Genomic DNA, 511,129 nt, shown 5'->3' with positions numbered 1-511,129 from the left:
AAAACAGAGCTAGGAAGACTCTTCCTGGGGTCAAAACAAACTTTAAAGAATAACCTCAAAAACTTCCCCTTCAAAGGGGCCCAAATTTAATTGGTTCAGATTGTGGAGTAATTCATGTTCCAGGGCATTGTCAAAAGCAAGAATGTAATCAATGAAGCTTAACTGCTAGGTGTGATACCAACATAGGCAGACAGGTTAACAGAACGGTCATGGAAAGAGACAAATAGTGCCCTGTGGTAAGAAAAATGCTGCATTGAAATACTCCAGTAAAGTCATAAACAAATAAAGAAGCAATAACAAACTCCATAGAGTAGGAGGCAGGGGAAGAAAAGGAATCTGTATACAGAGGTGCTACAATATATTATCTAAAATGTTTGTTTTTTAGTGAAAATATGTGAGCTTTCAAGGAAACAGAAAAGTATGACTCATACACAGGAGGGAAAAAGTAGGCAACTGCAAGTGCCTTGAGAAGAGGCCAGCTGTCAATGTACCAAAAAGACTTTAAAGCAACTATCATTAAGTAAAGAGGTAATGGAAGGTATGATGATAATGTCTGATTAAATTGGGAATATCAATTAAGATATAAAAATTATATTTCTAAAAAGAACCAAATTGGGATGCCTAGATGGCTCAGTTGGTTCAGCATCCAACTCTTGATTTCAGTTCAGATCATGATCCCAGGGTCATGGGATTGAGCCTTGTGTTGGGCTCCATGCTGAGTGTGGAACCTTCTTGAGATTCCCGCTTGTGCATTCTCTCTCTCTAAATTAAAAATTATAAAAATTAAAATAAAATAAATAAAAAACAAATTGAAATCCTAGAATTGAAAATTCAATAATTGAAATGAAATACTCATTAGAGGGGCACAACAATAGATTTGACCCGGCAGAGGAAACAATCAGCAATCTTGAAGACCGAGCAATAGAAATTATGCAATCTGAAGAATAGAAAGAAAAGAGAATGAAGAAAATAAACAGAGCTTCAGAGAAAAATGTGAAATGCCATTAAGCACACCAGCATACACATAACAGGAGTGCCAGAAGGAGAGGAGAGACATATGAAGTAGCAAAATTATATATAGAGAGATATATACATTTGAAGAAATAATGGCTTAAACTTCCCAAATATGATGTTTTAAACAATCTATGTATCCAAGAAGCTTTTTAAACTCTAAGTAGGATAAAAACAAAGAGATCCGCACTCAGATATGTCATAGTAAAAATGTTGAAAGCTAAAGACAAAGAAAAAATCTTGAAAGCAGCAAGAGAAAAAACCGGAGCAAGGAAACCACCAAAAAATTAATATCTGACATCGCATCAAAAATAATGAAGGCCAGAAGTGCCATGGGGTGGTATTTCTCAAAGTGTTGAAAAGCAGAAAAAACTGTGAACTAAAAAAACTAAAACTCTTATAACATGTAAAACTCTTTCCAAAATTAAAATAAAATAAAGACATTCCCAAAACAGAAAATTCATTGCTAGGAGACTCAGCTTACAATAAATACTAAAGAAAGTTCTTTACGCTGAGAGCAAGTAATCCCAGACAATAATTCAAAGTAGTTGTATAACTATCAGACATAATCAGCTTAAAACAAAAAAAAAAATGTCACTAGAGACATTTTATACTGGTAACAAGGTGAAACCATCAGGAAGATATAACCATTACAAATATATGCTATCTAATAACAGAGCCCAAGAACACATGAAGCAAAAACGGACAGAACTGAAGAGGGAAAATACATAAACATGAATAGTTGAACACTGTCAGTAATGGATGCAGCAGTAAGACAGAAGACCAACAATGAGAGAGAAGACTTGAACAACAGTATAAATAATTCAACCTAACAGACTCCACCTTCAACAGCAGAAAAGTACAGATTAATACCTTATAAATATAGATGCAAAATTTTCTGACAAAATACCAGAAAACTGAATCCAGCAGCATATAAAAATAAGTATATATTATGATCAAATGGAAATTACCCCAGGAATGTAAGGTTTGCTTCATATCTAGAAATCAATCAGTGTAATAAAACCTATGAATAAAATAAAGGACAAAAAATACATGATTATCTCCATAGATGCAGAAAAAGCATTTGACAAAATCCAATTGTCTTTCATGATTTAAAAAACCTCAACCAGGAAAAGAAGGAAACTTTCTTAACCTGATAAGGGATTTTTAAAAAAATAGAGTTAACATCATATTTAATTGTGAAAGACAGAATGTTTCACCCTACATTCAGGAACAATACAAGCATGTCTACTTTTATTACTTGTATGAAACATTCTACTGATGGTTCTAGCCAGGGCTAGAAAAAGAAAAAAGAAGCAAGAAAAAGAAAAAAAGCATCCAGAATTGAAATGAAAAGGACAGCTATCTCTATTTACTGATCTATTTACTCTATTTACATGATCATTTATATTAAAAATTTCTAAGGAATCCACCAAAATAACCAATTAGAACTAATTAACAAGATCATCAAAGTTGCAGGGTAAAGGATTAATATACATAAATTGATTGGATTTCTATATCTAGCAATGAATAACCCTAAAGTAAAATTAGGAAAATAATTTTATTTATAATAGCATCAAAAGAACAAAACTTGTTAGAATAAATTTACCAAGGTAAGTCCAAAACTTAGCTATGAAAACTATAAAGCATTGCTGATAAAAAATTAATTAAAACAAAAATAAATTGAAAGATGTCCCATGTTCATGGATCAGAAGACTTAATATTTTTTTTAATGTTTATTTATTTACTTTTGAGAGAAAGAGAGCAAGCAAGGGAGGGGCAGAGAGAGGGAGAGAGAGAAAATCCTAAGCAGACTCTGCCCTGTCAGCACAGAGCCCAATGAGGGGCTCAAACCCATGAACTGTGAAATCATGACCTGAGAGGAAATCAAAAGTCAGACACTTAACCAACTGAGTCCCCAAGATACCCCAGAAGACTTAATATTGTTAAGATGTCAATATTCACCAAATTGATCTACAGATTCAATACAATCTCTGTTAAAACTTAACCTAGGTTTTGTTCTTTTTCAGGAAACTGACAAGCTGACTCTAAAAGTTATATGGGTGGATGCCTGGGTGGCTCAGTTGGTCGAGTGTCCGACCTCAGCTCAGGTCGCGATCTCACGCTTTGTGAGTTCAAGCCCCGCATTGGGCTTGCTGATCAGTCATTGCAGAGTCCTCTTCAGATCTTCTGTCTCCCCCCACCATGCCCCTCCCCTGCTCATGCTCTTTCTCTCAAAAATAAATAAACATTTAAAAATAAATAAATAAAAGGTATATGGAAAATTCAAGAGACACAGAATAGCCAAAAGAATAAAAAATTTTTCAATGACAGAAATAATTTGGAGGGCACACATGTCCCAATTTCAAAACTTATCACAAAGTTATAGTAATCAAACAAGTGTGGTACCAGATCAAGTTTAGACATACAGATTAGTGGAATACATTTGTGGAATAAAAGCTCACATTTACCATCAATTCATTGATTTTTCAGCTAGGGTACCAAGACAATTCAGTGAGGAAAAATAGTCTTTTCATCAAATGCTGCTGGATATCCACATGCAAAAAAATTGAAACCCTTCCTAAAAACATACACAAAATTAACTGAAAATGTATCATAGATATAAATGTAAAAGATAAAACTGTAAAACCTTTAGAAAAGAACATAAGAGTAAATATGAGTCAGCAGTCCTGCAGAGAGTGGTTTGGCTTCCTGCGCTGGTTGCTACAGGCTGTGGGTCAGAGTTCACTTGTTATATATAGTTCGGCTGTTGTCCATTGGTATAGTCAGTCTCTCAGAATCAAACACTAGCTATGGTATCTCTAGCAATTTACTCAATCATTCTTAGCCTTGGTGCCTTCATTTGAAAAATGTGATTAGTAGTAGGCTGTACTGCCTAAGACAGTAATTTATACCCCATACAAATGTTTTCTAAACTGAAAAAAATAGATCCAATGATGCTAATACGTCAGCTATTTGTGAGAAATATAACAGGTCTTTTATACCAAAGATACACTGAAATAGAAGATTAGAAGATAAAAACACAAAGTAGGTGGACGATTGTTAGACTTTTTAAAAATTTCTTTCACTTTCCTTGGTTTTTCACTATAAGATCATCCTTGTTATCCTGTTTTGGTAGCGTGTATACAAAGCGAGAATATACGTTTGTATGTGGTAAAGTACAGCGTTGCAACGCCATATGACCACGAAAAGACACGTTTTCCCTTCTGGTGCATACGGCTTTACTAAAGAAACCTGGAAAACATTCCCACTGGCTTGCTGAGAATAAGCAGGAGTCCTGAAGCGGTTTCTCCATTTATTGAATCACATACTCTAGGCTTCCATCCCTTTGTAGATGAGTCTATTCAGACTGAAGCTGTCAATGTTTCACACAAGTTTTGTGTATGCAATTAAATAGTTCAGCATTGAAGGAAAAGTCTTCATTCTTCTGTTCTGTCTACTGAAGAACACACACAAACAATCCGATCAGCAGGGTGCCTTCTCCATTACACATTCCATTTGGTTCAGCTTAGTCCTCCTCTCTCCTTTCAAGAATAATGTTGTTTATGGAACATTAGTTTAGATGGTGTGAATGGTTTCTTAGTTTCTCTCTTCTCCAAATTAGCATATGCACCCCACACCCATAAGATGGCAACAGTTAAAATGTGAAAAGACACAACAATAGTGGGGCCTGGAAAAGAAGTCTTTAAGCCATCCCAGGAGGGCGTGCAGAATACATTCCAAGTCTGGTACTTCCCGCAAAGGACCAGCCCACTCTCACCTCCAATATATGGCTCAAAATTGTCACAGAAATCACTTCACTTTTGCATTTCAGATGCTTTCCTATAATCCGGCAAGGAGCTCTAAATTCGCAATTCATATAAAGAATTATTTCTGGGAAATTCAAGTAAACAGGAGTTGTAACCCCCACCTGAGTATTGGGGTGACTTCCTCACACATGAGAAAAATCAGTATGTTCACCAAGATCCAAAGATTCTAATAAGTTACATGTGGCAAGCATTTTAGTAAAAGTCATAGAAGTATAATAAAGCAAGAATTCTATAAAAGTTTATTATTTTCAATACTTTCTATTAGTAGTCTGAATTTTCGGGGGACTTGGCCAACTTTTTCAGAATCCACTTGTGGCATATGAAACCTTTCTTGTTCTTTTTCATTCATTCATTCATCCATTCATTCATTCATTCATTTAGCAACCATTTGTAAATGTTAATGAATAACAGATAAAATATGCAACATTTAAGACTGAGTCTGAAGTTTTAAAGTGGACTGATTACCAATGCACAAAATATGGGACACTGAAGTCTTTTTTAGTATAGTCGCTTCTAATCCACTTTTAATTAAGGGATTTAACAGACAAACATGCCTAGTGTATTTCTCAGAGACTGCTGACAAATACTAGCACTAATGGAAGTGTATTTTTCCAGGACGGTTCAGAGAACACTTTTAAGGCCTATACATTATTACCATCATCTAAGCCAAAATATCTTTGAGCTCAAAATGCCTGCCTGTCCAGTGGGATAGAGACTAAAATATTAAAGCTGGAGGCAACTCTAGAAGCAGCCTAGCCACGGGCAGGAGTGTGACATGAGACAAACTGCATTTTCCCGAAGTTATCTTACTTTGCCATTTCACATACACTGATTCGATTCTGTTCTGTCTTCTTATAGAACTTTAGGGGAGGGATTGTGCCCTTTTAATTGTATCATAAGCACTCACTGGTAATTTATTCATGTGTAAACTTATCTATAGAACATCAACTATCATGTCAATTTAATTGGTTGAGTATTGATAGCTGGTATAAAAATGACTCACGAATAAATTCTTATTGGTTGAAGTCACTTATGGACTTATGCAAACAGCAACTAATGCAAACAGCAATCCATCATACACATTCTCAAGAATACAACAATTGCTAACATTTACAAGGGCTTACTACGTAGCAGGCCCTGTGCTCAGGCTTTTTTATATATTTCCTGGCTTAATCTTCATAATAACTGCATGATATTGTTGCTGTTATTATCCTTATCTTACACATGAAGAAACTAAGTCACAGAGGTTAAATGACGATGTCACTATCACATATCCAGCAAGTGTCAGGTGGTCTTTAAGCCTAAGCATCCAGTCATATCACCTTTTATTATTTACCATTCAACATCTCTTTTTAAGGGAGTTGTGATAGTCACTCTTATTGTACTGTTTTGCACAATTTCTAATTCACATCGTTTACGAAAGTTTTCCTTTGTTCTAACCAAATACCTAACAATGTCTATAACATAATCTGAAGATAAATATCCCTAGAATACAATCTCCCTCTGAAAACTATCATGCATATTTGTGTTGTGCTTTATGCAAAATCCACACTTGTGTGAACAAAGCAGGAATCTGCTAATGTGCAAAGATTGAATGTTTTGATTCTCTGAGTTCAGCCAGGGGGGCATGTTTACTGTGGCCCAGTACCAGATGTGAGGTCCAGCCAAGCGTTAGTCATTTGAGCCTCCATACAGTTGCTTAGTTCACCATAGAGTACAAACCACCTGATTTCATATCTTTGAAACAAAGTACAGGAGCTATAAACACACTTAAGTCAGTCTTCTTTATTTATTCAGAAGACTGAAAATAAAATAGATTTAAAAGGCAATTATTTTTTTATCAATTAACTCACTCAAGCAAAGTAATGTGTTGTTGTGGTGGTGGTTGTTTTCCACTAAAAGCAAAAGTTATTTGTAGCATAATGATTGAGAGCCCAGAGTGTCTGAATTCAAGCTTCCTTAACCCCACTGGGTCTTCAGGAATTTACTTAAAAACTCTGGCCTTCAGTTCCCTCATCTGAAAACTGGGAGTTATAAATTGGAGTTAGGGTTGATATAGGAATGAATTAATGAATATACAGTTCTTCCAACAATGTGTCATCTGATCCTGCTTACTGAAACGTGGGTAAGACGTTACCCACGCAGGACCCATCTGATCCTGCTTACTGAAACGTGGTAAGACACTGCGGGTCTTACCAAGTGCTTTGGTGCCTTGATTCCTATTTCTCTTTCTCTTTATCAGTTTCTCTTAGGAGATAGAAATGATAGCTGCCCTAAGAAGGAGAAAAGAAAGACTGGCCGGAATATATCATTTATTAAATGTAAGGTACCATGGATCATTGAGAGCAATTTTCACCTGTGGCTGCTGCAAACAGAGAGATGCAAACAGAGAGATATGGAATCTCATTACAATCATGCAGGGTAAACAAAAATGTGCTTAGAGATAATGAGGATGGAAGGACTGAAAAAGACCTCACATAAACATTTTTGTGGCTGATATCACCAAGGCAGTGCACTAACATCTTTTCCAGAGCAAAAGCGACTCATAAATATTGTTACATACTGGGTTCCCATCTCAGCTAGTACATTTAGAGCAAAGATGTTCACATGCAAGTGTGTTAGCTGATCTACTTTACTGACCACCCAAAATATTAACTATATTCCATTTTATAACAAACATTGAATAGTAAGCTTTCCATTCTTTTCTCCTTAGCAACATCCAATGACCTGCACGCTTATGTGGAGAATTTCCATTTCAACAGGAAGGTAGAGAGAAATCTTAGGGCTGGGAAAGATCTTTAAAAACAAATTTAAACGAGAACAACAAACTCACTGTACAAAGAAAACCAAAACAGTACCAAGTCCCAGCTTCCTCTGCTCCTTGGGTTCCTCAGTCTATCCAAGAGAGCTGAGGGCTAGTGGCCACACAAATCTCCAGAGTGGTCAGTTGAGAACAAGAACGAGCACTCATTTACCCAAGTTCCCCTATTCTAATTCAACAATCATTCATGGCAATAAGGCCAAACATGCTGTTGGCTTGACCACAGAGTCATCGAACATCTCGCCCCTTCACTTTTGGCTCACCCAGTCCTTGTTCTTGGCCACATCAGAGGTTTTGGTCTGGCTGTTCACACTCAGTGCATAATCCTGGAAGAAGGAAAGAAAAAATCAAAGATACGGTCAAACCAAGATTATACCGGTCATGTTGTCCCTGTTCAATAATATATGCACAACCAAAGGAATTTTTAGGCCTTGAAGTAATTTTAAATTAGAACTTTATAAACAAACTTCATGTGAAAAACAAGTATCCAAGCAAAAATATGAAACTATCTTTAGCTGACTTGATTTTGCAATGTTTCCCTGGATAAAAACCATTTTTCTCCCCTCTTTTGCTCCAGGGATCTCACTCTACTGGGGAGAAAATCTGTCATTCACATTCAATGTTTATAAATTTCTAAATTAAATACTTGTTTATTCCCAAAGAAATAATACTATGGCAGGCTAAATAATTACATGTTCCCTTAGCACATTTTCCTTTCCTTAGCTTCCCCCTTCCACCTGGGAAGCTCCATTTACGTAGTCAAAGACAAGATCAAAATATTCCATTTCCCCTTCTCATCCCAAGGCAGGTGCCTTGCCTATGTACCTTTGGACATATCTCTGTTAATTCACACATCAAATCATCCTGTCACAGCTGGTTTCTCTGTTTCCCTCACAGATAGTTGGTATCTCAAAGTCAAGGACCATACATTACTCATCTTACTAACTCTAGTGCTCATGCACAAAGATACTCAATAAATACTATTGAATGAAGGAAGGAAGAAATAAGTAAATTGTTCAGCATATATGTGTAATGGATTTCCTGGGAAAAGAACGGGAAAGAGGTATTGTACAACGAGTGTGGCATCCAGCAATTGAGTGAAAGACAGACTTTGACTTTTGGTCAGGCACTGGAAAGTCAAATTTAGTCCTAATGATTGTAGATATTTTTTCCAAATAAGAGAGTAAAAGAGACACTAAGTGGGTTATCTGTTCTTATGGCTCATCCAGAAAGCATCTATGAATCTAGAACAGGAAATCCTGAATACTACAAGAAATGGAGTGTGTGTTGCAGATTGGGTAGATGACACATCTTTTCCAGGAATTAGTACATTAACCCACATCTGAAAATATTACTGGACAGACTAACAAATACAGTGACTTATAAGAATTTCTCCTCTTACATAAATTTTCAATCAGAAAACAGGCATATGACAAGAAGAGAATGTGAAGAGAGTATTCTGTATTCCCCACAGGGTTTGAAGCATTCTCTGCACACAAGTGAAGCTCATTTAATGTTGATTCAGCCACTCAGTAATTTCCTGCCTTCCAGACCTGAACTGCCATAAAGTGCTCATTGCCTCTTGATTTTTGCCCAGTGCAAAGTAGGTCTCTATCTTGCTGCATGTCAAGAAAAGGATCTCACACTGGGAAGGCCATTTCCAACATGGAGGAAATAGCTCAAGTCCTACACATGCATGGATGTACTCTGGTTTGGAGTCTAAAAAAAGAAAAAAAAAGAAGCCTTATAAACAAAAAGGTCAAAACTTAATTCAGTTTCTCAGTCTTGAAGAAAAAGGTCATTCAGAACCCTTTCCTCAACTCAGTTGACACTCATTTGGGAATACTAAAAAATATCCTAGTTTTATCAGACTTTTTACTCAGAAACATAAATCTTTCCAGATTTCAGAATATTCTTCCCAAACTAAGTCTCAGATTCATGTAAAATACAAGGCCCCATCAGTGCCAATATTCTGGGGCCTGATGAGATTCTATTGCTATTAGAAACCCTAGCACAGGGGCGCCTGGGTGGCTCAGTTTGTTGAGCGACGCACTCTTGATTATGGCTCACATCAGGATCCCAGGTTATTGGGATACAGCCCTGCATCAGGCTCTAGGCTGAGCATGGAACCTACTTTGGATTCTCTCTCTCCCTCCCTCCCTCCCTCTCTCTCTCTCTCTCTCTCTCCCTTTGCCCCTCTTCCCCACTGGGACTCTCTTTCTAAAACAAAAGAAAAAAAAAAGAGAGAGAGAGACAGAAACCCTAGCACATAGATCCCTAGGAAAGTATGGCATAATTTCACAAGAAAACATCCTCATTATTACACCTCAAAGTATATGTGCAACTTTAGAGAATGCATGCTCCCTAAGTTTAAGAAATAGTCTCATGAGGTATCTGCTTTCCAAGTCTAAAAAATATTTTTATAGAATGAGTCTTTGTAAACATCATCTTTGCCAAAAGGCTTATGCCATGTGAGTAAAATCTAGAATGAGAACTACATAAATATGAAAGATCTAAAGGAACAATCATCAAGGCTTAGATGTAAACATGAGGCGTTAGGGTTGGGGTAGTCACCATCATTAGGAGTGTATGAAGAAATCATGATGTATTTATTTGTGGAATAAAAAGATATTAATTAATCAGATATTTGGAGGATATCTGCATATCAGGCTACACAGCCTACAAAGTTAAAAATATATTTCTCACATACTTTCAGAAAGGTCTTCAAGGAAGGAATAGTGATTTCTCAGATTAAGAAAAAAAATTGCACAAGTGTGGCCCAAGGTCCCAAGGTCCTATCTTCTATCACCTTCAGACTAGTTGGTGTATAGTGTGGGTACATATTCTTACTTCTCCTGTCAGAAGATGCAGAGGCAGGCTTTGCCTTGCAAGGGGAAGCCTGAGGGTTTCCTGCTTCACTGCCTAGAACTGGGTGAAAAGGTCGATCCAATTCTGTCAAAAGACTGAGTCACGCAACTGTGGTTTCTGGCTGCATTTGCCAATTCAGCCTTATCCAAATAAAACTGGTATGTTGATCTCCATCTGTGTCCTGTATCTACCTCTCCAGTGGTTCAGAAGCCACATTGGAAAAGAGACATGATTATCACCACCACCCCCCCTCAAACCCCAACAACCACCAATGTTTAAGAAAGGAGACATGCGCAGAAAAAAAGAGCTCTACTCTTGAGTAGTGTACCACGAGAGTATCGTGCCATGGAAACCAGGAGAGTCAGTCATAAGGAGGGGATGATTAACCATCAAGTTAACAGAGATTTCCATTTCAGTTGGGACAATAAATGTCCAAGCAGAGGTGTAGGGAGTGAAACAAAAGTTGGTCCTTACTAAAGTTGTCAGCTAACAAGCATTCAGCCGCTGGATTTCAGCCAAGAGAGGAATACAAAGGCAGATTTAAAGGGTTATAGTCTCCAATTCTAATGTATGGGAGTGGAGTTTCCCCACCATACCACCAAGCAAGTAATGCTCCCACACCAGCTGGGTATCCAATTTTATTCAGTTCTGACACTATCTACATGGAAATAGCATCAGAACCCACAAGCGAAGAACTCAGTCCTACATGACTATTTCCCCACCCTTTAGATGCCAAACACAAGCCTAGGTTATAACTTATACTTCTGACTGACCAGCTATAGATTGGAGGTTCCAAAGACCTCTTTCCTTGGACTTCAGATGCCAGTCACACATCCAGGTTGTTACCTGTACTTTTTTTTTTAATATGAAATTTATTGGCAAATTGGATTCCATGCAACACTGAGTGCTCATCCCAACAGGTGCCCTCCTCAATTCCCATCACCCACCCTCCTCTCCCTCCCACCCCTATCAACCCTCAGTTTGTTCTCAGTTTTTAAGAGTCTCTTATGTTTTGGCTCCCTCCCTCTCTATCCTCTTTTTTTGTTTTTTCCTTCCCCTCCCCCATGGTCTTCTGTTAAGTTTCTCAGGATCCACATAAGAGTGAAAACATATGGTATCTGTCTTTCTCTGTATAACTCACTTCACTTAGCACAACACTCTCCAGTTCCATTCACGTTGCTACAAAGAGCCATATTTCATTCTCTCTCGTTGCCACGTAGTATTTCATTGTGTATATAGACCACAATTTCTTTATCCATTCATCAGTTGATGGACATTTAGGCTCTTTCCATAATTTGGCTATTGTTGAAAGTGGTGCTATAAACATTGGGGTACAAGTGCCCCTATGCATCAGTACTTCTGTATCCCTTGGGTAAATTCCTAGCAGTGCTATTGCTGGGTCATAGCGTAGATCTATTTTTAATATTTTGAGGAACCTCTGCACTGTTTTCCAGAGCGGCTGTACCAGTTTGCATTCCCACCAACAGTGCAAGAGGGTTCCCGTTTCTCCACATCCTCGCCAGCATCTATAGTCTCCTGATTTGTTCATTTTAGCCACTCTCGTGTGTGAGGTGGTATCTCAGTGTGGTTTTGATTTGTATTTCCCTGATGAGGAGCGACATTGAGCATCTTTTCATGTGCCTGTTGGCCATCTGGATGTCTTCTTTAGAGAAGTGTCTATTCATGTTTTCTGCCCATTTCTTCACTGGATTATTTGTTTTTCGGGTGTGGAGTTTGGTGAGCTCTTTATAGATTTTGGATACTAGCCCTTTGTCCGATATGTCATTTGCAAATATCTTTTCCCATTCTGTTGGTTGCCTTTTAGTTCTGTTGATTGTTTCCTTTGCAGTGCAGAAGCTTTTTATCTTTATGAGGTCCCAATAGTTCATTTTTGCTTTTAATTCCCTTGCCTTTGGGGATGTGTCAAGTAAGAAATTGCTGCGGCTGACATCAGAGAGGTTTTTTCCTGCTTTCTCCTCTAAGGTTTTGATGGTTTCCTGTCTCACATTCAGGTCCTTTACCCATTTTGAGTTTATTTTTGTGAATGGTACAAGAAAGTGGTCTAGTTTCATCTTTCTGCATGTTGCTGTCCAGTTCTCCCAGCACAATTTGTTAAAGAGACTGTTTTTTTCCATTGGATATTCTTTCCTTCTTTGTCAAAGATTAGTTGGCCATACTTTTGTGGGTCTAATTCTGGGGTTTCTATTCTATTCCATTGGTCTATGTGTCTGTTTTTGTGCCATGTTATCTGTACTTCTGAACAACTGGCTATATAAATCAGAGATTCCCAGGACCCCCTGTGGGACCCAAGAAATTTAACAAAAATCCCCTACCCCTGGACAAACAGAGCAAGACTAACTCCATTTTGTGCTATACCCACCATCTCATGTATAACCCCCACATGACCTACTTATTGCTTAAGACACTCCCCCACCCTAGTCAAGCTGCTGAGCACACCCTTACTGGAAACTGGCTCATATAGGAATGCGAACCCCTAACCACCAAAGAATGTAAACCCCGCCTTTTGCCCGCCAAACTTGCACACCAATTCTGACCAGAGTGATAGGCTAGTTCAAACAGTTACTATAGGGTAAATTGTAATTCAATTGGCCACCTGCGTGTGGACTGACATGACTATGCAACTTTCTGTGTGTGTTACAATCTCATTGGCCACTGGCCCCTATAAAACTGCTATACCTCTTAACCTAGGGGTCCAAGTCCCTGCTCCGCTGTGTTGGGTATACTTGGGCCCAAGCTCGAGCTTGCAAATAAACCCTCGTGCGTTTGCATCGGTATCGGCTCCTTGGTGGTCTCTCGGATTCGAAATCAGGGGCATTACACCCCTTCCTAAGGTTTAATTAATTAACCACTAGAGTTGTTCACAGAATTCAGAGAAACATTTTACTTATCAGTGAAAGGGCAGGCCTACACTGGCCAACTCCATCTTGTTCTGTGTCCTTCACCTTGACCACCCCTCCTCCCCTTGAGTAACCTCCCGCTCACCTGCCTAACAGGACTTGGACCCTTCCCCAGCCAATCGGCTGAGGCCACAGCCATTACCTCACCAACTGCCCCTAGGCCCCAATAAAACCTTTGTCCTTTTGAAACTCGCTCTCTCTCCCCAGCATCTCACCACTGCATCCGTGCAGGTAGGGGATTGAGCTCGAGCTAGCTCGAATAAAGGCTCTTTTGGTTTTACATCGGACTCGGCTCCCTGGCGGTCTTTAGGGATCACAAATTCTGGGCATAACAATCAGATCACCAGCTAATTATAAAAGGATAAAACTCAGGGACAGCTAGATTGAAGAAGTACGTAGGACAAAGTTTGGGGAGTGGCACAGAACTTCCCTGCCCTGAGTGCCACTCTCCCAACACCTCCATGTGTTCACCAACCTGGAAGCTGTCTGAAACCTGTCCTTTTGAGTTTTTATGGAGGCTTTATTATGTAGGCATGGTTGATTGAATCATCAGTCACTGGCAATGGATTCAGCCTCTAGTCCCTTTCCCCTCCACAGATGTTGAAGGTGGGACTGAAAGTTGCAACTTTCTAATCATGTGGTTGGCTCCTCTGACCACCAGCCCCCAGCCCTAGGTCCTTTCTAAATGTCACCTCATTAACATAATAAAAGATACCTTTATTGCTCTCAACACTTAGGGAATTCCAAGGGTTTTAGAAGCTCTGCCAGAAATGAGGACAAAGACCAAATATATATTTCTTATAAATCACAATATCACACAGATGCACTTAAGTAAGATGACATAAGGAGAATAAGTTCCCAAGTATAATCATGGTGTGTGTTCTGGGGGGTGGAGGGGGAGTGTAATGTATAGAACTGGTCTCTGGCCACTTTTATTGGTCAGTCCAAGCCAGTGTCCTTATAACTGCTAACTAACACATAAATAAATAATGGTGGACTTGGGCCTTTAGCAATACTTAAGATACTAGAGAAAGTTAATACTGTTCCCAAGGCTACACTGCACACTAACCAGTGCCATAAGAAGGGACTAAAGTAGATAAGAATGTAGCATTTAAATCAGAAGTGTATGAAAGAATCATATGACCTGAGTATCCTTTTAATATCTCTTTATCTGAGAAACAGGTCAATTTATCTGATTATAAAAGCTCACTCATTACAGAAATAATTAGAGTGGATGCACCATCCCATAAGTTCCTAAATGACTAACATGAAGCTTGTGTGTATGTATAAGATATGTGTTTGAAACAACCATTTGATTATTAAAGAATTAAAGCAAGAAAATAAAAGAACTTTCCTCTTTCTAGCACTCAGAGAAGAGGTTGCATATAGATGAGAATTTGCTATTAAGAAATAGTGCTTCCAGAATGTACAATTGTGTGGGAATTAGGAGAATAGCCACTTGGGAAGAAAAAGCATAAACTAATATGAAGAGGAACAAAGAGAAGAAAAGAGCTAACAGAGGAGATTACATTTTAGGTAATGAGCAAGAAAATGCAGGGATGTCAGGCATCATTGAAGTAGCTAGTGCCAAGCATCTGAGGGGAGCTAACTAACTCTCAGGTCAAATTTGGAAAAAAAAAAAAAAAAAAAAAAAAAAAAAAAACATTGTGGAGTCAGTCCCATGGCCCTTGAGAAAGGGCAAGGAACAATTAACTGTTGGATGGATATGGAAGGTTTTTTTTTTGTAAGCCCAGGGTTCGTAGATTTAAATTCAATTACACTATAAGTCAAGGGTGGCATTTTTTTAGAAGAAAATTATATAAATCTATGCCATTCAGATGAACTAAACCTAGAGGTTTCTTTCAGGAAAAAAGTTCAGGTCAGAAATAGAGGGGCACTTGGGTGGCTCAGTCAATTAAGCGTCCAACTCTCAATTTCAGCTCAGTCATGAGATCGTGAGATTGAGCCCTGTGTTGGGGTTCTGCCTTGGGTGAAAAGTCTGCTTAGGATTCTCTCTCTCCCTGTCTCTCTGCCCCTCCCCAGCTTGTGTGCAAGCATGCTCTCTCTCTCTCTCAAAATAAATAAATGAACTTTATAGAACTAGAAATAGTGAAAATGTTTTAAACTTTTGAAGACACCTGAACAATAATGGCATTTCACTAATAGCCCCTATTCAAATGTCCAGTAAAATACCTAAAACCATATAGTAAATATTCACTGCCCCAGTGAAGTGTAAGGAAAGAGACACTAACCCAGAAGCTGGGATAAATTTCTAACTACAAGACTGGTGTATCAAGGTTGAGAAACACAATAAATGGCTTATGCATGCTTCACAGACTGAAAATGTAGAGACTAGCTATCCTAAAATTGGGTTGAAGGAAGCTTTAACAAGCTCACATCTCTCACGTAAACCCCACCATCGCCCTCCTTCCACCATCTAATCACAACGCTCAATGCTGGGTCTGTTCCAAACAGAAAAATGAAGAGCCATTACCTTACTGTAGAAAACTACACTAGTGGGGCATTCAGTGACATATTCCTTTTCTTTTCCATGCGCTTTCAGAGTCTCTTTTTTTATATACATTCAGAAACTGCATTCCTGACATCATTGACCAGAAGTGGAGGAATACGATGGGTGATACCATTCTGCTAATCTGTAATCCCCACATGGAACACAAAGTGGCCTGGGGAATAGATTAGAAGAGGACTTACGGCAATGCATGCTGCAGACTGAGGTATTTAACATATTCCATCCACTCACAGATTCAGAGAACTGTACAGTGGGAATTAGAGAGGTTATATATCTCAGTCCTGAAGATCTGCAAAGGCTGACTCTTTGATGGGGGGAAAAAGGCATGGAATCTATACCCATTATTCAGACAGTGGGCCATTTGAAATAGCTACAAACTGTGTTAACAAACAAACACTGAGTCTGTGTAAACCTTTCCTCATTCATGGGCAATTGAGTGAGTGTACAGAACAATCTGCCATGGGTTGAAAGTAAGGTAAGAAGGTTCAGAGTAAAAAAGACTACTTTTGAAAATGATTTGTTATAAAACCCAGAAATTAGTTTTGAGAAACTAACTGCTTCATATTTAACCAAGGAAAAGGAAAGCATGCCTCCCCCAAAGTAGAAATTTCTTATATGGAAAAATCAAGATGAGAAGAAGACACCATTGGCTCAGATGCAAAGATAGAAACAGACATGAAAAAGAAGATGGGAGACATAAATTCCACAAGGAGATAAGAGTACACTTGAGAATTAAAATCTTCATGACACAAACTGACAGGAAATTATATATGGCAAAAGTCAAAGGTACTGTCAATGTATAGCTAATAAAGTTCTTCCAGGACAGAGAAGACAAAGGTAAAGAGAAAAAATTGTCTGAGAGAGAAGATGAGAGAAAAGGGAAAAGGAGAGCAAAGACCCCACCTGTGAGGTACTACTGAGTCCTAAGGAAGGCCCCAGAAATTAATGAAATAGAATAATTAAAGTCATTATAGGTTTATAAAAAACAAAACAACTTTTCTAAGAAGAGGCCAGATTAGGAATGCTCTCCATTTATCAGACAAAACTGATGATAAAAAGTGACCTATCCCTAGATAAATTCTAACAAAATCATTTATATAAAAATTTACAAGGATAAATCTCTCTCTCCCTCCCTCTCTCTCCCTATTTCTCTCCCACCCCCCACCTCACCCCTCACTGTTCTCTCTCTCTACCCTCCCCCTCTTCTGTCTCTCATACACACACACATTCCCCAGACAGCCAGATGGAAAAGACAACAAAATTAATCTCACTCTAGACTAGGTAACACTATGTCTCCTAAACATTTCAGAAGTCAACCAAGTTGCATTTGCAGACCTGCCAAAAAGATATATTCGGGTAAGAAATCAATCATGTGAAGCCAATACAGAAAAACTCCTTTTACTTTCATAAATGGACTGGATATGTACCATTCTTAAATAAATTACTCAAAAATGTCCTTTCAGCCAATCAAGGGATGAATTAAATGAAAACTCAAAAATAGGGAATTCAGGTTCCAAGGAGCTAGTTGTGAACAATAAAGTCTTAGTCATAAAGTTAGTTTAAAATAGTTGTGTTATTATAGTTAAAATAGTTACATAATGAATGAAAATGTGAAATAATATACTTTTAAAGATAATATGCATCAAATAAAATATTAGATTACTAACAATAATCTAGATTTATATTTACTGATTATCTTAATGACCAGAAAACAGAGAGAAAAAGAAAGTTGAAAGAGAGGTGCATGGGGTGAATAAATATCCTGTCCTATAGGGATGTTTATTTTATTTTTAGAAAAATGGAAGCTTAATTATATTTTTGGAAACTTCATGATAACCATAGACACAACTATGAGTAGACATCTTCCATATCACTCAAAAATAAAGAAGCAAACTCTTATACCTACATAAAAAGATGGAAAGTTGGCAATCAATGGCAATATAGAAGAGAAAACATATCAAGTACAAAGAGAAAAAAACTTTAAGCTGTAAATTTTGATAATAAATATAAATATAATAACAAAGAGCTTCAACTCCTAGGTAAGTGGCATAGGCTTTGAGAGAAAAGTAAGAATAAGATCCAAATACATGTGTTTATAAGAAATAGGCACAAACCAAATGATACTTACTGGTTGAAATATATGTATTATTATCAGGTGAAAAAGAAGCCATGCAGAAAGCAAGACATTAGATTACAAAATAAAATTGATAAATAAAAAGAAATGAATTTTAATCAGATATTTGAACCTATCACTCTCCTTTATGGATTATATTAACAAGATAAGACCATATTTAAGGTCACAAGGAAGTTTAATAATATAAGTGATAATGTCAAATTCAAAATGATCAGATTCAAATATATATCCTAGAAACAGAATTATACCTCCTTTGCAAACATCCAGAGAACATACATAACTATTATGTACTTGGTCAGAAAAATTACTGACAAAATTCAAAGAGTAAAAACTATACAGGCCTTATTGTGTGATCACATTATATATCCACATATATAAAGGTACATATATATATATAAACGTAAAGGAACTAGAATAGCCCAAACATTTTGAAAATGAATAAAGTGTGACAAATCACATTACTTGATAAAACTTAATATATAGCCACATTAATTAAAATAATTAAGACAATGAAGAGGAGGGGAAAAATGTTAAGAGGTGAAGTCATGGAGTGTTAGCCAGCATGCCTCAAGCAGGGGCTTTAAAGGGCATTCGTGGTTTGTCTTGGCCTCTAGTGCCCCTGACATCTGCCATAAAAAGATCAGGCCCTGGGAAGCTGCTGGTCCCAGAATGTGCAACAGGTGGAGCAAAGCCAAACTCACCCTGAAGTTTGCAAAAGAGCTGCCTCAAGCTGACCTGCAGACCTGTTAAGGTGAATAAGGAATGTATATTGCTGAGCTACCTACATTTGGGGGTTGTACTGGTTCTTAGCCAGAGAAATGGAAGTGATTCTCCATGACCTCTATCCTGAAACTACATAGGACAGAATAAACTTTTGCCATGAAAAGAAGGTTCAATTTGAAAAGAATAGTGTTTTACTGAAATATCAATTTGCCCCAACACCAAAGCTTGTCTTGAAGCAACCTACAAGGCTACTGATCACACACACACACACACACACACACACATTGTTGAGTTGATTTGTGGACCAAAAAATTAAAATCAAAAGTGTGTTGCTGTAAAGTCCTATTATCTAATACGAAATCACTGACATTTCTTCTAATGTTTTGAGTCAAATCATGATGGAAAAACCTTTTTCTTTCATCACTCAACCAGATAAAACTACTTTACCTCTGTAAGGACAAAAGAACTCCTGTAAGAATTCGTATTTTGAGGGCCCCTTTTAGAAACTCCAAGGACTGTCAACATAATTTTTGACAACATAATTTTTTTTTTTTGCCAAGAAACACTTAAACTGAAAGAAAATTCGGGAATTTAGTGCAAAATGGAGCACCTGTGATGCTTGGAAATGTATCTAGTTTTGTTGTTTGGTAAAGAGAAGGGCAATCCATGACACTGGAATGCATTGCTATACAGATTAGCTTGCTCTGCTATCACAGACTTGGCCAATAACATTGAAAGAGGTCTTTTCTGCCACTATAAAAGCTGTCAACTTCATTAGAGCCAGATCCCTGAAGCATCACTTTTTTAAGAAATTTGGTCAAGGGACACCCAGGACTCCAAGATGGCGTCACCCATACCAGTGAAAGAGAAGAAGCTCATGGATGTGAAGCTAGGAGAGCTGCCAGGCTGGATACTGATGCGAGATTTCACCCCTAGAGGCATTGCTGGCGCATTTCAAAGAGGTTACTACCCATATTACAACAAGTATGTCAATGTGAAGAAAGGGAACGTTGCTGGGATTTCTATGGTACTGGCAGCTTATGTGCTTTTCAACTATTGTCGGTGTTACAAGGAACTCAAACATGAGCGGCTACGCAAGTACCACTGATGAGGGCCCAGTGTGGAGGCACATTTGGCATTCCTGACCATGACCTTTGAATCCTTTCATAGCCTAATTCAGAATTAATGTCCAATAAAAGATGACTGATACTCAAAAAAAAAAAAAAAAATTTTTGTCAAAATGTAGAATAAGATTATATATATTTTTAAAGTGTACATTCATTGGCATTCCAGGGGACAAGTCAATGGACAAGATTAAAGTCCAGTGTAAAAGAGAAAAATAAAACCCCACTCAGAACAATTTGAAAGAGAGATACTCATTCATTGCCTGGCTTCCTTGGCAAGTATTTTGGCCATGTGCATGAGGTAAATCTTCTCACCCAGGGTCATGCTTGCTGAAAAATCATGAGTAATTTTTGACCAAGATGCCAAAGAAAGTGCTTCACAGGATGAAGCTGAGACTGACAAATCATTGCCAAGTTCTCAGCAGGCAGAGTTGGAACCCCCCCACCCCCACCCCAAGAACTTCTCCGAGGATTTCTTCAGTTTCTTGGACTTTAATACTGATATGGTAATCCCTTATCAGTAATTCATTGCTTGCTGACAGGGCATTAGCAGTGCAAATGGTATCAAAGACAACGCCATTGCCTTGAGAACTAAGTAAATGAAGTGACCAAATTCAACCTGAGCTGCCTTGTTCTTATGTTCCAACAGCAGCTTACTCTAACCAAGTAAAGCAAAGTTTAGGAGCTTTAATTCTCTTTGCTTTTATATACATCTATGAGTCAGGACTTTCAGAAATTTTCACTTATAAAAAAACACTATCGAGCCCTGCGTCGGGCTCTGGGCTGATGGCTCAGAGCCTAGAGCCTGTTTCCGATTCTGTGTCTCCCTCTCTCTCTGCCCCTCCCCCGTTCATGCTCTGTCTCTCTCTGTCCCAAAAATAAATAAACGTTGAAAAAAAAATTAAAAAAAAAAACACTAATATTCACCATCAATTCAAGGCAAAGGATGACTTATATGTTGCTACGTCAAAGTCCACTACGCTACAGCAAACAATGTCAACCTTATTTTGGGAATGTACTACTCAGAATGAAAATTCACTTTTGGTTTTATTTACACAATTCAAATTTGTTTGCAAGTTTTTCTACTCAGAAGTCATCAATTTTTGCATGATATCCTTTCATTTCCAAAAGAATGCAAATGGGACTCCTGGGTGGCTCAGTCAGGTAAGCACTGACTCTTTGTATCTGCTCAGGACATGATCTTGCAGTCTTGAGATCGAGCCCCACATCGTGCTCTGCACTGACCATCAAGCCTGCTTGAGATTCTCTCTCTCCCTTTCTCTGCCCCTCCACTTGGGTACTCTCTCTCTCAAAATAAAAAAATAAACATTAAAAAAAAAGAATGCATATGAACATATACTCACACAAATTACTCCCACTCTATAGAGTGGAAATTTGAGAACAATCCATTTGCATCGAACTTGATGAGTCACTGGATTTCCCTAAAATACCATGTTTGCAGAGATAACACAGAGAATGAGTAAGTCCTGAGCACGTAGGTCGTGTTCCAGTTTCAGGATTTGTTAGCAAATATCCCAGAGCTTAAAAATCCTCAGGATGGTCTAGACATAAAAAATTACAGAGGGAGTACATATACATCTTACTATCATTACCTTAATCAAACTAGTTGTGGTGATTAATTTTATATGTCAAACTGGCTGGGTCACAGAGTACCCAAATATTTGGTTAAACATATTTTGGGGTATGTCTATGAGGGTGTTTCTAAATGAGATCAGAATTTGAAATGGTAGACTGAGTAAAGCAGATTGCCATCTCCAGGATGGGTGGGGAATCACACAATCAACTGAGGGCCTGAATAAAACAAGAAAGACAAGGAAAGGAGAATTTGGTGTTTTAGTCTGACTGATTGAGCTGAGATGTCCATCTTCTCCTACCCTCACTGAAACTTACACCTATAGCACTTCTGGGTCTTAAACCTTCAGACCCAGACTAGAACTACACTGCCAGTTTCCTGGGGTTCCAGCTGGCATATGACAGATCATGGGACTTCATAGCCTCCATAACCCTGTGAGCCGATTCTCCATAATAAATCTCTTTACACCTGTATCCTATTGGTTCTGTTTCTCTGAAGAACCCTTACTAACATACCATCTTAAACCAAATGGGAAGGACTTCACTGAAGTATCAGAAATTGTTTAAAGCTAAAGGTCTGATCTGTGACCTGATTGTATAATAATATTTTTTAAATCTTCTTATAAGTTTAAAGAGAGTGTTTTGTATACTCTTTTGAGGAACACTGACTTTTTAACTCACTATATTACAGGGCTAATTTGTATGACACTAGGGAATATATGACTACCCCTGACAACATCTACATCTAGACACTCTGAAGAAAACAATTCTGTCTTCTAGCATACAGACAGTATTTTCAACAACTACAAAAACTTCAAATTTGCCTGCCTGTGAAAAGCTTATATTGTGATTAAAAGGACATACATAGCTGATAGGTCTGAGATGGTCATCAAAGACTACCTACCCACTAAGTCCAAAGTCACAGTAGTGATCATGTTACCTCTAAAAGGGGAAGAGAGCAATGAGAAACATCACAGCAAAGAAAGAAATTCACATTCTTTACTATAAGTTTGTATTGCTGTTTTCACAAAAAATAGCAAGCCATAAACCAAACAACTCATCAGAACTAGATTTGGGTTTATTCCCCTATATTTAGGTTTATTATTTATTATCCCTATAATCCAGCTCTCCAAAGTAATGAGATATTACTATAAAATTAGGTTCAAGTTAATTGGTATAGATATTTCTAAATTTTTTTAATGTTTATTTATTTTTAAGAGAGAGAGGAAGAGATAGAGTGTAATCGGGGTAGGGGCAGACAGTGAGGGAGACTCAGAATCGGAAGCAGGCTCCAGGCTCTGTGCTGTCAACACAGAGCCCGATGTGGGGCTTGAACTCAGGAATCATGAGATCATGACCTGAGCTGAAGTCGGACTCTCAACTGACTGAGCCACCCAGGCGCCCTTTGGTATAGATTTTTCAAACAGACACAGTGACGGTACTTACAAAACAGTAGTTTGCTGATAGTGATGAAAGAATTTCTACAGAGATGATGGATTATCAAGTTTGTGATTGAAACTATATACGATTTTGAAGATTACTGTATTCTAGGTTTTGAGTATAATTAAAATCCTGTGTTTCCATTTTTGTTACATAGTATTTTCATTGAACACAAATTTCCATTAGAATTCTTACATTTTTCCTCTTTTGGCTGCATATGAATATCGAATGAAACATTCTCTTTTTTAAATATTTATTTATTTATTTTGAGAGACAGAGCAAGCAGGAGAGGGGCAGAGAGAGAGAGAGAGAGAAGCCCAAGCAGGTTCCACACTCAGTGTGGAGGCCCACACAGGGCTTTGTGTCACAACTGTGAGATCACAACCTGATTGGATAGCAAGAATCAGTTGCTTAACAGACTGAGCTACCCAGGTACTCCACAAAATATCCTGATATATATTAGAATATTTGTGTTAAGTGTATGGAAGACAATGGCACTGGAATTCATTCAAAATTATTTTTTGCTTTATATTTTGTACTAGTTATTTCAAAAAATAATTTGTTTTCACATACTTTTGCTAATTGTATAAGAATTCGTGTAAATGTACTTTATTTTGCTCTTTAATGTGCGTCAAAGTTTACTGAGATATTTCATTGCCTGCATAATCTATGTAGACTTTTAAACGTTTATTGTATCTTGTGGATTGCTTTTTAGTCACCAAATTCATTGAGATAAAGTGCTAGAATGTGTACTATGTGTCCATTCATCGGACTCAATTTATCAGTAAATCCTTTCTATTTTATTGGCTGTTATGTGTCACTACAAATACATTTCTTTTGAACTGTGTGATTCTGTATTTTTGTACAATTTATCTAAAATTACTGCACACTCAGAATTTATGACTTACTACTGGACTCTGGTATACTGTACCATGTGCAATGTAATTCATTTCCAACAGGCCATATCCAAAGAACCCAGGAGTCAATATGGAGCGGCTCCCATTAACCAACTGGAACAATCTGAGCATTGCAAAAACTTTGAAGGCTATTGGCGAAAATCCATGAACTATATACAAACTAATAAGAGAGAGAGAAATCCACTCCTTCTCCCCCCAAAAATAATTAAAAAAAGAGGGGCGCCTGGGTGGCGCAGTCAGTTAAGCGTCCGACTTCAGCCAGGTCACGATCTCGCGGTCCGGGAGTTCGAGCCCCGCGTCGGGCTCTGGGCTGATGGCTCAGAGCCTGGAGCCTGCTTCCAATTCTGTGTCTCCCTCTCTCTCTGCCCCTCCCCCGTTCATGCTCTGTCTCTCTCTGTCTCAAAAATGAATAAAACATTAAAAAAAATGCTTTATAAAATAAAAAAAAAAGAACAAGCAATCCTACAATTTATACAGAATCACAAAAGATCTGAATAGCTAAGTAATCTTGAGAAAGAAGAACAAAGCTAGAGGCATCACACTTCCTAATTTCAAACTATATTACAAAGCTATAGTAATCAAAACAGTATGGTATTGGCATAAAAACAGATGCATAGGTTAACAGAATAAGATAGAAGAGACCAGAAATACACCCATATGGTCAATTAATTTATGACAAAGGAGCCACAAATAGACAATGGGGAAAGGACAGTCTCTTCTTCATTTCAGTAGAGTTGGGAAAACTGCACAGCCACATGCAAAGAGTGAAACTGCACCACTTTCTTACACCATACACAAAAATTAACTCAAAATGGATTAAAGATGTAAATATAAAAAGTCCTAAAACCATAAAACTACTACCTAGAAAAAAACATAGGCAGTGACCTCCTCAACATTGATCTTGATGATGATTTTTTTTGGATTTAATACAATAGGAAAGGAAAGGCAATAAAAGCAAATAAAAGGCAATAAAAGCAAAAACAAAGTGGGAGTACAACAAACTAAAAAGCTTCTGCACAGCAAAGGACACAATCAACAAAATGAAAAGGCAACTTATATAATGTGAGAAAACTTGCAAATCATATATCTGATAAGGGGTTAATATTCAAATGTATTCTTAAAAAAACTCATACAACTCAACAGCAAAGAAACAAACAATCCAATTTAAAAATACACAGAGGATCTGAATAGATGTTTTTCCAAAGCAAACATATAAATGACCAACAGGTATATAAAAATTATGCAATATCACTAATCATCAAAGAAATGCAAATCAAAACTGTGATGAGATATCACCTCACACCTGCCAGAAGAGTTAAAATTAACAACACAAGAAACAACAGGTGTTGGTGAGGATGTGGAGAGAGGGAAACCCTCTTGCCCTGTTGGTGGGAATGCAAACCGAGGAAGCCACTGTGGAAAACAACATGGCGGCTCCTCAAAAAGTTAAAGAATAGAACTACTCTATGATCCAGCAATTGCAATACTAGGTATTTACCCAAGGGGTAAAAAGCCACAGATTCGAAGGGGGTGCATGCATCCTGATGTTTATAGCAGCATTATCAACAATAGCCAAACTATGGAGAAAGCCCAAATATTCATCGATTGATGAATGGATAAAGAAGATATGCATATATACACAATGGAATATTACTCAGCCACCAAAAGAATGAAATTATATATATATATATATATATATATATATATATATATATATATATGACTAAACATAATTGGAAAACAAAACAAAAACCAGGAAAGAAAGTATAAAAGTTTATTGAGTGATTTGTTATTTGCCTTGCAAATAAATTCCTCTCTATATCCTACCAAAAAAAGAAGAAAAAAAAAAAACAATAAACAGACAACAAACAAAACCTACTGGACACCATTGAAAACAAGTAGGATACCAACTCCTTATTCTGAATATCTGAATGTTAGTTATTAAATAAAATGCAGAACAGTTATTTTGCCTTTTTTCTGGCTTTTCTGTATATTAGAGTAGCCAAGTAGCTGTAAACGATAAGAAATTTCAACTATTAAACGTGCAAGAAAACACAGAATTAGAAAAATCACCATTTTGTACCTCTTAAGTAATACCTAAGTCAGGAAAAAGTCACCAGTGAATTAAACAATTAGATAAAAGTGTTCATAAGAATTATAATGGAGGCATCAGACTGTCACCACTTGAAATCAATGATCAATCTGAGCGTTATAAAAGTGGGATAACCAGATGTATGCTTTCTGCCATGATGCAACATGAAGCCTTCAGTTCCACTTCTGAAATATCCTTATCAAAAAGTTAAACATGTATCTATGAAAACTTCTAGAGCTAACTTCCAATCAAATGTCATATATTAATTTAACTTAGATAAAACAAATACAGCAAAATTTGGGTAGTTATTAAAATCTGGGTGAAAATTAGTGATTCAATGAACTAGTTTTTCTAATTTTGTGTATATTTGAACATTTCATAATTAAAAATGTCGTATAGAATTGAGATACATCTTATATTCCTATATATCTTATACCCCCCAAAGTATGGCCCCATGGTGGTATGAAGAAGCTACAGAGACCTTAATACATTATGAGAGAAGTGATTTTTGAATATGATATCTATTGCAATTGTCACCAGCTTCTCACAATAAGAACTGCATCTCTCATTGATATTTAATAGGCCAAAGTAGATGAGCAAAAACAGTAGTCCAGCTGCAGCAGAAAGAAACAGAACCCATAATGATTGTAACTTATAAATGATAACATTTATTAAGTGCATATTCTGTGCCAAGCACTGTGCTATGATGCACTTTACCCTCATTTCAGTTATAATCATCACAACATAGTGGATATTGAGATCTCCAGTTAACAGGTGGACTAAGTCTAATAGAGATGTTAATTTGGTTAAGATCACAGAGCTAGTATATGACAAATATAAAATTAAAAGCCAGCAGTTATAACACAAAGATCCTATTTTGAACTCTTCACCAGGGGTAGTATATATTCATACCCATGGTCCCATTCCCTACAACCCAATATTCCCCACAAACAAAAACAAAAGTGTATTGTAAATATGGTTAATGTATTTCATGGTGTAGTTGTCTTTAGTCTCAAGAAAGAAAACTACAGTTGACTCTTTTACAATGCAGGGGTTAGGGATGCCAACCCATGTGCAGTCAAAAATCCATGTGTAACTTCAGGCTCCCCTAAAACTCAACTACTAATAGCCTACTGTTGACTGGAAGCATTATTAATAGTATAAACAGTTGATTAACACATATTTTGTTACATGTATTATATACCATATTCTTACAATAAAGCTAGAGAAAAGAAAATATTAAGAAAAACATAAGGAAAATAACATGTACATTACTGTTCTATATTGAAAAAAAATCCATGTATAAGTGGATCCACACAGTTAAACCCATGTTGTTCAAAAGTCAACTGTATATACTTTCAGCACCTGCATCTTTCCACCATATGAGAGTTGGAGACAGGAAAAAACTTTCTCCTGCTATTGTGAGTGAAAATGTAGATGTTTACTAATTTCCCCAGCTAAGGTATGACCTATGCCCAGACTCTAGTAGATAATAAACATACTTGCCCTAGATTTTGAATGGAGGACCGGTTACACCAAAGAAACATGTGTTTCAGTCAGAGTAGCAATTAGCACTCAGAAAGAACAGATATGAAGCATAGTGTTGGACTATGCTATCTGCATAGCTTCCACACTGGTTCTCTGAATCTCTTGGTAACTCTGTGATTTGTCCAATGTCCGTTAATAAATTCCTTTTCTGCTTAAACACTCAGAGTGAATTTCCTGCAACTAAATACATTAGCTGATTGGCCAAAAGAGAATCAATTTAGATCCTAATGTCAAAGCATGTACCAAATGCCAAATAGATGAATGGATTAACTGTTTAAAAAATAATATATTTAAGGGGCGCCTGGGTGGCTCAGTCAGTTAAGCGTCCGACTTCGGCTCAGGTCATGATCTCACGGTTTCTGAGTTCAAGCCCCGCGTCGGGCTCTGTGCTGACAACTCAGAGCCTGGAACCTGCTTCAGATTCTGTGTCTCCCTCTCTCTCTCTGCCCCTCCCCTGCTCACTCTTTCTCTATCAAAAATAAATAAATGCATAAAAAATTTAAAAAAATAATGTATTTAAAATGAGAAAAATATTGGGTGAATATCTGATCTCTGATTAGGGAAAATCTTTCTCGGATATAAAGCAAAAATTTTTACATGAGTAAAAGAGTTCTATAATTTAAAAAATAATAACATAAACTAAGCTTAATATTTGCAACATTTGTGGTAGAGTTTTACTATTTTATGTGTGTGTGTGTGTGTGTGTGTGTGTGTGTGCACGCGCGTGCGCCTGTGTGTTTTACAGGTTGTAGTCTTTTGGGTTTTCCATGTAGAGTATCATATATTCTGTGAAGAGTGAAAGTTTGACTTCTTCTTTGCCAATTTGGATGCCTTTTATTTCATTTTGTTGTCTGAATGCTGTGGCTAGGACTTCTAACACTATGTTCAGAACAACAGTGGTGAGGGTGGACACCCCTCTTGTGTTCCTGATCTCAGGGGGAAAGCTCCCCTTTTTCCCTTCCCCACTGAGGATGAAATTAGCTGTGGGCCTTTCATGTATTCCTTTTATGATGCTAAGGTATGTTCTTTCTATTCTGACTTTCTTGAGGGTTTTTATCAAGAAAGATGCTGTATTTAGGCAAATGGGTTTTTTTTTCATCTATTGACAGAATCATATGGTTCTTATCCTTTCTTCTATTACTGTGGTGTATCATGTTCTTTGATTTGCAAATATTGAACCAGGATGCAACCCAAGAATGAATCCCACTTGATCATGTTGAATAATTCTTTTAATGTACTATTGAATTCAATATGCTAAGTATCTTGTTGAGAATTTTTGCATCCAGTTTCATCAGGGATATTGGCCTGTAATTCTCCCTTTTAGTGGGGTCTTGGTTTGGTTTTAAAATCAAGTAATTCTGGCTTCATGGAATTAGTTTGGAAGCTTTCTTTCTGTTTCTATTTTTTCGAACAGTTTGAGAAGAATAGGTATTAACTACTTTAAATGCCTAAGAGAATTCCCCTGGGAAGCGATCTGGCCCAGGATTCTTATTTGTTGGGAGATTTTTGATAACTGATTCAATTTCTTTACTGGTTATGGTCTGTTCAAAGTTTCTATTTCTTCCCATTTGAGTTTTGTAGTGTGTGAGTGTCTAGGAATTTGTCTATTTCTCCCAGATTGTTCCAGTAGTTTTCATAGTATTCTCTAATAGTTGTTTCTGTTTCTGTGGTGTTGGTTGTAATCTCTCCTCTTTCACCCATGATTTTATCTGTTTGGGTCCTCTCTCTTTTCTTTTTGAGAAGTCTGGCTAGGGGGTTATCAATTTTGTTTATTCTTATAAAAAATGAGCTTTTAATCTGTTCTACTGGTTTTTTGGATCCGTATTGTTCATTTCTGCTCTAATCTTATTATTTCCCTTCTGCTTGCTTTGGGCTTTATTTGCTGGCAAAATACAAGGATAAAGAGAAAATTCTGAAAGCAGCTAGGGACAAATGGGCCTTAACCTACAAGGGTAGACACATAAGGGACTGTGTTGACCTGGTTTTGTTGATAAAAGGGATTTCTCTATGCCTCATGGAATTGGATGCCTATTTCTTTCCCCAGATTAGGAAAGTTCTAAGCTATAATTTGTTCAAATAAACCTTCTGCCCCTTTCTCACTTTCTTCTTAGTCTGGGACTCCTATGATATGGATATTGTCTCATTTCATGGAATCACTTAGTTCTCTTATTCTCCCTGCATGATCTTGTAATTTCCTTTCCCTTTTATTTTCAGCTTCATTATTTTCCATAATTTTATCTTCTGTTTCACCTATTCTTTCCTCTGCTTCTTCCATCCTTGCTATCACTGTATCTAGTTTTGGTTTTTTGTGGGTTTTTTTCTTCTTTTTTTTTTTGCATCTCTGTTACAACATTTTTTAATTCATCATGACTAGTTCTTAGGTCTTGGATCCCTGCTGCAAGAGTTTCTCTGCTGTCTTCTATGCTTTTTTCAAACCCAGCTATTAGTCTTCTGTTATTCTAAATTCTTGTTCAGATACATTATTTATGTATATTTTGAGCAATTCTCTGGCTGTGATTTCTTCTTTAAACTTCTTTTGGGGAGACTCCTTCGTTTTGTTATTTTGGCCAAGTTTCTGTCTTTTGCATGTTTTAAAACCTTGTTATATGTCCTGCACCTGTGATGACTATTATATTAAAAGGGGGTCATACACTGTCCAGGGCCTAGCACTTCAAGAAGTGGTTTTGGTGTATGTTGTATGCACCCTGTTGTTGTGTTTGGTGGCTCTTTCCTCCTGGTCAGTCCTCTGCAGAGCTCCTCCTTGCTTGTAGTGGTGAATGTTTGGACCTTCAACCAGGTGTGCTTTGATTTGTTTCTTGAAGTAACCCTGGAACAAATAAGGAAAAGCGGGGGGTGGGGGGGGGTGGAGTCGGATCCCATAAAAAGAGAAAAATAAAAGAGGAGAAAATAAGACCAGACAATCAAAAAACTATAAGGCTAAATCCAGAGAAAGAGAGTGAAAAATAAAGAAGATGAAGAAAGAGAAAAGATGGAAAAAGAAGAGAATAAAAATGCCTGATCAAACATATACATACATACATATATATATATATATATATATATATATATATATATATATGAAAAACAGATCAAAAACTATGAGCCTGATTCCAAAAGAAAAAAAAAGAAGAGGGTAGAAAGAAAAAGAAAAGAAAAAAGGAAGAAACAAACAAACAAAAAAACCCAACCAGTTGTCTATTGGTGTTCTGGGACCAGTGGCTGTGCTGGTCTGGTGGGGAGAGGCCATTTGCTTGCCTGGTTCTGTCAGAGTCAGTCCTGCTCCCGTAGATAAGCAGTTGCCAGGCATGGAGGGGCGGGGTTTGGTGTAAGCAGGTCTCCCTGCCATTGGGGCAGCTGTGCTGCTAACGTCTCACCCTGTTGCTGTTGGGGAGAAAAATGGTGACACCCCAATCTCTCCTCCCCAGACTGGCTATCTCAAACCATGCTGTTCAGGCAGCCCTCACAGAGTAAGGCAGGTGATCACTCTGTCCTGCTCCAGTCTCCTGCGCCTCCTAGGTGCTCAGCTGGGATTTAGAACCCGGTGTCTTAATGGGCCCTGCACTGCGTGGATTGTGTTCTGGGGTAGTGTCACTCTACTCTGCTGATAAAAGGCCTTTGGCTGGCGCCTGTAGGGTCTTTTATCCTGGGGCGGGGAGGGGGGGGCAGTACTGGAGGAAGGGGACTGCTTTCTCGAGTGGGCCCCTGACATCTCAGGCTACCAAGCCCCCGGCAGGCTCCTTCCTCCCCAGGAATGCACACCGGCTCTGGCTTCACTCCAGAGAAAGTTGCGCACTTTTGATACCTTTGAGTTTCAGCTCCTAATATTGTTTGCAGAATAGATACTGGCACTGTCTGTATTTCTCATTCCCCAGTCCATGGTCCAGAGAGGTTTTCCTCTTGTGCTGACTGGATACTGCACTTTCACAGCCTTTCTCTCCCTTTTGTCTCTCCACAGAAGGGGTTCCTTCCTCTTTGTGCCCACACCATTTTACCTCCTCCACACCTTGATCCTGCCAACCTATCTCCCTTCAACTGTGGGGATCCTTCTGCCACTCCGCAGATTGATTTCCTGGGCGTTCCAAGTGATCTGACCTCAATACAGCTGTGTTTGAGGGACGAGGGAAATCCTGCTCTTCCTACTTCTCCACCATCTTAACTGTGCCTTGCTATGTTTGACAGGTTAATAGTAAAAACATTAATCAGTAACAGGACAAAAGATGTTAATAGAAAATTCACAAAAAAAGAAAATATACATATAAGCCGATACATATCTGAGAAACTATTCAAGCTCAATGATGAAAATAAAGCCCAAAATTAGCCCAGATTCCCATTGATTTGTGCAATAAATACCATTTGCTTTGTATGTGCTATGTTAGATGATAATAAAACATCAGTGAACAAAAGTAAGCCAATAATATCATCACTCTGCTATCCCAAACCTCTCCTAGAGTTGTCATTAATCCTCATAATAGTTATATTTTTTACTCTCATTTTTTTTTTATTCTTGCCTGAAATCTGGTGAGAAAAGCTTATTAGGAAAGTCCTCAAATGCAGAGTATGAAAAATGAGCAATTATGCATAATAATCCACAAAGTAGATAAACATGGGAATAGTTAACAGAAATTTGTCAACTTTACGAGTAAGTGAACAATGATCAGGAAGTGAAAAAATCAGTACTCCCAAATATAAACCAAAAAATAAGTCATTTTCTAGGAAAAATGAGACATACATGTTATTTTGATAAATGTCTATGATTTGTCTACTCAGACTCCCAAATTATTCAGAGGAAATTGCAGATGTGACAAAAACTCAAATAGTCCCCAGAGTCCTGCAAATTTTGCCTTTGACCTCATCTATCTCCTCTGTAGTAGTGATTTATACCAGAAATAAAAGTGCTCCTTGATCATTGGTTTTCATCTCTGAAACTAAAAATTTATCCTTAACTTGGTATTGTCAGTCAACCACTTAGGAGGGGCCAATTTAATCCTCATAGCTGTAATATATTATAGAAGGAAATGCTTGAAAAGCTACAGGTCATAGGTGATACACCTCATGGGATGCCTGCTGAACCAGTCCTAGGATCCTGATTTGTGGGCCCTGGGAAAGAAACCCCAGGATGTGTTTTTAATCTATCCAGTAATCTGTGATTTTCTAAATTACATATGTAAAAGTAATGATTTTGAGAAGAATTAAAATATGCTGAATAACAGAGAGTTAAACATTAATTTAGCAATCATCTAGGACCAATCTCTACCAACTGTAGCCACTGACTCTTTCTGCCTCAAATCCTCACTTACTTCAATTCAACTTAGATTCAGGCTTAGTATCACCACCTTCCATTAGAAGCCTGAGCATAAGCTTGGTTTACAACAATGAAGACTGCTAAGGGTATTCCCTTTGTTCTCACCATAGAGAAAAATGTCAACATGTTTTTGAATTTGAACAAGCCTAAAATGAGCTAAGTTTCTACCTGAAGTAAATAATGTATTTTATTGACATTTTCAAGATTTAAAAATCTTAAAGTATAATTCTAAAATATTTAAATGGCACATTCATGAATTAATAATTTAGGATATTGTATTAGTTTTATATTGCTGCATAACAAGTTACCACAAATTGAGTGACTTAAAATATCTGTTTATTATCTCACACTTCTATAGGCCAGAAGTCCAGATGGTCTCCTCTAGGTTCTCTGTTCATGGTCTCCCAAGATTAAAAGGACGGTGGGAGAAAATCCATTTCCAAGTTTAGTAGAGCTGCAATAACAAAGCTTCACAGACTAAGTGGCTTAAACAGAAATTTATTTTCTCACTGTTCTGGAAGCTAGAAGTCCAACATCACAGTGCTGTCAGGCGTGGCTTGCAGATGGCCATCTTCTACTGTCTTCGTTTGGTCTTTCCGGTGTGCATGTCGGCGTCCTAATTTCCTCTTATAAGAGCACCATATTGGATTGGGACCCCCCCCAATGATCTCATTTTAATTACCTTTTTAAAGACCCTATCTCTAAATACAGTCACATTCTGACTGTAGGAAATAAGACTTCAGCCTATACTTTTAGGGGACATAATTCAGGCCATAGTAAAGCTAATTCAGGTCACTGGTAGAATCCAGTCTTTTGTAGTTGTATGTCTGAGGCTCCCTTTTCCTTGGTGGCTGTCAATAGGGGGCCACTCACTCTTCCTAGGGGCCACTCACATTCCTTCTTATGTAGTTTCTTTCATCTTCAAACCAGCAATGGGTCCTTGAATACATACCTGTCATACATCAAATTCCCCTGGCTTTTCCTTCTGCTATCAGCTGGAGAAAACTCTCTGCTTTTAAGGCTTCATGTGATTATATTAGGTCCAGAAAGACACTCTTCCTATCTTAACATCAATTATGCCACATAGATAATATAGTCATGGGGGTGAAAATTTCTAGGCATAGATTCCAGGGATTAGAGCAGGACATCTTTGGAATGTCATTTTACAAATTCTGCTTACCTCAAGTATGCAGCTATGTTTTCATCAAATGGGACATTTTGGCATGGCAAGAATTGAAAATATAATCAGACATGAATTGACCTAAAAGATTTTGGGTATGAGGACTATTGCCTATGTGGTTCTCATAACCTTGATTGGATATTCTTTGGAGTTAGCAGAAGGAAAGACAGTTTCTGTGTTTTATGCTCTACATACTGTTTTACCAATGCCCCAGCTACTCTATAAATCGGAAGACAGTTTTAAATTTAGAATAGCAATAGATTCACTGCCTAAACTTAGAGACAAGAACTTAACAGGAAATAACTTATTTAAAGGTGGTTTTTAAAATATTCCAAAAATTCCCTAGTCAATTTTATTTTCCTTATTGTCTAAATTACTCTCATTACTTGCTTAGGTGGTTATACAAGAATACTCTTTCCTTCATACTAATTGAACACATGGGTAACCATACAGACTTTGATAAAAAAAAAACAAAAAAAAAACCCTAATCACCTAGCCCCTAAAGAGTTAACATTCTAATGGGAGTGGGAGCTGGGTGATAGGTTTATAGAGAAAGAAAAATGCATGAAAACTATGTTTTAAATTTAATTTTTTTAATGTTTATTTTATTTTTTGAGAGACAGAGAGAGAGAGAGCAGAGAATGAGTCTGGGAGGGGCAGAGAAAGAGGGGGGAGACAGAATGTGAAGCAGGCTGCAGGCTCCAGGCTCTGAGCTGTCAGCACAGAGCCCGACATGGAGCTGGAACTCAGGAACCCTGAGTTCATGACCTGAGCCAAAGTCGGGAGCTTAACCCACTGAGCCACCCAGGCGCCCCACCAAAATTATGTTTATATGTCATATGACTCAAAAATGAAACAAAATATTGCTGGATCCTTCATCATCTCTTAATCCGATTACTGCAATACCCTTCCTACTGATCTCTGTTACTCATCTTATTCTGTTTCCCTCCAATCCATTCTCCACTGCTGCCAGAATGATCTTCCCAAAATACTCCTCACTACCTAGAGGGGGAAATCCAAGCTCCTTAGCATGGCATATAATATCCATGAGTCACTAATGGGTCTTGACCATTTTTCCAGGCCCATATCCTCTTAGGGCATTCGGCTACACATACCTCAGCCAAGTGATCTATCAATGAGTATTTTTGTAAACACATTGTTTTTCACTATTTACTTTCAAGATGTAATGGCTATTACTAAAATGTGTTAAATGAGTGAATAAATCGTGCTCTGGCATGCCTCTGTACATTTCTATATGTTGCTATTTAACAAAAATTCCCTCTCTATTCTCTACTGTTCCTCTTTGAATTCTCATTCATGCTACCAAATCCTGCTTAGGTATCATCCTTTCCTGAAGCTTTTCCTGATCAACACCCCTCTCCTACAATGGATTTAGGCATTCTTTCATTTATCTCACCTTGTGTATCCTTGTGATTTTTCAAGCATACAAATCACATTTTATCATATGTTTTTCTGTTCTTTTCATGATTTGTAGATCAATATCATCAGCATCACTGGAGAACTTTTAGATATGCAATTTTGGGTTCCCACCTTAGAGCTACTGGATTAGAAACTCTGGGGATGGAGCTTAGCAAGCTCTCCAGGTGACTTTGATAAAGGCTAAAATTTGAGCACATACTGTCCTAAGAACTTGCTTTATTCATCTTATATTCCAAATGTTTACTGAACTGAACTTTAGCTTACAAGCCTTTAATTCAATAGAAACATCACTAGTCTCCTCAGTGACTTCCCCAGATAAGATTCCCAAATGCTTAAAAACAAAACAAAAAAAAAACCCAAAAACCAAAAAACAAAAAACCCAGAGACTGAAAAACAGTTATTGGCCCTGGGCTAGTTTATTTTGGCAATGAAACTAGTAAGAAATATATATAAAGTTGTGAAGAACTTTTCCAAATAATCTTTGTAAGAATGTTTACAGAGTATGTCCAAGAAACGAGAAGCCAATACCAGAGTTTAGTACCAATTTATTTTTCCCTTCGAAAAAATTATCTCAAACCATAAATTTAAGCTATGTGAGGGTCATGAAGTTACTGGCAGGAAATATCCTCTCATTGAAACTTAGGAGAATTTTGTTGTCATAGTTGTTGTTTCTCTTTACACAAGAAATTATGTGCTGGGCTATGAATCTTGAACATCTTGGAAATTAATAGATGCATCTCTCTGGCCCTTTACCTCCAAAATAGCATCCTGTTTTATCAAGAATGACACTATTAAATGGAAGAAATTAATCCTCTTCTGCTTAGAATCACCATCGCCTAGTTATCTGACTTTGTGTTCTTCCAAAGGAGCACAAAGAAATAAGAAGCAATCAAAAGTAGAGCCTGGCAGCAAATGGTCTCAACCCAATCCATGGGATTACAATAAACAACAGTAAATAAAGAGATTATTTGGCCAAGTGGTAACCTGGTGTTCTTAAACATTCTTTCTGGCACTTTCATGGTTTAAGATTAGCACATATATCCAAAAACTCTGAGCAACTCATTATTGATAACATTCCTATGGAATAAATAATTTTAATATTTCTCCTTGTGAAAGAGAAGATCAGAGCAGGAGAAAGATCTTTCATATCTATGATGAGCCTCCTTCCTACAATGTATTACACCCAACAGCACCAGTCAGCCCACTAACACTCCTACCCATTTTTTAAAAAGAGCTGTTCCTTATTCCATGAAAATTAAAGATCAATGCAGAAGAACCTGAAGTACGTTTTCTGAGCTGACAAGAGGGATATATAGAGGCCTCCATGTTCTTTTCCTCTGTTCTTTTGCTTATCAACCAAAAAAAAAAAAATCGTTGTGCAATTTCAGCTGAGGAGAAGGATTGCAACAATTTTGAGAAGGAAAGAGCTACAACCTAATAAATTTTTGTCTAAAGCATTCAAGCCCTTAGAAGTGATCTAAGAAAAAGATTTACTCCCAGCATTCAAAGGAACAAGATTCCAGAAACTTCCCCCTTCCCCCATTTAGACATATTATGGTCTAAATGTTTGTTTACCCCCAAAATCTATATTGAAATACTAATGCCCAATGTGATAGTATTAGGAGGTAGGGCCTTTCAGAGGTGCTTAGGTCAGAAGGGTTTAGCCTTCATGAATGGGATCAGCGCTTTTATTAAAGAAACCCAAGAGAGCTCCCTAGCCCTTTCCATCATGTGAGGACACAGTGAGAAGCCATTGGCTATGAGCCAGGAATAAGTTCCTCACTAGAACATGACCATACAGGCATTCTGACTTGGACTTCCTAGCTTTCCAGAATTGTGTGAAACAAATTTCTGTTGTTTATAAGCCATCCAGTCTGTGGCATTTTGTTACAACAGCCCAAACGGACTAAGGCACATATTATGTACCTGCTACGTGTAGATAAAAACTCAAAGGGGGGCGCCTGGGTGGCTCAGTCGGTTGAGCGGCCGACTTCGGCTCAGGTCATGTTCTCGCAGTCCGTGAGTTCGAGCTCCGCGTCGGGCTCTGTGCTGACAGCTCAGAGCCTGGAGCCTGTTTCAGATTCTGTGTCTTCCTCTCTCTGACCCTCCCCTGTTCATGCTCTGTCTCTCTCTGTCTCAAAAATAAATAAAAAACGTTAAAAAAAATTAAAAAAAAAAAACCTCAAAGGTGTATGCTTATCTATCCAGATTGCTAAACTCACAAAATATCCTACTGTAAACATCAAGGTCTATGTTAGGTAAACCAACAGAAAGACATGAAGTGTTTGGAAGAGATAAAAAAACAAAAATGGGTCCTTGAGACAACCCAGAAACTAGTAGCAGAAGGAATCTGTGATCACCTTTAGGTCTAGAGGGACTAGAAGAAGAAGAGATGAGGAGACCATCCTAAAAGCCAAGCTGTGCAGTAAGAGTTAGTTCCACCAGTTGACTTCCCAGGGTTAGCTGGAACAATGATCAGTGGCCATCCTGCAAAAGCTATAACCATGATGAGACACAACCACTGCCCGAGAGGACTCTCCCCATCTCAAGCAAATGAGGGGTGTGGAAATACCTTGTCCTCCAATCTCCCACCAGTATCTTCCATTGGCCAAAACTATCCAGAAAATGTCTGCAAGAAAAAAAGATATAGTAGGTGGAGGAAGGTTGGAAAATGGATCTGAGAACTAATAGACTGCACTGAGCAGCTCATTATTGATAACACTCCCATGGTATAAGTCATCTCACTTACCATTCTAGTTTTTGTTTTTGACCCTTTGGGGGACATTAAAATGCAATGGGATACATAGAGCTATAATTTAACTTGTAAAGATTAATGAATGAATCACCAGTTCTTATATATGAACTATTCCTATCTTAGAAACAAAAACAGTTTTAAAGCTACTCCTAGAGTGCAGCCATGGGAAAATATACCCTAGCATTTTTTTTATTTATATAGGATCATAAATGTACCCATATGTTATAGCAATTATGCTTTTCTGAAATGAATCCTTGCATTCCATAATAGCCTGGGAGAATGTATTACCTATGAAAGCACTGGGTACTAACTTCATAAAACTCACATGGAAACACATGGTATTAAGTGAGGTTGTACATATCTTGCAGAATGTAAAAAGGACTGATGAAGATTTAGGTAAGAGCAACTTTTTTTTTAAGTACTAATTATGATAATAATAATTAAAATATATTTAATTAAAAGACATTGAATACCAACTCAAATTTTAATTTAGTAATCTTCTCTTACAAATCTCTATCTACTACAGCCATTGGCTATTTCTCTCCCAAATTCTGATTTATTGGAATTCGACCTGGATTATTTGCCTCCCATCCACAGGGAGGGAAGTAGGGAATCAGGTGCTCATGATGCTACAGGCGAAACTAAAAATAGGTATCATTTGTTGAGCACTTGCCATATGCAAAATATTGTGAAAAACTCATTAGATACTTTATCACATTTAGTCCTTCACAAAACCTACAAATGGGTACTGTCAATACCCCCATTTCACAGATGAAGAAATTGAGGCATAGAGAGATTAAGTAATTTGCCCAAAGTTACTCAGCAGATTACCCAAGCAGATTTTTAGTCTGACAGTGTGCCTTTGCCACTAAAATACACTGATTCTCTCAGATGAAAGAAGAGCAAAACTTAATGTTGGAGATAAAGTAAATAGAAATGACAGTGACCCAAAAATGAGTAAAATAAATGCTACCAAAAAAATGGTACACTGTTACAGGGCAGGCTCAGTTCAGTTCAGTCCATCAAAAGTTCATTCAGCCCCTATTACATCCCAGGATTTATGTCAGGTTCTAGGAATTTAAAGATAAAAGAAGACATGGTGCCTGCCTAGAAGAATGCACAGGCTAGCAGAGGAAAGGAATCTGTGTATATTCTAATGGCAATAAGATGCACTATACAATTTTGTACAATTACAAAATGGGCAAGGTATAAAATAGGCACTATCGTTTTAAAACTCAGATTACAAATAAAGGCAATAAAATATTATAGACATTTTACTGATCAGTTCCTGAAAAACTTCCCAAGAATTACAAATTCTAATTCACAAAATGCCTTCTAAATAGAAGTTTTTATTTCCCTGTTACCCAACACCATGCATTCCTTTGCAAAAATTAGTCAATTTTAGGATTGGATAGACTTTGAGAGATCATCTCCATTGTCTTGCAGCCTCATCCCATATCTGTTTTAACATACCAGACAGATGAGAAAATATTCTACTTCTTCAGGCAGCCAGAAGATGGGATTTCATAACCTCAGTAGTAGCTCACTCCAAAGCTTACAGTCCATTGGGTCAGCCACTTTTCTCTCCCATGTTTATTTTAGGGGCCAGCATTTTGTTCTTTCTAGAGAAGAAATGTCTAGGCTCTTGGACATCATTCATATATATATATATATATATATATATATATATATATATATACACATACACATATATATACACACACACACACACACACACTTATAAACTATGGAGATTGAAATATCCTCAGAAACCTCAAAGCTTCACTCAAAACCTTGGTCCCCAGACATTCTAACTCCTTGCTGCCATCACCTTTACCTGCAGAACATAGACTAATGGCCTTAAATCGATGCATTAAAGACAAAACAACATAAGCACACTACTGGGAACTGACCCCCCAAAATACAAAAGCACCAATTCAAACGGATACAGGTACCCCTATGTTTACTGCAACATTACTTACAACGGCCAAATTATGAAAGAAACTCGAGTGTCAATCAACAGTTAAATGGATAAAGATGTAGTATATACATACAATGGAATATTATTCAGCCATAAAAAAGAATGAAATCTTGCCATTTGCAACAACATAGATGGATCTAGAGCATATAATGCTAAATGAAATGTCAGAGAAAGACAAATACCATACGATTTCACTCATATGTGGAATTTAAGAAAAAAATAATGAGCAAAGGGAAAAAAAAGCGAGAGTAGGAGAGAGAGAGGCCAACCAAGAAAAAGACTCTTAATTATAGAGAACTGATGGTTACCAGAGGGGAGGTGGGTGGGGGATGGGTGAAATAGGGGATGGGGATTAAAGAGTATATTAATCACGATGAGCACTGAGTAATGTACAGAATTGTTGAATCACTATATTGAACACATGAAACTAATATAACACCATATGTTAATGATACTGGAATTAAAATTAGAAACTTAATAAAAAAAAACCTGGTACCTCCAAAGTTTTAGGACTTACACTAGACATTTTCACGTAGAGCATCCCACTTAATTCATACAACCTAATGAGAAAAAATATTATTATATACGTACTTTGGAGGGTGTCTTCCTATTCCACAAAGAATATCTTTTTCTATAGAATAGGTGTAATAATTTATTTTTATGAATAAGATTAATAACATTATTTTTTTACACAATGACTTCATTTTCCCCACAGACAGAAATGTCAAAGAGATTTGAGAGTCCCCATGAAAAGTTATATATTGTGACACTGGTGATAAGAAAAGAAACTTAATATTTTCTATTACCCAACTGAGAAATTCTTCCTGGAGCTCATTTTCCCAGGTAAATGCCTGGAAAAACACTTTCTTCTCCTTCTTGCATCAGAGACCAATCTATCTTTTTGCTGTTTGAGGCAAAAATAAACCCAGCACTCTATAGTTTGTTCTTGAATAGGATCTTATAAGATGTGCACCACAATTTATTTCTCAGTGCTTTATACAATGTTCTTTAAATGTGTATTTTAAACACATTTTTTGTTTGATGTTTAAATTTTTAAAATAAAGTCAGGCTTTTTCCAACAGACAGTAAATCCAATTTGGTTAATTAATTTGAACATAAGGACAACTTTGCAAATTAGGCTTTTGGCAAATTTCTTCTTTAAATTAAATGAGCTAAATTTGCAATTTTAATATTTGGGGGAGAATATATTTAAGGCAATGTGAAAGATTAAAATATTATATCAAGTCCTAAAACCATAAAATTCCTAAAAGAAACATGGGCAGTAACCTCTTGGACATCAGCCTTGACAATATTTTTCTAGATATGTCTCCTCAGGCAAAGGAAACAAAAGCAAAGATAAACCATTGGGATCACATCAAAATAAAAAGCTTTTACACAGTGAAGGAAACCATCAACAAACCAAAAAGGCAACCTACTGAATCAAAAAGATATTTGCAAATGATATATCTGCGAAGGGTTTGACATCCAAAATATGTAAAGAACTTAAACAACTAAACACCAAAAAAAGCACAAATAATCCAATTAAAAGGTGGGCAGAGAACCAGAAGAGGCATTTTTCCAAAGACATATAGATGGCAAATAGACATGGGAAATGATGCTCAACCTCACTAATAATCAGGAAATTACAAATCAAAACCACAATGAGATAACCCCTCACACCAATCAAGACGGCTAATATCAAAAAGATAAGAAATAACAAATGTTGGCAAGGATGTGGAGAAAAAGGAACCCTCATGCACTGTTGGTAGGAATGTAAGTTGTGCAGCCACTGCGGAAAAAAGTATGGAGGTCCCTCAAAAAATAAAAAATAGAAATAACATGTGATCTACCAATTTCACTACTGGGTATTTACCCAAAGAAGATGAAAGCACTGATTCAAAAAGATGTATGCACCTCTATGTTTATTGCAGCATTATTTACAATAGCCAAAATGTAAAAGCAACCCAAGTGTCCATTGTTAGATGAATGAAGATGTAATATATATATATATATATATATATATATATATATATATATATATAAATTGAATATATTTATATTCAAATTGAATATTACTCAGCCATAAAAAAAGAATGAAATCTTGCCATTTGCAGCAAAACAGGTACACAAAAAGAATATTATGCTAGGTGAAATAAGTGAGACAGAAAAAGAGAAATACCATATAATTCCACTTATATGTGGAACCTAAAAAACAAAACAAATGAACAAACAAAATAGATATAGACTCATAGGGGCACCTGGGTGGCTCAGTCAGTTAAGTGTCCAACTTCAGCTCAGGGCATGATCTTGCAGTCCATGAGTTCAAGCCCCGCGTCAGTCTTTATGCTGGCAGCTCAGAGTCTGGAGACTGCTTCAGATTCTATGTCTCCCTCTCTCTGCCCCTCCCCTTGGTCACACTTTGTGTCTCTCTCAAAAATAAATAAACATTAAAAAAAAAAAAGAAAAAGAAAAAAGAAATAGGCTCATAAATGCAGACAACAAACTTGAGGTTGCCAGAGGGAAAGGGGTGGGAGAATGAGCTAAATAGGTAAAGGGGACCAAGAGGTACAAACTTCCAATCATAAAATAAAGAAGTCATGGGGATGATAAGTACAGCACAGGGAATATGCTCAAAATATTGTAATAACTTAGTATGGTGATAGATGGTAACTACACTCAGTGGGATGAGCATTTTGTAATGTATGTAATTGTCAAATCACCATCTTGTACACTTACACCTAATGCACTAGTGTATGTCAACTCTACTTCAATTTAAAAAGATGTTATATTGGCAAAGATGCATAAAGTCAACGTTTCAAATCTCCCAACTTTTTAGTGTATTGTATTAAACAAGGAGCTTTTAACTTAGAAAGCACCTTATATTACCGATAATTATTTGTTAAATCTTGGTAGAGTCTTTTGCAGTATGACTCCCAGAAACCAAGAAAGCAAATGATTCTAATGACTGGGTAACAAATCCTTTTGTCAGTCAAACGATTTCTTACTCTTTGCTTTTAACTAAAGTTGAAAGAGATGTCAGCTAATAAATTATTAAATATAATTTTTCATGATATATTTAGAATGTATATTAGTTATCTATTGCTGAATGATAATTTCCCCCAAAACATAGGGGTTTGAGACAGCACACAGTAGCTCAAAGTTTCTCTGGATCTTGAGCCCAAGCATGGCTTAGCTAAGTCCTCCAGCTGAGGGCATCTCAAGAGACTGCAATCAAGGTGTCAGCAATGCTAATGTCATCTCAAGAGTCAACTGGGGCGAATCCACTTTAGTGCTCATTGAGTGGTTGTTGGCAGGATTTAGTACCTTGGAGGCTGTTGGACTAAGGGCCTCTGTTCTTCCCTGGCTGTCGGCCAGGGACTGCTGTAGTTTCCTGCCATGTGAGCCTCTCTATAGGACAGCTCTTAGCACGGCAACAGGCTTCCTCAGAATGAGCAGGCGACAGAGTGAGAGAGTGCCAGATGGAAGTCAGTCTTTTATAACCTAATCTCAGAAGTGATCCACATTACTTTTGTCATTCCATTCACTAGAAGCAAGTCTCTATGTTTAGCCTGCACTCAAGAGGAAGAGACCACACAAGGTGTGAACGCTGGGAGGTGGGAGTCAATGGGACTACCTTAAAAGCTGCCTACCACAGATTGGTTTCTGTTGCTTTTAACAATAACAACAAAAAAGGTCCAATTTAGTTTGCTGTGGAGTTTTGATGATATTAAGTTGGCATCATGACCACGAAAATGCAGAAATACCAGATTCTAACAGAGCTACCCCTTTCCTGAGGTTCCAAATGGAATTTTAAGCTTCAGGGACAATAACAAAAACAACAAAAAGGCAATGTAAAATTTTTTCTTAACTAAACTTTAAACGGAAACCCCTACACATACACACACACAGTCTCACTCACTCTCTCTCTCTCTCTCTCTCTCTTTCTCTAGTAAGTTTAAGCTTACGGTTTTGCCTCAAAATAATTCCTAATTCAAAACCCTAACATTACTAAGAGCTGGCCACGTAGGAAGTTTAATTGAAGAGACAAAAGTGTCTGAGCATACTCATGAACATGCCCAAATTTGTACAGTAGTTCCCCTCATTCGCTGGGGACATGTTCCAAGACCCCCCCCCCCCAGTGGATGCCTAAAACCACAGAGAGTACCAAATCCTATAAATACTGGGTTTTGTCTGTGCCTACATACTTGTAATAAAATTTAATTTATACATTAGGCACAGTAAGAGATGAATAACAACTAATAAAATATACAATAAGAATAACATAGTGTAATAATGTTATTATATACTGCTATGTAAATGTGGTCTCACTCTCTCAAAATCTTACTGTACTGTACTGACCCTTCTTGTGATGGTGAGATGATAAAATGCCTACGTGATTGGATAATGTAAGGTGAATGACATATGTTGTGACATGGTGTTAGACTTCTGGTGATAAATCATAAGGAGGATCATCTACTTCTAGACTATGATAACTAAATGGATAACTGAAACCTTGGACAACAAAACTGAAACCACAGCCCAGAAGCAAAGGATCCTTCTTCTGACAAATAGAAGGCCAGTAGTAACTTAACACCACAATACTTTTGTCATCTACCTCACTTATTCAGATGTCATTTATCCAGCAACTTGAAGTCATTGAAACTCAACTAAACACGAGAAACAGAAATACTACAGAACAGCCTCAATAAATATACAAGGTCCATGTACTTTACTAAGAAAGATTCTTGATTTGTTATTTTAAAACTGTTTACCCTAATATTATGCTAAGCGAAATTCATCAGAGAAAGACAAATAGCATATGACTTCACTCATATGAGGACTTTAAGATACAAAACATAAGGGAAGGGAAGCAAAAATAATACAAAAGCAGGAAAGGGGACAAAAACATAAGAGACTCTTAAATATGGAGAACAAACCGAGGGTTACTGGAGGGGTTGTGTGGGGGGGGATGGGCTAAATGGGTAAAGGGCATTAAGGAGTCTACTCCTGAAATCATTGTTGCACTAACTTGGAAGTAAGTTAAAAAAACAAATTAAAAAGAATCTATTTACCCTAAGTACACAGATTAGAAAATAAGATGATGGAGAGAGAGTAAAAGCATGCACCTTTATAATACTCATAAGAAAAAGCAGAGATAGAAAATTAACAATCCACAATTTACATGGAGATATTTTTAAAATTTTTTTAATGTTTACTTATTTTTGAGAGAGTGGGAGAGACAGAGCATGAGCAGGGGAGGGCCAGAGAGAGACGGAGACACAGAATCCGAAGCAGGCTCCAGGCTTTGAGCTATCAGCACAGAGCCCGACATGGGGCTCAAACCATGAACCGTGAGATCATGACCTGAGCCAAAGTCAGATGCCTAACCAAGCCCACCCAGGCTCCCCTACATGGGCATATTTAATGAAGGAAAAACTCAGTCCCTGAGGTCACCACCCTAGTTTGTATGGCATCATAATTGAGGTCCTCATTAAAAAAATATTTATTGAGAAACTACCTTGTGTTAGTACTGGGAACTGTGGATACAACAAAGAAGAAAACGCATTCCTATCTTGGAACTCGTATTCTAACAAAGAGAGACATTACATAAAGAAAGAATAGATCAGAAAGTGGTAAGTATGGATATTTTCAAGCATGGGTAGCTCCCTCTCCTCTAGTTTTGAGGAATTGGAAAAATAAAACAAAAGTGAGAGATTGATAATAGGTCAAATATCACTTTTATTATGGACAAAGACTAAGTTGAAGGATATGACTGGTCAACTAAGTAGACCATTAATACTGAGCCCCCAATTTGGACAGGCTTTCCCACCCAGTCACAGGCAAGCCTAGACAAGGGAAGATGTGCTCTTATCAGGAACTGCCTAGGCTAAGACTTAAAGTATATAGAGCCAGGAGGAAGCTGCCTGCTTAGTAGGAATCTCTGTCCCAAGAGAGAAGTAGAGAAGTGAACCCCAAGCATGCAGTTATTTCTTTCCAAATGTTCAAATAAGGTAAGTCATTTGTTCTTCCTTAGCTGTGCTCTGAGCAAAAGATGGGAGACACACTGTAAGTATTCCACTCATTTAACTCCCTCAACATGGAAGGAGACACCAGCATTTAAAGAAGGCACCAGGTTTTTGATCTTTTAAGTGAACCTAACCAATAAGTCTATGGTCCACCCTGGGTTTTGCTATCTTTCTCAGAGTAGAGGTAAGAAATTTATTAGAACAATCCTGCTGTTGCCTTCTTGAGGCAACACCTTCCATACCAGCCACTTCTTTTTTGAAGATATTTTTGGGAGGCTTAGAATTTTCTCTTGGAAAACCCTAAAATGAGTTAGAACAGTTTAATACTTAAACTAATTCCAGCGTCATTCTCTCCCAAGGTTGGCATCTCACTCCTTATTCAATGTCTCATACCCAACTGTGATAAGCATATCCAAGAAAGCTTATCAGAGATTTTTTGGTAAAAGTAAACAATTTAAGGTACTCTATAATACCCTGCCAACACAGAGATGCCCCACAATTAGATATAAACTCCCATCTGTTATGTAATTTCAGAGAAAAATGCAAAGTTCAGAGACTAAATCTCTGTGATTTAATGTCCAAAAGTATTAAAATTCAATGGAATCAAATACTCTTGCCCATGTAAGTTAAAGGTCAACAAAATTCAGACCCAAAGTTTTTCTTCCAAAATTTCTTACTCTACTTTAAAGGGGTTCTTGTTGCCTGGGTGAAGTGGGGGGTCCTTTAATCAGCTGCAGCGTGTGCTGTCTCTTACGGGAAGAGAGCGGTTGCCTCAGGGCTACGCAGTGCAATGCCAAGTCTTTGATGTACTTCCCTTATTATAGAGTCCAAAAAGTTAATTGGACACATAAGTATATCACAGCACCAGCCAGCACCCACTAAATTAGAAAATAAACAAATCCCTACCCCACCCCCAAAACTGTTATCTTAGAAAAAATTATGTCTCTGAAACTAAATATTTAGTGTTGCAAAGACTCAATGTTATCTTTAAAAAATGAGGACAGTTTTGCCAGAATGTTAGTCAGCCTAAACCTGGTGCCCAAAACCCAAGATCTGGAAACTTACCTTAAGTGGGGAGAACTGAATTTTGGTTCATTTTGGCATTAAACATTTAGCATGAAGAGGAGGAGGGAGGGACTTGCTTGTGTATTTTGTCTCTTTTCTAGGTGTGTACATTGAGAAGTTACTGTCTTCTTACAAGGCTGGAATTTTACATTGATGAGGGCACCAATCACCAGTTCTTCAGCAAAGAGCCTTACTTTCCCTTCTTACTTACCTAATTTCCATTTCCCCTGGAACCCCCAATTATGATGCCCCATTATTAAAGGGAGTGTGGGCTCTAGCCAGGATTATATTGTTCACACTCCCCCGAAATCAGATATTTTTGGTCCTAGGCCACCATGCTGTTTCCTCTACTTCTCATCAAGGGGCTGTTAGGCCTGAAAAACCTGCCTCCTATCGAGTAGCTCTCCGTTAGAAAAAAAAATTAACCAATCAAGAACCAACTTGAGACCACGTGGAGGGAACTCTTCACCTATGGAAAGAACACATAAATCCCAACTTAACCTTCCACATCCCTTCCTTGGGAATGGAATTTGGGGCCCTGAGTGTAGTGCTGTCTGCCAGGCCTGGCACTAACAATGAAAACTACACCCTCCTCCCCTCCTCTAGTAAATGCTCTGTAGTGTCCATGGGCCTTGGTTGTTTTGCTCTGTCAAGGTAGTAAATAGGCTTCCTTCCCCTAATGTCACAAAGGACTGCCACGTGGAAAACCACTTTAGCCTATTGTCAGATCTTCACCTCAGCAATATGCAAGGCCGAGCTGCACCTGTGTAGTGAGCCGCAGCAGCCCTTCCTTGGAGCCCCACCGATCTGCCTCTGCCGAGGTCCGTACGCTTGCCGAGGCCTGCACATGAGGAGAGCCCGCACCTCCTGCACTTTCGCTTGCTGCTTTTGTGACGGCTGCATTCACACGCAGCCAGTGCCATGACCCAAGAGACCCCTGTGCCCTTGCTGAGGCCCAGGCAGCCCTGGCTCTCAGACACCTAGAAGGCACAGCCTTGGCTCTGTAGAAAGATATTGGACTCTGGAAATACCTCTCTACAATGCAGTCATCCACCAAAGGTAAAATATTGCATCGCCCAAGGCTGAAAGCCTCTTGCCCCAGCCACAGTAGTTAAAAACTGCCCAAGTACAATCCTCTACAAGTAGCAAAGGTCAGTATACCCTATCCACACAACAAAATCCCCAACGAAAGCTACATACTACTTTGATCACACCAGAATCTTGTTGTTTACATGTTAGGGTGCTTCCCCCAGCTTCCAGTCCTTTCTTTATGTCTCTCTCTTTTTCTTTAAAGTTTATTTATTTACTTTTGAGAAAGAGAGAGAGAGAGAATCCTAAACAGGCTCCACATGATCCGCACAGAGCCCGATGTGGGGCTTAAACTCACAAACCATGAGCTCATGACCTGAACGAAAATCAAGGGTCAGATGCTTAGACAACTGAACCACCCAGGTGCCCCCCTTTATTTCTCGATGCCTCAGATATTAGAGTCTCAAAGGGTCTGATAAATATCACTCCTTTTCCCCTAAATTCTGAACAAATTAAGATATGTGATGACAAAGTATATAGAGCTAGAAATAGCACCTTTGTTACTGATAAAGGCTAAATAAGAGGGTGTGGCTAAAAAGGCGAAAAAGTTATGGAACCTCAGATTGAGGCAAACTTACCCATGCAGTCACAGACAGCGTTAAACACAGCAGATTCCCTCACTTGCTCTTGGGGAGAAACACACCTCCAACACAAAAAGAAAATGAGAACTGAGCCCCAAACGCCCAGTTTGTTCTTACCAAATATGCCAATCAGTTAAATCCTCCCACTTCCCTGGGGTGGAGCGAACAGAGAGGACAAGAGTTTTACCCTAATTGTGCTCCTTTCACGTTAAAGGAAACACCTGGATAGAGTAAGTGGCTAAAATAAGGCAACAGTAAATGGAACAGAAGAGAATAAAGCATGTAAGCTTGGCAAGGAATGAGAGTGGGATGGCTAGTTTATGTTAACATGGTATTTGAAACGGAGACCTGGCCAAGTAGGAGAGCACACTGTGTGGTATCTAGAAGAAGGCAGAGAGAACAGACAATGCGAAGGTCTTGAGGAAGAGAGGAAGAAGCTCATTTGAGCTTTGTTTTGTTAAAGCAGTGGTTCTCCATCAGGATCCATCCCCCACCCCACGCCAACCCCTGGAGGACATTCAGCAACGTCTGCAGGTATTTTCTCTTGTCACAATGCAGGGGTATTGCTGTCATCTACTGAATAGAGGCCGGGATGCTAGCAAACATCTTATAATGTACAGGACAACCCCTCCAGAACAAAGCATAGGCTAACAGCGCTAAGACTGAGAGACCCTGTGTTAAGCACGCAGAAGAAGCCCACGGAAGAGAGACTGAAGATGAAGTCAGAGAGGAGGCAGAGACCAAGGCCATGCAGAACCTTGTAGATCATGGTAAGGACTTTGGATTTTACTCTGCAACAGTTGTAAAGCCATTGCAGGGTTTTGACGACAAAGGTGGCATAATCAGATGACATTCTTAAAGGATCCATATAAAAATGTTGAGAATGGGTTCTAGGGAGGCAAGGGTGGCAGCAGGGAGAGGTTGTTGAGCTCCAGCTAAGAGAGAATGATGGTCCTGGTGGAGGGGGTGAGAAGCGGTGGGGTTCTGAATATATTTTGCAGATAGGATGGAAAGAACTTACTGATGGTTTGGATATGAGGGGGTGAGAAACACAGTGGTGTCAAAGATGACTCCAGATGTTTTGGCCTGCACAACTGGAAGAATGGAAATGTCATTGCTGAAACAAAACTGATTTGGGGAGGAAACGTTTTTAGAAGGAAAATGAGGGGCTCAGTTGGAGAGGTCAGGTAAGAAGGTGTTCATCAGGTATCCAAGTGAAGGAGACAACTGTATAACTGGATGTAAGAGAGAAGTTCAGAGGGAGGTTCTGGCTGGTGGTGTTCAAGGTATTTAAAACCCATGAAGTTAGGGAGCTTACCTGAGCACCAAGAGAAGATGACACAGAAGGACTGAGCTTGGGGCACCTGAAAGTTTAGGGCCTTGGCGAAATGACAGTGAACGCTGAGAGGAGACAAGAAAAGCCACTAAACTAGGAGTAAAGCAAAGAGAGTGGTGTCTTGGAAACCAATGTTATTCATAATCATGACCTTAAGCCACTGATAAAAAGATGGAATGCTATTCAGTATGCCCATTTTAAGATAAAGCAGTAGGGTTAGTTGAAATGCATAATACATTTTAACAAGATATCCACTAAGATATAATTTAAAGAGGCTTCATAAGTTATCCCAGTTATTTTGAAAATGCATATATGGTGAATACTGGAGTTTCTGAAGGGCACTCTGATGTAATATAGGCATTCAGTACAGAAGTCCCTTATTTTTATTTGGTTGCCAGCTTACATGGTTGTTTTGTTGTTGTTGTTGTTGTTGTCATCGTCGTCGTCGTTGTTTTTTAGGATGCTGTATTTCATTGATTTTTAAGATTCATACTTTTAACCTTTTGACAGCTCTAAAATCAGGATGTGTCTCACAACCGAGGTGATCGGAAGCATTGTGTTTCAATTAGCAGTGGTTTTTTTGTTGTTGTTGTTTCTTTTGTAGTGGGGAAAAAATAACGGTGACTTATATAATCAAAGGATCATAAATTTGGTAAAATATTTAGATAATACCTTAGGAATGTAACTTAGGTTCAGATCTCCATATACTAAATTGGCATAAAGACAAGAAACCAAGTCAACATCAGCTTACTCCCTTTTTATTAGGCAGGCAACCACCACCCCCTACAAGCTAAGAAGATAGTCTTCACTCCGACCAGAATTTGCAGGCACAGAGGCAGGAGGGATGTTACTAGCAACTCCTCACATTCTCTCTTTAGTTTCTTCAAGGCACCTTAGAAGCTCAAGAGAAAGCTTAGGTATGAAATGAGACAGATCAATAGATTTGCCATGTAAAAAAAGTAGCAGGCACTATCTCCCTGCTGTACACACACCCTTTAACAGCTACACATGGCCAGCTTTTTGCATAAAACCCATAAGCCACACCTTAGTTCAGGCCTGCATCACCCCTCATCTGGAATACCTAACTGCTTTCTAACTGGCCCTCTCACTCCCAGACTTTTACTGCTTATAATCCCGCATGCAAACCATAAATAAATCCTGTAAATGTTTATCTTCAGAATGCCTCCAGAATCCCATTGTTTCTCACTTTCATGCTATCATTCTCTGTTGCAATAATCCCTCACCTGTTCTCCCCCTCCTATCTTTGTTTACTACAGTCGATTGTCAACACAGACTCAGAAGGATCCTTTTCAAATGTAAGATTATGTCACCTTTCTGCCCTGAAACCTCTAATAGAATCTTCTGTCCTCGGAGTAAAAGCCAAAGTCCCCTACAATGGCTATATCAGGGGTCAGCAAATTAGAATGCACCTGCTTTTTTTTGGACACAGCCATAACCCATTCATTTACATATTGTCTAGGGCTCCTTTCGCCACAATGGCAGAGTCATGCATTGATTATTCACTTAATAATAATGTTATTACTACTATTCAGTAAGATGTCACATTTCATTCATCACAATTTCAAGGGAAATAACACTTTTCAGAAAATAAATCGAAATGAGAGAAAACCTAAGCTTCTCAGAGGCTGTACCTAGTAGAGATGGTCACATTTTGGGGTGCGAGCAGTGCCTGAGCATGGGAAGTGTGAGCATGAACATGCTCACATGACCAGTGAGTTGGCTCTTTAGGGAAGGGGGCTGGGGAAGCTAATGAGGAGACAAATTTAGCTGAGAGAGTGAGAGAGGTTCTCAGCAGCTGTCACGAATGGCATGGAATTTAGAAAGACAATGGAACAAATGACTGGAAATACTCTAGAGTATTTCTTAGAAGCTTCTTTATGTGTTAGACCCTCTAAAATCTCTGGGACTGCTTCTTTCAGAAAACGACACCAAATTCCTACATTATTTATCAAGGCTTCCAGAGTTGGATTTCTATTGCCTTTGATTTAATTCCAGGTGAAGATTGAGCCACGTGGTACATCAATTTTTATTTACATATATTTGCCAACATTCTTTGAGAGCTTACTTTGTGCCAGGAACTGTACTAAGTGCTTTGCATGAATTATCCAATTAAATCCTCCCCTCAAAATAAGCAATTTAGAGGTTTTCATTTCCTCATTTTCACAGATGAGGAAATTGAGGCTTGAGGAGGTACATAAACGTGCTCAAGATTATAGTCGGTCAGTTGTATAGCCAAGGTTTGAACTGTCAGATTGGCTGTTTGACTGCAAGTACCAAAAGTGTGAACCCAAGTAACATTTGTTCCCTAAGCAAAGACCCCCCCCCCAGTATAATGTGGAGGATGAAGTGTAGGGTGCAATAGTAAACACAGGAGTGATTAGCATGTCCCACACCATTTCATAACTCTTTCCTCTAACTTAGATGCTTCATCTTCTTACCGCTAATGACTTCCTCCCAACTTGGGGACTCTAAGACCATGCACAGAAGACTATAACATTTCTTTCCAGTAAAATCTTCAGGGGCTCACTGAGGGCAAGGGTTGTATTTTACTCACCTTTGTTTTTGTATGACTAGAATAGTCTCTGGCAAATAGTAGGTTTTATTCAATATGTGTTGAATTAATTCTAAGACCCAAAAGAATATTTTAATCTGTCTGCTTTTCAGGATCAAGGTGTTGTATTTAGAATAACACTACAAACGAGCTCAAACTGCTCAGCTCATCCCTCAGGGATAGGGATGCAGAAAACTATTGTTTAAATTGCAGATATTACCTAGGAAGGGCAACACACTGAATAATAATTGATCACTGACACTTTCACCAAAATAGAATTTTTAGTTTTATCATTAGATTCTGGAAGAGCCTCAGGGGAAATGACACAGAAAGAGTAATTATGATGAAGGACAAAGCCTCTGGGTAACAAGAAAGAAGAGGAGAGCTTTGTAAAAGAGGAAGGAAGAAGCTGGGGAAAATTACTTGATGTATTCACTGTTTTACCCATGATTTTAATTATTCCTTGTTCCATATAATTATCATGATGTCTTTAAAAACAGGGCATAAATTCTGCAACAAATTAAATTGCAAGCCCTAGTTTTTCCTTCCCCGTGAGGGTCAGATTAACTCTATGAAACACTTCAGTCTTTGACTTAAAGTATATTAGCTGACCTTCCTCTCTTAGCCCCCACCAAGAAACCAGAGTAGCTCTCAGGGCTGTGCATTTCCACTGGCACTGGCACTTTGTAGTTACCTATTTGGGGAAAATAGCAACAATCTCCCCCATACTCCACTTCTCTGGATTTATTTTCCTTATTATTCAAGAGGAATGTAATGTATCAGCAATCAGATCAGCTGGACGCTGCCAATCTGTAAGTAAAAAGACATTGTAAGCTACATATTACCCAGAACTCGTTTGCCAAGAAGTCTGACTTGATTGTTAGGAATAACAATTTTATTGTCAGGCAGCCTATTCCTACACATGCATGTCTAATTCTTCCTCAAGAGACCACTGTTCTCATATAGACACTGTCTCACAAGTAGCATCTAGTGCATTGCTATTGCCTTTTGGTTAAATTAAAAGTCATGTTATCCAACCCCAAGACAGTCACATAAATAACACCTTACGAGAGAGAAAGTCCATAAGGAATATACTCTGGATTCGGTATTGGGATATTTGGCAAGAGCTTGGACTTGTGGTAAAGCTGGGGATGAAATACAAACACTATTTGGCTTTTGGCTATGTGAAGCACAGGAAATCGATCCCAGAATCTCCAGCTATCACAAGCATACCTGAGATGGTGGAAGAGCCCAGGCAAGTACCGGTAAAGTTGGAGTTGGGTTTAGTGCCCACATGATCAATTTCGCTGATACTATTGTCTGGTTGCTTATCAAGGCACCTACCCAAATTATTTCAAAGGCCACAGTAACAGAAAAAGTGCAGCATGCCCCATTTGTGAGTTATTAAATCTGTGCTTTTTTTCACTCAAATTATTAAAATGCATCTTTTCCCTTCTCTCTCTAACTCTAAACGTTCTTGAGGTTCAGTCCAAGCAAACATTTTCTGAGGTTTCAGGGGAACATTTTTTCACTAAACCCAGACCATTTTGCACATAGGAAAAGAGGTAAAATTCAAAACACTGGGTCTCATCTTTGCTTTATTTGGTTTCATGACTGCCTAGGGAATAATAACAGACATGCTATAATGTTTATTTCCTGCACTGCCAAATCACAGTGCCATACCATTAAATGAATACTGAAATCCATATTAATTAATGGTTAAAGGACAAAGCCAAATAGAAAATACTCAATAATATTCTTAATGTTCAACTCCATAAAATGCATTAAAAATATAAGGTGTGATTCTGAAGAGTAGTCTGTCTTATTAAAAGATGAAGTTATTCACTTTTTATATACATACAGATTCCGTTTAAGCTTGACTTACATTTCTTTCCTCTATTTATCAATATAATATATAATAATTTAAGCAGCCATATGCTGTTTTTCACACAAAGATGTGTTATTTAGCATAAAAAGTAGTATTTTGGAATGCCTTGTATTCTTGATTCAGACCTATTTTTGTTTGTTTTTCAGATCTCTACACTAAATTAAGTTTCTTAAGTATATCTTGCCTAAGCCAGTATGTGGGCCATTTTTATTCATTCTAATACTACCGGAACATATTAGAATGAAAATAATTATTTTTTTTAGAATAATCATTCTTAATGCTATTGACATTTGTTTTAGAGATTTAATAGAAACAAAACCAATATAATATATACATATATATTATATATACATGTTTTATTATATGAAGAGGCTTATTATAAGCAATTGAATCACATAATTATGGAGGCTAAGAGGCCTCAGGACCTGCAGTCAGCTACAGACCCAAGATAGCTGATGGCGTTGGTTCCAGTCTGAAAGCTGGCAGACTTGAGACCCAACAAGAGCTTATTTTTCAATTTAAGTTCAAAGGTAGGAAAAAGACTAATGTCCCAGCTCAACAGTCAGGCAGGAGGAGTTCCATGTTATTCTTGGGAAGACCAATCTTTTTGTTCTATTCAGGCCTTCAGATTGGATGAGGGCCACCCACACTAGGGAAGGCAATCTGCTTTATTCAGTCTACTGATTCAGCTGTTAATCTCATCAAAAACACCCTCTTGGACATACTCAGAATAATGTTTGACCAAATATCTGGGAACCCTGTGGCTCAGTCAAGTTGACACACAAAATTGACCATTACAACATTTGAGTACATCCTTCAATTTGGCTATTCTTCCCAAGAAATCAAATTCTGGTTTTCCACACATAACAGAAAGAAGAGAGAAGAAAGAAGAAGGGGCCACACAAGGACAACAACTCAGGATTGCTTCCTGATCCTTAATCTTAGGAAACCATGTAAAAAACAGTTTCTACCATTTTCCAAATTCTCAATATCAGTTCTACTGAGTTTTTGCCTTTTCTGCAAAACATGAAATGTTTTGTGCCACAATGGCACAGGCACCCAGGGGGTTTAGCACGCACTGGTTCCCCTTACCTGACTGGGAATTACCTGCTCTGGTTCCCAACCAGACAGAACAAACTCTGAACAATCCGACCCATTCCGGTCCTCCTACTAATTACAATTATGTGCACACGTTCTATCTTTGAGGTCTGTTTTCATCTTTCAAGGCACCAAATTAAAGATTTCATCATAGAGCTGATGCCTGATATAATCAGTCTGATGCAGAGATTAATGTGATTGCATTCTTTTCCAGTTTCCTTGCATTAGGTGAAATGCCTTAAAATATACCTCAAATAAAGAGAATATAAATAACAAATAGAAAAAGAAAAGAATTTAGAAAAATCATTAAGAGCCAAAATCAAGAGTTCTTATCCTAAGTTTATGTGAAAAAAATAATGTGTTGCTTTTTCTACATATTAATGGTACTAAAAATCCTTTCTGCCCTCACTGAAACTAAATGATGTAATCCATATTATTCCATTAAAGGAAGTGCATCTGAATGGCAATATATTACATAATGCTGAAAGTGAACAAATGAGGGAATGCACCACCATCAGCTCCTCTGTGCTGTTGAACTTGCCTGCTTCTCTCAGGATCAAAGTTTTTTCTAACACTCACATAATACTTATATGTATCAGCGACTTTTCCAAGTACAGTAAAACCTTGGATTGAGAGTAACTTGTTCTGCAAGTGTTCTGCAAGATGAGCAAACATTTCTAATAAATTTTAACTCGATAAATGAGCCATGTCTTGCAATAGGAATAGTGTGTGATGCCGAATGTGACATGATCACAGCTGAGCCAATGGTTCTTCTCTCTCTCTTTTTCTCTCTCAACCTTGCTGCAGGATTGTAGGTGATCATCTCCCATGCTCGGCTGCTTGGGCTCAGGCTACAGAGTTTGGCAGAAATCAGTGATTTTTCCAAATGTTGGAAGGTACCCACAACTGTCACTCGTGTGTTTTTTGTCACTTCAAAGCACCTATGAATACTCCTTTGCTTTTCCATACAAGAGTAAGCTCAGGACCGTTTTGCTTCATTCTAGGTCAGGCTGCCCACATATAGAGACCCTTTCCTCAGCTGTTTTATTGCCAGTTACATTAAATACCGTATATGACAAGTTTATTAATACTGTACTGTAGTCAACATCCGTTAGTGATAGTGAAAGTCGTCCTACACAAGAACCCTCCTCTCTCTTGTCTCCCTCATACTAGCCACAAAAGTTTTCAAAGATAAATGCAGGTTAGTTTATTTTTCTTTATATTTTGTATTTTCTTTATTATTTAACATTATATTACAGTATTGGAATCATTTTTATATGAGTATTTTTGGGTTGTAGAACGAATCACCTGAGTTTCCATTATTTCTTATGGGGAAATTTGCTTTGATATACCAGTGCTTTGGATTATAAGCATGTTTCTGGAACAAATTATGCTTGCAAACCAAGGTTTTACTGTACTTTACATGGATCAGATCATTTACTCTCAGAACAATTCTATGAATCAAATACTATTATTTTGATTCCTCTTTTATAGGTGAGGCAAAAGAAACACAGAGAGTTACAGAATTCACGTAAGGTCACATAAATAGTCAGTCTAATAGGTGGGACCAAAACCCAGACATGAGGTTTCAGAGTCTGTGATCCTAACCATGACGCATATTGTCTTCTCCCTCATGTGTCAGACATGGTACCTCAAGTCTAACATGCAATACAGGTTAGGCTATCAATTTTTATCTACATATCAGCAAAGCTTCATTTATTTCTAAATTTTTAGGTAGAGAGTAAGTATAAATAGAAATGAAGTCTTTTCTTCCCGTATCCCAGCATTTTATCCTTCAGGGTCTGTGCCCATTTTGCAGCCCTCTGGCCAAGATGTCAGGCTTATCTTCAGCTTCACAACACTCTTGCTGCCTTTAAGATTCCTTGAATTCCTTTCTTGGAAACTCTGAAGCCTTTTAATTCTCTCCTTTTTTTTTTAAATTTTATTTTTATTGTTTTTTTTACTATCCATATAACCAATAACCCTTATACCATTTATATATTTCCCTTAAGACTAGCCAAATTAGGGGGCACCTGGGTGGCTCAGTCAGTTGAGCATCCGACTGCAGCTAGGGTCATGATCTTACACTCCATGAGTTTGAGCCCAGCCTGGAGCCCGCTTCAGATTCTGTGTCTCCCCCTCTCTCCGCCCTCCCCTGCTCATGCTCTGTCTCTGTCTCAAAAATAAATAAGAACATTAAAAATTAATTTAAAAAATTTAAAAAAAGACTAGCCAAGTTAGAGTGTGAGAGGAAGAGTAAAACTAAGGAATGCTTTCTCTGTGACATGCATTTTGTTTATTCTAGCTCATTAAATTAATAAACATTTAGCTAATCAAAATAAGCCTCTATAAGCAAAATTTATCATGTATCTCACCCTCTGCTCCTATATTTAATAATCAATAATTCAATTCTCTTGATTCTTAAACTATTCCTGTTTTAAGATTTTTCATTTTTTCTAGATAAGCTTTGGTGAATTTTACCTATCAACTCTTTGATTTGCTCTTTGATTTTGCTCACGGATCTCACGGTCCGTGAGTTCGAGCCCCGCGTCGGAATCTGTGCTGACAGATCAGAGCCCGGAGCCTGTTTTGGATTCTGTGTCTCCCTCTCTCTGACCCTCCCCCGTTCATGCTCTGTCTCTCTCTGTCTCAAAAATAAATAAACGTTAAAAAAAATTTAAAAAAAAGATTTTTAATTTTTTCTAGATAAGCTTTGGTGAATTTTACCTATCAACTCTTTGATTTGCTCTTTTTGTTTTTTAAGTTTATTTGTTTTGAGAGAGAGAGAGAGAGAGAGAGAGAGAAGGGGAAGGGCAGAGAGAAAGACAGAATCTCAAGCAGATTCTGCACTCCTAGTGCAGAGCCCAACACAGGGCTCGAACCCATGAACCATGAGATCATGACCTGAGCCAAAATCAAGAGTTGGATGCTCAACTGACTGAGCCATCCAGGTGCCCCAACTCTGTGATTTGCTGTTGAGACTGTTTCTCATATCTCAAATGGCTGAAAATAACTTCAGGGTCTCTGCTCACTTCACAATGATTTGATTTCTTTAAGAAATCCACTACACACACACACACACACACACACACACACACACTCTTCTGACCCTATGTTGGCCAATTATACTTTTCTTAGGAGTTTGGAATAAAGGCTCAGATACAGTTAATTAACTTCCACCATATGATTAGAACCAAGATAATGCAAACTTGAGACTGGGGTGTAGCCATCTACCCCCATGCACACAAAGAAGCAGATAATTCCAGTTAATAGAAAAGAATAAAGCAGAATGATGAGCAGATCAGAGACCAGAGACTGAAGAGAAAGAGTGTTGCCTGGATTCAAGATTTATCTTTTCAATTCCTGCTCCAGTAGGCCAGAGGCTCAGATGTTCTTGGGGTTCTGTGAGATAGAAAAATATCTTCCCAATATATTCTTTCTCTTAATGTTGTTGATATTTTAAACTATCTCAAATTGGCTTTATTCATTAAAAATGCTTGTTATACTGTGTTTCCCATCCACCCCTATGAACTATTTGTGTAAGTTCATGGCCTCACAAAGCCACTTCTATAGCAGTTAAGAAAAATATATAATTTGATAAAAATTTCACCCAATATATGCTGACATGCTATAATTACCCCAATCCATTAGCACAATCACAGTGACTATCAGTGTACAAATGATGACACTCAGTTACCCTCAAAGCTGCCAAGATATGCAGCAGCTTAAGGAGAAAAGAACATTTAACAGATAAAAATCCATGTGACTGAACTGTGATAAAGATGGAGAGTGACAGGTATGTTCAGAATCATTCCCTGCTTCATCAGTAATTCAGGATGGCATCCTTTAACCAATGAGAATGTAGCACAGACTGAATTATGCTGGGGTAACTCCCAAATCCCAGTGGCTTAAAGGAAAAAAAACAGGTATTTTATAATTCACGCTGTATGTCCACTGTGAGTTGGTGGGGACTCTTGTCCAGAGAGTCACTCAGAAACCAAGGCTAAAAGAAAAACTGTTTTATAGCTTTACCATTGGGGATGTGCCAACACCACAGTCCTCACAGCAGAGGAAAGGCATTTGGTGAGTCCAACTCCAGGTTTCCTATACTTCTGCATAAAACCAACACATGTCATTCTGCCCACAGTCAATTGGCCAGGATTGGCTTTGTGACCTGCCTAACGCAGGGGGATGGTAAATGTTAAAGAGCAGATGGAAGCTTTGGTGAGCATCTCTCTCTCTTGCAAAAGTCACATGAACAGATTTGAATTTTCTTATTTTAAGTGCTACACTGAGCTTAGTTCCTAATTTCTTAAAGCTAATGTTAGCATTTTCATCAAAGTAATTGTACTTCACTCAGATTAGAGACTAGTGACAAAGGGCCAAAGTAACTTTGTGAGATTCAACACTTCCATGAGAAGGTAGTGTCCAGTAGCTCGGCTGTGTTCACACACATGGAAAACCTCATTGTGATGTAGGACTGCACCAGGAGTCAAGAGATCCAAGTTTTCGCCTTGGCCATGTTGCTAACCATTTATCACTTTCTCATTAATTTATCTGAATCTCAGTGCCTTTTCTGTTAAATAGGAAAAGGAAGGCATGGCCTGGATCAGTGGCTCCTGACCAAAACCCAACAGATTAAAGCTGGTTCATAAGTAAACTCTACTCATATGTGACAAGGAGAAAATGAATAATGTAAAATTTTCATGAACCACATTTATTTAATAGAAGGAATTATCCTATATACCGAGAGTAGATATTTCTTAAATTTTTACTGTTAAATAGCTTTTCTTCTATGAAATGTGGGCGAGTCTAAATTTTCCTTTTGTTAATCAGCAAATTCAACGTTCTTAATCCTATTACAGCCATCAAATTTTTAAATGATACTAGTATATGAACCTCTGTTTTGAGCCATGAAGAAGTAATCGTGACTGGATTTATCCTCCCACACTATACACGTAGAAAACCAGACAAAACATATCAACAACTGCTTTCAGACATCGGACAGCAGATAGTACAGGGCTGTGGTCTCTCATAATAGGAAAATGAATGATAAACCCTAGTTTCCTGCCTGGAAAACAGGCAGGGAGAGGGAGCACAGAGCACTGTCCTCTCACTGAGTTGAGGAGATAGCACAATAGGGGAAGGTGAAAGCATCTAGAATTTGTGGGGCAGAAAACCTGAGAGGAGACAGTTCTTCTTGAATCTTTCACTCAATACCAATCTGAGCTTGCAAAGGTTCATACTCCACAAGGTGGGATTAAGAAACATCAAACAGCAGTGCACCAAACAATTCACAGAGTTCATTCAGCACTACAAAGAGTTTCTGTCCCACAAGTTACATTGAAAAGATTTCACAATCTAGGAGATGGTAGATAGAGTCCTCAGAAGTATACTTCATTACCCTTAGCTTAAAGACTACTCCAGACGTGCCCAAACAAAGCTTAAATGCAAGCCTCAACTAGGTCAAACAGATTCCAAGTAGCTTACTTGCCTGCCAGAATAAAGCCCAAGAATATTTAAAAGAATACAACAAAATCCAGCAATAAACAACATAAAATTCATACCAGCTGGAATCAAAACAAAAATTAACAGGCATGAAAAGAAACTGGAAAATATGACCCATAAGCAAGAAAAAGACCAATCAATAGAAACAAATCCAGAAGTAACAGAGTTAGTGGAATTAGAAGACAAGGACGTTTTAGCAGCTATTTTAAATATGCTCCATATGTTCAAGAAGATAAAGGGAAGCATAAATATGATAAGGACAAGTACAGAAGATATATAAAGGACCCAAATGGTATTTATAGAAATTTTGTAGTCTTCACCCCCCAAAAGACATGAGCTGCCAATGACCATATGAAAAGGTGCTCAACATCATTGGTTGTCAGGGTAATGCAAATTAAAACTCTGAAATGGGATACCACTGCACACCCACTGGAATGTATAAAATTTGAAAACCTAACAATATCAGGGATTTGTTGATGATATAGAACAACCAGTACTCCCATATATCATTAGTGGGGATTTAAAATGGTACCACCATTATGGAAAATTGTTTATCAGTTTCTCATAAAGTTTAATATATACTTATCATATGGTTCAGTAATTCTACTCCTCGATTTTTAACAGACAGAAATAAAATGTAACACTATGCAAAGACTTGTACATTTATGTTCATAACAGCTTTGTTCCTAATAGTCCCAAACTGAAAACAACTCAAATGTCCATCAGCAAGTGAATGAATAGTATAAAAACTTAGTATATACATGCAATGTAATGTATGTAATGAATGATCTCCTGATACATGCAACAGCATGAATTAATATCAAAAACAATATGATGGGAGAAAGAAGACAGAACAATCCATTCACATAAATATCTAGAAAAAGGAAATCTAATCTATAATGACAGAAAGCAGATTGGTGGTCACCTAGGGTTAGGGCTGTCTGCAAAGGGGCACTAGGGAACTTCTAGGAGTGACAGAGCTATTCTATATTTTGACAGTGGTGATCTCTACACAAAGGAATATAGTTGTCAAACTCATCAACTGTGAATTTAAATGTGTAAATTGAACTGAATGTAAATTACACTTCAGTAAAGTATTTTTGTAAACAGACATCAAGAAGTCACAGAATACCTAGGAGGATTAAAGAGACAATATATAAGAATACACATCCAAGAAGAATGATTTGCATTTGAAGTCATGCAAACCACAGTTAAATACCAAAGTGGAGTCCATTCAAAGATTACAAGTCATTCATTCCTTCCATTGCACTCCAGGGCACATGCATGCACACGTGCGCACACTAACACACACACCACTTCTGACAGTGAAGTTAGTGGAAGATCAAAGAGAGGCACGCACAAGTTATCAGAAACTCTGTAGGGTGGGCAAAGTGATGAATGCTTAGGAAGTGAGGACTGAGACTAAATTTGCTGTTTCCTGTTCTACATGGCGATTAACACTCCAGCCCCATAACCCCAAAACCACCAGCAAAACAATTGCTAATCTGTTATTCATAACACTGATGTGTGAATGGTGCTTTGGAGGAAAGGGGGGATGTTTATACTAGAGAGGGAAAACACAGCAACTTTGGGAACAAGGGTAGAGAAGGAAGAGTAGCTAAAGTTAAAGCTTGGTGCAGAGATTTCAATTATCAGACAGAAGAAGAATCTGAGCTCCTCCCAAACCTTTAAGAATCCACAGAAATATTAGGAAGACATTGGGTTTGCCACTTTATCTGATACAAGTCTGAGGGTTTTTTATTTGATTATTAATGGAAGCAATGACTCCAAATACCTGGAAAAGGAGGTGAAAAGAAGTATCTTATTCAAACACTATATCATTTGATCTTTACAACACTCCTGTGAGGAAAGGTATTATCTTTTCCACTATAGGTGAGGAAACTGAGATGCTCAGAGGTTGAGCAATGAATCAAACGGCATAGAGACAGGATGTGGCCATGGCACAATCCCAGGCTGCCTAACACTGGCCGCTTAATGATTCTCTATTGAGTAAAACCGGTAAGTAAATAAATATAAGTAATAAAAACATAAAACTAAGAACTACAATAGACATAGAATAAGAAATGACAGTAGGAGGGGCGCCTGGGTGGCTCAGTCGGTTGAGCCTCTGACTTTGGCTCAGGTCATGATCTCACCGTCTGTGAGTTCGAGCCCCGTGTCAGGCTCTGTGCCAACAGACAGCTCAGAGCCTGGACCCTGCTTCAGATTCTGTGTCTCCCTCTCTCTCTGCCCCTCCCCCGCTCACGCTCTGTCTCTGTGTCAAAAATAAATAAAACATTAAAAAAAAAAAAAGAAAGAAATGAGAGTAGGAAAGATGCTCAGTTTTGCTAAACCAGTCATAGAGGAAGACTATGGTCATTTGATTTTATTATTTTGCCAAATATTTTTTGAGCACTTAATAATTACTCTACTAATAAGGAAATACTAACTCCTAAGCATATGCTCTTTTTATAATCAGTAATGGCTTTCCTTATTATTAAATAAATATTAAACATCAAAACAAATACTACTTCCGGTAAAACATTTAATGCAAATTCTATGATAAATGTAGACCCATTCATTCTATGAGCATTATTTAACACCTACTTTAAGGTACTATGTAGATGGACTAAACCGATCTGATAAGATATTGTTCTTAATTCAAAATAAACTTAAAGTTTATCATATGCCAACTGATAAGTTGGCTGGAACCAATAATCATTCTGAAACTACACATCGTTCTCTAAAGCCAGTTTCACACTATGGTCTGCAAGTTTATTTTCAACTCAGTTCACTTAGGAAAGTATTTCTGTAACTATCTTTTTTCTTAGCCTGCTATTGAAGTCATTCTACACAGATTTCAACTCCACTCAATTATTTTAGTTCTAAATTGACTTATATAAGGAAAAGTTAAAAAAAAAAAAAAACTAGCATCAAGAGAAAAAAAATTAGCATACCTATTATAAGCCAGGCACTGGGCCAGTAGTTGGCATTATAAAGATGAAAAGATGGAGTTTCCCCTCAAGGAGATCACAATTTGACAGAGGCAGTAAAAATGGAAGCAGATAGCTGTCAAATAGGATGATGCATGCTATACTGAAAGGGAGTATGATGTTCTATGGGAGAAGGATAAATGTGCAGTTAATTTGGTCAGAGATCTACAAACTACAGAAAAAAATCAACTTTTTTCAGATGATAACATTTTATTGCTTATGTTATTTCAAAAGGTAGTTACATGGTGCTTGGCACACAGCTGGTACTCAAAATATGCTTGTTGATGACAATGTAACCAGGATGATTTTTATGTTTTTTTTATTCTTCAGTTTGGCTTGAAAACAAACAGCTTTCATAATTATCATTTGATGAATAACCTTCCATACTTTTATGCTTATATAAATGAATGTGTGTGTGAATAACGTGTGTATGTGTGCATAACCTCAAGAAGCTGCCATTTTATTTATTTTTATTTTATTTTATTTTATTTTATTTTATTTTATTTTATTTTATTTTTGTTTATTTTTAAAGGAGAGAGAGACAGAGCATGGCAGGGAGCAGAGAGGGAGGGTGACACAGAATCCAAAATGCGCTCCAGGCTCTGAGCTATCAGCACAGAGCCTGATGTGGGGCTTGAACTCATGTACTGCGAGATCATGACCTGAGCCAAAGTTGGACACTTTACTGACTGAGCCACCCAGGCACCCCAAGAAGCTGACATTTTAAAGTTATGAGCTGATTAGAAGTCTCTCAGTGATGATGACTGGCATTTCACCTTGAACAGCTCTTCATTCTTTTTTTTTTTTTTTAATGTTTATTCATCTATTTTTGAGGGGGAGAGGGCAAGGAGAGAGGTTAGAGAAAGAATCCCAAGCAGGCTCTGCACTGCCATCACAGAGCCTGATGTGGGGCTCAATCCACGAGCCATGAGATCACGACCTGAGCCAGAATCAAGAGCCCGATGTTCAACCAACTGAACCACTCAGGCACCCAGAACAGATCTTCATTCTTAGCTGAGTCTTATCAGTGAACTATTTTGATCATTTGAAACATTTTGATGTAAGATAGAAGGTAGAACTGGAGTTTTCAGGCTTGGCCAAGTAATACTGCCTGTTATGCTGAATCTGAGAATACCAGAGAAAGACGCTTGAATTCACATTAGGAGACTGAGAGCATCCCTGTATGAAAGACATTGAGACTGATCTTAGAATTTGATGTAAATAGAATACCTCTGCATACTGAGGAGGTCCCAGCTAAGGCCAGCAACTGCAATTAGACCAAGGGCTCTGAAGAAGTCATTCAAGGTGACAAGACATGGTCAAGGATTGGTGTCCTTAGCTCAATGCCAGGACCTTGATTCTCATGAGGGAGACTAGATTTGAGCATGTCAAGAAGCCAAAACTAGAATCCCTTCCCTCTCTCAATTACCCTGTCACTTTAGGTTGAGTGAACTGTAAGGAGGGTGATCATATAATTTATTATCCAAATCAAGACATTTTGAGAGTGAAAGGGAATACTATTAATAATTTTTGCTTTGTTAAAAATGGTATTGTGTGTGGCTATCAATTAAAGGGATTTAATGCTGGGAACTCAGAACAATATGGTTGTGTCTCACTTTAATTGTTTATAGCACTGACCATGAGTGAGATGAATTTTTCCTCCCAACATCTGGAAGAATCACTGCAAGTTTCTTGTCTTTTTTTTTCTGTCAACCACTGGGCGATGCATTTTTATTTGTGTATGTATGTATGTATGTATTTAGGCCCTGGAAAGCTTAAAATAATTTACTCTCTGCCTCTTTACAGAACAAGTTGGCAACCCTTGATCTATATCATTCAGGGTATATAGTAATACTTCTTTGCATGAACATTTAAAATTTCTTGCTCTTTTGTTTGCATTCTATATTAGAATCACTGCAGTTGAATGAATGGCCTGCATGAATGGAAATAGAAGATGAAGTCAGAGTCAAGCCCAGGGACACTGCTTCACCAAATCAGAGAGAATGGGTCTTCAATATAGGAAGAGACAGCAGCAGTAAGTGATGAATTTACTTGGAATGCCATGTTTCAGATACCTCATGCTTGGTAGCCGACTTACCTTGTTAGAACTAATTTCCTATAGTGGTCATTCAGACCTCTGGCCTCTGGAGGTCAGGCCCATACTTATTCTGAAAGTTTCAGCCCTTAATGTTACTCTTCAAAGAGCATCTCCCTGGTCTTTCAGTATAAATTGAAAGCCCTACTAAAATGTCAGCTCACAGGGAATAGACAAAACCAGAGAGTAGATTATATTGCTTAAAAAAATATATGTAAAGTATGACATGAGAGATAGAGAGAAACCCTGGAAAACACCAGTATTTCAAAGGATAGAGAGGAGGAGGGAAGTTACAGATTGGTGGCTAAGATTATAATAGCTAACATTTTCAAGTGATGGCCATGTGCCAGGAATTCCATTAAGTGTTTCTTCACATAATGTATTTTATCTATTCATGGAATGTTTATTTCCATAAGGTAAAATGCCGCATGCTGATTATTTCTTGTTAACCAGACAGACACTTTAGGTGTCCTGGAGTCTGTACTACCTGGGGTAGAAAATACCAAATAACTAGTTATACAATCCTAACTGTGATAACAGTATAACAGAGAAATACTGAACCCTGTGAACAGTGAAATAGGGAGCTCAGCCTAGCCTAAAATTAGAAAACTCAAGGTTCTGGAATATTAGATTTCTGGAATATTAAAAAACTCGAGGAAGTCAGGGTTTGGTAAGGAAAGAGAACACCCTGAGTTTCATTTGAGGCACATAGAGTTTGTGGATGCCTGTGAACACAAGTAGGTGCGTAGATAGATGGCTGGCTGTGTAGCTCAGAGGACAAGTCTAGCTAGAAAAACTAGTGTAGGAGTCACCAGTGCAGACGTAAGAACCGAATCCATGGACATGGACGAAATGACCCAGGGAAAGAATGAAACATGAGAAGAGGGTTTCAAGAAACCACAGCCACTTAAATACTAAATAAAAAAGGATGAGCCAGAGAAGGTGACTGACAGGGGGAGGAGGGCCAGAGAGATAGGTGAAAAAAACATGGCAATATGGTGTCCAGGAAACCAAGAGAAGCAAGCATTTTCAAGATAGATTGGTCAAAATTATTGAATGTTGTGAGTTCAAAAAGATGAGAAGGAACAATGCATGGGATTTCATGACACAGAATTGCAAACTACGGGGCAAGTCATTTCAGGAGAACCTAGGACTGAAGACTATGCCTCCAACTAGGGTAAAGAGCTTAGCATGTACCGTTCTCTATTTTATTCTCACACCTGCCCTGTGATGAGGATACTGTTAGTACTGTTGTCTTACAAGTGGTGAAACTGAGGTTTTGAAAGGTTAAGAATCTTGTGTGAAGCCTCACAGTGAGGAAGTGGTAGAGGCAGAATGCAAACCTTCATCTCGATTCCAGAGACTGCACTATGGAGTAGTTTCAGGAAATCCAAGAAATAATCTCAAGGAGTTGGTTAACCTCTTAAGTGACGCAGGGAGGAAAACTGAATGATAAATGAACAAGATTCATTGGATTTCATAATTAAGAAGGCAACAGAAATCGTTATCAAAACAAATCCGTTAGACTGGTGGGATGGGAGCCTGACTGTAAGGAGTTAGGAAAAAATGGAACTGAGAGAGTAGTGAGTAGAGACTACTCTTCAAAGATATCTGTTTCTGAAGAGAAGAAAAGAGGGATAATGGCAAATGATGGAGACAGTGTAATGAGAAAGGTTTCCAAGATGAGAATACCCAAGCATGCTTATGGGTAGAAAAGGGCAGCAGGAAAGGAAACAGATGACTCAACAGAGAACGTGCTGACAGATGGAACAACACCTTGCATGTGCCTTGAAAGCATGAGATGACAAGCTGTGTAGGGGAGCCTGGGTGGCTCACTTGGTTAAGCATCCGACTCTTGGTTTCAGCTCAGATCATGATCTCATGGTTAATGAGTTCAAGCCCCATGTGGAGTTCGAGCTCCACATCGGGCTCTGCACTGATGGCTTGGAGTCTGCTTGGGATTCTCCTCTCTCCCTTCTCTCTCTGCCCCTCCCCTGCTCATGTATGCACTCTCTCTCACAAAATAAATAAATAAGTAAACTTAAAAAAAAAAAAAGTGATGTAAAGTGGTTGCTCCAAGAGTGAAGTACATCCTTCTTTGGAGACTAAAGGGGAAGGCAGGAAGGAGGTTCATGACTTAGGCAAAGGAACAGACAACTGGCTTAATTTTCCCTGTGAAGCAGGAGGTTAGATTGTCTTCTGAGACTGATAGGTGCAAGGGTCAGGCTTTAGGGATTTAGGATATTGGTTAAAATGGAAACATGACATTGGTGGGGAGGGGCGATGTGCTTTTTAAAACAATGTGGTTTGGGGGCACCTGGGTGGCTCAGTCGGTTGAGGATCCGACTTCGGCTCAGGTCATGATCTCGTGGTTCATGAGTTTGAGCCCCGTGTCAGGCTCTGTGCTGATAGCTCGGAGCCTGGAGCCTGCTTCAGATTCTGTGTGTCTCCCTCTCTCTCTGCCCCTTCCCTGCTCATGCTCTGTCTCTATATCTCTCAAAAATAAACAAATATTAAAAATTTTTTTAAAACGATGTGGTTTAGAGGTGCTTGGGTGGCTCAGTCATTAAGCATCCAACTCTTGATTTTGGCTCAGGTCATGTTCTCATGGTTCATGAGTTCAAGCCTCGAGTTGGGCTCTGCACTGACAGTGCAGATCCTGCTTGGGATTATCTCTCTCCCCATCTCTCTCTGCTCCTCCCCCACTTGTGCTCTCTCCTTTCTTTCTGTTTCAAAATAAGTAAATACACATTAAAACAGATGGGGGTTGAGGAAACCAACAAATAGCCCCAATAGGACTGAAAATAACTGACAGATTGGCCTGTGAAAGTCAAACTGAGGTCAGAGTGTTCCCTTTATTACTTTGGGAGCTGAGAACATACCACAGGTGAGTAGAGTAAAAAAAAAAGAAAAAGGTGAGGCGGGAGCACCTGCCCCTTAAAATGAACATCAGGGAATAGCAGAGCAGATGTGCACGCCCTTGAGGCAGGCACACACCAAAGCACAGGAGCAGGAAGGATATGGGCCACATGCGCCCACTCTCTTGTCCCAGATTTGCCAAAGGACAGAACAAAGGGACAAGGAGAGGCCAGATGTGTTAGCCTAATGAATGTCCTGGAAAAAAGAAACCCAGGGGATAAGAATACCACATTAACAAAAATGAATGATACTGACTATAGCCTTCTACCTTCCTAAGGAGGAGAAAGCCATCCCCAAGAATGTGAGTTGGCCTAAGAAAAAGGAAAAACTGTCATTTCAACACTTCTGAGGATGCTTCATGCTGCTAACAGAGCACAGAGACTGTTTAACAAGCTTTTTTTAATTTTTTTGAGTATGCAAAAGTATTTCTGGGGTTAAGTTTACTGTCATGGCTGCAGAAAGTTGAATTGCTCTGAATAATAGAATAGGATAAATTTTTGTTTTGGGGAGAGTCAGCAAGGAATGGAGTGGAAAGGAGCAAAACGCAGAGCAGACAGGGCTCAGCAGAGGCAGAGGTGGGAATTCAGAGCCAGAGAGGAAGTCAGAGAAATCATAATCTATACTTTCCAACCCTGGCACCAAAAAAAAATTTTTTTTTGCCCCAAATATGGGGACGGCTCTTGAGTTCCCACCAAACATGTGATGCAAGATTAGAGGAAAGAAGTTGCATCAACTTCAGTTAAATATCACGGTCAGAGAATCCCAGAAAGCTGGAGCACTTGGAGAGTTTCCAAGCATGGGACACTCTCCCCCTCCCACTGCTGAAATCACAAGTGTGCAGGGGGGCAGCAGAAAGAGAAGGATCAGGGATGCTACAAAGTTCTGGGACAAGGTGAGGCTGCAAGATCCCCGGGGGGTCAGAGATGGCACAGAGTTTGATAACCACAAAATTGTTGTTATATTTTGACCTTGAACATCCTTGGGGACCTTGGAAAGCTTGTTTTCCAGGGTGCTGTCAGCAAAGGAATAAAACATATCGGCCACTGTAGCTGAAATCTCTGAAACTGCCCCTTCCCATCTGTTCCTCTAGGCACGCAGCCTGTTTCACTTAATTTACACATAACGGCTTTCTAATTACCGATTTAAGCGCCTCGCCTGAGAGGTTTCCTTAGAAACTGCTTCAGAAACAGTTTAATGTTACAAAAATCTAAACTTAGAACAGAAAATTGAGTAGAAAATTAAAGGAAAATAAGTTGGTGTCACTATTAGAATAAATGGTGTAATTGGACCTATCAACAGTTTCTGGCAGCCACATCTGAGCCCCTGCCTCACGTTGCTGAGTTTTCTTCCTGTGTATTCAAAAGGCTTTTCAAGAGACAATAAAGATTTTTAAGATTTTTTTTCTCCCTCTACCATTTGGAAATATTTGTATTAAAAAAAAAAAAAAGTCTCCTGCCCAAAGCAGAGCTAAGAGCATTCATACATCCATTTAAAATCTTTTGGGAACATTTTAGGCAACATTTGCTGCACTGGGACCTCAAAACCACTGGGTCTCGGGGCACCTGGGCGGCTCAGTCAGTTAAGTGTCCGCCTCTAGATCTCAGGTCATCTCATGACTCGGGCTCAGGCCCCAAGTACTGCCCTGCGCTGACAGTGCAAAGCCTGCTTGGGATTCTTTCTCTCCCTCTCTCTCTGCCCCTCCCCTTCTCACTCACTCACTCTAGAGATAAATAAACATTTAAAAAAACAAACAAACAAACTAGTGGGTCTCAAGAGCACTCTCCCTGCAAATCTTGAGCTTCTCCCCTCCTTCTAAAATAGTTTAGGTGTTCATGGGGCGCCTGGGTGGCGCAGTCGGTTAAGCGTCCGACTTCAGCCAGGTCACGATCTCACGGTCCGTGAGTTCGAGCCCCGCGTCAGGCTCTGGGCTGACGCTCAGAGCCTGGAGCCTGTTTCCGATTCTGTGTCTCCCTCTCTCTCTGCCCCTCCCCCGTTCATGCTCTGTCTCTCTCTCTGTCCCAAAAATAAATAAAACGTTGAAAAAAAAAATAAAAAAAATAAAATAGTTTAGGTGTTCAAAACTCTGTGGCAAAAGCAAGTTAGTGTAGCAAAAGGTTAAAGAATTTGCCTCCAAATTTCAGCTCCACCACATCGTGTTATGTGGCTTTGGGCAAGCTACAAAAACTCACCAGTCATTAAGTTGTTAAATTCATGAATAAAATGGATAAAAATGGTACCTACTTGAGGGGTTTGAGGATTAAATGAGATGATGCATTGTATATGTCAATCACAGAATTTATGCAATCTTCTTTTCCAGTTATTCAGACTAAACCAGGAGGTATTAACCTCCTGCTGTCTATACGCCAATACCATACCAGGTGCTAGGAATACAATGACAAAAGTGATGTGGACGGTGGTCTCTCTGGGAGCTCACAGTTTTGTGCTCTCCTCTATAACCATTATTAAACTGGTTGGTATCTTCTTCATTTTTTTTAATCTTTATTTTATTTATTTTGAGAGGGAGAGAGAGCAGGGGAGGGGCACAGAAAGAGGGAGAGAGAGAATCCCAAGCAGGCTCCATGCTGTCGGCACAGAACTCTATGCAGGGCTCGAACTCAGAAACTACGAGATCATGACCTGAGCCAAAATCAAGAGCTGGACACTTAATCGACTGAGCCACCCAAATGCCCCGAAACTGGTTGGTATCTTGATACCAACCAAGCTCTTTAATAGAACCTTTTAAATATCACATAATAATAATAATCCCACAAATGACTGCCAATTGTGTTTATGTGCTAGAAGTTTTTAGTATTTGAATAAAGTTATGATTTGAAAAAGGGGTATACTTAGGACAGTAACAAAATTTAGAATATTAGGACGCTGACTGGGCTTAATCTAAAGATGAACTGAGAATTCTCTCGAAATTTTGGGACTCTGCATCTTCATATTTTAAAAGATAAAAATAACTGGTACCCTATGAATTATTTTTCCTGCTTAGTTAATGGATATATTTTATTTTTTTTTAATGTTTTTAATTTTTTTTTTAATTTTATATTAGAGAGAGAGTGTGAGCAGGGGAGGGGCAAAGAGATAGAAACAGTATCTAAAGCAGGCTCCAGGCTCTGAGCTGTCAGCACAGAGCCCGACATGGGCCTTGAACTCACAAGCAGTGAGATCATGACCCGAGCCGAAGTCAGACGCTTAACCAACTGAGCCACCCAGGCACCCCAAGTTAATGAATATATTTTAAAATGCATACCACATTCCTTCTGACTCTTTGTCTAGAGGGAGAATTCAAAGTACAGAGTACTTTCTGGCTAGTGCTAGAAAGAGAGAATTTTGAGACCTATTTTGTCCCTTTCACCCCTCAGCCTCACCCCACCCATGGTTAAACCTTTAACTGGAAAACTTTCAAAACTGATAAAACATACTGTTAACATCCCTGAAATAAAAAACAATAAAACGTTTCTCAAATAAAGGCAATGTGCCCTACTGCTATCATGTAATTAAGAATAGTAACTCATTTTTCCTCTTTGTAGGCAGAAAATCACTAGTAGAACAAGCCCCAGCTTCAGATTTACTGAAAGATAACACATGAATGAGGTATCTAAATGTGTTTGGCTCCTTGAATGATTAACACATTTTATGACATTCCTTCTAACGATGGAGAAGTACTACCCCGCATCTTATTGACTTCTGTAGTTCCTGCCCATAAAATATCCCTTTCCCTGACACGGAACCTTTCCCTCTTTTTTTCCCCTGCTCTTTTGCCAGTTGTCTTTTTATACATGTTCCTAATCACATTTATGTCTCAGTGGGAGTGCTGTTGCATGAGTAGGCAAAGAAAAGAAACACTAAGGTGGATACAATTTGAGTATGTGAAGGGAGAGCTCTTGACAGAAGAAAAGAGCATCCATAACAGTTGCATGTAGGGGGATGACTATATGTGTATTGTGTGTAATGAGCACATGAATATACAGAATGTAACCTTTAATTTATGTCTACAGAAAGAGTAAGTACTTGTTTGATATAAATTTTACACAAAGAAAAAATCATCATTCTCTTTTTAAACATCAAAAGAATGAATCCTTACTAAGCTGAAAGCCTGCATGTGAGACAAAATCATAAGTGTTAAAGGAAATGGCTCAGATATTCACAAATCCTTCCACCTGTCTCTTTCTAGTCCCGCGTATACTATTACTGTCACATTAAACGCCATTTATTCTGCTATAATGTGATCCTTATGTTCCTTAGAAACCTTAGTTATCTAAAATCATGCTATAAAAACAATTGTTTCAGTGGAGGGAAAAAGAGATTGGGGGCTAGAGAGTTCCAGAGTCTTAATAACAAATTTAGTTTTCCTGTAGGGCTCTCAGTAATAAGTTGACTTCTTAATGGCTCCAAGTATATAGCTTTAAATGGAACTTCCAATTCTTGATAATTACCAACTCAAGAGAAAGACGGTGCTTTTATACTTTTGTACTAACACAGTATTTCTTAGATTTTTATAATTGTCTTGCCTATTGTTATTAAGAATAAATCTCAAAGCCAGTCAAGTAAGCTGCTGCAAGCCAAGAGGTTTTTTTTTTTAACCTGATACATTCATTTTCATTATGATTTATTGCATTGTGACCATATATTCTATGTAATAGAAATCATATTCCCTTATTAATCATTACTTTTTAAGTTAAGAAAACTGGCATGTGTTTCCTCTCAAAATGAGTATCAGCAAAAGAATTAAACTATAATAACCACCAACTCACTGATAGAGTCTCAACTTTCTCCATATGACAGATATCTATACACATGGATATTTTAAGTGAAACTCCTGCTTTGGACTAGGAGACAGATCATATGATATCGATTCTCTTTCTCAACAGGTCAACATTATCACTACAAATCATTATCACTAGCAATCTGGAAATGTGTTAAGATATTTATAATTTACTTTTAAATAATTCAGCAGAGACAATATATAATTATAGATATGTCAGTTAGCTTAAGTTTCAACTCTAAGGCAAGCAATCACTCTATAAAATTCAGACTACAGCTGCACCCTTATGCGTAATGCTCAGGCTTGATCCTTAAATGTCTTGCTCTGAGCCCTTGGATTAGGAGGAATTCAGCTGCCTTATTGCTGCCTCTGTACTGATGGATGTGTGCCTTGAGCAAATTGCTCTTGTAATGAGGCAGCCAAAGCTTCTAAAAGGACACAGAGCTGGGACTTCATCAAGCCTACCAAGCAAAGAATATAAACTGTTTTGCACCTATTTTTAAAGAACATTTATTTAAAAAGTACCTGAATGTGTGGCATTTTTGTTCTGCAAATTGTTTTCATTATAACCTAGTTGTCAGGTTATAGGGGATCAACTTAGAACAAGTCCCAAGAAAAAGTGGCCGTATGTAGTCTAAAAATTTGTGTCCTGGTTTCCAGCTAAAATTTCTGTGTGGTATTGAATAAAATATCATTAAAATAAGAAAAAAAATATTTATTCCTTTAATTTAGGTAAGAGTAGTTTAGGAGAAAGGGATGAGTGAGGTTAGAAAAAGTACACAATCTGGGGGTGCCTGGCTGGCTTCAGTTGGTTAAGCAACCAACTCTTAATTTCGGCTCAGGCCATGATCTCAGAGTCATGAGGTTGAGTCCCATGTTAAGATCCTCTCTCTTTGCTCCTCCCCTGCTCTCAAGAAAGAAAGAAAGAAAGAAAGAAAAAGAAAGAAAGATGAATGAGAGAAAGAAAGAAAGAAAGAAAGAAAGAAAGAAAGAAAGAAAGAAGAAAAGAAAAGAAAAGAAAAGAAAAGAAAAGAAAAGAAAAGAAAAGAAAAGAAAAGAGGGGCTCCTGGGTGGCTCAGTCGGTTAAGCATCCATCTTTGGCTCAGGTCATGATCTTGTGATTCGTGGGTTTGAGCCCCGTGTCAGGCTCTGTACTGACATCCTGGAGCCTGCTTTGAATTCTGCATCTCCCTCTCTTTGCCCCTTCCCTGCTTATGCTCTGTCTCTCTCTGTCTCTCAAAAATAAATGTTAAAAAAAATTTTTTTAAGAAAGAAAGAAAGAAAAAGAAAGAAAGAAAAGAAAAGAAAAGAGAAGAGTAGATGATCTATAATTACTTTGTTGCAGTCACTGGACTAAAAAATTTTGAAAACTTGTTCCACAGTAATCTGGGGTTTTTAATTTGGATAATGATGATATTCTCAGAAATAACTATCCCACGAGTTAAGGAACGAAATGGTGAACAAAGTGTCATAGGAAAAACAACTTCAGGAGACACATGACAAATTCCGTAGGTAAAAGAATGATCTTTTTTTTTTTTTCATTCTGAATCTTCAGCAAATCTCTTAGTTTCCAAGCCAGCTATAATTTAATGCTTATAAGAGATGAACAAGTCATGTAATTGAGTGAAACAAACTGGATATAATATTGAAGGACTATGGTAAGCTGAAAAGAACATGACTTACCTAAAGTAAAAATAGCTGCTCAGCTCCTATCAGTGGTGGCCAGGTTGACACATGGGCCACTTTGTCCAGTTTTTTAAGAGAATCCTAAATCCATATGTAATGTGAAATGTCTTAAACCTCATAGGTTTACTATTAATAATATGCAGTAAAGGATTCACTCAACAGGTCAAGGTTGACTACCCTCTGCACATTCCAAAGAAAGGTTTGGCCTTTGCCTGGTTCCTGGAAGTTAACCTCCAAACCCTTGGAATACCCTGCCTGATAAGGGTGTTTTGCATACCTAAGGGCCTTAGACCATGTCACATAGTCTATGCCAACAGTGTGATTTATAGTACAGATGTAGGGTCCTGTGATATCAGCCTGACCTCTGGACAGAATGGAGGATAGGGTCAGTTACACAGGCAGGCAGTCATACCAGTGTGACTAACCAAGAAAAACACTGGACACCAAGGTTCAGGTGAATGTCTCTGGTTGGCAATACTCCATGCATGCTGTCAAATATCACTGCTGGAAGAATTAAGCACCGTCTCCATGACAACTTGGATAGGACAGCTGGAAACTTCTGCCTTGTGTCTACTAGACATTGCACTATGCACCTTTTTCCATTGCTAATTCTAATCTCTATCCTTTTGATGTAATAAACTGTAACCATGAGTAACAGTTTTTCTTTGTTCTGTAAGTCCTTTTAGCAAATCATTGAACCCAAAGATGGTTTTAAGGACCCCCAAATAGAAACACTAATTTTTAAAATACCAAACAAAATCAATTATGTGAGCCATATCTGGGTGCAGACAATCAGTCTGCAACTTCAGATTCTAGTTCTAACCCCTAACAAATTAGAAATAACCAAATGTAGGTGGTCAAGTGGAACACTAACGTATGAGTAGGCACAGAGGGGCATGGCTCATATTTGCTTTCGGCAAATTAGGGATTGGTTGCCTTCAGGAGAAGGTTTAGGGAAAAAAATTCTGAGGAATTTAAATTGGATTGAACTCACTGCAAATCAACATTTTCTCTTCTTTGGGTAGGTGCTGGAAGTATGGCAGTTTAACTTAATATAGAGATGGACATTCTGGGTTCAAACCTGAAATTTGCCTTTAAGTCTTCTTTTGTATGTTGATTCATAAAAACAAATGATGTTACTACTATGTCACTGCTACTTAATTGCTTCTACTGGGCTTTAAAAGAATATCAATCATAGTAATTCTAAGATCTCATAATACAGCAGCATAAGCAAAAGCTAGAATAAATGGCATATTAATAGTGAGAAATTAGTTAGCTCAATTTAACAAATATTTCTTTAGTATGCAATCTTACCAAAGACCAGTGTGAGGTTCCAGAGACACAGCAATAAATAAAACAGTCCTTGTCTAAATGAAGCTGGAGAAGCAGGAGGGTAGAACATGTTCCTGTGGAGAGAGAAACGCTAACTATAGAACACTACATTCAAAATTTTAAAGTCTGCTCCTCTGTCCTCCTTCAACCTCTGGCAATGGGTAAGTGCTTTTTTTCTAGAACAATCTCAAAGATAACTGTGAACATACCATTCTCATTTCTAAAGTAACCTCAAATCCAGGATAGTTAACTGGTGTTGGCATCTTTCTCAAAAGCTGGTGATGTTTTGAGTTGGCTCCTTGGCCACTTCCTGAAAATTGGAAGATCACTCTTGCTCATCAGATTGTTGTCTTCACAGCTCACCCTGACCAACTCCTTTTTCCTTGCACTTACTTACTTTCAAAGCGTGAAAAAGTTGTATTCTCTATTCCAGAGTTTTATGTCCAATCTTTTCAGTCTTTAAAAAATATTGAAAGTCTTATTCATCACCTTTTTTTTTTCAGGAAATAAAAAAGCTTCTTCATGAGGCTGCAAAATAGAAAAATCAGTTATAACCTTGACCCAACACAAGGAAGCAGCATAGAAGCAAGGAATCATGTTGAAAGAATACAAATGAGTTGTTAAGAGGGCCTGAGAAACTTTGCTGTTGCTGCTTTGGGAATTTGGCTGTATGGTGTCATTGTAAGCAAATATGTCATGTGCATCATTTCATAATGAAACTCTTCTTTTTTAAAAGGATATTTAACATCTGGATAGCTCTAGAACTCTTAAGGTACAAAGAAGAGAATAATTAAATTAGCAATAAAATGCCATTCTGTGGGGGAAATCTACCTCAAGGGGAGCTACAGCACTGCACAAACTATTTTTATTCTATGATATACATTGCTAAATTATGTAAATTTCATTTAGTCTTCAGAGAAAAGGGAACCTTAATTATTCATTATGTTCATCACTAAATTTGAACGAATGCTTAATTTCTCTATTGTTCTGTAAGATGAATGTACCTTGCCCCTTCCTCTTGCATCAATTACCAAATGAAGAAATATAAAAAAGATACATACATTCTTTATATAGAGCAATCTACTAAGAATATGTTCATTTTATTTTTGCAAAATGCCATGATTTACTGAAAAGTTACTGAAGACAATAGCAACAAATGAACAAAGATGGAAGGAACAACAAAGGGAAACAGCAAGCAGATGCAAGAAGCAAAGACTTAGGAAGGAACAGACATTAAGTAAAGATTGGGACATCATGAATCCACGGGCTCTAAGAACTATGGAGATACTTCTTCAATGAAAGAAACAGCTATCATTTAGAAGGAGATACTTATTTATAAATCTAGGCCCAACATTTACTCAAAGAGGAGAAATTTCTTGTCCAAGCAATTTAACTTATGCTCTACTTATTAAAATGAACGTTGACTTTTCTAATTCTGTCATTTTCCATAAATAAAACCCAGTGACTATTTTATCTTTCTTTCTTTATTGTTTGTTTGATTGTTTGCGTTTTTTAGTATTGGTTTCAGGAGTAAAATTTAGTGATTTATCACTTACATAGAACACCAAGTGCTCATCACAGGTGTCTCCCCTTAATTCCTATCACCCATCTAGCCCATCTACCCCACCCCCCTCCCCTCCAACAACCCTCAGTTTGCTCTCTATAGTTAAGAGTCTCTTATGGAGTGCCTCTCTGTTTTTATCTTATTTTAGTTTTGCTTCCCTCCCCTTATGTTCATCTGTTTTGTGTCTTAAATTCCACATGAGTGAAATCATATGGTATTTTTCTCTTATTTTGTTTAGCATAATACACTCTAGTTCCATCCACATCGTCGCAAATGGCAAGATTTCGTTCTTTCTGATGGCTGAGTAATATTCCATTGTATATATATACCACTTCTTTTTCCATTCATTAGTTGATGGACATTTGGGCTCCTTCCATAATTTGGCTATTGCTGATAGTGCTGCTATAAACATTAGGGTGCATGTGCCCCTTTGAATCAGTATTTTTGTATCTTTTGTAGTGCAATTGCTGGGTGGTAGGGTAATTCTATCTTTAACTTTATGAGGAACCTCCACACAGTTTTCCAGAGTGGCCACATCAGTTTGCTTTCCCACCAACAGTGTAAAAGGGCTCCCCTTTCTCCACATCCTTGCCAACATCTGTTGTTTCCTGAGTTGTTAATATTAGCCATCCTGACAGGTGTGAGGTAGTATCTCATTGTGGTTTTGATTTGTATCTCCCTGATGATGAGTGATGTTGAACACTTTTTCATGTATCAGTTAGTCATTTATATGTCTTTTTTGGAAAAGGGTCTTACACCATACACAAAAATAAATTCAAAATGGATGAAAGACCGAAATGTGAGACAAAAAACCATCAAATCCTAGAGGAAAACAGGCAGCAACCTCTTTGACCTCAGCTGTAGCAACTTCTTACTAGACATGTCTCCTGAGGCAAGGGAAACAAAGGCAAAAATGAACTATTGGGACTTCATCAAGATAAAAAGCTTCTGCACAGTGAAGGAAACAATTAATAAAACTAAAAGGCAACCTACAGAATGGGAGAAGATATTTGCAAATGATATATCTGATAAATGGCTAGTATCAAAAAATCTATAAAGAATTTATCAAATTCAACACCCAAAAAATAAATAATCCGTTTAAGAAATGGGCAGAAGATATTTTATCTTTTATTAGTGCATATTCTTGTCTATTGGCAAAAGACCAATTATATAGCTATAATATCCTATTATTTTTCCTTCATAGTATGTGAGATTTAATTTTTAAAATAATTTTTTTAATGTTTATTTATTTTTGAGCGAGAAAGAGAGATGGAGTGAGAATGGGGGAGGGGCAGGGAGAGAGGGAGGCACAGAATCCAAAGCAGATTCCAGGTTCTGAGCTGTCAGCACACAGCCTCAGCACAGAGCCTGATGCGGGGCTCAACTCACCAACCATGAGGTCATGACTTAAGCCAAAGTCAGAAGCTTAACCGACTGAGCCACCCAAGCACCTGATAGTATGTGATGGTTAATTGTATGTAAACTTGGTTCGCCCACAGTGCCCTGAAATTGATCAAACATTCTTCTGGATGTTTCTGTGAAGGTGTTTGTTTGGCTAAGATTAACATTTAAATTGGTGGACTTTAGGTAAGGCAGATTACCACCCAAAATGTGGATGTGCCTCATCCAATCAAAGACAGACAAGACCATCAGCACCATCCTGTCCCAACCAAGAGGGAATTCTGTCAGCAGACTGTCTGGACTCAAAGCAAAGCTCAAAGTGCAGTCTCTAGCCTACTGGCCTACCCTGATGATTTTTTGGACTTATAAAGCCTCCATAACCACATGAGTCAATTCATTAAAATAAACACATCCTGTCGGTTCTGTTTCTGTGAAGTATAATACATAGTATATAATGTATATACCTTGCTATCTATTCAGTTACTGAATTCAGAAAAGAAAATTCAAGTGGAAAAAGGAACTTATATTTAAACCAGGATAAATCTTAGAAATCATCTAGTATTCTGGTGTTCATTTTTAAAAAACTATATAGCTATTTCTTGAAATGAAATATGATACAGAAGCCACTATATGAAACAGATAAAAGAACTACACCAATTAAAACAGTAGTAGGCATCCAAAAGCCACCCCACTGGCTCTCACTTATTTCTAGAGCAAACATGGGGACCCCAAAGAAGAGCCTAGGGTTCTGCAGTGTGGAAACCACTCCTTTGAATTACAAATGTTAAAAAATAGAGCCCAAGAAGGATGAGAAGAGATTCGCCAAAGATGGCAATACTTAGCCAATGGAAGTCTGAAGACTGAACTCAATTCTCCAGCTTCTAATATAATACAACATTCTTTCTACTATTTCATACTGCCTCTTGAGCTTTGGATAATTTTTAAATGTCTTTTAATTAAGAAGCTATGAGATTAGGTGAACCTAGAAACTGTATATTAGTTATTTAAGAAATACTATACTCCATATTCTACAGATAGAAATAATAATAAGGTTGATTTGCATTTGTAAAAGTTGAGGAGGATATAAACCATTAGAGTGAAAACAAAGCTGAATATGCTAAGAGAAAGGATGAAAATTTACGTAAAGTATATACTTAAATATAAAAGACTACAGTAATAAGGCATGAGAAAAATCTATTAACCAAGCAAATCTCTGTAAAAAGCATATAACATTTGTTTGTGTTAATTATAGGTTTGCCATGAAAACACTTCATATTAACTTAAAGATCACTTTCCATTTGAGTTAACACACTTAATGTTAATAAGTGTCACACTGAGGAAAAAGAGTCAACAAACTAAAGATTAGTACTCTGTATGCATTTCCTAAAGTTCTGTATATGCTTCTATACAGTGTATACCACTCTATGGTCTACAAAGGGCTTCCAAATACATTACTTTCCTTATTATTTTTTTCAATTTAGATATTTGTTATCAAATTATTCTAAGCTAATTATTTGTCATTAAGTTTAAGTTATAAAATTATTATTAATCAAAAGCATCAAGATGATGTAATAAAAGTCAAGTATCAGTCACTACTTTCACAACCTGACATATTAGTTTTGTATTGCTGCATTACAAATCACCACAAACTCACCAGTGTAAAACAAAACCCATTTATTAGCTCACAGTTCTGTATGTCAGAAGTCTGGACACCCAGAAACTCTGCTTAGAGTTTGACAGGCAGAAATCAAGGTGAATGGCCATGGTGGGATCTTATCTGGAAGGTCTGAGGAGAATCTGCCTCCAGGTTCATTCACATTGTTGGTAGACTTGAGTTCCTTGTATGTGTGGGACTGTCTTCATTTATTTGCTGGCTGTTGGCCAGAAGTTATTCTCAGCAAGTAGAAGCCACCCTCAAGTTCCTGCATGTGGCCCCTTCCATCTTCCAAGCCACCAATGGTGCATCAAATCCTTCTTGTGCTTTGAATCTATCTGATTTCCTCTTCTGCCATCAGCTGGAGAAAACACTCTGCTTTTAAAGTGCTCATGTGATTACATTAGGTCTACCCTGATGATCTCTCTTTTGATTAACTCAGTTGACTGACTAGTAACCTTAATTGCCTCTGCAAAATGCCTTTGCCATGTAAGATAACATAATCACATGCGTGATATTCACAGTCCTAGGGATTAAGGCAAGAGATGTTGGGGAGTCATCTTCAGATTTTTACCTACCACAGCTGACATCTGCAATTAAAACAACTGCTTTGCCACTCTTCCCAATAGCAAAAGTTCTTTAGAATATTTTTAATGTCACCTTCCCAACCCCCAACATTTCCCTCCTCCCCCACGCCCCTCCCCCCCCCCCCGTTAGGATTTCAGAATGCATTCATTCTTCCTCGCCCCCTTCTTTTAGGCTTTGTGGGAATTTTTTTAGTATTTATTTTAAAATCCCTTACAATGTATTCCCTGTTTTTCAGCCATCCTTAGTTACCATTATGTTCTTTATTCTCAGATTAGATTCATCCATTAAGATCTAATTCTTGTTTATCTTATTCACTACAGTATCCCTGTTGTCAACAACTATGTTCGCATGTATCAGGCACACAACAAATATTTTTTTGATTGAATTAATGAATCTGTTCATATGGTGAGGCTCCCTGTTTATCATTTATTCCTGTCCTCTTCGTCTTGCCTCTGGCTTGAGTTCTTCATTTGGGTTTCACTTACATCTTAGCTAGACTATCTCAAGTATTTATCCCAGAGGAGTTACTTGGATAACTCTATTTTGTCACCTATCCTTGAATGTCTTTATTCAGGTAAACAATACAGCATTCTTGAGGTGTTATTCTTTTTCTCTGATGTTATTCCATTGTCTTTTAGTTTCCTTTGTTTACAGATGGGTATTCTAGTGGCATTATGATTCTTTTTGCTCAAGAGGCAATTTGATCTTTCTTCCTGGAAGACTGTAAAAAGTTTTTCTTTATCCACTAAAGTTTAAGAATTTTACCAGAAAATAACTGGGTGAATATCTTTTCTTAACAGTTCAGCCTAGAGCCCTGAGAGTGCTGTAAATCTGCAGACTCAAGTCAGCTCGGGCTTGAAAAATGCTCCCCTAGAATTTGTTTAAGTAGTTTCTCCTCCATCTGTTCTCTTTTCCCCTTCAGAATACCTACTACCCATATGTTCAGTTTCCTGGATTTACCCACCAATCTTTTATCTTTCCAACATCATTTCCATCTAGCTGATTAGAAGCCAGGCCCTCGGGCAGCAGCTTTTAAAGTATGCAAATATATACAGTCCTGTGGTCCCCGATAGCCACCAGTGTCAGGCAATGTACAGATGTCCCCTGGTGGCGAGTTGCAAAGCTCAGGGTGCCATACAAGCATTAAGCTCATTTGGGGGAGATACGGTGAGTGGTAGTAGCTAGGCAGAGGGAGACTGCAAAGTTCTCCAGCCTCCATTCCCCGAGGGCACTTCTGTTGGTTTCTAGTTGTGTGCCAAACCCCTTGCCAGCATTAGCAAGCAGGCCTCTTTGACAGAAAGACTGGGGTGTGTCTCAGTCTGCTGTCTGTGCAGTGCCCCAGGAGCGGTAGCCTGCCAAGAACTGTCTCTCTGATTGTTACAGTCCCATGAAACTCAGGATCACAAGCACCCCTGGCCCACAGAGCCAGATGATCAAGGGGGCGCCAGGCACGTGCAACAGCTCCCCTCCAGGAGATAGTGATGCTCTGCAGTGCAACAGAGGGAGGGCACCAAGATGGTGCCCACTGGCTGGAATCAGGCAGAGGGAGAACATATAAGTGGTGCCTCCTGGGGGAAAGGGGTACAACAGAAGATGGCACCTGCCAATCAGAATGAGACACAGGGCAAGCATATAGATGGTGCCTGCAGGGGTTGGGGGTGGGGGGTGGGGGAAGAGAAAAGAAAGAAAAAGACACCACCTGCTGGCCAGAGGGAGGCAGAGGGAGAGTGTGAAGAGGGTACTCACCAGCCAGCAGGCCCCTAGATGTGTGCGGAATTAGATGCCTGTCCCTCAGACCCAGGCTTTGAAATCGGCAAATGAGCCTCATTCACACAAAGTCTGAGCATGTCTCTATCTGCCACCTCTGCACTGAACCCCCAGGCAAGTAAGTCCAAGGGTGCAAACCCCTTAAGAGCTTTTTTTTCTTAGATCCTCACAGCCTTGGGGGCCCCACTGAGATGAGCCCTGTTATTTTTCAAAGCTAGATGTTTTGGGGGATTGTCTCTCGGGTCTTAAAAGTTGATATGCCTGGTGTGGGGTTCAAACCCTTCCTCCTCCAGGGGAAGCTCGGGGTTTTGTGTTCCCTCCCAATTGCGGGTCACGGCACTGGGAATAGGGCTTATGGCAAGGTTGTGTCCCAGCCTCTCCTACCTGCTTCAAAGTAGGACTTCTCTCGCTCACCAGATGCACAGGAGTTGCTCGGACAATTTTTCTCTGAAGACTTTGTGCCGTATGTAGCTGCAGACTGGGTTTGTCCGTGGGAAGAAGACATGAGCCCGGGAACCTCCTGCGTCGCCATCTTGAACGTAATCTTGTCCCCAGCGCTTCTATTTCTGTATTTCTGTGACATACGTTCTGATAGCTCAACTTGTTCCTTCTCTCTTGGGTGGCTGGACCCTCTCGGCTGGGCTGCTATCTTTTTTTGTAGCTTCTTTGGAACTTGGATTTTATTGTTGAGAAAGCGTAAAGGGCAGTGACAGGCAAAATATTCTCAGGACCTGGGGCATGTGATGAAAACCCAGCGTACCAGTCCTGCAGAACTTCCCTGTCTTCTCCTACCCTGAATGGCAGGGTAGATGCCACTTAGTCTCTCAGCTCTCTCCTGATCTGTGGACAGTTAGGGAGGGGGACACTCACCTGAAACGGAGGTGGAGAATTTCCCAGGATTAGGTGCCTTGGGTTTCAAAGTGCTTACAAAGTACCCTCTAATCCAAGGAAGCTCTGGACCACTCCTCACCAAAAGGACCCAACAGTGCCTAAAGCCTCCCCCGCACCCCAGGTCCTCAGGCTCAACAGATACATGGCTCAGGAGAGTCAAGTAGTTTCAAATTGAAAGTGGAAGAAAGGAAGCTGTGTCACCACATTCCCAGAATCACTCAAATTTATTTAATCACAGAAAGAACACTTTCACTGAACAGCTGTTACCATCCTCACAACCAGTGTTTAGAATTAGAGGTTTGTAGAACACACTTTGGGAAATGCAGGTAAACATCCCCTTAGGAAGCATCTTTAATGCAAACTGACCTGTTTGGTAAAAGATATTTTCACAATGCAGGCTTTGGTTATGATCAATGTTTCAAAGCAGTGCTTTTGATAGACCAACAAGGAAAATCACTGAAAAGGAAATAAAATTAAAACAAATGCTCTAACTTGACATGATGTTATCTGCATATTTTGAAAACAATTTCACTCTTTGGTAGGAATTTAGATGCAGACGTACACAAATTTAATACTCAAAAGAGGGGAAAACTGGCATCAGGGTATTCTCTGCTCGCCAAGCTGAAAGAATGTTATTGAAGATTCCTTACATAAATGTTCCTTGACCTTTGAGTGAACCAGCAGGTCTTAAACATTGCATTAGCCAAAGCAAATTCCCATAGCAAATAAAGTTTTTAGATGAATGCATTAGATTTTTCCCTCTTCAGTCTAAAGAGGAATAACCATCAACCATCATCAGGAGCAGCAAGTTAACATTTTCAGGTTGATTCTCAAAGATCACTGGGATTCTGATACAGAGTAAACATTGTGCCAGTTCTAAAAGAAAGACAGGGGTCTAGTAGTTGATGAAAAAAATGACTTAAATGCTTATTTTAAGATTGCTACCTGAAATAATCACTGTTCAAAATGCCAAGTCCCCATATGCTATGATCTTATAATGGTGGTGTGCCAGTTTTTAGGGCATCTGATGATGTGGGTCTCTTAAAATCCATTACAGAAATGGGTTGTTTCAAATAATTTTTTATTTGAAAAAAATTTTTACAGTGCACTATTGTGAGACTTCTGATAAAAATAAGATTATCAGTCTAGCAGAAGATTAATAATTGATTATTCTGCAATTTACGGATCTTTTCTTTTATTCATTCACTCATTCATTCATTCATTTCTTTATTTTGAGAGACTGAGAGACAGAGAGAGAGGGAGAGAATCCCAAGCAGGTTGGCTGACAGTGCAGAGCCTGATGTACGGCTCGATCCCATGACCCTGAGCTGAAATCAAGAGTCAGTGCTTAACCGACTAAGCCACCCAGGTGCCCCTACAGAGCTTTTTAGTTAAGACTTCAGTTACATGTGTAAAAGGTACTTTGACATTTTCTAGATTGTCTCTGTACTTCTTCCCTCTTCAGGGTAGCATGATAATGTACAGTGATTAAAATTTTCCAAACCATTCAAATGTCTGGTTTTCATTATTTATTTATGAGAACATCTGATCCACTTTATATTTCTTATCTATCTACATTTCAGAATTCCGTTTGTAGAAAAAGATTTAAAAGCCACACTAATTAGACCCCACTTTCTCAAATGTTAAATGACAGCTCAATGACAAACTTTTTCGTTCAAGTAACTGGGTTCTTCAGACAAATGTTAAAGTTCAAAAAAACTAAGTAGTTCAAAAATGTTGGGAGTGTAGCAGAAAAGCTATAATTTTGTTTACTTAAGCCTTTTACAAACGAAAAGGTCAGCGTTGAGGTGTTACAGAATTATGATAGTGCTATATGAGGGCTCTTAAAGAAAATGGTTCACCAAAGGCCAACAGTCACTTGAGTGCTGTGAATTCACTGTGTGAATTAAGTAATTTTTTTATTCTCTTGTCCTCTGTTGAATGCCTTTTAGCAGTTGCTAAGGATGAATCTGATGAAAAAGCAAGTACTCCAAATCCAAAATATCTTCTGGAGACTTCACCAAAGTAAATACCAAAACAAATGACTTCCAACATGATGGCTGCTCCTTCTGGTTTCTTCTGATTTTTGTGGCTCCATAAGCAGAACTCAGTGCACTTAGCTGTCACCCAATCCAGGAAAGGCGACCACAGCAGCTGCTGTCCACTCCACATTTGCTTCTTCCAAAAGAGAAGTAGTATAATGTAGTGGTTAAGGGCTTTTTAAGCAGGCAGTCATGATTCCAAATCTTACAATTTTCTAGACCTCTTCTAAGCCTCAATGTCTTCACGAGCAAAACAGTTGAACAGTCCTCCCTCACTGGCTTACCGTGAGGATGAAATGGGATAAGGTTTGGAAAGAACTAGTATGGTGTCTGGCATGTGATCATCAATGATGGATGTACCTGAAGATACACAGCCTCGCTCCTGAGTCTCTTCTCCTCTCCCTTTTCTCCTTGCACCAGAGACATGCAGAAAAGGAAGTGACGGACAAGGCATTGCACTTGCATTTTCTGATGCATCAAGACCTTCCTCCTCCTATCATCTGTTCTACAGTTGAAGGAGACAAGACTTTTTATAATCAGATGTTTCACGTCCTCTCAGCCTTATCTCCTGCCTCTTCTCCACCCCACGATGAACTTTTCTCCAGCTGTCCACCCAAACACTCCATGTAACTTCAAACATTATGCAGGTTGTTTTCTCTGTCTAGAAGGCTCTTCTCAACTTGGGTCCACCAAAGTCCTATTCATCCTTTACTACAGATATACTTCCTTTGTGAATTTGGAGTACATCTTCATCAGCCTTCCAAGCTTCTCTCTCATCAGTACTCCGATTACACATTGCTCTCAGCTTTCTTAAGTCATGAATCATCTTGGAATTTACTGATGAATTGCTAGGAGTGTCTTTCCTGGAACAGTGTGACTCTCTCCAGGACAGCACCCATCTCTTATGCTGGCAGGGTTTAGCCCAGTGTCTGGCACTTAGTGTTCAATAAGATGTCTGTAATTATAATAAATGGACTCTCCTCTTGTGAATTCCCCCATAAATCTCATCCTTTCCCATTCACATCAAGTCTCCCATAATCTCTATTTTGATGTTCGCTGCTCTGAAAACATAAAAGATACAATATATGTGTGCATCAAATCAACACTTTGTACACCTTAAACTTACACAATTATGTGCCGACTGTATCTCAATAAAGCTGGAAAAAATAAATCAACAAATCATGAAAGACAGCCACTCACACCCTGCCTCAGTTTGGCTCTCCCAAAAGCAGACTCTGAAACAAGGATTTTTAATGCAAGCAATTTATTTGAGGTAATTGAAGTAATCCCTGAAACACCAAAGGGAAAGTGGGGGAAGTGAGAAAAGGAAAAGGAAGCAGCAAATAAAAGTGAATCCCACTCGGTGCCAGGTGTGAACTCCTATGAGAAAACAGTGTGAAAGAGAATTTTCTTACCTGAGCTCAAGAATTCACCCACCACCTCTACCAGTCACTTGGGAAGACTGCTCCTGGAGAATGTCAATTCCTTGGTCCTTCCACTTGCCACATGCCATTGCAGGGTAGTCACCCTTGGCTTGGAAGAAAAGATGGGGCAGATTTGGCCTGTCTAACTGAAGTGGGGAGGCTTGCCTGAGAAATAAGAGCAGGGCACCAATAGCAGCATACCTCTCAGGCACTGGCTCCCCCTTGGAAGCTTTGGTTTAGCCCCATCAGCAGTAAGGCCCCTATTTCAACCCACAAGCATAGTGACCAATGTGGAGTTTAAATAGCAAAAATTTTCTTCCCAAAGATAGCAAACCGACATGAAAGAGGAAAAAGGATTTTTACAACAGCTGCTCCTTATTTATACGTTGCTGCTAGGATTGTGAACTAGAAAAATACATAAATGGATCATCTGGTGAAGAATGTTTCTTGCAGACAGAGAAGACCCTCTCACATTCTCTCTGCTCTCAAGGGAAGAATCTATTCCTTTGATGATCTAGTCCAGTATTTAAATGTCCTTGACTCTGAGCAATAAAAATAGCTTACATTTACTGGATGTTTACTGTGCATCAGGGTGCAAAGCTGAGCTCATTTAATCCTCCCAACAACCTCATAATTACTGTTATATCTGAAATTTTTCACATCAGAAAACCAAAGTCAGATATGTTAAGGAATCTGTCCAAAGTTATAGACTGCAGGTAAGTGTTTGGAGATGGGACTCTAACCCAAGTCCTTTTGAATCCAGTATTCATATCCTTCACATATATTCATTAAGTTCATTATCCCATGTCCTTAACAAAGAGAAAGATCCAGTTAGTCAGCATTTTCCATATAACTCTTCTTCAAATACCCCCTCTTTAAGCTAAATTATATTCATTTATTTAGCTGTTCCTAATATAACTTATCTTTTTAAATGTATTTATTTATTTTGAGGGGGTTGGGGCAGAGGGAGAGAGAGAATCCCAAGCAGTCTCTGTGCTGCCAGCACAGAGCCCGATGTGGGGCTAGATCCCACAAACCGTGAGATCATGACCTGAGCTGAAATCAAGAATCGAACGCTTCACTGACTGAGTCACCCAGTCACCCCCCCAATATAACTTATTTCCCTGTCTTTTACTCATGTATGTTTCTGTCTCCCAACCTCTTAATTTTATATATTCTTCAATAAAATATGTCAAAGTGCTGTGTGTACAGACCTCATCTAATTCCTGGCAAGTCCATAAATCACAAAACTATTATTGAAAATTATCTATAAGCATTTATGTTTAAATCTTAAATTATGCTATCCAAATAAAAGCATCATGAAATTACTCCCAGATAAAAAATTACAGCATGTGGGACATAAAGCAATTCTGAAGCAGAGTAAATTCATTACAATCTTGAGAATAAATGGCGCTTTGGGTGGTGAAAGTGTTCTGATTATGCTCATAACCAGGCTTCATTCTTCAACTAGCACATTCAAGGAAAATTTTGTCTTAAATTTGATTTATGTTTGCAAACATGTGGTGAGCTCTTTCAGCAAGTATATTTCCCCAGATTCCTTAAACTGGCACAGTTTCTATGAAGTTTATTTTGCTTCTTTGCAGTCACCATCTAGGGCATATGATATATATAGTGTGGCAAGTCTCAATTTTTCTTCAAGTTTACCTTTATTACCGTCATTCTGTGGGCCTTAAATTTCAGCAGTTTCCAAAATTGTAACTGTATACTAATCAAAACCATTAATTTTTATATATTACTTTTTTAACTCCCTGTATTAGAACCAGAATGTAAGGCTTAATGGAGGAAAGCACGAGCATGGGTATCTGTGTATGGTACTCATCACTCATTCTTCTATGGCCCTGAATAAGATGAGAGGTGCAGTCACCTGCCCCTTTCTGACCTGAGTGACTTTTGGTCCATATGTTGGCTTTCTCAGTTTGCCCTTCCAGATTTGCCTTTCTCCATAGTGCCCTGTGCCCATATGGCTGACCTGCATAGACTCTAGCAGTGAGCTCCCTTACTCTCTGCCTTTCAGTTGAGTTGGTGCAATGGGGAACACTGATTCCATCTGTAAGTCAGTTTCTAACATCATCATTCATGCAAGTTTATTCAATTCATTCACGTGTCACATTCTGTACTTGTCATTGGAGAGTCAACAGTTGCTAGGTAAATGTACCATTTATGTCTCATGATCCTAACATTTTCCTTTTGGAAGCCCATATTGAAAGTATTTTTCTACTGGGCTGTATTTATTAAGTAATTTTACACTTGTAAAAAGTAATCAAAGGCCACCAATAGATGAATGGATAAACAAAATATTGCCTATATACACAACAGAATATGACTCAGCCATAAAAAGGAATTAAGTACTGATAATTGCTACAGTGTGGATGAACCTCAAAAATATTAGGCTAAGTGAAAGACATAAAAGCTCACATATTATGTGACTCCATCTACATGAAATATCTAAAGTAAATAAATCCAAAAAGACAAAAAGTAGATTGGTGGTTGCCTTGGGTTAGCAGGATCAGGAAGTGACAAGTGACTACTTAATGGGTATGAGATTTTGTTTGGGGTGATAAAAACATGTTTTGTAACTACTAGGAGGAAGTGTTTCCACAACATTATGAATGTAGTACGTGCCAATAAATTATACACTTTAAAATGGTTAATTTTATGTTATGTGAATTCACCTCAATCAAAAGAATTAATCAACAGTAAATTTAGTGGCCAATCATCATTCTATCAGCAGAGATAACCAGAAGTTACTCTCTTAATATGAGTTGATACCAGCTAAAAGCAAAACAAAACAAACAAAAAAACTTGTTTCAATTTGTCCATAAACTAATCTTTTATCCTTATTAATCAGACAGCTTTCTAACTACTGGTTTCTATATTTAAATGATCTTTAAACCAATAAATGAAGTACTATTGAGAGGTAACTCAAGTATTCCAGGTACTATACTATGTTTTATTATAAATTCATTATATTAACTTTTTGCCTCATATAATAAAACCAGCCATGATAATAATAAAATGATGAAAATCCACAACATAACATCACTATCAACATCTAATACTTACTGAGCCTTTAAGTATTGCCAGGAATGGGTGAAGTGCTTAACAAGCATCATTTCATTCATACCTCACATTTTACTCACATTATTTCATTACAATAGTAACATAGGAGGTACTTATTACCCTCATTTTCAGATGATGACACAGATGCAGAGGTCAGATAACTTGATCAAGATCAAAATCCAGTAAAAAGCAAAGCCAAGGTCTAATCGAGCAGTCTGTCTCCTGCAACCCATGTGGTTAATCCATGTTGTTCTACACAAAGCTTTGGTAGATTTACTAAGCTATGTTTAGTTTCCCTGATGGCAGGCAATTCAAGCGTTAACAAAACTGAATACCTCGGCCAAAAAATAAAGGCTGGACCACATTCAATGGTAAACCAGACATCTAGAAAAGCCCAGACTTGGTATGTTGACGACTTGATATACCCAGATAATGTTTCCTTTTTTTTTAAATTAAAATGTAGTTGACACACAAGTTTATGTTAGTTTTAGGTGTCCAACATAATTGTTCAAAAGTCTATACCTTATGCTATTCTCAACACAAGTCTAGCTACCATCTGTTACCATCCAATGCCATTACAACGCCACTGACTATATCCCCTCCTATGCTGTACCTTTTCTTCCCATGATTTATTCATTTCATAACTGGAAGCCTGTACCTTTTACTCTTCCTTATGCATTTTGCCCTTCCTCCCAACCTCCTCCCCTCTGGCAACCATCAATTTGTTTTCTGTATTTATGTGTCTGCTATGCTTTGTTTTGTTTTTCAGATTCCACATGTAAGTGAAATTACATAGTCCTTGTCTTTCTTTTATTTCTCTTAGCATAATACCTTCTAGATCCACTCATGTTGTTACAAATGGTAAGATTTCATTCTTTTTTATGCTGAACAATATTCCTTTGTATATATATACCACATCTTCTTTATGCATTCTTCTATTGGTGGACACTTGGGTTGCTTCCATCTCTTGGCTACTGTAAATAATGCTACAGTAAACACAGGGGTGCATATATCTTTTTGATTTAGTGTTTTATTTTCTTTGGGTAAATACCCAGTAGTAGAACTAGTGGAGCATATGGTATTTCTATTTTTACTTTTTTGAGGAGCTTCCATTCTATTTTCTATGGTGGCTGCATCAATTTACATTCCCACCAATAGTGCATGAGAGGGTTCCCTTTTCTCCACCCCCTTGCCAACACTTATCTTTTGTCTTTCTTATTCTAGCCATTCTGACAGGTATTGGGTGATATCATGGTTTTGATTTGCATTTCCCTGATGATTAATGATGTTGAGCATCTTTTCATGTGTCTACTGGCCATCTGTATATCTTCTTTGGAAAAATACCTATTCAGGTCCTCTGCCCATTTTTTAAAAATTGAAGTATAATGAGCCCTGCCCATTTTTTAATTGGATTTTTTATGTTTGCTTAGTTGTAGAAGTTAACTATCTATTTATTGGTTCTTTTCATAAGTTCTTTATATCCCTATCAGATATATCATTTGCAAATATCATCTCCCATTCAGTAGCTTACTTTTTAATTTTGTTGATGGTTTCCTTCACTGTGCAAAAGCTTTTTATTTTGGTGTAGTCCCAGTAGTTTATTTTTGCTTTTGTTTCCTTGGCCTGAGGAGACTTATCTAGAAAAAAAAAGCAGAACAGATTACTACCTATGTTTTCTTCTAGGAGTTTTATAGTTTCAGGTCATACATTTAAGTCTTTAATCCATTTTGAGTTTATTTTAATGTGTGGTGTGAGAAACAGGTCCAGTTTCATTCTTTTGCATATAGCTGCCCAGCGTTTCCAGCACCATTTATTGAAAAGACTGTCTTTTCCTCAATGTATATTCTTGCCTCTTTTGTCACAGACTAATTGACCATATAAGCATGGATTTATTTCTGGGCTCTTATTCTGTTCCATGGATCTATGTGTTGTGCCAGTGCCAATACCATACTGTTTTGGTTATTATTGTAGTATATCTTCAAACCTGGGATTGTGATATCTCCAGCTTTGCTCCTCTTTCTCAAAATTTGTTTTGGTTATTCAGTGTCTTTTGTGGTTCCGTACAAATTTTAGTATTATTTGTTCTGCAAAAAATGCTGTTGGTATTTTGATAGGGATTGCATTGACTCTATAGATTTCTTTGGGTAGTATGGACATTTTATGTACAGTTGTTCTTTTTTTAGTGTTTATTTATTTTGAAAGAAAGAGAGGGAGAGAGGGAGAGAGAGAATCCCAAACAGGCTCTGTGCTTTAGGCGCAGAGTCTGACATGGGGCTTGATCTCAGGAACTATGAGATCATGACCTAAGCTGAAATCAAGAGTTGGATGCTAAACCAACTGAACCATCCAGGCTCCCCTATGTAGCTGTTCTTTAGTCTTAAACATGCAAGCCTTTAAAATATTGAGAATAATATACCCAAACTAGGAAATCTATTAAAAATGGCCCCTTAAGAAATATGTTTTTTTAATTTTAATATTTATTTATTTTTGAGAGAGACAGAGCATGAGCAGGGAAAGGGCAGAGACAAAGGGAGACACAGAATCTGAAGCAGAGAATCTGAAGCAGGTTCTAGGCTCTGAGCTGTCAGCACAGAGCCCGACGTGGGGGTTGAACTCATGAACAGTGAGATCATGACCTGAGCCAAAGTCAGACACTTAACTGACTGAGCCACCCAGGCACCCCTAAATATTAAATACACAAAAATAAACTCAAAATGGATTAAAGACTTAAATGTGAGACATAAAACCATAAAATCCTATAAGAAAGCACAAGCAGCAATTTCTCTGATATCAGCCATAGCAACATCTTTCTAGATATGTCTCCTGAGGCAAGGGAAATAAAAGCAAAAATAAACTATTGGGAATACATCAAAAAAAGTCTTCTGCATAGCAAACACCAACAAAACTAAAAGACAACCTATGGGATGGGAGAAGATATTTGCAAACAATGTGTCCTATAAAGGGTTGGTATCCAAAATATATAAAGAACATACAAAACTCAATACCAAAACCCCCCAAAAATCCAATAAAAAAAACTGACAGAAAACATGAACAGACATTTCTCCAAAGAAAACATACACATGGCTAACAGACACATGAAAAGATGCTCAACATCACTCATCATCAGGGAAATGCAAACCAAAACTACAATAAAACTACCTTACATCTGTCAGAATGACTCAAATCAAAAACACAAGAAATAATAAGTGTTGGCAAGGATGTGAAAGAAAAGGAACACCGTGTACTGTTGGTGGGAATACAAACTGGTACAGCCACTGTGGAAAGAAGTATGGAAAAAAGTTCCTCAAGAGATTAAAAATAGAACTACCTTGTGATCCAGCAATTGCACTCCCCAAAAATACAAAACACTAATTCAAAGGGATACATACATTCCTATGTTTATTGCAGCATTATTTGCAATAGCCAAGATATGGAAGCAGCCCAAGTGTCCATCAATAGACGAATGGCTAAAGATGTGGCATGTATGTGGTATGTATGTATGTATACATACAATGGAATATTACTCAGCCATAAAAAGAATGAAATCTTGCCATTTACAACAACATGGATGGAGCTAGAGCGTATAATGTTAAACAAGATAAGTCAGTCAAAGACAAATACCATATGATTTCACTCATATGTGAAATTTAAGAAATAATCAAATATAAAAAAGAGACAGAGAGAGACAAACCAAGAAACAGACTCTTAACTATAGAGAACAAACTGATGGTTGCCAGAGGGTAAGTGGGTGGAGGGATGGGTGAAATAGGTGATGGGGATTAAGAGTACACTTATTATGGGGTGCCTGGGTGGCTCAGTTGGTTAAGCATCCAAGTTCGGCTCAGGTCATGATCTCATGGTTTGTGGGTTTGAGCCCCGCATTGGGCTCTGTGCTCACAGCTCAGAGACTGGAGCCTGCTTTGGATACTGTGTCTCCTTCTCTCTCTCTGCCCCCCGCCCCCCCCCCGCCCCCGCTTATCCTCTTTCTCAGTCTCTCAAAGACAAATAAACATTAAAAAGAGTACACTTACCATGATAAGCACTGGGTGATTTATAGAACTGTTGAGTCACTATATTACAAACCTGAAACTAATATAATACAGTATGTTAACTATACTGGAATTAAAATTCAAAAATAAATAGATAAGTAAATAAATAAATATTTAAAAAACAACAACAACAAAAATATGTCAACCCTTTGGAGATGCTCTTGATGCTGGTGAGTAAAGAACTGTGATAGATGTTGCTCCCAGGATAGTCCCTGGAGTTCACTGACTGTTCTTGTGCTGGGAAGGAGTCTATGAAATTCTAAGTTCCTGTTTTGCTCACAAGCCCCTTCTAAGAGACACCTTTTGCAAACAGTTGCTGTGATTCACACCATATATGCTGAATGAAACCTGGTACTTTGGCCTCAGACAAGAGTGTTCAAGTTAAAGGCTAAGTTACCACACAGTTTGATGTGGAGGAGGCCACGCCTCTGAAGTGGCTTGCATGAACCTTGCCAGGTCAGGAAATTCACTGTGGTTACTGACAAATAGACCACAACATATTATTTTTCTCTCAGAAGTACTAATTCTAGTTGGGGAAATTTGGGGACCCAGAGTGACTATATAGTTGGTCCCTTATATTCTTGCAATAAAGTCTCATTCCCTATTTTAACTTTTAGATATATTTATTCCCCAACTAAAGAAAAATTAAAAAACAAACACAAGAACAGGTACAATTAAAAGAAGAATCCTGAAGTAGACAAAAAAATTGGGGGAATGGAGAAAAGGAGATAAGAGACCTTTAAATGGTAATAATTATTACTTTTTGAATATTAATATTGAACTCCTTGTTCATTTTATAAGGGATACTTAAAATCAGATCAAACTTTCCAAGTCTAACAAAAGGAATTCAGAGTGGGAAAATAGTCTCTGTTGTTCTATCCTTTTCCAGAAGAATCTAAGAAAATCAGAGAACTCAAGACATGACCAAAGAATATGACATCTTAAAAACTTTATTTCCCCCCAACTTCATCAAACTTTTTATAAGCTCACCTTGGTGTCAGCTAAAACATCCCTATTTTGTCTGAACAGGCCCATCCAATTCCCCCATCTGTAAATTCAGCTCATGTTCTCAGAACAGGATTTCTCCTCCCTTCAGCCTTCACCTTCCATTGAATACCCTCTACTACTTTTCTCCAAAATCCCTACAACAAATATTAGCTCACATACAAGGAAAGCAAGCAGAGTTTCAAAATGGGCCAGGGGCGGCATCCGTAAAAATAGCTCTGAGGAACAACACTCCTTTATCCAATAAAAACACAAGCAGAATTCAGAATAGTTATACTGTGGGATTTGTACATCTATCTGCTCTTTGAAAAGGTAAAATAAACATGAAAAATTCCATAAAATCTTAACTGAAAGTCACCTGCCCATCACCACCACTCTCCTTTCCAATAAACACTTGCTGGCAGAAGCAGGAGAGAAATCGAAGTTTCTTGCCTCTGAAGTGACAAGTACATTCTTTCCTCATTCGCCAAGCTGCTTTTCTCCCTCTGAAGCTCCAGCTGTTCTCAAAACCCAGACATTGTTCCCTTCACTGGCTGGCCTCTGGCTCTAACCCTCAGCCAGGGCTGCATCTCCCTGAAATCTCTTGGGGATACTAACAGCCAGGACTTGGAAGAGGGTGCCTATTTAAAGTGAGTTGGGTTTTTGGCGGGGAGAGAAAGAGGGAGAGAAAGGGGGAGAGATGAATGGGAAACACTGTGTGTCAGCACAAGAACTCAAACAATTGTGTTTGGACAATGCCTGATGCTCTGATGCTGCCAAGTGATGGCTGATGATTCTCATAGTGCTTTCCAGACTTTGACTGTGGGATTCTTTTTCACTGTTGTTCACACCCTGGGACCCCCAAGTTCTGGTGTGGAAAATAAAAAGTGCTCAGAAGATAGGTATATCTATTGTGATTACATTTTCTTTCAGTTATATGAATGAGAAGATCCATAGGACCATGGGATACTTTGGGGGGTGGGGGTGGGAGATTTTAAACCCATTCATTTATATAAATAAGCTCCACAAAGGACACTATGAATTAATTCTTCCTCAGATATTATAAAGAGTGTATTGTTTATGTGTCTCTCAATTAACAATATTCCACTCTTGGCCATAAGTATGATAGAGGTGGGGGAAAATGGATACAAAAGCACATTTGTTCACTTCCAAATTGCAGGAAATCAATAATCAGAAGAAAAGGCAAATACCTGCCATTTTTTAGAAATTCTGGTTTTTTAATAAAGTCAAAGCTATCCTATGTCCAGACTATTCTGACTTGATAAGTAACCAAGAATTCTTTTTTTAACTCCACATATAGCTGTTAACCACTGTCTGCAGTGATTCTTGAAAGTACAACACAATGTCAACCTGGCATTACATTAAGAAATGGTAGCTAACCACTAACCAGCTGAATCACTTAGAGCTCACATTTGGTGACGTGTGAAGAGGGATCTAAAACCAGACAGGTTTAAACATGATTGTAGTCTATTTCTTACCCTTATAAAAGTATGACTGCACACGATCCAAAACTAGGAATTCTGGCTCTGTTTGTTCCACCACCCCAAGGACATTTCTGTCATCTACATGGTCCAGGATGTTCTTCACTTTAGCCAGTGAGAAAGGGGGATTAAGGGGGTGGTGGGGGTGGGGGAGTCCACTACTTCTCTTTAATAGCATGACTCAGAATTTGCACATACCCTTTCCATCTACATCCCATTAACCATAATATGGTCACATGGCTATTGTCTGAAAAATGTCTTTATTTTGGGCATTCATGACAGTTAAATATCAAGAATTCTATTAACTTAATACAGGAATCAGCAAACTATACCTGTAGGCCAAATCTGGCCCACTGCCTGGTTTTAAGTGACCTACAAGCTAAGAAAGATTTTTGCATTTTAAAATGGTTGGGGGAAAAAATCAAAATTAGAATAATACTTCATGATGTGAAGATTCTGTGAAATTCAAATTTCAGTGTCCACAAATAAACTTTTATTAGAAAACAGCCATACTCACTCATGTAAGTATTGTCTACAGCTGCTTTCATGCTGCAAGAGTAGAGTTGAGTAGTTGTGACAAAGACCACATGGCCCACAAGGCCTAAAGTATTTACTATCTGGCCTTTTTTTTTAACAGAGTTTTCTTACCCCTGCTTTAGAAAAAACAAACAAACAAACAAACAGGAATTGGTGGATAACTAGCTAATTTGGCCATACCAAAGTAATAAAATTGGAAGTAGAGGAGGGTGGGTTTTTAAAGGGGCTGTAAATGAGTCCTATTTCTTTAAAAGTTCTTAAAATTGTTGGAGCACCTAGGTGGTTCAGTTGTTTAATCATCTGACTTTGGCTCAGGTCATGGTCTCGCGGTTTGTGAGTTTGAGTCCCAAGTGGGGCTCTGTGCTGACAGCTCAGAACCTAGAGCCTACTTCAGATTCTGTGTCTCCCTCTCTCCCTGCCCCTTTCCCACTTTCACTCTGTCTCTCTCCCAAAAATAAACATTAAAAAAAGTTCCTAAAATTGTTGAATTAGTTATCCATTTATATTTTAAATATTATCCCCAAACTTAGTGGTTTAAATAGTAATCATGTATTATTTAGTTTCTATGGGTCAGGAATTCAGAAGTTGCTCACCTGGGTGGCGCTGGCTCAGAGATGCTCATAAGGTTGTAGTTAGGGTACTAGCAGACACTGCAGTTTCATCTGATGGCCCGACTGGGGCTGAAGGTACCACTTCCAGATTGCTCACTCGTATGGCTGTTGGTGAGTGAGGTCTCAGTTCCTCACCACATGGGCTTCTAACCTGGATGCTAGCTTCCTCCACACTGAATTATCTGAGAGAGAGAAAACAAGAAATAGAGATAGAGGAGGGGAAAAAAACTAGCAGGTAGTCACAGTATTTTTTATATCTAGTCTTCAAAGTTTCACATGTCACTTCCATTAAATTCTTTTCATTAGAAGAGATTCACTAAATCCACTCCAGCCCACACTTAGTAGACAAGGAATTAGTTTCCATCTATTGAAGAGAAACATCAAATAATTTGTGGTCATTTTAAAACAATCACAATAGCATCTGAGAGAAAAAAGTAAATAATTCATCTTCAGATAATGCTAGGGACATGAGACTAATGATTATGAGATAAGTATAAACTATTTAAGCAGGAAAAAATAATATTAAGCCTTACATTAGAGATGGAAATTGTTATGTTAGAGATGGTTTTCGCTCTCTTCCTTATGCTAATCAGCTGGTAGTAGTTGCCTGGAGTACTATGTTGAGAAAATTCTGATTGATAGATATCAAGTCCACATATTTTCTATCATTAGAGTAAAACTCAAAAGTTTTAGACAATGACAATTTGGAGAAAAAGCAGTATGTGAGGCACATTCAAGTCTTCAGAAAGGTTATCAAACCATACCTGTTAGGCAACTTTCTCAGGATGTTTCTCTAGAATACTGGAGCCCATGAGATCCTTATCTCTCCATCAATCCTTCCTTCCACCAAGCCTTCCTTCCACCAACAAGTAACACTTACGTGTTACTCTGGCCACTGGAGCTAAAATAGGGAACAAAATAAATGCCTCACCTTCATGGTAAACTAGGTATTTCTGTCTTCTGCAAAAAGTCTTCATTTTTCTACTCTTTTCCAAAAGTCATATGTTTTATTTCTCATTACTATCTAGTTACACTAACTAATGTAGATCAATACCATGTAATAGCGATGATTTTTCAGGTTTCTGGTCACTGAATTGCAGGGTTTTTCAGAGTATGTGTCACAGAAGTATCTCCCCTGATCATTATTAATAGGTGTAACTTGAATAGAAGGGCTTGATGATCACATAAGATTGGAAAATTCCAGATTACACAGAGTTAAACAGTTTTCTCTACTGTAGGCAACTTTAATGGACCCATGAATCACCAGGATAAAGACGGTGTAACATGCTGCATTTCCAAAAGTTACTTGAGTTTAAAATCCTGCATGTTTGTTTTGTTTTGTTTTTACAGAATGCTTATGGCCTGACAAATGCAGCTGGAGATCCAAAGTCACTGTTTATCTCCCTTTCAGCCACATCAGTTCTCTTATGTTTCCCTAAGACCTTAGCATTCAATGAGACACATAAATGTCCACTATTACAGTAATACACAAATCCTAACTGGAAAAGAAATAGTGACAATTATTCTCATAGAATAATTCTTTAATATCTGAGTACTTCAAAGCAATACAAGTATTTTAAAACACATAACATAAATATATAGAATGTTTGTGCATCCATGTATTTATGTAAAGATGGGTGTGTGTGTGTGTGTGTGTGTGTGCGCATGCGTGTGTATTTTGGAGTCAAAACAGCTTTCCAAATTACCTGGAAATATAATTTATTAAGTTCACATGGTATGTCAGATACTTGTAGGCATTAAATACAATGATGAACAAGAGAGGATGTTTTACAAATGTTGTCATTAATGTAGTTAATAGCTCAGAAGATTTGAGGACAAAAATCATTAAACACATTATTATCATAGCAGACACTTTGTAAATAGAAGTACAAGATACAAAAAGAGGCTATATCAAGGGCTCTGCCTCATGTAGCATTTGTGTGTACTGTATGTAGCAAAAAACTGATGCCAGTGGCTTAACCATAGAGCCTCACATAATTCGCCTCACATAAAAAGAAGTGCAGAGACAAGCAGCCCAGTGGTTAGTTCCATGTGTCATCAGTGTCCCTGGATCCCACTTCCTTTTCATTCCTCATTCTCATTATATAGCTAATTCCTCATCCTTGCTGTGGGGTGTCCCAAGTTGGATGTTACTTTCAACCTAACTACCTGTTTTCCAGGCAAGAACAAGAAGGAAAGAAGAGTAAAGGAGTTGAATCTAGCATTTTTGTCAATTATTTCATCAGCCGAAAATGTCATGTAGCTACTCCAAACTGTAAGCAAGTCTGGGAAAGTATTTTAGCTGAATCTGTGGAACTCACTGAGGAATTTGGTTTCTGTTAAACATGAAAAAAGAATGAATATTTGGTAGTCCACTCACCGTGTCTTTTTTCAGACTCTTACATAGTCTGTGAGGGTCAAAGAAGGAAGAAGCTAATAATAATGTTTTTAAAATAGATACTCTTGTTTCTTTCTAAATCATCTCCATTTATCATACTTCTAACCTCCAAATAACTTTACATTAGCAATTTACTTTTGTCATAAACACAAACTTTTATGGAATTCCTACTACTTCCTTTGAATACCAATGAAATAAATGTGAAAATAATTTCCATTAAATGTTTGAAATTTTCAACTTTACTATGTTAAGAAATGGTGGCTGACTTCTGTTTTTGTTTGAACTGTTTTGGGCCAGCAAAAATAATTGTTCACATTGGCAGAAGTAGAACATTTGCCAGCATGAAAAAGCACTAGTTAGAATAGCATTTAGCATACCATAACATATATTTTCTTACTTTCATAAATCTAGTTTAAAACCTTAATTTTTTATAGCTGTGGCCTCAATACTTCAGAATTTTAACTTTTTTTTCAACTTTGTAGCATATAAAAGTACACGTGTGAGCTTATAATGCCAAGAAAAGTTTTCTTAACGTTATTGCATTTCTACTTGGAATTCTGGCTTCATTTTGGGCAGGCCATGCCGAATGCCTTCTTATCCAGAACACAGAAATACATTATTATAGTCACTAATCTCTCTGCTAATGCCTCAAAATTCTCTTTGACTTTCTTTGACACCCAAAGAGTACTTTTTTTTTTTTTTTTCCAACGTTTATTTATTTTTTGGGACAGAGAGAGACAGAGCATGAACGGGGGAGGGGCAGAGAGAGAGGGAGACACAGAATCGGAAACAGGCTCCAGGCTCTGAGCCATCAGCCCAGAGCCCGACGCGGGGCTCGAACTCACGGACCGCGAGATCGTGACCTGGCTGAAGTCGGACGCTTAACTGACTGCACCACCCAGGCGCCCCTCAAAGAGTACTTTTCATTCCTTTCTTTTTTCTTTCTTTCTTTTTTTTTTTTTTTTTTAAGAGTACCAATTCCATGTTACCAACATTCTAATACTCATCTCCTACAAATGGCTGGTGGTACAGGTACTGGGTAATTCTCACTTTTTATTAAATTCGGGTACTGGTATCAAATTCTTATGTCTAATGAACCCAATATGGTTCCTGGAAAATGTATTCGCCCCAAATGCAATGAAGCAAAACACCATCTACGAAGACTATAATTCAAGTTACTCATAAAAGTACATGTTTCCCAATATCCCACCATAGGAAAATGGTTTAACATACATAACACAATGAACTAGTATATTGTGGTGTAAAATGATAATGATAAAGACTGTGACATGGGAAAATGTTTATGATTTAATATTAAGCAGATTGCAACTCAAGGAAAATGAATGCGTTAGACAAAAACTAGAAGGTAATATGTAATAATGAAAATAATTGTGGTAGAAGGTCTATAGTATATATTTTTTTCAGTTCCTTAATTTGTTTCCATACAGTCTGATTATTCTTCAATGTGCATGTATTATTTTCATAATTAAAAAATGGGGGATAAAAATAATTTTTTAATGAAGAGATATTATGAGAGTGTGTGGTGCTCTCTACATCTGAACATCCCCTAAGTGCTCAGTGCTAACCTGGATGACTTAGTAGTACAGCTGTATGCTTAGAAAAAAAAAAAAAAAATCCCTTCTTTGTTCTTCTTCACTGCTATTTACCTCTGCCAGATAATCTCATAGCTCCATGGACATTTGACCACCCACAACACAAGAATAACTTCCTTTCTGCCTTTGGCTGGTAGCACACATGAATTGCTAATCCTTTCTTAAACCTCTAGGTGAACTTCAAATTCTCATGGGACTCATATTTCCTCCAAAGGGCTCACTCCATAAAGAGCCATTCCCTCCATAGAGCTCTTTTCTGATTGTCCCTCACAAACAGTTAAGTGTGAAAAATGATGACCACTCCCCCTCTTTGTTACCTCTGTCTATCCTTTGGCCTGACTTTTAAGGTAAGGGTACCACCAGGTTTTTTTTTTTTTGTTTGTTTGTTTTTTTTTCCAACCTTTTGTAGCAAGACTGAGAGGGAAGGGGTGAGTTTTACTGGACACTAGTGGAAGGTTCCTATAACACCCACATAAAGAGGTAATGTGGGAAAGCCAAAGCAAGCAGAGTGATTTAAAACCAACTGGAATACAGCCAGGAAAGAAGTTAACACCCTAGGCTTTCCATGAACTTTTCTACTGTGAGTCCTAAGCCAGAGGATCCTTCATGATCAGAAATTATTGGAAACCCAGTTTCAAACTCACTGGAAAAATGATACAAGAAATGCCTAACAGGGAAGGTTTTACTTAGATTACTTGATTAATTAATGACCACATTTCAACAACTCAAGGTTACTTTGTGGATGTAAATGTATGAGTAATACCCAAAACCACAAACCCAGGAGCAATAAAAGGCCTTAAGTTGAAAGTTCTACTGTCAGAATTATCCTGATTTTCCTCCGAGCAACTAGAGAGATGAAAATAAAGAAACCAACAGGAAAATTCATAAATCTGTGACTCTGGAAGGAGAAGGTCACATTCTATTGAGAAGGCGCTTTCCCTGGGTCCAGTAGGAACTGCTTTCTGCAATGCCCTGGGAAGTGAGTCCAGAGTAGAAAGGTTCTTTTCAACTTGTGTCTGGACTTGTCTACCTCTCCTGCTGGCTCACCCACACATTACCACAGTCTTTACCCCTGGTGAGCTCCATATGCCAAACCATCTCTGGAATAGAACTACGCTTCCAATGAACCTACCCAGCCTCCAAACAGCTCTCTAACCAGTGACGAATACCCAAGAGCCCAGTTAAACCCCCAATTTTTATTGACTCGGGACTGAAAGAAAACAGAATACACAAAATTATCAAGGTTCTTGTTAGTTCTTTCCTTTTATTTTTTTAGTGTTTGTTTATTTATTTTGAGAGAGAGAAAGAGAGAGAGACAGAGCATGAGCAGGAGAGGGACAGAAAAAGAGAGGGAGACACAGAATCCAAAGCAGGCTCCAGGCTCCAAGCTGTTGGCACAGAGCCCGACGCATACTCACGGACTGCAAGATCATGACCTGAGCCGAAGTGGACACTTAGTTGACTGAGCCACCCAGGTGTCCCAAAGTTGTTGGTTAGTCCTCTGGCTATGAATTAGCCTTTCTCCTTGTTATGGGTTGAATTGTGTTCCCACCCCACCCTCCCCCTCCTCTACAAATTCATATGTTGAAGTTTTCACTCCCAGTACCTTAGAATGTGACCTATTTGGGAATGGGTTGTTGCACGTGTAATTGGGTAAAATGAGGTCATGCTGGAACAGGATGTGCCCTTTATCCAGTATGACCAGTGTCTTTATAAAAAGGGGAAATTTGGACACAAACACTCACAGAAGGAAGACAAGGTAAAGACACACAGGGAGAAGACAGCCATCTGATTATAGAGATTGGAGTGATTCACCTGCAAGCCAAGGAGTGCCCGGAATCACTGATACACAGCAGAAGCTAGAAGAGGTAAGGAAAGATTCTCCACTACAGATTTAAGAGAGAATATGGCCCTGCTGACACCTTGGTTTCAGACTTCCAGCCTCTAGAACTATGAGACAATAAATTTCTGTTGTTTAAGCCACCCAGTTTGTGGTACTTTGTTATAGCAGCTCGGGGAAATTACTACCATGATCTATCGCCAAAATTTGTTTAATGATCTCTCCGCTGATTTGTTAAAGAACTGGATACTACCTCCCTCTGAGAGACATTTGTTACTCACTTTAGCGTCATTCGTTCACTTTCTCATGTTCTGGGAGGAATTCCACTGGAGGATTTACCAAAACTTCTCAATTAACTTTACTTTTTATTCTCATTTAGAGCCTCCTTATTTATAGAGCTAAAGTTAGATAAAACTAGGGTAAAATAACCCTAAATATTGGAAATTAAGTGGTTTCTTTCCCCCTCTTTACTGTTATGCATATTGAACCATCTAAACTTTCTCACAATAATGCAGAAAGTCTTATCTCTTTTAAATAAATGAGAGAGACTCCATTTAGTATCTTGCCTAAGTGAAAAACAAAACTAGGATGTGAAGCAGTTCAATAATCAGTCATGTTCTTTCCCCGAAACTGTACTGTACTGGCTTCTTTGTTTACTATGTCTCCATTTTAGAGGTCTTCAAGGTGATAAATGAGCATAGAGGGAAACTGTAGCCTAGAATATACTAAGGTGGTTATATATACTAAGTGGCTAGAAGCAGACCAGAAGTTCTACTTGAAACTGTTCTATATCTTTGATTAATTAAAAATGAGAAACTACTATCTTAAAACAAGTTCTCCCTGCTGATAGACATTATTACTCAAAACACGGTAGGAAGAAATAACTAGATTTGGTGACCAAAAAAAGGGGGGAAGGAATTGCTTTAAATCAGTGTTAAATCAAGGTACATGAATTTTATGAATGGAAAATAATAGCCAAGAATTGAAAAGCAAAGGGTAGCATCTGTCAGATTTAAAAAAAAAAAAAAAAAAAAAGTGAGGACATGAGGAATGCCACTGGAGTCCTGAAATCACCTGAGGCAGGCCGACTCAAGTTTCTCAGCTTGTCAACACCATTAAGAGTCATAGAGGCTGATTTTATCCCATAAGGGCCTCTGTTTAATAGTCGTGGGTGAACCCATTACACATGATTACCATAGCCTTATGATTCTTGTTTCCTTGTGAAAGTGTGTTTCCTGCTCTGAATCATCCTGTAATTTGCTCCATGGGGTTTCCATCTGTTTAGACCAAGTATGAAAAAGAACTGCCTGGATCACATTCTTAATTTGGTGCAATGACAATACATATGGCAATGTAGCAAGGTCATGTCACCAACTTTACACACATATATGCACGGGGGAAATGCAGTGTCTTCTTATTTGAAAACTGATCTAATCTCCTATGCCAGTTAAAGACATCTCTTCCTGCTTAACAACTTCTTTCAGGTTAACTCTCTTTGGGGTAAGTTACCAATCTTTTTAGCACACCTCCTCTTCCCCTTTCTCCTTTCCAATATGTTGTCTGTGGGTATGTGAGAAATCATGTGATTTTAACTATCCGAGGAAGGAGTGTTTACATTCCTCACCTGTAGGTCTTTATGCCTTTTCTTAGTATGTGGGCTTATGAAGCAGTTGGATACAGTTTGGTCCCTGGGAATTCTATGATGACATCTACTGAAATGTGGCTGATCACTCCTAGCCCTACGGAGCATCATGCAGACACCCACTGCTGGAGTCAGTAGATACAGCCATTGGTTCTCAGGAAGTCCCCACACATTGCTGCCTCCTTACTGCGGGTCCATATCTCCAGTGCACTCATTGCCCTCACATGACCTGCAGTGTGGAATCAGGCACAAGACCTCAGGTTCATTCCTCTAGGCACCTTCCTCCATCTGTGTTTATTTCCTTCTCTCACCATGTTAGATATGACTCATGCCAAAGGCAAGGCTTTGCATAAAAATATGCACAAATAGCCCAGTCACTGTGCTTCCCCCATCCCTATCCAGATGGTTTTATAGACTGTCCTCAAAACTCAAACCCAAAAGAAAAAATAACGAACTTGTGGACATCCCACCAACCTGCTGCCCTACTTTTTCTTCTCTTCAAATATCTCATGCTTTCATCAGGTCTAACATACACATTATTTCATATTTTAACATTTACTTATATGGATCTTCATAGATATGTGCAAGAAATTCTCTGGGATAAACAACCAAGAGCCTGCCAGACCATAGGGTGTAACAGCAATGAACATACCACTGCATGCATCCACAGGAGAACATTAGAGTATCTATCATTATATATCCTGACCTCTACTTGGTATGCACATTTCTAACGTCTGCCGTTCTGATAGCTTTAATAGGGCATCTCACTGTTGGCTTTAATTTCTTTGATTACATTTGAGATCTCTTTGGGAATTTGGTAGCCATTCAGACTTCCCGCTTTATACTGCCTTTTCATATCCTTAATGCATTTTTCATTGGGTTTGTGTTTTGTCATTGATGTTGTTGTTTTTTAATAAATATTTTATTATATTTAGAATTTTTAACCTTCACAATGATGTCTCTAATTTATGCAGAACTGCCTCCTATACAGTGTAAAATAGGGGTCCAAATTTCTTCTTGTATGAGGAATGTTCCAGTGACACTAAAATAATCTGTTCTTACATCTTTTTTTTTATTATGTCACTGTCAGCTGTATGTTTCCCATATTCAAAGTTCAATTTATGAGTCTTTATTCCATTCCACTCTTTGTTCCATAACCAATAATTTTTTAACAACTTTAAACCACATAATTGTCAAGTGTCTTAATATCTGATGTAGTAAATCCTCTTTTCTTTTTTAATGTGGCTTAGCTATTCATAGACTTTTATTTTCCTAGATTTTGTACAGTTTTTCAAGTTCTTCAAAAAAATATAAATGGAATTTTGACTGGAATTGTATTGAGTTTGTAGATTTGTTTGAGGAAAAGTGACATCTGTACTACATTAAATCAGCCTATCCATTTATTCAAAATGTCTTTTATGTTTTTAATGGAGCTTTGAATATTTCTCCACAAAGATATTGGCTTTCTTTTCTAGATTGATTTGTAGAAATTTATTCATTTGGGGTGATATTATAAATAACATCTCATTTCAGTTACATTTTCTAGTTGTTAATTGCATAGAGAAATACTAGTGATTTTTATAAATGGGTCATATATCTAAAACTTTGCTAAACTCTTTTTAGTTCTAATAGCTTTCTCCTATTTCTGCTAGAATTGCTATGCATACAGTCATTTCACCACCAAAATGACACTATGTAACACTAACATTTAGCACTATGTTGGTTGGCATGTCATAGGTTTGGAGGAAAACTGCATATTCTCCCTTTTTCTTAAACCCATAAACTCAAAAACATTCACAATTGATAGTGAAACATTTTCAAATTAAAATAAAATAAGAGCCAGGGTGCCTGTGTGGCTCAGTTGGTCAAGCATCCGACTTTGGTTCAGGTCATGATCTCAGTTTGTGAGTTTGAGCCCCACTTCAGGTGAGCTTGGACTCCGCACTCTCTCTCCCTCTTTCTCTCCCTCTCTCACTGCACATCATGGGATTCTCTCTCTATTTCTGCTCCTCACTCACTTGCAGCTCTCTCATAAATAAATAGTAGGTAGGTAGGTAGATAGATAGATAGATCAGAGCCAATAGGGGCAATATGAAAAAATTCCCGATAATTCTTTTTTTTCTATTCTCTTGCTTGGCTTAAGTTTGATCTTTTTTTGTTTTCAGATTTTGAGTTATTTGAATTTTATATATTCTATAACTTGAACGGTTACCCTTATAATTTTCACATGCATAATTTGACTTAAAATCTGAAACAATTTAACTCTCTTCTTCCTGAATAAGTAAAAGTTCTGCTGAACTTTTCACTCTACTCACATTCCTGTTTTATACATTATTGTCAGTATTTTACCCCCATATATGTTTTATCTCCAAGCTAATCAGTTCTATTTTTATTATTTACAGAGTTAGTGATTAGATATTGCCATGTATACCCATTTCTTTTTATCACATTGCCTCTTGCTTCTCATTCTTTCCTTCTGTACATTCAAAAGTTTTATTCCTAAAGTGTGTCCTTAATTTTTTCCATGAGAATCTATAACTAGTAAATTCTTTCAGGATTACTCTTCAATGTTTTCATTTTATCTTTGCCCTTGAATCATAGTTTAGTTGGGTATACTAGATTGGCAACTATGTTTCCTTTAAAGATATTTCCCTTCTTTCTTAGGTCTTCTATTGTTGCCACTAAGAAGCCTGTTGCCAATCTAATTACCTACCCTTGTAGTTAATGTTTTCTCTTCTCTGTTAGTGTTTTAGGTTTTCTTTTTATTTTCTGTATTTCGTACTCTGAAGTTTGATTCTGATGTGTAAAGTAGATTTATTCATTTATTCATTTTGTCTTTCTTGGAGCTTATTTACCACAAAATTCAACTCTGAGCTGATTATTAACCTGCTCTACAGAAGTCCAATTTAGACACAGACCTATCAGAAGCTACTTAATGGATTTACTATAAATCATCCCAGTCTGGAAAATTGTCCATTTAGACTTCATTAGCTTCCTCCAATGCAAAATCTTATGAATTGAGTTGACATGCTTTGGCTTTTGTCAAGGTTCAACATTAGCCATACACATAATGTTTCTGTATAGTCTATAAATCATACTTGAAAACATTAGTTACAAAAGTAGGATGTGAACAGTTCCAAATTTCTCTACCTCCACCCCCAACTATTAATCATTCTCTCCTTCCATCCTGGCTCTGGGAAACAGAAGTATCTTTTTCCCTTTTCAAGATTCACCCATCTTTCCTTCCACTGTCTCTGACATTTGGCTCAGTAATTACACCTTTACTCCAAGGCCATTTAAGTCTTTTCAACTCCACCCACTCCTACTTACAGGTAAAGAATATTCAGGGTCTACACTTTTTTTAATTTTTAATTTTATTTATTTATTTTTAAATTTACATCCAAATTAGTTAGCATATAGTGCAACAATGATTTCAGGAGTAGATTCCTTAGTGCCCCTTACCCATTTAGCCCATCCCCCTCCCACAACTCCTCCAGTAACCCTCTGTTTGTTCTCCATATTTATGGGTCTCTTATGTTTTGTCCCCCTCCCTGTTTTTATATTATTTTATTTCCCTTCCCTTATGTTCATCTGTTTTGTCTCTTAAAGTCCTCATATGAGTGAAGTCATGTGATATTTGTCTTTCTCTGACTGATTTCACTTAGCATAATACCCTCCAGTTCCATCCACCTAGTTGCAAATGGCAAGATTTCATTCTTTTTGATTGTCGAGTAATACTCCATTGTATATGTATACCACATCTTCTTTATCCAGTCATCCATTGAAGGACATTTGGGCTCTTTCCATACTTTGGCTATTGTTGATAGTGCTGCTATAAACATGGGGGTGCATGTGTCCCTTTGAAACAGCATACCTGTATCCCTTGGATAAATACCTAGTAGTGCAATTGCTGGGTTGTAGGGTAGTTCTATTTTTAGCTTTTTGAGGAAACTCCATACTGTTTTCCAGATTGGCTGCACCAGCTTGCATTCCCACCAACAATGCAAAAGAGATCCTCTTTCTCTGCATCCTCACCAACATCTGTTGTTGCCTGAGTTGTTAATGTTAGCCATTCTGACAGGTATAAGGTGGTATCTTATTGTGGTTTTGATTTGTATTTCCCTGATAATAAGTGAAGTTGAGCATTTTTTCATGTGTTGGTTGGCCATCTGGATGTCTTTGGAGAAGTGTCTATTCATGTCTTTTGCCCATTTCTTCACTGGATTATTCATTTTTTGGGTGTTGAGTTTGATCAGTTCTTTATAGATTTTGGATACTAACCCTTTATCCAATATGTCATTTGCAAATATCTTCTCCCATTCTGTCAGTTGCCTTTTAGTTTTGCTGATTGTTTCCTTCCCTGTGCAGAAGCTTATTATTTTGATGAGGTCCCAGTAGTTCATTTTTGCTTTTGTTTCCCTTGCCTCCAGAGACATGTTTAGTGAGAAATTGCTGCAGGCAAAATCAAAGAGATTTTTGCCTGCTTTCTCCTCGAGGATTTTGATGGCTTCCTGTCTTACATTGAGGTCTTTCATCCACTTTGAGTTTGTTTTTGTGTATGGTGTAAGAAAGTGGTCCAGGTTCATTCTTCTGCATGTCGCTGTCCAGTTTTCCCCGCTACAAGGTTTACACTTTCTATAAAATAATTTTTTTTTTTTTCCTTATCCTTTCCTGTCCCTTAGGCTAATTACCTCTCTTTGCCATCCTCACAGCTGAACTTCCAGAAGAAAGGGAGAGCCTTTCTCTCCTATACCACTCCTGCCACCACCCCCCACCCCCCCCCCCACACACACACACATCAATTCCATTCCAGCTTTGCTGAAATCTAGCTTCTTCTCCCAGTGGTTTCTCATGGAAACCACTGAAGGCAAGATTACTAACGACTTACTGACCTCCAAAACCAGAGGAATCTTTTAAGGACAAATCCTATTTGGATGCTCTAAGGCTTTGGATATTTTTGCCTAATTTGTCATTACTAACTTTATCACTCTATCAGAATTCTTCTCTGGGCTTTTCAGATTGCTCTTCTTTGGATCACTTTTCATACTGTACTACTATTTCTCTGCTTCCCTTTAAGTGAGGAAGATCTATGGGGTATTCCTGGTCCTCTTCTCATACCACTTCCATGGCTTCAGCCTGTAAGTTGAAGACTCTGATATCTATCTGTTTCTAAACTTGCCTCTCCTGAGTACCAGATCTAATAACTGGCTTGCTTGACATTTTCACCTGGATGTCCAACAGTATCTCAGACACATTGTATCCAAATGGAAGTCCTTTTTTTCCCTTTCAAACTTTCTTATATTCCCTATTTTGATAAGTGCCATTGTCATTCACTACCCAAACTTAAAACAGAGTGATATTTTAGTCCTGTGTTGTCCAATAGAAATTTCTACTAAACAAACAAAAAAAAGAACTTTCCGTAATTATGGTAACGTTCTGTGTCTGTGCTGTCCAATATTGTGTCCAAGACACTCATGATCATAGAGCACTTGGAATGTGGCTAGTGGCTGAGGAGATGAATTTTCACTGCATTTAATGTAATTTAAATTTAAAAAGCCTTATGAGGCTATCCTATGGGAAAGCACAGCTCCAGTCCTTCCTCTCACCTAAATAATTTTTGCTATCAGTTCTATCTCTGATAAGATAATTTCTATCTCCTAAATTTTTCTTGAAAAGACATTTCTCAAAGCAATTCTTCTTTCCTATCTCCACTGTTACCATTTGAAAACACCAATATGTTTATGTCCTTTCCCTGTCTTAAATGTCTTCATTAACCTCACATTTCGTATTTTACATAAGATAATATCTTAACTTCTAGTCCTGTAATAGTCTACAAAGCTTTCCATGATTTAGTCTACCTTTCCCCCAGCCACTCTCACCACTGCCACACTCCTAGTATCCTCTATAACAAGCAAACTGAACTCTCTGCTCTTTTCCTATGTTCCCTGTAATATCTCCAAGCTCTTGCACACTATGTACTTCTTCCCTGTATATACTTTCTCTCTCTCTCTGTTTCATGAATTTCTACTCAAACCAAGGGGACAATGTCACCTCCTCAGACTGTTCCTGACCATCCATGGAAATATAGCTACCACCTTCTATACATGTTCATAATATGTAACAGCTGCTCTATCATAGAAATCAGTATTTTTCCTATATTTGCTTGTGTATCTCTTTCATTCTCCTCCAGAGCAAGGACAGTGTCCCTATGGAACATTTTTACTCCCATATGTGAATGAATGAATGAATGAATGATCACAAAATTCCAATTTCTTCTACAATCAAAGGCCAGAAATGTACCACCTGAAAAATCTGAGTACTTCCTTTTTCAAATAGCTAAAATTATAAACCTATGTATTTTCTTCTGTCTGTATAAGCCATATATATATATATATATATATACATATATATATATATATATATATATATATATATATATGAAAACAGAGCTTTCTTTACTTTTCATACCTGAATTTAGGCAAATCACATCACACCTCTGGACATAGCACTTGTTATCTCACTAATCCCCAAGTCTCTATCTGAAAAATGGGGATGATTGTATGGAAACAGTGGAAAAAAAGAAAAGAAAGGTGAGGGGAAAAAACATGCAGTAAACCCTCACCAGGAGGTATACTTTCTCAGGCTTCCCTAAGAGCTCACAGGAATACATTAGATGCCCATGATTTGAAGTTGAAATTTCACCAGATCTAAGAAGCATCTCACTTTTTAATTTCTTCTGTGAGGAAGAGCAAGTTGTAGATCAATACCATGATCAGAGCTTGGTACAAGGCATGGCCAAAAACTAATTCCCCAAGCCATGCCTGATGGCACTTTCAGGTAGATGGTTCTGATTTTGAGTTTGGTCTAGAGACCATAATTATAAATTCATTCTCTGTAATAATAGTCTATAACTGATAGGGTTTTCCTGAGAATTCAAGAAGATCTTAATGTGATCATCTTTTTGAAGTGCCTCACCCATAAAAAAAGCTCAATATGTGATAGGTCTGATTAATATTTATAGGATTCAATAATTTTACATGTTTTCAAACTGCAATAATTGTGAGTGCCAAATCATAAATTTCTTGTACTCAAGTGCTGAGAAGTCAGACTGGAACGTTATTAATGGCTGATATATGCATATGTACAGCATTTACCAAGGTTGTACATTTTTTGTTTGATTATTTGATTGATGTCTGTCTCCTCCACTAGACTGTGATCTCCATGAAGGCAGAGGCCTTGTCATTTTTTGGATCCCCAGCACTTAAAGGGCCTGACACATGTGAAGCACTCAATAAATAGCACTGAAATAATTTGCTTACTTATTTGAAAACATTTCAGGTACTCTGGTAGAAACTAGGGATACAAAGATGTCTCAAAGAAAGTCTTCTGCCATCAATGAACTCTAGGTCAGTTGACAGGTCCCTAAATCAAACCAATGATTACAACAGAGGAGAGTAAGTCTTAGTAGAACAGATGGAGTGCTGTGGGAAACTATAAGATAAATATTTAGTCAGGAGAGTGGGAGAATTAAGAAAGGCTTTCCACAGGTGAGAGTTGAGATCATCTAAAACTAGGCAGGAAAAAGAGAAAGCAGTTCAGGGAGAGCAAGAAACACAGAAATGAGAATGTTAGAGGAAAGGCAAGTTTTTCTGTTTCATTGGAGAATTATCTGCAAAATAAAGAGTAGCAAGAAACACTATGGAGAAGTAGGGAGAAATCAGAACATGTTTTGTGAACCATGTTAAGGATTTTGAATTTAATTGTGAAGGCAATCTGGAGACACGGAAGGATTAACAGAGAAAGATGATAACCTGAAAAATGAACTAAGTGAACTAAATTTAATACTCAGATATAGTAACTGTATGTACTAGTTAGACTAAACTACTATAAAATGACAGGTCCAAAATACAATGACAGCAGAGGTTCATTAGACACTCAGAGAGCAGCCTAGGGCAGGTATTTCTGGTTGCCTTTGGAGAAGAGAAAGGGTCTATCTGCTGCTCACAGTTGTTCTAGGCTAACAGATCTGTGTTATATGCAATATATGGCTTCCGAAATCACTCTGGTATTCGGGTCACCATTCCACCCTTTGTGAATGGGTTATGGCATAAAGAAACACCATGGAAGGCTTTATGAGTCAGATCAGGAAGTGGCACAGATCACTTCCATTCACTAGGACCCACTGGCTAGAACCAAATCATATGACCACATCTGACTACAAAGAAAACTGGGAATTGTAGTCTGGGTGTTTGCTAAGGCAGTTTCTACCACACTATTTTAGTTTAGGATTTGAGGCATATTTGTGTTCTCTTTCCCCTAGATGATTTTGTACTTTATTTTCTATTTTAATTATCTGTATTTCATTATGTCTCAAATATATTTTAAATGAATGCAGAGTGCAAATTATAAATAAAACAATAATCATGAATTTAGTTTATGTCAACAAAAGTGTATAGTATTTTATAGTTCATAGTGGGCTTTCACACTATTTTTTTTTAAAGCAACTCTTTGATGCAAGCAGGAAACTGCTGTTACCACCATTTTTAAGATATGTAACTCAGGTAAATGACTTATCTGAAGTTGTCCAATTATACTCATTCTAACAGATATTTAATGTGGGAAACATTTAATTCCTTGAAATCCATCTAAAGTGTAAAAGTATTTTTTTTTTCAAATCATTTTAAGAACTTTTTTTCTTGATTCAAAAATAAAGGACATCCAGAGTTCATGTGGAGGTCCATTTTGAAACACTTTGATTCATAAAACTCAGCAAAGTTCACCTCAACCACAAACACCGAGTGCACACAGAAACATAACCACTGGGAACGATACTCTAAACAGACTCCATCTGAGCTAGTATCTTCACACGCTAGGAAGAAACATTTGCAAAAGAGGCAGTGAGAGAAGGCACTAGAAGCATAGATTCTCACACTCAATTTGTTCAAGGGGCTCAGATGGTGTGTTAGTCTCCTAGGGCTGCTGTAACAAAGTATCTCAAAATGAATGGCTTAAACACCAAAAATGTATTGTCTCACAGTTCTGGAGACTAGAAGTTTGAGACAAAGGTGTCAGTGGAGTCATGTTTCCTCTGAAGGTGTTGGGGATCTGTTCCTGGCCTCTTTCCTCCCTTCCGGTAGTTTTCTGGCTTGTGGCAGTGTAAGTCCAATCTTCACAGAATTGTGAGATAATAAATATCTCATTTGCTTAACTTTGGCTTGGATTTAGTCAATGAGACAAAGACCTACATATTAGGAAATTAATAGCCTGCAAGGGAATGAAGAGAGCTTTCGTATGCCCAAAGAGTTGGAAAATATAGCAGTTTAAAGAAGCCAACAAAAAATTCCAAATGCTCAGGCCATGTAAGGTTTGCCCTTCAGAACATTTTTACCAGCATTTGGCATGCTGCCCCTGACCAACCCTTCTCTGGAAAGCGAACAATGTGTCAGCCCCCCACATCTATGTAAGTTTCCCACTTGTCTCCGCTGAGCGACATTCTTCCCATGAGGTCATGTTCAGCTCCTATCCTTATTCCAAATGACTTTTCAATCCTTTTGGCACCTAGCTTTTGTGTATTTCAATTGTGGACCCATAAAAACCAAACTAAACACAAGATACGGTACAGAGACCTCATCTGTTCTACAGAAAAACACCTTTGTGGTTCTTCCCCAGTCCAACCCAACTTTCCCCCTCAGCCCTTCTCTAACCCTCCAAAGAAAAAAGGAGGAGAGGGGGTAAAATGTTTTGACTATTGACCATTGCACTGGGAAGGTACCGCTTCCTTGAAAACTCATGCCCTGGTACCTGGCACACTGAACCTTCTGCTGCTTCACTTTTCTGACTGCGTGGACACACTTGCCAAGCCAACATCTGTGGATTGCATGACTTTACAATTAGAGGAGATGGAGAGTATGTGTTAAAATAGAAGAAAAATCTTCTTCAGAGAAGAACATCATCTCTAGAGAGATTATCTGATAGGACTTGCCCCTCAAACTTCCACACAACTTTCTCTTCCCCACCACCCAGGGCTCTTGTCCCCAAAATTAGCCTAAGGGATGGAATCACATCTAGTCCAGATCAAGGCAAGTTTGGCAGATTTAGGGGTTGAATGGTGACAAGTTAGTAACAATCTGCTTTTCTCTGCAAATTGCTGAGGCAATGGCGTTCCTTGGCTAATTCAAAAATCAGGTGATGCCCAAATAAACTACAGCACATTCTTGTCTAGGGTTCTTATCCAAGAGCCAAAGCAAGGTGCTGCCAGAGGCTACAGGTCAAGTCTCCTGCTGAAACTCAATCCCACCATGAGATTGGCATTCCAGGGCTGTTCCTTTTAAAGTGATGAGAGTTGGGACAAAAATTTAGAGGGTTATCAGGTAAAAGGCAGAGGAGGAAGACAAGAAGAGAGGATAGCTGTCTATTAGACATGCTGCTTCTATGAATGTGGTCATCATGAAGACCAAGTTGGGCAGTGGTTTTATAGGGTTGCCAAACCCAGATGTGATGTGAACAGTGTGTGTTCCATATTAACCTACAAAGAGGATCTTCTCTGTGATCTTTATTTCAATCCCCCTATTCCCTCCCATTATGTTAAATGGTATCATTAGCTTCCAACACCAGTCTGTAACAAGTCCTGTCAATGAAAGCTACTACATAACTCTTTCTCAGACACATCTGTTTTTCTTCATAACCATTGCCATCCGAGTAGCTCTAGCCATCGGCATCTTCTTTCACTTGAATTAATGACAATGGTCCCTTCTCTCCCCATCCCCTCCCTCCCCCCACACTCTTGTTTCTTTCTAATCTATTCTATTATCAGGATGGCCTTTCTCAAATGCAAACATAAACATATCATTCCACTGCTTAAAACCCCAGCAAGGTTCCCTGATATTTTTATAATAAACTAGAAACTCACCATGGCCTTTAAGACCCTACCTCTATGGCTTCTGCCTAACTCTCTAGCTTCTTCTCTTCTTCCCAAATGCATTCTATGACTCATCCATGCCAAAATCCTTGTAGTTCCTCTAATGAGTCTTCATTCTTCCCGGACCCACTAGTCAACTCCCAACCCCACTCTTTAAGCTCTCTTCTTGTTGTTCGAGATTGTCCTCTCCTCCTCCTCCTCTTCCCTCTCCTCCTCTTCTGTCTTCTCATGATTTGCTAACTTCTATTTACCCTGCTGGGCCTCAATTCCAATTTCACTTCATCTGGAAAGCCTTATCTGCCCCTTGCTTTGTAAATCTGGGTTAAGTGTTCCTCCCATGCTCTTTCTCAGAACCCTTACTTTCTCTCTGCATAGAGGACAAGGCTAAGGAGTTTGAATCATCTCACTACCTTTGAGCCTTGATGGAGCCCCTACTCCTGGTGAGGGGCTTGAACCATATGGAAGATTCAAGGATTCCTTCCCTGCCTCTGGCCTAAGGCCTGCAGATGGGTAGACTGAGGCTTCTCTTACCCTTTTTCTTAGGTTTTTACAGAGATTGTCAGCAACCTACCAAAGGTAACCAGAATTTGCCACCTTAAAATATGCTGCTTTAATTAAAGGCAATTTGAATAAAAGGCAATTAAGCAGTAAACATAGGGAAAAAACTCCCTGTTTTCTACCTAAAGGCAGAAAATAAATTATTTTACTAAAGACAAACTCTCATTAGCTCATAGATAGCACCAGAGGAATCTGCAAACAAATCTTATTAAATTAACCCTACTTAAGGAAGATAAGACCTACTAGCCCCAGTACCACTACCCTAAGCCCAAACTCCTTTGCCTTGTCAATCCTTCGCCAATTAAAAAAAAATTTTTTTTAAATGTTTATTCATTTTTGAGATAGAATGTGAGAGGGGGAGGGCAGAGAGAGAGGGAGACACAGAATCCGAAGCAGGCTCCAGGCTTTGAGCTGTCATCACAAAGCCCAGTGCAAGGCTCAAATGCACGAGCCGTGAGATCATGACCTGAGCCGAAGTTGACGCTCAACTGACTGAGCCACCCAGGTGCCCCAATCCTTCACCAATTTATTGCTTCTTTGTCTCAAAGGTGTAAAAGCCTCCTGCTTTCGTGGTTTCTTCCAGGCCTCAGCCTCTTGTGAAGGCTGTCATATACATGTAAAAAGTTAATAAATGTGTATGCATTTTTCCTATTAATCTGTCTGTATCAGTTTACTTTTCAGACTCAGCCAGTTATCCTAAGAGGATAGGGAAAAACTTTTTCCTCCCCTATACCCCTTTACCTCACCAGCTGCCAAAATAAAATTGCTTCCATTAGTAGAAATATCTAACAACTAATTCAATACTCTAATCATTTGGCTCTTTATATGCAAACAAAATTATATTAAATAACACTTCTCTCCTTAGATGGGCCCAGGGCTCCAGGTCAGGAGTACATCCATCCACACACACTACTACTAGCCATTACCATGAGGTGAACCAGGCCACAGCCTCTCTAGTCTGTGGGCCTGAGGCAAGATCCAAAAACACCCTCTGAACCTAACTGGAAAATACAGAATGTGAAGACACATACTTCATTCACAGAAGGGAAGTGGGCATAAAATACAAAATATAAGCTTGCTCATATTTTCAAACATGTAAGGGAGCCACTGTGTGCAGGAAGAATGTATTCTTCTGGGAGAAGTTTATTAAAATGTAAATGTTCAGAGATCCATCTAGAAAAAAATAGAATCTAATAAGTTATAAAATATGCAAACATTGCTTCACTGTAAGATTGGTTACTAAAATCTGCACTCTAAAAAGTTGCATCAGGGATGATATTTGGACTGACTGAGTCACAAAGTCAACCAATCAGAATACAGAAATCCCCTGGCCACTTAGAATCCACAAATAGAGTATTGTTTGCTTATATAACTAAGCTGTTGCAGTATCTGATTTTGCATTTTGTAGGCAACATACCAGATAAAAATTTGAATATACTCATGACTAGAGCCTACTAATAATGCTATTATAAATATTACAAAAATGCCCAAAAGCAAATAAGTATAAGAACAGAGGAAAATAGGGAAAGATCATGTTCCTACTATGGTCAAAAACTTGCAATGAGTCCTCATCCCCTTCAGCACAAAAGCCCAGGTCTTTACAATAGCCTACACCCACCCCACCCTCCATCTGGCCCACAGTACCACTCTGAACTCCTCTCCCCTGGCTCTCTCTGCTCTGGGCACTCAACTCCTCACTGTTCCTCAAGTATGCCAAGCATACTCCTGCCTCAGGACCTTTGCAATGAGTGCTCTTGCTGTCTGGAAGTCTCTCCCTCAAGGTTTCCTCTGGGATACTTCCTCATCTCCTTCAAGTCTTAGTTCTAAAGTCACCTTTTCATTGAAGGAGGCTTATGCCCAAATAAGTGAACAACATCATCTACCTAATACACTTATTGTTTATTGTCTATCTCCTTCTGCTAGAACTCAGATAAAGGGCAAGGACTTTTACCAGTTGGCTCATAGATGGTTCCAAAGCACCTAGTACAGAACTGCTACACAGGAGATGCTGAATGATTATTTGTTGAATGATTGAAAAAGAAACAATAATTTAACGATACAACAAGACAAAGTGAGTATTTCTGGGAAAAATTCAAGAAACACTGCTGGGATTTAATAATTTTTGAAAGTGACAGAGAACTTAAATATATCTGATTAATATTTCAATACAAGAAAGTGCTTTTCCAAACTGACATTTTAGAAAACTTCAGGAAGAGAGTCTGTATCTAGAAGGATCATCTACATCAGCTACTGAACACATTAAATATAACCTGATTTAAAAATTAATTGTACTATAGATTATTTTAGTATGTTAATATGTATTAAAATTATAATTAGAATCTTAGCTTTAAAACAAATAATGACAATTCTTCTATAATGCTGAGTTTAACTTGTATGGTTTTTACTCAGGGACTCCCCGGCTGCAGAGTTAATGAAAAAAATCTGGCTAGCACCTGACATTTCCTCCTCTTTATCTCCAGCTTCTGGGAGTCTCCTTTCTGCCACAGATCAATTTGGCAAGTACAAAATCACAGCATTTGGTTGAAAAGGAAGAATACAAGCATGAAGGAAGCTGATTTTGCAGAGCTGAAAAGATACATTTCAACCTTCAAGAACCAATTTAACCACTCCATTCCAAAGACGCTTTGGGGTAGGATTCTTAAATGTTGAGCTCCCCCCTGTGCCTGGGAGAAGCCATCCAACAATTTCTAGAAAAGCAGACTGCTGTTTGGAAGCATTCAGGAATACAGAACAAGTCTCTTATTACTGTGCTTCCCCACAGAGAGAATTCTCAAAACACTACTTTCTAAGAAGGACATCTCCCCTCTGATTTGAAAGAACAAAGATATTGATCAGCAGATTTCAAGTGCAGCACCTAAAGAGAAAGGGCTGCCCAAACCCAACAAAAGCTACATGAGAGTGGTGTTTAAGGCTTATGTGTGTGTATGCTTGCTTTGTGAAAGAAAGAATTATGTTTGTCTTCTTCATCCCTGATCCTCATGATGCATACATGCTAAGCTCCCATTAAATAGTTGCTGAATGAATGGTAAAAAAAAGAAAAGAAAAGAAATAAAGAAGGAAAGAAAGAAAGAAAGAAAGAACGAAAGAACGAAAGAAAGGAAGGACGAACGAACCAGTCACTGCTCCCTAGGTTTAGTTGAAGGGTGGGACAACAGCTAAGTGCTGAGCACCTTTTTCTTATAATTCTAAGCGTACATTTACTTAAAAAAAAATTATTAAACCCCATAAATGTTTCTTACAATTTCTTCATTGCTTACTTTTGCCTTTTTTCATAACTTAATTCTTTTATCTTTTTAATTAATTCAACAAGTATTTGTTCCTTAGCTAAACTTCCTACTTCAGAGATAATAGAAGAATAAATGCCTTGGAAACAGACATGCAGATCTAAACACTTCTTCCACTGATCTCTAGCTAGTGTCCTTGAACAAGCTGCCTACCCTCTCCCAGCCTCAGCAACTACATATGTAACCCAGAACCATACCCATCTCAGTAGATTGGTTAAGGGCTAATTGATTTCATGTATATGTACAGTAGATATTTGATAAGTGTTGTCTTCCCTGCTTCTATTTCCTATTAAAAGGTGGGAAATTTAATGGCTGAAGAGAAAATCCAATTCAAGCTCTCAGAAATTAGAAAAAATAAGCCTGAGAGATCCCTTCTGATGGCACAAGACTATGTTGTATGCCATCTAGACCCACTTTGTTTCCCTCTGGGAATGCAGAAAGACGGCATTTCTCAGACCTCCTTGTCATCAGTGGGTCGTGAGGCCATTAGAATGAAGTGAAGTGACATTCAGGCTTAGACTGTATAAAAATCTTCCAGGCCTGACCCTAACGGAAGCTCAGATGCAGAGGATCCCATAGAAGACTCCAAGGCCCTTTGTGATGTAAGAGGCATGGAATAGAAAGAGTGTAAATGATCCTTTCACCTCCACTGACCTGCAATAAAATATGACATGTAAGTAGCTCAATCTGGGAATTGTTTTGTTTTGTTTTTACACCAGTTAGCCTATCTTGAATAATTTACCACACGAACCACCACCCAATGCTAGATGTGAAAATCTGGAAACAGATGACTACTTATCAGTTCTTTCACTAGATTTCTTGTGAGAGAAGACTGGGTCTTAACTTCTTGGTACTCCACTCAACACTTAGCACAATACCCTAAATAAATACATTAAATTATAAATATATTTATTAAACATGTACATATTTTAAATAAAGTCCACCCCACCCACTCTGGCTATTTTAATTTAAAATATAAACCTTATTTTCTGAAATCATTCCAATCAGGAAACAACCAAGATTTGATGACAATCAAAATGGCAACTGGAATATAATCCCTGTTTTCCCAGGTCACTTGTAGGAGAAGGGCTATTATGAGGAGGAGGAAGTTACAGGGACAATCAAGTGTGTAGGTAAGAATCCTAGTGGCATTTGAATATTGAGCTCTGAATTATTCTTTCAAATCCTGAAAGCTTCTCTGTCTCACTGAGTCCTGCAGGGATCATTTTCTCCTCGGATTATATCCTCTGTGTTTGCTGCCGTCACTTCCATTCTCTTCTCCTGGCAGCCATGCTTCTACTATTGCTGGCCCACTTTTTAACTAATTCTGATATCTCACCTTTGATAAATTTCTCTTTCCAGCACACAAGGAACCATTCCCACACGTAAAAGTATTTGTTTGGCAACTAAAGAGCCAATTGCTATTTCAGTGTTTACAGTCCCCTTCCTGGTGTTATGTGGGACACATTCACACAGAGCAGTGTTGGAGAATATTTATAAGTGATGTTCTCAAAACTATTTCTCCCCAGTAGCAAACCAGATCCCAAGCTTTAGGACCAGTTGTCAGCTATCTCCACCTGAGTTGCCTACCTATTTTCACCAGACACTAGCAGTCAATAATTGTCTTTCTCAATTAAGTGCCTTAATCCAAGTGGCCTAGGTGCCTGTTAATCCCAAAGCACTCACCACTATTTTTTAATGTAAACTTTGTTAAGTATAACATATATTTAGGAGGTTACTCACAGCACAATTGTCCAGTTCAGCGAATCCCTTCACTGCTGTTAGTTAGTTGGAGAGTTAGTTAGCTAGCTTTCCCCCAAAGTCTTGGAGACTCCTTTTCAAAAAGGAATCCTGATAACAGTCCCTGGTATCCTAACACCTTTGATGTGAACAGGAAGATTCTCCCCACTTCTCTACTGCTGCTCACACATACTCCCACATGCTTTTGCTATATAAATAATGAATTAGAGTCAGAATTGGTAATCTCTTTCATGAAGACGCTTTGAAGGTTTGATATTTAGTTTGTACCCTTGCACACACTGATTTTTATTAAGTAGCACTTCTTATTTGCACAAAAGCATCTCAGGGATAGACTACATGTTAACACTGTGCATAACACTCCAAAGGAGATATTTGTATGGTTCACTAGAGTCATATTTATAATGGACTCAAGACAACTCCAGAAACAGAGTGTGGTGGGGGAGGAACTGGCTTCACATCAGACCAAGAAATCCTTTCATGTCTTCATTCATAATTCACCACATGCTGTGCTCCCTTTCACCACTGCCTTTAAAAATCAAGAGGTAAAGATACTGGATTTATAGCTGGATATAAATTTCAATACAGCCAAATTTTTCCTGCCTTCTCAAGCATAGCCCAAACATGTCTTTATTTAAACACCTTTACCAAAAAATGGAAATTATTCTAAAAGGTGGCATTCCAATGTTCTGAAGAAGACATTCATATATTTAATTCATAGGAAGTAGATGGTAGATAGACAAAAGAAAAAGCATTCTTAGAATTATTCTTTCTTGCAGCAAAACACAACCAATCATTTCCTTTTTTAATCTTCCAATTTTGTATTTATTTAAAATATCATCTTTTTATTTTCCAAAACTATCCCTGAACATGATCTATCTCAGCTGTAACCTTACAAGTATCTACATCTATCTTCAGAAAAAGTTATCGTTGCCATTTAAAGAATACTATGGAAATCCCTTTTTGTCCCATTCATAACTGAACAATATTTTATTTCTTATTTTTATTCATTTGCTCCAACCAGGATACTCCCAGAATTAAAAGGAACAAAAGATGATGAGAGTCATCTAGTTTATTTAGATTATTAGGTGTTTTTTCCTAGAATGTTTTTTCCCTGCACCATTTTTTCTCTTTAAATGTTTCAATTTTTTTCCCTGCCATGTAGGTAACTGTACTTTTTTAAAGTCACAGAACCTGATTCTTCACATATACAACCCATGCCCCAATACCACCCTATCACTACCATAACTGCTTTGCAGAGAACAGGTGTGCTGGATTTTAACACCTTCACACTGCTGCTATAGGGTCTGAGAGTATGGGAGATATCAGAGTCTGGGACTCTAAATGACTGCCCTCCCCCAACACCAAAATGAATATGTTGAAATTATTTAGATGTTCTTAACATGTTTATTTCACTGCTCTTGGATTAAATGAAGCCTCTTCCCCCACATATTTTAATGAATTGTAAACATTCATGAAAAACTGGAACTGTCTCCTGTCACAAGTAATCCTGTTTCGCTGTTATTTAGGCCTAATGATAAAACATGCCCAATGGGCCTAGAGTGATCTAGTAAATGGCCAGATCGTAGGAAAGGACATTAGTATGTCCTGTGGCCAAGCAAGAAATATGAATCTATAAGTGAGCAGGAAATCTGAATCAGCACTCTTAAAACATGCTGCTCAATTTAGTTCCAATCTTTCGTACATATATATCATATATGTCTTTAAAATGTTATGATTATTATATAAAAGTGTTAAAAAGCACAAAAGATTTTTAGGGCAGTGAAACTATTCTGTAATAAACTATAATAGTAGGTACATGTCATTGTACATTTGTCAAAATCCACAGAATGTGCAACACCAAGAGGGAACCCTAATGTGGACTACAAAGCTTTGAGGGAAAATAACGCGTCAGTGTAGGTTCGTCAACTACAAGAAATGTACCACTCTAATGTGGGATGCTGGTACTGTGGGAGGCTATGATTATGTGAGGGCAGAGAGTATGTTTACTTAAAAAAATTTTATATCTTTTTTCATTTAACATTACATCATATGGAATAAATACACAATACGGATATGTCTTCTCACTGCTCTCTCACTCTTCTCTAGCTGGCTAAAGGATCATTTTGTGATGGCTTCCAAACATCCCTACAACCTTGGACAAATCACTGTTTCTGAATGTCTTGTTTTAAAGAGATTTTTAGTCTTTCCTCACACAATTCCTGCACCTGCACTTCCCCTTCTCATTGCATGCAACTTCATTTTATCTCTATTTATTGTCATCTCACCTATCAGAGATAAAATCAGCTTTTCTAAAACCTTCTTTTATTTTTAGCAACTTTTGAGTTTGAATGAAAAAAAAAAAAGGTTACAGAATTAGATAACACTGGTCCCCCTCTCTCTAATCTTCTCACACCACCCACCACCCAATTGATTCTACAAGCTCTTGTCAGAGATATCTTTTTAAAGAGCCCAAACCCAATCAATGATTTCTCGGTTTAAAACCTTGGCTAGCTCCCAGGTTCATGCTGGCATGCCATAAGTGCCCTTCTTGGTCGAACCTGCACTTACCTTTTTTCTTTGCCATTTCCTCAACAGATCATGGCACTCTCCCATTTCCAACCATCGCCTTGCCATCGCTTTTCTCCTTCCACTTTTCCACTTCCAAGTTAATACATCCTTGCATTACAACTTATCTTCTCAGTGAAACCCTCTGTAGCCCCCTGCAGTAACAACAATTAACAGAATCTCTCTTCTCATTTGTACCACCAGCATAAAACTTTGTTGTGTTATACTATGGTTAGTTATTCATGTACTTGTCTTTCCAATGGACTGTAAGAAACTTGAGGCACAACTGACCTTAGCTATTTTTATATTCCCAACTTCTATCTGAGTGGCTGGCACTGAAGTAGGTATCCTGAGAAGTCCAGGATTATTTGATAAAGGCATTCACATAATACCTATGAATAGTTCACCTGACCAAAGAGAAAAGTCAGAATTCTCTAATCTCACCTATGAAAGGAAGCAATAAGGATTTTTCCTTATTTCTACCTGGTTGGTTAGAGTGTGTACATTTCACTTGTATTATATTTTTTAAGGGACATAGTATTATCTCTTTTTGTCAACTTAGCTTAGAATAGCAAATTTTCCCTTATTCATGAAAATGGTTATGTAAATTTGATTAATGATTATCCACAAAGATCCATCCATCCAATCACTCAAATATATTTTGTATCTTCCATGTGGAAAAAATGAAATTCTTCTTTTTATCCATGCTTTTATCTGGGAGACAGAGAACAAAAGTATTTATATCAATCTCATAAGCAGAGTACAAAATGTCTCTGAAAATTCAAAATCTGATGAAAATTTTGACATCAGCCAAACCTAACTCTCATGAGTTCCACAAGAATCAGCCCCTGCAGTACTCCCTGAATAATGCTTTCCTTCAGCAGCTTAAAGCCAAAACCAGACTAATGGGTTTCAGGAAAAAGTAGTGGTTTCAGAAAATGGGGAAAAAAATAATCTGTTGAATGCTACCCACCACCACCACCACTCACCATTTCCCTACTTCACCTGCTGTCACACACACACACACACACACACACCCTCACGTCTCCCCTTGTGAGCAAAGCTACTGAAAGAGGCATATATAGACACACAATTACTCTTACAGTGGTTTTTCAGGTATCCTTATACGGCATGAAAACCAGGTTAAGTGAGGTCAGTCAGGTTCCAAAGATGTTCCTGACTTACAGAAACCTTAGTTTCCAGGAACACATGTGGAAAAGATATCACGTTGAAACATATGTCTGAGTTTGATGAGAAGCTCACTGGGCTGAAAGCCATTAGACTTGAATTCTCATGTTGATTCTACCATGGTGATCTTAAGCAAATTTCTACATTTCTAGGTCTCAGTTTACTCACCTACCATAGGATATAATTGTCCAGTCTGTATTTTTTGTATTGGGGTTTACAATCTCCTCAAGGTATAAAGATACGTGCTAGATACTACACAAAGGTGAAGGAAAAACAGGGACCACTATACTTAATGGTAAGTAATTCTAGAACTACTTTTATTAGAAAACAAGTAAAGGTATAATTTAGTATCAACTTCAAAGTTGCAGAAAATTTTAAAGCTAAAATAGTGAACTTCAAAGACATTATATATTATATTCATTCTGACTGGAACTTTCTCTGTGCCTCCAGACATCTGCTGAATTGGCTCTTTTTCCTCTGCAGAAGTCCTCTAGTGAAAAATGATGGCAAAATACTGATAAATATTCTCCAAGTTCCCTCTATATCTTTTCATCCTATGATTCTGTGTATTAAATGGCAAACAGCCAATTTGCCAGTTTGATTTAAACCTTAGTTATATTATAGCTCACTATTAAAACATAATGCTTTGCAAGAAGAAAAGTGAAAATTCCAGATTGAGGTTTATCACAATTCTGAGTCAAAAGTCCTTTGTTTGTGGTGGGGAAAGGAAAAAGTAGAGGTATGATGAGGGGAGATTCTGGCAAGTGTGCCCCTCATAGGTGAGGGATGAAAGCAGGAGTGAAAAGTAAAGAAAATATGTAGAACCAGCCCGGAAATGTGGCTGGTACTCTGTGTCTCAGAGAGGAGAAGCAGAGATGGAGTGCTCCTGTAAGGTGGGAAAAAGCAACTTCTCCCTTCAGGAATGTTAAGAAAACTAGACTCTAATAAATACAGTCTAGGTAGCTTGATTACTTGGTTCTGGATGTCTATGAGAAGTAAAGGCCTTGTAAGGTTTAATAAGTATTTCATAGAGAGCTTCTTCAAATTATACCATTCCCTCCCTCCATATTTCATGTGCACAAATTAATCATAAATCTTGGCATAAACATATCCAGTCTTTATTTCATTACTTCACGGTGAATATGATGCTTTTGATTACTTCAACTAACCTTAACATATACACTTGACTCTAAAATGTCCCTTGAAACCAAGGATGCAAATCCCCACAGACAAATGTAGTATGTTCAGAGATTTTATCTTGACAATCTGCACTAGTCAGGAAGAAAATGCTCCTTTGTCATTCACCAGGACTTTAATAAAATGGGAGCTTGTCAGAAGAAACAAGTCCAAATCAAGCTCCACAAAATAAAAACAAAATGCACTCTTGGGAAGACACGTTCATGGGAATATATTTTCTTCCACTTTAATTTCTGCTCAGGTTGTAATAATGGGATTTGTATCGAAATACTAAACAAAGAATCAGTGTAAGGATGACACTTAATGTGAGAAAATACTACTGTAGGTCAAAATGTTCTTTACAGGTAGAACTGTGGTTTAGCTGTGTGTGCATCTGGCAACATGGGTGTTTGTATATAGGAAGAAGAGTGTGTGGGGAAAAATAACACACTGAATAGATTATCCATGGTTTATGAAAATAAATCAATCTCTGCCACCAAATTTATAGGCTCAGCATATTTTGTGTGTCTTATTGCTTTATTTATTTATTAAAATAAAAAATTTTTAAAACCACAGTAAAAAAATCATCTCATTCCTGTTAGAATGGCTATGCTCGAGAAAATAAGAGGTAACAACTGTTGGTGAGGATGTGAAAAAAAGAAAATCCTTGTGTACTGCTGGTGGGAATGTAAATTGGTACAATCACTACGGAAAACAGTGTGGAGGTTCCTCAGAAAATTAAAAATAGAACTACCATATGATCCAGCAATCCCACTTCTGGGTATACATCCAAAGGAAATGAAAATAGGATCTTGAAGTGGTATCGACACTTCCGTATTCATCACAGCATTAATGGAAGATGACAATTCTCTTTATGGCAGAGAAGGATGTTGTAAAATAGCTGGTAAAATAATTAGAACAGATAAATTCATGAGCAAACTACAAATTTCTATTTTATACACATAGTTCTAATGCACCTGGAGAAGAAAGCATTTCAAATTCTTGGCTGTAGTGTTTTCTGTGGAGAACGATAAAGTTCTGAAACCTTCATTGGGCTCTCCAAACAATTCAGGGTGTTGCCTTTGATCTTCACAGCCCCAGTATCATTTGGGTTCAGGTTTCCATAGAAACTGCCTTTATGTACCACCATGCCTGCTTCCGCTGGCCAAAGAACAGCTGCCAACACGCCTTAGGTGTGAATACCAAGGGCTGGAAACAACATATTTTCCATGGAGAAATTCCATTTTTGGAATTCAGTCTTTCAGTTGGTTGCACCAAGAATATTGGCCTTCAGGCCATAGAATAAAGCCCAATTATCTGATACTTATGGGAATATTTACTGGTAAAATAACATCAAGCCACAACATTATTAAGATGAAATAAGTATCTTGGCTTAAATTCTCAAAATTCTTTGACTTCCTTTTGGATACTTCCAAGCATGCCAATGTGTGTTGAAACTATAATTAAGTCCTCCTACTTCTCTATGAAAAATTCATGTCTGCCTAAATCATAAAAGTTCCTTTGCAAATGGAAGGGGTTTTAGAACAATTGGCAACGAGTTATTAAAAAATAAAGTTCTTAGAACTAGAACACTTGTCTGTATAGCATATCTGGAGAGCTAAAGTAGGAACACAGAAATTCCCATCAAGTGCATTGGTGTGTGGAGATGCCCAGGGAAGATCAACCCCCCTTCTCCAACCCATGGAGGCAGAGTCTGCAATTCAGTTGGAGAATAACCCATCACCTTTGGAAACCAGATTTTATTATGACCTAGTCTCAACTCAAATGTCATTTAAGAGGACTTCCATATGTGTTATAAAGAAGTGCCCACCCCAAAGTTACTCCCAACTACTTTTTCATGGCAGAACTGGTAGAAGAATCAGAAAACGTGGAAACAGGTCAATTGAGATTATACAGAAAGGAAAATGAATGAAGAAAATGAACAGAGCTTCTGGCAGCTGTGGGAAACTACAAGCTACCAAAGTATGTACAATAGGAGTCACAGAGGAAAGAACAGAGAGGAAGGGGCAGAAAAAAAATGTGAAGAAATAGTGACCAATAACTTCAAATTTGATTTTAAAAAAAAGGTTGAGGGGTGCCCAGGTGGCTCCGTTGGTTGAGTGTCCAACTCTTGATTTTGGCTCAAGCCATGATCTGTGGACCCTTTCTCTCTCTCTCCCAAAATAAAAAATAAATAAAAATTAAAAAAAAATTAAAAAACACAGTAAGAGATCACCTCATTCCTGTTAGAATGAATAGCTATCCTTGAGAATTAGAGGTAACAACTGTTGGTGAGGATATGAAGAAAAGAAAATCCTTGTGTACTGCTGGTGGGAATGTAAATTGGTACAATCACTATGGAAAACAGTGTGGAGGTTCCTCAAAAATTAAAAATAGAACTACCATATGATCCAGCAATCCCACTTCTGGGTACACATCCAAAGGATATGAAAATAGGATCTTGAAGTTGTATGGGCACTTCCATGTTCATATCAGCATTATTTACAATAGCCAAGATATAGAAACAACCTAAATGAACACTGATCGATGAATGGATAAAGTAGATGTATTAAATATATATATTTACATACACATAAATATGTACATATAAATATTATATTTCTACATAATAAAATATTAGTCAGCCATGAGAAAGAAGGAAATCCTTCCATTTATAACAACATGGATGGTCCCTGAGGACATTAGCTAAGTGAAATAAGTCAGACACAGAAAGAAAAATATTATATGATATAAGTGGAATCTATAAAAGCTGAGCTTATAGAGACAGAGAGCAGAATGGTAGTTAACAGGCTGGGAGACAGGGAAAATGGGGAGGTGCTCATCAAAGGGTACAAACTTCTAGTTAGAAAATGAATACATTCTGGGGATCTAATGTACAGCACTGTGATTAATCAATAACAATCCTATGATATACACTTCAAAGTTGCTAAAACAGTAAATCTTAAATATTCTCACCACAAAAAAGAAATGGCAATTATGTGAAATGATGGGGTGTTAGCTAACACTGTGATGATAATCATATTGCAATATGTAAGTACATCAAATCAGCACATTATACATCTTAGAGTTACACAACGTTATGTGCCAGTTATATCTCAATGAAGGGGGGAAATTAATCTGTATATCTAAGAGGCTCAAGAACTCCAAGTAGGATACACTCAAAGATCAAGTACTTTTTTTACTGAGGCACTTGCAGATCTTAAAGCAGTGCCTAACACATAGGAGGCTCTCAATAAATATAATATTTGTTGAATCAGCAAATGAATTAATCTTCATTTCACAAATGAAAAACCTAGAGCACAGGGAAGCACAGCAATTTTCCCAAGGTCAAACAGTTAGTCAGTGATGGAGTCTGGTTTTAAACCTAGGTGGTCTAGGGGCGCCTGGGTGGCGCAGTCGGTTAAGCGTCCGACTTCAGCCAGGTCACGATCTCGCGGTCCGTGAGTTCGAGCCCCGCGTCAGGCTCTGGGCTGATGGCTCAGAGCCTGGAGCCTGTTTCCGATTCTGTGTCTCCCTCTCTCTCTGCCCCTCCCCCGTTCATACTCTGTCTCTCTCTGTCCCAAAAATAAATAAACGTTGAAAAAAAAAAATAAATAAATAAATAAACCTAGGTGGTCTGCCAACAAAACCCTCTGTATCAATCTACACCAGTCTACATCATGTACCAGCCCTTGTGTTGTTAAAGTATTCAGAATATGCATCTTTTTGAAATCCATGTTCAATAATTAAACATCTCCTTCTGCCTCCCTTTGCTTCCATCTGAATATATTTGTTCATAGATAATGAGATAAGGACAAATGAGTGGAGCCCAATGTCAGTCTCTCATATCACCCCAGTCCTGCCTCTATGGTCTCAAATCTAAATTACGGGGACAAGAAGGGCCTTACGATGAAAAGAGATTTTCCTGAAATTAAGTAATTACTAAGTCTGTGCTGACAAATCCCCAAATCTCAATGAAATAAAAGGTTGAGAGGGAAAATATATGGAATCAAAACTGACTTGAAAAATATCAAACAAGAGAAGATCGATAAGCTTTGAAGAAATTGAAGGTTATCATCTAATTATATGCAGTAAAAGACTTTAGGACCAGACATTTTTACTGGTAGGTGATCCAGTTAATTTCATAACCAAAATAGCAAAGGTGACCAAAGTGAGTCCAAAATACAAAAGTTATAAATTGGTCTTACTTATGTGAATTTGACAAGGACCAAATAAAATAAGAACAAAGTAAATTTATCAGTAGACTAGAGCAAACATCTACCATAATTGAATGGCATTGATTTAAATTTTTTTTAACGTTTATTTATTTTTGAGACAAAGAAAGAGCATGAACAGGGGAGGGTCAGAGAGAGAGAGACACAGAATCTGAAGCAGGCTCCGGGTTCCGAGCTGTCAGCACGGAGTTCGACACGGGGCTTGAACTCATGGACTGTGGGATCATGACCTGAGTCGAAGTCAGATGCTTAGCCGAATGAGCCACCCAGGAGCCCCTGAACAGCATTGATTTAAAGAGTCCAATAATTGGGGTGCCTGGGTGGTGCAGTCGGTTAAGCGTCCGACTTCAGCCAGGTCACGATCTCACGGTCAGTGAGCTCGAGCCCCGCGTCAGGCTCTGGGCTGATGGCTCAGAGCCTGGAGCCTGTTTCCGATTCTGTGTCTCCCTCTCTCTCTGCCCCTCCCCCATTCATGCTCTGTCTCTCTCTGTCCCAAAAATAAATAAACGTTGAAAAAAAAAAAAAGTCCAATAATTGTTTAATATTAGGAAATCTACAAATCTTTTTTTTTCTAGAAATCTTTCCTTAAATCTACAAGTCAAAGAACAAAAGCCATACAATCATCAAAAGATGCTAACAAGGAATCTGAAAGTCAGTAAATCATTCTTACGGGGAAAAAAGTAACTTTTAAGAGCTAGAACTAGAAGGAAATTGTTTAATGTGCAAATAAATATTCTAAAATAATAACCTTATATTAAAAATAAATCTAGAGTCATTTACATAAATAATAAATAGGCAAAGATATCTATCCAATATCACTCTTGATCTGGTAGAGCTATGTAAATGGAGAGGACATACTGTCATTATGATGGAAGATGAAATTAAAACTGTTTACACAAAACTGGTAAAGAATTAATCGAAAATTTCAAATTTAGTACTCAAGTGTAAGATATACAATGTATATCCACATTTTCTTGTATACCAGAAAGTATGTTAGAAAATACAATAGAGGGGCGCCTGGGTGGCGCAGTCGGTTAAGCGTCCGACTTCAGCCAGGTCACGATCTTGCGGTCCGTGAGTTCGAGCCCCGCGTCAGGCTCTGGGCTGATGGCTCAGAGCCTGGAGCCTGTTTCTGATTCTGTGTCTCCCTCTCTCTCTCTGCCCCTCCCCCGTTCATGCTCTGTCTCTCTCTGTCCCAAAAATAAATAAACGTTGAAAAAAAAAAAAAGAAAGAAAATACAATAGAATACATATTCCACTGACAGTACCATGAAGCATATATAAAATATCTAGAAATGACCTAAAAACATGTGAGGAACCTACATAAACAAAATGACATATTTTTACTATAAAGTGTAAAGTAGAAGGAGGTGGAGGGATAAAAGGAAACGAAAACATGGTAAGAGACTACTTTCTTCAAAGGAAAAATGGAATTCTGAAAATATATCAACTCTTTCCCAAAGTAAGTTATAAATGTTTCATAATCTTAATCAAAACACTTGGCCAAAACCCCAAAGTATTCTTCAGGCCCTACAGGGCTGCACATGATCTGGCCCTTGACTCCATTCCTGACCTCATCCCTATAATCCCTCACTCCTTCGGATCACACAAGCCTTCCTCCCGCTCCTCTGGCACCAGGAACCCATGATCCCTCTGCCTGTGACTACTCTTTTCCACTCACTCTCTCATGGCCTCCTCATAGAAATATTCTTAAACAACATTCTCTAACACCATCTCCATCATCCTCTGCTGTTGCCCTGCTTTTTTGTTTGTCACACCAATGCCACCTGATACTGCGCCATACAGCCATTCCTTATTTGTCTACCGTCTGTCTCCTCTGAGAGATCATGAACCCCACGACAGCAGTGATTGTCTATCTTGGACACAAGTGCATTCCATTCCCCAGCACCTAGAATAAGGAATGCCTGGCACGGTGAAGGACTCCATAAACACTTTTTGAATGGAATAATGAGAAATCCCAACTGGATAAAATTATTCTAAATTTGGCCTAGAACTATAAATAGACAAGAGTGCAGAGTAACTTCTTAATGCAATAATAAAGGAGTCTTGCTTTACCAAATATTAGCATTTATTGTAAAATCATACTGGAGCACCTGGGTGGCTCAGTCAGTTAAGCGTCCGACTCTTGGTTTCGGCTCAGGTCATGATCTCATGGTTTGGTGAGTTTGAGCCCCACATCAGGCTCTGGGCTGGCAGTGTGAAGTCTGCTTAGGATTCTCTCTCTCTCTCTCTCTCTCTCTGCCTCTCCCCACTCATGCTGTTTCTATCTCTCTCTAAATAAATAAATAAACTTAAAAACAAAATCATAGTAATTAAGTCAATGTTGTACTGGGAGACAGGCAGATTACTAAAACAAAACTGACAAACTCAGAATAACCATCGTTCATAAAAGAACATATCATAAAGTCAACATCATAACAAGAGGGAAAATTAATTATTCAACAAAGAATGTAAGGTACACTAGATCAATCTTTGAGGAAAAAGAGGTTATTCTATAAAATCTAGTAAACTTCACGTTTTTAAAATGGCTTTAAAATAAAACAATTAAATAAAAAAATATGTGAATATTTTGCTGATATTTGGATGTAAATTATACTTGTCAGGAAAGCACAAAAAATATGAAAAAATTTGGACATATAAAAATTTTAAGTTTATACATATCAAAAATGCTATAACCAAAATGAAAAGGCAACATAATGGAGAAAGAACTCTTGGCACAACTATGACAAAGGGCCATTGTATTTTTACCATATAAAGCAAGCTCATAAATCATCACGAAAAGCATTAAAAACTAACAGAAATATAAAAGCCAACAAACATATTAAAATGTACATTCTTAGTGGTAACCAAAAAATATAAATTAAAACAATGCCTCTATCAAAATGACAAAATAATACATGCTAAAAGTTAATAAAGATGCAGTGGGATAGTTCTCATACATTGCTGGCAGAAAGAAAAATTGGTGAAAAATTATGGAAAAAAGTTTCCTGTTTAATAAGTAACTCTACTCTTAGAAGTTATTCCTAAAGAAATACGTGTGGACTGAGATTTATATCTGAAGTTTCTCATCACAAGATTTTTTATATAACAGCAAAAATTTACAAACAAAACACAAACTCCCCAATCATATGGTGAAATCATTTATGGGACATTCACACAATGGGTGATTACGCAGGTTTTAAAATATGTTTTCAAGAATCTTTAATAGTATCTGCTAGCATTTATTATATATAAAGTTAAGTTAGGAGGAAGAAGAGGAGGAGAAAAAGAATTCAAAATTATATACACAGTTATTACAAGATATTACATCTGAATCAGGGCTCAGATTCTGTAGATTAAAAGAATTATGTCTCTCTCAACACAGCAACTGAATTTAGAGCCCAGGTCTTTTTGGTAGAATAGAACCATTTGCTTTTATAAATGTGTATGAAGTAAAAGGGCGTCCTGGTAAAAAATGAAATGAATCCCAAAGCCATACTCTTGAGAGAGTCAAAGATATAAAAACATGTCTGATGAGCTAGGGTGGGAGAATATGGAGATATCCAAACCCAAGCCAGATGTCAACAAGATAAGGTGTTGTCCACAAGGAAACTCACATAAGAAAGGTTAGGCCACGGATCACCCAAACTGAGACCTAAGGCCAAAGTCATTGAAAGGAAAGTGGGTTTCAGGACCAGTGTGTATCTAATGCTGGAACCTGTTCCAACACAGCCTCTTACCACCACCACCCCCAGGTCCTCTGAGGACACCAGATGGGCAATGTCTATTCAGCTCTTTAGCACTGTCCCTGACATGGAGTTCATGCTCATTGAACATTTTTCTTGAATGAAAGAAAAAAACATGTGAGTCAATGAATCAATAAGTGAATCAAAAATTATTTAGCCTGAGGCATGTATTTTTACTGTGGGCACCTCAATGAAGCATGATGCTGAGAAGTATCCTCTTTCAAACCTCAAAGTGTGGATCCATAGATATTTTCACCAGGAGCAGTAGGCCATTAGGAACACCATGACAGTGGTGCCTCCACATTGAGGAAATGCCTGGGTGCAGTAGAGTTCATAGCAGAATTCTCCTGGGGCTTAGGGATGCAACCCATGGCCCTCAGGGCTGTATTCAGTTTCAGAAGGCAGCTGCGGGTAAGCAACTAGGGAATGGAATTGAGGTAAGAGTATAAGAGACCTTGGCAAGTTTCAAGATACTTGGAAAAAAACACCCAGGGAAAAGCGTGAATTTTTTGCTCCTGTGTCTGGTTGGTGCCCAAGCCATTGTTATTTGAATGTTTCATAGAAAGACTGTTTTACTTTATGGACACAGGCTTTTGTGAAATAAATTATTTAAAGTATACAGTAATATACCTGTTTCATAAAAACAAAAAGTCTTAGGTAAACACACACACATATACACACGTACACATACACTAATGCCTCAACACAGAGAAAAACATTTCTGTATTTAAAACTTTTTGTTAAGGGCCTTGGATTTTGTAAACTGGAGAAAAAAAGAGAGATAGCTGTTCATTAAAAAAAAAAAAAAAAAGTGTAAATAAAGGTCAATAAGCACTAAAATCTTGTTCTGCAGGAGGAACCGGAGAGAAGGCCAGCTTGCTGGTTAGCACTGCAGATGCAACAGCAGGGACTCTAGATGCTTCTAGTGGCCCCAGCAACAGCATCCCTGAAGGAGAGAGGAGCCAGAACTAGCTCCTCCTGACAGCGACCAACAGGTGAAGTAAGCTCAGGCAGACCTGTAGAGCTAGTTTGGACACATCTGGGGGAGCTGGAGTTCTCACACAGTGGGTGAGGATGAAGCCTGAAAATATGTCTTGCCATGGTCATTGAGACCACATTTTCACTCCTACACTGTTGTGGCCTGAGGAAAAGGTTTTGCAGGGCTTTTCCTCCAGGAGTTCTTAACCTTCTAGAGGAAAGAAAGAAACACTGCAGAAGCTAATGGTGTTAGACAATACAGGACTATGTGGAGAATTAGGAACTGTAGGAGTTTAGAAGAAAGTTCTCTAGAATCAAACAGCCAGAAAATATTTTATTAATAAGAAAGGAATTTAAATGTGGATGTAAAGGATGGCCTGGAACCAAATAAAATAAAATGAGAAAATTAAAGGTGAGAGGCAGAGGGCCTTCTAGTGGCATGTTTATCCTCCATCATTTCATGGAGGGTTCTAGAATGGTTAAGGTAACTAGTAAGTCTAAGAAGCAATGGTCAAGGTAACTAGTAAATTCAAAATTTCATGTATAATATATAGTCTAATCTCATAAAAGGACTACTTATTTTCTATGGAATATTATTAAAGCTCCAAAAGTCAAGGAATAGTAAAGATAAAACATCTGCCTCATGGTCCCATTCTAAAGCAGAAAGGATGGACAGAGAGAAAAGACATAATTACAGAAAACTTGTGCTGTGATTTTGCTGGAGATAGAACCACCAGAATCTGACAGTATTGAACACCCCCTGGTGGTCATATTAGTGAAGACTGGTTACTTGGGAACTTTCACCCATTTTGCTACATGGGGAATGATTCCCAAAGAGGAAATGGCATTCATAGACTTGATTCTCCTTCCCCTTCATTAATTTGCATACAAATGCAGCTCATCTTGATTTATTTCCCTCCACCAGCACTGTCTGGTAATTCTAAAAAGCCCCTCCTTTGACCACAGCTGTAGTAAAATGAAGACCGACGGAGAATGTGTAGATATATAGGCAATAATACAATTAATTCCAGATGGCAAGAAGATACTGTTCTGTATTTCTAAAGAAAATACCGAACAGGAGGAAAATCAATGGTGTGGGAAATTTTGGCAGTTAATGTTATTCATCCAGATCTCAAATGTTGCTGTGAGACAGGCAAAGATGAAATAACTATGCAAAACACCTAGCAAAATCCCTGTAATTGAGCAAGTACTCAGTAAACATTATTCCTTTCTCTTAAATACGTACTGATATATTTCTAAACGGGATTCAGAAACAAAATGGACACACTCAAAAAATGGTATCTATGTGAGGTGATGGATGTGTTAATTATCTTGATTGTGATAAGCATTTCACATTGTATATGCTTATCACATCATCATGTTGTTCACCTTATATATACGCACTTCTATTTTTCAATTATACCTCTGTAAATCTGGGGGGAAACATGGAAAAGAAGGAAATAGACGACAAAGGAAAAAAAGAAACAAGTTAGATTTCATAGAAAATAAAAATACCATTATGACATAGGATTGAGTAGAACTGAATACCATTATGACATAGAATTTCATTATGGGATCTATTTTCTGCCTGACATAAACTGCCTCTTCTTAGCTTTTGTATGTGTCCTTCGCTCAGCAACAGCAGAAAAAAAAGAGAAAAATGGGGAGAGGGCCATCCAATTTTCTAACTATTGAACCAATAAGGAAAACTCATTTCTCTGCTACTTGCAGACATATGACCTTAAACAAGTCAATTTATTTGGGTCTCAGTTTCTCCATCCAAAAAATGAAGAGACTGTCCTAGATAGTTCTCTCCTGCTGCTCATGGATTACCAATAAACTAAGAGGAGCTCATTTGTCCTTGGTGAAATGAACATTGTAGAGTTTTACATAAATTGTTAAATCGAAAGACTGTCATCAATTCTGAGATTAAATCCTTCTTACCCACATGGTGTTAAAATATCTCTTCTCTTGTGAAGTAGTGGTGACATGATATTAGGGGTGGCTTTAATGTCCTAAGTAAAACACTGCCAATCCTAAACTGACCTCCCAAATTTTTGGTCTATGAAATCACTGAAAATCCACTGAAATTCACTGAAAGAGTGGATATGGTAGAATGATAGTGAAATCTGTAAACAGTTGAGAGGCTCTGTTAATTCAATCCAGGCTCTGTTAATTACAGACTTATGCGACCTTTTTATTTGTTTGTTTTATTTAATTATTCTAAACCCAAGATATGATTAGGCAATCTGTGCTTGAAATGTTATTGATCACACAAACGGAGAATTTGAAAACTCCTTTCCTTGCTGATCTCTAAAGGTCCTTCCAGCTCTGCTTTCTAGACTAATACATGGACATACACCTTAGTTACACTGTAACACTAACAGAACCTCCAGATCACACAGGAGGTCAACTCAGAAAAAACACCTGAGTGATCAAATCAACCTTCCCAAGCTGCAAACAGTAGAGAGGGCTAAAACAAAGGGAGAGAAAAAGACTGGCTATACAGACACATCACAGAAAAAGAGTAGCATGCTAACAGAATGCCTTCAGCATATGCTTATTAGACAAATATTAGATGCAATATATACATGAGTCATTTTTTTCACCCCTAAAAACATAAACTGTTAGTCATAAGTTTTAAAAATTCCAAATTTCTTCCTTGGGTTTCACCTCCTTCTTTATGTCAACTTCGTGAATTCTCCTTCTCAGGAGGGAAAAAACAAAGGATATTGGAAAAATAAAAACTGAGTAACCACAAAGGGTCCCCAAGCTCACTCTTTGGTCTTTAACACTGTTTCCCTACAGAGCTTGTAAAGTGGAACACACACACACACACACACACACACACACACACACACACACACTCCTCTATAGTATTCTTCCTGTATCTGATAAGCTACTGAATCCAAATACAGGTCACAGGCACCACCTAGAGGCATTAATCATAAGTCTGACTCTCATTTCAGTGAACTCTATCTACAAGTCAGTTCAAAATGCAGCTGAGTTTCCCTCTAATCACAGACTTGAAAATTAATCAAGTGCTCCCATATCTAAATGCAGTCGGGGGAGGAAGTAAGACCAAATCAAGAGGAGATATGCAAATATACACATCCTGTCAAATTGTTAGACTTGCTGTATCACCATCTCACTTGTTAACACCTTTGTGGTTTCTTCACTTGTGCCTCTTCCACAAGAAAATGCACAACATAAAGGCCACAATTCTACTTGTGGGTGTCAAGGAGATTAAGAAACTGAAACCATAATAATTCCACACAAGCCTTAACTCAACAAACAACATGCCCTTTTAACAATGAAAATATGTCTGCAATAAGTGTTATTAGACTCTGCCAGTTACCATTGCTATCAGGGACAAAGAGTGCATTTCCAGAAAGTTTAGCCTTCCTGTGCTGGCTTTATCTCATCAGCAATAACCAAATATCTGGGTGATGTTTTATTTTTTTTTTTAAATTTTTTTTTTTCAACATTTATTTATTTTTGGGACAGAGAGAGACAGAGCATGAACGGGGGAGGGGCAGAGAGAGAGGGAGACACAGAATCGGAAACAGGCTCCAGGCTCTGAGCCATCAGCCCAGAGCCTGACGCGGGGCTCGAACTCACGGACCGCGAGATCGTGACCTGGCTGAAGTCGGACGCTTAACCGACTGCGCCACCCAGGCGCCCCTGGGTGATGTTTTAAATTAACCATCTGCACATCTCATCTATGTAACATTAACCTGAATAAATAAATAGGTCCCCAAAATTCAAAGGTCTATCTATATCCAAAGTATCACAAATCACCAGGCAAAGTTAAGGGATGGCTGAAAATAATGAGGAGCCATGAACTTCCTGTGCATAATTGAGTCTACAACTCAGGACTATGTTTGACAAATACCTTGGACTTCTAAGAGATCAACCAACTAATTTAAAGCTAAGGTAGCTCAGATTGGCAAAAATTACGTTGGCTAGGGACAATGGAGTCCCAGGTTCCACTCCCATCTTTATTACGATGTAGCTGTGGGATCTAAGGCTATTCATTTAACTTCTCAGTTTTCTCATCTATAAAATAAGGAGGCTGTTTATTATGAATTTCAAAACTCTATAAGCATAAACAACTTTTCATTCTAATTTAAAAGTCCTAGGTATAAGAAAACTTACGCAAACACCTGCCCTTTATTGGCATTGATGCTTTGTTTCTACAAACCACTAGTGGGCAGTGTTGGGCTACTGACTAAGACACAGCCTGCAGGGTGAGCAATGAGCTTCTGCTGGCAATGAAGAACCACTTCTGCAATATTTTTCTCAGAACTGTGCCCACCTACCCACTGCTGCAATTGCTATCTTGCTATTGCTATAAGATACAAAAACGAAAATTTAAAGAATAAAAGGCTCAACATTAGACATTGTTTTCTTGTTTTTACCATAAGTTGATCATGAGTCTCCTAAGTCGTATAATTTTAGCTCAATCTTTAATTAATCACCTAAATTATTATAGCAACTCATTAAAACTACAATTGTGCATGAAAGAATTAGGATGTTATTTAATGATCCAGAACAATTATATAGGTTTTTGATTTATCCAAATAGATAGATTTCTGAAAATGTGTGTATAACAACACTTTTTATGATGACAAAAGTAATACATTTCACTAAATAAATTTTAGCTTCACAGAAAAGGCTATATAAATCCCCCAAATCTTAACATCTTGAAAATATCACTTTATATTTTGTGGCTTATCCTTTCTATAAGCATTTAACTTTTCTTTTTTTTTTTTTTTTCAAGTTTATTTACTTAAATGAGACAGTGTGAGCATAGGCATGGGAGGGACAGAGAGAGAAGAAGAGAGAATCCCAAGTAGGCTCTGCACTGTCAGCACAGAGACCGACACAGGGCTCAATCTCACAAACCATGAGATCTTGATCTGAGATGAAATCAAAAGTCAGACATTTAACCGACTGAGCCACCCAGGTGCCCCTAGCTTTTCCTTTTAAATTTTTTTTTTTCAACGTTTATTTATTTTTGGGACAGAGAGAGACAGAGCATGAACGGGGGAGGGGCAGAGAGAGAGGGAGACACAGAATCGGAAACAGGCTCCAGGCTCTGAGCCATCAGCCCAGAGCCTGACGCGGGGCTCGAACTCCCGGACCGCGAGATCGTGACCTGGCTGAAGTCGGACGCTTAACCGACTGCGCCACCCAGGCGCCCCATAGCTTTTCCTTTTAAAGAATCTCTGCACATATTGTTTTATAATGTGATTTTCTCTCATTAATTTTGTCATGAATATTTCAATGACATTATCTTCTCCATCAGCCTCATTCATTTCCACTGTATTGCATTATAAAGACAGGAAAAAATTGAGTCAAGTGTCTTTTTTGGAAACTTAAGATTCTTCCTTTTTTTTTTTTTAATGTTTATTTATTTTTGATAGAGTGTGAGCAGAGGAGGGACAGAGAGAAAGGGACACACAGAATCCCAAGCAGGTTCCCAGGCTCTGAGCTATCAGCACAGAGCCCAACACTGGGATCAAACTCATGAACTGCACGATCATGACCTGAGCTGACGTCAGATGCTTAACCACCCAGGTGCCCTATAAGATTATTTCTAATTTCACACAGAAATGAATACCCTTAGTGAGAAGTCTCTGATATGCTATCTGAGCATAACTGAAGGTTGAAAACCTGGGCAACAATTCCAGTCGTTTCAAAGTTCAGATGTCTTTGTCTCAGACAGTTTTAAATAGATTCCTGAATACTTGAAGAAGGCTGGTGGTGAGTTTTCTAATCTTGACTTATACCAACTCAGATGCTGTCTTAATCTGCCCCAGCTGCTATAACAGAATACATAGACTGGGTGGCTTGTAAACAGTAGAAATTTATTTCTCACAGTTCTGGTGACTGGGAAATTCAAGATCAGATGAGATGCCAGAAGATTTGGTGTCTGCTGAGAACCTACTTCCTGGTTCCCAGACAGCTGTCCTCTTGCCGTGCCCTCACACAAAGCAAAGCTATGTCCTGAATGGCTAGCTATACCCAAGAGTTACAAGGAGCACTCTCCATAGAAGACCTGGTATCTTTTCCTCATAATTACTGGAAGATGCTACAATAACAGAAGCTAGCAGAGAAAGTTAAGTCAAAGACAAAAACACAACCAAGAATCACCAAATAGTTAAGCAAAAATCACACCCTGAAACATAAGCATAAATCCAAATACGCAGAACTAACTCCTGAGGAAATAAAATAAATACAACAAACTGAGAGTGATTTTTCTTTCTTTTTTTTTTTTTAATGTTTATTTTTGGGAGAAAGAGAGACAGAGCATGAGCAGGGGAGGGGCAAAGAGGGAGGGAGACATAGAATCTGAAGCAGGCTCCAGGCTCTGAGCTGTCAGCACAGAGCCCAACGTGGGGCTCGAACTCATGAACCATGAGATCATGACCTGAGCTGAAGTTAGACACTGAACCAACTGAGCCACCCAGGTGCCCCGAGAGTGATTTTTAAAGTATAATTAATATCTTTAGAAGCTTTAATAAAAAAGATACCATATTCTTGTAGCAAAATAGGCTGGTGCAAAAATTTATAAGAATAGTTATAATTTAAAATTCTATAACTGAAATAAAACTCAGTAGATGAACTGAGTAGACACACCTGAAGGACAGAGACAGCTGAAGAACAAATTAGTGAACTAGAGCAGAAATCAAAAGATCAAAGTGATGAAAACTGGGGGGAAATGAAGAATGAGAGAGTGGAGACAGCTAGTATGAATGACTTATAAATAAAATGAGTATGAATGGGAGAAGAGAGATAGGAGGGAGAGAGAGAATAACATGGAATACTGAAAGATACAGATTAAGCAATGCTGGATGATGGAGGAGAACCATTAAGTTAAGCATGGCAGTGAGGTCCCTGCTGGAGGGATCATCAAAAAAAGAGTAACAATTGATACATAATAATAAATAATAAAAAAGACATGTGTTTTATAGTACCAGGAGAGAAAGTGGGGGTAAAGATAGTGGATGTGAAATTTGTAAATTGGTGTCAGGAAGCTGACCAAGCTAACATTTGCCACCTTATTTTTTGTTTGACATAGTGAGGTGAGTTTTTCTTTCACCCATCCCTATTTCCTGGAAGCTGAAAGCTTCTACACCTAGGTGATAGAATGCAGGCTGTCTGTGCTGGGCAGAGGACATAAGGAAGATATAAAAGGATAAGGTAAGATATAAAAGGAAAGGGATATGTTGATAGGAAATAAACATCTATAATATAAAGTGTCAGATCTTTTTAAAATTTATATTCTACTTTCCAGCCAGACTAGCACTTTTACCCTCCTCCATCTTCTAGACCTGTCCAGCACAGAAATCTTGGGGAACAGAAAAGGAGACCTACTTCAGGAGCACCCACAACAGAGTAGGTTGGGATTAGGATGAAAGAGAAGTAGTTAAGAGGATCAAGGACCATGGGAATAGCTCAAGGAGAGTCCAGGATGCCTGGGTGGCTCAGTCGGTTAAGTGTCCAACCCTTGATTTTGGCTCAGGTTATGATCTCACAGTTCATGGGTTCGAGCCCTGTGTCAGGCTCCAAGCTGACAGTGCAGCGCCTACTTGGGATTTTCTCTCTCACTCTCTCTGCCCCTCTCTCTTGCTTTCTCTCCCAAGATAAACTTAAAAAGAGTGTCTAGATGAGATTCTGTGATGAAGGGGATGGACTTATGCCACCACCCTCCCTGCCCCCATTGGAGGCTATAAGTGAAAGCTCACCTACATGAATGGAGAATGAAATGGGTAAAATAAAGAAAGCCATTCTTAAGTTCTCACCCCCAATGGATGTTATATGGGTTAAATTATAGTGCAAACCTGAACTGAGAGCTGAATGAACCTCATTTGCAACTCTGTTGTGTTTTTTGTTTTTTCGTGTTTTTTTTTTTTTTTTTCAGCTGAGAAAGAGGTAGGGCATGCTTTCCCTCATCAATTAACAGCAGACACCTGCATTTCTCCAGTGGGGGGGAAAAAAAGCCATGTTGGAACAAGTGCCCAACTTTCCTTTAACAATTTCTCCTTATCATCAGTTTTCTATCTCTAAGATAATAGGCAGAGTGACCAAGTTATAGTTCACAGCTTCCCACAGGAGTGTCCCCAGGGGCATGTGAGTATCAAGTTGTGCCTGAAGCAAATCATAAAAAAGAACTGAGCTAAGAGACAATCCACCTTGGCAACCAAAATTATTAGCAAAATGGTACCGAGAGAAGTGGATCCAAAATAAGGTGGTTTTGGGGTTTGGAATCTTCATAAAGAGAGAGAAATAGTGTTTCATTTTGTGATTTGGTCACTGAAGTCAGTGACTGAGTATATAAACTGAGAAGACTGGAACCATGCCTTCTTCAAACCCAATAGGTCAATTCCTTTACCGAGCTTCTTTGTAATATAGGAAAAGTGGTATATACATCCTTATTATCAGACTGATGATTTCTTTTTGAAATCTGGATCACTTCTAGAAAGGGAAGATACATTCACAGAATTTGACCAGGGGAATAGATATGCAGTGATTACATCAGAACCAATGTGATGGCCTATGATGGTCAGGGCAAGAGCTAAGGTAGCTCATGTTGTATGTTACTAGATAGAGAAAGCTAAAGGTATCTGTCAGAGCACAAAATGGTTCCCAGATGGGCTGAATCTGGACTATAGGTTGTGGTAAGAATAAGGAATAAGAATAAAATGTATCAGAACTATAAACAGGGGAGAGTTATGAAACATTTGTAGCCTCTGCCTTCAAGGTGATATGTGGGTTAAATGCCACAAATGCATTGGCCTTGATACATGACGGATTGGTGGCCTTCATATAAGACTAAAAAATACTGAGAAATTTCATACCAGTGTTTGATCACTCAACAAGAGGCCAAAGAGACTGCTAATTGGATCATGAGAATACAAATGTATATAAATACACACACATATGGATATGCATGCTGCGGAGTAGTTAAGAACAGGATGGATTCATTCCTTCACTCCACACATGTGAGTTAGGTTGGACTTACCTCAACCCTGTTCTGGGAGTGCACATAACCCATATCTGAGCAGTGTACTACACCTAAACTCTTACACTAAGGTTTGACCAGTTGGTTCGGGGATGGGCAATCATTAAAAGCTGTATTTGTTTCCTATTACTGTTGTAAGAAATTACCACAAATTTAGTGACTTAAAATAATTTATTATATATTTATTATCTATTATGGATCTTCAGGGCTGTGCTCCTTCTGGAGTCTCTAGAAAGGAGTGTGTTTCCTTGCCTTTTCTAGCTTCTGGAGGCCACCTCATTCCTTGATTCATGGCCCCCTTCCACCATCTTCAAAGACACTAGCACAGCATCTTTTCTCTTCTCTGACTTCCTGCCTTCCTCCTGTGACTACTTCAGACCCACCTGGATACTCCAGGATGATCACCCTGTCTTTTTTTTTTTTTTAATGTTTATTTATTTTTTAAAGAGAGAGAGACAGAGCATGAGCAGGGGAGGGGCAGAGAGAGAGGGAGACACAGAATCCAAAGCAGGATCCAGGCTCCAAACTGTCAGCACAGAGCTCAATGTGGGGCTCGAACTCACAAACTGTGAGATCATGACCTGAGCTGAAGTCGGATGCTTAACTGACTGAGACACCCAGGCACCCCTGATCACCCCATCTTAAGAGCCACAACTTAATCACATTTTCAAAGTTCCTTTTGCCATGTAAGGTAACATATTCACAGGTTCTAAAAATTGGGACATGGATATCTTTGGGAAGCCATTAATCCACCTACCACATAAGCCAATCAAGGTCTTTCCTGGAACATTTTCTAGAAATATAAAAAACACTAACTGAAGAAATATCATGAGCCTAGAACTACTAGTGGCCATATCTGCCACTTGAGACAAGAATCAGGGCATCCCAAAGGAAAACAAAGTTGAAAGATAAAGGAAAATGGTCTTGATAATATTTTTTAAGCTCCAGGACCACCCATGCCTAAAACCAACATTACCTAGACTACATAAGGTAGTCTTCTAGCTTATAGCTATATATAGCTAGCTACATAAATTGATTCCCCTTTTTTTTTTTTAATGTTTTATTCATTTTTGAGACAGAGAGAGACAGAGCATGAACGGGGGAGGGTCAGAGAGAGAGGGAGACACAGAATCTGAAACAGCCTCCAGGCTCTGAGCTGTCAGCACAGAGCCCGACACGGGGCTCAAACTCACGGACCGTGAGATCATGACCTGAGCCGAAGTCAGATGCTCAACCTAATGAGCCACCCAGGTGCCCCTGATTCCCCTTCTAATAGAAGTTAGATTGAATTAGGCTGCTATCCATTATAATAAAAAGAGGCCTAGTAATGAAACTAAGCAATGGAAAAGCAAATGATCAATTGGAATTTAGGTGTTATCCATCACTGAATCAGATAGAAAATGTGTTAAAGAGAAATAACATTAGCAATATGAGGCCCTCCACTTTTTAAGGAGTATCCTAGAAAAATAATTGTTTCATTAGAGAAAATTACCAACTTACAAAACCATATTACTGATGTATTAATACCAGAGTATTTGGATTTTGGAGTCCTGCAAAATTAGGATACATATGGAATATGGCATGGGAAAAATTGGCTAAAATAGATCAGTATTCTGTTGGGAATTCAAAATGCCCCAACTGTTGAGCCAAGTGCTCAGTGGTGGTGGTGGTGGCGGTGGCAGTTTTAAATTTAAGAAATGGCTATTTTCCCAGAGGACTCATACTGTTATTATGGGAAACACCGGGACTCTCAACTATTACCAAAGAACAGTTCTTCCTTCTCCTGTAAATTATATGAGTTGGTAGACTGTGAATACTGTTTCTTGTTCTTCCACAACATACTGCGAGGATCTGTTATGTCTCAGCCAGAGGTACATAATGCTACAAGGAAAGTGAATATATGATGCTTACAAAATATTATGAAATAGCCTCCTTTTTATGTGCAAAAACATTCTTGCTTTCCTATGTGTTAAAAATAGTGGAAGAGGCCCTGAGGAACTGAGAAGCTTCCAGAGTTCCTGCAACCATTCTTATCTATTCTCTCCTACACAATGACCTTAGCCCCTCACTGCTCTCCACTCTTCTTGATAAAATCCAAATTGCCCAAACCATAGCTACTAATCTGAAAACTATTCCTCCCTCTCAGGAGAACACCCTTGCCTAATTCTCCAAACTACCTAATTGTCAAGTGCCCCTTCTTGCTAAACCTCAAGAAAAAGTTTATACCTCTCTCCCGGCCCCCAAGTTAGAATGTTCTTCTCAGGCCCAGCATTTTCGGATCAAGATTTATGCTGATGGTGCTCTGGATGGTTACTGTCTACAACAGAAAGAGAGGAGGAAAACCTTTTCTCTTCAGTATACTGAATGAGAGAAGAAAATTTTGATTTAATACCTCCCCAGGCCCATTATTTTTTCTTGAAAGAAAGCAAGAAAGAACACCTTCTTCCAGAAGTGGGCAAAGGATTGACTGATGGTGGCAGGCCTGAGATCTGACCCCTCAGACAAACCAAACTGACTCCATTTTAGACCTGTTTGAAGACCCTTGCCTCAGACAAAGGGCAGTATGCATGTAATATCTGAATATACCTGGGACTAAAAGAATAACCCTATAAAACAGTCAATAGCAGTCTTACGGCAAGTAAAGAAAATTGAAATAAAATAAAGGTCTAGCTCAGAAAAAAAGAGCTAACACTACTTGAGGTGGAACAAAAACACTAAATCTGGAAGAAATTGTATCTGTCCCTTAGAAGACTTCAGCTGAAACCCTGGCCCTGTCCCATTTACTTTAGAGAACTAGAGATATTACTCCTGGGAGTTACAGGTGGGTTTGTTTTTTTTTTTTTTTTCCTTCAAGAATTCAGATTTCGAATTTCTCTATTTTCACTTGAGGTTACTCTTTCACTAGGTAACCACTTTGTCTTTTCTTTCCTGATGACCGCTGGTGGCCATGGGCACTGGAAGAAGAGTGGAGTCACTCCCTCCTGGTCCTACTGGGGGGGAAGAAGTCTGCAGGTAAGCATTCTGTGTGTAAGTGGGGAACAAATGAACTCTGAGAGCTCATATAGGAATTCCTCTTCAGGCCAAAGAGAACTGACCATTTTGACTGAAATGTGACTCCTGTGGCCAATACATTCGTTTGAACATATTACCCACCACAGTGGTAACCTGATTTTAACTACCAAACCCATAGAATTTGTATCCAGGGACATTTTTCATAAAATCCGAGAATAAAATCTGCATACACAGTTTTGCTGATGGATCATTTTATGCCAACTTTCTGGTAGAGAAAAATAGGGAAAAATATTTTTGCTTTTATTCTATGTGATCAAAGGAAAAATTGAAAGGTAAAAAGTGGCCATATGAAACGTCCCATTTAGAAGGACTTTGTGTGTGTGTGTGTCTATTCCCTTTTATCCTCAGGGGAACCCAAGGATTTTAACAAAACTTCACTAACGATGTCAGCAACTCTGCATACAGAACAAAAATAACAATAGAGTCAATGTGTGGGTTGCCATGCCGACAAGGCCACAAGGAATTACCAGCTGCATGACTGCCTCGTCATTTTTGATCTTTGAGTGTGTGCCCTGCTTCCATTAAACAATGTTAGGATCAGTGACAAGGTGTCAGCGATATTAAGCTGGGGGTGGGGTGGGGGAAATGAACGTCTTATCCCTCAGCACATCACTGAGATATAGAAGACATCTGTCACTCTGGTGTAGCACCAGGTATGGCAAGACAGGTAAAAGTCCCAAAATGGCATTTGTGCACTTCAGACATAAAAAACAACTGACCACTGTAAGCTCATTTATGTAGTGGTAGAATGGGCAGTCTCCCTGAGTTGGACGGCATTAGAAGCCAAGGTCAGGATTTTCTTGGTAAGGCATTTTAATAACCTCCTGCCCAAGGGAGGATGGAAGAGAACACATCCTGCCTAAGGCACTGACATCAGCTAACACAAAAATTGGAGGGATTACTCTAATTAAGAGTAAAAAAAGCTGCCCTGCTCTCCCTACCACCACCCTTGTAAGCAAACAGGGGGCTACAGATAGGAAGACAAAGGGAGCAGATGGAGACGGAATGACTCCTTGCACGTAGAGAGTGCAGGACTATCTACCACTGTGGCATGAGAGATAAAGATGCATGTTCACCTCCACAGATCTTAATCAAGATGTGCTTGGACCTGAGGAACGAGATCAAAAATGTGACTAAGTTAAGCATTTTGAGATGGGAAGACTTTTTTTTTTTTTAAGTTTATGTATTTATTTTAAGAGAGAGAGCGTGCGTGTGCGCATGTGAGTGAGAACAGGGGAGGGGTAGAAAGAAAATCCCAAGCAGGCTCTGCACTGCCAAGGCAGAGCCCAATGTGGCTCAAACTCAGAAACCGCAAAATCATGATCTGAGCCAAAGTCAAGAGTTGGATGCCCAACTAACTGAGCCACCCAGGCACCCTGAGATGGGAAGATTTTATTTATTTTGAGAGAAAGAGTGCACACAGGGAAGGGGCAGAGAAAGAGGGGGAGAGAGAATCCCAAGCAGGCTCCATGCTGTCAGCACTGAGCCCAATGTGGGGCTCAAACTCACCGACTGTGAGGTCATAACCTGAGCCGAGATTAAGAGTCAGATGCTTAACAGACTGAGCCACTCAGGTGCCCCTTGAGACGGGAAGATTATCCTGGATTATCAGGGTGGCCAAATATAATAATCCCAAGGGTCCTTATAAGAGGGGGTCAGGAGGGTGAGAGTGAAAGGGGATCCAACAATTGAAAGAGTGAGGCAGGTCATAAGCTGGAACCTTTAAAAGCTGGAAAACATAAGAAACCAGATTCTCGCTGACAGTTTCTATAAGGAACACACCTCTGTGGAACCAATATCAGACATCTGACCTCTAGAACTTGTAAGATAATGTTTGTGTGGTTTTAAGTCACTAAGTTTATGGTAATTTGCTACAGCAGCAATAGGAAAGCAATAGGAAAGTACGTGGCTGCAATTTCAAATTTTGGAATTTTGGCCACCCACTCTAAGCTTTCTCTGCTACCCTTGTCTTCTATGCAAAGTCTTAGCTGTAGCATGCCTGTGGGTTTGGGCTGGTGTGATGGCTGGTCTAGCATGAACCAATTACCCAATTGACTTGGTGTCTTCATAGCTCTTAGATTAAATTTCCTAGAGATTTGATGGTCCTGCTTGGGCTACATGAATAACCCAGATCCCATAATCTATGGCCTGCAGGGTACACATTGTCATCACCTGGTGAAATACTTAGTCCTGAAGACTGGAAAGGAATTACTAACATATCTCAGGTTGCAGGTGAAATGACTAGGTGACAAAGTTGTCAGATGAGACTGTTGCCAGGTGAGCTGGGGAGTCCCTGGGTCCTGGAGCCTCGACCCAGCCAGACCCAAAGGAGTTGCCAAAGGTTCTTGGTCTTGTCACAAGAATGAATTCGAGGACAGACACACAGCATAGCAGACGAGTAACACAAGCAGCAAAGTTTATTAAAGCGAAAAGTATGCTTTTGAGATAGGAGACAGCCGAGCTGAAGGGCGGGAAAAGGGGGAAGGGAGGGACACAGAGAAAGAAGGAAAGAGGGAAAGACAGAGAGAGAGAAGGGGAGGTTAAGCTGGCCAGTGAGGGAGCTGTGTACGCGGGCGGTCAGGTTTCTATCTTTTATTGACAGTGAAGTAGGTGGCAGAATATTTGTTACTTGGGTAGTGGTGGGGAAGCAGGGTTTCTGAGCTTTTTCTTCCTGATTTGGCCAAGGGTCTCCTTTCATGGCATCTGCCATCTTGGGCCTGTCTGGTTTGATCCTGCTTCTTGTGGAGTGCTGCCAGGACAGGCCTCTGACCTTCCCCATGCTGGCCATGACTTCTTCATTAGTGACCTCCAGGTATCCTGTTAGGAACCTAACAAACTGCCTAACCTAACAAGACGTCCACTTAGCTACTGAAGTCATCCACTGTGATGGCAGCCCTGAAGATAGAGAGGAAGCCAGTAAATGACAGGGGTGACCAGACAGCCGATAGATGCCAGAAATAAGCGTAGGTAGTGGTAGATCCAGTCGGCGTGTATACAGAAAGGTTTTCTTACATATGAGTAGGGAAATAATGATCTACTAATAAAAATTAAAGGTCTTTCACCTTCCATCATCCTGAGTTGCAAGGAGAATTTTGCTTACTGTATAATGGACGTAAGAACAGAGGAAAGGTTTGGGAGAGTAGAGGTACAGTGGAAGATTTAGTTAAGAAAAAGGAAGCCTAGATGAGAAGAAGAAAAATTCTGGAGAATACATGACAGAAAGAGCTGGTGATCAGGCTGGATATAGCCAGAGACGTTTTATTAGGAAAGTCAAGCACAACAGAAGCTTCTATAATAAAACTTTATGAGGGTTCCTACCTGTAGCAACATATAGGATAAATTTTAAATAGCATGGAATATGAAGCTGTTAGCTCTCTCATAGATAAAGAATTTACATTTTTAATACTCCTTACCCTCAGAAGCAGCCATCACTTACAGAAGATCCAGGAGGCTTGAGGTTGTAATTAGAAGAAATCCCTCAAATTATTTGTACTACGGTTGGAACATGCAGAAATGCAGCTGCAATGAAAGGAATAGAGTTAGGTGTATTTCATAATGCATTTTTAAATTTCCCTGGAGAGCTACAATTTAGCCAGAAGACAAAAATCAAAGGTAAATTAAATACAGTGCTGCTTTCCTAACCAAGGCAAAACAAGTGTAAACTGCCTTATCAGGGATGCAAAGGGAGAGAAGTGTGCTTGTGATATTTCCTAGAAATGGAAAAGATAGAAATTGGGCACTTTCCCCGGAGGCCTCTTTTTTCATGAAATTCTTGGCCCTCTGGAGTCTAGCAGAGACTTTCAAGGATAGAAATGTCTTGTTACCTTAGATTGAATACCTCAGTAAAAGTGATGTTTTCTAGGAGTACTTTTAGTTTTATTTCAGGTCTTTCCATCAGTGCTTTTGTTCCCCAACACCCAGAAGTCCTCATTTTATTAAACAAAACCAGCGGTATAGGACTAGGTAATTAAAGGTAAGACTTTGTAAAACTTACCAAAACACAGGGCGTTCAAGAAGGCAGTCTGTGATCGAACGCAAGGGGCCAGGGTTCTCTCTGCAATTCCTTTGGGGCAATTGTATCAGGATCTCCCTCACGTTCAAGTTACAGAAGAGCATAAGGTTATGGCTCTAAGAACTAGGCAAGGCCTCTGTATGAAAGCACTTTCTTGGTTTAGCTGATTCGTGGGAATTTTGCTGCCATTGCCAAGCTGGTAACTTTTTTCCCTTTGTGGTATTGGCTGGGTCTTATGTTCCTATGGATGGAAATCAACCAGGACCAAAATGCTTTTATGTATAGTTCCTAACTGAGATTGTGGAAGGTCTTAAGTCAAACAGGTATGAAGGCTAGGCTTTCTGAGTATGGTGGTGGTGAACTGCAGGGAGGCAGGACCCTCTTTGTGGGACCACTTTCTTTCTCAGGGGTGATCCCTGAAGCTATCTTAAAAGAAAAAGTTGAAAAGAATTTATCTTATGTATCTCCACTGTGCTGCAATATCATGAAACTAATATGATACTGTACATCAACTATACTTCACTTACAAATTTTTAAAATAAATCTCCAACAAATATAGTCAATAACATCTTCCTCTTAGTTGCCTTAAGTGCCATAAAGGAATGTGTTACAGCATCCAAAGAAAACTTAAGATACCTAATAGACGTTATATATTTTACCTAACAATAAGAGTTCCAAAATAACAATGCAACATTAGAGCAACACAATTACTGAATAAAGATTTTTTCATCATTCCTTTTGTTTTTGTTCAAGAGTCACCATTCCTCTCCGTGACAATGTCTGTCCTTATCTGATGACGTTTGGTTCATTTATTTCAATAGTTTGCTTTGTCGGCATTGCAGCCACTGATAGTTCAAAGCTCTTACGAGGTGGCTTTCTTTTGTGGCTGTCACCTGCCAGAACAGAGAAAAGTCTACTGTACTTTGAGATGATGTAAAATACTCAAAACCCCAGTCTCCAGAATTCTGCACAACAATCTAATTTCACAATTATATGATCTACTTACATTCTCTAAGGACTGAATACATGATTACAAATACATAATTCCTATGCACACTCTCTGGCTGAATAAGCTAATTCTTCACCCATCATTTAATTTTAGTAATATTAAAACTAATGTACTTTTATATACTGTCATTATTTTAAACATTTGCTAAGTACTACCCTGATTTTTCAAGCTTTTTAAACTTATTTTGCTTTTTGCAAGCTACGATACCATAAATCTTGAAATATATAAGATACTTATACCAACTTAATGTAATGTATCATCATACCAAGGTTTACAGGTTTAAAGGTTTTCCCCAATTCAGTTCAGAATACATTTGTCATGTGGAGTACTAAAAAATGTACAAAACTGCTAAATCACTATACTATATGCCTGAAACTAATTGAATACTGTATGTTAATTATATTCAAATTAAAATTTAAAAGTATATATATGGGTACAGAAACACCTTAAGTAATAAAATAATTATATAAACAAAAACTCTGATCAACATTATGAAAAAACAAAACCTGATGAAAAACAAAGAATGCCCCCAATTAGCACTAGCTTGACCACAGTACCAGTTTTTCATTTTTTCAAAAGATTTTGAGAGAGTACCTTTGTACTTCATATAATTAGCAAAGAATAAGGTAAATTCAAAGTCTTTGGTTTTCTCTTTAAATTTTTTTTTAATGTTTATTTATTTTTGAGAGGGAGAGAGAGAGAGAGAGAGACAGACAGAGACAGAGTGTGAGCAGGGAAGGGGAGAAAGAGAGGGAGACACAGAATCCGAAGCAGGCTCCAGTCTGAGCTGTAAGCACAGAGCCCCACACAGGGCTCGAATTCACAAACCGTGAGATCATGACCTGAGCCGAAGTCAGATGTTCAACCGACTGAGCCACCCAGGTACCCCCAAAGTCTTTAGGTTTTGCCTGAAATGTTCATGAACGAAAATTCATACATATTATATATATGAATATATTACAAATATATATGAATATACTTATTTTACTTGCTTAAACACAGAGGTCCAAAATTTCAGAAATATCTATGGTTTTAATACTACACAAATTCAAATGTCCCAAAGCTAAATACTGATTTCATAAAATACAGAATATATAAAAAGAAAAGATAATAAAAATAATTAGAAAATATCAGTTATTACAACTTTAAACTATATATATCCATAAGTTCATTCAGAACATTTTCTATAGATTCGTAGCATTTCCAGATAATCTGTGTTCTGGTAGAATCAGCTCACAAAAACAGACAAGTGTTGGTAATGATCTGTTATAACTACGGTCTCATGTTTTATATCACATTTGCATATTTAGCTTTAATACAGAAACCCAAATTCTTGTGCGGATTCACAGGTCATACTTGAAATTTAAAATTCTGCATTCTGTCGTAACTTCACTTATCATCCCAGGAGAAAAACAAGCTACATGCTTTAGTTTTTTTTCTAGGATCTGAGTTCCTACTGCTTTCAGGGCTTACTCTGGTATTGAAGCAATTTAACAGGTTGAGTCTCAAAAAAAAAAAAAAAAAAAAAAAAGGCGGGGGGATTCTTGGGATCCTCAGAGGAGAAACCTATGACGACACACGGAATGAATGAAGCATACATGCACAACAGAGAAATTACTAAGGTTTATGTGGGCCCTCATTTTCCCACTTTTCCTCAGAAACTACAATCTCCCCAATATAGTCTAGAACTAGCTGTACCTCTTCTGAGAGGGGAGGGTTTGGTCTTTAGCTCTTGAGCACCTAGAAAGGTTAAATGTACCTAGAGCACCTTAAATGTACCTAGAAAGGTTTGCTCTCCATCCTCTCCTGGGTTATCTGTGAAGGTGGCAATCAAGGATTTTGCCTTTAACTTAAGTGAGCCTCCTCTTCCCACCTATGTCATCTGGCCAAGATGGGACTGTTCAGGTTTTCTCTTACAGAGGTTCCAGGGAAAACTAATTTAGTTATTTGGGTATGACAGTTCCATCTCCTAACATACTTCCGAGCTCCAGTATCATCATGGTATAATATAAACAGATCCGGGACTTCTTTCCTAACTCTTGGGCTGAGTCATACCCAGAAAAAAAAGTGAATCTGGGCGAGAGACAAAAACAAGGCCCACCTGAAACAAACAAACAAACAAAAAGACTGACTTCCAGAAATGAGGAAGGGTAACACACACAAATAGATTATGCTCTCCATCTGAAAAGACAGAAAGATTTCCTGAACTCTGCAGTGTCCAGGACAGAGCTCTGCCAGTCCCTCAGCGGCAGAGGACAGAGAAGCATCCAACAGGAAGTTGTCAAGGGATCTTAACAGCATGTGTGTCCTCTGTGTGCATCCAGTACCCACCTCCCCTGACCCCAGGCTCTGGAAACACTCCAGACTGTGACAAACTGATGGGGAAGTAAGAGCAAAGACCACAGATGAAATTTTCTGAACTAGGACTTGCCATTTACTAACAACTCTGCCTAGAGAAAGAAATGAGAGGAATATTTACCAGCCTGAAGTCAGGTGACTGATTCAACTCTGTTCATAATGTATCAGGTTTCTTTATTCATGAGTATTTTCCAAGATCCCAGCTACCTCCAACCCTATCAGAAATTATTTTGAGATCTGGGAGAAATATTCTTAAATAAACTTACATACATTGTAACAGCAATTCAAGAAGTCTGAAAATGGGAGCGCAATAGGAAATTAGGTACACTATCTATATGAAAAAAGATGTTAAGTATATATTTAGAAATCAAGAGGAATCAGAGTAAACAAGGAAAAGCATGCTCATGAAAGCAGATTCACCTACTGGAAAAGGGAGTTACGGCATTCCTTTATTTCTTACTTTCAGAAAGTGACAACTTCTTAGAGTAAGATGGGGAAAGAGGGCTGAATTCCTTCATCCCATTATGAGAAAAATGTATGTATCAGTACACAATGATACACATGGCAAGAGTCAACTTGTTCCAATATTTCAAACTCCCTTTCCTCTTTTTGCTATAATACAACTAGCATACCCATTTCTGCCTCTGCTTCCTTGATTGCACATTACAGAAAGTCAATTCTTGTTATATTCTACAAAGTTACCACAAAAACTGACTTAGTGAACATAAACCATTGCTCCAAGAGAAAAAAAAGGGTCATGTTCCCGCAAGCCTCTTGTCACGTTTTCGTCAACTCAATAAAATATATTGCTGATTCATGAACAGTAAACTCATGGCTAAAGCACCGTAATTCATGCCTGAACGAAGTTTATTTAATGTAGGTATTTTCCCCTTAAGGAACATCACAGCATTCTTGTGCTTGGGAAAACCAGCCAGCACTTCATTGATTGACTGACTTGTTTTTAAATATCTATTTATTTTTGAGAGAGGTGAAGGAGGGAGGGAGGGAGAGGGAAAGAGAGAGGGAGAGAGAGCGAGCGCACAAGATGGGGAGGGGCAGAGAGAGAGGGAGACAAGAGGATCTGAAACAGGCTCCTGCTAACTGCAGAGAGCCTGACATGGGGCTCGACCTCATGAACTGCGAGATCATGACCCGAGTAAAAGTCAGACGCTTAACCGACTGAGCCACCCAGGCGCCCCTAGACAGCACTTCAGTATGACAACACTTGGAGGCCATTTTAAATAGCGAAATCACCAACAAAAAGCACAAAAATGAGAAAAAACATGGCACTAAATAGACCAAGTAAAGGACACTTGGTTACATAGTATGAAAGCTGAAACAAGAAGGCACGGTGTTGCCTTATTTGACCTAGCTGGGAACATGTACCTCGAATGACTCAATTTTTTTGCCACTCTGTGTCCACTCAAGAATGACATCAAAAGCATTGTACTGATTTGAGAGTCACAAATAAATTTTAGCGAGTAGGCAAATTGGCAAATACAAAATCTGCGAATAATGAGGACTGACTGTACATATGTTTCAATTCCTTCACTATGATTAGAAAGACAGTTCCATCAATAGGGCAGTCACAACCCAGGACTGGGAAATCAAGAAAAGAAAACCAGATCCTAAATGCTACCTCTAAATTCTCAATTAGGTGGCAACCAAAATGGCTAAGATGTAATAGACATTATTTAAGAAAGAATTGATTTTGCTTTAGTTTTTACTTTATTGTAAAACATGAGCTGGGATGGCAGGACATCTCGGATTGTATTCGCATGCCAACTTAATGAAAACTTACAATTTATCACCTTCTTAAGTAACTGTCAAATTATTCCACAATTAGTTTTATCATCTTTTCAAATCAAACAACTGGATCTACCATTTATATTACCTGTTAATTTCCCCTATATGTCTACCATAATAAACCCATTGGAGTACTTAATCTTCCAAATAAAAAAGTTTATAAAATCACATCCACAATAGGTAGCCACCATTCCAGTTTTCTTCCTTTGACTAAATAAACTTAATGCTTAAGATTTTCCACTTTGGGCTCTAGCAATACTTAGTGCTGTACTCTATTCCAGACATCTTAAATTATAGAAAAAGGAATGTACCCGTTTCGTATTCTTTCAGAGCAGGTCGTAAGGCAAGATCACCTACCATATTAGGTACTTTCTTGTATGGACTACTCTACTGCATGTATCTTAAGTGCATTTTTTAAAAGTCACACATTAACTCATCATTGTATGTTCCATGAGATTAAGAGTTCTCAACCAGGAAATCACCAGAGAGCCTTGGTGTAGGGCAGAGGGGTTGTCAATGAAGGCCCCCATATTGTGAGTTCCAGGATTTCTCTGAAAAGAAAACCATAGCTTTAGCAGATGTGCAAACGGGTCTATGATCCTCCACACCACCAAAGTTTTAAGAATCACCTCACTGGATTCTCTTACTTTAAAAAACTTTAATGTATGAGATTGGTCAGTGTAATTTAACAACATTCAGTATCTAATCCTGTTTTCCAAAGTTTTGGCATCTCTAGCAAGTTGTAGTTTTATAAGCAGAACCAGACACTTTGATTCTACTTTTGTATTATATCTTAACCCACAGTACTTCACACAATTCATGATTTTAAATAAAGGCAAATTAAATCACATCTGAATTTCTAAACTTAAATGTAGTGTGATAGTTATACTTCCAATTGTTTCAAAATTACTGGAAAGCCTATCATGTTCTTGAAATGAACTTGGCGTAAAAGGCAGCAAAGAGGTCCTTATAAGGAGTGTCTGAATCTGACTTGGTCAATGGTATTCGGCAAAGTCGGCGAAACCTAGGAGAACGCAGCAGCAAGTTCTGTGAAAGGCCCATGAAGCTGGAGCACAACCAGTAGAGGACAATGGACTGTAAAGAGAAGAAAGGATGTGAATGTTAGTGCTTCTCCATTCTCCAAGGACACTGACGTCCAGAGACAGACAGGCAATAAAAAAGGAAAATTACAATCTCTGTAAATAGCAGTGCACCAGACTGAGCAAGACCTGTAGCGGCTATTAGATACCTGTCATGAATCTAGTAAGTAAGAAAGGAGGCTGAAAGGACCAAAAAGTGAAAAGAAAGCAAAAGGAGAAGTATTCATGATAGAAAGTGGGTGACAGAGAGCATCTCCCAGGCAGAGACTCAAGACAGATGTCACCTCCCTTCTTTGGCAATACAGCACACTTTTCCCCCAACAAGAGTCCTGACAAGCTGCTGTACTGGAGGTAGGGTACCGTGGGGCACAGCCATTCAGGCTCCCTGGATCCCATTTCCCTCCACACAGTGATCTATCATCTATAATGTCCCCAGTAGTCAGTTTCTTAGTCAGGAATGTAGTATCTTAGCCTTTGTCAGAGACAGTCTCTCTTCCACTTTCTCTTGTACTTCCATCCAGGGTGACTTATTTAGGTCAAGGACTAAGTTCTGTAGCCTCTCAAAATATTCCCATACATACATCCCTGTTCCAAACTTTTCTTTGGCATCAGAATGTGATCAGGCTCCAGGGGCATGACCCCATGGTGGTTTAGTCCAGGTCCTGGAGTAGAACTGCCTGAATCTGAATTCCATTTATTTGACTTTGGGGAAGTTATTTTCCTTCTGTTTCAGTTTCCTCATCTATAAAATGGGAAATGAACTATACCTACTTCAGAAGGTTGCTGGGGGAAAAAAATGTGATAACTTACAGAGACTGGTAAGCACAGTAGGTGACCTACCTGCCTTTGTTCCAAAGTAAATTCTTAGGGGCAGAACGTAATACATCCTCAAAGGAGATTAGCATAGTAGTTATGAGCAGGAGCCAAACTGCCTGGATGTGCCTTAGATACTTAAGAGATGTTAAGTATCACTTAATAAATGAGTGACCTTGGGTGAGTTACTTACCCTCTCTGTGCACGTTTCCTCATCACTAAAGTGGAAATTATAATGGCACCCACTTCAGTGCACACTGGGTGAATTATATGAGCTAAAATATGTAAGCCATTTAAAACAGTGCCTGGCACAAAGTCAGTATCAAATAAATACTGGCCATCATCATCATCTGAACTTACCCAGGACACAAAAACTACCCTGAAATTGCCTACTAAGAGTAATTCTTCCTTAGTAATAAACTTCTCTTTTTTAGCTGGGTATACTGCTATCTTAAAAAAAAAAAAAAAAAAAAAAAAGACTACTTGCCAGCCTCTTCTGCAATTAGATTATGACCCACGTAAGTCAGACGTAAGCACAAGTGTTTGGTGTGACTTTTGGCAAGGCTCCTTAAAGAGGATAACTGCACTTGAAGCACCCTTTTACCAATCCTGCAAGATAAGCTCCAGCAGCCATCATGACCATCCCATGGCCTTACAGATAGAAATTACAGGCTGTGGATGATGGAACACAGGGAGAGAAGGCGGATGGGTTTCTCCTATCTTCACACAGCTGCTATACCAGCTCTACCCCAAACTGCCTAACTCTGAATTTCCTATATTGGAGAGAATAAACTTTTGGGTACTTAAGACATTGCTTTGTAGATCTCTGTCACCCATTTCAAACCCAATCCCTCACGGAAAACTCATTGCTCCTATCTTATTTGACCAGGGAGTTTCCTTAGTTATAACTGGTATTATTTTCCCCCAGAAATGCGATGACTCTGTACTATTCTATTTTCACAGGGTATTTTACAACATTACTATTACATGAAAGGTACCATAATAAGCACGTGTTGCTATTTCATTACTTCTCACAGACATTACGATGTGTGTTTTAGAAATGTGGAGACTTACTTATTTTACACAGGATTAGTGACAGTATTATGGCCAAGGGACAGCTTTAAAAATACATTTTTGATGCTAAAAACATACCGGTTCAGATTCTTAGGATAATGAAGTACTTTCATATATGCAGATATAACTTTACATACCACCAACAAATGACTTCTACTTCATGGTCTATGTGTTGGCCCTCAGCAAAGACAGAGATAATGCCAAATACAGCTTTTGCCCTCTTTGCACTAAAGTTCCATTGGGAAATAAACAAAGGCTGAAAATAGGAAATAACTGCAAACGTTATTATTTTTTTCCATTTCTATCAGAGTGTAATGACATGTAAATGGGGACAGATGTACCTATCCCACTGAATTTTTATGAGGTTAAGCGATATTATATATAAGCCATTATGGACTCAGCATGAAATTTTGTTTCTTTTTTAAGAGCTAAATTCCTTGGCCCAGTCTATGTAGACAGAAGGAATTCAATATTTCAACTAATTAAACAGAGCAAATACTATGTTCACAGCGCTGTGTAAGACTGAAAAAAAAAAAAAAAAAAAAAAAAAAAGAAACAGAGTTGACAGCTAACTCACTTTCACACAGAGGAAGATTAACCAACCCAAGAAATATTCGAGTGTCACTTGGTGATAGATTAATTACTACAGAAACCTGGAAACCAGTAAGGGACTTAGTCAAATGAAGCTCAATAGAAGAGGCTGAATCCTGGGGCACCTGGATGGCTCAATCAGTTAAGCGTCAGACTTCGGCTCAGGTCATGATCTCATGGTTCATGAGTCCGAGCCCTATGTGGAGCTCTCTGCTGTCGGAGCAGAGCCCATTTCAGATCTCTCTTCCTCTCCTCAAAAATAAGTAAACATTAAAAAAAAGAGACAGCATGGGCGCCTGGGTGGCTCAGTCAGTTAAGCGTCCGACTTCGGCTCAGATCATGATCTCACGGTCCGTGGGTTCGAGCCCCGCGTCAGGCTCTGTGCTGACAGCTCAGAGCCTGGAGCCTGCTTCGGATTCGGTGTCTCCCTCTCTCTCTGACCCTCCCCCGTTCATGCTCTGTCTCTCTCTGTCTCAAAAATAAATAAACATTAAAAAAAAAATTTTTTTTTTAAATAAAAAATAAAAAAAATTAAAAAAAAAAAAGAGGCAGAATCCTAGCCAGTGTAAGCTATGCACAGAGAGGATTTAGCACACTACACACAATGCCGGTGCTTACTCACTGAAGGTACTGTCGCAGCAACTGGAATCATCAACACTGATACTGCACGAACGAAGTACGTAATATACGTCTGAAAACGAGACATTCCAGTTTTTTGCAGAGCAAAAATCTGAGAGAGTAGAATATAAACACACACAATGAGTATTAAGCATATTAAATTAGACAAGCTTTAAAATACAACCTGATTTTTGATTGACCTCCACCTACATATATTTTAATAGAAGCAAAAAAGTTAAAAATAAAACACTGATAAATGTATATGGTTGATCATCTGTGTTTTTTTTTTTAAAGATTGTAAGACTGAAAGTCCTTTCAAGATAGGTACTATGTATGAATCACTACCCTTGTTTTGGCACCTACATACAGTGCCTGGCATAAAGAAGGAACTTAACAGGTACTTCAAAGGTTTGTGATCTGACTCCATGGAATAAGGGGAGAACCAGGCTAGGAAAAGCAGTTATGATTATGAATTACTTAAGAGGCAGCATAGTGTAATAATTGCGAACACAGAATCTACATCCAAACTGTGAACAGCCCTGCATTTATTGGTTATGTGACTTTGTACAAGTTACTTAACCTTTCTGTACCTCATTTTCTCTAACTTAAAACAGGGGTAATATTAGTAGCTACATCACAGGATTATTCTAAGAATTAAATAAGTTAATTCATGTAAATTGCTTACAACAGTGCCTGCCACATGGTGTATATTAAGTAAGAATAAATTTTCTTGGGGTGTCTGGGTGTCTCAGTTGGTTGAGCATCCGACTCATGACTTCAGCTCAGGTCATGGTCCCAGGGTCATGAGATCATTGCATTGGGCTCCTCATGGAGCGTTGACCTGCGTAAGACTCTCTTTTCTCCCTCTGCCCCTCTCCTCGGTTCGCATTCTCCCTCCCTCTCTCTAAAATTAAAAAAATAAAAAATAAGTTTTTTTAAACTTATATATACTGGGTCATTAGTCACTAAAAGGAAAGACTAAGGATTGACATTAACTCACTATGACCTTGTGTTTACCACTTCCTTCGTTCTAACAAATATTCACTAAGTACCAACCATATTCATAGGATTGTGCTAGGTGATCTTAGGAAAACACTTAGACTACACATGGAGTCTTTTCTCAAGAAACTTTAACCCAAGACATTAGAGTACCATCATTTTAGGATGGTATTTTAGATTCCCCAAACAGAGACCAGTGACAGGTCTGTGAGATCTCAACTGAAGTTCTAAAGATCATTTCTAAGGTTTCTTCCAGTTCAAAGAGACTATGTTCTACTCAAAGTCTGAGAACAGCTCCTCATACAACTAACTAAAAGCTTGCTTTCCCTAAACTGCTGAGTAACACAGCATGGGATAAAGGTAAGACATAGTTGACAATTCATATTTTGTATGTATTTTTCCACTCCATCATATAAAGTTAAGTTCTAACTTTTCTAGGGTCATACAGCTAAAAAATGACAATCAGATATGGTGTTTCCTGCTTACAAATTTACATTTTAAATATATACACAAATTGCCAACCTACTGGAAGAATAAAACCAGATTGATAACCATCTTAATTACTCTCTTTACCAAAAACAAATCACAAAATTGTATGCATTAGATTCATATCATTGTAAAGGTGAAAGAGACTTTGGAAGTGTTCTAATTCAGCTCCTCCATTTTAATTATAAGCATGTGGCCCCCAGAGAGATTAAGGAACTGGCTTAAAACAGACAGAGTTTGCCAATGTCTGATCTATGACCAGAAACCAAGGAATCTCAATTCTAGCTCAGAGCTATCACCACCTATTTAAACGTTGCAACAGCAACAAAAATCTCAATGATTCCAATGGCAAACAAATCTCATTTAAAACCACTGACCTCCACTATTAGTAAATTGATGACACCAACAGAGATAGGCAGAATCCAAGTGGAATCCAGTGCAGTGAGGTCACGAAACCACAGGATCCCATCATTAGCCAACTGTTCCTGAACAGAAAAACCTGCTAAAACAGTTTCATAAATAAAACATAGCAGGAAGAAATACACAAGACATAAGTAGTCTAATTCAAATAATGGGTCTTTCACACTGAAGACATGTATTGCTTTCATTCGTTTTCATTCCACAACATAAACTAGTCCTTCCTGTGCTGAGAAAGAGGCAAGAAGCTCTCTGTAGCAAACAGTTGTAGGAGCATAGAGTAGCAGCACTCTTTCAGACTTGTATTTGTATAATTATTTGTCCATAGGCTACTTTCTTTCTGTTCAGATTACTTTCTGGTTAGAAATGCCTTTAAATGAAAGTAAAAAATACATGCTTTAGTTCATACTGTTTCTTAATTAATGTTTACATTCATAACTGTGAAAACTTTTCTGATCTCTTAATTTTATAAACAGAAGAAATTCTTGGCCAGAAAACTTAATCATGGAATTATAACACTAAATTTATTATGACTTTCATGAAGAAGTACAGTTGACCCTTAAACAACTCAGGGCTTAGGGGTGCCGACCCTCCGAGCAGCTGAAAATCTGTGTAAAACTTTTGGCTCTCCAAGAACTTAACTACTGAAAGCCTATTGTTGTCTGGAAGCCTTACCTATAACCCAAGTATCATATACTGAATTCTTACAATAAAGCTAGAGAAAAGAAAACATTATTAAGAAAATCATAATGAAAAGAAAATACATCTACAGTGCCGTACTGTAAAAAACCCACCTATAAGTGGATCTGCCCAGTTCAAACCTGTGTTGTTCAAGGGTCAACTCTATTACTACTGTCCTTTCTATATTCATTTGTTTTCTCAACATGGCTAGTTAGCTAATACGTGATATTTTAAAACCTATACCCTTGTAAGAAAGATGGTGACAATATACTAATTATAAAAAGTATAGAGATTTTTCACATTTTGTTTTTGATTTTGAGTACAAAAACATTGTTAGAGAACTTACTTGGGGGAAAGAGACTTCTATAATAACTACCTTCTGAATGTGTTGCTCCTGTGCTAAAATTCCGGAGGGCAATGGACATGAAGATCCACATTGGAAACTGAATCCAGACCAACACAGTGGCTTTGAAAGGGTGGCAGTTGTCCCGAACATACAGCTCTGAAACAAGCCTCCGCATATTCTTTAGATAAGTGAGTCTAGTTTGAAGGAAGAGGGAAAAAAAGGGAAAGGAGAAAATGTCATTTGATTAACAGTGCTTCATACCCATAGTACAAACACACCCATGTTGTGGTTATTAGCTAAAGTTTTGTGCAGGATTTTTAGTTCTCATAGGCTATATTAAGGGGTTGCCTAACAAAAGGCAAATGAAGCCTTTTACTGAAAATTCTCTAGCAATGTACACAAATTATATAACAATCTGATAAATCTGACATTGTCGGATTATAAGCTTTGTCTCTGATGGTCTTTGGCCAATTAGGTTTTAACAAGTGAAATTTCACTACTGACATGGTCTGACCAGTCTGTACCAGAAATTCCAAAGGTGAAAGAACATTTAACTAAAATCCCTCCATTCCAGGCAAGCTCAATTACTTGATCTCTGAATATACCTTTTATAGCAATGTGGTTCTGTAATATGTATGTTCTTGACCTATTAAAATGGTCTCCATTCTTCAATCCTTTTTCTTTTTAATTTTTTATTAACGTTTATTTATTATTGAGAGACAGAGAGACAGAGCATGAACATGGGAGGGGCAGAGAGAGGAGACACAGAATCCAAGGCAGGCTCCAGGTTCTGAGCTGTCAGCACACAGCCTGACGCAGGGCTCAAATTCACAAACTGTGAGATCATGACCTGAGCCGAAGTCGGACGCTTAACTGACTGAGCCACCCAGGTGCCCCTCAATTCTTTCATGAAGATTTTCTTCATGTTTCTCTGTTAATCCTATTAGTTATTCCTGCTCTTGCCTTAAGTCCCACTTTCTAGATCAAAGTCTCCTTGAAGGTCAACTGTTGGGTCTTACTCATCTCTAATTCTCTTATAGCAGGTTTTTGTACAAGGTAGACATTTAATACGCTTGAAGGTAACACAATTATAGTGTAGTATTACATTAAGACAGTACACAGATATCCCAAGCTTTGTAATTTAGACTCTGCCAACTGTTTGAACTTTATTTTTTGTTACTCTTTTACACACACCTATATATTCTGGTGCCTAAATGACATAGGTTATCCAATAAATCAGACTTCTACATCAGCATGCTTTTGGAAGTCATTAAATCATCTACGTGGACAGTCCACTTACCTGGCTATCCACCTGACAAACTCACTTTTACCCTTCAAGACTCAGTTCCATTGAAAATGCAGGAAACCCTCAGATGTGTCTTTCTAGAAAGTCATCTATCTGTGTGAGGATGTATCTGGAACATCATTCTGCCAGTACTGCATAAGCAAGGTATCGGGCTTGTCTAGGCTGCATTTATAACTCAGATGAGCAGCTATGAATCTGTTATTTTGGCCTAGATTTGTTGTCCTTAGATTTCTCTGATCAATAAAACTTAAACACTGTTAAGTTTATCAAGTAAAGATAGTAAGCTACCACAATGATTTTTTTAAATGTCAGGTCTTTCTGTGGCACCTGGGTGGCTCAGTCGGTTGAACATCTGGCTCTTGATTTCAATTCAAGTCATGACCCCAGGGTTGCAGGATCCAGTCCCGAGTCAGACTCTGCACTGCGTGTGGAGCCTGCTTGAGACTCTCTCTCTCCCTCTGCCCCTCTCCCCTGCTTGCTCTCTCTCTCTCTGAAATAAAAATAAATGGCAGGTCTTTCCAAATTTTCAACACTAAGTGAAGAGGGAAGCAATTTCATGTTGAAAATAGTAGGCAAATGTCTACCCATATAGGTAAAAATATATGAACAACCATATATACATCATATACTCATAATAAAAACCCTTATTTTTCTCATTGCTGTGAACTGGTGAACACTTAGTCTAGTAAGGACCAGAATTTGACTAGTAACTTAGGCTGACTGAAGCAGGACTTAGAAGTTCCCAGTGGCTGAGTGCAGGCATAGAATTGCAGCCCATTCAAGCACTTTCTAAGGGCTAAGAGCCCAGGCAGACAACTACACAGGGGAACCACAGTGGACAGACAGCACCTTGGCTATCTAATTTCTTCTACCCTGGCATTCACACATTCACATTTTCTACCTCCCTCTTCTTGTGGGTTATTGTCTGCTGTACCTTTCTTTCCAAAACAGTCAAGTGTATAAATATTCTGTATCATTTGCTGACTAAAATTCCAACAGACTGGCACGGTACCTTCATCCTGTGAAGCCTTTCCCTGACTTTCCATGATGACCGAACTTGTACATAACCTTTTTTATAATTGTTACGTCATTATTTGATTATAGGTCTTTTTCAGGAGGCTGGAGTCCCTCAAGAAGGAACTTGCTCTTTGTTTTTCTACTTCTTGCTTTCAGTCCACTACATAAAACTGTCATACCACACAAACGCATTAAAATATTAAAGAGTGAAAGAACTACTTTGCTGCTACAGCTACAGAATACTCAAACCTCTAATTAACATAATCACAGACACAATTTGGGTATGTATGTAAGTGTACGTATATATATACATACATATGTAGGTCTATATGCACAGAATTAGCTCACCTTGCAGCTCTTTTGGACCATTTCAACTGATTTGCACGAATTGCAATTTCTTGGTTAAGATGCCTTGCAATGTTTTTTATTTCTGGCTGCAAATTTTCCACCTAGCTAAAGAAAACGTAGAATTTGTTATGAGTACATAAAGGATCTTATCCATAACCACTCATAATATTCCTCTCACTCAGAAATGTGGTTTACTGATCATCTCAAGAAAATTTAAGTCTAAGCAGAAGATGTTAATTTGCTTAAGAAATCTTCAGTTACAACCAAATTTCAAATTCCAGCTCATACTCTTAGCCATGTGATTTCAGGCAAGTTACTTAAGCTGTAAAACCCTGTTTCCTCATAATATAAAATGTTTAACAACACCTACCTCACAGAATTATTATAAGGATTAAATAAGAACTGAATCCTAGAATGTTTCACCCCTGGATTTTCCAATAATGTAAACTGAGAAAACAGAAGTCTATTAATTAAGAGTCTTTAATACGCTCTGTGCCAGCGACAGAGCCACAAAAAGTTTGTATTTATTTCTGTTCTGTGTTAATTCTGCACAGCACGTCACTGTCTTAATGGTGATAATTTCCTTTGTTTCCGGGTCTCCGCATCCTCAATAATTATTTGAAAACACGTTAAGACATTATTTTTGAAGTTTCCCATTTGAATAATATTTTGCTTTCAAAGCACTTTAACCTACAGTATTTGATTTGATATCATAACACTGTGAAATAGGCCAGGAAGGCATTACTACCTGATTCCACAGAAAAAATAACGAAACACTGAAGGTCAAGTGGCTGAGACTAACCCGAGTTGTAGGCAGCACGGCCTGAATAAGGAACCAAGTTTGCAAATCGCTAGTTTAGTAGTTGTTTTCAATAAGGTGAACTGGAATACTCGGGGACAAAAGATGCTGCAGGCATACAGGCTACTACAACCTTTAAGACGGAAATTTTACAGGTTTCTCCACACAACTTCTTCTGCTAATTCTTTTACTTCTCTCATTCTCTAGCAGCAAGCAGCAGCAACCACTTGGGCTTGGAGCACAAACCCAGCAGGGTAAACGACATGACAAGTACACATATCACCAGACATCTCTCAATTCCATATCCAGTGCTAGTTAAATTTCTTAGCAAAGAAGGCGGTCACGATGATTTACATTAAGCACTCCGGCGGCAGCCAGGGATTTTAAGCCCCCGGTAGACGTCTACCACCCTTCACCGCCGAAGCTGATGCGCAGGGTGCAGGTGGCCCTCACCTTGGCCAGGATGTAGTGCTGGTAGGCGGCCAGGGGTAGAGTGACGGCGCCGCGCAGAGCCACGGTGGTGAGGCCGATGCAGGCCCACCAGGGCAGACCCGTGGCGGTGTGCACGCCGAGTAGCACCTCCTCCGCGCCCTGCACCGGCGCCGACGTGGCCAGGGCCTCGTACCAGCTGCCAGGGCCGCCGGAGCCCACTGCAGACACTGACGCCAACGCCCAAGCGGGCAGAGCAGAGTGCTTAATGCCGCCCGTCGAGGTTGGCGCAAGAGGCGGGACCCGGACTCCTAACTGCAGTGCAGGCCGCAGCCACCTACCGCCAAGCCGGCACAGCATGTGGGCGCCGGGGCCGAGCTAAAACACGGGCATCAAAGGTTAGAATCGGGCTACGATCCGCGGCACCTAGACCGCCAAGCGCACTCGCCGGAAACCCAAAGCGAAAAACGGGCGCTCGCTCTACTACTATTGACCTTCCCGTTCAAGCCAGTGACGTCTTGCGTCGCACTGGCGATGACGCAGGAGGTAGGAAAGTCCCGCCTTTCCCACGCGGCACCCGGCAGGCCTACTGCGCAGACACAAAACTTTCCCGCTGCTGGCTTGGAGCGCCTCGAACGCTGGACCGGAATTGTAGAGCCGGGGGCGGGGCCTGCTGCCGGGGGCGGGGCCTGCTGCCCTGGGCGGGACCGGGCTGTCTCTAGGAGCCCTCGCCTTTTAAGTCGGTGTGAGGCGTGAGCCTTTCCATTCCTTTACACTTTAGTAGGTTTTTGTTTTTTTAATGTTTATTCACTTTTTTGAGAGACAGAGTGCGAGCAGGGCAGGGGCAGAGAGAGAGGGGTACACAGAATCCGAAGCAGGCTCCAGGCTCTGAGCTGTCAGCACAGAGCCCGATGGGAGGCTTGAACTCACAAACCGGGAGATCACGACCTGAGCCCCGTTGGACGCTTAACGGACTGAGCCACCCAGGCGCCCCTATTCTTTTTCACTTTCAAACTGATTGTGTGATTTTAGTGGAAAGACTGGGTGGGTGGTTTTTGTGACCAGAGAGGGTAGTCCCCCACCTCTTTCCGTGCAACCTGATTGCTTCTGCTACTTACTGAGATAGGTTATACTGCCGAAATGCCTGCTTGGAGAAAGGCATGTGTTTCTCTGGCTGACCCTGAGTTTTAATGAGCATCCATTACGTACTAGGCATAGTTCTATCTACAGTATAAAGATTTAATTGGTTTACCTGTTCCAATTAACATTTTCAAGCCCAACTGCAAACTGAGTGTCATTTTATCTTCCATTATAAAGAGCAAAACTTTATTAAGATAGTCTCATTACTTAAGAGGGGTTATCACTGGCAGCACGGTGTATTCTTTACTAGTTTACATGTATCCTATAGAAACGTTCAAGAGCCTCAACAGTAACATTTTGTCTTCGGGTTAAAAGGGATAGGCTAAATCTACACGGACTAGTTTTTAGTTTTGTGTTCCTGACAACAGTACACACAAACTGGAATGACGTGAAGGAGTTTACTCACATAGGGGTTACTCCTAGTCCTAGTCCCCAAATTGTGTTGTGCAGAGTAAAATGTTGGTTAAAACAAGCCTCCAACAAATGTTGGGGTAATGTCAAACTGCAGTTACAAATTTTGCACCTACATGAATTTTGAAATGTTTCAACACACAAATCCCAACTTATGCTATATGTACATGTTCCTTTTTAAAATTTTTTAAAACTTAAGTTTATTTATTTAGACAGAGAGAGGGAGTGCGAATGGGGCAGAGAGGAGAGAGAGAATCCCAAGCAGGCTCCACACTGTCAGCACAGAGCCGATGCGGGGCTCAAACTCACAAACTGGGAGATCATGACCTGAGCCAAAGTTGGATGCTTAACCGACTGAGCCACCCAGGCGCCCCTAAGATGTTCCTTTTTAAAAGGAAAAACAAAAACAAAAACAAAAAACGAAGAAGGTACCACTCTACTTAAGGTAAATAAGAAACAACTGGTTGCTACTCACTACTGATTTTAAGTGGAAACGAATTTTAAATGGAAGTATCTTCACCTAAAGATTGTGGGAATAAAGAAGCAAATTCTATGATGCTGCGTTCCTCTCCTTCCAGAGAACTGGTGTCATTGGAAATTGGTCCTTCCACAGTAGCACTTAAGCTAGGTACTCTGACCTTTTAATATGCAGGAGACACGGAGTTGATGAGGTCCACCTTTTCGGATACATATTGGTGTCACATATTCTCACTTTAAAGTGTTGCTACTGTAAGCTTCAATATTGTGATCTAAATAAAATTTATGGATATTTTTCTACTAATTTCACATATATTAACATTCATTTATTAGAGGTGATCGAAACTGATCTACTTGGTAAAGCATGTTGGGGCGGGGGAAGTATCTGTCAATTATAAAGCCCAATACAGGAGTTCCTGCTGGCTCAGTCCCTGGAGTGTGCAACTCTTGATTTCCGGGTTGTAAATTCAAGCCCCACGTTGGATGTAGAGATTACGTAAAAAATAAAATCTTAAAAAAAAAAAATTAAAAAGCCCAATACAAAAGTAGAGTGTTAGCACTGATGTGTATGTATGTACTGGTTATCCAACATTGTGGTAACTTGTATCTTTTGAGTTGCAGAATACAGTATGAAATGACCATACAAACACCTAGCAAACCAAATGAAATCTTGTCAACTCTAATACTGCAAATGAACTTGCACAACATACCAGAACACTTCTTTAAAGTTCAACATTTATAATTAGCTTATAATTAGCCTATAATATTCTTGTCTTCACTATGTCACACACTATTTTTTTTAGCTTTAAGCTCCTTAAAAACAGACTTTCATTTTCTTTCTGCAGTTTCTGAAATTCTTACCCATCAGTGCTGAACACAGGAGTGGGGTCAAAATTTGAATACAGGCTGTTTACACATGTAAACTGTATATTTGTACTTTTAATTTCTCATTTTCCAAATATGCCTTTTGAAATGTTTGACACCTTTAAAAGGTATTTTCATAAGAAATTGTTAAAGTGGCCTCTTGGAATCAGATTTAGGTTGCATTTGTTTTTTTCCTCTACTTACTTAATGCATTGCTTTTCAAAACCAAAGCTACATAATGTAAAATTAGCTTCTCTCTCTCTGTCAAAAAACATCTTTGGGGCACCTGGGTGGCTCAATCGGTTAAGCGTCCAACTTTGGCTTAAGTCATGATCTCACAACTTGTGAGTTCAAGCCCTGCGTCAGCCTCTGTGCTGACAACTCAAAGCCTGGAGCCTGCTTTGGATTCTATGTCTCCCTCTCTCTCTGCCCCTCCCCCGTTCGTGCTCACCCTCTTTCAAAAATAAACAAACATTAAAAAAATTTTTTTAAAGAAAAGCATCTCTCATCTTTCTTATCATGGTTCTTAAGTACTGAGTATGCAAAATTGGCTTTCAGCTTTCAAAAGTGTGAATGCATTTAAAGGTAGAAGTCTAATATGAAACCTCTTATAACACATCTATTAGTCATGTATTCTGTCACATTACAGAACTCTTATTTATGTCAAGCCATAGTTGCACACTCTTTACTCACCCAAAATACAAGTGGCAGTAGTTTTGCAATCAAGGTATATAAGTAACACAGTTAAGTCATATTAAAGCACTAATGAAGCTCTCATCCTAAATTGATCCCCTGGAAATAACACCAGTTACTTGAGTGTTGGGACTTGTTGAAGCAAGCATTGATCAGTGGGATGTATACAGGTTTCCCTGCTATCTCCTACCACATCTTTCATAGGCCAAAATGGTGGACAGCAGAGTGGCCTCTGCTTTCTGAGGGTGTGCGTTACACTACTTGGCATTGCAAAAGTTCTGTACTGGCAGATCTGCAGGAATGAGAGTGTTTCTGAAAAACTCAATGTGAAAAATAGATGAAATAAAACAGAGGCTCTGAAGAAGCTTTGTGATTTTGAATTTCCCTCTTTAGTCTATCACTTTGTATTGTTTGAAAGATGAAGTGAATAATATAGTGTGCAAAATAATTTTTATCAAATGTGTATTTAGGTCATTTGAGTCAAAAGAAAGATGGTGTAATATTTTCATGAAAAACAAGACAGAATCAGTCAGTGAACTACTGACCCCACCACCATTTTTTTCCTGAGAAGAAAAATCCCAATAAGTATAGTAATTTAACAAAAAGTTAATTTTCAACTACTAACAAAATGACTTAGTTTTACAACAACAGTAAACAGAAGGGGAAAATATCTTTCACATGAATAGTAAAATCAGTTTTTCTGAATATGTTGATATATGTTGAGAACTTATGAAAAGGGGATTCTGTTGGCACTGGTAAACAAAATCAGCTCTAAAATGGAATGCTTGGTATAAAAAGATTACACAATTGAGATATTAATTATTTCAGTATTTGAAGTGTAATCTAACCCAAATATTATTTCCAAGAGTTAAGTCACTTCTTAAAAGAATGAAAGAAATACATTATGTAGTCTGCAATTACACAAACCATATACTTTCAAAAAGGGGGAAAAAAAGACCTGCATGGTCTCAAAGGATTATGGGTTATTTTTTATTGTTCAAATAAAAATGCAGTGCATTACATCTGAAATATAAAAAATGTATTTGAAAAATGTTCCTAGTACAGACTTCTAAAATCATGGTATTGTACTCAACAAGACTGATCTCTAAAACTAAATATGGAGCATACAATCTATATCCCTCTGTCCCATAGGTTTAAAGTCAAGAAAATATAGGTCCTTTCTTAGTAAGACACCCCCCATCTTAACAAATTGTTTGGTGAATGAACACAACTCATGTGTTGTAATAATTATTGGGTGGTATCTATTACCTAGCAGGATTATTTTAGTTATAAAATAATCCTAGTTAACACAGGAAAAAAAAATAAGCAAAAAATTATAGGATAGTGGCAAAAGTCACAGATAAAATACTGTTAAATAGCATTACACACCTTTCTTAGTAAAGTGCTGTAGTTTTATTTCATAGCTATGTTTGCAGGATATCATTTAGCTTTTCCCTTAAATTTGGCCATATCAATCATAAATTTATATATTTTAAGACCACTTCCTAAATTAAAAGATATAAATGTGTTGTTTACAAACTTCTAGACATTTTTGAGAAATCTTTTTACTCCTTATTCAAGCTACTAGCATAAAGAAATCATTTCATTTACTTTACAGCCAAGGAACCATATTACTATTGTCAACTCTGAGTCATTTATCTAAATTTTAGTTTTACCACTGTGGAATCTGTTTAATTAAAAAAAAAAAAAAAAAGATTGATGCATTCATTACTTCACTTTTATGCTTACTTTCTTTTATATTTCAACCATATGATTTATTTTTCCGTATGAGACAGGGTAGGACACATATTCTTCTTGAATACGTTATTGTTTATTGTTTTAAGTGAATGGAATAGATAAATCCCATTGAGTAGTTTAGTGTGGCTCTGAATCTTATATAAACAGGTAAAATGAAGACGTTATTTTGTATTCTGTGTAGTCACGTATACCATAAACTGTCTTAGTGACAAATGCAAAATTACCCTTATTACTTGCCCCAAGTTAGCTGTTGATCCCTTTCACTGATAATATACAAGTGTAGAGAATAAGAAGCCTTTAAAATTGGGGGGGCGGGCGGGGAAAGATACTTTCCACTAGATTACTGAAAATTGGAATTTTTATGTTGACTCTTGATGACTGGAAAGCCAATGTTAAGAATCAATATTTTCCAATATAAAATAGTACATTGAATTGTTTAATAATAAACAGTATATTAAGAGCCTATATATGCTGACTGGGAACCAGTGGTGGCTTTTTAAATTCTCAGAATGACTAAACATTTTATGGTTAGAAGCAACCACAAGTGATGATGAAGGTGCTCCATTTCTCTGTAGCAGCCATTACAATAAAAATCTTTACAAAATTACTTCACGATCAGCAAGAGAATTTTACTGGTATTAGCGGTAAAAGTGAAGAGAGAAGAGTGAAGAGAAGTGTGTATTAGTTTTAAAAGTGTGAGAAGGTAATAAAAAAACATGAAAAAGTGATAGATTTCTTCTATATGTGCCCTGCTGCAAACAAACTCTAAAGAGAGCAAGATGGGTATTTTAAAAGCCAGCATCGGGAAACATCCACTGATAATGCCCATTGTTTTACTTTATACTTAAATTACACAAGCAGAAAAGTTATGCTTATTAATAGTTTAATGTATGAAGGAAACATCCAGATTTCTGAATATGAAGGTACATATCTCACATTAATTTAAGTCTACATAAAGTAGAGCCTCTATACTGACATATTGAAATTTACTTTCTGCTTAGCCTTTTCTGTTATGTAAACAATTGTACATTTATTTGCCATTCTAAAACTTCAGGATCAAGTTTACATAATTTTGCTAAATTTCCGTGTTTGCTCAGAAGCAGTTTACAGTACTAAAACCAACCAGCCAAAGAACAGCTTCAACAGAAAGTTATGTCCAAAGGGGAAGAGGGAAAGAAAAAAAGAAAAATGATAAGAAAAATGCTAACTAAGGTAAAACGGATGGTGGTGGGGAATGGGCAGTCACAAATGTTCACAGAAAATAGGTCAGTTAGTAACTTCTTCTGCAAAAAGCCTACACACTTCAGTCAAGCACATCAGTAGAATGATTTGGGAGCATGAATTTTTTTCGGCCACTTGTGATTTCCTCTGAATGAAAAGGAATCTGCAGGCTAACAAGCCGATCCTCATCAGCCGAGCTGGTTCATATGCACACTGTTCATGTGAGGTGCCCAGGGTCCAGTCCACACCTATGAAAATCGAGCATACATTTTATTAAGTGTTACATCTGTAACACATATTTGATAAAAACAAAAATTAAGTGCTCTTAATATCTATAAGCTAAAATAGCTAAATCTCACTCAATCTGCAACACGCTTAGAAACAATGAAGAAAAGCAATGATAAGCCCTTAATTCTCAAACAGGATCTGATTTATCATTTTTTAAAAACCATTACCTGAATACAGATAGACTGATGATTAAAGAAGGAAAATGAAACAAAGATATTATATATACACCAAAATAAACTAAAATACACTAATAATTTCTGTAAATTTTCAGAGTTCTACATTGTTTTGCAATTTAAAATACTTAAAAGAAGTAACCTCTAGATGACCCTTTTCACACCATTAGTAAATTTGATGTATAAAATTATAACACTTTGCCACTTAAAATCTTTTGCCTACCATCTGCTACCCAATGAAATATATTATGCCTTTGGTACCATTTTCCACATCTCTCTACTGTATTTCAGCTCTATTAAATTTCCCTCAATTTCCTCAACTTCCCATATTCACCATACTCCCTCACTACCATGATTTACCTGTATCCTGTTTGTCTTGGCATCTCATAAACACTAACTAAATGTTCACTGAATGATCAGCCTTACCGTTTGAGGGCCATTATTTTCTGTGGAGCTCGAAACCATCTTTATCAGGGAGTTCCAAGAGGGGTCTGCAGCATGAGGGCCATTAAATATGGGTCCTCCAGCACCATCAGGAATAGGTGCTACTGGAGGAATCATTGCGTTCCCATACACAGAAAAAGGCATACCCTTAAAAAAGAAGAAAGCAAAAATTATGCACATTAGTCATATCTTCAAGTCACTGCTTATTTTTCCCAATAAAACCAATGGCATTAAAATTGATATTTGAAACTTCATCTTATTTTGAAAATATACATTATCTAGGTAATCTAAAAATTATTTTCCATCATATGATTTCTTCTAGCATTAGATTATATATAAGCCTAATACAGCCAAAATGTTTTGTCAAAGAACATTTCTCTAAATAACTGGGACAATATCAGGATATAAATATTTATATTTTAGCCAGATTTTGACATATAATTACAGTCTGAAGCCCACATATCATCTCATAAATACTTACCCACTTGGAAGTAAAATAAGGCTAATAATAAGAAAAACATTTAGAAATATAAAAATGCTTATTTAAGTCACCATTACCCCAACTTTAGGAAAGTCCATGTATCCTGCAGGAACATGCTGATGGAATGTACCAGAAGGAGTTACAATTCCTGTATTCTCTCGCTCCATTGCTTGATGCTGTGAAAACACTCCTGGATCGGACATTGGCCTATGAATCATGGGATTTCCCATCCCAGGGTTACACCAGTCTACTTTATCTGAGGGAAAACAAGGAGGCAGAAAAAAATAGTTGGTGATATTTAACATCAAAAGACAGCAAAATAAAGTCTTTTCTGTATTTTTTTTCTAGAATTTTCCACATTGAATTGTGCTTCCCTTTAGAATAATGACCTACTTTTATATATTTACTGCAGTATTTCCGTGTTGGTAGGTAGTGATATAATAGGCTAATAAAATAACCTAAACACTGGTTATTACAAAAGAAAAACTGCTAAGGTAAGATAAGAGCTGGAGTCCCAGGAAAATACTAGCTTCTCCTTAATACAGTGAAATGGAGAAAACAATATGCTTGTATTAGACAATTTCCAGAATGCAATGATAAATTCAATGGGAGATCACATGGGAATAAAAAAATGGTGTGAACTCTTAAAATTGATTAGTCAAAACGAAGAGATATGAACACAGATCTTTTAAGAATGACTGTAAAAGTTACATATTACTTGTGATATTTTAGTTAAATGCATAAACTTAATTTCTAGTAGGCAGGATAGCAGGTCTTACCTTGATTGCCACCAATCCCTTCAAAAGACCAGATTCCACTATGCCCTACTGATGTAGATAAATTACTCCCAATAACAGATGGAGCTGAAGTTCCAGTTTGCCTGATACGTGCAGAACGTTCAGTCCCAATAGGGACTGGAACTTTTCTGTCCTGAGAGACGTTGCTGGGCTTCTCTGACCCTAAAGGTACTGATGATGGGGCAGGCGAAGGTGCACGAACTCCAGAGGATACTGACTGTGCAGGAGAATCTAGAGAGAAGATATTTTGAAATAGTATACATGCCATCTATAGAGTATACATGTAATTTTGTAAAATCAAATCTTAAATCCTGAAGACACCATAAGTATGTGTTCTCTGAGGAAAATGAAGCATGAAAATAATGCTAGAAAATTATGTATACTGAAATTTGGTTAAGGTCCAGGACTTTGCAATAATTTTTAAAAATTTGATTCACAATTTTTCCATTTAGTTACATGACAGAATGTAAAGATGTCCAACTACACATGTGATATAACCCATTAAACTAATTAATATTTAAATAAATTAATGTTTGACACTGAGTAAAATAAACACCAGAGCAATAAGAAGACAATGTTTAAAGTAAAAAAGGTAAACACCACCAAAATAGAGGTGGGGAAAATCATGCCTGTATTGGCAATTTCCAAACTGTACTCCTTGAGAACACGTGTCCATTGGTATACAATGACAAAAACAAAGGGATTCAGGTATCCAACAAAGTTGGAAAATCTAACATAAAAAAATTAGTTTCTTTCAATCAGGACTTCAAGAAACCTTAACATGCTAATAAAATTCCAACAGAAAGCTATGCCTCATTGCCCAACTTTGTTCTATTGTATCACATGGTATTCCACAGAGCAAGCTTTCTGAAATGACAATTTAAGCTTTATGTATCAAAACAAGGTGAGTTCTTAATATAGTCAATGTGGGAGTATTCTTTAGTGATTCAATCTCTTCATGTACTACAGAGAAGAAAAAAATAAGAAAACCAAAACTTTATTTCTTGTGAAAAGTTTAAGTATCAAGCACACTTAAATTTAAAGAGGGTATAAATGGTGGAGCTTGAAGCTTAAAAGTTCAAACAGTTACCTGCCTGCCTATCTACAATTTACTCATAACTGCCTGACTGTATGCCCTAGAGATAGTCATTTAATACTATTTTTCCATTTAACCATCTTTTTTACATTTACGTTTTCCGTGTGTGTGTGTGTGTGTGTGTATGTGTGTGTGTGTGTGTATGTGTGTGTGTGTGTGTCTATATTCCTCCAAAAGGATTTGGGTAGCTAATAAATTTGCAAAATCAATCAATCCATCTATCTATCTATCTACATACAAATACACATACCCAAAAGCATATTGCTTCTACTTCCCAAGCTATGAGAATCTGGAGGACAAAGAAAATTCAGTGATATTATTAGCCTAAATATGCTTAAAAATGATTTGCTATACATATTTTAGAATCATATAGACTTGGAAAGTACTATATTGTGGAGATCAATGTTGTCTTACTAGTGCTTACAGAGGTCCACTTAGGCTAAATCAATAGTACCACCTCTCTCAATGAGTTGTGGTGATATTATTAACCAAAAAAAGAAAAAAAAAAAAAAAAAGAATGTGAAAGTACCTTATAAATTGTAATTTATTATAAAGATATAGATCATGGGAAACAAAAACATGAAACTTCTGAGCTTATCTGTAAAAGTAAATCAAGAAAACTTTTACCATTTAATAAAAAATTAAAATATATCTCCTGTGGGGGCAGCACCTGGGTGGCTCAGTCAGTTGAGCATCCGACTTTGGCTCAGGTCATGATCTCCTGGTTTGTTAGTTCAAGCCCCACATCGGGCTCTCTGCTGACAGCGCGGGACCTGCTTCAGATCCTCTGTCCCTCTCTCTTTCTGCCCCCTCCCTGCTCACGCTCTCTCTCTCAAAAGTAAATAAAACATTACAAATATGTGTGTGTGTGTGTGTATATATATATATATGTATATATATGTGTATGTGTGTGTGTGTGTATATATATATGTGTATGTGTGTGTGTGTATATATATATATATATATATATATATATTTCCTGTGGTCATGGATCCATTAGCATTTTTTGACAGCATTACTTTTAACAAATCATAACAAAATAGAAAAGCCAACTATGTGTCTTTGAAGCAACTAAAAATATTTTAAAATTCACCTTAAAATTACACTGGTATAAGAGGGAATTCTAAGAAGATGGAGGTTCAGCAAGCAGCAAGTTTTGATTCTTCACAAATCCTTCCATAAAACAATCTACCAAGTAAACAAAGCCAAAAACCCATGGATAACATCTATAACAAACCTAACAAAGTATCCAAATGAATTGAATAATACAAGTGAATAGGACAAATCACCAACAGCTACAAGACCTCTGTGTTGTCAGCATCTGTGTGAAAAGAAGCAATTCTCCAGACATAAGAACAGAATAGGAGAACAACAAAACAGTCAAAGGTAGTCAGAGGAAAAGCAGAAAAGGCCAATCAGAACAGCAGGTGAAAGTGGGATACTTCTGCCTATGCTGGGTAACTACAAGGGATTTACAATGAAGTCTGAAGAAGTCAGAGCAATAGTGGCCCTATGAACTCTCAAAAATATCTGCTGAAATCTCATTCCAGAATAAAGCGCCACACTGATAGGAAACTTCTGGAAACAGATTCCAAATTGAGCAGGAAAGAGACAACAGAGCAAATCAAACACAAGATCATTTAAGAGAAGGCAGAGGTGAGGGTGGTGGGAGGGTAAGGATAACAAAGCCAGGAAATATAATGAAGTACAAGGCCATATTTGCGCATACTTACCTAAAAGACAAAATTCTAGAGCTTTTAAGCTAGAAAAGATATCTGATCCACTTATCCTTTCTAAATATTCAGGAAAACTCATTTCATTTAAAAATGTGAAACAGAATAGAACTGAAGCCAAATTCTATACAAAGCTATTTATGTGAACTAACAGAGATATGAACCCATAACATCTTACAGACAATAAAAACATGCCAGAAAGAAAGCTCTAATATTCCAAAGGTGTATCAGAAAGAAAGCTGTATTCTAAAATTCTAATGTGGGCTAAGAGAAATGAAAGAAAAACATATGAAAAACAGCATAATTCAGTAAAGCTGGAAACAATGACAAAACTCGGGAAAGTATTGGAAATAAGAGAATATTCCAGAAGGTGTAAACACAAGGGATAAAGTTTTAGGTTTTGTTTTTTAAACTATGTACCAAAAGGGCATAATTACATACCTGAGAAAAATCAACCCATTATAACTAAGGTCAAGACAAAGTCAAAGGTAGTAGGCAGGCAAGAAGGATGGATGGATGGAATGATGGACAAATGAGTTCTACCTCTCCTAGAATCACCCCCAGAAGCCTGCCCAATCCTCAGTGTTAGATCTAGTCTCTCTTTCCTTTCCTGAATCCTTCCGAAAACAAAAGCAAAACAAAGCAAAATAACAGCAACCCTCCATGTTCTGTTTAAATGGACAGAATAATGAGGCCTGCCTGCTGACTTGCCCCATTTAAGAAATCTGTCCTCTCCACAGATTCTGCCAATCTCATAGCCATATTTTTATCAGATGACTGTTTACTGCTTCCTCCCTGCAGGCTTACTGGACTAATGATGGCATCTGAGTGAAGAATGATCCATTTCAGGCCTGGAGAACCTTCTTTAGAAAAAGAATATAAAATTACAAACACAAAACTAGGTATACGGCTTTGGCAGGGTCCCTTGGCAAATAAGGTACCCTGAAGCTTAAACTTCATTGGCTTCGTGGTCAATCCATTTCGGTTTTGAAATGACAACAGGTCCTGAAAGAGCAAAGTGACTTACACATTTAAAAAAAAAAAAAAAAAATGTTCCTTCAAGAAAATTACTCTGTTTCTTCATGCTTCTGTTCAGTGTTTACTGAACTACCATTGATAATGAGATTAATGTGGCTGGTCATGACTAGCTTACAAAAATGTTTTTAAAGGAGAAAGAAAACAGAATAGAAAATACCAGCATGCAACATACATTGTAAGGATAACAACCGTTTTGTAAATATATTATTTCAACTACACACACACACGTACATTGTGTCACAATGTAAAATCAGTTTCTTCCTTTCAAAATTATGTTTTACTGCTTTTTGATCTGACAACAGTTTTATAAGACTGAATGTCAACACGGCCCATTGACTAAATTTGCCAAGGACTGAAATGCACAGACTAGAGCCAGTGATCAGTACCAATGCATGAGCTGACTGAGTGTTGGTAAAACAGATCTTAGTAGTTTGAGTGGAATAAGGGCTCAGGTGATCTCTACCCAGCCTTTGTATGCAGAAGGTTCTTGGATATCACCAATCTATTATTCTGGGGCCTCAAGAAAGGGTTCTTTGCTTTCTAACAAAAAATTTACAGGAAGGGTCTTGTATCCGCCACATCCCAACTTAACTTGCAAGGTCCTAATATCTGGTGTCCTAAAGGAGAGGGAGTGAGAAGATGTATAAACTATATGGAGAAATATGACAGAACCTGTTCAAGTACATAAAACCAGACAAATACATTATGAAAAATAAGTCACATGCTTCTGTGGTTAGTTCTACAACAGCATCCAGAACGGCAACTTTTAAAAGTATGTAGATAAATAAAAGGATGTAGATAAATACTGAAAACAAAATCTTGAAAGACTAGAAGAAATGAAAATACAAAATTACATTCCTATGAACAGATTAACAAACTAAATGGTCATTAAAAAATAACAGTATTAAGATCTATACTAAGTGAAGAAAGTGCAGACTGGTTAAAAATTCAGTATTAGAGGTAAAAGTGAGAGTCTTGCCTGAATCACTTTAATGGTTGCAAAACAATGACTCAAATCGTAACTCCCACATGTATGAGTTGTCCTTATACTGTAAGGAAGAGAGTTCCCATGTAAAATTTTAATTTCTTAAAAAAAAAAAAAAACTAATTAAATTAAATTCTAAAATCTTATTCATAATCATTATGAACTTATGGATTCTTATTTTATCCCATGAGCTGCCATTATTCATTATGGTAGTCAAATTTTCCTGAATTTGGCCAGTGGGAGTCCCTTTAGTAAAGCTGCTTTCTGTGTGTTGCCATGTCCCCATCATTTTAAACAATTACTAACACCAGAAGACTTTGCAGGCTCCCCTTATGCTTTCCCTCCCCCAACTCTAGAATCAGCTAAGAAAGCCTAGTTTCTGGGGCACCTGGGTGTTTCAGTCCTCTGAGCATCCAACTCTTGATTTCGACTCAGGCATTATCCCAGGGTCATGGGATCAAGCCCCATGTCGGGCTCTGCACTGAGCATGGAGTCTACTCAAGATTCTCTCTCTCTCCCTTCCTCTGCCCCCCTCCCCCAATTGTGCTCATGCGCTCCGTCTCTTTAAAAAAAAAAAAAAAAAAAAGCATAGTTTCTTTCAGTGGACAAAAATATTTAACAGATAGATAGAAACACTGGATGTGCTCACTGCTATTAAAGATTAATTGTTTCTAGGCCCTTTCAGTAGATAGCGCTAGAGGGAAAATTGCAATTTTATATGATTCACTCCAATATATAGATAACTGAAAAATCATGAGTTCACAGTGATCCTCTAATTCTAATCCAATTCCATAGGGTTCTTCCTTGCCTTACCCCATTTTACACCTCTCTTTTCTCACAGTGAGGACCATGCATCCCAGCATCATCAATATACTTATTAACCCAATCCTATAATAAACCCCATAATTTTAGAACTGCTTATCTGTAACATTATAAAAATCACATGTCCTAAGCAGAATTGAAGATTTGTCTGAAATCTCGTCATCTTTAGAGTGAAGGGTATATAAAGTACTATGTTCACAAGTTTTTTGAATTGTTCTATTTTTTTTTAAATTTTTTATGCTCATTTATTTTTGAGAGAGAGACAGAACATGAGCAGGGAAGGGGCAGAGAAAGAAGAAGACAGAGAATCTCAAGCAGTCTCTGCGCTGACAGTGCAGAGCCCAACGCAGGCCTTGATCCCATGAACTGTGAATCGCGAATCATGACTTGAGCTGAAATCAAGAGCTGGACACCCACTGAGTGAGTCACCTAGGCTCCCCTGGATTATTTTTTTAGTAGGTTTATGTTAATAATTTGCAATACAGATAAGTTTGTTTCTATTTATGTTTAATTTTAGCATTTTTCCTTCAACAAAATTGGGTGTGGTGTTTTTGGAATTTATAAACATTAACATCATTTCAAAAGTAAAATTTTTAGGGGAGCCTGGGTGGCGCAGTCGGTTAAGCGTCCGACTTCAGCCAGGTCGCGATCTCACGGTCCGTGAGTTCGAGCCCCGCGTCGGGCTCTGGGCTGATGGCTCAGAGCCTGGAGCCTGTTTCCGATTCTGTGTCTCCCTCTCTCTCTGCCCCTCCCCCGTTCATGCTCTGTCTCTCTCTGTCCCAAAAATAAATAAACGTTGAAAAAAAAAAATTTTTTTAAAAAAAGTAAAATTTTTATATTACTCAGACAAGTGCTACTTCTTCCCCCTGAAAGGATGATGAGGAATAAGAACACAGTCTCACAGAAACTCTACACAGATTACGTACTAATTACAAAGGGAAAAATTATAATTTGACAGTACAGAAACCTGGTATTCATGATCTTAACAAAATGATTCAAAGTTAACAGTGCCCATAATGGCACAAACTTAACATTTTATACTTTCTAATGCAATATACTGAGATAAGGACACAACATTGACTACATACTAATATTCCTGTCAAAAACACTTAGCCTAAATTTAATCATGAAGAAATATCAGAATAACAAATGAAGGGGAATTTTATCATCAACTGACCTGTACTCTTCAAAATGTCTTTCTTTGGAAGACAAAGAAAGACTGAGGGAACAGTTCCAGAATATTTCACACTAAAAAGACATGGAATTCAATGTAATCTGTGATCTTGATTTGAATCTTGGATGAGAGGAAATAATATTTATTATTATTTAAACTATATAATTTAAACTATATAATTATTATTATTTATAATTATAATATTTATAATTACTAGGTGTTATTGGGACACCTAGTAAATGTAAATATGGACTATATATTAGCTAATACTGTCCAACATAAAATTTGCTGAATTTGCTAATTGTACCATAGTTGTAGCAGAGAATATTCTTATTTTTAAGAAATATAATCCTTTAGAGTATTCAGGGGAAAATAGCTTGATACCTGTAACTAACTCTAAAATCGTTCAGAAAAAAAATTCTATACACCTACACACCCAGAAAATGAAAGAATGTGGCAACATGTTAACAACTGGTGAATCTGAGAAAAATATATAAGGGTTCTTTGTACTATGCTTACAAGTTTAAAATTATTTTTTTAAGATAGACCTGAGAGACATAGTCTAATGTGATACATTTACCCTGAGTGATTCATGGTTCAAAGGGAAAAAAAAATGTATAAAAAATGTTTTAGGGCAATTGGGGATATCTGAATAGGAAGTACATATGATGTGACATTACTAATATTAACGTTTATTTGATAATGGTATTGTGGCTGTGTAAGAAAATGTCCTTATTTTTAAGATGGACACTAAAGTTTTTAGGTCACAAGTGTCATATCTAAACCTTACTTTCAAATGTTTCAACAATAAAAAACTGGAGATTACATAAAATGGAGCAAAATGTTTAAAAAATTGGTAATTTTAAGGAGTTAACAATTGAAAGGAATATGGATGCTTCTTAAAGTATTCTTTCAATTTTTCTGTAAGTTTGAAAATATCTGAAACTTTTAGAAAATTAAAAAAAAATTTTTTAATGTTTATTTCTGAGAGAGAGCGAGAGCGAGAGCAAGAGAGAGAGCAAGAGAGCGCATGAGCAGGGGAGGGGCAGAAAGAGAGGGAGACACAGAATCCGAAGCAGGATCCAGGCTCTGAGCTGTCAGCACAGAGCTCGATGCAGGGCTCAAACTCGTGAACTGCGAGATCATGACCTGAGCTGAGGTCAGATGCCCAACCGACTAAGCCATTCAGGCACCCCTAAAACTTTTTGAAACTTCAAAAAATGTTGGAATGCATCAATGAAAACAATTTTAATAGCTTCAGTGATATTCTGTATCAATCAGCAATGTATTAGAAAACTTAACCTATATTGGTTGCATTGTTACAAAAAGCACAATGTTTTTTCAACCAAAACAAAAATCAAATAAACATAAAACCAAACCAAAAAACAAAAAATAAAAAAAAACAATGAAAAGCCCACACAGTGAAACAAACTATAGGGCAAAACAACCTATCATACTTTCTGAATTTCATCACAAAATCCCTGAATTTATTTCCTAAATAAATATTAATAAGTATGTTTTTGTTATGCATAAAAACAGCCTCTGCTTCTGAGAACCCATTCTAAAGATTAGCTACCAAAAATTTCAGAGTAATACTTACGCACATGAGCAGGGAAGGGGCAGAGAGCGAGAGAGAAAGAGAGAGAAGATCCTAAATTCACCCCAAGCTAACAGCATAGAGCCCAACGTGAGGCTCAATGCCACAAACTGTGAGATCATGACCTGAGCAAAAATCAACTGATTGACCCACCCACGCACCTACCCCTCAGGTTAACCCTTTTCAATGAGCAGTCATATTGCAATTTTAACTCCTTTTCTCCCAATTCCTATTTTTTCATGAACATGAAAATCAAAAATTATCCATACACACACACACACACACACACACACACACACACACACACACGAATATGAATCACCTATATGTCTATATGTAGACATCTTAAGGAATATGTTTATTCCTATGATGGTTTAGTTTCAGCTCAACATAGAAGACACTGATCCAGATCTGTTATATATTTAGGTATAAAAATTAATGTTAAGAGGAGTATAAGAAAAAACTAAGCAGGTGAAATCACTCAAAAATTATAATGTATTTCAGACTTTTTAATCATCTGCTATTTATAAAAATGTTTGTTCCTCTGTTCCCATTTCATTAGTCTTGATATATTCAAGACTTGTTCACAGCTCGTAAGTCATCTTTTGTCTTTGCCCACTTAAAACCTCTTGCTCTTAAGGAAACATATACAAACTCTTCTTATGGAATTATAATGTATAATACTCACCATTCGATGCTGATGAACATGGAGTCAACAAACTAAGTGGGGAAAAATGTTGTCTGTTAAAGTTAGCAGCTGCGGGTGCTCCTCCAAGGGGTGCCCCAGGTCCATACATTTGACCTCCTGAAAGGTTTGAGGCGAAGTTTCCCAAATGTGTAGAAGAAGGTGTTACAGAACCATATGGCGAGTCCATGTTGACAATACCTGAAAGACAGAAAATAATTTATAATAGTTACCTGTAGGAGAAAAAAATAAAAAAAAAAAAAAAACTAAATTAAAATTAAGAGACCTCTAAAATACCCCCAAATATTTTAGATTTCTCCTTGCTATTTCTTCCAGTCCATTGACTCATTTTCCCTTCTATAAAGAGAACTATAAAAAAAGGAACAATTATCAAGGAAAATTATTTTTATATTTAATTTTAATATATGATACTTTAATTATAGAATACATGTAGATTTAATATCAACATTGGAATTTCAACTGGCCTAATGGCCAAGGAATTACATAAAAACTTATCTTTAAAAAACTCAGGAGGGAGAGAGGGATGACTAGGCAAAGCAGAGACTATTTCTATGACACTGAAAATATTCTGTATGATACTATACTGATGGATACATGTCATTAAACATTTGTTCAAACCCACAGAATGTAGAACACCAAAAGTGATGAAAACCACAGACTTTGATAAGGATGTGTTGATAGAGGTTCATCAATTCTAACAAATGCACAAACCTGGTCAGGGATACTGATAATGGAAGAGGCTCTGCCTGCTGGGGGCAGGAGATATGTGGGAAATTCTGTACTTTCCTCTCAATTTTCTCTATGCTTTTCTGTGAACCTAAAAGTGCTATTTAAAAAATAAAGTCTAGGAGCTAAGGTTCCCAGCAGCTGGCTCTGGAGAGTATGGGGTCCTGCAGAGTAAAGATTTAAATCCCAAGGTCATGGCAAAACATCTGAAGTTCATTGCCAGGACTGTGATGGTACAGGAAGGAAATGTGGAAGGTACCCACAGGACCTTAAACAGAATCCTCACCATGGATGGGCTCATTGAGGACATTAAGCGATGGCGGCGGTACTATGAAAAGCCTTGTCGCCGATGACAGAGGGGAAGCTATGAAACCTGCCAGTGGATCTACAACATGGAAATGACTCGCAAGATCAACTTCTTGATGTGAAAGAACAGGTAGATCAGTGGCAGTGCTGTTGAGGCCTATCCACCTGTATCCTTCCTATCTCAAACCCCATTTTTTCTTACCTTTTTTATAATAAACTCAATCATGTATATGCAAAAAAAAAAAAAAAAAGTCTAAAAAAACTATAGGGGGAGAAAAACATAGCTATACTTCTACAATGGACAGATCTGATGATCAGCATCTTAACTAAGTGGCCATCCTTTCTATAGCAAATAGTGAAACAATCTTCAGTGAATGCCTCCTGATGTAATGCAGTGTGAGGTTCAAAACATCACCCGTTTGAAGTTCCTGCCAAAAATGTTTGACTTGAATGTAATCATGGACTAAGGAAACAGATGAATCTAATCAATCATGGACTAAGGAAACAGATGAATCTAATCTAAAATGTGGGACATTCTTCAGAACAACTGGACTCTTCAAAGGATTCATGTCAAGAAAAACAAAGGAAGGTAGTGAGATTTTAGACTGGGGGAGACCACAGAAACATGGCAGCCAAAAGCAATGTGTGAACCTTGATTGAATCTTGGATGAAAAGAAAAAGAAAGAAAGAAAGAAAGAAAGAAAGAAAGAAAGAAAGAAAGAAAGAAAGAAAGACAGACACAGGCACAATGGTTATATATGGGAGGATGGTACTGCATATTGGTTGGTATTGTCTAATTAATGTTAATTCTCTTGAGTGTGGTAATAGTGGTAGAACTGTGAAGGCAAACATGCCTGTTTTGCTGACCTGAATTGAGTAGTATTCCCAACAGACTCTCAAATTAAACTTCATGCTAACTTTGGCTCTAATCAACTATACACCCCCAAAAACCTCAGTTCCTTTATAAAGCTGGCCTTTTTTCCCTACCCTTCCACAAAATAAGAATTTGTTTCCTTTTTCTCTAAATCTTAATTTTAGTCTTTCTCAACACACTACCTAGAATTCACCTTGTTTTGAAAAGTGAAGTATTTTCAATAAATTCCAACTATCATAAATATGAAATATAAAAACATTTCCAATGCATTGGCATATGATGATCTCTTAATTCTAACATTTCAGTACTCAAGAGGAATTGTATTATTTTGTAAGTACACATAAATACTTCCATCAGTCCCCAGCAAAGAAACATTTACTGACCATGTTCATTACATTGTATTCACATGTCATAGGAATAGGTAAAAATTACATCCAGTTCCCATTAAATTTAGAAATTTTTAGTCCCAGAATGTCATCACTTCAATAACACAGATCAGGTTAGCAACATTTCTGCAAAAGGCTGAATAATAAATATTTTCAGGCTATCATTAAAGCATGAAAGTAGCTATAACACAATATGTAAATGAATGGGCATGGCTGTGTTCCAATAAAACTTTACTTATGAACACTGAAATTCAAATTCCTATTTTTTTGTGTCACACAGTATTATTTAAAAAATATTTTTAATCATTAAAAAAATCTTACACTATTATTAAATCTCAATTTTAAAACGTAACAAATGTAAAAATAGGCAGCAGGCCATTTTTGGCCCATGGACAATAGTTTGTCTATCTCTGGTATGGCTTATCTTTAATTACTTGAAATGTTCACATTAAAATACATAGCTCTAGAGGCAACTTGGTATCCCAGATTGGACAATGCAACAGAAAAAGAACATTATTGGAAAAACTGGTGAAATGTGAATAAAGTCTGTAGTCAATTGTACTGTACCAATATTAACTTCTTAGTTTTAAAAAATAAAGGATTATATAAAATATTTATACTAGGGGAAGATGGGGTAATTACAGAAGAATTCTTCTATAAATTTAAAACATTTCAAAGTAAAAAGTTAATAAAAAAAGCAATCACTTACAACTCGGAGATCTTTCTTTAAGTTCTCTATAAATATCAGCATCATATTAAATGATAATAGAGCTTTCCAAGAAAACAGATATATTTGATATTGTACTTTCTATTACGGTAGCCACTAGCCATATGTGCTTATTAAATATTGAAATAAGGCCAGCTTAGAGTCACAATGAAAAACAGTATGGAGACTGCACAAAAAATTAAAAATAGAACTGCTATATATAAACCAGCAATTCCACTTCTGGAAATATAGCAAAGGAAACAAAATCATTAACTCAAAAAGATATCTGCATTCCCATGTTCACAGCAGCATTATTACAATAGCCAAGACATGGAAACAACCAAGGTGTCCATCAACAGATGAATGGATAAAGATGTCGTGGGTGCACATGCATACATATGTGCGCGTGCATGCGCGCGTGCGCGCGCGCACACACACACACACACACACACACACACACACAGGAATATTATTCAGCCATAAAAAGGAAGGAAATCCTGCCATTTGCAACAACATGGATGGACCTGGAGGGAATTACGGTAATTGAAGTCAGTCAGACAGAGAAAGGCAAATACTGTATGATCTCAATATGTGGAATCTAAAAACAAACAAATGCATAGAAAAAGATCAGATTTGTGGTTACCAGAGGTGGGAGAAAGGGGAACTGGAAGAAGGTGATGAAAAGGTATTTATAGGATAAATGAGTACCATAAGGATGTAATGTACAACATGATGACTATAGTTAACACTGCCGCAGGATATATATGAAAGTTGTTAAGAGAGTAAAATCCTAAGAGGAAAAAAAAAATCACAAGGAAAAATAATTTTTCCCTCTTTTTTATTGTATCTATATGATGATGGATGCTAATTAAACTTATTTCAGTAATCGTTTCACAATAGAAGTCAAATCATTATGCTGTACACCTTAAACCTACACAGTGATGTATGTCAGTTTTATACAGTTTTCAATAAACGGCTAGTTTGACCAAGAGGAATTTCTAATTTTATTCAATTTTAATTTGAAGAGCACATACGATTAGGAGCTACCTTATTAAAACTATGTGGCTCTGTATTTTTCTCATTTTTTTTATTTTCTTTTTTTTATATTTATTTATTTTTGAGAAAGAGACAGAGCATGAGTGGGGGAGGGACAGAGAGAGAGGGAGACACAGAATCTGAAACAGGCTCCAGGCTCCGAGCTGTCAGCACAGAGCCAGACGCATGGATGGTGAGATCATGACCTGAGCCAAAGTGAGACGCTCAACTGACTGAGCCACCCAGATGCCCCTGTTTTTCTCATTATTTTAAAAACAAAAAAGACAGAAATGAAATCAAATTTTAAAAAGCTTTATTACTTTTTGAAATAAACCTTTTTTAATTTTAACTTATTAAAACAAAAAAGACTGCTTTATTTTGAGAGAGAAAAATATATCTGACGAAGAAATTTATCTGTGGGAAATTCAAGATAAAGTCCACTGTGGCTTCTAAAAAGACTTTTTTAAAAAACGTCATACTTGGAGCACCTGTGTGGCTCAGTCGGTTGAGCGTCTTACTCTTGGTTTCAGCTCAGGTCATAATCTCAAGGTTTTGTGGGTTCGAGCCCCGCGCTGCCAGCACAGAGCCTGCCTGGGATTCATTCTCTCTCTCTCTCTCTCTCTGCCCCTTCCCCACTTGCACTGTTTCTGTCTCTCTCAAAATAAATAAAAAACTTAAAAAAAATAAGAATTAAAATATAAAAACCCATACTCAACACATCTAATACTCAAAACAGCATTTGAGAGAACTAAATACAACAATCTCTATCTGGCCCATTCATGGAATAAAAATATTAGAAAATGACCAAGAGTTTTCCTATCACTTGTATAAAGGAACAGCTGCAGAATGTTAGAAAATACAAACTCACCTGAGGGACTTGGAGCGGGTCTCTGTAATGGTGGTCTAAAACCTGGAGCTTTGGAAGTATCAGACTGATGTAAAGGATCTGAATTTGGCAAATATGAAGATTTTCCTGATAGCATAGATTCTGGCGTTGACTGAGATGAAACAACAGATCCTCCCCAGAAGGCATGAGCAGAAGTAGGGCTGTTTTCGAACAATGTGCTAAAGGGCCCAAATGGTAAGGGGGCACTGAAATTGGGAGCAATAGGCTTATTTGCTGGATGTACTGAATTTTGACAAGCACTTTGTGTACTTAAGGTTGAAGGTAGCTGGACAGAAGAGGGAACACTGTGAGGTCTTTTAATGTGATTGACACTTAGGACTGCAACAGATGAACTCTGCACTGGAGCTGGATTCTTGTGAGGGGCCGTTGTGCCATGAGAGGGTGGTCTAATAGCAGGGGTTTCCATTTTAGGAGCAGGCTGGGAGCATCCCATTTGTGTCTGAGGCATAGGGTAAGTCACTGGGGCAGTAGAAGGCACCGCCACTGGAGCAGAACTTGTTGTTGCTAAAGGAGGAACAGTCATTCTAACTTCCGGGGGAGGAACCTGAGACTGCTGAAGAGGTGGTCTTGGCTCCTGAGAAACAGATCCCGGAGGTTGTTGCTGAGTAGAATGAACTGATGAACTCCCAGAAGAACTGCTGCTGTTTGAAAGTCTACTGTTTGCTGTTTCTACTACTGGTGGACTGCCTGCTTCCTGTTCAGAGGAAGATGCCCCTTTATTTGGAGATGCTGTTCCACAATCCAAAGGGCTGTTTCTAGAAACCCCTCCTGACTGGGCTGGTGGTGATGGGGAAGATGGGGATGATACTGGGTAGTGTTCTTTGGCAGTAGGCATAGGATATGTGGCATTTGTGGGTGCAGTGCTGTTGTTGCTTGCTGTGGTTGTGACTGTTGTGGTGGTGGCATTGGATGTCTTCACAACTGTGACAAAAAGCTGCCTTCTGACAGAAGGTGAACTTGGACTGCCATTTGTAGATGTACCAGGCACCGTTGAAGCTGATGAACTGGTTGTAGTTGTTGGACTTGAAGTTAAAGAACCTGCTGAATTCACCTGAGAACCACTGCTATTCTGATTGCTATGGCGAGGCACCATGTGAGGCTTAGGCGAGTTAGTAGCTCTGGCAGGGCTCAAAGGCCTGACAGGAAAAGGACCCCAAGTGGATTGAGCTGGTGGAAAAGTACCTCCAAAGTGGGTCATGGGCAACCTTGGTGGACGGATCTGCTGGAAAGTCTGAGCAGCAAGCAAAGCATGTGCAAACTGTGGAGGAGGGTATGCTAATGGAAGAGAAACTGGAAAACCAGGCCTCACATTATTCACTGGGTTCTTAATGGTTTTATGAGTAGATGCAGAAGAAATTGCAGGCACCGTGAGTGCTGTGGCAGTTTGAGATGTTGATGACAGAGCTACAGTCGTCATTTTAATTCCCATTAAGGAACTGTTAGCAGCAGTGGTGGTAGGTGCTGATGACCCTATTTTGGAATTTGCTGAGGAGCTTTTCAAACGATTCTTTGGAATAAGTTCATCAATTTCTTTGTCTGGATCCTTGATCAGAGCATTGATCAACTGAGTTGCCTGTCTTGTTGATTCAGTGCCACCCCTGTAAGTTGACCAAGAAGAAAAAGTTAGGTCCAATTTCCCCTCCTTTTTAATAGGTATAGCCTAAATTCATTTGTGTGAGTGTACACATACATACAGAGAACAAATAACAAAGGTTAGGCAGCAATTTTCTGACTATTCTTGAGGTATTCTGCAAACAGAGCAATAAACTGGCCTGGTATGCCGTTATAGTTTTCAAAGGAATAGTAAACGACTTTTCAAAAATGCATTTTGCTATTGTTTCCTTAGATTAAGAAGTCATTTTCCCATCGTAAAATGCATTACAGTTAGAAAAACCACTGCACTTAAAAGCCTATGTAATCCATAACACTATAATTAAACAGTTGGTCAATGTTAAAAGCAATATAAGTAAACAAAGAACAACAACAACAAAACTGAGTAAAAAAATAGTGTTTTATTTTAAGTCCCGGTACCTAAGATGACCCCATCTATGACCCCCACCTCTGACTAAACTCTATTAGAATGATTCTCATACTTCCTCTGAAAAGATGTCTCAGAAGGAGAGAGGAATCCTGACAGGGCCAACAATGGGCATCAGGTCAAACCCTAGTGTTAAATCTTCAGGAAAACATTTGATTGCAAGGAAAGCCTTATGGAAACCTTAAGGGGGAAATTACTCATAGAAGGTATCTGCTTCCCTCTTGTCTAGATAAAGCAGGTTGGGACTACCCACCTATCCCAGGAAAGGGAAAAACAAGATAGGAGAATAAATACAAAATAGAGATGGCTAATTGCCTCCCTTAAAGGTAGACTATATAACTATCAGCTCCTAAGGGGCACCTGCCTTTCATAACCAAACTTATCATCTTAGAATATCCTATCTTTATTTAAAGGGGATTAAGGTACAGACATCTTCAATGTAAGACAAATACCCATTTCAGAGTTAAATCTATTACTGACCTCATAGTCTAAGGATGCAACCTCAGAATAATAAATCTCAAAAGTTAATTTAAGGGCAAAAGGGAAACCTACTGCTTAAAATGGGTAAGAAACCTATTCCTTCTTAAAAAGTCTCAGAATAAAATTTTAAGAATGTTGTACGAACAGTTTATGTAAGGAAAAGATTATCTAAGCCTCTGTCACACAGTCACAAAAGAAAAATTCTTTAGAGCCCTTTGAAATATTTCACAAGAGCATATGAATTAGAGAAAAAAACTGTAAAGGTTTTCTTCTCAAACACTAATCAAATTCCCATTTAAAAAAAGTATGCTATTAAACACAAAGTTCCAGTGAAAACTCAAATGCTTGTATGTCATTAAAGTATAATGCAGTAAAACACAAAGGGAGAAAACAAAAGAGACAAAGTTTTGCCTTATGGTTATTATCCGGTCTCCTGTCTTGTCTTTCTGCTTATCAATATCTATGTGTGCACCAGTGAACTCCCGAATGGCATTAATATTACAGCCTCCTCTTCCAATCACTCTGGATATCACAGTTGATGGAACAGATACTTTCTTTGACCTGTTTAAAAGTTGCAAAGGTAAATTAAGATATATCACTAATATCAGTGGTTATGATTAAAATATTGAGGAGAGAGGATTACTAAAATACATTTCTGTAAACACAGAATAGATTATTGTTGAGTTAGCCTCTTCTATCTATTCTTACTCTAGGTGATAAAAGACAACTAAGTGACAGGAGAGAGAAAAAATGAGAGAGGTCACGTAAGCAAGCGCTTTTATCATAGCTTCTCATCTCATTACCAAAGATGGTTTGGTTTTTTGACTTTCATCATTTGTTAATATCTATAAAGTACATACTATGTAGACATGCACTGTGTTAGTGCAAATACTAATGGCAAATAAGACAGACATAGGTTCCTGCCCACATAGACTGACTATGTAGATACCAAGTAGGAAAAGAACATCATGCCATGAGTGCTCCAATAAGGTATCATGAAGATACACTGGTTGGGGCACCTAATCCAGCCTGAAGAAACAAGTAACGCTTCTTGTGGGCACTTCTGGGTGTTTGACTCACATTCTTTTTATTCTCTAATATATAACTGAAAGGATGATATTAAAAATGCATTGTTACCTTGTATTATTTTAGAGGCATCAGAAGATGAGCCAACCATGCTTTATTGAAGAAGCAAATTATTTATTTAGAATGGTAGATTAGATATTAAATTAAAATGTTGTATTTTTTAAAAGGTAAGGTATGACCCCTGTACTTTTATATACATAACTAAGTTACTTAATAATTCCTTCGAAGGGAATAATAATAAGTCAGTGATCATTACTTTCAAATTAGTTAAGAATTTCTTAGTATACCACAATATAAAATACATGGAGAAAAACTGAGTTACCATACTTTTGTATAGACAATACTCTAATGTTGTGATTTTGGTTAGTACAAAAGAAGTGTGTGTATGTGAATGAGTGCGTGTGCGATGTGCACGAATGTGAGAGAGAGACAGAGACAGAGATGAAGGTAGAGATGGTGGTGTGGGGAGGCTTTGGTCAAAAATATGAAAAAAAAAAAAAAACTATACAGTGCATTGTGGGATTAATAGGAATAAGTTTGGTTCATCACAGCTCTTAGTTCAAATACTCAAAACTTTAATTTTTTGTTGGAATTTGTGGGAAGTTCTTTAAAATAGGTTATCAAATATTTACAATACATCCTCTGTGGGATCTTATGACCTTTTAGTTTCTGGGATACTGTTTTACTTGTTTGATATACATAACATTAAAAATTTCAAGCAAACTATAAACAAATATTTTAGTCCTAAAATTCTTAAAATAAAGATATCCTGTGGTTTACAAACAACAATAGTTTAAAACCAATACTTATTCATTCTTCAAATACTTACAAGTATGTAAAAGATACCACATACTGGGCTCTGAGATTACCAAGTTATGTACTCAAAACACAATTTATCACCTTAAAGTATTTACATTAGTTTTCTACCAGACAGCAAATACCTAGGGTCAAGCAGATACTGCAATTATGTAACTTTTTAATGTAAAATCTCCTAATTTTAAAAGCATTTATATCCAATTGTTTTTCTCATCTATAGTACGGTATAGGCTATCTCTGTTGGCTAGATTCAGATTCAGCCTAGGGCCACCAGTTTGTTTGCAACCTTTGGAATAGTTGGAGGAATCTAACTGTAAGGTAAACAACATCTCACATATAGAGAATGAGAAAAACAAGGAACAGTCACTCACCTTCTTACAACTTCCTTCCATCCTTCTTCCCTCTTTTGTCCACGCTTAGGACTTGCTACTGTTAACTTCCCATTTGGAGAGGAAAGGGGAGACGGACCAGATTTTGTGCAAGTAGACAGAGAATTACTGGTCACTTCATTGATAGTCTCTGACAATCTTTAACAGAGGGGAAAAAATACATTAAATACAGAATATAGAGTTTTAAATAATAGAGGCAATCTATTACATAATTTTATTCTTTTATTTTGGAATAAGTATGGTAAACAAATGAAGAACTTATTTTTCACTTTTCAATACATAGCATAATATGAACAGACAATTTTTAAGAAGATACTATCATGAGGTCAAAATTAGCAGAGATGAATTACAGTAATAACCCCTGAGAAACCATAGTCAATACTTTTCATGGGCTAAATTTAACAACTAAAATAAAGAAGTTACATAGTAAAAATAATTTTATCTTTCATTAACACAAAACTTAAAAAATAGCTTATTCTTCAATTAAAATGAAACTGTGACTTCTTTAGCACAAAGACAAACCCTTATTTTGCCAATTAATTTGCTTGCTTCACTAAAAAATTCAGCAACAAAGCATTTCATGATGATACTATAAATAATAAAAGTGAAAAGTGGGACTTACTTTATTGAAGCCTTTCCAGAAACAGATTTTCTCTCCTCTTTTGGAAATGTAACCAGAACTGATGGCTGCTTCTTGCTGGTCATCGTGGTAGTCACCACAGCAGGTGAATGATTGTCACTCTTTCGGCTGCTGTTGCTGTTACTACTTTCATCACTGCAGCTGGAAATCCTCATGTTATCACTGTCCCCACTCTCGCTGGTACTGCTGCTTTTGGACTCTCCATTTACCTTCTCTGGCTGACTATATGAGATTGGTAGTGGATCATCAAATATAATCTGAACATTTTCTGGAGTAATTTTATTTTTCCTGTTTTTCCTCTTTGAACTGGTTGTGGTTATGGTATTATTTCTTTTACCATGGGAACCTGCCAAAGTTGTCCAGGTTGCAGATATACCTATGGTAGTAGTGGTTGTGGCACTTGGAGGCTCTGTCAAGACTTCAGGCTCATCTGTAAAAGTAGTAATACCAAGTTAGACAGTTCTAAGTGATTCAAAATATATTTAGCTTTTTTTTTCTTTTTTTAAATGTTTATTTACTTTTGAGAGAGAGACACAGCACGAGCCAGGGAAGGGCAGAGAGGGAGACACAGAATCCAAAGCAGGATCCAGGCTCTGAGCTGTCAACACAGAGACTGATGCGGGGCTTGAACCCGCAAACCGTGAGACCATGACCTGAGCCAAAGTTGGACGCTTAACTGACTGACCCACCAAGGAGCCCCATAGAATATATTTAGCTTTAAGCACTTGAAGAACAATAAAATCAGGAGTTACTTTGCGACTATTAGATGACAATTAGATGTAAAGTCATCAATCATTCCAGCATTCATTAGTAATGAAATAGATATGATTGATCTCCTCTCTGTGCTAAGTCCTAAACAATACATAGTAGGCAGTTATAAAAAATATTTGGGGGACAATTTGGGAAATGTGAATAATTACTGTATATCACATATTATATAATTATTAAATTTCTCAGGTATAATAATGTTATTGTGGTTATATAAAATAATGTTCTTTTTCTGGGAAATACATATTCAAGTATTTAGTGATGATTCTGCATGGGGTGCCCAGTTTACATGTAATCTATTCAAGAAGAAAGGAAAAAAAACAAATTGAACTAATGTGCCAAAAATGTTATAAGAATCCAGGTGACATACAGGTGTTCATCATACTAATCCATAAACCTTTCTGTAGTTTGAAATTTTTCAAAATAAAAGGCTGGAGGAGAGAGAAATTACACACACACACACACACACACACACACACACACACACACACACCCACCACACACACACTATGTATATATTTGGTGGCTTACTGGCAGTGGTTTCTCCTCACAATATTTTCAATATCAAATAATCTTTTCGTTAGAATCCAGTTAAAATAACTCCCTCAGTTTGAGAAAATTCTAAATATGTTTAGGATTATCAATATTATGGAATTACACTTAATTTTGTAGGTATAATAAATGGTATTGTGATTATGTAAGCAAATGTCATCCCTAGGATAAGTGTTGAAGTTTTATAGGTACAATGTCAAGATGTTTGCAACTTACATTCAGATAGCTTAGAAAAAATATACACATATGTTTAGAAAGAAAAAAAATAAAGCAAATATGGTAAAATGTTTATTTTTAATATCTAGGTAGAAGGTACTCAGGTGTTCATTTTATCATTCTTTCAATTTGTAGCTCTGAAATTCTTCACAATAAAAAGCTAGGGAGAAGTCAATAAATGAAAATAGCACACAATACTTAAGGGCTAATGACAGAAATCTACTTTTACCTTAAGTTATTGATATTTAAGGAAATATCATTTTGAATACAATGTATTACATAAATCAAATTAGATGGTAAGTTAGAGAAAATACCTTCAACTTTATGCTTTTCTTTTTCTTGAGCAGCTTGGAGTTCAAAGTTCTCTTTATTTTTGGCTTCGATTTCTTCTAGTTTTCTTCTTTGCTCTTCCTTTTTCTTTCGTCTCTTCTCCTTTCTCTTTTCTCTTTTGGCAGCCAAGGCCAGCCTCCGGCTTTCTTCTCTTAACTATTAAAGGATAAATAAAACAGATTTACTTTGTAAAAAAAGTTGTCACACAATGTCATTTTATCATAAGAGAACTAGAATACCATAAAATTCAAAGTCATCTAGTTCAATTTACTGTTTAATCAAGATTATAGTCGAATCGCTGTAAAGAGAAAATAATATTTTTAAATGTCAAGATCAAATTAATGATATAAGATAATCTAATTTTAAAATGGATAAATGACAGATACATAGCTTTCACAATCACTAAAAAATGTAAATTAAAATAAGTTACCATGTTTTATTCATTAATTTTGCAAAATTAAAAAAGATATCATGGATCAACACAAGTTTGGGAAAATGAGTTCCTTCCTATACTGCTGTGGGTATAAATAGTTGTATTTTAGGAAAGGTAATTCAAAAGCCTCCTGTTAAAATTACAAACTGCTTATCCAAAGAATTTATTCTATAAAATAACCATAGTGAAAAAATAATTTCTATTGCAGAGCTGATTATAGTGGCAATAAATGGAAACAAGGTAAATCCATCAATGCCAAGAATGGGGGGAATAAATTAATAACAGTACACATTCACAAAATACTAGGCAGCCATTAATGGGGCAGCTGAGTGTCTCAGTCAGTTAAGTGTTTGACTCTTGATTTTGCCTCACGTCATGATCTCATGGTTCACGGGTTTAAGCCCCGCATTGGGCTCTATGCTATATCAGCACCGAGCCTGCTTGGGAATCTCTCTCGGCCCCTCCCCTGCTTGCACATTTTCTCGAAATAAAAAAAAACGTGAAAACAATTTTTTTAAGTGTTCTATACTTGGTAATATGCTCCCAAATTACACTGGTTAGAAGAAAAGAATGCACATGGCAGTCCAATGATCTCACTTACTGGGAAGGGAACCTGTTATGCGGCTCTGTTTGTAGAAATAGAGAAAAAGGCAAAGAGGATACAAATGAAAGCTAATGACTACTCTAAAGTGAGCCTGGAGGAGGGGTGGCAGAAAGATGGTGGCTTTCAATTTTATTTTATATAACTGTACCCTGTTTCTATTTGAGAAAGTGGGCACTTAATGGTGTTACTTTCATAGTCAAAACAATGAGTAAGAATAAAAGTATAACATCTCTTAATAAGTGACATTAACAATTAAATTTTCCTCTTTGATTCATAAAGTGAGAAAATCATCTTCAAACTGTTTTCTTTCCTTGTCCTCTAAAAGATGTTTTCAAACTGTGTACTCCCTGCCCATAATCTAGTGTTTTGTGTATTATGTGTACATTTAAATATATGTGTCAAAACAATGACACTCAATTTATGGAAAATGTCACAATATGCTAACTAATGAAACCAGAGCTCAAATATAAGCCCAAAAGACAAATCATTTCATTTTTGTTAATTTTTTTAAGGTTTTTGCTTTTGCTGGACTTTACTGTCGTTTCAAATTATGTCTGTTAGGTACCTGAAAGTTTCTGCCCACCTTGAAAGTTTTTACACCCTGGGGCAGTGCACCATAATTACATTCTCTCTGGTGAAGAGAAATCTTTTGCTCCTGAAAAGGGAAATAATTAAGGAGACTCTGTAGAACACTGCTACTTTCTCAGGTAGAGGGATTTCAGGAAAGAATACAAATGGAAGTTAAAGATACAAAAGTTGTCTGCATGGTAGCCCTAGGAAGTTTTGCTAGGCCTCCAGAAGCACACAAACTTCAGTCTGAAGACAAGTGAAAGAGGAGCTTTTGACCTTGCAGAAGGACTGGAAAGAAAAAATTGCTGACCTTCATTCCTTAGATCATTACATGGGAGGAGGAATAGTATCTGACTGGAGAGTTTGAAAGAAGGAAGTAAGCATGTGTGACTCTGCTCACTGAATCCTTGCTTTAATGGAGCTAGCTGCCTGCCCTTGGGAAAACGTGCATTCTCCCCGCTGAACTCTAGTGAGGTTAGCATGCCTAGCTGACTTTGTCAGATAAGCTTAAGTTAAAGAGGAAAAGGAGGAGTAGAAAGTGGCGTGAAGGATGTGCCAAAATAACTTTTCAAAGCAACCGTTTCCATAAATATGTATTAAGCCTCTTCTGCGCTCTCTCTCACTCTCAAAAATAAACATTAAAAAAAATTTAAAAAATATATTAAAACTCCAATTCAGAATTAGGAATAATAAAACATACTTTATCTGTGTCATGGCTGTATGTACAGAAAAGCCTTGAGAAAGGCTTATGAGCGACCAAAATAACAAGCGAAACCCACTGGTTAAGCCAAGGATGGATTTTTGGTTTTGCTGGATTTTTTATTGGTCTAGTGGTAGGAGATCATTGTGACTGGTATCAAGGGGGAAAGAACTACCTTAAGAATAGAAAACTTTAGGGGCACCTGGGTGGCTCAGTCGGTTAAGCGTCCGACTTCGGCTCAGGTCATGATCTCGCAGTCCGTGAGTTGGAGCCCTGCGTCGGGCTCTGTGCTGACAGCTCAGAGCCTGGAGCCTGTTTCAGATTCTGTGTCTCCCTCTCTCTGACCCTCCCCTGTTCATGCTCTGTCTCTCCCTGTCTCAAAAATAAATAAAACGTTAAAAAAAAAAAAAAATTAAAAAAAAAAAAAAAAGAATAGAGAGCTTTAAATCAGAAAGCAGTCATCTAAACCTATTTGGCCTAGATGTAGGTAGGGGTGATGGGCTGAGGTAGACTAGTTTGTAGGTGTAGCTGGGTCTTGGGTATGCAAGTGCCCTTAGGGCTTACAGAATTCAGTCAGTGGAGACTGGCCCTTTGACAACAGTATGTCTAGCCTTTGACAACAGTAAGTCTAGATTATCAGACTCACAGTAGAGTTCAGCCCTAAAGGCAAGGTACTCGTTTCTACATCTTATAAATTCTAAGTATTATCTAGTATTTTGATAATCTCATAGATTCTACTAACCCTTTCGACTCACTAAAAAGTGGGGCACAAATTCAGAGGTCCTAGGGAAACTCTGAAGGACAGATCTCAGACTATGGCTGTGAAAGAACCAATAAAGGCATGAAGCTCTAAAAAATTAAGCAGAATTAGATAAGATAGATACATATGTATTAAGAGGCATCATAAGTTTGCAGGAGGTATATGAAACTAGTGGATCACCAAAGGGAAAAAGTTATTAACTATATGAATATGTATTTATGTGTGTGTATGTGTGTGTATGTGTGTGTACATATATATATATATATATATATATATATGGGATATCCAATATTTAAAAGGAAGAGCAAATGAGACTTTAGGAAGGCATAATCAGGCAGAGGAAGACAATCAAGAGAAAAATGGCTTCAGTGAGAAGAGTTTTATGAAGGAAGGTAATCAACATTGGTAAGTATCACAAGTATCAATAAGAACTGAAAATAAGTAATAGGATTTGGCAGTTGAGATGCCACTGGTAACCCTGCTATAGTTAGTTCATTGCAGTAGTGAGGGAGTAGGTAAATGGTTCTGAGGATTAAAAATTTTAAAAGTAGAGGGTGCCAGGGTGGCTCAGTTGGTTAGGCATCCGACCTCGGCTCAGGTCATGATCTCGCGGTTCGTGAGTTCAAGCCCTGCGTCGGTCTCTGTGCTGACAGCTCAGAGCCTGGAGCCTGCTTCGGATTCTATGTCTCCCTCTCTGTCTGCCCCACCCCAACTTGTGCTTTCTCTCCCTTTCTCAAATATAAGTAAACATTAAAAAAATTATTTAAAAAAATTTAAAAAGTAGAGTGAACAAGACATAGATCATTCTCTTAAAATATCTGGAAAACAAAATGCTAAATTTGAGGTAAAGTTTCATTATAATAATTACCTTAAGTTGCAGGCAGAGGGTAGGAGTTAAACAGTAGACACTAAAGATAAAAAAGTATGGGGGAGGTGGTAACAATTGATGCAAGGTCCCAAAGAGAACAGATGAAAACAGAATAAGCCATGAAGACTTAAGAAAGTCTGGAGGGGGCGCCTGGGTGGCTCAGTCGGTTAAGCGTCCGACTTCGGCTCAGGTCGCGATCTTGAGGTCCGCGAGTTCGAGCCCTGCGTCGGGCTCTGGGCTGATGGCTCAGAGCCTGGAGCCTGCTTCGGATTCTGTGTCTCCCTCTCTCTCTGCCCCTCCCCCGTTCATGCTGTGTCTCTCTCTGTCTCAAAAATAAATAAACGTTAAAAAAAATAAAAAAAAAAAGAAAGTCTGGAGGTACAGAAAACAGGGTTAGAAATTCAGCCTACATCCTCTATTTTCTCACAAGGTACAAACCTGCACCTCACTTCACTTACTGGGGAACTGCTGTATGTTTTTCAGTATATGTGGGGGAAGGGTAGAGGCTTTGAAGAAAAGAGTCAAGTTGTAGAATAACCTTATTGTGGTAAAGGAAAGGGCACTACTAACTGGTGATTTCTAATTGAGGTTTAGGAAACAAAGTGATATTTGAGAGTTAAGCTTTTTAAGGTAAAAATTTAAGAATTGAAGAAGAAGTAGTCCAGACTAAAGAGAAACCATCTGCAAATTTGGATATATGAAAGTGAACAAGTTATGTGAGCAGTAGAAAACCACAGCGAGCGATGAGCCTGGAGGAGTAAGCTAGGAGGACCCGAATGTTTGGATTTTCCCAAGCAGACAACTAAGACAGACAGAAAGTTTTTGAGAAGGGTGTAATGCAATTCCACCTGTGTGTTAGAAAACTATGGAAACTGTGGAAAAGTTACATTGGAAAGGAGAAAGACTAAAATGAAGGCAAAAGGTGACGGAGGCAAAACTATTTATTTATATAGGGAGACTATTAAGCCTACTGCGATACTTCAGGTATCAGGAGTGATAACTGAGAGGAAAGGAAGAAACAGAGACTGACAAAGCTTAGTTAAAGGTGATGATGATATGTAGAGGGTTTAAATGTGCCAGGTGCTGGATTAAGTTAATTTACTACATGAATTCATTTGATGGATGTAGTGAACGGGAAGCAAGGGTAAGTGAGCAGCTGAAGTGATATCAAGATTTCATTACTGACTCATAGGTACTGACACCAATAACGGAAAAAGAGATCAAGGAGTATTCAAGGGAAGGGAAGGGAAGGATCCAAGGAAAATCTATTGATAATCTGCTATATACTAAGCATAGTTCTAATCTTTTAGGACTAGTCAGTAAACCAGACAAAATATCCCTATCCTCATGAAGCTTATAAAACTAACATTTAGTTGGGGGGAGGCACATAGATGACAATATGTTAGTTTTCAAAAAGGTGTTAAGTACAATGTATAATACTGGAGAAGGGGAAGAGAAGTATGTATATGGGGACGGGTAAGGGGGTTTGACTTTAAATAGGTAATCAGTGTTAAGTCTCACAAAGGTAAAGTTTAAGTGAATATCTAAAAGATTTGAAATATTTCAGGCAAAGAGAACAGCCAATACATAAGCTGTATGTTCAAGCAGGCCCCTGTGGTTGAAAATACTAGAAAAATGACTTTGCAACAGAATATCAGAGGGTCTGTCTGATCACCTTGGTGTCTCAAAGACTTTATCTTTTAGTATGAAATAGTGCTGTAAGGTTTTGAGCAAGAGTGTCAGATTTGATTTAAATGATTTAAGAGGATGGAGAATAGACTGCTGAGCAATGGGAATCAGGGAGGTCAGTTAAATAACTACTGGGTAATACAGGTAAGAGATGATATTAATGACTTGAACCAGGGTGAGAAGTGATGAAAAGAGACTAGGATTCTAGATACAGTTATAAGGCAAAGGTAACAAGATTTTCTAAGACAATGGAGGATAGAGAGGAATCAATAATGACCTCAAGGCTTTTAGCATAAGCAGTTCCAAGACAGAGTTGTGGCTCTAGGGTGGGCAAAGATTAGGAGTTGACATTGGAAACAAGTATGAGATGTCTAATTGGTATCCAAATGGACATGTTGAGTAACTAGCAGGAGATGAGACGAGTTTAGGGAAGATATCTGTGCTAAAGATATATTTTTGGGATCAGCTGTTATTTATTTAAATTTAAGAAGCAGGATGAGGTAACCAGTGGAAAAAGATGATAATGTAATGAGCCAAGGGGCTTGCCAACTAAGAGAGGAAAAGAGGAGGAAGTAGCAAAGAAGACACAGAAGGAACATCCAGGGAGGTAAGAGAAAAACCAAGAGTGTGTAGTGCAATGGAGGTCAAGTGAAGAAGTAGGTCAGGTATTATTAGGCTCCATGAGATGAGGATAGAGCACTGAGCACTGGGTTTGGCTACATGAAAGTCACTAGAGACCATAAAAGCATAGTTTTGGTGGAGTTGTGAGAGTGCGAGCCTGACAGGAGTACGTTCAAAACGAAGGAAGAACTGGAAAGAGCCAAAATAGATGAGTTTGCTGTTATTGTTTGGCTGCAAAGGGAAGCAAAGGGATGAGTTTGTAGCTGAAAACTGGAGACAGGGAGTGGAGGAATCAAAAGGTTTTTGAGACTGGAGAAATAAGCTTGCATGAAGATGAGAATGATCCACAAGAAGAGGAAAAATGATATAGGACAAAGAGAAAGAAATTGCCACAATGTTTTTGAGTAAGGGTGACCAGATCTAGTTCAACAGATGGGGCTGGTTACAAAAAAGTTTATTTAGTAACTGGGAGGAAGAATATGGGTAGAAATTGGTGGATGGGGAAATGGGTAGGGAAAAGTCTGACAGTTTACTTTTGATGCTCAGTTTTCTCACTGTAAAATGTAAGGTCATTAGTTGAGGATAAAGGAACAGATGTATTGGAAGTGAGGATAAAGGAGAGAAAGTAATAGTGGTCTTGGTAAGTGGGAGAATGAATGAAATTAGGGAAACACAGTATACTAGGTAGCATTAAAGGGTTCACTGTCACCCATTTAAAGTAAAATTCGTCATCAAGTGAATGTTTTTTTTCCTACACGTTTAGTTACTAGGCTACAGGTGGAGTGAAATAAAAGAAAGAGTAAAGAACAGTGAAGGGTGGTAGAAGTGGATCCTAAATTTTTTGGTAGGCAGGGCTGTCAGGATTGTTGGAGGTAGAATTCTAGAGGGAGTAAAGCTGAAAAGATAATCACAGAATGAAATGTATAAAATTAAGATTATGGGATGGGCATATTAAAAGCTTCAGGTATAGGCAAAAAAGCCCAATGGAAAATATCTAATAGGAATATTGTAAAACTACACCCTACATAGGTAATGCAAGTTTATAAGGAAAAAGATAGGGGGAGAAACAATAAGTAATAAAGTGCAAGGGTGAAAGAAATATATCAAAAATGCAGATCAACAGTATCCACTAGGATACCAACAGCCATGAGTATAACCTAGTTGTTAATTTCCTAAGAGAGCAAGCAATTAACTGCAAGAGAAGTCCTCAGTTTGACCAGCTAAACTGCTCCAAAGCAGGGACTCTTCCACATAATAAATGCTGAGTAAATATATGTTCACTGAACAAGGATAAGAGAATCTGATAAATATAATGGGCAGTATTTTCAGCAGCAGTTTTTACAAACCTATTAACCAAAATTTTCAAATTAGAAAGGCTGATCAGAGAAGCACTATTATACAAGCAATAAATTACCTATATAGAACATTCAACTTGGACCAGACAAGACCAACTCCAAGATGTTCTTAAATCAGAAATGGTGGAGCCAGAATATACTGTGTCTCAAAAGGCAAAAGAATAAAAAAAGAAAAAGGTATTTTCCCAGAGATAAACAATAAGTGAAAAAAGTGAACCAAACCCTATCAGATACCAATCTGATAATTTTTCAAACAGAAATACTGGGGTAGAGTTTAGGAGAGACGTACCTCCTGTGTAATCTAGAATTTTATCTCTACACCACCCCCATTCAAAATTGTTTATAAAGTATCAGTGCATGCAGCAGAATCAATTTACATCTAATTAACTTACGATTAAGAATTATTTATTAGTTTGAGTTTTAATATTATGGAAAAATATGCAGTGACATTTGAAAGCAGTTCCTTTTGACTTACTTTAAATCTGAGACTCTTGGAACATCAAGGTTAAGAAATGTTGGAAAGAAATCAAGAAAATGACACCTGTGTTGCTGATAACAGTAGGAAAATATTTTGGAAGTATATCAAATTTAAAATATATTGACCCAAGTGAAGAAAGTTTATAAAAATAAAAGCACCAAAATATAAGGAAATATGTATAAGGATTTTATCGTAACATTACCTGTAGTGACAAAAAACTGGCGACAAACTTACTATGGCATATATTCTACAGTTATTTAAATCACTAACAACAGACAATATCCATCAATTACTGAGACAGGAAAAAGCAAGTATTAGAGCAATGCATTCACATGACCCTTTTTCATAAAAAGTATCACCATCTCCATATGTGTGAATATTCATTCGCTCAAGAAATATTTATTGAGTGCCTATGACATGCCACGCACCATTTTGTGATGCATACATTGTAGTGGTAGAGAGAGTCCAATAAGATAACTAAATAAAATACATTTCAAACGTTACAGAGTGAAAATAAAGAAGGGAAGAAAAGTAGCAAGAGTGTTTGTGGAAGGGAGACTAAAATAAGAGGCAAATGAAGGGACATTCAAGGCAGAAGTCATAGGAAGAGCAGAAGAGGATGGTCTGTATGGATGGAGCAAAGTGACCAAAAGTAATAAAAAAATAAGATTAGAGGTGTAAGAAATATTATAGGTGGGCATATCACATACAGTCTTAAAAGACTTTGTAAGTAATTGCAGAGGTGCAGACTTTGTTACCATGCCAGGTTTTTAGCTTTAGTTATCTTACAATGGTGACATGTTTTTCTTTATGCATATTTCAGTTTAAATTGAACACATTATTGTAATAAGGAAAAAAAACTGAAGTTGACTGAGAACAGATATCTTTAAAAAGATATCTCCTATAAATGGTCTCCTGTCTCTATAATCTACAGGTATGCACTAAGTCCCTAGATGTATTTAATGTAACGTGTAAGTACCAAAGGCATGAAGAAATTAAAGATTTTATTTAAAAACAGATTTTTATGTCTCAGTTGTAGAAAGGATGCTTTCTAGATTTCATAAAAATGCAAAAAGAAACAGTAAGTATCATAATATAACTTAGAAGAATTCTAGTGCAAAAATAGGAGAGTAATGCAAAAACAGGATATTATAATACTTTGGGAAGAAAGAACTAAAAAGAACTAAGAGGTATGCTATGGTCAGTTAAGGAATGAGTGGGACCCTGGGAATTCAGAAGGAAAAAACTGGGTTCGAATCCTACCCTAGCTTAATCAAGTTATTTAACTTCCCATAGATTTAATTTCTCCGTCTGTAAGAGGAAGGGAGTAATACTTTTTTTAGTGAGAAGACCAAAATAATACATTTTATCATACAAATTGGCCCTATTATTTTGCTCAGTATTTAAGAGGCATTAAATATTAGATAAAACTGAATATGAAAACAGGTCAAGTAATAGTTATAATAACTATCTACCTCTCAATGTGCTCATGTTGTTTTAAAATTTCAAAATGGATGGGGCGCCTGGGTGGCTCAGTCGGTTAAGCGTCCGACTTCGGCTCAGGTCATGATCTTGCAGTTCATGAGTTCGAGCCCCGGTGGGCTCTGGGTGTGATTCTGTGTCTCCCTCTCTCTGGCCCTCCCCTGCTCACACTCTGTGTCTCTTTCTCTCTCTCAAAAATAAATAAACATTAAAAAAAAATTAAAATTTCAAAATGACCAAAAAAGTGAATTTGTTTGATCAGAAATTAAACCAGAGTTTAAAAAATGAAGAACCTCCAGTATTAAGTATATTTTCTGAAAAATAATAGTGTATTTTCACATTTAAATTAGAACAAAATGGGGGTGCCTGGGTGGCTCAGTCAGTTAAGCATCTGGCTCTTGGTTTTAGCTCAGGTCGTGGCCTCACAGTTTGTGAGATTGAGCCCTGAGTCCAGCTCTGTGGTAACAGCACAGAGCCTGCTTAGGATTCTCTCTCTCTCCCGCTCTCTCTCTGCCTCTCCCTGCTCGTGCATGCACAGTCTCGCTCTCTCTCTCTCAAAATAAATAAACTTAAAAAATATAAATAAATTAGAATAAAATGTTGAGAATAATTCATATTTTGTTTATGTAAGCTGAAATACACAATTTAACAAAGTCAGCAAGTATAATAAAAAAGGAGCTGACTCAAATCAAAAAGATTAAAATTATCACTCTATATCCTTTATAAATTTAAACAGTAATATTAAATCTGAAGCACTTTTAACCTTTTTAAAAAAGATGAAATATGGAAGAATATGTATTCCATAATATTCAATGTCAACCAACTCTTTTCTTGCTGTGATTACTATTTGCATTACATTCCAGAATGCAGAGTTATTGACAGGAAGGGGGAGAAAGAAGGAACTATGGGACTGTCAAAACCAAATGTTGTTTGGAGTATTTTACTGCCCGTGAGAATAGGTGGGAATGATGTTGTTCTGCCTGAAAGAGAAAAGTACAAAAGAAATCATCCATTTAAAAAATGAACTCATTAAACATTCTACCAAGTGGCGGTAACTCACTGGTTGGTTATGTGTTGGTAATGCATTTGGTACTCTGATAAATCTGCTGGCAACAAATTACAAGGTGTAGGATCAGTGAAAGATCAATTTGGATGGGGATTAAGAGATCATTCATTCGTTAAGACTCAACTTGATTATTAGAGGCTAGGTTTTCTGACTTCCAGATGAATTCAATCCCTATAATAAAATTTAGTTAATTTGATTACAAAGAAAATTATTTTAATGATATTGAAGATAGTCATAATTCAATTTGAACCAAACTTGAGGGAAAAACATGTACATAATTTAAACCAAAAACAAAAGACAAAATGGAAGAAAAATAAAAGATAACAGATTACAAATTAGGGAGAAGGAAAAGGAAAAAAGTTGCTATTTTTCACATGTAAAGGTTATCATTACCTTTTCCAAGTCTAACTCTTCTAATAAAATGCTGGCATTTTTGTTTGCTTCAGCAGCCTGTCTATCTTTGGCTTGTACTATTGATTCCATACAAAGATGACACTTCTTCAGCATCTCCTAAAATAAAAAATTAAGATGTTTGCAGCCTCAAAACACAATTCACATTTAGAGAGACTCCTGAAAACACAAAGATATTTAATTAAGGTACCTGAATGAACATAAGCAATAAACATCAGTGGTAGGGCAAAAAAGGGTAAAAACAAAACCATAATCTAAATGGTGTATGTTTTTTAAGTTACACAAGCAAAGAGCCTCTACTGTCCTTCAAAACAACATCCATGTGACTGGTATTTTGGAAACTAAAATTACTCATTCCTAAAATTTCAATGTAAGAAATCATATAGCAAACACAGCTTCAATAATTTATGCCAGCTGGTTAATGGGCTGAAGGGAAAGGTCAACGTCAACAAAGAAAATGGGTTTAAAAAATTAAAGAACTTAATTGACGGGAACTGTTTCAAATATTTAAGCTTTGTTGCTACAACTTCCTGTGCAAGAATCACACTTAAAGAAATCATAGACATGGGTACTTACATACTTTTCTCAGTGATTTCATTCTTGGGACATACTATTTAACAGGAAAGGGCTATTTCCCTATTCAACGAAAGCCTTATTTTTAATCTCCCCACCCCTCCAAAAAAAATCCCACAAAAAACAAGAAACAGTGGTATCCAGGAATGTTAATTATCATAGAGAAATGTACAGGCGGGCGAGACCATGAATTAGCTATGTTAAATAAAACTCATGAAAAAAAAGTGATCACTATTATGTAATGACTGCTGAGAAAGACATTTTTAGATTTATTGACCTCTTTGCATTTTCAGACACATGTCTTAGGATTTTAGTCAAATGTTAGTATAAACCCCAAATTAAAACATCACCAGGGGAACATCTCAATTAGATCTCTAATAGGATTTATTTCACTTTCTCTACTTTTTCGGCAAAAATCCTAGCCAATTCATTCTTAAGCTGATAATTACTCCAACTTTTATATTATATTGAAAACATAAAGTTTCCTTGCCCATGACTATAAAAAGTACTATGCTCAGTTTTAGTTAGGTCTTAGAGAATGTTTTATTGCTTCATTAGGTAACTGAATAATCTGAAGCACCTTTTAAATACAATACTGCATTCCCAAATACTAGATAAATGAAAACTATTACATACCACACATTATTGCTTAGACTAAGACTTTTTTCTTAGCGTGAGATACACACACACACACACACACACACACACACACACACACTTACAAAAAAACCAAATGAGATCCCTAGCTCATATACTGGGATGAACTTAATCACTATTATTACCTTATCAGTGATGGTTGCTATGTATCTCATACATTCAGAATCTGATGGAAACTGATTGACTTCTTTGACTAAGTAGCGCACCACTTTCACATGACCCTAAAAAACAGATACCAGTATCAGATTGAAAACAGACTCTTAACAGGATTCAGTAAATCTATAGTCTTGTCTTAATTAAGAGTACTTTGACATCAGTGCCACAAAATAAAGTCTTAGATATCATTTGCACTGTAAATGAAAAAGAGACAAACTTTGGTTCTGATAAGTTAAATCTACACTGTTCATTCTCATCTCACCCCTCCGAAAGAGTACAGAATAACCTGATCTAAAATTCTAAACAACACTGAATGAAAAGCCAACAAGTCAAAAATTAGTATGAAGAAATGGGGATATGTCTGAAAGAAAAAAAAAAAAAATTCATTTGTTTCTAGCTAATTCATAAGTGAGCATCCTATTTCAATTCTAAGCCCTGAAAGAATAGAAATAACAATTTTGTTCTTTCAGATAAAAACTAAAAGCATAACACTATACTAGTAGTACAAAAGAAATAAGATACACTTTCCTAAAGCATGAGCTACGATTATATTATTCACTGTAACCCAGTTCACTAAGTAAAGCTCAAAACTTTTAGACCAGGACTCAAGAGACTCTTTCTCCAATCTATACTATTGCTCTCTGAACACAATTCCTATGAATTAGCTAGTTTTGATAAACAGACTATTTATATTTAGTATATTTCCCTATCTCTTCCTTTTCATCTACATCTTTTTAAACTATTCCTATTCCTATCTTTTAATGAATAGTTCAATGCCATTTACATCATTTCTTGATAACTTGCCCACACTTCTATGGTATTTAAATTATATGGGACACCTCACAGTTAACTGACTTTGTATGTGGATCTTACTTCCTCTTATTAAATCATATATTTCTTTAAAAACAAACAAAAAAAGGGGCGCCTGGGTGGCGCAGTCGGTTAAGCGTCCGACTTCAGCCAGGTCACGATCTCGCGGTCTGTGAGTTCGAGCCCCGCGTCGGGCTCTGGGCTGATGGCTCAGAGCCTGGAGCCTGTTTCTGATTCTGTGTCTCCCTCTCTCTCTGCCCCTCCCCCGTTCGTGCTCTGTCTCTCTCTGTCCCAAAAATAAATAAACGTTGAAAAAAAAAAATTAAAAAAAAAAAAAACAAACAAAAAAAAAGTGCAACTGCTGTACTCTGTACAATGTAATAGGCCAACCATTACAGTAACACATGGTAGATACTAAAAAATAAATAAATAATGGGATGAATACAAAAGAATATAAAAGATAAACACTGTTCTTAAGGAATTAAGTCTATTTGGAAAGAGAAGACATATGCGTGATAGAGTAGTAACAAGATAATTTTTGTCAAAATGAATGATAAAAATAACAGATTGTAGAACTTCTACAATGTTTAGAGGATTAAATGTCCTGCTGTGAGCTCAAATAGGATTGGAAGTGTTTTTGTAGAATGGGAGATTTAAACGATACCCAAAGAATGAATAAGTCTGGAAAAATAATGAAGAATATGGGTATTTCTGAGATGAGAACAATGGTGACGTAAGAGACGGTAACAAACAAAAGACCAAGCAAGGAGAAGACTCCACATCAGAAATTCAAAATAGGGGATGAGCTCTAAGGGCACCAGATTATGTTGGCTTTGACTAACAAACTAAGATTGGGTTTCAAAGGATGACAGAGACTGAAGGGAGGAAAAAGTTCTACAAGAGGATACTAACATAGTGGAGTGGTTAGGAAGATGAATGATATGTTACCTTGCTTGGAGAAGAGGTAGTGAGAAAGAGGAAGAGAAAGAGAAAAAAAGAGGAAATAACAAGAGATTCAGTGTCTAGGTAGTCTAGAATACCTAGGGACAAGGTGGTACAAAGCACAGACAGAGAGAATAATAAGAAAAAAAAGAAGATATATGATTTCTTGCAATTTATATATTAAAATCTTCAATACAACAAAATAATTTGGAACCTACCAAGGGATTTTACCTACCTGTCTCAAAATGACAAAACTTGAATTTTAAACACTGAACAGTAATCCAGTTTTCCTAGTAACAAATTAAAGCTGAATTTAAGAGACCAACCAAACTATTAAATCACTCTGTGCTATGCATTATAGGAAGAGAAACAAAGTTTCTCTTTTCACAAAATTTATTTCTACTTCTGAATGTAGTTCATTTGATTTTCAGGCCTTTCAAAATATTGGTGGCTGGGTTTTCATTATATAATTCTCTTGTTCCTAGTAATTAAAGCAAATGATTAAAAATAAAACCAATTTAAGTTAATTTTTTCCCTGCTGTGCTAATACAAGAAAACATTCATCCATAAGTAATTAGTTACTTTTAATTGGATTTACATTTTGTGTGAAAGATTAAGATTGCAACTAGATTTTGGAAATACTACTTAGAACTACTTTTTAAAAGTTTACTTAGCTTAACTTATCAATATGGGTAATATTAATGGTTTTTCTGGGATACCTGTGTCTACCTTTCAGTGTTGCCATGAGTGATTATTTGCTTATTATTTTACTGCTTTCATCACTACCGCTAAATCCTAAAATGAGAGTCTTTAGTAATCACTACACTATACATATCCAGAAAAGTTGAAAAACATCCAAGTGAATGAGGATGAAAGACTTCTACCTTCCTAAATGCTGCCATCAGAGGAGTTATCTTGCGGTTGTCTGCTGCATCCACATCTGCACCTGCTTGTACTAGTAACTGAACCACATCAAGGTGTCCGCCATTTGCTGCTAGCCACAATGGAGTGTTCCCCTTCTTATTACGTACATCAATGTGAGCTCCCCTAAACGAATGACACAGGTATTGTTTAAAATAAATGGAATGACACAGATAACGATAAAAATCAACTATTAACATATGAAAAATATTCTGTAAAAGTGATATATTAGATATAATATTCAAGGACTTAAATACATTTTTCTCTCAAAATTACAAGGAATTTCTAACCATCAAATTTAAAAGTCTTCAAATTAAAAAACAACTGTATACTAATAATTGCTTTCCTTATTTTAATGACTGCATAATTCTGGGTTTCAATCCTGAGAAAATGTGAAGTTTTATTTAGTGAAAAATATAAGTACATCCTGTTAATAGCATAATCAATACATTAAACAAACAGTATGCAAGAGACATAAACAGTATCTTACAAGGCACTTGAATCTATTTCAGATTACTTGTATTTATGTATTTTTTATTATGTGGCTTCAGAAAAGAATGAATCTAAAAATAACATGCAGATTTAGCACTCAGTGGGCATCATGGTAAGACTCATGGTGAATAACAGGTGATAGCAGCCACTACTAAATACTACTGCTTAGGACACCATGCAAATGTCTTTAAGACTGTTAAAGCAAGAAATCCAATTCAGCTGGCAAGCATCTTTGGAAGACTGGCAGGAACTTCTAAGTGACTGAAAGCAGGGATTCCCCTGGATCCTGTCTGATACCTTGAACAATTCTGTAACTGTCACTTAAAAGCCCTAATTGCTATTAAAAACAAAAACAAAAACAAAATATAAACAAATTTAAAAACAACAACAACAACAAAATCAACAACAAAATCTTAGATTGCTGCTAGACTTTTAAGATTTCCAGCGATAACTCTCTGGAAAACTCAAACTGTGTCGGAGATGTGAATATGCAGGCCAACAGCTGGATGTTCAAATAGTGTATTATAGTACTTTAAAAGTGTATACACACCCAAGAAAGGAAGAAGAGAAGTATTTCTAGGTTGCACTGAAATAAATCAGACAACGTAGCATAGCTCTAGATAGGTGGGAAATAACAGAAGTAGGTGTAAAAAATAAAACAAAACATGCAATTGTAGTTTACAGAAGTAACCACATTTGATATTTTAATAGTACAATTTGCCCAGAGAGAATAGTAATCACTAGTAACACCATAGTCACATATGAAGGGCATGATAACATCATACCTGCCAATGAGAAGCTCACAGAATTTATAATGCCCTTTATCTGCTGCTATGGTTAAAGCTGTATCTCTCGAAGAGGGCACTGGAGGGGCATTAACATCAGCACCTTTATCCAAAAGAACTCGGCCCACCTCTGCATATCCACCAGAGGCAGCTTCCATGAGTGGTGTGAGGCCAGTCTAGGTTTAGCGAAAAATAAAAGCAACACATGAGAGACTGAAAAGAGCGAAAATGTTTAAAGAACCACCTGGGGAGCAACTTGATATAGTTGCTACAAAGAGTCACAACTAAATTTCAGCACTGACACTACAGCCTGAGTTACAGTGTGATCCAGAAAGATGATTCTACGTAAATGTCAATTTATTGTGAAAAAAACTTGTGAGAAAAACTTGCCAAGATGCAAGCACTTGGCATATAACTGGCACTAATAAATGTTTCCTCTCTTCTCTTTCACAAAGTACGTATTTTCTAGCTGATAACCCTAGTATGTCATTCTTACCTATAAAAATTTGGTGTTAAAGTATTTTCAAGAGTTAATGCTTGATTGAGTACACAGAATGATTTCTGATTAAATACATATGTAAGATATATGCTACTAGAAAATACTAAAATTATAATTAGCGTAATGCTACTGTACACCTTAAATATCGAAGCAATAAATAAATCCATGTATAAATCTCAGATTTTTCTTACCTTAGCTCTGTGTTCCACATTTGCTTTTCTATCAAGCAGAAGACTAACCACTTCAGTTCTTCCTTGGAAGCAGGCTAAGGTAAGGGCAGTGTTCCGATTGGTTTCTATTTGAGCATTTATGTCAGAGCCCATGTCTAACAGGAGCTTAACAGCAGCTGTATGCCCATTCATAGCTGCTAACATCAGAGGAGAAATGCCCAATTTGCTACCAGTTCTGGGGGTGGAGGTATGGGGAGAACAAAAGGAAAAGATATAAAATTTAAATGTCCCAGAAAAAATTGGATGAATTTTATAGAATTCTATTTCAGGATTTGATTCTTTAGTTTGCAGGACTATTTAAAATAATAATTTTTCTCAGCCCTAGTAAGTCTATGAGATACTACCAAGACTCCATTAGAAATCTTTTACCACCTAGACCTAGACTACTTTCTGTAGCTCATCCAACATAATGACTTGGGCTGAAAAGTAACTATTAAATTATTAAGTGATTATTAAGATGGGCTTTCCATCCTAAAGCATAAAAACTGTGTTTACTTTTAGTACCACAAGAAATAGTGATGGTTTCTCAAGTTCTTTATCAATAGAATAGTTTTAAATACTTAAATAAAATTAATCTTAAAAATCTCTAACAATTTGGATTCTAAACTCGTAATGAAGGCATTTTCTAAATAGGGCATAAGAAATACAAGTGTTCTACAAATAGCTTTGTCATAACACTCTTAAGGGGCTTATAGAGAGAGAATAAAACTTGCCTAGAATTAATCTCAGCTCCTGCATTTAGTAATATTTTGATAATGTTCACATAGCCACCAGAAGCAGCCAGGCTTAGAGGTGTGTAATCAGAAACATTCCTGTGCTCTTTATTTGCCCCTCGAGCTAACAACAGCTCCACCACCTGAAAAGAAAAGAGGAAAAGTTGTGTTTTCTTCTTATGGTGAAACAATTTGCAAAGTGTGTATTTCTGATTTCTTTATTTTTCTGGTATATCGTATAAGAAAACAGAGGAAAGTCCTTCTTTTAATCCTTTGCACAAAATCAGCTTCAAATGATAGCAAGAGCTCTTACAAGCCAACAGAAAGCAGGCTTTTCAATTAAAATCCATTTTGGGAAAAAAAAAAAATCCATTTTGGAATTTGTTAAAATGGCACAGTGTGTTCATGAAAGACCAGGGTCTCAGATCTGTTGGATCTCAGTGTGTTGTTGTGCAATGCTATCTTAGCAATTAGCATTTCTCTGTTATTTCATCACATAGTGGTAAAACGGAATAAGATTTTTTCATTTATAATGATTTAAAAATATTTTTTTAAACTTATAATCAATAACAATGTTTAAAAACTTGGAATAAAAGTAATATTTATTTTTTCCCAATATTTTATGAAAAATTTTAAACATATGGAAAAGCTTAAGAAATTTACATATACTTGCTACCTAGATTTTACCATTAATATTCTACTACACTTACTTTATTACATCTTTCATCTGTCCATTTTCTGATGCATCTCATTTCAAAGTAAAATGGACACCTGCAATTTCCCTTAAGTGCATTAGCATGTGTATCATTATCTAGAATATTACTTGCTTTAAATTTTTGGGGGTAAAATATATAACTTACAACCAATGCACAAAACTTGGGTGTATATTCACTGACAAATGCATAAAACTAATTTAATTTATTTTTTTTTAATTTTAATACTTTGTTTTTAACGGTTATTTTTGAGAGAGAAGGCGTGAGCTGGGGAGAGGCAAAGAGTGGGGGGGGGACAGAAGATCTAAAGAGGACTCTGCACGGACAGGAGCAAGCCCAATGCAGGGCTCGAACTCACAAAACCTGAGTTCATGACCTGAGACAAAGTCAGACGCTCAACAGACTGAGCTACCCAGGGGCCCCTAATAATTTTTTTTTTTTTTTTTTTTTTAATGGACAAAGAGAAAGGGCATGAGTAGGAGAGGGACAGAGAGAGGGAGAGAGAGAATCTTGAGCCCTACATGGGCTCAATCTCACAACCATGAGATCATGACCTGAGGCAAAATCAAGAGTTAGACACTTGACTGAGCCACCTAGGCACCCCAAAACTAATGTAATTTAAATCCTGTTATTTATTCATGCCCCTTTCCCAGTCAATCTCACCTATAGACTAATTTCATCTATCTTAAATCCTCATATAGATGAAATCGGTGTTTGAAAGTCATATGCGGGTATTGCATACCATTCCATTATATGAATATACTATAGGTGATCTATTCTCCTACTGATGAACAGCTTTGCTGTCTCTAGTTTTTGGTAAATTTGAATAAAGTTGTTATGAACATTCTTCCAGAAATACATTTTCATTGCTCATGGGTTCCACCTAGTAGAATTTCTGGGTGTATGTTCAGTTTTATAAGAAATTGCCAGACTTTTTCCTAAAGTGGTTATACCAATTATACTCCCACCAATAATAAGTGAGTCCTGGTTGCTCCACATCCTTGGCAAAATTGGTATTGCCAGTCTTTATAATTTTAGCCATTCTAGTTGGGTGTGTGGTGGTAACCCACTGGGGTTTTAATTTACATTCCCTGATAGCTGAAAAACATTTACCCTTTATTTAAGTACTTATTGGCGTCTTTTGTCCATTATGCCATTTAATGCACAAAACAACTCTTTGACACAAGTGCTAGTATTTTCACCTTCATTTTACAAATGAGGCAGAGAAAAGTTAAGGACTGTCCAAGATCATAGCTCTTACCTTGCACTTAGTATTGTTTTTTCATTTTTTTTTTAACGTTTATTCATTTTTGAGAGACAGAGACAGAGCATGAGCGACGAAGGGGCAGAGAGAGGGAGACACAGACAGAATATGAAACAGCTTCCAGGCTCTGAGCTGTCAGCACAGAGCCCGACACAGGGCTCGAACTCACAAACTGCGAGATCCTGACCTGAGCTGAAGTCAGACGCTCTAACGACTGAGCCACCCAGGAGCCCCTACCTTGCACTTAGTATTAGTAAAATATCCTACAATATTAACTAGGAAATAACAAATAAATGTTAATGAACAGTGCTTTATCTTAACATACAAGCTAAAACTTTACTCATAGGAATAAAGCTATGACTAATTTTAGATTATGACTTTCTGTCCATCACTTTTTTGCTTTTAGAGCCAGAAACAGTAGGTGGCTTATGTGACAAGGTTATAAACACAAGACCAAAAAATGGTATTAGGCTAAATTTTACAGAGGCCCTTAAGCAAGAAAGTAGAAAACCCTAATCAAATTTCTAAAGTTATTAATTCCATTACACAAAGATAACTGAGCTTAGTTATCTCTCAAAGGGAATGGTCTATTCCCAGAAAGAAATAAATACTCAAAGATTATAGTATGCTATAGGCTTTAATACTGCTTTGAAAGGAAGGAAATCAACTGATTCTTTTTTGATGCAACACTGAAAAAATTGTTATTTTATGAAGCAAGTATTATTTCAAGCTATACAATGACTGAAAATTTCAGTTATATCAAAATTTTACCTTCATCATATTCCAAAACAGAACCATTTTCATTCCCAACTAAGTTTTTCAATTAAATGTTGTTATTAATTGCAAAATTTTCTGCCATACCATTTCAACTTGAGATTAATAGGAATCTCTACATTTTCTGATGCGGTGGAGACAATTTATCAAATTAAGTAGCTTATTTTTTCACTATTTACTTCCTATTATTTGGGTTAAAATCCTTTTAATATACCAATCACCTCTACTATGGAATGCAGGAAGGGAGACAATACAAATGTATTCACATTATCAACCAGAAGGAACAGCACAGTAGAGACACATTCTTTGTTGTCTCCTACGCAAAACATCTCTAGAAAGTGCGTCTAACTATCCACACACCTATAATCTATTCCAAATATAAAGGAGCAAAAATTATAAATTTAAAAATTATAAGTTGGCCAAAGCAACAATTGTATTAAAAAAAAAAAAAAAAAAAACTATTATCACTAGGCTCCAATTCTTTTTAATCCACAAGATAAAGGATCACTAATTCCTATCTTTCTATATACATGTACCATTTTATTAGATTTCCCATTCTTTCTGCACAAGAATTATTCTACCTCTTAAAAACCTTTATCTTCTGGTTTACTAAAAACTCCAGTGGGTTTAGCTGACTAGAGTTCAATATAACCTGATGTGTTATGACAGGCAAAGGGTGGGAGGTAGTTTGGTTTTGCACAAATAGGGAAGTAATAACCTACCACCTCCCTGGCCAGAGTAATTTTAGATAGAGTATTTCAGGAGGTATACTGACATAATGGATAGAACAGCCAGTTGAAGGATTTGGAAAAGATATCCTCAAACCAATAATCAAAAGAATAGGGTACACTTCAAATACAGAACAGGTAACTGGCAAATACAGCCTCAAATATCTGTACATATAAGAGAGTATAAACCTCTTTCAATTAATCAAAGAACAGAATTAAGAATAGTGGGGAAACTTAGGGAAGGCATAATTCAGGTTTGATAATTAGGAGAACTTTATAATAGGATGGCAAAAAAAAAAAAAAAAAAAAGTAAAAGATTTCTAAACTGAGTAAGACACTGACCTGGTTAACCCAGGGTACTTCCTAAATCTGAGATTCAACAACTCCCTAATTGAAAAGTTGTCAGTCCACAGAGACAGCACAACTGGCTAATCAAAATCCTTACAACTGGATTTAAAAAACAGATTTAAAACATTAGGTTGCCCAGCTGTTCGTTAAATGCCAGAAAACACACATGGGTGTAAAGCTATAACTTCTTGCGCCTATACCTGATCACACCAGCTGTTCTACTTTCCTTAAAAAAAAATGAAAAGATCATACAATCTTATCCGAGAACCTTTCTTCCAGATTTGAGGAGTGGGGGAAGATGAAAAGAACAACTAAAAACTGAATGCTCTTAATTCCCTACTAATCTTATACATAGAGAGCAAAAGAAGCTGAGCTTAAGTACCTTTCATGCTAGGTACTCTAGGATAGGAAAAGATGAATGATTATAGGCCCTGCTTATGAGTTTACAGATTTGATTGGGAATGCCTTAATCATTTCCTTAGCCTGAATGCAACACACAGGGATTCCTACGGCAGATACTACTTTCAGATGAACAGAATAATAAACATGATTTTTCTGACACGATAGCTTATGCTAACACTGATACTTGAAATTATTATCTATTAGCAAAAGGACAGTTACTGTGATACATCCAGATGCCAATCCTCTATTACCATCAAATCATAAAAGTTAAAACATATATTTGCTAAACAGATGGACAATTATTACAATGGAGAAAATGTTACCTCCTGCCTTCCCCCAGAGCAAGCCAAAGATAGCGGTGTGTCCTTGGTTCTCTCTGACTGGGCTTCAATGTCTGCACCATTGTCCAGCAATATTTCCACAACACCAACATGACCAGCTGTAGCAGCCAAGATAAGTGGAGTAAAACCTAAAGGAAAAATAATGATCTTCTCACTACATGCTAAGCAAAAGAACAATAGTGTTTTCCATTATATCTATCACAATAGGACTAGAAGCAGTATTTCTTCACAAAATACAAATATTCCAGAAAAAAAAAATTAACAGAAGTAAGCCCTACCTTTCTTGTCTCGGTGCTCAATACTAGCTCCTCTCTCTAGCAGTGTTTGTACCAGTTCCTCATGACCACCAGCACAGGCAAGTGTTAGCGCCGTATCATGATTACTTTCAGTCTATAAAAAAAATTATTTTTTGATTAGCTTATTAGATAATTTTCAAATGACAGCATCAATTATATAATATATACTTATACCAAATACAGATACAGATGTACCATTCTACTGTATCAAACATTCGGGTATTAAGTCGTTCTTTTTCCATCAGCGGCTAACGTGTGATTTTGTAAAGGTTACAAAATAACATTTGAACTTTATGGGCAATTCTTAAAGCAGGCATGAAGGAAAAAAAAGTATGATTTTCCAACCATATGCTATTTACAACTACATGATTAAATTAAACACTGTTGGACTCACTTTTACTTCTAGCCATTAATGGAGTAGCATAGACAACAGCACAGACAAGATTTGTTTTCCTATCTCAAAGAACCAAAAAAAAAAAAAGGGGGGGGGGAGGGGGCAAACTATTTGAAATGATGGTGTTTAGAAAGGCAGTGCATGGATGGCAGTGATCTCGGAGGACAGAAATGATTAACTCAACTTATTGCCTAGAGAGTTTCAAGGCTTCAGGGCAGACTGGGTACCCAAACACAGCCTGTCAATCTCCCTGAGTTGAAAAGGCAGAGTTTGGAGAGGTCAGGATGGCTGGAATTCATGGGGCAGACTACTAGAGAGGAAAGTACTACAAGAGTACTCTAGATTAGCAACACTAAGTGATGCTTTGCCTAGGAAACAATAAATGACAGTTAAGTTAAATGAATGACAACAGCTATACGGGATTACAGATTCAAAGACTATTTCTAATAAAACAAACGACTACATATATGAAATATATATTTATTATGTTTACATATTTATATAACATTTATTATATTTATGTAATAAATACAAAAAGAAACGGCATTTTCTCCCAGAAGGTCAATAACTCTAAAAACCAAACTCTGTCATAAAAAAAAGAATAACAAGAGACAAAAGGCAAAATCGATAGAGTCAAGAAATAAGAAAAAGCCTACTAGTCAGTGATGAAGAGGGAGACCGCAAAAGCTGCTCTGCAGAAGAGGCTGGCAGAGAGCAGAGCTACTGACTGCAGAGATCAGGGATGGCCACAAGGGAGAGATGCACCAACTACAACAATGAAGAAGGACATGAATACTTAAATGAGTGACCGCTCTGACTGTGTAATAGTATTTGATCTTCATTTCAGGTTTATAAGGAAGGAATTATTATGTTTGATTTCAGAAAAAAAGAGACAAAGCCTCAGAGAAATAACCTTCCAATGGTCACACAAGCTATAACTGATAAGGATCGGCTTAAAAAACCAAGGAGATCCTGGATATCAAAATCCTCCTTTCCCCATCATAAAGCAGTCCTACGGCATGGCCAATGGAGGTCAATATAATGTTAAGTCTCTCTGCCTTATATGCTCTCTCTGTTAGTGTACAGACCATTAGAAGAGTCAACTTTATGATGAAGAGTCCACTTTATGATGAAGTTTATTAGGTTTCTAAGAGTTTCTGGGGGTTAAAAGAGTAATTTAGGAAAGTGGTGCCAATTTTAAATAGAAACTGAACAAACAAAATTTGAAAAAGATCAGCATGGGAAATTTTAGTGGATTAGTAAAATATTGGTTTTTTCCCACATTATAAAACATCAGCTCAACTGACATTTATTAAGCACCTTTTATGTTCAAAGTACTCTGTTAGGTACTTCAGGGTTGACAAAGATAAATAAATACAGTCCCTGCTCACCAGGAGCTTAGTGATTACAGCAAAGGGAAAATTTAAGTTCAAACTATGAAAGAAATAAACAAGGTATTATGAGAGTTGAAGGAAAAATATTTAAAGCTAAGAAAAGAGGGCTTGTCAAATTCCTTGGGGAACTTAAGAGTGGGCAACTTCATTAATATCTTACGATAATCTTCTAAAGACAATAATGAAAGAATTTAAAGATTCTGAAGTGAGGTTTCCACCTTCCTAATACACACCTACACAATCCCCAAACGGTAAGAAACACTATCCTGATTTGTAATACCTCAAGAAACAAATTAACTGAAGCAAAAGTCTGGGTTAAAATTAACAACGATTGATAAGGCACAGAAAAAAAAATAGGTGTTTTCAAGATTACTAATCAAGGAAATAATGATAACAATATAGGTTGATGACTTTCTGAAAGGCAATGTATCACTAAAGTCATGTTATATTACACTGGCTAAGAAGTCACACACATTGTCATGTATCTATATCTAAGAGAAACCTGAAAGGGAGAGAGATGCCCAAAGCTTTGTTAAAAGCTCATTCAGGTCTACATTCTAAAGAAAATTTCCATTTAGCCTATGATACCATAAAATATACAATTTTGTATGTAACAGATGTTGTTATGATGACTCTATTCTTATAAAAATGCTAAAATTATATTCAATGTAAAAATATTATGTAAATTATCAACATGACTATTCAATTATGTAGGAATGAAAAATAAGAAGGAATCATAAGACAGATGCAATACTAACGGAAAAAGCAACTTTTAATGAGCTGGGATATAGGTGAAAAATATACCTGAACGGTCTGTAAAAATAAACAAAAAATAAAAAAGGAAACATATCTATTAATTATACCTACATAATTAAATTACTTTGAAAATTATTAGGACTTCAAGGGCTAAGCTTTTTTTAGACTTCCATAACCTTCATAGTCCCAAATCTCTCATTCTCTAAACATGTCAGAGGTAGCACATAAAATACAAAAAAGATTTAAAAAAAAAAAAAGCATTTTAGGAAGAATGAGAATTATCAGGGAATAATGACAATAATCAGTTAAATAATAAATAACTTGCTTAAAACTTCACATGAACAAGTAGAATGCATGCATTTGAAAGAAGAATGCTTTAATGGCAGCATACTGCATACCACTATTAACTCATTTTTCCTGGTCTCTTTAATATTTCTCATTAAATCATTGTGATGAAACTGTTCTCCATACTGTAAAACCAACAAGGGAAAAATATCCAAAAGATATTTATATTTATCCATTAAAGGCAAAACATAATTTTACATACTTTATAATTTCAGTCCTGACATTTAAGTTAAATTTAATGTCTACCCTCTTTAAAAGATAATCATGGATTTATGTTATTTCACAATATAAATACAGAAAATATTTAATTTACCAGTATTCAACTCTAACCTTCAACCAGATGTACTGTTTCATATAAAACCTATAGTTCTTAAAAGTTTCTACATGATTACTAATTTCTGTATCTAACAGTACCCAGATACAAATTTTGTTATGCCATTCCAGCAAAATAAAGATTAGAGCTACGTTATGAAAAAAGATACAGTAAAAGTCTCAAATAATTCCTTCAAACTATCATTTATTGATGTTTCCTAAAGTAAATGTTGATAACAGCACAGTATATGCTATTAAAATATATTAAATGTTATTATATATATTTTATATATAAATAAATTATATCTATAAATTATATATATAAGTAGATAGATATAACTTAATATAAATATATTAAAAGTATTCAGGAAAGGGGCACATGGCTGGCTTAGTCACTAGAGCATGCAACTCATGATCTTGGCGTCGTGAGTTCAAGCTTCATGATGGGCACAGAACTTACTTAAAACAAGACAAAACAAAACAAAAAAACCAAAACCAAAACCAAACAAAACGAATAAAAACAAATATATCCTGACAAACTTGATTCAGTAAAATCATTATGTGAGAGGTAGAGAGCCTGTGGCACATACTTACACACCAAAGGTAATTTTTAGTTATAGAATGTAAGATTTGGGGAACCTTATAAAGAGTGAAAACTCTCATCTTCAGCAGTCTTCAAGTTCCAGAAATTAAACATGATTCCTGTTCATCCTTGTTAAAAATATTAGTTTCTGCATATAATGATCAATTAAATGAGTTTAAAGTATGATCATGTGAAGACTCATTAGCATATTTTAAAAGACATTTATACGCTGAAGGTTTAAAAAAATTAACATTTGTTTTGTTTTTCTTTAAATTAAGAATTGACGTAAATATGCCCTATGGCCAAGGAAACATGCTGAAAAGATGCAAAGATGAAAGAAAGAAAAGATGCCATCTAGGTGGTGGACCTATTTTCTATAATCTAATTTACCAGGTTAATATAATTAAAATCAGTGTTCATACTTAAGATAAAAAGTTGAAAAGGAGGTAGCATAGTGCAGTGGTTAAGAGCATAGATTCTAGACCTAGATTGATGGGGTGGTTTGAAAGACGGCTCCACCATAAATTAGCTGTTGGGTGAATAGTTAGTATCTCTAAGCAGGAACTTTGTAAACTCTATGACAAGCAGTGTAACTCATGATAGACTATCCCAACTGAAAAACCTCAATATAGAGACCACATATTTAAGAAGAACACAATCTTTTTACATAAGCATGTCAACTACAATTAACATATTAGATTTTTTAATTTAAAAAAATTAGAAATATTTCTATGTAACTTCTTAGAAATTAACTTATAACACAGCAATAGCTGGTTGAGTAGTATAGTCAGGTAAAATTTCACCACCACTATAACAATTTCAAACTCAATAAAATCATGATCATATGAGGAATTTTTTCTGTGGCTATTTTATTCAAAAGAATTTTTTTAAAAATCCTTTTATATTTGGTGAGGTTTTTAGTTTTCCTTATGGATCAATTCTTAATTCCATATAAAAACTAGCAATTAGATCTCTGGTTAAAACATAACAGCTATAGGTTACAACATAACAGCCTCAGAGGGAAAAAAGCCTGGAGGAAAATAATGCAAATTCAATACCAAGTTCAACCCAGTTCTATATTGCTATATATTATTAAATATAAACCATGTGGTTCATAAATGAATATTTCATAGGTTTTTTAATTTGACAAAATTTAAAAAACATACTATAGAGTACGGTAGTTAAGGAGGGTGTCTTTGAAGTCAAACCCACCTAAGTATGACTCTCAACCCCATCACTTAGCTAAATGAACTGATCCTCAGCGATATGTTTAATCTCTCTCTTAGCCTTGGTTTCTTCATCAGGAAAATGGTTATTTAAAAGTAGTTACTTCATATATGTGGTCTGAAACTCAGACAATTCCTTAAAATAGCCCTGACAACTTTAAGTGCTTAAAAAAAAAAAGTACATATAACTTAACATTTGGAAAGCAAGTAAGAATAGAAATGTTAATTCCTTTTTCACAGTATTACCAAGAAACATTTTAATGAAAAGGAAGCATTATTTTCTTAAACATTCTAAAAAATTTTATTTATTTATTTTGAGAGAGAGACAGAGTGAGTGAGCAGGAATCCTAAGCAGGCTCTGCACTGTCAGCCTGGAGCCCGAGTGGGGCTCGAACTCACAAACCATGAGATCGTGACTTGAGCTGAAATCAAGAGTCGGATGCTCAACCAACTGAGCCACCCTGAAGCCCCAGAAGCTTTATTTTCAATAGGTTGAGAGTACAGACCCTTAATGGTAACACACACACACACACACACACACACACACACACACACTTTAGGCAATTCAGGGTTACAAAGAACTGATCATTTACAAAATAAAAAGTTTTATTATGTATACTGCCACCTTCACCCATGTCATGCCTTCCCCACCCCAGATATATATTTTTTTAATTAAAAAAAATTTTTTTTTAATTTTTATTTTAAGTAGGCTCCATGTCCAAGTGGGGCTTGAACTCACGATCCTGAGAGTAAGAGTCATGTGCTCTACCAGCTGAGCTAGCCAGGGACTCCCCAACCCCAGGTAAAAATCAAAATACAAAACTAAATAAACCAAACAGTTCTCAGTACTGAATAAGGCCATATACCCTTTACCTTATTCAGCAGTCTTCTAAGCGAGGCCTTATCTTAAGCTTTTTTCCAGGACAAAACACAAGCTATCCTCCCCTCTCCAACTTCACTCTGACCTGAGATTTCATGGTAAACTAATTTTCTAATTGGGTTTTTTGTTTTGTTTTGTTTTGACTTAGTCCTAAGACACAGACAGTCACTACATGTTTTAGTTGGCGAGATCAGAACTTTCAAAGACAATATAAATGCAATTAAGTATAGACGATACATAAATGGAAGAATCTTTTATGTGTAACCCATCATAAATTGGAAGCATAGCTTCTAATTTAAGATTAGAAGAAAATACATACTAATTATAAATAAGTTATTTCTTTTAACAACCTCTTCTAGACTACAGTTAAAAAAAAAGTTACTGATGACCTTGAAAACCAGACCATCACATAATTATCAGTAATAATCTGTATTTGGTATTTTATTTTTTAAAATGTGGATTCGCATTCCTAACTGTGGCTCAGATCTCTGGCTGGAGACAAAACAGTCTAAGATGACTTAAGTCTAAGATGATTAATGTTTTTACTGATGATATAATTTTAGTTAAAAACCATCCATCCTGAATTTAGAGCTTACCTGTGCATCAATATCAATGGCAGGGTAGATAGGAAGCATGGCTGAAGGAGAGATGATAGGACTTGGAGTTGGAGTCTGAGGTTGGGAAATGGAAGCAGCGATACTGTGTGTAGGAGTGTTTGACATTGCAGATGCTCTTCCACTGACTGCTGTTGAACAAAATAACTGCACTTAATATGGATGAAACATTGTTAGGTAACAGTAAGAAATAATTATTAGAAAATATTTAAAGACTTCTTAAAACAAAAGGTCTATAGGTAAACTGTCACAGCACTAATAACCCACTTTTCTGGTTATTTCTGACTTGGGATAACAATCTAAAAATAAAAAGTATATTGAGAATAACCCATTTTCTAAATAATAATCCATGTGAAAACCAAATTCCTCTCTTACAGTATGTATTCATAAAACCTCAATTCAAAATAACCCTGAAAACAAAAATATTCTTATGAATTAAAATTGAATATAAATGCAAATGGATAGTTGTCCATTATAGCTTCTTTTTTTTTTTTTTCATTATAGCTTCTTAATCAGAAAACGAATAAAAGGTAAAACAGTCAAGTTCAGACGGAGGAAAGTGTGAGTTTTAACCTGCCAATGTCACACCTTATATTCCAATGAAAGTAATATCACTGGGGAGAACCTCACTATAGAATCATTTAAAACACTTCCTACTCTTTTACTAACTGCAGACTGGGGGATGGTAACTTTCTGAATGGTAGTCCTCAGTAGGACCGTATAGTAAAATATAAAAATTTGATCCTCACACAGAAATATAGTTTCCCACATGTAGAATTATTCTGAGGGGGTTAAAATGTCCACCAGTCAAACCAGCAATCACACTGACGAGGACAAAATTAAAAGATTAAGGTAGAAATAAATGTATGCACAATCATCCTTCAAATATAGATTATTGTTAGTTCTAAGTATAATTTTTCCATGATATTATTTTCACCAAAATATGCAAATTAATAAGGGGCTAATTAGATCAGTACTTGAGGTGGGAGGACTCCAGAAGTGGTGGCAACTGAGGGTATTTATATTCCCTCATGGATTCACTTCTGGAGCTGATATGTGAACACCAACCCTTTTTCCCCCCTATTAAAAATGCTATAGCACTGAAGTGTGGGCATAAATCTTTGAATGGTCAACAGTAGCGTGGATGTGTGTTACCAACATACTTATCAACTACATCAGACAGAAAACAATCATGATTCACAACTGGATCTGAAACCAGGCAAAAGAGGTTATGATCCTGCCAAGAATAAAACTGAAATTGACCTTATTATAACAATTATAAACATGATTGTCAAGTAAGAAATCTATTTTACATGAAATCCTTAGTTCAGGCACAAACATACACTATACATTATAGCAACACACATTCTATGATTATACATTTTTAAGTCCACTTAAAAGCTAAAGAAAAAACAAAGAAAGGAAACAAAACAAAACAAAACAAAACACTGTTTGAATCCTTAGGGATCCAGATAAATAGAAAAGGGCATGTACTAATATATTAAATTGATCATCTAATGACCTTGATATTGTTATTCCATATTGATAGTTTTATGTTAAAAAAATCAAGTTAATTTAAATGTACACATTCTAGATATAAAATCTCAAAACCATATAAAATCTATGGCTCTTAAAACAGATTCCATAATCTCCTCTGATTTGACTGATTTTCACAAATAAAAATGCTAAATACAAAAATCAGCTTAAATAGAATGAACACCAATCTGTCCAAAGAACTGATTTTTATTTCACAATAGTAAAAAAAATCTAAGCTTTACTATTAAATGACTATGTTATTTACATTTTAACTGGAATAAGTTCTTTTAAAGAACACACTAAAATTAGTTTTCTTATTTTGGGTCAAATTGCTTGTTCTTGCCACCTCATCTAAAAGGAGAGGAAACACCAATTCCCTCCTTTCATTTCATTTCATTTCGGGTAGTTATGAAATTGGTTTATTAGAACTAAATACCTGCCTGTCACTCAATCATTCCCTACAGTTAAAAGTAACAACTTATAAATATGCAGGTACCTGAAGGAACTCTGGTATAGATCTTTACATGTGGTACTTCATTTTAGGGTCTGATTTTAGAGAAGGAGCACCAGATGCTCTAGAAAAGTTTTAACATTAGGCAAGGAAAGAAAGAACTTGAGAGCACAGCAAAGGCAAGGTGTTAAGACTGGCTAAATAAGGAACTGATTTTGCTCTGACAAGGATGGAGAACAGGCAAGACAGAAGATTTGGGTCAGCCAAGTACTACAGAAAATGATACTGAATCTTACAAGAGGAGTCTAATAAACTGGAATAAAGAACAAGTTTATTTAGGTTCTTTAAAGAAAAAGAAGAGGTTATGCTTAAGTGGGGAAGGAATACGGCACCTAATGAGGTTACAAAATATTAAGAAACCCAAAGAAAGAAATGGAAATGATCATTAGTCAACTGAAAGAACAAATACTACCAAAGAAGTTGTCTAAAGAAAAAAGTCGTAGAAGTGAGTGCATTAGTATATGTGTATGTTTATGCATTTGCACATGCATGATGACAGGGATGGACTGCAGGTAAGTGGTTGGATGTTTTTAATCCTGCTCTTCCGTCTGGTCATCTCTCCTCTCTCCATATAAATGGGCATAATAAAGAGAAAGAGTATTTTTATAATGGGAAGTATTTATCCTATTTCCTAAAAACTTGTGTGCTTTTGAAATTTTTTTTATATGAAAACACCTGGAACACAAAGGCAGAATTTAATTGTTTTTGTTTGGTAAACCAATTAACAGAAAAACTACTTTACAAACCTCTGATAATTCTGATCAGCATAAAAACTGTACAACTGGCAAATCAAGGTTGATAACTATGCCCAAGAACATCATGTAAATTCTGATAGCATATCAAAAAAAAAATTTTTTTTAAGTATTCCCTGGTAGGAATGTCCATTCTTCATTTAAATAACTTGATACATTTTTTGGTAGTTCAACCAACATAATAGAAAGAAGACCATTATGACCTAGATTAATGGCCACGTAAGTAACACCAAATTTGGGACTTTTGGCTACTGTGCTCCAATCTTCATAAGATACCAATGTTTCTTTAATTGTATTCCCAATTATTATAACCAGCTAATGGTGATTAATAGTAATTTTCAAATCTATAGAAAAATTTTATGTACAATTTTCATAAGATACTAACATTTCTTTAATTGCAATCCCAATTATTGCAAGCAGCTAATGGTGATTAATAGTAATTTTCAAATATATAGAAATATTTTATATTTATCACTATAAGAATCTTCACAGTTCTTACTAATGATTATTAGACTATTGCACCCTCTAAGATTAGCAAAGAATTTCATTCCACATATTGTTGCTGGGGTGATACTAAAAGAGAACTAGGAAACTTTAGTGCAATTTGTAGGAACAAAATCTGTCTCATTAGCTGGTGTCTTAATTTCTGAATGTTAGCTAAATATCTCAACACTATACAATTTAATTTTCTTTTATGTTTTTGAAAGATGAAAGATAAATTATATATAACCTCATCATACTATATAATGCTGCCAAAACAGTTTCAAAATTAGAAAAACTTAATCATATAGAAGTATAGAACAAAGAATAAAAAAAGGGGGAAGAGAACAGATAAATACTATCAAATTTCAACTACTTGCTGCCTTTTTCTCTTTTTCTTCCTTTTCAAATTTTCTTTTTTATCTTTTTCTTAAATCAAGAAAATTATCCTTCGCAGTATAGCATTCTTATGGCTTATAAAATCCTGTAGAATCTCATTCTACTACTTTGTTACAGAACTCACAAAAAGTAAGTACCAAAAACTAGAATCATTAAAACAACCTTCTAAAATATTTCTTCTTGCAATGAAACTAATTATAATGGAATATAATTTCTCTGGCTACACACTGAAAGATATATCATTTATGATACTGTCAGGGGACCACAACTTCCCATAATACAATTAGAAAGAGACTACACATTAACATTCACAGGGGATAAAATCACTGACATACAATCAAACCCTATTTGGTTTGGTACTTTATTATCGTTGTAAAAGTGTTTAATTTTTTTTTTTTTTTTAATATCCATCAGGTTTGAAGTCTGATCCATTAGGATATAAAGTATTTCTGTTCACAAATAAGCTTCCTGATGTGTCCTACTAGTTTTGCACTTCAACTTCTATCAATTTCCCAGTTTAATGGTGTGAATACAGAAGCACAAAAGCCAAAATTCAATCTTAGTATTCTGAACTTAAAGAGAAAAAACAAAATCAAAAACAAAAACTCAAACATCAACCCCACTACTGAAAAAACCTAGATCCCCAGCCTACCCAGCTAAGCCAAAAAGTTTCAGTCACTTGTATTGCATGAGCTAATCTTTAATTCGACCTGTATCCGTCTGAGAACTTCTGAGATTGAACTAATACTTCTAAGGATATACATGGGTCAAGAGTCCAAAAATAGTTCTCAAGTTGGGTAATGGCAAAAAATTCTGGCACACTCTTACTCGCCTTAAGCAAATCATATTTGATACCTGCTCATAACAATATAAACCCACCTGCCATGATGTCATCCAGCGTGTCATTGAGGGTCTGAGCAGGGCTGGCTACCATTAACCCTTGTTGTGTTTCTGTCAGAATTCCTTGCCCCAGCCCTGCCAACTGTGCTTGGCCCAGTACTGGCTGTCCAACTATCACTCCTTGCAGTTCTGTAAGATTTGCGATGGACCCTGGAGGCAAGGGACCTGCCGCCAGAGGCAAAGCTTGAGGCATGGCCAGAGGCTGGATTGGTGCAAAACCCATCTGAGCAGCAGTCTGCTGAGGTTCATCTTTAAGCAAAACGGGATCCACTTGCTGTAACCGTGCATAGTCTCCCTCGGAAAGCTGTTCTCCAACCCCAACAGGAGTTAGCAGTCCCAGATGTTGGCAAGACTGTTGCTGCTGCTGCTGAAGTTGAATTCTTTGAGCTTTAACCTCTAGATACTGCTTTTTTAGCTGCTGCTGAGTTTTCAGTTGTAACTCTCGTTCTACTTTCTGTAGCTCCTCCAAAATCTTTTGTTTCTTCTGAATTTGTTCCTCCCTTGTTTTGTTCAGCTCCTCGATCTTCTCCTTGGTAAGTTGGTCAGCGTGAGCCAGTTCCAAGGACTGCAGCTGTGCATTCTTTTCTATGGCTTCTTTTATCCTCTGTTCCAGTTCTGTTAACTTTCCCTGAGCCTCTTCTACAATGCTCTCTGGAGACTGATTGGTGATGTAACCCTGTACATCCTGGCTGTTTGCTGGCAAATGGCTGCTGGACTTTTGTTTAGAAGCAGCTGTGTGAAAAAGAAACCCCCTCAGAAGTGCACATGAATGGCATCCTCATTACAGAGTTACTGTTGGGAGGTTTAGTGCCAACAGTTATGCACCAAGTTATCATATCCACAGAAGGTGAAAATGCACTGTTAAGAAGTTTAAAAACAAATCCACCTTCTTTATCATAAATATAAAATGTATGTATTTTATGTGCATAGAGAAATCTCTGGGAAATTAATTTTAAAAATATCACATGGCTAAAATTAGACAATAGAGGGATGCAGGTCTGTGAGATCTAAGTGGTGCAATTAAAGTAAAATCTAAGGCTATGTGTAGATACTTCATCTGGTCATAGAGATGTAAAAACTTATCATCAGAACAGAAAAATAACGCTAGATTATTAAGATGTAAGGAAAACTTAGACCTCTAAGTCAAGGTTTTTCCACATTTGATAGTCTATGTCTTTTAAACACACACACATACACACAAAGAGTACCCAAACCACTGAGAAGTACTGGGAAATCTAAATCCAGCTAAAATTTGTCTTTGTTGGGGGACTACCATCTTCAAGACTGATAAAGGCAAGATATAAATTCACATATTCACACAGCTACCTGGCCAGTAGAGATTTGGGATTCAGTTTCCCTGGAAGAAAAGATGCTGGACTACGCCATCCACTGTATCTTCTGACAGCCAGGTGAATAAACAGATCTGGCTATGGGTACAGCAATCAGTTGTTTGCTACACCAACTGAAAAAGGTGCCAAGGCTCTAGACTGGTAGTAGTGACTGTAAAGAGCTGGTGGAAATACTTAGTATTCTTGTTGGTAAAATAATATAGGTAGCTAAAAACCAAAAAATTAAAACCACATTGGTTCTTCAGGTGAAACTTTTTAAAAAGAAAAACTGATTCAAACTGGTAGCTGTAATGTTTTGGGACATGACTTAAAACATGCATGGTGTAACATCCACAAGTCAAATATGGACCTCAGAGTTCTAGAGAAACAAACAAGCATATCTGAAGTAACTTTCAATTATTGACTGAGAAAGGTAGCCCAGATATAAAATCTACATTAAACCAGTTACTCTAAAATATAGTTTAATTTTGATCTAACTTGTTCATTTTATGCCTTAGATCACTACAGAAATTTAAGTAATTTACAAAAATGTCATCCAACTATACCCAGCCTAACAGTTTAACACGAATAGAAATGACCAGTTATTACAAGAAATGGTGGATAATCAGAACTGCATCAGAGATGAGCATCTGAATTTCTCCTGCTAATGCTGACAATTCTAGCATAAATCAATGCTATTAACTATCTTCTCTCACAGTAACATGCCTTTTTCACTAGTAAAAAAAATTTTTAATTATGTCAACTTAGTAACATTCACCTTTTGTGGAAAAATAATTATAAATGGCTAGGTTTTTTGGTAATCTTATCATTTTTACCTGGATAACATGTACAAAACAGTCTTCAGAAGTATAACTGACCTTTATTCCTGATGGGAAGAGTAGTGGCAACATTGGCAGGTGGTTTGTCAGGCTCCTGAGGTGGGACAACCATGGGCAGTGCTTGAACTGGTACACGAGGAGCCTAAGACAAAGGAAACTGATTATATCTCTGCTTTTCCTACACACTCCATTAAATAACATGCTTTAAGAATAAGTTATAAAGACTTCTTCAAAATATTTGTAATATGGTATTAATCTCAGACACTGATATATTTACTTAAAATATGTTGTTGCCAAATTATTCTCCACAACACTTTTTTAATGCACTTTGAATTCAAATGGTTATTCTTGCCATAGTAAGAAAACAAAGCAAAATCACATCAATCTACAATCTGAATATTAAACCAGATTATATCATTAACCATTTCAACTGCATACCTATAAAGAGAACTACATATTATAACAAAGTATAGTCAGATCTGTTTAAACTGAAACTATGAGCCAAAGGAGGATAAAGAAGATATGATATAAAATGTTTTCATTTTGAATCTTACCCTATTTAAATCGTGGGATGGGGGGGTTAACTGAGTGACATCTGGTGGAGGGGCCGAAAGCAAATTATTAGGATAGTCCAAAAGATAGCAAACAACACTCGTATGGCCACCTTTTGCTGCTTCTATCAACATAGTTGAGCCATCCTAAGAGTGGACACAGAAAGGGAAAAATAAAAAAAAAAAAAATAAGTTAACTTATAGAACCGTTAAGGATGATAAAGCTAACAGGCCCTAGCAATTCAAATCTTAGGTTTAGTAAAGAACACTTTCCTCTAATAAAACAGAAGAAAATGAATATGTTTAGAATGCCATTATAAATCGAACTGGTAGATGATATTTTCTAATGTTCAAGAGTGAAGAATTAATTCACAATGCTACCCGAAACATTTGAGTTACATACTTTTAAACGATGAGTAGGATCTGCCCCATGAGCCAAAAGTAGTTCCACCACTGCCAGATGACCCCCTGCACAAGCCAGGGACAGTACAGTATGGTCATTATTAGCTGTGGTTCTATTCACATTCGCTCCTAAAACAGACAAGACATGGGAAATCATGTTAGGAGATTGAGGTTTCTTAAATTATGGTAAATTTCAAAATCATAAAGAATAGAGAGAATAGCATAATGAATATCCATATACCCATTACCCAGCTTCAATGATTATAAACACACAGCCAATCTCATTTCACATAAACCCATTATCAATTCTCCTCTCCCATCTTGAATTACTCTAAAGCAAATCCCAAACATGACATAATTTCATCCGTGAATATTTTAGTACGCACTGGTAGAAGATAACAATAAATGTATATATTACTCCTAATGTAATTAGTTTTAAAAAAGTAAAACAAAATTTTAACTACATTTTAAGTCCTTCTCTAGGTATGTAGAGAATTACCAGGGAATAGAAAGTAATATCTGGGAAATTATCTTTCACTGGGAAATATCTGAGCTTCTTTCACTGGGAAATACCTGAGCATGAAAACAGGTACACTGCCCCTCCAATATGAATTCATCTCTGATTTAGACAGTGTGCTAGGCAATGCAGGAAATGGATATAAAATAGCAGAAAGAAAATGGAATCTGATTAATTAAAATTTATCAAAGAGAGAGGATTGTGATTATATAAATAATTCCATTCTTGAAAATACTATGGTATAAACATACATCACAAATAAGTGTTCAAATTGCCTGAAGTAATTTGACCAGTAACTGATTTCTGACTTAGTTTCTTTTGCTATTATTAACAATTACAAACTTGAGATTTCTTTAGTATTTTTGCTAAGAAGGAAATGGTATATATTGCCATTTTAATTGTACATGGCTTGTATAGTCTTTCTTTTATCAATGTTGAATCAACAGTAAAATCTTTCATATCCTATACTTAAGGATATGATGAAATCTGTGGGGCGCCTGGGTGGTTCAGTCAGTTAAGCATCTGCCTCTTACTTTTGGCTCAGTTCATGATCTCAGGTTTTGTGGCATCAATCCCTGCATAGGGCGCTGTGCTGACAGCGTGGAGCCTGCTTGGGATTCTCTGTCTCCCTTTCTCTTTGCCCCTGCCCCTGTCACACAAGTGTGTGTATGCTCTCCTCTCAAAAATAAATAAATAAACATTAAAAAAAAAAAGTATGATGAATTCTGCATACAAAACTATTTCAACTTGAACTTACACAGTAAACACCTCACAAATAATTTAAAGGAAGTAATAATATGATACGTTAGTCATTTAAAATGGTTTTTGATATTCAAAGTAGAATTACTGACCATAGATGAAAATCTTCCATGCATTTTGGTTTTTATCACACTTCAGTTTTGAATACTTTTTATACCGTATTTATGACCATTTCTCTATATTTTACAAAGAAGGAAACTTAGGCCCAAGGATATGTAGAGTAGAAAAGTGATTTGCCTTAAAGTAATTCAGTGGCATAAGAATCCAGGTTTCAGGATACATTATTACATAAGCAGAACAGACTTTAAGTTATCTAAACCCTCAAAATTTTACATAGAGAAATTTTTCTTTATGTAAGTGTTCCTTCACAAGGATGGTACTCAGTATGACAATCCTTCATAGTTTGGGACTATGGAACTGTTTGGAGATGCTCTATGCACTGAGGATGTTTATCAACCACCCACTCATAAAATCTCAGTAGCATCCCTCCACCAGTCATACCCAAAAATTGTCCTTTACCTCTCAATCTCTAAATATCCAAGGGCAGGGAATAGACACCTTTGGGGAAAAAATACTGCTTACCCAAACCTACCTTTACTAATTAAGAACTGAACAGTACAAACATGACCAGCTCTTGCAGCTTTCATTAAAGGAGTCCTTCCACCTTCAGATTCATGTTCCTATGTAAAAAACACAGACTTAATTGATATTTAATTGCTAGTGTACAGTTATTCTTTTTCATGAAAATAAAAAGGAAAAGAACTGGACTAATTTCTAAGTCTAAAGATATTAAATATCATGCTTTGAAATGAAATAAATTTAAGGAATACATTTTTAAATTTAAAACTCAAATTAGAAACATGTTCTACAGATGTAATTTAAGAACTGAAATTATATTCATGTGATTGTGACACCTTCATCTAAATCCATCTGGGTAATTTTTCCTTCTCTCTCTCTCTACCAAAAGGACTGTGGAACTTGACCAGTGAATGGCACTCTAGCACATCCTTCTCCAATCAGCATTATCCCCATCTACTCCAAGTGATTTTCCTTTTGTAACCTTGCATCCTACCTGTATGAATTTCTGCAAGTACATCATTCCCTTTCTTTATGGACCTCCCATTAAAACCACATTATCTTATATGAAAACAACAAGGCTAGTGACTTAATATCTCAAAAACCACCAATTACAACGTCTTACTAGAGATTTCTGGGTCTCAAAAAATGGAGAATCTATTGCCTTCTTCTTATTGCTGGGTAATGAGAACACTTGGAGAAATTTCCCAAGTTATATTTTAGAATATAAAGATTTGAGTTATAATACATATAATATATATATTTTTTAACACTCACATCTGATGAACAACTTTTGAGTCTTGTCTTAAGCCACACACTAAGTTGTTTGAATTGCAATTAACTAAGCAAGATACATTGCTGTATGTTTCACAGTCACTGTGGTAAACACTGGAAAGCTCAAAATCTAATCTTGAAGAAATAGGCACACAACTAACTAGAGTATAATATGTGCCATGAGGGCTTCAAGAGCTGTACTAACATACACAGAACTGAAAGAGACCACAATAGTAATCCAGTTCCACTCTTCTCCTTCCATGAATGAGGAAAGAGAAGTTAAAGTTGGCAAAACTAGTTAATGGAGGAGTCTGTTTCTGCTTGCCTGTGAATTTTTGTCATAAACTACGAACTTCTACAAGAACACACACTTGCTTGTTAATCTCAGCCCCATGAACATATGGGTACTTAAGTTTTAACTACCTTTTCATGTCTCACTTCTACTTCCTCACACGTGAAACTGGAAGACTATTTTCCCCACACACGTTTGCTTTTCCTTTCCCATCAGGCTGTCCTCACACTATTTTTTCCAACAGGAATATCTCTTTTGTCACATCACCATATCCACCTTTCTAAACCTTAATGTAATATCTCAGATGATGTCTTTACGTCTTCTGAGCTTCTTTATTGTCTGTACTTTTGCTGTGACATCTCTTCATAATCCACCCTACAATAAACTCAGTATTTCATCCTTCTTACTAAGTTGTAAGTTGAGGAGTATTAAATACTTATATTCTAAAAATAGCTAAGTACCTAAGAAAAACTTTGTATTAATGTACCTAATACAAAATTTCCCTTTTATGGGGGACAAGGGGAAATAGATTGTATGACCCCACTAACAAGAAAAAAAAAACAGACACCAAAGAGTGTAGGAAAAAACAATGACCAAATGAGAGAAAAAATAGCAAAAAGGCCAACAGAATATTAAAAGAAATACCTTTTATCTGTAATCTCCACTGAACTTTTAATTAATTTGTCTTGGTTTTAAGTATTAGGATTTAAAAAGTGACATAGTTTACCAGATCTGCTCCTGCTTGAAGTAGGACATCTGCTACATCAGTATGACCATTCTCACAGGCATATGTTAGTGCTGTATCCCCTGTTGCTGTTGTTGCATGAACATTAGCTCCTGTAGTAATATTAAACAATACAGAGACTTAATAAAAGAATTGTAAGACATAAATGATGGACACAGAAATTTCTAAATAAGCCATATGTCTTCAAATTAGACAAAATAGTCATCCATTTCTAGAAATAAAGAAGACTGTCAGCATCTTTAAAAGCAAAAAATAAAAAAATCAGAAATAGATTATTGCTTGAAATTAAAGCTACAGATACTTCAAACAGTAATAAGGTAAATTAGTTATAAAGTTACCACAACTTTTTACCACATTTTTAAACACACAATCAGTGTATCATAACATCAGAAAAAAGTTACTTGCATTATAACATTTTTACTTGGATAAATCATGTAAAAAACTCTTTCCAAATGCAAAAATGCCTACCTGCAGCTAATAAGTATTTAACTAACTCCAAATGACCCTCTTGAGCAGCTTCCATTAAAGGGGTAGAACACCCTAGTTCTATATCAGCTCCTGCCTTTATTAGAAAGTCTGCCACTTCCAGAAAGCCTCCACAGCAAGCCAGAGTCAAGGCAGTTTCTTGAGTTTCTTCTGTCTGTGCATTGATATTTGCTCCTAGAATGAAAATTCTAATTATTTTAAGGAACTCACTAACTTATTCCAGAGATAAGCAAAACATGATTGTTTCCTAATAAACTATACTTCAAAAATAAACATTTATATTATTTTACTAAATATAGTGCTTCTCCCCTACTGAGAGGCAGTACGAATAAAGAAAAAGTTATTAAAAATACATCCACGAGTCTACATTTGATGCACACAGCTGGAGTAAGATTTATTCAGCCAGAAGGCACATAAGTGTGCCTATATATCTATATCTACAGATACAGATATATAAACTTTCACAGCAACCCTACAGAAGACTAAATTCAGGCACAGAAGGTTAGAAACTTGTGATTCAAACCTAAGAAGTGTGCTACAATACCTCTGCTTTTAAAGTTATAGCCAATATGTTTTTTTTAATGTTCCACTCCTCTTAAATTTGTCCAAACAAAAACCTTACTACTAAAAGAGATATAAAACTTGGCTACAAATATATAGAGATAGGAGATTACTTCTAAACTGAATATGGCTTAATACCGCAAAGTAACCATTTCACTTTTCTCAAAAGAAAAGTCTACTGTGTGCCGATTCTTTTACAGCTTCTTATAAATACATTCTTACGTTCTCCTCAAGTTCATCCTTATGGTAGGATTTCCCATACTGTGTCCCATGAAACCCTAGATATATCAAATATTTATTAATAGGTATCCTGCCCCAAGAGAAATTCTCTCAATATACCACTTTGAGAAATGTCAAATCTCATATATGCCTCTACATAATCTACACCCCTACCTCACCCCCAGTTCTCTGCTTGTATTCACAAAGCACACGATGCCTGAAAAGTTCTATATTAAAGCAGTCTATTTGATTTTGTTTAGCACAGTATGGAACCTATTTTCAAAGCAAATACGTTGTTTTTGTGACAACGTCTTGTTACATATCTACTAGAAAGAGAAAATACAGAAACCCAGTTTTGTACTATTATAATGTTATGTTTTACACATTTATGCTTTACTGTTTTCACTGGTATGGTTACCTTGGCCTAGAAGTAATGCCACCATTTCTTCATGTCCTTCACGAGCTGCCTCCATCAGTGGTGTATAACCTTCATCATTGACTTCTTCCAGGCTAGCTCCTCTTTCAATAAGTAAAGCCGCAAGTTCCACATGCCCACCACATGCAGCCAAAGTCAATGGTGACTCAAATGAATCAGCAGGCATGTTCACTTGGGCACCACTGTCAAGAAGTAACCTAGCTACTTCAACATGGCCATCCTAATTACAATGCAATTAAAAAAATTAAATCAGCACCATTAAAAACAATTGTTAAAAATATGAAGATTTCTCAATTACTGTACAATGAAGGTTTACTGACAGTCAAATAAGAATAATAAATCTACATTTAGCAGATGAGAAATCAAGTATTAATTAAGACCTATCTGTATTTCTGTGGCATAGATGGGGAAATAGAGGTTGAGGCTATGAAACATGTAGAAAAATAATACCTTCCTTCAATGAAGAAGCTTATTAACCATTAGGGGAAAAAAAGACATTAAGTACATGAAACAAAAGACTACTATGAAATAACATCAGCACCTCATGGTATATACTTAAATGCTAACTAGATAAAGTTTAGAAAGGGAAAGTACAATTTTTGTCGAAACCTTAAAGAGAAGCAAACTTTTGATTAGGCAGGAAAAAAATTGGCAGTATTTTTTGGAGAAGGTAGCGAATTGTAGATAATGTGTTAGGGGAAAGGGAACACAATATGTAGATGGTACTTCCTTTTGTTTTTCAACATTTAAATGCCAGTAAAAATTAAAAGAGAAAGGAGTTCTCTCTATCTTCTGTCCCCTTTGCTGGTCTCCCTTTCCAACAGCTTTCCTAACTACTGGCAACTCCAAGACACTCTAAATTTTTTTTTTAACCTCTAATATAAATTTTCCTTCTATATATTACCTCACAGACATTTCATCTTTTTTTGTACACATCACACCCATTTTTACCTCTGTGCTTGCCATGTTACATAACTTTAATGCCCCATTACAATGGTTACTTTGCCTTCCTTCGGCTCAGAATTTTCTACCTCCATATATAGTCAACTCCTACATTTCTTTTAAAGTCCAGTTTAAAACCCCATTCTCTTAGCAAGCTTTGAAATGTCGCCACTACTAATATCTTTCATCTACTTATAACACTTCCAGTACGTACTGATTAAGTCTACAAAATGCTCTATTTTAATTTCTTAATCTATATACTTTCTAATCTAGTGGTGGTCACAAGGATGTTTTAAGTTCCTTATCATGGGGATATTACTGATGTGTTTTATATGCATTATACCATTTAATCCTCACAACAACCCGAGAGAAGGATATTATCCTAATTTTAACAGATGGAAACTTAAGACCTTGAAAGAAAACTCGTGTTTCTTCAAAGGATAATTTACTAAAGGAAATATTAGCATGACAATAAAGAAAACAAAGATAACTCAGGTTTTAATTAGTTACCTAATATTTTTAAAAAATAGTAATTAAAATTTAACATCCTTTCAATAATCATTCTCTGAAGGGAAGTTGAGATAAGAAACTTAAATTCATTTGGTGCCTTTTTCCATCTTTGGCATGTTTTTCTCGTAAATCTGTCTACAATGTTATTCTGATCCATTTCTATGCCACAAATCATATACTGAGATACAAAAGTTTAAGAGGACTATTATTACCTGTTCTTAAGTACAAACTCTAAAAATAGAGTTCTTACAAAAGGAATTAAAAGCTCAGAAAACACCATTCATATAGGGGGAATTATGTTACACAAATAACACTCTAATTTCAAATTTTTCAGAAGTTACATTTTTGGTTTGATGTATTTGCTATGCTTAGTATTATATGCATACTTGTGGTTTATATTCTTCTTAATATCCTTGATCAATTTTTTAAATAGTTGCTTTTTGTCCCAACTATGTAAAACCAGCATAGTTATGGGAGACTAGGAAAATAAAAGTAGTTCTGTAAAGCTCCAGAAAGCATCTTTAGTAGAAGTTAATATTGTACAACTGGCTCTGAACACTGGTCACAATTCAGATAGCTGAGGTTCTGTTCTACAATAAATCTATAATAAACAAATCTTTGAACTCAAGAATAAGGTCCCCAACATACGCTAGCACTGTCTTTATGAAATATACAGATACATTTCATGTATGTATTTCACCAGTCTTACCATGCAAGCCTCCATTAGAGCAGTGTGCATTTCATCTGTTTTATGCTCTTGATCTGCCCCTGCTTCCAAAAGAAATCGCACCATCTCTAGGTGTCCTAAACCAAAATGTGTAAGATTATTATAAGATATTTTATTATTCCAAAAAATGTAAGAAAAAGTTACAGTATTTTAAAAAGTTATATTTAACTTATAGCAATAAATTTATAAGTATAACACTAAAGTCAGCTACAAGCCACCCTCAACTGTCACACATAAATTATACAAGTGATTCTTGCTCTTCTACTTTTTACCCTGTTGCCGCTACTACAACCCCAATGCAACTGAGCAAAGATGTCACTGAAATCTAAAACCCCAAATATCCCTTCTATAACCTTTTCTAAGAGCTGAGGCATGCTCTATTTATTTATGGTATGGAACAAATTAGCTTTTGTGAATTAGTTGCCTGGGATAATAATAATTGAAGTTATTTCTATGAGGAAATGTGTTTTAAGTTTCAATTACTAACTCACAGACTTTTTAAGAACAATCTGCCTGTAAATTGGGAACTGTATATATAAAAAAATATTTTCGAAACCACACCATTTAGTTTACACTTATGCATTTATTTAGATATCATACACACACACATACATATATGTGTACATAATATATACATACACACACACACTCTTACCCTTGTATTTACATTTATGTAGTTTCAAATAAACCATATGCTTCAGTTCAAATAAAGACATCTTACGAGTAGTTAAAAAGACAAGAACTTCAGACACTATGCAAGTAACGATAGAAAAATGACTTAATTTTTTTCCAATATTGTTTGTTAAGAGTTGCAGTCAATGCTCAATCAGGACCAAGGGGAAGGAGCAGATGGTAAAATCATAAACAATTAAAACTAACTTCAATAAGTAACTTAGCATCTGCCGTATTTTGTTTTTGCTACCTACCTCCCTCCCTTTCCTCTCTGTCATTCTCCCTTCCCAAAGATCCACATCAACGTTCAGTCTCAGCCTGAGTTCTATCCCTTCCGCATCTTCTCCTTGTCAATCTATGTCCTAGAAGACCTCACCCAAAATTAGAGGAAAGGGAGAGGGTCCATGGTTCCTTGTAAGTAGCAGAGATGTTCTCCACCAGCTCAGTTCTATATCCAGCTTCTAATTAAAGCCTGCAAGCCCCAACCTCAGACGCCCCTTGGAAAGCAGGGTGGGGCTATAAGCAAAGGAGAGAGGGAAGAGTAGTTATATGTAGCCCGGTCTCAAAGCTCTTCTGGCCAGCTGGGACTAAGTGGTAAAAACAGCCAGTTCCGGGTTCAAAAGTATTTGTGAAGAGGGGAGAGAGCCACCCAATCAATCAGCCTGTCCTGGAGAGGCTGTCCCAAGGCTTAATTCCTCTCCTCCCAATGAACATAAGCCTCTGCCTAATTACCAAACAGTACTAGGGAAGTAAGGGATCTCAGCTGTGTTTCCTAACCATCCTTACCTGAAGCTCTGTTAACACCAATCAAAAGCACTTTAGATAGAGCATATTTTCACATTTAACTTATATTTTAGTCATGTATGTATTTAAGGGTTATTTTAACCAGTGTTTGTAAAGGAAATTTTTCCAGATGACCTTACACAACCTTGGCCACTCTAAAATAGAATGAAACAAAACAACACCAGAGCCAGTACTAGGGTAGGGCAATCAAGGGCCTAGGTGTAAAATTTAAGGAAGTGTTCTCTCACAAGCTTGGTGGGTGAAGTGATTCAGCCATTGAGAGGAAGTGCCTCCTTGAACTCTGTACCTTGCCTTGTAAGTGCTGTTTCTTGACACCTAATGGTCAAGATTATCACTTATTTTATGACACAAAGATGACACAGCTGCAGATGGCATGAAAGCAGACATAAAATTTGGTTTTTAAAAAGTTCCTTAGTTAATAGCCATTTATCTGTCAAAAAGGTAGACTTTGAGAAGTATTGGCTCTGTGGTTATCTTTTTTAGAATCTAGAATCTAGAGCATTAACTAGCTGAAGACCAAGACACTTTCCAGACAATTGTCTTGCCCTCTCAAAGGAGGGTATGTTTCTGTATTACCAGTATTTTCAGGTTGATTGACATCATTTAAAATATCACATACCCCTTTTATAGTCACATATACATATACATATACAAAGGTATGGGTACGTGTTTTTCTCACTTTCAACCAGCTCTTCCTTCTAACTTTATGAAATGTATTGACGATACTCTAGAATTGTTCTTTAGAATTCAAACTCTCTTCACACCACTTTTCATTTCTCAAATCTCCTCTAGTCTCTTCAATTTTTCTTTCTTCTTAGTATCATGAGAAATAGCTTAAGAACATTCCTATTAATGGATCATCCTAGCTACTTTGATTGTATTTACGTTTAAATTTATAGGCTAAATACTTCTGGAGTCAATAGGATTCTTTCGTGTGAACCATGAAAAATATTCTGACACAAAAACCATTAAAAAGTACAGTGCATAATTAAAATTAAATAACTGTTTCTGATAAAACAACTGAATCATGTAACAGTCATTTTTCATTGACATATATTTATAATATTAAGTCTATATTTTAAAATTTTACATATTAAACTCTGAAACACTTTAAACCCTTTTAGGTTAATTACATACCATATTCTATTGCCACCTCTTAATTTGCTTTTTAATTTAAAAACTCTATTATATAAAATAACTGTCATCTCATGTACTTAAAAACTTTGTTTTAAAAAAATGTTTTATACCGTACCTTTGTAACAAGCTAATGTAAGGGCACTCTCTTTAAATTCATTGGAATGCGTATTAATGCCAGCCCCATTTTCTAGCAGCAATCTGGCTACTTCCACATGTCCAGCACTTCCAGCTTCCATAAGAGGAGTATGACCATTTTCATTATGGTCCTCAATACTAGCACCGGATTCCAAGAGCACCTTTACAACATCTACATAGCCTCCAGCACAAGCGTATGTAAGTGCTGTATTGCCTATTTTAAGAAAAACAAAAAGACATTAACATAAAATATCAAAATAAAAGATCCTAATTTAGTTAGCATCAGGAAGAAAACTGAAATGGGAGACTATAATTTTAATAAATTTAGAAAATATATATCATTCCTTTCCCATTGCCTTTTATCTTACTGAAATCAACTCCCAATTCTTTCCATTTAGTATCAGGGTCAAATATATATGGAAAATAGACACACTTAATACGACTGTAGAGTTATCAAAGAACTGAGCAATTCTGAAACTAACTTTTCATATAAAAAAGTTATGTTCATTGTAACCTTAATTGGAGAAATGTTTCAGAAGCTTTATTGTGGGAGGATAATTATTCATCATATATAGGTACATCTCATACTGTTCCTTTTAATTATACATATTTGATTTCCTACAAATTAAATTATCAGTTAAGTGATCAAAGCTACATAATTTCAAAAACATTCCTTCTTGATGATAAAAATCTCCTGTGTTACAGGGGGAAAAAATAAACCTTCTGGGTAAAATAATGATTTCTAAACCCCTTCCAACCAGAACCTGTAAGATCATAAAAATTCTTTCAATTATTTAACAAATTTGAAAATCCTGCATGAAGATGCACAAAATATATTTTCATTTAATTTTTAGAAGTTTTATATAAATCCATCCATGCCCAAGTTTGAAGAAAAAAATAAAGTTAGTTTAAACTAAAGTCATGTCCATTGTAGGACACAATATTTTCATAATTTTTTTTTTTCTATAGGCCACAATTTAGTAACAGTAGACAATGATAGACCTGCCTTTTGTTCCATATCCTTCTTGTTTTCCCTATCTTCCCTTCCTTTCTTCCCTGAAAAATAGGAAACCTGGATTGAAGAACTATAGCCCATTTCCAAGAGGGTAGTCCTTCTAACTGGGCCAGTGTTTAATTTAATCTAAAAGAACCTCAAAAGGCCAAGTAATCATCCTCAGACACAAAAGAGAAACTTTATTCAAAATATTTCTATACTTTAAATCTAATGCATACACTTAGGAAACTGTGCAGTACTTCATAATTAGAGCACTGCAAAAGCTGTACTAATGATGATTTTCATGTGACATAGTTATTACCAAAAGGTGCTAATATTTAACAAAACTGAAAGAAGAAACATGAATAACCTGTTGAAGACTGTGCATTGACATCGGCTTTATGAGCTAGCAGCAACTTCACAATTTTGACATGTCCTCCATTAGCAGCAGCCATTAAAGGTGTAATGTCACCTTTGATTCCCCTATCTTCCACATTTGCATGCATTGCCAACAAAACCTTATGAAAGAAAAAGTTTAAATGATATTAGGAAACAATATATTCATCAAAACATGTGGAACATTTTTACGTTAACACCTACCTAGTGATTTATAGTCAGAGCCCATAACCACAACATGTATCTAACAAAAATTTGTTGAAATGAGCCTAATGGTTGAGTTTATTTTATTATTTCTTGTCTAAGTAGGCCAGATTAAAAAACAAAAACAAAAACAGCCCATGTGCTTTATTTTGATACTACAAACCTGTGCAAGCTCATAGTATCCAGCAGAACAAGCTAAACAAAGGAGGCTCTCCCCTTCCTCAGTGTGCTCATTTACGCTCCGCCCTTCAATGAGTAACTTTCGCACAGCATTTACATCTCCTTCTGAACAGGCTTCTGCCAAACTGCGGCTATTAGGGAAGAATATTATAACATCAGCATATAAAAATGTTAAAAATTACACACCATAAGTATTGGTTTTTGAGGTTAATCTGGACAGTCGTGCTAAACAAGAATGATCACTTCAATATGATCCATAAGAAACAGAAAATTGAAAATGACTCAGTTCACTAAAATCTACTCATAAAATTCACTGAATTAGAATTATCAACATTATAAGATGTTTATAGCTATGCACTGAAGTACAAAGTCCACTTTACTATCACTGGAAAAAACCCAAAATTCTAAAACATAAAATTTATGGAAAATCACATGAACAAAATACAGGTAATAATTATACTTCCTTTTTGCTTGATCATGAGAAAACTTATATAAAAGTTAATAAAGATGTATTTAATAAAACAGGTAAAACTTATACTAATTATAAAGGTCTACTTGAATCCTTCCATCAATTAAAGGGAGATCAGACAGGAAAGTTACAAGCATATAATTTTGAGTAAAATATGAATAAACGATAAGGAAATTCTTTTTTGAAGTATTTACTTATGTATCATATGTAGTCGAAATCTGAAAAATACCCAGGCGAGGCAAATGCTAAATTCAAGCAAAAGGAAAGTAGAAAAAGTGGAACAACAGAAAATTAGACTGAGAGTAAAGTGTTTGCCCTATAAACTTCCCAAAATAATTCCAACTATGGACATTTCTAAAAAATTCTCTCTATTTTTGGATAAAATCCATCCGAAGAAAAACACTAAATCCAGTGCTCTTAATTAACATTCTCTTTACTTCAAATATAAGTCAATTCTTATATCATCCTTTTCAAGGTCCTGTCACTTCTGGTACTGAAGTCATCCATGGAACCTCTTTTCTATACCTTTATTATTACTGCCACCCAGATTCAAGAACATCATGTTTAGCCTGGATTAATGGCAAAGTCTCCTAAACAGTCTCCCTGCTGTTACCTTTGTTTTCCTTCAGACTCTTTCAACATGGCAGCCTGAGTGAGAGATCTTGTTTAAAGGAAAGTATATCATGGCATTCCTCTGTTCAGAATCCTCCGTTTGGCTTCTGATCTCACACTAAAAGCCAAAGTACTTACAAGATCTGTCCAGTGGTAGGGTCTCACACTCCTACTTTTTACCTCTCTGGTTTCATCACCTATTCATCACTCTTATTCTTTCCACTTTAGCCACACTGATTGGCTTTCCTGCTTTTCATAAAAAATGCTAATTAAGCTCCAACTCTAAGATACCTGTATTTGCTGTTCCTCTGGCAAGACGTCTCAGACACAGCTCACACCCTTACCAATTTCAGGTCTTTGCTAAAATGCCACCTTTTAAGGGAGGATCTCCTTGACTACTCTTAAAAATGCACCATGACTTCCAACCCCAAACATTGCCCTGGCACTTTCCCATTCAATTTTTCCCCATAGTTCTCATCATCGTGTGCATGTTACATATTTTACTTACTTGTTAACTGTATTGTCCCCTTACCTACATCAATGTCTTGAACAACACTTAGTGTCCTTGTCTCGTAATTTCCCATTTTAAAGGACACTAACAGTCCTCAGACCCCGTGTTCTCTATTACCTTTAAACAAATGTAAGACAAATCCTTCCTACGAGACATTTCTGTGTAAGAACATCTTTTCTCTCTTTCACATGGACTCTTATATTTGCTTTCTTCCTCAGGCACACACACACCCTACGCTACTATCCCATTCAGGCTTGCATTCAGACATTTCCATATGTGTATGCTAGCTTTAAAACAAGCTTATAGGGGGGCGCCTGGGTGGCGCAGTCGGTTGAGTGTCCGACTTCAGCCAGGTCACGATCTCGCGGTCCGTGAGTTCGAGCCCCGCGTCGGGCTCTGGGCTGATGGCTCAGAGCCTGGAGCCTGTTTCCGATTCTGTGTCTCCCTCTCTCTCTGCCCCTCCCCCGTTCATGCTCTGTCTCTCTCTGTCCCAAAAATAAATAAACGTTGAAAAAAAAAAAAAAAAAAAAACAAGCTTATAGGAATTACTGTAGCAACAGTTCAAATTTCAAACTTATGAGATCTGGCACATGGCACCACACTTAACTAATAAAATCTAGCATATAATATCAATGCACTCCACTATATTTCTCAAGCTTTGCTGAATAAATGATTGTCACAAACATGCTCTGTTCTTCTAATATACTCAATGCCAAAGAATCAGTGACTTTTTATTTTTCTGTTCTATTTCCTGCTTGAACTAGCCTTAATATTCTCTTCAAGGTGCTTTTAACTTTCTTTCTTGACAGTCTAAACAGGCACCATATTTAAGAGAATATCAATAATATTACAGGGTAGTAAAACTGTTAATTAAGAAACAGAACTTGAAGTTAACAAAAGAAAGAGGGTCAATCTATGAGAAGAACAGTAAATTAATAAAAACACAAAAATCTAAACCAATGAAGATGAATACAAAGCCAAGAGAAACAGCAAATTTTCTTGTTAATACTATACAGCTTCTTTTTCATGCTCTTAAAAGATGTTACATAAAAACACTATTATACAAAGACAATCCTTTTTTTTTTTTTTTTTTTTTTTTAAAGAGACAGTGGGTACAAGTGAGCAAGGGGCAGAGAGAGAAAGTGAATCCCAGGAGAAGAGTTGGGGAGGGATGGCAGAGAGAAGTGGGACTCACCAAAGTGGGGCTCAAGCTCACCTGACATGGGACTCAAACTCATGAACCCTGAGATCACGACCTGAGCCAAAGTCAGATGCTTAATGACTGAGCCACCCAGGTGCCCCAAAAGACAATCCTTAAATGCTATTTTTTACACTCTAAACCCATATATAAAAGAATACTCCCATTTTCTCAACTGGTTAAAGGCAACTGCTAAAATAAATAAAATGGCTTCATTTTAATTAAAGGAAAACAAGCCTCTGAGTAATCAAAAAAATGTAACATATTAATTCTTTTCCATTTGCTTCCTTAAAGCTTATATCCATTTTTCATATATTATCCATAATTGGTTTTATATATGAGATGGTATGATTTTTATTGAGTGAGATCACCAGAAAAACTTAAAATAGCAAAGTCACAAAATATTCACTGAGCCGTAACTATAAAGTACTATAGAAAAGAAATTGTAGGGGATACAAAAATAAAATCCCTGGGACTCACTTACATTCAGATTATGGGAACTAGATCCATGATATTTCTTGAACATTCATAAAACAAATAAATTAAAACCTTGCTATTTAAAATGGTCAGAACAAGGGCGCCTGGGTGGCTCAGTCGGTTGAGCATCTGACTTCGGCTGAAGTCATTATCTTGCGGTCTGTGAGTTAGAGCCCCACATCAGGCTCTGTGCTGACAGCTCAGAGCCTGGAGCCGCTTCTGATTCTGTGTCTCCCTCGCTCTCTGCCCCTCCCCCACCCATGTTCTGTCTCTCTCTGTCTCAGAAATAAACAAACATTAAAAAAAAAATTTTTTTTTAAATAAAATAAAATGGTCAGAACAATGCACATGAACTAGAAATGGCATGACTAATTAGAAAGCATTTATTTCTTTGTCACCAAAACATTAACAGACAACAAAATCTATTAAATAAGCAAAAGCTCTTTTATAACATATTGGCTAAGAAGTCAGTCTTGCATCACTGGTGTCTGAGCTTTGCCACTTGTCAGCTATTTGATCTTGATTAAGTTATTTGCTTCCCTTGAGCTTTTCATGAGTAAAATGAGAGTAAAAACAAAATCCATTGCTTTAGGGCTTTATGTGAGTAAAAACGAGATATCACAAAAAGTATTTCACATATACTTTCATGCCATGCACAAAATAAAAGCTCAGTCAACATTAGCTACTTTTAAGAAAACGTTTTTATATCAATCACAGAGAAAATGTTCTTACTTGTCCGACTGCCCTGCATTCGCTGTGCTTTCAGCTCTCATCCGGGTAAGTGCAGCAGCAGCTTCATCCAACGCACAACTAACAGACGACGTCAACCTCCGAAGCACTTCAGGATCTGCAAAGGCTTTACCATCAGCCGTAGATAATTTGCCTATTCCTATTATATTATTTTCACACCAATATGGACACACCCAAAAGGAGAAACAAAGAAAAGGCAAGTTACTTAACTCTATACATGTTAGCAAACAACCTTCAAATGTTACACTTGACATATATATTGTCTGCCTGGAATCTTTTGGGAAATCACTGTTCTCCAATTCTCTAATAATCTTATTCCTTCCATGTGGTCTGTAAGTGCTTGACCCTGTGACTCTCTGGTGCCAGAAATGGGTCTTTGGACTATGCTGGAACAACTAGGAGTCCTCACTCAGACTTTTGCATTGGTTTGGTAGGACCTATATGTTCAAAGGTTACTAAATTGCTAAGATGTGAGTGATGAGCTATTTGGCCACTTTCATGACTACAGAGAAAAAAAGACCACACAAAATACGTCAATTAGAGTAGAGGAGGGCAGAAAAATATAAAGAAAACAGTTCTGATAACGTTATTTTAGTGCCAGGAATCAGGACAATCCCCATACTTTCGGTAGATCCCCACTTTTGCTTAAGACTGTTTAGGTGGCTTACTACCACTTGTGACCAAAAATGGCCTAACAAGACATAATAGGCCATACATACAAAAGATAACCTATATATAAGCACCTATTTATTTCAAATTACATCTATAACTTATTACATGTACTCAAAATCATATTTAAAAATCATGCAGAACACCAAAAGAAAACAAATTCAAAAGCAGAACTGGTTAGTAACCACCTGCATGAATATAATTTACTGCTTTTCCAGATATCACTACAAAGCAAATTTATCTTTAACCTTTATTATTCTAACTCAGTGGTGCTTAATCCAGGCTGCCCATCTCAGCGGAGCTTTTCAAAAATACAGATGCTAAGCTCTCCTCCATCTAAAGATGTATTAAGTAAGAGGTGGGGCCTAGGCATACATATATTTTTAAAGTGCCAAGATTCTAATGCACAGCCAGGATTAAAAACATCTGCTCCAACTTGAAGATAAACACCTAGATATTTTGGATCACTGCTCCTCAACATGTGGTACATGGACAAAAAGCATTGCTGTCATTTGGGAGCATGTTAGAACTGCAGAATTTTGGGCCCGAAGATTTACTCATCCAAAACCTGCATTTTTAAAAAAAGATCCCCAACCAATTCAGAGGCACAGTAAAGTTCAAGAAGCACTATCACAGGTTTTAAAGCAAACTAATTAACTAAGACATCAATCCAAAAAAAACCACTCAAATGGTAATAATAAACATATCCTTTCACATTGGAAGGGCTTAATAACATCATATAAGTTTGTGTTTAAAGTTCACAAAAATTGGGGTGCCTGGGTGGCTTAGTCAGTTGAGCATCTGACTTCGGCTTAGGTCATGATCTCACGGTTCATGAGTTCCAGCCCCACGTCGGGCTCTGTGATGACAGCTCAGAGCCTGGAGACTGCTTCACATTCTGTGTCTCCCTCTCTCATTGCCCCTCCCATGCTCACACTGTCTCTCTCTCTCAAAAATGAAAATAAACATTTAATAAATTAAAAAATAATAATAAAGTTTACAAAAGTTTATACTTAGCTCCTTTTCTTTCTGAAAAATCCAAGATATCAAATACTACATCTTATAGAACCAAAAATAATTCTGGCAGGAAACCTTTATGTTTTTAGATATAACAAATGGTCAGAGCAATCAAATTTGGTATGTGTTACAATCAAGATGTGCAAGGAATAAAGACAGTCTCAGTCTGATAAAACTGATACCTACTATATAATTTGTGTCACTAAAAATAAAATCCAACCATAGTCTGAATCTGCTATAGTAGTATTTATTAAGATATTTATGATTAGTTAAGTATCCTGACACTATAGAAACCAAAGCCACAGAGGCATTTTCACATGAGACAATAGCTCCAATTTTTTAGCCAATTCAGATCAGTTATATAACAATTATTTGTCAATAACAGCAAGAGAACTAGGGAAGAGGATATATCTGGATTAGTAGAAAGTAACCACTGCCTTAAAAAGAAAGAACAGTGAAAACAAAATATTCCATATTAAATTTTTATCTTCTCATATCTTCATAAGTAAAGATAACCATTTTAGTAAATATAACTAGGTAGGAAGTAACCTAAGATATAAATGGTAACGCTTCAAATAACACACTGATTGAAAATGAATTCATTGTAGTTACTCTGGATTATGATGATCCTTTTTTTACTCGTCTTATCCAGTTATTAAATATTAATCAATGAAGATCAAAAATCAGAAAAGATGTGGTCAAATGATTCTTTCCCAATTCTAACATTTAATCAACTGAACAACAGAACCATGTCACTTGTGACCAAAAATGTCCTAATAAGACAGTATAGGTTACATAAAATACAGAAGAGAAAAAGTACATTGAAAAATTACCTACATTTCTGATTTTAAGATAATTATTTTCTCTTTTTTCCCTAAGACTTACTCAACCTAATTCCCACTTATGAAGACAAAAAAAAGAGGAGAAGTAATGGACTTAGCAGAACAGAATAAACAGAAACATAGATATCAAAAGAGAAACAAGGTGATCAGCCCATCAGGACTTAGGAAGTACAGGTCCCAGATACAGGGGTAAGGCTTGGGTCATTATACAGAGAGACTAGCTGAACACTGTGAGAAGCAGTCAAACACTCAAAGTCTCCATTCCCAAACAGCACAGCCAGATGATTGTTCTCTATAGAAACCAACCAGAAAGGCCCAGGATTAGTAGTCATTAGATACAGATAAGAAAGAGACGTTACACTAAATGGAAATGAAGATTAAATAAGTGTATGCATGTCAAACAGTGAGATCCTCAGCCTCTTCCCACTCTAAGCTCCCAAAATTCAGGTAGCCAGGTTTATCATTCACCAGACAAAAACTGGTAAATGTCTCTGTCAAGAAATTGAAAAACCCCAGAGAAAACACTTAAAGATACTGACATTTGGGGAGTTCTCAAAGAAATGAAAGGGTCTCTACCAAGTCACTGTGTACTGGAAATTCTACAATGTTCCCAAGATTACCCAGCTCTGGTGAACTCACTCTGTGAACTCACAGTCTTGGGACTGTGGATTTGATAGCTTTTATCCCCATGATTAGGTTACATAATGTGGCACAGTTGACCTAAAGACAGGAATATTATCTGAGTGAGACTGACCTTATCACATGAGCCCATGAAAAACAAAGCTTTTCTAGGCTAGCTGGAGAAAGGGAAATCAGAGATTCTTACCATTAGAAGGATTCTACTCTGCTGGCATGAAGATGGACTGGGCCACATGTTAAAGAATGAGGGCCACCTCAAGAAGGTAAGAGCAGCCCCAGCTGACAGTCCACAGGAAATCAGGATCTCAGTCCTACAACTCCTACCAACAACAATAAGCCTGAAAGCAGATTTTCTCCTACAGCCTATAGATGAGAACTCTACTCATCAGCAGATACCTTGATTTCAGCCCCTGAGACTCTGGGCAAGAAAATCTAGCCACACTGTGTGCCCATATGTCTTATTTACAGAAACTAAGGAATAGTAAATGTCATGCCACTATGTTTAGAATAAACTGTTGTGCTGTAATAGTAAACCAATTATATAATATATATCATTTACAATATATAATAAATACTGCAGAGTGAAACCCACCAGTTGACAAAAAAAAAACAAAAACAAAAAACAAAAAAACAGACTTTTTTTTGTAGAAAATCCGAAATGTAAAGGGCAGCCAAAATATTCAAAATGTGAGCAAAGTTTAAATGCCGAAAATTCTAATGATATGGAGAAGGAAGACAAAGAAAAAGTTGCAGAGATAGCAGACTACTATAAATAAGTGTGGCATTAACTTTCAGAACTGCAACACCAGAAATTAGGAGACAATGGAGTAATAATTTCAATAGTCTGAAAGTTATTTTTACACTAGAATTCTATACGTAGTCAAACTATCAATTATGAGGACAGCATCAAAGGCACTGTCAGGCAGAATCAAAAACTCTCATTTTTCAGGCATACTTTCTCAGGATACTTAAACCATGATCAATCTCTACACCATGAAAAATGAAACCACAAGAGTGGTTCTGTGATACACAGGAAATACATACACCATGAATGACTGTTCATGCCAAAGCCAAAATGAATTTGAATCTGGTCAAATATCTGGATCTGAATTCCGATTTACAGGAAATACAACATGCACAAGTGCCATAAAATGAGTCAAATAAAATCTATTTATTCAACAAATAAGTAGAGGGGGAAAAAAGAGGAAGAAGGAACCTGTTAACAATTAAGAACTCAAATTAACTTGAAACTTTAACATGAAAAACACGTATAATTTTACATACAAAAATATGTAAATATGAAATAGGAGAAGGAGACTAAGAGTACACTTATCATGATGATCACTATGTATAGAATTGCTGAATCACTGTATTGTATACCTGAAACTAATATAACACTACATGTTACCTATACTGGAATTTAAAAACTTATACAAAAAATGAAAAATTTGTTTGGATCCTAATTTAAATAAACCAACTAAAAAAGACCATTATGAAACAAGTGGGGAAATCGAAACACTGACAGGGTATTTGGCAATAATGATGGAATTAGTATTATTTTTTTCTTTATATGCAATGGTATTTGGTTATTTTTTTTTAAGGTCTTAATTTGCAGTATATACTGAAGTATTTATATATGAAATTATATAATGCTTAGTTTGCTTTAAATTAACATGGAGGGGAGGGGTAGGGAATCTCAGCAGGGTGGTAACAAATTAAGATGAAACAAGACTGTCCAAGCACTGATGGCTGTTTAAGCTGGATGATGGGTATTCCCTCTGGGTTTATATGTAAAATATTTCATTTAAAAAAAGAAATAAAGGAGAAAGGGAGACGAGAAGAGGAGGAAGGAAGGGAGGGAGGGGGGGAGGCTAGCTACTGTAGAAAAAACAGGGAAAAAATGGTAATAAATACAGAAATGAGAAAATGAGGCAACTATTAGTATCCTATGAAAAGGAACTCTTCCTCCATTAGTAGTAACTCCTTTCATCAGCTGAAATCTACTTTCATGTAGCATTTTTCAATCTGGTTCTGCCTCTTGGGAGCACAAAAACAAAAACAAATATCCCTCTTATATTCAACCTGAGGTTTCCCATCTTCAGGACAAACATTCTCTTTTCCTCTTACGACACATTTTCAAATAATTTCACAATTCTCATTTCTCTCACATAAACTCCCAGAGCAACACCAAATTTCTGGCAAATGCTAACATTCTGTATCAACTATTCTGTACAAATAGTTTTCTATCTTCCAGAACAGAACCTTGCATGTGCCCCTACTATCTTTTCATTTGTATTTGGTCAAGATCCCTTTAATAATCCATTCTATAATTTTACTCAGGATAGAAATCAAATTTAACCATGAGTGCTTCAAATATTTAGATGCTGTGTTACAAGATATTTATTGAAAGGATTACCAAATAGTAGTAGGTTGGTTTTATGCTATATAATAAAGTAGCAATTTGCATGTACTGCATGTACACTGTATAGCAAATCAGGATGCTAAAAAAATGATCAATTAATGTTCACAATATATTTATACACACTTTAGAAAAATTAAAGTGGAGGGAAATCTGGTTATTTATGGTTATTTAAAATGATCATAGAGGGGCGCCTGGGTGGCTCATTCAGTTAAGCATCTGACTTTGGCTCAGGTCATGAGATCATGGTTTGTGGGTTCAAGCCCCATGTCAGGCTCTGTGCTGACAGCTCAGAGCCTGGAGCCTGCTTCAGATTGTGTGTCTCCCTCTCTCTCTGCCTCTCCTCCGCTCATGCTATCTCTCAAAAACGAATAAATGTAAAAAAAAAAATTTTTTTTAAATCACAGAGATTTAGAATTTCTTTTCCTTTATATTTTATATATATGGTGCCAAATCTTTGACTATGTATATAATCTCTAATTAAAACACTGCTCTTATGGGGTGCCTGGGTGGTGGCTCAGTCGGTTGAGCGTCCAACTTCAGCTCAGGTCATGATCTCACGGTTTGTGGGTTCGAGCCCCATGTCGGGCTCTGGGTTGACAGCTTAGAGCCTGAAGCCTGCTTCAGATTGTGTCTCCTTCTCTCTCTCTGCCCCTCCCCTGCTCATGCTTTGTCTCTGTCTCTCAAAAATAAATAAATGTTAAAAAAAAAAAAAATTAAAAAAAAAAAAAAGTTGCATGTTCTAATGACTGAGCCAGCCAGGTGCCCCTAATCATAGTAGTTTTTATTAGATTTATATGTAACTTTGGAAAATTAGATAGATTAATTACATATGTAAAGTCTGCAGACCTACCTGCAGCTTCTAGTAAAGCTTCCAGTCTGGCTTGTGTTTCTGGATCTACTGTCCTGAGGTCTGCACCATCAGCAGTACCTGACAAGAGCAACTTGGAAGCCGTTTCCAGCATTGGATTTTCCAAATCATCCTGATCCAAAATGAAAGACTCCACCTAGAAAACAAACACAAAAAAAAAAAAAAAAAAAAAAAAAAAAAAAAAGGAAGGAAGGAATGAAGGAAGGGAGAAATGAAAGGAGAAAGGGAAGTGGTAAGAGAAGTAAATAGAAGAAAAAGGAAGAAGAGAGAAAAAATATATTTTAATGTAAATATCATGATAAATACAATCCTAAATAAATTCAAGCGATAGATAAGCCCACTGTTTAAAGGAGAAATTACATTTGTAGAAGAACTTAAGAATGTGCTACTTATATGCAGGTCTCTCTTTTTTTTTTTTTAACTAAAATTAGGTATTCTTTTCTATTTTAATTTAATGGGGCAAGAGTGAGATACGGGGAGCTATGAGGACTTAGACTGTGAAACCTCTGACTTTAGTAGAGGACCTAAATCAGCTGTTCTTAAATGTTTTGTTCTAAGGACCCCTTTACACACTTATAAAGTACTGCACTCTCAAAAACTTCAGAGAAGGATTAAATATATTAATATTCACCTACAATATCAAAAAAAAATCACATTTGTTAATATCACCACTGGTTTTATCAGAAAAGTTTTTAAGTACTATAAAGCCCAGGCAAATACAATTTAAAATTCCAAGTTGTGCTTAAAAGCTTAATCTTATCATTGGCAACAAATACTGCCAAAAGTTTTCCTTAAAGTGACAAGCTCATTTCCATCATTTCTGATGAGAACATTTGCCAAATACCCAAGTTTGGTAAGTGTACTGTGTCCATCAGTTATATTTTCTAGTAAAAATGGCATTTCGTGAAAATAAGAATGGCTAATTCTCCTCACATCTCAAAAAACAACAACAACAACAACAACAACAACAACAAAAACACAGAAGTGCTTTATGTGTACCTCCCATTTTGTCACAAACAATTATATTAAAAGGACATGTATTCAAAGGTGCAAATTTCACAAAACTAATATTTATTGCTTTCCCCAGATTATTTCTAAGGTGAAATTGGCTTTTTTTGTTAACTGTGAGTACACAGAAGAATAAACGACACTAGTACAATTTTATGCCATTTTGCCTTGACTACAGTCCAGCAGTTTTACCTACCACTGCTTTTGCATCATCAGTGCAAATGTCAATACAGTAAAAGAAGCAAGTAACATCTCAGTATTGTTATGAAATAGTTTTGACCTCTTTGATATCCTGAAATGGTCTCTGGGACCCTGAGGGACTATGGACCCACTGAGAACCAGTAATATACTAACATATACCAAATTCAATTTTTTTAAATGTAAAGAATTAGAATATAGCAAACACCTAAAACATGGGGAAGCCTTGTGATCTCCCTTACCATTCTGCTACTTACAAGTAAGTACTGAGCTATATTCTCCTGTTTGCTGATAAAAAGTTGATAATTACTATACAAAATATCAGTAATTTACATATTTATTTCACAAATCTAAAGTACTTCTAACTAATAACTAAAATAGAAATTAATAATCTAGAACACAATTATGCTCATGCCTACTATCTAAATGTAAGAAATATGAAAAAACCATAAGCAATAAATTTTTAGCCATTATAACATCAGAAACTGATGATCAGAAACTGATCTTTAAAAATCATCTATCTAATAACCAGGAATAACTGCTATATTTAACCAACACATATTTAATACTGAATGTTAATCTGGGAGGAAATAATATGTTTCTCCCCAAACTTCCATTAGATTAACATAGTTTAGCATGATTTCAGATTTCTAATGCTTCAAATACAAATAGACACTGAATACTCTGAAAATAATCTCTGTAAATATTTGAAAAATTTCACAAAATTTTGCAGTATATTAACTTTAGTCAATCAATAACAACTGTTAAAATGATAGGGAGTTAGGAAAAAAACAAGATTATATTCTTTTTAGTTGTAAATTATCCTTTAAGGTAGTGGTGTAAGCATAAATGTTATATTTTAAGAAGTAGACTTTTGGACACAATTTAGCCATAGCAAGTTGTGATTCAAAATTATAGCATAATAAAAACTATGTCTTCTTATCTTCAATGAAGGCCAGATGAGTCTTTTTAAATTTTTAATTTGTTTATTTTTGAGAGAGAGAGAGAGAGAGAGAGAGAGAGAGAGAGTGTGTGTGTGTGTGTGTGTGTGTGTGTGTGTGTGTGAGTGGGGGAGGGGCAGAGAGCGAGTGAGACACAGAATCTGAAGCAGGCTCCAGGCTCTGAGCTGTCAACACACAGCTCAATACGTGGCTCAAACTCATGGACCGTGAGATCATGACCTGAACCGAAAGTGGGATGCCCAAGCAACTGAGCCACCCAGACACCACCCCCCCAGATAAGTCTTTTTAAAGAAAAAGTTGTTTCCCAGTGAAATTTTCTGTTAAAATATCTACAACTTTCCAATCCAATGGGAGAAGACAAAAGAAAAACAAGGAAATGAACATAGGTAAAATAAACAAATGAAAAATTAAATAATATTTCAGACTAGAATTTTAGAAAATAAAGTATCTCAAAGAGCAGTGCATGATTAAGTGCCAAATCGAAAGTATAGATCAGAGGTATTAAAACTGTTCAAAAACATACTGCTTGCAGAAAGATAAATATGAAAAGATTTTGACCAAAATAACAAATTTATCTAAGACAACAGAAAAAGGAATGTGGCACTGGTAGACAAGCATAAAACTTCTATTTTCTAGAACAGAGTATTTTACTGTAGGGAAGGTCAGAAAGTTAGCTCACAGAAGGTATTAACTTTCAATCAAAAGTGATTTTCTGACATAAAGTCCCCTATGCCACGCTGTTGCCCTAATTGAGCTGGTGAAAATTTATTAAGAAAAATACATTTCAATCTCTTCATGACGGTATTAAGTACAGAAATATGTTTTCGGGGCATTTGGATGGCTCAGTTAGTTCAGCGATCAACTCTTGATTTTGGCTCAGGTCATGATCCCAGGGTCTTGGGACTGAGCTTGGGTTCTCTCTCCCTCCCTCTACCCCTTTCCCATGCTTGCTCTCTATATTAAGTTAAAAAAAACATTTTTTAAGAGAAATATGTTTTCTTATTGATCACAAACTTCTCCACAAAAGTTGATTTTTTTTTTTTTTCCAACGTTTATTTATTTTTTGGGACAGAGAGAGACAGAGCATGAACGGGGGAGCGGCAGGGAGAGAGGGAGACACAGAATCGGAAACAGGCTCCGAGCCATCAGCCCAGAGCCCGACGCGGGGCTCGAACCCATGGACCGCGAGATCGTGACCTGGCTGAAGTCGGACGCTTAACCGACTGCGCCACCCAGGCGCCCCCACAAAAGTTGATTTTTAAGTCCACTATTCTTACTTTGTGAAAATCTTGATAAGTTAAAATATAGATTTTTTTTTGGGGGGGGGGAGATCATACGAGCAGGGGAAACGGACAGAAGAAGAGAAGAAACAGAGAAAGAGAGACAAGAGAATCTCAAGCAGGCTCCATGTTCAACGCAGAGCCCGACACCAGGCCTCAATCACACACACACACACACATACACACACACACACACACACACACAAAATTGTTTATCTTTTGGGAGCAAGGGAGAGAAAGCAAGCCAGGAAGTGGCAGACAGAGAGAAGGGTAGAGAAATCCCAAGCAGGATCCACCCCTCAGCACAGAGCCCAATGCCAGGCTCAAACTCACAAATGGTGAGATCATAACCTGAGCCAAAACCAAGAGTCAGATGCTCAACCAACTGAGCTACCCAGGTGCCCCTATATGTAAGATTTTTTTTTTAAAGGCACTGGGGAGAAAGAAAAGAATAGGAATGGAGATAGATATCCCCCCAGTTTGAGATTAATGAAGAAGAAATTAATTCAAAGGACACTGTTAGGATCTAAAGACCTAGGTACCAACACTTGTTCAGATGCTACCTGTGCAACCTAAGCAAGTCTCTCAGCCATCTCTAGATCTTTATTCATAATGCAGTTTTTTCATAAATGTATTACATGTGACTTACTATAATATTTATTGCCTTTCTAAACTCCATGGAAACAGGAACTTTGTTTGGCTCACTGATAGATATCCACCAACTGGAACTATGCCCATCTTATTGTCAGGACTCAAATAATTCTTGAGTAAATAAAAGATGATTTGGGGATTCTTCACCTTTAGATTCCAAAAGGCTGTAGTGTATTTGGAAAGGGGAGACGTAGTTAGAAAAAATGAATTTAAAGGTATATCTTACAGATATTGAAAAATCATACATAGGGCAACATTAAGTAACAGGTAGGGCAAAATGCTCATCATTGGCCAACAGTCTTTGTGCAGGAGATACTACTGTTTAGTTAGCAGTAGAGGAGATGCAGAAATGTGCAAAATCAACTCTACTATCTAGGAACTTATTTCTTTAATGAGAGAGCCAAAGTATGCACACAAATGAACACTATTACAGGGTAAAAAGTACAGAAGGGAATGGGAGGAGGAAAAACGCTGTAGGAAGTAGAACAGAACTTCCTCCCTTAATACCAATTCCTCTTTCCTCAACTGGAAAGATTCTTCTACTACATTACAGAACAACTGGAGAGAGACTGACATAGGGGATGCAGTCATAAAAATACAAAAATAAATAATCCTTTATTCAAAGGTCAACTGAGTTATGAGCATATCCGGCTCTACCATGTCCTGAGCTAATTCAGATTAAAAACTAAAATGTGTTTTCCCATTGACCTTACTCATTTTTATTACATTATTTCCATAGCAAAAAAGTTCATTTTGAACCACAGCCAAGTTCTAGAACATTAAAATGGCCTGAATGAGAAATTCACATAGGGACACCTGGGTGGCCCAGTTGGTTAAGTATCTGACTCTTGATCTCAGCTCAGGTCATAACCTAATGGTTTGTGGGTTCAAGTCCCATGTTGGCCTCTATGCTGGCAGCATGGAACCTGCTTGGGATTCTGTATTTCCCTCTCTGCTCCTTCCCTGCTTACGCACACACTCTCTCTCTCAAATAAATAAACTTAAAAAAATTAAAAGATAAAAGAAATTCACATAAATATTTTGAAACATTTTTTGTCATAGAATTTTTATTTACTTATTTATTTTTTAATATGAAATTTATTGTCAAATTGGTTTCCATACAACACCCAGTGCTCATCCCAACGGGTGCCCTCCTCAATACCCATCCCCTACCCTCCCTCCTTCCCACCCTTGAAACATTTTTTTATTTATTTTTTTTAATATATGAAATTTATTGTCAAATTGGTTTCCTTGAAACATTTTTTTAAATGAAATGTAAGATAATTTCCATGAAGAGGGGAGAGATATAAAGGAAAGGTAGGTCCTTATTAAATTTATTCTTTAAAGGAAATAACTTGTCAAAGTTATTAATATTCAAAGCATGACAATTTAAGTTATATTTAAACTATTTTGGATATATTGTTTTCACTAGCTGGATATTTTATGAAATGGTGTGTGTACATCAAGTTCTTGTCTAATATAAAGATCCATCAAAATGCAAGGGCTTTAGAAATTACCAGGTTCAATTCATTGTTACAGATGAGAAAACAGAAGCACAGGACCCTCATTTAAATAGCAGGTTTCTAAATATCTAGCACAAAGAGACCAGTTATCCAATTAACTAGTTCAATATTCTTTCCACTACAAAATTCCATGCTGGAGTAAAAGGGTTTTTTCACTCTGCTCTAAAAAAGCTGACTTTAAGTTCTATATTTAGGGACAAAACTGTCACTACTTGAACATACTGTGTAATTACTGATATTAAGACAACTAACATTATATGCCCCTGAGTTATGCAACATAAAATACACAGTATCTCCTATGAAGTATTCTTGCCCCTCTGAAAACAATAATCTAATAGAGCCCTCAGAAATCATTTCTAGTTTATAAAAATTAAGGCAAAGTTAATGGAGCAAGTTAAATCATTGTTTCTCATTCTTGGCACTACTGACATTTTGGGCTGGATTATCTCTGTTGTTGGGGGCTGCCCTATATATTTCAGAATGTTTAGCAGCATCCCTGGCCTCTACCTTACTGGAGGCCAGCAGCAATTCTACCACAGGTTGTGACACCAAAAAATCTCCAGACATTGCCAAATGTCCCCTTGGAGGAAAAACAAAAAGGGACAAAAAGACCCTGGGAGGTGAGAAGCTGAGAACCACAAAGTTAAGTAGTAAATAAATAAATAAATAAATACAGACAGACAGACAGACAGACAAAAGTGAAATGTGGAAAATGTTTATTGAAAAAGGCAGAGAAAGTAAAAATGAAGAACTGCTCTAAATTAAAGAGACTCCAAAGACATAACCAGCAAAATAATACAAACCTTATGAAATTTTTGTAAGTTAAGAAACCTGATTATGAACTGGATATTACATAGTATAAAGAAATTATGGTTAAGTAAGAAAACACTCATCTTTTAGAGATGCATACTACAGTAGCCATATATGGGAATAGTTCTAGAAATGTGCCATAAAAATATTCAGGAAAACAAAGTTGTGTGGCAAATTCTTGATAACACTGAATCTGAGAAAAAGGTTTATAGTGACTTTATCATACTTGTCTCTATGCTTTTGTGCAAGTTAAAGCCTTTTGGTTTTGAAAGATTAAAGATGATGCTTTAATCAAAAGAAGTTGCTTTTGTTTAAAAAAAATCGTTATTTAACAGTACTACTATTTATTTAGATTAACAAGGTAATCAAAATTCTTTTTTACTTTCTCATATGCAAATACTTAACAATGAAAAGCAAGGACTTTTAACAAAGGTCAGGACTTGAGGATGTCTGGGTGGCTCAGTTGGTTGAGCATCTGACTCTTGATTTCGGCTCAGGTCATGATCCCAGGGTCGTGGGATCAAGCCCCATGTCAGGCTCAGAATGGAGCCTGCTTAGGATTCTCTCTCTTTGCCCCTCTCCCCCACTCATGCTCACTCTCTCACTCTCTAAAAATAAAAATAAACAAAAACCCAAAAAACAAAAAGGTCAGCACTGAAGGAATTTGCTTATACCATTAATGGTACTCCCAGTCCTTTTATACTAAAACACAATGCCATATAAAAATTTGGAAGAGCCATCTGGCCAAACTGTAAATATTAGCATTACATTTCAAACTAACTCCTTATCAAAACAGATAAATTATCACTGCTATATTAAAGAGAGAAGTCCATCTAGTAATAAACTGATATTTACTCCCCAGAATAAAGATATAGTATATTCTGATTAACTAGACATCAAATATACCAGTTCCATCTGATTTAACAAATATTCACCACCAATTACATACAATGTGCAAAAAGCAGTAAGGCAGCCAAAGGAGAAAGGAAATACAAAAATCATTTTATTATAATCGATGCCTTCCACAAATATACAACAGAGAAAGGCAATTCTATGTGCAAAGAAGTAACTATACCAAACAAGATTGAAAAACGGTACTAAATAGACACTAATATATCATATAGAGAAAGGAAAAAACAATTCTGAATGAGAATGGTAAAAAAAAAAAAATAATGCTTAAGGAAGAGGAGGCCTTTCAATATTGTGCTGAGAAGTTCAGAATTCATATGGTAGGTTACTGAAGGATTTAAGTATTAAGATAACCAATTTTTAAAAAGATGGTTTTGGACAGATGTGACAACAAAGACAAATCAATTAGGAACTTACTTCAATACATCAAATGAAAGACTATGTGAGGTGAGAATGGGAAAAAGAGTCACTCTCTGAGGATAAAATACTTTAAAAAATGAGAATGCTAGCAGCTCCAGAATTTGGACTTCTTGACCTTTAATACTCCCCACCCTTCTATCCCACCCCTATCCATCAATTACCACTTTTGCTGTTCTGGAAACTACCTTGCCCATTTATCATTCAATTTAAGGCTGGTAATCAGAATTTTAAGATGATAATCTACATTTCAAGAAAGATCATCTAGATCTTGATTATATTACAAATGTTTTTAGAATAACAAAGAATTCTTACACTTGCTCCAGGAAAACAAGGTATCTTCAAACCAAAACTCACCATACTTAAAATCTGAAGCTCTCTTAATCCAGTCAATGCAGAAAAATCCCTCCAAAACAATGTTTATGATAAACTTTTTACAATTTGTATGATTTTTACTTTTAGCAAATGTCAGTGTTTGGTTTTTATGACCAGTTTTGTCATTTCTGACATAGACTGGGTTTAAAGACATAGATCATAACTGATACCATTTCACCTACCAAAAATAAAGTTCATTAGAACAACTTGACTTGAGACCATCATCATGTACTGAATTACAGAATAACTCAAGCAATATTCAGAATAGGTTACATAAACTTAATTCAAAGGAATAACAGTTTCTGAATCTTGGTATTATTTACCATTACGAAAATATCTGTTGCTTATAAAAAGATACTAAAAAAGCTGCATATAATAAGGTATATATTAAAGTTAAGAAACTAATTTCAATCTATATAACTTTACAACAATGACTGAATAAACAGATTTATGTCTCTAAAACAAGACCAGTAAAATATATTTGTTCTTCCTAGTTCTTTGTATATAGACAAACACAGATTAATTATAGATAAAATAAGAAATACTCATTATTACCTTCATCACAATTTCTTCTCTTTTACACCTGGCCCTAAAGTCTAATAAAAATTTCTTTGATCCGTATTTTTTGTAGTCTTAAATAGGGTAAACTTCAGCTAAAATACTACAATTCTTAAAACAGTAAAGTATTCCAAAATTAGTATATTTGGATATAGTTTTTCTGTAGCATTAAGATAAAACCTTCAATACAATCACTGAACACTGATCTATGCATATGCTGAAATAAAATAACATAAAATAAAAACCCACTTAAAGTCCTCCTGTAAAAAAATATCAATTAATAATATGACTCATTATGGTATCAGTACCCTGAGATTCATGTAAATAAACTAAAGTGAACCTGACTAAAAATAAATTTAGCTTTCAAAAAATCTATTAAGAAAACACTGACTTATTCCTACACTGTTTCATTCATACTCATCTATCCATCTAATAAATTTTAGTTAAGATCTAGGAATACGCTAAGAATTGGTGATATAATGGTCAGCATAGCACTGGTGTCACAAGCTAATATAAAACATGACTTTTTTTCTTAAGCTGCAAAGTACTTATCTGCCTACAACAACTCGGTATGAAATCACAATTCAATATGAAATTTTTATGAATATTAATTATAAACTTTATAAACTGAACAAATATGAATGTTTAAAATAAGTAAAATTATATGGAATTCTCAAATCTAGATTTTATAAGTAGTTTTTCTACAAAAGAATTAAAGTTACAGATTTTTTTAAAACTTTACCCAAATTCAAAATAACAATAGTACAATGCATTTTAATTATAAGTTATTATAACCTGTCTCCGGTATTTATCATTATCCATCAGTCATCATAAAAACAGCCTTAGAATAAAATGATTCTTATGAAATGGCTTTAAAATGCATATGCAGATATACATACTCATTCTCAGATGCAAACATACACAGTCATAACCTGGTAAAATTTGAACATTCCAAGGATGTAAAGTGTAGAAACTTTATAAGGAGAGTTGTTAATAAGAGAATTAAAAATCAGATTGATATCAGACTCCCCAAATACAACTGAAGATGCTAGAAGAAAATTGTGCAATTTAAAGCTCTAAAGCACAGGGGAACCTGGGTGGCTCAATCGGTTAAGCGTCCAACTTCAGCATAGGTCATGATCTCATGGTCTGTGGATTGGGGTCCCGCGTCAAACTCTCTGCTGACAACTCAGAGCCTGGAACCTGCTTTGGATTCTGTGTCTGCCTCTCTCTCTCTGTCCCTCCCCTGCTCACACTCACGCATGTGCTCTCTCTCTCAAAAATGAATAAATGCTAAAAAAGATGTTTTTTTAAAGTTTTGAAGCAAAACTACTTTGAAAGTAAAATTCTAAACTGTAGAATAATTTTTTTAGATACGCAAATTGAAAGCTTTAAAATGACAAATATTTCTAACTTCAGAGAATGTATGCCTTCAACAACAAAAATGAATCCAAGAAAAGGACAGCCCTGGTAATCATTAACACGAAGCAGCTGGAAAAGAAACTAGTATAATACAACCTATCTTTATCATCTCAGGTTGGTTGTTAATAAGTGATTCCTTAAAGTCAGAAAAGTGAAAACATATTATAACATAAACATATTACTAAAATATCAGTTTAAAAAATAGGAAAGCCAAGACTGAATGATATAATGCCAAAAACCTATGTTCAGCAAAGAAAGCAACTAATTAAAAGTACGGTTTAATTTAACTCAATGCCTGCTGAAAAAGAGAAATGAAACACATAGTTTTCAAAGTGGGAAGGAAACAAAATACAGAAAACTTAATAAATACGTCTAAAGATAAGGGGCAGCAGGTTGGGGTGGGATGGGGAGTGACAATAAAAGACATCTTTATAATAACCATCAATAGGAGGAAAAAGACCAAAGACCAAAACACCAAGTTAATAGAAAAGCAAGTGGGAAAGTTTCTCTTATTTGAAAAAATGACAAACAGAATAGGATTTAAAACAAAACAAAATAAAAAAAACGCAACTATATGCTATCATGAGAGATATAATTTTTAGTCATAAGGCTAAAAACAGAAGCATGAAAAAGTAAGCCCAGTCAAAGGTGCTATTAATATCAAAGAACTCAAGGGCAAAAGCATTAAATGGAAAAAGGATATTTTACAATGATAATAGATTTAATACACCAGAGTGTGTAATAGCCAAACTTCTATGTGCCTAACAATATAACATTGAAATATATAAAGTAAAAATACTAGAAATAAAAGCAACTAGAAAATTCACACAACTTAGTGGGATACTTTCCACATAATCTATGTCAGAAAATGAGGAGAGCAAGATTATGCAAGGATATGGAGGATTCAGAAATAGAATTAATGAATTATGCTTATATATCATAGTGAATTCAGAACCTGGTATATCATGAACAGAGAATACAGTCTTTGAAAGCAAACAAAAGCCTGACCATACCTTAAAGAAAGGAAAAATCTCAAAAGATTAAAAAAATAATAATAATACAGGTTACATTCTTGGTCCATAAAGCTAACAGAAACTAAAATTTAACAATAAAGGACACTTAAAAATTAAAAAGAAAAAAAACATCTCAGAATACAGACAAAATAAAAATTAAAATTGTAAGCATATTATTTCCTATGGGATTTGGCCATAACTGTCCTTATAGAAAAAACATAGTCTTAAAATAAAATCCAAGTCAAAATGTATCAGTATAATTTATAATGATAATGGAAATGAAGAAATTAAGAAGAGATACAGAAGTAATTAATAAAGCCAGTAACTGCTTCTTAGGTAGGTCTAGCATAAAAGAGACAAGCCTTTGGCAATTCGATTATAGAAAATAATAGGAAAAAAAAAAAATGAGTCATTAGAATCGGAAAACTAAGAAAAACTATAAATCAAGAAACATGAAAATCTAAACAAAATGGATGGTTTTCTAGGAAAAGGAATAATCAAAACTAACTCAAGAAAAGGTAGAAACATAATAGAATATATCAACAGAAGATATCTTAAAGGTAGTCATAGATCTACCCTTTACATGAACAGAGCATTATGATATTATTTACAAAGCCCAGGAAAGAGATGGGAAAACTCCCTAGCTCATAAGCATAAAAACTCTAGTAGCAAACCTGAGCAGGAATAGCAAAATAACTAAACAAAACAAAAACTTAATGAAACACATCATTAGTAAATTAAATTCAGCAGTTGTGTCATACAACACATACAAGAAAGGGTTGATAAAGAAAATACTAAGAAATACAACTCACTTTAAGTACAGAAATAGTGATCTTCCCCTGCCTAGAATGCTTTTTCTTCATGTCTTAACTCATACTTTACCTTCTCAGATTGTACTACCAAAGAAAGTACCAGCCTCATCTCTCTACCACACCACTATCCGTATTTTCTGCACAGTACCATCACAGCCTAAAATTATCTTATTCTTGGATATCTGTTAATTAGTTCTTTTCTCCAATTAAAGAAAGACAAGAACCATTCAGATTTAGCACTATCAACAGTGTGTGCCAAAGTTCCTGGTATAATGCAATATCCAAATAAATACTTGCTCAGTAACAGTTAAAAATTGAAAACATCATAACCAGTAGGTAGATGTATCAATGTAATGCACTACATTAAAATTTAGAAGTGAAAAGAATATATATCATCTCAACAAGAACACATAATAACACACGATATTCATTACCATGAAAATACTTGTTAAGTCAAGAAGGAAACTTTTGTTCCTGATAACGTGCTCTACCAGAAATGTCAGCCACATATAAATGTAAAAGTTTAAAAATTGGAAAGGATTCCATCAGGAAAGATGCCCAAATCAGAGCTAGTAGTAAACAGATCTGGAAACCTAACCAATGCAATATGACCAGAAAAAAACAAAATAAACAAAAAATCCCCTAAACACATACAATACTGAAAAAAAGGAAACAACAAAATGCCATCATTTGCAGAAAATATAATCATCCTTCTGGAAATTTCAAGAGAATCCATTGAAAACTAAGTACTTGGTAAGATGAACACACAAAAATCAATAGATTTCCTACATATTAGCAATAACCAATTGAAAAACAACATGTAAACTGGAAGAAAAGATGTAATTCACAATAACAACAAAAACTACCTAGGAATAAACCTAACAAGAAAAGTCTAAGACCTACATCAAAAAACCATAAAACTTTACTAAAGGACATAAAAGAACACCTAAAGAAATGGAGAGGCATACCATGTTCTTGGATGGGAAGATTCAATAGTGTAAAGATGTCAATTCTCCCCAAATTAATCTGTAAATTCAATGCACTTCCAATCAAAATCCCAAAGGGATTTTTAATGGAACTTGACATGTTGATTCTAAAGTTCATCTGGAAGAGAAAATACACAGAAATTGCCAAAAATTTTTTGAAAAAGACAATGGGCAGGGATTCCCTATCAGGCGTTAAATGTAAAATGAAATTAATTAAAACAATGGAGTATTAAATCCAGAACACACAGATTTTGGACTTTTAAATATGATAGAAGTGGTATCTCAAGTCAGTGGGGGTAAAAGATATATTGTTCAATAAATTATTTGGGGAAAATGGTTAGGAAACTGGAAAAAGTTAGGTCCCTGTCACAGAATGAAAAAAAAAAATATATATATATATCAGATTATATTATATATATATAATTCTAGATTTTACTTATATATCAGATTATATTATATATATGTATAATTCCAGATAATATATATATATATATTATTCCAGATGAATTAAAATCTACTACAAACATAAATAAAACTAAAGAAGTTACAGAAAAAAATATATGAGACTAAAACTAATATAAGAAGGCTTTTCTGGAAAGACACAAAACCGAGAAGCTAGGAAAGAAAAGAGTGATAGATTTTGACACCATAAAAATGAAAAATCTAAAGATTCCATAGACATGTGACAGATTGAGAAAGTATTATAAAATATGATGTATATATTATAAACAGAATTATAAAGAAATCCTAAAATCTCAGTAAGAAAATGACAAATCCCACAATGGGCAAAACAGTGTAAGTAGGCAATTTATGGCAGAAATAACAATCAGCAAATATGCAAAATTTCACTGGGATTCAGGTAAATGAAAATTAAAATGAGGCAATTTTCATCCACTGACAGATAATGTCTAATATTTTACAGGATAATTTGGCAGAATGTATAATCAACATTTAAAAATGTGATTTTCCTTTTAAGAATTTAGTTTACAGAAATACTTGTACATGTAAAACACATGTACAAGGATGTTCATCACAGTATTGACTATAACAGAAAACAACTATAAGTAATCCACATGCCAATCAACAGAACGATTAATTTAGTTGCAGAATAAAGCAGATCTAGATATAAAGTCCTATACTACAACTATCTAATGCACATTTCCTGCTCGTTCTGTCCCTTCACTTTTCATCTTTTTACCCTTTAACTAATTACCTTCATTAAACCTATCAATAGTGACATTTTCCCCCAATTTGTTTATTATCTTTTGAATATCAGTTGCTTGGGCAAGGACCCTATTTTTTTTCCTTGCTAGTTTTAAACAGTAAATACTTAAAAACATGTACCGAATGAATATATGGTTATCAATCCAGAAAGATACCCAAATTACACTAAGTGAAAAATGTAAGCCACAGAAAAGCAAACATGGTATGTATCCATCTAAGTTGATTTTAAAACTAAAACATATGCATGTGTAAAATACAAACAAAAAATTTCAAGATGTAGAAACCCAAGTTATTAACAGTGGTAACTGAAGATTGAAATCAATGAGAGAATTTTTTTACTTGATTGTACCCTTCTATCTTGCTTACCTTAAAAGAAAAAAAGATGATGTAATTTCCTAGTGTGTGATTTTGGCAAATAAGAAAAAAACTACTTCAGATCTTTAAAGAAAAATATCAGGAATAACCCAACCATCTCTACATAATTCTAACAAAAATCCCAAAAGAGCTATCATAACAATCTGTATTATTTTTAGATACAAAGAATTAACCTGATAAATATAATTCATTTTTAAGTATGTACATGCAACCTAATTATTTTTAAATGAATGAAAAAAGTCAGGCATCAAAATCAAGTCATAGTAAGTTTCAGTTAAAGCAACTGCTTATTTCTCAAGAGAAGCAAAATCAGAAAAATATTATATTCTCTTCATTCTTTTCCCTCTGTATTCAATTAAGTTTTTATGAAAGTCGGGTTTACTGAAGTGTAATTCAGAATAAAAGTCACCTTTTTAGTTGTACAAATCTATGAATTTTCACAAATACATAGTTATGTAATTACCATCACAATCACGATAAGTCTTTCTTAGCACACAAATATTTCTCTTGCCCCTTTGTAGGCTCAATTCCTTATAACTACCCTCTGCTACTAGCAACCATGTTTCCTGTTACTTTCAGTGTTTCTTTTCCAGAATGAAATGGAATCATCCAGACTTCTAACTGCAGCTTTCACAAAATGTATAATGCCTTTGAGATTCAGTGATGCTACAGCATGCAACAGTAGTTCATTCCTTTTTAGTGCTGGATAGTACTCCATCATATGGAGGTACCACAATTTGTTAATTCACTGGCTAATGAACATTTGAGTACAAGCTTCATGTGAGCATGTTTTAATTTATCTTGGGTACATACATAAAATGGTTATGTCATATGATAACTCTATATTTAAATTTGTAAGAAACTGACAGACTTTTCCAAATGATAATAGCTTTTTGCTTTTGTACCTGCACTGTTGGAGTTCTGGCTGCTCTGACTTCTCACTAACATTTGGTACCATCAGTTTTTTCCTTTCTTTTATTCCTCCTATTTTCCTAGGATGAAGTTACATTGTGATTTTACTCTGCAATTCCTTAATGGTTAATGATATTGAGCATCTTTCCCTCTGCTTATTCGCCATTGGTGTATTTCTTCAATAAAAGGTCTGTTAAGAACATTTTCCCATTTTTTTTTTTTGGTTGTTTCCTCATTATCGAGTTGTAAAAATTCTTAATGTACTCTGAATACAAATCTTTTATCAGACACATGGTTTGCAAATACTTTCTCCAGGCTGATGGCTTATCTTTTCATTTTCTTTTCAGTATATTTTAAAGAACATTAAGTTTTGAAATGTGATAAAACCCAAATTATAATTTTCTCTTTTATGTTTGCATTGTTTGTGCCTTATTTAAAAGTTTTGTTTAACCCAAGGTCACAAAGATTTTCTGTTATTTTCCAGAAGTTTTATTGTTCCAACTTTTATACCTAGGATTATGATCCAATTCAAGTTAATATTTGTATAAAGTGCAAGGCATGAGTTGAAGTTCCTTCCATAAAAAGATATCTAAATGTTTCAGCACAATTCATTGAGAAGACTACATTTTCTCTATTGCGAGGAAAGGTGCCTTGGCACCTTTGTCAAAAATCAAGTTGATCACACACAGATCTTCTCTAGACTCTATTCTGTTCTATTAATCCACATGTCTATCCTTTCATCAATATTACACTGTCTTAGTTAAGACAGCTTTATAGTTAAGTCCTGAAATCCTTCAACTATATTCTTTACAAAATTGTTTTCACTATTCTAGGGTCTTTTTCTTTATAGTTATCAGAAAGTTGTCAATTTCTACTAAAAACAAAAACAAAACTAAAAAGCTCTGATAGGATTCTGAATGAGATTATGTTGAAGTCTACAGGCCATATTGGGGGGATGAGTGGGATGGAATTTACATGTTAACAGTACCGAGTCTTTCAAACCATAAATATAGTATATATGTTTTCATTTATTTAGATCACCTTCAATTTCTCTCATGAATGTTTTGTAGTTTTCAGCACATAAATAATATACATGGTTTTGTTTACCCTTTTTTTAAGTTTTTAAAAATATTTTATTTATTTTTGAGAGACAGACAGAGACAGAGAGACAGAGCATGAGCTGGGGAGGGGCAGAGAAAGAAGGAGACACAGAATCTGAGCTGTCAGCACAGAGCCTGTGCAGGGCTCAAACTCACCAGCCGTGAAATCATGACCTGAGACGAAGGATGCTTAAAGACTGGGCCACCCAGGCACCTCAGTTTTGTTTATTCTTAAGTGTTGCATTTTTCTTGGTCTTATTTTAATTGATATGTTTTAAAATTTTCATTTTTGAAATGTTCATACTTAATATACAGAATTATGAGACCTTGTTTAAACTCACTGATTAGTTCTATTATCTTTTTTGTAGGTTCCATCAGATATTGTACATAGACGGTCATGTCATTTACCAATAAAAGATGTTTTATTTCATTCTTTCCTATATTTGTGCTGGGTTGTGGTTGTTGCTGTTGTTTTGTTTTTTTTAAGTTACCTGACTAGGATCTCCAGTACTATGTTGAGTAGGAATGATAAGATGGACATCTCTGCCTTGTTCTCAATCTTAGGGGAAAAGTATTCAATCTCACCATTCAGTATGATGACATAAGCTGTAGATTTTTTATAAATTCACTTTATCAGAACTAAGAAAGTTCTCTTAATATTCCTAGTTTACTGACAATGTTTTTTTTTATTAACCAAAGTTTAATTTTATCAAACTCTTTTTCTCTATCTGTTGAGATTGTAAAATGATTTTTCTTCTTGAAAGTGTTAATATAGTGAATTACATTGATTGGCTAGCAAATGCTAAATGAATTTTGCATATACACACCATCTGTTCATGTTGTATAAACTTGTTTATATATTGCTAGATTCTATTTGCTAATATTTTATTAGGATTTTGCATCTAGGGTCATAATACATATTGGTCTATAATTTTATTTTTTTATAATGTCTGCTTAGGAAGGTATTGGGATGTAATCATTCATCATCTATTTTCTGGAAAAGCTAGTATAGAAGTGGAATTATTTCTTCCTTTAATGTTTCAAAAAATTCACAGATGAAGCCATTTGGACATGAAGTTTTCTTTGCTGGAAGGTTTTTAATTAGAAATATTTCTCTCTTAAATAATATTCAGGTTATGCATTCTTGAGTGAAACCTGATAGTCTGTTTTCCACAGAATTTGTCCATTTCACCTGAGTTAAATTGGGTGGCAAAGTTATTCATAATAGTCCCTTTTTTTTTTTCAACGTTTATTTATTTTTGGGACAGAGAGAGACAGAGCATGAACGGGGGAGGGGCAGAGAGAGAGGGAGACACAGAATCGGAAACAGGCTCCAGGCTCTGAGCCATCAGCCCAGAGCCCGACGCGGGGCTCGAACTCACGGACGGCGAGATCGTGACCTGGCTGAAGTCGGACGCTTAACCGACTGCGCCACCCAGGCGCCCCCATAATAGTCCCTTTTAATTAACCTTTTAATGTATAAGGGTGGGATTTGTGGTAATGTCCCTTTTTTCAACTGCTGATATGGGTAACCTGTGTGTCTATCTGTCTGTCTTGCTTCCTTCCCAATCAGTGTTGATTAAAGCTTTATCATAATGATCCTTTCAAAGAACCAAACTCAGTTTTACTTTCATTGTTTTTGGTTTTAATTTCATTGATTTCCATTTTTATCTTTATTATTATCTTTATATTGCTTGCCTTGATCTTATTCTTTCCATAGTTCTTTTTTTAATAAGTTTTTTTAATGTTTATTTATTTTTGAGACAGACACTGAGTGTGAGTGGGGTAGGGGTAGAGAGAGAGACAGAGACAGAGACAGAATCTACAGCAAGCTCCAGGCTCTGAGCTGTCAGCACAGAGCCTGACATGGGGCTTGGACCCACGAACCATGAGATCATGACCTGAGCCTGAGCAATGCTTAACTGACTGAGCCACCCAGGAGCCCCTTTTTATAGTTCTTAATGTAGAACTTTCAATTATTGATTTGAAAACTTTTTTTAAAAAATAAGCGTTTAATATTATAAATTTCCCTCTAAGAACTGCTTTAACTGCATACCACAAACTCAGGTATACTTCACTCAATTCAAAATATCTTCTCATTCTTTATGTGGCTTCTCCTTTGACCCATGCATTATTTTTAAGATGTGCTGTTTAATTTCCATATGTGTGGGGATTTTCCAGAAGTCTATTTTTTATTTTAAGCTTAATTCCATTATGGTCAAAGAACCTTTTTAACCAAAATAAAAATATTTTTGAAGTTCACAGAAATAAAGTTAATGTAAAGATAACTGACAAAAGGGCATAATGCACCAAAACCATATGCTTAAAAAATGGTTAAAATGGTAAACAGTTAGGTATATTTTACCATAAAAAAGGGAAAAATAATTGCAAATTTTGCTCTCCAAATTTTACATCAAATTTAAGAAGGAATTTAAAAAGTAAATTAAAAAGATAGATTGCTGCTATAAATATTTCCTTTGAATTCAACAAAGAGAAAAAACATGAATGCTCCATTCCAAGAATCCCAAAATTTGAAAGGTGTAATAAAGATAACCTAGTCAAAATGAGAACCTATATTCATAGTTATATCTTGAACACTTGTATCTTTTTCTAACGCTGTAGTTTTACATTTATTAACATCTACCCACTCTATCATTTTGTTATTCTCTATTACACCTGTACCTAACTGCATTTTAAGACCCTAAACCTTTCCACTTTCATTCAGTCTATCTGTGTTCTTATGATCATTTTTCAGTTCACAATTAAATGTGCCCATTATCTCAACTATTTTTTTTTTTTGCTTTCTTTTTTCCAAGTATTTTCTAATCAGGCCCTTTTGAGCTTCTTTCCTTGCCCAAATCATTTAAATACGATATGTCCTCTCCATTCAAACTTCAGCCTTTTTAACTAACTTATACAAGCAAGGTAATGTCATCTATAAACACAAGTTTTAAATATGACCTATTCTACTGATAACTTTGAAATATTTCTCTCTCTCAAACAGACTTCTCTGCTGAGCGTCAGTTCTCTATTATCTAAATTGCTAGATATTTTTTTCTGGATGTGCTATAGATACCTCAACTTACATATCTTAATCTATTATCTTTTGTTTCTCTTCCCCATCTCCAAGAAAAGAGAGCTCTTCTTCCTCCAGGATTTTTTCCTCAGAGGAAAGTATAGAGCCCTGTCTTTACTATCTTCACCTTCTCATTGGCTCCACTGATCAATAAAATACCCTAGAGGAGGCAGCAAAGCAGGAGATTTCTAACAGACCCTCATTACCCATATAAACGACTGAACTTTTCTTAAACTTCATCTATATTATGTATAATATATATAAATTTCATACATATAATATCCAAAACTGAATCAAGCTCAAATAATAAGAGTCAGATTTCCAAGTATTCCAATTCCCTTTAAAATATAAGTCAGATCTTATCATTCTTTTGCTCAAAACTGTCCAATGGTTCCCATTTCACTTAAATCAATGCCGAAGTCTTTATACTATCTCAAAATGGCAAAGATTATGTTTCAGTCACTTGCATAACCCAAGCTCCAAAGAACAGGATAGGTACTCAATAAAATATTTGTTAAATGAATAATTTCCAAGGCTGGATGAAATCTAAGAGGAGAGAATTTTTTTCATCTTTTTTTTTTTTTTAAGTTTATTTATTTATTTTTAGAGAACAGAAAGGAGGGGCAGAGAAAGGGAAAGACAGAATCCCAAATAGGCTCCGTGCTGTCAGCACAGAGCCCGACTTGGAGCTTGAACTCATGAACCATGAGATCATGATCTGAGCAGAGATCAAGAGTCAGATGCTTAACTGACTGAGCTATCCAGGTGCCCCAGAAAAGAATATTCTTGACACACCAAACAATAATGAGCACAAATAACATTAAAACACTAGATACTCGCTCACTCAAACTGTTATAAGTATATATGTACCATATTTGATAAATTTCAGTAATTACCAAAACAGATCATTGTTATTACAACAAATACTGTTCTCTACCCAACAATTTTGTTTTATCTGAGTCTAAGAATAGTATCTATATCTAGGATATAAATAAAGTAAATATAAAATTCACATGCCAATCTTTTCAAGGCAAAGAAAAGTAACAAGAATAAAAATGCATTCTTGGTCTTCAATTCTAAATGTTGATGTTATTATAAAGAAGACTTTTAAAACTTTTTAAAAACTACCCAGTAAATGTTTTCATTGTGGAGTCAAAAATAGCTAGATAGCAGAAAACTGAAAATCCTAAGTGTCTTAAAGGTATAGATGTCTCTGGCTTGAGATACAACCTTCATATACAGCTGTGTTAGTACTTTACCTCGCATCTTAAATTGAAGGGGAAGAGGTGCTTTGGAAAACAGTGCTAATGACCCAAAACACTGATGGAGTGTTAAAGACATTAATGTCAAAGGTATATGTGAAGAATCAAAATAATAAAACTATTTTATAAAATGTCAGACAAGAACTAATATTTTTCACACTTTATAAAATAAGTAGACATTTAAATAGTTCCTTTATATCTTAAAGTTTATATTTAAGTGCCTATTATACTAGATCCCTTATTTAGCACCTGACCTCAAGGACCATTTCCAAGGACTGAAATATATTAAGAGCTTTCCATAACTAAGTTTGTGGGGGGTTTTTTGTTTGTTGTTTTTGGCACAGGCAAATAAAATGCTCACAGAAGTATTCAAATGGCCCCTGAAAAATCAAGTTATCGGTAAATAACTCTTATTTTGGAATAATTTCACTAGACATAAATAAAATCGCAATCATGAAAATACATGTTCAAGGGAATTCATCATAACTTGCCCTGGCTTGGTTTCTCCACTGATATCTTACTTTTTTAATTCACTGATTTTGTTATCTACTGGCAGACAGGAAGCAGTGGGCACACACAGTTTGAGTCACATAGTGTTTCCACAAAAAACTTGTTTTCATCCTAGGGAAAGAGTTATTTTGTAGTTGGTTTAAGCAAATATGATATTAAAAGATTAAAAATGAATTATCATTTGCATTACTGAAAGAATCTCATGGGGAAATTAATAGACACTGTTAAGTTAATTAATTTGGACATAAGTCTCAATTATAGATCAGTAACTCCTGGTTGGTAGGGTCCATGTCTGGGTATATGTCTACGTCATCTCTATTTCCACCAAGTTCTTTATACATCAAAGGTCATACGTAAATGCTTGTTAAATTTAAAATAAAAGCATATTTTATTTCTGCATTTAAAATGTTTGAAATAAGTTTAATATTCAATTTTCAGAAGGAGATCTATAAACATTCTCTGACTCAAATGTTCTGTTTGCTGCTTATTTAGAACTCAGGATATATTCTGAATAGCACCAACTGAGCCACCAACTCCCCACCGATCACTCTAAATTAAGCAGCTCTGAAAAAGTACTTTGATCATGTGCTGCAAATACATTAAGATTTCTTGTGGTAGAAGGTGGGAAAGAAGATACTATACAAATACCATTCAAGTCTTATATTCCGATGGTGATATAGTGAATACTGTTTTACATCATGTAATGTTTATAGCAATACAGACAATTGTGCTGTAATGCAATAAATGCATCCTGACAAACCTCACATTCTGCAAACAGCACATTAAAATAACATGGCTCAGGGAAAAAGAGAACTGGGGACATTTAAAACTTATGCAACTGTAATCAAAACATTAACAAAAGCAAATAACAATTGTAATAAAAATACTGGCATGCTTGAAAAGACATATTAAGTTCCCACAAATAAGGAACTAATACAGTAAATATGTGGTAACATTTAAAAGAAGAGAATCCTGTAACAATCACTTTCAAGAGAAAACAGTTAACCAAACTGAGCCAACACACAGAAATTCAGGTGAATGAGCATCTCATTAAACATATTATTTACTCTTTGACTTGATGTATTCAACTGTGTTAGTATACTTGGCATTCAGCTCCTGTTATCTAGTGATACAAAACCTAAAAATATTGGGAAAAACTGTATGAACCAATGTAACTTCAGAGTTCTACTGCCATCATTACCCTAACATTAGAGTGTATATATATTCACACATGTATACATATATACACACATATATATATGTGTATGTGTGTGTATATATATGTGTGTGTGTGTGTGTGTGTGTGTGTGTATATATATATATAGTCTAAATCAAAACATTTTTTAAACTATCCCAGAAAAACAAGTATAAACTCGAAGTATCCTAAGCTAACTGAAACATACGGGCACTTCATATACCTACTAATTGTATATAAGCATTTGCTTTATAGAAACCTTGAACAGAGGGGTGCCTCGATGGCTCAGTTAAGTGTCTGGCTCTTGATTTCAGCTCAGGTCATGATCTCATGGTTCCTAGGAATAAGCCACAGAGCCGGTTTGGAATTCTCTCTCAAAATAAATAAATAAACACTAAAACAAATAATCCAGTGAAGAAATGGGCAGAAGATATGAATAGACACTTTCCCAAAGAAGACATCCAGATGGCCAAGAGACACATGAAAAGATGCTCAATGTCACTCATCATCAGGGAAATACAAATCAAAACCACACTGAGATACCACCTCATACCGGTCAGAATGGCTAAAATGAACAAATCAGGAAGCTACAAATGCTGGCAAGAATGTGGAGAAACAGGAACCCTCTTGCACTGTTGGGAATGCAAACTGGTAAAGCCGCTCTGGAAAACAGTGTGGAGGTTCTTCAAAAAATTAAAAATAGAACTACCCTATGACCCAACAATAGCACTACTAGGAATTTACCCAAGGGATACAGGAGTGCTGATGCATAGGGGCACTTGTACCCCAATGTTTATACCAGCACTGATGAATGGATAAAGAAGATGTGGTTTATATATACAATGGAATACTACTTGACAATGAGAGAGAATGAAATCTTGCCATTTGCAGCAACACGGATGAAACTGAAAGGACTTATGCTGAGTGAAATAAGTCAGGCAGAGAAAGACAGATATCTTATGTTTTCACTCATATGTGGATCTTGAGAAACTTAACAGACCATGGGGGAAGGGAAGGGGAAAAAAATAGTTACAGAGAAGGGAGGGAGGCTAACCACAAGAGACTCTTAAATACAGAGAACAAACTGAGGGTGGATGTGGGGGTGGGGGAGAGGGGAAAGTGGGTGATGGGCACTGAGGAGGGCACTTGTTGCGATGAGCCCTGGGTATTGTATGTAAGCCAATATGACAATAAATTATATTAAAAATAATAAAATAAAATAAAACCTTCAATGGAATTTTACTAACATATCACCAATTTTGTCTATCACCTAGTGTCATAATAATAAAATAATGTGAACTATCATTTAATTAGTAACAAAAATACATAAGTCTATATACTGAAACTCTTAAATTATCCAAACACATTATTTAGTTTCTCACTGCAAATGAAAAATCTCATTTGGTACATTGCAAATGTATACCAAATTAACTGAACAGCCATCAGGAATGCTTCGTTTGATAAAGAGTTAAATTATTTGAGGACAGATCTATTTGACAAACAAAAGCTCAAAAATTCCTATGAAATGTGGCTGTCTACATGGCATACTGACAAAATAGCTTTAAAATATATGCATAATTTCATCAAAAATCCATATTTTTGTAAAAGAAATGGACTAACTGGAATGCTGCCAATCACATAATTAAACACTATACCTCAAGAATAATCTGTTAGTATAAAAAAGTCTAGTATCAGAAAAAAAAGATAATTTACTTTAGTATACTACACCCTCACCCCAAGTCACAAAGATTAAACCAAAATTATAAAATACCTTTTGTTGGATATCTGATCCCCACCACACATCCCCCAACAAAATCAAAGCCATTCTTTACTTTCAAAATAATACTAAACACATATTCTCCATGAATTACATAATAAATTAGATGAATCACAAACAAAACATTATATAAATGTTAGGAATTGTGAAGATTAAACATCCTGTTTAAGGAAGGTAACCTAAAACTTGTACTATATAAAAAGATACACAAGAATTTGAAGAGTTCATCATTAAAAAACTCAGGGCGCCTGGGTGGCTCAGGGGGTTGAGCAGCCAACTTCGGCTCAGGTCATGATCTCGCGGTCCGTGAGTTCGAGCCCCATGTCGGGCTCTGTGCTGACAGCTCAGAGCCTGGAGCCTGTTTCAGATTCTGTGTCTCGCTCTCTCTCTGACCCTCCCCCGTTCATACTCTGTCTCTGTCTCAAAAATAAATAAACGTTAAAAAAAATTTTTTTTTTAAATAAAAAACTTAACATGTAACTCCTCTTCCCTAGGAGCAAATTCAAGAGAAAGTGGCTGTAGCACATTTTAAAAACTCCCCAGTCTTTTCCCAAAATATCTCATTCTAGTCTTGGCTGCATTTGCCTCAAATTATGCCTCGAGATTATTACAGAAGTCATCCCCATGCCTGCCCCGGGCCCTTTCCCACAGACTGCAGAATAAATAATATAGTCTATGTGTTGGGGAGTGGGGGAGGGAGGGTATAAAAGAGACAAGGAAAGTAAAAGAAAAAAACAGAAATAGAAACCCAGAAGGACAAAGAGAAGTCAGGCTCCCAGACACCTCCTGGCAAGAAGTCTTCTAGTTAACTGAAGAAAACACGGTCTCAATTTCCCATTATCTTACACAAATACCCGCATTAAGTCTACCTCTTCTAATGCCTTAACATTAACTAGAAGCATAACCCAGGAATTCAGAATTACAGTTCCCTCTCTCTGTAATTCACCAAGATTTTCAAATGGCTAGCTTCTTCTCAACATTCAGGTTTCTGCCTAGATCCATCAATTCTCAGAGTGGTATTTTCTGTCTATATGAATATCTCCTCCTCTCTGCTATAGTCTACGCCATCGCCTTGGCTTTATGTTTTAATACTATTGATGACTATACATCATATTATTTATTTTCTAGTCAAATTGTACATTGTCAGTCTTTCCAACTGACTTTCCATGAAAGTAGGAACTTCATCTTTTTCACTGCTGTAGTCTAAGCCAAGAACAGTGCTGAACGACTATTACACCACCAAAGATATTCAACTGTGACAAGACCTTTATTTGGGGACTCAAATACATATCTATGCCTCCTATATTTTTTGTCTCCTTAAAAGTTTTTGACAACACAGCATATCTATAAAGTGTATCTTTTGCATTTAGAGGAGAACTATTACAATGAAAATTTTTATTGGTTTAGTATGTATCCTTCTTGAAGCCAGAAAAACATCAAACACCAAAATGTTCTCATGCTGAGATTTACATATATTTTAAATCCATCATGAATTTCAGAATTCAAAAAAAGAACCACAGAAGAACTTTTGTCTCTATCTGCATTAATCATGGAATAGAATAGTTTGGATTACAAAATAAAATAAAGAGAGAAGGAACACTTTTCTCCAGATTATCTAAATACTGAAAAAATCTACCATGACAGACTATGGAATCTCCCCATCTGAGATTTTTTAGGGAGTACCAGCAATTCAAAGATCTGTCTCCATCTAGCATTCAAATAAAGAAGCAATTTTACTTCCTTGGTATTTTGGACTACATCATCTGTGTCCCCTCAAAACTTCGTATACTGAAATCCTATCCCCCAAGATGATGGTATTAGGAGGTGGGATCTTTGGGAAGTAATTAAAATTAGATGTCATGAAGATGGAGCCCTCACAAATGAGATTAGTGCCCTTATAAGGGTCATGAGAGTACCCTCTTTGTTCTCTAACACATGAGGGTACAACAAGAAGTTGGCAGTCTGCTGGGAACCTGGGTGGCTCAGTCGGTTAAGCTTCCATGATCTCCCAGTTTGTATGTTTGAGCCCCACATCGGAGTCTCTGCTGTCAACACAGAACCTGCTTTGGCTCCTCTGTCCCCCCTCTCTCTCTGCCCCCCACTTCCTGGTTTTCTAAAAAAACAAACTTAAAAAAAAAAAAAAGTTGGCAGTCTGTAACCTGGAAGAAGGTCTTCACCAGAACCCGATACAACGCTGACATCCTGAGATCTCAGACTCCCAGTCTCCAGAACTATGAGATAAAAATGTCTTCTGTTTAGGAATGCCAGAGTGGCTCAGTTGGTTAAGTGTCCAACTCCTGATTTTGGCTCAGGTCATGTTCTCAGGGTCCAAGATGGAGCCCCACATTGGGCTCTGCGTTAATAGCATGAAACCTGCTTGGGATTCTCTCTGTTCCTCCGCTACTCGCTCATGTGCTCTTGCTCTCTCAAAATAAACATTAAAAATTGTGCACATTCTTTAAAAAAATAAAAAAACAAAGAAGTTTCTGTTGTTTAATAAGGCACCCAGTCTATGTTACTTTGTTATAACAGCCCAAATTGACTAAGACACCTGGAGAGTTTACGGGCACACTGTTTTAAATTCTCTTTATCCACAGTCTTACAGCAATGATTCTCAACTTTAGCTGTACATTAGAATGAACAACAAAAAAGAGTACTAATGTCCTCCAAGGGGACAAAGATAATTTAGTCCATAATGCCAAGGAAGTAAAATTGCTTCTTTATTCCACTGGATGGAAACCGACCTTTGAATTGGCTGGTACTTTCTAAAAAATCTCAGATGGGGAGATTCCATAGTCGGTCATGGTAGACTTTTTCAATATTCACATAATCTGGAGAGAAGTGTTTCTTCTCTCTTTATTTTGTAATCCAAACCATTCCATAACTGATGCAGAAAGAGACCAAAGATCTAAGGTGTTTCTGGCTTTGGATTCTAAAACTCGTGATAGACTAAAAAACATATGTAAATCTCTGTGAGCATGAGAACATTTTGGTGTTTGATGCTTTTCTGGCTTCAAAAAGGATACATACTAAACCAATATAAATTTTCATTGCAAAAGTATTCCTCGAAATGCAAAAGATACACTTTGCTGTGTTGTCAAAAACTTTTTTAAGGAGATGAAAATTATAGGAGGCATAGATATTTATGCCTGTGACTTAATCATTCTGGGGTATGGTTTGGGCATAAATATTTTTTTAAGCACCCTAGGTAATACTAATGCAAAACCAAGGTTAAACTACGGCTTAATAGATAAAAATTAATAGCTATATCATGAAAATCATTTTATTATATGAAGATAAAAATAACTTCTTTTCATTGAAAGGCATTTAATCATTCTGCCTATTATCTTTTGTTTATATTCAAAATTAGTCAAACATTTCATAAGTTACATAAAAGACACCAGAACCTTTCTTTCTCATGCTTTCTCTCAGGTATTACACAAACACTTCAAGATACCTATAATGTACTCAGCACTATGCTAGATACTGATGAAGAAAAGAGAATCCTGCACTCTTACAATCAGGCATCAATCTCTAGATTTCAGATGTCCCCATCTCAACTACCAATCTCTCCCTTCCATCATTCTCTCCTTTCCATCAAAGGATAGACTATATAGGAGTACAACTCAATGCCAAATGTATACCTTTTGGGTACTAGTGTTCAAGTTTAACTATAGGTTTTCTGAATATCAAGCTCTGTTTTTACTCAATGATTATTCACAGAATTTAGTCAATCCTAGTTAAAGAAAATAAATTCATTCTGCAAAGAATAGATATCCTGGAATACAAAGGGTATGTTCTCAGTAATTAATCACCTATTTAATGGCTGTAGGGAAAAAAGTTAAGATTCTTATCACATAATATATAATTAAAAATAAATTCTAGCAAGACTTGATATAGATGAATATTATCTAATCTCCAAAAGGAAAAGGATTTTTCTAAGTATAAGAGAAATTAATCACAAAAAGACACATGTATATAAAAGTTCTGCAAAAAATACCTTTAACAAAAAATATAAATTAAATTCAGAAAAAAAAAATTTTCTATCAGATTTGACAAAGATTCACATAATACATAAAGATGGTCTCAAAAAAAAAAGTCACATTTCCATTAGCAAAATGGCTACAGGGTATTTTGAAAACTTTTTTCCAATTGAAAAACTGGAAGTAACCCAGATATCCAACAATATAAACACACAGTAAGGGGCACCTAGGTGGCTCAGGGGGTTTAGTGTCCAACTCAATTTCAGATCAGGTCATGATCCCAGAGTAGTGAGATAAAGCCCCACGTCGGGTTCCATGACAAACACTTAGCCTGCTTGGGATTCTCTCCCTCTCTCTCTCTCTCTCTCTTCCTCTGCCCTTCTCCCCCACTCACTCTTTCTTAGAAAAACACACACACACACACACACACACACACACACACACACACAGTAAATTATATTGTCAACCCAAAATATTAGGTAATCACCGAAAGGATTATTTTCAAAAAAAAAAAAAATTAATAAAACAGGAAAAAGTTCAAGACATAAAATTTTTAGTCTAGTAAAAACAATTCAGATGTGAACATACAGGCTACAATACAAATAATAAAATATCTGTGTTTCTCTTTTACGTTTCAAGAGTCTTTACAATGAATATGCATTAATGTAATTAACAGAAAGGTTTCAAAGTCTATATCCCTTGATCTAGAAAATCTACCAGAAGTTTTCTGAAATCTAGAAGAAAACAGAAAAATAATCACTGCAGTATTATTTATAGTAACCAAAATAAAAATAAAAATAAATTCGACACATTTTCTAAATTGATACTTCCAGCACAAATTGAAAGAACACAGAAAAATATAAATAATGTGTGAGGGAGAAAAAAATCAAGATATATAATATTTTTAAACAATATGATCCCAATTTGTCAAAAATGTGCAAATCTGTATTTGCATAAAGAATGGACTAAAAGGGGGGCGCCTGGGTGGCTCAATCGGTTAAGCGTCTGACTTCGGCTCAAGTCATGATCTCATGGTTTGTGAGTTTGAGCCCTGCCTCGGGCTCTGTGCTGACAGTCAGCTCAGAGCCTGGAGCTTGTTTCAGATTCTGTGTCTCCCCCTCTCTCTCTCTCTCCCTGCCCCTCACTGTCTCTCACTGGCTCTTTCTCTCTCAAAAATAAATAAATGTTAAAAAAAAAATTTTTTTTAAAGAAAAAGAAATGGACTAAAAGGAAATATATCAGAAAATAACATTGTTCATTTATCTTTCTTTGAAACATTCTATAACTTCTAAGTCTTCTAGGAGATTTTATTATAATTAATGAAGTTTTCCATCCCATTCCTAAAGAGCTGACAATAGAGTCATTAGTAATAACCTGAAACGCTTTATTTTAAATTACTTCAAAATGCATTCACTTTTCTACAGATAGTCAGTTGAGAGGAATTTTTGGAATTTTTAACTAAAAATGTTTACGGCTTCTTAAAATGTACCATGGGGGCGCCTGGGTGGCGCAGTCAGTTAAGCGTCCGACTTCAGCCAGGTCACGATCTCGCGGTCCGTGAGTTCGAGCCCCGCGTCGGGCTCTGGGCTGATGGCTCAGAGCCTGGAGCCTGTTTCCGATTCTGTGTCTCCCTCTCTCTCTGCCCCTCCCCCGTTCATGCTCTGTCTCTCTCTGTCCCAAAAATAAATAAACGTTGAAAAAAAAAATTAAAAAAAAAAAAAATGTACCATGAAATATGAAACATAAGCATATTAGATGTGCTATACAAACATGGTATACTGGCAGTCATCTGTTGCAGAAGCATCTACAATGGAACTGCCAATGACACTCTATGTATTGAGTACATACTGCCTACATTTATTGAGTAAATGACATTACAAGTAAATAGATGAGGACTAGAAAGACTGTAAGATGTGGCACTGTGTTAAGAATGAAAGATATTCCATTGCAAATTTGCCAGAGCTTATTCAGTCTACTTAACATAATTCTTTCCACAACCCTGCAGTTTAAATACAGTGACTGTATGTTTTACCATCGTAACAAGGTAACTGGTACCTAACTGGGCTTCCCATCTCTTTTCAAACAATGGACAACAGACAAAAAGGATATGATAACGAAAAAGAAACAAAGAAGGGAACTCTACTACCTTCCCATCGTTTTGCCACATCCAGCACTATTTGAGGAAAACAAAGCAAAGAACTGCTGAAGTCCTACTTCGCTCAGGAGACAAAGATTAGAGACTGCAGAAGCTAAGAAAAGTTAGTATGTGTGAGGCAAAAAAAAAAACAAAAAAAAAAAACCAAAAAAATAAAACTGGAGAGAAGAATTGAGAAAATAACTACTAGGGAGCTGTAAGTGAAACAACTGTAGGAGCTCCTACAGGATTGGGATACATCCATATCCAACCAGCCAGACAGGGATTTCATTGAAAACATGAAGTATTTGGTAGAGATCCAGAAAGGCCACATATAAAAGGGCTACTCTAGTGTACAGGCTACTAGAAAGATGCCGTAACAATGCTTCAAAATCTCAAAAAAAAAAAAAAAAGGTGAGAGAAAGACAATACCATATGATTTCATTCATATGTGGAATTTAAGAAACAAAACAAACGAGAAAGAAAAAAAAAAAAGAGAAACCAAGAAACAGGCTCTTAACTATATAGAGAACTGATGGTTACTAGAGGAGAGGTGGTTGGGAGGAAGGGTGAAATGAGTGATGTGGATTAAAGAGTACACTTATCATGATGAGCACCTAGTAATGTACAGGATTATTGAATCACTATATTATATACCTAAAACTAATATAACACTGTGTGTTTACTGGAATTAAAAGCAAAAATTTAATGAAAATAAATAAATATTTAAATTAAAAGAATTTTTTTAAAAGAAAGATGGGTAAAAATAAAAAGAATAAAGTTGATTCACAAGTCACTTAACTGCTAGCCCAAAATAAATTCAATACTCTATAAAGAAGGACAATAACATTCAGACATTCAACAATGTAGTATCAAATTATCCAGCATCAAATAAAAATTACTCGAACTGCAAAGTAGCAAGAAAATATGTCTCCTAACAAGGGAAGAAACACATAAATAGAAATGGAGCTTTAAATAAAGACAGGCATGGAATTAGCAGACAAGGACTTCTAAGCTCTTTTATAAACGCTCAACAATTCAAAGAAAAACATGAACATGAAATGAAATTTATAAAAATAAGGGATCAAATAGTATTTCCACAGCTGAAAAAAACAGTGTGTGTTATTAGATTTCAATGGATGACAATGCAGAAAAAAGGACCAGTGAACCTGAGATAGAGCAATAGAAATTATCCAAACTCAAGCATGAAGACAAATAAGGCTGAAAAAAATATAAAGAGGCAACATTACCTAAGAGAATACAATACAGGGACACCTGAGTGGCTGTGTCAATTGAGCATCTGACTTCAGCTCAGGTCACATCTCGTGGTTCGTGAGTTCAAGCCCCACATCTGGCTCACTGCTGTCAATGCAGAGCCGACTTCGGATCCCTGTTCCCCTTTCTCTCTGCCCCTCCCCTGCTCATGCTCATTTTCTCAAAAATGAATAAACATTTGTTTTTTTAAACAAAGAGACAGACACAATACAATATAGTATGTAACTGAAATCCAAGGAAAAAAGAAGGGTAGAAAAAATATTTGAAGAAATAATGCCTAGAAGTTCTCAGTTTAAACACAAAAACATCAATTCACAAATCTAATAACCTCAACAAACTTCAAGCAGGATAAACGCAAAGAAAACTGAACTAAGGCATGTCACAATAAAACTATTGAAAATCAGGGGCACCTGAGTGGCTCAGTCGGTTAAGCATCCAACTTCAGCTCAGGTCATGATCTCAGTTTGTGAGTTCAAGCCCCACATCAAACTCTCTGCTGCCAGCACAAAGCCTGCTTCAGATCCTCTGTCCCCCTCTCTTTCTGTCCCTTCCTCCCTCCCTCTCTCAAAAATAAACACTAAAAAAAAAAAAAAAAAAACTACTGAAAATCAATAATAAAGAAAAAATATTAAAACAGCCAGAGAGAAACATTATGTATAAAGGAATAAAGATTAAGAGTGACTGCTGACTTCAGAAATAATGGAAGCCAACAAGATCTACCTATCTTGGGATGGAATGTTGAAGAGAAAATAAAATTGGAAGCTCCCCATCCCCCCAAAACAAAAACAAAAACCACTTCCAGTTGTGAGTCAAGAGAGTAACCCAGCAGCAGCCAGGAGCTTCCTGTCAGTAACCATGTTTTCAATAAATACTCTTTCATAGGAAGAAAGAAAGAAAGAAGGAAAGAAAGAAAGAAAGAAAGAAAGAAAGAAAGAAAAAGAAAGAACGAACGAAAGAACAAATGAAAGAAAGAAAGAAAGAGAAAGAATGAAAGAGAGAAAGAAAGAACGAATGAAAGAAAGGAAGAAAGAAAGAAAGAAAGTAAACGAAACGAAAAGAAAAGAAAAAACGAATGGAAGCCAAAAGACAAAAGAAAGACAACTTTTAAAGTGTTAAAGAAAAAACTCAATCAAGAATACTGTATGCACTGAAAATATACTTCAAACATAAGAGGAAAAAGACATTAGCAGACAAAATCTGAGAAGTTGTTGCCAGCATACCTATACTATAAAAAACATTATGGGAAATTATTTGGGTGAATGGAAATTATTCAAGTTGATACCTAATGAAAATGGATTCACACAAAGTAATAAAGAACACCAGAAATGATATAAAAATAGGTGTCTTCCTTATTAAAAAATACTTTCAAGTAATCTATTCTGGAGATTCACAATGTATACAGAAATAAAATATATGACAGTAATCTACAAGAGAATAAAAGGAGAAATAAACTGCTGTAAGGTTTCTAACATTGTATGTGAAATGGTAAATTATGTGAAGGTAGCTATAATTAAAACATGTATATTAGAAACGCCAAAACAATCACTCAAAAAAAAATAATAAAAAGAGGTAATAAGGCAAGAGAAGTGATAAAATAAAACACTAAAAATAATCAAATAAGAGACATGAACAAAGGAAAAAAGGAGCAAAACAAATGGGACAAACAAAACAATTAACAAGATGGTAGTTTCAAACATAAAATATTGATAATTACATTAAGTAAAAATGAACTAAATAACACCAATTAAAAGGCAGAGATTGGACAATCTGGATAAAAAGGCAAGAGCTAACTCTATGCTGTCTACAAAAAACATACTTCAATATAGAAACAGAGAAAGGTTAAAAGCACGGAGAAAAATATACTATGGAAACATTAGTTGTGGTGTGCCTGGGTGGCTCAGTCACTTAAGCATCTGACTCTTGATCTCAGATCAGGTCATGCATCAGGCTCTGTGTACCAGTGTAAAGCCTGCTTGGGACTGTCTCTCCCTCTCTCTCTGCCCCACCCCCACTCATGCACACGTGCTCTCAAAATAAATAAACAAACATTTAAAAAAATAATTGTTTCAAAACTGGTAGAGCTATTATTAATATCAAATTAGAATCCAGATAAAACCAGGAATACCAACAAAGATAAAGAGGACATTTAACTACATAAGAGGATCAATTTAGCCAGAAAATATAATAATCCTAAAAGTTTATATACCTCATAACAGAGCTCCAAAATACATAAAACAAAAACTGATGGATCAGAAAAAAAAAAAAGAGTTATTCTAGGTTTTGAAACTTGCTTCTCAGTAATTGATAGAACAAATAGAATCTCAGTAAGGATATAAGAGACTTCAACATTATTAACTAATATAATCTAATTGACATTTATGGAATACTCAACCAACAACTGCAGAAAACATGCTCTTTTTAAGTACGTATGGAACATTTACCAAAATGGACCAAATTTTGAAAGATGAAACATTTAAAAATGTCCAAAAAATGTCCAAATCATGATGCGATACATTTTTAAAAACTGAAAGCAGGGGCACCTGCGTGACTCAGCTGGTTAAGCATCGGACTCCTGATTTCAGCTCAGGTCATGATCTCACAGTTCATGAGACTGAGCCCCATGTCAGGCTCTGAACTGATAATGGGAGCCTGCTTGGGATTCTCTCTCTGTTCCTCCCTCCCTCCCTCTCTCTCTTTCAAAATAAATAAATAAACAACAAAAAACAAAAACAAAACAAAACCACTGAAAGCAGAGTATAGTATATTCTCTGACCACACATAATTAAGTTGGAAACCTGTAGCATCCCAACATATGAGAAATGAAATATACCATTTTTTTAATAACTCCTAGAACCTTTCTCAGAAAAGAATTCCTCATCTGAACCACAAATGACCAAAAATGATTTGAGTGACTATATTCTCAATTTTCTCAAGGATGATATATAATCAGTACTATTCTACATGCACAGGAAAAACAGATATCTTAAAAATCAGAGCTTAATTGTCCCATGAAACCCCAGTTGAGAAAAGCTGAATGAGTCAGAGGAAATCACAGGGGAAATTAGTTAACATTTAGAACTAAATGATAATGAAAATATAACACATCAAAATTTGAAATATATATTTATATATAACTAAAGCAGTGCATAAAGGCATTTATAGCTTTTAATATTCATAGTTGAAAAGAATAAAAGTTGAGAACAGTAATCTAGGCTTCTACTTAAAAACGACTAAAGTAATAAGAACAAATTAAATACAAAGAAAATATAAAGGAGGAAATGCAAGAGCAGAAATTAATGAAATAGAAAATGAACAGAAAAATTGATGACATGAAATGAAAACCTTAAGTTTTACCAAAAATAAAAGTGACAAATTTCATATTAGATTATCCAAGGGAAAAAAAAAAGAGAAAATCTAAATTACCAAAACCAGGATTGAAAGAGGGAACACTACTGTAGCTCCTACCATCATTTAAAGAATACAAGACTATGATCGGGGCGCCTGGGTGGCGCAGTCGGTTAAGCGTCAGACTTCAGCCAGGTCACGATCTCGCGATCCGTGAGTTCGAGCCCCGCGTCGGGCTCTGGGCTGATGGCTCAGAGACTGGAGCCTGTTTCCGATTCTGTGTCTCCCTCTCTCTGCCCCTCCCCCGTTCATGCTCTGTCTCTCTCTGTCCCAAAAAATAAATAAACATTGAAAAAAAAAAAAATTTAAAGAATACAAGACTATGATAAACAACTGTCAATTAATTCAACAACTTAGATTGAAATAGATTCCTTACAAGATTTACAAATTATCAAAACTTACAGACAGAAAGAAAAAGCTAAATAGCCTTCTATCAAAGAGAGTGAATTTTTAATTAATAATTTTCCCCAAAACAAAATACTAGTTGCAGATGACTTCAGTGGCCAATTCAATCAAACATTCAATTATAAACAAGCTTTTAGAAAACATACACTTTAGGGGCGCCTGGGTGGCGCAGTCGGTTAGGCGTCCGACTTCAGCCAGGTCACGATCTCGCGGTCCGTGAGTTTGAGCCCCGCGTCGGCTCTGGGCTGATGGCTCAGAGCCTGGAGCCTGTTTCGGATTCTGTGTCTCCCTCTCTCTCTGCCCCTCCCCCGTTCATGCTCTGTCTCTCTCTGTCCCAAAAATGAGTAGACGTTGAAAAAAAAAAAAAAATTTAAAAAAAAAAAAAAAAAAAAAAGAAAACATACACTTTAGAAAAGACACACTCCCATGGGGTGCCTGGGTGGCTCAATCGGTTAAGCATCCGACTTCAGCTCAGGTCATGATCTCACAGTTCTTGAGTTCGAGCTCTGCGTCAGGCTCTGTGCTGACAGATCAGAGCCTGGAGCCTGCTTTGAATTGTCTTTCCCTCTCTCTGCCCTTTCCCCACTCACGCTCTGTGTCTATCTCTCAAAAATAAACATTAAAAAAAAATTTACAAAAGATACACTCCCAATCACTTTATGAGGCTAACATCTTTCTGATACAAAAAAATGGTCAAAGGTTTTATATAAAAAGGAAACTAAAGAACAATATGCCTTGCCTTATAAAGAACAATAATCCTCAACAATATATAAGTAAATCAAACCTGGCCATATCAAAAAGGTGTCGTATATCATGACCAAAATGGAATTTATCCCAAGAATACAAAGCTGGCTTAAAATCTAAAAGTTAATTTATATAATTCACATAATAACAGAATAAAGGAGGAAAATAATAAGATCACCTCAAAAGATACAGATAAAAGTACCTGACAATACCTTTTGATGATAAAAATCCTTAGCAAATTAGTAATATAAGGGAACAGCTCAACCAGATACAGGAATCAAAACAAAAACAAGACACAACAGTGCAAAGAAAATTAAGGAAAATGTAAATAAGTGGTCACCGTATGGGTCAATGTTATGTCAGCTATCCAAAGCACATTGCAAAGTCTGGTATGGCCAAGAACCCACTAGTCTGCAACCTCTGCTCTAGATGTTCTAAATTTTATCCCTGGAACAAACCAGACCATCAGAAAACTGAGTAGTACTCAGACCATGTATTTTTTTTAACCAAATTGCATTTTATCATAATTACTAGATTACATTCTATAGAAACAATATTAAGCTTATTTTTTTTTTTTTTTTAAATTTTTTTTTAACGTTTTATTTATTTTTGAGACAGAGAGAGACAGAGCATGAACGGGGCAGGGGCAGAGAGAGAGGGAGACACAGAATCAGAAACAGGCTCCAGGCTCTGAGCATCAGCCCAGAGCCCGACGCGGGGCTCAAACTCATGGACGCGAGATCGTGACCTAAGCTGAAGTCGGACGCTTTAACCGACTGAGCCACCCAGGCGCCCCTAAGCTTATTTTTGGAACGCTGAAGACATCATTTACTACAACATGCAGTACCTCCCTTATGGGGGCCCAAACAAAAATTATTTCTTAGACCTAAATTGCACAAAATGTATGCCTGTGAACCTTATGGACAATGCAAAGCTCAAAACTCATCAAGTTTCAAATTTGGCTTTGGCTGCTAGTTAATCCGATCTAAGTTTAGCAATCACATACTGTTTATACATTGCTGTATACTACTTTTATCTCTGGTCTTAATTTACTAATTTTGCCTTTTGTACTTTTAGAGTATATATTCTTATAAAATACTTCAAATTCTTTTGCAGGACAAAATATCTTACATAAATACATGAGTAATTTTTAAAAAGTTAAAGAGTGCCAAGGTAGCCATATTAGAGAATTTCCATTTATTCAAGGATATAATAGAGACCATGTAATATTTTAAATGTACAGTGTCATGTAACTTTTTAAGAGCAGAAAACGGTGAGGCATAATGAACTTGAAAGGGAGACCAAGGAGAGAAAAACCCTAGGGAAGGAATAGGACTTTAAAGAATGAATAGATAGTGAAGAGGGTAGCTGGTAGACAATGTGAGCAGTAACAGAATATTAGAATACAATGTAAAGGGAAGCAGTTCAGAATAAATATGGTAAAGATAAAGATGGGTGGGTAGAATAAGTCAAATAATAGATCAGATGCAAAACTGAATTTGGATTTGTTTCTTTAATGTGAAATGAAGCAGTAAAATGGGTTATAAAGCTTTTGAAATATACGGGACCATTATCTCAAATTTTCTGTTTGGAAGTTATTGAAGTCAATACCTTATGAGGACTAGTTATAGACTTTAACATCTAGAAGGGATCATAGAGAAACTATATGCTACAACCTAACTTTAAAGATTAAGAAAATCAGGAATAAAATATATTTATACCAAATAGCATACAAAGATTATAAAACATAAAATATAACTATATAAATGACTTTTTCTTCTTCCTCATTCCATGCACATACAGTATACACCAGAGCAAAGCTAAGAGTTCAAAAAACTTCTCAAGGGAAAAAGATAGGTGGCTCCTTCACTATATAGAATACCTCAAATTAAAATGAAAAACAAGCATTTACTGTATTCAATATATAATGCTAAGTCACTAACGACACGAGAAGAATGAAACTATTCACAGAAAATCATACAACACTATAAGCTCAAGATGTAAAAGTCCATTAAATATAATCTAAAAATACTTAAAAGTCAATGTCAACATAATTTAGCACTCTTACTTTATAAAAGATAAATCTTTGTAATTCATACACTTATAAAATAATGATTCACCTGCCAAGATTGTTTAAAATGACCTAAGTGAGGCTTACTCTTAATATTTGGGTTCTTTAAATAGATACAGTTTTATGGGAGGGCAACTTTCTTCTCCATTTGTTTTATTTCACAGAGAAAATTAAAAACAGGAAAGAGAAACTGAGAAAGATATTTTGAGAAGGTAACAAATTATTACACATGTGACAAAATATTAAGAAGGAAAACTTTACAATATGTGCGAACACTTAAACACCAGCATGTTTTTGGAAAATCTTAATCAGTATTTCCTCATGAAATATAAGAATTTAGAAACTGTATTTCTCAAACTTGCTTCAACAGTCCACACAAATATATATTGGTCTTTGTTACGATGACAGGGCATAAATTAAAAATGCAGAACATGTGACAAGGACTGGGGAAGTGGCATCAGGACAAATTCAAGGATAGAACTAGCTAAGGATAAACACTAGCCAGACAAATGAGAAGGTCAACAAATGAGAATATCTGTGTGAAATCAAGGAGTCAGGCTGAACACAATAACCAAACATCAAGTAGAGGATCAGAATGGAGACAATTCACAGAAGAAAAAAGAAATCAAATGAAGTGGGCAGCAAGTTTCCAAACTCAGAGAAAGATGCTAATAATAAAAGGTCCAAAACTAAACAAAAAATTAAGACAGTAGAGAAAACCAACAAGCTGTTTAACACTGGCTCAACGCTTTTTCTCATCTCAACAATCTTTTGGAATTTTCAAGTGGGGAGAAGAGTTAATACCATTTGAGAAGTGGAAAAGACAAGAGATGTACAGATGTTACTGACATTCCTCGTTTCTTATGGGAACACATGATTTCAATGCCAATTTCAAAACTGGCAAAAATGTAGGGCATATAAATATACATTTTATATAAATACAAAAGAAAGGTATAAATTAGATTTTAAATAATATAATTTTGCTAACACACAAAGGAATTTGAAACTAACAGCTTACTCTATAATAATCAAGATAGACCTGATCTGAATCTTATTTTTCATTTTCATAGACAATATAAAAAAGAGCTAGTCCCATAGAAAAAACTTCCTTGGCTAGATGAAAACCAGCTGACACCTGACATTGGACATAGAAAAGAAGCCAATAGCCTTTAAAATGAAAAATATTAAAATTTGACAACTACTTCATATATTTGCTTCACTTGCTAAAATGAGTATTCAAGTTTATGAACTCCTTTCCTAATCATTCAGTAGAATTATAACATAAAACATTTGATAGAATTTACAAATCCATTTCAGTTTTTAATAACTGTCTTTATCAAAATCAAAAGTGTTACTGTTTAATGTTATTCTATAAGTAGAACCATTTCTACTTATTTCTAGCTTCTCCTTTTACTCACTACTTCACTTAGGAGTCCTCAAACTCCTTTTTCATAAATTCCGAATGATTAACCGAGGACTTAAAATTTTAAGCAATTATTTAAATTTCCAAAGTTTTTTCCCTTTTAAAAGATTTTTTCAACATTTATTTATTTTTGAGAGATGGAGAGACAGTGCACGAGTGGGGGAGGGGCAGAAAGAGCGAGGGAGACACAGAATCTGAAGTAGGCTCCAGGCTCTGAGCCGTCAGCACAGAGCCTGATGCAGGGCACAAACCCACAAACTGTGAGATCATGACCTGAACTGAAGTGGGTCGCTTAACAGACAGCCACCCAGGTGTCCCAGTTTTTTCCCACTTCTTAAGCCTGCTATATTGTAACTGAAGAGTGAAAAAGTCCTACATGGAGTTTCAAAAGAGATTAAAGAAGTTGGTACTATGTGATGAATTAAGAAATTTGACAAAATGGTAAAAGAAAACATTTGAATCAAATAGACTTAAATCTAAATCTTAGAACTTGGGCAATATACTGTAAACCAGTCATTAGTCAAGTGTGGTCCACAGCATCCATGGGGATCGCCAACTTTTGCAGAGAATCTGTGAGGTCAAAACTATTCTTATAATAACTAAGATGACGTTTGCCTGTTTCACTGTGTTGACATTTGTACTGATGATATAAAAGTAATGGTGGATAAAAATGCTGGCTCCTCAACACGAATCAAGGCCATGGTACCAATCATCATATTCTTTTCTGCCATGCACAGATAATTTTTAAAAAGGGGGGCAGAGGAGAAAGCCTGTTTCCATTATCAAACAGTAAGAAAGTACTAATTTTTAAATTTCCATCCTTGAGTATATGACTTTTTAATATTCTGTGTGACAAAATGGAAAACATTTCTGTTACATACTTAAGTGTGGTGGTTATCTCAAGACAAACACTTGTATAAATGTAACCTAAACCAGTAGCTTTTTTTCATGGAATACCATTTTCATTTCAGACAGATACTTATTTGGCAGACATTTTCTCAAAATGAATGAAGTGAGCCTGTCATTTTCAAGGAAAACTCATTTTCTTTGTCACCAGTAATAAATTCAAGCCTTCAAGCAAAAATGAGAATTTTGGAAAAGTCTTATCAGACACTGCATTGTGACAGCTTCCTAGTTTTTGACTTTTATAAGATAAATGGTGATACGAACACATGTGTTTTTTAATACTGCAGAATGAAATGTAACAATATTTGGAGGTCCATAAGTATGTTAGAAATCATTTTCCAAAATGACCAATGTATGATGTTATAAACTCATGCAGGAGTACAAGATCCATTCAAAATGTGCACTAAACGACTGGATTTTAATCTAACAAAGTTCAAGGAATTCCCTGATAATGTTTTTTTTAGATTCCACACTGCAACTAACCTCTAGGAAACTACAATTTGTGTAGTTTTAAGAGTGGTATCAAAGAATATCCATAATTATCTTAAAGAGTTATTAAAATATTCTTCCTTTTTTTATCCTAATATAAGTGTAAGGTCAGATTTTCTTCTTAGACCCCCTACAAAATGATGTAGTACACCAGACTGAATATAAAAGCAGATGTGAATCTAGTTATCTTCTATAAAGCCAGATTTCAAAGATAGTTGAAAAAAATGTAAAACAATGCCACTCTTCCCATAGTTTTCTTTTCTTTTGGAAAAGTTATTTTTTTTATAAAAGTATGTTAACATGTAATGAGTTTATACTAATTATTTTTTAATGAATAATTTTAACTTTCTGAATTTTAATTTCTAACCAAATTATTGACAAATGCGACTCTCATGAACAAAAATCCTAGTGAGTCCCCCCAAATTTTTAAGAATGTACAAGAATCCTGAGATCAAAAAAATTGAGAACTGCAAGGATAATCCTGAGGCTAAAGTTTTCTTGGTCTGTCAAATGGGAGGATGATACTAACATAAAATAGTGTATGAGGGTTATCATCACTTTAAAAAATAGCTAACAGTTAAGTATTAACTGTGTGCTAAGTACTACACTGAATGTTTATAGGCATTATCTCATTTATTCCTTATAAGCATTCTAGGAAATGCATACCTACCTCTTCAGAGAGTCATTCAGAAGACTAAATAAAATAATGTTTGTGAAGTACTTGGCACAGTCCCTCTATACAATAAATTTTAAATAAATGGTAACTAATGTGCTCAATTATACTGCCACCATAAAACTATGTGGGCGTCCAATGTACAACATATATCCATATTTAACCAGCTAGTTAGAAGCCTGATTCCATCCAAGACCAAATTATTAATGACCAATATTGATCTAAACACTCATTTAACCAAAAGTTATCACAGACATTAAATGTTTACAAACGCCTCCTGAAAGGCCTTTGTCTGCAAATCTGGAAGCTATACACTAAACCAAACACCAGTGGTTTAGCAGAACTTTAATGCTAACTTTGTAGTGATCAATGCATTTCATATAGGAATGAGTTCTTTAGTCAAGTGTTGGAACAAGGACCCCTAACAATGCAGAGCCAGGAAAGTGTCAATGGTTTTGTATGTATATGCGGATAATACATGACACAGACCTTTCCTAATTCATACACCACAGCATGTATTAACCACTAGACTATGATGGATTAATGTGGGACTAGTGGCATCTGGACAACCCTGCCCTTAGTCTCATATAAGTAATAGATTAATTCACATACTTCTAGTTACACTATGTTTTTGCAAGCTGTTTGTGGAGTCTTCCTACTTTACTAAAACAATAAGTATTCTTTATAGGGATTATAAACTAATACACGTGTGTCTTTTAGCTACCATCTACTATTCCCCCAAAGTTGGTGTATGAAAGCAATGTTACAACTTCTGCTCCTCCCTCCAAGATAAACTCAATTTTTAAATAAAAGTATTCATAATGCATAATACAGCAAGAACATGAATGTGTGTTATGTACAGTATATGCAAACATATATGTGTGTGTTGTATGTATACATACACATACACATATACACAATATGCTGATTTAAATGGTAACAGAAAAATCTTTAAGGACAAAAGGTAGAAAATGGGATCCAGGAGACTTTCTGGAGAGCCCAATGTTCATAAATATTCCTAACAATTACACAGATAAGCATAAAAAAGATAAGGTGCTTAAATAAAGAAAAATATGTGCTCAGATAAAGGAAAACATGCTTACTGAAAAATTCAGAATACTGAAAACATGGGTTTCAAACTGTTCGAACAAACAAATGAAGTAAAATGCTAGTATTCAAATACACACTTGAATGCACTCTGAATGCAAGAATACTTAAACACTAATGGCAGACATTTTGTCTTCTGAACTTTTAGTTTGTGAAGCAAAATTAGCTGGACTAATCTCACTGAATTTCAAGCACCTAGCACAGTGAAGGTACTCAATAAATAATGGAGTGAAATTATAAGATTCAATCTGACCAACACATCTCATCTTTCCAAAACCTCTTAATAAATGGAAAATGTTATCTATATCAATTCAAATAATTTACATATTTAGCTAAATTTTTCTGTCTCTAGATAAACTTATACTTACATCCTAAGATTGGGTTATTCTAATTCTTCCTTGTGAAAAATGTCACCATAGTTATACTAAATATAAAACTTTAAAAATCCACAGAAAACTTGCTGATACAATATATAAATAGTGTACATTTTATAAAGCAATATATTCTACAGAATAAAAAGATATATAGCAAGTAGCTGGTCAGAGTCTACTTCATGGAGATTTTATATAATTACTAAAAATAATTTTCATGGTAAACAGAAAGTGGATTTCCCATTTGAACTAAAATATACTATTTACCATTAGTCCATCATGTTGACAAATCAAAAGGATAACATAAAATCCCTGTGACTCTTTCAATCTTATTTAGAAAACAAAAACAAATGCAAGAAAACCCTCTAATGTCACGATAAATATAAATGGTTCTATAATAAATCTACTTTCTGGGGCGCCTGGGTGGCTCAGTCGGTTAAGCGTCCGACTTCGGCTCAGGTCACGATCTCGCGGTTCGTGGGTTGGAGCCCCACATTGGGCTCTGTGCTGACAGCTTGGAGCCTGGACCCTGCTTCTGATTCTGTCTCTCCCTCTCTCTCTGCCCCTCCCCTGCTCATGCTGTCTCTCTCTGTCTCTCACAAAAAATTAAAAAAAAAAAAAAATTAAAAAAAAAAATAAAAATAAAAAATAAATCTACTTCCTATGTTTAAATCTGATCCTTAATTTAGTTCTACCCTAAAGGGTTCAGCCAAAGCCTCAACCTACTGGATCTTTCTTTAAGGAAGAAACAAAGTTGGGGGCTTTTAGCTTACATATAACAACCTATAAAATCAAGTACAAATGAAGCTAGAAACCATGGCTTTGGTTAACAAAAGAACAAGACTGGGCATGACAGTTATTATACTTCACACTGTAAATATTCTTATTTTCATAAAATAGCGATTTTTTAAAAACCAAAATATATCAAATGCTATACCCCCCAAAAAGCATTCTGATTTTAATTAAAATTAAAAGATAAAAATATTTGTGAAGTTTTCTCATTTGTAATTCTTATAGACAACTACTAAAACTGGTTCAATTATAAATAATAAAACTAGAATATATAGTAATCAAGTTTCTGAAATGACCTTTCATATGATTCATCTTACAAAAAGCTTATATATAAACCTCTCAGACATATACACATCATTCGGCCACACAAATTTGGAATATACAAAAAAAAGTTTGGAGGACTATTTCTTCTTACTGATCTAAATACTAAGATCCATTATTACATATGACCTATAGGAAAAGCATCAGAATTCTAAAATTATAATCATGTCTCAGCAAAAATAACCTAATTTTTTAAAAAGACATATATTTGGTCCCCAAGCCCTTTCTATCACCTATATTTGGCTATTTTCCCAAGTTATTAGTTAAGGTGAGCTAGGAAGCAATGATATTAATTTGAAATCAATCTTTGCCAGTTTGATTTCAAGTTTTAGGTACTTACAATATTTTATTTAAGATTTTGAAGATCACTTAAAACTTCAAGTTAAATACACATAAGTACACATAATAAACAATCACAACTTAAAAGGTAAACTATATAGCACCATGAGAATTAATCTGCACTATATCCACTAATACTGATTTTAGTTTTCTTTTTACTAAGATTTAATAAGAGTACCTTTAAGAGATTTATGATTCAAAGGACCAGGTTACACTTGAACACAGAGAAAAACAGAAGGGGTCCAATGTTTACTATAAATAAGCAGAAATCTACATAAAATTTGAGATGTTCAAAAAAGTCACAAAGATGAAAATTATAGTGACAAAGTTAAAATAGCTCAATATTAGGTATAATAATAAAATTATCACTGTGGTATATAGATGAACGTCATTATTCATTATTGGACATTTATACAAAGAGTTAATTCTTTTTTAAAAAAGCAAAACAATTTCCTGGAAATCTTGTAGTGCAAAATGTTATCTATTGACGTGCAATATGAGGTACTTTAAAAAATGGTACATTTAGTTTCAGACAGTTAATAAGTTTATTTACATAGGTCATTATGACTACTTACAATTTTGGAAAAGAAGCATATTTTATTACTACTTGGTAATTTTTCATACTTAGTCTGCCAATTATTGATGAATATGCAGTTAAATCAAATAATATTAAATAAAGAGAAAACCACTCAGTATGGTTTAATGCAACAGGTATACAGGAAACAAACTGAGAAAATAACACTAAACAATTTTAGTGGAAATAATGAAATGTCAATTTTTAAGACAGCATTAGAAAAACATATACATAAGGCACAAAACTATACTCAAGTGGGTTTTTCCCAGAAAATAACTCAGACTTCCAAAATCTGTTACATACTTAAATTTTAAATGGCTTATGAAAACACCAATAGATTTACTGTAATCTGTAAAGTACAGTTCTTTAAAATCCACACACAAAAAAAATGTTTTAAAAACACATTAAAATATACCACTAGGCCTTATAATCTAATCAGACTTATTTAAACCGAGCCCCCAAGTCATGTGACCACTCCTAATTACTGAAGTTCCTTGATGAAAGTACATACCCCTATTTCTAAGTAGATAATACGTACCATCTCTAAGAAAACCCGATAGTATCAAAGTTTAAAAGAGAGAGAGAGAGAGACAGAAAGAATGGAAATTAACCAGAGAATTCAACTCAGACAATAAGCTTTTAGGATGGGGGGAAAGAGTATGTTGGCAGGTGTCTGCAAGGAGCTAGATAATACAATGGAATCAGTTTTCATTCTGCAGAACAGCCATGAGACTTGCTGCAATGTCAGCTCCAAGCACACACTGAGGGACTCCAGAAAATGCTCATTGATCATGCAGCACTTTATAATGCGCATAGGCTTTTTTCTCCTGCTAACCCCGCCTAGCTTCCCTTTGCAGCTTATTTTCCCAAGCCCTCTCCTCCTAATACAATCTCTTCCTGAAGACAGTGACATATTTAATAAATTGTCTTACAGTCTAAATATTAGGAATACCACTCATCATCATGAGCCTCTTTATCTTAAATTAGCCAGTTTTTTCTTAATGAGGGAGGAAAAAACTCTACACATCCACAGATTTAAAAATGTATTTTAAATATCTATACCTACAAATACAAATGTTTGGTAGTTATACTATATCCAAGGCCAAAGCCCATTATACTTCCACTTTGACATGTATTTCCTTGAACTGATTTATACTCAAAGAGGTTCTTATAAAATTGATACAACCAGGAATAAATAGAAAATTAATTTAAAATCTTCATGACTCAAAATGCAGATTTTTATTGTGAGCTCTCAAGCATTAGTGCCTTAAATTTTAGGGCCTTTTATTTTTTAACTTAATAATTAATTTTATTAATGTCAAAGTCACATGAAAAATCCAGAATCAGAATGTACCAGCTAAATTAAGCAATCAGATTGATATATATGCTTAATTTTACCCTAGAAACTAAGATAACCAGCTGTTTTTAATAGTTACAGCAAGCAGAGCTTTGGGCTTAAATATGTAAATGAATTCTAAGACATATGACACTAAACCTACTCAAAGCTGCTTTGTAGACCCCACCTTCTAATGAGTTAATCTAAAGGTCACCACCACCAGCCAACATTTTTTCACTAAGTCCGAGGCCCTTTCTTCTTTTTTTTTTTTATTTCCTATTAAGCATACATCTACAATTTACAAAACATGAAGTTTAAACAAAATAATTCTAGACTTGTTCAATAATCATGTGAACCAGACTGGCACATTTTCACAAGGAATAAGGTCTGACCAGATCTTGCTTTTATGCTCTGTCTCTCTATGCTCTCTCCTCTAATCTATTCATCTGTAAAATAATTCCGGCAGATAAGATTTCTTTGTTCAGATTTCAACTTTCATTTCATTTACAAACCTAGCCCTACCTCAAGAATGTCTTCTAGAACATATGCTTCCATTTCAGCCGCTGTCTCCACCATGTTTTATCAAACTGCCATGTTTCTTACTGCACTATGATTAGATCATTGCCAGCAGGAACACTCCTCTGTGTCAGCAAGGGAACAGGAAATGGAATGTTCTATTACATGCCTAAAGCAGCTTAGCTGTTCACTAGCCAGGCATCTACCAAAAGAGCAGGGGGTGACTCACTGTGTATTTTTTAAAGATACAGCAGCTCTATTCCAAAGCAAACTTCTGTCAAGTAATTTTAACAGACAAAATAAACAAAGTCTCTTATTTTATCATTCCAAATTTTAAAATCCTAAAATTTCAAAAAAAGAAATAATTATACATTTTTTAAAAAGCTATTTAAACACGTCTGGCTTCCTGGTTGAACAAAAGAGGTTGAAGTGGGTTACGTAGCAATTTATCCTTAGTAAAGCCTTGTAGTGAGATTAATGGCTATATTAAATACGCAAAGAAAGAGGCAAGGTAATAACAAATTAGGAATTTGCTACATTAGGCAAATGCATTACATAACATATACATTATAGTTGCTGACTTAAGGGTGTCAAAAATAACCCTTAATGTAGATTTTGTGAATAGTAAACTGGTATTCTAGAAACTAATCTGTTTGGAAATACCTAAGAGAATGAGATTAACATTCAACTGATTTACAAGTTCTGAGGCAAGACATAACCCATCATGGTTATATTCATTTTCTAACAAAGTCTTTAATTTCATTTACTAACCAAAGAAATGGTCCTTCACCCCCTTATCACAAATACTATAAGACATTAAAATATTTCAGATAAAAGAAATTCAAAAAACTGTACCTGACTCATTAAACAGCAAATAAAGTTGCTGACTGACTGCAGAGCCAAATTATATTATATTCATTACTGTAACTGATCCTCTATTTAGTAAAATTTGTTACCTTGTCAAATTGCTTCCTTACATAATCTGGAATATGAAAAATGCAATGGGAAAGAAACAATGTTTTATGCTCTGTGGCATTAATAAAATAACTGTGCACATGTAGGAGTGCCACACGAATTAAACTTGGTGTGATTCCTAAGGTGAACAGTCTTCTAGTCTAAATTTTCCTAACTAAAGAAAACGAATTTTTAAAAGAAAGGAAAAAAACAGGAAAAAATTAGATGAAGGAGTTATTACTAACTTGGCCAAATCTAAGCTGAGAAAAGTCATGATATGAATGACATTGCCAGTAATGTCTCCTCAAAATGATGTCATGTTTTAGTGGAAAGAGATTTTGTAGTTCTCTTGGGCCTCAGATTATTAACCTGTAAAACAGCATAGCATTCATTCAACATGGAATATCTACTGTATATCAGAAACTGTTCCAAGTATAGGCAATAAAGCAGAAAATTTCTTAACAGATTTATATGAATATTAAATAAGAAAAATTACTACTTAATATCTGATATTTAGGGGGTACCCTTAATACGTCAGGAAATATAGAAGGGGTTTTTTTTCCTAATACACGTTATTTAAACCTCACAATAACCCTGCCCATAAAAATTTAAAATAACATTGACAATTACATTAAACTTACTATATGCCACACACCATTTCAAGTCTTTTGTATGTATCAACTCATTTAATTCTCTCAATAATCCTAAAAGAAAGGGAGGAACTATTATCTCCATTCTACATATATAGAAACTAAGGCACAGAGGGATTAAGAAATTTGCTCAACTTATTCCCAACTAAGCTAATTAAGTTGAGGAGCTAAGATTTAAACCTAGGCAGCTGGCTCCAGGGTCTGTCCTCTATCTACTATACTTCCTCCAGGTGATATTATCTTTATTTTACAAATAAGGAAATCAAGTCTCAGACAGTGTGCAGTTATATAGCAGAGTTGGAACTGAAATCCAGAACGGTCTGACTCCAAAGGCTTGTGTGGAATTAATGGGAAACAAATGATATTAAAAATGTTTTCCCTCAAGCCATATATAGTGCTTACATCTAAGTATGGGTATGCCTGGCATTTGGAGGCTTCTCAAACAAAATAATTTCCATTGTTAAGACCTAGCTTAAGAGAAACTAGCTAGCAAAGTGGCTTTCACAATTTCCTTTCTTCCAGGTCAATTCTATGCATCAAATAAATTGCTTCACCCTTGGATTAAGAGAAGTCAACAAGGTTTCTCTTTTTCAAATCTTCCTCCAACATACGCAAGCAAAGATAGGTTTGAGTTCAAAGAACTCACTTTAGGGCACTTTTTTTTCCCCCATAAACCAAAAAATAGTCTTTCCAACTTTATTTGACAAGGAATCAGGCCCTCTATGCCTTAAACCAATCAGACCATTTACTATCTCCTTCCTTTCCATTCTAGGATCACAGGGTGTTTTTCTTATCTTTTTAGATATTTAGTGTTAAATTTTTACCAATAAAATATGTGATTACAGCTTTCCTACAGAATTATGGATGCTTACAAACCATTTATCATCTCTCCCTCTCCCTCTCTCTCTTACAGATCAGAAGCTTGATCAAAGGAGGAAACATTTTGTCGCCAATATATAACCAGGGCCAGCAAAGTATCTGGCATAGAGCAAGCACTTAAGCATTTGTTGATTAAACAATAAATGCATGAATAAAGGAATTGTTGGATATCCAGTAATGCATCATAATCTCTTTTAAATTACTGCTACCATTAGAAATAACTTCTGATGACAAAAACATTATTATTTAGGTCACTATTTAGGTCATTATTTAGGTCACTGAAATAAGATATTAGAAATATTTGATACTATAAGCAGAATATATATTTCAGAACTTATTTAATTTTTTATTATATAAGCAAAATAATTATTTACTGTTAATTTTTATTTTCTAGTACGTTTTGTTAATATGATAACCTATGCCACAGCATTAAATACTCTGGGCAAAGGTTATGAAAGAGATTCATATGTATCAGTCTTAAAATCCTACATCCTAAAATGAGCCACCTACCTTCCTTCTAATTCAACCTCATATCTTGGCAAAAAAAAACCCTGTTTTGCCATTTGTCTAAAACTGATTTCAATGGCACAAGGTCTTTTATTTTTTGCCAGCAGCAAAAGCATTAAAGTGCAAATAGTAGTTAACATATGAACAGTTATGCAAATTCAAACCAACATATGTAAATAACAAATTATAAAACAAAATACTTAGTAAAGTAAGATTCAAATGGCCAAAGTGGAGAGAAAAGCCTCTCACAAAAAAGGGGGAAAAGGACAGAAGAAGCTCAATAAATACCAAGATAGGGTAAAAATCTTCTAAAATTTATTAGGACCAGCATTGGTTTCCTTGAATAAGGAACAAGAAAACCAAACACACACACACACACACACACACACACAGAAATGTGTTGATGGCAAGCAAGCAACATTATTTTGTATGATTTAACATTTTGTTTACTCATCTACATAAAACTATTTTTAATCAAAAATTCCTAGTTAAGGGAGTTTTATTCCCATCAAATATTTTTTTGTTTCAAAATCCACATTTTCGAGCAAAACAAGGACAGATCATTGGTGGCAGGACAAAAGTAACAATTACATTGTCCTACATAAAAGCAAACTATTAGAAAAATAAAATCTAAACCAACTTCACCTCTCAAAATGTACGAAATGTAGTCATTATTTTATAATATCTTCATTTTTTTTCTTTTCTAACTGTAAGTTCTATTTAAGCAGAAATTTGAAACCCAAGTGTGAAATAGCCTGGACCAAGCATTAATGAGATACATATATTAAAGAATTAAATAGAACTTAAAAGACTAATAAAATCTGGTCAAATTTCTGAAAGCCCAAACATTCTTAAAACAACAGTATCTCCATGATTTTACATAATATTTCTCCTAAACCAATCATGCTATAACTGAGGATTCTAAATGTCTATCTACTAGTAGCACAGTAATATTCTTTTCATTACCACCATAACTTACTTTTTTATTAACTATGGTTTTTATCTATAAAGTAATACATGTTCGTGGAAAACATTCAACATGAAAGAAAACAAAAGAAGTTAACCAACCTCTTACCAACTCCTACAAGGTACAATTAGCTAGTGTATTCCTCCAGAAATAACCTACATACATGATGTATATCTTAGTGTAAGATTAGTTTTTTATACAAACGGAAGCATATTATGCATACTTTTCTGCATCCCTATTTTTGTAATTTAATACTCCATAATTGTTTCAGGTTAGCACAAGCAGATCTATCCATTTTGGCAGTTGCTAAAATTTTCACTGAAAAACTGTACTATAATTGATTTAACCCATCCCTACTGATGGTATTTCTACTGTCTATGTTTCAAAATGCTGCAATAAGCATGCCCAATAAAAGGGCATACACACTACACATGCCTTAATATAACTGTATGGTGCATTTCTTTGTATTTAATGTATTTAAATTTTTATGTTACCATACTCTGAAGAAGCTGGACTAATTTATATTTGACACTAAATGAGACTGACTGCTTCCCTAGAAATATTAAGTATTAATGATACAAATCTATTTAAAAACCCAGATCAAAATTCAGCTTTATTTTTAAAAACATATCTAGATTTATCCTTAGTTCATCATTTCTACTTTTCAAGGAATAGCAAATGAAAGTTACACCTCCTCACAATTAATTTCTGCCCCTTACCAAAATAAATCACATAAATTCATTCCCTGACAGATTAGGAACTTCAATTGCTGTCTACCAAACAAAAAACAAAACAAAACAAAACAAAACAAAACAAAACAAAACAAAACAAAAAAACCCAGCAATGATGCGGATGGGAGAAGAGAAAAAATGGGGCATTAAGAAATCTGTTTAAAAATTAAAAACAATTTTTTTTACATCTATTTCTGCTAAATTATAAATTCTATCCAGGTTTAATTGGTTCTTTAACTAAGGAGTAAATTGAAGTTTCTGCCAGAATTTAGTATTCTAAAGATACAGAATTCTTTGGGTATATTTTTACCAAAGGAAATTAATTAAATAATGGTGGATATATTTGCTTCCCTTCCACATATATTTCAAACTGTACATTTTTAAGGCATAAAATTCTATGGGGTGTCTGGGTTGCTCAGTCGGCTAAGCATCTGACTTCGCCTCAGGTCATGATCTCGTGGTTCAGGAGTTCAAGCCCCTGGTCAGGCTCTGTGATGACAGCTCAGAGTCTGGAGCCTAGTTCAGATTCTGTCTCCCTCTTTCTCTGTCCCTCCCCCACTAGCACTCTGTCTCACTCTCAAAAATAAACATTAAAAAAAAGGCATAAAATTCTAAAGGATTCCTTCCATCATTATTTAAAAAAAAAATCAAATACACAGTAAGATAGAGCCATACATAAGCAATTTTTTTTTTTTTTTCAACGTTTATTTATCTTTGGGAGAGAGAGAGACAGAGCATGAACGGGGGAGGGGCAGAGAGAGAGAGAGAGGGAGATACAGAATCGGAAACAGGCTCCAGGCTCTGAGCCATCAGCCCAGAGCCTGACGCGGGGCTCAAACTCACGGACCGCGAGATCGTGACCTGGCTGAAGTCGGACGCTTAACCGACTGCGCCACCCAGGCGCCCCTTTAAGCAATTTTTATCAACATAAAGAGCACTAAACAGTTTATCCCAGCTTCTTGTCATACATTCCAGGTTTAATTTTGATAAAAATGTTTACAAATAAGAATGATTAAACCTACACTAGAACCTCCATACTAAATGTTAACAGTTGGACAAGCTTATGGATATGTGCAGGAATACCTAAAAATTTAGGTAATGAAGGATTAGGTAAGGATATTTAAAATTGTAACTTCATAAAGAGAGTAATACAAAGGCCATCCAGGAGTATATTCTAAACTGAGGTAACATATGAAATATTTTATAATAACCTATTTTATTGCTTTAATAAGTTTTTTCAATACTAATACTATAAAAAGCCCTAGCAAACTTTTTTCTTAGATAGATCATCATTACCATTTTCGTCAAGCATTAATACAAATACGTTTGTTTTCACCAGGTGACAGGGTTTATACTGCATAATGGATATAGAATGACAAAGTCAGTCCACCTCCAAGAGTCCATAATCTAGAAAAAATTGAACCTCTTTCTCCACAAAGTTTAACATCAAAATCTTCAATGATTTTTTTTCCTCTTCTCTGAATTACTATCCCTTTTCATTTTTCTTTAAGCCAACAAATAAATAAAACCTAAAACTCTTCTTCAAAAAGGGTCAAATATCAATATATTTAAATAAAATATTTCATCCAGATGTGTCTTATGTACAGAATGGAATACAAACACAGTCTTGTCCAAATGTAAGTAACATAGTAAGCAAAGTAAGAAACAAAGCAGCTTGTTCCTCTTTTCACATCTCCAATAACAGTGTGCCTGTTGGACACTTGCATTTGTTGTCTCTACTCAGGATGGGTCACACCATGAATTCATTCTTTTTCCAGTATTTCACAATAGGATCTATGTATACAAAATTGATAAAATATTTATTGTTTTTAGGTCACACTCACCCCTCCCAAATTTGTCTGTACTGTACATTTTCAAATAAAAATTTATAAGTACATATATAAAAGGAATTACTTATTTCAATGTTTTGTTTAGTTTTAAACTGGCTAAATCTACTGACAGTATTGCACTCTCAATTTGGTCAGCAAAACATTAGCTGTCTTCTACTCCAAAGCAACAAGTAGCTACCAACAAAATGAAATACAAACACATCTACAGTCCCAACCCTCCACCTCCCGCCCCCAACACATACACATCCCACACAGGCTGGGGTAGAGAAAAGTAGAGAACGAAAAGGGGCTGAGGATAAAAATACAAATTAAAAGAAAAGACTTAAGTCCAAAACCAACTCTTTAGAGTCACCAAATTCCACCACCCTTCTGAAGGACAACTGTCCTACTCTAGGAGACTGAAGAAACAGCTCCAGGTAACATGCTTAAGATATTTTCCAAAGGCATGGAAAATAATTAGGGTGTAAAAACTATCCAAATAACCTTGGACTTCCAATACTGTCACTGGCTCTCCTCCTTTGGTTCCTGAATGGTTTGAAGTCAATGGCAACAAGCTCCAATCAATATGGTCTCTCACGATGCCTGTTACCACTCTATTTCTAGCCTAATATATTCATAACAAAACTTGAATAGTTTGTTGGCAAACAATTACTGCAAATACCAAAAGACTGGCTACTCTCTCAGATTCATAACTCCATATCCTAAGAAATGTATTACATTAAATTGTCTCTATCCACCAAACGCTAGACCAAAAATTACAAAATAGGGTACCATTCCCTATTCCACTAACCTCACCCTGACCATAGATAAAGAATCTTTAAGGATCTTCACATAAAGATATCTCAGAGCATAATTGACTTTCGGAAGTTCCCAAGGTGGATATACAGACAGGATTCCAACACAACCCTCACATATGTGTGTGTGTGTGTGTGTGTGTGTGTATGGAAATACTGATTTCATTCTATGTAACTGTAAACTATCTCTGGTCATTATGAGGCTATCTCACAACACACCTATCTGTTACTATTACTTTCAACTTCCCCCCACAAATTTCAAATATCCACTTTTACTGCCAAATCTCCAACAAAAAAATATCACAATATAAGAAAATAGAAGTTATTATTTAACAACCTTCATTTGTGTGACAGATATCTCACTAGCATGCTTTATGAAGTCAAATTTAACCCACATTCATATCTTTCGACTCCTCCATCACCAATTTCTTATCACAGTCAAGTATTTTTAGAAAGCCTATCAACTCTCGTTTTCTTCAGGAACATATATGCCAATGTCTCCCAGTGAAGACAGTCCATATTTTTTAAAGGGTAGACACTGAATAACTAATAACTTTCAAAATATTTAAAAGCATAACTGAACTGCCAAACATAGTTTTGTACTTAATATGTTTTGTATGTTTAAAGAAACCATCGCCCTCTTATACAAATTCCACAATTTCCAGTAAAACACTTAGTTTTTAAAATATTTTTCATAATTGTTTCAAGAACATACATTTGCATAACTTGATTTTTTTTTAGCATTTCAACTTACTTAGAAAACTATGTACAATTTAATATAGGGTCTTATGCAGTTTACACTTTCAATACTTAAATGCAATAATATCATAAAATTTCGTAATTTTTAAAATCAAATCTGCAAAACATACAAGTAGAAATCCGCTTCCCAAAAGATCAAGTTTCTGATGCAAGACTCCTATAACTAAGCTTAAAGAAAAACATTTTACTGGGGCTCCTGGGTGTCTCAGTCAGTTAGGAGTCCAACTCTGATTTCAGCTCAGGTCATGATCTCACAGTTCGTGAGATCAAGTCCTGTGTCAGGCTCTGTGCTGATTCTCTCTCTCCCTTTCTCTCTCTGCCCCTCCTCCATTCTCTCTCTCTCAAAATAAATAAATATAAAAAAAAAAAAAAATTTACCTACATACACCATAAACAGGATGCTAACCCACCTTACACTAAAGTGGTATCAAAATAAAATTAACTTTATTAAAATAAACAAATAAAATTAATCCTTTCATTCAACAAATATCATCTAGCTAGGGACATATCAGTGCCATCTCTAGAAGGATAAAAAAAGGCCATTTCTACCACCATCTTCCTTCTTCCAGTTCTTCCAGAAGACACACCCTGTGTCTCTTAGCTGTGGCTCTCCCTGATCACAGGATTTCCTCCTTACAGACAAACCAGGCTTCTAATCCTGGTCTTTAGTACATCAAAGAAAATGTCATCTTATTAAGAGTCTCTGGTGGGGAAAAAGCGCTCCAAAATTTTCCCATATATCCAAATTTTTAACAATAAATATTTTTTTAAAAAAGAATCATGGAAAGGATTCAGGAATTGACATATAAAATCAAGAGTATATGCCAGTCAAGAAATAATTATGCATTCTACATAAAAACAGACACATTGGTATTCTATGCAACTTTCCAATTTCCTGGAATTAATCCCAAAGTGTCTTCTACTTCTACCTTAGTTTCTAAAAACCATGTGACCCTGGAATGTCACTTGATAAATAAAATCACTATTATCTAACTAGATAGATGAAACTTCTGCAATCTTTTTAATGTTATAAATGTGATATATGCAAGTAAGATTTTTTTTTTTTTTTTTTTTTTTCCAAACTTCGAAGGCCACAAAGGCACAAAATGAACAACAGGTCTTTTTCATACCTGTCTGCATCAACATGGCAATACACTGTTACGCTGTTAATAGGTTTCTAGTGTCTAGTGTGGTTACAGGTTAACTTTAATACTATTTTACTTCTGTTTCTCAATTCACCATTTTTATATTATCTATTGACTGTCCATTGAAGAAATGAGCACTAACCCTTCCTCTCTTGCCCTCAATTTCCTACTAATTATTCTTTTTTACATTATAAAGTTTTATAATACAACCTATTTTATATATCTTCTAAGTTGATTCTAAAACTAAAAATCAATTAAGTACATTTATAATGTACCCAAGTGAATACTAATTACCGAGGGAAATACAATTTTTTATCATTTAGACATTACTAATTGAAAGAGAATTGAACATGTATCCCAGGCAGATGAGTCTTGAATTTTATTTTAGGTTTCTTCAGTTCTTTGTGAAGGCCCAAAATTGCCACTGTAACTACTACCAGGTTTCCTCCCACCCACACTGCCCTACTACTATATCCTCTCTCATGGACTAAATTTTTCATTGTACTATAGTATCTCAAATATTTTCATATAAGGTGCAAAGCTTTTCCAAGTATAAAAAAACGTACTTGTCCTCTTATGATAAATAGTGTGGTTGAGTATAGAAAATTTAGGTCCAAATCTCTTATCCCCCAAATGTGAAGATACTGTTCCACCGTCTTCAAGCATTCATGAAGGCTGCTAAGAACTCAGTCATTTCATTTTCCATTTTTTACTCCCTTTCTCTGGCAATAATTGGGGATTTTCTGTTTATCCTTAGAGTTCTTAAATTTTACCAGATGTGTCTAGATGTAACTCTTTTTTCCATTCATCCTGCTTGGGCTCTTTCAATCTGAAATTCATTATGTTTCTCCAGCTCATGACATTTTCTTCAATTATTTCTTTCATTATTTTTCTCCTTCCCACTGTTCCTGTTCTCTGCTTCTAGAACTCGTATTTTCAAATTTACAGATGTGAAAACTTTGTGAGGTATTCTCCATATCTCTTTATTTTTCTTGTTTTTTTCTTTCTTTTTTTTTTTTTTTTTTTTTTTTGCTTCATATACGCAGAGATTTGCTCTTTAGCTCCAAATCACCACTCAGTCTTAATTCATGCTAAATTGTTATTTAGCTAATCCATTAAAATTTTTCTTTTATAATTTTCAAAATCTCTTCTGGTTCTCTGCCCCTTTTTCAGTGAAATTATGATTAATGATTGCAACATGTTCTTATATCTTAAATGAAATACCAATTACAGTTTTTCTTTGAAGTTTTCTTCGAATTATATCTGACATCAGTTGTTCTTTTATTCATCTTAATCCTCTTCCATCTTGATTCTCCTCAATTGTCTGATTATCCCTGTCTGTTATATTGGCAAATGAAAAGATTACTTTAGAGACTATGGGAAGCCAAAGTGCACTTTCTCTGAGGTTGTTCAGGTTTGTTTACCCAAGTGGCTTCTCTCTTAAGAGGGACAGTAGTAAGCATGATTTAAGCAAGTCAGGGCATATAAATAAGGCATCCAAGAAAGGTAGGTACCTGCATTGGAAGTCAAGCTCACTGGTAACTGTGAAAACCGTTTTCCTCTGGAGTAGCATGCTTTAGTTGCTCTGCTTCTCTCTCAGGTTCCAACATCTCAGTAGTTGCCCTACTGAATTGTTGGTCTACTTTCCTAAGAGCACAGTTCTTAGACTTCAGGCCTGAAGGCAGGCATCACTGCCACCAGAGTTGTTTAGGTTGAAGAAAGGGCGGGAAGGAGGCCCAACTAAACAGCATTTTGGAAACTAATTCTTTTAAAAATTCTTGATTATTACCCAATTACCCACTACTGTTCTTTGCATTTGTTGACTCCAAGCTTGGAGCCTTTCCGAGGTTCCCCTAGGAAAACCTGAGCTTACCTCTGGTATCTTGGGTTCCGTTCCTTCTGAGATTATGCTGTCAATCCGATCCGGTGAACTTTCTATCTTCTTCAAAATTTCTGGTCCTCTGATGGTACCTGTAGTGGACTGTGAACTGTAATTTTACTGTTCAACATGCTTTCTCCCCACCCCCTTTTTCTAGTAACATAATCCCTCTTGTCTGTGGGGAAAACATTCCATGTGATTTAGGAGGTGATTCTTCCCAACCACAACAGGGGTGGCAACATGACTCAGGTCTGGCTAGAATATCCCATCCCCTTTCCTTTGGCAGCCATCATTGCCTGGCTGAAAACAAAGCTAAAACAGAAGAAAAGAGAGACTAAAAATGTTGGGAGAAACAGTGCTGATGACATCATTCAAATCTGGATTTATCCACACCTAGGTTGGAAATTCTCCCCTCCTTCCCCACACACATGCTAACATACATTAAACTCACAGACCTAATGAGGTCCTTTTGTTCCTCTTTAAGGTAGTTTGACTAATATGATAACATCTGTTCTTGCTTTTCAGAATTGTGGTTTAATTCCATCTTTAAAATATCAGTGGGACACTGGGAAAAAAGGAAGTTTAAGGAATGTGCTCAACGCACCATATTTAAAAGAACAACAACTATAAAATAAGACTGAAGAAAGAAAATTAATGTTTACAGTTTGCTTTTAAATACATGAGGAAACAGCTGTAAACTTTATTAAGTACATCTTATTGTTCCATAAGATATCCTTCATACCTCTAGGAATAAAAAAGCAGACATAAAAACCAATTACCTCTCAAAGAGGTTTTTCTCTGAGTCAAGATTCCAATAGTTTCAAGAAGAAGGAGAACAAAGGAAGAAAGGTGACAGTAATTTAAAATTTGTAGCTATTGTTGTTATTACTGGGGCAGAGGTAGGGAAAAATACTGTTTTCTTTTTAATTTTAGAGGTGATAAAAAGTACAGAAGGTCAATGAACTCAACGGATAAAAGACAAAATCCAGTACTCTTCACCTAAGATTCATGATTCGTGGTTCATAGACTTATGCCTTAAGAACCCCTCCTGAAACAGTATACAAAATGCTATATGTATGCGTTTAAGTACGTTTTGGGGAATAGGTCCACAGTTTTCATCAGAATCTAATAACTAAAATTCATGACCTAAAAAAGGTAAAGAAAACTGCTCCTGACTAAAAAAGAACAATGACAACTTCACTCAAGATTTTAATTAAATCAAGAAAAGTATCTAACACCTCCCAACATGTAAGACAGTGTGCTAGATATACAATGTCCATTCTTTAGAAAAACTGTTAGGAAAAAAAAAAAAATCATTAGCCCTAATATGAATGAAAAAAATTGAGGTTAAGCAGTAACTTTCCCAAAGTCACATAGTATTAAGGCGGGGTTCAAAAACAAGTTTCCCAACTTAATTTCAAACTCTTTCCATAAATGCTTTTTTCCAGGTGAAATATTCATAAAAAAAGAAATACGAAGGCAATGAATGGGTTATTTCATAATGGAATGTAATTTTATGTTAGGAACAGAAACTGTCAAGTACTCACATGCCTGGAGTGTACTGAAATTAGAATCTGACCCTTATTACTAATTGTCCTTTGATTAAGATATTCAGGAAAACTTCTGCTTCTGGTAGTGAAGTCAGAAAGACCTTACTATTTAATTAAGATGTATGAAACTTAACATTCAAGGCTACCTAAGCCAATGAATGGGTTCTTGAGCCAAGCAAAGCTGCTATTCTGGGCTCCATGGGATACACAATGAAGCTGCTCATGCATGGAGGACAAAAAGTCGAAATGCCAAGCCCTTGTTTTTTTTATATTTTGGTATAAAAGACAAGAGGATCTGCTGATAAGGGTAAAATAAGAAACTTCCACATATGAAAAGACCTCCCAAATACTAAGGCACATCCACAACTTAAAACATTCCAGTCTGGATCTGGAACTCAACTCCAACTTTGGGTTGGAGCAGAAAACTGGTCAAATGAGGGAGAGGCATTGGACTGTGAGGTAATGGCTACATGGGGGCAGAATAAGAAAAGAAATTAAGAAAATGTACAAATGTAAAAACAATCCACAAAGCAAGTTAAAGATGTGTTTTAATGTTCCAAGTTTAGAAAACAGTGTGGTCAAATCTTTGCTTTGATACTTTGCCATTTTATCTAGAATCATAGAATCATCTGCTAAACCTACAGCAGAAGTCACAGAAATATGGTTTGCTTCACCACTCCCAGAAAAGGAGATACAAGAGTAAGAAAAGGATGTTGAATCTTGCATTACTCTTATCACTCCCTCTTTATTAACAACAGTAAGATAAAGTACTACAAATTTTTTCAATTCTGGGACAATTTAAGAACATATTCTATTTAAATGCTAAAGACCTAATAAATCCAGAATATAATCCTAAAAGGGCATCTAACCCATGCAACTATCATTTGTAGAATCTTCATTACAGAATCTCATTCCTTATGCTAACACTGGCTCCATCTAAAATAAATTAACCCACATGCACAATTACCTCTGAAGAGTTTTACTGGCAATCTATGAACTCAATAAAATAAACAGAATTAGGAACTTAAATGAAAGAGTGAGATTTTTCTAAATTATAGATTTTAAATTGTATTTCTTTTTAAATAGCCAAACATCTTACTGGTCAGTAACCATTTTCACAAAGCTCTTCATCCTTCCTAATCCTTCACTTTTAACAACTAACATTTATGGAGACCCTTAATAGTTTACAAATGTTATCACATACATTAGCTCATCTGACCCCCACCAAAAGAAGGTATTACTATGTCCCTTTTTATGTGAGTCTCTGAGAGGTTCAGTTCGCATATCATACTTACTTGACAACGTGAATTAAGAGGTATAGCAGAGTTTAAAACAGCCTTGGTCTCACTTTACATCTGAGAACTTACTGTAAAAGACATCATCTACAAGGTATGTATTTTGATATGATGTTCCAGAAAAGGTTAAGAATAGTATACTATTCACTCACAATCTATGAAAATCGATCCCAAAATCACTCATGTGATTTTTCCCGAAATGGAGTTAGGTAAATAAGACATAACAGAACAGAGCAATATTAACTGGCTACACTTTGACAAAGTCTTCTGGGAGTGGAAGAGAGAGGTGGGAACAATTTTATAGCCTGGTGTTCTAATCAACTCAAATATACCTGGACTATTACTACTTACATAATTAGAATAAGGTGTCATTCACACAGATCTGTAAAGAGGACCTAGACGAAAGATGAAATCAGCATGTGATCTCTAAAAATTTATACAAAACATATTTCTTGAGAGTTAACTACTGAGGAGGCCACAGAAGAATAGTAAAAAAGGCAGTGGCTTATAGGAGTTAAGAAAGCAGACTTTTAGGTGAGACTGCCCCGGTTTATATTCCACTTCCATCATTTGCTGTGACCTTGAGCAAGTTATTCTTTGTCTTGGTTTTTTCAACTATAAAATGTATATACAAATATTATCTACCTCAGAGTTGCTGTGAGGATTAAATGAGACATAAAGCAATTCAAACTGCCTGGTATATAGTAAGCACTCATTAAAATATTAGTTATTAAAATATTAGTTATTGAGATTATAATTACTCAGTGGGCTAAGTGTTATGAACAACTTCAGGGAAGAGGGGATATTTTATCTGGCTGTTCATGGATAAAGCAGTCAACAAAGCACAACACCCAGAAAGAACAGGTATTAATAGGGCTTAAAAGCTAACATTCGACCTACCATATCACAAAACATACTAAACCACTAGTTTAAAAAATATGGTGTTGACACATATAATAAAATGGGAATTATAAAAACAGACCCGTGCACATTTGGTCTAGCACTTTCACCAGTGGAATATATCCTAGCAAATTACAGAAACATACACACAAAGATAAATATATCAAAAAGGATCCACTGCAGTACTATTTGTTAATAGCAGAACACTGGGCACAACCAAAACACTGGCTACAAACACTGTATAAAACCAGGGAAGTCATGATCCCTAACAAGAAAATACTCCCCAGCCATTAAGGGAAATAAGATAAACGATATGTATATTTATATGGGAAGACTACAATGAACTATTAAGTTAAAAAAATTTTTCAAAATACTTTTATGATGACATTTATACAAAAATTTGTTTACATAAATACACATGTAGATATATATGTGCAAATGTACAGAAAAAAAGCATGAAATTGAGTTCACTTAAAATTTACACCTTGTGTTCTAAAAGAAGGGAGATTTTCAAATATTATACCTTATCTTCCTCTACTATTTACATTTTTACAGTTTACTTTTACTATATGCCTTAACAAAAATAGAAAAAAACATAATGCAATCTCCCTTAAGATTCCTCCAACATAAAAAAATTAGAAAGACTGAAAAGACCAGTCACAGTTTAGTGTCATGGCTGCATACTTTATCACAGGTTTAATTCAAAACACGTGTCATCTCGCCAATGGAATTTAAAATTTTATCCACTTTGAGTCTTGTAAGTAGCTCCTCTATTCTGGTATTGCTTAATTACCAACTGTGTAAGTTATAAATTATTCCTAGTTTATTGAAATATACTTCAAAAACATTGGAACAAAACTAAAGAACACTGGAATGATAGTACAAAATAACTAAAATACATCATGGAATCTGTAGGTCCTGCCCTAAGTATGTATGGAGATGTTCAAGTTCATAGACAGCCCAGTGGGGCACCCGGGTGGCTCAGCTGGTTACAAGTCGACTCTTGGTTTGGCTCAGGTCATGATCTCACAGTTTTGTGGGTTTGAGCCCAGCATCTCTTGGAATTCTTTTTCTCCCTCTCTCTCTTTGCCCCTCCTCTGCTCACATTGTCTCTGTCTCTCTCAAAAATAAATAAACTTAAAGAAAATATTATAAACAAAGACAGCCTAGTTAAGACTAATGACATCACAAATCAATAAGAATACTACATAGATGCTGGCACTGCTCTTGTCTTCTTCATAAAAGCACATGTGCTTCTTAAGTAGAAATTTGTAAGGGAGGGAGGGAAGAAAGGAAAGAAAGAAGCCAAGCCTGCTTAAGAGGCTTAGAGGTTAGGAGAAAACAAAAAATTTTGTTTCAAAAGACCACAGACTACATTAAATGAAAAACATGGAAAATTATTTTGTTAACCATAAAACCATACATATGTTAGCTACGTGTCAAATAACACAGGAAACTATTTAGTACAAACAACTAATTTTAGTATGTGGGCATTCAGGTTATACAAATGCAGTGCATAAAAATGTATAGACTGAGCAGATATAATCCAGTCTGTTATTCTATTATCCAAATACATGAAATAAAGGTAGTACCTCAAATAGTGGGAAGGATAGTCTGAAATAGCTAATTCAACTGATTAACCATTTAAAAATGTAAGATTAAGTTCTTATTTATCTCCCTCCATAAGCCAACTTAAATTTAAAATATATGAATTAACTGTAAAAAACAAAAGGTACAATAGGCAAAAGGTCGAAACAACTATAATGGTCATCAATGGATGAATGGAAAAACAAAATGTGGCATATACACACAATGGCTTATTCAGTCTTTATTAAAAAGGAAGGAAATCTGTCATATGCTATAATATGAAAAAATCTTAAGGACATCATGCTATGTGAAATTTCAGTCACAAAAAATAATACTATGTGATTCTATTTATATGAGGCATCTAAAGTAGTCAATTTCATAGAAACAGAAAGTAGAATAGTAGTTACCAGATGGGGCAAGAGGGGAATGAGTAGTTGTTTAATGGGTACAGTTTCAGTTTCGCAAGTTGAGAAACTTCTAGAGATCTGTTGCACGACAATGTGAATATACTTAGCACTACTGAACCGTACACTTAAATGGTTAAAATGGTAAAATTTTGTTATGTTGTTTACCACAATTAAATTTTTCACAATTATGAAAAAGTAAGAGGTATGCATTATTTAAGCCACTTCTAAAAATTAACAAGCTATAAAGAGATCAAATGAAGCACTTTATCAAACTCCTTTCTGGCATTTAAGTGTTAAAAACACAACATCTAGGGGCACTTGGGTGGCTCAGTCAGTTAAGGGTCTGACTCTTGATTCAGTCGAGACCTCGTGGTCATGAGATCAAGCCCCGCGTCAGGCTCTTGTACTGAGCATGGAGCCTGGTTGGGATTCTAACTCTCCCTCTCTTTCTGCCCCTCACCAACTTACACACACTCTCTCTCAAAATAAACATTTAAAAAAGCATTGGAAAAAAACCACAACAACTAAGATTAAAAAGAAAAAGGATACATAAAATTGCTTCTATCAAGCACAAATCTGTTTTTACAAGACTGAAGAAAGGAATATATAGTTTCTCCCAAGAAATTTGAAAATCTAATATGAAATGGATAATCTCATAAAATACAAATTGAAATGTTAATGACATCAAATCCAACAGTGTGTTAAAAAAAAAATACATAACACTAAATATTCCAAACAGTTTACTATTAGGAAATTTAGTATTGGAACTCATTATATGAATAGACTGGAAGGGAGGGAAAAGAAATACTCATTTCAACAGATGCCAAAAATGCATTTGATAAAATTTAGTATACATTTCCGATAAAACTTTGTGAGCTAGAAGAAAGAGTTACTTTAGCTTAGTATACTAAATTAACAAAGAATATTTGCATTATACTTAATAGTGACACAGCATCGCTCCCATTAGCACTCCCTAGATAACTACTGCCTCTATTACCACTTTTATTCAACATTTTGGGAATGTTCAAAACTAATGCAAGAAGAAGAAAAAACAAGACATATAGGTACTGAAAAAGAAGAGAAAGAAGACAATCACTTATTAAATTCAATATAACAATTTAGTCAGAAAACTCAATAGAATAAACTGACTTAATAGAAGAATTCAATTAAGTGGCCATATACATATGAAAATCAATAGGTTCCTATCCTCCAACAATAACTAATTACAAAGTGTAATGGAAGAAAGAATACCATTCATAATGGTAATAAGAACTATAAAATAATCTGGAATAAATCCATCCCCCCCAAAATGTGCAAAACCTGTATGAAAACAATAAAATTTTATTAAAGACGGCCTGAAGAAAATAGGAGCACACCATGTTTCTGGATGGAAATGCTCAGTATTATACATCTATTTCTCCTCAAATTAATTCATACCTCAATGTAATTCCAATTAAAATCTCAATGGGCATATTTTATGGCAGTTTACAAAAGTCATCTAACAAGTTAAATGCACACTAGAACTCCTGACAAATCAATGACAACTGCCTTCTACAAAATCAAAGCATTATAACATACTAGGGTGAGCCATACAAAATCACAGATATTTGATGACTTTCAATGAATAAAATAACAATTTCAAAAGGTCCAACCAAATAACCAAAATTGATGTGGACACAAGAATTAAAAAAAAAAAAAAAAACAGCTATTACTGGAGTGCCTGGGTGGCTCAGTTAGTTAAGCATCTGACTCTTGCTTTCAGCTCATTATCAGGATCATGAGATCAAGCCCCATGTTGGGCTCCACACTAAGTGTGGAGGCTGTTTGAAATTCTCTCTCTGTCTCTCTCTCTCTCCCCCCTACCCATCCGCCATGTGTACCTCCCCCCTTATAAAAACAAAAACAAAAACAGCTATTAATCTGGGAATGTTAAACACTCAAATTCTCCTACTCCCACCACCCACAAATCCCTTTCTAAGTGGTAAGAAACAGGAGTCCACTCAAGTATTTAATACTAATAAAGCCTGGCAAAAGGCCAAGAGAACCTCCTATTTCCCACCCCAGTAACAGTGACAGGCAGAAAACTGAAAGGGAGGGTGGAGAAGAGAGACCTAAAAGAGAAGAGACAAAGAACCAGGGGAAGAATATCCTAGAAAAAGAGTAAAAAGACCCTATGTGAGAAAGTCTCTATGCTCTAAGAACGGGCTAGTAGGACTAGAAGATAGTGAATGAACTATGGGGCACCTGGGTGGCTCAGGCTTGGTTGAGCATCTGACTCTTGATTTTGGCTCAGATCATGATCCCAGGGTCGTGGGATGGAGCCCCCTGTTGAGGCTCAGCGTGTAGCCTGCTTGAGATTCTCTTTCTCTCTCTCTCCCCCTCCCCACCCCTCTCCCATTTGTGCCAGCCCTCTCGCTCAAAGATTAAAAAAAAAAAAAAAAAAAGACAATAGGGAATGAACTGAAAAGGATATAAAATGAGGCTAGAACAGTAAGAAGAATCAGCCATATGAAGTCTTATAAGCCAAGGCAAGAGTTTGGATTTTACTCTAAGGGCAATGAGAAGTTAAATGAGGATTTGCATTTCAGAAAGATTAGCCTAGCTGTTGCATGAAGAATGAAATGTAGTGTGAGGAGGCAAGGAAGAGTGCTAGATCAAATTAGGAAGCTACTATGAAGTCCCAGTAAGATAGCACCCTGGACTAATATGATGGCAGCAAAGATGGAGAGAGGAGGGACGTTTCCAGGTATAGCTTGGAAGTCTTATGTCCAGTATTCTTTCTCTTCCCACTCTGCCACCTTACTATTTTGGCAACAGGAACACTTTTTTGGGAAGCCATTCCATGAGACTCAGGAGAAAATGACCTCTCCTAGTCTATCTCCTAGAAAGTACAGAAAGACATGACCTAGGCCTGAACAAAGCATCTTTTTCCTTATCAATGGCTGGTTCAGGAATGGACACATGACCCAAGCTGGGCCAACAAGATTATTTCAGGAGCCAGGAATGACTTTTTTTGTTGTACTGTGAGACACAAGGATATGTAATCCTAGAATTATATTGGTATAAGACATTTAATTATCCTCCAATATCCACACTCTTCTTCTTTTAGTAAAACACTTCTCCACAGATTATATCTGGGTATGATGGCCATATACAAGACCTAGGTCCTAGGATGGCCATATACAAGACCTAGGTCCTAGGAATGGACATACAACTAAGTTCTGGCCAGAAAGTAATTTTGCAATTTCTTGGCCAATTCATTAAAAGAAAGCTATTTGTGTTTGCCTGTTTCTTATTCCTCATGTGTTATGCATTAGTTTTCCAGGGCTGTCTTAACAAAATACCACAGACTGGATGGCTTAAACAACAAAATTTTTTCTCCCAGTTCTTTAGGCTAGAAGTCCAAGATTGAGGTATCAGCAGGTTTGGTTTCTTTGGAGGTCTCTCTCTTTGGCTTGTCAATAAGCTACCTTTCCACTGTGTCCTCACATGACCTTTTTTCTGTGTGCACACATTTCTGGTGTCTCTTCGTGTCCAAATTCCCTCTTCTTATAAGAACACCTGTCAGATTGGATTAGGGCCTACCCATATGACCTGATTTAACCTTAATTCCCTTTTATAAGGCATTACCTTCTATATACAGTCACATTCTGAGTTACTAGGGGTTAAGGCTTCCTTTTTTTAAAAATCATTTTATGTTATTTTTTTTTCATCATGTTAACTGTACTCTTTAATCCCCATTTCCTATTACACCCATTCTCCCATCCACCTCCCCTCTGGTAACCATCAGTTTGTTCTCTATATTTCAGAGTCTGTTTTCTTCATTTGTCTCTCCCTTCTTTTCTACTGCTTGTCTGTTTGGTTGTTTAAATTCTATATATGAGTGAGATCATATGGTATTTGTCTTTCTCTATTTTCACTTAGCATTATACTCTCTAGTTCTATCCATATTGTTGCAAACAGCAGAATTTCATTCACTTTTTATGGCTGAATAATATTCTATCTCACACACACATATATCTTCTTTATCCACTCATGTATTGAACACCTGGGCTGCTTCCACAGTTTGTCTATTGTAAATAATGCTTCAATAAACATACAGAGGCATACGTTCCTTTTGATTAGTGTTTTTGTATTTGGGGGGTAAGCACCCAGTAATGCAATTAGTGGACTGTAGGGTAGTTGTATTTTTAATTTTTTCAGGAACCTCCATACTGGTAACAACAGCTGTACCAGTTTGCATTCTCAACAACAATGGGTGTCAACGTTTCAACATGAATTTGGGAGGGACACCATTCAGCCCATAACAGGCCGGAACATGGATGTGATGCTAGTGAGCCAGATTAGACTTTGTAGATGAAGTCAACACCCTAAGGCAGAGCTGCCCAATAAAACTTCCTATAATGATGGAAATGTTCTGTATCTGCACTCTCCAACATGGTAGCCACTAGCCACATGTTGACTATTTAAACTAATTAAAACTAAAACAAAACAAATCTAAAAATCCAGCCACTGTTGTACTAGCCATATTTCTTTTTTTTTTTTTTTCTATATTTTTTTTAAATTTTTTTTTTTCAACGTTTATTTATTTTTGGGACAGAGAGAGACAGAGCATGAACGGGGGAGGGGCAGAGAGAGAGGGAGACACAGAATCGGAAACAGGCTCCAGGCTCTGAGCCATCAGCCCAGAGCCTGACGCGGGGCTCGAACTCACGGACCGCGAGATCGTGACCTGGCTGAAGTCGGACGCTTAACCGACTGCGCCACCCAGGCGCCCCTGTACTAGCCATATTTCAAGCACTGAGTAGCCATACTGGTAGCAGCTACCATATTGGACAGCACAGGTTAAGGGATGGTGTAACAAAACAGGAGACACTTAGACCTATGCACAACCTGAAGGACTTCCCTAGAGTATTATCACATAATCTATCCTGCTTGAACCACAAGTGTTTTGGAGTCTCTTTGTTCCAACAACCTATCTTATATTTTAATCAATACACTAAATTAGAAGTAAAGTGCTGCCATAACAAATTCTTAAAAACTCTGATAAGGCTAGAGGATAGCAAGGCAATGTGTCAGGCTGGAAAACTAACAACCTCTGTTACGCAGTGACAAACCATTTAGTAAAACTCTTGTCTGTAATAATGGGGAGGGCACATTACATAACTACCAAGTGTGTATAGCTTGAAGAAAAGCAGTTAGAAACACTCAGAATATTGGTGGGGTGTTGGTTGTTTAAACAGGTAAGAAGATCAGCTCAACCATGAATAAGGGAGTTGTGAACAGAGATAAACATAAAAACAGCGCCACTGAGTGAAGCTCTAGTCCAGTAAATCCAGGCCTCTGAGATCAGCAAAGGCAGCTACTTTTGTGCTCCAAATAAAAGGAGAGAACTTTGTGACCTCAAAGGTTCTTTGCCACATAGTAGCAAAGAACAGGTGAAGAGTGTTGCTTTCCCATATGTGATGGTTTCTTGATGTGTCAACTTGGTTAGGCTAAACTAATCCTGGTGCTACTGTGGAGGGATTTGTAGATGTAATTAAAGTCCCTAATCAGGTGACTTTAAGCTAAGGGGATCATCCTTACCGAGCATGACCTAATAGGTAAGATCTTAAAGGAGATTGGGTTCTTCCTGGCAAATGAGACTGTGAATAGCAGCTGAGTCTACAATTGCTCCCCCTTCCCTGGATCTTCATTTCCTAACTGCTTTGGGAGAGCCGTGTCAGCATATGACCTTGGGTTCTACCTTACTTGAGATCTTCCCTTCCTAAATGCCTACCTTACAAACTTCAGACTCAGCCAGCTCCCAGAATTCTGTAATCCAATTCCCTGTAGTAAGTCTTTTAATATATGTCTATCTCTCTTTCTATCATATACAAATCTCCTATTTGTTCTGCTTCTCTGGTAAAACTTTTGACGGATACACCATTCAAGCCTATTATTTCAGATGCCCTCAAGGTAGCCCAGTAACAGAAAAAGGAACAGGTCTAGAACAGAGAGAGACCAGTAACAGAATGAGTAGATTTCAAAAAATTAGGACTAAAAGAGATCTTTTGCTGAAGATAATGTCATATGGTACTGACTTAAAGAGAATGGAACAGGGGTGCCTACGTGGCTGAGTTGGTTAAGCATCTGACTTCCGCTCAGGTCATGATCTCATGGTTCATGGGTTCGAGTCCAGCACAGGGCTCTGTGCTGACTGCTCAGAGCCTGGAGCCTGCTTCAGATTCTGTGTCGCCCCCTCTCTCTGCCCCTCCCCCGCTAACACTCTGTTTCTGTCTCTGTCTCTCTTAAAAAATTAATAAACATAAAAAAAATAATTAAAAAAAGGGAAGAATAGAAATCTATTAAGTTTTTGGAAGAGTTTTACCACCAAACTATATTAGTGGCCTATAAAAACCTATGACTGAACCTTACATAACCCTGCAGCTCCTAAATCTATACCAACTGGCAGGGAGCTATAAAAGTTGTGTGATTCCTAGAGATGTCATATTCTTGAATGCCTTCTACTTCAGATGTAGCAAAGAAAGATAACAAACAAGGAAGAATCACCTAAGAACAAAGCCAAGGACACATGCAATAGTCAAAGTGCATTCCTCCCACAGAGCAAAACAGAGTTTAACCAAGGAATTGACATAGTTGCCAAGGCAGAGTCTTCTGTCCAGAAGGATTTCAGTATTAATATGCACCAACAACTGCTATCTACTTCTATTCTTTCCCTCTCCAAAGAAGCATCATTATGATTATCCTTAATAATCATCCTATTCCTATCAACTACTGTACAATGGGCTGGGCAAAAGGAGCGATACATTATTTATTTAGATTACTGGCTGAATTAAGAATAAAAGCATTATATAGGGCTGAGCTATATATAGTAACTGGATGGGACCTAGGATCGATTCCCTTGAGAAAGGAAAGTATGTGTTAAAAGAAAGGTTTGCACAAATGTTGGGTGACCAAAAAGGTTCAAACCACTACTCAAGAAGAAAAGTTTGAATTGGAAAGACACACTTGATAGTCCCTAACTTATGCATCTGTAAACACACAAGACTAGATAAAATCACCTAAGAAATGAGATTACGTACAAGACTGAAAAGGGCTCAGGATTGAGCAACAAGGTACTAAATAATCAAAGGATTTACAATGAGGGGAGTAGGAGGAAGTAAGAAGACCAACCAAAAAGCAGCTAGTAATAAAGAAACAGAAGAGGACGGTATAACATAAGCAAAGAGGGTAGCATTTTTTAAGACACAAAAATCGGTCAACAAAGTCAAATGATACTGAAATGAGTAAATAAGAAATGGACCCTACAACGAAGTATTATATCCAAAAAGATATCCATGTATCTTTGAAAACAAAGCACAGAAGTATTAAAATTTCTAAGAATTTTTTCTTAAAATATTGGGATAAAGAAGGTCTCCAAAAGTCACAATAGAATAATTCATTTTACTACACAAAAATAAAAATGTTTCGATGTTTCACATAGTATTGTGAAAATATTATGAGCAGAGAACAACAAATACTGTGAAAGATTAATATGCATAAATATAAATAGCACCAACAAATCACTTAGAAAAAGACAATTCTAATAGAATAATAAGGATAAAACAGCAAATTTTCAAAAGAAATACAAATGAAAAATATACATAAAAATTTAACTGATGTCAACAGTAATCAGGAAAATAAAAACAAAAACATTATTTTTTGTTTAAAAGATTTTAAAAACTAAGATTGCTCGGGGCGCCTCGGTGGCGCAGTCAGTTAAGCGTCCGACTTCAGCCAGGTCACGATCTCGCGGTCCGTGAGTTCGAGCCCCACGTCAGGCTCTGTGGGCTGATGGCTCAGAGCCTGGAGCCTGTTTCCGATTCTGTGTCTCCCTCTCTCTCTGCCCCTCCCCCGTTCATGCTCTGTCTCTCTCTGTCACAAAATAAATAAATAAACGTTGGAAAAAAAAAAAAAAAGATTTAAAAAAAACTAAGATTGCTCATTTCCAGTAATTTTTTAAATGTTTATTTATTTTTCAGAGAGAGAGAGACAGAGAGAGAGAGAGAAAGAGACAGAGAGAGAGAGAGAGAGAATAAGCGGGGGAGGGACAGAAAGAGAGGAAGACACAAAATCTAAAGCAGGCTCCAGGCTCTGAGCTGTCAGCACAGAGCCCAACGTGGGGCTCAAACTTGTGAACGGCAAGATCATGACTTGAGCCAAAGCCGGACACTTAACCAATTGAGCCACCTAGGCACCCCTCCGGTAATATTCTTACTACCCTGTTGATGGAAGTAAAACTTGGGAGTATTTATTAAATTTAACATGTGCAAAACCTTTGGCCTAGTAATTCTTTCCAGGAATCCACCCTAAACTAATATTTTTCTATTTAAAAATAACCGTAAAAGAATGGTCACTTCAGCATTATACATGTAATAGCAACGTACTGAAAACAATGAAAATGTCTACCAATATAAAGGAGGAAATAAATCATAAACATTCATACTATGGAACATTCATAAGTCAATAAGAACAATGAGACAAATCCTAATGTACTGTTAGACACACATACCCCTTTCTCCACCCCACACTCATTCATCCACTCTCACCAAGAAACTGGAACATTTGATATGCACCAAGCTGTTAGCAGCATTTACTCTAAGAAAAAATGAGATAGAAACCCTCATGTATTAGAAGACTTTTTAAAAGTAAGAATGCACTCATTAGTTTTTACAGTTAAATAAGTATGCAACCATTATCTGAAGATTTATCTATTCAACTGACATATTTTAAGTATGGTCATCAATGAAACTTTTAGCAGACAAGATTTCTAAGTGACAGTTTTACTCTGTGTGACAGGTAATTTGATTAACATACACCAAAGGGAAAAAAAGAAAAAATTTTAAATAATGATTAATTCTGGAAAGTAGAATTATAGGTGATTTTTGTATTCTTTTTTGGGTCTTTTTGATTTTGTCAAATTTTCTACAAATATGTACATGCTTCTACACATGTGCATACATTTAATTAATTAATAATGTTTAAACACCATATTTAACACCATATTTAAAATCTAATTTAGAAGATATTTAACATTGTATTCTACACTGTTCTATAATTCAATTTCTCATATTTTAATATATTTATACCTGCATTAACCACAAGTATATCTTTATAACCTCTTCTTACTACAAAATCTTCAGGGTAAATTAGGATGGATAAGTCTTTGGTGTAATTTAATTGTCAAGGACATTCTAGAAAAATAGCACATACAGACCTCATCTTAAAAAAAAAAAAAAAAAAAAAAAGAATCAGAACCTAACACCAAAAATTAGTGAGTATTCCAAGAGACACTCCTAAAAGATGTAAAGTCTACCCAACTTTTTTTTTTTTATGTTTATTTTTGAGAGAGAGAAAGAGTGAGTGGGGGGCAGGGGGGACAGAGAATCTGAAATGGGCTGTGTGCTGACAGTAGAAAGCTGATGTGGGGCTTGAACTCATGAACCATAAGATTATAACCTGAGCTGAAGTTGGATGCTTAACTGACTGAGCCACCCTGGGCACCCAAGTCTACCCAACTTGTATTCAAAACAGAAATAAAACAATCCCTATAATGAGATAAATTCTAAAGGCACACAGTTGCACTGAAAACTAACAGATTCCCAAATAATTATACAGGATTAAAATCATCTTCACAGTTCTAAATTATTATTAATTTTATCTCAACATGATTTAAATATTATGAAGGTAGGAATAATGTCTCAGTTTCTTCAAATTCCTCATAATCTCTGATTTTGCTAGGTCCCAATAATGGCTCTTAAATAAACTTATTTCTAAGAGTATAATAATAGTGATATTTCCTAAAAATCTTTAAAAAATTCCATCACTGTGCTAAATTTTCATGTACGTAAAGTTAAGTTTTACTAACCTACAACATGAATAAAATCAATTTGTTCAACATATACAGCTATTATTTTAAATATAGTTAACTTTTTAACATTCACTGAGAGGGAAATGGTTGAGATTATTATATACTGAAATCAGCCAAATATAGGAGATAATAAATGTGTGTCAAGTAAAAGAATTAACTCCTATACTGCATCTTGAACTACTAAAAACTATACTAGAGGTTTTGTATTTTTGTTATTAACTTCAAATAAAAAAAAAAGTAAGAGGGAAACATTGCACAGAGAACTTAAGAGACTCTGAGGTCAAAGACTGAATTGGAAATACAACTGGTATAACACAAACAAGAAGCTTCCTTTTCCTATCAGGTTTCAAATTTAGAGTGACAGGAAAGAGGAAAAGGAAAACAGAACTATACATTAATGCTTATTCTAAATTCAAAACTGATAAAACTAATTTTTCTACAGATCTCTCTCAGATATTTCTCAAAGGTTCTTTAATTAAAAGACAATTCAAGGGGCACCTAGGTGGCTCAGTCGGTTGCGCGTCCCACTTCGGCTCAGGTTATGATCTCACAGTTCCTGAGTTCGAGCCCCACATCAGGCTCTCTACTGTCAGCACAGAGCCTGCCTCAGATCCTCTATCCCCCTCTGTCCGCTCCTCCCCCACTTGTTTTCTCTTTCTCTCTCTCTCTCATAAATAAACATTAAAAAAAAAAAAAAGACAATTCAAGAGGGAAAACCCAGACCACAAATTAATTTTAGAGGGTTATTTCTTGCCTTTTATTTTCTTTTCTGTTCCTTTCTTTTGGGGGAGGACAAGGGGAACAGGAAAAAAAAAAACAAAAAAACGAAAGATTAAATGAGACCCAGTGGTACCTCAGGAGGGGACTATGCCCTGCTGGAGAGGCACGGGTATACTAGTTTTGTAAATTTGTCATATCTAGTGTGTACTTGCAAATAAGCTCAAGAAATAAGAATTGAGGAGATGACTTATTTTCAAAATTGAAATAATAGTATCTAATGCACCTCACATTTTTCTCCATAACTCAAGTTTTAGTACTGATTAATCTGAATATTAAGTAACAAGCAGTTAAGTACATAATTAAGTATAATCTACGGTCCTCCTTTATCATGGATTCCATCCCTAACCCTCCAATCATTTTTAAACTATTCCACTCTAGAACTTTCCTACTTTTAGTCAACATCTTCATGGTACAACCAGCAAAAATACACATAATCTGTTTTGTGCAGATGTATCACAGAATTACTTAAAATAAGTTATAATTCCCCAATACCTTAACTCATCTTGTTCAATACTATGCTGAATTTTACTGAAAAAGCATGCTTTGTTTCAGATCATTTACCAAAAAAGAGCATATTTTTTTACCTTGACTCATAAAAGCGTATTTAACATTTAACCTATTATCAACAATCTTATTGTCCATTACACACAATTCACTATGATCTATCTATACACCTTGAAAGGGATTTCATCATATTATCAAAATTGTTTATAAACATATTAAATAATATTGGCTCCAAAAGGAATTCTCAAAGTACTGTGATCTTTACATATTTTTGTAACTGACCCTCTTTTATGTCTAGTCTTACCCAGAAGTAAGCTTAACTTTTTTTTTTTTTTAATTTGTGGGAGAGGGGGAAAGAGAGAGACAGCACGCGAGCCCACACACACACACACACACACACACACACACAGGGGAGGGGCAGAGAGAGAAGAAAGAGAACCCCAAGCAGGCTCCGCGCTCAGTGCAGAGCCAGACAAGGGGCTCGGTCCGACCCTGGGATCATGACCTGAGCCGAAATCAAGAGTTGGACGTTCAATCAACTGAGCAGCCCAGGCACCCTTTAGGTCAACTTTTTAAAGATCAAGGTAATGTTTATAGGGTTTTATAACAGAAGGCAACTTACATTGTGCTTTCGATAATTAGATCTATATTAATTTTGAGTTTCAAAGCATTTTGGGGAAAAATAAAATCCAACATGTCCCTTTTCAATAATTAAAACCTAAATTATAAATCATGATAAAATAATACCTATGTTATTCCACAATTCTACTTCCCCTCTTGACTGGATAAGAAAAGTTTTTAAAGACAAAAATATATATATTAAGAAATTAAAAATCCTAAGAAAGGAAGGGTGTTTTGCTTCTGGGTGGCAAGTGGATAAGCATAACTATCAGACAGGTAAGGTTCCAGGGACTGGATGTGTATTCATATCCACCCTTCAGCTGCAATTACCTAATTTTTTTTTTCAAAAGGTGAAAATTAAAGGAAGTTAGTCAGATTTGGCATAGATTACCATGGATGTTGGTGCCCTCTAATGGTCCTAATAAAAACACAAGTAGTATCAGCAGGTACTACCCCACATACTACTGTGAAGTGAAATTTTTTTCATCTATGGTCAAGTATGGAAAAAATTACATGAAAATTCATTATATGTACATTTCCTAACCCACTATATCACCGTGCTAAGAATGTAGAATAAACAACTGTCATAAATACAAATACACTGCCTAAAAACTGATTTCCTAGTCAACTGGATAGTATAACTAGATGCTAGTGGAAGCAATCTAGCAAACAGTCTAGCAAATTTTGGGAAGTCAAAATGTACTGCTCTGATGATCCCAAATATTTCCAGAGTAAGTGGCTAAAGAAGAAATATTTATTCATTTATTACTTATTTAGTTATTTTTACTTCAGAGATCTGACTTCATGAAAGCCTAGCAGAGGTAAGACACTAAGACTTACATAACACACATGGTACAATGCAGCAGGAGATATAAAGATGTGTAACGCAGTATTTCCATCTTCAATTCTGACAGTCCATAGCAGACTAGATGAAAACCACTTCATCAATTAAACAATTAAAAGGCAAAATATGAGGATTTAAGATAAGAGTAAGCATAGGGCTAGTTTACCAGAAAGAACAAATAAGTCTTGGACTTCACAACACAAATAGGTCATCTGCATTACCACGTTACCTTGGTTATAAGCAGGCACATAAATGCCTGCCGAATTCCCACTACTACTGCAGTGAGAATGTTTCAAACTAAGAAGGTGGGAGGGAGGGAGAAGGCAGTCACAGACCTCTCTGAGTATCTAATAACAGTTTTACACACACACTATGAAGGTAGGGAAGAAAGAATAAAACACAAGCACCTTCAACAAAATCTTGGGTTTAATTTCAGGTATTCACAGCCTATCCAGATCCCAAGTTGACAACTTCTTTTTGAAAATATTTTTTTAGCTTTTGGAAACAACCTTGAAAAGTAAAAATCTTGAGAGGGAGGAAGAAGCAACAGATTGCCTCTAGAGAGGGTAGTTTTCAGTATGAAGTTTCATTTTGTTAATAGTTAATTCTAGATGGTGGGAATATGGATATACTTATCTGCAGTTTTCTATATTTCTTCTTTTTTAATGAGTTGAATAAGAAAAAGAGAAGGAAACAAGAAAATAAGAACAAGAAAAGGAAAGAAAAGCTTGGAATAATCAACGTGTCTTCAGTAGTTGGTTGCCCTACTGCCTAAAATGATCTTCCCCTACACTACCTGAATTTGTTTTCACACTATCTGAAATGCCAAATTTCAAGATGCTGCACTTAACATCAAACAGCATAACAGAATATGTGAATGAATGAATGAATGAATGAGTAGGCTTTGAATCAAACAGACAGGTTAAGTCCTGCTCTGCTAATTAGCTGTGTGACCCTGATGAAGCTACCTAAAACCCTTCTAAGCCTGTATCTTTTGCCTCTAAAGTTATTATGAATATACCCTCCCAACATGTGTATACTTCTGAAACTCACCCACTTGATTTCAGCATATACATTTAACCATTTACTCTTACTCTCATTAATCACTGGTGCATTTTAAAATCAATGTGCATTAAAACAGTTTTGCTCAACATTACTTACCCAGTATAGCAAAATGCCCAGCACAAAGCAGGAACTCTAAGCATTTAATGAATAATTAAAGAAATATGAGGACATCTACTCCACAGAGACAGGGTGAAAATAAAATGAGAATACAGGATACCTGTATTATCTCATTTAATTCTCATAACAATGGTATAAAATAGGATCTACATTATCACCACTTACACAGTAAGAAACTGAGGCGCAGAGAGTTTAAGGTAACTTGCCCAAGATCACAAACCTATTGAATGATGGATCATATTTGACGCTAAGCTCTAGTCCGTGCTCTTAACCATTATGTTAGACTTGACACACAGTAGGCTCTGAATAAGTAATAGTTTCTTACTATGTTTTTAAAATGTAAATATATGTAGGAGGCTTAAGGTAGTTATCAGGCATTCAACAAAGTAAATTGGCTTTAAATGTCTTTCAGCCTAACACCTAGGGAACAGCACCATCAGTAAGAGAAGTAAATTAGCAACTGAAAGATACTGAAATCCAAACTTCGGCGATTTGGCAGCCCTGGATCCAAGATGAGAGGAAGAAACTCCTCTTGGTTTCCTAAATGAATTCTGGAACTTTCCTAAGTGCTTAGGCAGACTATGAAACAAGATAATTATGACATAACTATTTCTTCAAAGATCTTAACATCTAGTTTACAAATACTGCTTCATCAATTAAGAGATGAAACTGGGTAACAAGTAAGCTTCTCTGGACTCAACTGGGATTCTACCGTTACAACAAAGGAACTGGGGTGGCATTTTTCCATTAAAAAACAACAAAAGATCTGGAAGCGAACTTGAAGGAACATAATATACTGAAATAATTTTTCTTTCTCTCATTCTCAACCCTACTTCTTCCATATCTACAAATTCTCCCTAGCCTTACAAATCCTTTCAAAAGTAAGTCAGTACTAATTTATTCACTGGTTCCCCTTGTCTAAAATTTCTTCACTAGGTTTGTCTCTTAAGTTTAAAGCACCAAGTTATCTACCAAAAAGAGTTGGAATTCTAATCCACTCCTACTGTACTTACATTTTACACCTCTTTAATAAAAATTACTTTTGAACATGAATCCTACCTTTAACAAGTTTTTTCCCTCTTTGAATTCTGCATTAGCAAACCATTCAATTACATTTAAAAATGCATTCAATAGAATGCAATGTTATTTCTGAAATCTCCAAAGTATCAACTCTTGAAATTTCAACATTGTTTTCCTGTAATATTCGAGTAAGAAATTTAATTTAGTCCACTAATTTGAAAAGAAGTGCATCAAGCCTTTCATGCTAGGAAATACACTTCTGTGTATTTTCTGTATTAGTCAGTCATCCACTGAAAACCAAGGATACTACGCATTTTTCAATTTTTGATCTAAGATTTTGAGTCAAATGAGGGGGGAAGGAGAGGGCAGAGGAGAGCTCTTGGTCTTATCCTTTGTTTTCAGGTATAGATGAAGTTACATAAATTATCTAAAACATGATTATCCTATGCTGAAACACTGAAGAAAAAATCCAATTCTCAATAACCTACTGTAACATTTGATAAGAATTAGATTCTTGTGGGGCACCTGGGAGGCTCAGTTGGTTAAGCGATCAACTTCAGCTCAGGTCATGATCTCATGGTTCATGAGTTTGAGCCCTGCATCAGGTTCTGTGCTGACAGCTCAGAACCTGGAGCCTGCTTGGGATTCTTTGTCTCCCCCACTCTCTGCCCCTCCCCCACTCGCACTTTTGTGTGTGTGTGTGTGTGTGTGTGTGTGACTCTCTCTCTCGCTCAAAAAATGAATAAACATTAAAAAATTTTTTTAAAAATTAGATCTTCTTCAACATTCAAGTAAAGCTCCTTACTCTTTAAATTGAATCTCCTTTCCTTCGAACTTTTCTCTTTCAGCAGATATGGAGAATATCCAGCTAACATTTCTTCATAGTAAATATACATATTTTTTGTTAAATTATCATCCACTTTTTCAGGTTAAGTACCTGAAACCAAAACTATATACAAAAACTATAACCTTCCATATTTCTTTTTAACCTTTTGATAATTCTTATTAGAAGGATAACCTCAGGGATCATGTCATCCACGTTTTATTTTGTGTAGCCAGTAACAGAATGAATTAGAAAATGGACTTAAATACAAAGAGTATTAGCCACAAGATTTCCTAGCTCTAGAAAGTTAAACTTCTGCTGACATGTCAATAAAATGATAATGAAATGAAAAACATTGCACAACTCACCCAATTAGCTTATAGTGTACAGTGACTATGAGGGTTATTTATTTCTTTATTTTGGTCAAGGATGGAGGCAGGTGCAAAGACATACTGTACTCCTTTCTGTTTGCTCATCCCTCATCATGTACCTATACGGATGTTTTTTTAATGGCTGCACTTTCTTACACTTATTTCTCCTGACTCATCTTCATAACAAATGACAAACCCGTTGTTTACACCACTGTGGACAGAACAAAATAAAGCATATTAAAAACAAAGAAACTCCCTAGTTGATGAAAGTCAAAATATATCACTTCCATTTTCTGAAGAAAATAAACCTGCTTCATAAAACTAACACACCTATAAACTTACTAAAAGTTTTGCTTATTAGGCCAAATTCCAATGAACAAAAGTACCTAGGTATGTGAAGTTTACAGCAGAATATTCCCCTAAGTACTACACTCAACTTGATATTGAGTTCTAAACCAGAGCTTGATATTCTGTGGGAGTAATTAAAATCTTAATAAAATACTGGCATTCTGACCACAGCTGCATGTTTGTGTTACCTTGCAATTCATTGCCTGTTTTTTGAAAGATTCGGGAGGGGGATGCAAGGAAATAAACTGCCATATAAAGTGTACTGTTCGGAACCATTAGAAAACTTTGATTTTCTACTTTTGCTACACTCCACCACAATCAGTTTCTTCTAAGCCTTGTTTTCCTCATTTTTAAAGTAAAAGGGCTGAACTAGATTATCTCTAAAATGTTTCTCATCTCTGTAAAGAACTGTACAAGGAAATGATTCTAACTACCATAATAGATTTTATTGAAAATAAGAATCCTGTCACACCCTTTTCTCCATTGTTTCAAATGCAGCCCGAGCAACACACTATATGTTGAGAGGTTCCAACTAAAATCAATACAAAATCTATCAATACAAATCTATGCTTAGAATTCAACAGGATACAGAATAGCAGGGAGTGTTCATCTTTTTGGCACACATACTTTAACTATTACATCTCTACCTATATAACTTCATCCAGTGTGAGGTAAAAGAGAATCTGGTCTTCCAACAGAGAAGTCTCAAACTCTTTAAAAGGTATTTCTCTATTTGAACAGAACTCAAGATCCAATAATGCAATTTTCAAAAAACAAGCTTTGCACCAAGATAAGTTCTGTTTGTGGAAGAGAATAATTGGCAAGTGCTACTTCTAGATAATTCAGTTGTTCTCGTACAACTGGATTTAAAATCAGCCTTTAAAGCGGTTTTCCTTCTGCTGCCTTAAGTTACAACTTCTTTCTCCGAATCAAGATTTTCTAGCTTCCATTTCAGGGAGTGGACAAGAGAGTTACAAAAGAGTTGATAACTAGTAAGGCTAACTCTTCGTTTGTTGTCAGTATGCTATGTTTTACTGAGCTTTTGGGTTATATGGCCTTTGAAGAATAAGGTCCTGCAACGCCGCCTGTCTGTGGACCCAGGAAAAATTATAAAACAGTTATGAAACCAGATCACTAGGACAAACCAAGAGGCCTTCCTATTCCAACTCACCACAACCAAGACTGGCTTCAAAGCACTCTTGAGCTGCCCCAGAATATCTGGAAAACGAGAGAGCCTGGCTGAATTCCTCCTCACTAAGGAAGCATCTGAAGATGTATGTGTATGTACATGTAAGAGTCAAATATATTTTCAGCCACTCAGTTACATGTAAATATATAGGGATATAAGATCGGTTCATCCAAAATCCTTGAGAGAGCAAAGAACTAAAAGCTATTTCAGCAGCCACAATAGTTATGGAAAAAAAAAAAAAAAAAAAAAAAAACCTGCAGCAGAACAGTATGGAAAAGTACAGCTTCTCACGTGTCTCTCACATACACAAATACTTAGCTCTGAGTCCCTTACAACCTTACCTCCCCTCCAAACTGCTCTCTCTTCCACCTCACAAGTGGGAGAAATCTACCAACCTCCCAGTCATTCCCCAAGAGACTCAGCTACCTATTATCTTACCCCTCCCGCTTTGGTCCCGCCCCCGCCCCAGGAATAACAGGGCCCTGCTGACCCCAGGCAGACCCCGCCGGGTGTGCAAACAGGGAATCTAACCAATTCCCTCCATCCTTAACCATGTGAACCATCCCGGGATAACCTGCTGTTCACCAACTCCGTGGGCTCTGTGGTCCTCCCACCCCCACGTGTCAGCTACCCTCCCCCACATCCCCACACCTCACGATTTAGGCCGGGGAAAGAAAGAGGGCAGTGGAAAGCCTGGCCGCTGAGATAGATCGACCCACAGGAATCTGTCCCACCGCAAGTCCCCTCCCACCTTCGGCCCCTACCCTTTACTGCCCCATCCTCCCTCCTTCCTTTGAAAGCAGGCCCTTGCCTCAGAAACCTCTTCTTCCTCGTCGTCGTCGTCCTCTTCTTCTTCGCTGTTGTTGCTGCTGGTGCCGCCGCCGCCTCCACCGCCGCCGCCGCCGCCGCCTCCACCGCCGCCGCTGTTGTCGCTGTCGCTGCTGCTTTCGCTGCTGCTGGGGGGTCGGCAAGTCCGGTTACGCTTGGCCTTGTGGTGCTGCTGCTGCGGCGGCTTCTTCTTCAGGAGTAGGTCGCAGACTCGCACCATCCCACGAGGAGAAGAGGCCGAGCGAGCCCCGCTGCTGCCGCCAACGCCGCTGCCGACCTCCGCCGCCGCCGCCGCCGCCGCCGCGGGGGGGCCCGCCACGGCCGCCACCGCCGGGGGGCTCCCTTCTCCCTCAGCCGCTGCCGCCGCCGCCGCCGCCACCGGAACCGTCGCCTTCTCCATCCCCGGGGAAAGAGGGGGGGGCGCGGACGGGGGAGGGGCGTGGGGGCTACGCTCTACCGCGACTTCGGCCGCACCGGGGCCGACACAGCGCTCGGTGCCGCCTCCGCCGCCACCGCCTCGGTCACCTCTACTGCCGCCGCCGCCGCCGCCGCTCCGCCAGCTCTCACCTCGTCTCGCGATACTAAGGGCGGGGAGCCTGACGATGGGAGGGAGGGAGAGGGAGGGAGTGTGAGGGAGCAAAGGAGGGAGGGAGGGGTGAGGCGTAAAGAGAGACCCGGGTGTCGGGAGACCCAGAGAAGGGGAGACCAGGAGAAAGCGAGGGAAGTGTGCCCAGGGCGACTTCCGATGGAGGGACGGCGGGGACAGAAGTGGCCCGCGGTTACAGTCGTAGCGCCTGCGAGCGCCCGGATTGCTTCTCTTTCCTCGCTATTTCCCCCACACATACAGCCCTTCAGACCTCCCTTCTTCCTTCCTCGCTTGTGACTAGAACGCAGCCGCAGGCGGAAGTGCAGGTGACGCCATCAGCCGTCGCCTGAGCCGTGGCGCGCGGGTGGCCCAAAGACGAAAGTGAGATTTCGAGGGCCAGATTCCGGGCCCCCGCGGGCTGGCACTGCTGCAGCGCGTGGGGCAGGCGGGCGGGCTGGAGAGCAGCGGCCCCGGGCCGGGTGGGAAGCCGGTGCGGACGCGCGGTGCAGACACTTTGTTAGCTGGAGGCCGGGACCGCCAGATCCGGGAGGTGGGGCCTCTTTCTGGACTGTCGTACGTAGTTTTATTCCTGGCCTTTTTTTCCACCGCCAAATCGTGATTAAGGCTTTGGATCTTTAAGAGATGGCGTCGTGTAGAGGAAAGAGCCCTCTTTGGCCTGAGTCTTGAGGTATAGACTTCCTGAATCTGAGTTTACAGTTGTGTGTTATGAAGGAGTTCGATTAGGTAATGTCTGAGATTACTTTAAAGTTTCCAAAGGGGAAAAGACGGGAGAAGCAAGCACGATACGTGCCAGACTTTGCAGAGAATTCACCAAATGACCCTGATTTAGTTCTTCCACCCCTCACTGATTCGGCTTTTTTTCTGTGAAGTGAGCATCATAAATAATCATCCCTGTCTATGCATCTCTTGGAATGTTGTGAAGGAGGTTTTGAGTTCATTCGTAGGTGTATGAAGAACTTCCAGGACTTTTGAAATAATAGCGTGGCTTATTGAACTCAGAATTATCCCTTTCTGGTCCAATAAGAGCACAGTGGGATAAGGAAAATGAAGCAAACGTCAAAGGCAGATGTACTGGCACAGGATAAAAATTATGTCTCAGCTGACATAGTTGCCATTTTAAGACTGCTAAGTTTAATTGAGTGTGCCTGAATTTTTTTTAGCTTTTTTTTTTCTTTTTAGCATTGGCATACCATATGAAATGTGGGCAGTTGCCAGTACTCTACAGAGTACTATGGCAGAATTGGCAATGACTGAATCAATTCATTCAAACAAAAATTCATCATGTTCCTACTGTGTGCATAGTTTTGGAAATCAAAGTCTCTGCTTCCAGGGGCTTTATGGTGTGATAGGTGCTATAGTAAATATACACACTAAGCTAACTATCTGCCTGTTCCTCTCCCACAGTTTTTGCCAAGGTCCTGTGCAGAACATGATACTACATTTGTGTATCTTAACACTACAGGTTTAGGTTCTAGAACCTCAGCTGGATTACTCCCTCCTACCCTGTATATTCATCAGCACGTTCTTTTCCCTTCCCACCAGAATACTTTTTGCAGTGTTTAAGTCCCAGCCACATTTCATTTTATGACTTTACTTCAAATGCCAAAAGATTGATGCTGTTAGGTGTCAACTCCTTCAATTTTTTAAATACCATAAACTTAGATACTTCCAGAACTTTCCTCTTCTCCAGTATCAGAGGAATGAGACATTTCTGGCTCTTATACGAGATGAATTATCCATCTGCATTCTAGTTTCAATCTCCTCTTTCTCTTCCATTTATTACCTTTTCTGTCTTCAAACCTCCACATTTCTGGTTCCTCTCTGTTTCCTTCCCTTCACAATTAGGCTTTTAAAGAGGATTGTATGTTCAATGTCTGTTATCTGAATTTAACTCATTAACCCTTTGCAATCTAACTTCTTTACCTAGAACACTATCAAAAATACTGTCTTTAATCCCATTACTTAGAAGAAAATAAGTTTACATAGTAGTGAAATGGATATCTTGTTGGGACTAAGATGCAGTCAAACCTATTAGAATAGACCCCTAGAGTGACTTTCTATTACTTTTATCTAGCATTTTTTTTTTTTTTTTTTTTTTTTTTTCAGAACCTGTGGCAGAGACTTGACTAGCCATTCATAAAACATTTCTTCTGGACATACAGCTAGACTGAATTTCCCAATTTCCTCTGAAGTTAGTTGGGGTCGTGTAGTTGATTTTTAGCCAATGAAATGTGAATGGAAGTGATGTACACATTTCCAGGCTTAATAAAGTTCCTCCCATCCTCCCTTACTCTTTTTCCATCAGCCAGTGAGTATCATAACCCTGAAAACTATGTTGGAGATGCCAGTGCCAGAAGAGAAGAACATGAGTAGCTAAGTCACTACTTGGAAAACTGCCACCTCCAAATTAGAAAAACTCTTTTGGACTTCTTATAAGAAAACACTGAGATTTGAGAATTTATGTTACAGGAGCTAGAATGACCATAACTAATCCAGAAATTGGTGCCAGAAGTGGGATACTGCTAGGACAGTAATCTAAAATGTGTTGCATTGGTTTAGTGATGATGTAGCAGAGGTTGGAGAAACTGATTTAGGAGGCTGGAAGAAGGAGATGCAGGTTTTATAATGGCAACGTAATTGAAAATCATATCACCTATCTACTGAGACTAGCTCCAGAGGAAATAGTTCAAAAGAATAAAAGCAATAGTGTATTTTGAATTTTACATTTTGCCTTTAGCAAGGTTTTACTAAAAAGATAAGCTCAAGGAAAGAATTGCCGAAATGAAAATGCATAATACTTGAAAGGATTGGAAAAGCTGACTTTCTAGACCTTGAATGGTAAAAAATGAAACGTGGAGGCCTTGAGTACAGTACAGGAACAAAGATCATATCGAGGCTTTGGTGTTTCCATCAAAGGCCATTATTTTAGGTGGACTGAAGGTGGCTGGAATGGAGTTCTAGAAAAACAGACATGGGGACAAGGCATGGGAACAAGGAAGGAAAGAAGTAAATCAGGTTCTAGAATTATGTAAGAAAGAACTTTGGGTCAGGGTGCCTGACTGGCTCAGAAGAGAATGTGACTCTTGATCTCAGGGCCATGAGTTCAAGCCCCAAGTTGGGTATAGAGATTACTTAAATAAATGAACTTGAAAAAAGAAAAAAAAAAAAAAAGGGGGGAAGGGCCTGGGTGGCTCAGTTGCTTAAGTGTCCAACTCTTGATTTTGGCTAAGGTCATGATCTCATGGTTGTGAGATCAAGCCCTGGGTTGGGCTCCATGCTGGGTGTGGAGCCTGCTTAAGATTCTCTCTTTCTGCCCCTCTCCTTTGCTCATGCTCTCTATCAAAAACAAAAACAAAAAACTTGGGATGTAGTCACTGGAAGCAAGTAGATCACAAGACTAAATTTTTGAAGGAATTTTATCACTAAGCATATAATCATATCATTAACCTGGTTCAAATGTTGTTCAAGTGTTAAAAGTGAGGCAACTATTCAACCCCAAGCTTGTATAAGGAAATAGGGCATAAACACCTTACAACATCCAGTACCCTCATAGGATGTGGCCGTGGAGAATAATGGACAACATATCAGAGTCTGGTATAAGGGGCTATACAAAAGACAAAGGACAAGGGACTTCCTCCCAAAGACTGAGGTCTCATCAAGCCTTCCTGTACTCTGAGGGAAGGTGGATCACAAAATGTCTGCACAGTATTTCATCATTGTTATGTATCCACATTTCCTAATGTCTCATATCTTTCTCTTTTCCTTTTTTTTATTTTATTTAATTTTGTTAATGTCTTTTTTTGAGACAGAGACAGAGCACATGCGGGGGAGGGACAGAGACAGAGGGAGACACAGAATCTGAAGCAGGCTTCAGGCTCCATGCTATTAGCACTGAGCCCGAGATGGGGTTCGAACTCATGAACCGTGAGATCATGCCCTGAGCCAAAGTCAGATGCTTAACCAACTGAGCTGCCCAAGCGCCCCATATCTTTCTCTTTTCCTAATGAGAGCATAGTGTAGTTACCTGTCTCTGATCTACCAATGTACATTGGGTTTGCTGGAACATGGAGTAATAATAGACGTAACTTACCCTTTTAGTTCATAGGTTACACTTGGACCTAATGAAGAGGCCTGCACATTACCTAAAGACCTAGACTCTAGGCCTGACCTAGTAACTGAACAGAACTTTAGGTTGTCTCATTGGAGTAGGACATGTTCTCTGTGTGGGAAGAGAGATAAAATAGATATTTAGTGACCAGAATAGTGGACTCTTGTAGACACTAGATTCTTTTTGTGGATACACGTATTATATTTCCCAACCTCCCTTGCAAGTAGGCTTACCAGTTAGGTGTGCCAATTAGGTTCTAACCAGTGGAATGTGAGTAGAAGTGATGTGCTCCTGTTGCAGTTCTGGTCCATAAAAACAGCACATGAGAAGTCCAAGATCTCCCGTTCCCCACCAATTTGAGGCAGATGAACACATTTGTATTAGAAGCCATGTGTTGAAGATGGCCAAGCCACAAGGTGGACGGACTCACTTGTATTAGAATTTATATATATTCTTTTGGGTTAAACCACAGATTTGGAAGTTATCCTAACTAATATAGATCTATCCTTTCCCCCAGGTGTAACTGTCCATTACCTAGACCTAATTTTCATACCGCAGAGGTGAACCCATGAATCACGCCAGCAAAAGTACCCTTATTACTCAGTCATAATGATTGATTCAGGAATGGGCAGATTAACAAAATGAAGCCAATGAGAAACAGCCTCACCATTTGGGCTAGCTACTATTAAGAAAGAAACATGTCACAGTAGAACCAAGCAAAAACTTTACCTATGGCCTTTGGTCACCATGGGAAGTGAACTTGCCTGAAAAGGAAATAAAGGCAGCCTCAGTGGTGTTACAAAAGGGTAAAAGAGCCCATGATTTGAGACATGTATTTCCTGGCTCTCTCCTCAGGGTTAGAACACCAAATGATAAGGGATAGATACTGCCAAGAAGATTTCAGAATTCAAAAACAGAGCTTGTGACTTGTGCCCTGCTTCCCATCAGGAAGTTTGCCTAACACAAGCAACTACAATCAAGTAGAAGCTCAGCATGACCTGTTTAGGCAGAGAGGACCAGACAGCATTGATAATCACTCCCACTCTTGTATCTTTCTTGATGACAGTAGACTGAAAAGGAGATACAGATTTCTTAAGAGGTATGTAAACTTGGTTCACAGTGAGCCTAACTGCTTGCAGGCAGGGTGATGGAAACTCATGTCAGAAGCTATGGTATGAATCCATGGATTGGATAGAGGATCCTACTGAGAAGACACTAATATCCATACATTTAGAGGTAAGGGCAGAGGAAAAACACTGAAAGAGTAGATTACAATTTGTATCAACAACAGACCTTTTAGCAACAAATTTAGACACCAAGCAAACCAGATTCCCCTCTGCCAAAGTCATGATGGTAAAGAACTTATCTCTAAAAACCAGATAAAATCTTAGAGGAGGGTTGAGAGCAGTCTAATAATAATACCTTAAACTGAATTCCCTGAATTTGAATAAAAAATTAATGTGAAATTCAAAACAGACTGTTGAAGAGAATAAAATATCTCAAAATGGCAATGTTTGTGTTTTTATTCTTGATTAGTAATAGTACCAGTGTCAACAAATGACACAGTCTAAAATGTGAAACCAATGAGTCTAGGTGAGGTGCACAATAATAAGATTCCTTATCCCTAGCTAGGAGGTTTGGCAATACTTAATATGTTGTCGCAAGCAGCAACCTGTTGAATGTTGAGTTTTAGGCTTTGTTCCAATAATTCCAATACCTACTTTTGTATAAGGGATAAGGGAGCACCTTTCAGAGAGCAAACTCAAGACCACTATATTAACCGACCAAGGACCTCATCCACTAGCTAATTAAGGGTGCCCTTAACTCACCTTGTTAAGTTTGTACCACTATCTAATTAAATTATCTTCATTATGTTGTACCACAAAGAGCTACATCCAGACCTGAACAAAAGAAATGCACATCAGAACTCTAGGTTTTCAAGTAAGGTTCGATAATTCGATGAGACTTTAGCATGTTTCCCAAGAAAGTATTTCAGTTGTCCATGGAATAATGGCATTGTCTTAGGCTAGGACATTTTTGAGATTATATATACTGAAAGAAGCACAAGTGTAGATGCTAGGTAACCAAGGGGTGGAATGTTGTGGAGAATACTCCATCACTTACTTTTTGTATGTCCATCTTTTCAAGAAGTGCCTTTCATCTATGTGATAAAGCTGTCAATTATATGACTTTTTTCCCCTGTCATAAAGATAGGCACATGAGCTAAGCCAATGTTTACAGTTATCTATAAAAATTTTACTGATGCTAGAGATGCTGACATAACATGGAGCCTACCTTGCCACACAACAAAGATGGAAGAAGGCAGGTATGAGCAATAGACAGTAGAGTCCAAATAATATTTGAAATCCAGGGTTAGGTCTATTGTGAATTAAGTGGCCACTAAGTTCTGCCTTTTCTCTCACCCACCCTTGCCACCCTCATTTAAGCTATTTTAAGGTAGTTTTTATTCATTTGCAACTAAAATAGCCCTGACTAATGTAGTCCCCTGGGTGGTGCAATCCCATTCTTAGAGAAACTTATAGAACAAAGATTGGAGCAGTAGTTATAGTTGCCCCACCAACACCATCATGGAGACATTCCCTCAGTTGTCTTCCTTGGAGAAACTGGCTTTATTAAGGAAAGTAATGATTTATGATTACTTCTTAATTGTCAAAGTCATTAGCCTTGTTTCAGCCCCTACTTTACCTGACTCTTGTGGACTTTGACATGAGTTGTCGCATTTTCTAAGGAATCTCAATAAACTAATTCCCTTCTTGCATAGGTTCTGAACAATTTGAGAAATAAAGGATAGAAATGGGGGCCAAAATATCACTTTGTTACTGATAAGAGTAAGTTGATTGATGTTGTTTAGTATGAAAACCAAATAGGCCTGCCAACTTATCCCCACAATTAGGCCAATGTATACCTTCAGTCCCGAGCAACACTTCCCAAGGACGGCATGGAGGATCAAATGACAGTTTGGTTTCCTAGACAACCTTGTCCTTGTAGGTTGGAGGACAAAGCTAAATCAGACATTCTTCACAAATTCACTAGTCATATAAGTCAGTCAATTTCCCCAAGTATAGGGAAAGACGTTGAACCTAGTTTAGGTCCTATCACAGGAAGCAAACATCAGAAGCATGCAAGATGCTTTCTCTACTAGCATCGTTAACCAATCCCTACTTGAAAACCACTTCCTTTAATTTTCCATGACAACTTCCTAGTTGCTTTATCTCTCTAACCAATCCTACTTGATCTTCTTTACAGGCATTTCTTCCTCCATCTGGCTTTTAGATGTTAAGAGTTTCCCCATGATTCAGGCCATTGCCCTATTTCTATATTATATTCTCTCCCGAAGGAATCTCATTTCAATTACCATGTTTAAGGCTAATGAATTCATAACCCTTATCTCCAACCCATATAGATTCAAGGTTACTAGCGGAATTACTGTGTTTAAGCTAATGCTTCCTTAACCTTTATCTCCAACCTAAATAGATCTAAGATTACCAAATCCTATTCATTCTGCGTCCATATCTAATTACTTTCTTTGTCCTCACAGCCACTGCCTTAATTTGGCTTCTACCAGCTTTCACCCATACTATTTCAATAGTCTATTAATCTATCTGCCTCTAGTCCTAGTCTATTCCATTTTATCCTCCATATTGCCACCTGAGTTACTTCTTTACCTTGTAAAAACAATTTATTTCTGAAACAAAAGCAATACAAGTTCATTGTAAAACATTAAAAACATGATTTTTAAAAACTTAATATATGAGCATACTTTCATGCCATTAAGTATTCTCTATAATATTATTTATATTGAATATAAAATGGATATTTTATTTTATTTTATTTTATTTTATTTTAGTAGGCTCCATGCCCAGTGTGGACTCCAACATGGGGCTTGAACTCACGACCCTGAGATCAAGACCTGAGTAAGCTGAGATCAAGAGTCGGATGTTTAACCGACTAAGCCACCCAGGTGCCCCTGGGTATATCATTTAAATATAAGCACTGCAAAATGGCGGTCTGTAACCAAAACTGTTACATGAACATGCTATATTTTGTCATCACAGCATTTCAAAGTTGTTTGAAATTTGAATGCCTTTATACAACACATGCTTTCTTCAATTCCCCACAGTTTCCACAAATTCCTAATATCCAATGTTACTCCTTCGTTTTTGTCATGTACCTGTTTTTATTATGTTGTTGCTATTTTCTGGTGTGTTTTTTTTTTTTAAGATACTTTGGAATTTAAGTTGAAAATTTATCCAACATAAGAATGAGTTTTCATTCATCCACCTGGTATCTGTTGCCTACCTACTATGCATGGTCTCTGTGATGGCAAGAAAATGGTGAACACCACAAACATGGTCCTTTATCCCTCGACACATATAGTCTAGTGTGAGAGACATACAAAGGAACTGCCAAAGGGAATAACTGCTAAAGGGAAAACTAACCCAGGGACCTTTCTTTGAGGGTAGAGTTTTCTTGAGAAAATAGTGCTTGAGCTGATATCTATGGGAGAAACTACTCAGGCAAAAGATTAGAGAATATTGCTGGCCAAAGTAGTGTATGTATAAAAGTCCTGAAGAGGGAGGTATCAAATTGTGTCAAAAGAGCTGAAACACAAAAAGTGAATGGAATAATTTTTGCAGGATAAGGCTGGAGAAGTTAGCAGAAGCCAAATCATTCAGGGCCTTGTGGACTGTGCTAAGAAATCTGAGGCAGATGTGGAGACGAAATATGCCTCCCTTTAATTGCTACCCATCCAATGACCCTGGTTTTCTCTTTCCTTCTTTTCATTTACTCCTCATACAACATGATTTTGAGATCTCTTTCAACCTCTGATCACTCTCTTTTGGAACTTATAATTTTCTTAGCCTGCTGCTCCAGAAGCAGAGCCAAGTAAGAAATAACTAAGCTGAGGGCTAGAAGGATGACAATCTAGCAGAAATAGTAATTAACTGCCAGTCACTTTAGTAGAACACAGTTGCTACACAATTCATATTTAATTAAATGTTATTGGGTAATGAATATACATTTTACATTAGATTTTCTTTTAAAACTATGTCTCCTATAGGGGCGCCTAGGTGGCTCAGTTGGTTAAGCATCTGGCTTTGGCTCAGGTCATGATCTCACGGTTCATGGGTTCAAGCCCCACATCAGACTCTATGCTGACAGCTCAGAGCCTGAAGCCTACTTAGGTAGGATTCTCTGTCTCCCTCTCTCTCTGCTCCTCTCTCTCTCTCAAAAAATAAACATTAGAAAGTTTTTTTTTAAATGTCTCATATCTTAAAGTTTATTTAGATTAAAATTAAAATCATATTGCTTTTTGTATGTAGTTCTAGGTTGGTTAAAGAAGGAAATATAGGAATGGAAAAACGTAAAGATTCCTATAAAGCAAGAGAAAGCCAGTCTAAGACATAAAATATGCCAAGGATAATCTACAACTAAATAATGTGCACTAACTATTGGTTATTAAACAAATAAGCTACATGCATTTAGTTTTTGTTCTCCATTTTATGTTTGTTAGTTTGGTAATTTTTGTCCTTGTTTTTTTGCAGAATGTAAAATAGTTATTGCATAAAACAACTCCTACATAGAGATTCATGAGTTCCTGAGTTTTTACTTTCAAATTGAAAATGAAAAGAAACATTTTCAGGGTTCAGATTTAGAGCAAGCAAGTATATTAATAACTAGCAGAAGTCTTAGAAGTTAGAGCAATTCCTGGCTTGTATCTTTCTCAGGACAAATTGGGCTCATTAGAAAGTTTGATCTGATAAGACTGAAAGTATCCAAAGGAACTTTTCATTCATTCATTTATTGATTATTCTACAGACATTTATTAACTACTATGTGATATACGCTATTTAGAGCACTGGGTACAGCTCATTAAAAAGTGCATAGTTTTTGAAGGCATTATATGCAGGAAATACTATAATAAACCTTTGACATATAAGGGATTCTCCCGATGACCTTGAATTCTCAAATAAGCAAATATTTTATATCATGTAACAACTCAGAAAATATGGTAAATTATAACTAATCTTTCATATTTTCACATGTAACAGTAAGTTTTAAAATTAGGCAGAGGTTCCAGTCTAGCATGTAAGTAGCTTAGAAGTGGCCACTCCAAAAAAAAAAAAAAAAAAAAAAAAAAAAAAAAAAGTGGCCACTTCATCCTAACATCAAGTAAAAAGCTGAACAAACTAAAAACCAACAACTTTTCTTACATCTGTCAGAGAAGTGAGGTCACAGGTCACAGGGCAAATCACTCCCCCCACCCATAAATTGGAGAAACAGACAGATGGACAAAGAATCACAACTTACAGGAGCAGAAATCTTCATGGCAACCAGTGTTGGGGTAGGAAAACCTGAACTGTAATTGACAAATTGCTGGAGACTTAGTGTGGACAAGGCTGAGAGTGTAAAACTCCAGGGGGATCCAATCATTGAGGGCCCCCATGCTTTGCTGATCTTTACCTCCAGGAGCCCTACTAGGTCCTCACAGTGAATACTGGAGGAAAATTTGATATTACTGATTACTTTCAAAAGTAACCATTTTGAAATACTCCACATGATTATGTTCTTCCTAACAAGGCCCGTCCTCAGAAGAAAGTATTTTACCAAACCCCAACCCTCTGGGGTTTTATCAGAGCCTAAGCTAATGCCAGCTTACTCTAGCCATCATATCCCACCTGAGGTGGAGTGAGAAGGGGAGAGGCTAAGAAACACTATTGAAATTCACAGTGGCACAAACTCACCAAAGACTGAGACCTAATCATAGGACTATAGAACACTGTCCCTTCCCCCACAACCTATCCTGCATTACTAAAGGCCTATTTATTATAGTTCCTTTTACCCAGTACATCATGTCCACCTTTCAATGAAAACCTGCAAGGCATACTAAAAACCAAAAGCAGTTTGAAGAGACTGAAACAATCAGCAAAACCAGAGTCAGATACAGCAGGAATGTTGGAATTATTAGGCCAAGAATTTTAACAAAAATACATAATTAATATGCTAAATGTTTTAATAGCAAAAGTAGATAATGTGCAACAACAGATAGATAATATAAGCAGAAAGATGAAAATTCTAAGAAGGAATAAAAAAGAAATGAGGAATGCCTTTATTGGATTCATAAGTGGGACAGACTCAGCTGAAGAAAGAATTGCTGAGCCTGAGGAAATGACAGTAGAAACTTCCAAAACTGAAGAACACAGAGAAAAAAGACTGAAAAAAAAAAAAAAAAAAACCCACAACAGAACAGCATAACCAAGCACTGTGGGAAAATTACAAAAGGTGGAAAACGTATATAATGGGAATACCAGGAGAAAAAAGAGAGAAAAGCGACAGAAGTAGTATTTGAAGCAATAATGACTGAGAAAGGTCCCCAAATTAATGTCAGACACCAAGCTACAGATCCAGGAAGCTCAGAAAACACAAAGCAGGATATATGCAAACAAAAAAAACAAAAGACAAACAAACAAAAAACCTATACCTGGGCATAGGTAAAATGAAGAAAAATAATAAAAAATGAAGAAAAAGTCTTGAAAGCAGCAAAGGAAATAAGTATCTTACCTATAGGGGAGCAAAGATAAGAATTATGTTCACCTTCTCCTTAGAAACTTTGCAAGCAAAAAGAGAGTGGGGGATGCCTGGCTGGCTCAGTTGTTGGAGCATACAGCTCTTGATCTCAGAGTTATGCATTCAAGCCCCCATATTGGGTGTAGAGATTACTTAAAAATAAAATCTTTTAGGGGCGCGTGGGTGGTTCAGTTGGTTAAGCATCCAACTTCAGCTCAGGTCATCATGATTTCATTGGGCTCTGTGTGGACAGCTCAGAACCTGGAGCCTGCTTTGAATTTTGTGTCTCCTTCTCTCTCTTTCCTCCCCTGCTCGCACTGTTTCTCTCTCTCTCTTTCAAAAACAAACATTAAAAAAAATTATTTTTTTAATGTCAGAATGCCTTATTCAGCATTAGGGAACCTCACACAACACTGAATCTGACCAAAGAACTAATTTTACTATAAATGAACTAAGACAAAAGAATAACAACTATGTGATTACTAGTTTTAAATGGTTTATAAACCTGTGTGATTACTGAACTAGAAAGCAATGACCATAGAATGGTGGAATGGTCCATTGAAGAACTCATTTATGATGCATGGAACAAGTTAGGAAATACTGTCTTACAAGATTCAAATATGGCTTTGTCTAAGACAGAACACATAGGTCTGAGAACAAAGGGGCAACAGTAGAATGGCATAAATCACTATTAGACCTTATGCCTGGAGGGACTATATAATTTATTGTCCAGACTTAGATACTTTTAAGAATGAAATAAATCATTAAACAGTTAAAATTACATAATAATTTCTGTGTATTAACCGACAAATTAGTTTTATTATATTAATGGACCGATGTAGAAAATAGACTGTTTAAAAACTATTTTCCAAAACAAATCTGGATACGGTAAACTAAAAACAAGCTGCTTAATACTGATTATCAGTATATTAAAAATAACAATCAATAATTATTCTAGATTTTCATGCATTTTAATCTGTTTATTGACCATATCTGTGTCTCATACCATGTTTTTTTTTTTACTCTAAAGAATATATTTTTTCCAGCTTCATTGAGATATAATTGACATATAGCACTGTGTTAAGTTTAAGGTATAAAACATGATGATTTGATACACATATATACAGATTCTCCTCAACTTATGATAGGGTTGTGTCCAGATAAATCCACCCTAAGTCGAAAATGTATTTAATACACCTAACCTACCAAACACCATTGTTTAGCCTCACCTGCCTTAAAGTGTTCAGAACATTTACTATGAGCCTGCAGTTTGGCAAAATCATCTAACATAAAGCTTATTTTATAATAAAGTGTTAAATATCTCATGTAACTTACTGAACACTGTACTAGAAGTGGAAAGCAGAAATGGCTGTTCTGGTACAGAATGATTGTAAGTATATTATTGGCTGTTTACCCTCATGATCACGTGGTTCACAGCATCTTTGGCACACTGTCACTGCCAGCATCACGATAAAGTATTGTACTGCATATCACTTACCTGGGGAAAGAAATCGAAATTCAAAATTTGAAGTATGTCTCTACCGAATGTGTATTGCTTTCATACCATCATAAAGTCAAGGTACAATATCATAAGTTGAAGACTGTCTGTATTGCAAAATGATTACCACGATAAAATTAACTAAAACCTCTATCACCTCACATTATTACTTTTTTTTTTTTTTGTAGCAATAGAATTTAAAATCTACTTTCTTTGGGGGCACCTGAGTGGTTCAGTCAGTTAAGCATCTCTGACTCTTCATCTCAGCTCAGGTCTTGATCTCAGAGTCATGAGTAGAGACTCTGCCCTGGATGTGAAGCCAACTTAAAAAATAAAAATCTGGGGCACCTGGGTGGCTCAGTCGGTTAAGTGTCCGACTTCAGCTCAGGTCATGATCTCGCGGTTCGTGAGTTCAAGCCCCGCGTCAGGCTCTTGTGCTGATGGCTCAGAGCCTGGAGCCTGTTTCAGATTCTGTGTCTCCCTCTCTTTCTGACCCTCCCCCGTTCATGCTCTGTCTCTCTCTGTCTCAAAAATAAATAAACGTTAAAAAAAATTTAAAAACAAATCTACCCTCCTTAGTAGCTTTCAAATATATAATACATTATTATTAATTATAGTTAATTATATGAAAATATATAATTATATTGTTAATTATAGTTAATTAATATAGTTAATTATTGTTAATACTGTACTTTAGATCACCAAAACTTACTCATCTTACAGTTGGAAAATTGTATCCTTTGACCAACATCTCCCCATTTCCCCCCACCCCTAGCCCCTATGAAGAATACATTTTAATATGGTATTAGGTTTGTAATTTTTAATAAAAATATCTCTAAACTTCTTTAGCATTGTATTTTAATATTTTAACAATGTAGTTAATTAATTTAAAATTGTTGATGCTCTCAGCTGACTGTCCTCTGTTGACCTCAGTATTTTTATTTGGGAGCATACTGTCTCTATAGGTTAATATAAGTACCTGGCAAACTCAGAGCAAATTATTCCAAATGGAGTATATTCTCAAGTTAGATTTTGTTTTATTAAATATGTAAATATTTCAACCCAAATGTTTTCAGTTACTGTCTTTTTTTTTTGCTTTCACTCATAGTATCTTTGACCAGTATTTTACAAAACAAAACTTAACAAATATGTTTTCTCTATTTTATTATTCCTTGAATGTTATATCAAATTTAGATGTTATACAACAATATACCACTTACTAATTTCATTCCATTCTTGTACAGAATATAAATTTATCCAAGTAAAAATAAAGACTCCATAAAAGAATCTTTTCAGAAATCAGGGGTACTTGTTTCCTATTGCCATTGTGCTAAATTACCATAAACCCAGTGGCTTAAAACAACACACATTTATCATCTTGTAATTCTGGAGGTCAGAAGTCTGAAGTGGGTTTCTCTGAGCTAAAAGGCCAACATATTGGCAGAATTGTATCCCTTCTGAATGCTTTGTTGGAATTTTGTTTGCTTGGTTTTTCCAGCTTCTAGAGGTTGCTTGAATTCTTTGGCTTATGGCCTCTTCATTTTAAGGGGTATCCCTCCAACATTTGTTTCCATTATCATATCTTCTCTGACTCTCTTTCTCTTCTGCCTCTTAAGGACCCTTGGATTATTACATTGGACTCATGTGGATAATGTAGGCTCCACATCCCAAGAACCTTAATCACATCTTCCCAGTCTTCTTTGCCATGTAAGGTTACACATCCATAGGTTCCTGAGATTAGGATATGACTAGGAATGTTTTCAAATATCTGGGTCATATGGTATCTAAAGATGGGCAAAATGCTTGACTAGACAATTCACTAAGAGATATGGGTGGCAAATAAGCACATGAAATGATGTTGTACTCTATATAGAAATATAATTGATTTTCATATATAAATCTGGTATCCGGTAACTTTGCTAAACTCCCATACTACGTCTAGTTACTTATTTGTATACTTCATGTGACGTCTTCACAGAAATTGTGTTGTCTGTGAATAAAGGGAGTTATACTTCTTTTCCACTATGAATATATGGATGTTTTAATTCCTTCCTCCCTTCCTATGTTCTTTCCTTCCTTCTTTCCTTCTTCTCCTTCTCCTTTTCTTTTTCCTTTTGCTGTTGTCACTGGCTAGAACCAGCAGTGCAAAATTGATTAGAAGTGGTATAATAGACATCCTTTTCTTGCTTCTGATTTTCAGAAGAAAACATTCAGTTTTTCACTGTAAGTATAATGTTAACTGTAGGGTTTTCATGTATATGGTTTATCAGGTTGAGGAAGTTCCTTTGTGTTCTTAGTTTCAAGAGACTTTTTATTAAGCCCGGATTTTGTATTTCTCAAGTGCTTTTTTCTTTGTTTATTGAGATGATCATGTGTTTTTTTTTCTGCAATTTGTTATTAAAATGCATTAATTGATTTTGAATATTAAAATAACTTTACACTCCTGGGATAAACCCTACTTGGTCATAATGTATTATCCATTTTGTATATTATTGTATTTTATTTTTTAAAGTTTATTTATTTATTTTGAGAGAGAAAGAGAGAGAGCACACACGTGCACATCAGCAGGAGAGGGGCAGAGAGAGAATCCCAAGCAGGCTCAAGCAGGCTCCACCTTGTCAGCACTGAGCCTGAGTAGGCCCCAACTAGATAACTGTGAAATCATGGCCTGAGCCTGAGCCGAAACGAAGGGTGGGACGCTTAACCAACCGAGCCACTCCAGAGCCCCTTATTGTATTTGATTTGATAGCATTTTGTTAAGATGTTTTGCACGTGTACTCATGAGATCTATTAGTCTGAGGTTTTCTTTTTCTATAATGTCATTTTCTGGTTTTGATATAAGTAATATGGTCCTCATAGCATGATTCGGGAAGTATTTCCTCCTCATCAATTTTCTGAAAGAGTTTGTGTAGAATTGGTATTATTTCTTGCTTATATGTTTGGTAGAATTTGCCAATGAAGCTATATGGGCTTAGCATTTTCTTTGTGAGAAGGTTTTTAACTAGAAATTCTATTTCTTTAATAGCTACAGAATTATTTAGTTTATCTATTTCTTCTTGAATGAGTTGTGTGTAGTTTGTGTATTTCAAGGAATTTGTCCATTTTATGTCATTCTTTAACTCTGGTAATATTATTTGTTCTTAAGTCTATTTTATCTCGTATTTATATGACCACCCCAGCTTTCTTTTGGTTAGTGTTAGCATGGTGTTGTTGTTGTTGTTGTTGTTGTTTTCCATTGTTTTACTTTTAACCTATACATTAACATGGTTGGGTCTTGTGTTTTATCAACTTTTACAATCTCTCATTTTTATTTTTTTATTTTTTTTTCAACCTTTATTTATTTTTGGGACAGAGAGAGACAGAGCATGAACGGGGGAGGGGCAGAGAGAGAGGGAGACACAGAATCGGAAACAGGCTCCAGGCTCTGAGCCATCAGCCCAGAGCCTGACGCGGGGCTCGAACTCCCGGACCGCGAGATTGTGACCTGGCTGAAGTCGGACGCTTAACCGACTGCGCCACCCAGGCGCCCCACAATCTCTTGTTTTTAAATGAGAGTGTTTAGGCCATTTACATATAATGTGATTATTGACATTTTTGGATTGATATTATCTTACTATTTTTTTCTATTTGTCCCATCTTTGTTTCCATTTTCTTATTTTTCTGCTTTCTTTTAGAATAATTGTGTTATTTTTACTCCATTTCATTACCTTCGTTGGCTTATTAGCTAGAACTGCTTGTTATTCACAATAAAGAGATATAGAGTTTTAGTTGTTTATTTAAGGTTTATGTTACACACCTTTAACTTATCACATTCTACCTTCAAATGATATTGTACACTACTTAATGTGTAGTGTAAAAACTTTGCAACAGTATAATTCTATTTTCCCTTCCTGGCCTTCTTACTATTTTCACCTTATATTTTTACTTCTACATATTTTACAAATCCCACAATACGTTATTTTTTTGTTTGTTTCTTTAAGGAGTCAGTTATATTTTGAAAATATTTAAATAAGAAAAAGTCTTTTAGTTTCATTTTTCCAGTTTTATTGAGATATGATTGAGAAAAATGTAATGTATTTAAGGTGTACAATGTATTTTTTTTAAAGTTCTCAGTTTATTAATCCTTTCATAAAATATCTGCGCAGTCTGGGGTGCCTGGGTGGCTCAGTCGGTTGAGCGTCCGACTTCAGCTCAGGTCATGATCTCGCAGTCTGTGAGTTCGAGCCCCGCGTCAGGCTCTGTGCTGACAGCTCAGAGCCTGGATCCTGCTTCTGATTCTGTGTCTCCCTCTCTCTTCGCCCCTCCCTGACTCATGCTCTCTCTCTGTCTCAGAAATAAACATTAAAAAAAATTTTTTTTTTAAATCTGTGCAGTCACCACAGATAAAGCTACTGCAGAATCTTTACTCCTGTTTTCCAGTCTTCAGCTTTTTGCCAGCACCAACATTGACTTTGCAGTCTACCTGACTTTCCTCATTCTGTTCTTGTGTTCCTTTTGCTGTTTTCTTGAGGTATTTTTCCTTCTCATAAGGCCGTGTTTTGCAAGTCTACGTTTGAGTTCATTTTTCTTTATATAATTCATGGAATCTTAAATCATGCCAAAGCCAGTTGTCTTGCCACCACTAAAATGGGCTCTGAATCCAAATACATAGATGATATCTGCTATGGTCTTGTACATTTTGGCTAGTTTTTGTGCTGTTCCTGATGGTGGCAGAGTTTCAAGCAGCCAAGAAGGAAAAGAGACAATATGTTTTGATACATTTACATTGTAAGATAATTACCACAATCAAGCTAATTAACATATTCATTACTTCACATAATTATCTTTTTGTGTGTGGTGAGAACACTTAAGAACTACTCTATTATGGGGCACCTGGGTGGCTCAGTCGGTTGAGTGTGCGACTTCCGCTCAGGTCGTGATCTCGTGGTCCATGGCTTTGAGCCCTGAAGCTATGCTGACAGCACAGAGCCTGGACCCTGCTTCCAATTCTGTGTCTCCCTCTCTCTCCGACCCTCTCCCACTCATGCTCTGTCTCTCTCCATCTCTCAAAAATGAATAAATGTTAAAAAAATTAAAAAAAGAACTACTCTATTAGCAAATTTCAAGTGTTGTAATACATTATTATTAGCTCTAGTCACCATGCTAAACATTAGGTCTCCAAAATTTATTCATCTTATAACTGAAAGTTTGTACCCTCTGACAAACATTTCCATTTTTCCCTCAACTCCCAGCCTCTGGTAACCACTATTCTACTCTCTATTATTATAAATTCACATTTTTTTTCCAGATTCCTTATATAAGTGAAATCATACAGTATTTGTCTTTCTGTGTTTGGCTTATTTCATTTAGCATCATGTCCTCCAGGTTCATCCATGTTGCAATGCAGGATTTCCTTCTTTTTTAAGGCTAAATAATATTCCATTGTGTATGTGGTGTGTGTGTGTGTGTGTGTGTGTGTGTGTGTGTGTGCGCGCATGTGCGTGGTAGTCACATAGGCTATTTCCATACCTTGATTGTGGTGATTAATGTTGCAATACATATGGGAGTGCAAATATCTCCAAGATAGTGATTTTATTTCAATGTATAACCAGAAGTGGAATTGCTAGATCATATAGTAGTTCTATTTTTGTGGAATCTCCATACTGTTTTTGATAATGGCTGTATCAATTTACATTCTGACCAACAGTATACAAGGATTCTTTTTTTGCCACATCCTCTCGAAAATTAGGCATCTTTCTACTTTTTCATAATAACCATCCTAACAAGTATGAGATGATCATTGTGAGTTTGATTTCCATTTCCCCAGTGACTAGTAATAATGAGCACTTTCATATATACCTGTTGGCCATTTATATATTTATTTCCTTTTGGAAAAATGTTCAGGTCCTTTGCCCATTTTTTAATTGGGTTATTTGGGTTTTTTGCTATCAAGTTGTGTGAGTTCCTTGTATATTTTAGATATTAACCTCTTATCAGATGTATGCTTTGCAAATATTTTCTCCCAATCCATAGGTTGCCTTTTTATTTTGTTGATTTTCTTTGTTGTAAAGAAACTTTTAAGTTTGATGTAGTCCTATTTGTTTATTTTTGCTTCTGTTGCCCTTATTTTTGGTGTCAAATTAATAAAATAGCCAACACCAATGTCAAGGAGCTTTGTCTCACTTTTATTTTAAAATTTCACAGTTTCAGATCTTACATTAAAGTCTTTAATACATTTTGAGTTTTTTTTAAGTTTATTTATTTATTTTGAGAGAGAGAAAGAATGTGCACCCAAGTGAGGGAGGAGCAGAGAGAGAGGGAGAGAGAGAATCCCAAGCAACCTTTGTGCTGTCAGTACAGAGCCCAATGTGGAGCTTGAACACATGAACTGTAAGAACCTGACCTGAGCAAGATTAAGAGTCAGATGCTCAACTGACAGAGTCACCCAGGTGTCCCTGAGTTTTGTTTTGTTTTGTATAGTGTAAGGGTTCAATTTTATTCTTTGAATGTAGATACCCAGTTTTCCCAACTCCATTTATTGAAGAGACTATCCTTTCCCTATTGTGTATTCTTGGTGACTCTGAAGAAGATTAGTTGACCATATTATATGTGGGTTTATTTCTGGGTTCCTGATCTTAGAGGAAAGGATTTCATCTTTTCACCTGTGAGTATGATGTTAGTTGTGGGCTTGTCATATATGACTTTTATTATGTTTGGTATGTTCATTCTATACCTAATCTCACTTGATCATGGTGTATAATCCTCTAATATTTTGTTGAATTCATTTTCTAGCATTTTGTTGAGAATTTTTGTATCTATATTCAACAGGGATATTGGCCTTTAGTTTTCTTTTCTTGTAGTGTTTTTATCTGGCTCTGGTATCAGTAATGTTGACCTTGTAAAATGAGTTTGTGAGTGTCACCTCCCCTTCAAGTTTCGTAGAATTCACCAGTGAAATCATCTGGTCCCTGACTTTTCTTTGCTGGGTAATTTTTGATTGTTCATTCAATCTCCTTGCTAGTAATTTGTCTGTTAAGATTTTCTATTTCTTCATGAATCAGGCTTCATAGAATGTTTGCTTCTAGGAATTTATCCATTACTTCTAGGTTACCTAATTTGTGGGTATGTAATTATTAACTATTAATTGTATATAAATATTAATAATCATTTCTTATGATGATTCTTAGTATTTCTGGGTTATTAGTTGTAATGTCTCCTCTTTCATATATTATTTTACTTATATGAGTCTTCTCTCTTTATCTTAGTGTAGGTAGAGGATTGTCAATTTTGTTCATCTTTTCAAAAACCAGCTCTTACTTTTTTGTTGATATTTTGTATTGTTTTACTGGTCTGTATTTTATTTCTGCTCTGATTTTTGTTATTTCCTTCTTTTGGCTAACTTTGGGCTTAGTTCTTATTTTTCTAGTTCCTTGAGTTAGATTATTAGTGATCTTTCTTCTTTGTCTTAATGTAGACATTTATCATTATAAACTTCCCTCTTACAAGTGTTTTAGCTACATACCAAAAGTTTTGCTATGCTGTATTTCCATTTTCACTTGTTTTAAGATATTTTTAAATTTCTCTTTTGATTTAATTTTTGAACTATTGATTGTTCAGGAGTATATATACTTTCCACATTTGTTAATTTTCCAGTTTTCTCCTGTTACTGATTTCTTGTTTCATAACATTGTGGTTAAAAAAAAGAGGCTGATATGATTTAAGTCTTCTTAAGTTTGTTGAGACTTGTTTTGTGGCTTAAGGATTATGGCCTGGAGAATGTTACATGTGTGCTTGATAAAAGTGTGTATTCTGCTGCTATTGCATACAATGTTCTGTATGTCTGTTAGCCCTATTCTAAAGTGTAGCTCAAGTCTAATGTCTCTTTGTTGATTTTCCGTCAAGATGGTCCATCCATTGTTGAAAATGGGGGATTGAGTCCACTACTGTTTTGCATTGTAGTCTATTTCCTTTCATATCTACTAATATTTGCTTTATATATTTAGATGTTCCAATGTTGGGTACAGGGCAAGTGCAAGGTTGGAGGGAAGATGGCAGCCCCAGTTCTGGGGAATTACAACAGCAGTTTCTTTGTGGGAGAGAGGTAGAGCAGCATCTCTCTTTATGGGATTCTCCCTGGCTGCTATGGCTGTTGGTCACTACAATGGAAAAGATTTGGGTGTTCCATGTGGACCAGGACATTGAAGTCTGCTGATGAACACTAGAGGGTCCTCCGCTATGAAAGCTGCAGAGAGTCCACCGCTGTTGCAAGGGCTGTTGAGATAATCAGCAGCAAAGTCTCCCAGGGTTCTCCACAGAGCTGGCCATTAGGGATCACAGTGGCACCTGCCACTGTAGAATTGCTACTGATAGCCTCCACCCTTCTGTTTTGTTCCTAGCCACACTGAGATATCTCAGCTGTGCCAATCTCACCAGTGATCCTCTTGTACAGCTATTCCCCCCCCCTCCTTTTTTTTTTTTGCTCCACTAAGTTGCTATAGGTTTTTAATTTGACTCTGAGTTCTCCCAGGGCTATTTTCATTCCTGGATCACTATCTAATTGTTCTTTTATGTACAGAGATGAAGACTGGTATCTTCTGCTCCATCATCTTGCTAACATCACTCTCCAAGAAAAAGTCCTTGTATTTACCCATGTAGTTGCCATTTCTGATGCTCTTCATGCCTTTATGTGGATTTAGGTTCCATTTGGTATTATTTTCCTTTTTCTTGAAGGACTTTCTTTACTATTTCTTACAGTGAAGGTCTGCTGGTGATGAATTCTTTCAGCTTTGTTTCATGTCTGAAAAAGTCCTTATTTCATTTTTGTTTTTGAAAAATATTTTCACAAGATAAAGAATTCTGGGTTGATTTTTTTTCTTTCAATACTTTTAGGATGTTGTACCACTATCTTCTAGCTTGAATTGCTTCTGATAAGAAATTTACTCTCATCTTTATCTTTGGTCTTGTATCATATGTCTTTTTCTTCTGGCAGCTTTTAAGATTTGCTTATTATTACTAGTTCTAAGAAATTTTGCCGCTAAGCTGTGTTAGATAGGATCAGACAAGATTTAGTCTATGATGAAATCTTACCAATCACTGGGGCAATAATCTTCTCAGTATCCTAAAGCTTTCCACTCTGGCTGTTGGGAACATGCAACTATTTTAGTCCATATTGAGCTATGAATACTCTTCCTTTAATCCTTTCTCCCCCAGCTTCAGATAGTTTCCTCACATGTACGTGCTAATGAATACTTAACTGAATATTCAAGAGACACTCTCTGGAGATCCCTAGAATTCTTTCTCCATGCTTTCTCTTCTCTCTGCCACTTCTAGCCTACTTGACTTCCTCAGACTCCCAGCTCCTTCTCTTCAATTCAGGGTTATTCCTCCCGCACTGCAGCCTGAAACCTTTCTCTAGGAAGTAAGCTGGGGATAGTATAGCTTACCTTATTTGTTCTCATTTGACAGGGGACAAATGCCCTTCATAGACTGATAGCCAATATCTTCAAAGCCATTATTTTACAGATGTTATCCATTTTTTCTACTTATTTCAGGCAGAAGGGTAAACCTAAACCTGGTTACTCATCTTGACTAGAAACAGAAGTCCACAGTGACTTTAAAATTTTTTTAATGTTTATTTTTGAGAGAGAGAGAGAGAGAGAGAGAGAGAGAGAGAGAGAAACAGAGCGTGAGCAGAGGAGGGGCAGAAAGATAAGGAGATACTGAATTCAAAACAGACTCCAGGCTCCAAGTTGATAGAGAGCCCGACAACGGGCTCAAACTCATGAACTGTGAGATCATGACCTGAGCCAAAGTTGGACGCTTAACCAACTGAGCCACCCAGGTATCCCCACAGTGACTTTTTTAAAAAAAAGTGCAAATCTTCTTATATTATGCTACTCATAAAACCTGTCAATGGCTTCTCACTGTTCCTAGGATAAAGTCCATAATTCTCGACAAGGTTTTCAAATTTTGCCCACTTCTAGGATATCTTGTGCCCTTACTTTCCCTTTACTCTTTGTTTCAGTTACTCAAACTCAGTGGACACTCTGCCTCTCCTCCCCCTGCCTTTACCCCATGTTTTGTGTGCCCCCTTCACCTAGCTCACTCATACCTACAAATCAGTTTGTCTTGAATGCCATTTTTTTTTTTTTCAGGAAAACTGTCTTTGGCTTCTCTCAATAAGTTATGTTTTAATCATTGTCCTCATAGGTTAGAGATCAATATTAAGTTGGTACTCTCTAATATATCAGGAAATTATGTTAAATAATTTCTGAGCATGTTTCCAATGATAAATTTCCAAGGTTTGATAAAATAAACATTCTTTAAAAACAAATACATTATTTGTATAGGATATATATACATATCTTACTTATTAAGATTATAATACTTTATTAAATTTGATTGTAGAAGTGTTGAATGGGATCTGGTAGCACTTAACTTCTCAGGAAGGCTTCTTTGAATGAGGTTAAACATTGCCATACCCATTGTACCTCACCTATAATTTGCTATTATTTCAAACTCAATATATTGATAAAGTACTCAGTATTATCAGTATGAGAGAGGTAGTATAAAATCAATCTCATTCCTAAAGAAAGTTAAGATTTACTTAGTAAAATAGGCTCATATGCAAGAAACAGCAAGGAATTGGACAAATATTTATAAGATAATAATTAAATGCATATTAAGTTGTATATTCAATAAGTCCTGCCCTTGCTACTCTAAGAGTGGAAAGGTTTAGAGCAGATTAGGTAGAGAAATCAGCCATTCAAATTTAAGCTAGAGAAGGGACTCCAGAGGCAGTAAATATTAAGTAAATTAGTTAATTATCTGAAATAGCTAGAAGAAAAAGGAGGCAAAAGAATAGGTATAAAGCATTGCCCAAGAAAAAAGTTGATAAAACTGAATCTGTTGTCAAATGCAAGGAATACATGTTAGGTCAAAAGCTAGAAGACAAATCATAGATCATAACTTGGGTCAACACGAGAATTCAGTGGGAGAAAGAAGTAAGATGGCAATGAAGCTGGAGGACTTAGCACTCCTGATATGAGAAGGGCTATAGTACCTGAAGCTCCCTGAAGCCTCCCTGTTACTAAAGCTTAATTGTTATTGGGTGTGGATCACATGTTGAATATGTGAGGGGCCTGAATTAAAGGAAATTGGTTGGAGATATTTTTATTCTGACCCCTGCATAAACACCCAGGCTTTCCTTCTCAAGGAAGGGAAGACTTTCCCAAGGTTTTCCCTAGAAAACCTAGGTATCAAATCTCTTTGGTGGGATGCTCTGTTCCACCTCTGTGCCTTAAATCAGTCATTTATGGCCATGGCCCCAGGTATTTGTCTATTCTAATCTGTTCACTATGATTATTTTGTACACAACTCCCTGCTTCCTGATCTGCACCCATTCATTCCATAGTCCATCTAGCCTCTTACTGTGGCTCCATTCCAGATTACAGTTCTGCTTCTGTCCTTTGAACTAGACTTTGGTATTTGGTTTCCTCTTTCTGATTCTTGGCTTGCTCTCAAAAGTATGTTCTAATGATCATGCCCACTTCAAATGACTTCACTTTCATTATTCTATAGGGACTCAACCCCTGTTTCTGTAGGCAACATAACCGCCATTTCTGGCCATGGAGTGGTGCCTCAACAAAAACCCCTGGACCTTACATAAGAGATTCACGTCAGTGGTTGTTCATATGTGTTTTTCTTTACTAAGTACTGTCTCCATTGGATGCAGTGCCAGGGCTGGCTATAATAATGGCAAAGTCCAAATCATTCCCTCCTGTGTGTTTTGGCTCATTGTCTCTGGCAGTTGGGGTAAGTTGCAAAGCATTGGGTTCAGAGTGGAGTTTTAATGTCAAGTGTACAGAGATTAGTGAAAATGAATTTTGGATGCAAGAATGGTAAAACTGGAAGTAGAAGTCCCCTACTTTATGGTCAGAAATTTAGAAAGTAGTGATGGGTGGTACATATCTCTTATGAAGAGCCACAGAGTCTGCTCTTTGTATTGTCTTTCTTAGTGTTCAAGATTGTCAATTTAAGCTTTCATTGGTTTAACAGGTACTTATTGAGTACCTACCATATATGTATTAGGCTCTGGGTTAGAACTTGGGAATACAACAGTGAGCAAAAATAATCATGGTACGACTGTTACTCAGCTTACAAGCTAAGTGGGGGAAAGACATTATACAAGAATCCACAAATTATCTTATAGATTATCGATAAATATGATATAATAATGTAACTATTGATATAATAAAATGTAAATAAGATAATAATTAATGGAAAATAATCAATAATTAATTAAAATAATTAATGGAAAACATAATTAAGGGAAAACTGAAACTATGGTAATTACTATAGGGAAGAAGTACATGGTACTATAAGAGTATAATAGTTCTTTCTTGAGAAATTATTGTTGATCTGACATGGTAAAGGGAAATAGATAACTAGGTAAAGGAGGGATAAAGTACATCTATCTTAATTCCTTCTGATAAAAGGAATTATTGTGGCTTCGAGTAGTTGAAAGATGGCTATTACTGCCATTGTGTCAGAAAGCTATGAACAGCATATTGCCATATAAGTCTAAGAAACAGGTAAAGGCCAATCACAGAGGGCCATTGTAAAGCTTCTGTCTTTACCTAAAGAAAGATGGGATGCCACTGAAGTGTATTAAGCAAGAAAGTGCTGTGATACATGTTTTGAAAAGGTCATCCTAGTTGCTTATGTGGAAGAGGCCAAAAGATGCAGTCAGAATGCTTATTTAGTAGATTCAGGCAAGACATAATGCTGGCTTACACTAATATGTTAGTAGTGGAGGTAACTAAAAGTGGTTAGATTCAAGGTATATTTTAAAATCAGAGCAAATAGGACTTCCTGATGAATTGAAGATGAAGGATGACATTTTCCTCTGATCTTTGCCCTCCCTTCCCTTTTAGAAGATGATCTTATCTCCTATTTTACCAGAATAGAGTCATTAGGCGAAAACTCTCTCATTTACCTGCCAAAAACATGCACTTGAGAAGGGCCTAGGGAAATTGATATCTTCAAGATTTCAGTTAAAGGGCAGGAACTTATCTGAAGAAGGAGATGGAAGGTGTTATGATGATGATGGTAAAGTAAAGGATGAATGGAGCAATTCCATTTGCCATATAATGGAAGCCTGGGTGAAAGGTCTGGTGAAATTCTTTGAGGGGGACAGACTATGGGAAGTAGCTGGAGGATTTGACTTAGGTGGTCATAGACATAGAAATTGGCAATCCGTCGGAAGTCAGGACAATGCTGGTTGCAGAAACTGAAGACTCGCGTGCTATGCAGCCTAAGTAATAGTGGATATGAAAACCACAGAAGCCTTGCATCAGGAGATGTCCATGACTCCTTTGGGTTCTTTTGGATTTCTTCCAGGAATTGACCGAGCTAAAAGTTATGGTGATGCTAGGTATAAAGGAAAACAGTAGACATGAAATACATATTTATTGAAGAGGGGATATATACAAATTGTGAAAGGCCAGTTTCTCTGTTTTAAGATGGATGATGTAGTCATATTAATTATTTGATATGTAGCCATGGACATTTCTTTCTGTGTCTGGTTGGTCACTCTTTTTAACCTCCATCTGTGTGGATAGTGAGTAGGAAGGGATGAACTAAGACATTGAAGAATTTGAGGGAAGTATTCTAGAAATACAAGGCTAGTCACTGTATATGGTCTCACTGTATATTGCCAGGTCGTTTATAGAAAGGAAACACCTTTTCTTTTCAAGTTTATTTATTTACTTTTGAGAGGAGGGGAAGGACAGAAAGAGAGGAAGAGAGAATCCCAAGCATCAGTGCAGAGTCAGATGCGGGCTCAACCTCACTAATTTCAAGATCATGACCTGAGCCAAAATCAACAGTCGGACACTTAACTGCCTGAACCAGCCAGGTGCCCCGAGAGGAAGCACCTTTTTAATCGGCAAGGCAGCAGGCTCTGAAGCAGAATATGATCCAATGTAACGAATACTTTGTGTCCCATTGTGGTGGAAGCATTGAGAATTGTGCTAAAACTATATGAAGGGGAAGGGCTAGGTCAAACTCTTTTTAATGAACTCTGAGGGATTAGGGTATAGTTTTTCCCAGGGCATCCTGAGCCTTCTTTGCTTCTAGATGCAAACCTTATAAATAGTGGTTTGCATCAGAAAGTCCCAGACATCCTCATGGGTCATATTCAGGATCTTGAATGGATCTAACCGGGTTACATTGTCTGGGCCTCATATTAGTGCAAGCAACACCTTGATTCTTTAGGGCTGTTTCTAGTAGTTCTGGAGCTCCTTCAGATGCTTCTTGGTTCAAGTGTTTGCCTCTTCTTACCCACTGATGAAGTTTTTCACTTCTAGCTGTGGTTGTAGGGCCATGTCAGTCTTTGAACAAAGACCCTCAGGCATGAATAACCTTGTACATCAATAATTTTATAGATTCCTCTTGCCTTATACGAACCTGCTATATATATGATATGGAGTTGAACTTTCTTTTTTTTTGCTTTAAAAAAAATTTTTTTTAATGTTTATTTATTTTGAGACAGAGAGAGACAGAGCATGAACAGGGGAGGGTCAGAGAGAGGGAGACACAGAATCCGAAACAGGGTCCAGGCTCTGAGCTGTCAGCACAGAGCCCGACGCAGGGCTTGAACTCATGGACCGCGAGATCATGACCTGAGCAGAAGTTCGCTGACCTGAGCAGAACCTGAGTCGGTTCGCTCAACCGACTAAGCCACCCAGGCGCCCCTGGAGTTGAACTTTCTAAGAAGAATCTGATACACTGCACCTGATGTATGCTTAGCTCTTTTGTCATTTGTGCTATTCCTTGTTAAGGACATCAGGTCACAGAAGAGTTTTAAGATCTCTCAGGTAAATGTATCCAGACCTTAGAGGCAATGTTTATAGGAAATATATGCAGTCTTGTGTATTGTGTAATTAGTTATTGCCATCAATAGCTTTCTCTAGAAATACGTGCACAGGCAGAGTACACCTCAATCTGAGGGACCCTAACAGAGGTGACTCCTCTATGGAGATGATGGAGGGCTCTCTTTATGATGTGAGAAGGAGATGCAAGGCAGGGCATGGGTGAGATTGAGGTGAAGAAGCTCTTCCACTCTTGAAAGATAATTATCATTTGTAGACCCTAATATCTTATCCAATTTCTCTAACGTACTTGGCTGGAAAAGATATCATTCAAGCTTCTTTCAGGATAATAAAGCCACTATATAATTTATAAGAATACGGGATTTGTTAAACATGAAAGGAGCTTTGGAAATGAAAGTCTGGAAGAAAGGAGTTAGAAACTCAGAAAGATCATCACCAGTCAGTACTTTCATCACACCAGTACAATACCTGTCTGGTGAACAAGTTGAAGCCTGCAGGGAAAATCAAGAAGCCAAGTCCTTCAGGATGCCAAAGTGAAGGTAAGATCTACGGAAATTGCAGCTTCTAGGAAGTTGTTGCCTTCATGTAGGTATTGCCTCCATGGATCTACAGTCAAGTACCTGGTAGAGGGCATGGAGTCACAGTTGGCCAGCAGAAAAAGCAGGTGGGAAGGAGTCAAATGCAGGGAAGGAAAAGCTAGCACCTACTAACACTCTGTGTCTTTTTTTTTTGTCACCATGTCTGACTGCAATGACTTTCTAAAGGTAATGACTTCTGTTTCATTTTTGCCTTCCAAACTTCTCATGTAGTTCCTCTTTTGGTCAACTCTAACTTTGTACTATAGAGGGAAAAGAATTTTGGGAAATGTAGTTTTCAGCATTAGCTAAATTCATGTAACAAAATCTATCACAGACATTCAAACCCAAAGTTCTCAAAGATACATTTATTGGAGTTTCCTCAGAGATGAGATGGTATAGTAGTGCTAGGGTCACAAAACCAAGGCAGTCATACAATGCTACATTTTTTGACATATCTGGATCATGGGGAATCAAAAAGCTACCTAAGTGTCCCAATGGCTAGAGTATTACCAAATACTTAAACTGCTTCAAGTGGGTCTGGAAGACCATTTTCCTGATAATGTTCTCTCGAATGTGGATTAGATTGCACATTCCCTCTGAATTGGCCTAAGGTCTTGGGGATGGACATTCTCATACCAGCACAGATTTACTGTTGCAATAGTTTCTGGAAGACATTGGGGTTTCTTGGGGTGCCTGGGTGGCTCAGTCGGTTGAGCGTCCTACTCTTGATTTTGGTCAGGTCATGATCCCATGATTGTCAGTACTTTCAATGGGAAAGTGGGACAATGGGAAAGTGTGGGATTGAGTCCCTGCTTTGGGATCCATGGTGACACGGAGCCTACTTGAGATTCTTCCTCTCCCCCTCTCTCTCTCTGTCTTCCCCACCCTTCTGTTCTGCCTCTTTCCCCCAGTTATGCTCTTTATCTCTAAAAAAAAAAAAAAGAATTGGGGTTTCTCACTCTTCTCTTCAAGAGTACAAGGGCCCCAGCAAAAGAATCAAAGAAAGTTGAGAGATTGTCACAGATATTTCATTTATGGTATTCTAAGGGACATAGACATCTTCTAAGAGTGGATTATATTCCTTTTTCACTTTTGAATTTGAGCCACAGATGCAAACTGGATCACACAGTCAACTCTTCATTCACAGTTAATATCTGCTTCCAATTTTGAGAACACCATTTAATAGGTCAAGTGTGTGTGTGTGTGTGTGTGTGTGTGTGTGTGTGTGTGTGTGTATCTGTATAGCTATCTATCTATCTACCAATTATCTATCTATCTCCTCAAGAATGAGAGCATTGGGTAGTAAAATAGTTGTCCCATGTATAGCCTGGGGGAATGCTATATTCAGTTTAGTTGAAGTTCAGTATCTAAGTACTCCAGGAGTTCACAGCATTGTGTATCTCTAGCTAGTTGATGACAATAATCCTCCAACAGCAATTGCCTATCTGACGTATATACCTGGACATATTTTCCCAAAATATTCTAGCTAAATTTGGAGCTCAGTACAAACACAGCTTCTTCTTTTTCCTCCCTTAGTCCTCTTCACTTGTCTCTCTACACTGGAAATTCATCTTTATTCTGAGAAGGAGGTCATGGCTACTAGGCGGTATGATAAGATGGCCATGTGTAAAGTGTGATGAAGATTTTGATGGGCTGACCTGATGGTCAGGTTTTTTGAATAAGGAGTTCGGGCTATCTTATCCCAATGTGGTGACACTCTGATACACCACCCGAATCCCTTTTCAGTGAAGGACCGAGCCTCAGCTGCTGAAGGGACTATCTATAAATAGCTTTCAGAGATTGCCTCAGTTACAGAGAATCACACAAGAAGTCCTATAGCCAATAGTTGATTGATGTGGAGTATAAAGCCCTTGCCATCTGAAAGGCCATTCTAGCTCCAAAGGTTCCAAAGGGGTTGGTTGAGGCTGTCACTTGACTTCTTCCTCTCCTCACTCCTGCTTCATTTTCCTTTCTTCCATAAATGTCGATCCCATGGGTATTCCTTTTTTCCATGAATACCCCCCATACACTAAACCCAATCTCAGGGATTACTTTCTAGGAATCTTACCTACAACACCTGTACAGTTGTGAGTCTTTCTTGGAGCTGTGCTTGGAAAGGCAGATGACTATTTCTTCTCTCATTCTGTCTCCTCTTGGATATTAACACTGTGGTAAGCCTATGGATTAAAGGCATACTGCCACAGTAAAAAAAAAAAAAAAGTGCTATTGGAGTTTAGAAGAAAGAAAGTGATCAGTGGTGATCAATGAGAGCTCAAACAGTAAAGAAAGACTTTGCAAGGACTACGCTTTTTATCTAGTTTTTGATCCTGTTCTCCCTTTTTTCCTCCAATCTATTCTCCAGGCTGCAGCTATTTATTTTCAGACCCAAATATGGTCACATTGCCTTTCTTCCTAAAGTCCCCCAAATTGCTTCTCATTATTCTTGGTCTAAAGTTGAAATTGTCTTTAAGACTCTGGACCTGGATCCTGCCACCCTACCCCCCAACTGAATCTCACTCAGTGTCTCTAAAGTACCATGTTAATGTGCTCCTGGGCCTTTCCATGTATAGCTCTCCTTGCCTAGACCACTCCTTTATGCTTACTCCAACTTATATTTCAGGACTCCCGTTCAATGTCACTTCTTCTGGGAAACCTTTCCTGACAATGTAGTTGCTTTGTGTTTGGCCCTGCCATAACACCCTGTACTTCCCCTGGAATAGCACTTACTCAATTTTGCTGTAATTTTGTGTTTTTCTTAAATACTATGCACTCTCTAATAACATCTAATGTTTTTTTTCTAATTTTTTAAAATATTTATTTTTGAGAGAGAGAGAGAGAGAGAGAGAGAGAGAGAGAGAGAATGTGTGTGTGAGAGCAGGGGGAGGGGCAGAGAGAAAGGGAGACACAGAATCCTAAGCAGGCTCCTGGCTCTGAGCTATCAACAAAGAGCCTGACATGGGGCTCAAACTCATGAACCATGAGATCATGACCTGAGCTGAAGTTGGACACTCAACTGACTGAGCCACCCAGGTGCCCCTAACACCTAATGTCTATCGAGGGCTTACTATGTGCCAAGAAGTGTTCTATGTACTTGACATGTATTATATCCTTTAATCTTTACAAAAAACTTATGATACTATAATACCCTTTTTTGACAGATAAGGAAACAGAGGCAAATGGAGGTTAAAGAATCTCATAGTAGGTGGCATTTTAGTTTGTATTTTAATCTGGTTTGATTCTGGAGTCCGTGCTACCACTACATTATGGTTTGATGCCTGCCACATGATAAATGCTCAACAAATATTTATTGAATGAATGAATTTAATAGGCCCAACTGGAAGAAAAGAAGAGCACTGAGGATTATTGGGAATAAAGTAGAAAAGTTAGGTCCAGGTTTTGGAAACTCTAGGATCCTGAGAAGTAGTTTAGATGAGAGGTGGTAGGGAATAGAGATTCATTGTTGAAAACACTTTTTAAAAGATTAGGTTGGCAACAGTTTGTGCAACTTCTACTCTGTGCCTTCTAACTCAACCTTCAACTTGAAGTTAGAACATTTAGAAAAAGGCAGGATGAAAATATTAATGGGAAAATTATGCAATAGTGCATAAAATCTAAAGGCTGATATTTTGTTTCCTTTAACTGAAGGTCATATACATTTAATAAAGTATCTTTTTCAGATAGTTTATGGTGTGACTATTAATATCTTATATTTTAAAAACAGGAACAGATTAGAAAAATCACTTCCTACAGGGTGTTTAGGGGCAAGTCATATCCTTTGAGAATTCAAGTTACATGCTGTTACCAAAGCTCTTTATATGTATATGTTTTTGACAGATTTCTCTTATTAAAACATTTTTTTCAATTAGGGCTTTAGGATGCATATTAAATACAAAATAATAAAATCCACTGTAACTATCTATAACCTTTCATTCAAGTTTATTTATTTATTTTGACAGACAGAGGTAGAGAGTGCATGTACATGCATGTGGGGAGGTGCAAAGAGACAGAGGGAATGAGAGAGAGACAGAGAGAGAGACAGAGAGAATCCCAAGAAGGTTCCACACTGTCAGTGCAGAGCCTATTGAGGGGCTCAAACCCACGAACTGTGAGATTATGACTTGAGCTGAAATCAAAAGTCAGATGCTTAACTGAATAAGCCACCCAGGTGCCCCCCTCTCGATAACTTTTAATACTTTCTGTTGGTTCCATGTTCATAAGGTAAATAATACTTTTTTTTTTTTTTTTTTTTTTTTTTGCTGTTGCAAACAAAGCCGCGTATTGGCCCAAGTGTCTTAACTGGAAAACTTTGCTGTAATCTCTAAGTGTGAAATTCCACCTTCAAGTATGTTTGTTGAGGGTGGTAAAGACTTAAAAATCATTGTCCTCCAAAGTAATTTGACTACATTACGTGAATAACAGGAACTTTAAACATGGTTTTGGGGCTTACCCAGAGGTAGTGTAAGAATCACAACATTCCACTGCTTTCTCCACCCTGTTCCTACCCCCAACCCCCTTTTTTTACACATATTACACTAAGAGTGAGACATTGTAACCAAATATCCCTATTATAATAATATTTTAGGTGTCTTAATTATTTCAGAACCAATAATCCAGAGTCTTCTGCTCTTCTAAATTTTTTTCACTTTCTGTTTCCCTATACACTACTGTGTTACTGCTGATGAACATTGTGGCAATCTAGAGATATAGACATGAGTTTTAGTGAAACAGACAAGACCAGGCTAACAGGAAAAGACTTGTCTTTGCATACCTGAAAGGCCCTTTTTGTTGCCCTGGGCAATATATATATCTAAACCTATACATTCCTGTTCTTAGAATTTGGGAATACAAAGGGGAGATACACAAAATAATACCTTACACTTGCAGGGTGTCTAAGTGTGATATTTATTATCAGAAATGGCAGAGAGCTTTGCATCTTAGAAGTGCAAACAGCAGTCATTTACAAATAATATATGAAATATAATTTATGTTTCATTTATATGCTGCAAAAAGTTATACGACTATAATTATAAATTCTATTTTCATTCTCTCTTGCTCCCTCTTTTCTTCCCTCCTTCCATCCATTTTTTAAAAATCTGTAGTGTTGATTAGGTGATATAAATAACACAGAGAATTTACTGTACTTTGAGGAATATTATCTTTAGCATATTTTAACATATAATTATTGGTTTTAAGTTTCCATCTTATAATACTGAGATGAAAGCCAAAATGCAAAAGAATTTAAGTGACTAAACATATTATGTAATATATAATATAATGTGATATAATATGTTGTGATATGATATGCATTCAAAAAAAGAAACCCAGGAAGTCTCAATCGAAATAAATCACTTTTGAGAGTTTTGTGGAGAACACTTCAAAAAGATAGGCAATAATTCTCTGAAACAACTGAAATCCAGGCCTGTGTTACTTCAGTTGTGAGAGACAGGTCCTATATATTAAAACATAATGAACAAAGAGAACAGATAGCAGTTTTTAATATGAGCTTCAATCAAAATTCACAGAGAAAGTTTTGATTTTTTGGCATTGATTTGCAATGGAGCTGCTTCTTTCAGGGACAACTCTACCTTACATACGGTACAACCAGAGCGGCAGGAATTTACTCCTTACTAAGGATGGTCGATAAATTTCCTAAGCAACACTAGAAGGAAAACCAGCTATATGTAATAATTTATATTAACATACCACATACCACTGGGTGGCTCAGTCGGCTGAGCGTCCGACTTCGGCTCAGGTCATGACCTTCCAGTTTGAGGTTGAGCCTCGGGTCGGGCTCTGTGCTTGCTGATGGCTCGGAGCCTGGAGTCTGCTTTGGATTCTGTGTCTCCGTCTCTCTCTCTGCTCCTCCCCAACTCGTGTCCTGTCTGTCTCTCTCTCTCAAAAGTAAATAAACATTAAAAAATAATTTAACGTATGACAAATCAGGTATTTCGGAACAGTGGGGAAGTGAATGAGGAAGATTTTATCAAAAAAGTAAAGATTAAAATATGATGAGTGATCAGGACACAACGTGAAGAGGTTTATAAAACATAGAAGAGCATACCTGCATATTTTAAAACAACAAATTAGGAAAGTTTAACCTCTTTTTTGACAGAAACAATATCTGTATCATATAAAGAGTTCATAGAAAGTGATAACCTAAATATCAAATTCTCAAAAAAATGAAAAAATAATGTAATTTGATTTAACAAGGAAAAATTAATAATGAGACATGCAAAAGTGACCAGTTTCAGTAGAAATTAAAAATTCAATCTCAAAGAGTGACATATTATAGTTGTATTCTTATTAACATATTAAAATTTTGGAGAAATTTAAATGACTAATGGTGAGATTATTTTGAAATTGTTGTATTTTGCTGGCATCAGGATAAATTGCTCAAACCATTTTCTGAAGTAATTAGGCAATAATATAAAAAGTTACATAGCCTTCTCCTTTTGATTTTCTAATACTCCTAGGAATTTATTCTTTTGAAAAATTCTGAAGAAAAAAATGGCACGCATTATAATTTCATAGGATGGGGAAGGAAAAACAGCAAATGGCTAACGATAGAGAAACTCAATGGAATACTATACTGCCATTTGGAAGGGATAGTTGGGGCACATGGGTATATTCAGTGAGGTGCTTCTCAATAACTAAGATTAAAGAAAAAAGATAATTTTGCAAGAAGGAGGCAGAAAAAACTCAAAGCATAAGGGATCAAGGCAGAAGAAGGAGAATGGCTCCCAGGTCCAAAAAATATAACTGTAACCAGAGTGAACTTATTGACACTCCTAATGAATGTGTCAGTTGACGACAGGATTGCTCCCCAGGGGAAATGACAAAAAGGCAGAAGTCTTCAAGACAAAACAGGTTTTCCCATGCAGTACTGTTTAGGACTTTATTATACTGCTTAGAAGTGCTGGAAGCTATTGTGGGGACGGGCACTTAATTGCATTAGGGACTCCGTGTTTGTGGTCCATTCTAATCAAGCAACCTCCTACGCAGCTTGCCTGGAGGGAGAGAATGTGATAGGTCAAAGCAAGCACAAGGAGATAGGCTTGTACCTTTACTTCTTAATTCTCCTTGTAAATGAATAAATTGCTATTTTAGCATCACAGATGTCTCTCAGGTTTGATAGGATGAATTGATATCCCTGTATTCAATTAATTCTGGGACAGGGAACAAACTGGGTGTCCCAGCCTGTGAAATGAGGGGACAGTGAAAATTTTCGCAAGGTGGGTGGAATGTTGGGGACATGACTAGTTAGCCAGCCTTCCACAGGTGATACCTCATTTTACAAAATCTTTGATTATCTTCACATTAAGATGAGGAATCCATGCAGCAAGCAGAAAAATAGTTTAACATAATTTTAAGTGAAAAAGGTGAGGTATAACATTTTGTCTATTAAGAAAGCAGCAATTTAAAAGATGCATGAATATGGGCACAATAATAAGGGAACTAGGGAAAAGAAACAGTGACTGAATTAGAAGGGCATGCCAATGTTTCGTTTTCTGTAACTGCTGTTTTGTTTACATCATAAAAACAGGAGAAAAATAAATAAAAGTTCTGCATTGTATGGATATACAGTTTATAACAATATGATATTTAACCATATAAATCATAGCATATTTAATAATAATCAAGTGATAAAATATATATTAAGCAATGCTAAATTTAGAGGCATTTTCATTTCTAAGTTACCTATGAATCTGTTAAGGTCAATACATGGTAACAGAGAAAACTCAAATTTAATATGAAGATTCAGTAGCCACATAACTATATACCTCATACCAAAAAGAGTATTTTCTGGACATAAATATAAATGAATATATATTTGCATCTGCTAGTTTTTCATAGTCAAAATCTATAAGAAATAATTTTGTTATGCAGACGCTCATAATTAGGAAGCTTATCACATGGTGATTTCCATCTACATCCTTAGCAGTTAAAGGTGTATTTCTTTTTTAAGTATCGTGATCTACAATTTAAATATTAAATAAAATTTATTGTTAAGGGCTACGAGTATTGGGCTAGTAGAACAAAATAAAGTCAAATGTAAGCATTACCGAAATGTAGGCTTGAAATTAAAAATTTAACCTTAAGTATTTAAGTAATTTCATTCACATAGTGATTGAAAATAAGCAGAAATGTTATCACTCCAATTCTTTCCTTTCCTTTGTGTGTTTATTCTTTTCCTTTAATCTCTCTTTTTTCTTTTCACCACTGAATCAGCTCAGTGCAAGCCTGCACCTCCCTCTACAGTGTGAAAATAGCAGTTCCTTTTCACTCATTCTGCAGGAGAAATAATCTTCCCAAGAGGAACTTTGTTAGTGCCTCCACAGTCTGCTTTGCAGGGTTCAGCATCAAAGCCTATTTTTATCACCAGTTCTCCTGCTTGCCCTCCGTCTGGCTGCTGTGGAAGCTGACTAGATGTGAGTCAGTCACTGCTTACTACATTCAGAACAATTTCTCATGGGTAAGAGTAAACAACAAGGAGTCATGGACTATAAAGTTAAAATAAACTGCAGTAGCTTTATAGAAAAGCAAGGAGAGAGTGGATTTTATTGTAAATAAGGAAAGAATGGAGTCCCTTGAGTCTCTCCAATACGTTATATCATCACACTTTGTATTCAAGTAGGCTGAAACCTATTTAGTTAGTCTCTATACTTCTCATTCATGGCATGTATAAATGTGAATTTAGACTTAGTTTAAAATTATCTTTTTGTTTGTTGGCTCCTGGGTGCATTTTATTCTACAATGACGTTTACCTCAAAATTCCAGGAAACTTTTGTAAGCACAGATGTGTACAGTATTGAAAATACAGTATGTGCAAACACAGAGAGACAGAAATAGACCCAATTTTAAGAGGTTGTAAAATACAATTCTCTTTTTTTTTAAATGTGAATATAGTTGACACACAATGTTACATTAGTTTCAGGTGTACAACTTATAGGTGGTTTGACAAGTTTATACACTATGCTATGCTCACCACAAGTGAAGCTAGCATCTGTCTCATTGTATCATTATTACAATATCATTGACTGTATTCCTTATGCTGTGCTTTTTATTCTTGAGATTTATCGTTTCATAACAGGAAGCCTGTATATCCCTCTCCCATGCACCCATTTTGCTCAACCACTCACTCCTCTTTCCTCTGGCAACCATCAGTTTATTTTCTGTATTTATAGATCTGATTTTGCTTTTTGTTTGTTTATTCATTTGTTTGTTTGTTTTTTTAGATTCTACCTATGAGTGGAATCATATAGTATTCGTCTTTCTCAATCTGACTTATTTCACTTAGCATAATAGCCTCCAAGTTCATCTATGTTGTTTCAAATGGCATTGTCTCATCCCTTTTAACGGCTGTATAATATTCCTCTGTGTGTTTTTGTGAGTGTGTGTGTGTGTGTGTGTGTGTGTGTGTGTGTATACTACATTTTCCTTATCCATTAGTCTATTGACAGACACTTAAGTTGCTTCCATATTTTAACTCTTCTAAATAATGCTGCAGTAAACATAAAGGTGCATACATCTTTTTGAAATAGTGTTTTTGTTCTCTTCAGGTAAATACCCAATAGTAGAATTACAGGATCATATAGTATTTCTATTTTCAATTTTCTGAGGAACATCCATACTGTTTTCCACAGTGACTGTACCAACTTACATTCCCACCAACAGTGCATGAGGTTTCCTTTTTTCTCCGCATCCTCACCATAAAATACAATACTCTTAAATATGCCAGCCATCTCCCACAAACACAGGTATATTCTTAGATGTCTTTCCCTTCCCTTCTACTCCTTTTGGAATACACAGAAAGACAGGAGGAAGCCAAATATAAACATGTTATTCAACACAAGTAGACATCAAAGGAAGAATTGAGTAAAAAATATGGAGTGAGATTAATACAGATAAAATACATAATTTTGAACACTAGTGATTCCACTATCATGTTGGTTTAAAAAGTTGTATCTTGCAATTATTTTAAAGAAATAAATTTAAAAGCCTTTTCTATAAAAATAAATACAAAAGCCTTTTCCATTGTCTCAAAATAGTTTTTAAAAGATCTCTATTGACATACTCTACATGTGTTCTGACTAATGTAGAGTAGTCTTGAGGTTGTATTTCTTTATGAACTGGATTTATATTTATGTAAATGCAGTATTGGATTCTATTAACCATTTAAAAAAATTTTTTTTAATGTTTATTTTTTTGAGAGACAGAGAGCAAGTGGGGGAGAGGCAGAGAAAGAGAGGCACACAGAGTCTGAAGCAGGCTCTAGGCTTCAAGCTGTCAGCACAGAGCCCGATGCAAGGCTTGAACCCACGTACCATGAGATCATGACCTGAGCTGAAGTCAGATGCTTAACTGACTGAGCCACCCAGGCACCCATATATTAACCATTTTTAAACATCCATTTTATATTTTAGCTCTTTGTGAGTGCAGGACCTACTAAAATCCTCTCATACTTTTCACATAGTCATTATCCTATGTTTCTGAGATTGAAATTTTGAACTTAAGAGCAGAACATTGTGTGAACTACAGCCAAATTTTATCTCATTTACTTCACTTCTTTATTCTAAATTCTTTAAAAAACTTTTTTTAATGTCTATTTATTTCTGAGAGAGACAGAGACAGAGACAGAGCTTGAGAGGGGAAGGGCCAGAGAGAGAGGGAGACACAGAATCTGAAGCAGGCTCCAGCTCCGAGCTGTCAGCACAGAGCCCGATGTGGGGCTCAAACTCATGAACCACGAGATCATGACCTGGGCTGAAGTCGGACGCTTAACCAACTGAACCACCCAGGCGCCCCTTCACTTCTTTATTCTAGTCAGTTAAGGTAATCATTCTGAATCTTTATTCTGTTATCAGTCATATCATTTACTGCAGGGGTTGGCAAGCTTTATCTATATCTGTAAACTCTAGATTGTGAATATTTTAGGCCTTGTGGGCCAGGGGTCTTTGTTACATGTTGGAAGAAAGAAAGACTGAAAGAAAGAAAATAAGAGAGAAAGAAAGAGAAAAGAAGTAAGGAATCTTTTGAATGTAAAGAGCATTCTTAGCTCAAAGGCCATACAATGGCAGACCTCAGATCAGCTTTGACCACAGGCTGTAGTTTGCTGACCTCATGGTTACATTGCTGTATTGCAAATCAGCTCACTTAGTGGCTAAAAATATGAAACATTATTATCTCCCTGTTTCTGTGGGTCAAGAATCCAGGGCTTGGCTTATCTGGGTACCTCTGCCTCAAAGGCCCTCACCAGGATTCAGGTGCTGTCTGGGCTGCAGTCCCATCTGAAGCCTCAACTTAGAGAGGACCTGGTTCTGAGCTCACTCACGTGGGTATTGGCAGAATTCGGTTCCTCGTGGGCTATTGGACTGAATGTTTCAACTCCTCACTAGCTGTTGGCCAGAGGTCTCTCTCAGTTCCTTGCCACATGGACCTCTCCATAAGGCAGCTCGATTCCATCACAGCAAGTTAGCAAGAGAACAAGAAAGAACATGCAAAATGGAAGCCATAATCTCTTTGTAATCTGATTTTAGAAGTGACTCCCATCACTTCTGTTCTATTACATTTATAGAAATGAGTGATTAGGACCAGTTCACACACAAGGAGAGGGGATTACATGAAGGTGTGAATACCAAGAGGTAGGAATCCTTGGGGCCATCTTACAAGCTTTCTACCACATCAGCCCATCCAGAATTTTCTGCAACTTAAACAAAGCATGCCTTATTCATCCCAGTTTTTGATTAAAATATTGGAGAAGGGGTGTTTGTGACAGAGTCTTGCAGCATATTTTTCCCTCCAGACTGACTCCAGTCCACTAACTAAAATTATGAATATTGCTAGATGCCTAACTGTAAATTCTCAATAGTGGTGTCATCTGACTAACATTTTGTCATCGTATCTTTGGAGATCTCAGGAGACATTTCTGTCAAAAGCATTTTTAAAATCGCACTGTTCATGCTTCGCCGGACAGGTGAAATCAAGTTAAAGTAAGATTCAAGGACTGTCTTGAAGAATAAAATAAATCATAGCAATACTGGAGCTGAACGGATGTCATAAATAGAGAGGACCATTTCCATCTGCCTTGCCTTCTTGACAGGCAGTTTTAGGGCTGACTGCATCTTCTATGAGACTCAATTTTTTTAGCCAACTAGTGAAGCTGTCTTTCTCTTACTTCCATTCATGCTCTCCTAGAAAGATTTGTATTTTCTTGTAGAATAGCTAACAGACCAAATCAGGGGCAAATTATAAACATTTTAACAGTAAATCACAATCATAGTTGATTCAGGGATCTTTCAAAGTTAGATAATACTAGTCATTAATGCCTGCCATCTACATAGCAACCACATACCAAAACAATGTTTCTACTACTCCCAGAAAGAAGTGTAATACTCTGGTCAGAATTGACAATATAAAGTCCCATAGTTTTAAGCGCTGTATCACTCAAACTTCAATGCTACTGAAAGATTGCAACTCTTTCCCCATTGAGCAATATAACAATTACTACTTATTGAGTGTATACTATGAGCCAAATGCTGCACTAAATAACTTTATAAGGATTTTCTCATTAATTCTCTTTAACAATCCTGGGAGGTAGGTACTATTATCACATGCATTTATAGAGAAATTAAGCAGCTTGCCTGTGATCACTCAGAAGCCAAATTCTAAAACCCAGTATCCTAAATCCAGAGTGCATTCTCTTAAAGCAGAGACACAAGTATAACATTTCTTTGAAAAACGCTAAGGCAGGGGCGCCTGGGTGGCGCAGTCGGTTAAGCGTCCGACTTCAGCCAGGTCACGATCTCGCAGTCCGTGAGTTCGAGCCCCGCGTCAGGCTCTGGGCTGATGGCTCATGAGCCTGGAGCCTGTTTCCGATTCTGTGTCTCCCTCTCTCTCTGCCCCTCCCCTGTTCATGCTTGTCTCTCTCTGTCCCAAAAATAAATAAACGTTGAAGAAAAAAATTAAAAAAAAAAAAATGCTAAGGCAACTTTTCCTAGGAAACATAATTGAAGGATTTACTAATTACTAACTTTTTAAAAAAGTTTGACACCACTAGATGGCAACATTTTCAAAAGCTTTAAAAAAAACTAAAAAGTTTAAGGTAGAAAAGTAATTCAACTTCATTATTATTTTATTTTTTATTTTTAAAAATATAAGCTGTACTGAAGCATAATTAAATAACATAGTAAGATATTTAAAATGTATACTGTGGTGATTTGATAAATGTATAGATTGTGAAAGGATTATTTCCATCTAGTTAATTATCATATCCATCACCTTATTTATTTATTTTTAGAACATTTAGGTTCCACTCTCTCAGCAAATTTCAGTTATAAAACATACTCTTATCAACTAGAGTCACCATGTTTTACATTGGATCCTCAGACCTTATTCATCTTACTGCTGGAAGTGTGTACCAACTTCTCATTTGCCCCACACCCCAGTCACAAGCAACCACTTTTCTACTCTGTTTATATGAGTTTGACTTTTTGGGAATTTATTTATAAGTACTTGCACGCAGTATTTGTTTTGCTCTGTCTGGCTTACCTCACTTTGCACGATGTTCTCAAGGTCCATCTGTGTTATCACAAATGGCAGGATTTCTTTCTTTCTCATGGCTGAATGATAGCCCATAGCATATATATATATACATATATATATACATATATATATATGTATATATATATGTATATATATATGTATATATATATGTATATATATGTGTATATATATATATATACACACACACACAAATTTATGCATATATTTACACACATATATGTATATATTATTTTTATATATACACAATTGTATACATTGTGTGTGTATTATGTGGTATGTATGTGTATTTACATATATACATAAATGTAATACATAGGCACACACAACACATTTTCTTTATTCATTCATTGATGGACAGTTTAAGTTTCCATTTCTTGGCTATTGTGAATAATGCCACAGTGAACATGGGAGTGCAGATATCTCTTCAATAACCTGTTTTTATTTCTTTTGGATATATACCTAGAAGTGGAATTGCTCGATGATATGGTATTTCCATTTTTAATTTCTTGAGGAACTTCATACCGTTTTTTGCTACGCCAATTTAGATTTCCACCAACATTGATTAGGAGTTTCTTTTTTTCCCCTCCTTTCCAACGCTTGTTATTTCTTGGCTTTTTGATGATAACCATTCTAACAGGTGAGGTCATATCTCACTGTGGTTTTAATTTGCATTTCCTTGATGGTTAGTGATGTTGAATATCTTTTCATGTATGTGCCTATTGGCCATCTGTATGTCTTCTTTGGAAAAATGTCTATTCATTCCTCTGCCCATTTTTTAATTGTTTTTTTCTTTTTGCTATTAAGTTGTATAAGTTCTTTATATATTTTAGATATTAACCCCTTATCAGATAAATGACTTATAAACATTTTTCCCTTTCTGTAGTTTGTCTTTTCATTTTGTTTGTGGTTTCATTTGCTCTGCATAAGCTTTTTTAGTTTGATGTAGTCCTATTAATTTATTTTTGCTATTATTGTCTTCACTCTCAGTGTTAAATTAAAAAAAAAAATCATTGCTAAGACCAATGTCAAGGAGTTTCCCTTTATATTTTCATTTAGGAGTTTAATGGTTTCAGGTCTTATTTCAAGTCTGTAATCTATTTTGACTTAATTTTTGTGTACAGAAAAATGATGTATAAAATGATGATAAGATACAGTTTCCTTCTTTTGCATATGTCTCTTCAGTTTTCCCAATACTGTTTATTGAAGAGACTATTCTTTCCCTATTGTGTATCCTTAGCCCTTTTGTTGTAAATGAGTTGACTATATATGTTTGGGTTTATTTTTCAGCTCTCTTCTGTTTCATTAATCTATGTGTCTGTTTTTATGCCAAACTCTACGTTGGTTGCTATAGTTTTGTAATATAGTTTAAAATCAGGAAGCGTGATGCCTCCAGCTTTGTTCTTCTTGTTCAAGTTTGCTTTGGCTATTCAAGGTGTTTTGTGGTTCCATACAAATCTTGGGGTTGTTTTTTTCCATTTCTGTGAAAAATGCCATTGGAAGTTTGATAGGGATTAGATTGAATCTACAGATTTCTTTGGTAGCATAGACATTTTAAAAATACTAATTTTTTGAATCCATGAACATGTAATATCTTTTTATTTGAGTCTTCTTCAATTTATTTTATCAATATTTTATAGCTTTCAGTATATAGGTCTTTTACGTATTAACTTTATTCATATGTACTTTATTCTTTTTGACACAATTGTAAATGGAATTTTCTCAATTTCTTTTTCTGATAGTTCATTGTTAGAGTATGGAAAAGTGACTGGTTTTTGTATACTGATTAAGTATCCTTCAACTCTATTCATTTATTAGTTCTCATAGTTTTTGGTAAAGTCCTTAGGGTTTTTGACATATAATAATAATATGTCATCTGCAAACAGTGAGGTTTACTTCTTTGTTTTCAAAATGGATGTCTTTTATTTCGTGTTTTTTGTTTGTTTGTTTGTTTTGTTTTGTTTTGTTTTGTTTTGTTTTGTTTTGTTGTGCCTGATTACTCTGGCTAGGACTTCTAGTACTATGTTGAATAAGAATGGTGGAAATGGGCATCCTTATCTTGTTCCTGATCTTAGAGGTAAAGCTGTCAGTTTTTCACCATTGAATATGATCTTAGCTATGGCATGCCATTTATGGCCTTTATTATGCTGAGGTACATTCCCTCTATACTTACTTCATTCACTTAAATCAGGAATGGATGTTGAATTTTGTCAAATGCTTTTTCTTCATCTAAAGAGATGATCACATAGTTTTTATCCTCCATTTTGTGAATGTGGTATATCACATTGATTGATTTGTGTATGCTGAGCTATTTACAATAAAATTTTTACTGCCTGGAATGAATCTCTCCTCATTTATTTCATACTCTTGTAGGCATTTTGAGGCCTCACTTACATATGTATCTTTTTTCTCTGTGATACTTCTCCCACTTATGCAGCCAATTATATTTTTGTCACTGTACCATTATTGTACCATGTACATGATCCATTTGAGTCTTCGATATGTTGCATATGTCCTGGTGATATACTTATGTGTCTATCTTCCCACTCCATTGGGGGCAGTCCTAAAGGCAATATTGTTAAAAATTCATATTTGTAAATGTCTCATCCACCCCAGTCTCTGTACACAGTGTTTAGCATTATATCTGACACAGTAGTTTCTCAATACCTGAACAACAAAAAAAGAGACCTGAAATTTACATATCACAACCTATTGATCTAATTCTAATAGCCTTTGAGTTCTTTTCACATTTTTGTTATTATATACACTGTTTCAAAAAAAAAATCCTTGTTTCTGTCTTGGGCATGCATGAGAATTTCTTTAGAAACTCTAGCAGCAGAATTTGGGGATCGTAGAGTACATATATCTACACATGATTTTAACCATAGTTGACATTTATCATTCATTTTGGCTGTTCATCAAGTAATTTGCCTTCCTATGCTTTGGGAACTTCCCATTTTATGAATATGATGGGAGACAGAGTGTACTTTCCACCATAAAATGCTGAAATGTCAAGTACTTACTTTCTTAACTTTGCTTGGACCTAGGGTGTGGACATGTGATCATGGTTCTGTACTTGGAATTGGGAGTCCATGCATTAGATGAGAGGAACTCTGGACAGCTGTGTAGGTCATTGCAGCAAGATTAAGTTTTGTAGCAGTACTAGGACCCATGCTATTAATGGCATTTAGTATCCAAGCCAACTGTTTGCACTGTGGGCAGCAACGACTGCTGTTTGATGAAGTCTTGACTCTAATTGTCTAGGCCTCCTAATAATTCCATGAGCTACCCCAAATCCTTTTAATAATATCCCATTTTGCTCAAATCAGTTGAGCTTGGTTATTTTTTGTTTCCAACTAAAAATCCTGATTGATATAGATGAGCACCCGTAGGAGGCTGGGAGCATTTCTAAATATGCTGAACAGTTAAAAAAAAAATGACATTTTCAAAATTTTAACTTATGGCAAAAGTTTAAAATTAGCTACAAGAAATATGACCAATACATATCAGCATGGAATCTGAGCATTCTAGACCAATAAAAAGGAAGACTAAAGTTTCATATTTAACTGAGTTTACCTATACGGGTATTCTTATGAGGAATTTGACTTCCAATGTACTAGCTTAAACATCTGAGAGCAGTTTTAGTTGTTTTATTTTTTGGTTGACTTAAATCTAGATAATACCTCATATTAAGAGAAATTGACATACCACAAAGAAGAAAGGAGAAAAGAATTAAAAGATTTAGGAAGTGGAAATGTTGGATTAATTTGTTATATACATTCTGCTTTCCTCATTCCTAGCTATATTCCTAAAATGGATCCAGAAGACAACCCCTTCACCAAGTCTTTGAGAAATACATTGTAGAGGAGAATTCCAGCATACTCTCCTCATTTCAGTGAGGATGAAGAGATTGTAGATTGGCAGAAGCTAATTAGAAGCACTCTATCAATAGAGGTAAATTGGAATGATTACAATAATGGTAGACAGTAAATTATTTGCCATGAGACCAAGTAAGTATTGATTGGAGCTGCCAATGATGAACAACATATTTTAAAATCAAAATAACCAAAAAGTTGGTCATGTCCACCAGTATTCCATCATCTAACGGAAGTAATATACATGGAACCATACCTAAGAATGTCTAGAGGCACAAGTAACTTGCAGAAGACCCACATTCTGACTATGCAACTTCTACAACACTGTCATTTCTCCCTCAGCCTCATCTAGGGACTCACAAAAAATTCTTTATTACCTACATACTTGACTCTAATTAATAGATTCATCTAAATGATTTGTTGGTGCCGAGGGAAAGTGCAACTGTTACTGCCTTACAACCTCATTCATGGTTGGCGCTTAAGGACCAATGGGTGTAATTTTTAGTATTTCAGATCATTTTCCAATTTTTATGAAAGGTGTGTTAACAGCCACAAATCCAGACTTACTCATGGTCATTGGCTAATGGAACTGGAAGAAAGAAGAGTATAATCTTAGAAACAAGGGGGTTTGAGAAGTAAAATACATGGATAGACCCTTTTTAATGGAACTAAAACAGAAGAGTATTGTCCTGAATCAATGCTCATCAAAAAGCCCTTACCATAGAGGAGTATCTTGATCAGATGGACAAAATGACAATTCCTTTAACTGTGGGTCAACCTCTTTCCATAGACACATCATTACTTTTTTAATAGGCTCATGGATAAAATGGCCATCCTGTAGGAATAGAGACTATATATGGACTTAACAATGTCAGTGTTTACTTCTGTAGGGTGATTTGTTCACCATTACTTAATCCTAATTTACCAACAGCAGCAGAACAACTTATCCTCAACCTTTTATGTCATAAATCCACTAGTTTTCTATTGCTCCATAAAAATTATCACCAAATTAACAGCTTGTAGCAACACACATTTGTTATTTCACAGTTTCCATGGGTCATAAATTTGCATATGACATAACTGGGTCCTTTGCTCAGGGTCTCACAAAGCTGCAAGCAAAGTGTTGAACAGACTGTATTCTCATTTGGAAGCTTGATTGGAGAAGAATCCAATTCTAAGCTCATTCAGTTTGTTGGCTATATGACTGAGGGCCCTGGTTTTTTGCTGACTGTTGTCCAGAAGCTGTCCACATTTCCTTGATATACAGTCTTCATGAACATGGGCACTTATTTCATCAAACCACAAGCAGAGCTGGTTTTATGAGCTTGTATTCTACGTGGTCACAGATGTCCTGTGGTTACAATGCCCCACACTTGGTTTAATGTTCTTCTGTAGCAGTTTTGAAATTCTTAACAATTTTTGAATAAAGAGTCCCACATTTTGCTTATGCATCGAGTCCCACAAATTATGTAGCCAGTCCGACCTGCAAGGAGAATCTCTAACTTTAGTGTGTTAAGCTGGAGTCTTTAATAACATGATGTAATCACAAAAATGAGATCCATCACCTTCTACCATATAATATAATCACAGGAATGACATCCCATTACCTTTGCTATAGTATGTTGCTTAGAACCAAGTCACAGGTCCTGCCCACACTCAGGCGAGGGAATTATAGAAGGGCATGAATACAAGGAGGTGAGGATCATGGGGGCCACCACTAGCATCTTTCTGCTATAATAGCATAAACTGGAGTAGAGTAGGTGGAGGGCAGGTCTTTAGAAAGAGTATAGATCAGATTTCTTGGCCTGCCATGCTTTTGTTAGCACCACTATTGCATGGAGTCTCTGATTGTCTTATTTATGGTCACTGTATTCCATACAGCACTGACTCCAAGGAACTGATTTTTATATTTAATAGTTTATCCCTTACCATTCACCTTCTACGTTGTCAAAATGTACTTCTAAATATCAACTTATAGTGCTAGGTGGGAATGCAATACCCTGAGAGGCTAGGATGTTGTCTCATATGAGGCATTATGTGCTTGAAACCTGCAACCAGCGTGTGGTGCAGTTTTCCTCACAGCCAGAATGCACAAATTTGAGAAGCAATGTTTTTGAAGTGGTGGTTCACAAAATTATACCCAATGCTGTATTTATAAAATTTTTTGCATCTTGTCTTCAGAACACTAGTTCTTACTAGTTTAGAAGACTTAATACCTAAAATAAATGGTTTCATCAGAGAACATTAATAAAGTTTAATTGAATTGAAAGTGCACAGATCCTGGGTGCCTGGATGGCTCGGTTGGTTAAGCATCGAACTCTTGGTATTGGCTCAGGTCATGATCTTGAGGTTCAGGAGATTGAGCCCCACATTGAGCAGGCTGACAGCATGGAGGCTGCTTAGGATTCTCTCTCTCCCACTCTCTCTGAATCTCCCCAACTTGTGCATGCTCCCTCTCTTTCTCTCTCTCAAAATTAATAAATAAACTTTAAAAAAAAGTGCGCAGAACCAACTGGCCATTTGGGCAATTCATGCCACTAGACAAATAAAAAGGAAGTTTGGGTGTTGGCAGAGGTGATTGATGCTGTTTATGAAAGCTACACAATGCTACACAATGAGGACAAAGAAGAATATGGATAAAATCCTTTCTTTATAATTTTTATTTGTTTTTCTTCTCTAACTTCATTTTCTGAGAACTTCATTACATCTTTGAAAAGCAGGGGCTTTAGTTGGCATCTCTGTATCATTATTCTAAAAATAAAATTTCTTATTTTTCACTAAGTATGATGTTTGTGGAAGGTTTTTAAAAAATGACTTTTAGTTAAGCACATTTTCTTCTATTTTTGGTTTGTTACTTTTAAAAATCATGAATGTGTATTGACTTTTTCTAATGCATTTTTTCGTTAATTGGAACAATCATAAGTTATTTCTTTAATCTGTTAATATGGTGAATCACATTAATTGGTTTTCTGAGGCTGAGTCATTTTCGAGTTCCTGGAATAAACCCCACTTGGCCACCTCTATCTCTATTTGTTCAGTGCTGAATGTGATTTGTTAACTTTTTATTTAGGATTCTGCACCTGTATTTAAAATGGCATTCACATACAGTATTCCATTCTTGTATTGTCCTTGTCCAGTTTTAGTTTTAAGGTAAATTGTTGGAGCACCTGGGTGGCTCAGTAAGTTAAGCATCTGACTCTTGGTTTTGGCTCAGGTCATGGTCTCACAGTTCATGGGTTCAAAACCCGTGTCAGGCTCGGTGCTGACAGTGCAGAGCCTGCTTGGGATTCTCTCTCCCCCTCTTTCTCTGCCCTTGCCCTGCTCACTCTCTACCTCTCTCTCTCTCTCAAACTAAACATTAAAAAAAAAAATAAAAATAAGGTAAATTGAGTAGTATATTAGTTAGCATTCAGTTTAAGACAACAGATTCTCTGCTACACAAAAAGGGATTTATCCTATAGGATGTTACATGGCTTACTTAGAGATATATCACTAGAGCTGAAGGGGACTTTTACCTGAATTTTCAGGAATTACACCCAAATCCATATTGTAGAACTGGGTCATCAAGATAGATAATGCCAGTGATGCAATCAAGAATTTAAAAAATTTGAAAAATTATGCCTGCCATCTCTGCTATAATCAGGAAGCCAATGAGGTAGGAAGTTACCCATCAGGTGGGATCCAGAGACTTTTCTATTGCCAGTTCCAGAATCACATTACTTCCTGCTAGTCATGAAGTCATCTGTGGTTAGGACACTACTGCTAGCTACTGGCTCAGGAACCAGCTCTGGGTTTGTCACGATACACTTGCAGCCTAGTAGATACCACGACCCTGCCTCCCTCCCCATTTGATTCTCTTCCAAATTGAAGTTTCATATGGGTTAAGTTACACAGCAGAGACTGAATCACATCTGGAATTTAAGCAAGAGAGATTCTGAGAAAACACAATGTTTTATATGGTTTCTAAGGAGGTGAAATAGGTACTGAATGAACCAATCCAGATTGGTGTCAGTGTGTAATTCTCCCTATTTTCTATGATCTGAAACAACTTGTATAGGATTGGAATGATATGTTTCTCTAAAGTTTTGTGAAGCATGCCTGTAAATTTTGTCCTGAAGAATCCTTTAAACCACACCACTTTAATTTATTTTATGTGTGAGAAAAGGGGTAAGAGAAATCATATTTATATTAATCTGTAAATGAGTAAAATGTCCTTGGAAGCATTCATGAATAAATGACAAATGTTAAGATGCTTTTGGGAAAGATGCAGGGTAGTTGGAGGATATGGTGGGGAAGAGAATTTTTACCATAAATACTTGGAGTATTTCGAGTTTAGAATCATATGGATACTATCTATTGAAATATGGAATATATAAAAAGTAATGGCATACTATTACTTTGTGATTTTAAGGATTTCCTCTTCACCTATTCCTAATATATGGCTTTTGTGACTTCTTTCTTTGATTTTTTCCCCTTGATTGCCAAAAACTTACTTATTTTATTAGCCTTTTCAAAACTAGCTTTCAGATTGTCTATTCTTTTTAATTGTTTCTTTGCTATTTCTTTAGTGTAAGGAATAGCTCCTTCCTGGAGCTATTTTGTTGGGTTTTCTCTCTCTTCTCTCTAATTTGAATATTTACTTAACAAATTTAAATCCCCTTCTCCTCTTTTCCCAGCCCTCATGAATACAGTTAAAGTTTTAAATTTCCCTCCAGATGCACTGAGTTTATCCTATGCATTTTAATATATAGTACTTTTACTTTTTTGTTTTTTTAAACTGTCAAGGCCATTTTTATTATTCATTTTAACAAGTTAAATTCTGTTGTTTGTGTAAGCTAATCTTTTATTTATTTTTTTAAATGTGTATTTACTTATTTATTTTGAGAGGACGAGAGAGCTTGAGTAGGGGAGGGGCAGAGAGAGGGAGAGAGAGAATCCCAAGCAGGCTCTGAGCTGTCAACGTCTAGCTGGATGCAGGGCTCAATCTCATGAACCAGGAGATCATGACCTGAGCCGAAATCAAGAGTTGGGCACTCAACCAACTGAGCCACCCAGGTTCCCCTGTATGTTAATCTTTTAAGTGCAGTAGACTCTACATATTATGGCATCTTATTTCCACGTATCATATCATAAAAAAGAACAATAAATATGTCATTCTGTTGTGGAAATCAAGGAAACAAAATCAATCTACTCATTTTGATACCTTAATTAAATTCCTAGGAAGCCTCCTCAGCTTAAACATGATAAAAACCAAAAAATCTTTACGAAACCTATACTATAATAACATTATAATTATGTTGTAAAATAACAGTCTACAATTTCTTTTGGTTCACTTGTAGTTTATTTAAATTCTAGCTACTTAACATACAGTGCAATATTAGCTTCAGATGTAGAATTTAGTGACTCATCACTTACATACAACACCTAGTGCTCACAATTTTTTTTTTCTTAAGGTCAAAATGTAAAGGCTAAAAGTTTTGCCTTGTTCCCAGATTTCTCTTTTTGCATTCTTTTTCCTTCTTCAGACTATTCAAGATTTCTTCTCTTTGTCTATTCATCCCATCAAAACTAGGACAAATCTTAGAATCTATCATTGACACTTAATTTGCTGTCTGGCTATGTTCATTGTGAAGCTAATTTAAATTTCAACCAACTATCTGCATTTAAAAGCTATTCTTTATCTGTGGGTTTTAAGAGTATCTGTGAGAGGTGGGGCTCTCTCTCTCTCTCTCTCTCTATATATATATATATATATACACTTTTTTTTTCTAGATGGGGAAAGGTAGAGGGAGAGAGAGGTAGTAGGCTCCATGCTGAGCATGGAGTCCGATATGGGGCTCAGTCTCACAACCCTGAGATCATGACCTGAGCCAAAATTGAGAGTCAGACGCTTAATCAGCGGAGCCACCCAGGTGCCCCTGAGGTGAGACTATATTAAAGGGAGAGTCTGGGAGACCCCTGAAATGTCATGAAGCATATAAAACTGGAAGCCCTGAAAAAAAAGCCTGAAGTTTCTCTTTCAGTGTAACTTCAAATGGGGGGCCAGACAAATTAATTTATCTCTATCTCTCCTCAAGCCTGCTTTTTTGAGGAAACTGTTCAAGGTTAGAACCCAGTTCCAGAATCTCTGAGGATGCCAAATACCTAAGCCCTTCCAGATTAGTACCATCTGTCTTACCTGGGTGTGCTTATTAGGGTATCATCTTCCCTCCATGCCTCTTGCTGCTTGCTATACTGCCTAATTATCAGTAGTCTTCTTCTTCTTCTTCTTCTTCTTCAAGTTTATTTATTTATTTTGAGAGAGACAGAGAAAGTGCAAGCGGGGAGGGGCAGAGAAAGAGGGAGGATCCCAAACAGGCTCTTTGCTTTCAGTGCAGAGGCCCCATACAGGCTCGAACTCACTAAACTGTGAAATCACAACCTGAGATGAAATCAAAAGTTGGATACTTAACTGGCTGAGCCACCCAGCCGCCCATCAGTAGACCTCTTCTTAAACCCAATCTTTGGCAATCTCTGTTGCTTTGCAGATTTTTATTTTATTTTATTTCATTTCATTTCATTTCATTTCATTTTTTTCTGGCACATTTACCTTTAGCACAATTCAAGAGACATATGTTGGTCATTTACTATGCACAAGACACTGTGATAAGCACTAATTCTAATTATTAGTTTGTAATAAAGCTTTTCTCATGACTAGGAATGTATATAACTCTAATTTCTAATTCTAGATTTGAAGTTTCTAGTAAAAGTACATTAGAACATTGCTTCATTACTACTTTTACTAATCTTTTTTTTTTTAATTTTGTGTATGACTTGAGGAAATGACATTCTTTTTTTTTTTTTTTTTTTTAATGTTTATTCATTTTTGAGAGACAGAGAGAGACAGAGTGCACCTGGGCTGGGCGTAGGGGCAGAGAGAGAGAGACACACACAGAATTTGAAGCAGGCTCCAGTCTCTGAGCTGTCAGCACAGAGCCCCGACGTGGGGCTTGAACTCATGAGCCACGAGGTCATGACTTGAGCAGAAGTGAGATGCTCAACCAACTAAGCCACCCAGGCGCCCCTACTTTTGCTGCTCTTTTTGGCTGCTCATACTGCTTTGCATGATAGTTATATTTATGCTAATTACTTCCTCTGTTGGATTTTTAAAGATTTATTTATTTATTTTGAGAGAGAGAAAGAGAGAGAGAGAGCACACTCGCATGAGCTGAATAGGGGCAGAGAGAGGGAAAGAGAGAATCCTAAGCAGGCTGTGCACTGTTAGTGCCCCACTCAAGGCTCCACGTGGACCCAAACCCTGCAACTGTGAAATCATGACCTGAGCTGAAACCAAGAGTATGATGCTTAACTGACTGAGCCACTCAGGCACCCCTGTCCTTGTTGGGTTTTAATCCCTTAAGGAGGCTACATTTTTGCACTTGCCATAAGAATTAGAAACAGATCTTTAACACTTTGCAGGTTCTTAAATGTATGAGCATAAAAGAATGATGAATATCAGAAGCTTTCTGTATTCTCAGTGCTTGCTGAGCTCTCTGAAAAAATTATATATACATATTCATAAGCTTATTACGAAGTTTATTGACGTAAAGGATGGATAGCACATGACTTATAAATAATAATAAAATATATCATGTTTTTTATTGTGAATTTTATATAGCCATTTGATTTTCAGAATTCTTTCACTGACTTTTACCAAACTCTTATATCCAAGCTGCTCTATGGTTGCAACTGATGAGTAGGTGTGGTTACAACATGACGTCGGTTGACACTTTCACATACAACATGACGTCAGTTGACACTTTCACATACCTTAGCAAGTAAGAGAAAAAAAACCCAAAGACTGATGTCAGAACTTCATTTGTTTGTCAATCATGTGGGACTTCTTTACTGAATCAGATAATAATTTACAAATACGGAAAGACTATTTATTTTTTCTGCTATTCACAACATGGTGTGACACAATACGCTTTAAAGTTTAATCTGAATTAATAACATTTTCTCCATAATTTTTAAGACCTGACTTGTATCTAAAAATAAATAGAAGTCATTTCTCTTCTTCTATTTAAGTACCCTGTTGGATATAAATGATAGTTACCGGTAGTAGAATAAATTTGAATTTGCTGGTTGAAAGTGGTTACTCTTGGCATCTCTTTTTCTATTGTACAGGTTCATAGTTGGGTCTACCCACTATTCCTTTTTCATTTATAGATTGTTCATGTAAACAAAAAGGTGAATCCTACTATAGGGAGAGATTATCAGAGATTTGGCCTCAGCTAGTTACATAGCTAAGGAAATCACAAATCACTTTTCCCTTTCTGGGCCTCCCACTTTTCATCCACCAATGAGATTGAATGAGATGAAACAGATGATCTCTAAGGTTTTCTTTAGCTTCTCTGATTTGTGGTGGTAGACTATTGTTTTTACATATTTGCTGCTTCTTTCTGTGACAAGTCGATGATTCCCTATCCTGTGATGTCAGGCACAGCCATGTGACCAGCAGTGCCCTTCCTGTGGAAAGATTATGCTCAGCTCAGTGATATCAGGTATCACTGGAAGCATGCATTGGTCAATGGGACAGAAGCAGAAGTTATGTGTGCCACTGCTGATCCAAAGGTCTGAGAGCCATCCTAGGTTCTGCTCTCTCCCCTTTCCCTCTGCCATAACAATGACAAAACTTCACACAGAGGTCCCTTCTCTACCTGGATCTTGAAGGAGAGAGAATGTGGAGCACAGAGCTAACTCCCAAATGACAAGTAAGATGACATCTTTGTTGTTGTGAGCCCCTGAGAGACTTGGATTTTTGTGACTGCAGCATTATAGCTAAAGATCTTTAGATTGCAAAATCTTTAATAACTGAATATCAGTTCATACTTAAAATTTAAAAAGCAATGACTTCCAATTAAATTTAACATAAAGTGAATAAACGTAATATATATATTCATGTATATGTCTTAATCCATGTATGTATCCTCAGACATCACCCCTTCAATCTCATCTCCCCCAGCCCTTCTCTTCCCTTCTGGATCTCTTGCCTTCATTAAGTATATATTTATTTTTAGGTATGGCAACCTAAAAAAATAACATAAGTATGGAATTTACCTTAAATTTCACTATATATACTATATTACTTAACCTACTGTTATATATAAATATTCTACATATCTACGCAGAATATTCCTTTTAACTTCTGCCTTGAATTCTTGAGTGGTTCTTCCAAGTAAAACTGAATATTTTTCAAAAGCAATTCTTCATCATTAAGGTATTACATGCTACATCATTAAGGTATCACTGAAATGAAAGTGTTTCTTAGCAGTTTATGATTTCCAAATATTAATTCAAGAGCAAGGAGTTCTCCTGAAGTAATACAACTTCTTGACTCTCTATTTGTTGTAATTTTAAAATTGATTAAAGAAGTTGAAAATTCTCCAAGCTTGCCAATGCTTTATTTGTGGCTCAAGAATATAGACTCAATTTCCTCTTTGCTCCCATTGCAAAGGGAACCTGAAAGTAAACTCTAGTTGTCTCTGGAAATGACTTATCTGCATGAACTTGTATCTTCAATATCATCAAGGTAATGTTTTGCAGCAGTTTCACTACTTTATGTATGTTTCCTTTGTTTGCTCATTAACTTTCTTATTTTTGGAAACCAATAATGTCTCTAATACATATCTGAATGGCAGCTCCATGAGGCTTAGAGACTTGCAATATTTTACATTCACATTTGACTCATGATATTCTCTCAGAATCAGCATGTGAATCTCTTCTTCTGTGTTCAAGGCAAAATTTTTCTAAGTGACCATCACATACAACTAACTTGCTCTTTATGGTTTTATTGAGATAAATTCACATGCTGTACAATTCACCCATTTAAACTATACTTCTCAAGAGCCTCTAGTATATTCACAGTTATGGATTCATTACTGCAGTTGATTTTGGAACATTTTCATTATCCTGAAAAAACATCTGCATCCCTTAGCTGTCACCCTTCAATCTCCTCATCTTCCCCAGACTAGGCTGCTGTTAATCTACTGTCTGTTTCTATCAATTTATCCATTCCTGACAATTCTTATAAGCGTGATCTGCAATACGTGTTCCTTTGAGACTATTTTTTTCACCCAGCATAATATTTTCAATGTTCATTCATGTTGTGACACGTATCATCACTTCATTTCTTTTTATTACTGAAAAATATGTCATTCTATAACTATACCACATTTTGTTTATTTATTCACCAATTGATGAAATTTGTGTTTTTCCACTTTTTGGCTATTTTGTATAATGTTGTTATGATCATTTGTGCATACATTTTTGTGTGAATATATTTTCATTTCTCTTGGGTGTATACCCAGGAATGGAACTGGTAGATCATATAGTAATTCTATGTTTAACCATCTGAGGAACTTCCATACTGTTTTCTGAAGTGACTGCAATATTTTACAGTTCTACAAGGAATGTATGAAAGTTCTAATTTCTCTCCATCATTTATAACACTTGTTATTATCTATCTTTTTATTATAATCATCCTATCGGGTGTGAAATGGTGTCTGATTATAGTTTTGATTTGCATTTTCCCTGATGACTAATGATGTGCAGCCTTTCATGTATTTACTGATCACTTGTATATCATTTTAAAATTGGCATTATTTAACTTTATTATTGAGTTATAATAGTCCTTTTTATGTTCTGGATACAGATCAAATATAGGATTTACAAACATTTTCTCCCATTTTGTGGGTTGAACTTTGACTTTGTTTTTGTTTTTGCTTTTTTCCTTAAAGTTTATTTATTTATTTTGAAAGAGACAGAGACAACATGAGTGGGGGAGGGGCAGAGAGAGAGGGAAGGAGGCAGAATCCCAAGCAGGCTACATGATGTCAGCACAGAGCCTGACGCAGGGCTCAAATTCATGAAACTGTGAGATCATGACCTGAGCCCAAACTGATTCAGATGCTTAACTGACTGAACTACACAGGCACCCCAACTTTTCACTTTCTTGATGGTGCCCTTTGGAGCCATGAAAGTTTTTAATTTTGATGAAATCCAGTTTATCTATTTTTCTTTTGTTGCTTGTGCTTTTGGTGTCATAGCTAAGAAATTATTGCTTAATATAAGATCACAAAGATTTTTGCCTGTGCTTTCTTCACAAAGTTTAATAGTTTTTGCTCTTACATTTAGATCTTTGATACATTTTGAGTTAATTTTGGTATATGGTGTGAGGTAAAGTTCCAACCTTATTGTTTTGCATGTTGCTATTTAGTCGTCATAGTACCATGTGTTGATAAGACTATTCCCCACTGAGTTGTGGCATTCTTGTCTAAAATCTGTTGGCCATAGATGTATGGGTTTATTTCTGAATTCTCAATTCTACTACATTAATTTTTATGTCTATCCATATGCCAGTACCACATTATCTTGATTACTGAAGCTTTCCATTATTGCAAAATGATCATCTAATTTCCAAATTTATGTTGTGTTGACATTTACACATACTTTGATTATCTCCTTTTTAAAGTTTATTTATTTTGAGAGAGAGAGCAGGAGAGGGCCAGAGAGAGGAGGGGGGAGAGAGAATCCCATGCAGGCTCTGCACTGTCAGTGCAGAGACCCACACAGGGAAGCTTGATCTCATGACCTGTGAGATCATGACCTGAGCCAAAACCAACAGTCAGACACTTAACTGACTGAACCACCCAGGTGCCCCTAACTTAATCATCTTTTGGTTGTACTTATGAGGTCATTGGTACTGGTATATCCTTTTGATTTGAGGTTTTACAGAGTCAATAAATCATAATGATTATGGGCATAATGGCTATGGATTTGAACTGACTGCACCACTTCCTAGATGTGTGAACTTATATAATCCTCTTAGCTTCAACTTCCCATTTTAAAATGGGAACAATATTTCTTATATCAGTGGGCTTTTATATTAGAGGATTAAATGAGCTAATATATGGAAAAGTGTTCAGTAAAGTTAGGTTTTATTTTCTTGGACAGATGCTAATTTGTATTACATATTCACCATGTGTGTACAATAGCAATATACTGGCTTATACTTTAAGAAATAGCAATAAGCTCCCAGGTATTGGGAGCTCATTTTTTTTCAGTAAGTATGAGAGAAAACGAAGCTAGAAGAGGAGAAAAATAAAGCAAAGCTGCTTGTGAAGAAGTGAGGGGAGGAGGAGGCAAAAAGAATCCATGCATGGTCCTTCTCCAGGAATTTAAGGAAACTTCCTTCTCCAATAATTCTTTGAAAATAGTTTAAATAGTTGGTCTGCCTGCAAAGGCTTGCAGCCTCTTTTGCAGACATCAAGGAATGTGCTTTCAAAAAACCTCTTGGAATCCCTTCTCAGAACTTATTATTGAGTATGAGCCTTTATGAGACTGAGCAGGGCAGGTTTTTCTTAACTTATTTCAGTTCCTAGATTATAATTCCCACTGTATTTTTAAAGATAAGTGTTTTTTTTAACAATAATAGCTCTGTTAAAAACAATGATAGCAGGAATTTAAAGGACATAGGCTAAGCATTTTCCAGCATATAGCAATTAACCTACTAAAGCTCAGGCATTAGCATTATCACTGTATTGAAAAGGTCCTGGGCTCCCTTTCTGTTGCATTTGTGAGAACATTTGTTAACAATTTTCTTTTCCAAATTACAACCGGGGGGAAGCTTCAGTGGCTGCATCCACAAGTAGCTCAAGTGAAAAGAAAGCATGTTGGGGACTGTGAACAGTCAGTGATGCAACACGAGGTGGCACCCTTGTCCCATTGAGTTCTGTAGAGCAGCACATTAGACAAAGGACACAACTTCAAAAGATGTGGTTGGTCTGCATGCCATTGGGAGTCTGCCTAACAGACTGAACAGTTAACCAGGCACAAAGCCATAGGTGGGTTTGAGAAAGTAGACTGGTACAGGAGGTCAGAGGGTTACTTAGTATGGTGACAACCTAAGAAAAATAAGACACAGTGTCTGGACAGTGCTTTACAGTATACTTATTATTTATCTTTATCACCCATTTTAATCTTTAGAACAATCATCTTTTCACTGCTGTTCCATACACACTCTTAAAGCAAATATTAGACAATGACATTTCTAGGCAGAAATAATGGCTCCTTGTGGCATTTGGGATAAAATTCCTCTTTGTTTCCAATCTTTTTCTTTTCTCATTACTGAAATGTCTAAAGTTCCTGAAATGCAACCTGCTTTCTTGTCTCTGTGATTTCATGCATGATATTATTCTACCTAAAACTTTTTTCGTCCTTTCATCTTCATGAATGATTCCTGTTCCTCCTTTCCAAGTCCACACAGATGTCACCTCCTCTTAGTTGCCTTCCTTCACTGCCTCCACCAGGCAGGAATGTGAGGATTGAAGCTAACATATATAACATATCTAAAGTACCTAACACAGCATAGAAACCTAATAAATGGTATCTATTGTTATGGTACAGGTCCAATAATTTTATTTTATTTACATACCAATAATTTTCATTTATGTATTCATGAGCATTTACTATTTTCTGAGTTTGTTTTTAGGTCTGTAATGTTATTATTGTTAGGTAATGACCAGAATGCAATATGCCAAGTGTAAGATTACATTTTCTGTTTTGTTTTCAGTGTTCTTCCTATTTCATTCAATAAATACTTTCTCAGTTCCTATGTACAAGTACTGTTCTAAACACTAAGAGAATGGGATTCAAAAATGGATAGCATAACAAAGAAACTTATTGTATTGTGATTCTTAATATTTTATTGTTCTTTAAAATTTCAGGATTAAGTTGCATCATTGTTATGATGGTATACTGGTAATAATAATGCTTTTCCTGGATTATAACTGATAGGTTGTTTTCATTATTTTCTAACTACAGTTATAGTTTCTACTGGTTTATGTTAGTAATTCCTAAATGCATTAACCCTTGCCACAGTAATTCTCTTAACACTTTTCTGCTAATTAACACTGCCTCAAAACATTTTCTTCCTATTCATTATTTTATCTTTTGATTTAAAAACCTCCCTAAACCCATTAGAAGACCGTAACGTCCAGCATAAAATTTGTCCCTTTTTCTTTCTTTCTTTTTTTTTTTTTAACGTTTATTTATTTTTGAGACAGAGAGAGACACAGCACGAACGGGGGAGGGGCAGAGAGAGAGGGAAACACAGAATCGGAAGCAGGCTCCAGGCTCTGAGCTATCAGCCCAGAGCCCGACGCGGGGCTCTAACCCGCGGACCCCGAGATCGTGACCTGAGCTGAAGTCGGACGCTCAACCGACTGAGCCACCCAGGCGCCCCGTGTCCCTTTTTTCAAGAGCTTATGCAGAATTGTGAACTAAGGCCTTTGAATGGTCAGGATTCTGGCACGAATCAGAAAGCACCTCAAAGTAGGCAATTTGATAGGAGGACTGCTTTAAAAGTGTGGGCAGAGTTTAGAAAACTAAGTTATTCCAGGGTTAGCAAAATGGGGGAACCGTGCTCCCCAAGGCCTCAAGAAGCAAAGGAAGGGAGCAGATACTGGGACCCAGGAAGGGCAGCTGTAGGGAGAAGGCTGTCTTACCAGAGCTGAAGCTTTCCACAGAGAGATACAGCCAATCCATGGTGAGCAGCCTGGAGGGAGCCTGGGAAATTAACATCCTCACCTCATTCTCCGACCAATCCCAGTCTGCCACCAGAGCTTCCCGTTGACGGAAGCCCCTGGCACCTGGAGGGCAAGAGATTGGGTTGGTGCAGGTCACCCAGGTTAGCTTCCTGTGACATGTATCAGGGGGGAGAAGAATGTAGCATGGATATGGAGAAGCAAGTGGAGCAAATTCAGCACAGGTCTTGTTCATAAACTGAGAAATGTAGCGATTCATGTTTTTTAAACTAAAAGAAATATGAATTTATCCCTACAGTTTGTTATCTTTTCTACAGGTCTGTCCCCCTTTCATGAAAGAATATCCTCTCCTCCCTACTTTTCCCATCCATAGTTCATTCAATCAACATGTATCAAGTCCTTCTTTGAGCAGGTTTTGAGGCACAAATTGTTGAGTCTCAAGGGTCACCCTCAGGTAGGGGATAAGAGAAATAAACAGAGCTTCACCTTATAGAGTACTGTAAGCAATAATGTATTAGGGGAATATATAGGGGCAATAAGAGCTCAGAGAGAGTGTGATAACTCCGGATCACAGGTTGTCTGTGAAGGCTTCCTAGAGGAGGTGATTCAGGAAAACTCCTTGGTGGAGTTAAATTATTTAGTTTCTGTTTCTTCCCCATATTAATTTAACTCTTATTTAATTAACCCTTCAAAGATTTACAGTCAATCATGTGACTATGAGTCTTTTTTCTTGCTTATTTTCCAATTTTACTCTCTTAATTCTTAATTTTGCTTTATCCAGTTGCTTGAAATGGAGATCAGCAATTTGTCCAATTCGGATCTCTAGTACTATTTTTATCACCTTGCATTTGGAATGACCATCGTGATATTATTTTATTAGGGAAAATTTTAGTGTTTTTAGAATTGCTTAATTGGAAGCTGGGCTAAAGACATTCTACGTAAGTGTAATGAAATTATGCAAGTAATCAAGGAACCAGGGTAAAAGGGAGGTCCCTATCTTCATAGACCATGTTTGTGCATGTAGTTAAATTTTAATACTGTCATGAACCACTATGAACATATATTTTTGGACACATTTCTGATCTGTCTTTGGATAAAATACAAAGTATGGATTACTATGTCAAATGGTATGACCATTTTTATGGTTCTTGGTACATATTGCCACACTACATTCAGAAAGATTGTACATTATTGTACACAAATGTTGTATGCTTTCACTATTGCTGTGAATAATATATTTTTGATATTTTCTAATTTTTGTTTGCTCCTTCTTGTTAGGCTGGCTGTTCAGGTCAGTTTTACTATAGCAATTTTACCCTGACAACAGTAATTGCTTCAAGTTTCCACCTTTTTTTTTTTTTTTTTTTTTTTTAATTTTGAGAGAGAGAGAGCAGGGGAGAGAGAGAGAGAGAGCAAGTGGAGGAGGGACAGAAAGAAAGAGGGAGAGAGAATCCCAAGCAGGCTCCACACTATCAGTGCAGAGCCCTATGAGGGGCTTGAACCCATGAACTGTGAGATCATGACCTGAGCTGAAGTTGATGCTTAACTGACTGAGGCACCCAGGTGCCCCTAGTTTCCACTTTCTTTGTGTATTTCCAGAACCAGCATTATTGTGCTGCCACAGAAATACAAGCAACTGTAGTGGTGCTCTCTCCTTAGATGTCCGGGTCAGCTTCCTCCATGATTCATATACTATTCTTCTATTTTGTGTATGTTTGTAGTTTCCTATCATATGTTCTGATGATCAGATAATCTCATATTTTCCCTTTATTTCTAGGACATTTTCCATTGGGTGTTGGAATTTTGTTGATTTGTAAGAGTTAAATCACCTGGTCCATCAAGCCTGGAGGCAAAACCCCCCATTATTATTATTATCATCATTTCATCTCTGTTATAATTCCTGATAAGTGTTCTTTCTCCAGTTCAATTTTTTGGTGTGTTTTCTCTCTTTTTTTCTTGATCAATTGTGCCAGAGGTTGGAAAATTTTACTTATATCTTTAAAGAACCATTTTTGTTTTTAATGAATTTCTGTTTCATCTTTGTTTCCCATTCCATCAGCTTCTGCTTTTATCCATGTTGTTTCTTTCTTATATATATATGGGTCTTCTTCCTGCTTTTAACCTCCTTCTGCTGCTCCCTTTGACAGATTTTAACAGGAATTTGCTTACAACAGGGAAACAAAATTGTCAGAGTCAGAGTCCCAGCCTTACAAAATAGAGAAAAGAAGAATGGGTTTGGATCTGAGAGATAATCCCTTAAGAACCCACTAATATGATCCAAATGATACATTTTTGGAATAACTTTTATTTTCCAGGGGAGAAAAATACAAAATGCCCTCCTCTTCTTTTCCTCCTTCTCTCCCTTTTCCTCTCTTCTCCTCTCCTTCTTTTGTGACAGCACAGGTAAAATCATGGTTATATATGGAAGAACTGGAAAGACTATGCTATCCAAGTCTTTCCCAGTATACACACTGCATTCCTGAAACACAGCATTTGCTGTAAGATTTAAAAAACTGCTCTTGCACTTAATGGTATGGTGAGTGCTAAGAGCCAGTGCTTAAGTCAGATCTGGATTTGAATCCTGATTTAGTTACTAACTAGTTACTAACTATGGCCTTGGGTAAATTACTTACCTTCTCCAAGCCTCAATTTCCTTATTTGCTCTGAGGGCTTAAATGAAACAGTATTTGTAAAAGTCAGTGCTTGGTACATGATGACTTCCCAGTAAATGCTAGGTTTTATTATAATTATACATATTCAAGCACTATGGAATATGTTTACTCTCATATGAAACATTATAGAGATACCTATCATCTACTAATGTCCTGAAGTCCAAAGGTAGAGGAACTGAATGTTTAAAAGCTATCACGGCCATGGAGTGGACATTATGTGAAAAAACAAATATTTGGATAAACACCAAGAAAGCCAGAGGTGGTTGAAATATTAGCTGGCTGACAACATAATTCGAGTTGCTTAATGATACACAAAGGCAATGCCAAACATTCCTTTTAGATGTGTGCTATTTTTACCTTTAAGTTCTTTCTAAAGTACCTAAGATTTAGGGAAATAAGATATTTTTATATTGTAAGTGTATGGGGTATGCTCCCCTTCAGAGATTTTTGATTCCTGGAAGTCCGAGAGACAGATTTTTTTTTTCACAGTGTTTTCTTTTTCTTTTATGTGAATTATATTACTTGTAAATTTCTTGTCTTATGATTTATGTACTAGTTAAAATGTATTAGACATCTATTTTTTTTATGTTTATTTATTTACTTTGAGAGAAGGAGGAAGAGAGCACGTGAGGGAGGGGCAGAGAGACAGGGAGAGAGATAATCCCAATTAGGCTCCACGCTGGCAGCATAAAGTCCGGATGTGGGACTCTATCGCAGCAACAGAGAGATCACGACCTGACCCTAAATGAAGAGTCAATGCTTAACTGACTAAGCCACCCAGGGTTCCTTTATTAGACATTTAAATAATTGTCTTTAAGAAGGAGCAGCAATTCTCCTAGGCCCTTTGTCCCTATTGGAACTGGGTAGCTTTCTTTGCACCAGCCTATATACTAAGTGGCGGTCAAAAGCCTGTATAATCAGTTCAATTTCTTTCCGCAAACGTGATCTGAGCACTTAAAAGAGGCCAAAGAACTTTGCAAACAGGCCAGGCATCCACGTGCATGCACTGATTGACAAAGATTAGCAGAGCACAGGAATTTAAGCCACCATCAGGGATGTCATTTTAGCAAAGGGTGGGTGGGTGGGGGGGCATTCTAAGCAAGCATAACTTAGGAGTAGTTCATTAATATACACATTTTTGGCTAATTAAAGCTAATGTTTCTGAAAAATTCCATGCTTTTCTTTTGAGTACTTTGTGGTATTTTACAACTTATTTTCTTCTTATCCTTTCATTATAAAACTTGCTGTTTTTCTCTCAAACTCTGATTTCCATTCAGCTGGTAGAGTTGAATTAGGCCTCAGTATTGCGGCGAATCAGACACATTCCATGATTATCTTCAGTTAACTTGGATTGTGATTCACAACCAACAATGTTAAAATAAAAATAACACTCTCTAACTTTGTCAGCCTGTTAGCACTCTGATGTAAGAGAAGCTGATAATCTTTTAGTTTTGCAGATGCTGACTGAGGCCCAGATGGGTCAGAAAACTCATCAAATGGCGGAGCAATTAGAGCCGATCACAGGTCAGAACTCAGGTTTCCTAACTACCCACTCAGTGTCTTCTGTGTCCTCAGCAGATTTCTCGCTCTACGGATGGTAGTCCAGAGCCTTCGCATGCATCCTGGAGTGCACATAGGAGATTCAATTACTCTAAAGTGTTTGGTCTCCCTGTCAAAATATATTTGCATCATTTACCTTTGAAAATTTTCATGGAGTGTGTTTAATAGAAACAAGATTGCCTTAACTTTGTTGTAAAAAGCCACCTGGAGCTCTTGGTATACACTGCATAACTGGGTAAACATTGGACGTAATTTGTGATTTGGCAAGACACCAAATGCAATGAGAAACAAAGGGATTAAGGGATTATACATAAAAAGTCCTTAGAATCTATATTTTTCTATTTTAAAAATAATATTTCTCTATGGAAGTGCTATAGCTATAGCTACATTATAGAATATCTGGAACTTCAGTGGGAGAAAAATTCTGCTTCAATTCAAGATATGTAATCACATGACTATTTTGTTTACTAATTTACCCACTCTCTTCTCCTATGTATCTATTTTTTTAAATATAATTATACTCACAGTACACACATAATTTCCATTCTGCATTTCCTTTAATATCATAACCTAATGACTCTTATACTTTCAAATCAGAAAATTCAAAAGGGAAAGATAAATTGTCAAATACTTTTTTTGTTTAACGTGAGTCAGTTGCAAATTGGTCACTGAAAGGATGGTAAAGTTTTAAATATGTAAGACTTTTAAGTGAAATTTGTTAGGCCAAAATAAGATAATAATTACAAAATAGTGTTCGTTTACCAGTAAAAATAAAATTTTAAAAACATTTTTAAAACTTTTTTTAACGTTTATTTATTATTGAGAGATAGAGAGAGACAGAGCATGATCAAGGGAGGGGCAGAGAGAGATGGAGACACAGAATCCAAGCAGGCTCCAGGCTCTGAGCTGTCAGCACAGAGCCTGACGTGGGGCTCAAACTCATAAATTGCGAGATCATGACCTGAGCTGAAGTAGGATGCTTAACTGACTGAGCCACCTGGGCACCTCAATAAAAAGCATGTTTTATGGAAAGCACTTAACAAAGAAAACCATGAGTCTTTTGGTGATTCTCCAATTTTCCAGGAAAGTTTTTTTCTCTTGCATTTCCATGCTCAAAGTTTTCTTCCTAGTTAGCCTAAGGCACCCAACTGATATTTTTTGGGACTTAGTAGAATTTGGACTCGTGGAAGGAATATAAAAGAAAAAAGGAAACAATATGATATCTGGAATTTGTTTAAAAATAATCCAGAAGAAAAAGATCAGTTACAGATGAAACATCACCATAAACGTTGATAATTTCTGAACCTGGGTGATGCATACATTTTATTATTCTCTCTGCTATTACGTAATTTTGCAAATTTTAAATAAAAAGTGAAAACAAAATATAATGGTGCAACTTTTGTCTGCCAAGAAAAATTCTTAGAGAAGCCTTGAAATCTAGGTTTTGTGGAGGAAGAAAAAGGAGTTTTCCAAATTGCTTATTTCCGATTAATGTCAAGAACCAGATCAGAGGGACTTAGATCATAGTTTCTTCCCACTTTGACTGCCTCTAATGATGATGGTTAGGCCATGAGGCTTGCGATGCTAGGGCAGAAGAGGGATTTGAGGAAAGAGAAAAGCCTGAATCTGCCTATTCTGTCCCTAGGAGATTGTGAGGAGAGAGAGCAAGACAGCCATGAGATAGATACACATGCTCTGACCTCCTCTCTCCAGGCTGAAATCCTGGAGGGGAGAAGTGTTAGGTCAGTAAGGGCCTGGGTACATTTATTCTAGTGAATGAATTATGATCCACTCCTCTGGTGTGCTGGGTGTCCACCGCTCTGCAGGGAGGTGCTGCTTCACCATGGGGAACACTAACAGAATACACAGGTAGAGCAGTAAGGATGGGTAGAGACAGGGTATGCTTCACACTCCTGACCCTTCCTCACACTCTGCCCTCTGTGTCCTCTCTCTTCATAGGCTGTAGATTCAGGAACAGATAGCAAAGTGTCCAGAGATGAGTTCTTACCACCTATACCTCAGGAGCTGGGCATATCCAAATTACAAACGCAGACCTGCCGCTTTCCCCAATGTTATGAACCCTGTGTATTCGTATAGCTTGATGCCATGGAGGGGAAAATGTTGGGGGTAGGGGCAACTTGAAAGAGTAGGCATTTAAACAAAACAAAACAAAACAAAACAAAACAAAAGACAGAGTTATGAAGCAGACTATTTCAAGTAGGAGGGCTAAAGATACTACTATGGACTGAATTGTGTCCCCCACCAACATTCGTATATTGAGGCCCTAATCCTCAGTGTGCTTGTATTTGTAAATGAGACATTTGAGAGGTGATTGGCTTTAGATGAGGCCACAAAGGTGGGACCAGAGCTTGCTCTCTTTCTCTCTCTGCTGTGTGAAAACACAGGGAGAAGGTGGCATCTGCAAGCCAGAAAGATAACTCTCACCAGAACCTGGCCATGCTGGCACCCTGATCTAGGATCTTCAGCTTCCAGAATTGTGAGAAAATAGATTTATGTTCTTTAAACCACCCAGTCTATGGTATTTTGTTATGGCAACCTGAACCAATACGGATGCTATACTTCAAAAATAAAAATGTATCCATGTCCCTACTACTCAGTGGGAGGGATTCACGATGACTTGTGGAAAACAAAAAAGCTGTGTTTTTATCACACATCTGAGTGTATTGAGAATAACTTTTAATACCACTACAGTGATATACATACATGGCAATTATTTTAAGCCATGCAAAATGGTTCTCCAAGCAAGTTAAACCAGTCTCTAACCTAGCTTCTGGGATTCTACTTCATATGCAAGATAAATAATCTGTGGGCGTGACACTGTGGCCATCTGTGGCCAGTTGCCCACTGATACCACCTTCCCTTTCTAATGGGCTCTCAAGTACCCCTAGATAACAAGTGCATTTCCAGCCAATCTCGGGACTGGGTTTGTCCATGTGACTACATTCCAGCCAATGGGATGTAAGTAAAATACGATGTCTACCTTTTCTGGGTATGCCTTTAAAAAGAAAGAGGCTACTTCCCTTTAGCTCTTTTCCCTCTTCCCACAGCTGGAGGATGGAGAGAGTGGAACAATTATCTTGAGTTCAGAAATGGATAGCATCATATCATGGATGGCTACCCTATCAGTCCCAGACTGCTTATATTTGGACTTAACTTACAGGTAAATAAAGTTACTATCTTATTTAACCCACTGTATTTTGAGGTCTTTTCTTATATAGAACATTAGTAATCTAAAGAATACTAAAGAATATTTTATATTATATATATATATATATATATATATATCTTAAAAAAAAGGAAGAAAAGCAGAAGCACATTCTAACACTATTCTGTATCTTGTTTTAGTTTTTAAATTGTTAGTATACTTCAATAATTTTTTCATGTTTTTTTTCTATTGTTATTCTATCCAATGTCTACAAAAATTCTACACATCCCATTTATTCATATGATAAATGTTTTTTGGGAACCTATTATGTTGCCTCCTTAAGTACTTGCTGTGACAGCTTATGAGGGCAGTCTAGGTATTAATGTCCCGAGAAACAATCTTCATTCAGTGAGGGGTAGAGATGGTGACAATTCTGAAGTGTGTTCCATTCAGTCACACAAGAAGTCTCCAGTGAGATGCAGCCACAGTTCCCCATAGTAGCAACCTACCCACCCACATCCTTCATTAGCTTTCCTCTCTTTCTTAGCTTACTTTCCAATTTCCTCACTCTGCCTTCAGAGATCACCTCCCATAAAAACTCTGCACCCATTCCTGGTCTCTGATAAATGGTTTTGGGATAAATCAAAGTCAGACAGTGGTCTGAGGAGGAGACTTTTGAATACAAGCCTCACTACTCAGAAAGTATCCTAAGAGGAATGAGCAGATCTAAAGGGCCAGAGTTGGGAACATGCATGGAAATTTTGAAGAATAACAAGGAGACCATTTGGCTGGAGTGGGGCATGTCAGGGGAGAGTGGTAGGTAGTGGTAGAATCTGAAGCAGGCTCCAGGCTCCAGGCTCCAAGCTGTCAGCACAGAGCCCGACATGGGGCTCAAACTCACAAACTGCAAGATCATGACCTGAGCTGAAGTCGGATGCTTAACCCACTGAGCCACCCAGGTGCCCCAAGTTGGTGCTGATCTTTGCAGACTGTGATAAGGATTTAGGATTTTATTGTAAGTGTTAAGGGGAAGTCTTTGGATGGTGTGAGCTGGGTAATGATGCAATATGATTCAAGTTTCAAAAAGATTATTCTGGATATTCTTGTTATATGTGATGTTGAGCACACACGCTTACTTATCTCTACTCCTGATCAAAATAGTAAAAATATAACAAAAACATAAACTTACAAGGACCAAGAGAACTGGAAAATGAGTAACAGCACTGAAGAAATACGTAACAAAATTCTAACATCTGGAAAGTGGATAGAAAAGATTTAACATTAAATGGAGAAAGCAGAAACCTAAGAGACTTGGGGAGAGAAGCTGTTATAGGCTGAATTGTATCCTCCAAAAGAAGACATATTGAAGCCCAACTTCTATCACCTCAGACTGTGATCTTATTAGGAAATAGTGTCTTTGCAGATTTAACCAAATTAAGATGAATGAGGTAATTAATATGGGCCTGAATCCAACATGACTGGCATCTTTGTAAAAAGGGGAGATTTGGACACAGAGGCAGGCACACACAGAGGGAAGGAGTTGGCAGAATACACAGGGAGAATGTTTGTAGGAGTATGTTCATGCATGGGAGGAATTAATATTGTTAAAATGTCCATGCTACCTAAAGTGATCTGCAGATTCAGTGCAATTGCTATCTAAATTTCAATGACAGGGGCGCCTGGGTGGCTCAGTCAGTTAAGCGGCCGACTTCGGCTCAGGTCATAATATCATGGTCCGTGAGTTCGAGCCCCGCGTCGGGCTCTGTGCTGACAGCTCAGAGCCTGGAGCCTGTTTCAGATTCTGTGTCTCCCTCTCTCTGACCCTCCCCCGTTCATGCTCTGTCTCTCTCTGTCTCAAAAATAAATAAACGTTAAAAAAAAATTAAAAAAAAATAAATTTCAATGACATTTTTCATGGAAATAGAAAAACAATCTTAGAACTTGTATGGAATCACAAAAGACCCTGAATAGCTAAAGCAGTCTTGAGTAAGAAGAACACAGCTGAAGGCATCACACTTCCTGATTTTAAACTGGGGCTATTACAAAGCTATTGTGATCAAAATAGTATGATATTGGCATAAAAACAAACACATAGATCAATGGAACAGAATAGACAGCCCAGAAATAAACCCACATATATATGGTCAATTAATTTACAATAAAGGAGTTAAGGATGTACAATGGGGAAAGGACAGTTTCTTCAATAGTAGGAAAATTGGATTACCACAAACAAAAAACAGATTGGACTCCTGTCCTTGATATATAAAAATCAAGTCAGAATAAAGACTTGAATATAAGGCTGAAACTATAAAGCTCCTAAAATGAAACATAGGGGGTAATTCTCTTGACATTTGTCTTGGCAATGACTTTTTGGATTTGACAACAATAGCGAAGGCAACAAAAGTACAAACAAACAAGTGAGACTGCACCCAACTAAAAAACTTTTTTGTAGCAAAGGAAACTATCAACAAAAAGGAAAGGGAACCTACTGAATGAGAGGAAATATTTGAAAGCACGTATCCTATAAGAGGTTAATATCCAAAATATACAAGGAACCCATACAACTAATTAACAAAAACCAAACCAAACTAAAACAGAAGCAAACAAAAAACACCCCAAATAACTCAGTTTAAAATGGGCAAAGGACCTGGATATACATTTTTCCAGAAAACATAATGATCAACAGGTATATGAAAGTCACTCAAAATCACTATTCATGGGGGAAAAGCGAGTAAAAACCACCGTGAGATATCACTTCACATATTAAGATATTGATTATTAAAAAAGATGAGATAGGGGCACCTGGGTGGTTCATTCAGTTAAGTGTCTGATTCTTGATTTTGGCTCAGGTCATGATCTCACAGTTCATGAGTTTGAGTCCCACGTTGTGCTTTGCACTGACAGCATTGAGCCTTCTTGGGATTCTCTCTCTCCTTCTCTCTCTCTGTACCCGCCCCCCCCCCCCAACACCCCACTCACACACACTCTCTCTCTCAAAATAAGTAACTAAACATTTTTTTTTAAAGGTGACATAAATACTGGCAAGGATGTGGCAATGTAAACTGGTGGAAATTTAAACTGGTACAACCACTAAAGTATGGATGTTTCTCAAGAAATTAAAGTTAGAACTGCCATAGGATCCAGCAGTCCTACTCCTGGGTATATATCCAAAGGAAATTAAATCATTATCTTGATGAGATATCTGTATTTCTATATTCATTGCAGCATTATTTACAATAGCCAGGACATACATAAGTATCCACTGATGGATGAATGGATAACAAAAATATGATATATAAATATATAATAATAATAATAATAATAAATATATATATATATAATGTACTATTATTCAGCCTTAAAAAAAGAAGGAATTCCTGCCATTAACAGTAAAATGAATAAGCCTGGAGGACATTATGTTAAGTGAAATAAGCCAGACAGGGAAAGGCAAATATTGCCTGGTATCACTTGTTAGTGGAATCTTAAAACAAAAAGTTGAATTCATAGAAACAGCATAGAATGGTAGTTGTGAGTGGCTGGTGGGGGTATGTGTGGGAAAATGAGGAGAGGTTGGTAAAGGGTACAAACTTTCAGTTGTAAGATGAATAATTTTTGAGGATCTACTACTGTATAGCATGATGACTATAATACTGATAATAGTTGATAACATTATATTGCATAATTTAAAATTTACTGCAAGAGTAGATCTTAGGCATTCTCACCAATAAAAAAAAAAAAGGTAACTATGTGAGGTGATTTATGTATTAATTAACTTTTTGTGGGAATTTTTCATGATGTGTATATATATATATATATATATATTCTATCATCTATTATCTATGTATCTAGTCATCACATTAAATATATTACCATTTTATTGATTATTACTCAATAAAGCTGGAGAAAAAGAAAAATAGTTGCAAATGGTAATGGTTAAAAAAGTAAATCAAGGGGCGCCTGGGTGGCACAGTCGGTTAAGCGTCCGACTTCAGCCAGGTCACGATCTCGCGGTCCGTGAGTTCGAGCCCCGCGTCGGGCTCTGGGCTGATGGCTTAGAGCCTGGAGCCTGTTTCCGATTCTGTGTCTCCCTCTCTCTCTGCCCCTCCCCAGTTCATGCTCTGTCTCTCTCTGTCTCAAAAATGAATAAAACATTAAAAAAAAAAGTAAATCAAAAAGAAAAATAAAATAGTTTTCAGTCTCAGAATAACTATGGTTCATAGGAATAACAGAATAATTTTATTTCATAGCTCTATCACCAACAATATTTAACACAACAATTTACATTATTTATCATAAATGTCAGACAAGAATCCACCAAATTTACAGTGAGTGATAAAACTATGATACTCTTAAGGTGCTACCTGCTAGAAGTTCACTTTTCTTTGCACATGTGATTATTATGATTTGAGAAAAGTATATGTAATAGACAGATATACCTAAATGTTGATTGATTTTTACTTGAGCATGACACATGCATTTCTAAGTATTAATTTGTAGTTCCTTCCTCCCTAATATCTCAACTGAGGCTCACAAAATTTTTTCACTCATAACCTAAGGATATTTTCCTTTCTGCCATATATATATATATATATATATATATATATATATATATGTATATGTGTTACACATATACATATATATATGGATTTCTGTATGTGTTAAACTATTTATATTTTAAAAGAAATAAGCCAAATCAAGTACTTGCAAAATGTCTGAAGCACTTCAGGGGTCCATAGAGCATAACTTGAAAATTACTGTTCCAGGTACTGGGTATACGGGGATGAATAAGAGATGGTGTCTTTCCTGAGAAAACCACCCAGTCCTAGAGAGCTGCTCAGTAAAGTGCCCATCAATATAGCTTCATGTCTAGTGTCCAACTAGAATGCAGAATTTTTTCTGTCAACTATATGAGAAGGTATCTGAAATATGTGATTTCAGACATCATCTATACTTTCCTAGGATTAATGTGATGGTGGAAGAAAATTTACCAGTTCTAAGTATTTATTTAATTTTAGCTTCAATTTTTTTTCATTTGTTTTATTTAAAAAAAATTTTTTTCATGTTTGTTTATTTTTGAGAGAGAGAGAGACAGAGTGTGAGCCAGGGAGGGGCAGAGAGACAGGGAGACACAGAATCTGAGGCAGGCTCCAGGCTCTGAGCTGTCAGCACAGAGCCTGACATGGGGATTGAACCCACAAACCATGAGATCATGACCTGAGCTGAAGTTAGATGCTTAAGCGACTGAACCAGCCAGGCACCCCTGTTTGTTTGTTTTAAATATTTGTTCAATTTTATTTTCAGTTATTTTTGGATGGCGAATGCATTAATATGATTCAAGTTTTTAGAAAGTCATAAATGACTATTCAATGAAAAGCATCCATTCCATAGCTGTTCCATTGTCATCCAACTCCTCTCCAAGGAGTCAGTGTTACCATTTTGTTACATAGTCTTTTAACCATTTTTGTTGCAATCCTTCCACAGATTGTATTGTCATGAACTATTCAGTATTTATAAGTATGTCCCTCCCAACATGCTCACTGCCTTTTAACCTAAGTGGTAGATGTTACACCCTGCTCCTATTTTATATATAACCACCCTTATTTTACTTTATTATACATATTTTTTTTTCTGAATGATATACCTTAGATATCATTTCTAGTGTATTTATAAGGATTTTTTCTTCTTTCTTTGTACAGGGCAAATATTCCATTGAATTGATGCACTATTGCCTTTAGATATGGGCAATAATTTTAAAATCAGGAATAAATCATTATTAGTATGGAATATTGTTGGAAAAATATGATTGGCTAAGAGATGTCCTATTACCCCACTGATGATTTTAGGCAAATGAAAGATTGAGACTTACTCCTTAAAATGGTGGTGGGGATTGCAGATGTGTTACTTTAGTTCATATTTATCTGGTGGCTTCAGAATGGCAAATGCTACTGGTTATTTCCCAAAAGGCCAGATATTTTAAAATCCCATCAAATATCAAAGTTAGAAGTAAATAAAGGGTCAGAGAGAGGAAATGCTCTCTATGAAAGTGAAGATAGGAAACTCAAATTAAAAACAAACAAGCAAACAAACAAACAAACAAAAAAAGGAAAGTCAGGAATTCTTGTAGCTTGTCTAGAAATAAATGCCAAAGGTCTATTTGAAATAAAGGAGATATGGCACTTAGTCCAGAATGATGAGAAAATATTGAGAATAAGAGTGGGAAAAGTAGAAAAAAAGAGATTCCTGTCCCAAGTTTTTTGTTTTCTTTCTTTCTTTCTTTCTTTCTTTCTTTCTTTCTTTCTTTCTTTCTTTCTTTCTTTCTTTCTTTCTTTCTTCTGTTGGGATGGGGTGGTGGAGGGTGGAGGTGAGTGATCTCTACCTGAAGGTAGTGTGTGACCCCTAACCCCATGGTTACTATTTCATGACCAGAGTCAATAGGCTATCTGTAAGGGTAGTAAAATTTTGTGGTAGAGTACATAGTAGACAAACATGAGTGGGTGAGTTCTCTGGAATAAGACACATTGTGAATGCTCTAGATTATTTTTCCATGTGACATTGGACTTAGTGATTAAACTGTTGCCAAAGGGACTGTTACTCCCTAATGGTTTGGGCTACTCTGCTTGAGAACTGCCCAGAACAACATGTTCTTATCACACGGCAGTTCAAGAAGGTCAGTATTGATGATCAAAACGATGGTCACTGTTCAGTACTTCATTTCTTTTTTGATTTGGAACTAAGTTAAAGGAATGATTAGGATTTAGTTTCCTAAAAGCTATTGCTGTGGACTACTTTTTAGTCTTTTCTCTAGCATTTCTGAATTTTATTGTCCTATTCCACAAGATTCTACAGTGTGCTATCTACACAGGGCAAAAAAAAAAAAAAAAAAAATCTAAATTCAGCCTTTTATGTACTTAAAATGAAGGCCTGTGAAGACTGTATTTGGCTACACTCAGATACAATAACAGATGAATTCACCAAATAAGTTTGTTCTACCCATGAGCTGGGCATATGATCTTACCACACATACCTCATTTATGCGTGTAAAATGTAATTATAAATTAACAAGACAATGTTGTGGATCACATAGAAGGAACTCTCTGTCTTTCTGCTATTGTGTTAATTTCTGCTCTTCAGGGACTTCCTTATGTTGGCCCAGGTGAACACCCTGAGAAGACGTCTTCTTTCTAACAGTTCCAAATGGGAATCAGTAGAAACTGCTTTGGGCTTCCTCCTCAACTCATCTGAGTTTCCGTCTTCATCTTATTTCCCTGTTGGAGATAATAGGTCTCAGGGTGACATTAGCCGTGTATTCATTCCAATTTCATTCCTTTTGAATTTCTCTTTTGTGCCTCCTATTCTTCCTCTGGAAAGTAGCTCCATTTTATTCTTAGAATGAAATGTCCCTTATTCTCATTGAGAGTTCTCTCTGTCTAAGCCTGTAAAGGAAAAGAAAAGAAAAGAAAAGAAAAGAAAAGAAAAGAAAAGAAAAGAAGAGAAGAGAAGAGAAAAGAAAAGAAAAAAGAAAAGAAAGACAATGTAGGTGGAGAGCATTCAAGTTTTGCTTTTGATATGTGGATGAACACGATTAAAGTAAATGTTTTCTCTGAGATTTTCTCAAAAATCTCTCAAGATTATTGTGTCACTTGAAAAATCTAACAATGATAGGTGAATATTAACACTGATTTCTTTTTGCATTCCTGCTCTAACAGTTTTAATTCTCCCCAAGAAAGGGAAGCCAAAAAGAAAATATTTCAAAAAATATCATTCTTGCTAAATACGTATATATATTTCAGGTTAATGTCTATTTATCTTGTCTCTGTCTTCTTGCCTTCAGGAAATTGGCTTTATTCCTCAACATTTACTTCTGAAATATGCTTTCACTTTAAGGTTCTCCTCTCCCTGTCACTGTGAGTTACTTGTGGATCCCTGTTGACATCCAGATCTTTACGGATATTACTTCTTTTACCTTCGTCTAGCTTATGCCATTACTTTTCCTTTTCCTTTTCCTTTTCCTTTTCCTTTTTCCATCTTATGCCATTCTAAGTTCACTGTTTCCTCTTATCTACCTCTTTTTATGTGTTAGGCACATTTGGATCCCTAATGTTTTTATCCCAAGCCCATTTCTTATCTCTTCTTGAATACTTTGTTCCCCTAATTGAGACCTGGCTCTCCAGTTCATTGTGTACAATCTTCTCCTTTTGTCATGTTGTATTACACCAATCCATTGGCTTTTCACTGCCTTAAAAGACCCTGCATGTTTTATCCCAAGTTGGTTGAGTGAAACAGATTCTGAAAGACTCTCATTTCTAGGCTGAATAGATGCTGCTTTTCTCTGTGCTCTTTGTCAGCACATGATTAATTTGGATTTCATTTTATAAGCGAAGGAGAGTCCATACAAATTTTTGAGCAGAAGAATAATAACACATGACCTATGACCTTCTAGGAAGATATTTGGAAGAGAGGGATGTGCAGGATTGCTTGTGGTTTGAAGTATGTATACCCATTGATACATGACTACAGCCAAATAGAAATGAGTGAACGAGAGACCAAGAGAAGAAAGAACTAAATGATTTCCGACTGATTCAATAGAAGGCAAAGAAGCCCTCGGTTGGAAAATAAAAGGTAGAGCTGTTAGTGTTTAAGGAGACCAATTGATTCAAGAAGAAAATGGAGAACTAGAATAATGTTATTTCGTGGAGGTCAACATAAAAGAGGCAAATCAAATGCCTCTGAGTCCTTTCATATGCATGAAATAGGTAGCAAATATTTCCTATTGGAGTTGAACACTGCAGTGAGATGAAGTTCTAGAGTAGTGGTGGAGACAGAAATCACTTGGAGGGAATTGAAGAAAGAATGAGAAGTTGTCATACAGCTGTCATTAGCAGGTAATTGTGCCTGCAGGGACCATGGCTATGACACACTTTTCTTTTGGTAGGCCCTTACTACAAGTTGAGCTGAAAATTCCTGTTAAGAACTGAGCACTTATGTGTTGATTCCTGTGCCTGGCAGGATTTACCATTTTGTTAATCTGTTACCTTTAGGGAAGCCTGCTTCTGCTTGCTGTACAGGCATCTTGTACTCCCAGGGCCCCTTTTTCAGAGCAGGAGTGAGGCTACCAGAGCTCCAGGCTCCCTGACAGTCCCCTTGTTGGCTGTGGCTATACTTTTTTTTTTTTCTTAATGTTTTCTTTCAAGTTTATTGAAAGAAACAGAGACAGCATGAGTGGGGGAGGAGCAGAGAGAGACAGGGAGAGAGAGAGAGAGATCCCAAGCAGATTCTGAACTGTCAGTGCAGAGCCTGATGCAGGGCTCGGACTCACAAACCGTGAGATCATGGCCTGAGCTGAAACTAAGAATTGGACGCTTAACTGACTGAGCCATCCAGGCACCCTCCTTTTTTTGTTGTTGTTGTTAATTGGGGGAATTAAAATATTATAGATGTTTCCAGATTTTTAAACAATCAATTTCTTCTTAGTTATCATGATAAAAGAGAATCTTCCTAAAGTTTTCTTTGTTCTGATGGAACACCAGTGAGTTTGGACTGACTATCCTGTAGTAAACTGGATAAGGGGAGCCTCACCCAATGGTGTGCAAATTAAAATGCTTTAAACTACTCTGTACTATAAACAGCATGAAAATATATGCATTTGAACACATGTGGGTTTTTAAAAAATGTGTATTTCATTTTGAGAGAGAGAAAGCATGGGCACAAGCAGGGGAGGGGCAGAGAGAAAGGAGGACAGACAGGTCAAAGCCGGCCCTGTGTTGACAGCAGCAAGCAATGCAGGGCTCAAGCCCATGAATCCTGAGATCATGACCTGAGCCAAAATCAGATGCTCAACCAACTGAGCCACCTGGGTGCCCCTGAACACATGTTTTAATAATACTTATGTTGGATTGAGGTGTAGAAGGAAGGACTTCCCACTGAATTTCTGCTACTATCATGTTATGGGCTAGTCATATATAACTTGCTCTGTAACAAATGGATGTATAGGTTGGATCTCAGCTTTTATATCATATCTTTGCTCATGATTGTGTTAAAAGTTTAGGAAATGAAAGATAATAAAAGTAGTTCATTGAATTTTTCCCAAGACTAACTACGGTATTATATACTAGGGCTTGGAATAGGTTAAAATTTGCATTGTAAATACTTTATTCTAACCTCCATCTTCTAGCCTAGTCTGAAGCAGTACAAAAACCTACCCAAAAAGCAAAAGCAAATGTATTTAAAACTTTAATAAAAGAACAAAATATAAATGAATGCTGTTAAAGTTTCACATGGCTGTATGTTTTCTCTCTAGAATTTTTATTACAAAATGTTGTAATTAAGGGTCAACAATATTATTAATATTCTGAACATTATTGGCAGTGTTTATGGGAAATTAATTTCTTTCATTTAATTAAATAATTCTGACACTATTTGTATAGAATTAAGTGTGGCTTTAGTTTATCAAGGGGTTCTTTATTTCCCTATAAAAATTTGCCTATAATTTTTCATGAAATCCAATAGAAAAATAGAATTACACTACCAGAAATTTGCTTAGAAATTCCTCCATATTGAATAGAAGGTATTGTAAAGCAGAAAGAAGCAAGTTTTATGACATTTATGGTATCATAGTAAGATATTTTAACATTAATTTTAAATAGGTATAACTCCAGATCATACAGAAGCATTCCCTTGAAGAATAATACAGAAAGGTAGAGACGTCTTTTCATATAAAGTGCGGTGAGAGAAAAGACAGAATGTTTGAATAATTTTTCAGTTCGGAACTCTTAGGTTTGGTTTGTACTATTCCACTTGATTCTTTACCCGTGAAATTTTCCATTTGTAGGGAACAACGCTCATTAAACAGCATGTGTGTATGTCCAAGGGTTTGTTTAACTTAAAGAGATACAATATCTACAAGTTTTCCAAACAAAAATGGCCAGTTCAAAGTTCTATGACCAGTGGCATGTAAACTGAAGCAATCAGTGCAAGACTGGTGATGTTCTGTTAAAATTTCAAAGGTTACCATGCGTGGGCTTTAGAATTTGTTCAGAGAAGCAGTGATAACCTTGACTCTCTTTCAGTGAAAGTACAAATTTATTAATCTGAGACCCATCATCCACAATGTAATCATTAATGTTTACCTCAAGATTCAGGTGATCATATTCCACTATAGATTATTTGGTTCTTATAGCTGGGTGACTATCTTTTGGGTTTGCTTTTTCCCTTGCTCCACCATTTGGAGTAGTTCTTTTTAGAGTTTAATTTTCATTCAGTTTTTTCAATTTAATGTCAGGTGGCCTAAAACAGTTAATAGGGGTCTTCAACAGCATGTGTGCAAACAATAGGATTAGGCTTGCAACTTAACGGCTGAACTCAGGTTTAGGCTTTCTTAGTTTTAGTTTCTTAGTTGCTGAAAGAGAAATAGAACTTGATTTTATTCTATAAACCGGATATCTCACTTTTAATTGAAGAGCTCTTTGTTGCACTGGTTAACAAAGACTGATCTTTCAATGAAAACATACCAACAATAATTGGTTTGGATTGAATTTCATCAAAACTCATTTAACAGATGTTTAGTATGCAAGCACATTTATTTACTCAGTGAGCACCTCCTAAAGCTCATTCAAGTTTCCCCTTTCCCAGTTTTAATGTGATAAAGTTCTCAGTTTCTAAAAGAACAAAGTTCTCTTTCTACTCTACAATGCATAACAAAACCAGATTTTATTCTGTTCCATGACACAAAAATATTTTTTTTTTGGCAAATGCTGCTCTTAAAATATTTTATTAGACATATATTCAGCATATACACTTCTTGGATATTTGGATAGTAATTGGTAAATCTTCCAATTGAAGGAACAAGAATCCCCAAAATGTATGATGCTAACATGTGAACTATTTTGAAGTGTATGCAGTTGAGACCCTGTGGGCCCAAGAAAAACTTTTGCCCACTCAGTAAGAAGAATCTAAATTGGAGATCTTTCCAAGAATAAGAGTTATTACTGAAGGTAAATTTTATCTGAGTGACCCATCTGTATGGCAGGGCAAACATCTAATTACCAAATATCACTACTTATTACCCTGTGAATTGCCTTCTTCCCCTTTGAAGGCCCAAGACAGTATTCCATTCTATAGTTCAGGATACATATATACCTCATTTTACCTTTTTGTTTTCAAACCTTTCATGTATGTTGGGTTCCAAACAAAGGAAGTTAAATTTTATTGTCTCTTGCTAGTTGGTCTCATGTCAGTTTAATTCTTAGATGAGCCAGAACAATCTTTGAAAAGTAGAGAAAAAATTTTCCTCCCCAACACTATTCTTTCATTGATTATCTACTTCTGGTATTTAAATGAAAATTAGGATAATGAAAAACTACTAGACCCCAACTAGAAAAACCTAGTGTTTAGTCTTGGCTCTACCATTTATTTGCATTTTAATTTTAGACAAGTTTGTTCTTCTCTCTGGACTATTCTCATTGTGTCCCAGTGTTTTGGGAAGAATTATATTTAAAATTATAGAATAAATTATGTTGTATTGGTATGTAGCATTGTTATAATGATTATAAGGTGCTGAAATGAAAGACTGGTGCCTATTTAATTAAATTCTGTAGATCATATTTTTAACTAAAAATAAATACTCATAGTCTAACAAATAATTTCATTTTCATTTGTGAGTTTATTTTTTTTAATTTAAAAAATTTTTTATTTTATTCTTGAGAGAGAGACAGAGCATGAGAGGGGGAGGAGTAGAGAGAGAGGGAAACACAGAATCTAAAGCAGGCTCCAGGCTCTGAGCTGTCAGCACAGAGCCTGACACAGGGCACGAACAAACTGCGAGATCATGACCTGAGCCAAAGTTGGATGCTTAATCAACTGAGCCACCCAAGTGCACCATCATTTTTATTTGTGAGTTTAAATAACAAGCTTTAAAATGTATTAAATTAAATCAGATTCAGTTATGCTTTTAAGTGAAGACAATATTGGACAGAATTAAATTAAATAAAAAAAGAATTTGTCTCAGAAAATTCAAGTAACAATTTGCCATACTTATGGATCAAATAATTTGGTTGTGAAAACAGGAAATCGATCAATATAATATCAGAAGTAATATTGCTCTCCCTTAAATGTATTTATTTTGTCAAAAGAAGAGGGAGCAGAAGACATTGGCTACTTTTGTCTAAAAAATAATTTTACATGTTTTATGTTATTAATTCAACAAAAACTTGTTAGTTATCTACACACTTATTTAATAAATACTCATTAAATGTCCAGTATCCTACACACTGGGGAAAAAGTGATAATCAAGACAGATAAAATTTCAGTTCTCAAGGAGCCTGCAGTCAAGAATGAGAGTTGTTTTGGGGTGCCTGGGTGGCTCAGTTGGTTAAGCATCAACTTCACCTCAGGTAATGACCTGGAGGTTCATGAGCTCGAGCCCCCCATCGGGCTCTGTGCTGACAGCTCAGAGGCTGGAACTTGCTTCAGATTCTGTATCTCTCTCTCTCTCTCTCTCTGCCCCTCCCTGGTTCACACTTTGTCTCTCTCTCTCTCAAAATAAATAAACATTAAAAACTAAATACATAAAAAAGAGTGAGAGTTGTTTTATAATAAAGGGTGAGGACGGATCCACTGAAAGCCTTTAAAAGGCAGGGTGGAGATTCAGATGAAATTCAGACTGTAATAAGAAGGATGGCCATGAGAGCTGAATTCTTCATGGGGCTTCTATTTTCAAAATGTAATAGCAAATATCGTTATAATGTTGAATGGAATTTCAGGGTTCTAATATTTTTACAAGGATAGGTTACTTTTCTTTTGACCTTTTTTTTAAAATTTATTTATTTTTGAGAAACAGAGTGAGACAAAGTGTGAGTGGGGGAGGGGCAGAGAGAGATGGAGACAAAGAATCCAAAGCAGTTTCCAGGCTATGAGCAAGCGGTCAGCAGAGAGCCTGATGTGGGTCTCGAACCGAGGAACTGTGAGGTCATGACCTGAGCCGAAGTCGGGCGCTCAACCAACTGAGCCACCCAGGCTCCCCAAGGATAGGTTACTTTTAACCACAGTTAAAACATCAGGAGTTTTGACATATTTCCTTCCAGAGCTCTGACAACACACATATAATCAGTTCTGCCTCATGACCTTGGTTAATATGTAAGGAATCTGGAAGAAATCCATGCATCTAGGCATTAACCGTATGGATCAAGTGTGTGGGCTCTGTAAATTTTAGACATGTAGCAGATTGGAGTGGTTAAGAGAACTGATACCTGAAGCCAGCTGTCTGGGTTTGCATCCTGACCCCACTACTTACTAGCACACACCCTTGAACAAGCTAGACTACTTAACCTGATACTTCCAGTTCCTCATCTGGTGAATGGACATAATAATAGTACCTGCCTCAGTTGTGAGGATTAAATTCATGCATGTATGTACAGTGCTTAGAACAGGGGCTGGTCCATCATAAATACTTTTCCCCCCCAAGTTTTCTTTCAAATTCTAGCTAGTTACCATACAGTGCAATGCTAGTTTTGAGTGTAGAATTTAGAGATTCATCACTTACATACAACATCTGGTGCTCATCACAAGTGCACTCCTTAATACCCATCACTGTTTAACCCATCCCCCACCCACCTCACCTCCGGTAGTAGCCATTAGTTTTTCTGTATAGTTGAGAGTCTGTTTCTTGGTTTGCATCTCTTTCCCCACCTACCCCTATGTTCATTGGTTTTGTTTCATCATAAGTACTTTCAAAAGAAAGTTTATTTATTTATTTTTGAGAGAGAGAGTGTGTGTGAGCAAGGGAGGGGCAGAGGGAGAAAGGGAGACAGAGAATCTGAAGCAGTCTCCAAGCTGTCAGCGCAGAGCCCAATGTGGGGCTCAGAACCCATGAGCCGTGAGATCATGACCTGAACCGAAGTTGGATGCTAAACCAACTGAGCCACCCACGTACCTCTCATCATAAGTACTCTTTAAGTGTTTCTTTTTAGGAGTAAAAACTCATTTCCCCTGCCTGATGCTTCCCAGCCTTGACTCTTAGGGACTTACTAGTTTTTAGACACAAAGAAAAATCTTCACTTTTTAGAAGTTTCAGGGAAATCAAACTTGTGGAAAGAACCTTCTGAATTATTGAGCTCCACCCCTTTATTTCATAGATAAGGAAATTGTGACTCAAAGAAGTGAGTTACTGGTCCAACATCACTTTAAATAAACTCCTGTTAGGCAGGTAAACCCAGTATAGCTTTGTTATTGATGGTCACCCTAATCTAGTTGGAGTTTTGAAATATCCAAATTACTCCAGCTTCCTTTGATTACAAAACCCATCAAGCTGAACTGAGATCTAAGAACTTCAATTCACCCAAGGCTAAAAAGGAGATAAGAAAACCCCAAGTTTCCTGATACACATTAATTTTTTTTCTCAGATTCAAGATGCTCTATTTTTGCACATTTAAATTTCATGTGTACAGAGAAACTTGTTAATATGCTGTTTCAGAATTTCAGATTTCCAAACCTCCTGCTTTGTGGTGCTTCTCCAGGTCAACTCTGACTTTTGCTTTCTGGTACTTCTGCTGGGTTGTGTGAACCCACAGATGAGAACCTTTATTTAGAGACAGCAGCATAAAGCTATGGATGCTGACAACAGATCAATTAAATGAAATTAAAAAACAAAACAAAACAAAACAAGAGGGATTGGTGGATTAGGGAAACCACAGAACACTGAGAATAGAGTAATAGCAGTCTAAGACATTTTATATAAGGAATTCACTTCATCAATGTCAGTCTATAGTAAGATCAAGAAAAAAATCTATAATAAAAAAGTATTCTCACTGTATTAGATAAGACACAAGAAAAAGTAAATTTATTGCAATACTTGCTTCTGCATGAAAACTCTTAAGTATGAATTAACTAAATTCAGTTTGATTCAATTTATCATATGAGATCTTCTGTGCCACACCGACTAAAGCACCCATGAAGATACAGGCAGTAACAGTTGTGTTGTTTTAAAGGACAGCTATTACTTATAAGGAGCATGTCCAGAAAAGTGTTTTTTCCCTGAAACTTTGTTATCTGTTTGTTCTTTGTTGGAGTCAGTCGAGCTTACCTTTATGTTACTCTCCTAAGTCAATACATATCTGTGATGGTAGATCTCTAGAAATAGCAGATTTAACACTCACAGTTTTAACTATTTTCAAGCAACTCCAGAGCTCCTTTGTGTATACAAGTTTATAATTGCCCTGAGGCATACATTTTAATTGAGGATGTTGGTATGTGGAGTGAGTCACTCACTTACTCTCTCATTTGCTGAACAAGTATTTGTTGTGCATTAACTATGTGCCAACCAGTCACCTAAGGGGTCTAGCCAGCCCCACATGTATTTCAATATTGCTTTGTGGGTTTCCATTTTTCATGGCTCTGTCTAGTAACTCATTACCGTGGTGTTAGCAAATTCAGAGATAGGGAGGTAATTTTAAGATCTACTGTACATTCTCTCATATATTTCAATCTTTAAAAGGCTATTTAATATGGAAGGGCCATTGTGACTAACTCTGATGAATTAGGTCTGATACACTATTTTTTTATTTTTAATTAATTGTTTTATTTTGAAGAGGGGAGGGGCAGGGAGAGAATTCCAAGCAGGATCCATGCTGTCAGCACAGAGCCCCATGTGGGACTCGAGCTCACAAACTGTGAGATCATGACCTGAGCCGTAATCAAGAGTCGGATGCTTAACCGACTGAGTCACCCAGGCACCCCTATACTATTTCTATTACTTGATTCTTTAATTATTTGAATGGTATCACATATCTTTTGGTTTATTATTTTTTTCCCAACACCCAGAATACCATTTTTTGGTATTAATTTGAATCAAACTGAATTACATTCTGTGAAAATGTGTTAAATTTATTAGCTCTATAATTTCTCTGTTCGTGTAGTAAGCTTGCTATGGGGTGTGGGTATAAACATGAAGTTTGCGACAATTTATTCTAAAATTCTTTTACATTGAGACAAGAATATCAGATACTACAGTGATTTATGAATTTGATGTATATTGAAAATTGATAGAGTATACAAGAGGGTATGTGTAATCTCTTAGGTATGAAAATCAGCTGAACAATTCTGATGGCAATCGATAGGTTCAAATAGATTTGTTATTTGAAGCAGTGAAACTTCCTGTTTTGCTAAATTTTTCCCTGAGGAAAGTTAAGTGTATTGATTTTCAAGGAACAGGGTCATTTAGATTTATAGTCTCTACGCTCAGCTGAAGTACAGATAATTCTGTTCGAGGGAAATAGAATACTAACTTTAAAAGATGGCTTTTAAAATACCATAGTTTCCTAATCTAAGATGTGCATTTGTTTTATTGTTATAACATGTCTAAAATTAGGAAGTATCTTGCAACTGATTTGCATTTTTATTTCATTTTATTTATTTCGATTTGTGTTTTTTAATGCTTTCTTTTTTCTTCTTTCCTCCCCTCACAGAAGTTACTGTTAAATGAAATTATTATTAGATTATTACATTATATCTATAACTGATGGCATATTAACATAAAAGAATCATGTAAACCAAATGAAATATGAGATGATCAGTACACATTTCATTTCAACTTCATTAAAGACATGCAATTTAAAAAGATAAGCTGAGCAACTATTCCTCTGGATTTTTCAAATTAATGGTATTTCGTTAGCATTTCCAATTTCTCACACTTTTAGCAAATTACAGAAGTCTAGTAGAGTAATCTCATGCCACTAAAATCTTTACTTATATACTGGATTATCTGAAAGCATGTTAAAAACTTTTTGTTGAAAATATTTACTCTTTACTTATTCAACAATGTGTGTTAGGAGTAAAGCATTTTGCTTCTTTCTTTTTTTTTAAGTTTATTTATTTTGAGAGAGAGAAGGGGGTGGTATGTGCAAGTAGCAGGAGAGGGAGAGAGAGAGAGAGAGAGAGAGAGAGAGAGAGAGAATCCCAAGAAGGCTCCATGCTGTTGGGCACAGAGCCTGACTTGGGACTCCATGTCACGAACTGTGAGATCATGACCTGAGCTGAAATCAAGAGTCTGATGCTTAACCGACTGACCCACCCAGGTGCCCCTTGCTTATGTCTTTAGCATAATTCCTGGCATACTGCAGGCACTGGTAAATATATGGGAAATAACTGACTAAAACAATGAATGCTTAATATATTTCAAAATGAGCTAAAGATCTCTCTACAAGTCTTAAGTAGGGTATATGATTAAATTCTATAAATGCACTTAGTAAAATAAAAACAGAAAGATGTAGCAAATTCAGTTTGTCAGATTGAATCAGTAATCTGGCTCTCATTGTTTAAAGATAATAACTAGTTGAAACTATTAAAACATTTTATGTGATGTCATTGAATATGTGTAAATATACGTAATTTTGTGACTATGTATTAGAAAACGTTGATTTCAAGATACTGACAATGTAATCAAAATGAAGGGGCTTTTGAAAATGGCACTTACATCTGGTTTCTTCTGAAAATGTTAGAATATTATTTATTTTCATAAAATTATATGATTTATAAACAATAGAAAAAATAAACCTGAATGATATTTAAATGATTTTTTAATTATACATGATTCTTGGGTTCTTAAACATATCATGCATTTGTGAAAGTCTTGGAGTTTGCTAAAAATTGGGGGAGGGCTAGATCAATTTTCAAAGTAAAATTAGTTTTTTTTTAAAGTTTATTTTTTTTAAGAGAGAGAGCGTGCACATGCGTATGTTCCCGTGCATGCAGGGGAGGGGCAGAGAAAGGGAGAGAGAATCACAAGCAGGCTCCACACTGCCAGCACAGAGTCCGACTCAGGGTTCAATCTCACCAACTGAGAGATCATAAACTGAGCTGAAATCAAGAGTCAGAGGCTTAACCGACTGAACCACCCAGGTGCCCTGCAAAATTAGTTTTAATTTACTTAAATACATGTAGGTATGTGTGTATATGTGTGTGTGTCCATGCGTGTGTTTTGGTTTTTTTTTTTGTTTTTTTTTTTTAATTTTTTTTTCAACGTTTATTTATTTTTGGTACAGAGAGAGACAGAGCATGAACGGGGGAGGGCCAGAGAGACAGGGAGACACAGAATCGGAAACAGGCTCCAGGCTCTGAGCCATCAGCCCAGAGCCCGACGCGGGGCTCGAACTCACGGACCGCGAGATCGTGACCTGGCTGAAGTCGGACGCTTAACCGACTGCGCCACCCAGGCGCCCCACCATGCGTGTGTTTTGTAAGTAAAGCGGCTGTGCAAGAATGTAACTTTCCTTAATTTTTTGTCAGTCAAATTCGTTTCAATTTTGAACCTGCTACAGTGGAGAAAGTTTTAGCTTCATCAGTTTAGAATTGCTTAAGACACACCACACAGTTATTTCTTCTGGGGTCTTGCACTCTCCCAAAGCCCTTCCTGGGATAGAACACAGGGCCCGCCTCTCTCTCAAGATGCTAATTTTTTCTTTGCCTTTCCTTTACTTTTCAAGAAAAAGAGTCTCTAGGGAAGCCTTTCTTTCCAGCCTCCAGGGAGCATTTTCTTGTACTTCCCTCCATGTCTCCTTTCTCCAGCCTGATAGGTTATTTCCTGTGTCTCCTCATGTCCTTTGTTCTTCCTGAAATACTTGTCTCAAACATTTTGTGTACCTCACAAATACTTTCAGCTCCCCCAAGAGCTTAAGTTTTAGAAGCCAACATCAAAAGGAACTATGTCCATGCTTTTCATCCTGTAACATCCCCCCTCCAACGCATTCAGAATAGAATAGCCTAACTACTTATGACTAAAAAAACATTTTTTGGACAAAAGGAAAAAATTTTCAGATCAAATGTTATCTCATTTCATAGGTGCTGATATTTCATGTTATAGGGACAGGTCATCTTCAGTTTCTGAATATTTGGTAAATATCCAGTGATCGTAGCATCAACCCCGAAGATTTTGGGAGTCCTCATATGAAGCAAGGTGATCCTGAGGAATTAAAAAAAAATTTTTTTTAAATGTTTATTTACTTTTGAGAGAGAGAGAGAGAGAGAGAGACAGAGTATAAGCAGGGGAGGGGCAGAGAGAGAGAGAGAGAGAGAGAGAGAGACAGAGTCCAAAGCAGGCTCCAGGCTCTGAGCTGTTAGCATAGAGCCTGATGCGGGGCTTGAACTCACAAACTGTGAGATCATGACCTGAGCTAAAGTCAGACGCTTAACTGACTGAGCCACCCAGGCACCCCCTGAGGTATTCTTTATTGTCACATTAGGACAGAAGGTAAGAATCTAGAGAAATGAGCCCTCCTGTTGAGGATTGGGAGAATGACAAAGTAGGACTGTTTAACAGTGAGCCTTAATTTATTAAAAAAAAAAAAATTTAAATGGTCCTGAACACTGAAGGAAACTTATAAATAATACAGAGTAACTATTATCTCTTGCATTTGTTGCTGTAATGCTGAGTCAGAGAAGTAATTCACTCCAAACACAGCCAGAACCGTTTTAACACTCATCTTATATCAGGATTCTGGTAGGTGTCTGGCACTTTTCTAGGCACTTAGCATGCATATATAAAATAAAATAAAATAAAATAAAATAAAATAAAATAAAATAAAATATTTTCTAGATTTTTAAAATTTTTTCCCTCTTAGGGATCCCAGGTTAATTTTGGCTGCTTCTTTTATTTTATTTATTAATTTTTTTAGTGCAAAAAGGTGATTTTTATTAAAGAATGGGGACAAGACCCAGGGGCAGGAAGAAGTGCCCCAGGGTTGTGAAGAGTGACAGATTATATACTTGAGAGTTGGGGGAAGTAAAGGCAAGGAGAAATTTCCAAAGTGGTTTTTATGTGCTAAAGAAGACACAGGATCCTGGAGGGCTAGCCATTGTCAAGCTAAGGTTGTCTTTCCCTCTAGCAAAATATTAACATTAAGGCAGTAGGGAATTCCTGGAGAAATGTTATACTATGCCTGCCTCAAAGTATTTATCAATGGAATGCAGATTATAAAGAAATTTAATTTTATCTACATTTCCTTCAGCATTTGTTTCCCACATCATTCCCCTCCCTGAGCAATTTTGACTCTTAAATCTTTAAAGTTGCTAAGGCTGGAAGGTCTTGTCTGCTGTTGGCAGCTGCTTCTTCTTCTTCTTCTTCTTCTTCTTCTTCTTCTTCTTCTTTTAAATGTTTATTTATTTTTTGAGAGAGAAAGACAGAGAGTCAGAGCATGGGAGGGGCAGAGAGAGAGGGGGAGACACAGAATCTGAAGCAGGCTCCAGGCTCTGAGCTGTCAGCACAGAGCCTAATGTGGGCTTAAAACCCAGGAACTGTGAGATCATGACCTGGGTCAAAGTGGGACACTCACCGACTGAGCCACTCAGGTGCCTCTTGGCTGCTTCTTTTAAATTGAAGTATAGTTGACATACAATGTTACATAAGTTTCAGATGTGTGTGCTAATTCAGCAATGCTATACCTTGCCCAATGCTCACCATAAGTGTAGTCACCATGCAACGATATTACAATATTGTCGACTATATTTGCTATGCTGTGCTTTTCATCTCTGTGACTTACTTACTTATAAATGGAACTTTGTACCACTTAATCTCCTTTATCTATTTTGCTTATCCCTCCACCAACCTCCCCTTTGGCAAACCACAGTTCATTTTCTATGTTTAAGAGTCTGGTTTTTTGTTTGTCTGGCTGCTTTTAACAGTATCAGTCTGAGACTTTGAAACAGGGAAAATGTAAAGGTTTTTACAAAGAGCGTGTAGGTGAGCCTTGCAAATATTTCTTAGAGTTACTGTGCATATATCATTCAGTAATGAAGGATATATGTGAGTGGGCCCATGTATTTTCTCCTCTTTCTCTCTCCTGACGTTTAAAGTATATTCTGTTTGCTAAACATCTTGGATGCTTCATTTCCATTTGCTTGTGTTTTTTTTTTAATTTTTATTTTTAGACAACATAATATCCACATACACATGTACTTGTGTGCTTACAATGTATAACAATAATAAAGATGTAATTATAATAGCCAATACATATTGAGTTACTTGCTATGTGTCTGGTACTTTTTAGACATTTTACATGTATTAAATCACTTAATCCTTTCAAACACAATTCATATCCCCAATTTATGGCTGAGGAAACTGAGGCATAAAGAAGTTAAGTAGCTTGTCCAATGGCAAAAGGTACTAAATGGCAGAGGCAGGATCATAGCTAGACAGTCTGTGTGCTTAGTCACTTCTCTCTCCAAATACAGAAGTGGCAATGTAAGAGCTACGTTTTCTTTTTGTACATCATGGGTTTTTGACAGCAGATTAGAGGGAGAAAGAACTTCTACAAACTAAGCTTAATGTCTCTGGAATTATTTTTCTAATTTGGGTATACCAGGGCCACCCATGGCAATATTCAAAAAATTTTCATATTGAAAGTGAAAATTTCACTTTCAAAAGGTAAAGTGATCTTTCCAGGTATAGAAAACTAGTATTATAATCCCTAGTTTTACTTCAGCACCTTGTCCCTTATAAATGTCTCTCCACTGGTGCATTAAAATGGGCTTAGCAGAACATGTGAGACGTAATGAATATTTCTTAGTATTTTCCCAAATTAGATCACTGTCACATTTAAGTTAGTGACTGTTTTATTGTATTTATCACTGAAGCTTTTCAGAGCTATTAGCTGTTACTCATGTTATAGAATGTTGGGACTCATTTGTTGAATCTCTGCTCATGAGATCTCCCCAACTAAAAGTGCAAATACTAGACTCAGCATTTCTCCTTCTCCCAAAAGCTAGGCTACTCTTTGAGGGTCACTCTTTGTGTGTGGACTTTCTGTAATTCATTTGCCCAGAGTATACTTTTCAATGAACATAGTTCACTCTTTGTTGATTAGAGTTGTAAAGTATTTGCTGTCCACCTGGGTTTTGCAAATTATCTGTGGTAAAGGATTAAAGTGTAAACATCAGGTCATTGACCTTCAATGCAATGGATGGTCTGATATTATAGTTTTAAAACCTTTAAGTGAATTCATTCTTTAGTATACTGAAGGATTTCGACGGGATACTTTGCTGTGTGCAAAAGGAATTAGAAAAAAGTGCAGAGGTGATTCTAAAGTTTTAAGTTATATTAAAATTTTAAAGTACTATGAATGAATAGAAGTGCATATTGCTTATAATTCTATCTAGCAATCATGGCCTAGTGTTTTGTATTATAGATTTTGTTTGGCCTGTCTTTGCTTTTCCATTTGTAAAATTGTGGGGAGAAATTGCTGTGCATATTCATATTTTTGTGCATTTCATAAAGGTCCCAAATTGGTCTTAATACAATGTATATTCTCAAGAAAGGTTTTCAACCAACTATTTGTCCAAATGAAACACAACAATAAATCTATCTCATTTTTTTTTTTGCACAAGATTATTTAAATCTTAGGGTCAAGGGGCGCCTGGGTGGCTCAGTTGGTTAAGCGGCTGACTTCGGCTCAGGTCATGATCTCACGGTCCGTGAGTTCGAGCCCCGCGTCGGGCTCTGTGCTGACAGCTCAGAGCCTGGAGCCTGTTTCGGATTCTGTGTCTTCCTCTCTCTGACCCTTCCCCGTTCATGCTCTGTCTCTCTCTGTCTCAAAAATAAATAAACGTTTAAAAAAATTAAAAAAAAAATAAATCTTAGGGTCAAGATATCTAGGGAATGGACACCAAGATAGATATTGCATCGCTAAATCAGAGTGTGATGTGACTAGTCAATCATTAGTAATTGTTCATGAAGATAGCCAAATGGGATTACACAGAGATTCCCATTTCCAATTCAGTGGAACTAGAGATCAGTAAAAACAGAAATGTATTACCTCTCCTATCAAGGTAGATCTGGTTTTGATATTTGATTTTGTTACCTGTGCGTATAATCAATCAGCAATGACTTAGTGAGTTCTCACTGTATGCTTCATCATATATTTAGCTCTGCTTTTTTAAAATGTTTATTTAATTTTGAGATAGAGTGTGTGTGTGTGTGTGTGTGTGTGTGTGTGTGTGTGTGTGTGTCTGTGTGTGAATGAGGGGAGGGGCAGAGAGAGAAAGGGACACAGGATCCAAAGCAGATTGTGTGCTGACAGCAGCAAGCCCCATGTGAGGCTCAAACTCACGAACCATGAGATTATGACCTGAGAGTCCTGAGTTGGATGCTCAACTGACTGAGCCACCCAGTTAAGTGTTAAGTGCTGTTGGTGATGCACAAATGAGAGAAGTAGAAACTTAAGGCTTCTGCTGTCTTCAAGGTACCTATAAAGTAGCAATAGATATCTTAACTTCCAGTAACCAGCAACATTACTTGGCATAAGGTCTGGGTCTTCTTTTCTAGATTTCTACACCACAGACACTCTTTCATTTTCTTCTTACTTCATAGCCATTCCTTCTCTTTAGTTGTCTCTGATGAGGGTTTCTCCTCCACCCCCAGACCCCTCTGTCTTGTAGTAATGAAGGTTCTGTCCTCAGTACCCACCTCTTCTCTGTTTACACTCTCCTCCTGGGTGATCAGATCATCTCACTTAAATTCAGGCCTTTGAACACATCTCTGTACGAGTTTTTCAATTTTTTTATCTCTAGCCAGGATTTCTCCCCTGAATTCTGATTCACATATTGAACAATATGATATTTCTATCAGGATGTCTAACAGATATTTCAAACATTAAGTTTGGCCAAACGTTAAGGGCCAAACAGAGCTATCAATTACCTTCCTTCAACCTGGCCTGTGTTCTACCATCTTCCTTTCCCCACCCTTCCCCAAGCCAGTCCTAAGATTTTGCTCTAGTCTCTTAAAATTGTATTGATCTGAATAATGAAGATAGCAACATGTCCAGGTTGAACCCATATTCTTAGACCTAGATCAAGTCACATCTCTGAGTACACAGCCTCCAGAGCTGTCTCCAGCTCTTGCTACATGGACAACTGTCAAGTCTCTGGAGGCCAGTCTGTGGTTAGCCACATGCTGTTTTGTCTTCTTAAAGTACGTGTGTATGTATGTCTATAGGTGCAGTTTTATTCGAGCACTCTTTAGGTAAGAGACTTTGCTGGTCCCAGCCTATTTTTTCTCATGGTAATAATGGGAATGCTCGCTAAAATTCATTGAGTGCCAATATGTTCCAAGCACTGGGTACACTTGACATGCATTAACTGATTTAATTCTCATAGTAACCCCGTGAATGAACATTATCCCCATTATGGAGGAGAGAAAATCAAGGCACAAAAAGTTGAAGTAACTGTGCTCTTAACCGATGCATGATAATGCTTCATGTGGTAGCTAGCATAGATACTAGAAGTATATGGGAAATCTAATGGACATTAGATAGTAATTTGAGTGAACTGAATGGAAATGAGAAGGAGACAGAAAAATATGCAGTGGCTGTTCTATGGAGTGCCTATATATGTCACCCACAACACTCCTAGATAATTATTATGAAAAGGATGCTCATTACCATGAGTACCTTTTTTTTTTTTTTCTTGGTTGCTGCCTTTACATGGCTTGCATTGGTATTTATCATTCCAGTCCACTCTGCCTCTGCTTAATCCAGCATTTTTGTATCTGAGCACCCATCTGTCTTCAAACAAATTCCACAGATGTCTCATCTAACCTACTCAACTTGAAAGGCAATCATCAGTACAGCTAAACTGCAAACAAGCTCAAACCTAATCTTCCTAGAAGGGCAGGTCTTTGTGTGGGTTGGAGGACTTTGCTTTTAGAGTTATGAAAGAGTGTTCCTTCTACGTGTCTTCTAGAAGTGGCAAAACAAGAATTGAAAAGAATATTGGTTAAATATATTTTAAAATAAAGCTTTGTATGACTGTTTTAATAATAGTGGAATCAAATGATATAGAATAGTGGATTCCAGCTTTAACATATTGTCAGATTACTTAAAATTCGAAATACTCACAGATACTTTAGTGCTGAATTCCCGACATGGTAACCAGTGTCTGTCTTCCTTTCTGGCTAGCACCACCACCTCTACCAACTACTTATCTTGCTGCTATAGCCACTGGCATTATAAAAAGCAAGGACTGTGTGACACTTGGAGACCTTATTTTAGGGGAACAAAGAATAAAGCAGAAAACAAAAGGGATATATCCGCATGCCAGCTTCTGCTGCTCAAACTCGAGGAGAAATATTTTGACTGCCAATGCCAATGGACATAACTTTGTGAATATAATGGAAGTTTTTTAGGGACTATTAGTAGAGAATAACTGCCCAAATTTTTTTGAAAAGACCTCATAGATTAGATCTATACCCAGATTAAATCTATACATAGATTAGATCTATACACTCCTGTCACAAGACTGTGTGAGTTCATTATCGCTGCTTTGTTGCTTACTAACTTCTGACCTTGGGCAAACTCCTTAATCTCACTTTACCTTACCCTCAGTTTCCTCATTTGTAAAATAGAGACAGTAACAGTGCTGTCCTCCTAAGGCTGTTCTAAAGAGCAAATGAGCTCATGCTGAGCACTCCTGGCACTTTATAAATGTTAAATCAATGACTGTCATTTTCCTTCTGATATACTCACTGGTACTTTAGCAGAGCCGATACAGTTTTAACCTAATGGACAGTCACTTGAGATTTTTGTGTCTGCATCCTTACCATGAATAAACACAAAATTTCTATTACTATTATTTGCAGTATTGACAATAAGCTCATGAACTTTTATTGTGCTTTTATGCATATCAAGGAGCTTATGGACACTAGACTGGAAGCTGTTTGTTCATTCGTGCAACAAATATTTATGGGGAATCTACTATGTGCCAGAAGTGCATGTGATTACTTATATGAATCTTAAGTTTGCTAGAGATAAATGTATTCAATAACTTTCCTTAGTTTTTTTCATAATATAATAACTTTGCAAAGTTTTACTCATTTAATGTAATTTGTGGCTTTAACAAGTATCTACTAAGTGTCTAATACTAGACTGAGATTTTGTGGAGAGTATAATGAATTGGAAAACGCTTTATTTTTACAAAATAATTAAAATTTAATAAAACCATAAAAACTCAAAAGATGTGAATAAGAATTAAAACAAAGTAGTAGAGATTAGCAGAGGAGAGTGAAAAGACGTGAGGCTAGGGAGAGAGGTTCTGAGGTATGCTCTGAAGAGGAGGAGGATGTATGTAAATAGAAAGCAGGGGTCAGTCATCATGGTGGGAGACAGACTAAGAGACACTTTGGTCTGGAAATGAACTTACACAGTCTTCTCACCTGTGCAGTGTTGTATACTTTGATACTTTGTAGGCTTGCAAAAATGGTACAATGAGTATCACTGACTTAATGGAGGAACGGACAGGTGAAAGAGAAATAAAAGATATGTTACAGAGACCATTTCTTCATTTATTTGTTCATTCATTTACTTACCCATTCAACAAATATTATTTTAAAGCAATTTTTAATGTTTATTTATTTTTGAGAGAGAGAGAGAGTGGGTGTGCTTGCACGCAAGTTAGGGAGGAGCAGAGAGAAAGGGAGACATAGAATCTGAAGCAGGCTCCATGCTCTGAGTTGTCAGCACAGAGACTGATGGGGGGGGGGGTGGTGCTCAAAATTGTCAACTGAGAAATCGTGACCTGAGCTGAAGTCAGATGCTTAACCCACCGAGCCCCAGGTGCCCCCATTCAACAAATATTATTGAACGTACGTTGTGTGCCAGTCATGTGTTATCCACTGGGAATATTGCAGTGATGGGGATATAGGCTCTGCTTTTATTTATATTATAAACTAGTGGAAATTGATTCCTGGATATTTTGAATATTAGGGAAGGAGCTTGGAATTTATTTAAAATAAACATCAGAGGATTTTAAGGAGAGGAAAATTTTAGGACTAATCAGAGTATATAGGGACTCAAGGTAAGACTATTAGTTAAGAGTTTGCTCTAATAACTCAGGCATGATTTGGTGAGAGCCTGAACCAGAGTTGTGTCAGTGTCCTGGGATAAGGATACATGTGAGATTTTGAAGGATGGATCAAAAATTTTTTAGTATTAAAATTACTATAAGTTTATCAAATGAATGACATGGAGAATTACAGTATAATAAGCCACATGGATAGATTTGGAAAAAAAGTTAGATTGGTGGGAAAATACCAAATTGATTTTGAACATACTGACATACTGAGCTTATTTCAAATAGATTTTAAGGGGAGGAAAGGATCTTTAAGTTTTTTGACAGTGACCATAGTAAGAAATACACTTCACACGATGACCTGATATGGATGTATATAGCAAATATTCCACAGAATGATATTTATCCTGTTATATGTAATGCACGCTGATCAATTCTCTTCATTTTATTTTACTAAAAAATATTGACCATGCTACTCTAAATTTATTTCATTACCTTGTTTGAAAAACTATTCTAAAGATAGATGAAAATCAGTATCTTATTATATTTGGTAGATTGTAGAGATTTTTGGCAATAAAGAGCAAGCTAATACAGATTTTGGATTGTGTTGTAGGGCATTAGGAAATAAATTAAAGTTCACAGGGTATAGAAATTCCTCCTAGATGATCAAGGCTACAATTAGAGAGATTCTAACATATGAATAAGTTAGACCTACCACAGAGTATGGATAACAAGTAATATTAGAAATAGTATGCAATATAATAATTTTTCCCTCTAAAAACATGTTTGAGTTTAAAAGGAAGAGTGTCTATGTTAATATCTGATTGCACCAGATTTTTCCTACAGAGTAAAATCCCCTCCCCTCCCCATCCTGGTAGACACATTTCATATTTTATATTTCCCAGGAACATGCTCACATTTTTTAGGTATAGTTAGAATGAACCACAGAATAACTCCTAAATGGACTGATTTAGGTTAACTAGCTGTCAGTTTAATTTGGCTGATGAAGAAGCAATAGCACTCATGTGGTAAGTGCCTTTGACAAAGTTTCTCAACAAATGGCCTTGCTTCACATGGTTGAGTCCTTGGAAAGATTTTCATATTTGAACTCCAGTGCCCCCTTTGCTTACTCAACTAAACTGAATACAAAAGAATATAAATGTGAATTAGTATTGGCTTTGGAACTGGTTGGATATGGATGGAGAGGGCAAGAAAATGTCAGCTGTATGGCACATGCTAAGAATTGAGCAACATTCTGGGCAATGAATGTGGCTCCTGAGCCAACAGGATGTATCATGGAGTTATTTAAATAGACCCTGGTAAGCCTACTGGATAGAATGTTTTTAGTTTTTTAAGTTGGTCAAGATCAAAGTAAGTCAAATTCTGCTAACTTGGTTACCTTGATTTTCTCTCTCTAACTAAATGAATTCCCAGACTGAAATTCAACGAGAACGAAAAATGTGGGAAAACATACAGTAGGTATATCAGATTACTCAAGGCCTCTTACCATATGGGTGTGGTTGCCTCTTGATTAGTCAAATTAAACTGGCATTCAGTGAAGTTTTGGATGATTCCTATAACCAAGGAATTCATGGATCTGGTGTTAGATAGTGAGTATAAGACATGGTTTATGCCTTCAAGGGCCTTATGTTGAGGATGTAGGATATATATTGCAGCATTTCAGTTGTAAGGAAAGGTCAATGTAACAACTTCAATGGTGAGAGAGAGAGAAAGAGGGAAAGAAAGGAAGGAAGGAATTTTATAGTATTAAAATTGAACAGAAAGAAAGAAAGAAAAGAAAGAAATAAAGAGAGAAGGAAAGGAGGAAAGAAAAAGAATGAAAGAAAGAAAGAAAGAAAGAAAGAAAGAAAGAAAGAAAGAAAGAAAGAAAGAAATAAGGAAAGGAAGAAAGAAAGGAAAGGAAGAAAGAAAGAAAGAAGTAAAGAAAGAAAGACAGAAAGAAAGAAAAAGAAAAATGTTTCTGAACAACCAAATAGAGTTTCCAAAGTAAAAGCACCAAGTTCAAGCCCCAGTGGTTATTTATAAGGGTTAGTGAACCTTCTGTCCTAGTGGGTTAGGACCTACCTGGCGAGATTTGAAGAACCATGGAACCACATCCTCAGGTTCTGTCCTTCATTTGTTAGCTCTCTGAGATTCCATCCATTAGGAAGTCATCGACAGCAGAGCAGTCCCTTCTAAGATGGCTCTATTTCTAGGAAGGTTAGGTGTGGTTTTGTAGAGGAAACACAGCATTGAGAAGATTGTGAGCATGGGACTGAGATAAGGAAAGGCTCTTAGATTTTGTGGATTTAGTTTTATGTGATTGTTGATGTTCAACACCTACCTGAATTTGCCCATAAATTCAGAAATGACAGTTTTGATGTGGGGTGTCCATTAGAGAGGAGGCACATAGAACTTGGAGTCAGGGTACCAGTGGGGGCTTTGGGCACCTGGGAGAAGAGCAGTGCTGGGGGTGAGTCCAAAGCATGTGTTTGAGGTTTGTAGAGGGCAGTGGAATGGGAGAGAGGGATTATCATGAGCCCCGGTGAGGGTTTGGAGAGGGAGATGAGTGCCATGGATTAATTTTTCTTACTTTACAATTTAGCCAAAAGCAATAAGTCTCCCTGCTCAGTGTATGCCCTCATTTTTAATGACTACTTTAGCTTTCTCCATTTCCCTCAAATATTCAACTCCAAACTCTTTATTCTTTTTTATTTTATTTTATATTTTTGAGTATAGTTGACACCCAAGCCTTTCATTCTTAACAATCACTGTTTTACAGAGAAAATGAAATCACAATGAGCGGAACCCTTCTCACTGGCTTCTAAATGATCACAAGTAATAACAATCATTGACTCTCAACCTTCTTTCTTTGTCCCCCTTCCCATCCAAATTTGTTGGAAGATTTATTAATACTGCAGATTTTATTTCTCAACTCCTGTTTACTTCTCTAGCCACTCCAATCTGGGTTTTTGATACTATCATTCTAATCAAACACAGCTCTATTCAGGAAATTAGTAACTCCCTTGCAACAGATGTTTTTTCAATTCTTTTTTTTGTTTGTTTATTTATTTATTTTGGGAGACAGAGAGCGTGGGCAAAGGAGGGACAGAGAAGAGACACAGAATCTGAAGCAGGCTCCAGGCTCCGGGCTGTTAGCACAGAACCTGACACAGGGCTCAAACCCATGAACCATGACATCATGACCTGAGCTGAAGTTGGATGCTTAACCAACTGAGCCACCCAGGCACCCCTGTTTTTTCAATTTTTGCCTACCATTCATGTCAGTAATATTTGTAACTCTTTACCTTTTCCACTTATGTGCCCCGATATAACATTGCCTTGCTTTCTCCCCCTCTTCTTTGGCCATCTGTTCTTTGATCTTTGATCTTTCTCAGTACTTCATAATGGGCCTGCCCTTGTTTCACGCAACTCTCTCCCCAGGCTGTCTCTCTCTCCCTCTCTTTTTTTTTTTTTTTTAGGATTTGTTTTTAAATATGAAATTTATTGTCAGATTGGTTTCCATACAACACCCAGTGCTCATCCCAACTCCCCAGGCCAACTCAATCCTGTACTTCTTGATAACTCACCAATAATATTCCGAGCTTAGGCCTTATTTTGACCTCTGGACTCTATAACCATCTACTTGACATCTCTTCTTAGAGGTATCAAAGATACCTGAAACCAAACATATCTAAGTCATACTAATGAATGATCTTTCTACATCGCTCTGGTCTTTGTCTAATGTACCATGGACCGGTGTGTCATATCACAAACATTGAATTATACAAGGTGGAAAGCTACAAGTCATTATGACCCCTATTTTTCTCATCATTCATTTTCAATACATCAAGTCCTGCTAATTTTATCTCCTTGAAGTTTTGAGCTGGGAAGAACCAGCGCCAACCTCTGACCTATCTCTCCTTTCTGCCTACCCCTGTATTCATTCTGTATTATGAAGGGCCTTAGGTATGTACATGTGGAAATGCCTCCTCATATGTTCCAGCTCTATCCACATCTCCTCCAAACAGTTGTCTCTTGGCCACTTCTTAGGCCTAGAAGTGAATATATCAGTGACATGGTCTGCCCTTGGGAAGATATACCCAAGTTAGAGGCCCTCTCAGGCTCCTGAAAAATTTCAGGGCAGGCTAGACAGAGTTCTAGGGTCTAGGTGCCTGAATCATGGTTCAGGAAAGGAGGAAGACAGGTTTTGGTGGTTGCATTCTCTTGGTTTTGTGGACTCAATGGCTTTTGAGACAGTGCATAGCCAAAAGAGGCCAATGGAGGCCTTCTAAAGCATGGGTTTTAAAGAAGAGGATTTCTTGCTTGGCTAGTACTGTCCCTAAATATCTCTTCAATCTGTCCACCTGTCTCTGTTTCTACATCACTGATGTAACTCAAGATCTCACCATCTGTTGCAAGGACTACTGCATTAGTCTCCTGATTAGTCTTCCTATATATACACTTGCCCTCTCTAGTCTCTTCCCTACCCTGCTGCCAGTGTAATCTTTCTGTGCATCAATAAGATTATATCATTGCGCTAATAAAATCATTCAACTTCTCATTGCTTTCAGAATAAAACAAAAATACCGTAGCTAGGATGACATAAAAGGCATCTACTCTCATATCTCACACAGTGCTTCTCTCCAACTCTGCCTAGTTTCTCAGTTTCTTTCATGCTCTCTCCTGCCTCAAGCACTTGCACATGCTGCCCCCTATGCCTAGAAAGCTATTTTCTTCCCTTATTCTTCGTGTCCATTTAAAAACTTCCTCAGCATAAACGTTAGATCCCTAGAAAAGCCCTCTCAGACTTCTAGGCACATGGTTAAACAAATATATCTTGAATCAGGAACAATTTTTCATCACTAAACATTTGGGTGGTCCACAGCTTTGTCAATCATCTTAGATAAACTATTTTCCCATGGAAATTTTGTAAGTTTCTATAAGAATATTGTTTTGTGCTTATAATATTAAAATGTCCAATCTCATCCTTAGCTTTACCTGGAAATCTAAATAATTGCAAATTCTGCTTCTCTTTTCTGTCTGCCAGTCTGCCTTTCCTTTCTTTCTCAATCCTGCAAGAATTTCCATCATCTTCTAAATTGGGGCCCAACTCTTTGCTTTTTGTATTTTGGTCTTTTATCAGCTATTTAGAAATCACACATGTTCATACCATCCTTACTTCCCTCAGTCCTATACCCATTCATTTCATTTCTTCAGGCAGAGTTACTTCACAAGCAAAAATGAACCAGAGAATGCAAATTTGAAGCTTTACAGCCTGTTGAATCATACAGTTAGTCAAGAAGTTAAGAGCCCACACATCTTATTTACACATGAGATTGCCCTTGTGTTTAGAGCTTCTCTGCTACTTCTTTTTAAAAACAAAATTTTTTTTAAAATTTATTCATTTTTGAAAGACAGAGAGAGACAGAGCGCAGACAGGGGAGGGCTAGAGAGAGAGGGAGACACAGAATCCAAAGCAGGCTCCAGGCTCCGAGCTGTCAGCACAGAGCCTGACGCGGGGCTCAAACTCATGTACCGTGAGATCATGATCTGAGCCGAAGTCGGCTGCTCAACCGACTGAGCCACCCAGGTGCCCCTCTGATACTTCTTTATCACCCCAGAATAAAGTATCTTGTATCCTACATGCACAGTAATTTATAATGTTGCATTATAATGATCTTTTGATGTGTCTGTCTCCCTTATTCAACTGTGGGCTCCTTGGAGTCAGCAACTGTCTTATTAATCTTTTGTATCCTCATACACCAGCAAATACTTGACATTCAGTGGTCAATACATTTTTAGCATGAATGAAAGACTAGATTGTGCTACTTAAAATAAGTATAAAACATGATTTTCTGGATTGTGCCCTGTCAGCAAGAACGCTGGTGTTCTTAAATAAATAGTGGGTTTGTTGATGCCAGCACAATGTTTGCTGTAGATACCATCTTTCTTGATGTGCATTTTTTTGCCAATTTTCCGTGTAACAACAAAGAGAAATTTGGACTCATCAATAAACGTCATTTGCCTTCAAGACATTAAATGCTGCAAGATTAATTAATATAATTTTAATGAGTGAATAAATATTTAGTGGGAAGACAAAATTAAAATTAAATTGAAAGAGTAATTGTATGGATTTTATTGAATAACTTAATATACTGGATGTCTCATAACTGAATCAGAAGCATTTTGGAAACAGAGAGCCATTATCAACAACATATGTTACTAAAATTATTTCTTTATTCTACTTGAATTAATATTTTTGTTGCAACAAATTATTATTAAATTAACTATATTTATATATAAAAACTTTATTCCTGTAGATATTATTCTAATAAAAGAGCTTTTATTAGTGCCCATATGATGACAAACTAATTTTGAAAAATTCAATGCTTATATGTGCAATAATTATATTTAAAAATCATTTGAAAATATTTACATTGTACAGTTTATTAAAGTTAAGCTACAAATGAATTTCTCTTTAAAAGATAAACTAGGCCAATTATTTATTTGATATACTTCTTAAGAGTTACAAGTTTTTTTGGATCAAATAATTCACTTCTTAATGTTAGCCCATACATAGATGCTTGAAAAGTTGATGAGAATTTCAAGACTTAACTTCCAAGGTTCAGCTGGGTGGTGGGCTAGAGTTTTAGTTAGATTCTGGCACTGGGAGATTACAAAGCATCTAATAAATTCTAGGTGTTAGAAGACATCAAGAAAAAAAATCATCCTTTAATGAAAACTTCCTAAACTTGATCCACTGAAGCTTCTTGTTGTTGTTAGTTTTTGTTAGTTTTTAAAATTAAGTTTATTATCTTAATTCCAGTATAGTTAACATACATTGTTCTATTAGGTTCAGGTGTATAATGTAGTGGTTCAACAATTCTACTCATTAGTCAGTGCTCATTGAGATAAGTGTACTCCTAATCCCCATCACCTATTTCACCCATTCCCCCCTACTTTTGGTAATCATCAGTTTGTTCTCTAGAATCTGTTCTTGGTTTGTCTCTCTCTCTCTCTTTTTTCCCCCTTTGCTCATTTTTTTTATTTCTTAAATTCCACATGTGAGTGAAATCATATGGTATCTGTCTTTCTCTGATGACTTATTTTGCTTAGCATGATACTTCTAGCTCTGTCCATGTCATTGTAAATGGCAAGATTTCATTCTTTTTTATGGCTGAGTAATATTCCATTATATGTTGTTTGTATGTACATGTATGTATGTTTGTATGTATACATATATGTATATATATGTATATATGTATATATATCTCACATCTTCTTTATCCATTCATCTGTTGTGTTAGTTTTCAAAATTTGAGTATAGCTGGCATAAAATGTTCCATTAGTTTCAGGTGTATGATGCACTAAAGTTTTAGCAGAGGAATATTTTAGCACTACTAAACTCTCAGCAGCATATTCACTTGTTTAATTTCCATTTGTAGCTATTATTATAAAAGAAGAGTTACTGGCACCAATTTCAAAATACATGTTTATAGATTTTATTGGTTGTTAACTTATATGAAGAATGAATAAGCATGGCTTTCAGGCATTAGCTATATTTTTCTTGAAATGGAAAAATGATGAAAAGATATGACAAAGTGTCATTTTACTTATATATTTTAGGCAAGTTTAAAGGATCTTTTTATTTCTTAAAAATGTCAACCTGAACTAGATAGAGAGTGATGCCTGAGGAGCCATTGGGCAGGTCAGCAATGAACAAATTCTCAACTTTGGATCCCAAAATCTTAACTTCATATATTCATTCTACCTCCTACCAGTCAGGCCCCTTTCTCATTTTATAAGACTGCTACCTTGGAATATGAATCAGAGAATGTTCAAGGTGAAGGGTTCTTAAAGATAATTGAATCCAACTTGACCCATATGGCATGGAGATATATATGGATATGTGTGTTCGAGTTTGGAGCTAGAAATTCACATTGAACTGAATTAAACTGCATAGTAAAGAGCTATGAAATTCACAGTAAATTCCACAGGATCAGTGTACCATGAGGAGAGGCAGAAATAGGGACCCTTCTGTCATGGGAGCTTTGGAGAGGGAGGGACTTAAGAGATGGAACAAGCCAAAGATAGTTATGTAGTGTGGTTATTATAATATAAATGCTCACCTTGTCTTCTATGAAATCTCCAGCAAATTCTGTATTTCTCATTAATGAAGTGGGTATTTGGGGGGGATTGACTTATGGAGGGAGATAAGGGGACAATTGATATTTGGATTACAATTTTTTAGTTTGCCTTTAAAAATGTCTGTGCAAGTCTATACATTTTGAAAATTAATTTTCTGTATTTCTAATGGGAAATGTTATTCTTCACAAGTGAATAAGAAATTAACTCAGTTAAATGTTTCAACTGGTTAGTTTGATGCTTCATGGTCTTTTACTTGTCTACTCTTCTATACTCCTTATGTAGCAGTGCAGGCCCTTCATGTCAGCTAGAACCTGCATATGTCCACAGGATAGTAGGAAGAAGGTTATGAAAAGATTTCCCTGTCTCCAATTTTCTCTCCAAATGGATCCAAATTTCTCATATTTTGGAATGACTTAAGTATTTGTCTCTCGAAAGCTTCTGTTAAAATACTGAGGCTATTATTGGAGATGTTTTCCACATTGTTATGCATGCCTCACTTTATTTCAAGAGAAGGTAATCCAGTAGTAGTCATCTATTATAGAAAGAAACAGCATAAGGGCTGGACTAAGAAGATGGCCAGATGGAGGGAAACCTGGTTTGAATGACTTGGTGAGAAGCTTCAGGAATCCCAGAGGGTAGTAGAAAGGTATATATAGGTTTAAGGTTATGATGAAGGTGACAAGGAAGTGAGGGACTGGTCCAAAGAGTTGTTTCATGTGCTTCAAAACTGCCATTTCTATCTGGTAAAAAAAAAAAAAAAAAGAGCAAAACAAAGAACAAAAGGGATAAAGACTTAGATTTAATTTCCGGGTATATTTATATTTCAACTAAGCTATTTTTCCTGCTCTAAATGATCAGTATACTATTCTTTTCATATGAAGGAATTTTCTTACCTACTCTCTTTTTAAACTTCTCCCACAAAAATGGGAAAATGTCTAAAAATCATTGGAGCTAGTTTCCTATTTACTTAGAAACTAGATTCTGTAAGCCATATTTATAACTCTTGGTTTAAACATTTACATTTACTCCCATGCCAGAGTCCTTTGATGACTAACTAAACATAAGAGTTTAAAAGCTTGAAGAACAGAATATTTAGAAAAACTAACAAATATGTGGTTTTATTCCTTTCAATATAGAATGTACATGCAGAACTAATAGAAGATAAATGTAGGAATTCTTACTTTGGGAATCCACAAAATATAAATGTTCAAGTGTTTCTTATTAATTAAGATGGATTTTAAGCATGCAGTTACTGTTAAGAATTAAATACTTTAATTTCTCAGCCATCTACTAATTTCTCATAAGGATATGTCCATGGAAACACCCTATTGGTACCGTAAGGACAAATTCTTTCAGGCATTTTCAATTTTATATTTGAAAGTTATGAGATCTTTATAAATATGGGAAAATCAATTCTAAGTTTCTAGAACCATGATGAATTTGATTTTTCTTTTGTGATCTATATTTACCATCGTATACAATATAGTATTGCCGTGTAAAGTAGATGGAGAGACTAATATTATTTTCATTTGTTACATCAAAGAACATGCACAAAGTGTATGTGTGTATGACAAAGGCCTGTTTTTGTGATTTAGCGATACAATTATATCCAATGATGAGGACTGCCTGTTTGATCAAGCCTTCCTCAAGGACTGATAGAAAAGAAAAGCTAGGGTTGCACCCTGAATTCAAATAAAAGATGCTTACTCTCTTGGAAGACAAAAAAAATTACATACAATTTACCAAAAAAAATTATTTTTTTCTATTTACAAAGTTAGAAAGTTATAAAATAGTATTCTTTTTAAATTTTCTAATATAAGCTTTTGGAATTAAAAATGGTTTTCTAGTCTATTCTATTCCATTTCTATCCTAATGGGAATAATTCTACAGGAAGATATTCTTTGATTTCTTTTTGTCTGTGGCGTGAAAGATAAGTATAGCTCCATTATTCAGCACTCCCTTGTGCTACTTAAGAAAACTCCGTATCTACCCATCTATCATCTATCTATGTATCTATCATCTATTACCTATTATCTCCTATTCCCTATCTAGGATCTCCTCTTCTGTGTTTGATTATCTAAGTAGCACCCATACCTGAAAATGACATAAAATAAAATATGATCATAGGAAGTGTATTCCTTTCATCATGTGACTGAATAAAAAAGGTAATGCTTCTCTTGGGGTATTTGTTAGTCTCTATGCCTCCGTGTGCCATACGACACTTGACTGCCAGTTTTGATCGACTTCGTTATTTAACTAAGTGAAATAACTGGCTTGAAACTAATTATTGCTTTGTAGTGTCAGACAAAGTCAATTTTCCTACTGGTTGAAATTTGTGGTTCTTTATCTTTAAAGCAAAAGGGCAGAGATAGAACAGCCCTTCACAGGTAGAGATCAGAATCTTGGGTGGGAAGAGTCATGTTTGCTTTGTTTTCAGACATAATGTTAAATTTGTTTTGAAATAAAAATAACATTAAAGAAAAACATGTGACTTTTTTTATTAAAAGGAAGAAAGGAAAAAAGTATGAAGCAGGGATGGAAAGAATGTGATCCCCGGTGAAGGTTTAGGATTCTTATAACCTCTAGAGGTTTAATCAAGGCTCAACCTGCCCTGTGTCTATTTTTATGGCAGAGATTGTCATTACTGTCGCTGTGCCCATTTTCTTCCCCATGTCTCCTTAACTGAAAATTCTATGAGATATGCCTACAATGCATCTAACTATCCTGCCACAGGACCTGAATCACTTGTGGACCAGAGCTGGGATAAGAGGGTAGGACTTCTGGACATCCGCTTTAGTTGCTATTGTGGCTGTGGCTTTTTCTTAGCTTGCGTCTGAGGCAACCTCAACTTTTTTTTAGACAGAACATTTCAGGAGAATGAGAATGACATGGAAGCCCTCTTGTGTGTGTGTATGTGTGTGTGTGTGTGTGTGTGTGTGTAAATTTTTCATTGCTTGATGATAAAAACATAGCTGGAGTTAGTAATAGATACAGTTCAAAGCTTAGCTCTTTTAGTAAGTCTTAATTTCCAATTTAAGTCATCGGTCTGGTTAGAATTTTGCACATATTAAAAATTAAAATATTCAAATGGTAAATCACAAATAAAGAACATGGCAATGAATAATAGGGACAAATCGTTTAAAGTCTTATGTAAAACTTGATGTTTTACATAACTAATGAATTGACAAGGTCTTGTGGAAAAAACAGTTCCAGATGGCAAACATACGCAATGGATTTAGTCAAACGATTTTTTTTTTTGGCAAGAATAATATGAATTTTGTAATCAGTTGGGGGCCAATGAAATACCAAGATGAGTCTGGTTAATAATCTACAATTATTGGTTAAAGAAGTATATTAGTGCTAATTTCCCTCTGTTCGTCCTACCTTTTCTCTTCTATCAACCCCACAAGCCTTTGGCACAATGAAGTGGGTAACCTTTATTTCCCTCCTCCTCCTCTTTAGCTCTGCTTATTCCAGGGGCGTGACTCGTCGAGAAGCACGTAAGAATTCTATTTTCCTATTATTCAACCTTTGTTTTATTTTCCTAGTAAAAGAATGGTTTTAGAAAACCCCGCATCTTTAAAGAAGTGTTTTCCGTTAGCATTTATTTCCAGACTGTGATGGTATTTTATATTTGTGATCCCTTAGGAAGTTATCTTATTAATATATTTCTAACATCCTAGGTGAAAAAAATGGTGAGAATTGTTTAGTAGCTGTAATTTCCTTCTGCACATGAAGGAGCCGAGAGTGACTTCAACTTCACAGAATATAGTTTAATGTTAGAATTCATAGCTCCACATTCCCAAAGGCCTAGGTACTGCACGTTGAGATATAGATAGATAGATAGATAGATAGATAGATAGATAGATAGAGATATGAAAAAATCCCAAAACAGAAACAAAACCCAAAACTTGTGTTCTTAATCTTATAAATAGAATTTATATTTTTCATTTCAGACTGTCCTCTCAGTAGCTTTTAATGGACACTGCAGGAGCATTAGATCTTATCCAAGTTTGAATATAAAGCTATAAATATTTAACAATTTTCATGATTTTTCAAATAGTATCTTTGGTGATAGAATAACTCTTCCATTTTAATTCAGAACAAATAGTTCACCATCATCCTCAGATTTTCTGTAGGGATCAGAGGCCAAGGTTTTGGAGCAAATGACTATCTAATTTGCATGGAGAGAAACACAAAAAGTAACATTATAACTAAATTGTTTTCTTCAGTATGTAAACCTTTTTTTTTCTTTTCTCCTTTTCAGAACAGAGTGAGATTGCTCATCGGTTCAATGATTTGGGAGAAGAACATTTCAAAGGCCTGTAAGTTAAGATAGTGAAGAGTCAAATTGAAAGTTTCTAATAGAGTTGGTTATTATTCTAAAGACCTTATATTCCCATATCATCAGAGTCCAGGCTCTAGAACAATACTATCCAATAGAATTTTGTGCATTGACGGAAATATTTTATATCAGTGCTGTTCAATATGGTAGCCACTGGCCACATGAGGCTACTGAATATGTTAAATGTGGCAAGTGCAACTGAGGATCAAAAATTTAAGTTGCATTTAATTTTAATTTATTTAAGTCTATACAGTCACATGTGGCTACTGGCCACTTATATGGGACAGTGTACCTCTGGAATGCTTACATAACCTGCATGGTGGGAAAGACTTCAGTATATGGTTTCTTTTGCTGCTCACTTACTAAATTCCCTTACCTAGCAAATAGGTCTGTGGCTCTTGAGACCATTTTAGTATTATTTAATCTAATAAAAAGTGAGAAAATAGTTTATTTTTTAGAGGTCAATTTCATGCTACAGTCTGATTAAATGAGAGACGTGTGTGTGTGTGTACGTGTGTGTTTTAAATAGACAAAGGGCCTATGTAATGTCCCTAGTCCTCATAATTAGACTTATTTAGAATACAGTTTGCTTGCCTGCTCTGTTTGTGCATCTGCTGACATGCGTGCACATCTATTTAAACATGGCATAAATACATGTCTTCTTTGCTTAGACAGCCACATATGGCTTCAGATAATAGCTATGTGGATAGACTTTCTGGCTAATAGTAAGTTGTATATAATACAGAGCATATACAGATACACGATTTGTTGTTTAGCATAGCAAACTACTTTATATTAAAATTTCACCGTGTTTCATGTTTCTATGTCCTTTGTTTCAGGGTACTGGTTGCCTTTTCTCAGTATCTCCAGCAGTGTCCATTTGAAGATCATGTAAAATTAGTGAATGAAGTAACTGAGTTCGCAAAAGGATGTGTGGCTGACCAGTCAGCAGCCAACTGTGAAAAGTCACTTGTAAGTACATTCTGATTTTGACTATCATTTCTTCTTTTCGGTAATCCTGATAATTTCAAAGGAAAAAATCCAAGTTTAGTTTCCTCAATTATTCCTTGGTAAGCAAGTCTCAAAAGCAAGGCTAGCTTTTGTTTCTTCTACAATAGAGATGTTCTAGCTACAGCCAGAGGTTTAAAAACATTTCTTTATTAAGACCACACACCATAGTGATAGTTTATTTGTTTCTTTATTATTTGTATACAAGCTAATTAACATATAGTGTAGTCTTGGCTTCAGGAGTAGAACCCAGTGATTTCTCTCTTACATATGACACCCAGTGCTCATCCTGAAAAGTGGCCTCGGTAATGTCCATCACGAATTTAACCCATCCCCCCCACTCCCCTCCCCTCCATCAACCCTCACTTTGTTCTCTGTATTTAAGAGTCTCTTACGGTTTGCCTCCCTCTCTGTTTTTATCTTCTTTTACCTTCCTTTCCCCTATGTTCATCTGTTGAGTTTCTCAAATTCCACATATGAGTGAAATCATATGATACCTGTCTTTCTCTGACTGACTTATTTTGCTTAGCATAATACCCTCCAGTTCCATCCACGTTGTTGCAAATGGCAAGATTTCATTCTTTTTCATTACCAATTTCTATTTCTTCTTCAGTGATAGTGTATTTAAATGGAAATTTGTTATTTGTAAAAGTTTCTTTTTAAAATCTGAAGTGTGCTTTCTATCATAGAGGCTAATAGTGAGAGCATGTTTTTTATCTTCAGAAGGCACTCATCTGATTTCTGTGTCAATTTTTTTACTTGGGTAAAATGATAGTATAAGTATATACTCCTTATTTTAGGGATAGTCATATTTTTACATACAATAAACAATCAGGGCATTTATTCATTTTGAAGAACTTAGAACTTGTGGTATTTCTAGGTAGGTCTTCAATACAGGGAGAGGTTTGTTTCTTTCCCCATTCAATCTGTATATACCTTGCTGGGGGCAAGGTCAGTTTTTATTTATCAGTGAAGGCTTCCCTTCTCTTACTTCCTTCTTTCCATGTATCTTCACCTCCAGGTAGAATCGGTACTTTAACTCAATATTTTTAACATGATCTTAGGACTTTAAATATGACTTCTAGAAATATATTTGCTTTGCAAATTAATTCTGTCTTCAGCAGTTTATTTTCCCTGGAGTTCCAATTACTTTCATGATAAAAATTAAGGGGGACAGAAAGAATACATTTAATGGAATGTGTTTTGAGACAAATGTTTCTAGAATAAAAAAGATCTATATTTTCATATAATAATTAATAAACAGTAAATTGTGTTACTCTTCAGTTTTTGAATGGCATCTACTTAAAAGCTGGACCCTCAGAAAAGAGCAGATCAAATGAGAAACTCTCTGAGTACTTTCTTTCTTCATGTGAATTCACCTACTACTTAGAAGACTATTTTCCCTTGATTTTTTTATTAGCTCTTCCAGCTTGTAGCCCGTAGAAATAGGAGCAATATTCATTCCTTAAAGCCATTGATTGTCTCGTTGCCTTTCCTTTTTATTCACTGTCAGTAATCATGTGATGGCTAATTCCTGCAAAAATTACATAGATGGTGAAATCCTGGGAAACTATCTACACCTGAGGAAAAAAGTGGATGTTAAATTTACATGGTTTCCTAACCAAGGTTTACCGATACATGAAACTTTTTAGACTGCTCTTTGGGTGCAAAGAAAACAAAGTACCTCCCCATGATTTGAAGTCTGCTCTCTTCCATTTAGCACGAACTCTTTGGAGATAAACTGTGTACAGTTGCCTCTCTTCGCGACAAGTATGGTGAGATGGCTGATTGCTGTGAGAAAAAAGAACCTGAGAGAAACGAATGCTTCCTGCAGCACAAAGATGACAATCCCGGCTTCGGTCATCTGGTGACCCCAGAGGCTGATGCCATGTGCACTGCCTTCCACGAAAATGAACAGAGATTCCTGGGAAAGTAAGTAATAAGATTTTTATGCTGCAAAATGAAACATTAGGAAATAGATCAAAGCTTATGATAACAATTGCTACCATAAAAAACATTTTCAGCATTAAGGCTTAGAAGCTTTCATTCTAATGATAATTTTCAAAGAACTTATATTTGATACTACAAAATTCTCCATGATAAAAAATGTGATCAAAGATCTTTTGGAGTTCATTAAAACAGGACATGTTCTGTATAAAAAACTGAGATCGAGGTCTGTTAAAATATTATGAAGATATGTATTTATTCTCAGAGCTGATTTTGTTTTAGTCAAAAACATTATATTACCAAAATTTAACCATTTTATACATGTGTGTGGGTATATGTGTGTACATATATATAGAACTTTATACATATATAAATATATATATAATTTATATGTATAAGTTTAGCCTTTTCACGGACTTACCGAATGACAAAGTCAAGGTCATCATGTGCAAATTGAGATTAACTGGTAAATTAGATGAGATTGTTGATTACAATTGTTCCTGTAATATTGTTTGCTGCAGAAACATGACTGCCTGTTTTTCTTTTTAAACATGTAGATACTTATATGAAATTGCCAGAAGACATCCTTACTTTTATGCCCCAGAACTCCTTTACTACGCCGAAGAATACAAAGGAGTTTTTACAGAATGCTGCGAAGCTGCAGATAAAGCTGCCTGCCTGACACCGAAGGTATTCGTCAGAACAGGAGGGCCAACTCATAACCAAACCTCAGACTTTGCACATCATATGGCTAGATTTAGGGAACGCCTGTCTCTGATACAAACTTCTTTACATGGACAGAAAAGCCTCCCTCGCTCTTAACTCCCCCAAAGATCTTTCACCCTCTTTGAAGACCTATGACCTCCTCATTCCTCCTTCTCAGATTTGCCATGGTGGATCTGATAGAGGACATCACTGTGTATGTGTCTAAATATCCTGCGTCTTTTATGGCGTGGGTCACTACAGTGACATACAGAAACTCATCTGTAAAACTGCACAGCAAGGGGCCACAGTTTTGTTAATCTTTTCACGAGCCTTTTTTCTACTGGGTAGGGAATTCAAAGCAGAGAATTCAACTGCCTCTAGAAGGCTGGGTTTATTCACCCATTCCATAAATATTTATTATGGACTGTATTCTCTATGGAGCTTATTGATGTTGTGAGAGTTGGTGGAGGAGGGGTTGAGATCAATTGTAAGTGAAATTAAGAAGTCAGAAAAATTGTATTCCCTGGGATATTAGTGTACTCTGTGCCTCCACATTTCCCTTCAGGTCCCTTTTCCCTGGCGAAGCCTCCATGCTGGTTCTTAACCACCTAGAGGCTTACGCTATGACCAGACTGATTGTCCTCCTCCTCCATAGCAAAATAATTATTTGCCAATAGTAAACACTTGGGAATTTAGGTGTAAATGATCTCTTTAAAATTCCATGTGGCACAGTCTCATCTGAACTTATGAAGGGGTGTTTCGCATAGAATTTTCCTTTTCTAATTTTTCCCAAATCATTTCTTTTTTGCAGATTGATGCTTTGAGAGAAAAAGTACTGGCTTCATCCGCCAAAGAGAGACTCAAGTGTGCCAGCCTCCAAAAATTCGGAGAAAGAGCTTTCAAAGCATGGTATTTTAAACTTAGTTTGAATCTTTGTAATGATGTAGATGACTATGGTTCAGATGACGAAAATTGTACATTTATGTGGCACCTTATGTGATGCTTTCACACACATCTTTTCGGTTGTTTAAAAGGCAGAAATTAACAGCAGTGAAAATCAGAACATCAGTGACAATTCCTCATAATTTTTTTTATCATATTTTTTCTAAGTCGTCAAAGAATTTAGAGGGTATCTTTTTTTGTCTTTAAGGTATCTAATCTCCCACTTATTTATAAAAACTAAAGATCCCTTTCTAATGATCCAGTATTTTTACAGAGCAGTAGTCAGTGTCTTCTACTTAATTTAACCCACCCTCCCCATCAATTTTGTGGAAATATTTGTCCTTTTATGTTCTGATAATTAAATTTAGCCATCGAGGTTAGTATTCATTTTCTTATAGCTTCAGCTCTGTCGCGAATCTCTTGTTTTTGTCTGGGCCTCTGTTTTTATATTACTTCGCTGGTTGAAGGAACATTCTTCAGTTTCTAAGCCAAGAGAAATCCCCTCTCCCCTATCCCTCACATGGTAGTCAACAATGAATCAACAGCAACAGGAGAGGAATGAAAATAATAGACATTCTGCGAGCTCTCTAGATACCATCACTTGAGCTATCTTTGCCTGCCGTGTCTACCATCCACTCCACCAAAATCAACTAACTCAGTAAATAAAACAACCCCAACAGGAAATGATAAACAGTTAAACAGGCTGTGATTGGTCTGGGGGAAGAAGAAGCTTTGAACAGATTTAGGAGACTCTGACTTGATTTGGGAAGGCATACGGATATTCGCCTTTTACATGTCATAAGTTTAGACACTGTGTTGGATCAATTTCTTGGTGAAAGTATGCTTAATCAAAATTCCCTCATTTTGTAGAAGTTATGAATTTCTTTTTTCTCAGACACCTTTAGAAGTCAGGGAGCTCGATTAAAAAAAAGATAACAGGAGTTTGCATGGCATGTTCCAGTTTGTAAAATGTTTTTGCATGGATCAACTAACTTAATCCTCACATCAGTCCTGCAATTTATTTTTTTTTTTTAATTTTTTTCAACGTTTATTTATTTATTTATTTATTTATTTATTTATTTATTTTGGGACAGAGAGAGACAGAGCATGAACGGGGGAGGGGCAGAGAGAGAGGGAGACACAGAATCGGAAACAGGCTCCAGGCTCTGAGCCATCAGCCCAGAGCCCGACGCGGGGCTCGAACTCACGGACCGCGAGATCATGACCTGGCTGAAGTTGGACGCTTAACCGACTGCGCCACCCAGGCACCCCGGTCCTGCAATTTAGCATGCTGTTGTGACTGGGTAGAGGCTGAGTCTTGCCTAGGGTCCCACTTCTAATACGTGATAAAGCCAGATTGAGAAACCAGGTCTGGGCTCCAAACTTGATGCTTCTCCACATGTTGCCTATTTTATTTCACTTTGTTTTTTAAAGATTTTATTTTTAAGTAATCTCTACACCCAGCGCAGGACTTGAATTTACAACACTGAGATCAAGAGTCACAAACTCTTCTGACTGAGCCAGCCTGGTGTCACTTATGTTGCCTCTTTTAGAATCTCTTCTTGATTTTTGTTTTTATGAATGGCTGGACTTCTATCCAACACACACACTCTTAAAATGGCTAATTCTGCCCTAAAGAAACATTTTGTCTTAAGATAACCATCTGGTTCAGAACTAGCATTAAAAAAAAAGAACCAACAAATTTTACAAATTATTTCTTTATGCTATTTTGTCCTGAATTTTCTTGGTTCAAGTAGTATTTTCCTAGTGATTTCACATAAAATATTGCATGTTATTAATGTTTGGATGGGAAATTTTCTTCTTAGGTCAGTAGCTCGTCTGAGCCAGAAATTTCCCAAGGCTGAATTTGCAGAGATTTCCAAGTTAGTGACAGATCTTGCCAAAATCCACAAGGAATGCTGCCATGGTGACCTGCTTGAATGTGCAGATGACAGGGTAAAGTATACTCTTTGGTAACACACATGGTTCAGTTGGTAGTATGAATTTGCTTAGTATTATTGGTGAAGCTGACAGTGAGTTGAGATTGTTTTCTATGCACAATCTGCTCAATTCTTTGCCTGCTTTATGGTACTTTTTTGTTGTTGTCATTTATTTAAACCTGACCACCTCACTCATGAAATGATCTGATAAACTCATTCACTAATTTGTAACCCTTTCAGTCATATTCTGAGAACAAAGGCTTTCACTGAAGTAGGACAGCTGGTAGAAAGGTAGATTTCAAAGAAAACTTTTTTGGGAGGTGGGTGGAATTGGAGAAGGGCTAGTTGCTAAAGAGATCTTTGGAAATTATGTAATTTTTTGCCCTTCTATATTCTCTTAGTTAACCATCTTTGTTAACTATGCAAATATTTAGCATGAGATCTCTTTTCCCCAAACTTGAAAATATGACCAAATACCAGAATCCTAATCTCTCAGGATACTTTCTGGAAAATTTAAGGCAAATATTTTCCATGTGTAAGTAGAAACTGTGACTATGGTCTTGACTAGTTTTTCAAAAATATCTCACATTTTATTTAGTTATCTGGTTTCAAAATGCCTGTACTTAATTTGAGGGAAATATTTGGAAAAATAGTACTGAGTTTTAATTTAAAAATTTAAATGCCTTAGTGGTAGAAATATAAAATTAATGATAACCAATATGGGCCCCTGTTACTGACCGGTCTTTTGTAATCAAGTGGAAATATTTTAGTAATTCTATCCGAGTCTCTAGTCTTGGGAGCGCAGACTGAAAGTGTTCATGGGAGGCATGTTGGTATGTGTATGGTCTTAGGATACAATAAAGATGTTTTGCCAACATAATAAAGGTCTGAGGAGAAAGTGTAGCGATGACAATTTACATTGAAAAATTTTTATCAACCTGCTTACAGGCGGATCTTGCCAAGTATGTATGTGAAAATCAAGATTCAATCTCCACTAAGCTGAAGGAATGCTGTGGTAAGCCTGTGTTGGAAAAATCCCATTGCATCAGCGAGGTGGAAAGAGATGAGTTGCCTGCTGACCTGCCCCCGTTAGCTGCTGATTTTGTTGAAGATAAGGAAGTTTGCAAGAACTATCAGGAGGCAAAGGATGTGTTCCTGGGCACGTAAGTGGATAAAGAATAATCCCTCCATAGCTTTTCTACGGTCTCAAGATTCAGGAAGAGATACTAGGCTTTCCTTTGGCATTGCTACAATTTCTGTGTTGTCTACAATATTTCTTAATCCTTCCCTCTTCTAGTTTTTAAGTTTTTTTTTTTTTTTTGCAAAAGTTAATTAGTTTTAAAAAGTTTTTATAAACTAATACATAGTTATGGTAAAAACTCAATCAATAGAGAATAGGGAAGAGGAGGGAAGTAGTAAAAGTTTCTATCCTTGCCCCCATTCCATTCCTTTTCTCCTCAGGGATATTTCTGGAAATACCTCTAGGAACATTTGTATATACATAAATTATACACATATTATTCATTCAAAGAGTATTTCTTGAACTTACTACAATATATATGTGTGAATATACATAATACATCTTTATATTTCTGTATATCTGTATCTATTTATCTACCTACCATTTATCTATCTATATAAAAAAATATAAAGAGAAGTTGGAATCTGCTTTATATTTGGTTGTTCATAAAGTCTGCTTTATACTTGGTTGAACAGACCAGAAATAACAGTAGCATGGCAGGGCAGCATGAAATTCTGTGACAAAATAAATGATTACATGTAGTCAGTAAGTGGGGTGTTAGACTTTGCATTTCTGTTGTTGGATTATAACAGTGTAATGTGCACTATGTATTTTACATAAAGATTAAAGATTTTATTCATTCAGTGGGGAAAAAGAAAAAATTAAGAATATATCTCTATTTATCTATCAGAACCTTTTTGAGATATAGTCCAAATTATAAAAAAAAAATACATAATAAAAACAGGGGTCACTCATCAAACATTTAATATGTGCCAGACAGGGTATGCTTTGCATTGATTATGTCATGCATTTCTTGCAACCCACCTTGTGAGATAGGTGCTGTTTTTATCTGCATTCTACAGAGAAGGCAGCCAAGTCTGTAATAGTTTTAATAAGTTGCTTAAGGTGATATAGTAAAATAGGTGACATAGCCAGGATATGAATGCAGGTAGCTTTAGTTCTGAACCCCAGACTCTTAGTCATTAACCTTCCTTGCATGGGGTCTAGTCGAACTGAGATCTTTGGGATATGAGTTACTCTTGAGGCTAGTTAGGTGATTTGTCTTGCTCATTCGTCCAATTAAATCTATTTTATTTTCATCTGAATTAGGTTTTTGTATGAATACTCAAGAAGGCACCCTGAATACTCTGTCTCATTGCTACTGAGACTTGCCAAGGAATATGAAGCCACCCTAGAGAAGTGCTGTGCCACCGATGATCCTCCTACTTGCTATGCCCATGTGGTAGGTTTCTCAAGGGAAAAAAAATGGAGCTGTTTGGCTGGTGATCCTTCATAATGAGAAAGAAAAATAATGCAAGAATGTAAAGGGTTAAATAGTGCAACTTATATCTTTTCTTGATATGGCTTTAATTCTGTGCTCTTAAACATTATAGGAAAAATAGATGGCTAATAAGACTTAGAATAGCTTAGAAGGGAAAGATCTAAAGGGTGCAACCTCTAATTTCAAAAAATCTTGACCATGCTTTTTTCTTTTTTGTGTTCCTGGGAACAAAATAAGATACATATTAATGTCAATTAAGGGACTTAGATATATAGTTAACCGGATTCCAAGATTGATCAAATATCAAGAAGTAGAGTCTTAGAATGTTATCCAGCTGTACATTGTTGACTCTATTGTAAATGCTGGTAAACAGTGGTTAATAAATAGTTTTATATTCCTTAAAAAAAGAATTGGCATCTTAAGGAAGACTGTGAGATCTAGTCATCTAGAATATTTTCAAAATTTTTGGAAAAAGTTTAGGAATTGTCTTACAAGAATTTATGTAAGGAGAGAAAACCTGTTCTGGAGGATTTTTGCCATATTTAGCCATCCCCAACAGATTGTAACATGTTTAAGATAGTTAGCACTCCTGGCATATACAGTGGTTTCCAAACTTCAGAATCAAAGAAAAGTCATTCTTTGCTCTACCAAGAACCTACTCTATGCCAGGTACCATACTGGAGTCCTTGACCAAGGTAAAATCTCTTATCTCAGGGAGCTCAGAATCCAACTAGAGATATGGTTTAATGATAATGATACATAAAGTCATAGCCATCATTTATTGAGCTTTTATTATCTTCCAGGTACTGTTTTAATTGTATTAACTCAGGTGGTTTATAGAACAATTCTCTGAAGTGAATACCATCTTCATGCCCATTTTGTTTATTTATTTTTCTTTTTTTCTCTTATTTTTCTTTTCTTTTCTTTTCTTTTTTTCATCCCTATCGTAGAGGTAAGGGTTCTGAACCTTGGATATGGAAAGTAAAGTTACATAGTTAGAAAATGGGTCAAGTGGCCTGGCTCAAAAACCAGCAGTAGCACACCAGAGCCTGAGTTTCTTAATCCCTTTTGCTATACAGTCTCACCAAATAAAATAAATAGTTTGGACATATTGTAATAGATTTGGCATCAAAGATCTAAGTAATGACTTTGGGCAAAGGGTGGAAGGATCTCTTTCTGCCTAGAAGGATGAAAAGCAACCTTCGTATGGTCCTAAGGTAGAATTCTGTCAACACAATTCTGTTCTCTTTCAGTTTGATGAATTTAAACCTCTTGTGGAAGAGCCTCACAATTTAGTCAAAACAAACTGTGAACTTTTTGAAAAACTTGGAGAATGTGGCTTCCAAAATGCGTATGTATTTTTGTTTATCGGCTGATTATTTTCTTGATCAATTTGTAATTTATTAAAACTTAATATAGATACCATTTATCATAGAGATATTAATCACGAAAATACAGTATATATTTCTCATCTCTCTCCATCAAGAAAAACTGGAGGAGGAGACAGAAAATGGTTAATGGGATGGAGAATCCTATGTTTGAGTGTGGTTTAAAAAATTGGTCTCTTGAGATTGGAAAGGAAAATACCACATCTTGGAATATAGGAGCTGAGGATGCCCCTTGAAGGTTAAAGAATAGCTTATGGGCAAACAAAATACAGTGATGCTTTACAAAGGAGGAAATGGTAGGCCTTGAATGATAGTAGCTCGAGAAGTAATATATAAGCCGATGGACAAATGTCCTGATCTACTAGAGCCTTATCTATGGAGGTAAAGACAAGAAGAGACACATCATTCAGTAGATATTTATGTTAGCACTCTTCTAACTATGGGTATTAGGGATAACAACAACAATGAACCAGGTATAGTCTCTTCCTTTTAGTAGATTATAGTCATATATGACTTTCAGTGGTGATTGGAATTCTGAGTAAATGATTACTATGTGCTAGATATCATGCCAGGTTGATTGCATGCTTTTTAAAAATTTTAATTTAATACTTGTACCATCCCTATTGAGTCAGGTATAGTTTCTCCCATTTTATAGATGAGAAAATTTATACATATCTTTCAAATTTAGCACAAGGCTGATATATATTAAGCTGTCAGTAGGTTTTATTGAAAGAAAGAAGCAATTAATAAATATACTAGTGTCACCGAATTCTAATAAGGTCAGTCACTTTCTTTTTTTTTTTTTTTTTTCTTTTTTTTTTTTTTTCAACCTTTATTTATTTTTGGGACAGAGAGAGACAGAGCATGAACGGGCGAGGGGCAGAGAGAGAGGGAGACACAGAATCGGAAACAGGCTCCAGGCTCTGAGCCATCAGCCCAGAGCCCGACGCGGGGCTCGAACTCACGGACCGCGAGATCGTGACCTGGGTGAAGTCGGGCGCTTAACCGACTGCGCCACCCAGGCGCCCCGGTCAGTCACTTTCTTAAGAGTATACAGCACAGGTGGAATCAAAGATAGGCTTACCTAGTTACTCAGGACAAGGTCCTCCCCCATGCTATTCCACTGACCTGGATATGGAAATAATTTTATGAACAGAAAGTCATTTTGTTGATTTTGGCTAAGTGTTCTTTGTTTGACCTGCTGTGTTTGAGAAAGACAGTTTCTTGCCTGGCTGAAAACACATGGATTATTTTGTTACAGGCTCTTAGTTCGTTACACCAAGAAAGTACCTCAAGTGTCAACTCCAACTCTCGTGGAGGTCTCAAGAAGCCTAGGAAAAGTGGGCAGCAAGTGTTGTACGCGTCCTGAATCAGAAAGACTGTCCTGTGCTGAAGACTACGTGAGTCTTTTAAGTACAATAAGTTAAGCATGATGAATTTTTGCTGTTAGATATTGACAAAGCTAACTTTCAGAAGCAGGGTGGACTACATGTGCTTGCATGCACATGTGTGTATGTGTGTGGTAGTGGCCGCCAGGACTTGGCCACTTATATTACCCAGGCCATCACAGTGAGAATTTGTATAAGATCCCCAAAATGATAAATTGTTTTGAAAAAAATTCCATGAGTTTTCAATGTTTCCCCTAGCATTTAAAAATCTTTCTTAATCTTTGGGGTCTTTTTTAAAGTATAAGACTGTTTCCTTCCCACTCCAACACATATCTCAGGACTCACATCAAATTATTTTAAGCATTATTTTATCAAGTGAATAATTCTTAAAATGTAGACATATTTAAAGGAGAAAATACTTTAAAAAGTCTCTTATTACTTGTAGTTCTTAAAGATAAGCAAATCGCTACCTCAAATCAACCTTGGATTCAGTCTTGCTAGTTAATATATAACATGTTTTTTCGTCCATTGGAAAGTAGAGGTTCATGGAAAACTTTTATTACGCTTTTTCAATTTTTGCTCTTCCACCTGTTCTTTAGCTGTCCGTGGTCCTGAACCGGTTGTGTGTGTTGCATGAGAAGACCCCTGTGAGCGAGAGAGTTACCAAATGCTGCACAGAGTCCTTGGTGAACAGACGACCATGCTTTTCTGCTCTGCAAGTCGATGAAACATATGTTCCCAAAGAATTTAGTGCTGAAACATTCACCTTCCATGCAGATTTATGCACCCTTCCTGAGGCTGAGAAACAAATCAAGAAACAATCGTGAGTAGTGTTTCATTACTGTAAGCATTTATCATTTTGAGAGTGAGAATTGTAAATTGAAATGAGTAACTTTTTCTGAAGCAGTGATTATATTCCTTAGAAAAGAGTATTTAATTAAGTATTGGCCTTAGTAAGCTGATTAAAGTGTCAAGAATAAAATGGATAGCTTTTTGTTTTCCTAGCAAAAAACCTCTATGTTACAATCTTGCCTACAAATCATTCAGAATAATCTTGTGGATAAAAGCTGCAGTGGAATAATGTTTTAAGATGAGTCCAGTAGAAAAAGATGAACAGTTAACTGATACATTTGTGCAAAGAGCAAGTTAGTTAGTAGAAAGAATTGGTGAATTTATTTCTAGGCATGAATGGCTATTTTAAGTTTGTTCTATGGCAGCCAACAGACAAGGCAAATCCCCAAGATATAACTTTTGAGAATGGAACTTGGGTGGAAACCATCTAGAAAAATGAGTTCTGAGGCTTGATGCCCTATTGATGTCACAGGAGTTAAAAGTGCATGACATTTAGCACCATAAAGTTGCTATCATCTCTCGAGGTTCTAATCATAGTCATAGATTTACGAGTAATATTGCAAAACTTATCATACCCATGTGACTCTCTCTCTCTAGTACTATTATCTCTGCAGATGTCAGTGAAAGAGAACCATCACCTCCCAGAAGTTTGATTAGTTTTATTACTGATGGCCTTCCCAGTATTAACTGAATGGAGTAAATTTCACAGACCAAATATAAGGATTCTTAGAAACTTTTTAGATGAAGTCCAACAAGACAATTAAACTTTTAAGGATCAGTTTTAGCTCTTAAATCACTATAAAATTCAATTCAATATTGTATAACTTCTAAAATGTGAAGAATGTAAAAATGCAATGACCTATCCTTTCTAGACATTTACGGTAAAGAGATCTATTGATTTATTGAGATTTATTGACACTAGATGTGCTGAGCAATTTACATTGATTATCTCATTTGATCCTTCCACCAACCCTAGGAAGGAAGATTTTATTCTCATTATGCAAATGAGAATATTAAAGCTTATTGTGGTAAGTCTGGGCCTCAAGCTCAGAATTGCCTCACTCCAAGACTTATAAACAATAATACAGCTATCTTTATCATCTCCATTTTTCTTTTTCCTTTTTTTTTTTAATTGAAGTGTAGTTGACATGCAATGTTACATTAGTTTCAGGTGTACAACATAGTGATTTTACAAGTCTACACGTTCTGCTGTCCTCACCACAGGTCTAGCTCCCCTCTGTCACCACACAACACTGTTACAATACCAATGACTGTATTCCCTAAGCTGTCATCTTTTATTCCTGTGACTTATCCATTCCATAAGTGGAAGCCTACATCTCCCACTCTCCTTCCATCTCCATTTTTCTTTATGTGAGTAAACTTTTTTCTGATTTTTATCATTCTTGTTTTGTTTTCATTCAAATGCAGTGCACTTGTTGAGCTGTTGAAACACAAGCCCAAGGCAACAGATGAACAACTGAAAACTGTCGTGGAGGATTTTGGAAACTTTGTAGACAAGTGCTGCGCAGCTGAAGACAAGGAGGCCTGCTTTGCTGAGGAGGTGCTGGACTTTCTTCATTTTCATATGGCTGATTTCCTTTGTTGTTATGTTCGATCAGGCAAGGGCTTAGGGCTTCATCTATCTTAGGGATACTCTGTACATTTAGGATCAGAATCTTATTCCACATACAATTACCCAACAAAATTACTTAAATAGCTCTTGTTTTTGTTTTATCTCCTGCCTCACTGGAGCATATTGGGAAATGTTTACAGTATTTGTTCTGTTTCCAAAGTTGTGATATTTATGAATATAGATAGATATTTGTGAGGCTCAAGTCTTTGGTAGAGATAGCATGAAGCCAGAACACTAATTTATTTAAACATGTTCTTGAAAAATGCTGGTTTGTAACTTGGTTGAATCTGAGTTTGATTTTACAGGTTAATGGGGGAAGTTTATATTTACTGTTTCCCTCTATGACTTGACAGTAATGTTTTTATTCCTTTGGGAACAGTGGATTCCAGTAAGCTTCCTTGTAGATATTCTACTACTAAACTGGAATTAAAGAATGCGATGCATGTAAAATTAGTTTGTAATCACAAATGGCTGTATAAATGTTAATTTTTTATCCTAATAGTGATGCTAATATTTTTCCCCAAATCTGTCATTTTTCTTTATTTAGGGTCCAAAACTTGTTGCTACAACTCAAGCTGCCTTAGCCTAAAACAACATAATCACAACATCTCAGGTAACTATACTTTGCATTATTTTTTTTAAAAAAGTAATTATAATAGTTATTTTTAAAATAGCAAAGATTGCTATTTACCAAGAGCCATATAGGCCAGTGCCTATATAGGCCAATCACTGTTCTAAGACCTTTATATATATTAATTTATTTAATTCTCACAATAGCTGTCTGAATTGAGTGCCATTATTTTTCCTATTTCACAGATGAGAAAATGAAGGCACAGATCAGAGCATAGTTTCCATAATTTACCCAAGGACCACCCAGCTAGTGAGAGGTGGAGCCACAATTCAAAATCCAAACCAAAGCTTGAGAATTAACCACTGTCCTGTTCTGACCTATTAAGACATAGTAAACAGAATCACTAAACCAAATGATGGCTCAGCAGTGGGGTACTTAGGTATTAGGCTGGACCATATGCAAATGCATTTTTTAAAGATAAAAACCAATTGCATAGTAATGATTTCACATGGTGCAACCTAATAGCCCAGTAACAAATTAATTTCATTGGAGAATATGATAGATCTACTGTACGTGAACTTGCACTTTATAGTGATTAATTTGCTACTAAGGTGCACTTCAAAATTTAAGTGTTTAAACATAAACATGTTTCAGTGATTTGGGTTGTAATATTTGGAGGAAAATTTAAAAATAGAATCAACTCTCTTTTTTAATTTGTAAATTATTTATTTATTTATTTATTTATTTATTTCATTTTATTTTAGACTGAGAGAGTAAGCAGAGGAGGGGCAGAGGGATAGAGAGAGAGAGAGAGAGAGAGCCTTAAGCAAGCTCCACACTCATCATGGAGTCTTACAGAGGGCTTGGTCCCACCACCCTGGGATCATGAGTGGGATCAAGAGTTGGATGCTCAACCAACTGAGCCACCCCGGCACCCCTCAACTCCCTTTTTTTTAAAACAAATTGTCCAACTATTTTCTAAAATGAATTTATTTTCATATTTTCCAAACTGACTGTAAGGTCTACCACCTCTACTTGGTTTTCACTTACTCTCTGCCCACTTGATAATACCTACATATTGTGCATTCGGATGAGGAAGTAACTTTGTATCTCTGTAAATTTGACCTTTTCAAAATGTGATTTGTTTTATTGCTAAATGGCAAGAATTTCTTCTGAAAGGTATTACTTTGAGAAGGCACTTGTTTTGTTGGTCATTAACGTAGGTAACAAGCAGGAGTTAAGTAAGTGACCCTGAGGAGGGATGATGAAACCTGGGACCTTGAAGCCTGAGGAGCTTATGACATCAGTGATGTAGTGAGGACTTTACAACACTTATCGGTGTGTTCTCTCCACCACCCCAACAGAAGAATCAAGAGTCCAGGACAGGCTGAAGGGCTTTCATTGGTAGAAATTGCAGGAAGGCAATCTAAGCAATTTACTATTCACTTGAATAGGTTTGTCAAACACATGCCATTTTACTAACAGTATTTATATCTGTCTTTTTGTTTTTTCAGCCTGCCCCGAGAATAAGAGAAATGAAGATCTAGAGCTTATTCATCTGTTTTTCTTTTCTGTTGGTGTAAAACCAACACCCTGTCTAGAAAACACACATTTCTTTAAACATTTTGCCCTTTTTCTCTGTGCTGTAATTAATAAAAAATGAAAATAATCTAACATAATTGTCCGAGGCTGTTATGTTTCACAGATGAATCGCCATCTTGAAAATTTTTGTAGGTTCTGTACAAGTTCCACTGGCCTCTCTTTTCGCGCTTTAGTCTTGTTCTTTGGGGGCTAATTGATGAAAAGAAACATGAATATTCTCTTGAGTCATGGATTATAAACATTCAAAGCAATATTTTAACATTATGATCATTCTGAATGAAAAAATGAAAACTAGTATGGGCAAAGCCATGAGAACATGGCTTTTCAGTACTCCGGGGACTAAGAAATGTGAGGGACAAAGAGGTTAGAGGTAATTATAAGGATGGATAATTGAACTGAAAAAAAAAAAAACAGGCTAGATAGAAATTTAAGCCAGTTTACGATGACAATACACGAAGTGTAAGAAGTTTAAGCAGTTTGGAGAAGCACTGTTGGGGGAGGGTACAGAAGATCTGGACAAAAGTACAAGAGAGAGTGAGCCAGATATATAGGAGTAAGGGAGTGCAAGAATTGGAAAGTAAAATGTTCTTGTAAAAATTGAGATGTTATACTCAATACCTAACCCCTTATCCCTGTTCCCAGAGGCAACCATGGATACCAGAAAATATCTATGAATTTATATACTTTTTAAAATGAATTTACGTACCTAAAGTAATTTATAGCCTTATTAGTTTTATTGTGCTTTAGGAATTTTTATAGAATTGGTTTCATATGTACATGCCATCCACAACTTGCTTATTGTGTTCCTAATAATGTTACTTTATAGTTTCATTATAAGTATGATGCTTACAAAAGATTTTAGCACCAAGTTAAAACCGGATCCTTCCATTTCTGGAATGTTTCATTCCACAGTCCCCCACCTCCCAATCCCTACCCATTCTCACCCACCACTTACTTTAGCCTCATCACTGACTGTATCAAATACTTTTCCACACTGGAAGTAATCATCACAAAGGTGGGAGAGAGCCCAGAAGGGGAGAAGTGGAGATGGTAGGCACTGGCCCATCAAAGGCCCAGGAGGCAGATCTAGAAATTTTGAGTAAGATGTTTTCATAGAACTGAACCCACACGGGATAAAGTCTGGGGGCCCTGTCTGGATGGCATTGCCACCTTGACACTGAAGGAGGACTTCAGACTTTCGGAGAAAGATCCTATGAAACATGGAACTCCCAGAGTCTGGCTTCCCTGCTTCCCAAGGGGTCAGATTCCCCCAGGGAATTCAGACATTTGAGCCTGCATGGTCCAGAAGCCCAAGGCCGGGTCTGTTTCTGAGAGGGCAGCCTGGAAAGCACATCATTCAGGCTGGATAGTTGTTGCAGTGTGCTCTTTGCTGCACAGTGTACCTGATTGGGCCACCAGAATGGTGCAGACACAGTGATGTATGTGTGTGTGTGTGTTTGTGTGTGCATGTGTGTGCACGTGCGTGTGTGTGAAGTGCTCTTCATACCGTATCAGGGAACACATGATATCTGTATGATTTATTACCAGGGATGTTAAGATCAAGCACTTGCTTGAGGTAGCGTTTGCCAGATTACTCCATTGTAAAGTTATTTTTCCCTTTACATACTGTCTTTTTGGAAGCCAGTCACTGAATCTAGCCTACACTTAAAATGAGGGAGGGAGAGGATGAAGCTCCTGGAAGTGCGAGTATTGACAGGTATTATTTAGAATTCTTCTGTAAGAAAGATTTGTCACTTAAACTCTATTAATTTATTCATTCACTTTATATATGAATTCATGTATATTTGCTTTGTACTTTGGGTTATAATTCAATGTTACATTATTTACTTTGTTACTCAAATTATTTCAGCTTTGGCCTTTGTGAGTTCTTTCAGTTGGCTTCTGGGTCCCTTTGATATGCCGCCGTACTTTGTTTTTTGAACACTACTTTCTGGCACTTTGAGACACTCCAGGCCCATCTTATTATTTTCCCTTCCCCCAGACCTGGAAAACAGCCATTTCTTCAAGGAGCCCTGGTTCTATTTCACAGATAATGGTATTTAGACAATGATCTGGGTACTGGTTGCAATTGCTGTTAGTGAGGTATCACTGCTTCTAGACTCTTTCAGGGAACAGAGCTAAGAAATGTAGATGTGTATACTAACGCATGTATACACATATACTTGTAATTATTTCTGTATCATCTGTTATCTATCTATCTATCTATCTATCTATCATCATTTATCACCTATCTATGTACATTTGAGTTCGTACTGATGTCTCTGACTACTCCAGAACTGCAAAGTTCACTCAAGTCTTTCTCTTCCTCATATTTGTTACTTCCCTCTTTGATAGGGAGAAAGTTGGCTCCCATTATCTACCATGTGTTTACTTATTTGTTCAACCCCAGGATACGTATGAAGGAGTTTCAAATTTATTAGTCTATATCTCCATATGAAACAAATTTACCAACTAGAGTACAGTGTATATACAACTTATAATTTCCAGTCAATACCTTATTTTTCAAAGTTATTTAGTCAGTTCCATTTTTCTCCTACCCTCTTCAGTGAGGTTGTGACTGGTGAGTTTTGGGTGACTCACTCACACTGGACACAAGACGAATTTAGGGTTGGGAGGTTGACTGACTTTTGGCTTGAGCTACATGTGTGGGTCCACCCAGTAGCTTTTTTTTGTTTGTGTTCCAACAGGGTAGTCTCTGTCTGCAGTACACAAAGATGGTGGGTGGTGACAGGTGTCCTTTACGTATTCCCTTCCATGGACACCCAGGATGGTCACTCCAATCCCTTCAAACACTCCACATCAAGTCATGTCGTCTTCAGAGGTGGACATGTCTATCTATTCCAAGTGCTCTGGAGACAATTGCTCTGCAATGCTACTAGGCCCTTCCACTTGACGTCCTCTCTTGTCTCTGTCAATTTGGTTATGTCATGCTCCCCAGGGTTGGTTTTACACCCTGCCAAATATCCCTTGCAGAAATGGAATCACTTTCCTTTCTTCACCACAGAACCCTCACCTATCGTCCCTGTTGGTGGCTGTGTGTCGAAACCAAAACACAGTTAACATTGAAAGAGATCACATTCTAGAAATGCAGTGATTATGATATAATAAGAGTTCCGTAGAAAATATGGGTGGAAGATGTGCTGATCTATGTTTGTGCTAAGAAAGTCATAATGATCGATTTAAGATGACCAGAGACTTGCACTTGTGATTGTCATCAACGAAGCACAGTAACATTCAAGAGAATCATTGGAAGCCAGAATTCACAGTGACATGATGAATGATGCATCACCACGAATAATGATGTAACCATTATCACATTAAGTAAATGACAATTGAGAAGTACAGAGGCAAGAAGATTTGTTTGTTTCAATACAAACAGGCTCCAAGGAGCCATCACATTGGGAATAATAACAACATCGCTACCTTACTCTTGAGATGGCAGATATAAAATTAGCCAAGAATGAGATGCATTTGACAATAAAGGAGATAGTACCAACAAAGAGATGATACCTGGATCTGAACAGGATGATAGGCTGTCTGCACATTAGGAAGAAACTTCATGTGCGCTGACTGGACAATAAACAAGTATGTAAGTATTGCTTCTCTATTCATTACTCTAAATCTTTTTTTTTTTTAATTTTTTTTAACGTTTATTTATTTTTGAGACAGAGAGAGACAGAGCATGAACAGGGGAGGGTGAGAGAGAGGGAGACACAGAATCTGAAACAGGCTCCAGGCTCTGAGCTGTCAGCACAGAGCCCGACGCGGGGCTCGAACTCACGGACCGCGAAATCATGACCTGAGCCGAAGTCGGCCCCTTAACCGACTGAGCCACCCATGTGCCCCTCATTACTCTAAATCTTTTTTTTTTTTTTAATTTTTTTTTCAACGTTTATTTATTTTTGGGACAGAGAGAGACAGAGCATGAACGGGGGGAGGGGCAGAGAGAGAGGGAGACACAGAATCGGAAGCAGGCTCCAGGCTCTGAGCCATCAGCCCAGAGCCTGACGCGGGGCTCGAACTCACGGACTGCGAGATCGTGACCTGGCTGAAGTCGGACGCTTAACCGACTGTGCCACCCAGGCGCCCCTCATTACTCTAAATCTTAAGTGATAAATGAGTATACTTCACATGGGCCCATGCTGGTATTGCATAAACCCAGAAGACATCATTAATATGGAATAAAATATGAAGGGATTCACCTGGAGTTGAACAACATGGGCCCAGTAATTCTTTTGTTATCAATATTGTCAACATTTTAGGAATTCGATTTCCGAAGGGTGGCTGACAGTGTAATGACCACTGCGTTATACCAGATGTGTGGCATATATGGACATTACACCTTGAATCACACAATTTCTACCCATCCTTCTCACCTAAATCTTTCTTTGCTCCTCTTCAGTCACTTTATAAAGTGATTATCTTTCGTATAGCTTTTTCACTTTCCCTCCAAGATTCTTTTTTTTTTTAAGTTCAATTATTTATTTAGAGAGAACAGGGGAGGGGCAGAGAGAGAGAGAGAGGAAGAGAGAGAATCCTGAGCAGGTTCTATACTATCAGCGCCGAGCCCCATGTGGAGCTCAATCCCATGAACCATGAGAACATGACCTGAGCCGAGATCAAGAGTCAGATGCTTAACCAGCTGAGGTACTAACTCGCCCCTCCCTTCAAGATCCTAATCAGTTTGAACTTCATATTATTCCTTAACACACCATGCTTTTTTATGCATGCTTTTTCCTTCTACCTGGGATGTCTTTGTCTTCTTTATCTGTTTAATTCAACTCAAAGGTCACCTTCTTGAGGAAACTTCCCTGCATTAAGTGGCTCACTTCTTTTCCTGATGCCCCTTCACTCTTTGTACTTAAATTATTATAGCATTCACATTTTATTATAATTATAGTAGATTTTATATCCATTTGAAACGTAAAATCTGAATCTTAGGCCTGGAATTTGAATACACATGGTTCAACTCTGGAGAGCAAGCCCATTTAATGGTATCAGTTCATTTATATTTCTCTGTCTCCAACTAGATAGTGTTTCTCACCAGACAGGGCATCAATTAGAAGTCTGTATATCTCGGGGCACCTGGGTGGCTCAGTCGGTTGAACGTCCAACTTCGGCTCAGGTCATGGTCTCGCAGTTCGTGAGTTTGAGCCCCGCATCGGGCTCTGTGGTAACAAACAGTTCAGAGCCTGGAGACTGCTTTGGATTCTGTGTCTCCCTCTCTCTCTCTCTATCCCCCTCCTCTGCTCATGCTCTATCTCTCAAAAATCAATAAATGTTAAAAAAAAAAAAAAGAAGTCTATGTATATCTCTTGGCATTTAACATAACCTGCTGCATAATGCAGATTCAATAAAAATTAGAGAGGGGCGCCTGGGTGGCGCAGTCGGTTAAGCGTCCGACTTCAGCCAGGTCACGATCTCGCAGTCCGTGAGTTCGAGCCCTGTGTCAGGCTCTGGGCTGATGGCTCAGAGCCTGGAGCCTGCTTCCGATTCTGTGTCTCCCTCTCTCTCTGCCCCTCCCCCCGTTCATGCTCTGTCTCTCTCTGTCCCAAAAATAAATAAACGTTGAAAAAAATTAGAGGAATAAACTGATTTATGCTATGGGCTATAAATATTCTCAAGTATAAATCACAGAATCCTTGCTTATAATAATTTCTTGAACTTCAGAAATAGTAAATATAGTAAAGTGAATTTTATGCAAATTTGAATCATGCAAATTTGTGCTTTAAGATAATAATAATAATGATACATTTTATTTAAAAATGTCAAATAAAGGAAATTACCCCAAATTAAGATACCTCAAGAACTGAATGTTTAAAGCTGATTAGCCATAGTTCCATTTGATGGTGTCACTTTTGCATCAGCTCAATTGATCTAAAATTACCAAAATTATCTCTTATGTGCATAACTGACAAATAAGTACGTGAATACTTGTATGACACCAAAGAAAGTGTGTTAGCATTTTGCGATATATCTTTTGGGAAAGGTAGAATCTTTTTTGCCTAATGAAAAATTTTTGTTTATAAAATGTTACATATGATGGTTGACATATAGATTAACAACACTTTGTCCACTTAATTCATGTGAAACTGTGTAATTTCTTTAGCACTAGACTATAAACAGTTACCAGGACAACAGCTGAAAAATACTGCATGCCAAAGAACAGATCATTTTTCCAAATTTACTTTTTGTCTCCACTTAGGTCTTACTCAGTTCTGTCTGTTGCATATTTCTTCATTTAATTGCTTATCCATTGATATCTGCACCCTAAGGGCTGGTTCCTTACAGAGCTGGTCTTAAGAACCTCCAGGGAAGAACTGAATTAAAGACAGTGTCACTGGAAACTAAGAGGCAGTAACACGGGGCGGGGGGAGGGTGTAGTAAGTGACGGAGACAGGAGGTCCATCCTGTCTGAATAGGTGAAGGCTCTTACTCGAGTCAGATAATTGGTTGGTGATGTGAAGAGCCACACAGCTGAGTATTAGGAGTCAAGAACACTTCCAGTGATAGAAGGAGACCTCAACAAGGCAGAACACTCTAAAGTTGCAGACTCGGTTAGCCTATGACTTTGGGCTTGCCACTTGGGCACAAGAGCAGAGGCTATGAGAGAGCAGAGTGCAGAGTTAGCTCCAGTGGCTATCAAGCAGAGTATGTGCCAAAATCAAGAAGACTGCATTATTGGAAAGATGATCCCTTGATTTTTCTTTAATTGCAATAAGAAAAAAAATGTAGACCACCACAAAAAATCCAGATATTTGATCCATTGCTTTCTTTCAGTGATGAAAGAATGGCCCTTCTATATTCAGAACAGTCTTGCATAAGAGAGCTAGCCTTTCTAAGTTTGTGATGGGGTGGACCACAGGTTTATTGTTTGAAACAAAGCTGATTCAATGCAAGAATGATTGTGAGGTATTGAGGATGGAAATAGAGGTATGCTCTGGCCCATTTTATTACTTTTCTCGTGACAGAAATTGTGGGGCCACAGTTTAAACCACTACAAACTTCTTATCTCCCACACAATACTAGAAACACGTAGCTCTTATGCTTTTTTAGGAACATCAAAAGCAAGAAGCATTTCCCTAAATAAAGAGGACTTGTTTAGAAATATAAAGTCTATGTTCTGAGAAGTAGTGTGATTTGCTTAAGAATAATAGATAATAATTCTAGTTTTTTAATTCCATGTATTAAAAAAAATTTTTTTTTACATTCATTCATTTTTGAGAGACAGAGAGAGAAAGAGTACAAGCAGGCAGGGGAGGGGCAGAGAGAGAGGGAGACACAGAATCTGAAGCAGGCTCCAGGCTCTGAGCTGTCAACCCAGAGCCCGACTCGGGGCTCGAACTCACAAACCACGAGATTATGACCTGAGCCAAAGTAGGACACTTAACCGACCGAGCCACCCAGGCTCCCCGTATTCCATGTATTTTCCAGGAGAAGAATGTATATTTACAGGGATTTGTGTGTGTGTGTGTGTGTGTGTGTGTGTGTGTGTGTTAGTCCACCTTAGCTGACATACAAAATACCATATAAAACTTAACTTGGGTGGCTTAAATAGAAATTTATTTTCCCATTGTTCTGGAGGCTGGGAAGTCCAAGGTTCAGTTTCAGGTGAACGCTCACCTACTGGCTTGCAGATGGCTACCTTCTTGCAATGTCCTCACATGGCAGGGAGAGAGAGGAAAAAAAGAGAACAAAGCTCTCTTGTGTCTTTTCTCATGAGGACACTATTCCCATGATGAATGTCCTACCCTCATAAACTTGTCTAAACTTAATTATTTCCCAAAGGCCTGTCTCCAAATATCATCACATTGGGGTGTAGGACTTCAACACATGAATTTTGAGAGGGCACAAACGTTCAGTCCATAAGAATTATATGAAATCTCTGGATCATGTAGGGGATATTTTCTAAATTTCCTATGAAAATAAGCCATCTCCCAACCTTGCAAAGGAAAGAGAGTATCCAGTAATGACATTGATGATGGTGTAAGGCTAAAGACTCCCTTTGTTATCTCACAACACGTCATTGCTATCGCAGGCAGGAAAAGAGGGATCAGAAGTATTTCCTCATCAGAGAAAGTGTATGTCATTGCACAAAAAGTATTTAGAAAATGTTTTTTTTTTTTCTATACAAGTTATTGTATAGGACTTTTTGGAGATGCTCACAAAGTATGATTGTTTTCCTCAAGTAGTATCATCTATTTGAGTATGTGGTCCAGTTCAGCTGTTTTAAGGACCCATGCCTAACCTACCAGAAGCAGCCGACACATATAAGGAGAAATTCTGTTAATGGAACACAGGTTTCTATGAAATGTATTTCCAATTGACCCTTAACTGACTTCACTCTATCTGTGCTTGACTCATACTGATGTCTTCCTTCACCTTGCTGACTGACCTCATGACACTGCCGTCCTTTCAAGTTTGACAGGCAGATTGCCTGCCTTTTCTGATTCTGACCCCTCTCACTTTGTTCTTTGTGTAGGAGGAAGGAAAAAAAAATCCCCTCTAAAAACCAGAGGCAAAATCTCTTTGATAAAGGAATGAAGGAAAATACCTTGATAGCTTCTTGTGTGTGTGTGTGGGGGGGGGGGGGAATGTGAAAGCTGGCCTCTTCCCTCCAAAGCATAATTTAGACAGGCTCAAATTAAGCAAAGGGAGAGATGACATGCTCTGCCTGAAAACAGTAATAGGAAGGGGAGTGTAGGAGACAGAACAAGATAAGAAAAGATAACAAATGAGGACTGAAGAGAGAACAAGAAAGGAGGAGGTTAGTCAGGGCTCAACGAGGAATCAGGTGGTATTGATAGAGCTGAAAAGGCCTTTTCATGTTTGATTTCAAGTTCTTTGATACAAACTTGTGTTGGGGGCTCTTTGAAAAAGTGATTGGGGGACATGCAACATGGGGTTCAGGGTTGGGAAGAGGCAAATGTACAGCAGAAAAGAGAAAGCACAGGTAAAGAGAATTTAGCAGCACCAGGAAATAAGAACCAGAGATGTTAAGGATAAATGCAAGCAGTAGTCCCCAGGGGGACTCAAGTGTAAGACGCCGGAGCTTTAGAAAACTGGGGAGGGCAGCAGTGGTAATTCTGGTTGCTCTCTATAGGTGGGATCAACATGGGACTAAATGTAATTAAATCTAAAGAGGCAAGAGGACCCAACTGGGGCTAGAGGACTTTGAAAACATTCATCCTACTGGAATGTGGGTTATATCTGCTCTGTAGAGTTTGTTTTAATCTACAGGACTTGCAACCAGACTTATCAGCTTCCTCCCAAGACCCTAAGTATTATCGTCTTCTCAGATCTGTCCCAGGGCTTTTAGACTCCAAATATCAGAGAAAATATAAATGTAAACATGAGAAGGGTATTTGACTCAAACGAATGAGTGAGGGCAGTTAGTTCATAAATCCTGACGATGACAGTCTAACTCACTGCCTTTCATTTCATACTTATACAGTTTCTGCTCTGTGCCAGACAATATGCTAAGCATTGTAGGAGTGACAAAGATGAGTTCTTGAATCCAAGAAGTCAACTATGCAGGAAGAATCGCGTAAACTTACCAACATGATATAAGGTCGAAAGAAGTACCATGTGAAAACAGTCTAAAGGGTGTTAAAGGTGAGAGAGTTCTTTTCTAGTTAGGGGTCATGGAAAATTATTTTATATAGACTTTAAAAGATAGATAAAGTTTTTACCAGCATTGGTGAGGAAGGGAAAGTGATATAAAAGATAAAAGCCAAATGTTCAAACAACTAGCCACTCAAACCAACAAATATGAAAATTATCCCAGAAGAATAAGAGAAGGCATTTTTGTAGTAAACACACATACAGTTTATCTGCTTGGAAGAAGAGTACGTCTCACACTTAACACTAGTAGCAATGGTAATCATGATGGTATTTATTGTTATTTAAAAAATGTCTTTTAGGTATCAGATACTTTAAGTATGTTACTTCTCTCTCTCTCTCTCTATATATATATGTATAGTTCATATATGTATATATATGTATGTATATATATGTATGTATATATAATATATTATATAGAGAGAATATATATTATATAGAGAGATTTATATGATATATAAATATATATAAAAATTCAGGGTAAATATTATCATTTCATTATATATGTAAGAAAATTAGGGATCAGAGAAAGCAAACTATTTGCCAAATGTTATATGGCTAATAATTGGCACAATCAAGATTGGAATCCGATACCAAAATCCCATTTACCATGCTCCGTTGCTTCTGAGCAGTTTCACAAATTTATAAAAAGTAAACAGAATCAGAATCAAACCAATGGAAACGTGTTTGATGTGAACTGTGTACTTAGGGCTAAACTTTGAACAATGACATATAGATCAAGGATTGTTTGCAGTTAGCAGGCAAACTGTGGTTCAAAGCTCTTCTTTGAAACTTGGTGTTTCTCAGGGTACTTTTCACTACGGTCTCTCTTTCTCCTCCGATCACACAACTACAATGACCCTCTACAAATTGACGATTCCTGAACCTCCATCTCCAGCCTTGATATTGTTCCAAAGGACAAGGACTACTATTCAACTGCCCATCAACTTCTCCACTTGGAGGTCTTAAAGATACTTCGACATGCAAAACCAAGGTGCTCTGCTTAATAATTACACTAAGTCAACAGGGTAACACAAGGACTATTTGAGTAAACCAGCCACTCTATCTTTAAGCTCGATATATCCCAAACTGATATATTTCATCTCACTCATATCACTTGACTCTACCTGCAACTGTCATTTCCCATTAGCACTACTCTTATCCAGGCTGCTTACTGGACCACTTTATTGCAAAAACCTCCTAAGTGGTCTTCACAATCGTGTTCCCTTTTATGATAAGATAGATGGTTTCAAAACACAAATGTGATTTGTATCAGCTCCCTTTTTAGCCTGCCATTCTCTTAGGAGGAGGTGTAAACTTGATGTAAAAAGTCTTTGAGATATGGCCCCTGATAACTGTGTCAGACATTTTCTTTAGAGAGCAAGTTGCCTCATCACCAAACTTTGTATTTCATTGAAATTGCATTTCTTCCAGGTCCTTAAATACGCCATGCTCCTACCTCTGGGCCTTTGCACTGTTCTGTACATTTGCCCAGCACACTCTTCCCTCTATTTGGTCCACCTCCACTTTTTAGTCTGGTTTCCACCGAAAGGTTACTTATTCCAGGAAGCCTTCCCTAACCCCCTTGAAAAATGTCACATGTTCCTCCTGACCCCACTTATCACTGCATCCATCATGCCATGTTGTGACTGTGGGCATAACTGTCTGTCTCCTATTAGATGTAAGCTCAGTGAGAGCAGGGATGGTGCCTGTTACTTATCAAGTCAAATTCCCATTCACTTGATGGTTTCTGTTCATTTTCCGCTATGTGTGGCCACCCTAGTTTCATTTCCTAAGGAACATGCTAACAGGAACAGTCCTTGCTCTTTACTCCCAAGTGAGAGGTTTTGCTGATTATTCCCATCAAAGCACGGTGTCTCGTATGCAGACTTCAACTTTTTGAATGAATAAATAAAACTTCCATCTATTAAGTGCTACTCTGCCCAAGACCCTATTCCGAGCCATTCACATTCATTAATTTATTTTATCCTCATCTAGTCATGAATGAGGTATTATCACTATCCTCATTTTATAGATGATGAAAATAAAGGTCGGAAAAATTAGCTAACTCACTCAAAGTCATGTAGGGCTAAGTGGTTGGGCAGAAATTCAAACGTGGTGCCTGAGGTCACATGTTGAACAGTGACACTTTACTGCCTTTCTGATCACAGGGCAGGGAATATCAGAGACTTGCTCCATAATGGAGAATATGGAAGGAGATCAAAGGATGGCACAAAGCCAATTTATTATCAGAGGAAAGATTCAAATAGGACCTGGGCTAATGAGACTGGTTGTTACTCCTGGTTTAGGCTTGTCAGCAGCCTGATCCATTGGTGGCTGACACAACACGCCTCAGCCTGATGTGCACATAGTATTTGTAGTTATGTGACTATTTATCGTATTGAAATAATTACACTCTAGTAAATGCCTACTACTTGCCAGGCATTTTTGCATATGACCCTTCTAACCTTTTGATGAAATAATGACATTAGATTGTCCAGCCATGCAGAATATATGCGCACACACACACACACACACACACACACACACACACCAGCATAAAACTTGAAATATGGTTTGTAAAGTTACAAAGATCGCAGAGCTTATAGAATCTGAGATTTCCCAAATGCACTGTCTTCCTTCACCTTAAATTCCTCTCTGAACAAATACATTCAGCATTGATTCAGTTAATGTTACTAAGGGTTAACTATGGATCTGACACTGTGAAAGGTTTTGGGATATTTTGCCGCTGCCTAGCAACACTGTTTACAGTTTGTTCCATAAAATGGGGTTAGTTCTTCATAATTAATGCTGTTGTTTTCATATATTTGAGTTAAGACTCCTCATCAGGGATAGTAGGAAAGTGGTGACCCACCCATACTCAAATGGGCAGGCAAGGTCAGCAATGCCTCTCACTATGGAGTGAGGAACGAGGTTTGTTCCCATTAGTGTGTTCCTTAGGAGGCAAAACCTAGTGTAGCCACACGTGGCAGAAAATAAACAAACATTATCAAAAAAATGGGAATTTCACTTGACCAGCAAGCAATAAAGAACTTGTCGATGCTATGCCAAATCTCCCAGAAGGGCTAGAAGTTTATGTAAAAAGGCATTGATAAACCTTTGCCTAAACGGTTGCCCTAGTGAGTTGCATTATAATTCATTTATTTATTTTTTAAAGTTTTTATTTTAATTCCAGGTAGTTGACTTACAGTGTAATGTTAGTTTCTGGACACAGTATTCATCACTTCCATACATCATCCAGTGCTCATCACGACAAGTGCACTCCTTAATCCCCATCACCTGTTTAACCCATTGCCCCACCCACCTCCCCTCTGGCAGCCAGCAGTTTGTTCTCTACAGTTAAGAGTCTGTTTCTCCGTTTGCCTCTTTCTGTCTTCTTTTCCCTTTGCTCACTTGTTTTGTTTCTTAAATCCCACAGATGAGTGAAATCGTATAGTATGTGTCTTTCTCTGACTTAAGACATATAATTTATTTTTAAAAAATACATTCAATTAGTATTTTAAATTTTATTTTTAAATCACATAATCAAACTTCCACTGAACAAGTTTTGAAAGAGAGAGGGAAAGCGAGGGAGAGAAATTCACTTGCAATCCCACCATCCAGAGAAACCCAGTGTTGTAACTTTGTCATCGACTATTCCTGTCTTCTACTTTTTTTTTTTTTTTTTGAGCAGGAAGGAGGAATTACAAAAACTGAGTAATTTGACACCTGTTTTTTTACTTTGTGACATACTATGAGCATATTTCCATATCATTAAGTATTCTGCCACAAAATTACTAGGGTGGCTGAATATCACTCCACTTAATGAATGCACCATATCAGGGTGTCCAGGTGGCTCAGTCGGTTGAGTGTCCAACTTCGGCTCAGGTCATGATCTTGCGGTTTGAGAGTTCAAGCCCCGCATCGGGCTCTGTGCTGACAGTTTGGAGCCTGGAGCCTGCTTCGGATTCTGTGTCTCCTTCTCTCTCTGCCCCTTCCCCACTCATGCTCTGTCTCTCAAAAATGAATAAATGTTAAAAAAATTTTTTTAAATGAATGCACCATATCTATTTATTTCCTACAGTAATTCATTTATTTTTAATCTTAACTTCAGAATAGTGAATAATCTGTGAAGATTTTAGAAAATAGTAATGCCTAGATCCCACCTCCAAAGATTCTGATTTAATTAGTGTGGGGTTCAGTCAAAGCAACAGGAATTTTAAAAGTTCCTCCAGTGGTTTAACGAGGTGAACCCCTCCTAGAATCAGGTGGCATTTGTAAGTGCTCCTTTGTTAGTGTTAACAAAATCATTTTGAGTTGCTGAATGAAGAGTGCAACTGACCCACTTCAGTTTGGCATACATGCAAAATTATTTTGTAACAAACAAAATTATTATAGGGCTTGGTTCATCAGAGTTTGTGCTCTAAGTTTTCTGTTAAGCCATACACAGCATACTAAATACTTAAAAATGGACTGTAGTGGCATGAAACTAGGTGAAAAGGATTTTTGAGTTAATCCATATAATAATCAAGCAATGAATGTATTCTTCAGTGAAGTTTGATTTGGTCAAATACCGTGTCCAGTGCCTGGCATATTACAGGCATTCAATTAATATTTTTTAAAGGAATTAATGCATTTACCTGAATTTCATACAAACTCTGGAGTCTTCATCTTTATGGCTCCATTAGATTTTTAATTTGAAATATATTCATTATTGTGCAATTCAGGAAAAAACATTTCTTTGAATACTCTGTAGATTGAGAAGAGTATTTGTTAACATTTGCAACATGGGATGAATTTGCAAATTTTTTCCCCCTTTTTTCCTTTGAAAACAGGTCTGTGTCCTTGGACATAAAATGCAAATAATCCCTGTGCTGTTAATTATCGACAAGTTGTCCCATTTGCAACCTAAGGAAATAAAGTAACACATATACTGATATACTAACAGAAGATTACTAATTAACAGGCGTTGCTTGAGAAGGCTATAAAAGAATTTCAGCATGATTTTCAATACTCTCCCCCCATCATTGCCAACGAAAAAATAACTAACAACCATGAAGTGGGTCGTATCAATTTTGTTAACTTTCCTACTAAATTTTTCTGAACCCCGAACAATGCACAGAAATGCATATGGAATAGGTAAGATATTTTGTTTTCTTTTTTGTCTTGTCTCTACATCAAAATTCCTTCATTTGAATTTATTCACTTGTCCTGATTTATTTAGACTTCCTGCTCCACACAGAAGAAAAATATTTAATGGGGAATATCTTTAAATGTATGATAAACTTGTAGCTTTACAAGAGGTTTACAAAATCATGGCAGTGCTCCAGATTATCTACGAATGACTTATACATTCCATGTTGAATTAATGTTTTGTACATTTTTTATATAATTGGCATACATGCTAACTTTGAAATATATTTATATTATTTCTCTATATATGAGTCTATAATCCTGGCTCCTTCACATATAAAACCCCCTCAGACTGATAAAATAAGTAACATCTTTATCTTTACTTCAGAAAAAATGGATCATTATTTGACTAAAGAAGAAACAATGTGGCTGGGATATAAATAAGCAAGCAAACTGTGATGCAATCATGTTCAAAAGGAGGTCTGAAATGTATTTTTAATCCTTTGATTTCCAAGCCAATTAGAGCATCACAGTACAGGGGGAAACCAAACAATTGAATTTTAGTGCTAGGTCTACTATAAATTATTCTTGTTATCTTAGCTATTCCTTAGTTTCCTAGCTTTCTCAAGTACAAAGTTAAGATGTTTGGATAGATGCTCCCTAATGTCTTCTCAGTTGTGCAGTTCTAAATTAAACATACACATTTACATATAAGAACGATCACTTTCCTGGCTGCAGTTGAAAACACCATTTCTCATGGAGTTTCTTTTGCTTTCCAGCTTCCATATTGGATTCTTCCCAATGTTCTGCAGAGATGAACTTCGTTGACCTGTAAGTTTTGCTCATATAAATGCACTTCAAATATGCAAAGCAATCATCATTTTAGTTAGGTAATTAAACGAGGCCGGATAGCCCTATGGGTTTTGAAAAGTACAAAAGCTAATTGAAGAAGTTATTTATATTGGATATCAAATGGATATTGAAGAGGTTGAAATGTTGGTCCATGCCTTAGATTAAATTAACCTCTAGAGTCCTTGAAATTCCATGGGAAAAACCAAATCATATTTTAGAAACTGAAGATTAGTATCAGATCAGTGGTAACCACAATATATAAATGCAGGAGTTTTTCACATCAATACCAATAGGATGATATTACAATATTCTGTATTCTGAATACTATGTAAATCCTAGTAGCAAATAATAGGAGGTAAAATCTTCTACTTTGTTATTGGTAGAGAGTATGTTTTTCTTTTGAGTTCTGTCTATTCTATGCTTCTGAAGTTTCTAATAAGGAATTTAAAATAGTGTTTTATCGCTACTGCTTGTACCCAGAACCCTATTAAGACAATTCTTTGGTCAATCCATGAATACCATCTTGGATCAGATCTTGATCAACTAAGAGTAGATACAGGCAGACGTCTAATGACCAATTCTTTGCTTAAATTTGAAAGGCACTATAGAATACAGATACCCTCAGCTGTAGGTTCACTGCAGTGGGTGGGTGACCACAAAAGCAGGAACCACTCTTAAGGAAAATCCACTTTGAGTTCTTTAATAGAGATATGTATACTTTGGGGGTACGGGGCAAGAAGATTGACGTTTCTTTCTGGATGACTAGAATCTAATTTCACATAATTTTTTTTTAGCAAAAGTCATCCCCTAAACAAGTCACATAACAGAAAACAAAAACAAACGAAAACTACATTTGAAGAAAAGCAGCTTGACATGTCTATTCCTTAAGCATTCATCTGTATTTTTGTTCCAGAGCTACCATATTTTTTGCTCAGTTTGTTCAAGAAGCCACTTACAAAGAAGTAAGCAAAATGGTGAAAGATATACTGACTGTAATTGAGAAATCCACGGGCAGTGAGCAGCCTGTAGGGTGTTTAGAAAATCAGGTGAGTGATTAACAATAATAATAATAATGATAATATCCCACTATAGTATTTGACCAAAGTTTAGCAGGCAAAAGAGAAGATACAGGGATGCCATGAGAAATACACTTAAATATTTGAACGCTTGTTGGATGAAAGAAGAATTGGATTAATTCTTAATTGTTGAAGAAAAAGCAGTGAGTACCTGTTGTAAAGAGACAATACAAACATGGTGACTAAGAGCGAAGGTTCTGAAAGTTGAATATCTGGGTGACCATGAGCATGGTACTTAACTTCTTTGAGATTTAGTTTCCTTACCTGTAAAAAAAGGAATAATAGTAGCTTTCAGTTCAGGTTTGTCATAAAGACTGATATAATAATAACAGAAGAAGTCACTTTTTATTAATCACACAATGTGACAGACATTATCCTAGGGAGTGTTACATACTCATTGATAATAAAAATATTTTATGACATGGAGCATAGCACTGATGACTCAGATGGATGTCCAAGTGAGCCAAGAAGAACCCCTCACTGGGGTTACTGGTTACTGGTAGAATATCAGCTTTGCTTACAAACATTAGTTTATTAAATACTTACAATAATCCTAGGAGGTAAATGCTATTCTTTCAGTTGAGGAAGCTGAGGCACAGAGAGGTTGAGTAACTTTTTTTTGAGGGAGTCCAGAACAAGGATTTAAACTAGGCCGTCAGGCTTTAAAATTAACACCCTTATTGGCTTCATTACACTATACTCTACACTGTAGTGAAAGTGAGGCACATACTGAGGGTTGCCAGATTTAACAAACAATAACAAAACATGAAACTCATTTATAATTGAGTTTCAGTTAAACAATGAATAGTTTTTTTTAAAATATACCTTAATGTAGAAGATCAATAAATAATAGTTATTATTGCTTATTTTATTTCAATAGAAAAAAAAAACCTAGGAACTTTGTAATGATTAGAGTTACCCAATTATGGGACAAAATGCCCAGAGAATCTTCTCTCATGGTGGGATTGATGAATGGCCAAAAGTCAATGTATTTGGAATATTTTAGAGGAGATGCCCTTTTAAAGATATAAAATACTTTGCAACTCTGAAATTGATGATTTCATAAAACTCTCTGTTTTGCATCTCTATTTTTGGCTTGTCCTGCCAAAGTAAAAATTAAGCAAAATACATTCCATATTGCAACTTTACGTCCAGTGAGAGGTTCACGTTAATGTTACAGATTGGCGGTTTATCATTGTAAACTTAAAGGCATGATTTTTATGTGGATTGAGAATTCAAAGTCTTGCTTAAGAGCTGTAGGATTCTCTAAATATTAGCAGTTATAGAAGCTATATAAAATTTTCTGAGATGAATGAAACATGTATTTCTAAGGCATTCTTAGGACTATCGGTCTCATCATCCGATGTTGATAAAATTAAGGCAACAAAAAAAAGTGGCTTACGTATTTTTAAAAGGCTCATAGATATCATGGAGCCAAACTGTTGATAAAATAAGAGGGGAAAATGAAATATTTCAAATATTTTTTTCTGGGGGGGATAAAATATTGCATGGTGTTTTCCCTTTTAAGATAAAGTAATTGAATAGTCATGTGTATTTCTCAAGGTTGGACACCAAAATTCCACTCCCAAAAGACATGAGAGAAAGCTCTCATCTGGCTGAAACTAAATAAAGTATATTGGAATTTGTATTTTTAATTTGTAGTTCTGATTTTGGGTATTAGAAAACTTCTCATGTGTTTCACAGAATTTCAAAATACAGTTAGTTGTCTTTCTTTAAAAACAAATATTTCCTATAGCTATCTGCCTTTCTGGATGAAATTTGCCATGAGAAGGAAATTTCTGAAAAGTATGGACTCTCAGATTGTTGCAGCCAAAGTGAAGAGGAAAGACATAACTGTTTATTGGCACACAAAAAGGCTACTCCGTCATCCATCCCACCCTTCCAAGTTCCAGAACCTGTCACCAGTTGTAAAGCATATGAAGAAAACAGGGACATGTTCCTGAACAGGTAATGATCCAATTTAAAGGTAGATTAAAACCCCAGAAGGAGAGTAGTACCAAACGTAATCTAGTATTTCTGCAATTTACAGAGGTACTCTAAAAGGCAGAGAAGTGGCAATAATTTTGCACCAGCTGAGGTCCTGCATTAGGAAATCAGGCGGACCATTTGGAGTGCAACTTTGTTTCCATAGCATGCTAGGTAGATGAGTACACAACACTCACTGGGACCCAACAGTTGTGAGATACACCCTGTTTTGTTTTGTTTTGTTTTTCCTTCCTTCTAATCTCTCCATTTTAGTTTGCCCAGGAATATTTTAGTACCGCACAAAGTGGTTCCTTCTGGAGCCAAATACTTGGTGTTTCGTGTTCACTGAATTACCCGGAAATAAAAAAAAAATAGAGATTCAGGAATGTTTAAGACACGTTAAACATGGCTGGCAGCTATTGAACACTTAGGATGTTGTAGGACTATGTGTGCTTGGCATGCATGATCAAATTAGTGCTCACTACCTGCCTTTGAAGTCTGTCCTTTTTCACTTCATTCTTCCTCACATTTTGCAGACTAGGAAATTGAAGTTTAGAAAGTTGAGATAATTGGCTGAGGGCACAGTGCTAGTACATTCCAAAGCAGGGATTTGAACACAGGTTCTCTGATAGGGGATCCTATATCTAACTCTCAATCACTTCTGCCTTGCATGCTGCTGTCTTGCATGTCTAAGCCAGAGAAATAGAGAGCCTGCCCTTAGACCATCTTTGCCATGGGGACTGTCGAGGTGGATGATTCCGGATTCCAGTTCTAATGGTTGTCCTAGTTTTATATGTTTGTAAATCTCACAGTGCCTTTTCATTTCATAGGTACATCTATGAGATAGCAAGAAGGCACCCCTTTCTGTATGCACCCACAATTCTTTCTTTGGCTACCCACTATGGCAAAATAATTCCACCTTGCTGCAAAACTGAAAATGCAGTCGAATGCTTCCAAACAAAGGTATTATATTTGTACAGATATCTGAACCAATCCTTTAATCTGGTTATGGCTCATTAAAACGAAACAAAGTTAAAAATGGAAATATGCTTTGTACACAGACTACCATTTTCAGAATAGAGCATATGTTAGCAGTCTGATATTCTTTGGGCTAAAACAGCTGGATTTGCTGTTTTGTATTCATTCCTTTGGCAAACAAGTATTATATGACTAAGGACATGAGTCTTGGGGGTGGGATAAAGGAAGACAGAGGTACGGGTCATAACATCAATGAAAGAGGGAGGAATAGGAGGTGGAAGGAGGTGCGGTAGAAGGAGCAGGAGGAGAAAAGGAGGCACAGAAAGAGAGAGGAAAAAGAGAAAGAAAACTATAACAAATACTTCACGTTCATTATTTCTTTTGATGCTAAGAACAAATTTGAGGTGTAAACATCATCATCACCTAATGAAAGGAAATGTAGGTTTGGAGACGTGAGCAGCTTTTTTGGGTTTGGAGAATGAGACTAACGTCCACAATTAATTACTTGCTACAACAAAAGTCACACAACAAAAATTTCCTAAGGACTGTGATTATTCCCAGAACGTCAGTCTGTGACGCAATCTTATCATTTATTCACTTTTATGTGTGTGACAGAGCAGACATTTAAGAAATCATCAGGTTTCAATTAGTTTAAAAGTACAGTTGTGCACTCAGTATCCCAAGTATGAAAGTTATAATGTTCTTGTTTTAGAGTATTTTTAATAAATCTGTCTGGCATAGATGTATATAAACCAACCTAAAAGAAAGAGTGAATGAAGTTCTGTAAAAATGTATCATGTTTGCAATTTTCGTAATATTCCTTATGGTCTCATGCTTTCCTTGAAGCTGTTGGTTTTCTAATTATTAGCGCCTGCAAAGGAAAATACATCCTTTCTTGACAACTTGTTTCTTGTATATCTAGACAGCCCTGATTACAAAAGAATTAAGAGAAAGCAGTTTGTTAAATCAACATATATGTGCAGTGATGAGAAATTTTGGACCCCGAACCTTCCGAGCCATGTAAGTTTATGCCCTATAAGTAGGGAAGAGGGTGATATGTGCAAAACCACTATTTTTCAGTTTGAGCTCATTTTTCTCATTGTTTCTGTTGTTGAGAATGAAGTTTCCTTTGATGAGAGCTGATGCGATTAGAATCCTGAAATCCCAGGAGTGGAAGGAAGCTAACCCATAGTCTGCTGCTTAACTCTTTGTAAAGCACACTTAATTTACCTCTGTCTCATATTCTGTCTTTGCTGTAAGGATACTGAGGAAGACAGTCCAACCTCTTCATTTGTACATGGGAATAAACTGAGACCCAGAGAGATTAAAGCAATTTACTCAGGACCCCACTGCGAGTCTTCAGAGCCCAGTGTTTCTACGTCCTGATCGTGATTTATTTTCCTGATTCCTATTCGTCTACTAGGCCAGTGATCTCGAATTGTCTGTATCCTGACAGTTGAGACTTTGGCATCAGATATAAGAATCAGAATTACCAAGGGGTTAAGGCTGTGCTACAGGGCAAGGCTGCTACTGGCCTCATGTAGCTCCTGACCGTTTCCAAATGTGGCTGATGTGAATGAGGAACTGTGCTCCCAGTGTAAACTACACACCAGAGTTTACAGACTGAGTATGAAAAAGAGAATGTATAATATCTTCTTGGTTTTTATGTTAACTGCATATTAAAATATTTTTTTTAATTTTTTTAACATTTATTTATTTTTGAGACAGAGAGAGAGCATGAGCAGGGGAGGGTCAGAGAGAGATGGAGACACAGAATCTGAAACAGGCTCCAGGCTCTGAGCTGTCAGCACAGAGCCCGACGCGGGGCTCAAACTCACAGACCACGAGGTCAGAACCTGGGCCGAAGTCGGATGCCTAACCAACTGAGCTACCCAGGCGCCCCTAAAATATTTTTTTAAATAAATTTTTTTTTATTTGCATGTAGTTGACACACAATGTTGCACCAGGTTCACGTGCCCGACATAGTGATTCAACTTCACTATACATTTTGCTGCGCTCACCTATAGAGATGTAGTTACCACCTGTCACCACACAACGCTATTATAATATCATTAAATATACTCCCTATGCTGTGCCTTTTATTCCCTGTGACTTATTCATTCCATAACTGGAAGCCTGTATTTCCCTCTGCCTTCCCCCATTTTTCCCATCCTCCAACCCTCCTTTCCTCTGGCAGCCACCAGTTTGTTCCCCGTTTTTATAGGTCTGATTCTGCTTTTCTGTTGGTTGATTCATTTGTTTTCTTTTTTAGATTCCGCATATGAATGAAATCCTATGTTGAAATGGTATCATTTTTGATATATTGGCTTAAAAACATGTTATTAAAGTGAATTTAACTTTTTCCTCTTTACCTTTTAATGTGGCTACTAGAAAATTTTAAACTACATGACTGGTTTAAAGTGCTCTTCAACCTTTACAATGAAGCATTTCTAGTGTAGGAAAATATTTGAGATGCTAATTGACGAGTATTAAATACATGCATTCAAAGTTCATTTGTTTGTGTGCTTGTTAAATGACACATTTAAAAATTACTATACATAGTGGAGACCTAGGTTAAAGTTAGTCATGGAGTTAGTTCTAAAATGTTTTCTTAGAATAGGTCAGATTTTGCTTTAACTACCTTCCAACTCTAGTTATTAGAAGCTTAGACTGATTTGTGAATTGCTTCAATTTTTTCTTATTAATAAAATATAAATTATTATTATAATGGTTGTATTTATTATTTGCTCTCCGTAAGTGATTAAGCTTAAATGTTATAAATTTATAAAGAAAATCTATCCTTATCAGAAGCAGCAACACCAGTTGCTCTAGGGGGTAGTGGTTTCATCTAGACATCTCTTAACACTTAAAGAAATATGTAGAAGGAACAAGCTTTTTTACTTCTTATTTCCCTTCTGGCCACACTCCATTCTTGGTATGCTGACATGTCTGAATGTTCAGTGGGCTCTACTTTCTTGTCTTGTTTCATGTATTTGCACATATATGCCCCTTCTGTATTCTCAGAGTATTTTTTTTCTCCCAAGTAAAAAAAAAAATGATTATTATTTTCATGGAATTTTCCATTTCTTAATTGTTTGTCCTTTTAATTTTTTCCCACCCACTCACTATGGTGATTATAAGCACTCAGCATCACGGATGAGCAGCAAAAAGATAGATTTCATCCCAATTCACAGGAAAGGTTTTAAAGACAAATAAATAATGTCCAAAGTATTTGTGGGGATGGGTCAATTTATAGAACCATTGCCTTCAAAGATTAGTTGGAATTGACAAGACTTATAATGCTTTCCCTTTTCTTTTTCTTTTATTTGTTTATGTTTGTGTATTTATTTTGAGATAGAGAGACAGAGTGCAATCAGGGGAGGGGCAGAGAGAGAGAGAGAGAGCGACATGGAATCCCAAGTAGGCTCTGGGCTTGATCTCATGAACTGTGAGATCATGAGCTGAGCCTAAAGCAACCACACAGGCGTCCCTCCCTTTTCTTTTCAAACAGCGAAAGCATTTCAATTCTTTCTTTTTGGAACTGCAACTCTATTAATATTCTCTCTGTATTATTTAATTTTGGTAGATAATCAGGATTGATTTCTAATTCCTTTCCTTCCCCTTTAGAACTGTTACTAAATTGAGTCAAAAGTTTTCCAAAGCGAATTTTACCGAAATTCAGAAACTGGTCCTGGATGTGGCCCACATACATGAGGAATGTTGCAGAGGAAACGTGCTGGAGTGTCTGCAGGATGGGGTAAAGAGTCTTGCTTCCCAAAACAGAGATAATTCCACTTCGTTTTCTTTCTTTGGCTCTCCTTCTACATGGGAGAAGGCTGTTGGAGTTGGTCACAGGGAAGGGTAGCTAGCTGGCTGAGTCAAGTCACAGACTTCTTGACAGTAAAACTGAAACCGTGTTTTGTTAACCCTGCCTTTCACTTAAGAGATACTCTCCTCTCGTGACACCAGGGCCCATTCTTTCTTCTGAAAATGATCATAAACTCCACATAGAATCTTGGGGGAGAGACTCTTTACTTTTAACCAATTGGTTTTTCTAGCCATTTATCATTTCATTTGGCAAATATATACGGAATACTTTCTGTGTGCTAGACACTATGAAGGACACTAAGGCAGAAGATTTGCTCAGGGAATTTACAGTCTGATGGGAGAGATGAGGCATGTAGGGCCTGTCTTTTGTTTGCTGTTATCTCCACAGGCCGGCTGCACGATGCCTCGGCCACAGAAGGGGCTCTATTATATTTATTATATGAATACAACAAAATGACACAACAAACAACAAAAACAACACCAGAAACTGTTCCACAAGATACAAAGCCACAGAGAGAGGCGTGGATAAAGGGCTCTAGGAGAATTAAAAACCAAAAGAAAATACCCTAAACAGAATCCTCAAACGTGCAATAGTTAGTCGCCATTTTAGCAGCATGGCATTTATCGATTCTGGGCCAACTTTAGGCTTCCTGGATACTGTACAAGAGGCCTATCTATCCCCAAATCCTTCCTCTCTGGTCCCTGGTGATACACCGTCTTTTCCAAGAAGGCTTCAAACCATTGCTCTTAGATATTCAAGAGGCTTAGAAACCCAGGCTTGAACCTGGTTTCCAAAGGGTTGGATGTGGAGATAAAATGCTCATTTGAGCCAGTCCCATGGCAATTTGGCTGAAAGAGGCAATCTCTGAGCAAAGGCAGAGATCCTGGTGTGAAGAGCTGGGGAAGATTCCCAAAGACAGATTTCCTATTTCATTTATTTTTCCTTTTACAAATTTTTACTTGCATATTAGAAAAAGTACTTTGTTTTTCTTTGAAGTTAGTTGTCTTGGTTTTAATAGACGATTTTACTGATTTCTATAGGCACTTAAATTATTTTTCCATTTTTGGAGCTCATTACCACCCTTTTCCTTTAAGGTGGAAAAATTAATTTCAACATGGTATGTCAATTGGCTTTAATGGCTGAATGATGGGTTCTAATTGTTCTTACTGAGAAGGCTTGGATTTTTAGTCCCGTGACAGGGATATGGAAGTTCTGTTCCATTCTTAGATGTGCTGAAATGTCATCATCTATAGCCTGCCCTCTGGAGGTCATAGTGGGTCACTGCAGATTGATCTGTTAACATGGAGCAGAAAGTTTGCTCTCCGTGATTAGGACATCAACAGCAAACGTTGTCCAGTAGCCCATTTTAATAGGAATAGAAAGATATATACCTATGTGCATGTCATTTGGTTTGAAGAGTATATTTCTATCTTGTTTTCAAAATCTTCCTAATACAACAAAATAGAGTTTAGCTGACAACTATGAAAAGAAGAATTGAACAAACGGGTAGGTAGAAAGGAGTAAGGAAAAGCAAAGTAGGGAGAAAGCACTAACATTAGAGACAAGGTAAAATGTCTTCTATTTCTTTTTTTTCTCTCCTTCTCTCCCTCCCTTCCTCCCTCATCTTCCTATTACAGGAAAAAATTATGTCCTACCTATGTTCTCGGCAAGATATTCTGTCAAGCAAAATAGCAGAATGCTGCAAATTGCCCATACTTGAACTTGGTCAATGCATAATTCATGCAGAAAATGATGACACACCTGAAGGATTATCTCCAAATCTAAATAGATTTTTAGGAGAGAGAGATTTCAGCCAATTTTCTTCAAGGGAAAAAGATCTTTTCATGGCAAGGTAACACACTCTGTAAATGTATGTTCACATGAGTAAAGATTAGTATGTAGCTGACAGTTTTGTGTTGCTGAAATGGGGAGGGATGGTTACAGGTTTTGAACTCAGTATGTTTGGGTGATGCTCGAATGTTCTGAACCAAAATCTATTTAAGCAGATAAGTAGGGAATAAGGAGATGAGATCTATCTTATACTGATGAGACTTTCACTATTGCTGCTACTAACTGAAGCTATATTTTATTTTGTATCAATTTCTCTGGGATCAGAAGCACTGTCATCTTTGTATGGATTACTCGTATGAAGACTACTACTGAGCTTCCAAATAAGATATGGATATTTTGTGATAATAAGGGCTAATGGTTATGAATGTGCTTTTTCACTGTGCATGTTTTCAAAACTTTCCGAAGTATAACTCAATAGATAATGGTAGATAGAAGGGCTTTTATTAGAACAGTTTATTTGCTATTTATTGAATATGTGTTTTATTTTTGTAAGAAAATAAAAATGTGTAGAGATACTTGCAGTATAGTACTTTATTGTAATATAACTGATAGGAAGCAAGCAGCCAAGTTAATACATTTTCCTTTATTGTACAGTGTATATCTATGGACACTATTCGAGGAGGGATTTATGTAGCTCTTAGGATTTCAGGCTTAATGATCTCCAAGGGTCTTTATAAATTTAAAAGCCTGCTTCTAATGTAATAATGAAAATAATGGCCCAGTTTTCTCTTTCATATTCCCTAAGGATATCACTCTATACTTGCATTCAGATTGGACATACATAATTTGCATTCAGATTGGACACACATAATTTGCACTGCTAAATAAAATTACACACACAAGAACAAAGTCCAAATTGAAGGAACCCACACTGACAATTTATTGGTGGCAGAACTAAATATTACTTATATCCATGACTTGGAAATACAATTAGTAAATTCAAGAATTATCTTTAAACTTACCCACCCACACATCCAACAATAATTGTTTATCTAATAGAAGCACTTCTTCAATTAGAAAGGTTCTTTGCAGTAGAAATTTTCTCAGCTGAGAATGATCTTCCTCCAGGTACTTGTGTAGCTTCCTTCACCCAGGGTTCTGTTCCAAAAGAGCCACCCAAAGAGACATTTCTTGACCAATGCTCTAAATTAAGACTCACTCCCCCCACATTCTATCTTCCTTTATTTCTCTTCACTCATTTATCACCACCTGAATTCGATGACCTAGTTTTGTTTATTCATTCCTGTCTCCCTGTAATGTATGCTTTTGAGAGGTCAGGCATTTTATCTTATACCTTACTGAATCCTTACTGCTGAAAGAAATGCTTGCATAGAGTAGGCACTGGAAAAATATTTGTTGAATAAATGACTGTAAAGCTCATAATTGAAAAACCCAAGCGAAGAGTGCAAAAGAAAACAAAATAGCATTTTAGAACAATTGGATGGATTATAATTTGTATTAATAGTTTTACTGTGCATATAGTTCAAGTCATATTTGATTTCCAGGCTTATGCATTTGAATTTTAACGTTTGCATGCCATATAACACAGGAATAAATTGTCTCTTAATTCCAACAACATGATATTTTCTCACACTCATTTCAGATTTACCTATGAATATTCCAGAAGACATACTAAACTTGCTGTCCCAGTAATTCTAAGAGTGGCTAAAGGATACCAGGAGTTATTGGAGAAGTGTTCCCAGTCTGAAAACCCTCTTGAATGCCAGGATAAAGGGGTGAATTGCTCTTACTTTTTAGGGAGAGTCTGAAAAACTGCATAGAAATTATCCATTAAAAATGCTGTGTCTATGAAAGCATCTAGTTATTAACTAGTAGTTAGCTAGTTACATCTACTAAGTAGTCATCTAGATATTAAGTAGTTATTAACTAGTAGTCAACAACCAGTGGCCTAATGTAGGAAGAAAAATGGCAACCAAAAGTTCTTTGACACACAGAATAACAATAATACTCATTTTTGAACAGCCCCAGAAAAGCAAGAATTTGTACAGAAAGAACTGTAATCCTTTATCCAAACATTGAATTCTGTCATCATATAGCTTGGTGATTCACAAAGTTTTAAGCTTAATCTCCCCAAAGTCCATTTGTTTTTATTTTTATTTTTTTAATGTTTATTTATTTTTGAGAGAGAGAGAGAGAGTGCGAGCAGGGGAGGAGCAGAAAGAAAGGGAGACACAGAATCTGAAGCTGTGGTTCTAGGCTCTGAGCTGTCAGCACAGAGTCAGATGCGGGGCTTGAACTTGTGAACCGTGACATCATGACCTGGGCCAAAGTCAGACACCTAACTGACTGAGCCACCCAGGCACCCAGGTCCATTTTTTTTAATTGTCACAAGTCACACTCTCGTTATCTTTAGTATTACAAAAACACCCTCTAAAATTGGTTTTTCTAAGATTGGTGTCAGAATAATATATTATTGGTCAATTTTTACATACAAAGTTATGTGTCCCGGAAGAGAAGAAAATGTACATAATAATGCTTGTATTTTCAGGAAGAAGAATTGGAGAAATATATCCAGGAAAGTCAAGCGTTGGCAAAGCGAAGCTGTGGCCTCTTCCAGAAACTAGGAGAATATTACTTACAAAATGCGTACGTTTTTAAAAATTTTTTCTAATGTTTACTTATTTTTGAGAGAAAGACAGAGTGTGAGTGGGGGTGGGGCAGAGAGAGAAGGAGACACAGAATGTGAAGCAGGTTCCAGCCTCTGAGCTGTCCGCACAGAGCCCGACTTGAGGCTGGAACTCACGAACCACGAGATCATGACCTGAGCCGAATTCAGACACTTAACCGACTGAGCCACCCAGGTGCCCCAACGCGTATGTTTTTTTAAACAGCACTTTTAGTGATTTCAAATTTTGCAGTGCGAGGGAAATATAAACCTAAATTAGTCACCCAGGGCTACTCTAATTTCAGCCCCTATTTCATATTGGAAATCAGTGTAATCCGATCACCCAATTTCCCTTGGGAGAAGGTACTCATCCCTATTCCCCTCTTCTAGAGAGCAAGAAGAATGGCTTATAAAAGTCTGATATTGGTACTTCTCTGGGTTCCCCAAATCATGCAGATTTTTGCAGAAAAGATATTTATTCTGTTGCAGTCTGTCAGAGTGGAATCACTGAATAGATCAAAGCTAGTATCAGTGAAACTTCGGAGGTTGGAATAGGTGTCAGGCTACTCTCCAGAGTTTGTTTCCCCATTGTGATATGTCGCTATAATAGAAGTATAGGGAGTGGTGGTTAGAGCAAATGCATCTTGAAAGGTGGTCCAAATACCTTGTTGGTAATACAAATGAGCTGACGTCATGGCTTCTGATACCAAGAGAGGATCTTTGAGAACGAGTGAGGAGTCAAAAACTCATGAATGGCTCAGCAGGATTTGGTGAAAAAAAAAATTGCTTCTTTCAGGTTTCTTGTTGCTTACACAAAGAAAGCCCCTCAGCTGACCCCACCTGAGCTGATGGCCTTCACTAGGAAAATGGCAACCGCAGCAGCCACTTGTTGCCAACTCAGTGAGGACAAGCAATTGGCCTGTGGTGAGGGAGCGGTGAGTGTTTTGTTTAGTCCCATTGTGTTTCTGCCCCGTTTGACTTGAAATGGTCTCATAATTCCCATTTAGGGGAAATGGTAAAAACCGCTGTGGAGATGGTTTTACTAGACTTGTTTGATTAGTTACAGTTGGAGAGGGCATGAACTCAGCTCTGAACAGTTGGGCATGTGGCCAGGCTTCTGGTCCTTCTAGAAAGGCTGGGGGAGTGCAACCAGTTTATCCAAAGATGTCTAAGCAAGCTTTATGTACCGGAAAGAGAATAACCAACACATCATTCAATTCAATGATTTCCTCTTTTTGTTCACGAAATACTTTAATGTTAAAAAAAGAAGACAAAGAAAATCAATTTTGAAATGCCCCGTTACTGTCTTCATTTTATAGCAAAATGAGGCTCAAAGAAATTACATTAGGACCTACATGTCCCAGGTAGTAAATGGTGGGGCTGATATTTGAATGCATATGCAGCTCTTCCCAGAGCCCAGGCTCCAACACCCAATGCCATACCTTCTTCACAATTTCCTTTCTGGTTGCACATGCCTCTACTGCTGCTGTGCTATTATCCCACTGCATCTAGTTCACACATAGATCTTAGTTACTCCACTGTGCATCCATAAGCATTGAGTTTGGTCTAATGGACACAAGGAAAAAAAATGTGAATTGAGTTAAAAAAAAAAAGCTTCACTTTTAATAGATGAAAGTAAGTCATTTTATTTATTAAAATTTTTCTTTTTCAATGTTTGTTTATTTTTGAGAGAGAGAGAGAGAGACAGAGCATGAGCAGGGAAGGGGTAGAGAGAGAGAGAGAGAGAGAGAGAGAGAGAGGGAGACACAGAATCCAAAGCAGGCTTTGTGCTCTGAGCTGTCAACACAGAACCTGACTGGGTGCTCAAACACACGAACTGTGAGATCATGACCTAAGCCGAAGTTGGGCACTCAACTGACAGAGTCACCCAGGTGCCCCTATAAGTCACTTTATTTTTAGTATACTTATATTTTTGCCTTTTGTAGTATAATCATCTTATCATATTAGGGACATTCCCCCTCACCCCTTTAACAGGGTAAAGAGTTTAGAACAGGGTAAGCTGAATAAGAAAATGACTTTCTCATTAGTAATGCCAATCATCGTTACTTTCTAATGTCACTAGTGTCATAAAATGACAGGCTGATTTTTTTCATTATTTTTTCCCTTAAAATCATAATTGTGAACCAAATTGTACATTTATCATTTCCCCTTTCTTCTTTCGGATGCCAAGGACTTATTTGCTAGCTAGTCTTCATGTCTTGGAATTTTCCACAAAAAGTAAGAGTGGAAGGAGAATTCCTGTGATTAAGCATCACCTTTATCATTGATTGAATCCCACGTGCTGAGAGACTGCAGGGACATGGGCTGTTGTAGCAGATTGGGAGTGTAGGCTCTGGAGGCCTCCTGCCTGCATCCCCGTCCACTCTCACCACTGAAAAGCTAGTTATAGCACTTGGCTTGAGCTTTCTCATCTGACATTTGGGAATAAGAATTGTACCACCCACATAGGATGACTGTCTTAAATGAGGTAATCCCTGTAACTCGTTCAGAACTGGCTGGATACATAGTATGCACACAAAACATATTGGCCATTATTACAAGTTATTACCAGGTATTTAAGAAATATCTTTGAAGTGTGGAAGGTAGGAGGACTCTACAAGAGGAAAGCCTTAAAAGACACACACACGTGCACACATACACACGCTGGCCTTGCTTCTTTTCAATTAGGATTATACACACACACAAACACACACACACATATACATATGTATACCTGTATGCATGTATGATGTGTGCAAGTATGTACGTATATGAAAGGATGAGGCTTGTGAAATTGTACCTTCAGAAAGTGATTCCCTGGGTCCCAAAAGGAAAATGGAAAGTTCCACTAGATAGATATACGTGAACAATTTAAACCATGTATTTAAGCCATCAGGGCAGATAATTTTTTGCCTTTGGAAGTATGTATTCTGGAAGCGTATTTCAAATAACTGAAGGGACTATCTTTGACATTACCTATGAAATATTTGCCACTAAATGTGAAGTTTATCCCCAACAATGAGGGAAAAAAGAATCCACAATGTGGCAACATATCCCAGGGAGCAGATTTTTTTTGGTAATACTGATTATAAATTACTGCCTTAAAAAACTGCAAGAATTTTCTGGAAGCCTGAGTCAACATAGCGGCTCATGCTGAATCTCCTTGCTTTCTTCTTCCCTGTTGTCCTAACCAGGCTGATCTTATTATTGGACAATTATGCATCAGGCATGAAGAGACTCCTGTAAACCCCGGTGTTGGCCTGTGCTGCACGTCTTCGTATGCCAACAGGAGGCCGTGTTTCAGCAGCTTAGTGGTGGATGAAACATATGTCCCTTCGCCATTCTCTGCTGACAGATTCATCTTCCACAAGGATCTGTGCCGAGCTCAGGGTGTAGCACTGCAAACAATGAAGCAGCAGTAAGAAATGGTTCTTTGCTAACAGGGAGAAGACAAACAACACCAAATAGGAGTTGAGATTTCTACCTCACATACCCAACAATCTTGGGTTTATTAGGAGAATGTTATTGCCCCAAAGCACTTACAGTGGCTTTTAAAATAGTTTTGTCTCAGTGCCTTCACAGCCTCATGGGAGCATAGGCCTGGAAAAATTCACTAGGGCGGACAAGTTTTTGTTTGTAAAAACAGTATCCTCTCTAACTACTGTTGTGATACATGTTGGGACTGAGAAAAATGGCAATCTACTTTGGGGAATTAGGATATGTCCTTGCAGTAAGTTTGGGTACCTCCATTCCAAAACACTGGGAAAACACTATTGAAACTTTTTTTCGCACTGTTTACTTCTTGAAGAGAGTAACCATAATATTTGAGTCAACCATGAAGTATGGGTATTATGAGATGGAATGCACATTTCAATTCATTGTGGGAGGCATTCTGTAATGGTGATGTTAACACACGCCAGTGGAACTTATGTTCTCCAAATTCCCATGCATTTTAGTACTCACTTGCTTTGTTTTAATATTTGTTTTTTTGTGTGTGTGTATTTATTTATTTATTTTGAAAGAAAGAGAGAGAGAGAGAGAGAGAGAGAGCAGGGGAGGGGCAGAGAGAGAGGGAGAGAGAATCCTCACAGCACACAGCCTGACACAGGGCTTGATCTCACCAACGAACCATGAGATCATGACCTAAGCCAGAATGAAGAGTGGGTTGCTTAATCAACCGAGCCACCCAGGTGCTCCTACTCGCTTGCTTTGTAAATTGTCTTCCTTCATTTTGGGAAACCTGTCCTTCCCTTTTTTGCTGTCACAATCTGTGTCATGCTTCAAAGTACAGTAAGAATGCTGCCTCCTCTGGCAAGTCTTCCCTAGTCCCCAGTCAACATTGGTTCCAACATGAAAGTGCTGCTAAATGAGTAGTGCAGGTGATTGGTGGGACCGATGCTCAGGTATGGGTGTGGTAATTATGAATGGTAGGAGCTTGGAACTCTGGGTCTCTGAGTATTGATAGGATATACGTTAGCCTGGAGAGCTGGAAGGATATTCCAGGCAAGTAAGAAAAAGACTGTATCTTACTACATATCAGTATGGTGGCACTATAAAACCATGTTTCATCAATCATCTGCACAAATCCAGACTAGTGGGATATCTACCCATTTCTAGCCTCAGTATTTCTGACGAAGGTGTTAGAGTGCATGTTGTAAATCTGGTGATGGGTTGATGGAGTGAGGGTTTAGGGGGAGGGTTGCTAGGACTCTCAAGACTCTGCTAGGAAGTCTTTAGAAAAATACCTTTGCATAACAGATTTCTCTTTTATTTTGTTTAAATTATAGATTTCTCATTAACCTTGTGAAGCAAAAGCCTCAAATAACAGAAGAACAACTTGAGGCTGTCATTGCAGATTTCTCTGGTCTACTGGAAAAGTGCTGCCAAGGCCAAGAGCAGGAAGCCTGCTTTGCAGAAGAGGTATGTGAAGCTCATTTTCACACTCAAAATACTTGGGATGGAGTTTTCTGTAATGAATAACAGAAAGAATATTCCACTCATCTAAAACTTTAAAATAATGCCACAGAGATTTAAATGTATTTGGAAATAGGTTGAAGGAATTTATGACATTTAAGAAATAATCAGTTTTCTCACTAGTATTAGAATGAAGCATAATTTTAGAATATGTTAAGAAAATTAGTAAATTCAACTTATTTCCTGATAGAGGGAACTATAAACTGAATATATAATTAATTGATGATAATTTAGACAGTTTCTGGCCTAGAACTGATCGCTTCAGCTAAATGGAGTAAAAGGACTTAATAGCAAGTTAATTGTGCAAACAAGATATTGGGGGAATATTTCTTTTTTTTTTAATATATGAAATTTATTGTCAAATTGGTTTCCATACAACACCCAGTGCTCATCCCAAAAGGTGCCCTCCTCAATACCCATCACCCACCCTCCCTTTCCTCCCACCCGCCATCAACCCTCATTGGGGGAATATTTCTAAAAAATATTTTTGAACTCATTTAGGATCATGCCTTTGTATATCAACAGACTAGTAATTAGGAATTATCTTAAACTTATTATTTAATAATTTTAAATGGATTTGTAATTGCCTACATTTAATAAGCCTTTAGTTTAAGTTACTAAATATATTTGAATATAGCATCATTACAATTTTGAAAGATATTTTATAATTCAGCCTTTTTGCCAGGTGTACACTTATCAGTATGTGTCTGTGCTTTTAGTAGAGGGGGTGGAACACAGATAACCAAATCAGATAAAACAAAACTGATAAAATAGTTTTGATGTAAACCTTTTCTGATGAACATGATACAAAAAGATAAATGTTGCTTGATATGGGAAGACATTCATTTAGATGTAGAGAACATTAACACGTAGCAGCTATACTTTCTCTGCAGACCTTCCAATTTCTATGACTGATTTGCGGAGGAAGGTGAGGGGTGTGGTGGGGCTTGGTAACCATTTGGAGATTGGTGTAGGAGAACAAGCTATGTCTACTATTGGTACAAGTGGATTTTTGTGTTCTCTGGCTTCTGTGGTCCCAGCTTGCTAGCATCAGAGGTGTACTTGAAATTTGAAAACAAGTAAGCATGCAAGTCAATCTTGGCTCAGGTTATGATCTCACGGTTCATGAGTTTGAGCCCCATGTGAGTTCACCCCTAGATGGTGGAGAGTTATGGCAAAAATGGCAGAGCCATCCATCTCTTCATCTGATGATTCTTATTTGCTTTTAATTTTCAGGGTCCAAAACTGATTTCAAAAACCCGTGCTGCCTTGGGAGTTTAAATTACTGCAGGTAACAGAAAATTCAGACAAGAATAAATCTAATAGTCATTCTCCCAAAATATTGATCCATAGCAAAATACATCCTGAGACCTACCATTAAAATGCTTTTTTAAAAAATAAATGCAATTTAATACAGAGTTTATTTTAGAAGTGCTGGAACAAAATTGTGTCCACAATGTCAAATCAGTGACTCAATAAACTCAAAATTCTCTTAGGTTTTTTCTAAGGTTTCAGAGAATGCCATCAGAAGATCTTCCCATCTATTTAGTACTTCCCCGATGCAAAATAAATAGAACCAGTTACCTGCTGCACCATTCACTTAATTGGTACTTAACATATTTTTGTTTGTATTACAGGGGGAAGAAGAAGACAAAATAAGTCTTCATGGTTTGGTGTGCATCTTTTCCTTTAATTCTAACTGAGATAGTGCTTTTTGTGAATTAATGAAATAACGACTTTATTATGAGATTTCTCTGTCATATAAATAAAGTATCTTCAAATGTTTCCTTTTTCCTAGCCTGCTTATTTATGAAAGTTTATAAATGATTTAAAAAAACAATTATGTATACCACTGTCTGAAGCAGATTCTGATAAAAAAGCGGTGAGTCTTGGTTGTTGTAGGAGATTAAAACAACTCAAGGATGGATTTACAACACTGAAGGCTATGGGGTGCCTGGGTGGCTCAGTCAGTTAAGCATCCGACTCTTGATCTTGGCTCAGGTCATGATCTCATGGGTTCGTGGGTTTGTGCTCTAGGTTGTTAGCACTCCTCATCCTCCCTCTCTCTCTGCCCCCACTCCCTCCCTCCTTCCCTCCCTCTCTCTCTCTCTCAAAATAAATAAATAAATGAACATTAAAAAAAATGAAGGCTAGATTACTTGGTGCCCTAAAAAGTGTTCAAGTTAAGCCCTGTGTTACTGCCAGGAACCATTGTTCATTAAATGAACACTTAAGTATTCTAACAGATACACTGGAAATGAAAAAGAAATTCTTATGTTTTTAGGGGACCCATCCAGGATGATGCTACTCAAAATTTAACATCTACTTTTTTCTCTCAATGCTGTTCAGTTCTCTATTCACAGACATTTAAAAATGCAAGTGTTTATTGTAGTTATTTTGATTGAATATAATTAATATTTTTAACAGTTGATTTTTCCTTATTTCACAAGTATTTATTGAGCACTCACTGGGTACCAGGTCCCGTTCTGGGTGCAGTCACTGTCCTCCAGTAGAGAAGGACACAAGTAATAGCAATGAAACAAGATTATGGACACTATAGAGGTGGCAACAAATTATGGAGTGAGTCAATGGGTAGATGAAGCCTATTCTGACTGGGGGAAATGTTCACACTGAAAGAGGCAGACATTAAAGAAGAGCCTTAGAAGATGAGTGGACATTCATTAGTTCAAGTAAAGAAGTCCAATTCATTAAAGAGGAAAACATAGCCTATGACAAAACATGATGAATGGCTTGGGGGTGTACAGGGTGAGTAGGAAGGGTATAGATATAGAAGATGAAGCCAGATATAAAAACTATGAAGGATAGAGCAGGTTCTCATGAGTTTTATTCCAAAGGGTGTGGACAATATCTTATAACAGAATACCAAAGTGAGATCTGAGCAGAGAAGAGTCATCATGGTTTGTTTTTAGGAGGATAACTCATGAGATAAGGAGTATGGGGAGTGTGTTCAGGGGAAAGGAGAGGGGCAAGATCAGCAAGTGATGCAAAAAGATCAGCCCACCAGTAGGGGGCCTGTTTATTATATTAGCTTTGAATAGAAATCTAAAAATTACATTCATGCTTTGGCCTCTGCTCCAGGGCAAAACAATTGCTCCAGAGCAATAAAACGAGCTTTCAGTTCTAACTCAGTTATTTTGCACTTTACATTTTTTCCTTCAATTCTGTTGTAACATCTGGGGACCTTGTCTGATTTTGGTGTAATTCTAAAAGGTAACACAGAGATCACAATAAGATAAAATAGAATTCAGTATAAAAGCATTAAATGGTAAAAAACATTTTTTTATTATTAAGAGGAAAGTTTAATGAAGATGAAACTATTAGTAAAATCTATGAGTCAAATGACATTTCCCTGATATATATAAAGAACAAAAATGATCGGAAACACAAGGACAGAGTATCACAAATATAATAGTAAATTGGAGATGTTAGGGCATTTCTACTTCTTTGAAAAAACAAGTTAGGCAAACATTAGAGTGGAAACTTCTCTAGTCCAGTTTATGGATGACTTCCATACTGAAAACCAGTGGTCAATTCTCAGTCCTTAGCTTACCTGGATTCTCTCAGCACAGTTGACACAATCGATCACTCCTTTCTCCTTGAAACATTTTCCCGTTTGGCATTTACATTTTCCTCCAACGTTACTGGCTGTATCTCCTTGGTCTTCACTGCATTTTCCGCAACTCTTTAACCTCTAAATGTTGGAGTGTCTCAGAGCAGCTTTTCCTGAATCTAAATTCGCTCTCCAGGGGATCTCATCTGGACTTAGCTCATTGATACCATTTAGGAGTTGACAACACATATTTATATCCCCATCCTGGATTTCTCCCTTAAGCTCCAGGCTCCCATGTCAGTTTCTCTCTGACATATTCATGTTGATAATGCAGACACAATTCAAACATAGCACTTCCAAACTGAACTCTCTCCTGCCCCAACTTGTGTCTCCCTCTGTCTTGTCCATCCTTCTTGTTGCTCAAACCAGAAGACTTAGAGCCATCTATGGCTTCTCTCTTCCATATCACCCCTACATTCAACCAATGAGCGAAGCCTGTTGGTTCTATTTCAGAGGATATCGAGAATACGACTCTTTCTCCATACCCTTAGTACAGGCCGCAATAATACCACACATGGATTATTGCAATATCTTCCTAATTGGTCTCCTTCAAGTACCCTTGCCCCATCCCCAGCTCTAGTTTCAACATAGTAATTGAAATCATCCTTTACATCTAAGTACATTACACCACTTTTCCACTTAAAACCTCTAATGGCTTCCCATCTTGCTCAGAGTAAAATTCAGACCCTACATGATGATACCTTTCTGCCCTCTTCTCTTGCCTCTTTTCCATTGGATTTTTTTGCATAGGCACAATGGCCTCTTTACTATTCTTCTAATTACCAATTTACCAAATTACCAACTATTCTACCAAATTACCAAAACTCTGGAATGCCCAGAGTTTTGCCCTTGTGATTCTTCTTGCTTGGAAAACTGCCCTCAGATATGTGGGGCTCACTCAATCACCTACTTATGCTTCTATTCATTATCATCTGCTTGATAGTGTCTTCCTTGACTGACCTATTTTATTTTTATTTATTTCTTTTTTTAATATGAAATTTATTTGCTAAATTGGTTTCCATACAACACCCAGTGCTCATCCCAACAGGTACCCTCCTCAATACCCATCACCCACCCTCCCCTCCCTTCCACCCCCCATCAACCTTCAGTTTGTTCTCAGTTTTTAAGAGTCTCTTGTGTTTTGGCTCCCTCCCTCTCTAACCTTTTTTTTTCCTTCCCCTCCCCCATGGTCTTCTGTTAAGTTTCTCAGGATCCACATTCAGGAGTGAAAACATATGGTATCTGTCTTTCTCTGTATGACTTATTTCACTTAGCATAACGCTCTCCAGTTCCATCCACATTGCTACAAAGGGCCATATTTCATTCTTTCTCATTGCCACGTAGTATTCCATTGTGTATATAAACCACAATTTCTTTTTCCATTCATCAGTTGATGGACATTTAGGCTCTTTCTATAATTTGGCTTTTGTTGAAAGTGCTTCTATAAACATTGGGGTACAAGTGCCCCTATGCATCAGCACTCCTGTATCCCTTGGGTAAATTCCTAGCAGTGCTATTGCTGGGTCATAGGGTAGATCTATTTTAAATTTTTTGAGGAACCTCCACACTGTTTCAGAGCGGCTGCACCAGTTTGCACTCCCACCAGCAGTGCAAGAAGGTTCCCATTTCTCCACATCCTCGCCAGCATCTATAGTCTCCTGATTTGTTCATTTTAGCTACTCTGACTGGCGTGAGGTGGTGTCTGAGTATGGTTTTGACCCCGAATTCCCAAAGTAATTTTGAAGAAGAAGACCAAAGCAGGAGGCATCACAATCCCAGACTTTAGCCTCTACTACAAAGCTGTCATCATCAAGACAGCATGGTGTTGGCACAAAAACAGACACATAGACCAATGGAATAGAATAGAAACCCCAGAATTAGACCCACAAAAGTATGGCCAACTCATCTTTGACAAAGCAGGAAAGAACATCCAATGGAAAAAAGACAGTCTCTTTAACAAATGGTGCTGGGAGAACTGGACAGCAACATGCAGAAGGTTGAAACTAGACCACTTTCTCACACCATTCACAAAAATAAACTCAAAATGGATAAAGGACCTGAATGTGAGACAGGAAACCATCAAAACCCTAGAGGAGAAAGCAGGAAAAAACCTCTCTGACCTTAGCCGCAGCAATTTCTTACTTGACACATCCCCAAAGGCAAGGGAATTAAAAGCAAAAATGAACTATTGGGACCTCATGAAGATTAAAAGCTTCTGCACAGCAAAGGAAACAATCAACAAAACTAAAAGGCAACCAACAGAATGGGAAAAGATATTTGCAAATGGCATATCGGACAAAGAGCTAGTATCCAAAATCTACAAAGAACTCACCAAACTCCACACCCGAAAAACAAATAATCCAGTGAAGAAATGGGCAGAAAACATGAATAGACACTTCTCTAAAGAAGACATCCAGATGGCCAACAGGCACATGAAAAGATGCTCAACGTCGCTCCTCATCAGGGAAATACAAATCAAAACCACACTCAGACTTACCTATTTTAAATTGTATCCCTTTACCCATGTTCCACACCACTTATCACCATCTGATATACACTAGATTTTACTTGTTTATTTTCTGTCTATCCCCCTCTTGTAAGCCCCCGAGGAGAGGGATTTTTGTCTGTTTTGTTCACTTCTGTTATCCTCAGCATACAGAATGGTGCCTGGAAAATAATAAGCATTCTATAAATATTCTTTGGATATGTGGGTGAATCTCACATGTCACAGGCTATATTTTTATTATAAGGTGGTGAACAAGAGAGGTTGCTAGCTTCATCTTCTCCAAGTCACATCAGAAAGAGGGAGAAACATAGATCTGAGAAATTTACATAAAAACATGAGAAACCTCTGAGGAAGTTAAAGACTCTTAAGATCTGGTGTGTGGGGGGGCACCTGGGTGGTTCAGTCAGTTGAGCATCTGACTCTTGATTTTGGCTCAGGTCATGATCTCATGGTCGTGGGATTGAGCCTTGTGTTGGGCTCCATGCTGGGCATGGAGCCTGGTTAGGATTCTCTCCCTCCCTCATGGGCACACTTTCTTTCCCTCTCTCTCAAAACAAACAAACAAACAAACAAACAAACAACAAGAACAACAACAAAAACAAAAAAAAAAGAAAAGAAAAGAAGAAAAAAGATATGGTGTGAGTGGTAGTCCAAGGTAGCTATCTTTCATGAGAGTTTATAGGTATTGGGAGGGATAGATTGTATTTATTTATTTATTCTTCATATTTTTATTTAAATTCCAGTTAGTTCACATACAGTGTAATATTAGTTTCAGGTGTAGAATTCAGTGATTCAACACTTACATACAACACCTGGTACTCATCACAGCAAGTGCACTCCTTAATTCCCATCACCTATTTAACTCATCCCCCATCCACCTCCCCTCTGGTAGCCATCAGTTTGTTCTTTATAGTTAAGAATCTGTTTCTTGGTTTGCCTCTCTTTCTTTCCCCTTTGTTCATTTGTTTTGTTTCATAAATTCCACTTATGAGTGAAATCATATGGTATTAGTCTTTCTCTGATGGACTTATTTTGCTTAGCAGAATACTCTTTAGTTCCACCTACGTCATTGCAAATGGAAGGATTTCATTCTTTTTTATGATGAGTAATATATATATTGAATATTTATATGTATAAATTTGTATTTATAATATGTAATATGTACATATAAATATTTATATGTATAAAAATATATACATCTTCTTTATCCATTCATCAGACAAGGACATTTGGGCTCTTCCCATATTTTGGTTATTGTTGATAATGCTGCTATAAACTTCAGGGTGCATGTGTTTTTTTTGAATTAGTATTTTTGTATCCTTCGGGTAAATACCTGGTAGTGCAATTGCTGGATCATAGGATAGTTCTATTTTTAACTTTTTGAGGAACATCCATACTGTTTTCCAGGGTTGCTGCACCAGTTTGCATTCCCACCAAGAGTGTAAGAAGGTTCAGGGAGGATAGATTTTAACTTGTGCTTTTGTCTGTACACTAAATTGCAAAGAAGTCTCACTTGCCTCATTGCCATAAATCAGAAGCAGTAACCCAGACTGCCTGTTGTCCATAGCAGAATATCAAGATAGGCCTACATTCCTGTTGGGATGACAACCTGTTGAAAGCAGGTGAGCATAGGCCAGTCTGAATTAGAGACAAGGGAGATCCCAGAAAATTGCTTGATAGTGTGGAATTATATTGGTAATAGATAATAATAAGATCTCTGGAAATACCAAAATGCTCATGAGCTAACTAATACACTTCTAAAGAACTCATGAATAAAAGAAGAAACTAAAAGGGAATTTAAAAATATTTTGAGGGGCCATCTTGGTGGCTCAGTTGGTTGAATGTCCAACTCTTGATTTTGGCTCAGGTCATGATCCCAGAGTTGTGGAACTGAGTCCTATGTTGGGCTCTGTGCTGAGCGTGGAGCCTGCTTAAGATTCTCACTTTCTCTCTCTCTCTCTCTCTCTCTTCTGCTTCTCTCCCTGCTTGTGACTCTTTCTCACTCTCTGAAAATAATAATTAAAAAAAATATTTTGAACTGAGTGAAAATACACAGCATATCAGAATTTGTGGGGTGCCAGTAAAACAGTGCTTAAAGGAAATTTATAGCACGAAAGGTACTCTGTTTTATAATTTGTAGCACTCTGTTATCTTCATGTAACATATATTAGAAAAAAAGAAGATCTCAAACAGTGAACCCAGCTTCCACCTTCAGAAACTTAAAAAAAAAAAAAAAAGAGCAAATTAAAACAAAGTAGGTTGAAGAAAGGAAATAATAGAGATCAAAGCAGAAATCAACAAAATAGAAAACAGAAAAAAAAAAACAATAGATAAAAATAAATGAGACCTCATGTTGGTTCTTTGAGGAGACCAATAATATTGATAAACTTCCCACCTGACTTATCAGGGAAAAAAAAGAAAAAAGACAAATTACCAGTCTCGGGAATGAGAGAGGAGAGAGACATCACCTTAGCTACTGAAATGCTAGGGGGCTAGTTTGAAAAATATTTTGCCAATAAATTAAACAATTTAAAGGAAATGGGAAAATACCTTGAAAGAATAGATAATCTGATTATTGCTGTATCTATGAAAGCAATGGAAATGTAGTTAAGGTCATTCCCACAAAGAAAACTTCAGGCTGATGTTCATTGAAGTCTACTAAACATTTAAGGAAGAAATAATACTTATTTTACACAAACTGCTCCGGAAAATTAGAGAAAGAGATTATTTTCCAGTCCAGCCCATGAAGCCAGCATCACCCGGATACCTTCTTTCTGCCATATGAGATCTCCTACCAGCAGAAAACAGAAGTCTGTGGCCCACAAGCGACTGCTTTCACCAGAACCCGACCCCACTGGTACCCTGTCACAGACCCCAGCCTCCTGAACTGTGAAAAATAAAATGCTGTTGTTTATGACCCACCCAGTTTATGGTATTTTGTTATAATAGTCCAAACTGACTAGACATTATTCTTTCTACTCTAGTCTCCCCTTTTCCTTTTCTCCTATAAATAATAGCTTTTCTTACTTCTCAGTTTAATCATTCTGTTCTTTATTTTTAATATCTCAGCAAATATGTATATAAATATATTCCTCTTATATCACTCTATCTTTATTCCATAAGAGGTTACCCATTCCATATACTGTTCTCTACCTTGCCTTTTTCACTTGAAAACATAGTCTTGGCAATCACTCCATATTACGCATATTTTTTCCTCAATGTTTTTAAATAATTTCATAGAATGTCTTTGTGTGGATATGCTATAGTTTATTAACCGACCTTCTATTGGTGGCCATTTGAATCCTTTCCAATCTTTTGCTATTACAAATAGTGCCACAATGAATAGCCCAGTGCTTCAGTCACTTAGAAATATTGGCCGTGTATTTTTAGGGTAGGTACCTATTAGAAAATTTGTTGGCTCAGGGGACAAATGCGTATGTTTTTAGATATTGCCAAATTCTCTTCCATAAATATTGTGCCACCAATCTGCGTTCCCATCAGCCATGGATGACAGGAACTATTTCCCCCACAGTTTTACCCTCATGGTGAGCTGTCAGACTTACAGATTTTTGCCAATCATATAGGTGAGAAATGCTGCTGTGGTCTTTAGATGTGCATTTCTCTTATTAGGAGAACCTCTTTTTTTATGTTTAGAACCCATTAGTTTTTTTTTTCTCCTTGTGTACTCTTTGCTTAGATCACTTTATTATGTTTCTATTAGATTTTGGTCTTTTTTTTCCTCCTCAAATTTCCAGAGCTCTTTGTATGATATAGATTGCAGCTATCTTTTATCAGGTTTTCCTCTGTGTTTTTGACTTTGCCTAGAGTATTTTTCCATGAGAAGTCTTTACCATCTCTTTATGTAGTTGATTTTATAACTGTTTCTGGATTTTGTACCGTAGTTAGAAAAAATGTTCCCACTTTACTTGTGTTTCTTCGAGTACTTTTATGTTTGTTTTTCCTTTTTGCATTTGGATGTCTGCCCTATTTGGAATTCTCCTAGTGTATGGATAGCTATTTGAATCTGATGCATGTTTATCTCTCTTGATTGTCCATAACACACTCCTCCTTCTCTCTTTCTCCCTCTGTCTCTCTGTCTCTTTCTTTCTCTCCTCTCTTCCTCCCAGTCTTTTTTTCTCTTTCTCTCTCTCCCTTTCTTTTGGTTTAATAGGTCTGTTCACGTTAGCACTTTCTACACATAACATAAACAATTTTAGATTCTACTCTTTCTCCAAGTATTTTGTAGTAAATATTTCCTGTTATTATATATTCCTTATATTCATTAGTTATAAAGGCCAAGGGTAAACTTCAGAGTGATTAGCTCACCATTTAGTGTTACTATGGTGTTACAAACAGTGATGCTTTGCTTCCAACTACATTTATTAGTTAGCATTCTTTTGTAGAGAAGAGCTTTTCCTTTCCTTACTTTTGTTTTAATTTTGTATTGGTAGAGATCCATAAATTCTTATTAAAGAATGTGATGGGTGATAATGATAATGCATTGCTGTCATCATTTATGTTGTCAAATTGTCCCATTGTCTTCTACCTTTTTTGCACTTGATCCCGTCCATTTTTGAGCACTTCCTCAGTTGCTGGCACCATGTTCTCAGCTCATCTTACACTTTTCACGTCCCAGCCCTGAAACTATTCATTTCTCTAAGAAGCCCAGGATCCTTGTAGTAGAGAAGAGTGTTTAGAACCCCCAAATGTGGGCACTAAATACCTTTGCTACTTGGTTGCTGGCCCTTTTAGTGGACATAAATAAAAAATAGATTTCCTGTTTATCATATACTTACAAATATTTCCATATTTAAGGGCCATGCTTTCAGTACAGATTCCCAGAATTTGAGTGATTGGCTCAAATAGTATGAATATTTTTAAGACTATTGATCCTTATTATACACTCGTTTTCCAAAAGTCTTGATTATATGAAACTTTTTTTTTTTACTATATGTTTACCTGAATTAGACATCTTAATTGTTTTTT

General features: G+C 36.7%; 5 protein-coding genes and 3 long non-coding RNA genes across 19 annotated transcripts; 4 read left to right on the top strand and 4 right to left on the bottom strand.

Annotated features, from left to right (window-relative positions):
- Window positions 1-19,661: 19,661 nt before the first annotated feature.
- LOC123595884 (ATP synthase subunit f, mitochondrial-like) lies at window positions 19,662-30,687 on the top strand. Its single transcript, XM_045473788.1, has 3 exons — window positions 19,662-19,955; window positions 21,542-21,546; window positions 30,677-30,687. Exon 1 carries the CDS (start codon window positions 19,677-19,679, stop codon window positions 19,941-19,943), a length of 267 nt encoding a protein of 88 aa, XP_045329744.1. The 5' UTR covers window positions 19,662-19,676; the 3' UTR covers window positions 19,944-19,955; window positions 21,542-21,546; window positions 30,677-30,687.
- Window positions 30,688-85,243: 54,556 nt separating this feature from the next.
- Window positions 85,244-89,432, bottom strand: LOC123595883. The gene is made up of 2 exons (XR_006711418.1): window positions 88,492-89,432; window positions 85,244-88,137 (listed from the first exon to the last, which is right to left on the bottom strand). It is a non-coding gene; the product is annotated as an uncharacterized LOC123595883 (long non-coding RNA).
- Window positions 89,433-95,627: 6,195 nt separating this feature from the next.
- Window positions 95,628-126,015, bottom strand: LOC123595882. Its single transcript, XR_006711417.1, has 4 exons — window positions 125,868-126,015; window positions 100,029-100,165; window positions 99,247-99,446; window positions 95,628-95,670 (listed from the first exon to the last, which is right to left on the bottom strand). It is a non-coding gene; the product is annotated as an uncharacterized LOC123595882 (long non-coding RNA).
- LOC123595881 lies at window positions 122,172-143,444 on the top strand. The gene is made up of 4 exons (XR_006711416.1): window positions 122,172-122,211; window positions 122,547-122,671; window positions 137,063-137,209; window positions 143,074-143,444. It is a non-coding gene; the product is annotated as an uncharacterized LOC123595881 (long non-coding RNA).
- A 10,498-nt stretch (window positions 143,445-153,942) lies between these two features.
- On the bottom strand, window positions 153,943-170,031 carry LOC123595879 (cytochrome c oxidase assembly protein COX18, mitochondrial). 3 transcript variants are annotated; one of them, XM_045473787.1, is made up of 6 exons: window positions 169,524-170,031; window positions 168,272-168,372; window positions 165,631-165,794; window positions 164,534-164,658; window positions 162,676-162,783; window positions 153,943-154,195 (listed from the first exon to the last, which is right to left on the bottom strand). In XM_045473787.1, the coding sequence occupies exons 1-6, from the start codon at window positions 169,857-169,859 to the stop codon at window positions 154,112-154,114; spliced, it is 918 nt and encodes a 305-aa protein (XP_045329743.1). In that variant the 5' UTR covers window positions 169,860-170,031; the 3' UTR covers window positions 153,943-154,111. The 3 variants fall into 3 exon arrangements, with proteins under 3 accessions (XP_045329743.1, XP_045329742.1, XP_045329741.1); XM_045473786.1 differs by lacking the exon at window positions 153,943-154,195 and adding an exon at window positions 157,457-159,570 and having other exon boundaries at window positions 164,534-164,655; XM_045473785.1 differs by lacking the exon at window positions 153,943-154,195 and adding an exon at window positions 157,457-159,570 and having other exon boundaries at window positions 169,524-170,030.
- A 5,677-nt stretch (window positions 170,032-175,708) lies between these two features.
- Window positions 175,709-342,457, bottom strand: ANKRD17 (ankyrin repeat domain 17). 10 transcript variants are annotated; one of them, XM_045473776.1, is made up of 34 exons: window positions 341,555-342,457; window positions 259,058-259,211; window positions 252,601-252,757; window positions 248,585-248,732; window positions 248,192-248,339; window positions 246,808-247,041; window positions 244,062-244,156; window positions 241,883-242,120; window positions 240,667-240,858; window positions 240,181-240,290; window positions 238,404-238,491; window positions 236,537-236,664; window positions 236,137-236,280; window positions 235,622-235,724; window positions 233,395-234,147; window positions 228,820-228,965; window positions 222,316-222,427; window positions 222,020-222,165; window positions 217,468-217,610; window positions 216,716-216,929; window positions 216,026-216,201; window positions 214,712-214,874; window positions 212,045-212,140; window positions 210,672-210,788; window positions 199,637-199,808; window positions 197,769-198,216; window positions 197,129-197,284; window positions 195,267-195,416; window positions 192,299-193,935; window positions 187,380-187,577; window positions 178,229-178,477; window positions 177,527-177,705; window positions 176,951-177,115; window positions 175,709-176,311 (listed from the first exon to the last, which is right to left on the bottom strand). In XM_045473776.1, the coding sequence occupies exons 1-34, from the start codon at window positions 341,969-341,971 to the stop codon at window positions 176,252-176,254; spliced, it is 7,836 nt and encodes a 2,611-aa protein (XP_045329732.1). In that variant the 5' UTR covers window positions 341,972-342,457; the 3' UTR covers window positions 175,709-176,251. The 10 variants fall into 10 exon arrangements, with proteins under 10 accessions (XP_045329732.1, XP_045329731.1, XP_045329735.1 ...); XM_045473775.1 differs by having other exon boundaries at window positions 228,820-228,968; window positions 341,555-342,456; XM_045473779.1 differs by lacking the exon at window positions 341,555-342,457 and adding an exon at window positions 317,404-317,880 and having other exon boundaries at window positions 228,820-228,968.
- Window positions 342,458-449,578: 107,121 nt separating this feature from the next.
- On the top strand, window positions 449,579-467,131 carry ALB (albumin). The gene is made up of 15 exons (XM_045473774.1): window positions 449,579-449,716; window positions 450,484-450,541; window positions 451,401-451,533; window positions 453,290-453,501; window positions 454,074-454,206; window positions 455,033-455,130; window positions 456,990-457,119; window positions 458,052-458,266; window positions 459,454-459,586; window positions 460,879-460,976; window positions 462,275-462,413; window positions 463,001-463,224; window positions 464,682-464,814; window positions 465,434-465,499; window positions 466,972-467,131. Exons 1-14 carry the CDS (start codon window positions 449,638-449,640, stop codon window positions 465,473-465,475), a joined length of 1,827 nt encoding a protein of 608 aa, XP_045329730.1. The 5' UTR covers window positions 449,579-449,637; the 3' UTR covers window positions 465,476-465,499; window positions 466,972-467,131.
- Window positions 467,132-481,708: 14,577 nt separating this feature from the next.
- On the top strand, window positions 481,709-501,791 carry LOC123595874 (alpha fetoprotein). Its single transcript, XM_045473773.1, has 15 exons — window positions 481,709-481,840; window positions 482,614-482,665; window positions 483,600-483,732; window positions 485,519-485,730; window positions 486,579-486,711; window positions 487,649-487,746; window positions 490,354-490,483; window positions 492,193-492,407; window positions 494,010-494,142; window positions 494,916-495,013; window positions 495,829-495,967; window positions 498,227-498,450; window positions 499,820-499,952; window positions 501,243-501,297; window positions 501,644-501,791. Exons 1-14 carry the CDS (start codon window positions 481,756-481,758, stop codon window positions 501,285-501,287), a joined length of 1,830 nt encoding a protein of 609 aa, XP_045329729.1. The 5' UTR covers window positions 481,709-481,755; the 3' UTR covers window positions 501,288-501,297; window positions 501,644-501,791.
- Window positions 501,792-511,129: the final 9,338 nt, after the last annotated feature.

The sequence above is a fragment of the Leopardus geoffroyi genome, chromosome B1 (assembly GCF_018350155.1).
Source record: "Leopardus geoffroyi isolate Oge1 chromosome B1, O.geoffroyi_Oge1_pat1.0, whole genome shotgun sequence".
In the NCBI taxonomy this organism is placed as follows: domain Eukaryota; kingdom Metazoa; phylum Chordata; class Mammalia; order Carnivora; family Felidae; genus Leopardus; species Leopardus geoffroyi.
Note: the sequence above shows the minus strand (reverse complement) of the source record. Positions and strands in the feature narration are given on the sequence as shown.

Coding starts and splice junctions, on each gene's coding strand:
- ANKRD17 (XM_045473775.1), bottom strand. CDS start 341,971: ATGGAGAAGGCGACGGTTCCGGTGGCGGCGGCGGCGGCGGCAGCGGCT. Junction 236,665..238,403: donor TCAGTTCTTAATTAGTAAAG/GTAGGTTTGGGT, acceptor TGTCTGTTTTAG/GAGCGAATGTGAATAGAACC. Junction 187,578..192,298: donor ACCCGCTCCAAGTCCCTCAG/GTGAGTTTGTAT, acceptor TCTGTCTTTCAG/GTATTGTCAACATGGACTCG.
- LOC123595884 (XM_045473788.1), top strand. CDS start 19,677: ATGGCGTCACCCATACCAGTGAAAGAGAAGAAGCTCATGGATGTGAAG.
- LOC123595879 (XM_045473785.1), bottom strand. CDS start 169,859: ATGCTGTGCCGGCTTGGCGGTAGGTGGCTGCGGCCTGCACTGCAGTTA. Junction 165,795..168,271: donor TGGTCCAAAAGAGCTGCAAG/GTGAGCTAATTC, acceptor CCTTCAAACTAG/ACTCACTTATCTAAAGAATA. Junction 164,659..165,630: donor AGGAGCAACACATTCAGAAG/GTAGTTATTATA, acceptor AAACTGTTTTAG/CAGGTTTTTCTGTTCAGGAA.
- LOC123595874 (XM_045473773.1), top strand. CDS start 481,756: ATGAAGTGGGTCGTATCAATTTTGTTAACTTTCCTACTAAATTTTTCT. Junction 482,666..483,599: donor GAGATGAACTTCGTTGACCT/GTAAGTTTTGCT, acceptor TTTTTGTTCCAG/AGCTACCATATTTTTTGCTC. Junction 499,953..501,242: donor AAGCCTGCTTTGCAGAAGAG/GTATGTGAAGCT, acceptor TTTAATTTTCAG/GGTCCAAAACTGATTTCAAA.
- ALB (XM_045473774.1), top strand. CDS start 449,638: ATGAAGTGGGTAACCTTTATTTCCCTCCTCCTCCTCTTTAGCTCTGCT. Junction 450,542..451,400: donor GAAGAACATTTCAAAGGCCT/GTAAGTTAAGAT, acceptor CCTTTGTTTCAG/GGTACTGGTTGCCTTTTCTC. Junction 462,414..463,000: donor TGTCCTGTGCTGAAGACTAC/GTGAGTCTTTTA, acceptor CCTGTTCTTTAG/CTGTCCGTGGTCCTGAACCG.